Source organism: Ochotona curzoniae, unplaced genomic scaffold (genome assembly GCF_017591425.1).
Source record: "Ochotona curzoniae isolate NIBS_2020 unplaced genomic scaffold, NIBS_Ocur_1.0 scaffold_4505, whole genome shotgun sequence".
Classification (NCBI taxonomy): domain Eukaryota; kingdom Metazoa; phylum Chordata; class Mammalia; order Lagomorpha; family Ochotonidae; genus Ochotona; species Ochotona curzoniae.
The window spans coordinates 22,109,544-22,686,259 of NW_024467118.1; the positions used below are offsets into that span (position 1 = coordinate 22,109,544).

General features: G+C 46.1%; 4 protein-coding genes, 1 long non-coding RNA gene and 7 pseudogenes across 8 annotated transcripts; 6 read left to right on the plus strand and 6 right to left on the minus strand.

Moving 5' to 3' along the window:
- Window positions 1–28,203: 28,203 nt before the first annotated feature.
- Window positions 28,204–29,966, plus strand: CUNH4orf19 (chromosome unknown C4orf19 homolog). The gene is made up of 2 exons (XM_040965724.1): window positions 28,204–28,235; window positions 29,069–29,966. The coding sequence occupies exons 1-2, from the start codon at window positions 28,204–28,206 to the stop codon at window positions 29,964–29,966; spliced, it is 930 nt and encodes a 309-aa protein (XP_040821658.1).
- An 8,142-nt stretch (window positions 29,967–38,108) lies between these two features.
- RELL1 (RELT like 1) lies at window positions 38,109–94,938 on the minus strand. 2 transcript variants are annotated; one of them, XM_040965725.1, is made up of 7 exons: window positions 94,766–94,938; window positions 69,585–69,803; window positions 67,905–67,976; window positions 55,542–55,599; window positions 52,953–53,189; window positions 49,391–49,529; window positions 38,109–40,028 (listed from the first exon to the last, which is right to left on the minus strand). In XM_040965725.1, the coding sequence occupies exons 1-6, from the start codon at window positions 94,851–94,853 to the stop codon at window positions 49,394–49,396; spliced, it is 810 nt and encodes a 269-aa protein (XP_040821659.1). In that variant the 5' UTR covers window positions 94,854–94,938; the 3' UTR covers window positions 38,109–40,028; window positions 49,391–49,393. The 2 variants fall into 2 exon arrangements, with proteins under 2 accessions (XP_040821659.1, XP_040821660.1); XM_040965726.1 differs by lacking the exon at window positions 38,109–40,028 and adding an exon at window positions 47,339–48,077 and having other exon boundaries at window positions 94,766–94,912.
- A 106,674-nt stretch (window positions 94,939–201,612) lies between these two features.
- On the plus strand, window positions 201,613–279,223 carry PGM2 (phosphoglucomutase 2). The gene is made up of 14 exons (XM_040966397.1): window positions 201,613–201,714; window positions 205,352–205,519; window positions 207,338–207,444; window positions 209,465–209,549; window positions 211,040–211,123; window positions 211,251–211,444; window positions 213,798–213,987; window positions 215,571–215,668; window positions 216,710–216,890; window positions 216,982–217,075; window positions 218,532–218,661; window positions 219,608–219,797; window positions 224,122–224,255; window positions 277,928–279,223. Exons 1-14 carry the CDS (start codon window positions 201,622–201,624, stop codon window positions 278,028–278,030), a joined length of 1,851 nt encoding a protein of 616 aa, XP_040822331.1. The 5' UTR covers window positions 201,613–201,621; the 3' UTR covers window positions 278,031–279,223.
- LOC121146723 lies at window positions 233,108–236,724 on the minus strand (annotated as a pseudogene).
- On the minus strand, window positions 244,813–248,467 carry LOC121146724 (annotated as a pseudogene).
- On the minus strand, window positions 256,544–260,236 carry LOC121146725 (annotated as a pseudogene).
- LOC121146726 lies at window positions 268,263–269,680 on the minus strand (annotated as a pseudogene).
- A 10,387-nt stretch (window positions 279,224–289,610) lies between the features above and the next one.
- TBC1D1 (TBC1 domain family member 1) lies at window positions 289,611–476,608 on the plus strand. 3 transcript variants are annotated; one of them, XM_040966043.1, is made up of 23 exons: window positions 289,611–289,812; window positions 301,856–302,363; window positions 391,025–391,255; window positions 391,319–391,525; window positions 394,662–394,751; window positions 396,705–396,812; window positions 397,319–397,451; window positions 403,812–403,903; window positions 409,524–409,634; window positions 413,220–413,348; window positions 414,609–414,695; window positions 417,333–417,613; window positions 419,258–419,413; window positions 419,970–420,089; window positions 420,978–421,117; window positions 448,180–448,365; window positions 452,334–452,495; window positions 456,539–456,697; window positions 460,353–460,597; window positions 462,572–462,731; window positions 469,434–469,603; window positions 473,283–473,456; window positions 476,333–476,608. In XM_040966043.1, the coding sequence occupies exons 2-23, from the start codon at window positions 301,947–301,949 to the stop codon at window positions 476,516–476,518; spliced, it is 3,744 nt and encodes a 1,247-aa protein (XP_040821977.1). In that variant the 5' UTR covers window positions 289,611–289,812; window positions 301,856–301,946; the 3' UTR covers window positions 476,519–476,608. The 3 variants fall into 3 exon arrangements, with proteins under 3 accessions (XP_040821977.1, XP_040821978.1, XP_040821979.1); XM_040966044.1 differs by lacking the exons at window positions 419,258–419,413; window positions 419,970–420,089 and having other exon boundaries at window positions 289,615–289,812; window positions 391,025–391,525; XM_040966045.1 differs by lacking the exons at window positions 289,611–289,812; window positions 301,856–302,363; window positions 391,025–391,255; ... (8 more) ...; window positions 417,333–417,613; window positions 419,970–420,089 and having other exon boundaries at window positions 419,253–419,413.
- On the plus strand, window positions 294,074–295,187 carry LOC121146558 (annotated as a pseudogene).
- A 19,921-nt stretch (window positions 476,609–496,529) lies between the features above and the next one.
- On the plus strand, window positions 496,530–518,980 carry LOC121146686. Its single transcript, XR_005882240.1, has 3 exons — window positions 496,530–496,808; window positions 499,628–499,907; window positions 518,133–518,980. It is a non-coding gene; the product is annotated as an uncharacterized LOC121146686 (long non-coding RNA).
- Window positions 518,981–550,628: 31,648 nt separating this feature from the next.
- On the minus strand, window positions 550,629–550,720 carry LOC121146921 (annotated as a pseudogene).
- Window positions 550,721–553,671: 2,951 nt separating this feature from the next.
- On the plus strand, window positions 553,672–553,755 carry LOC121146918 (annotated as a pseudogene).
- The last annotated feature ends 22,961 nt before the right edge of the window (window positions 553,756–576,716 follow it).

The following is a 576,716-nucleotide window of genomic DNA, read 5'->3' on the forward strand; positions in this document are numbered from 1 at the left end:
TATCTGACTTTGCAATAAAAGTAAATAAATCTTTTTTAAAAAAAGACTATACTAATACTGCCCTCCCTCCCTTTCTTTCGTTTTTTTTTTTTTTTCTCTTTTTTCACTTTGGGAACAATATATTTTTCATTTACTTTATCATCACAGACCTCATGCTCCATTAAGGGAAGACATCAACCGGTAAAAAGTGAGAATAGGGACAAGGTATTTTCCCTAATAGGGACAAGCTGTGTGGGAGAGCCACGAGGCGGCCCGTCCAGTCCTCCAGAAGTCGGCCAGGCGCTGGGCTTTCCTCGGCCTCCCCGCCGCTCAGCCTCAGCTGCTGCTGCCTGCTTCTCTGGTGGAGGACAGGAAATGGCTCACAGGACTGACCCCCGCGTGGCCAGACATGGAGTGTCGCAGTGAGTCTGTCATTGTCTCCATGCTCGACACTGAGTGACTGCGCAGCTGCCGTGTGTTAGCTGTGTTCTAGAAGCTCTGTACGGTTGACTGTCTTCCTCCTAACAGCCCTGGGAATTGTCTTTTCCCATTCTGCCTCAAAGTCCCACCACCAAACCACCAAACCACCAAACCGCCATGCCACTCACTCTGCCCTACCTGCTATTCACTGAATGTTAATACTCCACTGGGAACTTGGTGCCAGACCTTCCACCCCCTTGAAACTGATTAACTCACAGCAGGAAAAGTTGAGCCTTAGGGTCACTGTTAATTGGAGGTTAGTGATGTGTAGCTAAGGGAAAATGACCTGGGAAATGCCTTTGCCCTTCAAACTCAGAACCCCCCAAGTTGGTGCAGGAGCCAGCCACCACTGGCTCAGGAACTGGGGATAGCAAAGTGCTTCTGAAGTTTTAATAACATTAAAACGTAAGCCGTATTAAACTGTAATCCTATGAATTGTATTTCTTGTAAGATTCATCACTTCTACAAATTTTATGGTTAATCTGTGATCTCAAGATTTTTTTCCATTTATTCTGTGTATTGGAAATACTTCGTGATGATGTGCTATAGTATAGCTCTTTCTTAGTGTTTGGTGACGTAACATTTCTGGCTGGAAATCAGCCACAACAAAAGCATTACACCGTGGAAATATGCAGGTGTTGAAAGTCAGGGCTAGATTTATTGTTTTGTTGCCTGTCTACAATTACAAACATGATGCAGCAAATTAAAACAAATTAAAAGTGCCCTGAGTCTGTAACTGCTCCATGGGATAACACAAAAATTCTTTGAGGAACTTTTTCTTCTGAAACTTGAAACAATGATCTGATACAGCAAAGAATTTGCTACTGTCATTAACAGACAAATGAAACTCTGCCTTATCTCTTCATTGTTTCACTCTTTTTTCTAAATTGTTAACCTCAATGAAGATAGTAGCCCATACTCATGGTGACCTAACTGTCCATCAGTTGCAACCGTGCATATAAGAATGTCTGGCAAAACCCATAGAAATCAATGGTCCATGTGGCATATTATTAATTTTTTGCCAAGTGTTGGTTGAGGTACATGTTTGATATATATGTGTCCATGTCTAAGTGCCTGAGTCCAATATTCGGCTCTGACCCCTGACTGCAGTAACCATGGCTGAAGTAGTTGGGTTCCTGCCACTCCTGTGGGACCAGGATTGAGCTGGTAAGTGCGGCTTCAGTTCAGCCCAGCTCTGGCCTTTGCATTCATCCAGAAAATGGCAGTGCATACTTGTTCTTACTTTGCCCTCTCTCATTCGCAGGTGCTCCTCTTCCTCTTCCTGCTCTCCCTCTGCCTCTCAAAAACAAAACCCAAAAAAAAAAAAAAGTTTATTATTTGTTAACTGTGTGCTATACATTCTTCATTTACAATAAACGTTTTCTCTGTAGAATCAGTTAAGTATTTGTCAGAACACGGCTTTTTGGCAGGTGTGAAGGTCTGCAAACACAGCACTTGCCTTTCCTTGGCAAACAATGGCAGCATTTTGAACATCTGTAAAGTAACAATGTGACTTTCTAACCCGTTGTTACAAGAGAAACAGGGAGTACTTCTGGCAGTGAGTTTTCCACATTTGTTTCCTAGCAGTAGTGTATAGGCAAGAACTCTTCAAGCTATCGCCAAAACGCCAAAACGGCTTATAAATAAGGAAGGGTCTTCTGAAATACCTTTGCATCTTGCCATGGGGTGCACCTGCGTCCTTCTTGCTAACAAGGATTAGAGGATCCATTTCCAGATCTTCCTGCCTCAGGCAGTAGGATTTGTTTTTCCTCTGAGACTAGTAAGGTGATGCACTTTCTTGCATTACTATCAAACTAAGAAAACATCAAGTATTGAGAAATTAGGAATTTAAGCCAGTTTCATATTTACTTAGTTGAGTGAGCCTACTTTTAAATAGGGTAAGAGCTTTCCATTTCTGGTCTTGTTTTATTTTTGCCCTGACTCACCCTCCAGAAATATTCTTTGTGATCTGCAAATTGTCATGCATATTTTTCTATGCTCTGTTACTTAAAGCTGCATTAATTGATTTTGGGTTGTTTCCACGAACCGTGTTTCCGCATTGCTTTGCACACAGCAGAAGGTGGGGCTGTAGTGCTGGCTTTAGCGTTCAGACAAGCACAGTTTTGAAAACTGCCTTGCTTCCTAGCTTACTCTTATGGAAAGCTATTATTTGTTCTTGAAAAAAGTGAATGAAAACTCAACTCGGTGTCCTTCCAATATTTTCTAGAAAATAGCTTCTGTTCTTTGGGCGTTGGAGTGCCTTTAGTAGGAAGGATAAAAGTACTACCTGAGCAGGATGTATTTGGCTCAGATTAGATTCGTCGTCTGATGGAAATCAGTCATACCTGTTCAATTCCTGGTCCCCTAAGAAAAGCAGGTGAGTTGCCAAATAATGATAGGAATCTCACACAACACAACTTTTCCTACTAGAATTTTCTTTCTGGTTTGGATATTCAAAATATGCCAGTTTCTTTATTTTTGTAAGGTGTCTCTTTTACCCAAAGTCATTATAAATGATACCAAAATTAAGCCCTACTGAAGTTTTTGATCTTTGGATTTTGCCATTGCTTCAGGAGAAGAAACTATTTTTCTCATTTGTTTCTTTTTCTGGTAGCATTTAAGAAAGCAAAGTAAAACAGCGAATCATCACAGAAAGAGCAATCTTTCCAACTTTTAAGTCACGGCTCCACAAAGGTCAGACATTGGCTGCCACTTGACCAGAAGAGAACAATAATACTTTTCCTAGTGGATGAACTCCTAACATTGATATATGGTGCGATGAAATCAGAGAATGTATGTTCCCAACAGACAAGTTCAGGAAAGTCATAGCCATCTCCAGGTGGGGCCTAGTGGACTGTCCCCTAAACCTGGAAGTCATTACTGGGGCTCTACTTCCCTCTGCCTACCTGACTGGGCTATCCTTGCCTTGGGCCTTGCCTTGTAACCTATAAGATACCAGTTTCTGGGCCCGGCGCGGTGGTGCAGTGGTTAAGGGCCTCACCTTGCACGCCCAGGATCCCATATGGGTGTCAGTTCTAATCGCGGCGGCCCCGCTTCCCAAGCCAGCTCCCTGCCTGTGGCCCGGGAAAGCAGTCAAGGATGGCCCAAAGCTTTGGGACTCTGCACCCATGTGTGGGAGACCCGGAAGTGGCTCCTGGCTTCAGATCAGCATAGCTCACTTGGGGAGTCAATAATCATGGGACGGAAGATCTTCCTCTCTGTCTCTCCTCTCTGTATATCCGCCTTTCCAAAAAAAATAAAATCTTTAAAAAAAAAATACCAGTTTCTAATATAGGTACTTATCAACTCATAAAGGATAGAGCTCTCTCTGACCCCCAGAACTTCCCCTAAATACTTGCCTAGGAGTTTTTACTTCTGGTTTTCTTTAATATCAAAACAACTGCAGTATTGAAACAAGCTCTCTTGGAGATTGAAAAGGCCTTGATTGTTGTTGAGATTTTCGTTACATTGCAGTAGTAAGAGTGATAAGATGGGATTGTAAAAGTTGGATATTTTAAATGCTCACATGTACAGCTTAGTAATGTTGCAGACATGTATTAAAGTGAGAATTTGCCTATCGTTGAAGTAAAAGGGTTCACTCATAGAAAATGGCAAGTGACTTAATACACAAAAATGCAGCTGAAGTCTAAAGGTGGGCAATGACGTCTATCTTGCAATTCTGTCAGTGCAGCTCTGAGCATGCATTAGGAGTCAGCCAACCTCCTGAAGTGCAAGTTTCCTGCGTACCTCTGCAATAACCACCTGGATCCCACGTGTCTGTCACAGGGAAGTCTCCATGGCAAAAATGGAAAAGCTTAAATTCCCAGCCCTTGCCCCACCATTTGCTAAGTGTGTTAGTTAAGCCTGCCAAACCAGTGTCCTTCTGTATAGAATGGAACTGGTAAGGTTTATGTCAAAGTCCCTGGAAAGAAACTGAGATAATGAGTACAAATGATGACCTTACTGGAAGGTGATAATCCAGCTCTGCTTCTCTGGGGTCTGCTGTGTGGGGTCGTTCATCATTAGGAAAAGCGGGGTGTGAGGCAGCTAACGGTGATTTCTGCGTCAGTTTTCATTATGTTGAAGTGGCAGATATGAAGATGAGCCATTTCTGATGGGGCCAGCCTCCTGGCATGTGATGTAAGATCTGAGGCTCCTGGCTGGTCTCGAACTGCCAGGGTGCTGTAGGTCATCTTTATTTCTCATAATTAAGGGATGGTAAGGCAAGGGAACCTACATCCCCGTACACAGTATGAAATACGCAGCAGTTGGTGCCCATGAGTGCTGTCTACTCTGAGCTTGGGAGCTGCAAAGAGAGTGCTTTTCCCAGCAGCCAGACACCTGCCGAGAGGGTGTTGGAATACATTGTGACCCTTTTAAAACATCTGTTATGAACATTATGCATTTTCATGGAAATGGCCAGAGACTTGCTATTAAGTGAAAAAAGCAACATGAAATTGCACATATGTGATATATAATCAGTACACAGTTAAGCCCTGGAACAAAAGTTGAGCACATCTGCAGGGTCAGATTGCTTTGATCATGACTGATATTTTTTCCCCTGCTCCCTTCCCAAACTTTGCTTCTATGATAGGTACGTGTGTGTATAATTGCATCTATTTTTAGAAACCTGCTGTATGTAAATTATTTATGAGGTACATGCAAACAGACATAGTGCAGAACTTTTCAATTGAAATTAGGTCATCAATTATTTGGAACATGCAGGAGATACTTGTAAGCAAACTAGTAAGCAGAGTAGCTGCAAAAGAGAAACAAAGGTTTTACAACTTTAAAAAAAAAAAGTCAGAATTTGGCATATCCAATGCGTTAAACTTTGCAATCCATCAACAAACCAGCGAATTGTGTACACCATGAATATCCTGCAGATGGTTGCACTTTACTGTAGTAACTGGGAGCTTTCTCTTCTCCATGGATTCTAGAGATAAATTCTTTGGTTTAAATGGCACTTGTCTTTGATCGTGACTTCACACAAGGATACTTCCTTCTGCAGAGCAGCGGTTAGCTTCTCATAACCTTGGATAACAAAGGCTCCTGTGTGGGGACACAGGGGTTCCTCTTAGAAGCCACGGAAGGCTCCCAGCTGAATCGGATCCAAGGAAGATGCCTCAAAGCTTGAAAGCTTGCTGGGAAAAAGGAGAGCCCAGTAGCAGAGCAATGCTTTTGCTTCAGATATTGACCCTGTTGGGAGGGGCAGGAGGGGAATGCCGGTGGAAACCCACCAGGGACAAACAGAAAACAAAGCGAATGGACTTTCAGATTACAAATTGCAATCAGTGTTACTGCCAACTCAGGCTGGTCATCTTGAGAATTTAACTCCACTTGGAAGGAAATGGCTTTCCCTCCCAGGAGAGCTAAAGAAAGTTGCAGAGAGAGAGGTGGTCACAGTGTGGTTTGAGATCTGAGTGAAAACCGTGTGTGTGGATCCCAGGCGGACTCCTGATAACCCCTGCTCTTACAGTGCTTAGTGCACATTCAGGGCCCTTCCACACCCATCCCACCCCTCTCCAGCTCTGCAGATTTCATCACATATCCCTTCCCTGCCATCCTAAACTTGCCCCTCCAGGCACCGTCATCACACCCTTCAACTCCACCCACGCCTTATTAGGAGGACTTACAGATAATAAATGGAGTCCACAGGTGGGCCTACCATGTGCCAGGCCTTGGGCAAATGCCAGCGCCCTGTCCCCTCACCCTTCTCTGGACAGCTATCCCCTGGCTGCTATAGAAGTCCTGGACTCCTGGGCCCTGACGCACCTTTCCCAAAAGCCAGGAATGAGGGGAGAGATGAGGCGTCAGGAGAGTATGTCCTCTCCTCTGCTGAGACGTCCTGCTGGGGAGGGGCAAGAAAGAATGACCACTGGCATTGTTGCTTCTCCCATCTGCTGGTCATGATTTCTGTGTCACCTGCACATCCCACAGGAGGGGACAAAGGCACAGAGAATGTGCTCAAGGCCACAGCAAATAGGTAGGGGAGCAAAGAGCCAACTCAGGAGCTTTGGACTCCAGAGTCTGTCCCTCTTTCCACTTCTACCAAAGTGCCCTCCCCAAGGGTCACTGACTTCTGTTGACAGCAGCATTTGCGTTGGACATTCCCTGCATGGCTGGACAATGTCAGAAGTGAGAAAGAGCCCTGGTTAGCACCAGGAATGCCTCTGCCCGGAAACCAAGCCACCCATGAAGTAAAACTTCCCTTCCAGGTACAATAATTGACTTTGTTCTGCAAGACTCTGTTTACTAATAGACCATGGAATGTGACCCCTTCAGGGTGTAATGTTGTATTCAGGTATGCTGTGGAAAATGACCATTGAAGAAGTTCTAGATGTGACCATCTAAAAGGACTGTCTACAGTGAGGAGGAATGCTCTGTGTCCTCACCAGCCAGTACAGCTGTCACTTGGCACATGTAGGTAGCCAGTATAACCAAGGAATGCAACTTTAATTATATTTACCTTTCAGCAATTTCTATTTGAATAGCCACATGTGCCTACTGAGTTACCATATTGGACTAACTACTCCACCTCTAGAATTTTCTGAATACTGGACACCCTTCCTCCATTGTCTAAGAACTTTGCCTGTGATCTCTTTAGTCTGTCACTATATCATCATTACTTGTTTGCCAACGTCACTAGAGTGTAAACTGTATGCCTTTAAAGTTTCTTCTTGCTTTGTTTTATTTATTCAAGAGACAAGCAACAGAGAATGAGAAGTGACAATCATCTTCATTCTGCTGATTCACTCCACAAATGGCCATGACAGTTGGAGCTGGGCCAGGCAGAAGTTGGGAGCCAGGTCTGCCACACAGGGACCCAAATAGTATTTGAACCAGCTTCTTCTGCCACTGAAACTGAAGGTGCCAGTGTTGCAGGCTGTTGTTTAACCCTCTGTGCTGACTCTGAGCTCTATGTCAGTCATTCTGCTGTGAGCTTCTGTGTGTTTGTGGCGTTGCCCACAGCACTGTTTAATCATTAATGTAGGTTAAATAAGTGGATTAGGTTGGCCTTTTCAGAAGTATCATCATTACTGCTATGATGGGGCTCCCTTTCTTCAGAGTTTGCTCTTGTGCTCACATGGCTTCCCAAGCCACCAGGCTCATTTGTGAGCCCTCTTAGGATTGGGTGGGCTGTCTAAATGGAGGCATGTACTGCCATTTCTTGCCTTTATTTTTCTGATTTCAAACACCACCTTCTACTGTGGAAGGAGATGATCTGGCCCCGCCACACATAAGGAATCTTTTCCCTGTTGGACCTCCTCCTTGTGTGATTTTGGCAGAGGCGTGATTATTATTTAGATACTTTTTGCTGCTACACTGGGTGGAGAATCACAATTCCTTTCATGGACGAGGTTTTTCTGGAAGTACCAGAAGTCTTGATTGCCCTCCCAGTAGTCTGTAGGCTCTAAACCATCACACCGCTCTCTTAGCATCACCACAAGCAATGCTTCCAACACAGGAGCCCTTGCGAGACGAAGCGCAGTGTCGCCATTCTTTGTATCGCGTCCACGTCTGGCATTCCGTGATCTCCTGTCACTTTCGGCTTAGGATCACTCTTCCCTTTCTGTTGGATATCTAGGCTCCTGTGTTCCTGCTCATTCTTTCCCGGTTTACTCCCTCGTTTGTCCTTGACATCTTCCAGTGGCCTCCTGGTAAAAGGTGTTGAATGATAAAACTTTTTGAGAATGTTCCTATCTGAAAATATCTTAACTCTATATCCTCTCACTTCTCAGTAGGTATTTTGGTCAGGTTTAGAATTGTGTGTATATATGTGTGTGTGCACGTACAGAGTCCAGAATCATTCTGATTCCCAAAATTCTGTAGATGAGCTGTTTTTTCATCGTGGAGGACTATAAGAGCTTCTCTTTTGTCCTGTGCTTGACATGTCACATGTTGATTTGGGGTTTTATCCATTGTGTAGGACCTTGTGAGTTCTTTCATTTCAAATATTCATGGCCTCCAATTATGTAAGATTTTCTCACATTATTTTTGTCGAGTTCTTCACTTCCTCTGTTTGTTCTTTCCTTCCGAAACTGATTATTTAGTTGTTGGACCTCCTAGGCTGACCCTCTGTCTCCTTTGTTATTCACTTGTCTTTGTCTCTTTTACTACTTTATGTAAGATTTTCTCACCTTTTTCTTGTAGCTTCTCTCTTGAGAAGTATTCAATTTCAGGTCCCTGTTTTCATTTCCAACAGCATGTAAGTCCTGTGATTCTGTCTTCCCTCCTTGGAGAGTGAATCCTGTCTCCCCTCAAGTCTCCTCACAGGTCTGCTCTCGGAGCTCCCAGGGATCCACAACATCCACTTCTGTACGTACAGGCTGTCAGTGTGTAGGACACGCCACATGGCAGTCCATTCTCTGACTGCAGCTTCCTGGCCCCCAGGATAAGGCTTTTCAAATAGTCAGAATTCAGGATTGTTTGCCAGCTCTCTAACAATACCCCATCCTTGCCTGCCTCCCCTTTACCATATTCCTGCTGCATGAAGGGCCCTCCCACTGCACCTGCCATCGCTCATTGTCCATCCGCCACAATTCATTGTCACCTGATGCTTCAGTCAGATGCCATCAGCTTCTCAAACCGCCCAGTTACATATCTCCCAGTGCTGACTGTCCTGGGGACTTTCTGATATTCTTGGCATGATATTCTTTGTGTGTGCTCTGAAGAGTATTTTATGCATCAGTAACTGCTTCTGGGTTTCTTGCCTTCCCCACTGTGGGCATAGACTTCACCCATGCCTTTCTCCCCAGGTTGTATTTGAATGGATTATAAGTGCAACAGCAAAACTGAAAAATAATAGTATTTATGTGACATTTGAGCAATGTATAGATTCCCGGGAGTTACAGAACAGATGAACGAAAGATGTTGCTGAAAGAATATGAGATTAAATCAATCTAAGATTTGATAAATTTAAGACAGAGCTTGTTATCTCTATGTATAATTTACTTGGGCATGGAGTAAGTGCTGACTACACAGTTAATTACTCTGATAGTCACAGAGAAATTGGTAAAAATCTGAGCAATAGCTCTAAGTTCTAGATACTATTTTTTCATCTGAGCAATTTTTTCTGACTACTTAGTAAATGAGAACAAATGCATTAGTCATTGAAATTTGATTTGAACTGTCCCACAAATCTCTTGAAAAAAATTTTTTTGGCAGGGGGAGAGGATAGTTATAATTTTACCCGTCAGTGAAGAAGCAGGTCCCCAAGTGATATTTATCAACTGGAATAGCAGCTAGCACATATTAGTCCATTCAGGCTGCTGTAACAAAATAATACCATGAACAGCATGGATTGCACACAGCTCTGTAGTCTGAGAAGTCCAGGGGATTGTGGCAGTGGCAGCTTCATCCTCTGTGTAGGGCCGCCCACGTGGTTCAGAGCAAGTTCCTTCTCTCTGAGTCCCAATGAAGTGGCAGGAGGGAGACCAGAAGCCTCCTGGGTCTCTTTTATGTGGGCATTAATCCCACCCATGAGGCTCTGCCCACCTCCCGAAGGCCACATCTCCTAATACCATCTCATTCAGATTAGGCTTCCATAAACCAATTTGGGGAGGACACAAACATTCAGACCATAGATTGCTTCATGTTTTGAACAAAGCCAACACACCCAATGTCTAATAAACATCTTACATGTTTACATGGAACACTATTGAGTGTCAGGCCCTGCACTGTAAACCCAGGGCCGACCAGTTCCATGCCACTTGCCTGCCTGGGCTGACTGCTGGCTGCAGGAACTTCCTCCTAGCACAGCTGCCCAGCCTCTCTTAGCCAACATGAGCCACCGTCATGTTCACGATGCAATATGTGAAAAGTAGGCAATGTGCTGATTCCAACTTTTAATGTCTTTGTTGTTGCAGGAAGAGTAATTAACTTCCAAAGAAACCCAATGGACAGTATCCACAGCAGGTAAGCTACTTTCTTTTTCTTTGTATTAGAGGTGGGGGCAGGAGAACCACTCTTTCTTCTTTCCACCTTCAATTAAGTTTAAAATCACTTGGTCTTTCTTACTGCAAGGTGCATACCCTAAAATATTGCCAGAGCAATCACTAAGATTTCATTTATTTCATTCTCGTGCATTTGGTTTGGGTGGAATTCTGTGGTTTCCTTTACACACTGAGGTGGGTAGACAGTTTTAAAATGTGTACAATGAGGCATAACCCAATCAAGTCTTCATGCTGAAAAGATTTTTAGGCAATCTGATACCCTCAGGCCATGCAGGTCTCCTATAGTAATGACCTTGCCCCACAGTGAGTGGCTCTCTGACTAGGGACATAGCTCGGCAACATCAACCTGCCTTGGGAGCTTCTTAGAAGTGCAGTTTCTCATCTTCTACTCTAGACCTGCTCAGACAGAACCTGCAGCAGCCACGGTACACTCTCCGGCCCCAGCAGTTCCAGGGGCTGCAAACCCTCCTTCTCTTTGCCTCTCTAGTGCTCCTTTCCAGCTCCCTGGCCGTTTTCATTGGCTGCAGAATCTTCAACACACTTTTCTTTGTATTTCATTCCAGTGGGACCAGACCATTCCCTCCTCCTCTGTGCTTCTGGAGAGAGGTGTGTGCCTTAGCCTCACTCTTCTCTGGCAATCCTGGCTCATGAAACCATGTCTTTTGTGCAAAATCTTATTTTCCTCTGATATTCACATTATCTCCTCTCTCTGTCCTTTCCTGCACTCTGTTATGGCCATTTTGGAGACCTGGGTACTCCATTTCATCCAAGACTACAGGCTGGAAGCTCTCTTAAGTCCAGGACTCTGCTTCATCTCACTTCTTCTGCATCCAAATCAACTTGCATGGTCACATTCTGGGCCATGTCCATATTGAAGGCAAGCTATCACCTCTTATCTCCCCAGATATCTCATGCTCAAAGAGTTCCCTGGCTCTGTTCTTCTAGTGTTATCAGAATGTCCAGCAACTCCCCCCCCCCATCATGCCCCCTTTTCCCTTACCCTAACTCTTGGCTACACTGTCCTGTCTACCCATACCAGCATCCTTAGGATCCAAGCCCTGCTGTCTTTTGCCTCTCTCTGGGACCATGTAATAATTCACATTCATTGAGCCTTTTCCAGGACTACTGGGAGGGAGGAAACCTGCAGGAACAGAACATAATGACATCACTCACACTTTTGGCAGCCAACTGCAGCCAGCCTCCTCATCCTCCTACAGCCAGCATTCCTCATCCAACTTTCAACAGTTGATTTTTCCTACCACTCTCCACTCCAAACCCTCTATTCCTTGAGTCTTTGCCCGCAGCCCCTCTGGCAGGAAGCTTGACCACATCAACCTATACCCCTTAGATTAGATTTTAGATGATAATTAGAACCGACACCCCTTGCTGCCTCCCCATCTAGAAATGTGTCAGCTATTCCTAGTCACCCTTACCTTTTTCCCTCTAGGTTCTAAGTAGTCCTTTACCAGTGATCTTAATGGAATTGCATTTTCCCTTATTCTCTCTGCCAGCTAATCCTTTCAACTCTCTTCTTCCTCCACTGACACGGTGTAGTTGCTTTCACCCCTACAAAAGCAGTCTGCCACTGTGCAGCCTTCTCCGGTGGGACGCCTCCCCCACTGCTCCCCACCCTGGCCAAGCCCAATGAGAGTTGGCTGCCCTGCCATTGCTGGGAGCTGCTCCTCCCTCCCTTCGTGCCAGTAACCTCCATGGTACTGATCCCAGAGTGCAGTATTCCAAGGTGCCCTATCTCCAAGTCACCTGACATATTTAGCAGGTGATCCTGTCATTGGTAAGCCCCTTTCTCCCTTACTGCTTCTCGATAAACTACGCCTGATTTCCCTCCACCTCCCCAAGCACACTAACTACTTTTCTGCCTGGGCTCGTCTGCCTCCATCTGCTAAGAGCGCATGTTCAAGGAAGAGCAGTAGACAGGAAATTCACAGGCTCTGCCCCTCTGGGCTGCTCAGTGAAGAAGACAAGAAAGCCATCCCTCAATTAATTATGACCTCAGTCAAGCCTTCTTGTAAATGCCTCATTTGCTGCATTGCAAACTCTTTCTGGATCCCTGGACTCAAGTTCAGTTCTAGGCATGTGTAATAGTGCTCAAGCAATCATTGTTGCAGGAATGACTGGTGAGCCCTTGAGCAAGCAAGGGGAGATTCCCCCAACACACACACACCTCTCTTTGTGTTCCAGTAATGAATAGAATGCCCCCTGGAAGATGCTGAGGGATATCTGATGCCTTGGCACCATCTTACTTTTTCCAAGTGCAAAACTGTGTGTATACAGGTTAATCTACAACTGCAGGATGATTTGTGACTTTTTTTCTTGTCATCTGGCTGGCGTGTGGCTCCAGCACACACAACTAAGGCCGTTGGGCAGAGTGTTCTATGATATTCGTTTTGTTTTGTATTGCCAGCTCAGGCTCTCCTAAAAAGATAACATAGACTGATGATTTGATGAAGTGTATTCTGCCATAGTTCTGGTGACCAGGGAATCCGAGACTGTGATGCCCGCTGACCCTTGATGAGTCACGGCTGTCTTTTTGACTTCCTGCTTTGGTCTCATGGGGCCTTTTCTTGGGAGCTGCACCTGAAGCCAGCTGTCTTTCATGCTCGCCCCCTGCCCCCTTTTGTCCTCAAACTCCCTCTCCTTCTAGGACTGCAGGCCTATCACGTCATGACCCGAGCCTTGTGACCTCAGTTAACTATCTAAAAGCCCTATCTCCACATGCATTAGAACTTCCACATGGGAACCTGGAGGGACACACCTCAGTCCATAGCAGGTACTACAAGGTTCTGGGGTTTGCCTTGACCTGTAAGATTCCAAACACATGGATCTGCTTGTCTTGAAAACTCTCATTATGTTCCCTGTATGATCGCATCATGTGAAGGTCCTCTCCACATGGTCTCCCCTAAAACTTTCTCATCATCCTCACAACTTCACTTCTTCCACATGTGCCAGGTTCTTTCTGATTTTGACCATCTTCCAAATACAGCTACATAGAAAACTTAGATACATGCCCCGTTGGAGATATACCTCAATTTGCACACCTTCACGGGAGGGTTTGATCAGAAGATCATGCACTTCGGAAAGCAACTAACACTAGTGGCTAAGGCGTGTTCCTACAGACCGCAGCCAGGAGCCTGGGAGCAGCTGGTACTGGGAACCCAGTCCTCGCCTGCTGATCTTTATCATCCCCATCACAGGTGGCAGTGGGTCAGTTCTCCTAAGAACCCTGCAAGCTTAGGTGCTGTACCTCACCTATGGGTAGCAAAACAGTGATTCAGAGAGCTGAAGTGGCCACTCGTGACCACTCCAGAGCTCACTCAGCTTTTCTGAGTACTGGATCTCCCAGGTTCCTCCTCTTGGGAATCCCTCAGAGAACAACCACACTGTTTTCCCTAGTCCAGATGGCAAGTGCAATTCCAGACCTCTGGAACTTCTGACATGTAAGCTTTGAACCGGGGACTCCCACCACTGCCTCCTTAGACTTAGTAGTTTACTAGAATGATTTTCAGAACTCAGGGGAGCATCTTTTTCGAAGATTTATTTATTGTTATTGGAAAGTCAGATATATAGAGAGAGGAGGAGAGACAGAGAGGAAGATCCTCCCTCTGATGATTCACTCCCCAAGTGACCACAATAGCCAGAACTGAGCCAGTCTGAAGCCAGGAGCCAAGAGCTTCCTCTGGGTCTCCCACATGGATGCAGGGTTCCAAGGCCCTAGGCCATCCTTGGCTGCTTTCCCAGGGCACAAGCAGGGAGCCTGATCAGAAACGGGGGCACTGGAATTAGAACAGGCGCCCAAATGGGATCCCAGTGCATTCAAGGCGATGTCTTTAGTCACTAGGCTACAGCACTGGACCCCTCAGGAGAGCATTTTATACTTACATTTACTTCATTCTAAAGGATGTTATAAATAATACAGATGAAAAGCCAGGTAATTAGACATCTTGAGCAGGGTCTAGAAGGATCCTGAGTCTCTGTCCCTTAAAGCTGGGTTGCCCTACCCTCCTAGCACTTAGATGAGCTGACCATCCTGAACTCTCATCAGATATTTGTGTTCAGGAATTCTTGTAGAGTTTGGTCCCCAGCTCTCAGCTGCCCCACACGTAGTGACTGGTCCCATCGTGGCCTGCTCAGAGGCCCCGTCCTAAATCACCTCATAGGTGTCAACTCAGGTGTGATGGAAGGGCCTCACTAGGAATAACAGAAGATAGTTCTGCAAGGGCTGTCGGAGCTCTGCACCGGACAGCAGGGCAAAGTGGACTGCATTTCTCATCATCGCACAGTTCACCCTACGACTTTGTGTTGTGTCCCTTGGCCAGTCCGTGAAGATGCGTATGATTACACGCTGCAAGGTGTCTGTTGTGTCTAAAGCTTCCTTTGTGACTTGACCAGTGTCAGATGAATAAGCCTGCCACACGGCAGTGAGCTGAGCTTTCTCTAACGATGCCATGGTAATAGAGAGGGTCCCCTGCATCCCACCTGGGAGAGACACAGGAACTACAGAATGCTGAGCAAAGACCCACTTCAGCTCAGATGCAGCTTCTTCTCAAGTAAACTACATAAAATATTACCTAAAAGTACCTCAAAATACATGTGTCTGCGTTCCCAGAAACTGAAGCCGTCTCAAAGGTCAATCCCTGCCCCCCATCGTCACTTAGGTCTGTGTCTCAGTGCCGCTGGGATTCTCACCCAAGGAGTGACCATGGTTTGGCTCTGAAGGCCCTGGGATTTTGATTCATCTGCAAACAAATTATACCCAAGTACTTGGAAGGCGAGGGCCTATCTAATTCTGTGTCTGTTGGTCAGTCTGTGATTGCATATGAGGTTGGTGTCTGTGATTATTTGGGATTTCTAGATGGTCCCAGCCATGTTCCTTTCAGAGTTTTCTGTAACAGCTTCCTCTGCGTAAACATTTGGCCTTGTATGTCTATGGGTTTCTCGTTGGTGGAATTGCTCATCAATACACTGTTGATGCACAGTTATCCCTGGCTTGGAATGTGAAAGGACTAAGAACTGGCTGAGTGAGGGGGTTCAGCAAGGCTCTTCTGCAGTCATGCACTTAGCGTGTCCCAGCCTCTGCTTGCTGTGACTTGCAGCAGTATATGTGTTACATGACACCAGTTCTTGTAAAATCCAGGATTGTTATGATGCATTATGTAGCAACTTAGTAGAAAACCTTTGGCCGTGATTTTATCTGCCTCAGACAAGTTCCCGCTAGGAACCAGAGCTCCATTTTTCAAAGGCAGGGAATTGTATGTAATCATTTGGTCATATGGACCAAGCTGAGAAACCAAGTGAGATTGTGAAGCAGAACAGAGACAGCCAAAGCAGGAAGACAGTTCCAGTTTGCACAGAGTGATAATCCTTGATGCTTCGCGGAGCTGGCCCCATAGGGAAGAACTACTGAGCTGGCTCCACGAGGCGAGGAACTGTGAGTGTACAGGGCCAGGATGGACGGGAGGCTTCAGTTGGATTGCCCTGCTTCTGTCAGCTTCACTCTAGGCTTCAACTGGCACTTCCAACCAGTGGAACCTATCCAGGTTGGGAGCCCCAACAAAGTGGCACTCTAAAACACTAAGGCGGGCACTGGCAGTGGCCAGCACAGCGTGTTAGGTGTGTTCTGATGATTATGAAGCAGAAGATTGCTGAAGTTAATTTCATAAGGCTTGTATTAGTCAGCATTGCCTGTGATACAGAATGGATAGAGCACTGATTAGGAAGGTTCATTCACGTGCTCCTGACAGGTGAGAAATCCCACAACAGGTCTTCTGCAAGCCAGAGAGACCAGCCACCAGAGGCCACCAGGAGTTTGGCTCAGGCCAAGTTCAAGGGCTTTGGCAGCAGAGAAGCCAGGGATGGGTGTGGATCTCCGTCCAAGGCAGAAAAGCCTGCGCGCCAGGAAGGGGGCTTCAGACGTGGTCCTGGAGTGCAGAGGCCAGCAACTGACAGCCAGACAGGAGTTGAGTGTGTCCCAGCTCTCTCTGCAGGAGAGCCCCCAAGCCACCTTCCCACACAGCCACTCCACGGGCCACTGATGCCCCCACAGCTTCCTACCTTGTGGACTCAGACTCACTGACTAAACCACATGCAAACACCCTCACAGATGCACCCAGCAAAATGCTCTTCCAGGTTTCCAGGAATTCCTTCATCTGGTCCAGGTGACACACTTAAAAAGAGCATCACGATTAAATCTTGGTTCAAAGACCTCAACTGCAGAGGGCAAGATTGGTGACAGAGACCACGGGCACTGGTCTCTGATCAGTTGATGTTCCACCCAAGTGTTGCTGCTGATCAGCTTGTCTCCCAAGAGCCTGCAGTGATGGGAGCATCCTCACTGCTTGCTGGGGCTCAGCATAGCCCAAGGATGTGGAGGAGGCTCTCCTCTCCCTTTATAGAAAGCTCACTTGAGTCACAGGAGAAGATAAGAGAGAGGCACCAAGTCCCCAAAGCATACCGGAGGAATGGGTTAATGGAGTTACAAGAGTGAGAATGGCTGAACCTACTCACACGCCATCGCCCTCACCAGCCCTGATGGTGGTTGTTTCCAGAAGATGATTGCATATCTTTTGGAAGGTCCCTCTGCCCTTGTCCTGTCTCCAGGGTCAGTGTCAGGATGTCTACACAGAAGGCATTGGGAGCTTGGGAAGGAAGCCAGGGGACCTGTTCTAAAGTGTCACCCCATAGCAGTCTCACTTGGGCTTGGAAAAGACAAGAGCTTGATGGCAGCTAGAGAGACTCCAGTCCGACCTGACACCCTAAGAATCCCCTAGCCCCGCCTGGCTCCGGCTTGCAGCAAGCTGTGAGTTCTGTCTCTGGGAAGTGCTGCCTCTCACCCGCTCCACACGGCAGCCTGCTCCCAAGCGTTTATGGCCCAGACAAGAGGGCCTGGCTTCTCTAACCTCTTTCCAGAACATTCCTTGTGAGGGCACAGGAGGTCATGGAGACAGGTGGTGTCCAGAGGGCTGACCACATGCTGCCCGCAGAACTGGGCCTTTCCGGGTGCCTTCTGTTTTGTTCCAGTAATCAGTGCACGTTTTGCCTTCTCAAATTCAGTGCTCTGGATTGACTGCAAATGACTTTTTCCCCAAAGCCTTCAGTTTGGGCCATGATCTTCTATAGCATCTTTTTGCCTCCTGGCTCATGGCCACATGCCCTCATGCCGATGGGATGCCTCTAGTATACCTCTGGGATCAGCCCTTGTAGGGGCAGTGCCCTGGGAGAGGCACAAAGTTAAACCATAGGAGAGGAACAGGCTCACGAGGTGGCTGCCAGCTTCGGCCTTCACCCTGCTTTCTCCCCCAGTCCCTGCCATGGAATTGTTGTCCAAACATGCAGCACCACACAGCAACCCAGACTCTCGCACTGAGGGCTTGGATGAGCAGTCATTGTGCAGAGGAAGGCCTCTGTAGAGTTACAGAGCCTTTTGACCCTCCCAGGGTCAGAACAGTTCCCCAACCTGTGCTGGAGGAGGCCTGACAGGCGGTGGTGCCAAGGCCACCGTGACTTAAAGCTGAAAGTAATGTCTGAAGCGCTTCCGGTAGCACTTTCTTCCTAACTTTTCCACAAGGCAAAGCACCTGCAGTATTTCTGCCATTGCTTTCCTGTATCTAAGACCTTTCCTCCACCAAGATTCTTGAAATTAGATGAAAACACCTGCTATGCACTGCCCTCTGGTGGATGGTAAGCAAAACCGCGCCTCTATCATTCAACTGGTCCGCTTCAAGATATTTGGTGAAGTGCAGCTGCTTCTGATGAAATCCAGTGAACTCAGAGAAACACAGAAGCAGCCAAGACCAGCACCAAGACACCTTAGTAACCATGGGAACAGCGACAACAGCTGTCAGCTAGGACATCCCACTCTTCTAACTTACTCGTGGGACCTTGGACAGTTATAAAATGCTTATGTATCCATTCAGTTCTCTGTAAAATACTGGCCCTTGCCTTAAAATTCAAGTGAATTAATACATCAGCTAACTCCCTAACACAGTGGTTGAGGGTACGGTAAGTGCTCAAATGTTTGTTACCATCCCTGGCAGGGACTGGCTGGCCGCCCGACACGGGAGTCAGTGTTTTCCCTACTTTCATCTCAGTTTAAGCAGAACTGTGATCAGCTCAGCCCACTGAGGATCAGAAAGTGAAGGAACTTACCTCGAAGTCACAGAGCTGATAAATTGGGGGCAGGGAGATGAACCCACAGTGAGAATCCTAAACTGCTCACCGAAGCTCGATGCTGAGCTGCTGCTGTGGGGTGGCGATGATATAGACTCCATCCTGCTCCCCGCCCCCTCACCACCACCACCCTGCCACACACACGTGCATGCGGGAGAGGGGGAGGATGTGGGCACTATCAGGGAGAGCTTGAGATGCGGCTGTATCTCCAAAAGTTAGCACAGTGCCTGGTACCCAGCAGTTCCATGAAAAGCTATGAAGTCAGTGCGGGCATAGCATGATGAGTGTCGGCCGTTCGAATCAGGAGGCTAATACTACAGCAGAAAGGGGGATGACAACGCTACCAGCTCTGGAATAGAGGAGGCGGCCACAGGAAATGGTTTGTCGGTCCATCAACACAAGTGTGACACACTAGTCTAAGAACGGTGACATCATTATGGAATGACACACATTTCTGCCTGTAACACAGAAACCAAAGATCCTGTGACCCCAGCAGGAATTAAGTCCAGGAACCAGGACCTGACCTGCCCCTTGGAGGCCCTGTTGGAGAAACGCAGCAGGAACAGGTGGAATGGCTTCCCAAGGGAGCTACGCCAGCAGCCTGAGCCACGAAGGGCCAGAGGACAGCCATCGCCTTGCCCTGCTCCAGCAGCCATAGGCCACAGCGACTCCGTAGAGTGCCAATTGCAGCAGAAGCATTTCACCCTCAGAGGCTGACCATGGGCACCTGAGGCCAAGTTTTCATAAGATTTCCTGTTAAAATGCAGATGCACTGGGGGTGCTGTCTCTGGCACCCACTGGGAGCCCTCATGCCCTGACTGGTTCTCCCACCGAGAAGGGGGTCAACCAGCTCTCGCCTCCTCCCTGCTTGGGGAAGGAGATGTCTCCTCAGCCTGAGATTTTTATTCCTCCAGGGACACATACTGTCTCCTCCCCAGGGTGCCAGGGTGCTTGTCAGCCATGCTCCCTGCCCAGCAGCCCACACCTGAGAGAAAGAGACCAAGAATTGGGCCTGGCTGGAGAGGAGGAGACTCTGTTCCCATTCAGTTGGGATCATGACTAGGGTGGACTTAGGACCCAGCAGACCCTGGTGGTACCCCCACAGGCTGGTACAAGCCACCAAGGTCACAGGCTTCCCACCTGCCATTGGAAATCCCCCTGCTTTCCCACTTCACCGTTTAGATTGTTCGGTCCAGAAGGTAACTTTGACGTCAGCGTCATCTGGCACAGAATCCAAGGACTCAGTAGACTAAATGAACTTCCCACATCCATGCCTGTGGTGCTGAAGTTGTGACTTGGTCATGAACTGCTTACACAGGGCACAGACCTTGGCTGAACAAGGTCATGAACAGCATACTATAGGACTTGTTTGGGGCTTAAAATTCCCCTCATGGTTAGCACTGTCATCTCAAAAGTTGTTTTTCCCAGGTCCAGCACAGTGGCCTAGTAGCTAAAGTCTTTTTGCACACACCAGGATCCCATATGGGCATCAGTTCTAATCCCGGCAGCCCCACTTCCCATCCAGCTCCCTGCTTGTGGCCTGGGAAAGCAGTTGGGGATGGCCCAAAGCCTTGGGACCCTGCACCAGCATGGGAGACCCAGAGAAAGCTCCTAGCCCCTGGCTTCAGATTGGCTTAGCTCTGGCTATTGCAGCCACCTGGGGAGTGAATCAACGGACAGAAGATCCTCCTCTCTCTGTCTTTCCTCCTCTCTCTATATCTGTTTTTCCAATGAAAATAAAATAAATCTCTTTTTTTTTAAGTTTTTCCCAAAGAACTCTACAAAGTAAATGTTCTGTTGGTTGTTAATTAGCTGATTATGAAAAAAAAAAAAAATGTTCTTGTAGTCTAGTGGTCTTAGATTAAACAAGGTGGCAGTTCAGTTTCCTAACCATGAATGTGTTTACTATACTGCCTGGTGTTTTCAAACTTACCTGGCCGTGCAATCTTTTGGGGATTCTTTGCACATAAATGTCCCATCCAACCCAGTTCTGGCCGATGCTGAAACTGACATGAAAACACCAAGACTAGTGAGAATGCACTAAATGGGTTACCTGATGGTGCTAATAACAGAGGCTTTCACCTAAACTGTCAAGTTCTCCGACATAACAGAAGCACAGCCTCTGTAGAAGAGGTAAACACGCCTGGAACATGGTTCCCAGGGAGCTGGCCAGGCCTGCCCAGGAAGGAGGAAGTGACTGTGCCATGGAGGAGCGAGCTGCTTTCCTGGTCCTTCTGCAGCCGCAGATGCAGTACCGGCTGCGACGTGAGGCGAGGATTCCCCACTTGCTTCTTCGAAGAGAGCTGTAAGACCTCACAAGTATTTTATCTGCTTCTTTGGTGTCAGGAGCTCCCAGTTCCGGCTTCTGACGTAATCGATGCACCTGCTGGCCAGCTTACAGGAAACCCAGGCCTATGCTTTTCTACTCATCACCAAAGTCAGTTTTTCAACAACAAGGTTAAAATTTAAAAGCGTTTTATTTTATTGGCGCACTCTCTCACAAATACTCCAGCTCCTATAAACGCGAACCACTTTCTACCAGCTACTTTAAAACTTGTTAAGTGGAGCCCTTGAAGCAGAATGTCCTTGACTGGGAACTGCACACTGGAGGTTTGGCTGTTTCCCAAGCTGGGAGGGGCAGCCACAGACTCTCCACCTCCCCTCGCTCCTGCTCTTGGCTCCTGGTTTTGCATTTCTGGGAATGTAAGATCTGAACCATTTAATGGGGAAGGACCTTTATCAGAATAATTTAGGGCCCAGCACAGTGACTCAATAGCTAAATCCTCGCATTGCGCGTACCAGCATCCTATATGGGCATCAGTCTGTGTCCTGGCTGCTCCACTTCCCATCCAGCTCTCTCCTTGTAATCTGGAAAAGCAGCAGAGGCTTTGGGGACCCTGCACCTGTGTGGGAGACCTGGAGGAGGTTCTTGGATCCTGGCTTCAGATCAGCTCAGCTGCAGCCATGTCTCTGCTTTTCTCTGTGGATCTGTCATTCCAATAAAAAAAAATATATAACTCTTAAGCAAGAAAAAAAAAAGGAATCTATAAAATATACGTACCGCTCATTGGTTGTCCCATGTCCGTCGTGCTTTCTGGAAGCACTGGAAGGGCAAGTTTGTGGGTTTGCGTGTGAGCTGCTTGCTCCCTGGGTGAGGGCTTGCTTATGAGGAGCCTGTGTGTGGCCCAGGAGGCAGACAGCTCACCAACACCAGAATTCTGGAGAGTCAGTCCTTCTGGGAGCGGGGGCAGGGAACCAAAGCTCTTCCCGTACCAACTCTAGAGTTCTGGCACCTTGGACTGCGTGAGTGCATTGGGCAAAGGTCCCGAGTGCAGACATCTCACACACACACACACTCTAACACTGTGAGCTTGGAAGGACCACAGGGCTTTGGAGGAGCTCTTAGCCACAGCCTGTCTGCATGAGCGGTTGTCTGGGGGATGTCTTTTGATCTCAGTGACTCCCTGCAGGTGTTGGGTCCCAGCCCAGAGTTAAGAAGAAACAGAACTGACAGTAGATGGGTGCTTTTGATTTTGAACTTCACACTTTTCCTTTTTTACATTTTGTTTTGCTATCACTGTAGACAACAGTTTGCAAGAAAATATAATCATATATCCTCTACCCAGAGACCCTAGCATTGACCATATGCACTGTTCTCTCCCTGTGTGTACATGCACACACACACACACACACACACACACACACACACACACACACACACACACATTTTGTTCTTAATCATGTCACTAAATTAGAATACCACTTGTCCTTCTCTCCCAGAACCTTGCTGTTTATCTCCTGAGACCAAGGGCATTCTCTTGCATAACCTCAGTATGTGATCAAAATCAGGAAATTAACACTGGTTTATTACCATCCCTTATCTACAGGTTGTAATCCAATCTTACCCATCGTGCCAGGGCCAGCCTTCTATCAGCTGCATGCAGCATGTTGGGGTGTCTGGTCTCCCCTTGGTTTCCTTCACGTGGGAATAGTTTCTTGGTCTTTTTTTCACAACATGGCATTTTTAAGAGTCCAGCCCAGATGATTTTCAGAGCGAGCCTCCTGAGTCCGTCGCAGGTGTGTTGTTTGGACAGGAGTATGGCAGAGATCACCCTGAGGTAGTGCATCCTGTCGGAGGCGCATGCTGTTGCTCGCCCTCGTTGCAGTAACAGCAGCTTCGGCTGCTTGGTCTAAGTGCTGCGTGTCAGGTCTCTCTGCCGTAGGGACACCGTTCAGTGGCTGGTGGGCACCTGCTCTAAGAACAAGCATCATCTTGTTCTTGCACTTCCTGCTAGTCTCAGCATTCATTGGCGACTCTCGCTTGAATCAGCGGTTGCCACGATGCTTGTCAAATGGAGATTCTGTGAGTCCCGTGACTCCCTCGGTGTGGGTTAGCTGGCTCCCTGTTTATAATGTTTACCATTCTGTGTCCCTTTTACCACTGGTGTCAGTGTGGACTCCCAAATCCTCATCTTGTGCAATGGGGCTATTCCCCTTCATGTTGGTAATATTTGCCGATGCTGCCGTGGTTCTAGATTTGGCTGGAAGAGCTCCTAGACCTGGCCCCTGTGTCCTTTGGACCTTTTCCTGTCAACATGGTCACTGTGTAAAGGCAGCTCTTTTTGTAGCTGCCCTTGACTTCCTGGTGAGCACCCGATCAGATGGCCCTGACTGGGCCCACAGCTCCTGGCTCTGCCTGTCCTCCCCGCCCCCACCTCCACCTCTGCCCCCACTCTCCTGAAAACAGGCTTTTCCCGCAAGGAGACTTCCCTGGCGACAGGACGTTAGCATGGCCATCCTCAAACACAGGTCTATTTAACTTTAACACAGAATCGGGGACGCAGGCAGCCTTCCATCCAGGCTGGTTGTAGCAGGCGGGCGCCAGCCTTGGCCGGACGCGGCCATCCTAATGGTGTTTGCTTTTCCCCTGTGTAAACCAAGCAATGGTGGCAAAGGATTTGCCCTTTGCTTCCCTGGTGCTTTTAATACTGCAAGAGAAAGGACATTTTCTTTCTGCTGAGTCGTAAAGGGTGTCCGAACACCAAGCCCTCTCCTTGGAGCTCGCTGTGATCTAAAGCAAGGCAGGGGCGAAAGCACTAAGACCACTCGCTTTGCGCTCGGCTTTGGTTGGAAAGAGCGTAGCTTTGCTTTCTCCACCTCCCTCTGCCACGTCACTTGAGGGGCATTTCCTCTTTGTACCTGGACACAGGAGAGCTCCTGGCTCGAGACCAGATGCGGGATGTGGGAGTGGCATGGGAAAAGAGACAGAACTGGGGTTCGATGTGACCCCTCCTCTAGGGAAGCTCGTCGCACACAGAAAGGGGCGTGTTGGAAGGAAATACAGCAGTCCCCACCCTCTTCTTGAGCGGGTCACACAACCTTGGCCGCTAGAGTCCAGTGTGTCCGAGAGAAGGAATGTTGCCGGGGGAAGGAAAACAGGAGCAGGAAGGGAGAGAGGGCAGGACCTGGGACCAGGAAGAGGCAGCCAGCACCATCGCGAAGCCCCGGCGCAGAAGCATGGCCCTCAGGTCTGGGACCAGGTCTCTAGCCATGCCGCGTGCTGCACCCTGAAGGCAGGCAGCGGGAGGAGACTCTGAACAGGGAACAGCGGTAAGAGGGGAGCGATCTTGTACAATTGCCCAGTGGGGAGGACAACATAAAGTCTGTTTTCCAGGGACGAGGGTGGCCTCTGCCATGCTGGCTGGCTGCTTTGTCAAAGGGGCAGGCAAGTTGCAGGTGACTCCTGTAGCCTCCGCCACACAGCACAAGGGGTGGGGGATGCGGTTTGGGACAGTCTCTGAGAAACTGGGGTGCCAGACTGTGCTGCTGGGTATCACTCAAGGCCAGCCCACTGCCGCCTTCTCCGCATACAGTCCCCAACAGAGTTGACCCCAGGGAGAGGGTCAATGACTAATATTTGTGATGCCTTCAGCTACACGATTGCCATTCGGTTGGAACTATGCCACGGAAAACCTCTTAGGCCCCTTTTCTCATGTATTTGACAAGTTGGGTGTTTTTGTTTTGTTTTGTTTTGTTTTGTTTTGTGCCACCTAAACTCCTTCCCCTCCCTTTTCTCTCTTTTTTTTTTTAATGAAATAGTTTTGGTTTGTTTTGGTCTTTAAATAAATAGTGCTATTAGAGTCCTGGAAAGGGTAGGCTTTCAGAACAGGCTGTGGTGGTGACAGGAGAATGGCAGGGGCATCAAGAGAGACAAAAGGTGCACCTGCTACTTTTTAACTATATATATTAAATATATGGGCTTTTTTTTACTTTTTAAAAAATATTTATTTTATTTTTATTGGAAAGTCAGATACACAGAGAGAAGGAGAGACACAGAGGAAGATTCTTCATCCATTGCTTCATATCCCAAGTGACTGCAACAGCCAAAGCTGTGCTGATCCAAAATCAGGAACCCAGAGCCTCTTTGGGTCTCCCATGCAGACACAGGATCCCAAGGCCCTGGGCCATCCTTGACTGCCTCCTTGGGCCACAAGCAGGGAGCTTGACAGGAAGCAGGGCCGTTGGGACCAGAACTGGTGCTCCTATGGGATCCCAGTGTGTGCAAGGCGAGGACTGTAACTGCTAGGCTACCATGCTGGGCCCTATTATTTATTTTTATTTGAAAGGCAGAGTTACAGAGAGAAGGAGAGACAGAAAGAGAGGGATCTTCTATCTGCTGATTCACTCCCCAAATGGCCGCAACAGCCAGATCCAAGCCGATCTGGAACCTGGAGCCAGGAGCCTCCTCCAGGTCTCCCATGTGGATGCCGGGGCTCAAGGTTTTGAGCCATCCTCTTCTGTTACTCCAGGCCATAAGTAGGGAGCTGGATCAGAAGTGGAGCAACCGGGACTCCAACCAGTACCCTACGGGATGTGCTGGCCCCACAGGCGGACTGAGTGCACCGCCCCGCGGCACCTGCCCCACCTGCTGGTTTTATTATCTTGTTCATCCAGCTTAATGTGTGAATTATTAGCAGGGAATGGAGAGAGGTGGAGAGCAGAGGCTAGGAACAAAATCTTGATGTTTGGAAATAGGACTACTTTGATGTTTGTTTAATTAGGACTACTTGGGGAAACTAGAAGGTTTCACATACATGATGCTGACAGAGCTGGGGGAAGTCCCTCCAGGGCGCTGCTGTTGTATCTGGGGTCTGTGTCGGTGTTGTGTTTGATAGGACTATGACCCTCCAGGCCTTCTTTCCAAAGCAAGTGCTGCTTGGTATCGCTAATGCTGCTGTTTCTCTCATTGCATCTTCCTCAGGTGCAATGTCTCTACTTTTTTTTTTTATATGCAGTCTTCAAACAGGGCCAAGTCACCTAGTGTTGTGCTCATTCTGAATATTAACCCATATAATCCCCAGCAGCGCCATATGGTCGACGTGTTATTATCCCTGTTCACTGTCCGCTGTGTGCCAAGCACTACACTCAGCGCTAAGGAAACAAACGTGAGGAGAGGCTCGCCTTCCCAGAGCCCCTTGCCTCACTGGATCGTAAAAGGATCAGTGACCTCCTGTCCGGCTGTAACGCGTATCAGGAGGAACCATGGAACACAGCCGAGGGGCATTGTGGTGGCTCATCCGGTCAAGCCACTGTTACGACGCCAGCATCCCACGTCAGAACCCCAGTCCATGTCCCAACTGCTCCACTTTCCGTCTAACTCCCTGCTTATGTGCTTAGGAGAGTAACAGAGGATGGCCCAATTGCTTGGGCTCATGCTGCTCACATGGGAGACCCAGATGGAGTTTCTGGCCCCAAGCATCACTCCAGACAAGCCCCAGCTATTGTGATCATTTGGAGAGTGAACTAGCAGATGGAAGATCTCTGTGTGTGTGTGTGTGTGTCTCTCCTTCTCTGTCTGTAACTCCACCTATGAAACATGAGAGATTAGGAGGCATAGCCGGGAGAGATGCACCATGCAAACCCTTGTTGATGTTTGAAATTCAGAGAGCCAGAAGGAGAGAGGGAAGGATAGCCAGACAGCCATTGTCCATCCCTGGTTCACTCCCCCAAATGCCCACAACAGCCAGGATGGGGGTCAGCGCAAAACCAGGAGCCAGGAGCTCCATCCAGATCCCCCCACCCCGTGGGTGCTGGAAACCCACGCACGTCACAGCCTTCCCTGTGCATGTCCAGGAAGCTGGCCAGAAGTGGAACCATGACTCAGAGCAGATACTGGCAAGCCAGGCACACCAATGTGGGATCTGAATTGCTCAGCCCTGTCCCCAAATGGCACATTAACTATCGTGCCAAGCACTTGTCCATGTACTATCTTATAATAAACACTGTTTTAATAAGTAAAGGCAAATTCTAAAATTAAATAAGCAGAATAGTAAATGCCTAAAGGAGTAACATAATCATTTGTTACCTTCTCTCTCCCTTTCTCTCGCTCTCTCTCTTGCTCTCTCTCTCCCTAGTGCATATATTTTTGGAGACAAAGAGACTGGGGCCTTCGCTCTAGCGCTGGCTTGTCTTGGTAAAGGCTGTGGTCATTCAGGATGGAAAGGATCTGGTGATTCTTCCACACGCCTTTTTAGAGTTTCCTGAGAACACGGCCGACCAGCATGATCGATTGCTTGCTGAGAAGACTTTGCTGCAAGGGAAATACTTGGAGAAATGGACTTGGGAAGGATGGGCAGCAGTGGACAGGGAGAGAGGAGTCCACTTCTACCAGGCAGAGCACTGGCTCTATGAGCCCCAACAGAATGGCATGCTAGTCACAGGTGGGATGGGTCAGTGACAAGAACAAAGAAAACAGGAGCCCTTTGGCACAGCCAAAACTTCACTGTTGTCCTTACTGATGCTGTGATATCCTTTGGGCCTGCACTGTGGAACCCAACAGATTAAAAGGTCTTATCCTCAACCCTGGCAAGGATCTTCTCACAGGCTCTTACATCTCCTGTTAACTGTGCTCTGTAACATCTTTGGTCCTTCATCAAACCCAATGGATTGCAGGCAGCATCGTGGTGTTGTGGGTTAAGCCACTGTCTGCAATACCAGTATCTGTCATGGGCAGCAGTTCAAGTCCCAGCTGCTCCACTTCTGATCCAACTCCCTGCTAATGTACCTGAGAAAGCAGCAGCGGATGACCCAAGTGCTTGGGCTCCTGCCACCTGGGGAGGGGCCCCTGGCTTCAGCTTGGCCTGCCCCCAGTGATTGCATGCATCTGCAGATTGGATCAGCAAATGCTGTTTCTTCCTCTTTCTCTCTGTTTCTTCCTCTTTCTCTGTTATGCTGCCCTTGAAATAAATGAAATAAATCTTGAGGACATAAGACAGTTGTTTTTAAAGAGGCAGTGGATTTGGAAACGCCAGTTTCTGGATTGTTCTTCCTTTGACTTATGTTTTCTTCATCCGTAAAATGGGCATGAAGCACACAACTCCTGGGGTGGCGAAGGGATCAGGCGAGAGGCGTGCCAGTCAGTGATGGGGACCTCTGAGCCAGGGCAGTGCCCTCCCTGACCCGCAGGAGACCCTCGTGCCAAGATCGGAACCTCCGTTCACTTTGAGTATCTAGAGAAGAAAAAGCAAACCTTGTTACGGTATCATTGACCATGCACTCTCGTGTGTACACTTTCTTTTCCAGATGATAACAATCAATAATCCAGATGGGGTGCAAATGCTGCAAAATGATACAAAGGTAAAGTTCAAAAAAAAAACACTTTGTGCAAATGGAGGAACTGGGGATTATCACGCACTCACTTTTGGAGTCCACACAGCCATCCAGCCTGGGGCCCCAGCGTTCATAAGATGTAGTCTGCTGTGTTGACAAGGTGATAGTCTGAATCAGAAAATGTCTGTTGTCAAACAGCTGGCCCCTGTACCCATAACTTCCAACTGTGCTGATTCACCAACCACCAGAATGAAAACGTTTTTCAAGTATGGAGCAGTACAGACATTCTCCTTGCCATGATTCTCTCCCTGTCATTCCATGTAAATAAAAACTATTGACATGGCTTTTACTTTGCATTAGGTACTGAAAGTAATCTGGACATGATCTCAGATGTGTGAGAGAATGTGTGTAGATGTGATGAGACTCCTGTCCCTGTGCCATGGTGCCTCGCACATCTGCAGACTGGGGCATATGCCGAGGTCCTCGAGCCAAACATCCAGGGACACAGAGCTGCAACTGAGCTTTATTCTCCTCCAGACTTCATATCTGTCATTTTAATGGCCACATATTATTCCTCTGAAAGGATGTCTTGTCTGTCTTGCACTCCTTATTTTAAGGAATATTTGTCTTTAATTTTACAATCCCTCAGTACAGGCTGAATTCTACCTTCTCTCTCCACCCCTTTTTGGGTGTACACCCACCATCTGTGTTTGGTTCAGATACATGCAGAAAATCTTACACGAGGAGGTCATCCCCAGCTGGAGGGGCAGACGGAAGTGGAGCCCAAGGAGAGGGTGGGAATGGCTGGGAAGGGTGCAGCCCTGGCTGATTGTTCTAATTCTCACCTCCCCAACCCTCAGCTATCTCCTGGATCCTGTTCAAATGCCCTCCCATGGCTATGTCAACGAAGTTAGCAGCTGCAAGATAGACGAAGACAGCCCTGTGAAAATAAAAGACAAGCAGGGCAGCAAGATCCTGGTGCATACAAGTGACCTGCAGAGCGATGGCTCGCTGCGGGCTGAGAGCCACAGCAGGACAGAGGGTCTCCTGGAACCCGGCTGGCCTGCCCAAGGACCGCACCCCCAGGCGGACCCAGGAGGGGGACTGAGTGCCGAGAAGCCCTGTGGCACGGTCAATGGCATTAGCCCAGCTGGGAACCCTGCACCCCAGCAGGGTGACCAGGGCTCCTGGGCCCGCACTGCACACAACAGTCACCCCAATCAACCCTTCCTGGAAAGCGGGGACACCAGGAAAGAGGACTGTGTGCCGGCAACCTCAGAGCAGACCCAGATCAGCCAAACCGGAGACCCCGGAGTTGCATCTCAGGCAGAAAGCCTGTCCCTGGGAGAACAAGGCCATGTCCTCCAGATGCCACCCCCGGACTACCCACAGCTTTGCAGTCCCAGTGCAGACGACATGGACCTTAATGATGGGGGTTGTCTTTTCCTGAACCCCACTGAGGATGAGCCACTGCAGGGAAGTGGAGTGCGCAGGTGGAAGGGGCTCTTCACCATGGAGGGAAGCTGGGACTCATTCAGTGAAGCCGTGGCCGTGGAAAATCTAAGCATATGCCTGCAAGAGGAGGGCCCCACGTTTCCTGTGCCAACGCCTGACTCCGGCAGCGAGCAGGAAGACGCCCATGGCTCCATTGCAAACAGGGACTGGGAGATGCTGGATGAAGACGCAGCGGTGGCAGAAGCCCTGGCCGCTTTAGAAGCTGCCACTGCCGGGGAAGATGATGTGGAGGAGGCCAATTAGGGAAGGGGTGTAGGCAAGTCAGCCAGTGTCGTGCCGGGCCCTTGGACATGCCTCTGCTCCTTTGACACTTGGTGGATTATCCTGCCAGCGCGCACTGTTTACATCCTGTTCTGTTCTGCTTGTCAGGACCTGTACCATCGCACGTGGTCACTAGGTGGAGCATCACTCTGTCTGCTGGGAGCTGTCCTTCCAGACCCTGGGATGACCACCGTGCCCATGTCTGAGGCGAAGACGGTCATTCAGCAGCCTGTTCGCCAAGCCTCAAAGCTCTCCAGAAAGGATGCTCTGAAACCCCTGGTCCTTACTGCCAAGGGTACACAATCACAGGGCGTTCTGTCTCACTGTAAATTCTTGTACTTTACTTTCCAGAGCCAGACATTGTCCCCAGCCCAGAACGATGCCCATCCCTGCCCCCCACTTAGCTAAGTGCCTCAGGTGTCTCCAGAGCATGGCTGAACTTCAGGGAGTTAGTCACTAACCACTTGCTAGACAGTGAGTTAAGCTTAGCAGCCTGCAGAGTAGGACAGGAGTCACCAGTAGACAAATGGTGACCGATCATTAAACACCTTGACCTTAACAGGTTTTTGTTTTACATTATGACTTTTTAACCTCCTTTGAGATTGAAGAGGCCAACCAAAAATAATGCTTGTGTCATATTTGGGTTTTAGGGTCATGCGTTTGGGGACAGCAAAGCCATATATGAAGTGTTTTATGCCATTAAAGATTGGATTCTGGTGGAAATCTGACAACACTTGTGTCTCTCTGTCTTAAAGGGGATTCTCATTTTCCCGGTCTGGATGTAAGTGATGCCTGGTGTTTCTCTCGATGTAAAGAACGACTTGACAAGTCAGGGGAGGGATGAGCTGGGTTTATGGACCATGGCTTCGGCTCTCTGCCCCTGGAGTCCAAACTCCAGCAGCCATGGCTGCATGCGCCACTCTGATCTTAAAGGGGAACGGAGGGCGCGTGTTGTGCCACCTCCTGGGACACTTGCATCCCACACCGGTCTGCCTGGGCTCAAACCCTGCCTCTGCTTCCCATGCAGCGCCCTGGGAGGGCAGATGATGGGAGTTCACTCAGTTGGGTCCCTGTCACTCACCTAGGGGGCCTGGATGGAGTTCCCGGCTCCTGGATTCAGCCTGGCCCAGCCCCAGCTGTTGCAGACATTTGGGGAATGAATCAGCAGGTGGAAGTTCTCTGTCTCTCCCTCCCTCCTTCCTGCTCCCTGCTACTCCCTTCTTCCTGCCTCTTGCTTCCTTTCCCTCCCCCACTCCTGCTCCATGTTTCAGATAGATGAAATATACACATGTATTTAAAATTGTGAGCAAACGCTCTCTGGATTTCAGCCGACTACATCATAAACACTTAGTTCATTTGAGAACTGAGAGGAAGCAGGACGGTGAACCTCTCTGAGAAAACAGAAGTGGGGATGATGCTTTTGTGTGGTATTCCGTAGCACGGGCTCTGATGGCTGACCTCAGCTTGATTCCCAGCTCTGTGTGTGACCCATCCCTTCTTGCCCATCTGTCAAGGTGAGCTGTGAAGATTAAGAATATGCAGACGTGTAGCACAGTCCCTGACATTCAAAAAATGCCTTGTTAGTTGAAAACAAATCTTTTTGTTTTTAAACATCCTCACCATTGAAAACTCGAACACTGTGAAATCTTTCAAATGTCATCTTGGCTCTGAAGCAATAGCAAGAGCGATGGCCGTCCTCCCAGTGTGTGCCAGGATTGCACCTTTTGGCATGGTAAGAATCAGCTGCAGCCACCTGCGGATCGCTCGGCCCTCTGGCCTTGATCATTGTATTGTCTGTGTTTGCACTGCATGTAGGGCACTGGGACACCAAAGGCTGACTGTTCTGTGGTGTGCATCCATTCAAAACTTTCCCAAGTGTATGAAGTAGCAGAGTGTGCAGCTGCACATGGCAAATGGCCTATCTAAACAGTGGTGTGTTTGCCTCCCAGGTTAGACAGGCTCAGGGTGTCAGGGTATCCCTTGTAGCAGTGAGCCATCCTTCTACCATTTTTATCTTCTTCTAGTCCAAACTGACCCATGCTCTTTGTTTCCTCGAGGCCCAAAATAGTTGCTGTAACTCCAATGATCATACTTGCATCCTAAGCAGGGAAAAGGATAAAGAATCAACACCTCCACTTATATCTCATTCATCAACATTCGGACACTTGGTCACATCTCATTGAAAGTGTCTAGGAGAAGTTGCCTTTTTAGCTAGAGGCGCGACTTCCCCACATATCTTTAGCACACAGTTACTGAGAAGGGCAATGGTGTCAAGTTTCAAGGTGGTGAGTTTATAATCACCACTTCCAGCATCCCATATCAAACAAGTGCTTCCACTCCCAGCTGCTCTGCTCCTCATGCAGCTGTCTGCTGATGATCTGGAGAGGCAGAAAATGCTGGCCCGTGTGCTTGCAGCCCTGACACCCACATGGGAGACGGGATGAAATTCGAGGCTCCTAGCTTCTGCCTGGACTAGCTGTGACCATTGTAGCCATTTGGGAAAGTGAACTAGCACATGAAAGATTCTCTCCAAAATAAATTAACTGATTAAAAAAAAAAAAAAAAGCAAGAGCTTGCAACCCTAGGCTAAAGCTAGCGTGTGAGACATTACAGCTTGCATTTACACTGAGTACAAAGCAAGGAGCTCAGTTTGGCCTAGAGGAGGTGGACATGACAGTAGCCATCACCTCACTCAGCTGCCTGCTGGAGTCTCCAAAGCAGGAGAAGGTGAGGGTGGGCTAAAGGAAGGTGTGTGTGCATGCGAGTTGCTCCTCATGGCCTAGCACATGCCTCTATGTTTATACATGCAAGCACTCCACATTTTAGAACTGCCACAGAGAACCCACCCTTCAAAATCCCTGTTGGTGAAAAACTGCTTCCAAAATTCCACCAGATGGCCACGCATACCAAGAGTTCTTTAAAGCAATCCTAGCCCCCCTTCAACTGGTCCCCATTGCTCAGACTCCACCAGAGGCTGTCAGGGGCCAGTCTGAATCCCAGGTCAAAGAGGAAGCAGCTCCGGGAGTGTGTCGTTTTGTCCACCAGCTCTCTGAGCGTGTCGCTGTCGCAGCTCTTGTCAGAATGGTGACATACATACAGAGACACCCAGGCAGCACTGCAAACGCAGAAACCCTCTGCTGGAAAGCCACACGGTTACAGACATGGCCCAGTCCCGGGCTTGCCCTTATGCCGGAAGAAGGCTTAGTGAGATGGACACTCCTCTGCTTCATCCTGAGCCATGTGCCAAACCCAGCTCAGGGACAAGTCTAAGTTCATGCTGCCCCCTGGGACAGAGGACTCGGTGGGGCACGCAAGCGGTGACTTCAGCCTTAGAGCACCATCTAGTGCTGACGTGATGGAAGTGGCACAGGCTCAGAGAAAAGGTCTGACTGCTTGGGATTCCTACCGGAGCCACACTCCTGGCTAGGTTGTGAATGGGCAAACACTCCAGGACAGGGACATTGTGTTACACCCACACACATCACGCACACTCAGGGATCCGTGACCTCATCAACCAGAAACAAGTCGGCTACAAAATCACAGTTCTAAATGTTTTAATGAACAACATCCATTTTTAAGAATTTATTTGGGGGCAGACATAGAGAAAGCAGAGGCGTCCTCTCTGCTGGCTTCAGATCCCACAACAGCTGGGATGTTGCACATCAGGGGGTTTTGAGGCCTCAGTCCAGGTATCCCATGTATGTGGCAAGGACCCAACTGCTTGAGCCATCACCACTGTCTCCCAGAGGCCACAGCAGGAAGGTGGAGTGGGAGCAAGAGCCATGAATCACAAAAAGGCACCCCCGGCTGGGACAGAGCGTCCTAACTGGCATCTTAGCCACCAGGCCAAATGCCACCCGTGGGTATTACTTTCTGGATGTTTTTTTCCCCATCCATTTGTCAAGTCTCTGAGTATTACATGCATCTCATACCAAGGCACCAGGGCTCAAGTTCAAGGGTCATTGCCACCCATGTGGAAGATTCAGATGTGGTTCTTGGCTCCTGGATTTGGCCTAGAGGAATGGAAAATTCTCTCTTGTTCTCCTGTGTGTGTGCACATGCGTATGTGCAGGTGGATGTATCTTCTCTCTCACTGTACCGTTGAATAAATAGGAAAACCTTAAAAAATAAAACATAGTAGGATGGTGGTTACTAGAGGTGGGAGAGAGCCAGAAGGAGGGCTGAGTAACTTTGATGCTGGGTACCAAGTCAAAGGTAAATCAGGACGAAGCTGTGGCAATCTGTTGCATATTCAGATGGATACAGGCCATGACACCTGTACAGGCGGACCCACAGGCTAGGATACAGGCAGACCTCCACAGCTATGGCAGTGCAGCCTCTGTGAACGAGACACCTGCAGCCCACACTGCTCCCTCACTCTCACGCTTGGAGATGACACCAAAAAATGGACAGATGGACAGACAGCAGCATATGGGCAGTTAGGGGAAGGTCTGGTCTCTAGGATGAGTTTACTTGGAGCACCGAAACCCCGAACACAAGACAACATGTTAAGAAAGCGCATGTTTTGGGGCCAAGTAGTGGGGAGTCTGAATGACTTGTTCTCAATCCTCCTGAACTCAGCTGGGGAGAAAGGAGCCAGGAGGAACCCATGTGTGATGAGACTAAGTAAGCTCTTACCTCCTCTCGGTTCCTGTAGAGGCAATAGGTGCAGCAGGGGCTGACTCTTCAGGGACACTTGCAGCTCTGTCGCATGACCTCCAAGTCTCCAGAGATTCTGACCACATGGCACATGTCTGGCCTTTCACACCCATGTGCTTTTTGAGTCCCAGTGAAAGTTGGTCGAATCAGGCCTCTTGCTTGTTTGCTGTATGAGCTGGTTTAAGCTGAAAATTTCTCTGACCTTGGTTTCCTTGTGTGTAGAATGGCAAACATTCTGGTTTCCTGAAGTGGAGAGCAGACCTCCTCTAAGGCCAGTGTACCCCTGAGGCCTGTGGCTTGGCCTACACAGGTATCAGCCCTTGCAGACACGCAGACTTGGGGGTCTTGGGTGGGGCTCTGACACGTGCACCAGCAGGGTGGGTGATTCCTCAGTCACACTAAGATGGGGGATTGCTATGGATTGCTCAGGTTGCACCAAGTGCAATGGAATCATTGCACACTCATCCCTCCTGCCAGTCCATTACAAACAGGTGCACTGTTCTGTGGCTTATCTTAAGCACTAATCTTAATGCTTGCCAAAGCAATGCTAAGAGGAAGGAACAAACATTAATCTAAATTTGAATGTCTCCTTGGATACGTCCCACATCCCTTGGGAAGAATACCTTCTCTGGAAATTACTGACTTCGCAGGTCAGGTGAACGTGTATGTGTGGAATCTCTCTGCAAAGAGACAAACCAGGCTAGTATTTCTCGTGGCCCGCCCACCAGGCACGTACCTGTGCTGTGCAGGAAGATACAAGTCCCAGTCCGTCCCCTGTGTCCCCACTCTGCTGTGCTCCTCTTTGAGCCTGCTTTGCAGGATAGATCTGCATTCAGTGTTTCTAGGCATTTGGGAATAACTAACCGTAGACCCAGGGCAAAAGAGTCAGAGGGCAGCGAGTAGGCTAGGAATGTACTGCCCTCCCTTAGCAGACCAGCACATTCCAGATGGAGATAAGCAAGCGAGGGCCAGGCAGGTGAGAATACTTGCTAGGTTGCAGTCACGCTACTTTGAAAGAAGGGCAGTATGCATGTGCTCAGGCCTCCCAGGGGAGGGCCCCAAGGCAGTCCCGGGCAGTCAGAGGCCAGGGGTCTCCCTTCCCACGTGGTCTCCGACTCCTCCTGAAGACACGTGCCTGTGAAGAACTGCATTAGCCATGACTGTCCAGAGAGCTTTGGCTCCAGTCCCAGAGCCAGTGCCACCTGCAGCTTTCTGCTAACACAGATCCCGGGAGGCAGCAGGCACTGCTCCAGCAGCGGTGTGCCTGCCACACATGCGGGACCCCTGAGGTTTCTGGCTCCCGGCTCCAGCCTGGCCCAGTCCTCATGATTGTGGCCATGTGGGGAATGACCCAGCAGATCAGAGTGTGCTCCCTGCCCCTCCCTGTCTTTCCAAGAAATTAGATTTAAAATCCCACTGAGAAGTAAGTCATTCCTCAGGTAGGATGCTGCAGCTTGAGAGACTGGCTGACTGCAACATGTCACAGCGCAGCAGGTGGCAGAGCTGAGCTTCAAAACGAAAAGCAGAGTGGGGGGGAACCTTCTCTGAGATCACACTGCTTCCAACAGTCACCCCGCTTCCGGGACTGAACTTGGGGCAGGCCATTTCCTTCAAACCTGAACTCAGTCATTCCTGCCAGCACCCAAGGGAGCACCTGCAAGGTCATGAGCCCCCCAACTCAGAAACCGGAGCTTCTGGTGAGAAAAGCAATGAGGACCTCTGGAAGGGTCAGAAAATGGGTTAGGAAAAGTCCAAGCTTGAAACTTCACTCTTATGGAATACCCGATATTTTAATACATTACAGTAGACTTTTGTTCATTCACTGGCTATGCACACCAGAACCTGGAAGACAACACCAATTACCTAAGTCACAAAAAAAAAAAAAAAAAAAAAAAAAAAATCGGCCCGGCCCTCCGTGCAGTTCTCAAGCTGGCCAGCAGAGGGGGTAGGGAGCCAGCTCTGGGCAAGAGAAACGAAATCCTCGCGCAATCTGCAGGCCAGCACTGGCCTTCTGAGCAGCCATGGAACAAAGAGCTACAACGAAGGTCCCCTGGGAGGATAGGAGGGGAGCTCTAAGCAATGGTGCTGGGGATGAGGGCTGAACGAAGGGGTAGCCAAGGCATGCAAGACCTGGCAAGTAGCTGGCCCTGTGGTACAAAAGTCACAGACAAGGATGGCACCAGCAAGTCCCTCCACTCTGCCATTCTCCCTGCACCAGAAACCCTGCCAGACCACAGCCTTTTGTTCTCCTGGGTGCTAGGAGAAAGGCGGTGTCTTCATTGCAGGAGAAGGACAGGTTACAATTAGGGCCGGCTAGGGGGTACTGGGGGGTGGGATTGGCAGGAAAGCACAAAAGGTGTGTAGGGGGCTAGGCCCAGGACACATCCCACTGTCCAGGAGCACACCTCCTAGTGACCCTGTCTTCATTCCTGAACATCACTTTCCAACAAAAGGAACCCAGGCTCCGGGGTTGCTGGTTCCAGAGCTGCAAGCAAAATGGAATTCCAGGGGGCTGGCATTGTGGTGCAGGATGTTAAACCACTGCCTACAAAGCCTGCAGCTGGATCATGTGTTTAACTCTTTTACACTATATATATATTTTTAAGATTTGTTTTTTTATGGAAAGGCAGATTTACAGAGAAGGAAAGACAGAAAGATCTTCCATTTGCTTGCACTGGTCCATTCCCCAAATGGCTACAAGAGCCAGAGCCGAGCCGATCTGAAGCCAGGAGCCTTCAAGTCTCCCATGCAGGTGCAGGGTTCCAAGGATTTCAATCCTCTGCTGCTTTCCCAAGCCACAAGCAAAAAAACTGAAGCAGCTGGGACATGAGCTGATGCCTTTATAGGATGCTGGCACTTAGAGGTGGAGGACTGGCCAGTGGAGTCTTCGCACCGGCCCCTATGTGGTATTTTTCTGCACTTTTACTGTGCTTAGGAACACAGCTATCCAGATATTAATTGCATGTAGCATTCAGTTGAGTGGCCTGCTTTGCAGGGCTGTAGCCTAGGGGCAACAGGCTGTAGCTGCAAGCTGAGGTGACGGGCTGTTGGCCCGAACCTAACTGTGCTCTGACATCCTCACAGCCATGGAAGTTCTCATGAGGAGTCTCTCCCAACGTGCCCCAGCAGCTAAGCGAAACATGACACAGTGTTACCATACGGCGAGCTTGGTTTCCCATCACGGCTCTGTGGCCATGTTCCAGGGGAGCAGTGGGGTAAAAGGTATGCATGAACCAATCATTGTACTGCTTTTGCAATTCTGCTAAGACTCTTTCAAAATCATGTCTGCATTTCACCAGCAGTGGAGGTGGGTGGCTGAATTGAGGGCGGAGTCAGCCCACGATCACCTGACACTGCATGGCATGGGAAATCGGGCGCGTGGAAAGGACGCTCCGTGATGCAACTGCCACGACACTTTTCCTGCACAGAGCTGTGAAATGATCGGACTACTGCAAACAAGGCACTGTATTTAACATTTTTATTTCAGAACTCTGCTTTGGTAGTACAAAAAGTCATAGAAGTACAAACCAGACAGTTAAAAATACATCTGACACTCACAACAGTGGAAACGTTTTCCTTGACAAGTGTTGACAGCAAGGGGTGGCCAGCTCACGCACGCCCCGGGGTAGTTCTCTCCACATTAGTGTGAGTAGAGGAAGTTTGTTCTGAGTCCTTGCGCCGTCGGAAGAAGGTGGGGCCTCATAGGACGTGTAAACACAGGCTGCTCTGGGGACCCTTCGGAACTCTCATCGGAGACTCTGCCCCAGTGGAAAGCGTCCACGGCGAACGTGGGAAGGCTCCCTTTGTGGCATAGCTGGAGCCGAGCCAGACACATAATGCCCCCCAAGGATGAGTCCTCCTGATGTAAATACAATTTTAAGTCTTGAATATTCTTTTGCCTGTTGTATTGTTATTTTTTTTTTAAAAAAAAGTGCTCAGGATTGAATAAAATTTAAAAATAATTAAAGCTGAAACATACTCTGTATCCCTCACCATTGGGAGGGCACAATATTTTTAAAGCAAAAACTAGCACTTATGTTTCTGAAGCAAAACTGCTGGCCTGGCCTGCACATGTGCTACTTACACTAATGCACAGCTCAGAACCTCCTGTATTTATTTTTTGGGACCTCCACGGAACTGGCTTCCAACCCGATTTCTCCTCCTGTGCTGTGTACACGAATGGATCACATACACCATCTATGAGTTGTTAGTAAGAATTCACAGGAAGTTGACTCCACCATTTAAAAGGTTAGCGATTTTTAGTTTGATGCTTGAAACAGAATTGAATAGCTATACCTGGAGTGAATACTTTAAAATATATTTGTAGGGATATTCTCTTTCAGGAGCCCCATTTTCCCTGGAGGTAACGGAAGTGTGCGAGGTGTCCCACTGATACCGACACGCAGCAGCTCCGACGGACTTCCTGCAACGGGACCCCCAGACTCCTCACCCCAGTCCTCCTACGCGGAAGGCATGGCCTCCACCTCCACGCCTCTGGGTGTCTCACAAAATACACAACTCGGAAATCTCTACATGTCTTTGTAAGGATTTTCAGGACTTTAGGGACACTGAGAGTTGATAAGGAGCGTCAGTTAAAAGATGGAAAACAAGCAGCTCCCCAAGAAAAACACGCCAGGACCGTGTGGGGCTCGCCTCATAGGAGAATGGCGATTTCTGTTTTGTTTCAGCCTTGGGTTGTCTAAACAAGAATTTTTTTTCAGTGTCTTTAAACCCTTTTTTTTTTTTTTAACTTTATTCAATGCCCTAAAGCTGGAAGAAACAAAAACAAAACAAGAACTCAGCTTCCAACTTTGACAAGTAACCTAGGAGTTGGCTTGGTGGGACCCTTCGTCTAGAACCCCAGCAGCTAGGACACTGCTTCCCGGAGTCCTTGGCCACTTGGGAGTCACCTTTGACTTCTCACAGTTAGACCACGCGCATGAAGATCGTCTTCAAACCAGGATTATATGGCAGGTGAGAGCTGGGAGACAGAACTTACACGTACACACACGTACACACACACACACAAAATCCCCCACCCCAAGCATAGGCTCAGATGGTCCACAACCTGTGCAGGGCGCACGGTGATCAAACAACGGCAGTGTGTGCCCCCGAGGCGGGGCCGTGGCTGGGAATGGTCGTGAAGATAAAAGAGAAGCTCATTCCTTCCCCAGCAACGCAAAAGGTCAACAGGCTTCTGAGGAGAAAACCTGTTGCAAAGCCCACGCCATCCAGCACAGTTAACAATACCCCCTTTTTAGGCTTCCATTCCCAAGCCTGCTGACTTCTTGATAGAAACAATATAAAATGTATAAAAATATTTCCGAGGCAACTTGCTCTCTTCTAAGCTTTGGGTCTCTTAGAAGTCTTCCAATCAAGTCACCACTGCAAGAGAAAAACAAAACAGGTGGATCTTTACCAAAAGGCTGGCATCCATGGGCTCCTGCCACCCGTGCAGCGCAGAAACACACAGCAGCAGTCCATCCCTGCACACACCCCTGGCATGAGTCAGCACAAGGAAATATTAGGGCACTTCATCACCAAGGTGTGAAGAACCCAGGGCCGGCAGGTGTAGCTCAGGTGCTGTGCACAGAGAACCCCTTCTGCGGGAGCCGCACCCATGGGCTTCCCTGGGTCCCTACTGCCTGGGACTGTGCCGCAGGAGCAGGGCCACCCAGCGCTTATTCTGAGGTCTTCCAGGGTCCCCAGGGCGCTGGGTCCTGTTTTTGAGTCACTCTGCAAACTGGCCTGGCGTATCATCAGCTTGGATGTCACAAACAAAGGATTTGCATAAGTGATTTAAAAAATGTTTTTCTACTTTCCAAAGGACGTTTTGCAAATAAATAAAGGAAGGATCCGTAATCTTGCATGAAGGTAGTTCCAAAAGGTCATGGAAAATTGAAATTAAAAGGTGAGTTGGTTGTAATGCAAAAAAAAAAAAAAGGAAATTCATGCAAATCAGAAAGCCGTCAAAAAGTTTGTGAAAGTTTTATATTATGAAAGCATTATATTTCACACCAAAATCAGCATAATCTTTTAATATTATTGTTTTCAAGAGCTTTCTAAATGCCTAGGTTTTTGTTTGTTATTAAGGTGAAAGACAAGCAAAGAGGGAGGAGAGAACATATGCATTTCCAAGTCTCCTTCCACTTTTCTGAGGACGGGCTATCCAGGGCAGGATGCAGGTCCAGAGCCACCAGGCAGGGACCCCAGACGAGAGGCCCTGGTCGCACGCGTGGCTGCATGTAAAACAGACCAGAGACGAAACCAGCTTGCTGCAACATGGCATGCTGCAGGTGTCTGCACTGGACAGCATCCTTCCCAGCCTGGGCCTACTGCACTCTAAAAGTGTCCGTACTGTCCTCTACTTAAAATCATTTCAAATATTCATAGGGATGCACGGTGACCAAGAGGAGAGGGAAAGAAAGGAGGAGGCAGTGGTTCTCCAAAGGAGAGAGATGGGTGAAGGACCTTCTTTTAACAACAAAAGAAGAAACGACACGTTAGTCCTTAGACGGGCAGGAGTCACGTTGCTGATGGAGATGACTGGAGGCACGCACAGGAAATGGCTCCACTCTGAGGCCGGGCTCAATTCACAGGAAACTTTCTAGCAGAGAAAAAGGCAGAAAGGCCAGAGGTGGAGAACTACCAAAACGGTCCAGAGGGGAAGAAAAAAAAAAAAAGGAGAGATTTTTTTTCCCAGCACAACTTTAAACCAGACCATTTTCTAGAAAATCAGTATTCTATTTTTGTCACCCCTTCTTGTCCTCCCTCAGAACAAGACACTGTACACCACGGGAAGTAACAAAGCCCACAGCTGTCTGACCTGAAAGGCAAGGCTGCCCCACGCTCCTGCTTCCTTTGCAGTCCAGGAGAGCCCCCCACTTAGAGGGGCTTGCCCCTGGTCTGACTGAAGGAGTGAAGGATGGTCATGGCAGGGCCGGCAGCCAACGGCTGAGCCTGAGCCATCTCCACAGCGCCCTCTCCTGGGCTGTGGCGGGTATTCCATGTGGCGACACAGTCCTGCCCTGCAGTCTCCTCCCCGAGGTTGGTTATGACCATAACCACATCCAGTTCACTGCTGGCGGCAATCACTGGGGCCTTCATCCACAACCACCCTGCGCAGCTGACGGAAACTGCACTGTGCACCCTGTCTCTCAAAGACGAATGTGAGGTGCTGGGCAAAGCCCTCACTACAGATGCCAGAAACCAAGCAGAAAAAGAGGGAAGCTGATCTTTCCAAAACTCATGTGGTTCTCCTGGAAAGGCAGTACTTGGCTGACAGCACATCCAGGTAAATGCAGGCCTGACCAGAATGGCAATCTAGAAGGGCAGAAGACGCCGCACTGGCCAAGGCCTGATTCCTGACGCTGACAGCAGGCCTCTGAAAGGGAGAGACTGCCCTGTGGTGCGCTTCCCTCTTGGCCAACCTTTTCTCCTCCTCCTGTAAAGATACCCACGCTGATAAGCAGGCTCCTTGAAAGGGAACTCCACTTCTCTCAAACTGCTGCCTGCCAGCAGAAAGCACGTGTGGGGCTTGCGACAGGTGGGGCTGGGAGACAAGGTGGAGACGGAATGCAGGCCGATTTTCGTTCTTATTGTTCACCCTGCAGCCTTTGTTGTTGAGTAGTTTACCTTGTGCCTGTTCCGTACCAAGGATTTTCAGAACGGGATTCCATTTCCAACACTTGTAACAGGTAGGGCACTGGACATCGGACATCGTGACTGCCAGCTCCTGAGGAAGTCACACCCAGGCTCTGCAAATCACCATCACCAGGAAGTGAACGGCAGGTGGAACCTCCCACGGCCTCAGCCTCCTAACTCAGAACCAAGGAAGCTGGGAAGCTCAGAGGAAAGCTGCCTCAGCAGACTGCAACAGGAGCTCCCTGAGAACATGGCCTGCCTGTCTGCCTTCCGCAGGGCCTGGCACACAGGAGGGGATCAGTAAACACGGTCGAAAGAAGTGCTACTCCCTTAGCTGCACTGAGATACAACGGCCCCATGTCCTTAGTCCACCCTGGGAGAAAAGCTGAATGCCTTCCAAACTGGACGCCGTCCAGGCGGAGCTCTGAAAGCCAGATAACATCAGACATTCAGGACCACAGGAGCTCGCCCCGCAGGGGACCCTACAGGGCTGATGGGATCCCTACTGTGAGCTCCTTGGCCGTGACCAGGGAGGGCGGTGAGGAGGTAGGAGGGCATATTTGTTTGCTGCCCGGTCAGAAGCACACCAGAGTTAGCGTCACAGCAGGCATCCTTCCCAGCCCAGCCCACGGGCTCCCGCAGCTCTGCTTACAGGAAAGCCACCACTCCCTCCAATGAGATCTTCACCTGTGCAGTGGGGACACTATGACCCAAAGCCTCCAAAACTGCCTTTGAAGTTCCTGTCCCCTCATTCAGCTTTTCTCCTCACACACCTGTTCCTCTCCCAGTGGGTCCCGAATTAAGGCTAACTTCCCTGGACACCCACAATTAAGACAGAGGCAGCCCTGCACCTAGGAGCAGAGGGGCCCTGGGAACAGGGCTGCTGACAGCCGAGAGAGGAGGCCTGCCACACAACGGCCATGCCGGAAAGCTCACCCACACCTACTGAACGTGTAGTTTCTTTCTTTCTTCCTTCATCTCTTTCTCTTTCTTCTTTTTTTTCTTGTTTTTGTTTTTAATTTGAGAATTAGGGAGACAGGCACAGAATTTCTATCCTCTGGTTTACTCCCAAGCGCCCACATGGGGCGTGGCACAGGGCACATAATCCAGGCTTCTCATTAGAACGGCAGGGACCCAAATATCTGAGTCATCACTGCTTCTTTCCAAGGTCACAGTAGCCAGGAATCGAACCCAAGTACTCTTGATGTGAGATGTGGTTGTCTTAACCACTAGGCTAAATGCCCTCTCCCTGCAGGGTTGGTTGTTTTTTTCTTACCTAAATTCACATTTTATTGCCCCTATGGGACCAACGAATCCAAATAAGTAGTTTCCATCAAATCAAGTCTACGTACTTTTTTAGAAAAATACGTATTGTCCCTGAAAAAACAAAGTGCAAGTTAACTGACAGTGGTACTGGAGTTTGCCACCAACCCCTCCTTCCCCACAAGGTTCAGAAAGAAAAGGAAGGCAGAGGAGTACCAATACAGCAGGGCACTGGGGGGAGGAGGAAGTGATGGCCGCAGGTGAAGGGCTGATGTGCCCTTGCTCACAGGGAGGACTTGGATCTCAGAGCTCGGGCGCCAGCCCAGCAGAGGAAACGTCCCTGTCCTCACCGCATCCTTCAGCCAGCAACACTGTTCTGTCGTCTTGGTGCTAACTTTTAATTGTACCTCCTGTAAGAGGGAGATGATTATTTCCAACACCCAATTTCTCGAAAGACTGGCTCCGCACTGAGATATCCTGAGGGTCCAAAGCTGCAGGGTTCTTCGGAAACGGAAAGGGAGCCATGGCCGAGGAGTTGATGCTTGGGGCGGGTGTTCTGGCGCAGTGGCTAAGTCACTGCTTGGGGGGGTCCCTTCCCATATAAAATACCCAGACTTGGCTTCCCACCCAGCTTCTAGTGGGTGCGGATCTGAGCCACGGCAGATGATGGGTCAAATAACCCACACGGAAACAAGGATGGCGCTGCTGGCTCCTGTGTGCAGCCTGGTGCAGCCCTGGCTGTTGCAAGGACTGGCAGAGTAAAAAGCAGATGGAAGATTTCTTCCTCTCTCTGTCTCGCTGCCTTCCACATAAATGCCATAAGTATTTTAAAAAGTAAAAGCTTATGGTCTACTAAATAACCAGGACAAGAATGACATGAAAGTTACTAACAGCAATGCGTCTTTCATGGATATGTACATCTGATTCATGAACTTATTTAAGAACTAATTTTTAAAAAGTACAAAATATTTATTAGATACTCACTGTCAACCAGACACTAACATAAAAAATATATGGGGCTGGTATTGTGACACAGTACGTAAAATCACCACCAGCAAATCCCATACAGGTACCCATTTGGGTCCTGGCTGCACCACTTCTGATCCGGATGCCTAGTGACGGCCTGAGAAGCAGCAGAAGATGGCCCACGTATCTGAGCTGCTGCCAGCTATACACACGAGACCCAGATGAAGCTCCAGGCTTTGGCTGGCCCAGTGCTGGGCACTGGAGCCATCTAGGGAGTGAACCAGTGATAGAAGACCTCTTTCAAATAAACAAATACATCTTTTTAAATGACATATGCGCATACACATACATTCATAGATCATATAAGTCCAGGAGTCACCCCAGCCTAAAGTCAAACGAATGAGGGTTGGAAACGGTTAAGTGGCTTGCTAAAACTGCTGGCAGTTAAGAAGTGTACTTCAAATTCAATTCAAGCAGTTTAATAGAATGACTAAAACAGAGCAGTTTAAATAATAGTAAAATTAAAGTAAAATACATATTATGCATTATTATTTTGTCAAGAATATTAACCGACAAAACCACTGGAAGAGGACACTAGAGGAAGGCTCCATGACATTGGTCTGAGCCATGAGCTGCTGATGACCCTGGAAGCCCAAGCAGAAGAAACAAAGGCAAAGTGGATTGGGGATGCAGCCCGGCAACAAGCTGTCCTGCAAAGGAGAGGGGCTCCAGAACCCAGAGACAGCCTGCAGGAAACTGGGGAAAATACAAACAATGCAACTTCCACAAGGATTTTATGTCCAAAATTTGCAAGGAACTCAACAGCAAGAAAACAAACCTGATTTAAAGAACCTGGGGGAGGAACCCAAAAGGGGAGCACCTGAGGGGAAATGAAACAAAGACCCCCAATTTCACTTGGAAGACTAAACCTGAGAGACTGTGCGTGAAGTGGGGGCTGCAGTTCAAGGTGACACACTACATCCCCCAAAGCCGTGCTCCTGGCCACACCAAGAACATGCAAAAACATAGATGATTATTCACTGAACTCAGCGGCTCCACTGCAAGTAGACAAGGAGTTTTATTTCTCTACTTAGAAATTAATAAAAATACATTTTAAAAAGTACTGTCACACACACAAAGAAAAAAACCACCAGGCCATGTTTTCCACGAGACTCAGCACGAAATGGAACATGGCCACAGAATGCTAAGGATGCCATTGCTTTCTTTAAAAGCCAAAGACCAGTGACAACAAGGACAAGGCAGTGGCATTTGGAGACCGAAAGCAATTTGATTTATTTAACAAAAGCTTATTCTTCTGAGAAGAAACCAAAACACATTTTCTGAGGGGAAAAAAAAAGAAACCATTTTAACTGCATTTCCAAAATAAGTCAGGCAGAGCAGAGTGAGCTCTGGCTACAAACAAAATACCCAGGCCGAAGAAACGGGGTGAGAAGAATGAGACATGGAGCGGGGAGGTGGGAAGTGTTTACAGAGAGAAGGCCAAGGGAGATAAACCCTGCCCCTACCTTCACAACCTGCTACTTAGGATGAGGGTCCCTGCAGAGGCGTGGGTCCAGGGCCCCAGCAGAGACCTGGCCACTGGATGCCCAAATCCCTTGGAGAATGACACTGTATTTGCATATAATCTATACACATCCTCAGGACGCTCCAAGTCTGCCCTACATTACTCACACTGCCTAACGCAATGCAATGTCAAGCAAACCATTGTTAAGCTGCATTTTTCAGGGATTGATGACACTGGAATTACAGTCTCTACATGCTCGGTACAGATGCAATTTAAGAAAACAAAAAACATTTTCAATCCAAAATCGGTTGAATCCCTGGCTATGGAACCACATCCAGTTTTCATTTTAAAAACCCTCTATGAAAACAAAGCAAGCAAAGAGAAATCTAATCTGGACATGCATTGTAATTGAATATTTGAATTTAATGTTCAGTAAGACAAAGCATTCCATTCAAATAGCTAAATTAGTCAAATTCAAATTTGAGCAGAAATCTCTTCCAAGAAAAAAATGCAAACCTGAAGATTGTTTTTGCTGGGCTGGCGTTGTGGGTGTAGTGGGTAAAGCTGTCCCATAATACTGGCATCCCATACAGGTGCTGCTTCCAGACCAGGCTGCTCCACTTTCCATACAGCTTCCTGTTAATAAGACTGGGAAATCACTGGAAAATAGTCCAGGTGCTGGGGCTGCACCCACATGGGAAGCTCTTGGCTCCTGGCTTAAGTCTGGCCTAGCCCTGGCTGCTGCAGCCATTTGGAGAGCAAAGCAGCAGATGGAACGTGTGTGTGTGTGTGTGTGTGTGTGTGTGTGTGTGTGTTGTCTGTATCTCCCTTACCTTTTCAAACGACTATAAATAGAAGTCTTAAAAAAAATCATACTTGCATATTCATATGACACATCTCTTTATTAGCCACATTCTGATTCAGTCCAGAAGCAAAGATTTTGGCCCAGGCAGAAAATGTCAAGATTTCAGGGCTGACGTGGTAATCTAGTGGTTAAATCCTTGCCTTATATGTGCCAGTATCTCATATGGATGCTGGTTCGTGTCTTGGCTGCCCCACTTTCCCATCCAGCTTCCTGCTTGTGGTCTGGGAAAGCAGTTGAGGACAGGCCAAAGCCTTGGGACCCTGCACCTGCATGGGAGACCCGGAATAAAGAATCTCCTGGCTTCAGATGACCTCATCTCCCATCTTTGCAGCCACTTGGGGAGTGAAACCGTGAATGGAAGAATTTTATCTCACCTTCTCTCTGTAAATCTGCCTTTCCAATAAAAACACATAAAGATTTTTAAAAAAATTATCACAACAAAATGGAAGTATACAGAACACATTTCTTTCTTTGTGCCTACTCTTTTCCAAGAGCCAACTATATCCCAGACATTCTGGTTGCATTTGCATTAGATCCACTTCTTCTACACTCAACGAAGCCAGGAGTAAGGACAGTTTAGTAGAATTACCAAATGGTGAAGGTCAATTTTGAACCTGTCTTCTGATCATATCCAGCCCTCTTTACCTATAATCCTGTCTCAGGTGATGGTGTGCTGTGCAGAGAATATCAAATCGGAAACCAATAAAATGGGCACAGGACTTCAGATAAGTGAATCAAGTGCAACAGTCAAAGACAGACAGAATTTGGCCCAAGAAAACAGCTGAAGCATCCTAACGTTTTTAACACTCCCAGAACTCAGGAAGGCCCTGTCTGAGAAACGATGCGTCTTCTAATGCGGTCAGCTCTCTCTAGGCTGCACCCACCAGCGACTCACACACAGCTGCAGGCCTTCCTTTCCTGCCCTGGCCTGTGCCAGAATGTTTCCCTAAGGAGCAATGGTTACTCAGTGCCCCAGTCATGGCATCTAAGCTATTATGTTCTCTTCAATAAGACTCTGGAAATTTTCTGCACCAGCACTACCCAGCACAATCAACCCTCTGGACTACATCCTCAAGCAGCTTCTACCTTATCAGAAGTTCTAGGAAGTTCTATTGCACAAGAGTTTCTAGGTCCTTAGAGGACATGTTCCCCATTCATTCCAGGGCTGCCCCTGCAACAAACAGGTGAGGTACATACGGGCACATGACCAGTAAGTCTAAAAGATGGGATGAATATCCATCTTCTATGTTCTCCTAAACTCCTCTAGGTGCCCTTCCACAGGGTCACATGTAACAGAGAGGCCAATGGCAGGCCATGCTGTAGTTTCTCCTTTTTACAAAAGGCCCCTATTAGGTTCCTAAGCCTAGGAGGGAAGGCCAGATTTCCCCAAAGATAAGACTGCAATAACCGGCCTGAGCACAGCCCTTCCAGTCACCTGCAGTCTCCTTCAACATCTGTATCTGGCCCCCAAATCCACTCAGCCCCAGCCCAGCAAGGGGAATTAACTCACAATGACCAGCGCCCTTCACTGAGGCATGCCCTGGGCTGCCCATATTCCTTCACAGAAATCGACCCCTTGAGACAGGTTAACATCCCCATTTTCCAATAATGTATAAAAACCTGAAGTTCCTTGCCTCGCTCACAATCTTAGTGAGTGGAAAATTGGGATCTGCACCTGGTAGCCTCACCCCAGGGCTTCGGCTCAACTTTGCCATCTCTCAGGACCCCAGAAGGACCCGCCCTGACCACTGCCCTGTCCCATCTTCAGTTTGGCAGAGTATAAACTCTTCTGCCTTAGTATGCAGGCTCTGGTGATTCCTGTAAGTCCTCACACCTGCCTTTTTACATGTATTACTGGGAAACATAAAAAGGATTTTTGCTAATCAAGTCACAGCATAAAGGAAAAAGCAGATGAAAGCTAAGCCAACAATGTCAAGTTTTCTTTTTCCCTTCCTAAAAGTAGGAGAATCCAAAGTTAAAACTGTCCAACCAAGTTGCATTCACGTTCGCATTTCAGCTGCTCCCAGAGATGGGTGGAGAGTCACAGGTCTGCTGAGGGTGTTTCTTTGATGTGCACATCAAAGAAAACTGATGTCCAATTCTGCTCAAGGGAAGAGCATCGCTGTGCTTGCTTTAGCCTCTTTCAGCTTGGTTTGCTTAGAAACGGTTACAAGAATACATGCCATTTGGCCTACAAGGTTTTGCTTAAAAAAAAAAAAAAGAAAATTTAACACTGAGAGAATGTGAGAGCTTCACATTCTCAATGCCTGGAGCTTGCCTTCTAGTAAGATGCAGCAGCACTAGGCACTGTCTGCCATCTTGCCTACCGTGTGACCCTCCCTTCTCGCTGTCACGCAGGCCAAGCCCCTGCAGGCACTGAGTCTGTGGGTTCTTCCCAAGATCATGCTTGGCCCCCCCTTAGCCTCACCAGTTCCAGAAGCCCTTCCTTGCTGCCCTGCCAGGTGGCCCACGGCTAAAGCTCACCTGCTACTCCGTGCCGCTCCGTTCTCTCTTCACAGGGGTTACGGGCACCTCCCCGTTGACGCCTTCAGCCCCACTCACAGACATCAAACTTCTCCGCTCCTTCTGGTTGGACTTGTGTTCCACTTTCGTGACTCTAAACCTGAGGCCGGGAAGAGGAGATGCAATGGGCTTCACATTTCCAGTCAATAAGAATTATAAATTAAAAAAAAAAATACACAACAACAAAAGAAAACAACCAGCTATCTCGAGGATCCTAAACAAAATTCAGCCTAAATTTGGCACAGCCAAAAGCAACAATCTTTAATAGGATGGGCTTCCCTATCCAGCAATCCCCCAGCTCCTGTCCAGCTCCTGCCCAGCTCCTGCTCGGCTCCTGCCCAGCTCCTGCCCGGCTCCTGCCCAGCTCCTGCCCAGCTCCTGCTCGGCTCTGGCCCACCTCCTGCCCGGCTCCTGCCCAGCTCCTGCCCAGCTCCTTGCCCGATTCTTCCTCAGCCAAATCACAGGCCATGCTGAGTTTCACGGAGCCGACAAAAAGCAATGAAAAACACAGGGACCTGAAGAACCTAGATGTTTTCTGCTTTTGTGATTTCTGTTTTACTTGCTTAGCTGGGGGCTGTGTGAACTCCAGGTCTGACAGTCTACGTGCCACCCGGCAGGGCATCCAGCAGGTCATGTAGGCAGAGCACTCCTCAGGAAGGAGGTACCTGGTGTTAGATAAGACCCACTCCCCTATAGCCCATCACTTTGTACTTTTTGAAATTTGCTTGCTTCAAACCCACTAACAGAAGTCTGCCAACTTGTTCTTTTTAAAGTCAACAGTTAAACTGACCAATCATGACTGTATAATTACATGGAATTGGCCTGAAATGTATAAGAACCTTGTGCTGTTCAACCTCACTTTTTTCTGCCCTGCTGTTTCTGCTGCAGTCTTGGCTGCAGCTGCCCCTCCCCACCAGCTGGGCTGACCTAGGTTAACCTGAATAAACTGCCCTTTATGCGTTAGCACCGACTTCAGACTGGATGGTTTTCTGGGGATCTCAAAATCTGGTACAATAGACCAAGTCCTAAGCATCCCAGAGTTCTGGTTTCTAGCAAGGGGCCAGCTGTTCTGACCATCCGGGGCTGGATAAAAGGACTGCTGTACAAAGTAAGCTGGTATAAACCAAATGTTCCCTCGAGAACTACCTTTTAAAAACATAACCCTGTGCCAACACACAAAGACACATAAGATCCCTAACAATTCATTTTGTCAGCACTGGTAGCAGGGTTTAGGGGTTTTCCTAATTTCTTTTTTTAATTGCTTTTGCTGCTGGTTCACTCCCAAAATGCCCACAGCAACTGGGACTGGCCAGGCCCAAGGCAGGATATCGGGAAACCCTTCTGGGTCCCCTAGAGGGATGGCCAGAAGCCAAGTACTTCAGCCATCACCCGCAGCCTCCCAGGTGCAGGAGCAGGAACCCAGAGTAGCGAGCAGGGCAGGGTCTCAAAACTGGCCCTGTGGAACAGGACACAGGCATCATGGGGGTGTCTCAATCACCAGGCCAAGCACTCACTCTGGTTCTGTTTTTGAAAAACAAAGTTTGCTTACTTCTCTTAAAGATATTGAAGGAGAAAAATTAGGGGGAAAAAGAGACTGTCATGAGAATGAATAGAGAAAGTAAACATATTCCATTTCCCTGGGTAGTTTATTTTTTTCATTTGTTTTTCAGTGTATTACCATCAAATCCTTAGACTCTTTCATAATATCTCCTTTCCACTCCTGGACTTAATTCCCTTGAAATCATTTCAAGTAAATGCTCTCTCTTTGTCTAAAATGAGATCACCAGGCATGAAGAGGAGGAAAACAACAACAAAGTCAAAAGAAGTCCGTGGAAAACCCATGAATGCAATTCTATTCTGCTCAGCCTTAAGGAACACCTGCTGAAAACCAGCTCGGAAAATCGAATGCCTGCAGCAGCCAATACCCCAGACAGAGAGCTGGACTTGGGGAAAATGAAAAAGCAATGAGGAATCTTATTTTAAAATGTCAGCAGCTTTTTAAAAAAATTTTTTGAGATTTATTTTATTTTTATTGGAAAGAGAGGAGACAGAGGAAGATTTTCCGTCCACTGATCCACTTCCCCCAAGCGGCTGCAACAGCCAGTGCTATGCCAATCCCAAGCCAGGAGCCAGGAGCTCCTGCCAGGTCTCCCACACAGGTGCAGAGTCCCAAGGCTTTGAGCCATTCTGGACTGCCTTCCTAAGCCACAAGCAGGGAGCTAGATGGGAAGCAGGACCACAGGGATTAGAACCAGGGCCCAAGGGATCCCAGCATGTGCAAGGCAAGGACATTAGCTGCTAGCCTACCATGCCAAGCCCACTTTTCTTTTTTAAAGCAAACAAAACATACTCTGTCCCAGCAAGCCACATGTTCTCGACACATTTGCATTGACAAATTCCCACGACTGCCTCATCATAAAGCAGTGTGCTCATGAGCTGTTTTATGTCACTGTCAGTAGCAAACAGCCCCGAGGCCTTCTTGCTTTTGCAACACATGACAAAACTATGAGGAGTAAAAGTCACAACAGCCCAAGGCTTCCTGAGTGCGCAAGACCATTACGAAGAGTCATTTTTCTCCCCTGGCAACACCATGAGGGGCTTGGAGCGGGCACCCCCACTTTGCAGCATGGGCAACTGCAGCAGGTTGTGTGCAGTGATGCCAGGTCTCAGATGATTGGATGCCATGAGTTCAGGCTTCCACCCACCACGGTCTGGCAGGGGACAGGGAAGGATCGTGCCCACTTCTGCTCAGGGCTAACACAGTGTGATGCCCCTGTCTAATGGACCTTCCCAACACAATTTTGGCAGCCCAGTGTGTGCATGGGACTCACACACTGTATTCCACTGCAAAATGCTTCCTGTCACATGGCTTAAAGCAGGATTCTTCATCAAACACAAGTGCATGCCCCTTTAAGGACAGAGTGGCAGTGAGCAGAAAGAAAAGTCACAGTGATTCACACGGGCCTCACATGTGGACTGGAGAGTGAGGACAAAATCTTGTGTCTTCTTTTCTCCTTGGTGTGTGCTGCTGACACTCCCCTGGTCCCTGGCAGGCAGGAGCCACCAAGTGACCAACTTTCAGGCAACGAATTGGAGGCATGATGGGTGTTGCTTGCATGGCCATCTCAAGCCACCTGAACAGTCCCCTCCATGGACTTCTTCACACAAATCCAGAGGAAAGGGGCTGAGGGCTCCCAAGAGCCAGCCACTGATCTTTCAGTCACCACCTTCAGATTTCCACAGTGAAGGGGAGTTGTTTAATATAGTTGGGAATCAGGCTTGGTCGGCTGTGATATTTATCTTTGTTAACACACCCCCCACGTGATCTAACGACAGCTGCCTTCCAGAGTTCTTCTGTTGTCGGACATACGCAGGACACAGACGAAAAAGCACCTCAACACCTGTGCCCATTGACTTGAGCCAGCTTAGGAGAACGTGCTGCCCAAGTGGGCAGGGGGTACCCACCTGCACCCCACTGGCCACTGTGTCCCACACAGGCCACCAGGCTCCTTAGGGATCTTACCTGCCCACAGAGAGGACGGTGACTTCTCCTTGGCGCCTGGGTCGGCTCTCTTTGGACTTGTTGGTAGGTTTTATGAAATGCCATCGCTTGTGCCGACACCTCTGACACACATCCCTCTCGACGGCGCCGCCCACTGTGTGCAGATGGTGGCCACAGACATGCTTCCCCGGGGTGGCCCCTGGGGACAAGGGCCCAGGACTCACAGGGGGGCTTCCGGGCGTGCTGGGGCTCACAGGGCTAAAACCGACACAGGAAAAGGAAAAGGTGGAACCAGTTACTCAGGGAAACATCAACCTGCACAGTCTCCCCCTGTGAACAGAGAAGAGGTTTACATCAGGAAAAAAAAAAAAAAATACATCTTCCAATTGGCCAGATGGGTTTTATGGGTGGCTGTTAGTCAGCAGGTACTCAGCAATCCCGATCACACGTGACAGCCCATCCTGAACAGCAGTCGTGTGATTTATCACTTACAGGGTGGAGTTAACCGACTGGAAACCAACCACTGCTTCTAGTGACGATGCACTGTTTGACTTCGATTCATTTCTTCCTAAAATGTGTCCCTCCCTCCTCAGGCAGTCACTCTCCTTTCTCACACATAAATTAGAAGGAAAAATATGGCCTGAACACATGAGGGTGTTTCCAAAAGTCTGTGGAAAACTGAATTTTAAGATAAGTTGATTTCACTAAGAAAAAAAAAAAAACCTGTTAAGTCCCTGTACATGTAGAATCATCAGGTTAACAGAAATGAGTAGTATGAAAAAATATGCTTGGATTTCAAAGAATGTTTGCACCAAAATAAACCTATGGACTTTCTGAAGTTCTTTCCATTATATCCTGAAGGAGAGAAAAACTTAAGTTTTCAGCAAAGACCAGATGACTTGAAATAATCAGAATACTTCATCCAATCTGGCTACATGATAGAGGGATGGTGATAACAGCAACTATAAAAAGTGACGCCATGTCAGTTCCATTTTTATAAAGCCAACAGCATCAGTATTATTAATTTTTCTCAATTTAAAAATGAGGACTCAGAGGTTCAGAGAAGGTAAGGAACTTGCCCAGGGTTACACAGCAAGCACAAATCTAAGATTTAAACATGGAGAGGTCATTCTAGAAACCACCATGTACAGCACTTCTGCAGCAGGGAGCCCATTTTGATCACCTAGACGATACATGGCCAGACCGCCCCAAACCCAAACAGAAGCAGAAGTGCAGCAGGATGGTGGCTCTTCTCCAAAGGCACCTGTCCAGCATGAATCAGCAGGTCAGGGGCAGGCTGACCAGGAAGCAGCTGCTGCCTCACATCGGCGCAGAGCCTGACATCTGAGACGGGGACCAGCCTCTGTGCTACTACGAACTGGCCCTCGGCAGCCTGTATACAACGGATGGCCCACGACAGAGCAGATGCTCTCAGACACGGCAGACAGCACCTGCTAGGGATGCCCTCTGACTTGCTGAAATAAAACCAGGCAGCACGGCAGTACCTTCCTGGGGTACAATGTTCCACTAACATCACATGTGAGAAGGCTGCACTGAACAACGTAACAGCAATCATTCCATAAATATGTATCAAGTACCAGGTGAGGTCAAATACAGGCTTGACACAGATGGCTGTGGTCAGGGTCCAAACGTGGGAGAAACCACAGTCCTAAGTCTCTCTGAGCTACATCATTAGAGCTTTCTTGAACCCACCTGCGTGCATGACGAGTTGTTTCTTTGGAATGCACATCTAACACAGCCACTGTGACAAATACACATGAAATCAGTCCCAATTTACCTTGCTAGCACTCCTTGATAAGGGCCAGTTCATGTCTCATCTGATCCACTTCTCATCCAGCTACCTGCTTATTGCCTGGGAAAGCAGTGGAGGATGGCTCTCAAGTCCTTGGGTCCCTGTATCCACATGGGAGACCCAGAGGAAGTTCCTGGCTCCTGGGTTTGGCTTGGCTCAGCACCAGCCATTGTAGCTATTCAGGGAATGAACCATTGGATGGAAAGTCTCTTTCTTTCCTCTCTCTGTAACTCTGCCTTTCAAATAAAAAAAAATCTTAAAAATAAAAAGAAAATTCATTAAAATCTATAGCAGGCTGATCTTTAAGCTGACAACTGTGAATGGCCTGCGAATGATGCTATAAAGATCCAAGTGGCCCTTGGCAGATAGAGGTTCCCCACCACTGCTCTACATGACACACCTTGAGCTCAGGGTGGTCAGTTAACTTGCCCCTCAAGGACAGGCAGTCTCTAACTAGTAAAGGAGGCACTCAGCCAGAGTCCCCCAGTGCTAAAGCTGTGCTCTTGCCTTACTTTCCATGACTCATTTTTCCCCCTTTATTCTCTAACACGATCATTCTCAACTAGGGTAGGCTCTTTCCCTACAGAACAAGGGACACCCTGTGCAGACTCGGAGCTGCCCTATGTCAGAATCAAGTAAGAGGGAGTGGCGGCCAGAGATGCTGGTGACCTCCCTAACAAGAGGCAGGACAGGGCCCAACAGCAAAGAACTACGTGGCGTGTCATCCTTACAAATGTCATTGTATCTGAGCAAAGGGCTGAAAAATGACCCCAGTAAGTGGGAGGAGGAGTGCTCACCTTTCTGGATCGCACAGGCTGTTGTCTGCTACCATGGCCTTTAAGACATCGGCGTTCGCTAGAGAACAAAAGCAAAAATGAGTTAACATGAGCCATCAGAAAAGCTGTGAGAAAAACACTCCAGTCTTTAGTTCGGAGCTGAGGTCTGGAGGTCCAGGATCAGGAAGAGCCTTCATCAAGGTGACCCCAGGTACAGCACCACCTGCTGGTAACCCTGACCACACAGCAGGGTGCTGTGCAGAGGACAGACCTGGTGCTTCCCTTCCTACACAGCAATAGCAACAATGCCAGGAAGAACCAATTCTGCCTCCAGACCAAACAGACATCCATATGCTTCTATGCCATCACAGTTAGCTCATTCTGACTGAGTCACTTTGATGAGCATGTATGTCCGCAGGGACCTGTCTTCTAATATTTTGTGTACCCTACAAATCATGAGCTCTAAGTGAACTCTGGATAGCCACTCAGTATCAAGTATCAAGCCCATTCTACATAAAACTATGAAAGGGAAAAAGTCAATTTCCAGACAGGCCAATTTGGCTTAATACTAGTTCAGAACCCTGGGAACATTTAAGTCTGGACAGAGGTCTTAAAATTTCAGTCACCAATCAATATATGTTATTAGCATTGATCACAATATCTCAGTTATGTAATATAGGTTGATTTATATTAGACTCTATGTTAACTTTTTTTCAAAAAATTCAAATGTGTAGATGGAGGGTTAAATGACTATCATATAAAGCAAATGGAATCTAGGCTACTTGGGTTCCCCTCCTCCACCACTCATGTTCTTTTCTGCCTTTGTACCGTGATCAAGCTCTCAAACATAAAAGGCTGAGGTAAATGTGTTAGTTCCTTTTGGATTTATTAGTTGGCAAGGCCAAATGTCATTACTGACTCCTAACCTTTTCCATTGGCTTTGGAAGCACAATGACTAACCAAAAATAAATTCTCTAGAGAGGGAACAATTTAAAAGAAACTACCACTGACCCCGTGAGCCAACGCCGACACTTAAGCCGTAATGCTCAAATGACACCTCACCGGAGGCCAATTGTCTCCACCGCAGCAAAGATCCTCCCAGGTGAGGCTCGCTGGTCCTCAACTGGCTCCCATTATTGCCCCACCCAAGAATCTTTTTCCACTGACCTTTCCCTGATCAGCCTCCCATGATAATTTCCTGTCTGTGTATGCACTAACTGCAAATCCACACTTCAGATATCACAATCCCCTAGCCTCTCACCAATGGCCACTAACCTAAGCAGTCTTTCAGAGCGCGTAGGTCTTTGTTTTTTTCTAAACTCTAGGGTATTTTTTTTTTTTAACATTTACTTATTTCTATTGGAAAGGCAGATACACAGAGAGAAGGAGAGACAGAGAGACAAACCTTCTGTGCTCTGGTTCACTCCCCAAGTGGCCGCAACAGCTGGAGCTGAGCCGAACCAAACCCAGAAGCCAGGAGCTTCTTCTGGGTCTCCCACTTGGGTACAGGGTCCCAAGGCTTTGGGCCATCCTCGACTGTTTTTCTGGCCCACAAGCAGGGAGCTGGTTGGGAAGTGGAGCAGCCAGGATACAGACCAGCGTCCATATGGAATCCCAGGAGTACAAAGCAAGGATTTAGCCACTAGGCTATATCAAGCCGGGCCCTGCAGGTTTTTCTAAAACAAATGTGGATTCAACATAGTTTCCTTTACTAAAAGAAATACTTTCTGATATCCATAAGACTATACAAATGTTCTTGCCAACACCATCTCTGATCTAAGTAAGATTCTTGTCATTACAAAACAAAGAAACAAACAAAAAAGCGCTGAAAACAGGCCTGTAGCACCTTATCCCACCCAACAAAGTTTGCACAGAGACCATTCTCAAATATATTGTCATCACCCCGCCTCTGAACTACTAATGAGCATGTAGAAAACTCATTTCCTTCCAGAATAACTGGTTCAGATATACAACCCCTTAGGGGGTTTTGTATGTATTATACATATAATATGCAATAATTTATAAGTTTACACTTTACCTGTAATTATTCCTCAGAATTTAACACCACAATGACAACGACCAAAAGTATGAAAACAAGGATAGCATTAACAGCACTTACAGAAACGAGCTTTAAAAAGAGATTTATGTAGTTGTCTGAGAAAAGTAATCGATAAAATAATGATCACCTATAAAATGAAACATCAAATTATAAAGTGGGATTAGGAAGATAAAATATAGTAAAAGCAGTTGTAAAGTGGTTTTCTTTCTTCTTCTCCTTTTTTTTTTTTTTTTAGTAATTTCTCTCTCTCCCTCACACCTCTCTTTTCTCATGGACTCCTAAATTCTGGAAACCTCTCCTTATCTCTTAATATTAACTAGCATAAGCTCCTTCACCTGTTTCCTCTGAGATCTCTCAGAGTAGACTCAACCTCCTGCCATCATTCACATACACCTGAGAAGGGTGAGAGCTTGGAGCACACTCATGCACCCACACACTCACACAGCTATACATGTAAACATGGACACCTGCATCCACACATGGACACATGGACACCTGACCCCATGCATAAACACAATGACACCTGACCCCACACACATACACATGGACACCTGACCCCACACATGGACACATGGACACCTGACCCCACACACATACACAATGGACACCTGACCCCACACATGGACACATGGACACCTGACCCCATGCATAAACACATGGACACCTGACCCGACACATGGACACCTGACCCCACACATGTACACATGGACACCTGACCCCACACACGTACACATGGACATCTGACTCCACACACATACACATGGATACCTGACCCCACACACGTACACATGGACATCTAACTCCACACATGTACACATGGACATCTAACTCCACACATGTACACATGGACACCTGACCCCACACATGGACACCTGACCCCACACATGGACACATGGACACCTGACCCCACACACGTACACATGGGCACCTGACCCCACACACGTACACATGGGCACCTGACCCCACACATGGACACATGGACACCTGGCCCCACACATGGACACATGGGCACCTGACCCCACACACGTACACATGGACACGTGACTCCACACATGTACACATGGGAACCTGACCCCACACACGTACACATGGACACCTGACCCCACACTGGACACCTGACCCCACACACGTACACATGGACACCTGACTCCACACACGTACACATGGACACCTGACCCCACACACGTACACATGGACACCTGACTCCACACACGTACACATGGAAATCCCTGCCTCCAGGCTAACTTGCAGTTTATACCAGGAAGGAACTTCAGGTTCTGTTCCTTGGGAACACTTTTGCTATCTTATAGTGAGAGGATTTTTTTTAACAGAACACCATCAAGGACTTAAACATATGCTTTAATTTGGTTGTGAAATTACCATTAAAAATTAACCTGATTAAGAAAAAAACCTGATTAAGTTCTACTGCGTCTTCTGTCTCCTCCTTGCCTATTACTCATAACTCCAGTAAGCCTTAAGGTTGGGTTTTCAACACACTTGCCAACATTCTGTCGACTACATTTCCTTTCTTATGCTGCTCCAGAGTGGGAGGAGTCAGGATCTAGGCAAGGAAAACCAGTTAAGCATGAGGAATTTTCTAGCAGGTAGCATTTTCCAGAAAATGCTTCCTTTTTCCCTCCTGGATTTCTGTTTGAGAATATTTGTAAAACAAAGTAAATTGGGTAAGAAAAGCATCCTATCATCCCTCCTAGCACAATGCAGTCTGTTTTAAACTCAGGAAAAACTTCCCAAGCAAGAACTCAACACTGTCATCACCGTAATTTAAGTGCTGGTACATTACAGTCACTGCCTAAAACTATCACAGACCTTACCATGTTGGACTCTCCTAATAAACCTAACAGTAGGCACAATTTTTATATTCATTTTACAGTTACAAACCCAAGGATTATAGTTGGTCCATCGCACAGCTAGAGAGCAACAGACTTGGCCACAATCCCTGTTCTAACTTTGGAGTGGTTGTTTTATTCCCAACTCTCCCTCCTACTCCTTCAATATCCAAGTCTCTGCCCAAACAAGAGTGGGTTGTACAGTTCCGAGCATGCTTGCACAACCACCACAGACGGTCTCAGAACCCACTCAATAACCCTGCTGGCGTATAAAAGAATCCTTTCTGCTACAATAATAAACTGAGCATCAAGGTAAGAGTTCACCAAAAGATTGTCTTGGCTGGTGTGGAATGTCAAGGGTGTTTGGGGAGTCATGGTGGGACTCTCCATTTTTACTACACCAGGTGGCTGAAGGACAGCCAGAGCAGCTCAGAGTCTCAAATACTTCCCTGGCTTGCACACAATGTACTAAAATGCCAACAGCTGCTCACTAGTCAATTCTCATCTCTTTAGAAAGACAAAAGATATCACTATGGCTAACCCAACTTTGGGATTAGGAGAAAAAAAAGAGAGATTATCTTGGCAGGTGTGGTAAAACATAAAATGTATTTGGCCTTGGCCCCTGGTTCCGGATACAAAGCTCCTGAAGCCCTTGGGAATTCATGAGTCACAGGAGTGTTTTTGTTATCCCTATTACACTTCTTCTGGTCATACGTGAGCCTTTCCTAAGCAGGCGTCTTATGGTGGGACACCTAGGCAGCCTCAAGGTGGGGCCAATCACCAGGAAGACCAAAGGATTAGAGGACTGGTGCTTTCAGCCCCTCCCAGTGATCTCTGGGAAATGGGAAGTTGGTCTGGGGGTGAGGAGCAAGCTCTGCAGAAACCTAAACAAGAACTGGTGAGCTTCCAGGTGGTGCTTACAGGATGGTGCAGCCGAGAGGGCAGGAAAATTCCAGCCAGCCCCTGCCAATACTCATCCTACACATCTTTTCCACCCCAGTGTCCCTGAGTTATAGCCTTTATAACACATTAGTAAGTCTGAAAGAAAAAAAGTGCTTTGCTCACTTCTGCCAGTCTTCCCGGCAAGTTATCAAACCTGATAAGGGCTGAGAGGAACCCTACAGTTATAACCAGCAGTCTCAAATCCTGGAAGCCCCGACCTGACATTCAAAGGGGAAGGCAAAGCAGGTTTGTCACACTGAGCCCTTCACTTGTGGGATAAGATGCCAATGCCAGGCAGAAGGGATTACCCTAACTGGCATATGGAGAGGTGGAGATCTGGCCCACCTAGTACCAGAGGCATTGCGCAGGTGTACAGAAACAAATGTGCTCGCCCAACAGGGCTGCTGACAAACCCATACTCCAAGAGATACTTACCTCAACTACAATGGATTGCCAGCATGAAAGACATGATGATATGATTAAACCATAAACAGGACTGACACCAACAGCACAAATCTAACATTCATGTGTCAAAATAAAAATACGAAGTAGAAAACTGTGCATATATCATGACTGCCAGTATTTAAAAGGAGAAGATCTAAACAATGTAGTAAAGTGGTAATGGATCAAGTTATGTATAAACTGATACATTTGTTTATATAATTTTTTTAAAATAAAAATGAGGTTATAGCATGCTTACAGTTTTAAAAAAATAAGTAGCTAAATCAAAACTAAATTTAATTAATCAGAGTCAGGAAAATACCAACAGAGACTTTTAAAGTGATATGCTTATTATGCTCAATGAAATAAACCAATCCCAAAAGGACAAATATCATGTATTCTCTCTGATATAAGACAAACTTCGTGCAAAATACAAGATCAAAAGATACACAGGTAAGCATGCATGTACATACACTTATCCAGAGAAACTGCATTACAGAGACTATCACATTGAGATGTGAAGATACAATGCAGTGTGCATCTCTACTTCCAAATCAAAGATGAACTCTCAATAAGAATATATCTTGACAATAAGATGCTTCACTCTGCCATTGTCCACACCTGCAGTATCAGGATACACTTAAATAGCAGAATGATGGACTTAGGACTCTCTCTGAAGGTCTATACTATTGTAATAATATAGGAGAAATCAGTGGAAGGAAGGGACTTAGGAGGCCAGTGCCTATGGAACTGTATCATAAAATAAAAAAATTAAAATAGTTAGCTAAATTAAAACTAATTCCAATTAATCAGAGGCAGGAAAATACCAACAGGGAGGTTTAAAGTGATATGAAGTTCAAAGCTATATTAATGATGCAAAGATAAGGCAGAATGGTTTTTCCTGTGAAGTAGAGGATTTTGTTTTCAAAGCCAAACTCTCAAATGTCAAGTTGTAAACTGTTAAGAGCCCCAGTGATATGGTCCCAGCTGTGGTTTTGGTACAGGCTAAAAGCTAGTGGGTCCCCGTGGAGAGCTGCAGTGGGGAGGGACCTGGCAAGCATCTCTTGTTGGTCAAGGAGAACTACAGAGTCAATGCCAGTCCTCACAGGTCCCCAGAAAATCAGAGAGACACAGATAAAGGCATGGGCAGAAACTTCTGAGAACAAAACACTCTAAGGTGTTCTGCCTGCCAAGCCAGCAGTCGACCCAAAGCAAAGCTCTCAGAGGCAGGTGTTGTTCTTAAGATGTGTTGGAGGTCATCGGGGAGAGCCAGCAGCAGCCAGAGGAGGACACACAGGCCAGCACCCGGTGTCTGACAGTGGAAGCCATTAGACAGGAATTCTGCATTGATAAAGGCCACTGTTTCTCTAAGAACACTCTGGCCCACTGCTTCCAAATTCTTCTTTCTTTTCTCATTGCTTGTCACCTCCTCTTTATTTTTTAAAATTGTTTTTTTCCATGATATGGTTTTATAGGTATAGGGATTCCCCTAACCAGCTCCCCTTTCTCCCTCCCTGCTTTCCACCCCCAATCACTTTCCCCCATATAATTATAACAGTACAATCTTTCAGCAACAGTCACAAACCCAACATTCTTCAATTTAAGTATGTCCTGGCGTTGTAAGTAATGGCAAGGGTAGAAAATCTAGTATCATATTGTCCAGGTGTATTTAACAGCTTCATTGGGAGTCCTCCTTTTATTCAGGAGTAGAAGTCACAATGCAATGTGTCTTCACTTCCTGATGTGCTAGTCTCCATTATACAGTTCATCTATAAGCATACTGTACATGCATGTTCACCTATGTATCTATTTGTTTTGTATTTTGCGTGAAGGTTGCCTTATATCAGAGAGAACATATGCCATTTGTCCCTTGGGGACTGGATTATCTCACTGAGCATAATGGTCTCCAGTTGGGACCATTTTTTGCAAATGGTAGATATTCATTCTTTTTAGTGACTGAGTAGTAGTCCATGCACTAGATGTACATTTTTCCCCCCACAAAGTTTTTTTCTTTTGAGATTTATTTATTTTTATTGGAAAAGCAGATACACAGAGAGAAGATACACTACCCAAGTGACCTCAACAGCTGGAGCTAAGTTGATCCAAAGCTAAGAGTCAGGAACTTCCTTCAGGTCTTCCACATGGGTGCAGGGTCCCAAGGCTCTGGCCGTTCTCTACTGCCTTCCCAGGACATAAGTAGGGAGCTGGATGGGAAATGGAGCAGCTAGGACACGAACCAGCACCCATATGGGATCCCAGGAGTTGCAAGCCAAGGATTTAGCCCTTAGGCTGTCACATCAGGCCCACTACTTTCTTATTCATTCCTTCGTTGAAGGGCATCTGCTCTGTTTCCATGTCTTCAGTATTGTGGGCTATGCTGCTATCAATATAGAGTTGCAGGTTACTTTCTCATATGCAGATTTTACTTCCTGTGGATATATTCCCAGGAACAGGATAGCTGGGTCATATGATAGATCAATTTTCAGTTGTCTTAGCATTCTCTATACTGACCTCCACAGTGGCTGTGCAAGACTTCACTCCCATCAACAGTAGAGTGGGGTACCTTCTCCCCACATCCATACCAGCAGGGTCACCCCCTCTTCAAATCCTGGTTCATGCTTCCAGGGTATCATCAGGCAGAGAAGATAGCAAAGGGGGAGAAGACGAGACAGATGGGGGAAGAGTCAGGAGGAAAGCAGCACCTCTGGTCTGATGACGATACATGCAACCAATGCCCAGGGATCAGACTGGGAGGCAGGTTAGGATGCTTGGAATCCCAGCATCCTTTCAGCAGATGGGATATATTTTATCTCTCCCTCATTGCATTTCAAAGAAACAAACAAATGTCTTCTATTTTTTTCTTAAAAAAAAAAAAAGGCTGTTTCCCCATAGGCAGATGACAGAATAAGCAAAGAAGAAGCACTCCTTTGTGTCATGAGGTTGGGAGGTGAAGAAACTATAAATACATTTACTCAGGCACACTAAGTTGGCCCCCTCTGTGTGCTGCCCAAGTGACTATGGACAAGATTCCTACCCTGTGGGCCACTGTTCCTTCATCTTTTTTTTTTTTTAATTTAATTTTATTGGAAAGGCGGATATACAGAGAGGAGAGACAGAGAGGAAGATCTTCCGTCCGATGATTCACTCCCCAAGTGAGCACAACAGCCGATGCTATGCCGATCCGAAGCCAGGAGCCACTTCCAGGTCTCCCGTGCAGGTGCAGGGTCCCAAAGCTTTGGGCCGTCCTCGACTGCCTGACTGCTTTCCCGGGCCACAAGCAGGGAGCTGGATGGGAAGCGGGGCTGCCAGGGTTAGAACTGGCGCCCATATGGGATCCCCGGGCGTGAAAGGCAAGGACCTTAACCACTGCGCCATCGCGCTGGGCCCTCCATCTTTAAAATGGGGTGAGGACAGGCTCACCTCATATGGACAGTCCAAGAACTTAGTGAGCGGATGTCTCAGAGGTGGTGCAAACAACCGCAGCTGTACACTAAACTTCCCCATAGGGAATACGCTCGCCATCCCTCTTTCAAAGTGAGCAACAGTCCATCCTTAACCAAGGTGTCATTTTTCACATTTCTTGTTACCTTAGTTGACCACAGCCTGAGAATATTAAACAGGAAAGTTGGGAAATAAATAATTCATACTTTTAAATAACTTTCATCCCGTTGTATTTTTTCTATGTTTGTGTCCCTGACTGTTTTTCACCTCTCAGCTATAATTAATTCATAAATTAAACTTACGGCAGACATTGATTTGTAAGACAAAAAGATAGAACATTTGAAGAGCTGGGCAGTACCTGAGGCCTTAGGAATCCTCTGGGAGACTGACAGTGGCTCTTCAAAGTAGACTTAAAAAACTCAAGTTCAAACGCCTGTCCCACCTCTTGCCAAAGTAGATAAGTATAAAGAGGGTAAGTTGGTTGAGCAATGTGGACCTCATTTCTTCAATGGTAATATGGGGGCTATTACAACTGAACCACAGAATGCAGTCACTAGAAAGCCTCTAGAATAATCCTGAGAAATAACAAAGTCATGGGTGCAAAGAACTTTTGTCTAGGGGTTGGCACCGTGGCTCAGCGCATTAATCCTCAGCCTGTAGTGCCTGCACTCTGTAAATAGACCTTTCAAACTAAAAAAAAAAAAAAAATCTTAAAAAAAAAGGAAGATCTTTGGTCCCTGGCAAAATCTTCACAGTGTGATTGTTTATTTGGATTGAACCATCAGCCTCTGCCTCACCCACTCTCTCTGCTTTGCTTAGCAGCTGCTCCAGTCCTCAGACGCCGGGGGCACAAGGCCTAAAGGCAAACAGCAACACAGGGCATTCCACCATGGCTTCCACCCTGCACTATAGTTACAGCTGAATCTTCCATGCCCAAAACATGCTTGTGTATCTCCCGAGCAAATCAAAGAACACTTTTTAATGTAAAAGAAGTCTGCAAAACGGAATGCTAAGTAACACCACCAAATATTATTTCCTGACAAAGGATCTCTGGATATCAAAATTTCAGTGTCATGTGCTTCTTTGTTATTTAGCATCATTTGAATGTTCTGTTATCTCTTGAAACCTTACACAAATTTAAAGTTGCAAATGAGACGACATGGTAGGGCTGAACAGGACAGTCTACTTGGCTAATGTGCTCACTAACTAACTACACGAGCTAAAGCACTAGACCCTTCCTTTCCTCATCTGTAAAATGGTGCAACAGTACCAATATGACAGGGATGGTCAGAGGATTACATGAGATTATACACATAAAGCATCTAGATCTGTGGCAAACACATAAAGCATGCTCTAGAAACAGCAATGAAATTATGCTGGATTGTAGGAAACCATGGTTTCCCTAAGTGAAAAACAGTTGATTCAAGTCAAAAACACTGAGCCAATGATGATACCAGAGAAGCGCTGAAGGTTGGAGAACAGGGATGAGTACAGAGGAGTTCCAACTTTCAGACAAGTGGCTCAGCTACATCAGTGCATGCTGGATGAGTAATCATCGACCAGGACAAAGCCAGAGTCCCCCAAGGAACAGATTTCCCTCTAAGTCATTAAATTTAAGATTTTTCTAGAGACCATGCTTGAGTGGATTCTTGAGTTGCACATATATTGTTAAATATTCTTTCTAAAAGTTATCTATAGAATACAGTAATGATTAGTTGTATGTACTGAAATGATGATACTCAGCAAAAGCAAGAGCATGGCATGTCCAGGACTCTTCCATTCATACATGAAGAGACCCCAACCCCTGTTTCTCTTCTGTTTCCTGTCTCTCCTCCTTTCTGTGTCCTTCTCTCAGTCCTGGCTGCTCCAAGCTGGTTCAGGACACTTAAAACTGAAAGCGCTCAAACATGAGCACACACAGCTTCTGAATATGTGGACAAGGAACTCCACACACATTGGAAATCAGACAACTGTGGTTTGGGTGTGTCCCTCAGAATTCGGGTGTTGGAAGCTTAATCCTCCAACTCCCATGTTCATGTATTTGGAGTCACAGCCTTTAGGAGGCGATTGGGACATGAGGGCTCCTTGGGTTGTGACTGACTCATTGACCCATTCATGGACTAATGGGATTGAGAGAGTAGCTTTGTTATAAAACCAGCTTTCTCTGGCACACCTGCTTTCTCACCGTGGGATGATATAGCAAGAGGGTCCTCCCCAGAAGCCAAGTGGATGCCAACACTGTGGTCATGGACTTCACCGTCACCAGATCTGTGAGCCAAGTCACAGCTCAGAAAAGGGACAGGCACTGAATGCCACTGACACAGTAACCTGTGTTCAAAGCAAAGACCTAACTTATCTAATCAAGATCAACCTTCCATTTAAGAAGATAAAAGTTCAGGATATATTTCAGAAGAAAAAAAAATATTTACAACAACAGAAGTTAAGCTTCTTTTTATTAGTTCAAATTGATTTGAGAAAATTCTAAAATACCTAAAATGGCTGAGGTCCAGAAAGTTACTGCAGTTCTCCCATGTCGGTGGCAGGAAATGAATCACTTGAGCCCAGGGTCTGCAGTAGCAAGAAGCCGGAGTCGAGAACTAGAGCCAAAGACCAAACCCAAGTATTCTGATGTGGAATGTGGGTGTGTTAGCGACTAAAATAAATGCTTGCCCCAACAAAAATTAAATTATTTTAAAATCTTAACACCAAAGTACAGGTAAGAAAGAACAGACAAATCCATATAGGAAAATAAGAGGCAGAGTCAAGGGTAACCAGTAGAATGGCTGCTTGCACAATACCAAGTTCCAGTTTAAGATTATGAAAAATGCCCTATAGAAGTGAATGTACTGGGCCTGGCTTGGTAGCTTAATAGCTAAAGTTGTCGCCTTGAATATGCCAGGATCCCACATGGGCATCAGTTCTAATCCCAGCAGGACCACTTCCCATCCAGCTCCCTGCTTGTGGCGTGGGAAAGCAGCAGAGGATGGCCCAAAGCCTTAGGACCCTGCCCCCCAGTGGAAGACCCGGAAGAAATTCCTGGCCCCTGGCTTCAGATTGCCCTGACTCCAGTCATTTTGGTCACTTGGGGAGTGAAATCAATGATGGAAGATCTTCCTCTCTGTCTCTCCTCTTCTCTGTATATCTGACTTTCCAATAAAAGTAAATAAATCTTAAAAAAAAAAAAGGGGGGGGGAATGTACTTAAGGCCACCGACAGTATACCTTAAAATAATGAGTGTTAAATTGTATGCTAAGTGCGTTTTAACACAACTTTCCTTAAGCAAAAAAAAAAAAAAAAAAAGGAATAGGCATTTGAGCATTTCATGTGTGCTAAGTCACTCTGTGTTTGAGGTGAATATTATTAGTACTCTCGTGTTACAGGAGGAATCTGTGACTATGTAAGGTGATGAGATTTGCTCAAACTGCACACAGCGAAGAAGCGGAAAGACCAGGAGTTGAACAGAAGACCCCCGCACTGGCTCCCAGCCACTCTTGAACCAACTGATACCCAGAGAGAGTTCACTAATGTGTGCTGGGATCCCAGGCACAGAAGGTTTAGGAAAACACACAAGTGAGTCCATGCAAGTCCCAACTCTTCCAAGCAGATTTACAATCACAGACTCCGAGTTGTTCGATAACACTAACCAACTCATACCTTCATTTTTCATGATGTAATGGACAATTTGCCCCACAGTGTCACTGTTTTCATTGATACTGTCATTCAATTCTGAAAGAAAAGAGGAGAGAATGGGTTATAACCGATCACCAACATGAGGGGCATCAGACTTTCAATCTTCAAGCCCAGGAGCCCACTGTGAACAGCTTCCAGAAAGCCAAGGTGATCTTTCTACCTTCTCCCCAAATTTTCTAATGCATACCATGTTTGAATTCCTCAGCACAACAAGCATAAAAGCAAAGGCCCAGAGTGGCCAGTACATCTCTTCTCGAGGTCTAATACCCACACTATTTTCAGGATGACAATTTGGAAACGCATTTGTCCCTGTCCTGACTTCTATCATTCTTCTCTCCTTAGGGAGAAAAGGATGAAGATAACTAATTAAAAGAAAAACAATTCTCCTTAGATTTTCTTTTAATTGCAGACTTACTCCCTAGTGACCTTGATGCTGGCCACGATTTTTGGCCCACAAACTCAATTTACTGTCAGGGTCTCTTTACCAGCAGTGTATGTGATGGTCTTTGAGGGAGAAAAAAAATCAAAGCACCTCTTCCACTTTTGAAGCTGACGTGTATAATGTTTCATGAACACAGTAGAAGGAAGTAGGGCTGAGCACCCCACCTTAAGGTGCCCAGTGTTCTGCCCTTTCCTGGGGCACTGCTAAGCCACCCTACTGGGCAGTGTTGGAAGGCAGAGAGGGGGAGGCCCATGATCTGTTGACAAACACTCAGTTTTGGCTTGCTCATAAACTTAACCATGACTCATCATGCAACCATGTTTTTGCTCAGCCTCAAAGGTCAGCGGGGGTGGGAAAAACCAACACTCCAACAATCTGGCAAGGAATAAGGAACCTGCCCCCTGCAGGCCCCGCCCCTTCAAATGACATTTTCCAAACCTGACTGTGGAGGTGCATGGCTGCCCTCAAAGTCCTAGTCCAGGAGGACTGGCCTGGGATAACAGCAAACAAATGGGATCACATCCCTCAGGGTGTTCCAGACCTGACCTGACAAATCCATCTGAAAAAGGAAACGGTTAGGCTCCTTACAGCAGACTGTAATATATCTGTTTCTCAACCTACTAGTACTGTATTGTTCACAAAATTACTTCCTTAATGAACAGAAATTCAAACCACAAAAGGTTAAGAAAGACCACCCCCAACAAAAGCAATAGCAAAAATGGTGACAATGATTCAATTTTCCCACCATTCCTAGGAGAATGTTAGTAAGAAAGAGCCAGGATTCATATTTACTGAGACACCAAATGAATCTTCACTCTAAATTTTACAATAATCCTACAAATAGAAGATCATGGTCTGCATTTAAACACAATTGCAACATCATTTCAATAAAAATAAACTAATGAGAGACTAATTACACTTAAATTATATGCAGATACACAGAAGAGATTCAGAGCCTACTACTCTTCCAGGTCACAGGGCAAGCAGGCAAAAGTTCCCTGATGGGGATTTAGTATATGACAGAAAGATGTCAAATGGCAGGTAGGACTGGTGTGAAACACACATTCCCGTGGCACCACACCACCTGCTATAAAAGTAGCTGATTTTGCTTCATGGAAATGGAAACTCCAAGTGGTTGGTTTCTTCTTCAAACAGTGCTTCCTCCCCTCCACTCCATCAACAGAAGGTATTCAGGTGCTTACCTATCTTTTCCACCTTTTCCTCTTCAATGTCTTGCTCAGCTTCTGTTGTACAACGATAGCCTTTCTTCTTAAGCAGGTGGCAGATGAGGACGCCAAAGAGACCCATGATAAAGAACACAGGGACAAGGGCATAGGCAATGTATTCTGGGTGTCCATTGTTGTTGGAGGGTGATGGGGTTGTCTCAGCTCTGGAGTGCAATGTGTGGCCACTGCCATTGTCTACAAAAAAGAAACACACAAGGCTGCCTTTGGTTTTCTGTCAGGGACAAGAAACACTTGGTAACCCTCAGGAAATGCTCATGCTAAAATCAGCGCCTGCTCCTAATACAAAGGGCCAGGTCTGGCAGCACAGGCGCCGAAGGGGAGGGTATAGAGCTTGGGCTAAAACGGTCTGTGTTGTTCTCCCGTCCCTGCTGCTCTTGAACTGGGTCCCACCCTCAATGTCTTTTGCAGCCTCTAGTTGCCTGCCTCCAGTTCTGCCCTGGAAGTAGCACCTGAGTACAGTGAGCTGTTAGCATGGGTTTCAGTGAAGCATCCAGCACAGAATAAACACATCCATGTCAGGTAGCAGGAGAGCATGGTGGGAGATGGCTAAGAGCACAGACTCAGGAGACTTGGGCTGAATTTTCACACCACCATTTAGCAGCTGTGTGATAATGGACAACCACACAATATTTCAAAGTCTCAGGTCCTGAGGCAACTGGTATGCTAACAGTACCTGCCCACTCTTCTAGGGTTGTTATGAAGATGAAATAAAGGGATTTGAGTGTTGTCCCCAAAGGTTCATGTGCTTAAAACCAGGCTGGGCCCGGCGCGGTGGCGCAAGTGGTTAAAGGTCCTCGCCTTGTACTCCCGGGATCCCATATGGGCGCCGGTTCTAATCCCGGCAGCCCCGCTTCCCTTCCAGCTCCCTGCCTGTGGCCTGGGAAAGCAGTCGAGGATGGCCCAAAGCTTTGGGAACCTGCACCCGCGTAGGAGACCCAGAAGAGGCTCCTGGCTTCGGATCGGCATAGCATCGGCCCGTTGCGCTCACTTGGGGAGTGAATCATCGGATGGAAGATCTTCCTCTCTGTCTCTCCTCTCTGTACATCTGCCTTTCCAATAACAAAATAATAAAAATAAATCTTTAAAAAAAAAAAAAAAAAAACCAGGTTCCCAGCGTGGCGGTGCTGGGTGGCGGAACCTTAAGCAGTGGGGTCAGTCCCAAGGTAATTAAGTCAAAGAGGCCTTGCCCTTCCTAGGAAGAAACTAATGCTGGCTCAGGAGCAGATTCATTCTGGTGAGAAGGAGATGTTGCATAGCAGGTTCAGCTGCCCCGGTGTCCGTCTCTCTCACTCTCTGTCTCTCTCACTCATTCATACATTTTTTGCTTCATATGATCACTCCCCCCGTCACACACTACCACCATGTTGTAGCCAGAAAGTCCTCACCATAGTCAAGGAGATGGCCATGTCACTTTCTTAGACCACAAGGATCAGACACTAAGCAAGTTTCTCTTCTTTGCCCAGTCTCAAGTATTGTTATACCAATAGAAAACAGACTAATACAGATATAAGACACACAAAACCTTTTCTGCTACACACCAAATGCTCCTCTACAAGCTGAGCACCAGTGTAAGCATTTGAGATGCAAAAGCACAGCACCACACAAAACAAAGATCACCACACTCAGGAAGTGGGCTGGAGAAGACCTGAGCACACCATGGCTCTGTGTACGAAAAGGGGAGAAAGCAGAGATGGCCTCAAATTTTTGGCTGAGTGTGCAAAGATAAAAAGAATAATAATAAACATGGATATTTGTTCAAGTGTTCACTGAGCCAAATCAGTGTTTGCTGCATGTCCATTAGTAGACTAGCACCATTCCAGCAGCTGGGTATTCAGGCTGCTGGACGATGTAACAGTCTCTGCCATCTTGAAACCTCAGAAATAGGTATCAAGTCAACGCACGGCCAGGTCATGAGAGATGGTGAGCAACCACAATGCTGTGAAGGAATCCATGCATACCTGAAGAGAAACTCACAGGGGAACCCTTTTACGACTTCCAGCATGGGGAAGCCGTGAAGGGGCACCTCCTAGAGAAGTGTACTTTCAGACACGTCCAAATACGGACACACAGCAGGGGCATTCCAGCAGGGGTGGGAGGGCGGGTTCCAGAGAAAGGAAAACCCTGTGACCCCGGAACACATTCCTTATAGGATGTGGCCCACAAGGGTAACAGAGCAGGTCATGCAGAAAAAGTCACCAGGGTCCCATGTTGTGAAAATGAGAAAAGAAACAAAGTAAAGATGGTGTCACTTAGGCAAGGAATACAGAAAAATGTAGGATCTTATTGCAATGCAATCTCCATATGTGGAATTTTCCACTTCCGAAGTGATAAAATGAGGCCTTCTGATGAGGGAAGATTCACATTTAGTGCTAAAGCAGCCCGAAAATTGGAAAGTAGAAGACATTTAATTATAAGTTTGGTTGGCAGCACTTTGGTAAGAAAAGAATTTGTGTTCTAATGATGACACTGGGGACCAATAGCTGGTATAAAATGACCAAACCGCACCAACAGCAAACAGTATCAAAGCCAGAGGTCACAGGATCAAGGGTCACCTCTTGTTCACAAGGAAACAGCCATTATCTTTGAATATGAAAGGAAACTGCTGGTTTGTCAGGTTTATAAAAAGCTTCATTTACTACTTTACCTGGCAAGCAAAGAATTTTGGATAACCTATCATTGGTTTTTGGTTTCTACCCCGACAATCAATGTAATCAACACATAAGTATCCCTCAATATACATAATTGGTTTAGTCTTTAGTCTCAAATCTTACTTTCATAGAAACCAAAAACATTTCATTTCTTACATAATTTCAAATTAAGTACTATTTATTAATTCTTTCAACAGGAAGGTAACAGGAAGATTTAGAGATTTAGATTGAAAGGTTTTACTCAGGGTCACTGTTGGTTCCAATCTGGAGGTGTTAAGTTTTCTTTGAGGGGACACTGGAAAATGAACTTGAAAGCAGAGGGGTTCAGAACTGCAGCCAGTAACTCCTGAATCAGGTGGTTGAAGGTATCTTCACGGCAACTCTGCATCCAGGATATCCTTGCAAGGATCACATATTCCGGCCTTTTGTGATTTACAAACATGTACCATGCATTTCATCTCTTAATTCATGCACCATGGAAAAACTGAAAATACAAATGCAGATGAGTGAATCACACCAATTACAGAGAGACACAACACACTGGGGTTTATTTTTACAAAACAAGGAATGCGCAGATGCCTGAAAACTAGGTATGGAAAACTATCAAGAGGTATGGAACAGACATATATTGGTCTTGAATTTTCAGCCTCTAGAACTGACAGACATGAATTTCTGTTGGCTCAGCCACCAGTCTGAGGTTTGACAGGCAGCTAGCTCCAGGAAGCCTGCACGGTAGGCCTGGACAAGATTGCATCATGAGCTCAGTTTTGAACAGGCAGAAACAGAGGTGTACAGGGTGACTCCCTGTCTCCATGAGTTTCTGTGAGGAAGCTGAAAAGAAGTCTTTCTTCTACTGCTGGATTCAGAAGGAAAGGTTTCCAGAGAAAATGAATGGTCAGCTGGGTCTGGAACTATAAGAAAGCAAGGAAAACAGGAAGGAGATTTAAAAAAAAAAAAAAAAAAAAAAAAAAGGTGCTCTTGGCAAATAGCTTGGAGTTCCGTAAAGATCAAAAATAGAACTGCCACATGACCCAGAATTTCCACTTCTGGGTATATATCCAAAGGAAATGCAGCATTATTTGCAATAACCAAGATATGAGAACAACTTAAACATCCGTCAACAGATGAAAGGATAAAGGAATTATGGTGCAAACATACAATGGAATATTATTCAACTTGATAAAAGAAGGAAATCCTGCCATGCGTGGTACCATGACTAAACCTGGGATATTATGCCAAATGCAACAAGCCAGGCACAGAAGCATAAACGCTGAATGATTCTAACTGTACATGGCATCTACAAGGGCCACACTCACAGAAATAGAGAATGGGGTTTTCAGGGACTGGAGGGAAGAAGAAATGGATAGATGCTGTCCAACAGGTACAGTTTCAGTTGATAAATTGTGTGATAAATTCTAGAGACCTGCCTGTACTGTATTGTACCCTTAAAAACCTCATGGGAGTTTGGACCTTGTGTTCAGTGTCTTTATGCTAATGCAAAGAAACAACCTAAAAGGAATCTTTGGAAAGAATCTTAAGAACTTAGAAAAATCGAGCCACAAAGATGTTCTCAAGAACACATGGGAAATTTCCGTTTCTAATTTAGGACAAAGCTTGGTATTTTTAAACTTTCTCCTTGTCAGAGTTCACTCCATGCTTCTCTTGTAGCTTCTCGAAGTAAATGTTCTTTAAAAACTGAAAAATATAATTAAAAAAATACAGCAGGGGACAGAAACAGTCCACAGAAGATTTCTGGTGGTCTTGCATGCAGGAGGTTTCCAGAGCACTGCAAGGCAAGCCAGAGCCAGATTTGCTGGGCTTGGCTGGGCTGGCATCTGGGGACGCTCTAAAGTCCCCTATGAGCAACCAAAGAGGGTAGGACAGTTCACTCTCGGGTCAAGGGAAGAAACATTTGTTTGCAGTCTAGTTGTTTTGTTTTGTTTTGTTTTGTCTTCAAGTGAATAAATGTTGTCTTACTCCATTTGTTGCTATAATAGAAGACATGAGCTTGGGTAATCTAGCAAGAATACAGGATTTCTCAAGCTCGTGATTCTAGAGGCTAGGAAAGTGGAGACCAGGTGGCTGCATCTGGTGAGGCCTTGGGCTACACCAGCTTTTGCAGGAAGTGGAAAGGCAGGTGGCCCATGAAAAAGCAAGCACGCCTGAGGGCCAGCCTCCACTGACAGCACCAAGCTGTGGTGACCCAGGCCTGTGAGCTCACTCAAGCAAGAAAGGAATTCATTCATGAGGGCTCCCCTCACAAGATCCTGACACCTCCCAGCAGGACTTGCCTCTCCACGCTGCTGCCCTGAGGACGAAGTCTCCAACACAAGGGGAACACCCTCAAACCACTGCAGCATATATTCATACATAGAGGGGATGGAGCCAAGGGAAAAGGCTGAGAGGGAATGTGAAGAGATGATTTCCATATGAAAGGAGATATAAGAAAGACATTTCTTCCTGACACCATCCTAGAAGCTGGGTGGAAGCTGAGCGACCATGTACAGATTGTCTCTATTGCCTATTTGCTTATTTAGCTTTCTTTTATTATTCATTTTCATTTTCTTTTACTATTTTATTCTTTTCTTACTTCTGATTTATTTGGCAGAGATCTTCCCTCTGCTATTTCACACCTCAAGTGCTTGTTACAATGATGGAGTTTGGTTCAGGCTGAAGCCAGCTCAGAATTCAATCCAGGTAGACCAGGTATGTGGTGGCAATCCAAGTAGTTCACCACTTGCTGCCTCCGAAGGTACTCACCAGGAGAAAGTGAGAATCAGGAATAGAACTGGATTCTAACCCAGGCATTCAGATACAGGCTGCTGGAGTCCCAGGCAACATCCTAAGCAGTGGACCAAGAGTCCACCTCCCTCTATCTTCCCTTACCAAAAGAAACAAAGTCATCAGTTGAGGACCCAGACTAGGGCAGAAGAGGGAGCTTGGATCTAGACAAACCTGGCTCAAGCAGAGAAAGTGAAGGAATGGGGGAGGCAGTCAGCGAATGCATAAGAGCACACAGTACACAGTGGCGATATGCACCTCAAATCTCCAACTGTACTGACTAATCCGGGGATGTGGGGTGTGGGGCACGCAGGCTGAACAGCCCAGCAGAGCAAGAGACTGGCAATCAATCAGGGTCAGATATGGCAAGCAGACAGAGCTAAAGAAAACAGGTTAGCATGGTTCTAGAAGTAACAGATGTATGAGTCATATGCATTTATTACATCACTTTCTACTGGCAACCACAATCGTAGAGCATATATGAGCCACCATGGAACAAAGCACTGAATCTTCACTATAAACCTAGAAATCGATTACTAGGATTACCTCCAAGTTACAGACAGGGAAAGGGAAGAACAGCAGGATCAGAAAGATTAGGTAATGTGCTCCAGGTCACATGGTTACTAAAGCCTAGTGCTGGCATTCACCCCAGGCAGTTTGGGCCCTATCTACCTGTGTACCAGCTTCCTGTTAAGCCCCAGATTCTGCATGATGTGAAACGGGGCTTCTAAGAGAACACCATGTAACTATCAACCCCTGCTTTAGGGGGGAACTGTAACTATTTTTCTCTCAACGCTTATTTTATCACGGAGCTACTTTCCTCGAAGATGCTATGCTGGCATGCTGGCATGCTCTCTCATATCTCCCAAACTAGTTTAAAGTCTCCCCACAATCTAAAACCATGGATTCTACTACAAGAAACAGGATGTGCTTTATACATGCACTCTTACTAGACTTCAGTGGTTTATGGGATGAATGAATACGAAATTCTATTGTTTGTCCTTCATTCTTCCTCCTCCCAAGCCTCAAACCACAGTCGCCTCAAACGGGTCACAACCTGGGCTGCCCACATCTTGCTGTCTTCCCAAACCCAGGTCTTGCTGACCTGGAGAATCTTCTGCACCCAGCAAGAGCCACTCCAGCAGGCAGTTCTCAGCTCTGACTAGTAACCCGTGATTGTGGGCAGCATAACAAATGTAAAATCCAACAAAGGCCAGTATTTTTCAAACCTCTTTGGGATTTCCCTGCCAGGTTTGGTTAATTTGCTGCATGCTATGCATGTAGTCTCCACTGAGAAAACTACAAAAGAAGACATGAGATCAAAAGATCAAAGATAGCAGGGAATTGAGGACGAGGTATGCGCAATGTCTGAACTCCATCTAAAAAGCCAAAGCAATTTGCTAGGTGGTTTCCAAGAGACATTTCTTGTATTCCCAAATGACCCCCATGGTGGGAGGATTGGAGACAGGATGGCGCAGAAATGGCATTCCTCAAGCCCAGTGGGTGAGACTTGAGGGCTGCCCAAATAATGAAGAAGACAATGATATGGACCAGAAACTCCAGATAAGAAGGTCCTGCCAACCTCTCACAAGCATCTTCGTGCCAACTCAGGTCCAGGGCTCTGATAGCAATCCCGCCTTCTCGTTAGGAAGTGGTGTGCATTCTGGGAAGCTAGAGGTTTTCCCAGCATTGATTCCATAGATCCTTGATAGGAAACAAACTTGACTGATGACTGGATAACTCTCCCATGCTTACCCAGAAATGGATTTTAAACACACACACACACACACACACATACAGACACACATATTTTTTAAACTGACATTTAAATCACAGAATCCACAATTGGGCTTATTTGTGTCTAGATTACTGATTAAGAAGGCCCAACATTCACTTTTCTAAATCACCCTCCATCTACCTCTGCTGCCAGGGAAAACACACAACCTGTGACATTGAGCAAGTTGCTTCACCTCTCTGGGCCTCAGCTAGAACTCACAACAGAATCCCATATCCTCAGTGGGTATCAAAATTCCACCTCTTTCTGACCTCCTCTGGCCCCACCTACAATCCACTGCAGGTAGATCTTTCTGGAGAAACGCAAGCCCATCCAGTGGGCATGCAGGCAAAATTCAAAAAGCTCCAGAAACCAAATGTGTCTGTAACTCAAATCACAGCCTTACCAATCTTACCAAATCCATTTGGTGGCAAAAGCCATGCTGACCTGATGGAGGCTATACACATTTCTATTCCACTTAGTCTGTCCCCTAAACACGGAGGCAGTTTATCAGATCCTTGGCAGGGAATCACATGATTTAGAGTGTAAACTGTGGGCCCCACATGTTTCTGATGCTTTCAACACTGTGAGCTGAGAAGTACTCGGAGAGTCCTTCTCCAGGGAAGATATAACATTGTCCCAGGGTACAAAGTTGGTGCAAAGGTTGAACAAAAATCCAGGCAGGCCCTGTTACAGACAATGGTCACAATTAGTCCTGGTACTGCCCATCAGTGCAATTTTAGTAGAGTTAGGGCTTGCTAGCTGGTGCTAAACCAACTCCTCTGTTAAGTTATTTAAAGACAGTCTAAATCCAATTGTCTACACCAATCAAATTAGGGAGAGGACAAAGCCCATCTGTGTGATGAAATCACTCCAAAGGCTTTCTTTTGCGATAACTAAAGTTATAGAGCCTGTGACTATCCCCACAGTGTCAGCCATAGAGAGACAGTGGTGGAACGTCAGGAGGTGAACCAATGAACTTGTCTGGGAAGTGGAGGACAATGTAAATCATTAGTACATAAATAAACACTAAACCTCACAGTGAAACCTGCTGCAGAGGCCAGCCACCAATCAGCTCCTCAATGAACAGCTCTGGGGACTGACCATCCCTTCCTTCGCAGGACGGCTGTGCTGGGGATGGGGGAGCATGCAGATGGCAGTGCTAATAGCCACAACACAGAATCCTGCCCATCACCAGCCTTCATTTTGTTGCAGCACCTGAAAAGTCATCCTGATGTAGCGGGGCCAGGAGTCTGACGCTAGCCTTAAGGCAGCGCTAGGAACAGAGAGATACTAGGGCAGGCCCTAAGGTCAGACACGCAAAAGTCAGTGGAGCCGGACCTGCCAGCAGCCCCTGACCTGCAGAGGTATCCGGCTAGGGGGCTCCTGGAGACACAAACAGCAGCCAGGATCACGATCATTTCTGCTGGGAAAACACACCACCATAGCCAATCCAATTACTCATGAGGAATTTGGGATACAACCTGCCCTTCAGGGAGGGTCCATTATAGAAGTACTGGGCACTGTGAAGGACTTTGTGTCAGGCCCCAAAATGAAAAACTAATTTTGACCAGACAAGCACAAAACAGAAAAAAACCAAAATGCTTATCACCAACAGGCAGGAGATGAGCAGATAAAACCCAGTCACTCCTGCACCCCAGGCTGAAGAAAACTGAAACAGTAACCCAAATATTTGCCATCCCACCTTCAATTTAAACTAAAGAAGGGAAACACTCACTTTGCAGAGAGTCCCTGGCGCCCTCTGTTCTGTGAGGTCATCTACTTTGTAAAGTTATTTCTTAAGGCCATGAAGCTCCCAGACCAAACTCAATTTCCAGGGAGCACCAAAGCCTCAGCAGAGCTAGAGCTCCCCTAGCGACTCCTTGGGAGGAGACCAGCTTGAGCAGCCCAGGGCCTATAGAGACTGAAAACTTCAATTTCTGGACTCTTCCAATGCAAATAGCGGTTTACGCAGAGAAGACAGCAGAAGGCTGGTGCAGCAGTTTCTCTCCCCAGGGACACAGGCCAGGGACACAGGCAGTTCCTCTTCCTTGGGACACAGGCTAGGAAGCCACTGACCACACCTGGAGGGCAGAGAGGGCCAAGGCATAGAGGCATGGAGGCATCGGGAGCTCACTCGGAGAGGCAGCCCATCACTGGGGGCAGTACACAGATGCAGGGCAGAGCTCAGGATGCTGCAGGGACCTTGGAGTCCCCACTGAATCTCTCCTTCCCTCCTGTTCTCCCATCGTTGCAGCGGTCCCCTTCTCCCTACAAGCCTCTTCCTGTTACCATCATCAAGACTGTCACTTTGGAAAGTTTCCCTATTGCATAGCTTCTGACTCCTGGGCAGGGGTTGAAAGGCTGGAAGGCAAATGTGGAAACAGACTTTTACTAAATCCCTGCTACACCTTTCAAACTCTAAGTTATGTCCATTTAAGAAAGACTCAAAGCTCCCGAAAGTCATTTTCCAAAGTGACCTCAAAGCAGCAGAACTGTGGAATCTAATGTTTGCTTCAGATTCTTTCTGAAACATAATGTGTTATTTAGAGTGGTTTGTTACTTTAAAATTAATTAATGGCAGCATGTACTGAGTGTTGGCAGTGGCGGAATCTTCTCCGGATGCTCTGTGTACAGTTTCATCTCATTCCCATGACACCAGTAACAAACATTGTCACATCTCTGCCCCCCACCCCATCTGCAGATGAGGAAATGAAAGTAAAATAAATGAAGACTTTCTATGTACCAAAAAGCATCCTATTCAGTTATATTTGGGTACTTCAAAAAGTTAGAAAACATGGAATTAAAAGGTTTGATGCAAAATATGTTTTCAAATCCACATAGATTTCCCATTGTCAGCTTTTCTAGGAATCTTTTAAGGATTTCTTACACATGTTCACACTGCTATCTGCCAACTATTAGAAGTTAGTGAAATGTTTGTTGCAAATACAATGTACATAGTAATGCTAGCTATGAGGCATCTAAAACTCTGCTGGAAGGGTGGGGAACAGACTAAAGCAATTTTGCATTATACAGATGACCTAGAGACACAACAATATAAAAGTTCTCGCCCAAATGACAATGATGTTTCTCAAGGCACTTTCACATAGGTTATACTGTTTGTAACCCATGATGCCAGACTTACTCACTTAGGGTGGTTAAGGATTTGCTCATTTGGTACACTCTTCTCAATAACCCAAAACAGTATCTCCAAGTAGAGGCAGAGAAAGGAGCAGGGGAGCCTCAGATCTTCTGACATCTTCTTCCCCACCGTCTCAGTGCAACAACACACCATTCAGACACGCCACAGTCAAAGTCAAAAACACACACTGGCAGGAAAGCCCTGGCAAGTCACACAGCTCTGTTTCCCCAGGTAGGGAGCAAGGTCTCCTCGTGTGTACCTGCAATCCTTGTCACAACTCCTGGAATGCAGAGAGAGCACCTTAACCCCTGTGGCTGTGACCCATGGGACACAGACTCTCCTTCTGGAAGGGCTCCCGGGTCACGGCTGGAGGACCCATGTTCCCTGCTCCTGGATAGGCAGTGTTACTAAGGTCCTACTAGGTGTGATAGATTGTTCTGTGTATTCACACCCCCTATGCCAAATCCCAACAGTTCTCAAAAACATAAATAAGAGATTCTTTCTAGAGCTGAGACACTCACACACTTTTGGAAATATGTAACTACACCAGTATGCTCCTAGGCTCATCAAACTGAGCAGAAGGTTCCAGCATGCAGATGCAAAAGGAAGCTACAAATAGCAGTACATTTCTAAACCCAGCTTGGGGAATTGGCCCTCAGCTAGATTTTCAAGGGTTTCAGCTCACTACAAACTGCCAGATCCCTAAGGGGATGCTAAATCTGAGCTTACGAAACTTCACCAAGAGCCACTCCCACTATCCACAGGCTGTGATGTCTTACGAATCTGTTCTTGGGCATTCCTCCCAAGAGGCTGAGCAAGGATCATTAAACTCGAGCAAGGCTGGGTAGCAAGTGCCCGAACAAAGCCATTAGACAGGATGGCACCAGATGGCCTGTTTCCGGAGGAAACAGCAAGCGTAGGGGAGGTGATGTTCCCGAAGGAATCCATGTCCTCAGAGCTCAGACAGGGAGTTGGTGCACAGGACCATGCCTTGGGGAGCTCCATGGCTGGTTTCTGAGTACAACTCACCCTGCCATGGTTGGGAGGTTACATGCAGGACATGAACTAAACACATGGGATCACAAGGAGTGGAGCAGAGCACGGACTTCAGAAAGCAACACCAGCCCAGCAGCTGATGGCAGAGCCAGACAGGGCATGGCAGCTGACTCTCCGAGGAGAGCTGGGAGCTCCAGATGACCACATCCACAACCCCTCGCATGTTCAACTGCTTTACCGCCACAGCAAACAGGAACTTCTACTGAGTGCTTAGGTATGTGCCCTGCATTTTTTTAAACATTTATTTATTCACTTTATTTTTATTGGAAAGTCAGATATACAGAGAGGAAGAGAGAGAGAGATCTTCCATCCAATGATCCACTCCACAAGTGGCTGCAACAGCCAGAGCTGAGCTGATCTAAAGCCAGGAGCCAGGAGCCTCTTCTGGGTCTCCCATACAGGTGCAGTGTCCCGAGGCTTTGGGCCAACCTCGACTACTTTCCCAGGCCAAAAGCAGGGAGCTGGATAGGAAGCGGGGCCTCCAGGTCACAAACTGGTGCCATATGGGATCCCGGCATGTGCAAGGTAAGGACATTAGTCACTAGGTTACCACTCCGGGCCCATGCCCAGAAATTAACTGGCATTACTTCTCTTCTAATCATCACTACTGTGTCATGGGTATTATTGTTAACCCCACAAAAAAACAAAGTACCAAATTCAAAGTCACCCCAATCAAAGAATGGCTGGGCCAAAATTGAACTGTTGCAGGTGCAGCCCAAACTCAATGAAGCCATTGCTCAGGTGCTGGAAGCTAAGCACATGCCAGCTTTTCTCTGGCTGGCACTAGCTTCAACTCACACCTAGGGTGTGAGATGCCAACCAAGTAGTTAACTTCTCTCTACAGCAGTTTTCTCACCTAGAAATGAAAATAACCATGGAATTCTTCCCGAACAATCCATGTGATTCACTCAGAACACTCCCAGCGCCTGGTAGAGTAAGCACTCAATGTATGCTAACAAGGTGGCAGTCACTGCTACCATCACGACATTGATGACCATTACCAGTGCAAAACAGGTGTAATCCTCACAAAGCCTACAAGTGGAAGGCTGCAACATCAAATCTAGATGAAAGGACAGTGCCCCAGGGGACCAAACTGGACAGGGAATTGATGTTACCTGCGGAGTGTACAGTGCACAGGCCCTGTAGCCGAGGGAGCAGCAGCCGCCCCAAGGGGACTGCTTGGCAGAGTGCAACCAGCCATGGCTGTCAGGGCTCCAAGCCTCTGCACGCCAGCCCGGAACTTCTCTTCCTTCCAGGAACAGGAAACGGACAGTGATTAAACAGAGAACTACAAAGGCCCTGAATAGAGGGTTTTCCAATTAGTCACAGGCTTAGCCAGAGACTTCCAGCAAGCTAGGCATGTGGCCTGCTTCTGAGAATTTGCAGACCGAGAAATGAAGGTGAGTATCGGTGGCAGCCCAGTGTTGTGTCCGGCTGAAGTCCCTAGCTGTGAAGTTCCCACCGATGCCGTTGGACAAAGAGCAGAGTGAAAGAGGGACTGGAAGAGAAAAAAAAAAGAAAGAAAGAAAAAGAGAGATCCTATCAGTAAAGACAAAGTTACAATTAAATGGAAGTAACTAGAGAAATGCAGACACAGAGAAGCTGATTTTAAGAGGAAGAAATCAATATGAAGGTCACTGACGGGAAACTCAAAGAACTCTGAAAACTAGTAGCATGTGTTTAGACACATAAAAAAAATTACCATTACCATTGTAGGTCAAAAATAGTTGAATGCTCCCAATTCCACATAGCACAATCTACTGGCATTACTCAAGATGCAAAGCTAAGCCAGAGGAGCGAACTGGAAACTCCTTGGGGAAGGACTGCCTGTGGCCACCATCCAAAATACTGAAATGGACAGACTTGGTGCAGTGGTCTAGCAGCTAACGTCTTTGCCTTCAACATGCTGAGATATTAGCTCTGATCCCAGCAGCCCTGCTTCCCATCCAGCTCCCTGCTTGTGGCCTGGGAAAGCAGCAGAGGATGGCCCAAAGCCTTGGGACCCTGTGCCCGAGTGGAAGACCCAGAAGAAGTTCCTGGCTCCCGGCTTCGGATTGCCTCGATTCTGGCCATTGCAATCACTTGGGGAGTGAATCATCAGACGGAAGATCTTCCTCTCTGTCTCTCTTCCTCTCTCTATATATCTGACTTTACAATAATATATATAACATATATTATACATATATGTTATATATAATATATATATTGAAATGCACATCTCCATTGGCCAGAGATAGAGACAGTGCTAAGGAACCTTGGTCTATGCCACAGGAAACAAAGGTCAAAGGAAAATCAGAGTGCTGTAACTTTCACCTTATTACACCATAAAATACAATGCAAATACAGAGACAGTAAGCCACTGGCCTCATCATTTTTTCTTTCCTACTAAATGTTTTTTTAATTCCCTAGAGTCTTTAATTACAAACAGTAAACCACTCTAATTCAAAAAGGTTAATCCGGGTACAATGTTTTCAAGTTATGAACTGGTTTTTCCCCAGTAAGAGAAACTTTTTTTTTGGATTCTTCCCACACCCAAGTATCCAGCCCCAATAAGATGTCTTACAATTTGATTTCAACATAACCCTCAGTGAGGTCATTGTAGACTTCCACAGGACTATCCCACGGCAGACATCAGCCACAAATGGGGGTCTCAGGGTGACCTTTCTGGTGACTACAAACTGAAAGCTTCCCATGAGCCCACCTTCACTAGCTGCAGGAGTGACTCGGAGAACTGGAGGAAGCAGTGTACCTGCCTTTTGATGATGAGGGCTACAATTCAGGAACAGCCAAATGGAAGCAGAACGAAGTCCGGCAGAGGAGGAAGTGACTGCCCTTTCTAGATGCCTCTCCCAGCACATCCATGTGCCACAGTCCGAAGCTCCCTCAGCCTCCAGGCTTCAGAGTCCTTATGAAGTTCATGCAACAGGACAGGGTGGTGAAATCACTGGCTGCTGGTGACTGGCCTAATCCCTAGCTCCAACCTCTGACCCTGAGGTTGGCTCCTCTGGCAACCAGCCATCAGAAGGCTTCTAGCGCCCACCAAGAGCCACCTTATCACAAACTCAAAAACAGTCATTCATCATAAATAACAAAAAATGTTCAATACATACACTTGTACCACACTGACTCAGTCAAGAGTACCCTCATTAACATACTGAAACACACCACTTGACAGCATGGATCAACTGCGCTGTCACATGGTTCAAGTATAATAACTCTCCTCCTAAGCCTTCCCCTATTCCTGTCCTACCTCTGCCCAGGTGCTAAGATGCATGGAGCCTACTATCCGAGTAACCACTATCTCCATGTATGTGGGAATCTAGGGTAGGCCACCTCTCTTTCAAATTCATTCTTTCTCCTCCAAATCTATCGCATTACTATGTAAGGAATGGAGGGATTGAATAAAGAGAATTGCCATAAATGACAAAGCTGGAGGCCACAGCAAACAGATTCATAAACCATCCCGGTGAGGATTCACATGTTATCCTAAAAGGTACAGTCTGGACACTGACATCTGTCCAGACCCGGAAGAAGAGGAAAACCTGTGGACATGACCAACAATAGGGCTCAAAAGTGAAAATGTTCAACAGTCTTCTAAAAATAAATGATGAGTGATTAAGAAGGCAGCAGACAAGCTGACTTGTCTTTCAGAGGAGTTACTCTATGTAACGTACTGAATTACACACAGGCTGTGCTTGGGTTACTTACAGAGGCCTGCATTATTAACGTGATCCTCCAAACCAGTAAAGAAGAAAACAAGTGTTTGTGTGTGTGTGTGTGTGTGTGTGTGTGTGTGTGCATGCTCTTCATCCAGAGGAGAAAACAGGCACAGCCAACTCAACAGCCATGCTGACACCATGGGGGCCCGGAGCTTGCTCAGCTCAGCTTCCTGGGCTCCCGTAGCAATGCCAAGAGCCCTTTCTGGCCCCCTATCTTGCACTCCCCAAGCCACAGTCTCAGGAGTTTCCTGGCTGAGATTCAGTTTCTCCTCTGCAGCCTCATCTCAGGAAGCTGTGTCCTCAAGGGGCCTGCACTCCCCTGTCCTGCCCACCTCCCGCCTTAGCACAGGCTGCTGTATTCCCTGCACACTCTGCAAGGCCTACTGAACGTACCCAGGCTTAAGCTATGAAGCCTTTTCCACCCCTCACACCACACAGTACCCCCTTCCTTTGAGAGCCCCGCTGAATTTTGCCTGGAGTTCTGTGATTACCCCAAAGCCATTCATCCTACCCACATAAGGCTCTATGTTTGTAGCTTATCTTGCTCTCCTCAGTCCCAACTATGCAGAAATGAAACCACGCCTCTTGCTCATTTCACATACCTACACAGCACTGCCTGACCGCAGATGAAGAAAACCTCATTTTTAACTCAGCTACACACTGTGATTAAGAAAGATCTGCCAGTTGTACCTAAGGGGGCCATAAAAGACACTTGACTTGGCAATCATGCACGTGATGTAAGTTGTACTCTTGACACCTGGCCTGCTGGCTCAGTCACATAGTCTGAAGCAATGACCGAGGCCTCCCTTTCTCTACTGGGGGCTGATTTATGTTTTGTCTTTCACAGAGCAGGAGGGTGGAGAGTACACAGGAAGCAGTGAAGGAACTCAGGCCACATCAGCACGCGGCAGCACAGACCTGCAAAGGAAAACACAGGGGTGCCTGCTCCACAGCCATCTGCCACTTCCCCAGTGCCGGGAAGTTCCAGCTGCAGCTCTTTACTACGCAGCTAAATCACATGATTGTCTTGGAGACTTCCAGCTACTGGGAGCTGCTGGAGCACAGGAAAATCCATACTCCAGAGTTTACTGTGAGACAAGCCTGGTGAATTCTCCAAGCATCCACCGCACAAAGGAATCTCAGAAAACCACACTAAGTAAGTAACTAACCACGTAAGTACATGCATAGGGATGAAGCCTTGACATGCTACCAGTATGCAAAGGAGCTTTTTGTTTTTAACCCTCCCCATCACATAACACATTAGACACGGGTTCTTTATGGATTTTCAGCTATTCAGTAAACTTTATCTGGTTCGCTAAGAGTAATAGTCTAATTTGTGTCTATTCAGGAAACTGGAACCAATTTTTCCTTAATATCTCCTTGATGCCAAAATCTTATTAAAATCATTCCTGGTGGAAGAGGTGGCTGAGTGTTTAAGGTGATAGACTGCTAAAATAATTCCTGAATCTAATGACATGTATACTGAATTACCTCCTTGTCAAGAAGCTCTAGGCCTAATTATCTATGTTTGGCTAAAAACAAAACATACATTACATTCATAATATTTTCTGTTTTCTTCTTAAGTAGAAGAAACTACAATAAAAAAAAAAAACACATTCGAAATTTCATTTCCTTCTTCTAGCAGCAACTTCATAATGATGCCAAAAGCACTTAAGAACAGGTGACACTCGGGGAATTTGAATTCCCCTCCTTGCCTTGGTTGTTACACTAACTCAGTCACCTCATCCCCAGGAAAGAGATTACCTCCACCTACCCCTCACAGCAGCTGTAAGAACAAAATGTGAGCAAGCCCTCAGCTCTGCGAGCACTTCTCACAGTTAAAGAAAACAAACACACTGGACACAGCGCATGCTCCTGAGGGGTCAACAGCATGAGACAGGATGGACCCAACACGTGTTCATGGGTACGTAGACCTGAGACTTTGAGAAGGAGATAAAGTTGGCCGACACAATTAAGAAAAGATTCTTGGAAGTACATCCCTCAGTCTCACGCTAGTGGATGGGAAGGATGACAAAATAGACAACCCAAGAACCAGGGAGAGAATGCCATGCTAACAGGGTTGTAATGCACCTACTTCTTCCAGCTCTTATCTATCACCTCTCCTGCTCTTATATGATCCCAGGCCAGCATCGCCTGGAAAAGTAATAGTACAGTAAATTCTCCAGACCTGTTGTAGAGCTGGTGACCCAGTCGCTCCGGGCTTGGCCCAGTGATCTGAGTGTTAGCTTCCTATGTGTCCAAGGCACCACTGCTGCTCACTTTAACCTCCCTACCCCTCCCATGGGTGACCGCCAGCACTGCATATGGCTACCTCCCTCAATTTTGCAGGTCTAAGATTAAACTTCCTTTCCCCGGAAGGTGCGCCCAGCCAGTACTGGTTTTTCACTTTTCCATCTACATCTTGCTCTACCGACTCTGTGCCACGATTTCCTTCTGGAAGAACTGACACTTTAGCATTTTTCTTACTGGTCTTGCCTGATAATCTGCCAGCTTCACAAAGGCACAAACTGAGTCCTTTTTGTTCTCCTCGCTTTATCCTCAATACCTCGCCCAGAGTAAGTGCTCAAAGAATAAATACATCATCAGAGTTAACCCATCACTATGGCTTCAGTGTGTTCCCTAAAAGTTCACACATTGTTAACTGAATCCCCAAATTCGTGGGTTAATGGTATTTGGGATAAGGAGTTTTGGGAAGTTGATTAAGACCAGGCAAGCTCTTGAGTATGGAACACCTCTCCCCTCCCCATGACGGCATTCATAGTCTTGTAACAAAGATCAAGCTAGAGGCTTGCTCCATCTCACCATGTGATGTCCTCCCTGTGTTATGCTGCAACAAGAAGGCTCTCACCAGGCAATGGTGCCACGGCTTAGACTGCCCAGCCACCCAAAAGAACCCTTACTCTATAAGTTACCAGCTCTGAAGAATTTTGTCATGGCTACAGAAAATGGATACTCATGAAACAAATGATTTTGAATGGTACTACAGAATTTTGAAACACAGCATGTACAGCACACAGTAGATGCAGCTCAAGTACTGGCTATAGAAACATAATTTAGTTTGTCTTTGAGGAGCTCCATGGATGGGTTTGTGTTTAAAAAAACAAAAGCAGGCAACTTTGCGTTAAAAACATCCACTGCCACTTCCCACCAATTCCACCAGATGAGGCAGTAGGTCCACTTTCCCACGATTACTCCTTTTTTCTCCATGACCACAGGTTTTCGTCTTTGGAGCAATGAGGCCCAGCGAGGCTAGCTGATAAAAACAGCCTCTCCTCAATTCAGAGAGGTAGTGGACGAGACTCATAGGTGAGACTTCTGGGTAGATATCAGGAAGAGCAACTCTTCACTTTGCTGTAAAGGAAAAGTCCCTGGCCACAAGGCAGAACATCTGGACCCTCCTCTGGCTTGCCTTACTCCTGCATCTGCATGCCTGATCTGGGCACTGTGCCTGGACCTGAACTCCAATAGTACACAGGAGGGGCGTGACTCTCACTAAACCTAACGTCTGCTCATGTACAGGCCGTAGCTGCCTTTGACTCCATGGGACATTCTGGCTTCTCCTTTATCTGCATTGTGGAGAAAAATGAGGCTGAGCTGTCTTGTGGGCTGTCATGACAACGACATACATAAAACCAGCAGGTGCTTGGCACAGCCTATGGCATAACCTAGATGCTCATGAAATGTATTGTTATTGTTTGTCCCTAACGAATCACAAGCGCATCAAAGCTAAAGGGTGAAACAACATTCCTAAGTACTCCAGAATTTTCCTTTGTGGTTCTCTGTCATGACTTAGTGTGTACCCCATGCCATGTTGCTGCTGAGTCCCAGCTGCTGATGCTGGTAATGGAGAGGGCGGAGCTTGGAGGAAGCATGTGCCAAGCTCCAGGCAGAGGCTTGTGGGACAAAGTTATTGGCTACCAAAATTTAGCAAGAAAGGAGACTGCTGCTTTTAAGGGTAGAATGCAATACTTTCTCATGGAAGATCCTTAGAAGATTCATCAATATATTTACATCTAATTAGCTACAAAGCTGTAACAATTTTCCCTTGAGTTTCATGTAACAATCTCATTGATGTGCCTTTTGGTCCCTCCTAGCCTTCCTAGTTACTGTTTATCTTTTCTTTCCTTGTTTGTGACTGTTTGAAGGAGGATCTCATGATAACGATGCAGAATCTTGTAATGTCAGAGCTGGAAGGGCCTGGAAGGGCTCGCAGCTTCTTATTTAAATGAGGAAACTGAGCCAGCACTCTACTCCCTCTGGGATGACTCTTGCACTATTACAGGTATCTCTCCACTGAAGCGGGTCCAGCCCTGCTGCCTGTGGCAGGATTCCTTGGCCTGTGTTTGCCCTCATTGGGGAGGGTCTGCTTTCATTCCTTTGGATCTGCAATGAGCAGGATCTCTGGCTAACTAACTCCTGGGAGTAATCTTCTTGCTCTAAGTCAAGTAACAGTAGAGCTAGGCATTTTGAACACTAGGCATTTTTATTAGTGGGTGTGGAATGCAGTGACACACAGAAGGAATATGCAAACGAAATGGGGGAGAAGTGCAAGTGCCAGGCAGGTGGCAGCTAGCACAGGGGACCCCAGGCAAGACAATTCACCCTGTCTGCAAAACTAACACAGCAAAGGAGAGCCAAGGAGCCAAGATAAGCAGCAAGAGGCCTCTGGGGTACCGCTAGTGAGAATGGAACACCAGGTTTCCTGAATCCAGCAAGTCTGGAAGCACGATGCTCAAGAAAAGATGACTGGGCACAAGCTGAGTCAGCTGCTGGGCTCTGCCATCCTGCACCCATCCCTCCCTCCCTGCAAAAAAATCCCTTGGGTGGATTCAGTTTCTTCTCTCGCTGACAAAGGGAGCTGTGTCAATAACTGGCAGAGCAAAACAGAAAAGAGATACAGTCCAACCTCCCCCTCCAACCACCCTGCTTCCACTGTGACAGGCAGTCATCCATAAAGCCACCACATAAACAAAACCTCCCTTTTCCAGGGATCTTGGTTTTTCTAAGACCACACAAGAACGCCAAGGAAGAGCCTCTTTTCTTGAAGTGCCACTCACCTATGGAGGATATTTTCTCCATGGCATATTCCGCTATTCTGAAAAATGGCCCTAGAGTTTTAATTAATTTCTTTATAGGTCATTTTGGACATTCACATGGGCTGTTTACATTTGTCTAAAAACAAACATAAACAAATGCATCACAGAAGAAGAAATGTAATTCCTTATCTGAAACCTGAAGCGCAGCTATGCTGGATAATTCAGACTTTGTAATTCCAAAACCATAAAATGCAATACCTTTAGTACGCAAAATGTAACACTTAGAAATCAAATTCATTAATCACTGCAACACCAAATACGAATATTCAAATTAGACAGTATAAATACAAAATATAGAATCTCACATGGGTTAAGTTTATGTTTTATCACCAATACAACAATAAAAAAACCCATTAAAAAAAACCCCTTGTTTTCAGAGCATATTCTAGAATTATCCAAGAAGGATTGCAGACATATTCAAATGCCTCAAATGCTAGAAAATAATCAATCTGCTAGTAATGACAGATGTACAAATTAAAATAATCAGAATCTCAATTTTTTTTAACCTATCAAATGAACAAATACATTTTCAAGAGAAAATGCCAAGGCAGGAAAAGTGAGTCTCTTCCACCATGGCTGCGTAAACTGGGACAAGCCATTGGCAACATCAATATTACCAATGGCCTCAAACATGTGAACGTTTCTCCCCAAAACTGCCTCTTCAAGGATTCATTTTTCTGTGGAAATCACACAATGTTTAAACAAGACTGAATAAAAAATATAAAGGAGAATAAATACACACACACAAACAAGACTTGCTGAACAAAGATGTTAATTGAAACAATAAGCTTTACAGCTTATTTTGGAATAACTGGCAACAAAAGAAGTCCCCTAACAGGAGGTGGCAAAATACAGAGGATCCATAGAAGGGCACCGTAAGCAGTCATTGTTTTAGTGTGTATGAAACTGGAGAAAGCAAAGCATGAAAGAGGCAGCATACAGAGTTGTACTGATGCTATCTAAGCAAAAAATGCAGAGAGAGACCGTAATGAGACACATTCATAGTCTGAATGACTTAGAGTAAAAGAACCAAGGGTGATTCTATTCCCTTAACTTAATAATCTTTTTACCATTTAGGAGGCTTTTCAAAAAGTACCTCAGTGCCATAATTCAGCCGGGAAAGGAACTGTTGCCCACATAATCCCCAATAACAACAGACTGAGGAATATGAGATGTCACTCTCGGTTTTTAGAAAAGTATAATGACTCTATCATTGCAAGGACATCAGCACAAGAACAAATTCTTATGGTATGAGGATACTTCAAAAAGTTCTTGGAAAACGGAAATGAAGCTCTTAGTTGGACACCGGTTAGGATGCCCAACATTCAATACTGGAATGCCTTGGGTTTGTCTCCCATTCCCAGCTTCCTGCTAATATAGGTCCTTGGAGGCAGTTCAGGATCCAAGCAGATGGGTTCCTGCTTCCCACATGGGAGACCTACACTGAGTTCCTGGCCTTAGCAGGTATATGGAGAGTAAACCAAAAGATCAGAGCAGTGTGTGTGTGTGTGGGTGTGTATGTGTGTGTACACACATGAACATGCCTCTCTACTTCTAAAGTAAGTAAATGGCACTGTAACACTAACTAAGCCTAACAGGTATTTTGGCGGAAAAGACAGCTTAAAAAGTAAGAAGTTAAAAGATACATGCCCTCCTTGCCTCCTACTGACATTTCAGAGACGACAGATTAGTTGATGCTCCTTAGCAGCCAATGAGACAAAGACAGGAACTGGCACACTGTCCACATCCCAGGTGAGGACATGTGGCTGAGGTTAGCACCCTCTGAAACGGCAAGGTGTCTTCTCGACTGTGGACTTGAAGCCCACAACACTGACCCAAAGTTTGGTGCTCTGCTTCCACAGTACCATGCCATTATCCATTTGCTTTGACTATCCTACAATATAAGGAAATTTCTTACTCACAGAAAGCCTTGAGTCAGTCAAAATCCAATGTAGGCACCTGAATGAGTGACTTTCAACTTCTCAAAAACTTAATTTCCTCTTCCATAAACACAAGAAATAAAATTATATAGCACAAGATGTTGTAAGAATTATGTGAGCTGAGTACTTAGGCTGTTATTTGCCACAAAACACATAATAATAAAAATAGTTCCTTCTCCCCAAAAGAGTAAAGTGCCTACAAGGTACTAACTTAAAATTCCAACTTCAGTTCTTGTAAGCCACATCAGATTCAGTATTCTACCTGCCTTCACCAACCCAGAAAAGTCCTTACCAATCACAGAAGTAGGTATTCTAAAATTATTTGGAAATACTCAACAGGATGGTTTTTGAGCAGTGACAATTTAATTCGTTTTGTCTGTTTTAAATCCTTTAATTACAATGTTCCAATAAATAATTAGACCTCAACATCAGAGCCAAACAATCATTTAAATGATAACAACGAAACTTTTTGTTTGTTTTAACTTGGAACTGTGGTCTCTCTCAAACTCATCTACTTAAACTCCCAAATAGTTAGACTGATTCATTTTGGAGTGGAGAAGGGGACAGCACCAGGAAGTCACGGAAGGGGGGGCACTTCTCAAATTTTTTCATTTCTTTTTTCAGTTAAATGTGGGCATGGAATCACTAGCTCCAGGGGCTGCCTCTTCCAAACATCCCACCCACTGGCTACAATGCAGAGGTGGAGCTGGGCCGCCACCTGGCCAAAGGAGAACCCAGAACTCAAGAAACCTTATCCTCAGCATCTGAATGAGGAGTGAAGACGCTGGCCTGACTCGCCAGAGAGCAACATTTCTCATCTCACCAGTGACCCAGCTCTGTTCTGCCCACTCCTTACCCCAAGGCTGTGCCCACTGTCTGCCAGAGAAACAAGCCCAAAGGTTGAGCAATTTATATTAAGCACATAAAGAAGCCAAGATGTGGAAAATCATCCCTTCTGGTACACATGGTATACGGCTTCCAACACTGCTGCCAAGAGACAGAAGTTTAATGAGATTCCTCCCTAGCCAGGGTGTCAAAGAGATATTGCCACAACCCACTGGGCAGCCATCTGCCTTTCTTTTCTCAACTTTGGGACTTCTCATAAGAACATGCTTATTATTTTATGATACCCTCAACTCCTTATCTCAGAATCTCAGCAGGATTGCAGAGGCTGATTAATGTTCTGTTCTCTCCAGAGAGCAGCAGGATACAGCGCAAAGGGAATGAACTTTGAAAGCAAGCAGGCTGGGTCATCCCAGAGAGGTACACACACACACACACTGACACAGGCTGCAGGTGCTTTTTCTCTGAATACTGACTGATATAATGCCAATGGAATGTTTGGGGCATTATTTCAACCCTTCAGGCCTCAGCTGCCTCACTGGAAGTAAGAAAGAAGTTTTAAAATGCATAGGCAGGGCTCCACCCAAAGCGTGGCATGTAGTAGGCACTCAAATGACTTCCCATCTTTCTTCTTGCTTTCCTCCGCTCAGCCTTCAAACACTAACAGGATCTTTGAGGCCGGGGTAGATACTGGCAGTTCAGGGCATCTTCTCTCCACAGAGGTCTCGAGACATGCCAACAGGTCTGTGCTCCTTAGCCTGTCCTTTGTACACACCCAATTCTAAGCACGGAATAAACCCAAACGGCAGCTGTGAGGAGAGCTTCCCTCCTCCCCCTGCTAGTCCTCAGTGATCCATCAAAACACATTCCTACCTCAGGGAGGGATTTTACCCAGGGCATCTGGTGCTAAAGTTCTCTTTATTTTACCACCCAGCTCAGCAGGTCTCCAAATTCCTCAGGAAACTGACTCGGATAGCCTTGAACCTGACTATGCACCTATCTGTGTCATCAATGAAACATGGAAGGAAAATGGAAATGTCCCATCCAATGAAACATGCCACGTGCTGGCCCTTCCCCGGGGCGCAGAGTTGAAGGAAACACGGGCTTGCTAATAAAGACTCGGGAGACACGCCACCATCCTGTTCGCATCCTAACCTGGTTTCCATGAAAACGCCAGGCCGAAGTTTAAAGGCTGTCGGCCACGGCCAGTGTTTCAAAACCAACAGCAGCCTGTGCAGCCTTGTGGAAGAGACAGTTGGTGTGGGAAGGTTTGCAGTGGCTTACTCAGACCATCAATGCCACCCCCAAAAGCAGGCTGGGAAGAGCTTGCTGATGTCAGATCCCGGGCTGGGGTAACCCCAAATGGCCAAGAAGGTGCAAGCTTATTATTTTTAAACCCCCGGAACCCCCGGAATCTGCAGCAATGCAAACAGGCGTGTGAGCCAGGACTTCGGCAAAAGTTAGACCTCCTTTAAGAAACTCCTGATCGGAAGTTCCACTGGCGAAGACAACACTTCGGCATCGCTGCTGGTGGCTTCCTACCCTGACCGCAGAAGGTTCCTTCTGTGATGACAGAAAGCCACACAAAAAAGAAAAAAAGGGAAAAAAAAAAGAAAAACAGTTCACAAAGAACCTTCCCCTTTTCAAACCCTGGTGTATCCAGCGCCTACAGGGGTCAATCGTGACCTGTGGCAAGAATCCGGCGATCGCTGAAAAACGCCCGGGAAGAAACAGATACTCCAAGTATTATTTTTTTTTCTCAAATACTTCAGGGTGAGGGGAGGGACAGAGGCACCAACAGCCCACCCCGTTGTCAGTGTCGTCCGCTCCCGGGCCTGGGGACAGGACAGCGAGTGACGGAGTCCGCCCCGAGGTAGGCGATTCCACCAGGCCCAGACCCTCCGAGGAGTCCGGGGGGAGGGAAGGCGGCGTCGGCGTCCGGGAAGCATGGGTCGGGGCCGCTGCCGTGCACGGGGGCCTTGAGCAGGCGCCCCCGACAGCAAGATCCGGGACGCGAGCGGCTGCAGCGCAGAGCGCAGCTCCTGCACCGAACCCTCGCCCTCCTTCCACGTCCCGGGGACCCGACCCGGCCCCGGGCACTGGGCGAGCCACTCACCCGGGGACACCAGAGGCGAACACACGGCGCCTCCCACGAAGACGGCAGCGGCGAGGACGGCGGACGCCGGCAGTCTCGGCTGAGCCATCGCGGCGTCCCTGCGCCCTCCTCCCCGGCGCGCCCGGTCCCGCGCCCCAGCCGGCGGTGCTGCTCTGGCGCGCGGGCGGACTGAGCCTCAGACCTCCGCCGCCGACCCCGCCCCGCCGTGGCCCCGCCCATCGCGCCCCGCCACGCCCCCCGCGCCGCGCCCCGCCCCGCCCCGCCCAGGGCAGCCCCCTGCACTGGCCCGCTGCCCGCCTTGGCCCCGCCCCCAGGGCCCCGCCCCTCCCCGCCGCTCCCGCCTCCTTTTCAAACTCAACTACGGCCGCAACGCGCCGGGTAGACCAAAACCCCGCCCATGCCCCTCCCACCGGAAGCCGGGCCCCGCCTCCCCGCGCCGAGCTCGCCGGAGCAGAGCGCGCGGCATTTACGTGAGGGCTGGGAGCGGGAACCTCGGGCGACAACCGGTTCCGGGCTGCTCCTCCGCCCTGCATGCCGCTAGACGAGCGTGGGAAGACTGAGAGGGCGCGCGGCCCGACAGCGCCCTGGAGAGCGAGTACGGTCTGTTTTCTCTGTCAAACCCCTCCGCTAAGCATGGCCCTCAGTTTCTGGTCTGGAAGGCGTTCTGCTTACTAAGTTTGGTTAAAAATCCCGGAAAAGAGAGAAGTTCTATCTCCCTGAAAGTTGCTTCTTGCACCCTATGAATACTTTCACGAAGTAGCTCTTTAGGAGCCCCGGTCACTTATTACCTCCTTCTGCCCTCACATCAGCCCTGTGAGGTGCGTATTAACCCTGTTTCACAGGCCAGGAAGTGAAGCCACCATGACAGTGGTCACTAGCTGTTTGCTCGCTGACCGGCCCTCTGTGTCTCCGCCGCTGCACACAGTGATGGGTCGGAAGCAGGGCCCTTAGGCACACCCCGATACCCAGGAACACCAAGCAAGCAGAGGGGGCCAGCCAGGCACTGTGGGTCTTCCCAGAATGACTTTTCCTGGAGCTGGCTGGCAAACTCATTTTCTGGAGAGCTCGTTATCCTCCCACGGAGCCCTCCTCGTGGTCAGCGAGGCTGTCAGGAACATTTGCCCCGACATGGGAATGGCCAGGGACACAGCTCAGATCGCTGTACAAGCCTGGGGATGAAGGAGACGGTGCCTGGCCTTTGAAGGCACCGGCAGGTTCTGGGGCCCCTGGGCTGAGCTGTGGCATGTTCACACTCCACTGTCTGGCAGGATTGGCAAGCAGCCTGTCCTGGTTTTATACCAACATAAAGACCGTGAGCACAGGATATGATCTCCCGACATTCTTAAGGGTGAGGAAAACCCAGGGCCAAGAAATTAAACTGTGCCTTGCCAGCCACAACCAGCTAGGTGCGTCACAGGGCCCTCTGCAAAATAAATAAATAAAAAAGAAAAAGCCAAACTTTCTGTTGAAAAATAAAGCTTGCAGGATGACCACAGTAGAGTATCAATTGTATTGTGGGGCCCTCCTAACCGCAGGAGGTGGGCCAGCCTTATGGTGCGGGCTAGCCAAGCCCTGGCTGTTGTTCCTGTTTAGGGAATTAACCAAGAGATGGAAGACTGCTTTCTCACCCGCTCCCTCTCAAATAAGTAACATAAAACTTTAGAAGGAAAGCAAATGCAGGATGTGTGATCATACACCAATGCTTGGGCCAAGGCATCCATGACAAATGCAGACTATCCTTTGACAATTGGATATTGTTTCACTCTATTCCCACAGACTGAATTTACTATTTAACCAGATAAGATCGTTCTAACAACATTTGAAATCGAATGTTTGCTTAGGATTCTCTGGAAATAAAAATACCATTCTGTGTTTAACAGTGGTAGAAACCTTATCAGTCATCTTCCCAGCCCTTTGTCTTACAAATGAAAGATGTGGAAGTGACTTGTCTGACATCTCACATCTGCTGTGAGAAAGGCTGGGAAGCCAGGGCTATGGAATCCCTTCCCAGACTGTACAACACTTAGCCTCGCGATGCACTATCCCTAATTTTCACAGAGCCCCATCTGCATTGCATTTGCACGTCTTGTTCAAGGAAAAGAGGGAAGACAAGAAAATCAAACAAATTATTTTCCAGGTCCATGGTTCTACAAATCTTGTTAACATGACTGAAAAAGTCTGTGTGTAGGTATCACTAAATGCTCACTTTCATTTTAATGTTAGGAATCTGGTATAATGGAAATTCTCTTCTGTATTATGAAGATATCATAATTCATTCTGAGGAGATGAAATTAACACTGCAAAACTAAATGATTGTTCCACTGTTTTAGAAAATAAAAAGTAGAGGTAGTTTCAACCATAGCTCACAGTTATTTATCCTTTGAACCTGGCCCAGTTCTGTGATAAGCACTTTTCCTGTGCACTTTCATCAAAATCTCATGCTGAGTTTACATTTGGGAGAGTGCTGCTAATGATCCTGCTGTCAGAGCTGAGGATTGAGGGAAGGAGCCGTTTACCCAAGTCGCACAGCTGCTTTTTGGCTCTGCCAGGACCAAATCCAGGATCAGCTTACTCCAGGGCTATGCTAGCACACTGCTTGCTGCATCTGCTTCTGATATGCAGAATGCTAGGACATACAACGTTTCTCTTTTGCCCTGTGAAGTTTTACTCCCTTCCATGCTTAACCTATCTTTTTAAAAATATGTATTTTTAAAAATTATTTCATTTTTATAAGGTGAACCAGTTTAATGTATTTCATGCTACAGATTCAGGCACAGCAATACTTCCCACCCTACCCACTCTACTGCCTGCACTCCCCGCCCACCCTCCTTCCTTCTTTTTTTTTTTCTAAGTTTTATAATGGCATATTTTCAGTTCACTTCACAATCACAGGCTTTACACTCCACTAGATAAATATATCAACAAATAGGAAATGGAGAAAAAACACTATTCCTTAAGAGTATGCACAGGGACCTGGCACGATAGCATAGTGGTTAAGGTCCTCGCCTTGCATGCACCAGGATCCCATATGGGTGCCAGTTCTAATCCCAGCAGCCCTGCTTTCCAACCAGCTCCCTGTTTGTGGTCTGGGAAAGCAGTCAAGGACGGCCCAAAGCTTTGGGGCCCTGCACCCATGTGGGAGACCCTGGCTTCAGATCGGCACAGTACTGGCCATTGTGGCCACTTGAGGAGTGAATCATAGGATGGAAGATCTTCCTCTCTGTATCTCCTCCTCTCTGTACATCTGCCTTTCCAATATACAAACACTGTAAACAATAATCAAATCTCAACATGTCCATTTTCCTCATGTAGACCATTTTCTCTGTACTAATTACCACAGATTGAGGAAAACATGATATTTGTCTTTTGGGGACTGGCTTATTTCAGTAAGCATAATGGTTTGTGGTTTCATCCATTTTGTTGCAAAGGACAGGATCTCACTCTATTTTATGGGTGAATAGTATCCCATAATCGTGTGTGCGTGTGTCCCACTTTTTTAAATCCAGTCATCAGTTGGTGGACATCTAGGTTGATTCATTATCTTACCCATTGTGAATTGACCTGCCATGAACATGGAAGCATAGTTAATTTTTTCATGTGCTGACTTCATTCCTAGCCTTTTAAAAAATGTTTGTTTTCATCTACTTAAAAGGCAGAGTAAGTGAATGAAAAAGAGAAAGAGAGAACTTCATTTGCTAGTTCACTCTGCAAATACCCACAATAGCCAATGCTGAACAGGCCAAAGCCAAGAGCCCAACACTTCATGTAGGTCGTCTACATGCCTGGCAGTGGCCCAAGTACTTGAGCTGACATCTGTTGTCTCCAAAGAAATTAGTTAGAAAGGGAAGGAAGCAGGACTCAGGCCAGCACTCCAATGCAAGATATGGCCAATCCAAAGTGGCTTAACCCAATGAATTTATATACCTGCTCCAACCTAGCATTTTGAATGCTTTTCAACAAATTTACTTGCGTATTTTTTTTCTTCATGAAGAGTAGTTTATTTGTAGATGGGAATAGGTATACATCACAGTTCATGAGATCAAATTGCCAAACTTACCTAAGTATCTTTTTCCTGTTATTTTCTTGAAGTTTTCACCTCCAGTTTTGCTTTAAGAATTCACTTATGTGTTTCCCCTAGTAAGAGTCTTCCCTGTCTTCTGCTTTCTGCTTAGGTGGTAATTTTAACCACCATCATTTAAATGTGTAAGACTCCATTGGCTGCTGTTTTGTCTAATTAGTGTTGAAGATACTTCCGCAGAAGGGCTGTGTAGAATTTATTCTTTCTGTGATTTGGATGTCGTCAGCTATCCTTTTCAAAGGTTATATCCAGGAAATAATCTGGACAGTTCTTGAACAGTTACATAGCTGTTTTGACTGACAAGTATACATTGTGTTCCTAGTGCTGGCCTGAGGATAGGCAATTGGAAGGAAGCAAGTGTTAGCTGCATGTTTAATAAAAGATCTTAACATTGTTTACAGAAAGTTTTACACTTTCCTGGGAGAATGGAAACAACTACATATGGAAATAGGAATGGTCAATGGCCCAGGGCCTTAGCAGTGACTCACTGCCTCTGTGACTCAGAAGCTTCTTTGGGGCTGGACTTGCCCCCTAAAGCACAGGGGGTGACAAGATGATTCTGCATATATCCATCTAGACCTAAGATTCTATACCCCACTGAGCAATCCAGTTATAGCATGTCAATGTCAGGCTAGCCTGCAGCATTTCTCAACAGTATGGAGCCTGTAGGCTCAGTACTTTGTTGTGGAGGAGTGTTATATGAATACAAGTTTAGGTGTTTAGTTGCATCTTGGCCTCTTCTGATTAAATGTCACTAGCAACCTGCCAAAGGTATGATCATCAAAAAATGTCTGCATGTATTACCAGATGTGCCCAAAAAAAGTCACTCCTGGTCTAGAACAACTAGATTAGCAAGACTTCAAGACCCAAAAGAATGTATCCTGAGACTCTGAGCAAAGCTTTGTGGAGGAGTCATACCTTGAGATGAATCTTTTTCCTTTTGTTTCTTAAAGGACACGGAGCCCTCCCAATTGTTGGTTGAGTCCACAACTTTCTACCATAGTCAGGGCTAGGCCAGGATGAAGTCAGGAGCCAGGAACCCAACCCTGGCTTCGGTATGAGTGGCAGAGGCTCAGGTACTTGAGCCATTACCTATTCTTCCCTGAGTGCTTGAGCTGCCTTGCAAGAAGTACAATATGGGGATGTATGGAGAGGTAAAGGAGCTGTGGAAATGGATCTACAGAAGAAAGATTCACATGGTGCGTGCTGCACAGTGATCATCCGTGAGAGAAAGAGGAAGGAGAGATGCGGTGACAATTACTGTGGGTCATAGTTGGACATAATAGTCAATAAAAGGAAACTGGAAAGTTACAGATGCCCAGGAAATTGCCATAAATCATAATAAGTGATTCTGTAACCAGATAGATGTTTTTAAAGGAGGATGAGAAGAATTCACATTGTTCAATTAGATATTTCCTCTGATAAATCAGGGAGCCAGAAATAGAGAAGTCGTAGTTTTGTCTACATGCTCAGAGGATTCTCATCATTAGAAGCAGAGACTTGGGCCCAGCACATTAGCCTAGCAGCAAAAGTCCTTGCCTTGCATGTGACCGAATCCCATATGGACACTGGTTCTAATCCTGGCAGCCCTGCTTCCTATCCAGCTCCCTGCTTGTGGCCTGGGAAGGCAGTAGAGGATGACCCTGCATCTGTGTGGGAGACTCGGAGGAGGCTCCTTGCTCCTGACTTCAGATTTACTCAGGTTCTGCCTTTGTGGTCACTTGGGAAGTGAAACAGCAAATGGAAGATCTTCCTCTCTGTCTCTCCTCTTTCCTGTATATCTGCTTTTCCAATAAAAATAAAATAAATCTTAAAAAAAAAGACAAGAAACAGAGACTTAACCTCTGTCCAGTTCTTGGACCACCACATCAAGTCATGTTTGTGGACACAGGTTATCCTAAAAATCATGAGGAAGTCACTCTGAATATTGTTTTAACTAGACCCTCAAAGTTGAAAGAGCAAGAGAGAATTACAGTAAAGAGCCATGTGGTTTACCGTAAAACCCGCAAGTGCTCATTCAGAGGGCAATGTGCAAGGTATATCCTTAGGCAGCCTTTGTTCAGACTATAATCAACATAAACTTAAACAATGGTTCATAAACAGTAAATTTGTCATATAGATAAAGTGATTGCACGGGAAGAAAGAGGTCCAGGACTCAAGCCCGCATGTTGAGTCTCTGTGGCTGCTTCCCACAAGGCTTTGCTCACCCTGCGCAGATAGGCTGTGGATCAGATTCCTCAGCTAGGAGAACAAGGGACTTCTCAGCTGTTAACTTCAAGATTGGATGTTCACCCTCACAGCGACCCTGAGCATGTCCTCCCAACAACCAATAAGTTCTACATAGCAAAACATCATGGAAGCCGATAAAGACAGGAGTTACCTGAACAAAAAATGATCATCAGTGTCAGATGTACTGAGGAGTCCAGTGAAATGGGACTGGAAAATTGTCCAGCAAACCAGGCAACATGGTAGTTACTAAGGAACTTTGTAGAAAGACATTATGAGAGTATAGGAGTAGAGGACAGAATGTAATGGGTAGCAGTGAAAATAGTAGTCAGGAGTTCTTATTCTAGAAACTTGGCCGACACAGAAGAATGGTAAAGGGATCTTGAGGATCAAGAGAATGTTTTATGAAATTGATGAGATTTTGAAGGATTATTGGAAACTACACACAGAACAAGCAAGGAAACCAGAGCAAGGGGGGTAACTCTTGGCAAAATCCAGAGGAGCCTGATGACAGAATTAAGAGTGTAGGAGATGTTGTCAACAGCTTCATGTTTATTGGAGGGAAAGACAAATAAAAGGTTAAAATGTAATAAATTTTCAGAAAAGCAGAAAGTTGGGGTGGCATAAATGAGCACAAATTCATTTTCTGACCAGTAAATGTATGAAAACGGTACAAAAGTTTTGAGGAGACTGTGGCAGGACTCACAGTATGGGTGTTTGTGTTGTATACTATACAAATGTAGCATCTATTAGCTTATCCCAGAATATAAAGGCCAGAGATTCTGGCTTCCTGTTTGAGTTTTGAGAAAGCAGATGAGAGCCTCCTTCTGAATATTATATGAAAGGGATGCATATACTTGGGAGAAGAGCTCACATATTTGCTCTCACTGGCACACACATGTACATGCACAATTCACATACATGCATGGCTGTGCTCTATGTCAGGCTATCAAGCATCCCTTGTTACTTCTTTTTTTAAAGATTTATTTATTTGTATGGGAAAGGCAGATTTACAGAAAGAAGGAGAGACAGAATGATCTTTCGTGCACCAAATCACTTCCCAAGTGGCTGCAACAGCCAGAGCTGAGCAGATTTGAAGGCAGGATCCAGGAGCTTCTTCCAGGTTTCCCTGCAGGTGCAGGGTCCCAAGGCCTTGGGCCGTCCTTAATTGCTTTCCCAGGCCACAAGCAGGGAGCTGGATAGGAAGCAGAGCAGCTGGGACACAATATGGGATCCTAGTCCATGCAAGACGAAGACTTCAGCCACGAGGCTACTGTGCCAGGCCCCCCTTATTACTTCTCTTGCCCTCATAGGCATTGTTTGGACCTAGTGGACTCCAACCTTGCCCTTCTTTACCTGTTGATTTTAGATAGCAGTAGGCCATAATATGCCTCAAGTGGACTCCATGGAGACCCCACAAGTGGGGGGAATGCAGGAAGTTGTAGCAACATGGACAATGATGTGTATGTGTGCAACTAGAGATGTTTTCCATCCTGACTTGCAAAATCCTGCTTGTCCCCTAGGTCAGAGCTGTCCAGATTGAGCCAATCAGAGGAAGGAACATGTTTTGCTAGTTGGCAAGTGCCTTGAGTGTGGCAAGGTTGAAACAGTGACTGGCAGGGACAGGAGAGCTTCCCAGTGTGTGTGCTGAACACAGCTGCAGCTGAAGTCCATAAAGGCTTCATGGGCCGATCTCCGCCACTGAATGGGACTCTTCTCACACACTGGATGTGAAAGGCGGGAATGGAGAAGCCAGATAGGATAGATCTAGGTTTAGGATTTTTCTAGTGAGATGCCTGGTGTTCTTCACTATTTTTTTTAAAGATTTATTTAATTTTATTGGAAAGGCAGATATACAGAGAGGAAGATTTTCTGTCTGATAGTTCACTCCCAAAGTGGCCGCCACGGCTGGAGCTGCACTGATCCGAAGCCAGGAGCCAGGATCTCTTCCAGGTCTCCTATATGGGTGCAGGGTCCCAAGGCTTTGTGCCATCCTCGACTGCCTTCCCAGGTCACAAGCAGGGAACTGGATGGGAAGCAGGGCTGCCGGGATTAGAACCAGCACCCACATGGGATCCCAGCGTGCAAGGCGAGGACTTTAACCACTATACTATCGTGCCGGGGCCTTCATTATTTTTTTATTTATGTGGGAGAGACAGGGAGAGAGGGAGAAACAAAGACAGAGACAAAGAGAGTTTCATTGAAATACTTGAAACGTCAGGAGCCAGGAACTCAGTCCAAGCCTCTAACGTTGGGCCTAATCACTTAAGTCATTATCTTTGCCTCCCAGGGTGCATGCTGGCAGGAGGCTGAAATCTGGAGTGGAACCACAACTCAAACTTAGGCACACTGATACTGAAGGTGAGTGTCCCAACCAATGCCTTACCATTAGACCAGACCCCCACCCTGGCATCTGATATTTCTAGGGGGTTTTAGACAGCTCTAGCGGTGTTGAAAGAGAAGTGTTCAAGGCAGTGAATAGATTGGTAAACCTGAGAAGGATTGATCTGCTAACAGCATTTGGAAGACCTGAAAAGTTTGTGGTACCAAAGGATAAAGAACTAGATCCTTTGGCAACCTAATCCCTGTTGCCAATTTCTTTGGGACTCTGAGAATCCCACAGGGACCATTTTGTTGCCAAGGCCTAGGTTCATAGTGCAAATTCTCCTTCTCTTCCATTCAGCATTGCCAACAAGTTCATCTCCTTGCCTCGATTCTTAGTATCTGCTACATAAACTCTTCCCTTTTGGAGAAATAATTCTCCCATGTCCCCCTCCTGGATTCAGGATGCTTTACACCTCCATGACATCCAGGAAGGTAGGATGGGATGGGTTTTTCTAATTCAGAACCAAAGAGAGGACAAGAACGAAGAATATGAAGAAGTTACAAAATTACAGAAATTTGCTGTTTGTATAGTCTTAGCAGACTTCATCATATATGGTAACAATATGAATTATTTCTGACTATGTGAAAAAAAGTTATAATTTTTACAAACATAAATACAATAACATCCACAGAAGTTGTTTAAAATTTTCAGGTAGCCACATTAAAATAGTAAAATTCATTTTAATAATGTTTCATATAGCCTCATACATTCAAAATATTATCATTTCAACCAAGATGTAAGCAAAAGTATAAAATGACTGTTAGATATTTAATATTGCTTTTACCCTACTATACATCCAAAATTTATTTTTTTATCTTACATTTATAGCAGATGTCAGTTGACCTAGCCTCATTTCAGGTACTCCAGAGCCCCACGAGGCTGCCAACTACCATGTTAGGGCTGTGCTCTAGTTCCTAAGTCCTTTTCAGGGTGATGACTTTTGGGATTTTTACCTTTTGCTTCTGCCCTGAAGGATGAGACTAATCAAAACTCCTCTATCCTTTTTTTTTTAAGATTTATTTTTATGGGAAAGTCATATATACTGAGAGGAGGAGAGACAGAGAGGAAGATCTTCCGTCCACTGATTCATTCCCCAAGTGGCTGCAACAGCCAGAGCTGAGCTGATCCAAAGCCAGGATCCAAGAGCCTCTTCTGGGTCTACCATGCAGGTGCAGGGTCCCAAGGGTCTGGGCTGTCGTTGACTGCTTTCCCAGGCCACAAGCAGGGAGCTGGATGGAAAACGGGGCTGCTGGGATTAGAACCAGTGCCCATATGGGATCCTGGCACAGGCAAAGCAAAGACTTTAGCCACTATGCTATGGTGCCAGGTCCCTTCTTTATCCTTGTAACCTTCCAGTAACATCTCTAAGTTTCTCTCTTCAGCCTCTGTGAAGATACCATAATACAAACGAAAAGGTATTTCAGATGTATTATGGGTGAAATACAACTCTGAGATTCTTCCCTGGGCCAGGCCCAGTGACCAATCACTGGTAGTATGTTTGGCCAAAAGGAAGGCTGGACACAAATGGCACACTCCTTCCCCTGCCATAAACTATCCTTACCTGATTGCCTGCTGTGAGATTCACTGCGCAGCTAGAGGCTAACTGATCTTTTCTTCTGGAACCACACAGTAGACAGAGGAAGATGGGTATCCATTTCATGCTTTTTTTCATTCTGAAAGAATAGTAAGATTTTTTTTTTTACTTGACTTTGCAAAGGCAACAGTATGTCAACAACTTTTTCTCCCTTAGGGTTTGTGTTCTTGGTAGTTCTAAGTTTTGCATTTAACCTCTCCATTCTGGATTCCATTCTACTCTAAAACCAGAGCCCATTGACATTGTTATCCCCAGGGTCAGGTCTTGGTTTCTTGCAAGGTCATGTTCAAAGCCTGCATCCCTAGCCTGATGTAATCCCAGCCTTTGTCTCTGAGTAGCTGCTATCCACACAGAGGATCCCAACTTCTCCCTCTCAGCCAAGGATCTCTTGTCTTGAACACCTGCGTTTGATTTGAAGACGTTTGATCTCTTAGCCATCCCAATTCAGTCCAAACTGGCATCTACTTCTGCAGTCAGATGGCTCTTAGCTTTACTCTGGATACAATGCCAGGGTATTCTGACTACACATGCTTGACCACACCTGTTGCTCCTTCCCAAACATGTACACTGCCATTTCTCACCCATGTCAGATACACATTCTAATGGGCTGTGTATAACGTACAAACTTATACTGAAGGTTTGGCCGATGTTATTTATGGATCCAGCAGCAACAAAACAGGAAATGAGACCACTTCTGTTTTTTAATTTCTTACCACCCCACCCTGGGGAAGTCCTCAGTAGAGTTCACCGTACTACTGGGTGAACCCAACTCTCCTCTTTGCCCTACTTCTACTTTTGTTTCTCCTCTGCTAGAAATCCAAAACCATTGTCATCTCCCCCTCTAAAGACATTGGAAATTCTCATTACCTGATTGCTATGCAGATAACTAGTCAACCTATTTTGGACCATAAGGATTGTATCTAAGCTGGAGTTAATCTGCAAGTAGAAGAATCCCGGGGCAAATGGGGTTAGAGCTTGGATGGGGAAAGCATTGCATGTTTGTTGTCAGGAACCTTGAAGTGAAAGGTGAGCATGTGGCACAGTGGCCTCCCACACTTGGGAGGCCTATGTCCCATATCTGAGTACTGCTTCTTGCTAATGTGCACCCAGAGAGGCAGACAGTTGACAATGGCTCAGACACTTAAGTCCCTGCACCCACTCGTGAGACTCCGATTGAGTTCCTGTCTCCTAGCTCTTGAGTGGCCCAACCTCAGCTAGCGTAGGCATTTGGGGAGTAAGCCAGCAGAAGGAGGATAACCTTTGCTTTCTCTGTCTCTGTCATTTTGCCTTTCACATAAATTAATTAATTTTTGAAAAATTGTCAGAATAGGCAACAAACTACAGGAATAATGGCAGTATCTATGACACTGGTACTAAGAAAAGCAGATATTTTCATATCTGGTAGATATCACAGCATGTTGCTTATGCCCATTGTTATTTTTAAAATTTACTTTGTTATTTAGAGTTGCAGATTGAATTTAAAAAAAAAAACTTTAAATTGAATTTTTAAAGTGTAAAAGACCAAATATCTGTCACATTTCCTAAAGTACTTGAATGACAATATGTAAGTATAATTGAGTTCCTTTGTAATGTTACATGTTGTATTTTATGCATGCAAAATGTGATTCTGAGAAGTTCTGCAGACCACAGCAGCTACCAGAGAGATGCAACATGCACAGGTATGCACACACACGCACAACCTCAGGCCCAGGACTTGCCTTTGCATAATTACACCCATGGGGATTTTTCCTGTGCAAAGGTTATCTTCCCAGATGCTGCTGCTCTGGAAACTGCTGCAGTTATAACCAGGCTTTGGGGAGTTCAAGTCACATTAAATAGCCAATCACATAGACCTATACATATATTCAGTGGGCAGCCTGTCAATGGAATTTAGAAAAATCTCCTTAATCTTAATTTTTCTAGTACCTTTAAAGTAAAAAGTTGCTCATTATAGTCCAGTCCTCTATAATTCAGAAATTCCCCCCAATCCCTAACTGTGCCCCTGCAGACAGAGTACCTACATAAGGAAGGTGGACCCAAGGATGCCCCAGGCATTCCCTAGCTGTTGGTGGTGGTAAGGGGTAGCCCTGTAGGCTGTCTGCTGGCTTTCAGCTGGGAGCACTGTCACCCAACATCGTATCTCCATCCCAAGGCACTAACTACCCAGTGACTGGTTACTTACGTGAGAAGAGAGGAGAACCACTCTCCCAAGGACAGGCAGTTCCAGAACACCCTATAGGAAAGACTGAGGCACCTGTTGTAACTGTACTCCAGTTACTGACTCCCTCTGTGCAGTCCCATCACCCCCACACAGGTGTGACCCAGCAGGCACTTCCTAACACATTTTCTGCATGCAAATTCCCATCCCAGAGTCTGCACCCTAGGGGAGTCTGCACCCAGGCTCTTCATTCCCCATCCTGCTGAACTTTTGCTGTTGTTACTTCTTACTTTCACAGGCTTAGACTGTAGGGGAAAGAGAAGGAGAAACAAATTCTACCTCAGTAATTCTCTTCAAAGCTGAGGGATCATGGGAGATGTTGACAACAGATTTTCTCTTATGGGAATTTGCAGAGTTCTTTGGAGACACCTCCAGACATCCTCCTGCCTCCCACCCAGGGAAAACCTATGTTCCACCATTCTCTTTGATATGGGAGAGCATCTACTCTGGAAGACTTGTTCCCCCTTCCACAGCCTGTGGAAACCTGGCCACCTGTAGCTTCTTCCCCCTCGGGGTTGCTTGCAGGTTAGGCCCAGTCTTGTAGACAAGACCCAGACCCCTTACATGCTGGTGCCATAGGAACATATTCTTTGTTACAGAGTATTATGGGATGGGCTTCAAAGAGAAGGTGACTCTGAGGAAAGAGAATCGGGGCTGATATGCTAGGCAGTATTATAGCCCCCAAACACAACATGTTTTACTCCTTGGAACTTGAAACTATGTTAGAGAATAAGGCAAAGGGAACCAATTTGAAGATGGAATTTAAGGGCTACCCTTTGATTTAAACATGGGGATAGTTCTCTGGGCTACTTAGATGGACCCAATGAGATCAGAAAGGTGTTTAGGAATAAAGGAGGGTGGCACAGAGTGAGGGCAGTCAAAGGAATATGTGACTGTGAATGAAAAGTGCTGGTTGTGCAGGTAGAAGACAGGACCATGTGCCAAGCAAGGTGGGAGGCCTCTCTAAGTTAGAGAGGCCAAAGAATCCTGTTTTCTCCTAGAGTCTCCAGAAAGGAATGCAGTCCTGCCTGATTTCTGCTCAGGGTGACCCATTTCATGCTAATGTGCTCCAGAAACTACAAAGTATGCACTGGGGCTGGCTAGGCTGCTGATCTGTGCTCCTTTGTTAGAAAGGATATAGAAAGCTTCAAAGGTGATAACCCAAGCCTCTACATCATGGCTCGTGGAGAATTAGTGGAAAAAAGTCCTCTGGGAGGATTATAAAGAAAGACTAAGACTGTTAACCATGTATCCTACTCTAGAAAAATAACATCTGGGAGTATGAACTCAGTGCTATAAACTGGAGCAATACCAGTAGGGTGACAATGGTCTGTACCAGCCAGGGGTCTCAGGAAACCTAGAAATACATGCACAGCTTTCAAAAAAAAAGAGAGAAAAGTCTCATTGGGCCCAGCGCAAAAGCTTAGTGGTTGAAGTCTTTGCTTTGCATGCACCAGGATCCCATATGGGTGCTGTTCATATTCTAGCTGCTCTACTTCCTGTCCAGCTTCCTGCTTGTGGTCTGGGAAAGCAGTGGAGGATGACGCAAAGCTTTGGGACCCTGTACTGATGTGGGAGACCTGGAAGAAGCTCCTGGCTCCTGACATTGGATTGGCTCAGTTCCAGCCATTGCAGCCACTTGGGGAGTGAATCATCAGATGGAAGATCTTTCTCTCTGTCTTTCCTTTGTATGTCTATCTTTCCAATAAAAATATATAGATCAGGCTGGCATGGTAGCCTAGTGGCTAAAGTCCTCACCTTGAACACACCAGGATCCCATATGGACACTGGTTCTAATCCCGGCAGCTCCACTTCTCATCCAGCTTCCCTGCTTGTGGCCTGGGAAAGCAGCAGAGGATGGCCCAAAGCCTTGACTCTTCATCTGCATGGGAGACCTGGAGGAAGCTCCTGGCTCCTGGCTTCGGATTGGCACAGCTCTGGCCGTTGTGGCTGCTTGGGGAGTGAGTCATCGGATGGAAGATCTTCTTCTTGGTCTTTTCTCCTCTCTGTATATCTGATTTTGCACTAAAAATCAAACAAATCTTTAAAAAAAGAGAGAAGCTCATCATCCTCAGTACTAAAGTAAGAGTCAAAATACAAAACAGGTGCACTGACCAAAACTTCTCACCCTCATTCATTCATTCTGTTTCACTTGCTCTTTTTCCCTCCTTCCCCTCCTGCTTCCCTGTCTGCCTCCCTCCCTTCATCATGTTCAAAATAGAATCGTTTCTGTATTGTGCCAGCCTGTTTACTGGAAAAATAGCATGTGGTTACAAGTGCTGAAGCTAGTTAGACTTGGCCTCAGGTCCCCGGTAGTGAATGCAATGCCATGTACTCATTATGCACTCAATGAATGGTTTGATGTGGAGCCGTAGACTTTGTGGTTGATGTGAATGGATTCATCAGTCCTCTTAAGCCACATGAACCTAAACAATGATGTAAGCCAAGAACTTTATGCCAAATCTCAATGAAACAAAGAACAAATGAATTATGTTTTTTCCCCTAATGAACCTTAGTGTAATTTCTGAGTTGGAAGCACAATGAAAAGATTAGCTGTAGTTTTCCTAACAAAGTTTTATATTCAAAATTGACATTTATGAGTTCCCTGCAGGTTGGTTTTTATTCCCTCTCTTGTACTTGTAGACTGTCAAAAAATAAAAAGCTCTTTGGTCACAGTTATGAAGGAAAAAATACTAGACTGAAATACCACTTGGGGAGACTTGTCCCTTGACTTCTTTTTTCTTTTTAAGGATTTGTTTACTTATTGAAAAGGCAAGATGGAAGAGGTAGAGGAACAGACAAAAGCAAAGAGATTTCCACCTGCTGGTTCACTGTCCAAATGACCACAAGAGCCAGGTCTGAGCCAAATAGAAGCCAGGAGCCAGGAATACCATCTAGGCCTCCCACGTGGGCGACAGAGCCACAATGACATGGATCATCATTTTTAAAAAGATTTATTTATTTTTATTGGTAAGTCAGATATACAAAGAGAAAGAAAGAAAGGGGATAATCTTCCATCTGTTGATTTACTCCCCAAGTGGCCACAACCGTTGGAGCTGAGCCAACCTGAAGCCAGGACCCTGGAGCCTCTTCCAGGTCTCCCATGTGGGTGCAGGGTCCCAAGACCTTGGGCTGTTCTAGACAGAGACATCAAAGGGGTCTTTCGAAAGGTCTTAGGATTTTAAGTCTTCTCAAACCCCTCCTTGTTGGGTGGGAAATGTACAGTTAAGATGTTTCCCATTGGTGGTCTCTTAACTAACCAATTAGGAAATGGCTGGACAATTCTTGTGCCACCCATTTGAAGGTGTGGCCATGATTTCAGTAGGCTTGGATGGTTTCACTAAGATCACACAAAATCTGTGTGCCTTTTCCATTCATTTTGATCAGGTCAAGAGATGGAAATTTAAGCAGTGGCAGTCATCCTCAGTTCTGGGGACTATTTTAAGATTTTCAGGGAAAAAGAGGTTAGCAAGGGTTCTGGGTCCTCCCGGTGGGATGAGACAATGGTGAGGGCAGGTGGAACAAGGCAGGGGTAATCATGGTATTACCCATGCTTGTGGATCCTTGCCCAGTGGACAGCAGGGCCACTCCTGCAATGACTACGCCACTAGGGTCTGACTGGACTTATCCCCCATTCTGACATAAATTTTGGCCTAGGCTAGACAAGGGAGAAGAGAGCAAGTCTTTCTCTTTAGCCTGTTCATTGTCTTTACTTGGTTGCTTAGATGGGATCTCACAATTCACAAGTGGACTCCCAGGCCCCTCTTGGTTGCAATTTGACCCCTGTTCTTGGGGGTAAAAAGACTTACTCTTCTTCTGCAGGAAGGCCTGGCCCAAATAGTTCCTTGCTGATGGTGAAACCCGGTGTTCCACTGAGAGCCTTAAAGCATAACATCTTATGATTGGACCTCTAATGTAGATGTTGGAGAAAATGAGTAAAAGTTCTTTACATCCAGATGTTTTTCCATCTCCCAGGGACACTTCAGGGATGACAGAATTAAAAAAAAAAACCCAGCTTAGTTCTGGCAACTATGGAGCTAGCTGATCCAGAGGATAAGTGTAATTTCCAGATAGATAAAACCCTCCTTCCTCTTTGAAGCAGTCACCTGAAAGACTCCCTTCTGCTGTCTCACCTGCACAGAGACCTCATCCCTGCTTACTGCCCCCCGCCCCCCCCCCCGCAGAAGAGCCCTGCCATCCTTATTCTAATGCCATAGGGAGGAAAGCTTCCAAGCCTTATTATGGCACAAGGGGAGAAGCAATGCTTCCTCTTCAAGAGATGGAGAAGGAAAATTTGGTGTACAGATTGTTTGTAAACCTTTCTCTCTTGGAATATTAAAAGAAATCAGAAATCATTTGGGAAGTTATACTGACAACTCTGATCAATATGTACAAACTTTTGAATGACTTCAATCTGTATATGACCTGGCTCGAAAAGATGTGATATACAAAGATGTGATATACTGTTATTGACCTCTTTAGAAAGACAGAGAGTACTGGCAAAGGATTGTTAGTCTGGAGTCAGTTATTATGTAGCCCAGGAGAAAACCTTGAGAGACAAGATGAATATCCCCATTGGAGCAGAGGCAATCCCTACAAAAAAATACCAGCTGGGATCCAGAGGGTGAAAGGCACGAGTGGGAACAAAATCATTTCATTTATTGTATTTTGGAAGGATTAAGAAGGGCAAAAGTTAAGCCTCTAAACTATAACTAACTCACCACTGTTAATCAGGGAGAAACTGAGCCACCAATGACCTTTCTAGAGATTGTAAAATTCACTAACTTGGACCCAGACTCAGAGGAGTGTGAAGTGATCCCCAAGGACAAGTTCCTTGTACAGTTTGCCCTGGATATCAACAGAAAGTTTCAAAAACTTATGGCAGGCCCTAATAAGTCCTCCTTGGACAAGTTGATCCAGGCAGCCAATACTGCTTACTATAATTGAGACTTAGAAAAGGAAAGACATAAAGGAGCCTTAGAGAAATTGTAGCATTTGAGTGCATCTACCTCAGGAAATAAGACCCCACAGTGCTGCTACAATTGTGGGAAGCCAGGCCAATTTCAGAGGGAATGTGTTCAAAACCAAAGGCCAGGAATCTCCTTTGGGACCATGCCCCATTTGTAAGGGGGATCATTGGAAATCACAATGCCCCTGGCTCTGAAAGGAATCAGGGCATGGCTGACCAGGACCCATGGTGATGGTTCCCAGGTTCTCCTGTCCAGACTCCCCCAACCCGGATTCATACTGAGGAGCCTCAAATCTCCCTGATGCTGGGATCTCAGATTAGATGCCCTTAGTGCCTCATATAAGTGCTTAGTGGGAAAGGTATTCAAAAGTCTGCTATGTATGGACCATGTATTTTTTTAAAGATTTATTTTATTTTTATTGGAAAGTCAGACATACAGAGAGGAGGAGAGACAGAGAGGAAGATCTTCCATCTGTTGATTCACTCCCCAAGTAGGCCAGAGCTCAGCTGATCCTAAGCCAGGAGCCAGGAATTGCTTCTGGGTCTTCCATTTGGGTGCAGAGTCCCAAGGCTTTGGACTGTCCTTGACTGCTTTCTTAGGCCACAAGCAGGGAGCTGGATGGGAAGTGGAGCTGCCAGGATACAAACTAGTGCCCATATGGGATCCCTGTGCATGTATAAGGCAAGGACTTTAGCTGCTAGGTTACTGTACCAGGCCCCACATGCATTTTTAAGGATATAATTCTAGAACTATCTATATCTATATCTATATCTATATCTATATCTATATCTATATCTATATCTATATCTATATCTATATCTATATCTATATCTATGTCTATATCTATATCTATATTTTCTAGCAACAGCAATAAAAAAACTCATTTTAATCTGGACTTGTGCAGCCTAAGAGCTTTGAGTGATGACAGAAATGGCCATTATCTGCACTACTCTGTTGCCACAAGTCACATTTAGCAATGGAACATTTGAAGTGGGGCTACTGAATGTGAGAAATGTAATTATAAGCTGTATTTTAATCCTCATTAATTTAAATTTAAATGTGGATAGCCATAATGGCTATCATATTGAATAACACAATGGGAAAAGGCAAACTACATGAAGATACTTCAAAAAGTTTAGGGAACTGGATTTAAAGGATAGGTTTACTCTGGTGAAAAACTCTTTGAAATTCATGCATAGTTTTTTCATCATGAGTATTTGCCATGATTTTTTTTACTACCCCTCAAGTAATATTTAAAGCATTTTGCCTTTTTTTAAAATCAAATATTTATTTGTTTTCATTGGAAAGGCAGATTTACTGATTTACTTCTTAAATGGTCACAATAGCCAGAATTGAGCAAATCTGAAGCTGGGAGCCAGAGCTTCCTTCCTCTTAGTCTCCCAAATGGGTGCAGAGTCCCAAGGACTTGTACTGTGTTCTGCTGCATTCCCTGACTGTAAGCAAAGAGCTGGCTCAGAATTGGAGCAGCCGGGACACGAACTGGTGCCCATATAGGATGCTGCCACTTGCAGAGAGCGGCTTAAACTGTTGAGTCACCAACTCCAAGCATTTTGGCTTTAAGAGAAAAATTTTGCTCCAGAATTATTGCCACTTTAAATATTTTTTTTTAATTTTTATTTTTAGACACAACACCACTCCCTTGCCTAGGATTTAGTTAGTCACAGGTTCTGATGAAATGGCAGCATACAAATGATATCTAACAACTTGGAAAACCCATACCTTTATAAGAGGCATGGTGATTTTAGTTTCCATTAAGGATTTAAAGACTATTAAGAAGTGTATTGTTACTCAGATTTTGTGCAGTAGTTTGAGATGTGATAAAATATGGCAAATTCACATCATTGGGGAGTTGAGTGTATCTAATCATCACTCCTTCTGGGAAAGGAAACACAGAACAGTCCACTTGAAGCTTTGTGACTCACCTGTGGAAAGAAGGTAAATGAGATTCGGGCTCCTGGCTGGGAAGCAACTAATAAATTGCACCTGTTCAGATAAAACTATCTGGGCTTTGGTCTCATTTCATTCACACTTCCATGGCAGCCTCAAATGTTCAGGGAAATGCACACAGTGAAAAATTGTACATGGACTTCAAAATATTTTTGCTCCAAATAAGTTTATCACTTAATCCCACCTTCTCATAGACTTTTTTTAAAAAGATTTTTTAATTATCATTTGAAAGTCAAATTTTACAGAGAAGGAAAAACAGACAGAAGTCTTCCATTTGCTGGTTCATTCATTTCTCAAATGGCCACTGTTGCTGGAGCTCAACTCATCTCAAGTCAGGAGCCAGGAGCTTTTCCCAGGTCTTGCACAGGGGCCCAAAGAATTGAGCCATCCTTTCCTACTTTCCCAGGCTGTAGCGTGGAGCTGGATCAGAAGTGAAACAGCAGGGACATGAACCAACACCCAGATGGGATGCCTGTGCCAGAGGCAGAGGATCAGCTTGCTGTACTACTTTGCTGGCCTCTCCCATAGACTTTTTGACATACCTTTGTATTTCAGATCCCATTATCAACGCCTTCATTGCTGATCCAGCCCATGCCAACAAAGATGTCAGAATGGTGCCCCGTTTTCCTATAGGAACTGTTAACAGGATGATTTCTTGTCCTTCAGTTTTTTTCAAGAAAATCACTGCCCCACTCAGAATATTCCCTGTGTCATGCAGGCCTGCTATAGCCTATACTTCCTTGTTTGTTTTGCTAACATTTATTTTCATTTCAAAGGCAAATTTTACAGAGAAAAAGAGAGATAGATAAGATCTTCTATTGCCTGGTTCACTCCCCAAATGGACGCAACTGCCAAAGCTGAGCTGATCCGAAGCTGGGAGCCAGGAGCTACTTCCAGGTCTCCCACCTAGGTGCAGGGTTCCAAGGACCTGAGCCATCTTCTGCTGCTTTCCCAGGCCAAAGGTAGAGAGCTGGACTGGAAGTGGAGCAGCTAGAACACAAATTGGTGCCCATATGGGATGCAGTTGCTGCAGGGAGTAGATTAGCCTGTTGCACCATCATGCCCACTGCATACTTCCTGTTTATTAATAGTCCTCACATTCCACTTGGTCAGTATCTGTCTTCTATGCCATAAGCTCTGTGAGGTTGGGCAACATGAGTATTGTCTTTTGCATCATTATACTCTTATCTTCAGTGCCTAGAGCTCTGCAAATATTTGATGGATATATGAATGGATTTAATTTTCACAGCCACATGAGGAATGAGTTTCTATCCCCTTTGTGAATGAGCTCAGGGTCTCTCAGTCAAGTGGGAAATGTGATTTAAACCCAGTACTGTCTTTAAGTCCAGTACTTTTTTTGTTATATGGAATCCCACCAGGTTGGCCCCCTGTGGCCCCTCCTGTTCCAGGCTGAAGTCTGGGAGACATGCTGGGTCCAGAGCAGACCAGCCCCTCGTCTCCAGTGCCCTGGGCAACCATCAGTTATGTGATATCATCATTCACCAAACTAGAAGGGAGAGGGGATTTGGGATACACCCTATTCCCTGCTTTCTTTTTGCAAATGCAATGGTGAAGTCCAGTCAGACTTGATGTATTCAAGCCCCACAGCCCTGGAGGCAGAATGAAGCAATTTTGCCTGCCCCTGGCCCACCAACCTTCCTATTAGTCTCCAGACAGCAGCTGCAGTGGAGTACCCATTTCAGACATGGCTTTTCTCAGTCCAGTCAGTGCTGTCAACACAATCAGCCCCATAGTGCAATTAACATAATTTGTAGATCATTTTCTGACCTTTTTTTTTTTTTCTGCTCATCTCTCTCATTAAAATAATACCTTTGCTTGTCAACAGGCCTGTCATGATCACAGCAGTTTTCTTTCCTATCTGGCAGATCCAACCAACCCTCCAAAACTTGGGTGTATGAAATCTGAAGCCTGTAAGGAAGGACTTCTTGCATCTTTCTAGAAGCTGCAAGCATTCCTTGACTTATAGCAAGATGATTCCCCTCACTCACTACCTCTTTCCTCGGATGCTCCTCCTTCTGGGTCTCTGTTTTTTCTCTTCTTATATTCATATTAATCATACTGGATTAAGGGTCCATTCAATTGCATATGACCTCATTTTCATAGTTACTTTGGCAATAACTTACTTGCTTATTCTTTAGAGCAATGTAATTCAGTCCATATCAGTATGAGAGTACTTGGAAAAGTTTGTGGAAAATGAAGTTAAAAGATGTTTATTTTGGAACAAATAATCTTTGAGATCCATGCATAGTGTTTCATAATAGTTATTTCCGTGGACTTTTGGAAGACCCTTTGTGTGTATCCAGAAGTGAATGCTTCAGATTCAAATGTCACTGAGTGAAACCAACATCCAGATCAAGAACAGAACGTTGCCAGAACCAGTGCCTTCGTGTAATCTTTAACCTGAGCTGACTTTTAATGAAGCAGATTCCTTATTTCTTTTAGCTGTTGTCCACACCAGAAAGCTTACCCCCTTGAAAGTTTAAAATCTGTTATATTTACAAAGATATGCAATCATCATCACTGTGTAATTCTAAAGCATTTTCATCATCCCAGAAAGAAATATTTCGCCCAATGGCATTCATTCATATCACTCACACTCCTTAGTCTCTAGTCTAGTTTCTGTTGCCCTCACTTTGCCTATTCTGGATGCTCATTTCATAGAAATGGTATCATACAATATGTGGCTTTTGGGTTCTGGCTGCTTTTACTTTGCATAATGTTCTCAGGGTACATTCATGTGGTGGTCTTTTCATGACTGTATACTACTGCATTGAGTGGATATACTACATTTCATGTATCCACTCACCAGTGGATGGGCGTTTATCCTTTTTTAGCTGTTATGAATCACGTCTATGAGTATCTGTGTATTTTTTTGTGTGGATACATATTTCAGTTGTCTTATTTGTGCACGTGTACACTCTTTTTCCCTAATACTCAGGCACAGTTCAAGTCTCATAGTAAACATCAGGTTGATTACAAATTCAAAAAAACTTAATCTCTAAAAAATGTTGATTCTTCTACATCAGAGAGCCACTTAGGAACTTGAGAGAATTGGAACTTTCCTCTATTTGATATACATGTCTCTATATTCATTCATTTTCCGATTAGTGAACAGTTATGCACTTTTCCACATTAGTGTTGGTACAGGAAACAGCAAGCTGCTCATGTGTTCAGATTGTGTCATATGAAGCCACAACAAAAAGCCATGTGCCAAAAGTGGAAAAAAAATAATAATTTGGAAACCTGATTTTGGGGAAAAACACCAGTAGGAAATAAAACACATGCCTGTCTTTCCTCTCTGAAGGAACATTAAAGAACTAGATCACATACCCAGAGGTAGTTCTGTATACATAACAGCAATACAGAAAAATAATAATAGGGACATGCTTCCAACTGACATATACACTCTTTTTTTTTAAAGATTTATTTTTATTATGTTTTTATTGGAAAGGCAGATATACAGAGAGGAGAGACAGAGAGGAAGATCTTCCGTCCGATGATTCACTCCCCAAGTGAGCACAACGGCCGGTGCTATGCCGATCCGAAGCCAGGAGCCTCTTCCGGGTCTCCCACGCGGGTGCAGGGTCCCAAAGCTTTGGGCCGTCCTCGACTGCTTTCCCAGGCCACAGGCAGGGAGCTGGAAGGGAAGTGGGGCTGCCAGGATTAGAACTGGCGCCCATATGGGATCCCAGGCGTGCTAGACGAGGACCTTAACCACTTGCGCCACTGCGCCGGGCCCCATATACACTCTTTAAAATGTCTTAAAAATAACATACTCAGGCAAGGAGATACTTTTTAGTGATCTACAGCATCCAAAGTAAGACCCATTGATTAACTGAAAATATTCAAAAAAGAGGGGAAAATCAATACAAATACTTATTAAGCACCTTCTATATGTGCTTTTTGTGCATCATTTCCATTTTCATCAATATAAGAAGAACTCTTTAACTATTGTTCCCACTTTTTTGACTGTAAGATACACATTTGTCCATATTTTAGCATATCTGCAGTAGTTACATCTACATAGTACACATGATAAGAAGGTTGATCAAGTGATGAGCCTATCATCAAGTGATGAGCCACCTTCTCTTTCTTATTGGTACATGAAATAGTGGTATGTTCTATAACTAATGGAATCTTTCATTCAATGAAATGCAGTGTTGACCAATTTACAGAAGAGAAGTCTGGAGCTCAGAAATATTATGCTGTTGGTACAAGGCCAACCAGCAAATGCCATGGCAGCAATCAAAACCCGGATCTGTCTCCCACTAAAATGCATGTCTTTTCAAAACAGTACACAAGATGTATAGTTAGCAGATGCTCATTAAAAATTAGTCATTACAACTTACTTACACATAACAGTCACACATATAGCTTAGGCTGATGTACTTTGATAAACATGCAGTCTTATCAAATTTCTTTTTAAGAAGCTGAGCTTAATTTTCATTAACCTGTTAGTGTAGCATTTTAAAAATTATGTGGGAAAAATATGTGGGCTTTGTTGAAATTGATTTATTATTATCTGTGAAGTATTTCCTAGGTCTTAGGCATTGTTCTGAAAACTGTGAGCTATCATGGATATGAAGAGATAGACAAAGTTTTGGCCACTTTGAATAACTGAATTATTTTGGAAACATTTCTTTGCAATTGGGAAAAATTAACTCAGGGCTATCAAATGTTTGGTTAGTTGTATAAGTTGGAACACCCCAGGCAGAACTGCTGTATTCAGGAGGCCCTGGTATACCACCTGAACTGTCTCAAGTCCAAGCACAGGAATACGCAGGACATTTATCAGGTTCATCCAGATTATGTTTTTTTTTTTTTGAAGATTTATTTGTTTTTATTTGCAAGGCAGATTTTACAGAGAGACAAGGAGAGATAGATAAAAGGTCTTTCATCTGCCTTTTCATTCCCCAAAAGGACTGCAAAGGCTGGAGCTGAGCTAATACAGAGCCAAGAGACAGGGGACAGGAACCAGGACCTGCCTCCAGGTCTCCCATGTGGGGCCACAGGGGCCCAAGGACTTTCCCAGGCCAAAGCAGGGAGTTAGATCAGAAGCAGAGCAGCTGGGGTACAAACAGGAGCTCATGTGGGATGCCAGCACCACAGGGTAGAGGATTACGCCAGCCCCAAGTATGTACTTTTAGTAAATTGTTACTTATTCATTTTTTTTTTATTTGTGAGAAAGATATAGCTACAGAGAGATTGAGACAGAGATGGAAGGTCTCCCATCCACTGATTCATTCCCTAAACGCCTACAACAGCCAAGACTGGACCAGGCCAAACCTAAAAGTCAGAACTGGAAGCAGAGTACTTGAGAATTGAGCCAGACACTCTCTTAGAAGATGTAGGCATCCCAGATGGCTTAACCACTGCACCAACTGGCTGCCCACCATTCAGGAACTGCCTAGAAACAACACTGAGTCCACTTAATTAGGGCTATAGAATAAGATTTTGCATAGTCCCCTATGCTCTAATTTAACTACTGTTAACAGAATAGGTTAGGTTTTTCCAGATGTTTTCTATGAGACTTGAGAGGCCAGTTCAGAAAATGCTGGCAGGGAATAGGGAAGTGGGACAGGAATCCAACAAGTGCCATGTACCCAAGCAAGTTCCAGCTGTATGTGACTGAGCCTGGAAACCTGGGGGCAGTGAAGAGCACATGCAGGCTCCCTGCTAGGAGGCACAAAGAAGCTGGGCTGCAAATCCACCACTGCCCATTAGTCTGCTGATGGGGATGGCTGAACAAGGCACATGCTGAGTAGAAGGGTGGTGGTGGTGAATTTGCTAGCAATGTCCAAGAAAGTCCTCAGGTCTTTTTTTTTTTAATACTTATTTATTTATTGAAAATTCAGAGATACAGAGAGGAGGAGAGATCAAGAGGAAGATCTTCCGTCCGATGATTCACTCCCCAAGTGACCACAATGGCCAATGCTATGCCAATCTGAAGCCAGGATCCAGAAACTTCTTCCGGGTCTCTCATGCGGGTGCAGGGTCCCAAAGCTATGGGCCATCCTTGACGGCTATCCCAGGGCACAAGCAGGGAGCTGGATGGAAAGTGGAGCTGCCGGGATTAGAACCAGTGCCCATATGGGATCCCGGGGCGTTCAAGGCGAGGACTTTAGCCGCTAGACACACCGGGGCCAGTCTTCAGGTCAAAGGGCTGCAACTTCTACAAGAAGCAGTAGAAAGTAAGTGTACAAGGGCTTCATAATTTTCACAGAAATCTCACTTTATCTTTTGTTTGTTTTGTTTTTGTTTATTTTGTTTTTGCATTATCTTTTAACTCTCCCATTTTTTTAAAGTTTGGAAGCCATTCATATATCTAGCATCACTAATATGCAACAACACCAGGAGGAAGCAGCCTTACCCCACACTGATATGGAACCACACAGAGCAACTCCTGGATTGGATGAAATTGGGAAGTGGCTCCTTCATCTCTGTGGAAGAGATTGGTTCTCCAACCTTTCCCCCTGGCACTACTGATCAGCCATCCTCCCTAGCTCCTGAAGCTGGAGGTTTTGTCCTGTTGAATTGTTTCATGCTGTTAGCGATGAGCAAGCTGCTTTCTGGGCTGACTTTTTTCTATCGGTTTTAAGTCTAAACCATATATTTTCTAGAGAAATAAGATTCCAAAGGCAGATTCTATACTCAGCTCTGATGGTCAGAATTCTGGAATCCCCACACCTTCTTGTGTTCATTTTGTCTATCTTGATTGGACCCAAAACTTTAATGAAAATTTAGTGGCTATTAGGGTGTAGCACTAAGAACAGCACCTGGCACATAAACAGTCCACAATATTACCCACTTTTCACCTTGACCTTTGGTAGAGCTTATACTTTTGTTTTAATTGTATTTATTTGAAAGTCAGAGTTAAAGAGAAAGAGGGAGAGACAGAGAGCAAAAGATAGATCTTCCAGTCACTGGTTCACTCCCAAAGTGGCCACATCAGCCAGGGCTGGGCCAGGATTTCTCTGGGTCTCCCACATGAGTGCAGAGGCCCAAGCACTTGGGTCATCCTTCTCTGCCCTTCCCAGACAAATTAGCAGGGAGCTGGATCAGAAGTTGAATGGCCCAAACTTGAACCATCATGCACAAGGGATGCTGGCACTACAGGGGGCATCTTTTATTGGTTACCCTGCAATGCCAGCCCCTATACTTCCTTTTGATGTCAGGATCCTTTTGAGTTTCCCATTTAACTGGTGGGGAGTGGATGTAGAAATTTAATTAGGTTGTCACTTTAAGTCAAACAAGAAGCCAAAATAGCTTAGTTGCTTTGTCATACACTGTAACTCATTTGGGACTAAGATTGTTTTGAGTTGCAAAATGTCAAATTGTACAACTCCATCCTACCTCCCACCTCTTCCTTATGTTAACAGGCAACCTGCCAAATGAACTACAATAACCAGGGTCACCTTTTCCCTTCACTGAGTCATGTGGCTTAAATTACCTCACAGATCTAATAAGAAAAGGAACAACCTTAAAAACCTGGCAGGCTTGCAAGAGCCAGGTAATGACACTTAGAGAAAGATACAGGTGCTTTTATTTGATGACAGTATTTGGACCATGACGGTTTCCGTAAACAATGCTCTGGGTAGTGAATGGTTCCATTCTCCATACCATCTACTGTCTTTTCTTTGCAGGACATTGCTGTATTTAGGAAGAAGGTGTTATAGTTCTTGCCTTTGAAGCTGACTTCTGTGGGTTAGCACCTGTATTCCTCATAGCACTCTGTTAAGTGCTTGATAGATTGTTTTATACTTTCATCTTCTGGTCCTGTTAGTTTTCAAAATTACATAGCAATTTACTATTGAATGCTGAAAATATAACCCTCCTGTTAAGGCAGTCTGGGCTAGAACCAGGCATTTTTCTTTTACTAATCCTATGTTTCTGCAGAAAGATTCAAAACAAAACCAGAAAGCAACAGTAACAGCAAAAGCACAAAATGAAACCCCTTTGAGTTCCCACCTGACTTAAGTCCTCTGTAGCTAAAAAGCTTCCTCCTTCATGACTACCTACAAAACTATCTAGGAGTTTGGAAGAGTTTGTTTTCCACTGAACATTTGTTTTGGAGAAGAAGAAAGTTTAAATGGGTAAGCAGGCCTGCAGAGAACTGGGTCTGAAAGTCCCAGAGATGTCAAACCAGATCAGACGGAGCCCAAAAGGAAGCAGGGGGTTGCTAAAAGTGTTAGGATCCCAAGAAAGAGTGAACAGAGTGATAAAAACATGGACCTTGGAGTCAGGCTTTGAGCACATTTAGCTCATCTGTGCTTCAATTCCTCTTCTACAAAAACTGCAAGCTGTAATTGCAGGAGAACCTACCTTCCAGGTCAGCAATGAGGATCAAAGAGAAAAATGTAGCCACAGGCAAAGCAGATCACTGTCAGATATCACACATAAAGAACCAACCATAAATGAGGAGAATGACAAATCTGACTTTGAAAAATTAACATACTAAAATCAAGAGCTCTTATTAGTTATAGGATAGCATTAGCTTTATAAAGGAAAAGACTAAGATTTGACTGTGGGTTTTCCCCCAAGCATATCATGTGCTGGTAGCTTTGTCTAGAATGTGGTGACATGAAGTGGTGGAACCTTTGAGAGGTATGGACTAGTGGGAGAGTGGGAGGCCATTGGGTCCTTATGCATGGCTTCTCTCTGAAGGATTAATGTAGTTCTCATAGGATGCTAGTTAGTGCCACAACAAGGGTTGCTATCAAAGAGCAAGACTGAACCCTCCTGGCTCTCTGACTTCTTTTCTCACCATGTGGTCTTTCCCTTTTGCATGGGTTGCCACCATAATACCATATGCCAAGAGGTGAAGTAGCCAACAGGGCTCTCACCGCACCTTGGTGGATATTGATACTATACTCCTGAACTGCCAAAATTGTAAGCTAACTAAAATTCATCTCTTTATGAAGTGCTGAAGCTCCAATACTTTTCTATAGCAACAGAAAGCAGGCTGATACAAAAAGGCTGGTAGAGTGACACTACTTGCCATTCCATTTGCTCATTCAGTACACTTTCTCACTATTTTAACCAACACAGTGTAACAGAAATGATGATATGTGGCTTCTGAGGCTAGATAGCAGGAGATTATAAGTTCTACGTCTCTTGAGACATTCATCCTGGAACCCAATCACCACACTGAGCATCATCTTGCCAGCCATGTGAGTGGGCCTCCTTAAAAACAGATGTCCCTGTGCCCTGTTGAGTTTTTCCAGATGAAGCCATTTGGAGCAGAGATGTTCCTTTCAACATTACCCAAGTAAAGTGCAGATGTGCAAATAAGGCAAATTAACATACTGCTCTTTGGGGAAGAGTAGTTTACTATACAGCAATAAATAACCAGAAAGTATGACACATCAAAGTGGGGTGCCACCATAATGAAACCTAAAATATGTGACAGCAGCTTTGGAATAAGGAGTTGAGTAGAAGCTGGGTGGGCTTAGATGCTGTCACGGACATCTAAAGGGCTTTGAGTGTGCTACTGGTGAGAATATTTAGGAAATGAGGAAAATGGGGAAGTATTTTAATGTGTAGTGATGGAAAGTTTGGTAACACTGTCATGTGTGCCACCAACATGGAAAATAGAATACAATGAACTTGTTTGTACAGCTAAGGAAATTTCCAGAGTGTTGTATGTACCATGTGCCTTCTTCTTCCTGATTGTATTAAAATGGGTGAGATTCAAAGAAACAAACCCAAATGGCAAACAAGCATATGAAAAAATGCTCAAGCTCCCTGGAAATAAGGGAAATCCAAATTAAGACATCAGTGAGGTACCACCTAATCCCAGTAATGATAGCTCACGTACAAAAAGCCACCAACAACACTTGTTGGTGAGGATGTGGGGAAAAGGGAACCCTACTCCACTGCTGGTGGGACTGCAAACTTGTACAGCCTCTATGGAAATCAGTATAGAGAACACTCAAACAACTGAAAATCTACATACCATATGATCCAGCAATAGCACTTCTAGGAATATATCCAAAACACCTGTTACATGAGAAGCCAACATGCACCTCTATGTTCATAGCAGCACAATCAATAATTGCAAAAACTTGGAAGCAGCCAAAACGCCCAGCAACAGAAGACTGGATAAGAAAGCTATGGTTCATCTACTCCATGGAATACTACTCAGCAATCAAAACAAAACAGCAGCAACAACAACTGAAATGCAGTTCTTTGTGGCCAAATGGGCCAAATGGGCCCAATTGGAAACCATTACACTAAGGGAAATGAGCCAATCCCAAAAGGTTAGATACCACATGTTTGCCCTAATTTAAGATGAAATGATGCTAATCCGAAAAATCTGTAATTTGTAACATTATTTCAACCTCAAACAGCCTGTATCACATGCAATAAAATAGTGTGATGTAATCAATGAACCAACAATCAATGGGAGTCAGACTGCTTATGTTCTACATCAAAGAATTGTAAAACCTAATATACTTTTAATACTCTATGTTATTCTGTCTTGGGGTGGGAGAGCAGAGAAATCTTTTACCTCCTTAGAAAGTGTGAAGAAGATGTTAAGTATAACCTATCAAGAATATAACAGGTAACTTATAGATAACAGACTCAAATCAGCACTAGACATTAGCAAAACTATAAAGACATATGGGGGAATCAAGAGTGATCCTGACAACCTCTTAACAGGAGGTCATACACACAGAGCAGGAGGGACCCCCAGAGTAGAGCAGGAAGACAGGAAGAGGCTTGTACCCCAACCCTGGAGACTCCCAGATCCTTACCAAAAACTATCAGTACGGACACCAACGACTATATCCCAATAGCCAAGGAGACCACAGGGAATTGGAGTGCCCTCACAGGCCGAGAAATCTGAGGTCATCCATTCCCTATCCGATCTCCCACACAGGATGGAAGAAGCCCAGATCCTTCCTCACAGGATCTCATGACATTGGAATAACAGCTGGGAATCCTGAGCAGTCCTCAGAAACAGAAGAAACCTTCAGATTCTAGGAGGGAAGCTTTCTCTGGTCCTTATGTAGTTCCAACTTTGGATCCCTACCCTCTCTTGCAATGACCATCATGTTGATCTGGAGGCCACCTCTCCCTTTCCCCCTATCCCCCCAAAAAATCAGATTAGATAGACAGAGACTAATAAAAAAAGCTTAGAGCAGACAGGAAAAAGTCAGCTTGGACTTACATATACCTAACTAGGCAGGTCATAAGATTAGTTACCCCTCACTAGGGAGGTGAAGATTTCTCTGCACACCCCACCTAAAATTGTTCTGCAACTCTTTTGTTAACAAATGCCTTGTTAGAGTTATAAGCCTGTTTGGACTATCCTAAAACTAGCCAAATTCAGTTAAATCATGCTTCAATACTACAAGCTGTTAAATATAAAAATGAAAACAGACCCAAGACAGCTGCAGTTGAAACAGTACCCTATAACCATTTTAAGGTGTATTGCAGCTGGATGTGTATAAACTAAAATTGAAAAGTTAATGAAGTAGTCACAGGTTATGGTTAAGAACTTACATTTTCTAATATATTGGTCACTCAAAACCATGTCAATTAACCCCACAATGTTGTAAATCATTGTTAATGCTATGTTGTGGCTTTTCATTGAATGGGATAATACTCTGCCAGCTCTGCTTTCAGACCAGAGATGGTCACCCCAAGAATCTGTTGAATCTATCTGGACAATAATAAGCTGGACTCTATGCATGGTATATGCTTGCAATGAAAGAATCATGACTTGATTTGAATGGTAATGCTGCAACAAGGTGGAGGAATCCACCATGGGGGAATGGCAGGGGGAGGGGATGGGGGAACCCCCAAGCCTATGAAACTGTGTCATAAAATGAAATTAAAACAAAAAAATCAATACACACGCACACACACACACACACAGATAATAAAATGAGTGAGATTAAGACAGAAAGGAGCATATAAAATAAAGCACAAAGGAGCTGAGATTTATTGAATTCAACAATGGGATTGTTCCTCAGCCCCAGTCTCTCCATAGAGTAAACCATACTAAATCTACAGATTAGCTTCACAACAGAGATCAAATGCAGGGTATGAGTATGAAAATATAGTCTTAAGATGAAACTGAAGATTACCAGTAAGCATCTTTGTTAATGCTTCAAACCAATGTTTTTGTAGACCCTTTCAAACTGACAGAGATCTCTGAGGATCTTAAGATTGTGCTCTCTAGGTCCAGTGCAATAGCCTAGTGACTAAATCCTTGACTTGCATCTGCCAGGATCCCGTGTGAGTGCCAGTTCTGCTTCTGGCCTGGGAAAGCAGTAAAGGATAGCCCAAAGCCTTGGGACCCTGTACCCATGTGGGAGATCTAGAAGATGCTTCTGGTAGCTCCGGCCATTGCGATCACTTGCAGAGTGAACTAGTGGATGAAAGATTTTTTTTTCTTCTCCTCTCTGTAAATCTGCCTTTCCAATTAAAAAAAAAATCTTAAAAAAAAAAGAAAAAGATTGTACCTCTCAGCTTCTCCCTTATGAAATAATAGGGCTTCTCACAATCCAAGGACACTTTAGTTCTTATATTTTTCTTTTTAAGATTTTTTTTTTTTAATTTGAAAGTTAGATTTACAGAGAAGGCTAGTCAGAGAAGGAAATCTCTTCCATCCTCTGGCTTACTCCGCAAATGGCCATAAAGGCCAGAGTTGAGCCATCCAAATCCAGGAGCCAAGAGTTTCTTCTGGGTCTCTCACATGAGTGCATGGTCCCTAGGACTTGGACCATCATCTGCTGCTTTCCCAGGTCTAACACAGGAAGCTGATTAGAATTGGAGCAGCTGGGACATGAACCAGCATCCATTTGGGATTCCAGCTCTTGAAGGTAGAGGATTAGATTATTGACCCATGGTGCTGGCCCTAGTTCTTAAATTTTTCTAGGCAGGATTATTAGTCTATCAAAAAATAAAAGGGAAAGGGAAACAGAAAGGATGAACACAAAATATTTATGAGACTGTCTTTTATTCCTTTTGTGTTTATCCTCCTCTTAATTGGTAGTGCTGACAATCTGTCCACACATTTGTAAAAGTTACTATAGGTTAAATAGGCTCAATATGTCATAACACCCGCCAGGTGCCCGTGCTTTTTTCACTAGTTCTCCATTCAAAGAACTCTCACTCTTTAGAAAAGTAGTATTATCAGTATTCAAATATTATTAAGGAGACCTGTGACATAGTAATCTCTGCTTCTAGTGTCTGCATCTCTACTATAAAATTGATAGGACAGGGTCATCCACATACCTCAGATCAATCCCACTCTTTTTAGTGTCATGAGATTATCAACCTTGTCCTTGGGAGCAAGGTCACAGAGCCAGAGAGAACACAGTTAATAATAAAGTGAAGTGCTGAGTTTCTGAATGTACCCATGATTCCAAACGGCACTCAGCAGTTTTCCACAGTGTGCTGATGTGAGCTCTTCTCAGTGTTATTAGTAAAAATAAACTGTTTCACAATAATGAACTGTGTATTTATTCCAAAAAGCTAGAAGAAAAGATTAGAATATTTTAATATTTTCTTCTAATATATATATTAGAAGAAAAGAAAGAATATTTCCCCACTTCATTCACCTTGTTTCCTCTTAACTATATCCCTTCTCCTGTGTTTGGCACCAGAAGAGACCAAAATAGTTACTGGAGAAAAGGTGAAACGCTAAACAGAAAAAGAATGAAGATCAAGAAACCCAGACTGAGTTGAGAGCAACAGAGATTTAATGTTACTTTCGTAGGTCGTATTATTATCTAGAACTGAACGATTTTATTGCCAAATAGAAGTTGTACTTTTTGGCTGCAAGTGAACTAGGACTTTCCAATACGTATAAGTGAAAATGTATGAAGCAGCCCTCCTGTGTTTATAACAGCTCAATTCACTATAGCAAAGGTGTGGAATCAACATAGATGTCCACCAACTGATGATTAGGGAAAAAAGATACAGTGTAAATACATCATACATGATATAATAGTATACATTCATGTAAAGATTAGAATCCTGATGTTTGCAACAAAACAGGTAGAACTGGAGATCATTATGGTAGTGAAATGAGCCATATCTAGAAAAACAAACATCACGTGTTTTCTCTGACCTGTGGAAGTTACTATGTAGAGAGAGTATAAAAACGTGTGTGGCTATTATATCATTTGTATTTGGTTATTAATATTTCACTGACTTCTACCATTTCCTCCAAGTATGAGAGGACCTCAGAAAGTTCATAGAAGATGGAAGTTAAGAGATAAATTTATTTCATGTAAAAACCTTTTGAAATCCATGTGCACAAGGGGTTTTCAAGACGACTGTGGAACAATCACATTATGAGAAAGCTGTCTGTGAGTTTCACATATTTTGTGCCAAAAGAAACTTATCTTTCCATTACAAAAAAAAAAGGCAAAAGAAAATAAAAGAAACTGAATTTCAGAGACTGGCTGAATTTCATATAAAGATAAGCTAAGAATTTCATCTGGTGGATAAATTTAAAAGGAACTATGGAAAACTAAAAATAAAGTTATATCTAATTACCAAAAAAAAAAAAGATGGGTTCCAAAAATGTGTCCAATACATTGTTTTGTATTCTGTGTATTAGTTATCACAAATCAGGGAAAACATGATGCTTGCCTTCTGAGGACAAGCTAGTTTCACTAAGAGCAATGGTTTTCAGTTGCATCCACTTAGTAAGAAAAATAATATTTCATTCTTCTTCAAGGTTGAGTAGTATTCCCTAATGTATATGTACATTCTCTTTATCCAGTCATCCATTTGTGAGTATTTGGGTTGATTCCATTTCCTAGCGATTGTATACTGAGCTGCTGTAAACATGGGGTACAGATAACTCATCTGCTGATTTTATTTCATTTGCATAAATTCCCAATAGTGAGATGGCTAGGTCATATGATTGATCTATTTTCAGATATCTGAAAAATCTCCATACTTTCTTTCATAATGATTGTACTAGTTTACATTCCCACCAATAGTGGCGTCTTCTTTACCACATTCTTGCCAGCATTTGTTGTTTTTGATATTCAGGTGACAGCTATTCCAGTTGGGGTAAGACAAAACCTCTTTGCGCTTTTCATTTAAAATTTTTTAACTTTCCTGATGACTTACAAACCTGAGCATTTTTTCATATGCCTTTTGATGTTAATTTCATCCTTTGAGAAATGCCTGTTCGTGTCCTCTGCCCATTTCCTAACTGGACTGTTTCGTCATTATTGCACTTCTTAGTTCCTTGTGAATCCTGTATCAGTTAAGTGGTTTGCAGACATTTTCTCCATTCTGTTGGCTGCCTCTTCACTTTGTTGACAGTTTCCGTTTTGGTGCAGAAACTTCTTAGCCGTAAGCTCCATTTCCTACAAGTGCAGTGACTCACTTCCAAGTTCCACAAAATAAGAAAAATTACTTCAGATAATTTTGATATTTATAAGATTTAGTAAAATCAGATATTTAAGTATTCTGTACTTAAAGAATAGGTAGAAATTTAATTTTTCCACTTACCCTCTAACTTTCCATGCTAAATTTTAGAAAAACTACTTAACTCGGGCCCAGTGCAGTGGCGCAAGTGGTTAAGGTCCTCGCCTTGCACGCCCGGGATCGGCATAGTATTGGCCCGTTGCGGCTCACTTGGGGAGTGAATCATCGGACGGAAGACCTTCCTCTCTGTCTCTCCTCTCTGTATATCTGCCTTTCCAATGAAAAAATAATAAAAATAAATCTTTAAAAAAAAAAAAAGAAAAACTACTTAACTCACTAAACTAAAGGTTTTCCATGAACTTGTACACTAAAAACAAATATAATTACCAGTATGGGAGTGCAGTATAGTGGTTTAAGTTACTGATTTGGATACTCCATCATATATCTGAGTTCCTGGAATCAAGCTTCACTTCCACATTTTTTTTTTAAGATTTCATTTTTTGGCCTGGTACCCCCACCCCCAAAATCATGATCATCATATTTATAGGGTACAGCATGATGTTTCTACACATATATAAGATGTGCCATGATCAGATCAGGGCATATTAATTGGTTTATCAGCACAAGGTGTTTATCTTCAAAATTCTGCTGGTGATTTTGAAGTATGCAATGAATTGCTGCCGTCCATAATTGCCCCACTGTGCCATAGAAGACATTAAAAGTTGTCCCCTCTCAATTCAGCTGCATCATAAAGGGGGTCTTTGATTGCAGTGTCATAAGCACAAGTACATTTAGTTCATTTTCCAACATATAAATGTAATACTTGCACTAGAAGTTAGAAGAACATTTCTGTACAACTCTGTGTTTTCATTTCCACCGTGTCCTTCTGAAGAGTCACACATTATACTGCCAGAGTGGACAGTGTTGGCAGACTGGCCATCTCTGAGTAATCACTTCACACTAGTGTGGGCATTCTGTCCATCGCATTCAGACATCTGTTCGCTCAATGAGAACTTGGAGGTTCCTGGGACTGAGCCCAGTTCTTGTCCTCTCTGTTCAGCCCTGAGTGAATCACAACTGATCCCCAGAGACAGTTTTCAGTTTCTCAACTAGAAGGACAATCTGCCAGCATTCCCATCTCCTGTGCTCTGTCACTCTCAGTGCTAAGCAAAACATCCCCAAGGAGTCTGAGGAGGTCTAAATAGATGATGTCAGAGCAGCTCCTAGGAAAGTTGCTGTGTCAATAGATGTGAGGCACTTTTTATGGTAGAATTAACTATTCTTATCAGATATAGAATGTGATCAAGGTAGAATGTCTGCCTAGAGAAATGCTGCATTTAAGGATGCCTTTATGATTGTAAAAGTTGCATTTGGAAAAGATAAAATGAAGAATAAAAAAGGATGCTCATAATATCTCCTTACAAAGATGGTTGTGAATATAATAAGCATTTTAAATTAACTATCCTTTTTCCTCCTATGAGAATAAAATCCAGAATAAAATGTCGGTTATCTAATGGGCATCTTTGTAGAATTAAGTGCATCAGTCTAAAAAATACTGCTGTTTTTAGCTGCATCTCTCTCTTTTTTGTAAAGATGTTTAATTTTTTATTGGACATGCAGATCAATCAGATTTGCAGAGAAGGGGATAGAGTGAGAAAGATCTGCTGGATCACTCTCCAAGTGCCTCAATGGCTGGAGCTGAGCCAGGAGCCAAAAGCTTCTTCTGGGTCTGTCACATCGGTGCAGGGTCCCAAAGTTTTGAACCATTCTCTATTGCTTTCCCAGGCTGCAAGCAGGGATGTGGATGGGAAGTAGAGCAGCTGGCACAAAAACCAGCACCAATATGGGATCCTGGCATGTACAAGCCAAGGATTAGCCACTAAGCCATCACGCTGGGCCCTCTTAGCCAATATCTCTTTAAAAAATGCCCTAAGCTCCCTGTGAGAATATTTTCATAGTTGGAGGATGATATGCATATGTATTTATGTATGCCTCAAAACACACATATACTTCATATATAAAAGAATATTACAAAGTTTGTAGAAAGATGAAATCATACAATAAAAATTTAAAAGTTTGTTTCTTGGGAAGAGGCTCCTGGATCCTGGCTGCAGATTGGCTCATCTCCAGCCATTGCGGCCACTTGGGGGAAGTGAACCATCAGACAGAAGATCTTCCTCTCTCTCTCGTCGTCTCTGTGTATCTGCCTTTCCAATAAAAATTTAAAAAAAAATAATTAAAAAAAAAAAGTTTGTTTCTCAACATAGCTTACATCAAGTTTAACATACCATTGTAAGTGATGACATCAGCCATTTATTCCATATTAGGAAATAAAAGTTTCTAGATATTTAATGATGTTAATATACTCTTTGCATTATTAATTGAAGAACTTTTTACATTATTAACTGTGTTTTAAGCTTAGGACTATAGGATGGGTGCCTTATGACTTTCCATTGAAGCTTTTGAAAGAAACACAGTAGCTATGTAATGGAGAAGGACTCTGTTTAAGCTTTCTGAGGTATTTTTTCTCAAAACATTATTCTTTTTTTTTTAAAACATTATTCTTTCTTTTTTCAAAACACTATTCTTATAAGTGTTTTCTTAAAACATTGTTCTTATAAGAAGATACTATTATTCATTGGTCCTTCAGAAAGTCCATAAGCAAAATGCTTTGAGCATTCAAGAAAAAAAGTTGTCGTGACCTTCGTTTTTGCTTTCATTAGACCACGTCCACTTCTTGGTAGCCATTATTTTCACCAATGGCTTGTCCTTGTGAATTTTGCATGTCAAGCCAATTGAGAGTATCTATATGACATTCCCTGTAGTTTCTGTAGTTAACAGTCCTCTTCACTTGGAACAGGAACAAAATATATTTTCTTGCAAATTGATGTTGATGATCTGCCACTGCAGGTCTCATTTCTAACATCATCTCATTTCTTTCTCTCTCTATTTCTTTCTAGAGTGACAGAGAGAGATCTTCCAAATTCTGGTTCACTTCTCACATAGCCACAGCCATGCTGGGTCAGGATGAAGCAGGTGGCTGGAACTCCATCCTCATCTCTCTTGTGAGTTGCATGAGCCCATGTAGTTGGGCCATTTTTCACTGCTTTCACAAGTTCATTGGCAGGCACTTGTATCAGAAGAGCAGAACAGCTGGTACTGATCTCATGCCTCTTAAAGGGAGTTTTCCATGTGCAAACTGCTGATCTCTGGGAGGCATTGGCCTATAAACATTTTTGCAAAGTATCAGTGACTTCCCCATTCTTCACCCAAATGACATTATTAATTTGACTTTTCCACTTCAATGTTAGCAGAGGCCTTTTTCAAGCTAATGCTTTTTTTGTTAGTGCTTTAAACTAGATCCTATTGAGACAGAGTATAAGTTAGTATGAGTTTATTTTTGAGCAAAACCATATAAGCTATACATAGTTTTTTTCATAATGTGCACTTTCTTTGAATGGGTTAAAGATTCCTCGTATATTTATACTAAAATCTACTGATGTCAGCTTAGAGTCTTTGAATTAACTTTTGGATTCCTGTAATTTTCTCCTATTATACATTTAGTCAAACAAAAACACATTCTGTTGTTGTTTTTCATACTGTATTGCCTGGGTGTTCATGTCATGGCTTCCTTCCTGCAAGACCCTCCATCCATCTTGAACCCTCTGACCTCAAATCATCAGGGTATGGTATTAAGAACCTGGCCTTTGTAATTACACAGCTTTGATCAGCTTCTGAATCTGCTTTATGGGATCTAGGCAAAGTATTTGATTTTTATTTACCTCTTTACCTAATCCATAAAATAAAAATAAAATTCTTATAGATTTGTTGTGATGATGATAAACATTACAATATGTAAAAAATTGTCACACCAAACTCGTAGAATGTATTCAGAAGTTCTATAATGCTATCATGTTTTACAATTTTGTCAGTTATAAACTAGTAAACACATACTTACTTTTTAACAATTGAACTTCTCCAGGATCATAAAACCAGTGATATCTCAGATTGTTCTTATTTAGATGGCAGTTAAACTAGGGTGTGTGACAACTTTCCACTAACATTTACTGACAGAAATGTCAGCAGCAAAGAGTTGGGCTTCCATGAAACCCTGATCTGTACTTGCATAGAATAGTGAAGGGCAAAGATTCTGGAATCAACTGACCTGGCTCTGCCACATCCTGTGCCCTTGGACAAGTAATTTAACTCTCTAATCTTCTCTTCACCTTCCTCTGAATTGAAAGTAATGTTGGTCTCTACCTCATTTAAGTTGTGTCATCATTGAATTATATAATGGATGTAAAGCACTTACCCTGGTGCATAATAAATATGGAAGAACTTCTTCAAAAATTTCCTGTAAGAGCAGTTTGAAAAAGCAGTTAAACTTTTTGAAGACCCCTCATTCTATGTGATAATAACAATTGTAAACATGTTTTTGATGTGTGTTCTAAGGCAACTATAGTTGAAGTGATAATGTATAGTATAGCGATCATGTTCTCAACACTTTACATGGATAAATTTATTTGACAGTCTCAAAAATCCCATGATATGGAGCCATAATTATTTCTACTTACAGGCAAGGAAACAGAGGCACAGAAGGGTGACTGGACCTGCCAGGGTCACATTGCTGTTAATAACAGAACCACAGTTCAGAATCCTTGCCCTCTGCCTTGATGCCATGCCACTGTGTTGTTTAAGAGAATAACCCACTGCCATGCATGTTCTGTAAATGAAACTGCACTTCTTGCCTTGAACGTGCCGGGATCCCATTTGGGCACTGGTTCTAATCCCAGGGGCCCCGCTTCCCATCCAGCTCCCAGCTTTGTCGCCTGGGAAAGCAGTCAAGGATGGCCTAAAGCCTTGGGACCCTACACTCACTTGGGAGACCTGAACGAGGCTCCTGGCTTCAGATTGGGTTAGCTCTGACCATTGCAGCCACTTGGGGAGTGAATCATCGGACGGAAGATCTTTCTCTCTATCTCTCCTTCTCTATATATATTTGCCTTTCCAGTAAACATAATAAATAAATCTTTTTTTAAAAAGAGAGAGAAACTGCACTCTTGGGAGGGGGGTTGGGGTGGGGTGGATAAGGGGAGTCTGTGTCTGATGATTCTAGTATCACCTACTAATCTTGCCTCTCAGGCTAAACAAATGTTCCACTAAATGTTTGAGTGGACAAAGAACCCATGATCCAGTCCTACCTGAGCTGATTTTTGTTGAGTCCACACAAACCCCTGGAAGAAGCACAATTTTAGACTTTATTGTAATTGAAACACAGGAACTGAATGATGCACTGGGGTCTTTATCAGCAAGGAAAGCTAAACTATATACTAACAAGGGATGGGCATTTGGCACCATGGCTATGGCTGCATTTGGGATTCCCACCCTGTACCAGAACACCTGGATTTGAGTCCAAGCTTTGTTTCGCATTCCAGCTTCCTGAAAATGTGCACACTGGGAAGCAGTAGCATTAGTTCAAGTAGTTCAATGCCATCAAGGTAGCAGTGCTGAGTTGAATTCCTGGCTCCTCCCTTCATCCTGGCCGTACTCATTGAAGGCATTTGAGAAGTGAACCAGTGGATGGGGGATTTCTCTCTCTCTCTCTCTCTCTCCCTCTCTCTCTCTCTCTCTCTCTCTCTCTCTCTTTCTCTCCATAAATAAAGAAAAACAAACAAATAAATTCTCTTAGCATGGTAAAGTGGGTTATCTTGCTCTAGACAACAGAATACCAATCAAACAGCATCCCTTTTGTGATGAAATTGCAGCAGCTGCCCAGCCACAGTAACCACCCCAGTTTGCCCATCAAGAGTTCATGGGATAGAACAAGAAATGTGCAGAAAGAACTTGGGAAAACAGCCTGAGATAATGACTCCAAACTGGTCCCTGGCAAAGGTCTCTATTTCCTCCTAGGTAGGCAGGGTTTCTTTCTGTTCTATCACTTCTTGCGTTTTGCCCTCAAGCTACACTGGAAAAACAACACAAGGGTACCCCAAAGGATAAGAAATCTTAAAACAGATGAGGCACTATTCTTGAACCATTTTCTGTTACTATAGCTGAATACCACATACTGAGTAATATAGAAAAATCAAAAGTTAATTTGGCTCAGGGATCTGAAGGATGACAGGTTTGAAATGGGATAGCCACATCTAGCAGGTCCTTCTTCCTGGAGGAGACTCTGCACCATGTCCCATGGTGGTGAAGGACATCAAATGGTGAAGCAGAGAAAGTGTGTTAGTTCAGGCCTCTGTCAGTAATGCAATCAGGAAGGTCTAACAATCATAATCTCATCTAATATGATTACCTTTTAGCAGCCTACGCCCAAGTGACATTAGCATATTTGAATCTGAAGATTAAGTTTCTAATACATGGACGTGTAGGGGACATGTTCAAACCAAGGAAGATGGCCAGCAAAGACAAATGCTGAACTTGCTGTATTAAACAGCTCCAACTCCACTAATGAATATAGAGGCTTCATGGCTTAATCACCTCTCAAAGGCCTGCCTCTTAATACTGTCGCAGTGGCCATTAAGTTTCATCATGAGTTTGGAAGGAGATGAGCATCAGCAAGGAGGATAGCTGTCTATATGTAGAAATATTTGCACCTATATTTGATGCACAAGTGAGCATCCTAATGGAAATCTTACTCTGTTGGCTGAGGACCCAGAAGCAGTGTCACCAAGCAGCAGTGCTTCTATATTCATTAGTGGAGTTGGAGCTGTTTAATACATGACAAACGCATGTAATGGGGTATCTGAATGGGATTCTCCAGCAATTAAAGATAGCAATTAGGGAAATCGAAATGAAGCATAGACTTAGTAATGTATCTGTATCATTGGATTCTAATAATAGGGGAAGTTGGGTAAGGACTAAAGTACATGGGAACTCTATATTTGCACAACTCTTCTGTAAAGCTAGAACTATTCTAAGGCAGAAATTTGATTTTGTTTAAAAATTTAACCATAGATTTTATAAGGAGAGCAAAGAGAAAGTTGCATCACACTTCATCCAGCTCAGCTTAATCTTCTCTGACATTAACTATCTCTAGTTTGTTTCTTCTTTGTTCTCCCATACAAACTTCTACTCCCTTTGCTGACTGACTGCCTCTCAGTCCTCATTCCTATCCCAACAAACGCAACTATTCAAACTCTCCAAGCCATTCAGCTTTGTCCTCAGCCAATTCCTGTGCTTAGCTGAGTAGTAATCAACTTTGGTCTTGAGTGTATTAGCTCTCCTTGCATACCTAACTTAGGGAGAAGTTTTAAAAATGGTTTCAGTATGATTCAGTGTTTCGTTTCCAGGGGAATTCCCAAACAGCTCTTAGACTAAAATGTTTATGTGGAAGAAGAGCCTAAAAAGGACTGAAAGAGCAGAATTCATGGAGCTCAAGCATAATTGTCATAAAAATAACAAAACAATGAGTTGAGCTTTGTAATGCAGGGGTTGAACCGCCACTGGAGAAGACTACATCCTGTTTTGGAGCACCTGATTCAAGTCCTGGCTGCCCTTGCCCTGTTTCAGCTTCAAAGCCCTGTTGATGTACCATTGAAGCAGCAGATGATTGTCCAAATATGTGGATTTTTGTGGGACACCTGGGTGGAATTCCTGTCTCCTTGCTTTAGGCCTGGCACAGGCCTGCTGTTGTGGATATTTGAGAAGTGATGTTTCAAATAAATCTTAAAATTAAAATTACTAAGTAAAGACACTGACTCAAAGTGCAGGCATGTGACCTGCAAAGAAGTAAAATCAAGGCCTGCCAAGAGAACACAGCAAAGCAAAGCAAAAAGAGAAGCGCCCAGGCTCCCTGCTGCCAGATTAGTCAGAGGACAAGTTCTAGGTTACACAAGGCTGAGTTTGTCCTCAGGTGTGCTGATAGTTTGCAAGACTCACCTATTCTGTCTGCTGATAAACAGCAGTCACCTGAAAAAGAACCAGGGCGGGCCAGGAGTATCTAAACTGATCAGGAGGCAACCGTGTCAAATGTCCATGAACTTGGCCACATTCCTGTTTCCCTCTGTTTTCACTGAGCTCTGCAGACAAAAAGGGAAATACCTTAAACCTCTGAAGCTACAGATCTTTAATAAACCATAGCGAGAATACCCTCACATGGTTAAGCAGCTAGTAGTATAAGCTTATGATGCCTGTCAGGAGGAAGAAAAGTAAGAGTGAAGGGTATTTTCCTTAAAAGAGTTGTGAGAGCATGCACATGTAAAATTATAGCACTCTACTTTTTTAAAAATTTATTTTATATTTTATTGGAAAGGCAGATTTACAGACATAAGGAGACATGGACAGAAAGACCTTCTGCCCACTGTTTCACTCCCCAAATGTCCACAACTGCCAGAGCTGAGCCAGTCTGAAGCCAGGAACCAGGAGCTGCTTCCAGGTCTCCCACACAGGCTGCAGGGTCCCAAGGCTTTGAGACATCCTCGACTGCTTTCCCAGGCCACAGGCAGGGAGCTGGGTGGGAAGTGGAGCAGCTGGGACACAAACCTGTGCCCATATGGGATCCCGGCGGATACAAGGTGATGATTTAGCCACTAAGCTGTCACACTGGGCCCAGCACTCTATTTTTAATATGAAGTCTTCAGTGTCTTAAAAGTTGTTTTTACTTTAAGAAATAAATGTGTGACTTTCTTTGGTGGAGACTCAGAGTAAATGCTGAGCAACTTTTAATTCCATCAATATGCGCTTGTATTTGTACATAAATCCCTATAGCTCAGCTGTGCTTCCTGGCCTCCCATTATTGTGGCCTCAGACAAAAACAGACGGCCTGATCTGCAGATAGAGAAGGAGCCAAAGCAGCAGCTAAGAAGGCTGTTAGGAAGTCAAAGTCGGCTGGGGCAGGAGTGGAGTTTTGCCAGAGTTCTTCCTGGCCAGAGCAAGAGGAAAATCTGCCCCAGGAGGCAGAGGCTAAAGAGAGAAAGCAGGGAGAAAGCTGGAACAGACCTACCCAAGAATCACTAAGAACTGAGAGTTATTAAGGACCCAAGACTTAGAATCTTCAAATCTCCAATTCATACACTGTCCATCTCAAGGAATTCTGTTACATCATCACTCCTTCTACTACTGTATTTCTCAGTCACTGTAGACTCATGGGAGGGGGGAGGGTTATAACTTTCTTGCATTCCTTCAAAGACTTCTTAATAGCAGGAATACCAAGAACATGGAAGCTATGTTTAAACTTCCATGATAGGGCCCAGCGTGATAGTTCAGTGGCTAAATCCTTGCCTTGCAAGCACCAAAATCCGATAAGGGCGGTCAGTTTGTGTCCCAGCTAATCCACTTCCCTGCTCGTGCCTGGGAAAGCAGTCCCAAAGCCTTGGGACCCTGCACCCATGTGGGAGACCTGGAAGAAGTTCCTGGCTTCAGATCAGTTCAGCTCTGGCCATTGTGGCCACTTGAGGAGTGAACCAGCAAATGAAAAATCTTTCCTTTTCTCCTTCTCTCTGTAAATCTGCCTTTCTAATAAAAATAATTAAATTTTTAAAAAATGAAAACAAAAAAATAAAACTTCCATGGTAGCTTTTGATAACTAAGCTGCCAGTTTGAGTTGCTATACCCTAGGGAAGCCCAAATTACATAAGAAACCTGCATGCGATCCTTGCTGAGCCCACTCTCTGGAAAGTTCAGGCCAGCCTAGCCCGGCAGCAGGTGCATACAGGCAGAGACAGTATTGGAAGTAGATCCTTCAGGCCCAGCTCTTTCAGGTCACTATCATTCCAGTCCCTCCAGCTAACACAGTCATCATTGCAAAGAGAATTCCTGCCATGCTGCTTTTGAAATCCTAATCCACATAATCCATGAACCTAATTAAAAGGCAGTTCTTTGATATCACAAAGTCTGAAGTGAGAAGTCTGATATCACAAAGACTGAAGTGTAGCTCAGCACTAAGCACTTAGAGCAGCATTTAATTTGTACCCATGTTCTACACACATCTCCTAACCCTTAGAATTATGTTGTCAGAAAGGTGGTGTTATAAAAATAAGAAAAGTTAAACTTACAAGACTGAAGAATTGATTGTGGATGGCAACTCCAAAAAGTTATTGTAGCAGGGTTAAAAGCCATGTTCAGGGCCCAGCATGATAGCCTAGTGGCTTAAGTCCTCGCCTTGCATGCATCGGGATCCCATATGGGCACTGATTCTAATTCTGGCGGTCCTGCTTCCCATCCAGCTCCCTGCTTGCGGCCAGGACAGCCCAAAGCCTTGGGACCGTATACCTGCATGAGAGACCTGGAAGAGGCTCTAGGCTCCTGCTTCGAATCGGCTCAGTTCCAGCCATGGTGGCCGCTTAGGGATTGAAATAATAGATTTTCCTCTCTCTCTCTCTCTCTCTCTCTCTCTCTCTCTCTCTCTCTCTCTCTCTCTTCCTCTCTGTATATATGACTTTCCAATAAAAAAGTTAAAATAAATCTTAAAAAAAAAAAGCCATGTTCACCCAGCTCTGATGCTGAAGCTCTTAAGCTTTCTGGGAAGCAATGGGAAATTTCTTTAACAAGAGAAGGGAGTGAGAGTTGTCGACTCTTTGCAAAGCCAGCATTCCATGTATGAGTGCCAATTTGAGTCTCAGCTGCTCCACTTGCAATCCAGCTTCCTTCTCATGCTAGTGGGAAGGCAGAGGAAGCTTGTCCCAGTATTGGGACCTCTCCAACCCAAGTGGGAGACTAAGAGGCAGCTCCTGACGCCCGGTTTAGCCTGATCAGATTTGTCGCTGCCATTTGTGCAGTGAACCAACAGATGGAAGACTGACTCTCTCTCTCTCCTTCTGGCACTCTACCTTAAAATAAAATGAGCAAGAAGGATGTTATGACTTGAAAATTATTTGATCCCTCCAAAACTCCTATAAAGGTTGATCCCCACAGTGAGGCATGATGAGATCTAAACCTTGTGTTGTTTAGAGGCAGAGCCTTTCAGAGGCATTGAGGATGAAGTAGGTCATCGGGGTGGCACCTGGATGCTGGTGGCTGTGTAAGGTGAGAAGGAGAGATCAGGACACACAGTCTCCCTGCCTCTGGCCATGTGATGCCCTGTGCCGCCTCAGACTCTGCCAACAAGAAGGCATTCCCCAGATGTGAGCCCTAGAGCCTGCATCGAAAATGAATCTGTGAGTGAAAATGAACTTCATTTAAAAAACAATCTAACCTAGTTGTAGAATTGCATTATTAACAACAGAAAAAGATGGAGTTCTATGTTCTCTTGGACATCTCTCTTGTGAATTCTAAATGTTCGCAAGGATAACAGATGTCACCCACTAAGAAATGTCTCTGTTGTTCTTCATAATCTGAACCAGTGGATAGGTTACCTATTCATGCAGTTTTCTGAAATTGCTTTCTTTGTACAAGGTTTTACAGTGATCCAGTCAGACTGCTAACTGAGCTTTTGTTGGTGTCTCAGATAAAATATTCTCTCTCTCTCTCTCTCTCTGTTTTGTTATCTCTCTTTCTCTCTCAACATTCTGAATCTATTTGAAGTCACTTGGCAAAGACTCCACAACTTCAAGTAGAAGAAGTAGTACATGGTACAGTTGGCTGGATTTAGTTTGTACATGACCTCATTCTTTTATGTACTCCCAGAAGTTTGCAGTCCACACCTACATTTATGATTTTTTAAATGTTTGGCTCTTGGATTTTAAATCTTGTAAGGTCTCCTTGCTGACACTTAAAGCCCTTGAAATTCGTTGGGTATCATTTACTTATTCATATATGCTGTAGGTTTATATGACTCATAGGTATTAAGGCAATCTCTCGTGGCTTTGTCAGATTATTTGGTAGCATCTTTCAGAATCATTCTAATGAACGGAGCTGTACAGATTAGTTTTTCTTAAGGGCTGATAAGGCCAATACTCAGATAATGTTAAGCTACTTGCTTAAGGTAATATAATTTATGAGTACCTGAAAAAGAACTGAACTGATCATATGTCCTTTTAACACTGAGTTTTCCTTTCTGCTTACTATGGCATGGTAAATCTATGAAATATGAATCCTCAATGATCAATTTTAAAGTACTACATTTTTAAAAAGAGGACTTGTGACAAGCATTTGGTTTACCAGTTACGATGTCCACATCCTGTATCTGACAGAGTAAGAAGTTCAGATCCCCTCTCCACTCCTGTCTGAGCTTCCTGCCAGTGCAGCCCCTCAGAGGCAGCAGTGATGGCTCCAGTGGTTGCATCCCTGCCATCCATGTGGAAGACTGTATTGGGATTTCAGCTCTTAGCTTCAGCCCAGTTCACTCCTGGCCACAGGCATTTTGAAAATTAACTAGAGGCTGGGAACTCTGTCTGTCTTTCCTCTCTCTCTTTCTGTAGCTTTTTAAAAAATAATAATAGCATGAAGATTTAAAGGAAAATCTATCTTAGGGAGTCAGTAGTTTGTGCCCTGTACAAAAATAATTATTTGAAGCTTCCATTGAAATCTTACTTTAATTTTATAATGCTTTCCTAGAATATTCTAGATATCAACTTGAAGGGATGCTAATGGTTTTTCCTCTAATTTCTTGTTTAAAATCTAATTACTACAAGTTATTTTTTTCTATTAGTAATGCTAACTATTTCTATCATTGACGTAAATGTTTAAAACAAAATTTAGGATCTGGATTCCAAATCTGTCAGCAAGTACTTGTGTACGTTGCATTGCTCTCTCTGGGTCTTCTTTTCTCTGAGTCTCTTCTGTGGAGAGCGGAGCTGCACCTCAAAGATGGCGCTTGTTGACCATTGCTTTGTGGCACAAAGGTGGTAAACAGGTTTTGGGAAGTTACTGAGGATTGGGCCGAGCACATAGGGAAGCTACGTGACCTAAGTCATGATTGGTGTGCTTATCACATGATGTGAGGAACTGTGTATGGATTGGTTTGTGTAATGTAAAAAGGTCTGGGTGAAAAATAGTTAATGAGGAGATTCCACCAGGCGCGCCTCAAGGCTAGAGCTAGAGCTAGAGCTATCACTTCAAGGCTATTGCTAGCTAGCACTAGGCTGCTTTTGCTTTACTGTAATAAATCTTACAAGTGCTGTAACTGCTTTCACTTTGACACAACGCATGAAGTCTTGACCAATAAACCCTTTTAAAGAATCTTTACCGTATCAGGGTCTTGCTCGTGGGACGAGGGACCCCAATACTCTTCAACTTGGCAGAAGTTCTAATTTGAGACACTATCTCAATAAATGCTCCTTTTGAACAGACTGATTATTTCTCTCCAACATTCATAAGTTAAAATCCTAATATGATGGTATTTGGATGTGGGAAATTGGGAGTGATTAGATCAGAAGTGGAGGCCCTCCTGAATGCAATTACAAAAAGGGGCTGGAAGCAAGATGAGCAGGTGTCTGTGGACCCCAGAGGGCCCTCACCAGCAACCCGCCATGCTGCCTGGCAGCCTCCAGAACTTTGAGACATTTTTATGTTGTTGATAAGTCACACAGTCTATAGGGCTTTGCTATTGCAACCCAGTCTCGAAGTTTTCTCTCTGATAATTTACTCTCCAACTGACCTCAATGGCTAGAACTGAGCTGATCCAAAGCCAGGAGCCAGGAGCCTCCTCCAGGTCTCCCACATGGGTGCAGGGTCCCAAGGCTTTGTGCCATCCTCGACTGCTTTTTCAGGCCACAAGCAGGAAGTTGGATGGGAAGCAGGACCTCTGGGATTAGAACCGGCACCCATATGGGATCCCAGTGCATTCAAAGCGAGGACTTTAACTGCTAGGCTACCGTGCCAGGCCCAATCAATAGCTCTTGACAGGATTTGAGTGAAGTTGCCAAAGCTAATGCCAGCAACATAAAAAGTGTTGAGAAAAAAAAAACCCTTGGGGTACAAAGAAACAAAAAACTTTCTTCATAATAAAGACAAAATTAGGATTTAGGAGCCTTGATAATGTAAACAAATTATTTATTTCCCACCTTAACTTTTGTAGTTATAAATACAACATTAAAAGTTTATGAAAAATTTATATTATTCAGAAAAGTTTCATGGACTTCAAAAAACTTTTTGTACCAAGCAAACTGATCATTCATTTTCCACCCAAAAATGAAAGTGTACTGGCTTTTCTTAGGCTGGAAGTTCATAGCGTGGGATCCATGAATCCATCATCTCTAGACGGGATTCAGAGAATCTTTGATAAGACCACCAGCTGGACCTGGCTTGCCTATAACATCCCTGTCTTGTTATTATTACTTTTTTTTTAATAATTGAAAGTCCTGAGTCTCAAACCTTTTCAGTCCCAGATAAACAAGGCTGTTGGTTGCCTTTTCTGTGCATTTAGATGTGAAAAATGTATATTGTCACTCATCAGTAATCTCTAGCTGAATTTAGGCATTTCCTTAAATTATTTATGGAGGCAATAAATCCCAGTGGTGTTAATAGCAATAGCTGAGACCTTATCATTAACACAAATCCCAGATGACTGTATATCATGTTACAGTTATATCAAAGTATGTTTATGCTTATTGCAACTTCAAATTATAGTCTGCTTCTTTTTATGTATTTATGTATGTATTTTAAGATATATCTTTATTATTGTGTTTCAACATAGTTGGCTTTTTTTTAATAATCAGATACATAATTCCCCGGTCCAAGTGTGTAGGACTCCTCCCCTGCCAACCCTCCCCCAGTACTACTCAACCCACTGATGGAAGGAGGAAAACCATGGAAGCAGAACAGCTCCTATAATTCCCAGTTTCTTGCAGAATGATGTTCCCCATCTTTGCTCCTGTGCATGCATGTGTATGTGTGTGTCTGTGTGTGTATGTGGCAACCCACTCTAATTGGCTTCTTGTTGCTTGTGTCCAAATATATAGCTCTTCATTTCAAAAGATCAACTGGACTAGGAGTAGACCTTTGTTATTACAATTTCAACGCATGGGGAAGAAACTCAGTGCCTAATTTGTCATGAATAGAGGAGGGAAGGGGGAGGTGGAATTAGAGGGGAGCTGGACAGAAGGGTCACATTGAATGAGCATGGCTGCAGGAATCACTGTCAGTCAAGACTATGCAAGAAAGCAATAATCATTTTGGAAGAAAACCTTTCTATCCCCAAGTGCTGTACCATGGGTGGGTGACTTGCATTAACACTCTGAGCTCTTGGGGCTAACTGAGCTGTTGGCTTGCTCTCTATATGGGGAGAGGGGGAAGCAGCCAGTGGCACTGGTTAGACCCTGGATGTACCATAGCCACTAACTGGCTCCTCAGTGAAGCTACCACATGCCCCCTTGACCTGCCTTAGCCAGCCTCAACAGGCTTCTCTCCTGCACTGCCTCATACTGAGCTTTCTCTCCCCACATGTAACAGAGACCAAGCCAGACCTCTCAGGCAGGGTTGGTGGGCAGAGAAAGCCTGCTGATCTCTCCTCATTCTGTCGACCCTGGGATACGAGGGCAGATGAGCCTGGCTGGGCCTGTCTCAGAGGGATGCTCTTGGGTTCTCTACCGTAGAAAAAGGACAAGTTCCTGCAGGTGTGTTCATACGTCTCAGCACTGAAAAGCCTCCATATGGGCCCCAAGACAACTTTCTCCAGCACAGCTTTGCCTGCCATGTGCGTGAGGTTACTGAGACTCACCCAGACATTAAGTAAAGTCCACACTCTGGCTGCCTTTAGACCATAGCAGATCTCTAAATTCAAGGGGACAAGGAGCAGTATTTAGGTAATAATTCCATAGCAATTAGGAGCAGGGCAGCATCCACCTCTGGTGAATAACGCAGGTACCAAGATCTCACACAATGTCCTTCCCTGAAGGTCCTTTATGTACAGTCTTCCTCTTGCACCAAATCAAAATAATTACATTTACATAAACAAGCTTAATGAAGAAAAATGGTCTTTGTTTTATATTAACATAGTCAATGACTCATTGAAACTGGAGAAATTGTAAGTACACAGTGTTCCCACCATCTAGGGCACAGCCAAGGTATTACCTAGAGAAAGCAAGAGTTATTGATTCAGTAACACCAGATGAACAGATGTGTAAGTGTTTCCTCAGCCCAAGGTGTGTGTGAAACGGAGCTACCACTGTACTAGTTTCAGTGAGAGTTGGTGTCATAGGCATCAGAACATTTGAGAGACACTGTAGTGTATCTGTTTGTCCTCTCTGGCCTTTCAAATTCGTAGGTCGAAAGCTAATCTCCTATAAGGAAGTGGGGCGTTTTGGGAGGTGCCACAGTCCTGAGGGTGGAGGCCCTCAGGAGTGTGATTAGTGCCCTTATTTAGGGCCCTTGGGAACTTGCTCTCCTTCCCTACCAGGTAAGGACACAGCAACAACTCGCTGTCCACAAGGCAGAGAGCAGGTGCCCTCTACTTCCTGCCTCTGCTATCTGCTGGCCCTCTGATTTTGGACCTCTGCCTTGAGAACTGTAAGATCACATTTCTATCGTTCTGTCTGTGGCATTTTGTTACAGCAGCTGAAATCATAGAGCTCCATTGAAGGCTAATTAATCACCACATAGAAGCGTTAATCAGAATGTTGACTGCCACTTTGAGAGCATGGTGCCAAACTGTGTGGCAAGGGCCTGGATATGTCAGGGCCTGCTGTCAAACGGCTCCCTGACCCCAGGCCAGCACTGACAAGCCAGGGCAGCACTGCCAAGTACGGCCTGCTCCCCTTCCCTGGGGCTCCTGAAGCCATCTACCCCACCCTAGGGGAGAGTCAATTCCTCTGTAATATGTTTATATTTGCTCTCCAAGTTCCTGGCCCAAACCCCATTCTCTCTCCTTAGATGACTTCACTGCGTATCTGCGCGGCAGCTTCAGAGTTGATCTTTATATTCATAACGAATGTGGTGCAGAGACCTTTTCATTTTTAAATTTCTTCTCAATTTCTGACTGATACTGTCATAAGATACAAAGATAGGATTCATTGGTAAAATAAAATGAGTATTTATATGGGAATTAAAATATAAAACTAAATGCATACAAAGCAAGACTCAAAAAGCGTTAAAAGCTCAAAACTTCATTAGAATCAACAGACATAAAATACATTAATCAAATCACTGTAAAAACTTGATGCTGCTATGAGGTAACTTTTCCCTACAGGGCCAGCATTGTAGCACAGGAGGTTAAGCCGCTGTTTGCAAGACCAACATCTAGATCAGATATTGGTTGTGTCCCAGCTGCTCCTTTCAATCCTGCTCGTTACTAGTGCATGTGGGAAATCAGTAGATAATGACTCAAGCTGCTCCTGGCTTCACCTAGCCTAACCCCAGCTGTTACTCTCCCAGCTGGTGGAGAGTAAGCCAGCAGATGGAAAATCTGTCTCTCTTCCTCTCATTCTGCCTTTCAAATAAATAAATAGTTTTGTATAAAGAATATAACTGCCACTATGATGTTATTGCAAGGTGGGTACCTTAGGAGGTGATCAGGCCACGAGGGTGGCACCCTCCTGAATAGGATGGGATAAGCCCTGCTAAGGGAGGCCCTCTCGGCCTTTTCCAACTTTCTAGGTCTGTTCTCTCAGCAGGTAAATTTCCCCCACCAGATTATTCCACAGCAGAAGGGTCCTCCCCAGTGCTAGAACCTTGACCTCCAGACAACAAAACTATGAGAAATCCAAGGTCTCTTCTCAAAGTTTATGAGAAGCAGAATTAAAATACAATGTGCATTTCTCACAACTTTAAAAGCTTGATCTATTTATTTGAAATACAGAGTAGCAGAAAGGGGTGTGGGGGGCATTAGTAAAGAGAGAGAGAGAGATCTTCCATCTACTGGTTCTCTCTCCACAACAGCCAGGCCTGGAACAGGCTGAAGCCAGGAGCCAAGAACCCCAGCTGGGTCTCCCAAAGGAGTGACAGGCATCCAAAATTTAGGGCCCTTCATCTGCTGCCTTCCCAGGCAGATTGACAGGCAGCTAGTTTGGAAGTGAAGGAATCAAGACTTGAAACAGCTCTCTGATTCAGGCAGTGGGTATCTCAAGTGGTAACTTAACCTGCTTAAATGCCTGCTGATTTTACAAACTTTTTTGAAGTATCCTCCTAAATTTCTGTTCCTTATAATAACTACTCAGTCTGTTATAGCAATAACAGGTTAAATCAAATGCCCGCTTTGATTTTCACTGCTTTGCCTACTGTAGACAAGTTATGAATAGCTTGTTGAATACCCCAGTTATAGATTATCATCAAGTATCTGTTGGGAAAAGCACAGGGAGATACCATTACACTCCTACCAGGATGGCTACTAGGAAGATTGTTCATATTATATATTCAACAGATGACAGAGTACCAAGGACTCTTATGAATACTGCTAACAGGGCTATACTGGTAAAACTCCTTTGGAAAACTCATTAGGATATTTGGTAAAGTTAAACACAAGCACTCAGTAATTCAGGGATTTCATTCCTTGAGAATATCCATAAAATACATGGGCTATATACAAGAATGCTTTGTATATGCTATTTGTAGCAATCCTCAAAGGAAAATAACCCAGCTAGCCATCCAAGATGGAGCAGATAAATGAAAGGTGGCATATTCACATAGTGGGATAAATCACAATGAAGAAGTACTAATGCACATGACAATGGAGTGACCCCCAACAGCCACAAGGCTTGGTGATGGAAACCAGGTGCTTTCATCCACCTGAAGACTCAGAAGTAACCTAGGGTCAGAAAGGAATCATGTGTGGGGAATGACAGCCCATAATTCCTAAATACTGACTCATTAATGAAAGGTACTGTCTGAGCAACTGTTTTTCATAGTTTCACATATGTTGCTTTTCAAATAGCAACCTGGACTTGGCTCAAAAATGAAGAAAAGGGTGAAGGTTTGAAACAACAAGTTAGGTACCACTGGGAACACCAACATCCCGTACGGTAATGTGCGGTTCAAGTTCCTGCCTTAATTCCTATTCCATCTTCCTGCTGATGTGCATTCTGGAATCAGCAGGTGACAGCTGATAATTGAGTCCCTGCCAGCCTTGTGGGAGATCTGCATTGAGCTCCTGGCTCCTGTCTTCAGCCTGGCTCAAATCTAGCTCTTATGGATATAACAGGAGTGAGCCAACAGATGAAAGATCTCTCTCTGTCTGTCTTTCAAACAAAATAAAAATAATTTTGAAATGAAAAATAAGAATTTTTAGTCTGTTATAGTCAATATAGTTGGACTTATAAGACTACATAGAGTACCCTATAAGCCAGTGCTTCTCAAATAGTCTACAGTATAGAACAAGTATTTTGCTTGTTTGTTTTAGTTCCAGCTTGTCACAAATGGAACCTATTGGGAATGCAATAAAAATGAAGCATAATAAAAAAGACAATAAAAATTGTCCTATTTTCTATTATTAAAACCAACAGGCATAAATTATATTTCAATAAATGTAGGTAGAGATAATGTGGGGGGAACAAAAGAATTCTAAAGCTTAGATGCATTATTCATTGGAAATATACATATATCTATTTAATATAGCAAATTGCTATCGAGCATAATTTTTTCATAATCACAATTGAAATTTTATTAAGGAAGTTATGATATCTCATGCCAGACATCAATACATAAATGCATGAACATTTTGAATAGATATCTGTATGCTCTCATTTAAAGTATTTAATATGAAAACCAAGCTTGCTTGTAAATGCAGCTATGGTAGGCTGGTTTGTGATGGCACTAGTTGCAGAGGATAGGGCTAAACTGCTTCCAGGTTTTGTTTTGATAACTCCCATCCTGAGGAAACTAGTGTCACAGAGGTATGATGATGGAATAGAAAAGTTAGAGCAACTTTGTGAAACTCAGGATGTTGTTATCCAAAATGATTTATCTTTAGTCCTTCATCATGAGTCATTTTAGCTGTTTTTTGTAATTCTTAGCTAAGTCTAAACTGTTCTTGGATAAGATAAATGGGTACCAAATCCAAGAGTTTCCCATGTGTACAAAATAAAATTCAGGATGATCTTTCAAATCCATGAACTGTTTGGTGATAAGTTCTCACAATTGTGAAATATGCATTCATCATCTACTTCACTGGTAACGTTACTGTCCTAACAGTTTATACGAACAACATTATTTCAAGTTTTTAACTTCTATTTTTACTCTTATTTTTGCTGACATTCCTCTTTTAATACCATAGTATTAAGATATTCAAAACACAAACCTTTCAAACAATAAGATACTGTGGGTGTCCTTTTTCTGTATCTTTTAAAATTTGGTTTCTTATCTTACAGAAACACTAAAGTTAGCAGTTTAAAAATTCTCAACTGTATTTTCACCCAGGAGCCATCCTATCTCAGGACTCATTGATAGTTGATTATGACCTTCTTCAACTTTCTAGCACATTCACTATTACATAATACACAAAATGGTTCTGACATGGTTTAGTTCAGCTGATGTAGTTTTTTTCTTACAGCAGGTCTTTCTCAATGGAGGAAATAGTGCAAGCTCTTAACTTGGGTAACCACACTAAACATAAGTCTATACAAAACTTAATACCGCATTGGTTATCGTGAATCACATGCTAGGATGTCATGAAGTATGAAGCTGTTTGAAAAATTTCTAGCAGCTGACTCAATTTCTGTACTGATTCTATAGAATCCAGGTAACAACTAATTTATACACCTTGTCATAGGCACAGTTTAAAGTAGCAGATAACTACACTCAGCTAACCTGCAATAGTGAGGTTTAAGAGGAACAAGGATCTTTCAATTTTCTACTTGTGAAAGTTTTTATTTAGCGGAAGATTAAGCTTGTGATTATGAGGTAAATTGAAAGAATGTTATCAACAAATTAAAAATAAGGTAGAGGAGAAGTACATACACACAGAGAGAAAGAAAATTTGAAGACAGGCATTTGCTACCATGGTTAAAACACCTGTTAGGATGTCCACATCCCACATCGGGTACCTGGCTTGGAGTCCCAGCTTGACTCCCAATTCAATTTTCCTGCTCCTGTAGCCCTGGAAAGCAACAGGTTATGGCCCAACTACTTGGGTTTCTCTCACACATGTGGGAGTAACAGCTTGAGCTCCTAGCTGCCAGCTTCAACCCAATCCAACTCCACTGCTATGTGGGTATTTGAGGAACAAACCAATCACTTCTCTGGCCTTTGGGGTAGGACCAATTATAGGAGCAAACCAACAGATGGGAGTGCTCTCCTTTGTGGGCTCTCTTTAGGTCTTCCTCCACTTATCCCACCTCTCCCTGTCTCTCTACCTCTTAATAATGACACTGATGATAAAAGGAAATTTGTACTAAAAAATGTACTGTGACCATTGTCTCACTCCCTGTAGCTAATGAAATGTGAAGTGACAATGTGAAACCAGCTTTACCATAGCATTCCACATACCTCTGATCTATGTTAAGGAAAAGAATGAGGCAATTGCCCAGCTATTTTTCAAGGGTTCAGTCTCACCCAGCAATGACTAATGTAAACAAATGTGTGGAATGTAGAATTATCAGTCAGTCAGGCTGTCTGACCCGCAATCCCAGCCTATCCCCTGCCAGCTGGTAAGCTTGGGTCATTTACATACTTTTGCCAAAGCCTCTGTTTCCTCTTCTACCGAAATTGAACAACACCTTCTTTAAAGTATTTTGGAAGGTTAAGTGAGATAGTCCACATGAGTTATCTGGCATATGCTAAACTTGAACGAAACAAATGCATGGACATACTCACAATTTGGGCATTCATAGCATCTCCAAACAACAACTATTGAGGTACAGTGGGTTAAGCTACTTGCTTTAGACTCCCCAATCCCACACTGCAGTACCAGTTTCAGTCCTGGATGCTCCACTTCCAATGCAGCTCCCTATTAACGTATCCTGTGAATCAGAAGTGATGGTTTATGTGCTTGGGTCATTGCCATGTAGCAGATGTGCATGGCGCTCTGGGATTTTGGTCTACTCCTGGCTCTTACAGGCATTTGGAGGAGGAATAGGTAGATGGAAAATCTCCCTGTGTGTGTGTCCCTCAGCTCTCACTCTGCCTTCCAAAGGCGGTAAAGAGTAAAATTAACATTTTCTTAAAAAGCTCCAGTTGTTTTATAAAGTCTAACAATGCCTGAATATACTTGCATATATTTAATATATTTAATTCCAGATTGAAAGGTCAGCTACACAAGAGTATTTCAGAAATGTTTTAACTAATAACAGGTTTATTATTTAACATATTTGTTTAGCATCTACTATATTCCATGAATGGTTCTAAGCATTAGAAACTGAGGTGTCAAAGAAAAAGACAAAAAAAGCCTGGCACTGTAGATTTTATGGTGGGTGACACAGAAAATAAAAACATAAATTATAAATTACAGAGAAGGTAGACTGGTTGATGGTGAGTGTTAAGGATGAAATCAAAGCAGTAAAGTTAGGCAGGTGAGAAGGGGAATTGAAAGCTGTATAAATACCAGGGAAAAGAACCCCTGGAAGAGATACTGTTTGAAAAACCCTGAGACAAGAGCAATATTGGCTTGCTCCAAGAACAGCAAGAAGGCCAGGAGCTGATGTGCAGTGAGAAGGGTGAGGGGATGAGGGATGGGTCAGGAGCACAGTGTGCAGGGCCTGGGAAGCCACCTGGAGAAAGGATTGTCGGATCTACCAGAGCTGTGAGGCAGAGACAGTCATCCAGCAGCTCAACGGCTAGAGTGGCATCAGAAGTTTCCCTTGGAGCCAGACCCATCAGTGTGACTGGCATGGGCTCACCCTAGCCCTGTTTGGTGCCCCCAAAGAAATAGAAGGTACTTGAATTTGATGAAGAGAAGAAAGGATGATACTTCTCTAGAGAAAAATCATGGGTTTTGAGGTGATTGCTGGTGTTAATGAGATTTGTGAGTCAGAAAGAGCTGGAAGCAAAAGCTAAGATATTCATAGTTTGTGTGTTCTATTAAAAATCCAATGGGAGGAATTTTAATGATTCATATTACCAATAGGAAATTTTAAATTAAAGGCTTGAATAATTCAAATACTCTTATTAATCCTCAAGTTACAGTTGATGGATTTTTTTTAACCTGAGATTTTCACTTAAAAATACAACAGCACTCACATACATCAGCTGATGAGCAAATTAGCCCCCTGGGATGTGTGTGTGTGTATGTGTGTGTGTATGTTTGCACATGCATGTGCACATGTGCACATGCACAGTAGCAACTACGTCAGGAATTATCTCAATTTTAGGAAAATGAAAACAAAAAGCCTTTAACAGCCCCGTTACCAACCACATCTCTAAGGACCATTTCGTCTCTGATCTGGGATTTAGATCCTGTTCAGAGAGTTGTTTCTCTGTCTCATATGGTTGCAGGAATTGGGAGGGAAATAAACTTCAGAGGGTAAAGGACACTTAGACACGCACACATCTAGAAAACTCTGTCTTTGACAACCCCAGATGATCATCATCTGCCCATTATCCGCAGGTCTCACCAGCTTTTCTCTGCTGTGCCAATTTTTGCATGTGTTTCCACATCAGGCAGCTGGAGTCACTGCGGCCAGAAGCCCAGGCATGTGAAAATGAGCTTCAAATGCAGAATCCCACCTGGGGCTGACTTTGCTGGCTGCCTATCTCTCTATTCATTCATCTCTTACTTCTTACTAATCAAAATGCTGATTTTTATCTCTGCGTGTCACTGCAGGAAAGAAACACGCGCACACACACACACACACACACACATTTCCGCTCCTCCTTGCAGCTAAATGAGCCACTATTACTAAATTTGGGGTGATGAGATATAAGCAGAAAGGCATGGCAACTTTCAGCCAACCTTAAGTGAAAGCAAATTCTCCCTTGGTTCTTTTGTGTCTCTATTTGCTGCTTGGAAAAATGCAGCGGCTGGTGGTGCTGCAGCTGCCATCTCGAACTGAGAGGTTGAGGTCCTATGCAGACATTACACAATGGTGAATACAAAGGCTCTTACTAGCAACTTGGTGGAAACTTGTATTGGGGGACCCTGGTTTTTGTTTTGTTTTAAAGATTTGTTTATTTTTATTGGACAGGCAGGTTTACAGATGAGAGATAGAAAAATCTTTGATCCACTGGTTTACTCCCCAAATGGCACAATGGCCGAAGTTGAGCTGATCTGAAATCAGGAGCCAGGAGCTTCCTTCTTGAGGTCTCCCATGCAGATTCAGGGTCTCAAGGCTTTGCACCATTCTCTGCTGCTTTCCTAGACCACAATCAGGGAGATGGATGGGAAGTAGAGTAGTAGGAACAGGAACCAGAACCCATATGGGATGCTGCAGTTACAGGTGGAAGATTAGCCAGTTGAGCCATTGCGCCAGCCTCAAGGACCCTATTGTCAAGTAAGAGAAATAAACTTCTACATTTCATAGGCCACTGCTTGTATGTAATTTTTAACATTATCAAACATGCCAACCCTTGAAAGAAATCTAGGATTAGAATCATTAGTGTCAAGCACGGAAAATCTTGGAAGTAAGGGGAGATCATGGCATTGCAGCTCTGTTGCATCCTCTCTGCTCTCACTGCTTTCCTGCTTTCTGGCAGCCTACGAATACACCTTAGCAAACCACCACAGACCTTGGCACTAATAAGAAAATAATTATTTACTTTCTTTTCTATTCTTTCTGCCAAATCATAAGTTACGATTCACAAAATCTGGTCAAGGGGTACTTGATGCAGAATTTACTGGATGGTAGTGAACCCAGACTCCACGAAAGAATTGCAAGTGGAGAGTTAAATCCAGGAATCTGCATGTTGAACATGGCTTCCACCTGGTTCTTTTGTTCATACAAGTTGAAAACCACTCCTACACATGAGTGCTGTTCATTTGCTTGCTTTTCTCATATCTGTCTTCCAGTGTTTTACCCTTGGTGGGCCACAAATGTGTATATGAATGATCAGATCTGATATTTGCATTTGTGAGCTTTCATTTATGCACTTCTATCATTTATATAATCATGTTAAATTTTTCTATCAATTCTTTGAGGCAACCAGACAGAGATTGTTTTTGCTTCCCAGAAACCAAATTAGATCTGAGATGATAAGCAGTCTTTTTTAAAAGCAATTTTAGTTTGTAAAGAGTTAGGATTTAAACTGAAATCTGTTCACTCAGAGGTCATAGCCCTTGTGTTCACATCTGGTGATCGTGGGCAATCCTGTCTAGAATGTATTTTCAAACCAAAATCTAAAAATGCTTTATTCTGATGATCTTGTTCATGTGCACTTTACATTCATTATCAATCACCAAGACAATCTACCAAAGTTCATCATCTTGGCTACCAATAAGCAGTTTCATGTAGAGTGAAAATCTCATCATTGTTATTGCATGGAGCTAGGACTGAGAAACTAGCAGTTTCAATTACATTTCAGTTCAAGTACACATACATTCACTTAACTCCTAATACAAGCGATGGATTGTGTTAGGCAGTTGGACGCAAAAGCAAAATGAAGAAATATAGTTCTCACCACTGGATGGACTGGTTAGGCAGAATGCCAAGGTTCTATCACCTCAGAGTTCTTCAATTGAGATATCCCAGAGAGGTACTTGTGGAGGGATTTTCAGTATTGGCAGTGCTGGGATCTGAGTGTTGGCCCAGGGATGGGCTTCAACTCAAGAGAAACACCTGCTGAGACTACTGGGAGAGAGGCCGGGCAGAGCTACTCATCTTGACCTCAGGTCAGCTTGACTTGGGTGATGTGTACATAGGGTCTGTTTCTTATTAGTTGCCTGGAGCAACTTTGCACAATATTTTGTTTTTGACATAGTCCTTCTTTTTTCTCAATAATTTCCTTCTTAAAAATAATCAGTGTCTTACTTTCTGCCTATTCTCTTTCACAAAGTTAGTAACTGTGTTCTAAGAAAAAGAACTTATTGACCTAGGAGACATGTGCTGCCCACTGATCTAAACCCCAGGTTTTGGGGCCAGGCCATTGTATATGCACTGCACTGTGTGATTTTAAGTGAAAACTTACTGTTGTGGAACAGATAAATTCTGACTAGAATTTAATCACTTTGGAACACTTCCCAAGATAGCTTAAAAATCACTTCACTGGGCTTGTGTCTTCTGGGTCTACATCACTCATACTCTAACCAGAATAAACTCTGTGTTGCACTTCCTGTAGAACTTCTTTCTTTCCATCAGCCTTCTTGTCATTTTCAGTGGTGGCCTACTCGTAATGATCAGTATTACTGTTTGTTTCTCTCACCTAAGCCTTGAAAATATACATCTAACAAATGTTTAGGATTAGGTTTTACAAAGCTTGCTTTATAGAAGCATTTTTGAGACATGAATCCCCTACTGCCAAGGAAACCACACAGGAAGTCACAGACAGATGGCAATGACAGAAGCTCCAGAGGGTGTGTAATGACATTCCATATGGCATATTGTTTGGCACTCATAAAAGTGGCCCTCACACCCAGAAATGAGCTGACCAGCCATCATATAGGAAATAAACTTCTTTTGTGACCTTCATTGCAGTTCAGGAGTCCATTTCAAGCCAGCCCACAGTACAGCAAGAATAAATATGACACACAGGAAGAACAATTAAGCAATCAGCTTCAGAACTATAAAGCCTTCATATTCTAGTTGAGCTAGATCACTGTGCCCACCACTAGTTGGAGAGGGGCTAAAAATTTATATATGAACAGAGTCGAATTTTTGTTAAACACTGAAACAGTGGTGTAACTAAGGCGAACCCACTAGAACCTACACGTCAAATGGGGCCGACTGCTTATAAATCACCCATAGTCTGCAAGCTAAGAATGGGTTCTAAATTTGTAAAGGGCTGAAAACAATTGAAGAGTAGTATTTCATGGCATGTAAGTGTTATAAAATTCCTAGTCTATTGGTATTTTTACCAAACTTCTGAAACTTCCTTCAAGTTTTATTGGATCGCAACCCTGCTCACTGCTGTATTATGTGGGATCGACAGTTGCTCGGAAGCTGCAACAATTCAACTGAGTAGCTGTGACGGAGACAGTCTGGGTTATAAAGGTTCAAACATTTACTCTCTGCTTCTTGCAGAAATATTTCTACACTTTGTCCCAGCTCCACACCAACAACTGAGGTCTGCCAGGCAGAGGTTTGGCCAGACAGAGAACTTCTGCAGCACTATGGACTGCAGTCTCATAGGGAGGACTTGTAGCTTTGACTTGGCTAGAGCTCCACAGCCCCTGTGATTACTTTAACACCTAGGAGGTTATCTGCCTTCTAAGCGAGGGGCTGGGTCCGCCATGTGCACTTCTGTATCTATTGCAGCATCCCGATGTTTGTCTTTATTTGTAGAATGTTTGTAGATATTCAAAGTCCTCCTCTCTCTGCTACTCCAGGATGCCCCTTAATGTTACGAATTTGTTTCTCAGGAAGCTATAATCTGAGCGTGCCTAAAATCCATGTACTGAGCCTTAGTTGCTGATGTGAGTGTATTAAGAGGTGAGTCTGGGGCCTCTAGTCAAGGACTTGGGAAAGTGGACTTGCTCCCTTTCTTCTCTTCTGCAGAGAGCAAAGCACGCGCTTGGAGGCAGAAAGAAGCCCTTAGCAGAACCAAGCCTGCCAGGACCTTAGAGCTTGGCCTTGCTATCCTCCAAAACTGTGAGACATTTATATTTATAAATCACCCAGTCCTTGGTACTTTGTTACAGCCAGGCGAACATACTAAGACACAGTGTAAATTTGTATATAAATTGCAAAGTTTGACATTGGTACCAAAGTCATACACAAAAATGTGAATCTCCTCTCCCTCCATGCTGAACCACCCAACTCATCTTCTTAAAACAAGCTCTGCTGTTGGCTTCCTGTCCTTTGCAGACATGAGCACACATATGAGTGTAGTCTTTGTTTTACCCATCTTCACAATCTCGTGCATTCTGTTCTGTACCTTGTCCATTCACCAAGAGTCCATGTTGGAGCTTATTTTGCATCTAAAAAGAGGGCAGTCATCCAATCTAAAAACACTGTGGTTATGATCTGTAAAAGATAGATGATTGATACATAATATATGTATGACAAAATAACTTGTGTGTTTCCAGACTTTGTAGCCAGGAAGTACAAGCTTGGGATAAAAACCTCAGGTCCTTTTTTGAATCCTTCCACAGCCTAATTCTTTCTTGTGCAATGCTACTCTAGCGTGTGGTCAGCCATCCACTTTTGGACCCAGATGAAACACAGCTTAGGGCCTGCTTTCCTGTGTGCTGCCAAGGGGCCAAAAGACAACATTGGGAATTGTGACTTGACCAAGAGGCCACAGGAAACAGGCAAGCAGTTAAGTGTGGCCCCCCTTTCTCTCTCCTAAGGACTCCTATGAGTAGCTTCAGAGGTAGCTGTGTTCCTCCTGCTACATGCAACGCTGTTCCTTAACAATCCCTCTAGTTGGCATAGTACTACCACACTGCACCACAGTCCCCTTGACTCACCTACCTCATCCTGCTTATACCTCCCATATCAACTGTTAACTTTAATCCCAAGAGACCCTGATGTAGGACATTTTAGATTTTTCTCTTTCCTTTTAAATAGCTGCACAGTATCTCATGGATGTGTAAGGGTACTTGAGCAAGTTGGTAGAAAATGGAATTCAAAACCAGTTTAGACACAGACATTTGGTGCAGATTGAAACTCCTGCCTCCCATATTGGGGCTTCTGATTTGAGCTCCATCTGCTCTACTTCCAAAACAGCTTACCACTAATCTGCATCCTGAGAGGCAACAGGTGATAGTTCAAGTAATTGGGTCCCTACCACTCAAACAGGAAATTCGGTTTGAGTTCCAAACTATTACCCTGGCTGTTACAGGCTAATAGTGAGTACACCAGAAGTTGAAAGATTCTCTATTTATTTGAAAGGCAAAGTTACAGGGGAAGGGAGAAGTCAGAGAAAAAGATCTTCCATCCACTGGTTCACTTCTCAATAGCCGCAATGCCCAGAGCTAGACTCCTATGTGGGTAAAAGGGCTCAAGTATCAAGTATTTGGACCATCTTCTACTGATTTCCCAGTCACATTAGCGGTGAGCTGGATGGAAAGTGGAGTATCCAGGACACAAACCAACACCATGCCAGTGTTTCAATGGTAGCTTTACCCACTACACCACAGAGCTGCGCCCGTCTCTCTATTTCTCTGCCTTTCAAATAAATAAAAATATGTTAACTAATTTTGAAAGAGATAATTTTAAATCCATGCAATTTTTTATCCTGTATGTTTTCAGAAACTTGAAACAAAAACCTTATATGCGTGTGTTTCATTTTTGTTGCACCAATATAGATTTATCTTCTCATTCTATTTTCCATAAAGATTTTCAAGTATCCTTTTATTTTTAAAGCACATTTAACCAACCTTCTATTGATAGATAATAAGGTCCTCTGCAATTTTTTGCAGACAGGAATATTTAAAATGTTAATTGATTTTGGACCTCTTCCATAACATCTCTTATTTGGTAGAATCAATTTATGGCAGAATGATTATTTTTATCCTAAAAAAAAAATAATGAAAGCTAAACAGTCTTACAAGAATCCAGGACTTGCTTTTCCATGGGGATGCATTTTCCGCTGCTCATTTTTAGCTTTCATGAATTGGCAGTTCTGAGCTCCCTACAGTTCCTAGCCCTCTCTCACCCCGCCCTTCCCCTGTGTGCTACTCCCTTTCAAATCCTGGCTTGCATTTGGTATTGAATTGCCATTTTGCTGATTCCTCTTCTAAGTCTTTATTCTTCTGGGCAAGGTTCAAGAAGTGCAGCAGCTGCTAAAGAAAAATTATAATGGACTGCCACAACCTTATTAACAGGCACCCTGGGGGTTGGGTAGCTGTCCCTGGTCCCTTCAGCTGTGACTATTCAGAAGGATCAGGGACACAGAGGTACCTAATATTATCTTTCTGCAAGCAACAGTAAAGCAATCTGTTGATAGGATGAAGAGTGAAACATGTTCTGAAATAGCTATCACATAGTCCTAAAATATTAGCAAGATTCTCAGGTATTTTTAGGACTTCCATTAACATAAATATATAGTTACACTTTGTAGCATGATTAGAGATAAGTGATGGACAAAACAATGGCCTCCTCCTGCTTAATGCATGCCAAGAATTCGTAAATGTGTCACTCACATTGGCACACAGGTTGGAAGATAGTAGGATGGCATGAAGATTGTCAGTCAGGTAGGCCCAGTGGGAGATGAGGGTCACACATGGTAAAGCAGTGAAGCAAGTGCAAGAATGCTCTCTGGCTCTCTAAAAAAGAAAAAAAAACTAGCCCTTATAATAATCCATTTAAAAACAATTCAAAAGTGTTTTATATCATGTGAGCATCATTTGAAAAACAGTAAAAGGTTAGTTTTTCAAATAGCCCATTGTTTCTTTGGATGTGTAAGTCTTAATCCTGATTCTGTACTCACTGGCAAAGAAAACTATTTAACACACCTTTCCCATTTATGAAACAGGATTAACATGCCTTGCTTCAAAAAGTTGTAAGGCACAAATTAATTAATTTGGGCTTGACATCTAATAAGCCTCGGTAAGTGCAGTCTACTTTCTTAAGTATTGCTACTACTCTATTTGGCAGTCACACTAATTTCCAGCTGCATGCATGTGCCAAACCCTGAGTTAGATGGTCTTTTCCATTGCAGATGAGAAAAGACCAACTTAAGGTAGTTTCAGTCAAAAGAAAAAAAGAAAGAAAGAAAACAATCCATCTGGAAATGCCAAGTGCAGTTGTAGCTTCAGGTAGGACTAACTCCAAGACCAGATGGCTTCACTGCTGGATTTTACCAAAACTTGAAGGAGAGAGAGGCAACTTTCCAGAGACATGAAGGCCAAAAGTCAACAGTCAGATTTAGCCCACCAAGTGTGCTCCACAATATGTTTTACTCAAGTTCTCCAGGGCCAAACATAAAGAGAAGGTTTTTAAAACTGCCAGAGAAAAATGTTAATGCCAGTCCTTTGAAGATAATAATAGTAGGGCCCAACACGGTGGCCTAGCAGTTAAAGTCCTTGCCTTGTAACGATCGGGATCCCGCTTGGGTGCCGGTTCATGTCCCAGATGGTCCATTGCCCATCCAGCTCCCTGCTTGTGGCCTGGGAAAGCAGTTGATGACGGCCCAAAGCCTTGGGACCCTGCAGCCATATGGGAGACCCAGAAGAAGCTCTTGGCTTGTGGTTTTAGATCAGCTCAACTCTGGCCAATGTGGCCATTTGGGGATTGAACCAGTTGATGAAAGATCTTTCTCTCTGTCTCTCCCTCTCTCTGTAAATGTGTCTTTCCAATGAAAAACAAATAAATCTTTAAGAAAAAAAAAGGGGGGGGGGTTGGTGCAGGGTGGTGGCCTAGTGGCTAAAGTCCTCACCTTGAACACACATGGATCCAATATGGGCACCAGTTCTAATCCCAGAGGCCCTGCTTCCCATCCAGCTCCCTGCTTTTGTGGCCTGGGAAAGCAGTTGAGGACGGCTCACATCCTTGGGACCCTGTACCCACATGGGAGACCTGGAGGAGGTTGCTGGCTCCTGGCTTCAGATCGGCTCAGCACCGACTGTTGCAGTCACTTGGGGATTGATCTTCCTCTCTGTTTCTCCTCCTTCTCTGTATACCTGACTTTGCAATAAAAATAAATAAATCTTTAAAAAAAAAAAGGAAGGAAAAATGGAAAATTAAACCCCTATTTCTCACAATTTGCAAAACTCCCCTCAAAAACTAAAAGTCTAAAGGTGAAACCTGAAACACTGAAGCTGTTAGAAGAAATGCTAGGAAAATGCCACAGGACATTGGGACGAGAAAGATTGTTTTTGGCTGGGTCTGATCTTGAAGGCACAGGAAATAAAAGCAAAAACAGATGCATGGGATTTCATCAAACTAATGAGCTTTTGATCAAAAACGAGTAAAGGAAACAATCTACAGAGCAAAGAGGCAACATACAGAATGGGGAAAAATATTTGTAACTGTACCTCTAACAAGGGTTTTACAATAAGATTGTATTAAAGAACCAAACAACCAAATCGCAAAAAAGAATGCAATTTACAAATGCGAAACAGATCTACATAGACATTTCTCCAAAGAAGAAATAGAAATGGCCAATAGGTGTATGAAATATGTTCAACATCACTAATCACCACGGAAATACAAATCAAAATTATGATGAAATTTTGCCTTACTCCAGTAAGATTGGCTATTATCAGAAACACAAAATATAGCAAATATTGGAAAGAATGTAATTGAAAGGAATCAATCTCTTGTACCCTGCTGTGGGAATGTAAACTATTTTCACCATTGTGGAAAACAATATGGTACTTCCTCAAAGAACTAGGCATAGAGCTACTGTAAAATACAGCAATCTCTCTTCTGAATATAAACGCATTTGAATTTAAATCAAGATATTGAAGACATATCTGTACCTCCATGTTCATTGCAGTACTACTCATAATAGTTCATAAATGGAAACAGCTTAAGTATCTATCAAGCAATAAATGAATAAAGAAAATGTGGCACATATATACAATGGAATATTACTCAGCCATTAAAAAGAGGGAAATTTTGTGTTTGCAACAATATGGATGGAACTGGAGGACATTATGTTAAGTGAAATAAGCCAGACACAGAAAGACAAAAGTACATTGTTTTATGTTTATGTGGTATCTAAAAATAAAAAGAGTAATTATCTCATAGAAGTTAAAATAGAATTGTAGTTACCATCTCCCTCAGAGGGAAGCCTGGAGGGAAAGATTGGGAAAGGATGACTTACAGGTGCTAGACTATGGCTAGATAGGAAGTTCCAGAGTCCTATTGTACAGTGGGGTAAAGATAGAAAATGTTAATGTGCAGTAAATTTTCTATTTAAACAAAAGTAGAACATAAGATTGTGGGTGTTTTTTCTATAAAATAAATGGGCAAATGGTCAAATAAAGCATTACTCAAAAGAAATATAAATGGCCATCAAGTATTTGTAAAAATATTTAACATAAATGGATATCCATGAAATATAAGTTAAAACAGCAATGAGAAATCATTTCCCCCTAAACTGGCTGCTATCAGAAAAGGAAAAAATGCAAGTGTTAGTGAGGATGTAGATATTTCCACACTGCTAGAAGAAGTGTAGGCTAGCATAGCCATTAAGGGGAACAGTATGGCAGTTCCTAAAAAAAAAAAAAATAGACTTACCGTATGATTGAGCTGTCCTACTTTGGAATATATCCAAAGAACATGCAACCAGCATATCAGAGGAATAGGCCTACAGTCCCATGTTGATCACATTATTCAAAATACCCAAGATACAGAATCTGTCTAAATGTATAACAACAGATAAATGGACAGTGAAGTAGGGTATATTCACACAGTGAAATACTGTTCAGTTTTAGAGAAGAATGCAAACTTCTGTGGCAAAATGAGTGGACCCAAAGAACACTATGTTAAGTGAAATTAGCCAGACACAGAAAGACAAATAATCACATGCAGTCTTGTATAATATGGAAGTTTTGAAAATTGATTTCAAAGTAGAGTCTACGGCCATACCACCCTGAACGCACCCGATCTCGTCTGATTTCAAAGTAGAAGGAAGTAAAATAATGATTGGGAGCAGCAAGGCTGGAGGAAGAGCTAGACAGGCTGCATAGTGAGTACCAGAGGATAACTCTGCAGGAGGAATATGTACTTGGCGTACTGCAGCACAGCAAGGTGATTATAGTACACTCCAACCTGTTTTATATATGCATATAGTTCACTACAACATAGATAATAGCTTTTTAATAGATTTATATTTATATATTATATAGTTCACGATAACCTGTTATATATTACATAATCTAGCATACACAAATATTAGATATTTTGTGAAGAACTAGAAGAAACAGAGCTCAGAGACTCCAATCACAAAGAAATATTAAGGAGATTGAAATGCTAGTTACCTTAATTTGATCAGTATAAACTGTACATACATATACTGGAATACCACATTTACCCCAGAAATGTGCACAATTATGGAATGTTAATTTAAAGTAAAAATGACATCATAAAAGAAAGTAAGAAAAGAAAATATTTGAAAACAAAATGCATTTATACTGAACACACTTTTTTCTTCTAAGTCCCTAAACAACACAATGTAACAACTATTTATATAGTATTTTTACACTGTGTTAGGAATTAAAAATAATCTAGAGATGATTTAAAGTATTCATAGTGGTGTGTATTCACCATATGCAACTGTTATGTCCTTTTACATTAAGAGATTTGAGCACTTATCTGAAGAGGCTCCTGGAAACGATCCTTTGTGAATATCAAGCAATGATTGTAGGACTGAACTTGAGTGGTTGATATGTGTCAGATTCTAGGACAATAACTCACATGTACTTACTTATTATGATTTATTTAATCTACCTAAGTTATGAGGAAGTCACTATTCCCCCTTCCACTCCTTGTGGAAGACCACAAGGAGGCATTAATATCTTGCCCAGTTGAAACAACTGAGGCTTAGAAGACCCAGTAGCCTGCCCAAAGCCACACCCCTTAGGGCTGTGGCCACACTTGAGACCCAAGGCCATCTGACCACAAAGCCCTGGCTCTGCTGCTGTAGTTCTCAGAAAAAATCCCTTGTGGCAATGCCATATGAAAACCACTATATTACTAATGAGGCAAAAGACTCAAAGAGGGCAACTAAACTTCTCCAAGTCCTGCTCAGGTGCCGAGCTAGGCAGCTGGGAGCCAGACCACAGTGCTGCTGGTGAGGCTGTGTGGTTTGCACACTGCACAAAGGTGCTGGCACATTAAAGGAGGCGGGTCATGGAAGACGAGGCTTGAAATACGGTCTGACTTCGACCTTCAGACCATGGCCCTGACCCTAACTGCATTACACAGAGCTTTCCTCTACTGTATCTATGGGGCTTAGATAACAAGAAGCAGGAACAAGCCTTTATAAATCAGTGATTCCAGCTGAGGTGACAGGGGCTTTGACCTGGAACCCCAGATGCAGCCTGAAACTCAGGTGGTTACCATGCCACATTGTAAGACTTCCCCAGAGAGCTAAAAACTTAGGACAGGGGCACTTACCTGCTCCCCAGGCCAAGTCCAGGCTTCAGCAGGTCCAAGGGGTCTTCCAAGGCTGGTGCCAGGATCTTCAGGGCTAGCAAGCAGCTGATTGGGTCCTTCAGAGCTGGCACTCCGTTCTAAGAAAAGAAAACCCAGTGGTTGTTCCAGCATCCTCAGCCAGACAAAAGCACCAAATCTATTCTGAGATGACTGTAAAATGGAGAAAAGATGCATTCAAGTGGTTCATCCGATAGCTACTCACTAATCTGGAAACAAAGGCAGAGATGGCAAAAGGGGCAACCCCCTAAGAATTCCCTTACGTTTTACTACCAACACCGAAGGTCCTGTAATATTGGGCAGCTGTCCCAGATACTGATTTTTTTTTAAAGATTTATTTATTTCTATTGGAAAGGCAGATATACAGAGAAGGAGGAGAGACAGAGAGGAAGATCTTCTGTCCAATAGTTCAATCCCCAACTGAGCTTAACAGCTAGAGCTGAGCCGACCTGAAGCCAGGAGCCAGGAGCTCTTCCAGGTCTCCCACGCAGGTGCAGGGTCCCAAGGATTTGAGCCGTCCTGAACTGCTTTCCCAGGCCACAAGCAGGGAGCTGGATGGGAAGCAGGGCCTCTGGGATTAAAACTGGCAACCATATGGGATCCCTGCATGTAAGGCAAGGACTTTAACCACTATGCTATTACGCCAGGCCCCAGACACTAATTTGTTTAAGGGAACAAAGACAATATTGGTTCCTTCTTGACTAAAGTCAAACAAAAGGGATTGGAATAAGTATTTTCCTTGGGAGGTAATTCTAAGAAATTCCATTAAAGCATGGGTTCAGACATGAAACAATATGAAGATAAAGCCTTCATCATGAAGCCCTGAGCAGTATGGGGACTGATACATAATAACTGTAATTGGTACTTTGAGACACTTCTGTCCTGGTGGAACATATGAGCCATGCAGGATCTGAGTCAGATGTGTGCCAGCGCTGCTGGTATTTGTGTGCCTAGTCATGCAATAACAAGCTTGTTTTCAGCAAGAGCTAACCTATGCAACCCCCTCGGGGGCAACCAGCATATTTGAAACCCAGGGTAACAGTGTTTAATTGATGACTTGACTCATAGCAAGAATGAAACAGTGCCCAAAGAAAAAAGACACTTGAATGCAAGATTGGACTTTGTAAATGAAGGTGCAATTACCTTTCCTAGGCACCTGGACAAGACATAGGAATTTGGTTATGTGACTTGTCTCACTGTACTTAAAGTAACTTGAACATGTCAGCAAGAGCAAAAGCAAACTCCCATCCACTGCATTTCAAATGCATCTTAAATCCCATCTCAAATGCAACAGCCAGGGATGCACTGGGGCTGAAGGCAGGAGCTGAGAACTCAGTTCAGTTTTCCCCACGTGGTGGCCTTCCAGGATCTGCATTAAGAAGATTTAGTAAAGAGCCAGGAGCCAAACCCAGATGCTCTGATGCAGGTCTCAGAAACCTTCCCTGCTAATGGAATTTTCAGACATAACTACACATCTGGGAAAGAGTATGGGTGGAGGTGGGGAATGAGAATGAATATCAGTGGCACACACACACACACACACTTTACACCCAACTGAGAAACCATTCCCCTCCAGTCTTACTTTCTGTCTGTAAGAAAGTTTCACCTACTTATAAGGCTGTCAGCCAAGAACTACCCCAGCATACTCTACTTCTTGGTATGCCTGTAGGACCAGGTTTTCTTCAATGCAGAGCTAAGGGTGCCACATCCACTTCAGGTTTGGAGGAAATTGCCTTCCTTCCCAGAGAAGTTCTTAACTCAGCTTTGACCACACAGAAGAGGGCTGATTTATTCTTAATACTAACTTAGGGAAAAGATACCCCTTCCTGAGTTAAAAGGCTGGGGTTCAGGAATTAAAAGGCTGGGGTCAAGGGGTAGGGGGCACAGATCAAACAAGCTATCACGGGTTCCACATCCACTGATTCAAATAGCTGCAGACTGAACATAGCATCTGTACTGGGCATTGTACATCATGCCCTAAACAGCTGCTTGTGTGGTGTTTACATTATATTGGGTAAGACAAGTGATCTAGAGATGTCAAAGCATCAGGGAGGATTGCACAGGTCACACACAGGTATCCAAGGGGTTCTGGAAAAGATTCCCTATGGGTACTGACACCTGGGCAAGCAGGGAGAGAGTAGGGAGGGAGGGGCATGAACAGTAGGGACCCACAGTCCTGTGTGTCATCTTTATCTGCCTCCTCTGCTGATTCCCTGCTAAAGTCAGTGACCTTAGCTGATGAATGCTCTTCCTCTGGTCTACAAAAGGAGGTTGCAATCTTCCTCCAACCACACACCAGCATCTGAAATACCTAGCTCAGCATTCTCCAGAGAGATGCAGCCAATGGGTGCATCGTGTTTGCTGACACTACAGCAGGCTAGGCAATGTTGTACAACTTGTCAAAGGACTGAGGTTCCAGGCACTGGAAGTGCTAGCTGAGATACTTCTTCGTGTCTGCTAGGTGTTCTCTCTAATGCAAACAACTTTCTTCACTGAATGCTTTTCAGACATAAACATGCTTTCCTTTAAAAAAAAAATTCTGAAAACTAAGATACTATCAAATAACTTAGTTATGCCATACATGGTGCATCTTAAGTTCACCATGTTTGTCATTGTTGAAGAAGGGTAAGCATGCTTTGCCAGTGTTGTCACAATCTTGTTTTGTTCAGCAGCAGAATGAAGCAGCCTGTACATCTACAAATCTCACACACTGAAAGGATGTAGCAACGAGGACCTCTGTCCTGCCAGCATGGCCTGCTTCGGCCGGGACTGCAAAGAACAAAGGCTTCTTGCCTGCATGCATGCTTGGCTGCTTGCTTAAGCCACTGTGTTTTTTGCTTTCTTTGTTTTAGTTATTTAACCTTTATCTTAACAAAGGCACTGAGTAATATGGAGTAAATAGACAATCAACATTGCTGAACCAGAGAGATGTGCAAGTAAATAAACATTTGCTCACACGTTTATTAATAATTCAGGAGCATCCTGAATTGTGCTTTATTTGTCTCCAAAGATAGCATTCACCCTGACAGGGTCACACTAAGTCACACTGAGCCTGGACAGCCACGCCAGTAGCAAAGAGGGGCGGGGGTCCACCTCCACATCCTGCAGCTGCTGGTGGGATGCTGAGAAACGAAAGCTGGAATGCCAGCCTGCAGGTGCTCTGGGGAGTGAAAACCACAGCATGGCCAACAATACCCAACAGATCTTTAAGTGAAAAATATAAAATGGCAAAATCGGCCTACACATATAAGGTCTACACGTGTCTCTGTACACATCACATTTCTGGAATACAATCAATATTTATGCCAATTCTTATGGATAAAGAGCTCATTTTCCAGTTCCATTTACAGCTAGTGACAATCAACAATCATAGTCATTGACGTTCTCACTATAGTCACCTTCTATCACATGAACATTTATAAACCCAGAAGAATAAATTCTGTTGCAGACTGCTACCAAATAAGGCCTCGGGACAAAAATAGCCTTTTATTGAATTAGGGCATTTTGATCCAACCACTGCAAGCAAAACACTGTAGGTTGCTTATTAGGATAAAGGGATACAATGAGCCAGCAGCCAGTAAGATAGCTTGAAAACATGATGTAACAAGGAGAACTGTTTACAGATTCTTAGAGCCCAAAGTATATCTAAATATTATCTTAGATTCAGAGATTTTGCAAATGAACCACATTTCCTGTGCATAACCCAAATGCTATGTGATTGCTTTAACTGGGAAAAGCACAGGCTGTCTTATTGGAAAGACAATCTAAGACCTAACGGCCTACTCATCGATACCAGAAGACTGGCTAGGAGTAATTCTAAGTTGTAAGTTTCTTTCTTCTACCACCACAACTCTAGGTTTCTTTATTTCAATGGCTTAGCTTTTACCAGAACAAATATACATTAAGCCAAAAAGAGTAAGTTCTTGATCAAAATGTGTTGAAGCAGGCATGTATACATGCAAGTTTGGTTCCTAGATGAATTGGTTGCTATCATAGGGAATCAGTGAGGGTGAGCTATTAGAGAGGAGGACACTTCAAGAATGGCAGGGAGAAAGTAGGACAAAGGGAGAACTGTGGCCTGGATTTGGAAGGAGAAGGAGACCAAGGGCTCTCATAATTTATAATAATTTACAGCTTTCCAAGAATAAAACGAACTCCTACTCACATGATGCCAACCAGGGCTGGGTGCCATACTGTCCTGGGCATGGGCTAACTCATCACATTCTTACTCACAGGGATTTTAAAGATGGGTGCTGTTATATTTGACAATGTATAGGTGATGAATTCAAGTCATACAGAAAGGAAGTCAATTGCCTGAGGTCAGCAGCAATAAGTGGTGGAGCTGTGATTCACACCGTAGTCACAGCTCATACCCACTGTGCTGTCCTGCCTCAGCCCAGCATGCAAGTCAGGGTTGAAGTACAACCAATGCTATGTGAGGCCAGCTTTGTGCCCTGATATGGACTGTGCCTACCCAGAGGAAGAGGTCCCAGTTTCTAAGTGGTTTGAGTCCTGTATTCTCAAGGATACATCTGCCCAGAAATAGGTGTGGAGGGAGCGGGGAGAGGGAGAGAGCCACTTCATCTTTTTTCCTATAGGTGAGTTATAGCCTGGCAGCCACCCTTGTTCCATTTATCATTAGGTTAATGCTTGGGAGGGCACTCTGGTGTGCATGCTAGCATGGCTACAACCATGGTTAACTATGACTCTCACCTCTCTTGATTACAACTTCTGTGTCCTTTAGTCACCTGCTTCCCTTCACGTGACCAGCCCAGCAGAAGCAAGCTGCATGAACATGAGCTCAGAGCTGTGGATTGGCTGCCTGCCAAGCACCTGTAGGTCCGAAGAGCAGAACTCTGTTGCCTGCAAGGCCTCAGGCAGTAAGAACTGGGCAGTCTTTTAGAAAGTGGCTGTGGACATTCAGGATAAAACCAAGGACCACACTTAAAGTCAAAAGTTCTGCCATAGAAGGTTTTTGTTAAGATTGCTTTATTTAAAATGTAAACAAATATACTGATTGTTCTATTTTTGAAGGAAACAAAAAGTAGAAACAAGCCAGAACTTTCAGTCTCCCAGGAATGAACTGTATGCAGTGGTACCACATCACAGTGAGGGATGGAGCCAGAAGTCAAAAGGCAGGATCGCTGCTTCTCTGCTTCTTTCAGATGGATTTGCTCATTTACCTCAATGTTCTGCATCTCACTGTGCCCAAGAAGAAGGAGAAAAAGAAGAAGGAAAAGAAAGAAAGAAAATCTGTCTCATAGGTTGTCCTGAGAAATAAATGAGACCACAAATGTGAAATGTCTGAGGGGTGATTCCCCACCCAGTGGAGGTCCTCCAGAAAGCTGTGCTGAGCCCATATGGACTGCAGAAGGGAAGAACAAGAAACAGTGGAGAAAAGTAGCCATGACTTCAGTCAAGTATTTTCCCAAAGGATTTTCTCATATTTTGCAAAGACCTTGAAATGACTGATATTACACTTACTGTAATATATGAGGTAGCTCAGGTGTAGAAAGGTTAAGAAATTAGATCAGGATCATGGTGATGGTGCCAAAATTCAGAATCAGGTCCATATGACAGCAAGGCCATATGACCAAGTGCATGAATCAAGTCTTATAACAGCTTCTGGACACAGACAAAAAAAGAGGAAAAGTAGGAAGAAGTCAAAGGGTAGGCATGTACAGTAATGAGGATGTGGACTGACTGACTCACCCAAGTAGGTGGAGGGGGCAGGAGACAGTTGGTGGCCTTAAGCACTGGGTCACCTTTCAGGAGTTACTAGGACAAGGATCATGCATTCACACAGCCATCGCATCACCTGCCTTCACTCTGTTTCTAACCAATTCTTTAGTAGTCACTGTCTGCTGAAGAAGACAATAAAGTTAGGGTCAGAAAGAGAAGTTGTAAGGTCAGAAAAGAGATGAGATGCTTGGTTGCTGATTTGAAGCTCTCCACAAGGGCTATGCACCAAGGAATGAAGTCAGACTCTGAAAGCAGCAGATGGAAGGCTGGGAGACAGACTCAATCCCTTGAGCTTCCGGAAGAAACACCTTTGTTCAGCCCAGTGAAATGAGTTGGATGCTTGTGACCTGCAGAAATAAGAGAGCACAAATTTGTGTTGTGTGTGTTGATGCTATAGCTACAGCAAGAAACCAGTACACACACACACTGCACTGCATGTGTGTTTCTGTTGAGGTTTGGTATTGGTAGGCTTCAGTAAAAATTGCAGAAATAGTAATAGCTGCTTGTACAGTTCCTAAGGATCCACAAAGTACGTTCAAAATAAAAAACATTTCTGCTGTACAAGGCATTGTACAAGCACTCTACATGCATTAACCATTGGTTCTCACGAATATCCTATTGCCCTGGACAACACAGGTCCAAACCCACATAGTTTAATTTCATAACCCGTATTTCAGTCAGAACTTGCACCAGCCTTTTCATTACATATTATGCAACCCATCACCTTTGAGTTTTGTCTTTAAGGAGGACTTTTAAAAATCATCTCTGATGTACAGATGAGGAATTTGAGGTTCACAGAGCCAGGATCAATCACCCATTAACAATTCAAGCCAGTCTTCCAACAGATCCATTGCTTTCTTCTCTCCAGTTCGGGCATGAAAAGTAATTGATCATCCCTTGAACCCCAGGGTTTTTGTAAATGTTTCTGTGAACCATTGTAATGGAAATACATGCCCATCATGCATGTGTGGAAAATAAGCCTTCAGAATGCCAAACTCTTAAGACTCAGCCTTTGTGTGGTATCATGATAAAAGATTCCCAAGGAATCAAACAATTCAGGAAGGAAATCTTTCACTTGTCTTTCAAAAACAAAGGGTGGGGGTAGAAGAGAATTCAAACTCCAGTTTCACATTTCAACACTTTCTTCCTTTGCCCCCAGCCCTTCTACCTTGCACCCAAAACTTCCCATCACCACACCCAAACATTCCTCTCGCGTGGCCCCAAAAGACATTCTACCACTTTGCATCTCCTCTTCTAAAATTACTCTTATTTTTTTTTTATTGGAAAGGCGGATATACAGAGAGAAGAGACAGAGAGGAAGATCTTCCGTCCGATGATTCACTCCCCAAGTGAGCGCAACGGCCGATACTATGCCCATCCAGAGCCAGGAGACTCTTCCGGGTCTCCCACGCGGGTACAGGGTCCCAAAGCTTTGGGCCGTCTTCGACTGCTTTCCCAGGCCACAAGCAGGGAGCTGGATGGGAAGTGGAGCAGCCGGGATTAGGACCGGCGCCCATATGGGATCCCGGGCATGCAAGGCGAGGACCTTAACCACTGCGCCACCGTGCTGGGCCCTAAAATTACTGTTATCAGGTCTACTTAACTTCTCCCCCTAAGTCTTTCCCCACATCTCATCAGCTTTTAAAAGTACTGTGTCACAATTTTCTGCCTCACTGCAAAGTGTTTTCCCACCAGATTACAGCAACTGGGCCAAAAAGAAAGCAGTGGTTTTGTTTTGTTTTGTTTTCAAGATTTATTTATTTTTATTACAAAGTCAGATATACAGAGAAGAGGAGAGACAGAGAGGAAGATCTTTCATCCAATGATGCGCTCCCCAAGTGACCGCAACGGCTGGAGCTGAGCCAATCTGAACCTCTTCTGGGTCTCCCATGCGGGTGCAGGGTGCAGGGTCCCAAAGCTTTGGGCCATCCTTGACTGCTTTCCTAGGCCACAGGCAAGGAGCTGGATGGGAAGTGGAGCTGCCGGGATTAGAACTGGTGCCCATATGGGATCCTGGCACATTCAAGCTGAGGACTTTAGCTGCTAGGCCACACTGCTGGGCCCGAAAACAGTGTTTTTACCTTGGATGGAGTGTGGTGGGAACAGGGAAAGCCTGCATGCTTCTACACTCAGTTGCCCTATGCCCACCACACTAGTGAACCCAGCAAACCATGGTGTGAGCAGCATCACTGCTGTCCCAGACACCATTCTGGTCAGCGCATGCTCCCAGCCTGCCTGAGCGCAAGGCATCTCATTTGACAAAACCAGCTCAGAGATTAGGTGATGTCCCCAGTCTTTCTTGGAGCCCTCCAGCCACGCTACCTTCCTCTTTTCCCCATCCCTCTCTACCTCTCCACAAATCTCTTCTCAAATTGATGAGGTCTGGGGTTATGTCTTACCATCGTTTTTATCCCAAAGCCTACCCTGAAGCTGGTCACCTGACAGATATTTGGACCAAATGCCATCCTCTCCTTGTCCCTTCAGCACAGCCCTAGAAGAAATATGACTGACACCATCTCACCCCACTCACAACATGTGTGCTTTGTCCTGGTCCCACATTGCTGTGAAGCCACAAATTGCCCCACACATCTGGGTGCAGGGACTCCTCAGGTATAGAGCACAAACACCCAAGTCTAAATTGCTCCCTGTCCTGACAAGAAAACTGAGCTCAGGGAGGCCTACCATCTGGCCAATGACCTTGTCCTGGGCTTTTTCTTGCTGAAAGACAGTTACAAATACCAAACAGGAATTTGGCCTTGGCATTCTTCAGGTGGTTTTGCAGGTGCCAACCTGGACCTATTCCCAGTAAGCTATATGGTTTACAGATTATCTTTTTACATAGTTTCCAGTACATTTTGTGTCCTTTCTCTAAACTCAGAACAAATTACACAGAAATTGTCCTTCAGTTCTGGGTGAGCTGTTTGACCTCCACGTGCTTGTACTGAGTCATTGTTAAGAGAGAAGTACAATGACCCCAAGAGTAAAGGAGATTTAGGTTCTAGTTCTGACAGATAATTTGTATTGGGCAGTTTCCCAAATACATCATAACTAACTCAGGTTGAAGGGCTCTCTAGTTGTCTCAGGTCACATGTAAGCCTAGATTCTTCTACCCAAACACACTCATAGACCAGTGACTCTTAGCCTTGCCTGAATTCACCCCATGCCTGATTTAGTCTCAGGGGCTTCCATGATAAATTTTACTCCCATCTCACTGTCTACTTCTCTGAGGACACTATGAACATAAACTCCAATGTACTTTTCCAAACCCATTACCTCATATTTCAGGAGGGTCTCAGTCATGCATTCCCTTCCTGATTCAGAATCATTTTCATTCAGCTAGTGCTTATGTTGGTCCACTAGTACTAGGCACTTGGCTAGGTTCGTATAATAACAGTGATGAAGGGGCCAGACACCAGGGCCCCCAGGCTATATTCTGTGCAATGTTCCTCTCACCTCTATCTTTCCTTGTCAAAGTGCTACTCTTTCAAAAATCCCATTGCAGTTCTTCCTAATTTTACACACAGTGTAGCCCAACCAAGATGGTTTGGCATTTGTAGAAACTCCCTACCTCTGATTATTTGTGTCTCAGTACTTCAGGTTATATATTGTGTTTTTACATATGGGTAGCTTCAGTTTCAGTATTGAGGATAGGAGTAAGGTAGATAGCTTCTTGGCCGAGAAGTTCCTTAGATTTTGTATCTTGGTAGAGTCTTCTTGTTTACAGTTTTCCAACATGGTCAGAAAACAATAGGAGAGGATGAGTAGTCATTAGATCACGCACTCTAGGATGAGATGGAAAAATGCTCTGGAAGAGAAGGAAACAGGATTAGGTGAACTTTGACGACAGTAATCACTCCCCCTCTTTCCCAGACAAAACAACAGCAACTAATTTCCAAAGAGTTCTCAATTACAGCATTTTTGTAAGGGAGTATGATGGTTAATTTTAATGTGTCAACTTGACTTGGCTAGGAGAAGATCATGGAGCTGGTAAAATGTTATATCTTGGTGTATAGAAGAGAATAACATTTGATTTGGTAAACTAAATAAGGATCACCCTCACCACAGTAAGTGGGCATCATCCAAAGTGTCAAGGGACTGAAAATAACAAAAAGATGGAAGAAAGACAAATTTACTGTGTGTTCAAGATGGGACATTCTCTTAGCTTCAGACACCCAAAGCTTTTGGTTCTCCAATTCTCAGATATAGACTGAATTACTCCACCTGTTACCCTGGCTCTCCAGCTTGCAGAGGGCAGTTTAGGAGACATTCCTGCTTTTATGACAGCATGGACCAACAACTGTGTGAATGAGTATCCTGTCTGTGAGGCCCCTAGAAAGAAACAGGCAGACCTGTGTGCACAAATCTGGAAAGACTACCATGATCAATGTTTCAGCTAGAGAACTGTGAATTTAGGATAGTCTCCGGTAACAGTCTCCTTTCCATTTTTTTAAAATATGAAATTATGTAAAATTATTTTTTAAAATACCAAAAACACTGACCCATATTTACCATAGCAGTCAAGGGCAGTAGATCAGAAGCAGTAGGAAAGATTCTTTTAAATCTTCCACCCTAATAGACAACTTGAAATATTTTCTTCTATGCTATGTTATCCAATGTTCATATAACTTTTCTGTTTCGTTTGCTTTTCAGTGTCAGGGCACAAAAGTTGGGTAAATACTTCTTTTCTATAAAGGTCATTGTTGACTGGAGCTCTGGCATGCATAAGTGTGCCATCCCTCCCAGGACACATACCAATGTGTCCAGGGAGCTCTGTGGGGTCAACCTCAATCAATTCCTCAATGTAGAAGCTCTCAAATCGTTCTAATGTGTCAGGAAGTGTTCAGGGCCAGGTGACCCTTCCAGGACTCCTCAACCCTACCTCCTCAGAGCTGAAACAAACCAAGTGTTCCCCACTCAAAACTTTTTAGAATCACCCCTAACTTCTGCATCATGGTAAGTTCATCATGGAAGGTTCTTTTAGAAATCTTTTTGTAAGTTTTCCCTTTGTCACAAGAAAAGAAAAAGTCAACTTTTATAGGTAGAAATGAGAAGTTTTGAATGTGGAGTCATGAGTGCCAGGGCCTAGAAAGAGAAAGGCATGTGGCAGAGGTGAACAGAGATATCCAGGGGCACTTGGCCTCGCATTGTGGCAGGGGGACTCTTAAGACTGTCTACCAAGTGTGCCTCTGTGTAAGTCAAACTGCCTGTGATTAGGGCTTAGTACGGCACAGATGAGGGGATCTGTGGCTGTCATTAAGGTGCTTCATCAATAATCTTTCAAGGTACCCCAAAAGGAGTTTATTTTGGGTGGACCCAAACTGAATAGATGAGCCCACTAAAAAGAAAGACTAGAGTTTGAAATTTCAACCAGCAAGGCATAGTCTTCTGTTGGCCTTGAAGAGAGATTAACTTCCAGGTTGTTTTCAAATAACTCAAAAACCACTTATAAATAAATAAATACGTAAATATTTATATATAGATAAAATGTCTATACAATTCATGAACTGAAAGTAGCTTCCCAACACATTTTGTATAGATGGAAGGATTTCCAGGAAACTGATGCTGCACAGGCAGCGACTGACCTCTATAATGAGCATGCATCCAAGTGGCAGCTCTGCTATTCCAAGCACCTTCACCAAGGGTTTTGATGCCACCCAGGTTACCCAGCAGTCAAAGGGTCAAATTAGTTAATACATGTAAAGAATCCAAAGCTGGACTTAGCACATAGAGCACCTTCCATAGTTAAATATTGGCCTATTCTATAACACCTTGGTTTGTTCCTAACAGGATGTGAGAATGTAGCTAACTTGCATGTTCCTCAGTAGTAGTTGCCATGTTCCATAGTCACTGTACCTCTGCTCAGTGAGAAATATTTGGTGGTTTGTTGGAACTGTAATTGCTTCCTACCTGCCCTAGAAGTGTCTCAGCCTGACGTATACCCACTGATCCGTTCAGTGGGGTCTCAATAGTCGGTCACCATCCTACCTGCAGACTGGGTAAGCAGTAATCACTGACCATGCCAAGACAGGAAAGCACAGACTCATAATAACAGTTCAGAATAATTGCCATTCTCAGTGAGGAAGGGCTAACAATATAGAGAAATACGCTGTTTAAGAAAACAGAGATGACTGACTTCCAGTTGGAAATGCTTTTCTACATCTAGAACTATGCAAAGGCTCATCAGTTTAAAAGAGTACAAACGAGGAACAGAAGTATGGCTGCCAGAGAAGAGAAAGTTCCCCTTAGAAGAGCTTCAGTTCCACCCTTCCTCAAAGTTACTCTGTGAAAGCTAAAGGATCAACTGAAGTCCCAAAGAAACCTGATTAAGAGATACTGGTAGGGGCAGTTGGGTTTTTTCCATCACCTTCTAGAAAAACCCCCTGAACCATGCTGGCTATTCCATCTCAGTAGATCCGCAAGATCTGTTTAGTCTTGCACAGTCTTTGTAGTAGCCTATCTCCTAGAAAAGGAAGCTCAGAGAAAGACTGTGCAAATGAAGTGATGAAACTTAGGAAGGGAACCAAACCAGTGCCAAAGCAGAACCCGTGCCAATCCTCCAGTATTTAGATGTTAATATGACACTACAGCCGTGTGGTCTCTGATGTGTTACAAAGTCTTTCACGTGCTTTAATTATCCTGATGACTGATATTTTCTTCTCAAAGAGTCTAAGTTCAGTCTCTACACCATTGCACATTTCTATGAGCCTTTGGGTGACAAGATTTGCTCCTTGAAATTTTGTGGTGATTGGCAGGAACAGTAAGTTAAGAGGGCAGCTCAAAGGAAGAAGAATGTAAGACACACACCTGATATTTCTCCATCCTCTTCCTTGGTGAAGTCTGGAAGCTTCCTGTGTGGGTTCTTTTCAAGCTTTCTCTAGATATGCAGGCTGAGGTTCAGTTCAGGTATCCAGGCTGAGAATTGGTCAAGAAACAACAGGGACAGGCTGGGCTGGAAGCCACAGCCATTTCCGGGCGGGGGCGGGGGTCAGGAAGAGAACCCCTGTGGTGTCCTTTGTCCTCCGTGTTCCTGCTGGACGGTAGACTTCTGACTTAAAAAGAAAACTTAGCTCAAGAGGGGTTTCTTTGGAAGGATGCTTGGTTTTTATTGTGTTATTCCTTTAAATTGTTTGCTGCCCATGGTCTCTGAGCCTAGGTTTCAAGGTGAAAGGATTTTACAAGCACAGAGAAAGGGCATCTTGTTCTATACCCTAAAGGTCTGGAGAAAACGCCCTGAAAAATCTGCAAACACACATCACACTTGCGTACTAGTTAAACCACTCAGAGTGGCTGAACTGGTTGAGTTCCTAAATCCTAATGTGACTTATCAGATGCTCAGTGTGATACACCTAAACCACATTCTCCTGCTGCATAAAGAATCCTCTTAAGAAACAAGCATTAGAAAATTCAGAATTCCTTCTGCTGACAGAAATGATACTGTGTGGTTAGCGAAAGTGAGTATTGAGTGGAGAGAAAGAAACCACAAACGCTGATCATTCACAAGTGTCAGGGGACAGGCTGCAAGTTTACAATCAGTTGCTTGGTAATTTGGCTTGGTTTGTCTGTAAAGACAAATGCACAGATTTCTCTCTGACACTGCTACCCTGCTGGAGTGAGCACTGTGGGGTCTGGAGTCAAATCCGGGTGGGAAGGGGTCTGGTCCTATAATAGCCCTGGTTCCTTTTGACAACAAAAATTTTTTTTTTAATTTTTATTTTATGATGCAATTCTATAGGCAACAACAAATTTTTGATCTTCAAGCTGCAGAAAAGGTTGTGCAGAGAGGACATAAACTGAGCATGCTCAATGAACTTTTATCAGCTTATTATAAAGAAATGGCCTCATTGTAAAAAAAAAAAAGTAAAAAGATAAGAACAAAATACATATTTTCCCCCCTCACAATCTCATTACCAAAAAATAAACATTTCCACTTCTTTATATACACTCATCCATTTAGGCACACACAAAAAAGGTAAATGTCATCAAGCAGACTGAGACTCAAGATTCTGTTCTAAAATCATCTAGCACATGTATAAAAAACCTACAAATTACCCCCCAAATTGTTCTCCAATCAGTCACAAGATACAATGTACACAGTTTTGTGTCTATAATTCTTGAAAGTACTTCAAACTGGACTAAAACAAGAACAAAATGTGGTATCTTAAAATAGATTGAGGAAGTGGTGGGAGGGTTCCCAAGAAACCCTGTTTGCCTATACTGTTGCCTCTGTTGTGTCTAAATATGAAGCAATCACAACCTTGATACATATTAACAGATGTGTTTACTGCATAGATTAAACAAGATAATGGAGACACACACTTTACTGGAGATTAAATTCTAAGGTCAATGCCTTAAATGCTCCTGTAACGTGATCAACTTGCTCTTTCTCATTCTCTTTCCTCATACTCAGAATCTATAGACTGTTTTCCAGCCCACTTTCTCCACTTAACAAGGTAGTAGCCATTTTTCCATGGCAATCAAATATTCTGAAGCACATTTTTCCTTTCAGGCTTATCATTCCAAGTTGACTATGCTTGTATTTTTGCACTGCGATGACTGACTATACTGTGAATTTCTTACCATTATCAAAGATGCCCTATGCTTTTTAGGCATTTATGAATTCTGCTGTTTTGTCCCTGAAGAAGATTTGCATTCCCTTTAAGTGTGGGACAAATGCTGGATACCAACAAGGTTTGAGAGGCCAGATCAGCAGGAGAAAAAACAAAGGCAGAGAAACAAGGTGGTGATATTTCAGGCATGACACAGAGCTCCTTATAGTGAAGATAAAGAGGGATGTGCGACAACTGGGGAGAGGAAAAGGACTAGGAATCAGTGGTTAACTAGGTATCAACATAACCAGACTTCAGATCTGTGATCTTGCCCATCCTGCCACCCACAGCCTACAGGTGACTAAACCACTTGACCCAATTTCTCCTCTTTCCGTAGAGCTGAAATCTCTCTTGGTTGCCTTTGTGCTGCGGTGTAGTCTCATGAGATCTGCTTTTGCTCACTCCAGATGAACTCGCACATGAGCCCCATCCTCTCTTTGTTTTCCCAAATGAACCTACACACAGCCAGCATTGATGACTTCAGGAGACAGGGCAGATCTGAAGAGGCTGGCTGATCCAGCACCCAGCCTTCTCCCTTGTCTACCCCTATGAAACAGTATATGAAAGTGACATCACTTTTCTTTTCTTCTGTGTGATGCAAGCAGGAACTGGTTAAGGGAAACATTTTATTTTCTTAAAAGAAGAACACAGGCATTCAGTGTCTTTTCCTGTCTTCTTCTACATGCCTTGATTAGAGACATATGTGAGCCCACAGCAGGAACACTGAGACCACATTGTGGCAAGCATGAGTACTAAAACAAAATGAAGACAGTAACATGGAGATGTTCAAAGTGTTCAGTTCCTGATGGCATCATTGAACAGCTGAGTCTAGTGGCCAGCTCTGTGGTATAGTGAGTTAAGCTGCCAGCTTTAGTACCAAAATCATATATGGACCCCAGTTTGAGTCCTGGTTGCTCTACATCTGATCCAGCTCCCTGCTAATGTTCTGGGGAAGCAGCAAAGAATGTTCCAAGTGCTTGGGTACCTGCACCCATATGGTAGTCCAGAAGAAGCTCTGGGCCCTTGGCTTCCACTGGTCCAGTCCAGACATTGCAGCCCTTTGGGGGGGTTACCAACATAGAAGACACCTCTCTCTCTCATCCTTTCAAATAAATGAATATCCCCAAAGCAAAACAGAATTATTACTTTGTTCCCCATACAGCATTTGTAATCATTATAACCTTTCTAACTTAAATATAACTTAGGCATGGCTTCACCCATTTTAAGCATTTATCATTTTTTTTTTCCTCCATAAAAGTCAGCTCTTTCCCTAAAAGGAATACTGGTGCCAGGTGTTCAGATAAAAATATTCTCTGATTTCCTACATAAGAAACAGAGCATTTCTCAGAGAGAGCAGCTTGGAAAGCCCTGGAAATGCGGAACAGGATAACCTGCCAGGGGTGATGAGATCATACTTCTGCAGAGCGAGGGCAATCCGTCACAGGGTTGACTCTGGGTGACTGGAAAATGCTGCCTGTCGAAGGTAGAGGGGGTGACTTGCTACCTCCAGACAAGGAAGGTCATTTCCTTGGGGCTGATTCAACTGAACATGCTCACCAGGTCTTGTACATGCATGCCAGTAGGGCACCATAAGCCCTACCAAATACTTTCCCCCCTCAACCTGCAGCACCTCAGATCCCACCCTGAGCTTCACACCCAAAGAATGTTCTCCAGACAGATAGAAACATGATCATCATGGACTCAGAAACTTGCTGTGCTATGGCCACAGAATGCTGCAGATGACAGCACCCAAGTGAGGCTTGGAGAGATCACGATGCTTAATGGCTTTTTCAGCGACATCATTTGCCTATTGTATACACGAGGGATAGTTGAGACTTCTAGAAATAACTGAGAAAGCACCACTTTGCACAAGCATTTAACAATGTCTTATTTATTTTTCCCCTTTCTATGCCAACCATGTACAGTCTACACTATGTAGGTGATCCTTTGTTAAAGTTGTTTTCAGGACTTATTTAAAATAATTTGTCTGTTGAAAATCAGTTTTGTCCTGTCCTCTCTGGGAGAGGAGGGGGGTCGTTTGGCAGTGTTTGGCACTTTTGCTTGTCACAGCTGGGGTGTGCAAGAGGATCAAGTGCTCCATCTGACCTCAGGTGGGCAGAGGCCAAGTTCACCGCTGAACCTCTGCATAGGACAGCTCTAGACCTCAAGGAATTCTCTTGCTCAAAGTGTCATTAGTGCTCAGATGACAAAACCGTGCAGAAACTCAAGCGCCAGTAAACATCAGGAAAGAGAGTAAGAGTACATGAGCCCCTTCGTACCCGTGCTTAATTCTTGGCTACACTGATCGTTGCTCATTTGTCTTCAGAAATTGACACTTACTTTCCAGCTGCCTGATTTCCATTTTGCTAAAAGCCTATGGAAAAACAACTTCTGCCCACTAGGTTGTTCTTGCCTCTCCAGGGTCTGAGCAGCAGGGTAGCTGACAAATCTCAGTGGTGGGCTGAGCCAGGGGATGTCTCCCTGGATGGGTACCTGTGCCCTCAGGCTGAACCCAAAGGCTAGAAATTTCTCCTCTGCCATGGGTTTGTCAACAGTGGCCTGCCCTTCCTTTCCTCTTTATTTTTTTTATTTACTGATTTGAGAGGTGGAGAGACAAAGACAGACAGATGTCCCTCCTCTGATTAACTTTCCAAATACCCCCATGAGACAGGAGTTGGTCAAGGCAGAGTCAGGAGCCTGGGTCTCCATTTGGGTCTCCCACCTGGCTAATAAGGATCCACCCAATACCTTAAATCATCCCGTGTACCTTCCAGGTATGCCTTGGCAGAAAACTGGAATCAGCAGCAGCGTGGGGCTTGGGCCCAGGCAAGCAGCATCTCAGCTACTTCCTTTTCTATTCAGGATCTCTGTGCAAATATACACCCAGTCGCTCATCAAAGGCTCCTGGCATTGTCAGTCACCTGGGACTCCAGGATGATGCCATACACACCTCTCTCTGGGCATCAAAGAAGGCTGGTGTACTGATCGTTAGTTTGCTTTGTTATCTGCTGTATCGTAATATAATATATATTTATATATCTCAGTGGCAGCAACTGGACATTTAAAGTCATTTCTCGGTATTGATTTTCTTGTCTACCTTCTTGTATACTCACATTTGGGGTTTTTAGTCTCATAAAAAATAATTCCTTAATATTTCAAGCACAGAATGAATTATCCAGCTTTTGTCTTTTTCTGTAATCACAGACTGAGCATGCTAAGGAAGGATTATGAATGTAACCTGCAAACGCTTTGTCCCACCTACCTTGGCCATTCTTAACCTGACCTGTAAACAGGCCCTTCATTGAGTTTTCTTTCATTCATTTATTTCCTGCATGTCGATTCAGGGAGGCCAGCTGGGAAGCAAGGAAAAGTCCTAAAATGTCAACTGTGCCGTAAGGACGAGAAGCAAGGCGTCAGCAGCCCTCACTGGGGAGGTCAGGTGAGGTCGTGGTTTACTGTGGCCTGCTCTGATTTCCCTTTCAGTTGCACTTGAAGTTTCTCCCAGGAAGGTAGAGTCAGCCACGTCATGTTCCAGCAACTGCAGTGGGAAAATCTGATGACAACCCCAGGAGAAAGTTCAGTAGCCATGTGATTGACTACACAAACAAGTTCCATTCAGCTAAAAATAGTAGTTCACTCGACTTACACGGGTAAACCTCAAGGTTGTGTAGGACACTACCTATTTAAAACAATACACAGAGCAAGAAAAGTTATTTTTGAGCACTGATCTAATTTCCAGTGGGCTAGGATTGAAAGTTGCTAACAATCCCTAAATACAGAATGTAGTAGAGTGGATATGGATTGCATTATCTTATATTCACCTTATATAAAGAATTGAGTACAGTAATTCCTTATGTCACCATTGCGTAACATCATTTTTCCTGAGGAAACTGAGATTTGGAGTGATTTAATGATTCACTCCAATTCAAATACTTACAAGTGGCCAAGTCTACAGGGACTCCAAACCCAACTACCTCCTTTCATGACCACTGGGCTTCCCAACTAAAAATCCTGCAGATGACGCATGGACTAAGGTGACACTGGATGCTATCATAGACAAACCTCCAAGTCCCAGTGACTCACCAGGACCTACTTTCTCTCACTCCTCAAGTCCAGCTAGGATTCGACGTGAGGAGAGCCACCTCCACTTAGGCATTCAGGAACCGAGGTGGAGGGAGGCTCTGACAAACACATACCTCCAGAGTACATCTGAGTGCCCAAGTCCAGTGAGCACAATGAAAGACAGAGAAGGGAGTGTTTTATGGTTCAGCCCTAGAAATGCCAACATAAATTCTATCTGTATTCCACTCACTCGCAATCCTTTGCATGGTTGGGAAACAGGGTCTACATGGGTGTCTAGAAAAAAAGAGAAGGGGTAGGAAGAACCAAGGGGTCCTCACTGGTTCAGATCTTAACTGCTCCCTGGAATACAAGTGCTCTCAGACAATGGGATGCTCCATCTGAGTCAGATAACCTTGGATTTCTGATGAAGGTCAAACTAGCTCCACATTATAACTATCACTGCCAAACAAAATTCAGTCATTCAGTCGGGATAAGAAAAAAACACTCTAGGTCTCTCAACCAATGAGAATTTAATAAAAGGAATTTGTAGAAGGACTTTGAAGCCAAACAAAGGTCAGTGAGACTACCGAGAGGATAGAAGCATTAGGTCATTACCACCTGCCACATACCCAGAACTGGAATAAAGGTCAATAGTGTTAATGGTGTTGAAAGTTCCCAAGCTGAGACTTTTCAGCATAAGGTGCACAGAAAGTAGACACCAGACTCAGTCAACTGGATGCTCCTATCTGAGGCCTCAGCTCTTGAACGCCAGGAATAAATGAGTAATTCAGGGTGTATTCATCATCTGTAGCACCCACCCAAGGCAAACCCAGAGCAGGGAGGCTCTTCTCAGCAAAGGCAGCCACTCACGGGGTGTCCTGACTAGTAGGTCATTCCTGTGGTGCTGCTCATGTCCCATGAACCCCATCGGTTTTGTAACCCTTATTCTTCAACCTTCCTTTTGTCTGCTAAGGGTTCACTTCTGTTACTTCATCCAATTGACTCACAGTTTCCAATATTTCAGCCCACCAATCCTCGGTCATTCTTCTCACTTGTCTGCAAACGTCAGCCTTTGTTCTCTGTACCCTTCCTTGTCCCACTGGCTGGCTTTGGGCAAGTGCCAGAAGGAAACGGTCTTACTCTTCAAGCTGGAACAAATTCAGAAGTTCGGCTGCGTAACCTCAGCCATAGTCCTTCCAGGAACACTTGGCTAAGTAACCCATTCTTTCCAGCAGCTACTTCAATTCTTAGGCTTTCTTCTCAAGTTTCCTCTGTACAACCTCTTGCTAAGCTCCTTCCCAAGAACTCTGCACAAACAACTCAACCCTCTGCTTCAGCTCTGAAATAGAGACCAGAAAATATAAACCCAACTGAATAAATGATCATGGCACAATGGATTGCAGCTACACTTAGCACTTAAGTGCAACCTTCTACTTCTTTTTTCTTTTTGCCTTAGAAAAATTTTTGTTAAAACAACTACAAGTATTTACACAGTCCTAAGGGGTATACTAATATGTATTTTCAGCCTAGTGAATATATCAATATATATATAGTGTGTGTGATTTTTTTTTATTTTTGTTGGAATAAATTCCCTTTTACTTATTTATTGCATGCTTTAGACATGCTACTCCAGCTGATGTTGTTTGTTTTGAGTCTGTTTCTTGAGGGTATGTTTCCAAATTAGGTCTATTGGATCAAAGAGTATAAAGAATTTCTATAGATACTTTTACACCTGGAGGTGTAAGCCTTCCAGGATGGAAATGCATGTTTTTTTCTTTGTCCCATTGGACTCATGTAGCCCTGGACATTTCATTGTTTCCACTGACTAGGCCATCTTATTTTATGTGTCATTTTTCTGTTGGTTCATAGACACAATGTGGATCACTCTTAGTTGCCAACTAAATGAACTTGACCTGATGGCTCTCATGTTCCTATGCTTGTTAGACTTGATTGCTAAACCTTTATCAGATGTTGCTGTTGCATTTGTTTCGTCTATTTTCCTTGTTTCCCTCAATGTTTCCTTTGCATGAGTACAAATTCTAGTTGACTTCTCGTGTTTGACCATATGCACTGTATCTGATTGTGGCCTATACTACTTAAAACTTAAAAGATTTAGCTTTGTGACTGGAAAAAGTTAAAGTGATGTTTTCAAAAAATTTTTCTTTAATAGATTGTTTTTAGATACTTAAATCTTTAATCCATCTGCTATTTAGCATAGCATGTAAAGGACTGACCCATGTTAATTTTCCTCTGCCACATTAGCTTCTCACTTAAGAATATTTTAACAGTCATGTATCCTCTTCTGGTACCCCCAGTACTTTTGAAAAATTCCTGACAATGATATTTGAATTCAGTAAGCCTCATTGTGCAGGTGAAAAGTGTATCATTGCAACAAGCCAGTGGAGATAGTTCAGACAGGCAAACTTTCCCAAGAGAAGTTGAAGTGTCTAACTACAGAAAACCAACTAGGAGCAGGCATTAGGCACAGTGATTAAGATGCTACTTGGGTTGAGGTCTCACACCAGTCCTGAATCCTAATGATCCCTATCCCGGCTTTGTGTTAATGTGTGCCCCGGGAGGGAACAGGTGAGGTCTCTGGCAGTTAGGGTTCTGCTACCATGCATGCAGTTTCAGACTCCAGCCTGACCAAGCCACTGCTACTGTAGGAATTTGGAGATTAACCACAGGTTGAGAGTTGCTCTCTCTCTCTCTCCCTCTGCATCCTCCACCCCCACTCTCCCCTCTGGTCCCTTCCCTCTTCTCTCTCTGTATATCTAACTGGTGCCAGCCCTAAGTCTTCTAGTTTGGGAAGCATGTTTTTGCTGTGCACCTTTGCCTCCCAGTGGCTGAGTGAGGAAAGACAAGCAGTGCCTGGCTTCTGCTATCCCAGTTATCACTGGCATTTGGGGTGATTTGGGGTGAATCAAGGGACCACTGTGGAACTCAGTGTACTCAGCTGTGAAAAGAGAATGACCCAGAAGTGACCTCAGAACTCTGCTGCACATTCTGGAATTTTTTTTCCTTTGACCATTCCTTCCCTGATAGGTGATAAAAATAGGATAATTTAAAACAAATAGACCCCGTTTTGACTCAGAAATATTTTCCAAAACAATTTTTAGAACTGAGAAAACCCTTTCATATGAGTTAGAACTGGTTATAAAAGAAAGGAAAATGATAAATCAACTAAAATATTTTATAATTATTTTAAAGAAACATAATGGGGGAAGCGATTTCTCATTATACAGCTCCTAAGATTTTTTTTAAGATTTATTTTATGTTTATCACAAGGTCAGATATACAGAGAGGAGGAGAGACAGAGAAGAAGATCTTCCACCCGATGATTCACTCCACAAGTGACCACAATGGCCAGTGCTGCACCAATCTGAAGCAGGAGCCAGGCACTTCTTCAAGGTATACCACGCGGGTGCAGGGTCCCAAGGCTTTGGGCTGTCCTCAGCTTTCCCAGGCCACAAGCAGGGAGCTGGATGGGAAGCAGGGTTGCCAGCATTAGAACCAGTGCCCATATGGGATCCTGCTGTGTTCAAGGCGAGGACTTTAGCTGCTAGGCCACCATGTCAGGCCCCTAACATATTTGAATACAATGGTTCTATAAGATGATATGAGTGGGGGCCAGCGTTGTGCTGTAGCAAGTAATGCCACTGCCTGTGATGCCAGCATCCATCTGGGTGCCGGTTCCAGATCTAGCTGTACCACTTCCAATGCAACTGGGAAAGCAGCAGATGATAATGGAAGTATGTGGGCCCTGCCACCCAAGGAGGAGTTGCAAGTGAAGCTCCTGGCTCCTGGCTCCAGTCTGGCCCAGCATTGACCACTATGGCCTTCTGGGAAGTGAACCATGGGTGTTAAGTCCTCTGTCTCTCTGTAACTCTTTCATAATAAATCTTTCTTAAAAAGATATGAGTGAATAAATGTTATGTTTAAGATTACAGAAAATTAATAAATAGTACCTGTTCAGTGAATAAGCAAAGGAAGAACTGTTATTTAGTTGAATAGTAATGCCTGTTCAAAAGAATTATTAATTTCAAGCTACCATCAAGACAAATCACCATCTATTTTTTTAGAAATAGTTAATTAAATAGTAATTTTTGTTAAAAATTACTCTTTATAGAGTGTAGTGCAAAATGCAGCTAAAATGGAGCTAAATGCTGTTAATACTCAGGCTGAATAGCCTGCACAAGATCTTAGACCTGATTAAATTTTCTGCTTAGATCAGAAATGGAATCCTGAAATACTTGAGAGAGTATTTGAGCTGTGGCCATTGAGCAGGAGCCGCCAGCTTTCCTGCCACTGGCATCACCGCAGCCCAGGGAAGCAGCTCCCTGCAGGCATCTCCGGAGTGACACCTTGAATCTTCAAGAGAGGATCCCCAAGGTTCTCATGTTTACAAGGAATGACTATGAGAAGACAAGGGACATTAAGCTAACTGAACTAAGTCATGTTGCTACACGGCAATGGGAAAAACCCTTCTCTGAAGATTTCTAAAATGGAAATATTTTGGACTACCTGCGAATAGACACGGAACACCTGGCCAAGTGCCTCTTTGTCCTGTGACTTCAGTCAGCTCCCATGTGCTCCAACTTAACATTTTCTATTCAAAATCTCCGACATCCTTGAACGTATTGCCTGAAGAGGGCGCTCTTCTCTGTGAAACCAAGATCTGCTAGCCAAATGGCTCGAAAGACAAAAAAAGAATATGTAAAATAAAAACACTGGATCAACTTTAAATCACAGACAGCAATGCTTTTGTTTACCTTAAATTTTAATGAAGTGTATATTCATAAACTTATGTTGCTTATGTAAATAGCAGAGCCTGAAGGAGAAGAGAGAAGGGATTCTGGTATACTCCATATTAAATTTGGGAACTAGAACAATTCCAGTAACTTGGAAGCTCCCATGCATTTTCCCCAATGTCTTGCCTTCTCTGCTCATCCATAAGGGAATCACTTTCTTGAACTCTATCTTCACAATTTCCTTCCTTTTCCTTGCAGGGTTACTATACATGTAAGATTTAATTTTGTGGGTTTTTAGCCTATAACTGTATCATACTTTGTGGATTATTCCATGACTTGCTGTTTTTATTGATGTTGAGATTCAGCCATCCTGATGCATGTAGCTGTAACTCAAGCACATTTGCTTGTTTGTTTTTAACTTGTTTGGGAGCCAGGAGGAAACAGGAGGGGTTCCATCTCCTAGTTCACTCCCCAAATGCCCACAGGTTGTGCCAAAGGAGCTACGGCCATGGACCCGGTGTGCAAGAACTCTAGGGTTTCCATTGCTTCTGAAACAGACTTACAGGGGCCAGATTGTGGAATAGTGGGTAGGTAACACTGCTTCCTTTTGGCATTAGTATTCCATACGGGTACCAAGTCAAGTCCAGGCTGCTCCACTTCCAATCAAGATCCCTGCCAATTGTTTGGGAAAAGCAACAGAGGCCGGTCCAAGTGCTTGGGCCCCTGCATCCAACGGCAAGATCTGCATGAAGCTTCTGGCTCCTGGCTTCCATCTGTCCCAGTGCTAATCAATGGATGGGGGATAGTGCGCTGTCTCTCTCTCTCTCTCTCTCTCTCTCTCTCTCTCTCTCTCTCTCTCTCTCTGCCTTTCAAAATAAACAAATTCTAAACACAAAGAGACAACAGACTTTCAACCCAAAGTTCTAGGTTTAGCCACACCTTTAACTTGAGCTCCAGGGTGCCTGGGTTGTGAACACCTGTTTTCAGAGGCCTCCTCCTTTGAGCTGGAGTGATCCTGTGTTCTGTCTTCAGTTTCAGGACCTGCTCTCTGTTTTCCCTGATCACCTCTCCCCCACTGCCTTCTGGTCTCCAGTGTTTGCTGCTGCTTCTCACCTCTCCTCACTCCCTTTGCTTGCGCTCTCTTCCTGAGGCATCCCTTTAGTTCCAGCTGAGTGTGGTTTTAGATGGGATCAAAGCAAAGCTGTATGACCAGCCTGCTAGTTTCTCTGCAAAGCTTCAGGCTACATATTTCCTTTACTGAAACTATGGTATTTAACCTCAGCAGTCAGATTGTTTCTGTGACTTAGGTTTGTTTACTTACCTTTCTGAGCCTTTCAGTTATTTTTTGCCTATTACGCATCTTCTTGTCTATTCTATATTTCTTGTATCTAGTCTTCCGTTTCTTAGATCACCCACCAGTGTGATATAAAATTAAGCCATTCAATGTTTTAGAGTTCCTGTAGAACACTACCTTTTGGAAGATAATTTTGTGGTTAAGAATGAAATGTTTCCTCCATTACTAAAACTAACAAAGAAGATTTCATACATGTATACCTCCTGCTATGGACAGTTGTGTCCACCCCAATTCCATATGTTGAAATCCCAACTCCCCTGGCAAAAGGTACGAGCAGCTGAGCACCATAATGGGACACCCTAGCTGGGTTGAGGTTCCCACCAGGGAGCACGGGGGCTGGAAAGGGGGCTGCGTTCTGATCAGGATACGATTGTAGTTTCCCTTGGCACAAGTGTGGACTGGGGCTGGGCTCCATCTGGTGCTCTGGAGGACCAGGGTAGATGTAGGACGGACTAGGCTAGGTCTCTGCTCCTACTGAGCTATGTATAAGCTATGTTTGGGTATAGACAAGCTTTGACTGGGCTGAAACATCCAACAGTAAGAACCAGAACGGGTTAAAGGCCAGTCAGGAAAGGCCACTGTTCCTGCTAGGACAGGAGGTGGACTAAGTAGGGCTGTTCCATGGACCTATTGGAATGCACAAGATCTGGCATTGGGAGAGGTTCTGATGGAGGAGCCTGGCAGGACACAGTACCTGCAGGTGAGTGAAGAACCATAATGGGGAGCAGCAGCCCAGACCAGTCCATGGAAAGGTACCCACCATCATACATTTGGCACAAGTTGGGGGCAGACCAGGCTGAACTAGTTCACATCACCCACTGGTGAATCTGAGCACCAGAACAGAGTGTGGGTTGTGCCAGGTTTGGACGCAACACATACCAGTACACACTATGGCTAGGATGGGGTGTTGGCTGGGCTGGGCTAAACTGTAACCCCCACTAGCAGGAGCTGGACTTGGGGGTGAGCCGGGCCAAGCTACAGCACCCACTGGCAAATGCCAAGGTGAAGGGGGCCAAGCCAGACTGGGCTGTAGCATCCAACCAGCACACATGAGAACCAGCGGAGGAGGGGGGAAAACCAGTAGATGGGCTGGGGAGGGCTACCCTGCTGGAGTGCCACTCCCACTGGAGAGCGTGAGTTGGGATGGGGGCAGACCAGACCAGGCAGAGCCATAACACCTGTAGGTCTCATATAAGCTGGATCAGGGGAAAGCCAGGCTGGGCTGACTGTTCCGACTGGTATAAGCATAAATCAGAGTGGATGAGGGTTTGTTGGGCTTTGCTGCAGCATCAACTGGCAGAGGCTGGCACTGGGCGCTAAATCTGTCAAGTTAAACTCCAGAACCACCTGGAGAGTGCATGATCTGGGAGTGGGAGTGGCTTAGAAGGGAAATAGTGGGCATCTCCCTCTTGGGTTACCACTCCCTCTGGAGAGCATGAAAACCAGGACTGGGGCAGGGGTGGCTAGACAGAGAGTGGCACCCGCCAGCATGTGTGTGGGCTGGAAAGTAGGACTGGTTGGGTTGAATTAGGCTTCAATACCAATTGACATGTATAAGAGCTGAGTGGGATGTGGGACAGACTGAACAAGTCTGCGGTACATAGTGGCAAGCATGGGAACCAGGGTAGGGGGCAGGCCTGGTGGGGGGTTATTGTGGGTCGCTCCGACTAAGCTGCAGATCCCACTGGTTAGCGTGAAGGCCGAGTTTGTGCTAGGCAGAATCAGGCTTGACTACAGCACCACTGGTTCGCATGGAAGATAGGGCTGGAAACAGAACTGACCCAGCAGTTGCAACCACCAGCATATGCATAAGCTGATAGGGGCGACGGACTGTGCCAGACCCTCTACTGGCATTCACACACAAGAATCAGGTCTGGGATCACATCAGACAAAGTTTCTCTAGGGATCACTCCAACTGAACTGCTGATCTCAGAATCCCAATCATGAAGAGACTATGTGAGCCAGTGGATTCTGAATAGATTTCATCATGCTTGGAATGGCAATTCAGAACTGTTGAACTATCAAAGCTGCATGAGCAAGACCTCGGAGCATGCCCCACGTCAGTGACCTGGGATGGGTGGGAGGTTGGTGGGGGGCTTTTCCCTCGCCCCTTACCCTGGATACTGAAAGAAATAATAATATTAATGTGGAAATAATGGTCTTACCCACTTTCCTGTAGCCCTAGACCCTTTGTACACTAATCAACTATGTAAAGATTATCAAAATAAAAGAATTTTTAAAAATCCCAACTCCAAGACAATGGTGCTCAGAGGTAGAACATGAAGTCATAAGGGTTTTGGCTCAGTGGAGTTAGCATCTTTGAGAGAGACCAAAGAGGGATCCCTCACTCATTCCACCAGTGAGGGTATGACAAGACACTGTCTTTAAGGAAGGCGGCCTTTATCAGACACCAAGTTTCTCCGGTCTCCAGATATGTAAGAAACACATTTCTGCTATTTATAAACTCCCTAGTCTACAGTTGCCCAAATGGACCAAGACTCATACATACATAAGAATATAAGTGGGGCCCAGTACGGTGGCCTAGCAGCTAAAGTCTTCACCTTGAACACAGCAGGATCCCATATGGGAACTGGTTCTAACCCCGGCAGCTCCACTTCCCATCCAGCTCCCTGCTTGTGGCCTGGGAAAGCAATCGAGGACGGCCCAAAGCCTTGGGACCCTGCACCCATGTGGGAGACCTGGGAAAGTTCCTGGCTCCTGGCTTCGGATTGGTGCAGCACCGGCCATTATGGTCACTTGTGGAGTGAATCATTGGATGGAAGATCTTCTCTGTCTCCCCTCCTCTTTGTATATCTGACTTTGCAATTTAAAAAAATAATATAAGTGAACATTAAGATATAAATCTATGGAAAGGCATATTTGACATGTGTACACATTTACAACAAATAAATATGCTGAAAACCTATCATTATTGACATGTACAACTATTTAATTACCCAAGTCTTTAATTAGTAAAGGAACCTATTTAGAGCAAATTACAGTTGTCAAATCACAATTTAATGAGATTTCTATCAAGTCAAGCTATGGCAGTATTTTTTCATAATGGATAATTATCTATTCAAGAATAGTAGAAATAGTTCTCCTTTGTTCTTTTTGCAGATGTCTTTATTTCTGTGTCAGGCATTTTGTAAAACAAGATATGAAAACTTTTTTGTTAGGTAGGAGATGAGGAACCTTAGTATCAAAATCCCAACCATATGCTCATGGCTCATTGCCACTAAGAAACTGTGTCAGCTTGCAGGCCAAATGTTCTCTGTGACCTTTAGTGGCCTCTGTGACCTTTAGCAGCCTATGTGATCCTAAGCACTGATGGGCCCCAAGTCTCATGAATCAAGACCCACCCAAGTCTGGTTATCTCACAGGTGGCTCCAGGTAATTAAGTGGATGCTTACCTTAGTTGCTGGAAGCATGGACTGTCAAGCCGCGATATGTTGGGAATGTGGGTGTTTCCCCTCACCTTGCAGGCTCTTGTCAATTGCCCCTTTCCAAGTTATTGTGGATTGTCCCTATTAAAACACTATGAATGTGCTGTTTGGGGCCACACTCCAGTAAGGTGTGTTGGTTCCGGCCGGCCGGCTGGCTGGTTGGTCAGCCAGCTGCCTGGTCTCAATTAAGAACCCAAGCACAGACATGCCAAACTTGAATAAACCATGCTTGTATACTTGGATCGACTTCAGACTCCTGGTGATTTCTGGGGATATCAAAATCTGGACACAACAGAGAAACTTTTTTCTAGAGAAAAAAAAAAAAAAAAACAACTCCATTTATTTGAAAGGTAGAGTGACCAAGAGGGAGATCTCCCATTCTATGGTTAGGGGCAGGATGTCCACATGCCCGCAACAGCCATGATTGGGCTAGACAGAAGCCAGGAGCCAGAAACTCAATCCAGATCTTCCACACGCCAGAACTCAAGTATTTAAGCCATCATCTGTTGCCTGCCAGGCCCATTAATAGGAAGCTAGATGAGAAACATGGAGAGACTGGACTCAAACCCAGCCATTCCAAAATGGAATGTGGGCATCCCAAGCACTGGGTTAATCTACTACACCACAGAGAACGCCTCAGGAAAGCCTCTTTATAAAAAGGGGGGTGGGAAATGATTTATTTATTTGAGAAGCAGAGTTTCAGAGGGGGTAGTTGAGACAGAGAAAAAAAGATGTTGAATTGCTAGTTTACTCCCTATCTGGCCACAACAACCAGTGCTGGGCCAAACTGAAGTCAAGAGCTGGGAGCTTCTTCTGGGTCTCCCACATGACTGCTGAGGCACAAGGATTTTGGCCATCTTCCGCTGCTTTTCCCAGGCCTGTTATTAGGGAGCTGGATCAAAAGCAGAACAACTGAGACTTGAATTGACTCCGGGATGCCAGCAGCACAGGGGTGGCTTCTACATGTTATGCCACAACGCTGGTCATGGGAAAACAGTTCAAAATTATTTCAGGTGTGCGCTGTCTGCAATTTGTTGAGGAACAACTGATTTTCTTGCTTTTGAGAGGGGTTCAAAGCTCCCTTGTCCCTCACAAAGGACAAAAGCAGCTGGATGGTTCTGCTGCCAGTGAGGGGAGAATGAGTCAACCAAGATGATCCTCTAATCTCGCAGGTAGAAAAGGTCCCAGCAGGAAACTAAGTCATTGGAAGAAACTAGTCCTAAAGAAAAATTATATAACAAATCATAGAGGAAACTTACAAGTGTAAAATATTTTTCTATAGTTAAATGAAATGATACTTCAAGAAATCTAAGGTTGTATGATCTACCATAAATAAGAATCATTTGGTACATTCTTATTTTAATAATTTTAAAAGGTTTATCTATTTTTATTGGAAAGTCAGATATACAGAGAGAGGAAGAGACAGAGGGGAAGATCTTCCATCTGCTGGCCCACTCACTCCCCAAGTGGCTGAGCTGATGCGAAGTCAGGAGCCAGGAGCTTCTGGGTCTCCCACACAGGTGCAGAGTCCCAAAGCTGTGGGCCATCCTCAATTGCCCTCCCAGGCCACAAGCAGGGAGCTGGATGGGAAGTGGAGCAGCTGGGATACAAACCCGAGCGTGCAAGATGTTAGGTTTGTAGACGCACTTAAGGTTTCTATGTTGTTACATGCAGCTAATTCCCACAGCCAAGTCCTCTTTTCGCGATTAGTTTACCGCAAGCCAAAATCCCAGACACGAGGAGGTATTAGGAGGTCCTTTATTTCCTACAGGGTAGGAACAAGAGTGGGGGTGGAAGGGAGAACAGGAAGGGAAACATCTCCTGCCATGGTGGCAGGATGGGCCTGCCAGGGAAGGGGAAGAGGACAAGATGGAGGAGGATGGGGGAGAGCCAGGTAAGAAGGGAAGGGAAGAGAGAGGGGGAAGGAGAAGGGAGGGGCTGTGGGCAGGCCCCAGGGACTGGTGATAGATATTATCTGATTTACAGGTAGATGGGTCGGGACTAGGGGGAGGGACTGCGAGAAATCGGGGAGTGAGATTCTCAGATAAAACATGAAATTACATTTCATTGGTAGATAATCAGAACGCGGGAACTTCACAAGCAGTGGAGAGGGGAAGCAGGAAGCTGTGCAGGGACCAAGATGGGATGGATGTTTGAATCACTCCTCACACAAAGTGAGGACTTTAGGTATGAGGCTACTGCTCCAGGCCCAACAACTTTTTTTTAAGAGTAGATCTCAGTGTCCTTTCTAGTACTGTTCCCCCCCCCCCATACAAATGAAATCCTGTATTAACACAGGTAGACGTAGAGATGCCAGTTGTAGGCGGGTAGTGTAGACAGAAGCACTACTGATGAAAAACCAGTGGCGCATCTGAAGAACAGCAGTCTACTACGCAGACACCTGCGCTTCTGTGGTCTTGATGCCAAAACGCAAGGCTTAAGAGTTAGTTACTAAAGCAGAGATGTTTCAGAAACATCAGGGATCATGTGGTGATATGGGAGCAGAGGGAAGGGGCTACTTTCCCTTCCTGCTGCACAGTCTGGGGCATAGTCACCGGCTGGCATGATGAGGATACCAACATGTGAAAGGGGCATTAAAGTGGAAACTGAAGTTTTCAAACTTCAATCTCTTGGAGGGTTTACCCCCACACACTCTGGTTCCGTGCTCACAGAAATCTCTTTACAAGGTAGAAACTAAACACTCAGCATTTTATAATGATAGTGCTTCCCCATATCACTAGCTCATCTGGGCCTGGGGCAAAAGACACTGTGATGTTTGGTCAGCAAATCCCTAAATGAGAACGCGTGACTCTTGCCCTGCTATGTGGCTGGGACAGGCTGGGGCAACTGTGGGGGCTGAGCTACTGGGCATCCTCAGGCAGGAAGAGAGGATACGATAATAGAAACTGGGGAGGGAAACTTGAACTAGTCCTGCTGCTACGGTTTTCATGATGTCATGGTCTAAGCGACAGTTTAAGTGCAAAGAATTATTAAAAGGAGTAATGAGAGAAAACTATTCAATCTCATCAATGTAATGAAAATAGCTATGAATAATTGATGTTTTACATTCTCACTGCAAAAGACCATTAATCACTAGCTGAAGAAAAGTTGGCTGTTGGTGTACTTTGGATTTATGGCCAATAACACGCAGGCTGATAGAGCCAACTGGCACACGAACTACTCATCCGCCTTGGAATTGGGGCAGTAAGGAATAATGACAAGCAGTCCATTGGTCTTAGAGTCAGACAGCTTGTTTTAGAGGAAAAAAGGTCTATGTTTATTTTATACCTGGGGATTAAATGACTGGATTCTATTTGTAGTCATGAGTGTAAGGTGCCCAGGGAATCATCCTTCAACAAACACTGAGCATCCAAAATGAGCTCAAGTCTGTTCTCAGTGCTAGAGACTCAGAAGAAAGAAAAGAAAGGAAGGAAGGAAGGAAGGAAGGAAGGAAGGAAGGAAGGAAGGAAGGAAGGAAGAAAAAAGAAAGAAAGAAAGAAAGAAAGAAAGAAAGAAAGAAAGAAAGAAAGAAAGAAAGAAAGAAAGAAAGAAAGAAAGAAAGAAATATAGATAGATGAAAACCAAACAGGAAGGGAAGACAGTATTGGAAAATTTTCAGTTTGTGACATCATGGCATCATGATGAAAAATCAGCAGAATAAGAGATTGGTGAGGGTCCAATGGTAGCCACAGTGAGTGGGGGTGTCAGCACTCAGCTGGTGACTGCCACCAGCATCTGCCAGGTGATTTCAGAAACTTTATGATCCATATTAAACAATCAAATTATATAAGTATATAAAACCATAACATAGTTAAGTTATATAAACATAACATTAAATGCATTATATTAAAAACATAATAAATACTCAGTATTCTCTGTTGGCTATTTAGTTGGTATGGTTTATTCCCTGTAAATTACAGTCCTGCAACAAGTTAGCTATGCAACTCTTAAGGATGGGAACATGTTCTGAGAAATGCATTGTTAAGTCTGTTTTCATCACTGTGTGAACATCACAGTGCGCAGACAGAGATCTGGATGGCACAGCCTACTACACACCAAGGCTATCGGTGTGTAGCCGTAGTACACCTATTGCTCCTAAGGACCATGATGAAAATAACAAGCCGAGATTAAATCAAGCACTTGACAAAATGAGGCAATCAAGAGAGGCAGTAAGCAGGGGCCATGCAAGGCTGTCAGGAGTTTTGCAATCTAAGTGATTATTGAGTAGGAGCACACTCTAATGATAAAAATTATCATGTGGCAAATGCATAAGCCAATAATATAGTCATTCATTATTAACTGTTTATATTGTACATAATTGTGTTATGAGAGAGAGAATTCCACCTTCCGGTTCACTCCTCAAATGCCAGCGTTTGCATCTATCTGGGATTGAATGTGGAAGCCAGAACCTCAACAGGGTTCTCCTGTGTGGATGGTGAGAATCCAATCACTTGAGCCATCACCACTACTCTCTGTTGTGCATTAGCAGGAAGTTGGAGCCAGGGGCAGAGCCAGCTGGGTATGGAGCTCAGGCACTCTGACATGGGACCTGAGCGTCTTAACTCCTGGGCTGCATGCAACCATCCCTGTTCCCTACATGCACACTGCCTGTGACTGGTAGCAGAGTAGGTCTGTGTGCCAACATCACCATAGATGTGTAATGCATTGCCCACAGCTTCAGAACTGCTATGATGTCACTCAGTGATCGGGATTTTTCAGTTCCATCATGGAGGGACCTCCACCCAACAAGGCAGTGTGTCATTGATACATCAGCACATGACTGTTTCATGTGGCATGTGATGCACTGCCTCATGCTGACCTTGCATCATAGCTTGAAATTAGCCACAGTGGGTGAGTTTACATCATGGAAATCAGCAAATGCAGAAAGCCAGGGATTGGTGGCCCACAGAGGTTGGTGTTAAGCATTCAATAGCACTTCACAAAGAATTCCTTCCACTAAGCAGTTGCTTGAGCAAAAGCTTCAATTAAATGTACATATTTGACATTGTAATGGCCATGGGAGAGCAATGCAGGTGCAGGACTTTGGTCAATATTTGCTGGGTATGGGCCCGGCAGCGTGGCCTAGTGGCTAAAGTCCTTGCCTTGAACACTCCGGGATCCCATATGGACGCCAGTTCTAATCCTGGCAGCTCCACTTCCCATCCAGCTCCTTGCTTGTATCCCGGGAAAGCAGTCGATGACAGCCCAAGGCTTTGGGACCCTGCACCACGTGGGAGACCCGGAAGAGGATCCTGGATCCTGGCTTCGAATCGACATAGCATCGGCCGTTGCGCTCACTTGGGGAGTGAATCATCGGACGGAAGATCTTCCTCTCTATATATATCTGACTTTGTAATAAAAATAAAATAAATCTTTAAAAAAAGATCTTGTGATAAAAAAAAAAAAGAAAAAAAATACCAGAACCATCGATAGCTACAACCCTCCCGATATTACACGGAGACAACACAGACATCATGCAGTGCCCAGCAGGGCTCAGCCCTGTCCAATCTCCCCTCCTCCCCTGCACACTTGTAGTTAAGTGAGTTTATCTGATGAGCCCCAGCCAAGGTAATACGAGCAGAGTAATACAGTACACATCTAGGCACGAAGACTTGGGGGTTATCACGTGACCTCCATACTTGTCTCCCTCTGCGGTGACTGCAGAGGACACATACTGGGAGGAGGGGGCCTGATCACTGAATGGCAGGTATAGCACCCACTGACTCACTTGGACTTGTATATGAGCAGGAAAATCAAGTGTGATGAATTTACGGCTTCATGTATTAATCACCGCTAACATTTAATGAGCTATGTTACGCATTTTACCTGTATCTTCTCAGTGAAGCCTCTCATTAGCCCTTGGGGATAGATAATGTCATTTTCACTTTAGAAAGAAGAGAACTGGGGGTGAGGGGAAGGAGTTGGCATGGTGGCTCAGTGAATCAAGCCACCGCTTGAAAAAACAGGCATTCCATGTCAGAATGTTTGCTTGCTTGGGCCCTGAATGCACTACTTCTAATCCGACTCTCTGCTAACATACCTGGGAAGGCAGCAGAAGATGGCACAGCTGCTTGGGCTCCTGCACCGATGTGGAGACCGATGTGGAGACTCTGGCTTGAACCAAAACTGGCTGTTGAGGCCATTTGGGGAGTGAATCTTTCAAATAACAAATCTAATGGGAGTGAAGGAGGAAGGGGGGAAGGAAGGGAGGTGAGGAAGGAGAAAGAAGCTAAAACAAAACAAAAGCAAATGATTTTCCCAGGATCCCTCAAAAGAGTAAAGGGTGACATTAGTGTCCAATCCAAGTCCCAGATGCCCTGACTCTAGAACCTTCTCTGTTCCCACCTGGAAAGGACTGACAGGACACTCAACTTTATTTAATTGCCTGTTTATTGGGCACTTACGGTACTAATCCCTGAGTAGGCTAAGATAATAAGACACCATTCCTGTGCTCCAAGGGCTCCAGGTCTATAAGGAAGGATCATACAGAGAAAATGATAATGAGGCAGATTCACAGGGAATATAGAAGAGAGAGGAGCACGATAAAAGGCATCAGAGACGTTACCAGGGGAATTCAGGCTGACCCCACAGCACAAGTGACCAAGTCAACAACAAAGAAACTGCAGGGAAATTGAGGTAGAGCCTATGGATTAAAAGGAACCTCAGATACTCATCAGCCCATGGGAACAATATTTCTAATTCAAGAAAATTATAAAATCATGAGTCTCACTCAGATCTAAAAAATAACTTGTCAGTATTTTCAAATGTCCATGTCATGTTTAAACATCCAAATATCTATTAAATGGCTTGCTTGATTTTTGTTTTGTGGGTTTGGTCCTCAATTTCCTTGCAGTTTCTTTGATGTTAACTGGTTGATCTTCAATGTCCTTATATTTGTGCGAATCTACCAGGTGATGTGTACATGAAACCCAAAGTAGCACAGGAGGTTAGCAGTGGGTGGCTGAAACAACACTGGCCATGGATTGATCACTGCTGAGCTGTGTGACAGCTAAAGGAGGGTCAATTTCAGTAAATCTTTAAAAGTTTACATAATAGGGCCCCCGGTGTGGTGGCCTGGCAGCTAAAGTCCTCGCCTTGAACATGCCAGGATCCCATATGGGCGCCAGTTCTAATCCCGGCAGCTCCACTTCCCATCCAGCTCCCTGCTTGTGGCCTGGGAAAGCAGTTGAGGACAGCCCAAAACCTTGGGACCCTGCACCCACATGGCAGACCTGGAAGAAGCTCCTGGCTCCTGCTTTGTATTGGCGCAGCACCAGCCGTTGTGGTCACTTGGGGAGTGAATCATCGGGCGGAAGATCTTTCTCTCTGTTTCTCCTCCTCTCTGTATATTTGACTTTGCAATAAAAATCTTTTTTAAAAAAAGTTTACATAATAAAATCTGGGCGATCTCCCCAGGCTCCCATCCTTTTTTCTGGAGGGTGTGGCTTAAGCCTAACCTTACCCACAGCCTAAAGCACAGCCTTCTGCTTACACGTGAAGTGTGACCTCCAACATGGCTACAAGATCAAGGGGAATACACCTGGAACATGACCTCTGATATTACTGGAAGATCTAGGCAAATAGAGTGTCATACAGCCGATTGCTGCATCTTTGGTGGGCATGGGGTCGGCTGGAAGGCTCCTTCCTACCCTCCCCTTCCTTACCCTTTAAAATCTGTAACCTGTGCATAATAAAGTGAACATTCCTCACCAGCTTGTCATCTCTGGTGATTTTTGGGCCAAAGGCCACCGTCTGCCTCACCCTCGGTGACTTCGGGGCCTGCTGGCAGGCCAAAAACACGAGAATAAAACATCTTAGAACTCTTTCCAGGCTGAGTTGTAGGGATCTACTTAAGGATGTTGGGAAGCCTTCCAGGGAAGTTAGGACAAGTAGCAGAGGTTCTTAGATGGCAAGGGGGCAGACACAAAGAAATCATCACGAGCATCACCTCCCATCATCATTGCCAGCACGGCTGACATTTGCTATCAAGAGCCAGCTACTGTCACATGAACCAGGCTGCTAGAGCAACTTCACAGCACTTCCTGCCATGGACATGCAGAAATGGGCCAAGTGGCCCAGCGCACTGGTGTGTTTTGTGTTCGTTTTTACTTCAGAGGCAGAGAAAGAGGTGTAGAGGAGGGCGGTGGAGAAAAGCTGTCTCCATCTACTAATTCACTCTCCCACTGCCCAAAAACCACAGCTGGATTAGGGCCAAACCCAGGAGCCGGGAATGTAATCCAGGTCTTCCACGTGTCAGGAATCTGATGATCTGAGTGATCTTTGCTGCTTCCCAGGACAAAAGCTGCAGGCTGGAGCTGCAGCCAGGGCTGGAACTCCTGCACGCCAATGTAGGACACACATCTTATCTAGAAGTATGCTTGCAGGTACAGGGCCCCGACATTGAGTCAGAAATTAGGGCACCCAGTACAAGAATCCTGGCTGCATCATGAACTGGCCATATGGACATCTTGGAGAAAAGCTCTTAAATTTTCAGTACAACTGCTTTCTCACCCATAACACAGTTGGAGTTCTACTCTAAGAAGCCTCTTTGGTCCAGTTATTTCATGGGGGTTTCCAAAATACTCAAGAGGGAACCTTAGGCGCTTAGCATTGTGTAGATATCCAGCTGTCCCAGCACCATGGCAGCCCTTTGCCACCATCCCCAGCAGCACCACCTCTTAGACAACCCGCCTGCACCTGCAGTTTGCTGGGCGAATGCCCCATTATGACCCACTGGCCTGTGTATATGAATCTTCTCGCTTCCTTCTATCTAAACTTTTCATCAGTAACTTTTGCCCTGTGGACTTCCTCACAACTGTTAGGCTCCCAGTCTTGGGTGTCTGTACCTGCCACGGGCCCGGGGCCTGAAGCCCGGTGGATCGAGACAGCCTCGGAGTCTCCCGGAGGCCGATGCTGTGGACGTCCACACGAGCCGGAGCCCAGGCTCGGGTGCCCTCGTGGGCTGCCCTGGCCCCGCGGCCGCACTTGCGGCGAGGTGAGCCCAGGAGCCGTAGGTCTCTATCCCAGCGGGGGCGGGACGCGGCGGCCGGGGCGGGGTCGGCGGCGGCAGGGTCCGCCTCCCGCCGCTCCGGAAGGGCGAACTCGCCTCTCGGGTTCCTCGGCGCGGAGCAAACGGCGTGGGGATGGCGACGGCGAAGGTGTCGGTGACAGAGGCTCCGGGAAGCAGCGATCCCGGTCTGGACCAGGAGACGGCCCGGTGGCTGCTCTGGGACAAGGTGCGGGGCGCACGGGGCTGGAAGTGCGCGCGCGGCCGGCCGCGGCGGCGAGTGTGAGTTCTACGCGACCTCCCCGCCCACCCGCCGGGTTGGCGGCGCGGGCCCCACGGGAGGAGGACCCCGCAGACCGGTGACTGGCTCGGAGCGGGCCGGGCAAAGCGGTCCCGGGAGCTCGCCAGCCGCGCTGCAAGCCGGGCTGAGCTGGGGCGGGGTGGCAGGGGCACGCATGCGCTGCGGTGGCTGCGCCCGGATGCCTGTGCGTCCCGGTCGGCGCGGAGTCGCCGCATCCTTGACCCAGCGGCGTCCCGGACGACCGCTCCCAACTCTTGGTTGCAGCCTTGTGGCCGCTGGAGTCTCTCCCAGGACGCCGATGTTCTGTCCGAGGACGGGAGAGGGAACGCAGCCTAGCGTTCTCCGGCGGGGCTGTGGCTCAGTGGAGCAGCGTGTAGTTCCTCGCCGCGGTCCTCTGTTCTACTTGTAGCTTATCTTGCTAGTCTTTCTGGCTCCCACGTGTCAGTTGCTTCTGCCCAAGACAATCTAAGTAAATAGCCTATCTTTTGCTTCCCAGCTCTTACTACTGTTGCAAGGAAGGAAGGTAGGCGGGAACGAAACAAAAAGCAAACACTTGTTTATTAGCTGCATTTGTCTAATGTCTACGGGGGGGGGGGGTCCTTCGAAGGACCTGTTACCTATGCAGTTTCTAGAAGGGCCGACTCTTACTTGAATGTCCTGCTGTCTTGAGTTTCCTGTCTTGATTTGCTTTTCTTTCTTTCTTTCTTTCTTTCTTTCTTTCTTTCTTTCTTTCTTTCTTTCTTTCTTTTTTTTAAATTGCATTTAATTTGAAAGGCAGGGTTACACAGAGAGAGGGATAGACAGATTTTTGCACCCATTCATTCATTTCTGCAAATGGCCACAACGGCCAGGGCTGGGCCAGGCTAAAGCCAGGAGCTTCTTCCAAGTCTCCCATGTGGGTGCAGGGGTCCACTGCTTTCCTGGGAGCCTTAGCAGGGAGATAGACGGGGCAGCCAGGACTGGAATACTTGAATAAGGAGTTACTCATTTTCACTTTGCTTGGAATGTTTGCAAATCACCCAGCCAGTACAGGGGGGGCTCTCACTAAGGTCCATGGCAAGTGTCAAGTGCAGAGCCCACACCTGGCCCACCTTCTTTGTTGAGTGGAACTGTGGCTCTGTCAACAGGAGCCACATCACGGTCTTTGATTTCTGTTCCTGTCAATGAAATGTCAGCAGGTTCTGCTTCTGGGATGCCTGGGGCAACTCCTTGGGTGCTTTTTCTTTGCTGGAAAGATAGCCTTATGATCCCAAGGGAAGGAGAAAGTTGCCAGGAGCTACTTCGGGTGTGTAGAATTGTTTTATTATAGCAATGCATGGACACAGTGTTGCATTATAGTGTCTGTTTGAAGAAAACAACTCTGACAAGCAATGCTACATCTCTTTAGAGACAGTGTTTCTCTTGGTAGAAGGAAGGGTGTGTTGTCCTTTTTTTACCTTTTTGAAAAATCTTCCTACTGCTTCTCCACTTTTCTTGGCATGAGACAGGCACCTTTCTGGACAGGAGCCCTTAACCAGACAAGCTCTTCTTGGCTAAGAGCAGCACAGCCCTCTCATCTGATGCCCCCCGAGGCTAGTGCAGTGTCTTGGCAGGTGCCCCCTGACCTCCTGTGCCTGCATTGCTAACTTTCTGCCCTGCTCTTGGGTTCTGGTTACTGCTGGAGCCAGTGCTGACCTCAGCTGTCAGTGAATCCTCAAGAGACTCCAAGGAGAGTGAGATGATTTTAATTTCTAGTCCGTGGGGCAACCTCTTGCCATAAACAAGAAGCTACCTGAACGAAACAATCGTGGGATTTTTATAGTAAGAGAATCAAAAGCTACGTGACAGTGAGCAAGTACATGATTAGAGGCTAACAGCGACACAAAACAGAAAGCATGCAACAGCAATTTACAACGTATAGGCTTGGGGGTCCTGATTATATCACTTCAATGCAGACAGTAATAACACAGCATGCCTCGAAGGTAGCTGTGTCTTTCCCTAAATCCAAAAACTCCAGGGTTATTCCTAGCTCCTTCCTGCCTCCTGGTCTTTCAGGGAAAAGGAGCTTTGCTCCTAACAGGATGCAGGTGTCTCTTTGGAGATTCCAGACTTTCAGGAGTCACACTCACCTTTACAATAAACTTTTTCAGCTTCTGTATTGATTCGCAAGGTCTTTCATCTCTTTCTGTTTTGTTTCTTTCAGACTTCTTGGTGTTTTATTGCTATCAAAGGGCAAATAGGATTTTCCAAACCTGTCCTGTGAGTGAGGGAGTCACTGCTTATTGGGTGTGCCCATGACGTTGGCTTTCTCATTCATTCAACACATGCATGGGGAGCCCCTTTTGGGTACCAGGGGTGAGCTCTAACCACAAAAGATGGGGTTTTACTTAGTGTGTGTTAGATCTGGAGCAACCTGGAGTTGTGCGATTAAGTCCCAAAAGCTCAGGTTTTGCAGCAGTAGAAGTTGAATTATGTGGACATGTCGTGCCTGGGTGCATGCCTCTCCGGGTGGTGACTGGAAGAGTGGAGTGAAGCCCTGACTCGGTTGTTCCCCTGAGTTAGTAATCTGATCATGCAATCAACTTGATTGTCATTATTTTGTCTAGTTTAATCATTCCCTGCACTCAGAGAAAGAAAATGGAATGAAAAGACAAGTTTGTATTAGTTAAGACTTTTTTTTTGACATTTTATGCATTTGAAAACAACAAAAATAAACTTACCTTTTAATTTCATTTCCCATGAACTTTTTGGAGCACCCACATAAGGCAGTGTATAATGAACTTGAGCGATTTATATAAGTTGTTTGACGTAGTTAATGACTTAGAAAAGGTACAAGTTCATGCATATGCACCTTTTTTAAGATTATTGAAAGAGAATCAGAAGCAGAGACAGAAAAAGCTCTTTTATCCGTTGGCTCTCTCCATACGGCTGCAGTAGTTGGGGCTACGATTATGCAGTTTAAGCAGATCACTCAGTCTCCCGAGGATTTCCATCTGGAAAGTGAGGTTATTGACAGTTAATCTAACTCTTGTAGATGTTGCGAGATTCAGTCTTGAGCAATATGAACACATTTACGAATTATAAAACATTATAAAACTGAGGCTTAGATTTGTATCACGTAGTCTTCGTGGAAAATTTCAAGCATGTGAGGGAAGAAAATGGATACTTAATCACTATTGCCAGCAATGTTTGACATTAAATTAATCTTAAAGGTTGTGTGCATGTAAGAGGTGCTAGGTTGTCCACACTTTACAGACGGGGACAACTGAGAATTCAAGACACCAGCTGTTCCATTCAAGTGCATGGGGTTGGTGAGCAGGAAGTCTGAATCCATGCTGGGTGTTAGACTCCTGTGCTACACCTCTGCTCATTCCAGCTCTTCCACAGTGCTGGCTGTGGTAGGAAAGATCCCTTATTCATGTCAGAAACACTGACTTTGTAGTTCAAATTTCAAAAGCATCAGAAAGCTGAAAACCCTGTGGGTATACTATCCTACGGGCTAGAATTCCTCTTCTTGCCACGTTGTGGATTGCTTTGCTCCCTTCCTTACCTGGCTGCACCTGGCATCCACATCTCTGTTTTGCAGAATCCTTTAACCTCACAATCGGTGAAACAGCTGATTGCAGATGGAGATAAAGAAGAACTGCAGAAATGTTTTGGGGCCCGCATGGAGTTCGGGACAGCTGGCCTGCGGGCGCCCATGGGAGCAGGGGTTTCTCGTATGAATGACTTGACCATTATCCAGACTACACAGGTAACAGGTTCTTAATACTTTTAATCTCTTAATCATGTCCCCTGATGGCTCCTGTACAATTGTTTTATTTATGAACGTATCTTCTTGGCTTGGATAGGCACAGAGAATGGCCAGTTTCCTCCACTAGTAAGCCTTGGGCATTTAGTTGAAGTGGCACTCGTTGAAAATCCTGTGTTCATTCATTCATCCGCCATTTATTCATTTATTCAACAAAAGTTGAAGACGCCTTTCAAAGTTTACATAAAATAGGAGCAAGAGATGTTATTTTGATGTGCAAATTTTTTTAAATACATGCATAATATTTTCCTAATATGCATTTCCCATGAACTGTTAAAGATCCTTCATATGCATGGATTTTGAAATTTGTTTCCTGAGGCAAACTTTTGGCACAATAGTTAAGGTGTTTAGATGTCTGCATCTGGCATGTTAATCACCAGAAAGAATTGTCAAATCTATTGTAGTTGGTTTTAATTTGTATTATGGGTTGAAGTTAGTGCTGGGTTCTCTTGCCTTATTTTGTGAATGCTATTGTCAGATGTGGATTCGACTTTCAGGAATAGAGATGAAGACTTGGAGAAAGCAGAGGAGGTTTCTGCTGCTGAGTGTCGGGAGAGAAGTGGAAAACAGATTTTTTTATTTTTAAGATTTATTACAAAATCAGATATACAGAGAGGAGGAGAGACAGAGAGAAAGATCTTCCATCCGATGATTCACTCCCCAAGTGACCGTAACAGCCGGTGCTATGCCAATCTGAAGCCAGGAGCCAGGAACTTCCTCCAGGTCTCCCATACGGGTGCAGGGTCCCAAGGCTTTGGGCTGTCCTCGACTGCCTTCTCGGGCCACAAACAGGGAGCTAGACAGGAAGCGAGACCGCCAGGATTAGAACCGGCGCCCATATGGGATCCCGGCGTTTTCAAGGAGAGGACTTTAGCTGCTAGGCCACTGTGCCAGGCCCTGTTTTTGCTATTTCTTATGCTATGTAAATTTCTTAAAAATGAACAGCACCTTGGTTTTGGGAAAAACTAGAAAGAGTTGACAAATGTTGATGATATTTGCCTTTTTTGTATATCTCTCTGTAAAAGGCAGACTTTGAAAAGAGGGAGGGAAGAAGAAAGGGAGAGAGAGCTTCTATTGATTTTTCTAACCTAGCTTTAAGGGTCACAGAAAGTTCCTTATTTCTGACATACTCTGTTGGGTGTGACTCCAGAGGACTGGAGAAGACTCCCACACGGGTGCAGGGTCCCAAGGCTTTGGGCCGTCCTCAATTGCTTTCCCAGGCCACAAGCAGGGAGATGGATTGGAAGCAGGGCTCCTGGGATTAGAACCATTGCCCATATGGGATCCCAGCGTGTTCAGGGCGAGGAATTTTAGATGCTAGGCCATGCCACAGGGACCCTAATTTAACGCTTTTCAATAGCCCTTTGATGAAGGTACTATTATTATCTGTGCTTTATGGAAGAGGAAACTGAGGCACCTGTGGCTTGTTTGTAGGTGGCGGTGGTGGGGCTGGGGTACAAATCCACAGATTTTGGTTCCACACTATGTGCTTCACCCCCATATTGAACCTCCTCTCCCCAGACCCAGTTACAAACGTAGACTCCTGCAGCTGGCAGCCACGGCTCTTCTCTGTCGGCTTTTCCCTCTGCTCAGTGGGATTAGACAACAAAACTGCTCATGTCTTTTTACCATTGTTTCATTATCAGGATATCATGTTCTCTGGTGAAAGTTGGTGAGCTAAATGCTTGCCTTTTTTTGTATCCTAGATGTAAAAGATGTGTTAACATGTCCCCTGTGTTTTAATTGATGGGGTGTCCCCAGGGGTTTTGCAGATACCTGGAAAAGCAGTTCAGTGACCTGAAGCAGAGAGGGGTCGTGATCAGCTTTGATGCACGCGCTCACCCCCCCAGTGGGGGAAGCAGCAGAAGGTATGTGAACACTGTCAGCAGTGACTTTTTTTGTAGTTTATAGTTTGAGTTTCAGTCACCCTTTCAATGTCTTGACTTCTTAATGATGCAGCATAACTACAAACACAACTGATTCTGTTTGCAATGTTTAATCTTGTTTGTATTTGAATTAAGAGAATGAAATTATTGAAGCCGGTGCTGTGGTGTGGCAGGTAAAGCTGTCACATGCCAACATCCCATATGGATGCCAGTTCGAGTCCCAGCAGCTCCACTTCCAAAACAGCTACCTGCTAATGCACCTGAGAAAGCAGCAGCAGAAAATGGCATGAGTGCCTGGGCCCCTGTACCCACCTGGAAGACCTGGAAGAAGCTCAGGCTCCCAGCTTCATCCTAGCCCAGCCCTAGCCGTTGGACTATTTGAAGGGTGGACAGCAGATAAATCTCTCTATATAACTCTGCTTCTCAAATAACAAATAAATCTTTAAGAAAGAAAGTAACTTCATGCCTTCTAGTAAATACAGTTTGGATTTTACTACAATTTTTAGTAAAATGTTTTTCAATTAGCTTCCTTTCAAGACCAAGAGCCAGGAGCTTCTTCTGGTTCTCCCATGTGGGTGCAGGATCCTGAGCGTTTGTGCTATCCTCAACTGCTTTCCCAGACCACAAGCAGGGAGCTGGAAGGGAAGAGAGCAGCCAGAATATAAACTGGCATCTATATGGGATCCTGGCACAGGGAGGCAAGCACTTTAGCTACTAGGCTGCTGAGCCTGGCCCTAACTTCCATTTTTAAATTGTTTTTCTTTAACTGTCAGAGTCAACTCTGTTAAAGTGCATAGATTTCCTGTGTGCCCTAGCCAGTGTAGTAGCCAAGGAAGCTGGAGCTTGAATGCCTGTGGGGAGACTGTGTGCTCTGCTGGATGATCCCTGTGGCGCTCTCGCATGATTCCCTGGGAATCATATGCTCTTTTATTTGGGGCAGAGCATTATCCAAGCCTGAAGATGAAATATCAAAGCCTGATAGCTTGTACTAAGCCCATTGCTCTGGAAATGGAGAAAAAGGTCTAATATTAAAGTCTTAAAGATTGTTTGGAACCCATTTAGTATATGTGTGTGTAAGCACATATGTATGTACATATGTCTGTGAGAATATCAGTTCTGTGTTGTATATGGATTGTGATAGGAGTGGGTGAGGGGTCATTGGCCTCTTATGGTGATGGGGTGTGGGAGGGGGTTCACACGGAGTATGATTCCTTTTTTTTTTTTCTTATTAAGATATGTCTTTTTATTTGAAAGGCTGAGTTAAATGGAAGGTAAGAGAGATCTTCAACCACTGATTTACTCTCCAATGGCTATGATAGCCAGGGCTGGGCCACTCCAAAGCCAAGAGCCTGAAACTTCCTACAGGGTCTCGCATGTGGGTGCAGGGACTCAGGTACTTGGGCTGTCTGTTGTTTTGTCAAGATCCATCAGCAGGAGCTTGGTCAGAAATGGAGCAGCTAGGACGTGAGCCAGCATGGCATGCGAGCTTCGCAGATGTCATATAATGTCATAATGATGCTGGCACCTCTGTGGTTCTTTGGTAACACCCTTTCAGTGCACTGACTGGTGTCAGCAGCATCTCTGGATTCTATCTGTTAGCTGCTGGTAGTACTTGCCGCTTCCCATACAGCCCCAGACATGTCAGGTATTGCCTGGGGGACAGAATTCCTTGGCTGCTGACCACTGAGATGGACAAGAGGGGACATGCGTGTGTGCAGGCCCAGCTCAGCTGCTAAGTGGCTGTTGTGCATGGAGCAAGGAGCCTGGCGCTTCTTGGCCTTGATCTCAGGTCTGTAAAATCTAGGAGTGCAGCTGGATGACTCCCAGGGGTCGTCCTACCTTCCTCATCTGTGGCAAAGTGAGTGCTTGTCTGATAAATGTTTCCTGGGTCTGACTGTGCTCCACACAGGCAGGTTCTCAGCATGACACCCACCTTTCCTGTCCCCTTGCCCATGTGTTCACAGCGGGCTCTGCTTTTTCTCCCTGCTTTTTGTGTCTCCAGGTTTGCCCGACTTGCTGCAACCACGTTTATCAGCCAGGGGGTTCCTGTGTACCTTTTTTCCGATATTACGCCAACCCCCTTTGTGGTGAGTCACCATTTTCTGTTAGGATTTCCTGTCACGGGGTCCTGGGTGGGATGTGGCAGCCTTTGACATCCTGGAGTGCTGGGCCTTTCCAGCGTTTGAGTGACAGAGAGCTCATGGACATATTTCACACATGCTGTTTCTCCGGGGAGATCCCTCGCATCTCCTCCCCAAGGATCTCTCTTAAAAAAAAAAAAAGATCTTTTTAATTTGAAAGGTGGAATTACAGAAAGAAACAAGAGACCTTCCATGCACTGGTTCACTTCCCAAATGGCCACAATGGCTGGGACTGGGCCAGGTGGAGCCAGAAGCTTCTTCTAGATCTCCCATGTGGGTGCAGGGAACCTGAGGGAAAGGTAAATGAAGAACTTGTAAGAGCCCCCACTCCTTTTTTGTTTTTTTCTAAGAGAGAGAGATATTTGTTTATTGGAAAGGCAGAGTTATAGAGGGAGGAATCTTATCTTCCATTCTCTACTTCACTTCCCAAAGAGCCACAACAGTCATTGCTGGGCCAGGCTGAAATCTGGAGTCTGGAGCTTCATCCAGGTCTCCCCTCTAGGTACAGGGACCCGAGTGCCTGGACCATTTTCCCCTCTCCCAGGTGCTTTCCTGGGAGATCAGCAAGGAGCTGGATCTGAAATGCTGCTGCCAGGATGACGCTTCAGGTGACAGGCTAATGGACTTTGGCACAGCACTGGCTCCACAGCACCCTTATCCCTCAGTCTTTTCTTTGAAAGCAAATGAGAGAAAGGAAATAGTTGGTAAAAATAAATGAACTCTAAAAGATTCTGACCCAAATGGGGCTTGGTGGCTTGGACCATTTTTTGTGTGAATAATCTTCTAGCTCTGCCAAGAAAGTGGTAGAATGAGAAAACACTGAAGACATGATCCATCATTCTTGTTAGAATGCATGTCCTGGGATTTGGAGTAGCCAGTTGTTTCCAAGGACAGTAGGGTTACAGTAGGGCCTCCTTATCTGTAGGGCGTTCATTCTAAGACGCTCAGTGGGTATCAAACTGTGGGTCATCCCAAACCCCTTATGGGTAGGTACCAGCTCGCACTCTACATGCACGCCAATGATGAAGTTTAATTTATAAATTAAGCACAGGCAGACACAGAAAGACAAATCCCACATGTTCTCCCTTTTGTGGGGGAGCTGAAAGTTTTAAAGAATTAAGCACAGTAAGAGATTTACAGTAGTATCTAGTAATTGTATAATTATACAATTATGAAGCATGAGAGTTAGGTTTTCTCAAGTGTGTCAAGATAACTAGCACTGTTTCAGACCACAGCAGGCCATGATGTAGCTGAAAGCGTGGGTAAGGGAGGGCTAGCCACTGTGTACTTCTCAAGAGTGACACACAAGCATTTAATAATGCCTTACAGTACTCCTGTGTTTACTAAAAGGGAATACTTGGCATAAACAGCATGTAATAGACATTTTAAGTATGCCTGTGTTTTTGTTAAAGACTGTTTGTTTCCTGCCTTTACAGCCCTACACAGTGTCACATCTAAAACTTTGTGCTGGGATCATGATTACTGCCTCTCACAACCCAAAGCAGGACAATGGTTACAAGGTATTTCTGTTTTTCTCTCTCTGTACCTGCATCCTTCAGTAGGAATCCTGTACCTTTGGGAACCTGGAGGACAGATGCTGTATTTGCATTAACCCTAAACTCTCTTGGTGTCTGCCACGCCCTGCAGGTCTATTGGGAAAATGGAGCCCAGATCATCTCACCACACGATAAAGGAATTTCTCAAGCTATTGAGGAGAATCTGGAGCCATGGCCTCAAGCCTGGGATGATTCCTTGATTGACAGTAGTCCACTTCTTCACAACCCAACAACTTCCATCCATGACACGTACTTTGAAAACCTCAAACAATACTGTTTCCACAGGTAATTGGACTGCTTCTACAATGACCTTAGTTACATCATGCTAATATGATTCAGCCAAACTCTATCCACTTTCACTGACTTTCTTTCTTAATGAGTGCATATGCAAGAGCTGTGTCTGATTGTAGAGTCTGTGGGTCAAGGATCGCAAACTATAGGAGCTGATAGTAAGTTTGTGGCTCTGCAGACCCAGGGTCTCTCAGCAGCTTACCCCTGCCATCACATTAGGAAAACAGCCAGCACTGACATGTGAGTGAAGGAGTGCTCAGCTAGCTGTGTGCTGCCCATAACTTAAAGTAAGGACAGGTGACCAGCCTGGGCCACAGTGTGTGCACCTGTTGTAGATTCCTCTGTACCCACCGTTTTTGCATCTAGGAGTTCAACCAGTTGCAGACTGAAGCTAGACTGCATCTGGGCTGAAGGGGCCACCACACCCGCTGAGCATCACCTGCACAGATGCAGCTGAGCATTGGGGCTTTCTCCCCAGGAAGAACTGGAAGCCTGGATTTTGTATCTGCAATTTCCTAATTTCTGAATATTGAGACCCATTTTTTTCCTATTATATATCATCCAAACAAACCACATCTTCAGAACTTCCCCTGTCGCTCTGATTTTGTTCCATAAAGATCAAAGTGTTTCTGGTTTTTTGCAACTCCAGGCAGCACTGGAGACAGTCCCTTTGTGCACAATTCATGGAAAGAGAGAAAGAGTGACGTGCGTGTGTGTGTGTGTGTGTGTGTGTGTGTGTGTGTGTGTTTGCATCCGTAAGAGACCTTCCTGGTATCAGAATGGTATATGCATTCACCAAGTTGACAGGGGCTTCGTGAGGCTGCCCAGGAACATTGTTAGGGCAGTGGGTGCTGCCACCAGCAGTACATACAGTGTGTGATGCCCTGGTCCCCACCTGTGCTGAGTGGTGCCTACCTGAATCTCATTTCTCCAGTTTGCTAGATGAAAATAATATTTCACTTTAATATGTGTTCCTTAGTTCGCTTACAAGTAAACTTTTTCTGTGTGCTTATCTTTCATATTTGGAAAAGTTGTTTTTTTATAAAGTACTTTTCATTCCATTGCCTTTTTTACTGAAGTTTGTTTTTTTTTAATTGGCGATATGTAGTAGTCCTTTAATTTATGGCTTCTGAGCTTTCTGCCATACATAAAATTCTTTTTCAACATCCGATTATATATTTTTTGAATTCTTGTTGCTTGTTTCCTAGAACCCTCATGCTTGCATTTTTTTTTTTTTTCAATCTTCACATAGTTAATTAGGGCACAAAGGTTCAAGGGCTACAGGAAAGTGGGTAAGACTATTATTTCCACATTTTTTTCCTGTATCTGGGGTAAAGGGGGAGGTAAAGGGAGAAGCCCCACCCAGTCTCCCACCCATCCCAGGTTCCCATTGTGTCCTACTCTGAAAGTAGAAGAGCTGTACCAGCAAAATCTGAAAGTGATCAGGTTTGCTGAAAATCAATACAGAATAAAATTTAAAACTTGGCTGTGTTGGGATGTATGCATACCTTAGGGAGAAAGTAGCTAGTTTTTTTAGATTTATTGTGTTTTTTATTGCAAAGTCAGATATACAGAGAGGAGGAGAGACAGAGAGGAAGATGACTCACTCCCCAAGTGACTGCAGCTCCTGGAACTGAGCCGATCTGAAGCCAGGAGCCTGGAGCTTCTTCGGGTCTCTCACACAATGCAGTAATGCAAGCGTTTGGGCCGTCCTTGACTACTTTCCCAGGCCATAAGCAGGTAGCTGGATGGGAAGCGGGGCAACTGGAATTAGAACCATTGCCCATATGGGATTCCTGCGTGTTCTAGGTGAGGACTTTAGCCGTTAGGCCACTATGCTGGACCCATGGCTAGGTTTTATTTTTTTTTAAAGCAGCTGATTTTAGAATTATTTATTTGTTTATATTTTTCATTTGAAAGATAAAGACAATTTACTCCCTAAATGTCTTCAGCTGCCAGGGGACAGGCTCAATCCACATCTCCCTCTGGGTACAAGTGCTCGGGCCAACACCTGCTGCCTGCAGAGGTATGCACCAGCAGGAAGTGGAAAGCTGAAGCAGCAAACAGAGGCAGGACTTGAACTCAGAGACTGACGTGGGATCCAGGTGCCCCAAGCTGTAGTTCAACCCCTGGGCCAAACTTTGTCCCTGCCCCAACCTACTTCTAGTTTTTGAATGAAGTGAAAAGACAGCCAATTGGCATAACTGTTCTTATTCCCTTGTTTTTTTTTTTGTTTTTTTTTTTAACGTTCTTAAGAATCTGGCTCTTTTATGGCTTTGCAAACCGCTCCAGTTTTGAAAGGTGTAGATATGTCTTTGATCGTTTTCCATGATGTGTCTGATTCTAGGAATGTCAACAGGGAGACCAAGGTGAAGTTTGTGCATACCTCTGTCCACGGTGTGGGTCATGCCTTCGTGCAGTCGGCTTTCAAGGCTTTTGACCTTGTTCCCCCTGAGGCTGTGCCCGAGCAGAAAGATCCTGATCCTGAGTTTCCTACCGTGAAATACCCAAATCCTGAAGAGGGTCAAGGGGTCTTGGTAACATGATTTTTTTGAACTATAAAATTCACCTTTCATTGTCCAAATTATTACAATCAAGTAAAATACCTTTTTATATAGTTGCATCATGCTACAAGGAAACTAAACTTAATCATTGGAAACATTCATGTTTATTAATCATTAATTTTTTATCAAGAGTTTATTTATTTGTAAGAGTTACAGAGAGAGATCATCCATTCACTGATTCACTCACTCCTCAGATGGCCACAATGGCTGGGGCTGAGCCAGATCAAAATTGGGAACCAGAAGCTTCTTCCAGGTTCCCATGTAGGTGCTGGGGCCAGAGATCAGGGCCATCTTTCACTGCTTTCCCCAGGCACATTCACAGGGAGCTGGATTAGCAGTGGAGCAGCCAGGATTCAAACTGGCACCCATAGGGGATACCAGCACTGCAGGTAGTTGCTTAATGTGGTAGCCACAGCACGGGCCCAGTGCCAGCCCAGTCATTAATTTCATAAAAGTAGTCCAAGTGAGCCTAGCATATGAGTATAGCAGCAGAAATCTAAATAATTTTAAAATGTAATTTCATTTCATTAAAATTTAATTAACTATTCTTATTTATTGCCAAAAAGAAATAGTAATTGAAGAGAATTTTATCCTATTCTAATTTGTATTCCTTGTCATTTCCCTAATAAGAAATGTTTAAATTATGGTTGAGAGTTAAAATAGCAGGGGCTAGAATATTGGTATAACAGGCTAATCCTCCACCTGCCAGTGTGCCTGCATCCCATATGGGTGCCAGTTCGTGTGCTGGCTGCTCTGTGTCTCTGTCCAGCTCCCTGCTTGTGGCCTGGGAAAGCAGTGGAGGATGGCCCAGGTCCTTGGAACCCTACACCCATATCAGAGACCCAGAAGAAGCTTCTGATATCTAGGCTTTGAATCGTCTCAGATGTGACGTTTGGGGAGTAAACCAGCAAGTGGAATATCTCTCTGTCTCTATGTAACTCTGACTTTCCTAGTAAAATAAATAAATCTTTTTTGTTTTAAAGATCAAGTTGCAATGATATTCAAAGGTTAAGTAATATTGATATTTAAAGAGTTAGAGGCGGGTCATATAGCAATGTCTAGAAATACTTGTTATATGGTAGGCTGACTACGTGGAAAGCTCACTGATGTCTAGAAAGATAGCATCTGAGCAGTGAAGACCACCTTCAGAAATAAAATGTAGCATTCATTTGGGAAGTTTTTAATTCTTTAAGAACTGAATTTAAAAAAAAGATTTATTTATATAAGAAACAAGGTGACAGAGGAGACACGGGGTGGGAAAGAAGAGAGAAAGATCCTGTGTCTTCTGATTTACTTCTCAAGTAATTACAAGAATCAGGTCTCCTACAAGGGTGGCAGGCCCAAAGCACTTGGGTGGTCTTCCACTGACTTCCCAGACAAATTAGCAGGAAACTGGACTGGACACAAACCTGTCCTCTGATATGGGGTACCAGCGTGGCAAGCAGTGGCCTAACGTGCTGTACCATAATGAGGACTCTAAGACCAAATGTTTTTAGGGACTACAATGTACTCAGTTCATGATTTACATAATCTTTTATTTCATGCTCTTTTTACAGACTTTATCTTTTGCTTTGGCTGAGAAAACCAAGGCTAAAATCGTTTTAGCAAATGACCCAGACGCTGATAGACTTGCTGTGGCAGAAAAGCAAGACAGGTAAAATGACTTCTGATGGTCCTGAACAATGGAAAACATCAAGGGTGGCATCTTGAACTGTAAACCTCTCCTGGGAGACAGCACCTATGCGAAAACAGCTCTCATTTGTTTTGCAAACGACTGTCCCACACAACCCCCTGTGGAGAGTTATAAGGTGTAGCAAGATGCTAAAGATTGGGTGTCACATTGTTGGCAAACTTAATGCACAGTAAATCCACCGAGTATGCTTTTGGAATTGAAATTACTGTGTGTGACCATTCCTTGTTCCTAATCAAATTTATTATAAAGTAATGTCTCAATGTCTGATGAGAGCTAAGTGCTTGGCATGATGCTGGCTTTGCAATTTAGTGTTGGCTGATGGGCTTGATAAGCTGGAATTTTCAAGAAAATGTTGAACTTAGGTAAAACTGACCAAAAGGAGTAACTTTGGGTGTTTAAGACAAGTTTGACCATAGAACAGTAAGCAAGTGGGTAAGAAAGTTGAAAACAAGGTCGAACCTGAGCCATTTGAGGGAAAAATACCTGTGATATTTTGGGAACAGTGGGGTTCTGCTGAAAGGTTAGGGTTTTAGAGTAAGATAAACCACTCTGGCTTCTGTGTCCGATTTTACAGTTAATGTGATCAACACTAGGTGCGTAATACACACAGTTATCTTCTGCTGTCCTGACAGTTTGAAGGTTAAGCTTAATCTCAAGGAGTGCTAAGCTCTCACTGTCTCAGAGTTAGCGTGCCAGACCCAAAACCAAGGGTCCTAGGTGGAGCTGATTCTGCTGATGTTTAAAGCCAAAGAATAAAATAAAAGCATCCCGTGTCATCACTGGCATACATGGTTTATATGATCTTCTGAAACAGATGTTTGTCTTGACATGATGGCTGACATGTTCAGGGCTACAGTCACATTTCTGGCCAGTTATTCCAAGATGGTGCACAACATGAATGTTCTTGCAGAAGATGCCTTGAACCTTGCTCGTGTCATTGTCCTCTCCCAGGGCTTCTGAAAACACTGAAATGGATATGTGGGTTGTTTTTTTTTCCTCCAGTGGTGAATGGAGAGTGTTTTCAGGCAATGAGCTGGGAGCCCTCCTGGGCTGGTGGCTGTTTACTTGTTGGAAAGAGAAGAAGCAAGATCAAGGTTCCCTCAAAGATGTATACATGCTGTCCAGCACCGTGTCCTCCAAAATCCTGAGGGCCATTGCATTGAAGGAAGGCTTTCATTTTGAAGTAAGGAATCAGAGATTTCTCACTTGTTTTCTTTGCTTTTATGTGGTGGAAAATCTAAGGCCTTTCTTTTTCTTTTGCAATATCCCCATAGGAAACATTAACTGGCTTTAAGTGGATGGGAAACAGAGCCAAGCAGCTAGCAGACCAGGGGAAAACTGTATTGTTTGCATTTGAGGAAGCTATCGGTAAGAAGTGATAATTGTGCTTATAGACTCAATTAATATAAAAAAGACTATAAACAGACTTGGAAAAGGCCTGGATTTGAGCATAAACCAACAGGAGTCAATCATAAGAATGTGGGTAATTTTGATTCTCCGGTGGTTCAGTGCCATATCTTCCCTTTCCAAAATGGATGTCTTGAAATTTTTCTAGTAGGAAGGAATATGTTACAAATGATGGAGTCATCCACAGATGACTAAAAAAAAAAAAAAAAATCATTCTACACATGGGTCCTGGTGGCTTGAGAATGCCCATATTTCAGGAGCTGTGATGTGTCTTCAACTGTGGTGTTTAATATTCAGATCTAATCTAGTCTGTCCCCTTCCAGTAGAGCCAGTAAGGATCCATGCTGAGGTCTGTCCAGGAGAAAGCAGGAGGCAAGGTTGTGGTGTTCTCATCTAGTCGCGGTCACTCAGGAAAGTGACCCGGGTCTAGCTGCAATGGTGCTTATCCTAAGCTGTTTGTCACAAATGAGCAGAAGAAAAACTAGCTGTAGAAATTCGAAAATCACGTATTTGAACCTGGAATTTTTTTTTTTAGTTTTTAATGTTGCAAAATAAGCTATTTATATGCATTTTTTATATTTCCTGAATTAAGTAAATGTCAAGATTAGTTTGGTTTAGAAATAAAACTTGCAAATGAAGTCTTAATTGGAGGTCATCCTGTGCAAAATATGAAACAACTTAGGTTAAAAAAAAAATCAGTGCAACATATTTTAACAAATCTTTCTGTGGTGTATTCGTTAAGCTACACACATATCTTAAAGAGATTTACAATACGTGTAACTGGTAAACGTCTATATAGCATAATTCTATATTTTTTGTGAAAAATAGGTTTTTAGGAAAGGACAAATCCATGCGTATCAGTCTTTTAAACTGATTAGGTGAGGTGAAATAGCTTGGTTTTTATCCTCTTTTTTTTTATCAAATTTTATTTGTTTTACTATTTGTTTATCAGATATTAACTATAAATCTGTTACTCAGTAACAAGAAATTGATAATCCTGACCTTAGCCTACAGAAGTTTATATAGCTTTAGTTAAGTAACTGCACAGATGTGTCTAGACCAGATGTTAGGATGGGTCATGTAACTTATCAAGACTGATGGGAACTCAAAGTAGAAGGCACTGTTTATTAACTAGAAAAGGAGAAACAGTTTCTTAACTAGGGAAGCTAGCAATCAGGAGGGGAGGGGGGAAATCTTACAGGTGACTCAACAAATACTTCTGGAAGGCCTACTTAGTGTAAGGCACTGTGTTAAATCTTGAAACATATGAAACTAAACAAAAAACATGCACAGGTTCAAAACTGTACATCCTGTGCTGTGACAAGGCCAGGGTGCACATGCGCGCACGCACACACACACACACACAGGTTGGCTTGGCAGTGTAGCAAAGGACCCCTAAGCATGTGTGTCTCTACAGGGTACATGTGCTGCCCATTTGTTCTGGACAAAGATGGAGTCAGTGCCGCCGTCATCAGCGCAGAGCTGGCCAGCTTTCTGGCAACCAAGAATTTGTCTTTGTCTCAGCAGCTGAAAGCCATCTATGTGGAGTAAGTTTGTGTTGAATCTAATTGGATTCAGGGTTTTAAATGTTGTCTTCATGGTTTATTTTAAAGAGTTATTTAGTTTTCTTGGATAGTCAGATTTACAGAGAGAAGGAGCTACAGAGAGCAAGATCTTCCATCTGCTGGTTCACTCCTCAAGTGGCCAGGATGGCTGGAACTGAGCTGATCTGAAGCCAGGAGCTTCTTCCGGGTCTGCCATGTGGGTGCAGGGTCCTAAGGCTTTGGGCCATCCTCAACTGCTTTCCCAGTCCACAAGCAGGGAGCTGGAAGGGAAGTGGAGCAGTCAGGACACAAACCCACGTCCTTATGGGATTCAGGCATGTGCAAGGCAAGGGGTCCAGCCACTGGGCCCTGAAGTCAGGGTTTTAAATGTTGTCTCATGTTCCTATGCATGGGACACTAGTCTTTCTAATGCTTTTGCTTTGGTGGTGAATTCTATTTCTAGTGAAAATGAAGGGACAAATCTTTTCCTTTTGATGCTTAACCACTTACTAATAGTTACCACTGCCAATAACCTTAATTCGTAACAATTGAGAACCTTAGTTGCAGAAATGGCTGGTTGAAGAATGTGATTTCAAGCTGGCAATGTCAAAGAGTAATTGCGTTGGTAACGTGTCTGTTCAGCATCTGCATCAAGCACTCCGCTTTGCCTGAGTTGTCCTAAAGCATACAGCGCACACAGAGCATTCAAAGGTGTTGGTCTCACGAGGCTGTATGGTAATAGAACTTACAGACCGGGACAAGTATTTGACAACCATCTTTCAGTCCCTGTTGGATTTCTTTTTTTAATACTCAGTTATTCCTTTGAAACCAGAAATAGTTATTTGTTTCATCGATTTTTATTTTTACTCCAGTGGTTGATATATGTCCTGTATACTTGCTGTAGAATTATTTGCTCTTCGTTTTACGTAACTTTATATTTTTTTCATAGGTATGGCTATCATATTACAAAAGCTTCCTATTTTATTTGCCATGATCCAGAAACCATTAAAAAATTGTTTGAAAACCTGAGAAACTATGATGGGAAGAACAATTATCCAAAAGCTTGTGGCAAGTTTGAGATTTCTGCCATTAGAGACCTCACGACTGGCTATGATGATAGTCAACCTGATAAAAAAGCTGTAAGTAATGCTTACCCTTTTCACCTAAAATGCTCAGTTTGCCACTGTGAGTAATTTGAATTACTTCACTCACTTTATTTTATAATTACTTGACACTGCTTTTAGGCATCATTCTAAGGAAGATAGAAAATACATGAAAAAATTTTTTAAAAAATGGCTTATCACTGAAAAGAATCTTCGTCCTCTGAGCTGGTGTTGTCACTTGGCACCCTCGGGAGGGAGGAACCTGTCTGGTCCCACAGGTGACTGGTCCTGGGAGAACCTGGCTGTTCTGACAGAGGGCCCAGGTTTTCCTCCCTGTCAGCAGATGTGAACAGTATCAGAGTCACACGAAGGGTTGGTAGAAATGCAGACTGCCTGAACCCACCTGGAGTGTCCAGTGGAGTGGGTCTGTGTCGGAGGGAGGGCAAGAGTTTGTACATCTAACACATTTCCTGGTGATGCTGGTGCTGAGGTGATGGTTCACCATTTGAGAACCACTCTTTGCTTTCTAGCCGGTTTAATCCAGCTCTCTGAAAGTCACGGAGCTGTTAGCTGCTCAAACACCATGGATCCCCCACCCCGGAAGTCAAAGACAGCCTCGGGGATTGTCATTCAATATATTCATTAAGCCATTGGTGGGGATGGCTGCATCCCATATTGAGTGCCTGATTTTGAGTCCCAGATGTGCTCCTGGCTTCCTCTTCCTGCTGATATGTATCCTGGGTGGCAACAGGTGACGGCTCAAGTCATGAAGTCCCTGACACCCTGATGGGAGACCCTCTCTGAGTTCTTCATTCCTGGCTCTCTCCTGGCCTCTTGTGGACATTTGAGGTTTTGAGAAGATTCTCCCTCTCTGTCTCTCTTCCTCCCTCCCTATCTTCTCACCACCCTTCAAATATATTCAAGCATTTAAAAAAAATGTCTTAAAGAAGGCCCAAAAGTGGCCGAGCGTTGCTGACCACAGCAGTGACTGAGAAAGGAGATTAAGAACATCCCCTGAGAGATTACACCTGTCCATGTTGTTCATCACTTTCAATTTTTTGTTTTCATCTGCACATAGCATATTTTTTACAGATAGTGTTACAAGGGTTAGGGTAGAACAGGTGAGCCTGCCCACTGTAGCTGGTTGCCATGCAGAGCCAGCCACAGCTGTTTGTCAGACGGGCATTTTTGTACCAGCTAGCGTCTAAAGAATGTGCATATATGGCAGGTTTCAGTTTCACCTGGCTCAGACTGACCTTTGTCATCCCCTGCCCTTTGTCATCCTCTGCCCTCCATACCTCCTTTCTGTCCTCAGAGTACAGTCATACCACAGCTTAAAACTCCATCAGATTCCAAGCTTTATTGTTGTGACTAGTCACTGTTGTGGTCTGCTTAACTAAGTGGTCTTATTTTGATTAGGTTTTCCTAATTTGTATAGTTATATTTGTTATAATTGATGGTTGCTTTGTTCTTTTGTCAGATTTTTTTTTAGAAGATTGTTTTCTTTATTCACAAGGCAGAGAAAGAGTGGACACAGAGTACCTCCATCCACTCGTTCACCCCCAAAATGATCTCAAGAGCCAGAGCTAGGCCAAGCCAGGGTTTCTGTGTTATCAGTTTCCAGTTCTCAGATCTTTTAAATACATCTCAAGACAGTTCTTCTTATGGTCCAAGCAGTCAGCTATTCTGTCCGCTCCTTTTTGCTCCCAGCAGCCCCTTTCCTGGTGCCCCTCCCGGGCCACAGCAGCTGCTCTCTGGGATGGGTGCCCCTCCCAGGCCACAGCGGCCACCCCCTCGGATGGGTGCCCCTCCTGGGTCAAAGCAACCTTTCTTTGTGTTGGGTGCACAGTCATTGCCCTAGGAATGCCGTTCACAGGGTTGAAGCCCTTCCTTTTGACCTCGTGGGTTCCTCTTTCTGTACTTTCCTAGGTCACATCCTCTGGTCAGTTCCTGAGAAAGTGAATGGGGGGCTGGTAAACTTTGGAGGCAAAGATGTTGGGATCTCCTGAGTACACTGTTGAGCTGTGGCTTTGGAAGCTCTGCCCTGCAATTGCATCACTTTGACATGTTGCACTGAACATCCTGACATTCTTTCAGTTGGTGGCCAAGGCCTGCTGTGTGTCACATACAGGGATGCTGTGGCCATGCTTCACCTTTTCCATGTAAATCAGTTGTTTTTCTTTTCACTTTGACATCTTAGGCAATTGTGAGTCTTTAGTGTCATGTATTCATACTAGCCTATTCCTGTTCACTTTTCTGGGTCTGTTGTGTTGTGTGGAGTCACTCTTTGTGTTCTGGAGTGTACAGTGATGATGTGGGCTGGCCAGTTAGTTTTAAATACCTGTGTTTCCTGCTCTTCATTCCTGAAGAGCTCTTAGAGGTGGCTCTGCACAGCCTGAGGCTCAGTCATTCAGGCTCCTTTCTTTCCTGTTGTCTGTCTCTGTCTTGTCTTGGGGAGATTTCCTCAATGTTGACTTCCAGTGCTTCGATTGTGTATTAGCTCGCTCTTAAAAATGGCATTCTCTTCTTGTCTCTTCTTGTTTCCAGTATAGCACAGCTTGTCTCTAAGGATAGTAGTGATAGCTTTTTAAAAATGCAGACTTTTCCTCCTGTATTTATTTCCTTCAAGTTCCTTCTTTTTTTTCCTATTTACTTTCGATTGTTTCTTCTTTTAAGTCTTTCACAGTAGTCTGGTTATCCTTTCCTGTCCTTTGGGTACTTGAAAGTTGACTGCATGGTTAAGCTTTAGCCTAACAGGTAAGCTAAAAAAACACCACGGTCTCATCCTGGAGTAGCAGATTTGAAACCTAGTTCAGCTCTGGTTTACCGCCAGCTTTTCAGACCTAGGAAACAGCAGAAATAACTACTGTTCCTGCCACGCACATGTGAGAACTGGACTGAGGTCCCAACTCCTAGCTTTGGCATGGGAAGTGAATTAGTGAATGAAATCTATCTGTTTTGATGTGGTGTGTGTGTGTGTGTGTGTAGGAAGTATGTGTAAACACATCCTAAATAAATTTACTGACTTTAAAAGGGATTGTTTTTAAAAAGCTGACTGGACTCTGGGGATTCTGGTTCGTGTGATGGTCAGTTCTGCCTTAGTGCAGTGAACTACCCGAGACCGGCACTTTACAAGGGAAAGCATTACCCAGCTCACAGTTGCAGAGGAGGAACGTATGCACAGTATGACACAGACCCTGGTGCCTGCTGGCTGGATGCACCTCCTCCTGGCAGGTGGCACTGAGAGGGAGGAGCTATGACAGATCCCATGAGGAGCAGGAGCTCTCCCTGCAGAATCCTTTTGGTAGCTAACAAAAGTAGGGAGATAAAAAGCTAGTATATAGAATTATTTCTAAATATGTTTTAAAGGATGTGTTTGAAAGGTAGAGTAACAGAGGAAGGAGAGACAGTTGCCATAGGTGGGTGGTGGGAGGGGAACATATCGCATTCACTGGTTCACTCTCCAGGTGGCCACAGCAACCAGATCTGGGCCAGGCCAAAGCCATGAGCCAAGAATTCCATCCTGATCTCCCACATGTACCTGGACCTCTTCACCTTTTCAGGCACGTTAGCAGAAAACTGTATTGAAGCAAAGCAACCAGGACTCAAATACACACTCAGTATAGGATGCCGGTATTACAAGCAGCAGCTTATCTCACAGCACCATAGCTCTGGCCTGAACATACTACAGCACCACAGCTCTGGCCTGAACATACTATCAACCTGAATATACTTTTTCTTTTGCCACAATGGGCAGGAGTGGGTCAGTCCAAAGCCAGGAACCCCGCGTTTCTTCAGTCTCCCATGTGCAAAGACCCCAGGCTCTTGGGCCAGTTTCCATTGCTTTCCCAGTCATATTAGCAGGGAGCTGGATTAGAAATGGAGCTGGAACTCAAACCAGCACCCATAATGGGATGCCAGCAACACAGAAGGCAGCTTTATCTACCATGCCACAGTGCTGGTTTCCTTAGACCCTTTTTAAAACAATATTTTTGGCATCAGTTTTTCTTATCAGGGAAAAATGCTGATAATGTCCAAACATTTTGTATTACAATTTAATATCAAAGTGTATGGGATGGGGTTTGGCATAGTGGTTAAGACATGAGTAGGACTCCTCATGTCCAGTATCAGAATGCTTGGATCTGCTGTGGAGCCCTGTGGGAGACAGCAGCTGATTGGTCAGGTAATGAGGTCCCTGGTACCCAGTGGGAGGCCTGGATTGAGTTCCTGGCTCCTAGCCTTGACCTGGTACAGTCCTAGCTGTTGGAGACTTTGGGGAGATGAACCAGTAGATGGGAGCTCTCTGTTTCTGGAATAGCAATTGTTAATAGTAACATTACGTTTCTTCATACAATCCTAGGTTCTTCCTACCAGTAAAAGCAGCCAAATGATCACCTTCACCTTTGCTAATGGAGGTGTGGCCACCATGCGGACCAGTGGGACAGAGCCCAAAATCAAGTACTACGCAGAGCTGTGTGCTCCTCCTGGGAACAGGTATGGATGGGTAGCAGCTACTGTCCCGTTTATTCTCTTGGCTTTCCAGCTGTTTGTGCTGAAGGGTTCAACAGAACCTTCCAGCTTTCCAATTGTGATTTAGTTGGAAATGCTGTCACAGAGTCTGAGGGAGTATGTGATGCTAATAGCTGCCTGAGGGGCTGGAGTAAGTATAAGGTACTTCTTACTTCCCTTTGAACTTCTTTGTATGGGAAAATTTTCTTCCTAATTTCAGTAATATTGATGACAATTCCGTTTTCTAGGTAGTTTTGTTGGTGTTCAGCATCATTGAATTTTCTCTGTTTCTCTTTCATGAAGGAACAGGCATTTAACCTATCAAATAAGTCACTAGTTAAGACACCCACCTCCTGTTTCGGGGTACCCAGGTACAATGCCTGGTTCTGACTCCTGTTTCCACCTGCCTGCTAATATGCATCCTGGGAAGCAGCAGGTCAAGTGCTTGGGTCTCTGCTGCCCGTGTGGACAGCCCACATTGAGGGAACTCACTGGTGGGAAGTGTTCTGTCCATGTGTGTCTACGTACACTTAGATTTAGATCTTTCCCTGTTTCCAAAATTAACAAAATTTATTTTTAAAAGAAAATATATTCTATAAAACTTGAGCAGATGTTTTTGCACACCAGTGGAGCTCTGAGCTGCATCTCAAGGCAGGGAAGAGTCATGTCTGAAATGGTCCTCACCACCAGGAGCTGGCAGGCAGCTGGTGGGCAGCTGGTGGGCAGCTGGTGGGCAGCTGGCTGCAGGGGCATGTTTCCTGTGGCCTCGGCCAAGGGTCTGAGCCAGTCAGCCGCCAAGAGCCACAGCCTTTAGAACTCTAGCAGCCTCAGTGCGTGTTCTCAGCACGTGTACATATAGTATCACCAACCTGTCACGTGGATAACCAGCTCTTCCCTCTTCAGAATACAGTGGAGGACCAGGAAAAAAGATCCCTTAAGGGAAATTAAGTTCACGACTCTGCAATAGAAACAAAGCGCAAGCCATATAAATAATTAAGATTTTTCTGCTAGCCACACTTTAAGGAAAGATATAGGTAAAACAAATTTTAGCTGTGAAATTTATTTAAAAAATAAATTTTATTTATGCACTAAGATTTTATTTAACTTAGTACATGCACAATGTTGCTACAACTTGTAATGAATGTGAAGATTCTTTAGATATTTTATATTGTTTTGTTTCCAAAGAAAAAGTCTTTAATATCTGCTTAGAATATACAATTAAAATCTGTCTCAATTTGAATGTTTCATTCATTTGTATTGGATATACCTGATCTGTATTTAGGTTTCATAAAATTTAGAGGAAAAAGTAGATTTTTTTAATATTCATATTGCTCCAAACATACTGTAGTTTAACAACAATTGAGGTAAGTATTTCCTGAATTTGAATGTCAGTGAACTTTAATGAAATTAAATTGACTTCCTTGGTCAAGCATAGTTCAGATCCTCAGTGGCCGCATGTAACTGGTGGCCGCTGTAGTAGCCAGCACTGGTCTCAGGCAATTGCCCCAACATATCCAGACAAAAGGCTTGCTCGTGGAAGGGCTTTTTTCCACTTTATGAGTTCAATTTACATTATGAACACGTGGAATTGAAAGCAGAGGGAAACTTGTGAGCTTTGTATCATGGATTTCATGTGTTCGTGGAAGTCTACAGTCATCTAAAATGGAAGAGCCCTCAAGTGTTAACCTGCGCCTTAGAAATATTTCCATTGGGACAGATGTCTTTAGTTTTGTCCAACTCTAAATTTGAGAAAAGCACAGACCTACAGAAACCCTGAAATATTAAAGCAAGGAATATCTACATCCCTTTCAGCTACAACAGGGATCAGCAAGTGGTTTCTGTAAAGAGCAGGTGTAGGTACCTTCTCAACTGTGGCAGGCCACATACTCTCTGTCTGTAGTGTAGAAGGGAGTGTGTAACCATGTTCTGATAAAAACTTTATTTACAAAAATAGGCCCTGAGCTAGAGTTTGCTGACCCTGACCTTGACTCAGTAATTGCAACATTTTCATAATTTTCCCTATGTCTCAAGGTTATTAGATAATGATTGTATCAACACAGGGTTCCACAGAAAAACAAAACCAGTAGAATGTGATTAGTAAAAGATTGGTTGCAAGGAACTGCCCCACTTGAAGGTGGCATGCTGGGAGGAGCTGGGCGAGCATCTAAATTTCTCAGGCCAGGATGACAGCTGTATCTACCAGTGGAATTCTTCAGAAAAGCATCAGTTCTGCTTATAATGCCTTTCAAATGCAGTGTGACCACTCTAGATGGCCTAGGATCCTCACTTGTACTTAAAGTCAACTGAGGATAAACAGCATTGGTATCTACAGATGGCTTCCTAGCAGCACCAGGAGGTACCTAAGGACTGTGACTTGGCCAGATAGACACCCACTCAGGCTTGCCAGCTCTCCCAAAGAGCATGTTTTGTCTTGATCCAGGGTCAGATTGCACAGTGAATGTATACAGTGGTACTGATTTTGTTCTGCACATAAAAAACTCAGTGCCAAAAACTTAAGTCAACATATAAATGAATCATTGTGCTATAGTTAAAAACAAGACTTGATGAATAGGTTAGTAATTAGTGTTATTTTATATGTATTCTCCTTTGTTTTTTTTTGAGTTTTTTTATGTTTATTATTTTTTTATTAATAAAATTTATTTTGACATTCTTTACATAGTTAGTTAGAGTAAGAAGGTTCAAGGGCTACAGGAAAGTGAATAATACTAGTATGTTTTCCATATTGTTACCTTCATGTTTAAAGGGGGGTATTAAGGGAAAAGGCCCACCCAATTTCCCATCCTCCCCAGATCCCAGATGTAGGGCAATCTTTGAGGTTCTTGCTCAAGTGGTTTTGAAGTTTCAACAGTTATATATCGCTGCCAGTCTTGCCACTCCAAGAACTATGAGGTCTTTGAAAAATCCACTGATTGACATAGTCCATCATAGCTGAGATGGTTGGTTGACCTGTTCTGTCTTCTCTCCTTTCTTGTTAGGGTTCTGAGTGCAGCATTTTGATTGGGGAGATCTCCAAAGAAACTTCTTGTATGTGCTAGCAAGTATAGGGCCTGGCACAGTCCATCACCCTGATTAGCTGGTGGTTGTAATTGCTGGGTTAGTTCTGTTTTTATTGCCAACTTCTAATGGAACCAATGGATGTTGCAGTCCAGCCTGGTTCTGTCCAGCACATACTCGGCTCTCACATAAACCAGTGGGAACTGCAGCCTGGTTGGAGCGAACCGCAAGAACCCCCACCAGGCCCGCCCCCTACCCTGGTTTGCCAGTATGTGTAGCAGTAATCCAGTCTGTCCCACACCCCATTCCACCCCAGCCACTATCTTAGTTTTATGTCCTCCCATGGAAGTGGTAACCCAAGAGGGATGAGCCCACTATTTCCCTCCCAGGCCTCTCCCACTCCCAGATTCCAGCTGATGCTGTGGCTAAGCCTGAACAACACTCACCCACTCTAATTTTGTTTGCACCAGTAGGAATAATCTGCCCAGCCCGGCTTTTCCCTGATCTAGTCCACATGAGGTGCACAGGTGTTGTAGCCCTGCCTAGTCTGGTCTGCCCCCATCCCAGCCTACTCGTGTGGTTGTAGCTGTCCAGTAAAGGAACCCTCCCTTATTCCTCTGCCGGCTCTGCCCCCTTCCTTTCTTGTTCTCATGCTGGTTAAGCGCTGCGGGTGCTACCTTCTGGTATAGGCAACCTCACCTTGGTATTTCATATTGTGCACTAGTCATTGTTGTGACCGAACCTGGCTCGACCCACACTAGTGCTTGGATTTGCCAATGGATGACGTGGACAGATTCAGCCTGGTCTTGCCCCCACGTCTGCCAATTGTATGCCAGTGGGTAGCTTTCCATGGCCTTTTCTGGGCTCTTTCCTATCATGTTTCTTGCGCTGACCTGCCGGGTCTGTGTCCTGCCAGAGGAGTTGCCCAGGCTCCTCCATGAGAACCTCTCCCAATGCCAGGTTTCACGCTTACCAGGGGGTCCATGAGTCAGCCCTACTCAGTCCACCTCCTGTCATAGCAGGAACTGTGGCTTTTCCTGACTGGCCTTCCACCCAATCTGGTTCTTGCTGTTGGATGTTTCAGCCCAGCCATGGCTCGTCCATACCCACATATGGCTCACACATGGCTCAGTAGGGGTTGAGACCTTGCCTAGTCCATTGCACATCTGCCCTGGTCCTCCAGGACACCAGAGGGTGTGGGGGTCTGGCCCGGTTTGGTGCATCCAATCCCAGTCCACACTTGTGCCAAGGGAGACTACAACCGTTTCCCGATCAGAACGCAGCCCCCATTCCAGGTCACACACCCCTTGGTAGGAACCTCAACCCAGCTAGGGTTGTCCCCTTAGCTCCCCAACCAGGCCTGTTCCCAGCCATGGATCACTCGCATGCCAGTGGTTGCTCTGACTCAGCTTGGCACAGCCCCTCACCTGTCCCGACCTCTGCCTTAGACACTGTGGTTTAGCGTCCCTGGCTCATGTGGACCAGTAGGTACAAGAGCCTAGCTCTGCATGACCTGTGCTCCCTCCTGGTTGCTAGTTTTACTTGTGAGCTAAGGTTTGCTCAGTCGTGCCTGATCTACTCTGTTCCATTACCAGTTGACACATTAGCCAGCTGTTGGAGCTACTTTTGCAGGACAAGCCCCAAGCCATAGCTTCTGCATGGACTGGTATTTGGTGGTCAGCATTGTTCAGTGATTACAAGTTTTACAAAGGAAGAGTTACTACCAGTGGGAATCTTTACAAATGTTTCAGGTCCTAAAAACACAATGAAGCTAACTAAGCAGCGAATCAAAGCAACAAAACCTTAGAATCAAAGAAACAAAACCTTAGAATTCCCCGGCCGGGTGGTCAGCAGGCTGAGCCTGGCACCAGCCCGGGAACAGCTCACCACGTGCACATGGCGGCTGTCGTCTGAGATCCAGGCATGAGACGCCCTGTTCTGAGACCCACCAGCAGCCAGGAGGCTGCTGGAACTTGAATCTACTAGGCCTAAGTTCGCACCCCTCCCAAATCCCATTCACCACCCAATGAAGGCGGCAGGTGGGTCCTGGACCTGCTCAGTCACAGACCTCCCCCCTCTCAATCCATTTCTCTAACAGCAGAAGACAGCACCTCAACCAAGCAGGGATGCCTAGGGCTGCTTAAGGACAAAATGCAAGCATGTTGATAAAGGCAACATAATAACTATGCTTACTTTTATTTCTGTTTGAAAGATAGAGCTACAGAGTGTGGAAATGGAGGCAAGGGAGGCATGGAGAGAAAGAGAGAGAGTGGGGGTTAGAAGGAAGAGAAAGAGAGAGAGGGCGTTAGAGAGGGAAAGAAAGAGAGGGTTAGAGAGAGGGTTAGAGAGTGGGAGAAAGAGACAAGAAAGAGAAAGAGATTTTCCATTTGCAATTCACCCCCAAATTGTCATAGGGCTGAGGCAGGGTACACCAGTGCCAGAATCCAGGAGCCTCCTCCAGGTCTCCCATTAGGATGTCGGGGCCCACGTATTTGTGCCATCCTCTGCTGCTTTCCTGTTGGTGCATTAGGAGATTGGAAGTGAAGCAGCCAGGAGTTGAGCCTGTGGTGGTAAGGGAGGATAGCATTACAGCTGGCAGCCTAACACACTAAGCTGCAAGGCCAGCTCCAGTCTAGTTTGTTTTAATAATGTGTGAGTTATTTAAGGAGACAAAAGTGGGAGAAAGATGAGGAAGGGAGGAAATGAATTTGTTAGGGAGCTTGGATCTTACAATGGCACAATGTTCCCATTGTTGTCCTTGAACAAATGGAATATACCGGTGTTCTTCCCTTCTCAGTGTTTTCTCTGAAGTGTTGTACCCTGTCAGGTGTCAGACTTGCTTCAGAGTTGAGGTGTTAACATTGACATCACAGAGAAATGGACCAAGAGCACTAGAGGGAAGAAATGTGTAGCACCCCCTTCAATGTTTGCGTGGTGGGCACTCAAATTCTATCAACACATTTCACTGAAAGTACTATCTTTGTAGAGCATAAACTTCAGGATAGTGTAGGTCTTTTTTCTTTAAACTATCTTCAAGAGATCCTATCACATTAATTTCTCCAAATCCTTGAAATTTGTAAACTCACCTACCGTGCTGTTGAGTGGACTGAGTGAGACACATGCTAGGAAAAAGCAGCTAGGTGAGATGGGAATCCTGGATAGGTGGACCCTGACCTCGGCTCAGGCAAGAATCACCCGTGTGAGGCTACAACACAAATCAAACATTTCCAGAAACACAGTGCTTCCAGACATTCACACACCCTCTGAGAACTGTTTGTGCTTTGCGATTGAAATGACGTTTGTGCATTTGAAACTGTTCAGATTTAAGACTGCTCTCTCCTTCCTGAAGTAACTCCAATTGTATGGACTCGGCATGCTGTGCACTTGCAGGCATCCCAGAAAGGAGTCACTTCGGGACGGATCTGAGCTGTGTAAATCCATGGGAAAAGGTCAATGATGCCTGAGCTGTAGTGCAATGACACATGACAAGGCACATGGTCATTTTAATTTCAAAAGTTTCATTTTTCCTGTTTCACAGATGCAGGGCTTGCTGTTGCCATAAAACATACAAACCAAAGCTCAGCAGCCCAAATATGAACTACTGGTTAGGCAAAAAGAAATGGCAGAATAGGTGCTGGCAAAGTTGCAGCCTCTGTTAAAAGCACCTGCTTCTCAGCAGCTGTCATCTCTGTGTGTCTCCATTTGCAATGACACAGCCACCTTGCCCACATTCATCCTACCTCCTCTCCATTGCCCTGGTGCCCACCAAGTTCTTAAAGTCAGTGTGCTAGTGTTTGTTTCAGACGATGCATAGCCTAATAACAGGGGCAGGTGCTGGCACTGTGGTAAGACGCTGATTGCGATGACTGCACTGCATCCAAGTGCTTGTGTCCAAGTCCCGAACTTTGCTTCTGATCCCAGCTTCCTGGTGATGAGCAGCCTAGGCGGCAGCAGGAGATGACACCTGTAGTTGTATGTGGGAATAATTTCCTGGCTTCTGACTTTGTCCTGACCCATCCTCAATGTCCTTTCTGAGATCTTTCTCTCCCTCTACCACGTGTATGTGTGTGTGTGTGTGTGTGTGTGTGTGTGTGTGTGTGTGTGTGTGTGTGTCTTTTAACCAATCTTTGAACATGAAAGCAAAGGCAAGAAAAGAAAATGAATGTACTTCCAAAGCTTCATGGAAAGTGACATTACAAGCTAAACGTAGGGACAAGTGTTTAGCCTAGCAATTAAGATATGAAGATACAGGTTTCACCGGTAAGAACCAGATTGAGTATGTAGCAGTTGTTCAGGGGCAGTGTTGGTACCAGGAGAGGATGTGGACAAAGGCAACCTGAACTAAGGACCACTGTTGCATGCAACATTTGGCACAGAGAGGTGACCTGATAGAAGAGTTTGTGGAATTGCTTTGTGAGGACAGAGGCCCTGCAGTTGAGTGCAGAAAGCAAGGCAAGGGGCACTCCAAATCAGGATAGGCTACAGTATTGGTCATCATACATGTGGGTCATGTCTGGGGCAGATGGACAGGGCTAGGCCAGTTCATAGGCACCACTGGCAGAACAGGACAGGTCACATGAGGGGCCGGGTCAGGCTGCAACCAACCCACTCACAACCCAACAGGGCTGGGACAGGGAGCTGGCTGAGCCAGGTCAGGCTGCATCTCCCTCAGCCGAGGCTGGGATTTGGGGCAGGCTTGAGTGAGCCAGGCTGAAGCACGTGCTGGTGGAAGCTGAAGTGTGGTGATCCATGCTAGGCTAAGGACAGTGGGTACTGGGTCCGTGAAATGCAGGATAGGTGGTCCCACGGGGTCCAAGGTGCCTGCCTGGTTACCTGACCCACCTGCTAGATCCAGCTTGCTAGATCTGTTAGCAGCTGTGGCAGTGGGTCTGGCAGGGTCCACGTTGCTAGGCTCTGGACCTTGTGTGCACATGGGAGAACTAGTCCTCATCAGTATAAACGACAGTGTGGTAGGCGGCTGGGCCAGATCCACTTAAAGATTAAGGCAGCCTATTGGGCTTTCAAAGGACATCTGCTACATAGCAGAGGAAGAACAGAACAGATTGAACAACTAGCCCAGCCCAAATAAGGCAGCAAATATCTGGGTGAATGGAGAGTCAGTGGTGGAGTGTGTCAGCCAGTGGACATTGAAAGTGTTCCCTCATTCTCAGATCAGTGAGACTGACAATATTGCAGAGCTCTCGACATCTTCTGAACAGAACCCTCAGCGCATACACCACATTGGGACTGTGGGTCGACACTGTGTGGCCATTCCTGATCGCTGGGTTCTGTGGCAATTTGGCAGCTGGGTGTGGCTTCTACCCTGGTGTCCTCCCCTCCCACCAGATACAGTGAAAAGAAATGGAAAGCAAAAATATGGCATTGCTTAAGAGGCCTGTTGCTGTATACATGGCTACAATTCTTGCTTGCTACCACCGGGATCCCACATGTGTATTGCCTTGTATCTGGCTGCTCCAATTCCCTTCCTGCTACAGTAGAGGATGGCCCAAAAGCCTTGGGAAAATGTGCCCACCTGGGAGACCTGGAAGAAGCTCCTGGTTCCTGGACTCGAGCTGGCTTACCTGCAGCCCTTGTGGCAACTTGGCTAGTGATACAAGCTCTTTGGGAGGTGAGCAGTACATATAAGAGACATCGATGAACTTATGACCAATTTGACTACTACAAAATGAAGCCAGACTTCAAAAAATACAATGGAAGACAAGATTCAAGTTGAAAGTATATTTCTTTGGTAAAATCAACACATTTGTAATTTTCATTTGTAATCTGAACTCAATCAGTATGCCCCACCATTCCAAAGTAATCTTCTAATTGTCATTATACTATTCCTGTATATGATATAGACAATATACATTATATCTTCTGAATGTCAGTCCGGTATTTATGGGGGTCAGAGGCTTGCAGCAACCAAGTTTTCTCAGTGAAGAGCACAGTTTTGTAGAATTGATGCCTGTGTGAATTCTCTTCCCATAAGATTTTTACTTCAGAAAACTACCACACGTGTAATTTTCTTCAGATACTGCATATCCACCTTTTGTGGAAGTCAACATTTTGTGGTAGACATTCAAGGCTAATCTTGGAACAGTTTCCTTTCTTGCTTAGCAATGTCAGGGTTGTTACTAGCAGTTTGAAGAGCTGCTTCGCTCAGCATTCATCACTGAAAACCTCATCATCTACTCTACCTCTCTCAGCACAGGAATGGATGAATGTAAGTTCTAGTCTCAGAGTTTCCGCAGCAACAATCTATCCAATAGTCACATGTTCTACAACTGTAACCTAATAGTCGCCAGATTTCTTCATATGCTCAAAAGATGTCATACACTGTTCAGGATTGATGATTCCAGTCTCCATTAGCTGGCCCAATACCTTAAAAACAAAACAAAACAAAACAAAATGAAACAAAGCAAAACCCCTGTATTGAAGTGAGCAGTAGAAAGAGGCCTCACAGGAAGCCTTGTTCAGGATGTGTGGGGGAGATGGGTGGAGAAACTGTAGCTGTATTCTGACTCCAGTTTCCCACTCTGAGCAGGTAAGGATCTGACATGGGCATCTTATCAGGTGCACTGTTGCAGTTCGATGGAGGAGGCCTGGTGGTAGGTGCTCCTCTCTAGGCACAGCAGACTCTGGCCTGCCCAAGCACACTCTAGAGGATCCGGATCTGGCTTCAGAGCCAGCCCCACCTCCTCCTCCTCCAGCTCTGCTCATGCCAAGGCCATGGCAGGAACCCTGGTCTAAAGGTGGGCAGTGCCAATGCTCCCACACAGCTCTGGCCTCGTGGCACAGCTCTGTGCCTCTTCAGCTGCAGACCCAGGTGCCATTTCGGCCTGCGGGGGCTCTGGGAATAATACATAAATTCTTGCGTGGACTTTTTAGACTCATCGTATACAAGAATCAAAAATGAGAAAGTGCACCAACAAGAATACTCACCATAAATTCACATCACACAGACTTTTTGCAGTCCCTTCCGGGAAGCCTGCTTTTGAGCTTGCCAGCACTGCCGAAACTCTCCCGGCTCCTCGGCAGTGGCTCCTCTGCTTTTCGTGATGGAGAGTCTCTGGGCAGGAATGCTGGAAGCCCCACGTGCCCAGGAGTGACACCTGGGCTGATGATGAGCAGGCTGTGCATGGTATTACAAGCTCCTCGGAATGGTTCCACTACTGCTCTGATTGGTAACATTGAAGCACTTTATAAGCTTTGTAGCTCCTCCATAATTTTACATCGCTTTAAAGTGCTCATGCTCCAATCCATAAAGTCTTCCTTAAGGGCTGCAGATGTGTAAAAGGCACATGATCAAAATGACAGTAATCAACTCCTTTAATTTGATGTGTGAAAATTTCTGTGGGCTTCTCCCATCCCCCAACACTTTGTATTGGTTGTTCACCCAGTACAAACAAAATGGTCATAAGGACACGGTGCACAAAATATCCATTTTGCAGCTTCTCCAAGTAATCCAATTATAAACATTTTTTTAAAAGAAGAAATCGTTTAGTTATCTACGTGTGTGTGTGTGTGTGTGTGTGTGTGTGTGTGTGTGTGTGTGTTACACATTTCGAGGAACCTGGTCATCTGGAGTCCTCCAGAAGAGCCATTCAGGAATCTTCTGATGGCAAATCTTTGGGAATGCCCTTGAAATAACAGGCAGGCACCCTCTGTGCCAGGAGAAGTGAGAGAAGGAATGGAGCAGGAAATAGATTGTGCACTTCAAAGATGATGAAGTTCTTTCTGAGTTGAAGTAGATCTGTAAAGGTTTAAACTAGTAACTGAGGAGCTCACTAACATTGTCCTGTTAGCACTAACTGGCATTTGTCTTCAGATGAATGACTCCATTCAAGTTAGGTCCTTCCAGCTCCCCAATGATTCCAGTTCTGGTTGGGATCCTTCACAACTAAGCCATATAAAACTCAGCACTATTTCTCAACCAAGGTGTCACAGTAGTGTAGTGTAAAAAATGTTGCTACTTAGGGGACAACTGACATGATCTTTATAGAAACGTTGAAGCATCTAGCTTTATTGCACCTCAAGTGAGGTTTAATTGACAGAACACAGAGGATGAAATGCCTGCGTGAGGAGAACGCTTGGCGTTCTTGTACATTTAGGTCCGGCCCAACTTGGTGTTCAGCTGAGCAGCAGGTGCAGCCAGCTCAGGCTGTCAAGCAAAGAGTGCTGCACATAGCCTGACTCTTCACCAGAAGCTGACTTTCTTTGCTATCATGCCTGGAAAATACACACTCAGGAAGCCAGTGAAAGCGTGGACACTTACTCTGTGGCATTAGGTGTTCAGGGAAAGATGTATGATGCAGTTGTTTCAAGCATACTTATGGCTGAGTGTTGTTAGGTCCAATGAGGAGACAATCCAGTGAGAGCAGAAGAATCCTTCTATCGAGGGATATTTGGGTTTGAGTCTCTGCAGTTAAATAATATCGGGAGAGGAAATATGCCAATCCATGCAAGATGTGATAGTTCCCGATGGAAGAAGAGAACACTGATTTCACAAGACTGACCAACTTGAGGAGGAAGAGCAGGCTTGTGGTAACACTGTTCCAAGTGAATCTCCCTCTGAGTGTGTGTGAGTCTAAAACTGTGTTAGGAAACCACGATGATATAAACTTCTGCTCTACAGTCCTCCACTCTGCAGGCTGAGCTATGGAAGGGTGCACACCATGATATAAACTTAAGACATCTCCATGGTTGTCAGCTAGGTGGAGGTTTCTGACCTGTAGGGCACTTGCACATGTACATGCATTGCAATGTTTCGTGAACATTTCTGGTTTTTGTTGTGTAGAGATTTTTAGTGCAGAGTGTCATGTGTCCATAATGAGTAGGAAGTAGGGTACAAAACTGTTTGTAAGGTATTGGGCCAAGAAAGAATTTCCCCTTGAAAGTCAGCAGTGTTTCAGTTAATAGATGCTGAGACAAATACAGATAAAAGCTCAGAATAACTGTGCAAAATCATGAGCTCTCCTTGAGGTGCCTCTACTGTGCAACCAGACTCTCCCTGTGCTAACCTAATTCCCAGAGAAGTGCAGCTTATTCTGGGGAAAAGGGTCAAAAATGCATGTAAAGGCTGAAGAAACATAAGATCCAAGTGAGTAACATATTCATGCTGGGTTGTATCCCTATTGCTGGCCCCTTCGTTTCTGTGCAAGAAGTAGTCCTGAAGGCATGAGGTGTCTGAGCCAGACAGGCATAGATGCTAGGAGAGCAATTGTCTGCTTCTTCTACCTTAAAGGGATGTCTCACCCCCAACTCAGGTGTGTGAGCCTAAGCCCTGTAGCCCCACTTGCCATAAGCTGGGAGCCTGGAATCCTTGTTGGTTCTTGGGGTGACTTACGTGGCTACTTGGTTGCTGCTTTCTATGTGGTGGGCCAGTGTTGCCTGTTGCACCTGTGCCGACTGGTCGTGCTGAGGATCTGGAGTCCATTGCTGATCTTATTCTCCACTGTGGTACACACTCACTGCTCAGTGGAGCAGTGCTCACGCCAACTCATCACGTAGGATGAGTATAAGGCCAACGTCCATAAACAATGCTTATTATGCTAATATTGCTCAAATAGAAAACATTTTAAAATATTCTAGCGATAAAGGTATCAAAAATATTAATAATGAGAAAACATACCATAGTACAAAATAGGTGTTAAAAATAACGTGATGGTGTAAAACAGTTTTGAAATATTCTAGCGATAAAGGTATCATAAGTATCAATAATGAGAAAAGATACCATAGAGTAAAGTAGGTGTTAAGAACAACATGATGGTGTAAAAGATTTTTTAAATATTCCAGCGATTTAGGTATCATAAACATCAATAATGAGAAAAGATACAATAGAGCAAAATAGATGTTAAAAATATCATGATGGTGTAAAAGATTTTTAAAATATTCCAACGATAAAGGTATCATAAATATCAATAATGATAAAAGATACCATAGAGCAAAATAGATGTTAAAAATATCATGATGGTGTAAAATAAAGGTATCAAAATGTTACTAAAGAGAATAGATACCTTGTGCAAAATAGGTGTTAAGAATAACATGATGCTAGACATTGTAGGTCTCTCCATCTTCTCCTTAGACACCTCCTCACTTCTCATTTAAAAAAAATGTAAATCTGAAAGAAAGAAAGAAACCTTAAAAATAAATTAACGGAAAAATGAAAATTGCAAGAAGAGAACAGAAAACACAAAATGGAACACAATAAGAAATGGAAATTAAAAGTTTTAAAAATGTCAACAAATAAAATGATGGAAATAAAAACTAAGTGACAAAACAAATTTCAAAACTTTTGAGAAGGAAGGAGGATGTGTCTAAGGAAAAGAAATACACACTGTGAAATAGAAACTGAAATTAAGAGGGAAGAACAAAATTAACAAATTAGAAAAGAGAACAAATAAACAAAATAAAAGAGGTTTAAAAAAAAATAAGCAGCTAGCTTAGTGCTGGTCCTAGAGCTCTCCAGTGGAGAGAGCTCCTGGACAAAAGGCCCAGGCCCGGCCAGGGCTTTATCTAGGGCTTTGGAATTGTGACCTGTAAATGGTTCTGTATGATGTCAGAGCAGGACATGGTCCAATCAGAGCTGGAGACAGTTTTGAGTGATTTTTTTCAAAAAACCTTCTGCTTGAATCAAAGGACCCCCACAAGGTGTCTCTGAAGTTAGGGATAGAGAGTAATACTTGTTTTGTTTGTTTGTTTGTTTGTTTGTTTGAGATATATGGTCTAAGTACTTTTGTCAGAAAGCAACCACTTGTGAGCACATAGCTGAATTTGTGGGTATCTGTTCTGTTGCATTGGACATGCCAGTGCCATGTGGTTTTAGTTACTACAGCTTTATTTATTTTTATGTAGATTTACTGATTTTTATTGGCATGTCAGACTTACAGAGAGAGGAGATACAGAGAGAAAGGTGTTCCATTTGCCGGTTCATTGCCCAAGTGGCCACAGTGGTTGGGGCTGAGTGGATCTGAAGGGCCACATGTCATAGTGTCGTTCTGTGTGAGTTCTGGTTGTTGTGTTTCTTATTCTGCTGCCTGCTGTTGCAGTGAGAAAGGCAGTAGCTGCTGGTCTGAGTCCCTGGGTCCCTGCTACCAAAGTCAGGGACACACATGGCATTCTGGGCTCCTGGCTGTGTCCTAGCCCAGCCCCAGCTGGCATAGGCATTTGGAGAGTGGGAACCAGTGGATGGAGGATCTGTCTTTCTCTCCCTCTGCTCCCCTTGCTTGCTGTCACTTTGCCTTTCAAATATACATAGATCTATGAAAAATGCCACCTTTACCAAAAAGGTGCATCTAGTCTTCATGAATCAGCAGTTTGTATCCTTTCCATGTCAATGTTTTTAAAAGGATTTGTTTCTTTCTTTGAAAGGCAGAATTAAAACACACACACACACACACACACACACACACACACACACACAGGGTTAGGAGGCAGGGATGAGGCAGAATCTTCCATCTGTTGTTTGACTCTCCACTTGGCCGAGATGACTCCATTTGTACCAGCCCAACCCAGGAGCTGGATCTCCGTCATCCAAGTCACATGAGGTCACAGGGCTCCAGGCACTTGAGCCATCCCTTATTGCCTTGCCAGATACAGTAGCAGGGAGTTGGATTGGAAGGGGCAAGGTAAAGGTATGAATGAGCACTCACATGGGATGTTGCCATTGCAGGCAGAAGCTTACCTTTAACATCAGCCCCTCTTGTTGCAAAATACAAATCCATTGCACAAATGATTTAAAATATCCAATTACGGAGAGATTCCAAAGCTGTCCATTCTGAGACTTACATGAAGGTGCTCTAGTTACCCTTGACTTTCTGAATCTATGTTTTTCTCTTACTTACACACATAAATGCAGACGTGCAGGGTTGTAGTGTAGGTATACAGGCTTATAAGACTCTACTAGGGGTACCAGTGCTGTGACATAGCAGGTAAAGCTGTTTGCTGTGGTACTGGCATCACATATGGGTGCTGGTGCAAGCTGCTAACTCCTGATTTCAGACCAATGCAGCTGCAGCCATTGTAGTGATTTTGGGAGTGAACCAGTGGATGAATGATCTCTGTCTCTCTTCATTCGCCGGTAACCCTGCCTTTCCAACAAAAATCCCAAGAGGGATGAGCCCACTCTTTCCCTCCCAGGCCTCTCCCACTCCCAGATTCCAGTTGATGCTGCCCAAACAACCCTCGCCCACTTTAATTTTGTTTGCACCAGTAGGAATAATCCACCGAGCCCGGCTTTTCCCTGATCTAGTCCACATGAGGCGCACAGGTGTGGTAGCTCTGCCTAGTCTGGTCTGCCCCCATCCCAGCCCAGGCTCTCCTGTGGAAGTAGCTGTCCTGCAAAGGAACCCTCCCTTATTCCCCTGCTGGCTCTGCCCACTTCCTTTCTTGTTCTCATGCTGGTTGGACGCTGCGGTCCCTTCCGGTACAGGCAACCTCACCTCGGCATTCCATATTGTGCACTAGTCTTTGTTGCGACCGAACCTGGTTTGACCCACACTGGTGCCTGGATTTGCCAGTGGATGACGTGGACAGATTCAGCCTGGTCTTGCCCCCACGTCTGCCAATTGTATGCCAGTGGGTAGCTTTCCATGGCCTTTTCTGGGCTGTTTCCTATCATGTTTCTTGCGCTGACCTGCCGGGTCTGTGTCCTGCCAGAGGAGTTGCCCAGGCTCCTCCATCAGAACCTGTCCCAATGCCAGGTTTCACGCTTACCAGGGGGTCCATGAGTCAGCCCTACTCAGTCCACCTCCTGTCATAGCAGGAACTGTGGCTTTTCCTGACTGGCCTTCCACCCAATCTGGTTCTTGCTGTTGGATGTTTCAGCCCAGCCATGGCTCGTCCATACCCACATATGGCTCACACATGGCTCAGTAGGGGTTTGAGACCTTGCCTAGTCCATTGCACATCTGCCCTGGTCCTCCAGGACACCAGAGGGTGTGGGGGTCTGGCCCGGTTTGGTGCATCCAATCCCAGTCCACACTTGTGCCAAGGGAGACTACAACCGTTTCCCGATCAGAACGCAGCCCCCATTCCAGGTCACACACCCCTTGGTAGGAACCTCAACCCAGCTAGAATTGTCCCCTTAGCTCCCCAACCAGGCCTGTTCCCAGCCATGGATCACTCGCATGCCAGTGGTTGCTCTGACTCAGCTTGGCACAGCCCCTCACCTGTCCCGACCTCTGCCTTAGACACTGTGGTTTAGCGTCCCTGGCTCATGTGGACCAGTAGGTACAAGAGCCTAGCTCTGCATGACCTGTGCTCCCTCCTGGTTGCTAGTTTTACTTGTGAGCTAAGGTTTGCTCAGTCGTGCCTGATCTACTCTGTTCCATTACCAGTTGACACATTAGCCAGCTGTTGGAGCTACTTTTGCAGGACAAGCCCCAAGCCATAGCTTCTGCATGGACTGGTATTTGGTGGTCAGCATTGTTCAGTGATTACAAGTTTTACAAAGGAAGAGTTACTACCAGTGGGAATCTTTACAAATGTTTCAGGTCCTAAAAACACAATGGTTCAACCTGAAGCTAACTAAGCAGCGAATCAAAGAAACAAAACCTCAGAATTCCCCGGCCGGGCGGCCAGCAGGCTGAGCCTGGCACTGGCACCAGCCCGGGAACAGCTCACCACGTGCACATGGCGGCTGTCGTCTGAGATCCAGGCATGAGACGCCCTGTTCTGAGACCCACCAGCAGCCAGGAGGCTGCTGGAACTTGAATCTACTAGGCCTAAGTTCGCACCCCTCCCAAATCCCATTCACCACCCAATGAAGGCGGCGGGTGGGTCCTGGACCTGCTCAGTCACAGACCTCCCCCCTCTCAATCCATTTTTCTAACAGCAGAAGACAGCACCTCAACCAAGCAGGGATGCCTAGGGCTGCTTAAGGACAAAATGCAAGCATGTTGATAAAGGCAACATAATAACTATGCTTACTTTTATTTCTGTTTGAAAAATAGAGCTACAGAGTGTGGAAATGGAGGCAAGGGAGGCATGGAGAGAAAGAGAGAGAGTGGGGGTTAGAAGGAAGAGAAAGAGAGAGAGGGCGTTAGAGAGGGAAAGAAAGAGAGAGTTAGAGAGGGAAGAGAGAGGGTTAGAGAGTGGGAGAAAGAGACAAGAAAGAGAAAGAGATTTTCCATTTGCAATTCACCCCCAAATTGTCATAGGGCTGAGGCAGGGTACACCAGTGCCAGAATCCAGGAGCCTCCTCCAGGTCTCCCATTAGGATGTCGGGGCCCACGTATTTGTGCCATCCTCTGCTGCTTTCCTGTTGGTGCATTAGGAGATTGGAAGTGAAGCAGCCAGGAGTTGAGCCTGTGGTGGTAAGGGAGGATAGCATTATAGCTGGCAGCCTAACACACTAAGCTGCAAGGCCAGCTCCAGTCTAGTTTGTTTTAATAATGTGTGAGTTATTTAAGGAGACAAAAGTGGGAGAAAGATGAGGAAGGGAGGAAATGAATTTGTTAGGGAGCTTTGATCTTACAATGGCACAATGTTCCCATTGTTGTCCTTGAACAAATGGAATATACCGGTGTTCTTCCCTTCTCAGTGTTTTCTCTGAAGTGTTGTACCCTGTCAGGTGTCAGACTTGCTTCAGAGTTGAGGTGTTAACATTGACATCACAGAGAAATGGACCAAGAGCACTAGAGGGAAGAAATGTGTAGCACCCCCTTCAATGTTTGCGTGGTGGGCACTCAAATTCTATCAACACATTTCACTGAAAGTACTATCTTTGTAGAGCATAAACTTCAGGATAGTGTAGGTCTTTTTTCTTTAAACTATCTTCAAGAGATCCTATAACATTAATTTCTCCAAATCCTTGAAATTTGTAAACTCACCTACCGTGCTGTTGAGTGGACTGAGTGAGACACATGCTAGGAAAAAGCAGCTAGGTGAGATGGGAATCCTGGAGAGGTGGACCCTGACCTCGGCTCAGGCAAGAATCACCCGTGTGAGGCTACAACACAAATCAAACATTTCCAGAAACACAGTGCTTCCAGACATTCACACACCCTCTGAGAACTGTTTGTGCTTTGCGATTGAAATGACTTTTGTGCATTTGAAACTGTTCAGATTTAAGACTGCTCTCTCCTTCCTGAAGTAACTCCAATTGTATGGACTCGGCATGCTGTGCACTTGCAGGCATCCCAGAAAGGAGTCACTTCGGGACGGATCTGAGCTGTGTAAATCCATGGGAAAAGGTCAATGATGCCTGAGCTGTAGTGCAATGACACATGACAAGGCACATGGTCATTTTAATTTCAAAAGTTTCATTTTTCCTGTTTCACAGATGCAGAGCTTGCTGTTGCCATAAAACATACAAACCAAAGCTCAGCAGCCCAAATATGAACTACTGGTTAGGCAAAAAGAAATGGCAGAATAGGTGCTGGCAAAGTTGCAGCCTCTGTTAAAAGCACCTGCTTCTCAGCAGCTGTCATCTCTGTGTGTCTCCATTTGCAATGACACAGCCACCTTGCCCACATTCATCCTACCTCCTCTCCATTGCCCTGGTGCCCACCAAGTTCTTAAAGTCAGTGTGCTAGTGTTTGTTTCAGACGATGCCTAGCCTAATAACAGGGGCAGGTACTGGCACTGTGGTAAGACGCTGATTGCGATGACTGCACTGCATCCAAGTGCTTGTGTCCAAGTCCCGAACTTTGCTTCTGATCCCAGCTTCCTGGTGATGAGCAGCCTAGGCGGCAGCAGGAGATAACACCTGTAGTTGTATGTGGGAATAATTTCCTGGCTTCTGACTTTGTCCTGACCCATCCTCAATGTCCTTTCTGAGATCTTTCTCTCCCTCTACCACGTGTATGTGTGTGTGTGTGTGTGTGTGTGTGTGTGTGTGTGTGTGTGTGTCTTTTAACCAATCTTTGAACATGAAAGCAAAGGCAAGAAAAGAAAATGAATGTACTTCCAAAGCTTCATGGAAAGTGACATTACAAGCTAAACGTAGGGACAAGTGTTTAGCCTAGCAATTAAGATATGAAGATACAGGTTTCACCGGTAAGAACCAGATTGAGTATGTAGCAGTTGTTCAGGGGCAGTGTTGGTACCAGGAGAGGATGTGGACAAAGGCAACCTGAACTAAGGACCACTGTTGCATGCAACATTTGGCACAGAGAGGTGACCTGATAGAAGAGCTTGTGGAATTGCTTTGTGAGGACAGAGGCCCTGCAGTTGAGTGCAGAAAGCAAGGCAAGGGGCACTCCAAATCAGGATAGGCTACAGTATTGGTCATCATACATGTGGGTCATGTCTGGGGCAGATGGACAGGGCTAGGCCAGTTCATAGGCACCACTGGCAGAACAGGACAGGTCACATGAGGGGCCGGGTCAGGCTGCAACCAACCCACTCACAACCCAACAGGGCTGGGACAGGGAGCTGGCTGAGCCAGGTCAGGCTGCATCTCCCTCAGCCGAGGCTGGGATTTGGGGCAGGCTTGAGTGAGCCAGGCTGAAGCACGTGCTGGTGGAAGCTGAAGTGTGGTGATCCATGCTAGGCTAAGGACAGTGGGTACTGGGTCCGTGAAATCCAGGATAGGTGGTCCCACGGGGTCCAAGGTGCCTGCCTGGTTACCTGACCCACCTGCTAGATCCAGCTTGCTAGATCTGTTAGCAGCTGTGGCAGTGGGTCTGGCAGGGTCCACGTTGCTAGGCTCTGGACCTTGTGTGCACATGGGAGAACTAGTCCTCATCAGTATAAACGACAGTGTGGTAGGCGGCTGGGCCAGATCCACTTAAAGATTAAGGCAGCCTATTGGGCTTTCAAAGGACATCTGCTACATAGCAGAGGAAGAACAGAACAGATTGAACAACTAGCCCAGCCCAAATAAGGCAGCAAATATCTGGGTGAATGGAGAGTCAGTGGTGGAGTGTGTCAGCCAGTGGACATTGAAAGTGTTCCCTCATTCTCAGATCAGTGAGACTGACAATATTGCAGAGCTCTCGACATCTTCTGAACAGAACCCTCAGCGCATACACCGCATTGGGACTGTGGGTCGACACTGTGTGGCCATTCCTGATCGCTGGGTTCTGTGGCAATTTGGCAGCTGGGTGTGGCTTCTACCCTGGTGTCCTCCCCTCCCACCAGATACAGTGAAAAGAAATGGAAAGCAAAAATATGGCATTGCTTAAGAGGCCTGTTGCTGTATACATGGCTACAATTCTTGCTTGCTACCACCGGGATCCCACATGTGTATTGCCTTGTATCTGGCTGCTCCAATTCCCTTCCTGCTACAGTAGAGGATGGCCCAAAAGCCTTGGGAAAATGTGCCCACCTGGGAGACCTGGAAGAAGCTCCTGGTTCCTGGACTCGAGCTGGCTTACCTGCAGCCCTTGTGGCAACTTGGCTAGTGATACAAGCTCTTTGGGAGGTGAGCAGTACATATAAGAGACATCGATGAACTTATGACCAATTTGACTACTACAAAATGAAGCCAGACTTCAAAAAATACAATGGAAGACAAGATTCAAGTTGAAAGTATATTTCTTTGGTAAAATCAACACATTTGTAATTTACATTTGTAATCTGAACTCAATCAGTATGCCCCACCATTCCAAAGTAATCTTCTAAATGTCATTATACTATTCCTGTATATGATATAGACAACATACATTATATCTTCTGAATGTCAGTCCGGTATTTATGGGGGTCAGAGGCTTGCAGCAACCAAGTTTTCTCAGTGAAGAGCACAGTTTTGTAGAATTGATGCCTGTGTGAATTCTCTTCCCATAAGATTTTTACTTCAGAAAACTACCACACGTGTAATTTTCTTCAGATACTGCATATCCACCTTTTGTGGAAGTCAACATTTTGTGGTAGACATTCAAGGCTAATCTTGGAACAGTTTCCTTTCTTGCTTAGCAATGTCAGGGTTGTTACTAGCAGTTTGAAGAGCTGCTTCGCTCAGCATTCATCACTGAAAACCTCATCATCTACTCTACCTCTCTCAGCACAGGAATGGATGAATGTAAGTTCTAGTCTCAGAGTTTCCGCAGCAACAATCTATCCAATAGTCACATGTGCTACAACTGTAACCTAATAGTCGCCAGATTTCTTCATATGCTCAAAAGATGTCATACACTGTTCAGGATTGATGATTCCAGTCTCCATTAGCTGGCCCAATACCTTAAAAACAAAACAAAACAAAATGAAACAAAGCAAACCCCCTGTATTGAAGTGAGCAGTAGAAAGAGGCCTCACAGGAAGCCTTGTTCAGGATGTGTGGGGGAGATGGGTGGAGAAACTGTAGCTGTATTCTGACTCCAGTTTCCCACTCTGAGCAGGTAAGGATCTGACATGGGCATCTTATCAGGTGCACTGTTGCAGTTCGATGGAGGAGGCCTGGTGGTAGGTGCTCCTCTCTAGGCACAGCAGACTCTGGCCTGCCCAAGCACACTCTAGAGGATCCGGATCTGGCTTCAGAGCCAGCCCCACCTCCTCCTCCTCCAGCTCTGCTCATGCCAAGGCCATGGCAGGAACCCTGGTCTAAAGGTGGGCAGTGCCAATGCTCCCACACAGCTCTGGCCTCGTGGCACAGCTCTGTGCCTCTTCAGCTGCAGACCCAGGTGCCATTTCGGCCTGCGGGGGCTCTGGGAATAATACATAAATTCTTGCGTGGACTTTTTAGACTCATCGTATACAAGAATCAAAAATGAGAAAGTGCACCAACAAGAATACTCACCATAAATTCACATCACACAGACTTTTTGCAGTCCCTTCCGGGAAGCCTGCTTTTGAGCTTGCCAGCACTGCCGAAACTCTCCCGGCTCCTCGGCAGTGGCTCCTCTGCTTTTCGTGATGGAGAGTCTCTGGGCAGGAATGCTGGAAGCCCCACGTGCCCAGGAGTGACACCTGGGCTGATGATGAGCAGGCTGTGCATGGTATTACAAGCTCCTCGGAATGGTTCCACTACTGCTCTGATTGGTAACATTGAAGCACTTTATAAGCTTTGTAGCTCCTCCATAATTTTACATCGCTTTAAAGTGCTCATGCTCCAATCCATAAAGTCTTCCTTAAGGGCTGCAGATGTGTAAAAGGCACATGATCAAAATGACAGTAATCAACTCCTTTAATTTGATGTGTGAAAATTTCTGTGGGCTTCTCCCATCCCCCAACACTTTGTATTGGTTGTTCACCCAGTACAAACAAAATGGTCATAAGGACACGGTGCACAAAATATCCATTTTGCAGCTTCTCCAAGTAATCCAATTATAAACATTCTTTTAAAAGAAGAAATCGTTTAGTTATCTACGTGTGTGTGTGTGTGTGTGTGTGTGTGTGTGTGTGTGTGTGTGTGTGTGTTACACATTTCGAGGAACCTGGTCATCTGGAGTCCTCCAGAAGAGCCATTCAGGAATCTTCTGATGGCAAATCTTTGGGAATGCCCTTGAAATAACAGGCAGGCACCCTCTGTGCCAGGAGAAGCGAGAGAAGGAATGGAGCAGGAAATAGATTGTGCACTTCAAAGATGATGAAGTTCTTTCTGAGTTGAAGTAGATCTGTAAAGGTTTAAACTAGTAACTGAGGAGCTCACTAACATTGTCCTGTTAGCACTAACTGGCATTTGTCTTCAGATTAATGACTCCATTCAAGTTAGGTCCTTCCAGCTCCCCAATGATTCCAGTTCTGGTTGGGATCCTTCACAACTAAGCCATATAAAACTCAGCACTATTTCTCAACCAAGGTGTCACAGTAGTGTAGTGTAAAAAATGTTGCTACTTAGGGGACAACTGACATGATCTTTATAGAAACGTTGAAGCATCTAGCTTTATTGCACCTCAAGTGAGGTTTAATTGATAGAACACAGAGGATGAAATGCCTGCGTGAGGAGAACGCTTGGCGTTCTTGTACATTTAGGTCCGGCCCAACTTGGTGTTCAGCTGAGCAGCAGGTGCAGCCAGCTCAGGCTGTCAAGCAAAGAGTGCTGCACATAGCCTGACTCTTCACCAGAAGCTGACTTTCTTTGCTATCATGCCTGGAAAATACACACTCAGGAAGCCAGTGAAAGCGTGGACACTTACTCTGTGGCATTAGGTGTTCAGGGAAAGATGTATGATGCAGTTGTTTCAAGCATACTTATGGCTGAGTGTTGTTAGGTCCAATGAGGAGACAATCCAGTGAGAGCAGAAGAATCCTTCTATAGAGGGATATTTGGGTTTGAGTCTCTGCAGTTAAACAACATCGGGAGAGGAAATATGCCAATCCATGCAAGATGTGATAGTTCCTGATGGAAGAAGAGAGCACTGATTTCACAAGACTGACCAACTTGAGGAGGAAGAGCAGGCTTGTGGTAACACTGTTCCAAGTGAATCTCCCTCTGAGTGTGTGTGAGTCTAAAACTGTGTTAGGAAACCACGATGATATAGACTTCTGCTCTACAGTCCTCCACTCTGCAGGCTGAGCTATGGAAGGGTGCCCACCATGATATAAACTTAAGACATCTCCATGGTTGTCAGCTAGGTGGAGGTTTCTGACCTGTAGGGCACTTGGACATGTACATGCGTTGCAATGTTTCGTGAACATTTCTGGTTTTTGTTGTGTAGAGATTTTTAGTGCAGAGTGTCATGTGTCCATAATGAGTAGGAAGTAGGGTACAAAACTGTTTGTAAGGTATTGGGCCAAGAAAGAATTTCCCCTTGAAAGTCAGCAGTGTTTCAGTTAATAGATGCTGAGACAAATACAGATAAAAGCTCAGAATAACTGTGCAAAATCATGAGCTCTCCTTGAGGTGCCTCTACTGTGCAACCAGACTCTCCCTGTGCTAACCTAATTCCCAGAGAAGTGCAGCTTATTCTGGGGAAAAGGGTCAAAAATGCATGTAAAGGCTGAAGAAACATAAGATCCAAGTCAGTAACATATTCATGCTGGCTTGTATCCCTATTGCTGGCCCCTTCGTTTCTGTGCAAGAAGTAGTCCTGAAGGCATGAGGTGTCTGAGCCAGACAGGCATAGATGCTGGGAGAGCAATTGTCTGCTTCTTCTACCTTAAAGGGATGTCTCACCCCCAACTCAGGTGTGTGAGCCTAAGCCCTGTAGCCCCACTTGCCGTAAGCTGGGAGCCTGGAATCCTTGTTGGTTCTTGGGGTGACTTACGTGGCTACTTGGTTGCTGCTTTCTATGTGGTGGGCCAGTGTTGCCCGTTGTACCTGTGCCGACTGGTCGTGCTGAGGATCTGGAGTCCATTGCTGATCTTATTCTCCACTGTGGTACACACTCACTGCTCAGTGGAGCAGTGCTCACGCCAACTCATCACGTAGGATGAGTATAAGGCCAACGTCCATAAACAATGCTTATTATGCTAATATTGCTCAAATAGAAAACATTTAAAAATATTCTAGCGATAAAGGTATCAAAAATATTAATAATGAGAAAACATACCATAGTACAAAATAGGTGTTAAAAATAACGTGATGGTGTAAAACAGTTTTGAAATATTCTAACGAAAAAGGTATCATAAATATCCATAATGAGAAAAGATACCATAGAGTAAAGTAGGTGTTAAGAACAACATGATGGTGTAAAAGATTTTTTAAATATTCCAGCGATTTAGGTATCATAAACATCAATAATGAGAAAAGATACAATAGAGCAAAATAGATGTTAAAAATATCATGATGGTGTAAAAGATTTTTAAAATATTCCAACGATAAAGGTATCATAAATATCAATAATGATAAAAGATACCATAGAGCAAAATAGATGTTAAAAATATCATGATGGTGTAAAATAAAGGTATCAAAAATGTTACTAAAGAGAGTAGATACCTTGTGCAAAATAGGTGTTAAGAATAACATGATGCTAGACATTGTAGGTCTCTCCATCTTCTCCTTAGACACCTCCTCACTTCTCATTTAAAAAAAATGTAAATCTGAAAGAAAGAAAGAAACCTTAAAAATAAATTAACGGAAAAATGAAAATTGCAAGAAGAGAACAGAAAACACAAAATGGAACACAATAAGAAATGGAAATTAAAAGTTTTAAAAATGTCAACAGATAAAATGATGGAAATAAAAACTAAGTGACAAAACAAATTTCAAAACTTTTGAGAAGGAAGGAGGATGTGTCTAAGGAAAAGAAATACACACTGTGAAATAGAAACTGAAATTAAGAGGGAAGAACAAAATTAACAAATTAGAAAAGAGAACAAATAAACAAAAAAAAAGAGGTTAAAAAAAAAAAAATAAACAGCTAGCTTAGTGCTGGTCCTAGAGCTCTCCAGTGGAGAGAGCTCCTGGACAAAAGGCCCAGGCCCGGCCAGGGCTTTATATAGGGCTTTGGAATTGTGACCTGTAAATGGTTCTGTATGATGTCAGAGCAGGACATGGTCCAATCAGAGCTGGAGACAGTTTTGAGTGATTTTTTTCAAAAAACCTTCTGCTTGAATCAAAGGACCCCCACAAGGTGTCTCTGAAGTTAGGGATAGAGAGTAATACTTGTTTTGTTTGTTTGTTTGTTTGTTTGTTTGAGATATATGGTCTAAGTACTTTTGTCAGAAAGCAACCACTTGTGAGCACATAGCTGAATTTGTGGGTATCTGTTCTGTTCCATTGGACATGCCAGTGCCATGTGGTTTTAGTTACTACAGCTTTATTTATTTTTATGTAGATTTACTGATTTTTATTGGCATGTCAGACTTACAGAGAGAAGGAGATACAGAGAGAAAGGTGTTCCATTTGCCGGTTCATTGCCCAAGTGGCCACAGTGGTTGGGGCTGAGTGGATCTGAAGGGCCACATGTCATAGTGTCGTTCTGTGTGAGTTCTGGTTGTTGTGTTTCTTATTCTGCTGCCTGCTGTTGCAGTGAGAAAGGCAGTAGCTGCTGGTCTGAGTCCCTGGGTCCCTGCTACCAAAGTCAGGGACACACATGGCGTTCTGGGCTCCTGGCTGTGTCCTAGCCCAGCCCCAGCTGGCATAGGCATTTGGAGAGTGGGAACCAGTGGATGGAGGATCTGTCTTTCTCTCCCTCTGCTCCCCTTGCTTGCTGTCACTTTGCCTTTCAAATATACAGAGATCTATGAAAAATGCCACCTTTACCAAAAAGGTGCATCTAGTCTTCATGAATCAGCAGTTTGTATCCTTTCCATGTCAATGTTTTTAAAAGGATTTGTTTCTTTCTTTGAAAGGCAGAATTAAAACACACACACACACACACACACACACACACACACACACACACACACACACACAGGGTTAGGAGGCAGGGATGAGGCAGAATCTTCCATCTGTTGTTTGACTCTCCACTTGGCCGAGATGACTCCATTTGTACCAGCCCAACCCAGGAGCTGGATCTCCGTCATCCAAGTCACATGAGGTCACAGGGCTCCAGGCACTTGAGCCATCCCTTATTGCCTTGCCAGATACAGTAGCAGGGAGTTGGATTGGAAGGGGCAAGGTAAAGGTATGAATGAGCACTCACATGGGATGTTGCCATTGCAGGCAGAAGCTTACCTTTAACACCAGCCCCTCTTGTTGCAAAATACAAATCCATTGCACGAATGATGTAAAATATCCAATTATGGAGAGATTCCAAAGCTGTCCATTCTGAGACTTATATGAAGGTGCTCTAGTTACCCTTGACTTTCTGAATATATGTTTTTCTCTTACTTACACACATAAGTGCAGACGTGCAGGGTTGTAGTGTAGGTATACAGGCTTATAAGACTCTACTAGGGGTACCAGTGCTGTGACATAGCAGGTAAAGCTGTTTGCTGTGGTACTGGCATCACATATGGGTGCTGGTTCAAGCTGCTAACTCCTGATTTCAGACCAATGCAGCTGCAGCCATTGTAGTGATTTTGGGAGTGAACCAGTGGATGAATGATCTCTGTCTCTCTTCATTCGCCGGTAACCCTGCCTTTCCAACAAAAATCCCAAGAGGGATGAGCCCACTCTTTCCCTCCCAGGCCTCTCCCACTCCCAGATTCCAGTTGATGCTGCCCAAACAACCCTCGCCCACTTTAATTTTGTTTGCACCAGTAGGAATAATCCACCGAGCCCGGCTTTTCCCTGATCTAGTCCACATGAGGCGCACAGGTGTGGTAGCTCTGCCTAGTCTGGTCTGCCCCCATCCCAGCCCATGCTCTCCTGCGGAAGTAGCTGTCCTGCAAAGGAACCCTCCCTTATTCCCCTGCTGGCTCTGCCCACTTCCTTTCTTGTTCTCATGCTGGTTGGACGCTGCGGTCCCTTCTGGTACAGGCAACCTCACCTCGGCATTCCATATTGTGCACTAGTCTTTGTTGCGACCGAACCTGGTTTGACCCACACTGGTGCCTGGATTTGCCAGTGGATGACGTGGACAGATTCAGCCTGGTCTTGCCCCCACGTCTGCCAATTGTATGCCAGTGGGTAGCTTTCCATGGCCTTTTCTGGGCTGTTTCCTATCATGTTTCTTGCGCTGACCTGCCGGGTCTGTGTCCTGCCAGAGGAGTTGCCCAGGCTCCTCCATCAGAACCTCTCCCAATGCCAGGTTTCACGCTTACCAGGGGGTCCATGAGTCAGCCCTACTCAGTCCACCTCCTGTCATAGCAGGAACTGTGGCTTTTCCTGACTGGCCTTCCACCCAATCTGGTTCTTGCTGTTGGATGTTTCAGCCCAGCCATGGCTCGTCCATACCCACATATGGCTCACACATGGCTCAGTAGGGGTTGAGACCTTGCCTAGTCCATTGCACATCTGCCCTGGTCCTCCAGGACACCAGAGGGTGTGGGGGTCTGGCCCGGTTTGGTGCATCCAATCCCAGTCCACACTTGTGCCAAGGGAGACTACAACCGTTTCCCGATCAGAACGCAGCCCCCATTCCAGGTCACACACCCCTTGGTAGGAACCTCAACCCAGCTAGAATTGTCCCCTTAGCTCCCCAACCAGGCCTGTTCCCAGCCATAGATCACTCGCATGCCAGTGGTTGCTCTGACTCAGCTTGGCACAGCCCCTCACCTGTCCCGACCTCTGCCTTAGACACTGTGGTTTAGCGTCCCTGGCTCATGTGGACCAGTAGGTACAAGAGCCTAGCTCTGCATGACCTGTGCTCCCTCCTGGTTGCTAGTTTTACTTGTGAGCTAAGGTTTGCTCAGTCGTGCCTGATCTACTCTGTTCCATTACCAGTTGACACATTAGCCAGCTGTTGGAGCTACTTTTGCAGGACAAGCCTCAAGCCATAGCTTCTGCATGGACTGGTATTTGGTGGTCAGCATTGTTCAGTTATGACAAGTTTTACAAAGGAAGAGTTACTACCAGTGGGAATCTTTACAAATGTTTCAGGTCCTAAAAACACAATGGTTTCAACCTGAAGGAACTAAGCAGCGAATCAAAGAAACAAAACCTCAGAATTCCCCGGCCGGGTGGTCAGCAGGCTGAGCCTGGCACTGGCACCAGCCCGGGAACAGCTCACCACGTGCACATGGCGGCTGTCGTCTGAGATCCAGGCATGAGACGCCCTGTTCTGAGACCCACCAGCAGCCAGGAGGCTGCTGGAACTTGAATCTACTAGGCCTAAGTTCGCACCCCTCCCAAATCCCATTCACCACCCAATGAAGGCGGCGGGTGGGTCCTGGACCTGCTCAGTCACAGACCTCCCCCCTCTCAATCCATTTTTCTAACAGCAGAAGACAGCACCTCAACCAAGCAGGGATGCCTAGGGCTGCTTAAGGACAAAATGCAAGCATGTTGATAAAGGCAACATAATAACTATGCTTACTTTTATTTCTGTTTGAAAAATAGAGCTACAGAGTGTGGAAATGGAGGCAAGGGAGGCATGGAGAGAAAGAGAGAGAGTGGGGGTTAGAAGGAAGAGAAAGAGAGAGAGGGCGTTAGAGAGGGAAAGAAAGAGAGAGAGTTAGAGAGGGAAAGAAAGAGAGAGGGTTAGAGAGTGGGAGAAAGAGACAAGAAAGAGAAAGAGATTTTCCATTTGCAATTCACCCCCAAATTGTCATAGGGCTGAGGCAGGGTACACCAGTGCCAGAATCCAGGAGCCTCCTCCAGGTCTCCCATTAGGATGTCGGGGCCCACGTATTTGTGCCATCCTCTGCTGCTTTCCTGTTGGTGCATTAGGAGATTGGAAGTGAAGCAGCCAGGAGTTGAGCCTGTGGTGGTAAGGGAGGATAGCATTATAGCTGGCAGCCTAACACACTAAGCTGCAAGGCCAGCTCCAGTCTAGTTTGTTTTAATAATGTGTGAGTTATTTAAGGAGACAAAAGTGGGAGAAAGATGAGGAAGGGAGGAAATGAATTTGTTAGGGAGCTTTGATCTTACAATGGCACAATGTTCCCATTGTTGTCCTTGAACAAATGGAATATACCGGTGTTCTTCCCTTCTCAGTGTTTTCTCTGAAGTGTTGTACCCTGTCAGGTGTCAGACTTGCTTCAGAGTTGAGGTGTTAACATTGACATCACAGAGAAATGGACCAAGAGCACTAGAGGGAAGAAATGTGTAGCACCCCCTTCAATGTTTGAGTGGTGGGCACTCAAATTCTATCAACACATTTCACTGAAAGTACTATCTTTGTAGAGCATAAACTTCAGGATAGTGTAGGTCTTTTTTCTTTAAACTATCTTCAAGAGATCCTATAACATTAATTTCTCCAAATCCTTGAAATTTGTAAACTCACCTACCGTGCTGTTGAGTGGACTGAGTGAGACACATGCTAGGAAAAAGCAGCTAGGTGAGATGGGAATCCTGGATAGGTGGACCCTGACCTCGGCTCAGGCAAGAATCACCCGTGTGAGGCTACAACACAAATCAAACATTTCCAGAAGCACAGTGCTTCCAGACATTCACACACCCTCTGAGAACTGTTTGTGCTTTGCGATTGAAATGACTTTTGTGCATTTGAAACTGTTCAGATTTAAGACTGCTCTCTCCTTCCTGAAGTAACTCCAATTGTATGGACTCGGCATGCTGTGCACTTGCAGGCATCCCAGAAAGGAGTCACTTCGGGACGGATCTGAGCTGTGTAAATCCATGGGAAAAGGTCAATGATGCCTGAGCTGTAGTGCAATGACACATGACAAGGCACATGGTCATTTTAATTTCAAAAGTTTCATTTTTCCTGTTTCACAGATGCAGAGCTTGCTGTTGCCATAAAACATACAAACCAAAGCTCAGCAGCCCAAATATGAACTACTGGTTAGGCAAAAAGAAATGGCAGAATAGGTGCTGGCAAAGTTGCAGCCTCTGTTAAAAGCACCTGCTTCTCAGCAGCTGTCATCTCTGTGTGTCTCCATTTGCAATGACACAGCCACCTTGCCCACATTCATCCTACCTCCTCTCCATTGCCCTGGTGCCCACCAAGTTCTTAAAGTCAGTGTGCTAGTGTTTGTTTCAGACGATGCCTAGCCTAATCACAGGGGCAGGTACTGGCACTGTGGTAAGACGCTGATTGCGATGACTGCACTGCATCCAAGTGCTTGTGTCCAAGTCCCGAACTTTGCTTCTGATCCCAGCTTCCTGGTGATGAGCAGCCTAGGCGGCAGCAGGAGATGACACCTGTAGTTGTATGTGGGAATAATTTCCTGGCTTCTGACTTTGTCCTGACCCATCCTCAATGTCCTTTCTGAGATCTTTCTCTCCCTCTACCACGTGTATGTGTGTGTGTGTGTGTGTGTGTGTGTGTGTGTGTGTGTGTGTGTCTTTTAACCAATCTTTGAACATGAAAGCAAAGGCAAGAAAAGAAAATGAATGTACTTCCAAAGCTTCATGGAAAGTGACATTACAAGCTAAACGTAGGGACAAGTGTTTAGCCTAGCAATTAAGATATGAAGATACAGGTTTCACCGGTAAGAACCAGATTGAGTATGTAGCAGTTGTTCAGGGGCAGTGTTGGTACCAGGAGAGGATGTGGACAAAGGCAACCTGAACTAAGGACCACTGTTGCATGCAACATTTGGCACAGAGAGGTGACCTGATAGAAGAGCTTGTGGAATTGCTTTGTGAGGACAGAGGCCCTGCAGTTGAGTGCAGAAAGCAAGGCAAGGGGCACTCCAAATCAGGATAGGCTACAGTATTGGTCATCATACATGTGGGTCATGTCTGGGGCAGATGGACAGGGCTAGGCCAGTTCATAGGCACCACTGGCAGAACAGGACAGGTCACATGAGGGGCCGGGTCAGGCTGCAACCAACCCACTCACAACCCAACAGGGCTGGGACAGGGAGCTGGCTGAGCCAGGTCAGGCTGCATCTCCCTCAGCCGAGGCTGGGATTTGGGGCAGTCTTGAGTGAGCCAGGCTGAAGCACGTGCTGGTGGAAGCTGAAGTGTGGTGATCCATGCTAGGCTAAGGACAGTGGGTACTGGGTCCGTGAAATCCAGGATAGGTGGTCCCACGGGGTCCAAGGTGCCTGCCTGGTTACCTGACCCACCTGCTAGATCCAGCTTGCTAGATCTGTTAGCAGCTGTGGCAGTGGGTCTGGCAGGGTCCACGTTGCTAGGCTCTGGACCTTGTGTGCACATGGGAGAACTAGTCCTCATCAGTAGAAATGACAGTGTGGTAGGCGGCTGGGCCAGATCCACTTAAAGATTAAGGCAGCCTATTGGGCTTTCAAAGGACATCTGCTACATAGCAGAGGAAGAACAGAACAGATTGAACAACTAGCTCAGCCCAAATATGGCAGCAAATATCTGGGTGAATGGAGAGTCAGTGGTGGAGTGTGTCAGCCAGTGGACATTGAAAGTGTTCCCTCATTCTCAGATCAGTGAGACTGATAATATTGCAGAGCTCTCGACATGTTCTGAACAGAACCCTCAGCGCATACATCGCATTGGGACTGTGGGTCAACACTGTGTGGCCATTCCTGATCGCTGGGTTCTGTGGCAATTTGGCAGCTGGGTGTGGCTTCTACCCTGGTGTCCTCCCCTCCCACCAGATACAGTGAAAAGAAATGGAAAGCAAAAATATGGCATTGCTTAAGAGGCCTGTTGCTGTATACATGGCTACAATTCTTGCTTGCTACCACCGGGATCCCACATGTGTATTGCCTTGTATCTGGCTGCTCCAATTCCCTTCCTGCTACAGTAGAGGATGGCCCAAAAGCCTTGGGAAAATGTGCCCACCTGGGAGACCTGGAAGAAGCTCCTGGTTCCTGGACTCGAGCTGGCTTACCTGCAGCCCTTGTGGCAACTTGGCTAGTGATACAAGCTCTTTGGGAGGTGAGCAGTACATATAAGAGACATCGATGAACTTATGACCAATTTGACTACTACAAAATGAAGCCAGACTTCAAAAAATACAATGGAAGACAAGATTCAAGTTGAAAGTATATTTCTTTGGTAAAATCAACACATTTGTAATTTTCATTTGTAATCTGAACTCAATCAGTATGCCCCACCATTCCAAAGTAATCTTCTAAATGTCATTATACTATTCCTGTATATGATATAGACAACATACATTATATCTTCTGAATGTCAGTCCGGTATTTATGGGGGTCAGAGGCTTGCAGCAACCAAGTTTTCTCAGTGAAGAGCACAGTTTTGTAGAATTGATGCCTGTGTGAATTCTCTTCCCATAAGATTTTTACTTCAGAAAACTACCACACGTGTAATTTTCTTCAGATACTGCATATCCACCTTTTGTGGAAGTCAACATTTTGTGGTAGACATTCAAGGCTAATCTTGGAACAGTTTCCTTTCTTGCTTAGCAATGTCAGGGTTGTTACTAGCAGTTTGAAGAGCTGCTTTGCTCAGCGTTCATCACTAAAAACCTCATCATCTACTCTACCTCTCTCAGCACAGGAATGGATGAATGTAAGTTCTAGTCTCAGAGTTTCCGCAGCAACAATCTATCCAATAGTCACATGTTCTACAACTGTAACATAATAGTCGCCAGATTTCTTCATATGCTCAAAAGATGTCATACACTGTTCAGGATTGATGATTCCAGTCTCCATTAGCTGGCCCAATACCTTAAAAACAAAACAAAACAAAACAAAATGAAACAAAGCAAAACCCCTGTATTGAAGTGAGCAGTAGAAAGAGGCCTCACAGGAAGCCTTGTTCAGGATGTGTGGGGGAGATGGGTGGAGAAACTGTAGCTGTATTCTGACTCCAGTTTCCCACTCTGAGCAGGTAAGGATCTGACATGGGCATCTTATCAGGTGCACTGTTGCAGTTCGATGGAGGAGGCCTGGTGGTAGGTGCTCCTCTCTAGGCACAGCAGACTCTGGCCTGCCCAAGCACACTCTAGAGGATCCGGATCTGGCTTCAGAGCCAGCCCCACCTCCTCCTCCTCCAGCTCTGCTCATGCCAAGGCCATGGCAGGAACCCTGGTCTAAAGGTGGGCAGTGCCAATGCTCCCACACAGCTCTGGCCTCGTGGCACAGCTCTGTGCCTCTTCAGCTGCAGACCCAGGTGCCATTTCGGCCTGCGGGGGCTCTGGGAATAATACATAAATTCTTGCGTGGACTTTTTAGACTCATCGTATACAAGAATCAAAAATGAGAAAGTGCACCAACAAGAATACTCACCATAAATTCACATCACACAGACTTTTTGCAGTCCCTTCCGGGAAGCCTGCTTTTGAGCTTGCCAGCACTGCCGAAACTCTCCCGGCTCCTCGGCAGTGGCTCCTCTGCTTTTCGTGATGGAGAGTCTCTGGGCAGGAATGCTGGAAGCCCCACGTGCCCAGGAGTGACACCTGGGCTGATGATGAGCAGGCTGTGCATGGTATTACAAGCTCCTCGGAATGGTTCCACTACTGCTCTGATTGGTAACATTGAAGCACTTTATAAGCTTTGTAGCTCCTCCATAATTTTACATCGCTTTAAAGTGCTCATGCTCCAATCCATAAAGTCTTCCTTAAGGGCTGCAGATGTGTAAAAGGCACATGATCAAAATGACAGTAATCAACTCCTTTAATTTGATGTGTGAAAATTTCTGTGGGCTTCTCCCATCCCCCAACACTTTGTATTGGTTGTTCACCCAGTACAAACAAAATGGTCATAAGGACACGGTGCACAAAATATCCATTTTGCAGCTTCTCCAAGTAATCCAATGATAAACATTTTTTTAAAAGAAGAAATCGTTTAGTTATCTACGTGTGTGTGTGTGTGTGTGTGTGTGTGTGTGTGTGTGTGTGTGTGTGTTACACATTTCGAGGAACCTGGTCATCTGGAGTCCTCCAGAAGAGCCATTCAGGAATCTTCTGATGGCAAATCTTTGGGAATGCCCTTGAAATAACAGGCAGGCACCCTCTGTGCCAGGAGAAGCGAGAGAAGGAATGGAGCAGGAAATAGATTGTGCACTTCAAAGATGATGAAGTTCTTTCTGAGTTGAAGTAGATCTGTAAAGGTTTAAACTAGTAACTGAGGATCTCACTAACATTGTCCTGTTAGCACTAACTGGCATTTGTCTTCAGATTAATGACTCCATTCAAGTTAGGTCCTTCCAGCTACCCAATGATTCCAGTTCTGGTTGGGATCCTTCACAACTAAGCCATATAAAACTCAGCACTATTTCTCAACCAAGGTGTCACAGTAGTGTAGTGTAAAAAATGTTGCTACTTAGGGGACAACTGACATGATCTTTATAGAAACGTTGAAGCATCTAGCTTTATTGCACCTCAAGTGAGGTTTAATTGATAGAACACAGAGGATGAAATGCCTGCGTGAGGAGAACGCTTGGCGTTCTTGTACATTTAGGTCCGGCCCAACTTGGTGTTCAGCTGAGCAGCAGGTGCAGCCAGCTCAGGCTGTCAAGCAAAGAGTGCTGCACATAGCCTGACTCTTCACCAGAAGCTGACTTTCTTTGCTATCATGCCTGGAAAATACACACTCAGGAAGCCAGTGAAAGCGTGGACACTTACTCTGTGGCATTAGGTGTTCAGGGAAAGATGTATGATGCAGTTGTTTCAAGCATACTTATGGCTGAGTGTTGTTAGGTCCAATGAGGAGACAATCCAGTGAGAGCAGAAGAATCCTTCTATAGAGGGATATTTGGGTTTGAGTCTCTGCAGTTAAACAACATCGGGAGAGGAAATATGCCAATCCATGCAAGATGTGATAGTTCCTGATGGAAGAAGAGAGCACTGATTTCACAAGACTGACCAACTTGAGGAGGAAGAGCAGGCTTGTGGTAACACTGTTCCAAGTGAATCTCCCTCTGAGTGTGTGTGAGTCTAAAACTGTGTTAGGAAACCACGATGATATAAACTTCTACTCTACAGTCCTCCACTCTGCAGGCTGAGCTATGGAAGGGTGCACACCATGATATAAACTTAAGACATCTCCATGGTTGTCAGCTAGGTGGAGGTTTCTGACCTGTAGGGCACTTGCACATGTACATGCGTTGCAATGTTTCGTGAACATTTCTGGTTTTTGTTGTGTAGAGATTTTTAGTGCAGAGTGTCATGTGTCCATAATGAGTAGAAAGTAGGGTACAAAACTGTTTGTAAGGTATTGGGCCAAGAAAGAATTTCCCCTTGAAAGTCAGCAGTGTTTGAGTTAATAGATGCTGAGACAAATACAGATAAAAGCTCAGAATAACTGTGCAAAATCATGAACTCTCCTTGATGTGCCTGTACTGTGCAACCAGACTCTCCCTGTGCTAACCTAATTCCCAGAGAAGTGCAGCTTATTGTGGGGAAAAGGGTCAAAAATGCATGTAGAGGCTGAAGAAACATAAGATCCAAGTCAGTAACATATTCATGCTGGCTTGTATCCCTATTGCTGGCCCCTTCGTTTCTGTGCAAGAAGTAGTCCTGAAGGCATGAGGTGTCTGAGCCAGACAGGCATAGATGCTGGGAGAGCAATTGTCTGCTTCTTCTACCTTAAAGGGATGTCTCACCCCCAACTCAGGTGTGTGAGCCTAAGCCCTGTAGCCCCACTTGCCGTAAGCTGGGAGCCTGGAATCCTTGTTGGTTCTTGGGGTGACTTACGTGGCTACTTGGTTGCTGCTTTCTATGTGGTGGGCCAGTGTTGCCCGTTGCACCTGTGCCGACTGGTCGTGCTGAGGATCTGGAGTCCATTGCTGATCTTATTCTCCACTGTGGTACACACTCACTGCTCAGTGGAGCAGTGCTCACGCCAACTCATCACGTAGGATGAGTATAAGGCCAACGTCCATAAACAATGCTTATTATGCTAATATTGCTCAAATAGAAAACATTTAAAAATATTCTAGCGATAAAGGTATCAAAAATATTAATAATGAGAAAACATACCATAGTACAAAATAGGTGTTAAAAATAACGTGATGGTGTAAAACAGTTTTGAAATATTCTAACGATAAAGGTATCATAAATATCCATAATGAGAAAAGATACCACAGAGTAAAGTAGGTGTTAAGAACAACATGATGGTGTAAAAGATTTTTTAAATATTCCAGCGATTTAGGTATCATAAACATCAATAATGAGAAAAGATACAATAGAGCAAAATAGATGTTAAAAATATCATGATGGTGTAAAAGATTTTTAAAATATTCCAACGATAAAGGTATCATAAATATCAATAATGATAAAAGATACCATAGAGCAAAATAGATGTTAAAAATATCATGATGGTGTAAAATAAAGGTATCGAAAATGTTACTAAAGAGAATAGATACCTTGTGCAAAATAGGTGTTAAGAACAACATGATGCTAGACATTATAGGTCTCTCCATCTTCTCCTTAGACACCTCCTCACTTCTCATTTAAAAAAAATGTAAATCTGAAAGAAAGAAAGAAACCTTAAAAATAAATTAACGGAAAAATGAAAATTGCAAGAAGAGAACAGAAAACACAAAATGGAACACAATAAGAAATGGAAATTAAAAGTTTTAAAAATGTCAACAGATAAAATGATGGAAATAAAAACTAAGTGACAAAACAAATTTCAAAACTTTTGAGAAGGAAGGAGGATGTGTCTAAGGAAAAGAAATACACACTGTGAAATAGAAACTGAAATTAAGAGGGAAGAACAAAATTAACAAATTAGAAAAGAGAACAAATAAACAAAATAAAAGAGGTTTAAAAAAAAAAATAAACAGCTAGCTTAGTGCTGGTCCTAGAGCTCTCCAGTGGAGAGAGCTCCTGGACAAAAGGCCCAGGCCCGGCCAGGGCTTTATATAGGGCTTTGGAATTGTGACCTGTAAATGGTTCTGTATGATGTCAGAGCAGGACATGGTCCAATCAGAGCTGGAGACAGTTTTGAGTGATTTTTTTCAAAAAACCTTCTGCTTGAATCAAAGGACCCCCACAAGGTTTCTCTGAAGTTAGGGATAGAGAGTAATACTTGTTTTGTTTGTTTGTTTGTTTGTTTGTTTGAGATATATGGTCTAAGTACTTTTGTCAGAAAGCAACCACTTGTGAGCACATAGCTGAATTTGTGGGTATCTGTTCTGTTGCATTGGACATGCCAGTGCCATGTGGTTTTAGTTACTACAGCTTTATTTATTTTTATGTAGATTTACTGATTTTTATTGGCATGTCAGACTTACAGAGAGAGGAGATACAGAGAGAAAGGTGTTCCATTTGCCGGTTCATTGCCCAAGTGGCCACAGTGGTTGGGGCTGAGTGGATCTGAAGGGCCACATGTCATAGTGTCGTTCTGTGTGAGTTCTGGTTGTTGTGTTTCTTATTCTGCTGCCTGCTGTTGCAGTGAGAAAGGCAGTAGCTGCTGGTCTGAGTCCCTGGGTCCCTGCTACCAAAGTCAGGGACACACATGGCATTCTGGGCTCCTGGCTGTGTCCTAGCCCAGCCCCAGCTGGCATAGGCATTTGGAGAGTGGGAACCAGTGGATGGAGGATCTGTCTTTCTCTCCCTCTGCTCCCCTTGCTTGCTGTCACTTTGCCTTTCAAATATACATAGATCTATGAAAAATGCCACCTTTACCAAAAAGGTGCATCTAGTCTTCATGAATCAGCAGTTTGTATCCTTTCCATGTCAATGTTTTTAAAAGGATTTGTTTCTTTCTTTGAAAGGCAGAATTAAAACACACACACACACACACACACACACACACACACACACACACACAGGGTTAGGAGGCAGGGATGAGGCAGAATCTTCCATCTGTTGTTTGACTCTCCACTTGGCCGAGATGACTCCATTTGTACCAGCCCAACCCAGGAGCTGGATCTCCGTCATCCAAGTCACATGAGGTCACAGGGCTCCAGGCACTTGAGCCATCCCTTATTGCCTTGCCAGATACAGTAGCAGGGAGTTGGATTGGAAGGGGCAAGGTAAAGGTATGAATGAGCACTCACATGGGATGTTGCCATTGCAGGCAGAAGCTTACCTTTAACACCAGCCCCTCTTGTTGCAAAATACAAATCCATTGCACAAATGATTTAAAATATCCAATTACGGAGAGATTCCAGAGCTGTCCATTCTGAGACTTATATGAAGGTGCTCTAGTTACCCTTGACTTTCTGAATCTATGTTTTTCTCTTACTTACACACATAAATGCAGACGTGCAGGGTTGTAGTGTAGGTATACAGGCTTATAAGACTCTACTAGGGGTACCAGTGCTGTGACATAGCAGGTAAAGCTGTTTCCTGTGGTACTGGCATCACATATGGGTGCTGGTTCAAGCTGCTAACTCCTGATTTCAGACCAATGCAGCTGCAGCCATTGTAGTGATTTTGGGAGTGAACCAGTGGATGAATGATCTCTGTCTCTCTTCATTCGCCGGTAACCCTGCCTTTCCAACAAAAATCCCAAGAGGGATGAGCCCACTCTTTCCCTCCCAGGCCTCTCCCACTCCCAGATTCCAGTTGATGCTGCCCAAACAACCCTCGCCCACTTTAATTTTGTTTGCACCAGTAGGAATAATCCACCGAGCCCGGCTTTTCCCTGATCTAGTCCACATGAGGCGCACAGGTGTGGTAGCTCTGCCTAGTCTGGTCTGCCCCCATCCCAGCCCATGCTCTCCTGTGGAAGTAGCTGTCCTGCAAAGGAACCCTCCCTTATTCCCCTGCTGGCTCTGCCCACTTCCTTTCTTGTTCTCATGCTGGTTGGACGCTGCGGTCCCTTCTGGTACAGGCAACCTCACCTCGGCATTCCATATTGTGCACTAGTCTTTGTTGCGACCGAACCTTTTTTGACCCACACTGGTGCCTGGATTTGCCAGTGGATGACGTGGACAGATTCAGCCTGGTCTTGCCCCCACGTCTGCCAATTGTATGCCAGTGGGTAGCTTTCCATGGCCTTTTCTGGGCTGTTTCCTATCATGTTTCTTGCGCTGACCTGCCGGGTCTGTGTCCTGCCAGAGGAGTTGCCCAGGCTCCTCCATCAGAACCTCTCCCAATGCCAGGTTTCACGCTTACCAGGGGTCCATGAGTCAGCCCTACTCAGTCCACCTCCTGTCATAGCAGGAACTGTGGCTTTTCCTGACTGGCCTTCCACCCAATCTGGTTCTTGCTGTTGGATGTTTCAGCCCAGCCATGGCTCGTCCATACCCACATATGGCTCACACATGGCTCAGTAGGGGTTTGAGACCTTGCCTAGTCCATTGCACATCTGCCCTGGTCCTCCAGGACACCAGAGGGTGTGGGGGTCTGGCCCGGTTTGGTGCATCCAATCCCAGTCCACACTTGTGCCAAGGGAGACTACAACCGTTTCCCGATCAGAACGCAGCCCCCATTCCAGGTCACACACCCCTTGGTAGGAACCTCAACCCAGCTAGAATTGTCCCCTTAGCTCCCCAACCAGGCCTGTTCCCAGCCATAGATCACTCGCATGCCAGTGGTTGCTCTGACTCAGCTTGGCACAGCCCCTCACCTGTCCCGACCTCTGCCTTAGACACTGTGGTTTAGCGTCCCTGGCTCATGTGGACCAGTAGGTACAAGAGCCTAGCTCTGCATGACCTGTGCTCCCTCCTGGTTGCTAGTTTTACTTGTGAGCTAAGGTTTGCTCAGTCGTGCCTGATCTACTCTGTTCCATTACCAGTTGACACATTAGCCAGCTGTTGGAGCTACTTTTGCAGGACAAGCCCCAAGCCATAGCTTCTGCATGGACTGGTATTTGGTGGTCAGCATTGTTCAGTGATTACAAGTTTTACAAAGGAAGAGTTACTACCAGTGGGAATCTTTACAAATGTTTCAGGTCCTAAACACACAATGGGTTCAACCTGAAGCTAACTAAGCAGCGAATCAAAGAAACAAAACCTCAGAATTCCCCGGCCGGGCGGCCAGCAGGCTGAGCCTGGCACTGGCACCAGCCCGGGAACAGCTCACCACGTGCACATGGCGGCTGTCGTCTGAGATCCAGGCATGAGACGCCCTGTTCTGAGACCCACCAGCAGCCAGGAGGCTGCTGGAACTTGAATCTACTAGGCCTAAGTTCGCACCCCTCCCAAATCCCATTCACCACCCAATGAAGGCGGCGGGTGGGTCCTGGACCTGCTCAGTCACAGACCTCCCCCCTCTCAATCCATTTTTCTAACAGCAGAAGACAGCACCTCAACCAAGCAGGGATGCCTAGGGCTGCTTAAGGACAAAATGCAAGCATGTTGATAAAGGCAACATAATAACTATGCTTACTTTTATTTCTGTTTGAAAAATAGAGCTACAGAGTGTGGAAATGGAGGCAAGGGAGGCATGGAGAGAAAGAGAGAGAGTGGGGGTTAGAAGGAAGAGAAAGAGAGAGAGGGCGTTAGAGAGGGAAAGAAAGAGAGGGGGAGAGAGAGGGTTAGAGAGTGGGAGAAAGAGACAAGAAAGAGAAAGAGATTTTCCATTTGCAATTCACCCCCAAATTGTCATAGGGCTGAGGCAGGGTACACCAGTGCCAGAATCCAGGAGCCTCCTCCAGGTCTCCCATTAGGATGTCGGGGCCCACGTATTTGTGCCATCCTCTGCTGCTTTCCTGTTGGTGCATTAGGAGATTGGAAGTGAAGCAGCCAGGAGTTGAGCCTGTGGTGGTAAGGGAGGATAGCATTATAGCTGGCAGCCTAACACACTAAGCTGCAAGGCCAGCTCCAGTCTAGTTTGTTTTAATAATGTGTGAGTTATTTAAGGAGACAAAAGTGGGAGAAAGATGAGGAAGGGAGGAAATGAATTTGTTAGGGAGCTTTGATCTTACAATGGCACAATGTTCCCATTGTTGTCCTTGAACAAATGGAATATACCGGTGTTCTTCCCTTCTCAGTGTTTTCTCTGAAGTGTTGTACCCTGTCAGGTGTCAGACTTGCTTCAGAGTTGAGGTGTTAACATTGACATCACAGAGAAATGGACCAAGAGCACTAGAGGGAAGAAATGTGTAGCACCCCCTTCAATGTTTGAGTGGTGGGCACTCAAATTCTATCAACACATTTCACTGAAAGTACTATCTTTGTAGAGCATAAACTTCAGGATAGTGTAGGTCTTTTTTCTTTAAACTATCTTCAAGAGATCCTATAACATTAATTTCTCCAAATCCTTGAAATTTGTAAACTCACCTACCGTGCTGTTGAGTGGACTGAGTGAGACACATGCTAGGGAAAAGCAGCTAGGTGAGGTGGGAATCCTGGATAGGTGGACCCTGGCCTCGGCTCAGGCAAGAATCACCCGTGTGAGGCTACAACACAAATCAAACATTTTCAGAAACACAGTGCTTCCAGACATTCACACACCCTCTGAGAACTGTTTGTGCTTTGCGATTGAAATGACTTTTGTGCATTTGAAACTGTTCAGATTTAAGACTGCTCTCTCCTTCCTGAAGTAACTCCAATTGTATGGACTCGGCATGCTGTGCACTTGCAGGCATCCCAGAAAGGAGTCACTTCGGGACGGATCTGAGCTGTGTAAATCCATGGGAAAAGGTCAATGATGCCTGAGCTGTAGTGCAGTGACACATGACAAGGCACATGGTCATTTTAATTTCAAAAGTTTCATTTTTCCTGTTTCACAGATGCAGAGCTTGCTGTTGCCATAAAACATACAAACCAAAGCTCAGCAGCCCAAATATGAACTACTGGTTAGGCAAAAAGAAATGGCAGAATAGGTGCTGGCAAAGTTGCAGCCTCTGTTAAAAGCACCTGCTTCTCAGCAGCTGTCATCTCTGTGTGTCTCCATTTGCAATGACACAGCCACCTTGCCCACATTCATCCTACCTCCTCTCCATTGCCCTGGTGCCCACCAAGTTCTTAAAGTCAGTGTGCTAGTGTTTGTTTCAGACGATGCCTAGCCTAATCACAGGGGCAGGTACTGGCACTGTGGTAAGACGCTGATTGCGATGACTGCACTGCATCCAAGTGCTTGTGTCCAAGTCCCGAACTTTGCTTCTGATCCCAGCTTCCTGGTGATGAGCAGCCTAGGCGGCAGCAGGAGATAACACCTGTAGTTGTATGTGGGAATAATTTCCTGGCTTCTGACTTTGTCCTGACCCATCCTCAATGTCCTTTCTGAGATCTTTCTCTCCCTCTACCACGTGTATGTGTGTGTGTGTGTGTGTGTGTGTGTGTGTGTGTCTTTTAACCAATCTTTGAACATGAAAGCAAAGGCAAGAAAAGAAAATGAATGTACTTCCAAAGCTTCATGGAAAGTGACATTACAAGCTAAACGTAGGGACAAGTGTTTAGCCTAGCAATTAAGATATGAAGATACAGGTTTCACCGGTAAGAACCAGATTGAGTATGTAGCAGTTGTTCAGGGGCAGTGTTGGTACCAGGAGAGGATGTGGACAAAGGCAACCTGAACTAAGGACCACTGTTGCATGCAACATTTGGCACAGAGAGGTGACCTGATAGAAGAGCTTGTGGAATTGCTTTGTGAGGACAGAGGCCCTGCAGTTGAGTGCAGAAAGCAAGGCAAGGGGCACTCCAAATCAGGATAGGCTACAGTATTGGGCATTGTACATGTGGGTCATGTCTGGGGCAGATGGACAGGGCTAGGCCAGTTCATAGGCACCACTGGCAGAACAGGACAGGTCACATGAGGGGCCGGGTCAGGCTGCAACCAACCCACTCACAACCCAACAGGGCTGGGACAGGGAGCTGGCTGAGCCAGGTCAGGCTGCATCTCCCTCAGCCGAGGCTGGGATTTGGGGCAGGCTTGAGTGAGCCAGGCTGAAGCACGTGCTGGTGGAAGCTGAAGTGTGGTGATCCATGCTAGGCTAAGGACAGTGGGTACTGGGTCCGTGAAATCCAGGATAGGTGGTCCCCCGGGGTCCAAGGTGCCTGCCTGGTTACCTGACCCACCTGCTAGATCCAGCTTGCTAGATCTGTTAGCAGCTGTGGCAGTGGGTCTGGCAGGGTCCACGTTGCTAGGCTCTGGACCTTGTGTGCACATGGGAGAACTAGTCCTCATCAGTATAAACGACAGTGTGGTAGGCGGCTGGGCCAGATCCACTTAAAGATTAAGGCAGCCTATTGGGCTTTCAAAGGACATCTGCTACATAGCAGAGGAAGAACAGAACAGATTGAACAACTAGCCCAGCCCAAATAAGGCAGCAAATATCTGGGTGAATGGAGAGTCAGTGGTGGAGTGTGTCAGCCAGTGGACATTGAAAGTGTTCTCTCATTCTCAGATCAGTGAGACTGACAATATTGCAGAGCTCTCGACATCTTCTGAACAGAACCCTCAGCGCATACACCGCATTGGGACTGTGGGTCGACACTGTGTGGCCATTCCTGATCGCTGGGTTCTGTGGCAATTTGGCAGCTGGGTGTGGCTTCTACCCTGGTGTCCTCCCCTCCCACCAGATACAGTGAAAAGAAATGGAAAGCAAAAATATGGCATTGCTTAAGAGGCCTGTTGCTGTATACATGGCTACAATTCTTGCTTGCTACCACCGGGATCCCACATGTGTATTGCCTTGTATCTGGCTGCTCCAATTCCCTTCCTGCTACAGTAGAGGATGGCCCAAAAGCCTTGGGAAAATGTGCCCACCTGGGAGACCTGGAAGAAGCTCCTGGTTCCTGGACTCGAGCTGGCTTACCTGCAGCCCTTGTGGCAACTTGGCTAGTGATACAAGCTCTTTGGGAGGTGAGCAGTACATATAAGAGACATCGATGAACTTATGACCAATTTGACTACTACAAAATGAAGCCAGACTTCAAAAAATACAATGGAAGACAAGATTCAAGTTGAAAGTATATTTCTTTGGTAAAATCAACACATTTGTAATTTTCATTTGTAATCTGAACTCAATCAGTATGCCCCACCATTCCAAAGTAATCTTCTAAATGTCATTATACTATTCCTGTATATGATATAGACACCATACATTATATCTTCTGAATGTCAGTCCGGTATTTATGGGGGTCAGAGGCTTGCAGCAACCAAGTTTTCTCAGTGAAGAGCACAGTTTTGTAGAATTGATGCCTGTGTGAATTCTCTTCCCATAAGATTTTTACTTCAGAAAACTACCACACGTGTAATTTTCTTCAGATACTGCATATCCACCTTTTGTGGAAGTCAACATTTTGTGGTAGATATTCAAGGCTAATCTTGGAACAGTTTCCTTTCTTGCTTAGCAATGTCAGGGTTGTTACTAGCAGTTTGAAGAGCTGCTTCGCTCAGCATTCATCACTGAAAACCTCATCATCTACTCTACCTCTCTCAGCACAGGAATGGATGAATGTAAGTTCTAGTCTCAGAGTTTCCGCAGCAACAATCTATCCAATAGTCACATGTTCTACAACTGTAACATAATAGTCGCCAGATTTCTTCATATGCTCAAAAGATGTCATACACTGTTCAGGATTGATGATTCCAGTCTCCATTAGCTGGCCCAATACCTTAAAAACAAAACAAAACAAAACAAAATGAAACAAAATGAAACAAAGCAAAACCCCTGTATTGAAGTGAGCAGTAGAAAGAGGCCTCACAGGAAGCCTTGTTCAGGATGTGTGGGGGAGATGGGTGGAGAAACTGTAGCTGTATTCTGACTCCAGTTTCCCACTCTGAGCAGGTAAGGATCTGACATGGGCATCTTATCAGGTGCACTGTTGCAGTTCGATGGAGGAGGCCTGGTGGTAGGTGCTCCTCTCTAGGCACAGCAGACTCTGGCCTGCCCAAGCACACTCTAGAGGATCCGGATCTGGCTTCAGAGCCAGCCCCACCTCCTCCTCCTCCAGCTCTGCTCATGCCAAGGCCATGGCAGGAACCCTGGTCTAAAGGTGGGCAGTGCCAATGCTCCCACACAGCTCTGGCCTCGTGGCACAGCTCTGTGCCTCTTCAGCTGCAGACCCAGGTGCCATTTCGGCCTGCGGGGGCTCTGGGAATAATACATAAATTCTTGCGTGGACTTTTTAGACTCATCGTATACAAGAATCAAAAATGAGAAAGTGCACCAACAAGAATACTCACCATAAATTCACATCACACAGACTTTTTGCAGTCCCTTCCGGGAAGCCTGCTTTTGAGCTTGCCAGCACTGCCGAAACTCTCCCGGCTCCTCGGCAGTGGCTCCTCTGCTTTTCGTGATGGAGAGTCTCTGGGCAGGAATGCTGGAAGCCCCACGTGCCCAGGAGTGACACCTGGGCTGATGATGAGCAGGCTGTGCATGGTATTACAAGCTCCTCGGAATGGTTCCACTACTGCTCTGATTGGTAACATTGAAGCACTTTATAAGCTTTGTAGCTCCTCCATAATTTTACATCGCTTTAAAGTGCTCATGCTCCAATCCATAAAGTCTTCCTTAAGGGCTGCAGATGTGTAAAAGGCACATGATCAAAATGACAGTAATCAACTCCTTTAATTTGATGTGTGAAAATTTCTGTGGGCTTCTCCCATCCCCCAACACTTTGTATTGGTTGTTCACCCAGTACAAACAAAATGGTCATAAGGACACGGTGCACAAAATATCCATTTTGCAGCTTCTCCAAGTAATCCAATTATAAACATTTTTTTAAAAGAAGAAATCGTTTAGTTATCTACGTGTGTGCGTGTGTGTTTGTGTGGTGTGTGTGTGTGTGTGTGTGTGTGTTACACATTTCGAGGAACCTGGTCATCTGGAGTCCTCCAGAAGAGCCATTCAGGAATCTTCTGATGGCAAATCTTTGGGAATGCCCTTGAAATAACAGGCAGGCACCCTCTGTGCCAGGAGAAGCGAGAGAAGGAATGGAGCAGGAAATAGATTGTGCACTTCAAAGATAATGAAGTTCTTTCTGAGTTGAAGTAGATCTGTAAAGGTTTAAACTAGTAACTGAGGAGCTCACTAACATTGTCCTGTTAGCACTAACTGGCATTTGTCTTCAGATGAATGACTCCATTCAAGTTAGGTCCTTCCAGCTCCCCAATGATTCCAGTTCTGGTTGGGATCCTTCACAACTAAGCCATATAAAACTCAGCACTATTTCTCAACCAAGGTGTCACAGTAGTGTAGTGTAAAAAATGTTGCTACTTAGGGGACAACTGACATGATCTTTATAGAAACATTGAAGCATCTAGCTTTATTGCACCTCAAGTGAGGTTTAATTGATAGAACACAGAGGATGAAATGCCTGCGTGAGGAGAACGCTTGGCGTTCTTGTACATTTAGGTCCTGCCCAACTTGGTGTTCAGCTGAGCAGCAGGTGCAGCCAGCTCAGGCTGTCAAGCAAAGAGTGCTGCACATAGCCTGACTCTTCACCAGAAGCTGACTTTCTTTGCTATCATGCCTGGAAAATACACACTCAGGAAGCCAGTGAAAGCGTGGACACTTACTCTGTGGCATTAGGTGTTCAGGGAAAGATGTATGATGCAGTTGTTTCAAGCATACTTATGGCTGAGTGTTGTTAGGTCCAATGAGGAGACAATCCAGTGAGAGCAGAAGAATCCTTCTATAGAGGGATATTTGGGTTTGAGTCTCTGCAGTTAAACAACATCAGGAGAGGAAATATGCCAATCCATGCAAGATGTGATAGTTCCTGATGGAAGAAGAGAGCACTGATTTCACAAGACTGACCAACTTGAGGAGGAAGAGCAGGCTTGTGGTAACACTGTTCCAAGTGAATCTCCCTCTGAGTGTGTGTGAGTCTAAAACTGTGTTAGGAAACCACGATGATATAGACTTCTGCTCTACAGTCCTCCACTCTGCAGGCTGAGCTATGGAAGGGTGCCCACCATGATATAAACTTAAGACATCTCCATGGTTGTCAGCTAGGTGGAGGTTTCTGACCTGTAGGGCACTTGGACATGTACATGCGTTGCAATGTTTCGTGAACATTTCTGGTTTTTGTTGTGTAGAGATTTTTAGTGCAGAGTGTCATGTGTCCATAATGAGTAGCAAGTAGGGTACAAAACTGTTTGTAAGGTATTGGGCCAAGAAAGAATTTCCCCTTGAAAGTCAGCAGTGTTTCAGTTAATAGATGCTGAGACAAATACAGATAAAAGCTCAGAATAACTGTGCAAAATCATGAACTCTCCTTGATGTGCCTCTACTGTGCAACCAGACTCTCCCTGTGCTAACCTAATTCCCAGAGAAGTGCAGCTTATTCTGGGGAAAAGGGTCAAAAATGCATGTAAAGGCTGAAGAAACATAAGATCCAAGTGAGTAACATATTCATGCTGGCTTGTATCCCTATTGCTGGCCCCTTCGTTTCTGTGCAAGAAGTAGTCCTGAAGGCATGAGGTGTCTGAGCCAGACAGGCATAGATGCTAGGAGAGCAATTGTCTGCTTCTTCTACCTTAAAGGGATGTCTCACCCCCAACTCAGGTGTGTGAGCCTAAGCCCTGTACCCCACTTGCCGTAAGCTGGGAGCCTGGAATCCTTGTTGGTTCTTGGGGTGACTTACGTGGCTACTTGGTTGCTGCTTTCTATGTGGTGGGCCAGTGTTGCCCGTTGCACCTGTGCCGACTGGTCGTGCTGAGGATCTGGAGTCCATTGCTGATCTTATTCTCCACTGTGGTACACACTCACTGCTCAGTGGAGCAGTGCTCACGCCAACTCATCACGTAGGATGAGTATAAGGCCAACGTCCATAAACAATGCTTATTATGCTAATATTGCTCAAATAGAAAACATTTAAAAATATTCTAGCGATAAAGGTATCAAAAATATTAATAATGAGAAAACATACCATAGTACAAAATAGGTGTTAAAAATAACGTGATGGTGTAAAACAGTTTTGAAATATTCTAACGATAAAGGTATCATAAATATCCATAATGAGAAAAGATACCACAGAGTAAAGTAGGTGTTAAGAACAACATGATGGTGTAAAAGATTTTTTAAATATTCCAGCGATTTAGGTATCTAACATCAATATGAGAAAGATACATAAGCAAATGTTAAAAACATGATGGTGTAAAGATTTTAAAATTCCACGTAAGGTATCATAATATCAATAATGAAAAAGATACCATAGAGCAAAATAGATGTTAAAAATATCATGATGGTGTAAAATAAAGGTATCGAAAATGTTACTAAAGAGAATAGATACCTTGTGCAAAATAGGTGTTAAGAACAACATGATGCTAGACATTATAGGTCTCTCCATCTTCTCCTTAGACACCTCCTCACTTCTCATTTAAAAAAAATGTAAATCTGAAAGAAAGAAAGAAACCTTAAAAATAAATTAACGGAAAAATGAAAATTGCAAGAAGAGAACAGAAAACACAAAATGGAACACAATAAGAAATGGAAATTAAAAGTTTTAAAAATGTCAACAGATAAAATGATGGAAATAAAAACTAAGTGACAAAACAAATTTCAAAACTTTTGAGAAGGAAGGAGGATGTGTCTAAGGAAAAGAAATACACACTGTGAAATAGAAACTGAAATTAAGAGGGAAGAACAAAATTAACAAATTAGAAAAGAGAACAAATAAACAAAATAAAAGAGGTTTAAAAAAAAAAATAAACAGCTAGCTTAGTGCTGGTCCTAGAGCTCTCCAGTGGAGAGAGCTCCTGGACAAAAGGCCCAGGCCCGGCCAGGGCTTTATATAGGGCTTTGGAATTGTGACCTGTAAATGGTTCTGTATGATGTCAGAGCAGGACATGGTCCAATCAGAGCTGGAGACAGTTTTGAGTGATTTTTTTCAAAAAACCTTCTGCTTGAATCAAAGGATCCCCACAAGGTGTCTCTGAAGTTAGGGATAGAGAGTAATACTTGTTTTGTTTGTTTGTTTGTTTGTTTGTTTGAGATATATGGTCTAAGTACTTTTGTCAGAAAGCAACCACTTGTGAGCACATAGCTGAATTTGTGGGTATCTGTTCTGTTGCATTGGACATGCCAGTGCCATGTGGTTTTAGTTACTACAGCTTTATTTATTTTTATGTAGATTTACTGATTTTTATTGGCATGTCAGACTTACAGAGAGGAGATACAGAGAGAAAGGTGTTCCATTTGCCGGTTCATTGCCCAAGTGGCCACAGTGGTTGGGGCTGAGTGGATCTGAAGGGCCACATGTCATAGTGTCGTTCTGTGTGAGTTCTGGTTGTTGTGTTTCTTATTCTGCTGCCTGCTGTTGCAGTGAGAAAAGCAGTAGCTGCTGGTCTGAGTCCCTGGGTCCCTGCTACCAAAGTCAGGGACACACATGGCATTCTGGGCTCCTGGCTGTGTCCTAGCCCAGCCCCAGCTGGCATAGGCATTTGGAGAGTGGGAACCAGTGGATGGAGGATCTGTCTTTCTCTCCCTCTGCTCCCCTTGCTTGCTGTCACTTTGCCTTTCAAATATACATAGATCTATGAAAAATGCCACCTTTACCAAAAAGGTGCATCTAGTCTTCATGAATCAGCAGTTTGTATCCTTTCCATGTCAATGTTTTTAAAAGGATTTGTTTCTTTCTTTGAAAGGCAGAATTAAGACACACACACACACACACACACACACACAGGGTTAGGAGGCAGGGATGAGGCAGAATCTTCCATCTGTTGTTTGACTCTCCACTTGGCCGAGATGACTCCATTTGTACCAGCCCAACCCAGGAGCTGGATCTCCGTCATCCAAGTCACATGAGGTCACAGGGCTCCAGGCACTTGAGCCATCCCTTATTGCCTTGCCAGATACAGTAGCAGGGAGTTGGATTGGAAGGGGCAAGGTAAAGGTATGAATGAGCACTCACATGGGATGTTGCCATTGCAGGCAGAAGCTTACCTTTAACACCAGCCCCTCTTGTTGCAAAATACAAATCCATTGCACAAATGATTTAAAATATCCAATTACGGAGAGATTCCAGAGCTGTCCATTCTGAGACTTATATGAAGGTGCTCTAGTTACCCTTGACTTTCTGAATCTATGTTTTTCTCTTACTTACACACATAAATGCAGACGTGCAGGGTTGTAGTGTAGGTATACAGGCTTATAAGACTCTACTAGGGGTACCAGTGCTGTGACATAGCAGGTAAAGCTGTTTGCTATGGTTCTGGCATCACATATGGGTGCTGGTTCAAGCTGCTAACTCCTGATTTCAGACCAATGCAGCTGCAGCCATTGTAGTGATTTTGGGAGTGAACCAGTGGATGAATGATCTCTGTCTCTCTTCATTCGCCGGTAACCCTGCCTTTCCAACAAAAATCCCAAGAGGGATGAGCCCACTCTTTCCCTCCCAGGCCTCTCCCACTCCCAGATTCCAGTTGATGCTGCCCAAACAACCCTCGCCCACTTTAATTTTGTTTGCACCAGTAGGAATAATCCACCGAGCCCAGCCCGGCTTTTCCCTGATCTAGTCCACATGAGGCGCACAGGTGTGGTAGCTCTGCCTAGTCTGGTCTGCCCCCATCCCAGCCCATGCTCTCCTGTGGAAGTAGCTGTCCTGCAAAGGAACCCTCCCTTATTCCCCTGCTGGCTCTGCCCACTTCCTTTCTTGTTCTCATGCTGGTTGGACGCTGCGGTCCCTTCTGGTACAGGCAACCTCACCTCGGCATTCCATATTGTGCACTAGTCCTTGTTGCGACCGAACCTTTTTTGACCCACACTGGTGCCTGGATTTGCCAGTGGATGACGTGGACAGATTCAGCCTGGTCTTGCCCCCACGTCTGCCAATTGTATGCCAGTGGGTAGCTTTCCATGGCCTTTTCTGGGCTGTTTCCTATCATGTTTCTTGCGCTGACCTGCCGGGTCTGTGTCCTGCCAGAGGAGTTGCCCAGGCTCCTCCATCAGAACCTGTCCCAATGCCAGGTTTCACGCTTACCAGGGGGTCCATGAGTCAGCCCTACTCAGTCCACCTCCTGTCATAGCAGAAACTGTGGCTTTTCCTGACTGGCCTTCCACCCAATCTGCTTCTTGCTGTTGGATGTTTCAGCCCAGCCATGGCTCGTCCATACCCACGTATGGCTCACACATGGCTCAGTAGGTGTTTGAGACCTTGCCTAGTCCATTGCACATCTGCCCTGGTCTTCCAGAACACCAGAGGGTGTGGGGGGGTCTGGCCCGGTTTGGTGCATCCAATCCCAGTCCACACTTGTGCCAAGGGAGACTACAACCGTTTCCCGATCAGAACGCAGCCCCCATTCCAGGTCACACACCCCTTGGTAGGAACCTCAGCCCAGCTAGGGTTGTCCCCTTAGCTCCCCAACCGGGTCTGTTCCCAGCCATAGATCACTCGCATGCCAGTGGTTGCTCTGACTCAGCTTGGCACAGCCCCTCACCTGTCCCGACCTCTGCCTTAGACACTGTGGTTTAGCGTCCCTGGCTCATGTGGACCAGTAGGTACAAGAGCCTAGCTCTGCATGACCTGTGCTCCCTCCTGGTTGCTAGTTTTACTTGTGAGCTAAGGTTTGCTCAGTCCTGCCTGATCTACTCTGTTCCCTACCAGTTGACACATTAGCCAGCTGTTGGAGCTACTTTTGCAGGACAAGCCCCAAGCCATAGCTTCTGCATGGACTGGTATTTGGTGGTCAGCATTGTTCAGTGATTACAAGTTTTACAAAGGAAGAGTTACTGCCTGTTTCAGGTCCTAAAAATCACAATGGGTTCAACCTGGAGCTAATTAAGCAGCGACTCAACCAAATCCCCAGAGCTCCCCAGCTGGGCGGCCAGCAGTCAGAGCCTGGCAGCATTGGCGCACTGGCCTGGGAACGGCTCACCATGTGCCCATGGCGGCCGTCCGGGATCCAGGCATGAGACACCCCGTCCTGAGACCCACCAGCTGCCAGGAGGCTGCTGGAGTTTTAAATTCCCAGGCTCAAGGTCGCGCCCCTCCCAAATCCCATTCACCGCCCAATGAGGGTGGCGGGTGGGTCCCAGACCTGCCCAGTCCCAGAGGCCTCCCCGCTCGGTCTACTCACCCCGAAAGAAGCAGCCCCCGGAACCCAGCAGGCCTGGGAACGGCTTACCATGTGCCCATGGCAGCCGTCCGGGATCCAGGCATGAGACACCCCATCCTGAGACCCACCAGCTTGTATTCTCCTTTGAAATATGTGCTTTTATGAGAATTATTATTTTCTTCCAGGCATATTTATGGAGAAATTACAAAAATAGTATAATTGCTATGTCTTCATGAAGCATGATTATTTCACATGTCCCCAATAAGAATAAAAATAATTATGATAGCTACAGTTATTGAGGTCTTTGGGTCTGATTCTGGCCTAATTACGTCATATAAAGTATCTCAATCTGTACAGTAGCTCTCTTGAGAAGGCCATCTTTCTCTCAAGGTCAGAGTAACCAACTTGGCCCTAGGGAAGCTTTGCCGTTTACAGCAGGGCTCATACTGTTACATACATAAGTACACAAGGCAGAATAAAATTGATTGCTTTCTTTATACTATTTTTTTTAAAAATGTACTTATAAAAATGATCTTAACTACTGACAGGGACTGCTATTTCCATAAAAATAAGCTTGGCACATATTAACGTTGCAGTGTAAAGAAATAAATGGAATAAAGGGTCTGTTTTAAATACAGCTTTTCAAGTTTAAGATTAAAGTAACATACAAGGCTGCATAGGTGCTGGGAATTCAGTTTTATCCTTTAGCTTGTAGTTATTTGCATACAGGTGAGTGTATCACTCTTGAAAACTTAATCTTAGAGGACTCCATCTCCCTAGATTCGTCTTTGTTTTTTAAAGAAGTTTTTTTTGGTTGATAGATAATTGTACACTTCTGTGGAATAAATATTGTGCAGTGATCTACCCAGGCTACTTAGGTTATCCATTATCTCAAACACTTGTTATTTCTTTGTGATGAGATCATTGCAACACCTTTCATCTGGCCACTTTGAATTATAGTGTAATTCTGCTGACTTATACTCCTTCATGTGATGACACCTCTCTGTGTTTCTCCTCTCAGCTATGTCTTTGTATAATAGGTTCTTGTTTATGCTTTAGTAATGCGAGGCACTTAGTAAAGCAAACCCCAGGGACTGATGGCCTGGAATTTCAGCCTCCTGGTACGTCCTTACCTCTGTCCATGCTCAGTGGGCCTTGTCCCCGGGCTGTGGCTTAGCCTGCAGCAGTCTGAGGGCAAGCCTAGTCAGGAACCAAGTCCTTGGAGATGGAGGACTTGACAGGAGACCTTCCTGGAATAAATTCAGCAGAATTTCATGGAATCATAGCAGTTTTCTCTGCACTATTATATATCGCTCAAGAATGCTAGGCCAAAAACTTGTGTTCTATTCTCATGACTAGAACAATAGATGATCTTGTTTACAGTTAAGACCTTTGGAAGTCGTCTGGGGAAAAAAATGCTCATTATCTCATGGTTTTTTTGATCTGTTAACAAATATGTTCCCAAGCTTAAATCACTAGTTCTCTGTTTTTTGTTGTTGTTTGTTTCTCATTTGATCATTCTCTCAAGGTTAAATTTCAGCATCACCTGGTCACTGGGCGAGCATTGAAAATGTGCTTTGCAATTATTCACTGATCTGGATTTTTTTTTCTCTTGCTTTCTAGTGACCCAGAGCAGTTGAAGAAGCAACTGAATGAACTAGTCAATGCCATCGAAGAACATTTTTTCCAGCCACAAAAGTATAATTTGCAGCCAAAGGCAGAATAAAACATTCCAAAACTTATCTCCACTTAAGCTTAACCTGATTAGCAGTAATACTGAGGGCTGAATGTATTGAGGTAGTAGTATTGAGGACCTTCTAGATAGATCTTCGTTTCTTGTTTTCTTATGCTTGATCTTTAAGGTAAATAAAGAAAAGAGAGCCAAACGTAACAAACCAACATTCCTTTAAAGATGTTGAGCCTGGGTATTACCTGATATTCAAAACTAGCTAACTCAAAAACATCAGAATGAATAATGCCTTAACTTTTGTGAATGTATATCTTCTCTGTAATTCTTTTTACATGTATTTGAAATAATGTGGAAATCTATGTGATGACTAATCTCCGAGCTGATAATCTATAGGACTGCCACTTAGTTATATTTACATTGATGTGTGTATCAATTCTTTGGAAACTAAAAGAAACAGATCAGCTATTGTGCTTATGTTTGTGCATTTCCTGGAAACCTGGAAAGTGGGCCAGGGATACTTCCAAACGGTAACTTCCTTAAACCTCCAACTTTTTTTGTTCTAATCAGATGCCCTTGTGGATCATACAAATACTGGGAGAAGCAGCTTAAACATCTGATTTGTTGATACTAATTTTATATCTTTTTAAATCTAAAGAACCAAGCAGTTAATGATTTGTAATTTGTAAAATCCTGTGTTGTTCAGTTTTTGGCTTAAGCAAGGGCTAGTGTAATTCCTGGTCCTGAAACAGCACAGACTATGAGCAGTAACTTGACTTGACTTTGGTTTTGTTGCATGATTTTTCTGAAATCAGAAATTGGCATAGTCTTTTTTTCTATACCTGTTTTTAAATCTGTGCCTTTTATTTCCTCATGAGTTGTGAATATACAACCTTTCAGGGGACTTTAGTTGAGAAGCCATGGGCTAGGAGCAAGCTATTCTTTTAGATTTATGATTTTCCATCCATCCATTTCTACCTGTTAAAGGAAGTAATGGCCATTTTGTTATTTACGGTCAAACTGAATGTTTATTAAGTTTCAGGACAATGAAATATCACAGTGCTAGGACAGTCATTTTTCTAAATGGAAGGTAAACATGCTTTTCTGTCTTAATAATACATAGTTTGTGTCATACTGGACTTGTCAAGTCTAGAATAGCCAGTATTTTCTGTCAACTGCCTCCTTGTATAAGCTGTATTTATTTTTTGATTAAAATGCTTTCTAGCCTTAAACTACTCTGACAAAAAGAAATGCTATACCTGTGTCTTCTACAGATAACTCTTGAGCACATACCCTGGATCCCATCCTGGAGTTCATTCCTAGAATTACAAACAGACCCATCCTACCATGTTGGAATTCAGAGTCTGATTGGTAGGCCAGTCAGTGACAATGCTGCTTACATATTTTGTTATAGAGTTATTAGCAAGGACTCAGTGTCCCCAAGTTTGGAGAGGAATTCATCTGCCCAGAGACAAGAGTACAGTGGCCCTCCCACACTGTCAGGATGAAGGGGACAAGGGGGACGAGGGGGAATGTCTCCCACACATGGGACCCAGCATTAAGAGCCATGTGCAGGTGTGGACAGGCAAATGAGGGTGGGGTGAGGGCAGGTGATGAGCATCGAGTCCAAATGAAAGCTGCAAGGTGGAGCCCATTTCTCTGCTATTCATTGGAGCAGATGACTTCATCCAACCTCAAGGGGATTCTTCCCAACTCTGTTTCTCACCCATATCCCTAAGAAGGAGCAGACCATGAATGCTCATGTGTTTCTTGATGTCTTCCCATTGTCACAGGATGTGGAGGTAGCATGGCATGGTGTATGCAGCTCACAGTAGTGAGGCATCTGGAGAGATCAGCTCTGTGACTTTGATCAAGTCTCTTAACCTCACAGAATCTCAATTTTGTCATTAAAAAAAAAAGGAAAAGACCTTTTTAGGGCTGCTAAATGGAGAGGAAGGTAGTCATTCGACAAAGTCCTACAGGGTCCCCCACTTTATCATTCTATAAAGTCCTATAGGGTCCCCCACAATGTGCTCCACCAGAGGATATGTGTATTATCATTGATGAATTAGTACGGATCATGATCACTTGGACTGTAGAGACAACAAGATCGGTGGCTTGAGGTGTGAGGAGGGATGCGTGGGCAGAGAACCCAGGATTCTTAGTGCAGTCAAATGCTCTGGATGATATTGTCATGATGAACCCATTTGTTCCAAACCATAAAATGTACAACATTGAGCATGAACCTGATAGCAACCATGGACTTTGGGTGATGTTTTGTCATTTTTAAATGGATCCCTGAGGTCATTTCACACTGCAAATCTTTAAATGATGAGTCCATAAAGGGCAGCCAGCACCAGTATGTCATTGACATTGGCTTTGGCAGAATGCTCAGCAGTCTACTTGGAAGCCCTAAGAGCTCAGAGCAATGTCTTGTTCCAAAGCACACAGCCTTGTGTTCTCAGCCTGCATTGCAACCTGCTGAGGGTGGGGCTGGGGAAGACAGGACCACACGTGTGCAGGTGCAGGGAAAAGGCACTGTGCCAGGAGGAAGGCAGAGCCACTGGCCAGTGGGCAGGACACAGCGCTGTCACAGTGGCCACTCTGCCTAATTACTGCTAAGCCTGCCTGGGGAAAACTCCTGGATTTGAGTGTAGAGGTGGCATCTGTTTCTCTGGGTGCTTAGAAAGGACAGGCCCGAGTCTTAAGAGACAAAAAACATTACAGTGGTCCCTTTTTCCTCTAAAAATCACAGGAATTGTGTCTCTTTGATTTACCTCCATCAGGGTGCTGAGAAAGGAAAGCACTGTTATTTTGTTAACATTGTGGGCTCAGGCAATTTTAAACAATAAATGCTTTAAGTGAGAACATGTGTGTCCTATTTTGAGGTGGTTTTGAAAGGCTGGCATCCCTAACATGCCCAATCCCTACATCCTAGGATTGCAGCCTCACGGTGATTGGCGTGTTGATTCAGCGTTCACTGACTGAGCTGCATTTGACTCCTGCCAGGAGCAGGGCACTTTCTTGGTGCTGGTAATAAATAAACAGTGAAGGAAATGCACGGGTACTTAGATTTTGCCAGTCTAGTATGCTGCATTGAATTGTAAAGCACCTGAATTGGGTCCAGTACAATACCCTAGTGGCTAAATCCTTGCTTGCAAACACTGGGGTCCCATATGGGTGCTGGTTCATATCCTGGCTGCTCCACTTCCCTTCCAGCTCTCTGCTTGTGGCCTGGAAAAGCAGCAGAGGACAGCCCAAAGCCTTGGGTCCCTGCACCTGCATGAGAGACCTGGAAGAGGCTCCTTGCTTCACATCAGCTCAGCTCTAGCTGCTGGGGCCACTTGAGGAATGAACCAGCAGATGGAAGATCTTTCTGTCTGTGTCTCCTCTTTGTATATCTGCTTTTCCAATACAAAAGAAAATAAATTCGTAAAAAAGGAGACAGAAAAGCACCTGACTGAGAAAGTTCAGCATAGATGCTGCAGCAGGAGCCTAGGTGGCTTGGGGACCCCTTCTGCCTTTACTATATCAGAGCCACTATGTCTAGTTTCAACAACAAATGATGCTTCAGTAGCTGGATCCTTGACCACTGAGAGACACGGATTCAGTGCTGAGCTGGCTTCAGTGTGACCCAGTCCTACATTCGGGAAGTGGACCAGCACATAGGAGATCTCCCTATGTCTTACAGATCAGGAAAATAAATAAATAAATAAAACTACCAGGTTCAAAGTCCTAACACCTTTGTTTAAAACAGAATGGCTGTGGGAGATTATTTGCATGTGATTTCCTGCGTCCTACGTTTGTTCAACTCTTAGAAGAATATTTGTGTAGAGTAGCTCAACCGTTACCAGATGAAACTCAAATTTTAAAATAATTTAACTTCTGCAGATTTCTCCGTGTAAGCAAAGACCGATGATACTGGGATTAACTGGAGGAGAAAGAAAGCTACGCGGACAGGTGAGGCTTAGTCCTGCTTTGCTGCAGGAGAGAGCAGTATTAAGGAGTCCCGTTTGGTTTTGGTTTTGGTTTTTTGTCCTGATTTCTTTTGTGGGTCTCTGAAAATGAAATTTGCAAAACAGAGATGTCAGCCACCTCCCACTTGGGTATAATGAAGATCACTTTCATGTTTGGCCTGGGTCTGATACCAAATGGAATTGGGCACAAAGTCAGCCAGCTACTGGTCTAAACAGTTTGTGAAGCATTTCAAAAGAGCATTGTGCAACTTCCATAGAGAAGCTGGGGTTGCAAATTACAGAGATGACATAGCCTGGTTATGTTCTTAAAATATGTTGAACTCGGTCACTTTAACGGGACAAATGTATTTTTAAAAATTATCTCTTTATTGGAAAGGTAGAGAGACAGAGAGATCTTCCATCCACTGGTTCACTCCCCACGTGGCCACAACAGCTGGAGCTGAGTCAGTCCAAAGCCAGGAACCTCTTCTGGGTCTCTCAGGCAGGTGCAAGGCTTTGGGCCAACCTCTACTGCTTTCCCAGACCACGAGCAGGGAGCTGGAAGGGAAGAGGAACAGCCAAGACAGGAACCAGAGTCCATATATGACATCCTGGCATGTGCTAGGTAAGAATATTCAGCTACTGGGCCACCGTGCCAGATCCACAAATGCAATTTTTTTTAAAGCTGCTACATGTCAAAAGTAAAATGTTGCTGTGTCTCTGATGGAAGTTTCCATGGCTTAGTAAGGTAAAAATGAGCAGTAGGTGGCGGGGTGGGTGGGCAGCTAGTGTTATCTGCAGGTTCCATGGGCTTCCCATTTCCTCATCCTCCCCGTAAGCTGGTTCATTCTCTGTGTTGTGACAATCTGCCTCCTCTCTCCAATAGCTTCTGGTACTCATGGCTGTATGGCTGTTACTATCCTAGGGATAACCATACTTCAAAATTTTCATGAGAAATGGAATTGAAAGATGAGTTCATTGTAGTGCTAACCCGTTGTGAAATCTGTGCCTCAAGGCCTTCTCATAATATGCATTTTTCATGAATGATTTGAAGAGCTCTTGAGTAAAATGGCAAATTGTTTTATCAAGCTCTGACCCTATGCCATCACTTTTTTCCTTGGACTCTCCCACTCGGATGTCCTCAAACTACGTTCAATAAAACCTAGCCCCGAGTTAAGTTTTCCCACTCAGTTCTTCTGTTTTCCTGCATGGTCTTAACTGTGCATTGCCTCTTCAGAATACCTGTTCAAGCACTGATTTAGTGTTTAGCTTCCACCTGTGTGTATGTATGCATGTGTTAACATTTATTTGCTTTAAAGAACTACATAGAGAGGGAGAGACAGCTTGCATTCACTGGTTCCCTCTCCAGTGACCATAATAGCCAGGACTGTACAGTCCAAAATCAGGACCTTCTTCAGGATCTCCCACATGGGTGAAGGCTCCCAAGGGTTTGGGTCATCCTCTGCTGCTTTTCCAAGCCACAAGCAGCCAGATTGGAGGTGGACCATCTAGAACCATGAACTGGCAGCCATATAAGATGCTGGTGCTGCAGGCCAAGTATTAGCTTGTTATCCCAGCATACCAACTCTTCCACTGTTACCCTTCATTATACTCCCCTCGCAGTTACACCTAGAAAACCTGATAACAGGTTATTCTGAAAGCCAAGACCAATCCAACTGATACTTTAACAAATTCACTTGGCTGATGGGTTGAGAACAGACTTAAGGAAGCAAAAGCAGTAGAGCAGTTAGCCAGCAACAGCATGCAGGAGAGACACACACAGCAGCGATGACAAACAGCATCTGGGGCTCCATGAAGTGAGAGTCCTGCAAGACTGAAGCTTCATCTTGACATGGGCAATGAACTCCGACAGTTCACAGAGAACCGCTCATTGCTCTCAGACTACAGAATGAAGGATGAAGGGCTGTGCTCAGCACTCTCTCAGGTCTGTGCCCAGGGCCCAGAGCCACACAGGGCCAGTCAGATGGGAGCTGAGAACTCCAGGCAACGCTGGGTACTGCCTAACCGCAGCGAGCGTACAGGCATGGCAAAAGGCAACGGTTGCTGCAAAGCGGAGGGAATGCAGAGCCCGGAGTTTTATCTGCTTTGTCCATAAAAGGAGATTAGACACCTCACAGAGCCTCCCCGTGGGCCTCGAGCCTGTGCCCTTCCCTGGCTGTGTGGATTTATGTCATCTTGCCCCTTGCCAAGATGAGATCTTCATGTAGTAAAACTCATTTACTGAAAAGACCAAAATTCCAAAATCAACACTGGTTATCTGCTCACTGAGATTTTTTTTTTTAATCATCATTGCATTTCATCATTATTATAGCTTTCAGAAAGCAATTTCAGGGCCCCACTATTCCAGGCAAGTTGAGGGAATGTGGCCTCTGATCTTTATTCCATTTTTTTTTGTCATAAAGATTATTCTAGCTCCTGAGGACACTTGAGTCTGATAGCCCCCTAACACTCTGGCTGGGTAGAGTGTGGCAAATTGCATGGCCTGAGCATGGACTTGTCACAGACTGTCTTAACAAGGAGGAGACCAACTATTTCTCAGGAACCTCCTTACTCTTCTAGCATTTGTGTATTGCAAGCTTAACTCTTGCCTTTATGAATACCAATTTTGGAAATAAACCCTCTGGTTACAAACTCTTCCTTGATCAGTAAAAATGTATCATACCAATACTTAAAAATTATCTAACTCATTTGAACAGTTAGGAACCTGATAATAATTATCAATAGTTTTATTAAAGGTCTCTTTTCCACATTAACCAGAGACTTTCTCCATTGGATTCATATAGGATTCTCATAACATTTTAAAAGCAAGGTCCCTGTATTTACTTTTCATGATTTTTTTTAAAGATTTATTTTTATTATTTTTTCATTGGAAAGGCAGATATACAGAGAGGAGAGACAGAGAGGAAGATCTTCCGTCCGATGATTCACTCCCCAAGTGAGCGCAACGGGCCGATACTATGCCGACCCGAAGCCAGGAGCCTCTTCCGGGTCTCCTACGCGGGTGCAGGGTCCCAAAGCTTTGGGCCGTCCTCGACTGCTTTCCCAGGCCACAGGCAGGGAGCTGGAAGGGAAGCGGGGCTGCCGGGATTAGAACCGGCGCCCATATGGGATCCCGGGTGTGCAAGGCGAGGACTTTAACCACTTGCGCCACCGCGCCGGGCCCACTTTTCATGATTTTTAAAAATTTTTATTATTTTATGATTCAGTTCCATAGGCTCTGGGATTTTCCTTCCCCCCTTTCCAAACTCCTCCCCCCCCAATTTCCCCTATATATATTTTTAATTTTTAATTTAATTTTTAAAAATTTTATGGTACAATTTCATAGGGTCTGGGATTTCCCTAACCTCTCCCTAAATTCCCAACCCCTGATTGATTTTCACCATATGATTACAATAGTATAGTCCTTCATAAGCAGTCATTTGCCGATCAGTCTGACATTTAGGTGAGTCCTGATTGCTGGCACAGAGAATGCCAGATAGTCCAGCATCCTATTGTCAAGATAGATCCAACAGTTTCATTTGGAGTCCACCTTTAATTTGGAAGTAGAGATGCATACTCATTGTATCTTCACATCTGGATAGGATAGTCTCTTTTACACAGTTACTACACCCCCCCTTAAGTGAAAAGCCATAAAACAAAATCAACAGGAAGACAAATAGAAAATTTACAACACGATGAAGTTAAATATCATGCTATTGAATGACTAATGTGTCGCTTGAAGAAATGAATAAGAAAATCAAAAACTTTCTTGAAGAAAGCTATGCCTCTGTCTCCTTTTCTAACCCCCAGGCCCTCCTATTTGTCCCTCTCCAAATGACTCAGTCTTCTAGAGCTCTTCAGTTGTACCATGTCAGGCTTCTCTTAATGAATTATTAATGATGCCGCAAGTGGCTAAGTTAAGATAGCCTGTGTAGGGAAAGTCCTACAAGAATGCTCCAAGGCAGAGTTCTAGCATAAGCTGGAGGCGAAGACAAGGAAATGCAGCAGCCTTGGTGGCTGGTGTGCCCCACCCCCATGCCCACAGGGTTTTCTGGTGTCAGCTCGAAGTCTCTTGTACAGACCACCACATTCAAACACCACACTTGTCTGGAGAAGCCAAGGGAACCACACGGAGGTTCTGTTCCCTGCTGCTGTTGGTGGTTGTGACTTCAAGAGCTCAGACAGAATTCTGGCCTGGCCCCAGAGGGAGCTCTCCAAGGCTCTCCCCACAGCTCCGCCCTGTGGTTTACTGGCTCCACTGGGAGTCCCAGGGTCATACATGGAAGGGCAGGAGTTACCTTCATCCTAGGCTATGGCGCTTGCCCGAGAGAGGGATGGCAAGCTCTTCCCTCTCCACTTTGCAGGGGTCAAGGCAGCTCTCCCTGCCCTGCTGGTCTGTCTGCTTCCTGTCACAGCAGCAAGGGTTGGCTCAGGAGAGCCTGCAAAGCAGAAAAGAGCTCAGACCTTTTTATTGTGCAATATAGACTGGGTCTCAATCCAGGAAGCTCCAATCCTCCGTAGTCATTTCATAGGTCACCAACCCCAGCAAAGGTGATCCAGCTGCGGCTGCTTCTCCGAGTCCATGGCCCTGATTGGGGTGGAGGCAGTAACTTTCCACTGAGTTAAGAATCTCTGCCCTGGAGCTTGCAGGGTTTCAGCAGTGGGCTAAGCAGTGTTTGCGTCCACCACTGCAGCGCTAGGAGAAACGCAAACCAAAGAAAGCCTGGCTTTCTGCTCTTCCACCTCCTATCTTGTGCCCCACCCCCCAGCCCTGGGCTGCCTACCTATACCCGAGCTCTCCTGCACTCTGGGACCAGAGGCCAGGGCAAGAGTGGGAAGAGGTGAGCAAGGAAGAGCAAAAGAAGTGGTGTGGCAGGATGGAGACAGGTCTGGTCAGGAGGTTCTGTAAGTGGAGTGTGGGTGTGCCCACTGGCCCCTCTGGCAGGCCAGGCATGAGCAGGGTTGTCAGGTAATTGCTGCATCTATCACCTGCCAGGCTGAGGATTAAAAGTGGTTGTGAGTGCCTATAACATGGGCAGCAGTGTACCATGTGACCGCCCAGGTCTCTGGGCAGGCTGCTGAGCAGAGGAGAGGAGGATGTACAAGCATCGCCAGCAAGAACATGAGCTAATCAAGGTAGGATGTGGAGGTGCAGTACAGCTCAACTGGTTTACCTGGTCATCATCTAAAAAAAATCATTTCCATAACCAACCCACATCCTGTTCATTACAGAATTCGTGACTGTGTGCATCCCTCACTTCTTTATGAAAAAGATTTAGGCTGAAATACACAAAGAACCATGCCATAACAAAGTACAGGCCTGTGAGGCAGCAATGCACTGGCCCAGGGAGCAAGTGTGTTGGGAAGGGCTTGGAATATTAGTCTCCCAGCACCTGGTTGCCCTGCAGTTTCCCACATGGCACGAACCGCTTTGTCTCCTTGTTGTAGGATGTTGTTTTAGAGAGACTGCTGGGTGATTGGTGTGAAAACATGGCAGCAACCTCATTTCTTGTCTCATTTTCATGCGGACAAACTCTAGTTTGTAAAGTATGATTTCTTTAGGAAAAAAAGACAGCTCCTGGCTGAGTGACAGGAGGGGCTCCGAGGTAGGGAAGGACCCACGGAAATGATGAAGATGTGGTCTTTTATGCCCCATCTAGGGAAGGGGTTCACATGAATCACCCCAAGGGTAGAAAGACAAAAAAGTTATTTATAATGGGCAGTAATTTCTACACCTGGCCCCAAAACAAAAGGTGAGACCAGTAGCTTCCTTCCCCCATCCTGAAGATAAACTGAGGTACCATTTTTTTTTTTGACAGTGACCAAAATGGGCCAGTCTCCTTGCTCTAATGGAGTGATACGTTGATTCTGTCCCTTTGTTCCTTCTTCGCTTCAGGAAGAATATGGAAACGGGAAAACTCCATTTTTTTGGAAACACAATTAGCATCTTAAATGTGTCTTCACCAGAGACCCTAACTACCCACCTCCATCCTCATTAGCCCCAGGGATTCCAGTCATCTTTGGCATGTAGTACTCTGAGGAGGAGTAGAAGTGATACATGTAAGGTACTTAGCACATATATGTAGGGTACTTAGGGACAGCACCAATAAAGCTATTGCTATCATGTGAGAATCCAAAGGGGTCAGGGATGCCCCAAACAAAAGGGTTGTAAGGCTTTGGTGGCTTCGCAGAGCACAGAGGGGGGTAGCACTTTCCCAAGGAGGGTTGGGAGTCCTCCCTCCCCCAAGTGCCCTCCTGAGCTGTAGTGGTCCTGGCTGGGACTCTTCTTCTGGCCCATCAAGGCCATGTCATGGGGCTATCCACCTCCCCCCCCCACCACCACCTCGGACCCTCTACAGCATGTATCTGTTCCATTTTACAGCTAAAACAGCCTAGACAGCCCAAGTCCAGCCAGGCCAGCTGAGGGCCTGAGGCATGGCTTCCATTCCACTCCTGCAGCTCCATCCTTGTCTCCTTCAAGTTATGGAAAGCAAACACCTGAGCCAAGCAGGTGTCCCAGCGGCCTTCCCTGGGTGTCATCTCCCCCTTCTTCTCACTCTCGCTCCCCTTCCTGCTGACCTGTCTCTAGAGTTGGCTTCCTGTTCCCTGGATGAGAAATTGCCCCGGTTAGCTGGTGGGATCTGCACCTGTAGAGGTTTGCCTGTTTATTGCTCTAATCCTAGGAAACTGGCAAACTCAAGCTTCTTACATTCACCTGCGTCTCTCCTTACACCGATAGCATCACTTACCCTGAACAGAGGCGGCTGTCCATAATCGTGTGAGGGGTAGACAGGAGAAAAGTGGAAGGGGGCGGGCGTGTGCCTGGGGGTAGGGGAGGCGAGCGTGTTTTTGTGCGGTACTCCGCGAGCCGGGAAAGGAAAACACCCAACCCAGATCCCCGTGTCACCCCGCAATTGGCAGCAAATGGGATTCACTGGTGTTTCATCCGGGGAGGCAGGGCATCCAGTGCTAGACAGAAGGAAGGGTGACGCGGAGACAGTCAGGTGGGCAGTTTCCTCTGTGTCCCTTTCAGAAGCAAAAGGCGATCGTGCAACTGAGCACGGAGAGCACGCTGGCAGTGCCACCTGCTGAGGGCCTCTCAGGCCGAGCAAGCCACCTGCTATAAATAGGACACCGGGGACAGCGTGTGCCATCGCGCATCCCGCCGCGAGGGCCTGGATCACGCGCAGGCCCGCGGCCCCTGTTCCTTTGGAGGTCACTGAGCCAGGACCCTGAGCAAGGGCTGGATGGGGCTGCGACCCGAGCATCGGGTCCAATCCCTCCCTCCCAGAGGCGGACCGAGCATGGAGCAAAGGGGCGAAGGGTTGGGGACGCCAGAGGCCGTGGCGGACCTGCACTGCAGCAGCTGCTACTCGCCTGGAACTCAAGCACCCGGGCCGTGGCGCCGGAGTAGTCACTCGGAGCGGTGGGGCAGAGGGGCGCCGCGGCGCCCTCGCGGCTCCCGTGGGACTGGGCAGGGAGATCCCGGCGCCTGCCCACCCCTCGCCTCCCCCGCGCTCGCCCAGCCGGGGAGGAGGAAACGCGAGCCGCGCGCGCAGACACCTCCTCCTCCTCTTCAACCACCACATCGCCTCCTCCTCCGCCTCGGCTGCCGCCGCCGCCGCCGTCACCGCGGTTGGCGCCTCGGTGCCTGTTGCTGCTGTCGCCGTGGGACCCGCGCTGTGTTTTTAGCCGGGTGGAGAAGACGTTAGCAGTCCAACCTAGCCCCGGCCTCCGGCGGCGGGAAGAGCTTAGCCAGCCGCGTGCGATGGATGCCCAGCGCGCCCAGGCCGGCCCCAGGATGCCCGGGAGCAACACCTGCGCGCCCTGGCCGCCCATCGGGTTCTGAGCGCGGTACTGCACAGGTAAGGCGCCTGGGGCGACTTCGCCCTCGCGTCCCGCTAGCCCGGGGAAGGCGGTGGGGGGGTGGAGGACATTTCTTCTGTGCCGCCCGGGTTTCCCTCGGGGTCCCCCTACGCTCCCGACTTGGATGAAAGCGAAACGTTGAGTCGCAAGGAGCCCCAGCAGGCTTCTCCCCTTCTGCCCCCTCCTGCCGGCTGGTCCCTGCACCTCCCGCCAGGTACCTCCCCGGGCTGCGGTGTGTGGAAGGCCAGATCGGGAGCAGGATGGGCAGTCACCCCACGCCACCGTCTCAAAGTTCAGGGCACTTTGCAGCAGTAACTTGGGCAGCTCCACCCGGACGCGCAACATTTCTTTCTATGGGCACATCCTGTTCCCCGTCGTTTTGAAACCCCGCTGAATCGCTGGCGGCTGCTTCCGGATCGCTGCGAGATGGGAGGGGGGTGGGGACCTAAACCTCACCACGCCTGGAGGCTCCTCTCTTGGTCTGAAACTCGCCTTAGACTTGGGTTTCCCTTGTGTGTGATTTTACTTGAAATAACCACCTATTTTTTTTTTTTTGGAAGTTTTGGTTGAAATGGAAAAGAAATCGAAAGTGATGGTGGTTCCCTCCAGGAAGCCGTGTAGTTTTCAGGTTGCCTGGGTTGGTGACTCCTTGTTCCCTTTACTGCTCTCTGTTCTCCCTTCCTGGGGTGATTGGACGGCCTCACCAGACTTTGAAAGCATGTTTTTATAATCGCCTGGTTTAAATGCACCAGGCCCTGGAGACTCGGCCGTGTCTACCTGTCTGAACTCTGTACACGGTTGCAGAGTGCAGGGGCCTGGGCCCACTGGGGCTTGTCCCTGTAAGAGTGCAAAATGCCCCCTCTCTGGGCTTCCTTGCATGTGGGCGCCGGCTCTGTGCGAGAAGGGTTAGGGTGTAAGCATGAAAGCGAAGCCCATCTGAGAAGTGGCATCCTACTTTGTGCCAGGACTTCGCCGGTCTCTGCCCTTTCATCTTTCTTTGATCACTCTCTCAGGTTAGGAATCCCTCAAGGCAGGTGAGTTCTGCAGCTGTTTCTAAACTTGAGCTGTGTGCTTTTGATAAGCACAGCCTCTTAGGGATAAGGACATGGCACACTCCATTAAGGAAGGCTTGACTGCTTTTCTAAACCAGTGTTTGACCAGCTATTGGAAGCAGTGCTCTCAGTCTCAGGTCTGCCTTTCGTGTGTGTGTGTGTGTGTGTGTGTGTGTGTGTGTGTGTGTGTGTGTGTGTGTGTGTGTGTGTGTGTGTGTGTGTGTGTGTGTGTGTGTTCTACCCAGCAGTATGGGAATAAGACCAAGTACGTCCTTTCCAGATTTATCTGTAAGCAACAACCGATGTAACAAGTGCCACCGGACAGGGACATCGTGTAGATGCTTAGGGGACATTGCCTGCAGTGAATGCAAGTAGGGAGTGTCCCGATGTTCATCAAGCGCAAGGAGACACTAAAAAGAGTTAAGTGTGGTTCACACCACGAATCAGCAAGGAATAGTTAAAGGCTTCTAAGTGGACTTCTGCAGCTGGAGTGGGGGCAAGTCCTTGGGTGTAGCTCTTAATGACCAGCGTCTGATGTGCATTTTGCCAGTGAGGTTCTTGCACGGGCTGGTGGCCAGCTCACCATGACCTGCCACACAGGGAGCACAGGGGGTTTTGCAGGCGTCTTGGCAGCCTTTGCTTTGTCCTTTTCCCATCTCCTGGGCTGTCCTTCTCAGGTTTAACAGCCACGGGAGTTGCACATGCTCTTTCACAGCCTTCTAAACTCGGTCATTAAGCTGAGAGGTGGCGTCTGTTGGTTAGAATGTTAGAATCCGCTGGGCAGCCACAGGGCGTTGGGGTTGTGTCCCAAGGGTGATGTCAAAGGATCTGGGTTTTCCATCAGAACTGATACTGCCTGAATTCCCTTGAGGGCTTTTTCATTTCTTCCTTTCCAATTTCACATTCCAACAGAAAATATTTTTTTCAAGATTCCTCCCAAAAGACATGAAGATTTCTGTTTTTCACAATGTTTTAAGCCTCTCTGCTAGAATTTCCTTGTGCTGGGTTCTTGGATTTAAAAAGAGGTTGTAGGGCCCAGCGTGGTAGTCTAGTGGCTAAAGTCCTCGCCTTGAACGTGCAGGGATTTCATGTGGGCATGGGTTCTAATCCCAGCAGCCCTGCTTCCCATCCAGCTTCCTGCTTGTGGTCTGGGAAAGCAGTCGAGGACCACCCAAAGCCTTGGGACCCTGCACCTGTGTGGGAGACCTGGAAGAGCTCCTGGCCCCTGGCTTTGGATTGGTGCAACACTGGCAGTTGCAATCACTTGGGGAGTCAATCATCTTCCACTCTGTCTCTGTATATCCTCTCTGTATATCTGACTTTGTGATAAAAATAAATAAATCTTTAAAAAAAAGAAAAGGAGATTGAGGCCCTTTTGAGGATTTTAGTGTTTGGTGGAAAGATTTATCGTATTTGGGCTACATGAAATAGTTCTGATGCTAAGATCACAATGAAACTGTCAAGAATGTAGGAAACATGTTGTAGCCTCAACAAATAACCTTTAATTTTGGTGGTCCTGGTTGCTTTGGGAAAAAAGCTATTTTTCTCCTGATTAGATAATGTCCTTATTTAACAAAATACTCTGTGCAGTCAGTGAGCCTAAACTTCCAAAGTAGGTGAACACTGGGAGAATTGTAAGGAAGAGTTTATATATGTAAAACATGTATGCCTGGTGCTTAGTGAGAATTCACTATTACTAATGCTAGTCATTCATTTATTCCACTTGTATCTCTACAATATAATTTTGAGGTCAGGTAAATTCAGGTCAAACAACCTAGTCAATTCATTAGAAAATTATTTGAGGCTTACTCTCTTCCTAAAGATAGTGTTGTGTAGGAAAAAACAGCAGTTTGTGCATGGGACAGACCTGGATTCAAATGCTACCTTTCCCAGGGGGACCCTTCTGTAAAATGGAGATAATAAAAATATCATGACAGGCAGAGAAGAGCCTGTATGTGCAGAATCCAAAGAGAGGCGGCTGGTCAGCAGGTGTCCCTGTGGCCAAGTGGAAAAGAGCAAGCACAAACTCTGGAGCCGAAGGCCCTGGGTTCAAATCCCGATTCCACCAGTCCCTACTAAAGGCGCCCTAGACATATGCTCCTATATCTATAGGTGCCACAACTACTCTCTTTGAACTGGAGATGATGATGACAAATAATGGTCTATAGCAATCTACATTCAAAAATGGCATAACAATTCTTACATTCCAGGGCTGTTGTGAGAGCCAGTGTTACTTTTGTTGTTGCTGTTGTTGTTAGCTTTAGGAGAAGCTGTGGGAAGAAGGGATATGCAGTCTCTGAAGGTCAACTCTCTATCATGAGTAATAAAGTATAAGAGAAAGCAGGCAGTGACAATGGCTTCTAAAGGCCTAGACTTGGCTCTAGTTTATGTAAGAAGGAAATCATTTGAAAACCTTTTAAAATATTTTTTTTGGGCCCGGCGCGGTGGCGCAGTGGTTAAGGTCCTCGCCTTGCACGCCCGGGATCCCATATGAGCGCCGGTTCTAATCCCGGCAGCCCTGCTTCCCATCCAGCTCCCTGCTTGTGGCCTGGGAAAGCAGTCGAGGACGGCCCAAAACTTTGGGACCCTGCACCGCGTGGGAGACCCGGAAGAGGCTCCTGGCTTCGGATCGTCATAGCATTGGCCGTTGCGCTCACTTGGGGAGTGAATCATCGGACGGAAGATCTTCCTCTCTGTCTCTCCTCTCTGTATATCTGCCCTTCCAATAAAAATAAATCTTAAAAAAAATTATTTTTACTTTGATAGAAGCATTTACAATGAGAGAGGCAGATACAGATGTATAGAGAGAAAGAACTCCCATCTGCTGATTCCTCCCCAAGTGGTTGCAGCAGCCAAAGCCAAGAGCTCCTTGCGGGTCTCACCTGCAGGTGCAGGGTCCCAAGGATTTTGGGCCATCCTCTACTGCTTTCTCATGCCACAAGCAGGGAATTGGATTGGGAAGTGGAGCAGTCAAAACACCAACCATATGAGGTGGTGGCACTTGTAAGGCAAGGATTTAGCCAGTGAACCATCATGCTGGTCCCCAAAAGCCTTACTTTAAAGACAGGTGTTTTGGCTTAGCCACTGGTTTCTATTCCTGGCTCTAGCTCCTGATTCTAGCCAGCTGCCAGTGCCCACACTGGGGGAAGCACATGGGAGCTCAGACAGTCAGGTCCAGTCTTCTTTCTTCTCGGTGAACACCACTAACATGATGCACAGGTGCTTTGTGGAAGTTGGTTGGGTGGCCTGTGTCTCCCTTGGTCCCTGTGCCAGGAGGCTGGTCTTGGTTGTGGTTGTCATTGATCAGAACAGTGTTTTGGTTGATGCACCTGCACTTGGATGAGAAGATAGGTCATGCCTTTCAAATGCATACAGGTGGCTGGCATTATCCTCAAGTTTTCACACAGTGGCCACCAGAAATACATGTGAAAAGCCTGAGAGAAGGCAGATAACAATACAAAATGGGCAGCCACAAGATGAGCAGATAAGCCAGAGGGGGAAAAAATCCAAGATGACAGATTTTGACTGCTTTGAAGTCTTGTATGCCGAGAAAGTCAGAAACAGAGTAATCGGGAATGACATGAAGTAGCTTCAAAGGGCGGCTCTGCTGAAAGCTTGTCCCAAAAAACCTACCTATTATTGGGGGAAGTGAGGTGCTGTGGCTGCTGCCACTGCTGCTGAGGGTCCAGGGGAAAAGGAGACCCCTGCAGCCCAGAAGGCTGTAGCCCAGGAGAGCCACAGGCCAAAAGGTAGTGCCTCTTCCTCAAACTCCAAAGGGCCACAAAATGCCAGCACAGAAAACACCTGCTCCAACAGCATCTGGCACACACACACACAAAAAAAAAAAAAAAGAGAGAGAGAGAGAGAGAGGCTGTTAGGAAAGTGATCAAAGTTCTGTTTGAAAAAGAAAAATAGATTCCTGCCACCTGCTTGGGAGGACTTCATTATGTTCCTAGCTACTGAGTCAGTCGGTGACTGTCTTTCCCTCTTACATTAATAAAAGACAAATGTCCCTTTTACAGAATGTGTATATTAACTTAGAGCTGCAGCCCAGTACCGGAGCACCCTTGATGCAGAGAAGGTTGGAAACCCTGGCTCAGGCACTCCACATGCTGGAGAATCTGTCTCCCTTCCAAGGATTGCTGTCTGCCATGGGCAGTTGCTGCATGAATCGCAAACTTGTCTGACTGGGGTGGGGTTCTGGGAAGGAAGTGGAAGTGTCGCGAATCCAAGCCGGTGATCCTTATGTATGGATTTGGAAGACCTGAGTCTGTGACAGCTCTGTTCAGCTAGGGATGCTCACTCTATCTGGGATAACACCGGAAACTGAAATCACTGACATCCAAAAGGGAGTAAGTGACAACTCCAGGACTTCCTGCCCAGTCCAGCTTCCCCAACAGCTACTAAACATTGTCTAGTTTCCAATCTGGCCTGGAGCTAGAGGCCACCTGCACCCTTTCCCTCCAACCTCATTTCTTTCCCTCCTCCCCTCTGGCATGGTTTACTATAATACCTGAGACTGGATATTTTATCATGAAAAGAAACTTACTTGGCTCACAATTCAGTTGGCTGACAAGTCCAGACAGCATGGTGCTGGTGCCTGGTGATGGCTCCCTGACTGTGCGGTCTCAGTGTGCAGAGAGCGGCATGAAGAGGGAATGTAGCAGAGGGTGAGAAGTCATACAGTGGGAAAGTTCAAGGAGGAGATAAGCTTACTATTGACAATCACCCCCTCTCATAGAAACGAATTCTCTTGTGTGAGGCAGAGCCCACTTGGTGAGACCCTTGCAGAAGAGGGCATGGCCAAGCCACCTACCATTAGACATGCCTCATAAATGTCCCACCAGCTTTCCAAACCTTGTGGCGATGGGCCAAGCTCCCGGCTTCTGAGAGATACACTCAAACCAAATCCAAACCATAGCACCCTCCCACCTGCGTTCTAAAAAGCTAGGGGCTGAAGCTGCAGAGGCTGGCCTGAGCTGGCAGTCAGCGTCCCTGTGGCTTGTGAGGAGGGAGTGGGGGAGGCCAGGAAGAGTGGGGCTCCCCAGGAGGCAGCCTACTGACACCCACCCTCGTGCATCTTGCTTCCTGATTGATAAATCTCGTTCTTTCATCATAGACTCTCCCACATTCGTGTTCTTGAAGGGAAGGTGGGAGCAGCTTCCCGGCCCCACACGATGCTGGGGACATTTGGCATCATACATTATGAAAATGAGATTCACCAGATTTTAGAGACAGAAGAAAATTTGGGAGATGATCTGGTTTTCTTAGAATAAACTTTAAAAACTGGAGAAGTGAAGTCAATTGCTCTCCAACTTCACACTTAAAACTGTTCTCATGAGGAAATTGAGGCTCTTTGTAACACCCAGGAGCGAGTCAGGGACTTGCATTGTCACAATTCTGTCACCACACTTGAAAAAGCCACTTGACTTGTCCACACCCGGTTGTCTCATTTCAAATAAAAGAAACGTTTTTGAATGACTTAAAATGATCCTGCAACCATGAACATTTTACGAATCTAAGTGCTTCCTTTTAGGAGTGTGTGGCACAGCAGGATTCACTAATAAAATTCTTGAAATAGTTCTAAGGAAAGGGTGCGTGTCTGTTGGGGGTAGCTACTCTTTTTTTTTTTTAGAGATTGATTTATTTTTATTGGAAACACAGATATACAGAGAGGAGTAGAGCCAGAGAAGAAGATCTTCCATCTGTTGAAAAACTCTCCAACCGGCTGAAATGGCTGGAGCTGAGCCAATCTGAAACCAGGAGCTTTGTCTGGGTCTACCATAAGGGTGCAAGGTCCCAGCAGGGAGCTGGATGGGAAGTGGGGCTGCCAGGATTAGGACCCGTGCCAATATGGGATCCTGGTGCGTTCAAGGGAGGACTTTAGTCCCTAGGCTATCGCACTTGGCTCTAGCTACTCTTCTTAAGGACTAACTAGGCAGCAGTAGGGCAGAATGAGATGTTTTGAGGGGAACAGGGCATGTGCAGGAAAACCCTCCTAATGAAAACAGTAGAAACCCCTGGGATAAAAGACATTTGATTCCTTAGTGAGGGTGTGAGCAGGCCTCTTTGGAAGCAGTGATCAACCTGAGGCTTAAGGGCAGCTAGAGACTGAGTGCAAATGATGAGGATTAAGATGGCTTGTTGCTATTATTTAAATAATTCACCTGTTTGATGGAACTTTTTATTGAGAAGTAATGCAAATACTTACCCTAAATTTCCTTGGATTTTATACAAGCAGGGCCTAAATTGTTTATGAAAATTTGAGACACCTATAAGGATTAGTACTATTTGGTAGTTTATAGCATTAAGATTTAATATACTTTTTTTTAAAAAAAAATTTTATTTTATTTTTATTGGAAAGGCGGATATACAGAGACAGAGAGGAAGATCTTCCATCCGATGATTCACTCCCCAAGTGAGCGCAACGGCCAATGCTATGCCGATCCAAAGCCAGGATCCAGGAACAGCTTCTGGGTCTCCCACGTGGGTGCAAGGTCCCAAAGCCTTGGGCCGTCCTCGACTGCTTTCCCAGGCTACAGGCAGGGAGCTGGATGGGAAGCGGGGCTGCCCGGATTAGAACTGGCGCCCATATGGGATCCCGGGCGTGCAAGGCGAGGACCTTAACCACTGCGTCACCGTGCTGGGCCCAAATAATATACTTTAAAAAAAAAAAAACCATTTGAGGAGCTGTCAGAGAGCACTCTAATTCTCTGGCTCACTCTCCAGTTGCCAATAACAACCAGGAACAGCCCAAAGCCCACAACTCAATCCAGGTTTCCCACAGGGGTGGCAGGGTCACAATGACTTGAGTGCTCACTACTGCCTTCCAGGGTGTGCGTTAGAAGGCAGCTAGAGGCAGGAGCCAGCAGGCAGAGCCAGATATTAAACCGAGGTTATAGGAGGGAGGCGTCTGAACCCCAATCCTAACGGTTAAGAAAAGCACCTGCCTTTCATCTAGATTTTACGGAGAAATTAAGAATGTGTCACAGCTGGTTAAAATGTGAAACTCTTAAACAAGGTGTTTTGTGAATGAATTGGCATGACTAATTGATGACTGATGCTTACCAAGTAAATGAACAAATTGTATATTTCTTGTACTATGCACATACATATCCTTAAAATAAAAGTGAAATTCTGCTATGTTTACCACCACCACGTGTATAGCAAGTGGCCTTGTTTGCAATGATTGCTTGATCTCTGCTCTACCCTTTGTAGTCATTCTAATACTTTTCCAAATATGTCTTGGGATTAGCAGCTGTCAACGGGCAGAATATGAAACAGATTTAGTTACAGGAGTGGAAGTAAAGGCAGATATTAAATTCCACTTTCACCTGTAGATGAAAAGGAGAAAGAGAAGGAGCCCATTATTTATGGGATTCTATGAACTTCAAGGCTGTTTTCATTGTCAAGAGCAGCTGTTGCTTAAAGGAAAGCAGGTAGGAACTATAACTATACTTTAATGATGTATATTTGATGGAGGATCAGGAAAATGGCATACACGCCTATTCTCTGGCTACTAGTATTTTTTGCTGAGTATTGCTTTATCTCCAGACTCTTAAGCATTTAAAATAAAAAGTAGTTATGAACTGTATTCCAATTGTATTATAAAACTCACTAGTAGCATATATACCAATGTATAACATATGAAGACACAAAGTAAGGACCAGCTTTGTGTTATAATGGGTTAAACTGCTGCTTGCAATGCCAGCATCCCACTGGGCAATGACTTGGGTCTCAGCTGCTCCACTTTCCATTCAGCTCCCTCCTAATGTGCCTAGAAAAGCAGAAGACAGACTAAGTCCTTGAGCCCCTGAACCCGTGTGGGAGATCCAAATGGAGGCTCTGGCTGCTGACTCTGGCCTTGCCCAGTCCGAACCATTGCCACCATCTGGGGAATGAGCCAGTGGATGGAGTGATCTCTTGGTCTCTGTCTTTCCCTCTCTCTGTGAACTCTGCCTTTTAAATAGATAAGCTTAAAAAATAAACATCAATTCATTCCATTTCAGTAAAAAGGTTTTAAAATTTAAGTATGGATTTAATAGACTCCAAACATCATGTGATAATTTACAATCTTATTGAGAGGCACATATTCAAACATAAAATAAATATGGCTGGCTGACACTGTGGCAACTCCCAGCTCTGCTCCAGCTCCCTGCTGATGCACCTGGGAAAGTAATGAAGGATGGACCAAGTGCTTGGGCCTCTGCATCAGTGTGGGAGATGTGGATGAACCTTCTGGCTCCTGGCTGAACCTGGCCCAGCCCTGACATTGCAACTATTTGGGAAGTAAACCAACAATGGAAGAAAGCCCTCTGTCTCTCTGTCTCTCTGTCTCTCTGTCTCTGTCTCGCTCTCTCTGTAATTCTGACTTTCAAATCAATGAATAAATCTTTAATAAATAAATATGATGATTAGGAATGAAGTCAGAAGGATGTTGATCAATGTTCTAGCTCACCATGCAGGAAGGAGGTGTAGTTGCTTGAGCTAAAATCTCAGGTGAGATGGGGGGATAAGAGTGGGCTTGTCGGGAGAATATTGCCTGTGGGTCTCTCCTACTTCTCCAAATTATTATAAAATTATATTATTATATAATTATTTTAGATAAATGTGTAGATAAATGTGTTTACCTCTGTTCTGGGCTAACTTTTCAATCATGTTTTTACAGCGGATAGCTATGAAAGACAGAGACAGCACCTTCCTCTCTGCAAGATGGAGGTGCATGCATACTCCCCATTATAAAACAATAAGACTCCCTAAATGCAGGGTCTTTTCCTGCGGCCCACTGTCATACAGCTGTTACCCAGTGCCTGGAGATGGAGGATCAGGGAAATGGCATGCACGCCTATTCTCTGGCTGCTAGTATTTTTTGCTGAGTATTTGGTTGTCCTCCATGACCCCTGAGTCTCATGTCTCCCAAAAGCATTTTAACTTGTAGCAGGCTAAATTTGTTAGCCTGGAGTGGAGCAAAACGTCAGACCCTGTTTAGTTAGTTTGTGACAGGTATCATGTTCCCAGAAGAGAGGAGCAGCATGCACTGTGGCACAGAATCCCAAGAAATCACATTGAGGGTGAGGAATTGTTACTACTTAAGAATCAAAAGTGCACAGGGGAGAGCTTTGTTGGGGAGAATGTAAAGTTGGAAGCAGGGACAACCTACGGTTCCAAGGAGACCTGCATAGCAGGGAGGAGAGTTTGGCTTTAGTAGGTATGTGAGAGCAGGCTTCCATGGAGAAAGCTGCTCAGGAATCATCAGGTGTTCATGGGAGACACATTGCTGAAAGGCAGTCAAGGGGATGGGCTGGGAGTCCGGGACAAACTTGTTGCAAGTGGCTCAAGCTTTCTAGGATACAGTTCTCTGGTCCCTACTGTTCAGGTCTGATGTCAGTAAGGAGAAAACTCGTGCAAAGTGCCTGGCACCCAGGGACAGTCAGCGGCTGTGGCCATCAGCAGGAGGACTTTATGATGACTGACAGCACAAGATGAGGCGAGCTGATCCCAAAGAGGCAGCTGGGCTGAGGCAGGGGCCAGAGCCATGCAAGGGAAGAAAAGCCTTCAAAGAACCCCAAAAGAAGCAACCACAAAGGTGAGATGGGAAACAGGAGTCACAAAGTCCACTAGGGAGAACATCTGAGGGGACCGGAGGTCAGCAGGATGCATCAAAACAGAGAATTGCAGCTTGGAGGGTCTGAGTCTAGTAGAAGTAGCATTGGCTTCCATTGGCAAAGAAAGACAAGATGTTGGAGTGATGGTCTCATAGCACACAAATTAAACAATGCTTAGGATGGAATTTAGAACATAATATGAACCTTCTGAATATTTTAGTAGAAGCCCTTTGAAAGTTGAATGGTTTCAAGGGTTCTTGCTGTGACACAGCAGGTTAAGTTGCTTCCCATGACACTGGAATGCTATTAGGATGTCATTTTAAGTTCCTATGATGCAGTTCTCTGCTAATGCGCCTGGGAAAGCAACAGAAGAAGACCCGAGTTTTTGGGTTCTGCCAAGCACATGGGAGACCTGGATGGAGTCCTGGGCTCCTGGCTTCGGCCTGGCCCAGCCCCAGCTGTTGTGACCTTTTGGGGACTGAGTCAACTGCTGGCAAATTGATCTCACTTTCCCTCTTCCTGAAACTGCCTTTCCAGTAAGTAAAAAAAAAAAAAAAAAAAAAAAAAAAAAGGATGGCTTTGTGGCATGGTAGATGAAGCAGTGGCTTGAGATGTTAGCATTCCAGATGGGTGCCAGTTTGGATCCCAGCTGCTCCATTTCAGGTCCAGCTCCCTGGACTGATAGCTTGAGAAAAGCAGCAGAATATAGCCCAAGTCCTTGGGCCCATGCTACCCACATGGGAGACCTGGAAGAAGGTCCTGGCTCTGGCTTCAGCCTGATTCAGTCTTGGCTCTTGTGGCCACACTGGGAGTAAGCCAGCAGATGGAAGACCTCTTTCTCTCTTTGTAACTCTGGCTCAAATAAAATCAATGAATCTTTTTTTTTTTTTTTAAAGATGAGTGGTTTCATAAGTGATAATGTCAGTTGTTTCAAAACTATTCCAGCTCAGTAGCTTGTGGTGATGGATGACTGGTGTTTCTTACACAATTTCATTCTTTGGAGTTCACCCATACTGAACTTTATTATCAAAAATAAATTCCTGGAAATAACTTTTAAGGAATGCAGCAGGCTTTCAGGCTGTCGAGCCATGCAGTGTTGGCTTCTATTGTGCCTGCTTTTGCTGGCACTTTGAGGTGCACGTGGAACAGTAGCCTCCCAGTGAGGTCCTTGTACCCTGGAAGGAGTGTGCCAGTTAGGCCATTTGTAGCCTTTCTGTGTAATATGATGTCAAAAACACTCTTTCTAGGCAGAGCTAATTATTGGAACTAATATCCATGTTACATTTGGGCTTCAGACTTTCATGCTCTTCTGAAATAACAGCTCTTTGAAACTAGCTCTGGCTAGCACTTCATTAAATTCTAATGACTCTGTTTTCCTCCCTCAGGATTCTATATCAGACGTGTGTAAAATAGACTGCTTGGCTGAAAGCAGAAAAGCAGCACAAGGATTTGCTCAATCCCCTGACCTTTCTCAAGATGGAACCAATAACCTTCACAGCGAGGAGACATGTCTTCCCGAACGAGGCCTCAGTGGACTTTGGCCTTCAGCTGGTGGGCTCTTTGCCCGTGCATGCTCTCACCACCATGCCCATGCTGCCCTGGGTGGTAGCCGAGGTACGAAGGCTCAGTGGGCAGAGCTCCAAAAAGGAGCCTGTTAACAAGCAGGTGCGGCTTTGTGTCTCTCCCTCTGGACTGAGATGTGAACCTGACCCGGGGAAAAGTCAACAGTGGGACCCGTTGATCTGTTCCAGCATCTTTGAGTGCAAGCCTCAGCATGTTCACAAGCTCATTCACAACAGTCATGACCCCAGTTACTTTGCCTGTCTGATTAAGGAAGACGCCACCCATCGGCAGAGTATCTGCTATGTGTTCAAAGCTGACGATCAAACAAAAGTAAGTTATGGATGGGGACCAGGTAAAGACATAGCTAGACATTTTTAGAGAATGAAGGGAGGGGATCAGGATATCTATTTTAAGTGTAAAGAATAAATAAGGAAGTACGGTCACGTTATATATAGATGGTCTAAGTAGCTGGTTTATCTACATAGTTTGTTTTGATGGCAAGTGATAACAGATACTAGAAATTAGAAGTCAAAGTAGAAACATTTGAGAGTGAGATCTGCCTAAAACTACGAATCACAGTTGAAGCGTTGGTATTTGTATTACTGAAGCGTTGGTATTTGTATTGTTGTGTGCTTTCTCAAACAATGCATCTCATATGGAAACATGCATGTGTGGCTCACCCAGAGAGACTGTTCAACTGTGAGTCCTGATTCCTTTGGTCTGGAGTGAACCTCAAGGTAGCATTTCTCATCAGCGGCCAGGTGCTGTTGCTACTCCTTTGTACCTTGTCCTGTGGGCAGCCAAGTTCTACATCCGTCATCCGAACATGTCATCAATCCAATGAAGGAAACTGCAGCTCTTCCTAAAGTGCATGGGAACACGTTTAGCCAGTTTTCCAAGGCCTAATGTTCACTGAGGCAGAGGTCATTGATAAGGACGGTGAACAGAATTTTAAGTTTTGATCCTGTCAAGGGTTCTCTTGCATTCTTTTTCTGATGTCAAGTTCATGGTAGATCTGATTAGCTTTTTGTTTTATGAGGTGGTTGAGAAATACATCTGTGTTCCTGCAATGGAAGTATTCCTGATGATTCGTGCTTGCATTGCAATGAGTATTATTTGTTGCCTATAAAGAACTCACTTAAGTTTATTTTGTCTATTTTGTGAGAATTTGTTTGGATCCATTTGAAAATACAATCCATTTAGCCACTTACTCAGCTGTGCCTAGGGAAAAAAATGCAGTTCGATTTAACAGATAGCAAACAACCAAACTGGTGTCCATGGCCTGAGGAATCCCTGCTCTACACTGGGTGCCAGACAAGCCTCTTGACTCAAGCCATGTGCCATAGACATGGAGAGGTGTTGGTCAATCTGTGTGACAAACAGCAGTAAAGCTCCAGATTTTCATATTTGCAAGTGCTCATTATGAATCATGATGCCGATCTTCCCACACTTCTCTAGGGTATCACGAATACTGGCTCAGGTGTAAGAGCTTCCTGTAGAAGCCGATTTTTATCAGATATTTATTATAAGTAATTGAAATCTGGAGATAAAGTATACAGGAGATGTGTGTTGGCTGTATTCAGATACAATGCCATTTGCCCTAAGGGACGTGCGCTTCTGTGGGTGTTGCTATCTGCAGAGCGAGGTGAATGGACAGAAGGTGGAGACCGACCTTTGTGCGCACGTGTGTTAGTTCTGGTTCTCACTGTTGCTGCAGACACTATGGGAGTGGACGTCAGCAGAGGCTGAGCGGAAAACAGAGGCATCCGTAGGGAGCAGGACCGTGCACTCAAGCACAGGATGCCACAGAGAGACAAGGAGTAGAGTCTCGCTTACCCCTGGCATGTAAGGAAGGCTTTGGGAAGTGAAGCGTAAGGTGGATGTCAACAAAACCCTTTCACCCACAGGCTCCCCCATCGATCTTACTAAAAGTCGCCTGAAGTTCTTCCCCATGCTTCTCCTGTGGGTGCTGTACTATTGTCCTTAGGAACTCAGCAGGACCAGCTTCTTGGACGCCAAGCCTGTCTCTACTACCTCTAAAAAAGGTGGCCTCAGGCAGCTGGGGTGTTTCCCCATCCATAGCAGGTGTATGTTTATCCCACAGAGCTGCTTAGAAGAAATGAGGCAAAACAGGAAGGCCGGTGAACATCTATGGCTAGCTATTTTTTTTTTTTTAAGATTTGCTTATTTTTATTGCAAAGTCATCTGAGAGGAGGAGAGACAGAGAGGAAGATCTCCCATCTGATGATTCACTCCCCAAGTGACTGCAGTGACCTGTGCTGCCGATCTGAATCCAGGAGCCAAGAACTTCTTCCAGGTCTCCCACCAAGGCTTTGGGCGGTCCTCAACTGCTTTCCCGGGCCAGGGAAAGGCAGGGAGTTGGGTGGGATGCGGGGCTGCCGGATTTAGATCCGGTGCCCACATGGGATCCCGATGCGTTCAAGGTGAGGACTTTAGCCACTAGGCCACTGCGCTGGGCCCCATTTTTTTTTAATTCGAGAAAGCCAGTAAGCATTTATGACTATAAACTTTTTTTATTCAGAAACTTTTCCTAGAAGCAAATTATATGCTAATTTCATTTTCAGTCTTTTTCTATTTTAAAGATTTATTTATTTTTACTAGAAAGGCAGATTTGTAGAGAGGAGATAGAAAGATCTTCCATATGCTGGTTCACTCTCCAGGTGGCTCCATCAGCCAGAGCTGAGCTGATATAAAGCCAGGAGCTTCTTCCAGGTCTCTTCCATTGATCCAGGGTCCCAAGGCTTTGGGCCATCCCCAACTGCTTTTCCAGGCCACAAGCAGGGAGCTGGAAGGGAAGCGGAATAGTCAGGATATGAACCAATGCCCATATAAGATCCTGGTGCATGCAAGATGAGGATTTAGCCACTGAACTGTCACTCTGGACCCATTTCCAATCTTTAGTAGAAAGAAATAGTACACTAGAATGTGTGGCTTTATCTCTGAAGGATGAACTTCTGGTCTTCATTGAACAAAAAAATCTTATGAGCCAGACATTTGATAACACTGCTGTAATCGATTTAATGGCTTCTATGATTTGGGCAAATTTCAGAATGAATAAATAAGAGAGGATTGACCAACCTGTGTGCCAGGTATGCCCGGTGGAAAGACTGTCTTTTTTGGGGAAAGGTTTGGCATGTAAGAGCTGCTCAGTAATTTATTTTTCCCCCAAGCTGCTGACAGCCTTCTGAGAACAGGATCTGGCTAATCACCCAGTGAGCTGATGTGAGGAAGCAATGTTAACTCAGTCCTATAATCGGGGCTGCCAGTTGTATCCAAAGTAGAGAATTGGCTTTTATTTTCAACTGCCATGGCTGAAATATGAATTTGTTCTTGTTACTTTTGGCTTACATACAATTTTCACAAAACAAATGATCCTCACTCAGAGTGTAAATTGCTGACATCCAGCTCATTTTATTAAAAGGAGCGCTTGCAGAAGAGGCACCTCAGTGGCTGTGCTTTGTTGTTGGAAACAGAACTGGAAACATACTGGCCGTTATTCCAGTGGCATGGGGTCTGGTAACGCTCTTGGCACCTGCTAGCACTGTCCTCTCATGGCTCAGGATTATCTGCTGTAGAAGCATGCGAGTCTCGATAGTCATTTCTCTGGACTATTTGCAATGTTTGTCCAGTGGACTAATGGTCAAGGTTAAGGCCTCTTCTGAATGGATGAGGTCAGCATCATTGAGGCTTGCCAGAGAGCCCTATGCATTGACTGCCAGCATCCAAAGCACACAACTCCTTGTTGAGGAAACCCTTTGGTTAGCATCTGAATTCATTTGCTTAAGAATGTCTAAGGAGAAGAGAAACACAGAGCATCATTTTGCAAGCACATCATGCAATTGCATTTCCTGTTAATGCCCTATTGCATAGCTTCAAGCTGTTCTGCATGGAAGGGCTGCCAAGGTCCAGGGCACGGGAGCAGCGATCCACCCTTTTTAGCTGGAGAACCCCTTTTCTTTCTTGAGCATTCTTGTGGTTCACAAAGAGCATTCACTTGTGTGGGTATACCTATCAGTGTTCACTACAGTTGGAATTAGAAATATCAAAAAGATGTTAACTTATTTACAGGCAAAAGTGAGCAGGTATCTGGTGCAGTACCTAAGGGGTGAAAGAGAAGGATCTCTCTCTTAGATCTCTCTCTTTGGGTCTTTCCTCCCTTGGAGCCCTCTTCCTGACACTAGGGCAGGAGCCTTTTTTCTCTCCTTAAACAAACCCTGCTTTACAAACTAGAAAAATGAAAAGATTGGGTTCTTTTTGTTTGTTTTCTATGTACTTGAAAGGCAGGATGTCAGAGAGAAGGAGAAATGAGAGAAAGAAAGAAGTGAGATCTTCCATCTGCTGGTTCACTCCCCAAATGGCTGCAAACTCTGGGGTGGGCCAAGCTGAAGCCAGGAGCCTGGAACTCCATCCTGGTCTCCCATATAAGTAGCAGAGGCCCTGGCACTTGGGTCATCTTCTGCTGCCCTCCAAGGTGCGATAGCAGGGAGCTGGGTCCAAAGTGGAGTAGCCAGGACTTGGACACAGGCCTTACAAGTGGTGGCTTAATGTGCTGTGCCATACCATAGGCTCTGTCTGTTGCATTTTGTTCATTTGTTTTGATAATCCACCATCTGTTTGGGACTTTCAGTTTGCAAATTTAAATATGTATCATTTATTTTAGGACTTTCAATAAAGCCTGGCATCCAGTGCATGCCTGGTTTAGCTGTTTGATTTGCCAGCTCATTACTTTTCCTTGCTAGAGTGGAGAAGGAAAATGACAGCAGTGAGTGGGAGCTTCCTGAGGGTGATCATTCCGTGGACACAGGTACCCTGTCTGTCCCCCTGTGGTATTTGGTGATCGTTGTTGCTGAATCTCAGTCTCTCTTGCTACTGAGGGAATCGTTCTGAGAAGGTTTAGTGAGGTATGTTTGGGAGGACATCTTATCGATTCCACTAGACAGCTTTAATCCCATTCTGGTTTATTATATAAGGTTTCTGCAACAATGACTCAGGGCCCAGTTGCACAGAACAGTGTATTGGTGTCAGTTCATCGGCACTTGACCGTCTGTCATGCTAGACTCAAGTCAGTTGCTGGGTACAAGGGTTGGCACAGATTCTTTCCATCTATAAAAAGAAAGACGGGGACTGCATGAACTCCAAAGTATGTGTTGGAAGGTTTGGATTCATGACACTGGATTGATTGCATAATTTATTTTTGACTTTGAAAAATGAACCTGAGGGCTTTAAAAGAATCTACTTTGCGATAGGGGCATGATATTTTTTTAAGTCTTTAAGTAATTATAGAGCTTTGCGTTTGTCACCAAGTGTTTTAAACTTGATGATTAAAAAATAAATCCACTCCTAAGAATAGACTTTACAAGAATTTTGAATGTTAGGTTGGTTTATATCATAAATGGATTTATTTATAACCTGGACCATCAGTGTAGTCAGTAGCTCATGAGGCTATTGAGCACTTGAAATATGGTTGTTTGACTTGAGATGTGCTAAAAGTGTTGAAACACAGCAGATATTAAAGACTTGGCTTAAAACACAGAATGTGAAATATTCTAATCATTACGATTATATGTAAAAATTGCAATATTATGGATATATTGGGTTAAAATTAAGTAATGTGTTAGTTTCACTTATTTCCTATTATCTTCTTTTAAAAAATATTTGTTTATTTATTTATTTATATTGCAAAGTCAAATTTACAGAGAGGAGGAGAGACAGAGAGGAAGATCTTCTGTCCTCTGATTCACTCCCCAAGTGTTCACAATGGCCATTGCTGAGCTGCTCCGAAGCCAGGAGCTTATTCTGGAACTCCCACATGGGTGCAGGGTCCTTGATTGCTTTCCCAGGCCACAAGCAGGGAGCTGGGTAGGAAACGAAGCTGCTTGGCACAAACCAGCACCCATGTGGGATCCTGGTGCATGTAAGGTGAAGGCTTGAGTTACTAGGTTACCACACTGTTCCCTTCTTAAGTGCCTACTGGAAAACTTAAGTTTGTATTGTGGCTTACATTGTCTCTCTGCTGGCCAACCCTTGACTCACCCATCTACCTGGAAAGTGTTTCCGGAAAAGTCCTGAGCATTCATCACAAAGTGACCACAGGTTAGCAGCCTCTGAGTTGCTACCAGTAGAATTTTGCTCTTTTGTAAAGATCATGTTTGACAGAGCAAGCTGTTTGTAAGTCTAGACCTGTGTTGTGTGGACGAGAGTCTAGCAGGCTACTGTTCTGGGGTGTACACAAACATAGAAGCCTCTCTTTGTCCTTTTTCTGTCTTCTTAATTTCTTTCCTCCATCTGGATGCTTTTTGTCGCCTGTGATCCACAGCCAGCAACCAGACATGGCCAAGTAGGGTCTAGCCCGTTGCTGGGTGGTCTCAGAAGAGGCAGGATTGAAGGTGAGACTCAGGGGTGATGGGGAGGGAGGAGCTGATGCAGGACGCACAAGAGAAGAGGTCCAGTGGATATGGTCACTGACTTGCCGTTCACTGTGAGTCATCAAGCACCCCTCAAATGGCCTCACAGCAGCAGAGCCTGCAGGAACCCCTTCTCAGTGGCTCTGGCTCTGGCTCAGGTCATGCATTGGAAGGCATCATTTCTTATGGTCAGATAATGTAGGTTCTTGAAAATTTTCAGATTTTACTTGAATCTATTGAGACACTACAAATGTGACACATTCCTTGCTGAGTGTTAGGGGACAAAAATTAGGTACAGTTGTACCCTTTAGAAAAAAATGGCAGTGTTTTTGTGTGCCAAATGTCAGTTCTGAAGGCGGTCTTGCCAGGAGTCAGCAAACCTCTGTCAGCAGTGATGGCGGAGATGTGCGTTTGTGTGTGGGATGCAGGGAGGCTTGTGCGATAAGCACTTACAATGTTTGAGAGGCTGCCATGTTCTAAAAGAAGATGGCAAATGAAGCAGTGCTCCAGAGGGCGGGACTAGGAACAGGAGGTCTGAGAGCTGATGGCAGAGTTGCAGTCTGGGTCCGAAGGCCTGAGAGCTGGAAGCACCAAAGCTGCATGAAGATTAATGTCCTGGTTCAAGGAGACAGGTGGAAAGGAAATTCCTCACCATGATCTTGCATGCAATCCTCAAGGTATCAGACCATGGCCATTAACACTAGGGATAACTGTTTTACCCAGTCAAATGCTTATCTCTGGATACAGTTTCACAGATGCACCCAGAAATCAAGAGTGAGAGAGACATCTGTTAGTTCACTCCCCAAATGGCTACAGTGGCCATGGCTGGGCCAGGAGGAAGTTGGGAGCCCTAAACTTCTTCTGGGTCTCCCACCTGGAAGCAGGGGCCCAAGGACTTGAACATTCTTCCACTGCTTCCGAGGCAGAGTAAAGGAGAACCACTTCGGAAGTGGAGCAACCTGGACTCAAAGTGTTATCATATGGGATGCTGGCAGTGTAGGCAGCAACTTAATTTGCCGTGCCACGGCACCAGCCCAGTGTTCTACTTATTACAGTTTTCTACTTCATGAACAACAGAGAGAAAGCTGTACAAGAGGGGCTGGCACTCCCCCTTCAAGTGCTGGATCCCAAATGGGCACTAGTTTGTGTTGCTGCCACTCCACTTCCATCCAGCTCCCTGCCTGTGACCTGGAAAGCAGTCAAGGATGGCCCAAGACCTTAGGACCCTGCACCCATGTGAGAGATGTGGAAGTAGCTACTGGCTCCTGGCTTCAGATTGGCTCAGCTCCAGCCATTGTGGTCACTTGGGGAGTGAACGAGTGGATGGAAGATCTTTTCTGTCTCTCCAAGTAAATGAATAAATAAATAAAATTTTTTTAAAAAGCCATATAAGAGCATGCCTTCTCTATAGAGTTTTGAAATTTTGTACCTTCCTTCTTTTACGCATACACCTGTGGAAATGAAAGGTTTAAAAGAAGAACTAACCCAAAGAATTTTAAGGTTCCAGTTTCTAATTTGATGAGGCAGATTCTCTGCAGCTAACTCCTGGGAAAAGCACAACCGCTCCTATTTGAGACATGTAATGCGATCACTGGTTAAAAATGCCTGTGCATGTTACTGAAAATAAATGCTGTCAATGCAGATTCTGCAGTATCATCTGTTTCCTAGTTTAGATACATAAGCTTCTCCCTCTTTTGACTCCATCAGCGCTAAATGATTACATGAAATAATCTCTATCAGTTGAAAGTTAGCACATGATTTTTCTCGTAAGTAGAATGCTCACATTTAGCTTCTTTGTCAGCTGGTGAGTCTTGGTTCTGTACTGTCAATATTAAGTAAACATGTACAGATATGCCAGGCTGCGTGGTAGCCCCAGTGGCTCTTCAGCTCAGCAAAGCCTACATCCTGGAGGAAATGGTGGAGTCCAGGAGGCAGAGGATGGGGGTAGTGAGAATGGACACAGTCCGTATGGTCTAGTAAGTGATTGGGAGGCGAAGTCATGCCCAGGGCCCTTCCTTGGTGGACTCCCTGTGCACCCCAGCAGCTGCGAGTTCTTGGAGCCCATGTTGAGAGGATGGGGTGTGGGCTGTCTTTGGAGGAATGGCAATCGAAGGAAGGGACAGAGCACAGAGCCAGTGCGAAGGGGGAGTGGCAGAAGAGGAGGAGCGAATGAGTTGGTTTCTAGTCCTAATGATCACCTGAGAAGAGGACTGGAAGAAGGTGCAGATTTAGAGTGGAGCAGTCGATGACTTCCCCTTCAGACTTTTGGGGGCATTGGAGTCATTTGAGGACCGTCTGATGGGCTGAAGGACAGAAAAGAACTCAGGGTGCGTGCTAGAGGAATGGCGTATATACTTGGTAGTCATGACTATGAAAACGATTGACAGTACCCCAGGAGAAAGGGCTGCTGGTATCCTGGCTGCTCTGCTTCCCATCCAGCTCCCTGCTTGTGGTCTGGGAAGGCAATAGGGGACAGCCCAAGGCCTTGGGACCCTGCACCGTGGGGGAGACCTGGAGGAAGCTCCTGGCTCCTGGCTTTGCATCATCTCAGTTCTGGGTCATTGTGGCCACTTGGGGAGTGAACCCGCAGACAGATCTTTCTCTTATATCTCCTTCTCTCTGTATATCTGCCTTTGCAATAAAAAAGTAAATCTTAAAAAAAAAAAAGAAACTCAGTATAAAATCACCATTCTGTCTATTCAAGTTTTTCTTCCTTCTTCTATTTTTATCCCAACTGTTGAGTTTGGCATCCTCCCATTTTTTGTCTTATTCTTTCTACCCCTCCCCATACATTGACATTAAAAATAACAACCAATTTGCATGGCTTTTTATAACTTAAAAAGTTTCACATCCACGGCCACATTTAGTCTGTGAGCCCATCCTTTGACTTGCTACTGTAACAAAGGTGCGGATACACAGAGGATCCTGCAGGCTTTTGTATGCGTGCCAAAGTGAGCACAGGATCCTACATGCGTTTTAATTGAGCTCCTCCTCTCGCTTGAAGGAAGCAGGTTCATGAGCTGCCTATGCTTTACCCATGTGAAAGATCATTCCTTTTAAGAACACAGGCTGAACATCCCTAACTGGGAAGTCGGCAACCTGAAATGCTCCAAACTCCATCACCTGCTGAGTGCCGAAAGGATGCCCCATGTGGGGGATCCCATACTTGACCTCATGTGATAAGTTACAGGCACACTAAAAATGTTATGTGAAACTCTCTCCATGTATGAAACATGAATGAGTTTCATATTTGCACCAGGGCACCCTCCCCAAGATATTTCACTTTGTTTTTGCAATCATTCCAAGATTAAAAAAAAAAAAAGTCCAGGGCCCGGTGCGGTGTTGCAGTGGTTAAGGTCCTCGCTTTGCATGCCTGGGATCCCATATGGGCGCCGGTTCTATCTCGGCAGCCCCGCTTCTCTTCCAGCTCCCTGCCTGTGGCCCAGGAAAACAGTCGAGGACAGCCCAAAGCTTTGGGAACCTGCACCTGTGTGGGAGACCCGGAAGAGGCTCCTGGCTTCGAATTGGCATAGCATTGGCCATTGTGCTCACTTGGGGAGTGAATCATTGGACTGAAGATCTTCCTCTCTGTCTCTCTTCTCTGTATATCCGCCTTTCTAATTAAAAAATAAAATAAATCTTTAAAAAAAAAAGTCCAAAGTTCACAACACTTCTTGTACCAAGAATTTTGGACAAGAAATGTGCAACTGTAATTACATAAGAAAATGAACCATTAACCCAGGCCACAAGCAGGGAGCTGGATGGGAGGGAGAGCTGCTGGACTACAAACCGGTACCCATATGGGATCCCAGCGCATGCAAGGCGAGGACTTTAGCCACTAGGCTATGGTGCCAGGCCCCAAGTAAACACATCTTTTTTTTTTTTTTAAGATTTATTTATTTTTATTACAGAGTAATACAGAGAGGAGGAGAGACAGAGAGGAAGATCTGTCTGATGGTTCACTTCGCAAGTGGCCGCAATGGCTGGAGCTGAGCCAATCCGAAGCCAGGAGCCTCTTCCAGGTCTCCCACGCAGGTGCAGAGCCCCAAGGCCTTGGGCCGTCCTTAACTGCTTTCCCAGGCCACAGGCAGGGAGCTGGATGGAAGTGGAGCCACCGGCATTAGAACCATTGCCCATATGGGATCCTGGTACGTTTAAGGCAAGGTCTTTAACTGCTACTCTATCGCACCGGGCCCCAAATAAACAAATCTTAACAAAAAAAATTTTTTTCTGCAAAACTTTGAAATCCATGCATAGTTTTTCCGACTATACACATTTTCTCTGAATGCTTTAAAAACTTTATACACATGGATTTTATTATGTTTTCAATAAAATCAATTGATTCGGTCGTTTTATTTTCCATGTGCCTTTTGAAGTTCCTTAATGCGGTCAGAAGTGAAATTACTGGGCCAACGCAGTGAGTTTTAAATGCCATGTGCTGTGCTGGATATCTTAGGCTCATTATTTGATTTAGTATTTGTAATAGCTGTATGAAGTTGTTTTATTATTCCCGCATTCCTGATGGGAAAGCTGAGGCTCAGAAGAACGAATAGGACCAAGCACACTCTGACCATGGTCACTCATAACGTCACGCAGCCCTTTGTCCAGCACAGGCAACATTTGCTGGATGCCAGCCCCTGGCTCCATGCCAAGACTCACAGGTGCACATTCACAACAACAGAGCTAAGAGGAAATGCAGCACCCTGCAGCGTGTGCATGGACTGTGCAGAGCCTGGGCTGTGTTTCACACATAACATCCTGTCTTCAGCACTCACGCTGTCGGGCTTACATTCTTGCCGAGCAGGTGACCAATTCTGCCAGTCTCATTTAGACTACTCTGTACCCAATCCTGTCTGCAGATGAAGGGGACAGGCAGAGAAGCGAAGGGAAAACAAGATCTAATCATTGGAGACAGTCTGGGGGAAAAAAAAACAGAAGCGCGTAGCAAAGAAAGGCAAGGCTGCCCGGTAATCACTCCATTCAGGGAGAATTAATCTTCACCTCCATTCTAAATAAATTAATCAAGTGACATATCATCCTGTATTGGAAAAGATGAAATAGTTGTTATCAATTTGCTCCATAAAAATTGATCCTAAGCGTTGCCATCTCCCTTTGACATGCTTAAATTTCTCAATTCAGTTACTGCAGATTGATGCCTCTGCCTTTGGGGAGCATTCATCTTACAGAATTTGCCAGATGGTGTCCAGCGGCAGCATGATGATGATCTATCATTGTTAGAAGGAAAGAGTCCACGACCTGCATTAGCCTTGTGGAAGGAACGTGTGTGGCCTTGGAACAAAGGCACCAGCTGAGGCAGCACTCAGCAAACGCATGAGCTCCAGCAGTGAGCACTAATGTCTAACCTCCAACACGAGCGGCAGACGTCATGCACATGGCCACACGTGGACTCCAGGACTCGCGTCCCTCCCTCCAGGCCTTCTAAACTTTAGGTCATAGGACTTAACTATTACGTTCTAGGGCTGCCTAAGCCACAGGACAGCTTTTACAAATCAGAGAAAGGCGCCTACTGGAAGGAGACAATAGGAACTTGGCGGAGGAGCAGTGGTGAGCTCATTCTTGACTTGCTTGCTTGGCTCAGATCCTTGTTCTCTGAGCAACATGGAGAACTTAGTGTGATGGTCCTGTCCTGCCTTTTGGGGTTTTTGTCATGTGGGGATGCTGCTGCTAAAAAGTGTCCAGGTTGAAGATGATGAAACCCCAGTTCTGGGCGAGACTTGGTAAAGGTGGTTCTCAACTCTACACCTGTTTGCTGAGTATTCAGTCCCCTTGGAAAGCTGACCGAACCTAGACCTCAGTCCTACCTTCATCATGACCACTGCCACCGCCGACACAGAGCTAGAAGCTAGAACGTTAGAGTCCTCCGGTCACTGTGCCTCCAGGTGCTTGAAATTTCTCTAATTACTAGCAGTTATTGAAACTAACACAGGCTGATAGAGGCAAAAAAAAAGACTTAAAATTATGATTCTGTTCATTTTTTCCCCTTTGATTCTGTTCATTTTTAAAATCTATATTTTTATTTGACAGTCATACTCAAGTGTGTGCGCAGACACACACACACACACACACACACACACACACACACACACACCCCTTTTATCCACTGCTTTATTTCCCTAAATACTTGCAATCAAGAGCTTGGAATTCACTCTCAGTTTTCCACATGGGGAACTCGGTTATCACCTGCTGTTTCCCAGGGTGCCCATTGGCAGGAAGTTGGAATCAGAAGCGAAGCCATGACTTGAACTCAAACCCTTCAGGATGGGCTGCCGGCATCCCCAGTTGCGTCCTAATCACAGAGCCGAACACCGCTGATTCTGTTGAAAACTGCTGATTTCCTCTCATCTGAAATTAAACTCCTTTTTCAGAAACAAATCCTATTTATTCATTAGGTCTTCATTGTCAAACCTGCTAGGGGAGGGAGGCCTCGAGCCTAGCTATTAAGATGCTGCATCCTATATTAGAGTGTGTAAATCCAGTTCCCACCTCACTCCTGTCTCCAGCTTTCTCCTAATAGACCTCCGTGACGGCAGCAGTGATGGCTCAGGTGGCTGGGTCCCAGACTCTCAGGGGGAAGACCCGGATGGATTCCCTGGATGAAGGCTTTGGTGTGGCCCAGCCTTGGTTTTGGAAGGGACTTACTAGGGATGAGTGGTTGAGAACTCTTTATCTTTGTCTCTCTAATACGTAATATTGAAACTTACAGGGGCTCTTTGTTTCAAGTCTTCCATCCTCAGGGCTCCTTCTCAGAAGCTCTCTCATGCCCTGTTTCATATCTATTGCTGTTCAGCCTCTGCTTTCTTTGATCTTGGAGCCCGGCTCCACAGTTCCAGCTATAAGCATCCCAGTTTTTGCTTTGTTCCAGTGATATTTTTATTAAAGCAAATACAGCAATTACATTGTCTTAGATGTAGGCGAATTTTTCATGTTAGAAACAATCGTTATGCCATTATGCAAATAAAATGTAATTTTGTGGAAATTACGGAGTGAAGCCAAGCTGCTTAGATATAAATCCTTGCGCTTTTTTCTGGTTGATGCACTTTGAAAAATGTCGTGAGGTTGGGAGTGCGATCATCATTGTCTTCTCACAAGGACAGTAATGACTGGCGTGTGCAAATGGGATGAAAAGCACTTGCTCTAGAGTCACTAGCTTGAGGACTCTGGGAAAGATGCATCTCTCTGTGCCTGTGTCCATCCACATCTATAAAATGGGGCTTATAACAGTACCACTGGCCTAGACTGTGGCAAGGATAAAAAGCTTAAAATACCCACAGGATCTGGCATGAAACAGGAACAACTAGAATATAAAATGCTAACTATTGCATGAGCTTTAATATTTTTTAAATTTTATTTTATTTTTTATTTATTTACTTTAAGATGTATTTATTTTTATTGGAAAGGCAGGCATACAGAGAGAAGGAGCGACAGAGAGGAAGATCTTCCATGTGATGATTCACTCCCAAAGTGGCTGCAATGACAGAGTTGAGCTGATCCGATGCCAGAAGCCTGAGGCTTCTTCCAGGTCTCCCACATGGGTACAGGTTCCCAAAGCTTGGAACTATACTCGAACGCTTTCCCAGGCCACAAGCAGAGAGCTGGATGGGAAACTGGGCCGCTGGGATTAGAACCGTTGCCCATGTGGGATCCAGGCTCATGCAAGGTGAGGACTTTAGCTACTAGACTATCGTGCCAGGCCTGAGCTTTCATATGATTATCCTCTGAAAGTCCGCTAAAATTTAGAAATGCCCTTTCTCAACATGGTATCACTTTTTAAACCACCTCACGCATGCTATGTGATTGCATCCAACAGGGAGAAATAAATGCCAGATGTTTGAATGTTTAAAAAACAGTATAGTTTTGAAGCATACTTTTTCCTGAACTTGGCAGATTTTAGGGTAGTCCAAATTGGTTTATAACTCTAACAAGGCATATGTCAATAGTTGAGGTGTAGAAACAGTTTTAGGAGGGGCGTGCAGAGAAATCTCCAATGCCTTAGTGGGGAATAACTTATCTTTGTGTCCTACCTAGTAAGGTATGTGTGAGTCCACGCTGACTGTTTCCTGTCTGGTTCCAAGCTATAAACTGCTAAATACTAAAATGAAAATAGACACGAGACAGCTGAATCGTACCCTATAGCCATTTTAAGGTGTATAGAAGCTGGTTGTTTATAAACTAAAATTGAAATGTCAATGAAGTACTCACAGGATGTGACTAAGAACCTGTATTTTTTAGCATATTGGTTACTCAATACCATATCAACGAACTCCATAATGTTGTAAATTGTTGTTGATGTTATGTTGGGGCTTTTAATTGGCCGGGATGATATTCTGCCAGCTCTATTTCAGACCAGAGATGGTCTCCCCAAGAAGCCGTTGAATGTGTCTGGACAATGAGATGCTGGATTCTATGCTTGGTATATGCCTGCAAAAACAAAAAGAAAACAAAACAAAAAAACCAGTGTAGTGTTTTGTAAACTTTAAAGGGAATATTTTAGTATTTTCATCTCTTGAACAGGCAGACAGCACTTCTGTCTGCAGGTTCGCTCTCCAAATGTCCACAGAGGCTGGGGCTGGGCCAGGTCAAAGCCAGGAGGCAGGAACTTGGTTCAGGTGTCCCCCCTGGGGGTGAAACCTAGTGACTTGAGCCATCCCCTGCTGCCTGGCAGGCTCCACCTTAGGTCAAGGCAGGAGTTGGGAGTGGATCTAGCATCCAAACGCAGCTATTCCAGTAAGGGAGGCAGATGTCTTAGCCAGCATGTTAACTGCTTTGCCTTCTTCTTTGATGGTTGATATCACACTCGAGGAAAATGAAACAAGGAGAACCTTGATTTTTCATGCTTTTACATGTGATTGTTGAATCTGTCTCTGTCTAGTTTCTTAGTCCCTGCGCCGAGGGCCTCTGTTTTGCTTCTTGGACAGTTTGTGCATGCTTTGCTTTTACTCACTGTGCTCAGGCTGCCAAGCCTTGCTGTGGGTGTTTTTTTGAAATTTGGATTTTGCTTTTGGACCTTGTCTACATCCTGTCAGCAGCTGCCTTGTGCCAGTTTTCTTCTAGACTTGTTGGCAGGGGAGCAGTGCCTGGGTTCTCTGGCCAGGAGTACTGTGCAATCCTTGCTGGGTGGCCAGAGCTTTAGTTACAATATAAGAAGTCTGACTTTAAACCTACTGTGACTTCTTTCCTATTGCTGAAATGAATACCGTTATAGTGATGAGAACTTTTTGTTGCCACATGCTTTTTCTTTTTTATACTACCACACTTTTTTATGACAGGTAACACCTGAAATCCAAGGTTGAGCAAACTGCTACAAGAAACCAGGCAGGGAGTTGGGCAGTGAGAAGTGAAGTTGGAAGAATTTGTTTTCACAATTTTTGTGCAGCATTGTAGTATAACTGCATGCTATTACCTGACAACCGGTGCCCGATTTCCCGTGGGACATCTACATCGAATCTGGGACCAGGAAGGAGGAGACCCTGAAGGCTGCCTCCAGGTTAAACTCCGCATGGAGTTGCATTGAAACTCCCAGATAACTTTACTCCACACAGATGTTAAATCCCTCCAGGTTTGTGTATTTGATTAAGGCACCACTGCCATCTCATAAAGGAGTCTGGTAACATAAGTATCCCATCTTCTGTTCTCAGCTTCTGGACCAAGCTTTGTGGCTGCTTCGTTAGTCACTTCCCACTCTCCTCAGAGGCAACCCCCTGGCCCACTCATGACAGGCCATCTCCCTGTGGGGGGCAGCCCACTCATGTGTGCTTGCCCCTTGACTCTCTCTCTGTTAAATAAACTTTGCTCTCACTTGTGCACTGCATTTATGCCTCTGTAGGGGCAAGAACCTGCAATAAAGATGAAGACACACAGGCAGCACTCTCTGAAGCCTTGAAGGCTCCAGGCTTGGGTTGGAGGCTGCAGGCAAGGAAGGAAGGAAACTCATTTCTCTACTACTCCACCAAGCCCATCAAAGTCCCTATTTAATAAGGATTAAATTTGTGATGATGGAACTGTAAGATAGATGAATGCAATACCACATTCAGCAATGTGTACCTTCTTCATCTTGGATGAAGTATGGTGGTTAGTGGTATCGATAGCTAAGGGACACCCAAGCTGCTTTTGCTGAATGTGTATCTACTCAACACTCATCAACCAATGCTGTGGTGTCTGTCTCCCATTCCAGCTTCAGAGCTGCAAGTAATTGAAGACAATTTGTAAGTGCACATTTTAAAAAGTAACGTTTATGCATTCAAATTTTGGATGACAGAGAAAGGAAACTCAAGGATTAGGTCTTAAAATGGTCATCCATAAAAGTTAAAAGGTAATCCCATGCAGCATCTTGCCAGTGGTTTCAAGACTTAGCATGCCTTAGACCCTCGGTAGGGTTTTCATTGAAAACTGCAAGCCCCTTAGCCTCCCCACCCTGTGAACCCTGGCAACCTGCGTCCCTGGCGTGTGGTCCCAGGCCATGCTGATGCAGGTTGGCTGTGGGATCACACACTAGACACTCTGACCCTCTTGCTTGTGGCAGATGGGTGAGTTACCCAAGATTTCAGGTAATCAACATGAGAAGGGAAAACTATATTTTCTTAACATATACAAGATGAACTCTTCGGTGTGCAGTATAAAATTCAATTCTGTTTCTCTCTAGTAGCTGAATTGGATCTTGACTTGTATTGGACCGCAGACAAGAAATGTCTTCTCTAATTCACCCTAACGTGAATAAACAAGCCTGTTGTAGTCCACTGAACAACCTTCACTGCGCTTTCTCTTGGGAAAGAAAAAAGGTGAAGTCTCTGAGGAACAATGAAAAGGAATCAAAAATGGGGGCGAGAGATGGGAAAAATAAAAGAAAAAAAGCAAGCATAAAACGCTATCCTTTTGAACAATGGCTTGCTGTGATCCACAAAAGGTAAATGCTTACAGATCCTATGACCCAGCGGTTCCACTTCTAAAAATATTCCCTGTGGGTTTTGTGCACACTAATGCACAAAGTACTGAATGGAAAGTTTGTTGCAACATAGCTTGTAATAGCTAAAAACTGAAAACAGCTCAGTTGGCCATCAAAGGTAGGATGGATGGTGAAATGCAATAGGACGCTATGTAGCCATGAGAGAGAATGGACTACAGGTTTGGGTAATCCATGGATGAATTCTAGCAACCACATTCAGCAAAGCAAATCGATGCTTCAGATTATGTGTTCCGTGGCTCTATGTGTCTGTTGCGTGATAAGGAACTGACATGTTAGGGCTACTAGAAGTTAGGGGTCACTGCCTTTTCAAGAAGACTGAGCCTTGATTATGAAAGGGAAGGGTCTTTGGGTAGAAGGCAGTCATCCTATTCTTTACAGGTTTACATGTAAACCTGTTTTTACGTGATCTGTTCAGTAGTTTTATGCACTTTCTGCATGCTTGTTATTTTTCACAAGAAAATGTTTTGAGCATGTGAAATTCAGGGAGAGGCTATTGGCAGGGTCATGGACCATGGGTAAATAAGCAGTGGTGCATCCATGCACTGGAATATGACTTAGCCTTAGAAGGAGTGCACTACTTACTGTGTAAAATTCTAGAGAGTGGAAACTCTTGTGACAGAAGGCAGCTCAGTGACTGCCTGGTAACTGGGCAAGGTAGAAGTGGAAGGAAGGTTTACAAAAGCTCAAGGAAACTGTCGGAAGCAATGGATATCTTCATTGTCATAATTGTGTAATGGTTTCACAGGCACATACAAATGTCAAAATTCTATCAAATTGAGTATTTTTAAATATATGAAGATCATTGTATGTTGATTAATTCTCATTTAGGCCATTTAAAAATATTGAATGTACAAATATAGGATGTCAAAAATTCAAATATAAGAAACTCTCCTACCAGGCTTCCCAGAGTTAAGTATGAACTTGGAGATGCCCCCACAGCCAGTTCCTGAGTATGTGCTGGGAGTTAACTGACCTTTGCGATGGCTTTGTCACTTTGTTGTAACCTCAACAAAAATGCTGTCCTCTCCTGATTGTTGAGAAAGAAAGGAGAAAAAGAATAAATCTCAAACTAGCCAGTTTTTAAAAAAGATTTATTTACTTGTTTAGAAAGTCTGTATCAGAGAGAGAAAGATTCCCTTTCCTTTCACTTCCTAGGTGGCCACAGTGCCTAGCACTGGGCCAGGCTGAAGCCAGCAGTTCCATCCAGGTCTCCCACGTGGGTGGCAGAGGCCCAAACACTTAAGCCATCTTTGGCTGCTTTCCCAGGCCTTTAGCATAGAGCTGTTTGGGAAATAGAACAGCCAGGACTTGAACTGGCATCCATATGGGACGGTAGCATTGCAGGTGGCAGCTTTATTCACTATGCCACAATGCCAGGCCGTCACAATGGCCAGTTTTGGTGCTCACTGAAGTTCTTGCAGAGTTCAGACAAGAAGACATTAAAGAAAGAACAGAGTGAAGTCTCTACACTTACCTGCATTTCATGTGGTTCTTTTAATGTTGATCATTTGTAGGTGATCAGCTCTGTTGGTTTCAGCTTTGATTTTCAACTAGTAGAGATGTCCTCATAATGTTCTAATGTTTTAAAACACAAAACCTTCAGGGAACTGTATGTACCTGTGTGTTCAATTTTTATATTCATCAAATTAATCTATCTGGAAAGCAGACTTGTGTGTTATGTTGTGTGTGTATTTGTTTGACAAAAAGCATAGGGTTCATAAACTCCACATATTCAGTGGTGCCAAGGGTTCCAGTTTTTTGCTTAGTTTTAATTGTTATTTGGAGAAGCATAAGCAAAATTATCTCATTGAATCATAACTGACTTAAATTAGAGTTAAGTATTAAATACCAAAAGTTTGAACAAATTGGGTGCATATTTGGAGTAATTACACTTTCTAAAGCTCAGTGAAACTCATGAAGTTACTAAAATTTTTCTTTTTAAAAAAGATATATTTATTTTTATTGCAAAGTCAAATATACAGAGAGGAGGAGAGACAGTGAGGAAGATCTTCTGTCCGATGATCGATTGCCCAAACTGCTACAATAGAGAGAGCTGAGCCAATCCGAAGCCAGGAGCTTTTTCCAGGTCCTCCCACATGGGTGCAGGGTCCCAAGGCTTTGGGCTGTCCTCGACTGCTTTCCCAGGGCACAAGCAGGAGCTGGATGGGAAGTGAGGCTGCCAGGATTAGAACTAGTGTCCCTATGGGATCCAGGCGTGTGCAAGGCGAGGACTTTGGCTGCAAGGCCACTGTGCTGGGCCCTAAATATTTTCTTAAAATGTTATTTTCTATGGTTTTTTTTAAGAAGGATGGGTAACATCTGTAATCGAGAATTTTGTATTGCATGAAATAAATATTAAGCTTACCTTAGTATTTGCAAATGAGTAGTCTACAGATATTAAAATAATAAATAATTATCTAGAATTGCAAGCAATTAAAAAGTGCAAAATTAGTTCATCTAGAAATGCAGGCATTGGTGCAGCAGCAATTAACACACCACTGGAGACACGTCCATCTTATGTCACAGGACAGATCCACTTCCAATCCTAGCTCTCTGCTGATGTGCACCCTGGGAGGCAATAGGTGATGCCTGAGTGCTTGGGTCCTGTCACCCACAGGTGAGACCTGGACTGAGTTCTAGGCTCCTGTTCCCGGCCTGGCCCAGCCCCCATTGTCACCGGCATTTGGAGCTTGAAGCAGCAATGGACAATCTCTCTCTCTCCCTCTCTCTCTACCTCCCCTCCATCCATCGTCACTCTCTATGTTACTCTGCCTTTGAAACAAATCAACAAATAATCTTTGTAATAAAAAATTTTAGGGATAAAAACTTACTATGGCAAAGATCAAGAAAAGTGAATGATGTTTTTAGTACTACCCTACTCATACAGAGAAAAGGTGAATGAAGGCACTTTTGGATATTGAGTTTCAATACGAATATTGAGGATTCTAGCCATTTTTCCCCATACCTATTTTATGCGATTTACCACTTACATGTTTATTTTATTTTTACCCTTAAACTTACATGTTTATTTTTATTTTTTGCCCTTCAACAAAGAATCCTTATGCTAACTGACTTTTTCCTCACTGCCCTCCTTTTTACCTTAAATTCTTTCACACGAGACAATTTGCAAATTTTTCCTGCAGTGTAGAATAGTGTTCACTTTTTGATGTGCCGCAAATTGGATTTACTTTGTCCTAATGATAATGATTAAGCAGGGTCAAGATATATATGTTAAGATAAGGAATTAGATATTAAAGCCTTCTACTTTGTATCCCTCTCTTATCATCCCCATCAGCTTCAGTCAGTGGGATTTTAACTGACAAATTTGGAATCATCTGAGCAAATCTTGAATGCATTGTCATTGTTTTTTTCTGGATATCAAAGATTACACTAGTAGACTTTTGCCAGAATTAACAGCCTGCCTCTATAGTGAATGCGCTGATTCTTTTCTTTTAAAATTTTTTTTTGGGGATTTATTTATTTTTATTGGAAAGTCAGATTTTAAAGAGAGACAGAGAGAGATCTTCCATTTGCTCGTTCATTCCCCACAATGGCCAGAGCTAAGTTGACCCGAAGCCAGGATCCAGGAGCCTCTTCCAGGTCTCCCACATGGGCGCAGGATCCCAAGGTTTTGGGCCGTCCAAAGCAGCTCCCTGCTTTCCCAGGCCACAAGCAGGGAGCTGGATAGAAAGTAGAGCAGCTGGGACATGAGCCTGTGCCCATAGAGGATGCTGGTGCTTGGAGAATTAGCCAGTCGAGCTATTGTGTTGGGCCCCTGGCCCTGTATTTCTTTTCATTTTAGAGCAAGGGTGAATCTGGTAAGGCATTGAGTCAGGCTGCTTCGTTCTGTGGATAAGGGACCCTGACACAGAGGGGGTGGGAGCTGGGCAGGCAAAGCCGAGGCCAGAGCCCAGGACTCCTGCTGTTCACCCCTCTCAGGGCCACTGTAAAACGACTTGCACAGGAAATGTGATTTTTAAACGCATTTGACAATGGAAGAAGCACAACCACTCTTAAACAGAGTATGAGAAGCAAAATGGAGAGAGAGCATAGGAGCATATTGCCAAAGCTTGTGGGGCATGTGCTTGGCCTCACAGTTGGCTTGCTGTGTACATCCTGTGTGTCACGTGCACCCTGACTTGGAATGCCTGGGTTCAATCCCTGACTCTGGCTCCTAATTCCAGTTCATGCCAGTTAAGTCCATGGGAGGCTCGACTCATGGGGTCCCTGCCACGCATGTGAGAGACCTGGACGGAGTTCCTAGTCCTGGCTTTCACCTGCTCTAGCCCCAGCTAGGTGTTTGGAGAGCGAACAGGAGCTCTCTCTCTTCCTTACTGTGTGTGTATGTACCTGTCTCTGAAAAATAGATCAAAAATTTTTAACAGATTTATTACAGAGAGAAGGAAAGACAGAAAAAGGAGAGATCTTCCATTCACTCCACAAATGACTGCAATGGCTGCAGCTGAGTAGATCTGAAGCCAGGGACCAGGAACGTCCTCTGGATCTCTCACATGGGTGCAGGGGCCCAAGGGCCTAAGCCATCTTTCACTACCTTCCCAGGCTACAAGCAGGGAACTGGAACAGAAATGGAGCAGCCAGGACATGAACCAGTGCCGGTATAGGATACCACTGCCTCAGGTAGAGGCCTAGCCTACTATGCCATGGCACCATCTCCTGAAATTGTTTTTGAAGTTGTGAAAAATGGAGCTTTTGGTTTAAAGAAAGTGTTTGATATTTATGCATAGTTTTTTTATGCCATGTGTTTTCCAAGACTTTTTGAAGACATCCTCCCTCCCCCGTCCCCTGTAAATGTTGAGCACATTGTCCTCCATGTAACAGGCCTTGGGCAAGACTGAGTTAGTAGTTTCTGCTGTGAACGATATGTACAAAATGTTGGGCCATGCGTCAGCGTTAGAAAAGAGAGCAGTGATTCATGAGTCTGGCACTTCTTCAGTGCTAATCCTCCTGGGTGGACTGGATTCCCCATGCCTGACCCAGTGTCTGCCCAGGGGACCTGACAGTGCTGCCGTGTGCTCCCGTTTAGGCTGGACCTAAACCCAGGGAAGTCACGTAGTCATATTACTCTGGAGAAAAAGATACTTTTAGATGGACAGAGTGACACCATGGAAGGAGCAGAATATCTCAGAAGCCTAGAATCTGGGGGACCCAGGGGGCTAACCCAGAGCTGCTCATATCACATGCGTTTGGCATAAAAGGAAAACACAGACATCACTTTGTTCTGGGTGAACAGTATGTTCTCCCTGTGGGTAGACTGGTAACAGCCAGTGGATAAGTTTCAGCCATCACCATCCAGTTTGTAAGAGTCTGCACGCAGTGGCCAAGGGCAGAGTGGGGTCAAAAGGGGAACCAGATTTGCTGGAATCCAGGAAGGTCAGATGGCAGATGGCTGACTATCTAGGGACATATCCAGGAGCCAGACCCAAAGCTCAGGGTGTGTAACAACGGGCATGGGACCTGTGCAGGTGCAGGGTGTCCCCCAGGCCATGCCAGGGGCAAGTTGAATTTCAGGCTGCCAAGACAATCGCATGCTAGACTGGGGTCAAGAGCAAAAACAAGGTAGCTGTAAATGAATTCAAGGAAAGGATGGGAAAGCAGAAGGAGTGAGAGGAATAGTGAGTCCCAAGCCAGGTCAGGGACAGTTGGGCAGAGGCGTGCCCCCAGGCTGCAGGTGGATGCTTCGGTTGGAAGGAGGAGAATGAGCAGGAAATGAGAAGTAGAGTTGGCTTTTGGTGGACTGGAAATCTGACCTAGACAGCAGAGGGAATCTACCCAAGCCTACTTGTTTCCTGTGTGTTGGGGAGAGTGGAAAAGGGGCATTACTTACAGGCTTCCTGTTACTGGCTGACCCTGCAATGTTGCTTTTCCTCCGGAGTCTCTCCTAGGTCTCCTCTTCTTACAGGCACCCCAGTCCATTAGAGGAAGCTTGTTTTTTATGATAGTCACAAAGGACCCCCAAGTCTCAGGGCTTCCAACATCCCAGACCAACTGAGCGGCCTCTCTGTTTCTCTGGAACATTGGTGTTGTTCCAAGCAGGAGAGGAAGACACCATGAAGAACCTTGAACCCTGAAGCTGCAGCTCCCAAAGGAGCTGACCCGTGTCATTTCCACTCCCATTTCATTGGTTAAACCAGCCTCGCAGGCAAGCCTGACCTCGCTCCTTCTCCAGAGAGGAGCAAAGCATATTTGTAACAACAGCACATTCCGACTTCTGGCTGTCTGGGCCCCAGGGCATCTCACAGCTGTCCCCAGGATCTCAGAGACATTTTCTTCTGCACAGAAAGCCAAAGCCATGTCACCAGCTGCCAGCCAGGCCGTCTCTCTGATCCAGCCGAAGTCACTTCATCCCCAACGTGTTTCCTTTGCGTGGCCACTGGCCTCACCCCTGTCATCTGAAAAACAAGAATCCTTCAGACTTCTCTGTCTCCTTCATCCCATGGACAAGCATGAATCCCAAAGCCCTCTTGCTTTCAAGCCTCTGGTGTGTGCCTTTTGGATGCTCCTGCATCTTCAGCAGTTTCTCCTAGTGTTCCTTCCCTGGACCCCCTGAGCAACCTCTTAAATATTCTCTGGGACCCCGCTGTTTTGTTCCACATTTCATTTCACCCAACAGCTGGAGAACTTTTCATTCAGCCCCCCCGCTGACTGAAAATTCACCCTTCTGCTGCCACTTCTGCTTCAACATTGCGCAGCATCTGATGGTCTGTGGAGGAACTGATGGAAAAGCAATGAGAGTCTCCCTCTGCCGCTCCAGACTCAGCCTCGTGCTTATCTAACCCCTCCCACCTGCTGACACCAGGGGGCCCCAAGCATCCCGGACCCCGGCCAGCTTGTTCCTAACGTCACTGCTCAGTAGTACTTGCAGAAAACAGTACGCACGTTGCCTGCTGACCACGCTGCTCGGGATGCCTCCTCAGTTGGCCCCCTCTGACTTGCCCTCAGATCTCAGCCCCTCCCCAGTTCAGGAAGTCTTCCTAATGGATGCTTTCCGGGCACTGTCATTTCTTTTCTTTTGAAAGATGTATTGATTCTTTGAATGACGGAGTCACGTAGAAGAAGAGATACAGACAGGGTTGTTGCATCTACTGACTCACACTCCAAAAGGCCAAAATGGCCAGTGCTGGGCCAGGTCAAGGTCAGGCGCCTCATCTGGTTCTCCCATGTGGATGGCAGGAGCCAACAGCAGGGAGCTGGGTCAGAAGTGGAGCAGCTGCTCTATGAACCAGCACTCGTGTGGGATGCTTTCCTGGTCATGCCACAGTGCCAGCCCCCACTGTCTTTTCTTTACTGTGGCACAGATCGCCGTTTGCAGCTACCTGAAAAGTCTGTCAGTTGTCTTTGCTGTGGCACTGTCATCTGTTTGGGGACAGTGATGCCTTCACGTTGTTGCTCCAGCAGTACACCTGTTCACAGAATGAGGGTGAGTGACTGTTCTCACGCAGGGTTTGGCCTGCCCTTGCTCAGGGCCAGAGACCCCAGACAAGTCCTTGATTTCCTCAAAGTCAAAGACAGCAGAGAGATAATAGCTTGGCTTAATATACTCAGCTCTGGCTGTTGTGGCCATTTGGGTAGTTGAATCAACAGATGGAAGATGTCTCTCTCTCTCTCTCACTCTCTCTGTCTCTCCTCCCTGTAACTTTGCTTTTCAGTTAGAAAATAAAATAAATCGGGCTGACACAGCAGCCTAGTGGTTATAGTCCTTGTATGCGCCAGCTAAAGTTCTTGCCTTGCACGTTCCAGGAACCCTTATATGGGTGCTGCTTCTTATCCCAGCTGCTCCTGCTTCCCATCCAGCTCCCTGCTTGTGGCCTTTGGAAGCAATAGAGAAAGACCCAAAGCCTTGGAATCATGCACCCAAGTGGGAGACCCAGAAGAAGCTCGTGGCTCCTGGCTTCAGCTCAGCTCAACTCCGGTCGGGGGAGTGAACCACTGGATCAAGATCTTTCTGTCTCTCCTTATCTCTTTAAAATCTGCCTCTCCAATAAAAATAAATAAATCTTTAAAAGATAAAATGAAACAAATCTGGGTCTGGTGCAGTGGCCTAGTGGCTAAAGTCCTCACCTTGAACGCTCCGGGTTCCCATCTGGGTGCCAGTTCTAATCCCAGTGGCCCCACTTCCCATCCAGCTACATGCTTGTGGCCTGGGAAAACAGTCAAGGATGGCCCAAAGCCTTGGGACACTGCACCCGCTTGGGAGACCTGGAAGAAGTTCCTAGATCCTGGCTTTGGACTGGCACAGCACCGGCTGTTGCAGTCACTTGGGGAGTGAATCATCGGACAGAAGATCTTCCTCTCTGTCTCTTCGCTCTATATCTGACTTTGCAATAAGAAAAAAAAATTAATCTTTAAAAAATTATTTAAAAAATGAAATAAATCTAAAACAAAAATGCAGTTTTAATTGTGAGTCCCCTCTGGACTTCCTAAACCCTGTTCTACCTCAAGAGCTCATCATGGTTACCGTTTAGGAGTGTGTTCTGTCACATTGCTTCAAGAAAACTTGCTGGGCCAGAGGCTTCAAAAGGCCTGGGACTGGACTTCCTGGAAGTCCGTGGTGTGTGTAACTGACAGAGGAGGCCTGTAGTCTGGTGGTTCTTACTGGAACCGAGTGGATAAGCCCTGACCCTACACAGTGTTGCTGGCTGCTCAGGGCTTGGGGGTGGAGGAGAGCAGCCGCCCGCCCAGTAGAGTAGGTAGTTTGCTTTTTCCACTCTTGTAGTTGCATGTACTATGTTCAGAATAACTGAGGATTCCCTACTTAGCTTGGGATGAGATGGTATCTGTCATCTTTTTAATGCTTTTTAAGATTATTTTTATTTGAAAAGCAAGGTTATAGAGAAAGAGAGAGATATCTTCCATCTGCTGGTTCACTCCCCAAATGACTACAAGGGCCGGAGCTGAGCTGATCCAAAGCCAGGAACCAAGAGCTTCTTCTGGATCTCCTACATGGTTCAGGGATCCAAGCACCTGGACCGCTGTCTGCTACTTTTCCAGGCCATCGGCAGGGCACTGGACCAGAAGTGGAACATCCAGGTCTTGAACCGGAGGCGGTGTGGTATGCCGGCACCATGGGCAGATGCTTATTGTGCTATGCCACAGTGCCCTTCCCAGCATCTATCTTTGATGGGTGAGCAAGATTTGGGTTCTATTGGTGAGATGACACTTACTCACCTCCCCTAATTGATGTAAGCCATCAAAGAGGCAGGTTCCTGTTCTGGTTGCCTCCTGCGTGGCTCTGGTTCTTTGAAAGAAAAAAAAATCCTAAATCAGGGTTGATGGGATTCTAAAGAACCAGCCGTCCTCAGCTGACTGCTGTGGAAGCCAGTTCTGGGTGTCTGTTGCTCTTCGGCGTTGTGGGGGTGAGGCACTGACTGCTCGGAGCCCAGGGGCTCCTCAGTATGGATGCGAGATACTTGTAGGTGACAGGGTTGACACGAAACAGAGTGGTTGCTGCAAGAGGTGATTTGAACTTCAGCAAAGGAGAACTGGTTGTTTGCAGTTTTACCTGGAAAAAAGCATATGAACGTTAGAGTCGTAAGCCAGATAAGGTACTCGCAGGAGGTTAGATGGCTGGCCCAAATCAAACACCAAGGTTAGCCTAAAAATAAGCCTTCAGATATGTTCCCATGGGACCTGGGAACCTGGAAGTCAGCCCTTGCCTGCAGTGGCTGTTGTTCGGGGCCGCCACAGGGCCGGGTCTGTGCCAGTAGGATGGTTCCATGGGCTTCTTTACTGCCCGCAGTGTTTCTGCACCGCAGTGCGTGGGCATGTTAGGAGGAGGCTGTGACACCCAGGACATGCAGAGCCTGTGATGTGGGCATCTGTGCCGCCACGGCCTGGCCACAGGCAGTGGTTCCACCTGACACTCACAATGTCGGAAATCCAGAAATGGATTAGGCGGTCCATGTTCTTACTAGAACCCAATGAGCAGAACGAATGGATCGTTTTAACAGGAGTGAATTGAGACACCTCCAGTTTGGAGCCACAGTCGAAATAAAAGCGAAAGCCAGTTGTGATTCATTGGCATGTTGGTGACAGAGAAGGCCTTCGTCATTATGAAGTATCACAAGTGCTTTCCAACACACACTGGTAGCCAAGCAATAACAGACGGCATAAGCCATAATATTTTGTTTGTACAAAGAAACATTGGCTCTTTGAAAGAAGGTAGCAGTTAGAGTGGCCACATTCTGGAGAGACATGCAAGCAATTAATTCATTTTAATTAAAATGTAATCTCCTCTTTCCTTGGCATCTTGGCTACTATACAAACTATACCCCAGAGTCTGGAAATGTTGGGAAAACATTTACCTTTGAATCTGATCAAAAGAATGCCCTGGTTTTGTCTGAGCAGGAAACGGACAGTTCAGTTGTGCCAGACTGTGACTGGGTGGGTGCTGAAGGGCCAGTGGTCGCCCAAGGGAGAGACTGGAGGCGTTGGCTGCTGGAGGGGCAAGCTGGCTTGTGGGACCACAGGGCGGCAAGTGGGAGCTGCGGCTGGGGCAGTGGGCCCGTGGGCTCCGGAGAAGGCATGCGGGGGCGGGAGTGGTAGCTGATGGCTCATGCTCTGTCCAACCCACGCACCGTGAGCCATATCCTCCCGTGGGCTGTGCAGAATTCCCCCACAGCCACAGGGCTCCACTCCCTGCTGTTTGCTCAATCGAAATGAAAAAGATATGTCACAAGAAGTCATGCCAGTAGCTTTTAATATTTTTTTTATGTATATAGGAAAGTCAGATATACAGAGAGCAGGAGAGACAGAGAGGAAGATCTTCCATCTGCTGATTTCACTCCCCAAGTGGCTGCAACGGCCAGAGCTGAGCCAATCTGAAGCCAAGAGCCAAGAGCTTCTGGGTCTCCCTGCTTTCCCAGGCCACAAGCAGGGAGCTAGATGGAAAGTGGGGCTGCGGGGCACCCATATGGAATCCTGGCGCACACAAGGTGAAGACTTGAGCCATGAGGTTACTGCACCAGGCCCATGCCAGTAGCTTTATGTAGAATAGCTAAAATAGAAACAGCCTGGAAACTGTAAACAACCCAGATGGCCAACAGTGGGTGGTAAAGAGAATACCGTTCAGCCAGGAAAAGGTGACAGACTCGGCACACAGAGCAGAGGGGTGAAATCTCAAAATCGCCGTGCTGAGCGGGGCCGTCAGAGCTCCCCTCTCCCTGATGGGAGCGCCTGCAGGGACCGGCGGTTATCCTAACTGTGGGAGCACCTGGCCCATGCTTGCCACTTCAGCGTCTTACGAATGGGCACCGTAGGGGACAGTGGGCACCCTAGGGGTCTGCAGTGATGGCTCTTGGAACTGAGTTCCCGCAACCCATATGGAAAAGCTGATGTTGAAACCCACAGAGCGTCCCGGAGCACTTGTAGCCATTTGCGAGTGACCCTGCAGATCTCTCCCACACTCATCCTCACCTCTCCTCTAAGTGTGTGCGTGTGTGTGTGACACTCTGGAATTACAAAAATACAGCAGAAAATACCTGCTGTAAAATCCCACTCTATGAAACTAGAAAACACCAATTAATCTTCAGTGGATCAATGCTTGCTTGGAAGAATGAGGAGGGAAGAGTGGATCGCAAAGAACTTTGGGGAGTGATGGGAATATTTGGTAAATTGTGTTGGTTTTGCAGAATGTTCATGTGTCAGAACACATACATTTGTATGCTTCTAAATGTATGCAGTTTATGGTAAAAAAAAAAAAAAAGAATGTTTTAAAAAAATTTCCCCCCAAAAGGAAACAGGGTGTGCTAGACCCTAAATGCCCAGTAACTGCCAGGTTATCTTACTGATGAGGGAACTGAGGCCCCGAGAGTGAAGTGGCTTTCCAAGGCTGGTGGTGTGATCAGGATGTTGCCTGGCTTCAGCGCTAGAACCCCACACACAGTAAGGAGGCACTGTGACAGGGCAGCCACCAGGGGGCAGTGGAGAGCAGCGGGCAGAGGAAGTACAGGAGCTTTTCTCACTGGGTGGTTCATTTACATGCCATGTAATTGGCCCATTTGAAGGATATTCAATTTTTTTTTTTTTTGTCTGTTTGCAAGCTTGTGCAACCATCACGACAATTCAGTTTCATCGCGTTTGGGACATTCTATACAGAAATCCCCAAGTCTGCAGCTCACACTGCCCCATCTTCCTCTTCCTCCTTTCCCCACCTCTGCACAGCTACCGCTCTGTTCTCTGGCTGAAATGTCCCCTCTGCGCCTTGCCTATGAAAGCAGTCACTTAGCGGTGGCCTCTGTGCCTGGCAGGCCCCAGTTGGCATGACCGTCAAGCTTCTTGCATGTTGTAGCGTGTCCTATTCCGTTGTGCGCATGTGCGACACGTGGCGTATCTGCTTATCAGATCAGGGATGCTTGGTTCTTTTCCGTCGTCTGGTGATTGTGAATATCGCTGCCATTTTGAAGCAGATTTGTTTAAACTGGCGATTATTTCAATGGGCAACAGAGAGGCAATGTTCATGCACAGGTACAAGTGCTAACCAAAAGAAAGGTCACTCTAGTTATTTTCAGGGCGTCTGGATAGTTTTGCATTTTAACAGCATGGAGGAGGACTCATTTGAAATGAGTAAAGCACTTAGACTTGGGTCGTGGGTATCAAGGATCCTGCTTTCTAATGACTACTGCTTAAGGCAGCTGCTTGCAATGTAGAGGCTAACATTGATTGGGCCCTTCCTGTGTTACTGTCATCCCAGTAACACATTCTTACGCCGGTCATTCTTGCATGGTCTGTGTGCTGGACATTATGGATGTGGCACAAGGAGATTCTAGCACGTGCAACTGGATTCCCGGCTCCTATCCTCTGCGCACCTCTGAGCTCACCCACAGGTGCGCACCGCCAGCCTGTGGCTGCCCACCTGTTGTTCTGCTCAGCCTTAGGCTTCACACGAGAGCCCCGAGGGCTTGCTCAGACAGCCTGAAGGACCCCTGGGTCTGCGACCCACGCCCCCGGGGCAGTCCTCCTCCTGCACGTGCCTCTTGCCCTGCCAGTGTTCTCCAGCCCAGGTCAGCAAACTTTTGCCCTGAAGTGCTGGATAGCAACTATTTCCAGTGTTGCAGGCCACATTGTTTTAGGATTTCTGTTGTTTTAGGGTATAATCAGTTGTAGACTTTACGGAAAGAATGGCCTCCTCTCTGTTCTATTCCAACTTTGAGTTTACGAACGGAGGCAGTACAGAGGGTTGGGTCTGGCGGCCCACAGAGCCCAGGTCTCCGTGACACACACACCCCCGTCCTCTCCCCCCGGGTGCGGGCCCCAGCAGCTGCAGGGGAAGCCCGCTCATCACCGCACCTTGTGGCTGGCCTCTTCCTTCCCTGCCTCATTGTTCAGATGTTCTCCCTGAGCTGCCTGCGATTTCCAATTAAACCAGTGCCCTGTCTGCAGTTCCTCGTCCTGGGATGTATTGGTGGGGGAACCAAGTGGACCAAAGCAAATGATGGTAATCATGTGTGTTTTATTGTAGCCTGAGGGCCTGTGCTGTTCAGCTCCCAGTAACCTAGGCAACTGACTTCACCTCTTTGGGCCTCATCTATATTCATCTATAATGTGACTGTTATCCGGCCCGGCGCAGTAGCCTAGTGACTAAAGTTCTCGTCTTGCATGTACTTCCTCTCTGTCTCTCCAGCTCTCTGTATATCTGACTTTCCAATAAAAATAGAATAAATCTTTTTAAAAAATGACTGTTGTCACAGAACCTGCCCCTGGGGTTTTTCAGAAATTTGATAATCTGTGTGAACCAGCAGCACGCCCGTTTACAGTAGACTTAACTACTCCAACGTAAAGGCTTATCAAGCTATCGCCAAATTTTGATTCATGGAAAACTTCAGATTGAATTCATAGAAGTGGCAAAACATTTCTTTAAGATCTTTAGCAAATCTTCCAGAAAATCAGAGTTACAGAGAGGGGGGGAGGAATAGAGAACACCTCTCTCCACTGGTTCTCTCCTCGATGGCCTCAATGGCCAGAGCTGAGGCGATCTGAGGTCAGGAGCCAGGAGCTTCTTCCAGGTCTCCCACATGGGTGCAGGGTTGCAAATACTTGGGCCATCCTGCACTGCTTCCCCAGACCACGAGCAGGGCCTGGATCGGTAGTGGAGCAACCAGGATATGAACCAGCACCCATATAGGATGCTAAAGGCAGAGGATTAGCATGCTATGCCACCACACAGCCCCTAAAATATATTAAAACTATTATTTTTATGGAAGAGTTTTCGATTCATAGCAAAGTGGAGAGGAAGGTACGGGGGTTCTCAGATCTTCTGTGCTCCTCTCCAAGGTCGCTGTCACCTGGAGGAGTGTGTTTGCTGCAGTTGATGACTGTAGACCTGCATTGTAACCCCTGGTCCACGGTTCCGGGGCCACAGGGGCTCACTGTTGGTGTGGTGCAGTCTGAGGGGTTGGAAGACACAGTGGTACATACCCACCATTGTTGTTATTGACATGGGAAATAGCAAAAGCTGCCCAGTACTATTCGTTTTTTCCCAGTGTCAGTCTTGATGATTTGAAACTCTGTTGACCTTAATGTTTAAACAGCACAGTGGATTTTTGTCTTTTAGAGTTATGTGCTGAAAGGTTTATGGGTAGTGTGCTAAGCCCGAGATCTTCTTTTAGATGATCCGTTAAAAAAAAAAAGTGGATCTGGAGGTAGATATGTAGATGAAGTGAGATTCGCTTTGGATCAGCATTGGTTGGTCTGGGTGATGCGCCCTGCGAGCTGATGACAATATTGTGTTTACCCATTTGTTCAGAAGTCTCCATAAGCACTGAGTGCTTTTCCAGCTTCACAGTTTATGGATTTGTAAATATTGGCAGGGCAGAAGGAAAGGAGGGGAAGTATTGATCCTGGCACAATGGCTCAGTTGGCTAATTCCTCCACTTCTAAATGTCTGGATCTCATATGGGCACTAGTTCATGTCCCGGCTGCTCCACTTCCCTTTCAGCTCCCTGCCTGTGGCCTGGGAAGGCAGCAGAGAATGGCCCAGAGTCTTGGGACCCTGCGCCCACGTGGGAGACCCAAAGGAGCTCCTGGCTGCTGATTTTGGATTGCCTCGTTTATTGCTATTGCAGCCATTTGCAGAGTGAACCAGCAGATGGAAGATCTTTCTGTTTCTCCTCTCCTTAAAATATGATTGGCCTTTCTAATAAAAATAGATAAATATAAAAAAAGAAGGGAACACATCTCCAGCCTTTAGCTGAAGATTCCCCACATTCCATCTCCTTAATATATCATAACTACACCTGCTTTTAAATTCTTTCTTTTAAAAATACTTATTTATGGGCCCAACACTGTAACCTAGGTGCTAAACCCTCACCTTGCATGCACCGGGATCCCATCTGAGCAATGGTCCATATCCCAGTTGCTCCACTTCCCATCCAGCTCCCTGTTTGTGACCTAGGAAAGCAGTCAAGGACGGCCCAAAGCCTTGGGACCCTGCACCCACATGGGAGATCCGGAAGAAGTTTCTGGCTCCTGGCTTCCAATCAACTTAGCTCCAACTGTTGCGGCCGCTTGGAGAGTGACCCAGTAAATGAAAGATCTTTCTCTTAGTCTGTCCTCCTTTCTGTAAGTCTGACTTTCCGGTAAAAATAAATTTTAAAAAATGTATTTATTTGAGAGGCAGAGTAACACAGAGAGAAAGAAAGGAAAAGATCTTTCTTCTGCTCTCCCAGTGGCCCCAACACCCAAGGGTACACCAAGCCGAAGTCAGAGGCCCAGAACTCCATCCAGGTCTCCCATCTAAGTGGCAGGGCCCCAAATACTTGGACCAACTTCTTCTGCCTTCCCAGGTACAATGGAAGAGCACTTGGTGGAAGCTGAGGTAGCAGGTGTAACCAGCGGTTTAACGCACTATGCCACAACTCCAGCCTGTCTTTCCCTCCTCCTCCTTGCCCCTCTCTTGCCTTTTTTTTTTTTTTTGGTTGTTGTTCAAAGATTTATTTTTATTTATTTGAAAGGTAGGTTTACAGACACAGAGAAGAGAGAAAGATCTTCCATCCGCTACTTCACTCCCTGTATGGCCACAGTTGCTAGGGCTGGGCCAGGCAGAAGCCAGGAGCCAGGAGTTTCTTCAGAGTCTCCCACGTGAATGCAGAGGCCCATGGACTTGGGCTGTCTTCTGCTGCTTTCCCAGGTGCATCAATAACAGCTGGATCAGAAATGCAGCACACTAATGGCGGCTTAACACACTCTACCCCGTGCCAGCCCCTCTTCTTTTCTTCTTCCTCTTTGGACTGCCCAAGGTACCGGAAATATGTATCTTCTAGGGAAGTTGAGACATGGAGACAAGCATTGGGAAGTGGACCATATGGTCACAACTCAGCAGATCGCAGAGACAATATTTGCAGTGGAGTTGCAAGGTAACATTTGGAAAAAGTCGGCAAGTCTGTTCGGACGAGCCCTGGAATCTGTAGAGTGGCTGCGGGGTTCGTCCAGCCGAATGGAATGCTGATGTTCTACAAGGGATCGCAGTCTCTGCCTGGATGATAGCTCATTCAGGCAACATTTTTTAGCTTGTAAAATATTGACAGAAAGTGTGTGGCTCACGGATGTGTACTTTATCAGGCTCCTCGGAGTGTGCGAATCTGTGTGCCGTGCCTGAGAGTCCTTGACCGTGAACGAGGGTGCCTCTGCAGTGTAACTGCAAGCCATCACTGCCGGGGGACGTAAAAAAGAAGAAAATTCTTCTTGGAAAGTAGCAGCAAGCTGCCACCAGAGTTAGAAAGACTGAGATTGCCAGCGAACCTGTGGCTTCCAGTTCTTTCCAATGGCTCTGCAGGGATGTAATCTGCCTCTTCATGTTCTGTGAGAATTTTGTTGTGTTCTTTATTGAGTCGGTTAGGGATGTCATAGCATACTTTTTACATTTTCAAAATAAACATTTATTTTTATTATTTTTTTAATTGGAAAGTCAGATATACAGAGAGGAGAGATAGAGAGGGAGATCTTCCATCCGTTGATTCACTCCCCACTTGGCCGCAAGGGTCAGAGCTGAGCTGACCCGAAGCCAGGAGTTAGGAGCCTCTTCTTGGTCTCCCTCATGGGTGCAGAGTCCCAAGGCTTTGGGCTGTTCTTCACTACTTTCCCAGACCACAAGTAGGGAGCTGGATGGGAAGCAGGGCCACTGGGATTAGAACCGGCGCCCACATGGGATCCTGGCATGTGCAAGGCAAGGACTTCGGCTGGTAGGCTATTATGCTGGGCCCCACTTTTTACATTTTTACCTCAGATTTTTTTTTTCAACTTTGTTTTTTTTTTTTAAAGATTTTATTTTTATTATTTTTTTTTTATTGGAAAGGCAGGTATACAGAGAGGAGAGACAGAGAGGAAGATCTTCCGTCCGATGATTCACTCCCCAAGTGAACACAACGGGCCGATACTATGCTGATCCGAGGCCAGGAGCTCTTCCAGGTCTCCCACGTGGGTGCAGGTTCCCAAAGCTTTGGGCCGTCCTCGACTGCTTTCCCAGGCCACAGGCAGGGAGCTGGAAGGGAAGCGGGGCTGCCGGGATAGAACCGGCGCCCATATGGGATCCCGGGTGTGCAAGGCGAGGACCTTAACCACTGCACCATCGCGCCAGGCCCTTTTTTAACTTTGAAAGAGAGAGAGAGAGAGGGAGGGAGAGAGAGAGCAAGAGAGTCCATTGACTGGTTCAGTCTCCAGTTGCCTCCAGTTGCTGGGCTAGGCCAGGCAGTAGCAAGGACCCTGGGATCAATCCACGTCTCCCATGTGGGCAGCAGGGGCTCAAGTACTTGGTCTCTCACCTGCCACCTTGCAGACGCACATTAGAAGGAACCTGGAAATTGAAGTAGAGCCCAAACTCAAAATCAGGCACCCCAGTGTGAGCAACAGGCACTCCAAGCCCCATCTTCACTCTTAAGCCAAATGCCTCTCTAGATATTTAACTTCTACGGTATAGTACTCAGGCTCTGTTGACTTTCATGTAGAGGGTGCTGAGATTCTTGTGCTAAGTCCATTTTGGAAATTGAGTCGAAGCCTCCACCTCTTGAGTCGTTGGTTTGCAGTGATGCCTTCCTGCTTTGTGCTGGTATTAAGACAGCGTGCTAATCCACAGTGAAATCGAATCATATTGGTGCATCATGATGTCAGCGTCCTGCCGTCATCCATGTGCTGTGTGCTGTGATTCATGCTGGGCTGATGGGGGTGTGCTCTGTCTGGCGACAGCTCTGGGTCCTGGTGACTCACACTCCTCCGCTGTGTTTCTCCCACTCCAGCACAAAGTAGTTTGCAGGCAGGCCCCGTCAGCTGGTACCTTTTCTGACAAGTTTGGACTAAAACATGAGTGATGACTTTTAGAATACCCCACTGTGGCATGAAAAGCATGTTGGCAATGATTGAAATAGAACCAGGTAGGAATTTCTTGGGCAAATAAGAAAGTGGTGGTACAATTAATCTGAGAGTTACAAATAATTTTTCTTGGTTCTATCTTAAACTGAAACAACTTAATTTCAGATTGTCTTAAAATTTTTTCAAGATGCCACATGCAATTACAATGTCATCAGGGAGGGACACCTGTAGGTCATTGCTGTAATAAAATTTTGTCCCTGTAGCTTTTAATTTTCCCACATTATTGAACTGGGTCACAGTCAGTTATGTGTTGTAATATATAAGGTCTGTTGGACAATTTAATCATTTTGTAATTAAGTTTGATATCTTTCAAAATATTTTTGCATCTTAAAGCATGTCACTGTAATTGGTTTTTAAATTTTTATTTATCTTTTTGGGGAGAGGCAGGCAGCTATAAAGAGAGGGAAAAAAGCTCCCAACCTTCACTATTGATGGCCACAAGGCCTGCGACTCAGGCAGGCCCAAGCCCGGAGCTGGGAGCTCAGTCTTGGTCTCCCACGCGTGGTGGGAAGGACCCAGTTGCCTGAGCCATCACCTTGTGCTTTCCAGAGTCCACACTAGTAGCAAGGGAGAGTAAGGAGCTGGAGGCAAGTATCAAACCCAGGACCCTGCTCTGGGACGTGGTTGTCTTTGTTAGATTCGCCCACCACCAGGGAAAGAATTATTCAGGCGAATATATTAAAAGAATTCAGATGGCCTTTATTCCACGGAACCACAGTCACGGGCTTCCTTGGCAGAAAGGATCAAACCACCGGCATCCACACTCAGCCTCTCTCACAGGCGCGGGTACTATGAGTGACTACTGTATGGGCACTGTACCCAGTCAGAATACCCAGTGGGGCAGGCCAGTCCCTTGCTTTCCAAAAGAGAATGAGGCGAAGAGAATTGAAACCTGTTACTATCCTTCACGAACATTAATAAAGAATGCAGAGAGAGGATTCATTCTCTGAAATGCTTGGGACCAAAAGTGCTCCAACATCAGTGTGTTTTTCCCACCTGGGACTTTGATGCCTAGAGGAGGGTGCTGCAGAAGGCTCAGACTTTTTGAAGAGTGCATCAAACACAATGAGATATTTTGGGCATGGGAACCCAAACCCAAATACAAAAGTCAGTCATTTTTTTTTTTCAAGATCTATTTTAAATTTTTATGGGAAAGGCAGATTTACAAAGAGGAGAGACAGACAGAAGATCTTTTGTCCACTGGTTCACTCCCCAAGTGGCCACAAAGGCCAGAGCTAAGCCAATCTGAAGCCAGGAGTATCTTCCGGGTCTCCCACATGGGTGCAGAGTCCCAAGGCTTTAGGCCGTCCTCGACTGCCTTCTCAGGCCACAAGCAGGGAGCTAAAAGGGAAGTGGAGCAGCCGGGACATGGACTGGTGCCCATGTGGGATCCCAGCACATATAAGGTGAGGATTTAGCTGCTAGGCCTTTTTGTCAGGCCCTAGTTTGTTTTTAAATGCCAGACAAAATATCAACAGTCAGTTGTAGAAACTTTACTGGAAAATACAACTTCAGCTATAGTTAGTTATATGGGTTTTTTAAAAAAGATTTATTTATTTTTGTTACAAAGTCAGATATACAGAGAGGAGGAGAGACAGGGAGGAAGATCTTCCGTCCGATGGTTCGGTTCACTCCCCAAGTGGCTGCGACAACTGGAGCTGAACTAATCTGAAGCCAGGAGCCTGGAGCTTCTTCAGGGTCTACCACGGGGGGTGCAGAGTCCCAAGGCTTTGGGCCATCCTCTGCTGTTTTCCCAGGCCACAAGCAGGAAGCTGGATGGGAAGCAGGGCTGCTGGGGTTAGAACTGGTGCCCATGTGGGATCCCGGTGAGTTCAAGGCAAGGAGGGTTTAACCACTACGCTATCATACTGGGAGTTATGTGTTTTTTAAAATGCTGTCCTTTGCTCATCTCAATTCAGCCACATAAACACACTTGGCAGCAGTTGGTAGATTTGCTGTAGATTTTTTTATGCCCCCACCCTTTCTTATGGTGATCAAGTTTCCTTTTAAAAGCATATACTCAGAATAGGAACAACTCATATTTAAATCTGTCTGTGGGAAGGCATGCTTCATGTTAAGCAAGCTCAATGAAGCAGGTTTGTCTTGAAAACTCACTCTCTCAGTGGGTCATCTTCATCTCAGGCCAACAGCCAGCCACCAGCTTGGCAGGTGACAACCTTGACCATGTCTGGTTTCAGACAATTCCTTGTGCTTTTCTTTGAATTCCAAAACTTTATACCCTGTTCTCAAATAAAACTTTATTTTTCCTAATAGCAGAGCTGTCTTCTTTTTGTGCATTCTTTTTCTGTTTTTAGATTTGTATATTTTTTTTTTATTGGGAAGGCAGATCAGATTTACAAAGAGAAGGAGAGATGGAGAAAGATCTTTCATCTGCAGATTCACTCCTCAAATGGCTGTGAGCGCTGGAACTGAGCTAACCCAAAGCCTGCAGCCCGGAGCTTCTTCGGATCCTCTACTGCTTTTCCAGGCCACGAACAGGGAATTGGATGGGAGGTGGAGCTGCCGGAACATGAACCGGTGCCCGGAGGGGACCCAGAGCATGCAAGGTGAAGATTTAGCTGTTGAGCTATCGCTCTGGGCCCTCATTGTGTTTCTTTTACCAGAAGAGTTATTAAAACAAACAAACAAACAAACTTCCTCACTCCCAGTGCAAATACCATTTCCTCCAGAAAGCTTTCCAGAATTGGACTTGGTTTTGGACCCCTCTCAACCTCAGCAGTCTTTGTTCCTGTTTCAATTCAGAGCCACATCCTAAGGCAAATCAGACAAACGAACTGTCAAAGACACTGTGAAAGAAACAAGGGGGCAGTTCCTGCCTCTGCCGGAAGGAGCCGGGATCAGGCAGCTGGCTTGTGCACCCTGTGTTTGAGGTGTAAATGCCTGCTGACTGGCATGCATCACACCCCTGCCTCCCCACTCCTTGTTGCTTTTAGTGGAGCTTGCCACATCCTGACCTTCCCTGCTGACCTCGATGGCCCTGGATTTCTCAAACCCCACACAGTGCTTTAACCCATCTCCTGATAGCCCAGACCCAAGTCATGGCTCTGTCACACATAGCTGACAGCGTCGAATGAGAGCCAGAGTCCTAATGATATGGCCCTTGGTATCTGAAGTGCCCTTACTCAAATGAACAAATGTGTTTGTGAGTGCACAGCGTAAAGATTCCTGCAGTGAGTTACAGAAAAAGCACATTTGTCATGGAATTGTATGGATAGAGCTGTCTGGAAAAGTTCCACACTTATCCTCAGGCCTTTAAGGCCCTTCTGTTTTTAAAACAGAAGTGAGCTGGTACTGCCGGGAATGGAAACGCAGAAGTAGGTTAGAGGAAGGCTGGCCGGTGTGTGAGCCACTCCCACGCTCCAGAGACCTGTGCTGGGGCAGGCATTGTTAGTCATCTAGCTACACAGCAGGGCCCTGTGGCTCTCCCTACCAGGTACTGTGGTTTGAGTGTGACTTGTTTCCACTGCAGCCCGTGTCAAGGCATGGGCTCCAGGACAGCAGTGCTTGGAGACGGGATCTGGTTAGAGGTGCCTGAGTTCAGGAACACAGTCTTGCTGGAGTGAGTGCTTGTGGTAGCTGTGCTGAAGTAATGATCGTGAGAGCCAGTTGGCATAGGCTAGCCCTTCTGTTTCATCGGTTCCGTGTGGCCTTTCTCCTTTCCACCACAACGTGAAGCAGCACAAAGTTCTTGCCAATTGCACCCGACCTTGAACCTTGAATGGCCCTATTTTATAAAGTAACTTAGCCTGTCTCAGGTATTGTGGGATGGCAACAGGAATACCTGCAGGCTGATTTCCCCTCCCGGTGGCTCAGAGCCAGCAGGCTGCAGTGTTCAGATGTGTGGCCTACGGGAACTTTGTGGGCATTGCTTCAGCCAACCTGAGAGACTTGGAATTTATTAAAAGTTGGTCAGAAGCAAATGATGTATGAAGACACAGAAGTACAATTAGAAAAGACTGTGAAGGCGCTTCACCTAAGTGCTTTGGGTCATTTCCCGGGCTCTAAAAGCTGGGTGTTGCCTCCATCATACAGACCTGGAAACAGGCCTTGAGTGCCAGCTTTGCTTAGTCTCCCAGCTACGAGAAAGTGTGGTTCCATGCCCCGTCCTCCTGCCCTCGGACCTGTCTCTTTGGTCCTATGAGGTTGTGCTGCTCCTGCAGCATGTACTGGGCCCCGATGGTGTTTAGAATTCTAATGGAGATTTCAAATGTAATTAACCTTCTTATTAAATATGCAATGGATAAGGCTTCTTTACCCACTCCCTCTCAGCTGGCCCCAGTTTGCACACTCCTCTTCTGAGACCCCCAACTTCTAGGGCGTGTGTGAATGTGATGGACTCTCCCAGAGCAAATGGGAGACAGGAAATAGCAAAGGATATAGGAGACAATGCCAGGTCAGGTCAAGAGCTTCCCACGTCCTCCCTTCCCAGCCTAGTGGGAGCCAGCCAGAAGCAATCCAGAAGCCCTAACAGCCAAGTGAGGGAACCACGGGAAGACTTAGGAGCGCAGGAAGCACTGAGCTAAAAAGGGATCAAATCTGCAGCTAGGACACACCTCGGTCACCTTAGAATGTCTGCACCAGAGGCAAACGATGTCCATCAAATCTTGCTTCGCTTCTACTTCTTACGACTGGAAGCCCATCCCCCCCACCCCATTCCTTTTTAAAGACTTATTTATTTTTATTGGAAAGTCAGACTTACAGAGTGCAGGAGAGACAGAGCAAAAGATCTTCCATCTGCTGGTTTACTTCTATAAAGTAGCTGCAACAGCTGGAGCTGAGCCAATCCAAAGCCAGGAGTCAGGAACTTCTTCTGGGTCTTCCACCTGGATACAGAGTCTCAAGGCTTTTACTCTACTGCTTTCCCAGGCGACAGGCAGGGAGCTGGATGGGAAGTGGAGCAGCCAGGATACAAATTGGCACCCATGTGGGATCTTGGCACATGCAAGGTGAGGACTTGAGTTGCTATCACAACTTGCTATCACAAGGTGAGGACTTGAGTTGCTATTCCTGGCCTGGGAGAGCCTGCTCTTAAGAGCCAGCACCCATGACGTGCGTCAGTGGCTTTGCTACTGCTATAGAAAGCCGGGGTGGGCATCACTCAGGGTTGGCTTGCTGCAGCTGACTGGGGACTATCAGAGGCCACGACAGGCCCATTGTGCAGGGTTCATTCTCACAGTCAGTGCTCTGAGCTGACTCACTCTCACTCCTGGACTGCTTTATAGAAGCCCCACCATTTTGTGGTCTTCCCTGTCCCTACTTTGACTTTTAGTATTTAAAAATTAGAGAACTGTTATGTTTTCAGACTCAAGATAGAATATAAAACATTTGAGATTTTCTTCACTTCTTTTCTTTCTCTTCCATTGCATTGTAAGCCACTGAGGGCGTGGCAGTGTCTGTTGGGTTGACCATGGTGTACTGGCACTTGCTTGATCCCAGAGCTTGTTCGGGAGATGGACTTCTTGGTATGATTCACCTTTGGCTTGGTTCAGTGGCCCACACGAGTCAGTGTGTATCAGACGAGGCTGAGCCTTCTACCCCCCAACTACCTCCTCCAGCACAAGGTCTGGGTCTCATCTGGAGGTGAGGACATCACCCTTCATAAGTGCTGGGGCTTGCTTCCTGTCTCTATATCAGACATATAGGTCAGACACTGCGGAAGCTGCCTAGGACATGGTAGGGAGCATGTGGAATCTGCCTACAGGAGTGTTAACCCTGCTACTTCCACTCAGTGGTGATGATCCCTTAGGCAAGCTGTTTTTAACTTCTCTACGTTTGTCTCTCCCTGATTTTTTTTTTCAGATTTGTCTACTTATTTCAAAGGCAGAATGATAAATGGAGAGGGAGACACAGGGATTTTCCACCTACTAGTTCACTCCCCAAATGACTGCAACAAGCAGGGCTGGGTCAGATGAAGCCAGGAGCCAGGAACTCCATCTCAGCCTCCCGTGTGTATGGCCGGGACTTCTGCTTCTCTCTACATGAGTGGAGAGCTGAATCAGAACCTAAATTACTGGGACTCGAGCTTTCAGTCCAATATAGGATGCCAGTGTCACAAGTGGTGGCCTAACCCACTACACCTCAACACCAGCACTCAACTTCTAACTCTGAAAAGCTGTTAGAGACATTGATGTGTTTGGGTTTTTTAATGTTTAATGCTGACATTTCTACGAAGGTCTTAGTTTAAAGCCTGTTATCTGGTAGATACCCAACCATACTTATTACTGAAGATGTGTTGACTGAATAAACAAATTAATCTTTCAGACCTCAAGCTTATAATCCATAAATAAAAAATTCCAACTACGTAACAACTTTATTGGTGAATCAAGTTATGAAGGTGTGTGCAGTTATGATAAACTTTGCTTCTGTAATTACTACTGCTTTTCTAAAGTTATTAGGAGGGCGATAAAATGTCAGATTTGAAACTGATTCATAAATTAAACAACAAAGTATACAAAAAAAAAAAAAGGAAAATGCTTCAAAATCATCCTAAGCTTCTCCACTGACAAACTGGTCTTACGTTGAAAGCATGCCTGCATGGGGCAGGCTTTGAGGCATGGCCTGGTAAGCCATTGCTTGGGAGGCCAATATACTATGTCAGAGAGCCAGCCCTGCTTACACCCTTAGCCCTGTACCTTCCCGTGAGGCAGCAGGGGTGGCCCTAGGACTTGGGTTCCTGCCACCTGTGAGTTGAACTCTGGTGGAGTTTCTGGCCCTTGCTTTAGCCTGGGCTAGTTCCAGCCGCTGAGAGCATTTGAGGAGTGAACCAGCAGAAGGAAGATCTCTCTCTCTTTTCTGTCACCCTGCCTTTCAAATAGAAACATAAAAAGCATGTCTGTGATTAGAGAGAGTGATAGTTTGCAGCTTCTTTGAGGGTCTTGCACATCTCCAGGGATGACCATGAATCATCTAAGTATCTTGCTGCCAATGAATGTGAACTCTTTCATTGTGGCATTGCTTTGCATCTGATGTCCAGAGGCATAAGATATGAAACCATTAAGAAAAAGAAAAGTCAGGCCAACTGCTACAGTCAATGAAAATCATTTACAGTTGAAGCTATGCTTAGTTATTAGATTAGGCTCCTCTCAACTGATTCACTTAATCGCATGGTCTCTAAATAATTGAGACCTCCAAGAACAATTGATAGAGAATTAATGTATGTAATAGATGACTTCTACAAATCAAATATAAAAATAAAAATCAGCCCTGTAGAAAAATGAGTATTAAGGGAACGAGCAACTTCAGAAGAAATACAAGAGATCATTTAGTATGCGAGAAAGTAGACATATTTATAAGCAACCAAGGAAAAGCAGATGAAGATAAGAAAGTCACATTTTGTTCCATTAGATCTGCACAATTTTAGAGTTTGATAAGGTCAGGGCTGCCCAGGCTGTGGAGGAAACAAGAATGCACCTACTGTGGGGAGGTGGGGGTCATTCTGTAGAGGATTAGGGCCAAGGGCAGTGCGGCTGAGTGTGCGAGTACCCTGAATTCAGAGTTAACCCTTCATCCCTTCCAATTTCATATGGTTGGTGTTAGGAGGGGGGGCCTTTGGCAGGTAATTTGTGAACAATTATGATGAGATTAGTATCCTTTTTTTAAAAAAGAAAAGATTTATTTTATTTTTATTGCAAAGCAAGATATGCAGAGAGAGAGAACAGAGAGGAAGATCTTCCATCCGCTGATTCACTCCCCAAGTGAGCACAATGGCCGGTGCTATGTTGATCCGAAGCCAGGAGCCAGGAGCTTTTCCAGGTCTCCCACATGGGTGCAGGGTCCCCAAGGCTTTGGGCCGTCCTTGACTGCTTTCCCAGGCCACAAGCAGGGATCTGGATGGGAAGCGGAACTGCCGGAATTAGAACCAGCGCCCATATGGGATCCCGGTGCGTTCAAGGTGAGGACTTTAGCTGCTACACCACTGTGCAAGGCCCGAGATTAGTATCCTTACAGGCAAAAATGAATGATAGCTATCCAGCTCCCAACGCATTTCCCTGTGAGGAAGCGCCAAAAGCCCAGCCAAACCCAGAAGTAGATGGTCACCGCACACTGCATCGGCCACATTGATCTTGGGTGTCTCACCCTCCAGAGCTGTAGGAATTACGTGACTGCTAATCCAGCTCCCCGCTAATGGCCTGAGACAAACAAAAAGCCCTAGTGCTTGATCTCCTGCCATTCACAGGGGGAGACCCAGCTTCTGACTCCTGGCTTTGACTTGGCCGAGCCCTGGCTGTTGTAGCCATCTTGGAAGTGAAGCAGCAGGTGGAGGGTGTCTCTGTCTCTTCTTTTTTTAACTCTGCTTTTCAAGTAAGTAATACATAAATCTCTTGAAATTTTAGAAGATTAGAATGCTAAGAACATAAATACTACGATACTATAAAGAAAAAAGTTTGAAAGCACAAGATGCCACTTTATTTTGTTTCCAAATAGACACCCATAGGATTAGTATCTGAAAATAGAGGGAGGAGGACACAGGCAGTGCAGGATGGAGCTCTCGGGATAGGAGGAAACTCTATACGCAATATTTTCCTCTTTAAAAATACATATATGCATCCATGTACACATATCTAGAAGTATTACCATGGGGTAGGTGTGGGTGGTTGTGCCTGTTTCTTGTTGCTATTACAGAAAGCCTGAAACTGACTGATTTCCGAAGAACAGAGGTTTATTGGCCTTGTGGTTCTGGAGGCTGGGAAATCAGTCAGGTGGCTGGTCCCTGTGAGAGTCTTTCCTCGCTTCAATTCTTGGTGGAAATCCAAGGGCAGGTGACACCTGTGGAAGATCCTGCCTCTTCTATACCCTGCAGTGTAAACAGTAAAAACCTATCAGTAAAAACCTTTCATTCATTCACATGTGGGGCTCCTCCCCTGGGCTCAATGACTTCCTACCAGGTCCCACTTTCCAATACAACCTGACCTTGAGCATGTGTCTGGGAGGGGACAAAGTGTATTCCCACCAAAGTCATGGGCATCTTTCATGTTATTTAACTTGGGCAGGGCTTCAAATAGGTGCTTAGCCATATAAGGTGCTGCAATTGGAAGTCTGGTATCACAAGGCAGGGCTTCTATCTCTCTCTCCTTTTTCAAGCTCTAGATGTTTCTCCTTGGCAGTTGGGTCCATATTTAACCCTCCAGGGGGCCTTGGGTGAGGGGACTTCTCTGCAGGCTTTCCTAGAACTCTGTATCCTTCTTGCTGCACTTAATGCTTGATAGTGTACCTCCCATTTACTTGCGGTACATAGGCACTGGCCCACAAGATGTTCCTTTGGAGTCAGGTAACTTGTTTGCTGCAGCATCCCCAGGGACCTGTGTGCCATGGTGTGCATTAGATCAATAGTGAGTGGCTGCCTGAAGGAATGGATGCTTCCACGACTTGAACTCAGTGCTATGCACCCAGTGATCTAGGGCCAGATCTTGGATGTTACCTCCTGGTGAACTAGAACCGTGAGCTGCATTTGTTTATTCAGCAGAGCTGTGTGCCACTTTCTCGGATTTTGCCAGCCTTCAATCCAAGTGCCATATCTGACTGTGGCAGAAGACAAACAAGTGACAGGCTTCATGTAGATGATGCCAGTGCTTCTCCAGGATCCATGGACTCATCCCATGCCAGAACCAGGGACCCATCAGGCTTTGGAGGACTCAAACTCCATGCTGACACCAGGAGGTCCAAGTTCTCTGGTTCACCTGCCGGTCCAGCTTTTCAACAGAGCACTGTTCCTGCCTTCCCCACAACTGGCAGCCTGGGCTGCTGGGACCCTGTTTCAGGTCCCTCTGACTTGAGGCCCACCTGGATGGTCCCCTTTCCTTCTTCCAGCCCCTGGCCCAGCTGAATACTTGAGAAGGACCATGCAGCTTCACAGCCACTGAGGATTTAATTATACGCCCTCTTTTTGCTTCCTCTGCCATTCACTCATTCACTAGAAACTGCTGCCATGTCAATCCCACCTGCACCAGGTCCAGAGCACATCAGCTGAGCCCCCAACACCATAAGAGAGACTGAAGTGTGCCCATCTTCTGACAAGGCCTACTATGGCCTGGAGGCTGTCGGAGTCCACTGGGTCTCCCAAGAGCCTCCCATGGCCACACCAAATTGCTGCCATCAGACAGCATAAGGACTTGAGGAATGTATTTGCAGCCCGTGCACCTATGGCACCTCAGCCCTCCCTGGGCATGAGTGAGTGAGTGAGTGAGTGACACTGGGTGAGTGACACTGGGTGAGTGACATTACCTATCCAAACTCATTTCTTCGTCCGCAAGTCAGAATAAATAATACCAGGCAGTGGATTTTGAGGCCATCACCGGGGGCTGGGAGGTAAAGTGAGTCAGGAGGTAGCATTCCTGGTTTTACTCTTTCTGTGAGCTACTGTCTCTCCATCCAAATCAGGGAATCCTACTTCCTGCCTCAGACATTGTGTATGGTTAGCACAGTGCCTGGTGCCTAATAGATGCTGTCCAGGATCTGTCTTCTCCAGCAGTGTCTGGTCTGGTAGATACTAAGCACTCAGTCCACGGAATGTTCTGTTCCCATGGTCAGTAGTGATGAGGACCAATGAGGCCACACCTGAAGACAGCTGCAAGCAGCGACTGTCTTGATGGACAGTTTGTTCCTTTCCTAGCTTTGGGTCTTGGAGGAGAGCAGCCTCAGAGAGGAGCTAGGGTCTGAGCCACTGAGCTAACTTTCATTCTTGGTCTCTCCTTTCGTGCAATAAGAAACTAGCTCTGGCTGTCTGGAAAAGTTCCTGGTGCTTTATTTGTTCTTGGGGCATTGTGACCTCAACACTGGTAAGCATGTACAAAGCTACTACCAAAATGTGTATGGAAAATGGAACTAAAATTTGAGTTTATTCTGGTGCAAAAAAAAAATGAAATTCATGCATATTGAGACACTCTTCAAAAAGCTTATGGAAAACAATCATTATGAAAAAAGAAACTAGACATGCATTCCAAGGTATTTTTGCACCCAAATAAACATCTTTTAATTAATTTTTTCCAACAGGCTTTTAAAAAGTACTTGGGTATATTTCACTCCTGAGCTGTGGCTGACTGGTACAAACTCATCATGGGCATTTAATATGTTTTCTTCTTCTTTTTTTAATTTGGGAGGGGAGAAAGTGAATGAGGGAGAGAGGGGAGCACCAGGCAAGAGAGAAGAGAGGAGAGAGGTGGGGAGGAGAGGAGGAGCAGCATGCCATCTGCCAATTCACTCTGCAGTTGCCCATAATTCTTCTTGTTGAGGCTGAAGCTGGAAGCCTGGCATTCAAAACAGGACTTCCAGGTGCTTTGAGGGAACCCAAGTATTTAAGTCCTCACGGCTACCCACCACGTCAGTCTTGGAAGCTAGCTTCAGAAGCTAGGGGCAGGGGTCCAACGTTGGGGGTATGTCCTAATACACCTGGGCACTAGGAACAAGGAGGGAAAAGCCCCTGAAGACATGTGCATACAATCAGCTCACTGAAGAGGCCTCCTGACCTTCTCTGAAAACTGAATTCAGCTTCATTTTGCCCAGGGAATAACCTCTGTCATGTTGGAAGATGCCAGGTGAGAAAAGAAATTGCACAGACTTCCCCACTCGGAAGCATGGGTGAAAGGTGCTGAAATTCCAAGACAAACAGAAAAAAGAAGCCACTTCCTTTCCTGATGTTCTCAGCCCTGTCAAAGCCCATGGATGTGGTCTTCAGTGAAATACTGAGTGTGGCTCTGTATATACAGGAGGCAGAGGCTGGTTTCTTTTCTTTCTTAAAAGACTTATTTCTTTAAATATTTGTTTTTATTTGAAAGGTACATTTACATAGAGAAACATACACACACATCTTCCACCTGCTGGTTCACTTCCTAAGTGGCTGCCATGGCTAGAGCTGAGCTGATCCAAAGCCAGGATCCTCTTACAGGTCTCATGTGGGTACACAGGCCCAAGGACTTGGGCCATTCCCCACTGCTTTTCCAGGCCATAATCAGGGAACTGGATTGGAAATAGAGCAGCCAGCACACCAACTGGCACCCATGTGGGATGCTGGTGCCATAGGCTTAGCATTAGCTTGTTACACCGCAGTGGCCAGCTCCATTTTTTTTTATTGTTTTGTTGTGTGTGTGTGTGTGTTTTTCTTTAAGACATTTATTTTTGTTGGAAAGGCAGATATACAGAGAGAAAGATCTTCTGTCTGCTGGTTCATTCCTCAAGTAGCCACAATGGCTAGAGCTGAGCCGATACTAAGCCGGGAACCAGGAGCTTTTCCAGGTCTCCCACGTGGGTGCAGTGTCCCAAGGCTTTGGGCCATTCTCCACTGCTTTCCCAGGCCACAAGCAGGGAACTGGGTGGGAAGCAGGGCAGCCGGGACATGAACAGTTACCCATATGTGATCCTGACACTTGCAAAGTGAGGATTTGGCCAGTGAGCCATTGCATTTGGCCCAACTCCATTATTTTCTAATCAATGCATTCTTTCATTAAGCACCAAACCCAGAGAGACTTTAAAAAAATCTTTTTGTGGGGCCCGACGCGGTGGCCTAGTGGCTAAAGTCCTCGCCTTGCACGCCTGGGATCCAATATGGGCGCTGGTTCTAATCCCGGCAGCCCCACTTCCCTTCCAGCTCCCTGCTTGTGGCCCAGGAAAGCAGTTGAGGACGGCCCAAGGCTTTTGGACCCTGCACCCACGTGGGAGACCCGGAAGAGACTCCTGGCTTCGGATCGGCACAGCATTGGTCGTTGCGCTCACTTGGGGAGTGAATCATTGGACGGAAGATCTTCTTCTCTGTCTCTCCTCTCTGTATATCCGCCTTTCCAATAAAAAATAAAATAAATCTTAAAAAAAAAATCTTTTTGTGTTTTTTTTAGACAGGCATGTAGGAAGAGACTTCAAAATGTCCATGGAAAAAATGGAATGAGAAGCTAAGTTTATTTTGGTACAAAAACTTTTGGAAATCCTTGCATAGTTTTTTAATAATACATATTCTCCATGAACTTTTAAAGAAGACTTATTTATTTTGGGGGCCAGTGCTGTGACTCAACAGGCTAATCCTCCACCTTCAATCCAGTATGGGGTATGGTGGGTATCCCAGCTGCTCCATTTCTGATCCAGCTTGCTGCTGTGTCCTAGGAAAGCAGAGGATAGCCCAAGTCCTTGGGACCCTGCTTCCACATTGGAGACCCAGAAGAAGAAGCTCCTGGCTCCTGGCTTTGCATTATCTAGCTGTGAACAGTGGTCATTTGGGGAGTGAACCACAGGAGGGAAGATCTCTGTGTCTTTTTTCTTTGAGAGATTTATTTATTTATTAATTGGGAAGCCATATTTACAGGGAGAAGGAGAGACAGAAGGACAAAATCTTCCATCTGTTGATTCACTCCCCAAATAGCTGCAACAGCTAACCCAAGCTAAGCTGTTCCAAAGTTGGGAGTGAAGGGCTTCTTCTGGATCTCCCCATGGGTGCAGGAAGAGGATCAGAAGTGAAGCAGTGGGGATACAAGCCAGTGCCCCCATGGGATACTGGTGCCTCAGAGTGAAGGATTGTCCTGTTGAACCACAGCACTGGCCGCTCCATGAACTTTTGGAAGACCGCTCATATTTAGGAATGCGACACTTGGATCTTAATTGCTGGAAAGTATTCTTGCTTGGCGCACCTGAAATTTGCACTGAGTATACCCAGACTCGTGGTGAGATGCTTGGTGGACATTCCTTGGAATCTCCTGTCATAAGAAAGCTCATATGAATTGTTTCATGCAGCTACATAGAGGCTGTAGTCTCTGAATCAGGAATGGGTAGCAAGCATGGAAGAATCATCATTCTTTCTAGTTCCCTGCTGTGTAATTCTGATCCAAAATACGGAAGAGTACATACGTAGGTTCCAAAGGAGTATGGATGTTGTTACAGAACATCAGATCTGTTCAAAACTTGGCAATAGTAAAGGAATTTGAGTGAAGTCAGCATCCGCCCCCACCCCACTACCACCCCCACCAGTGCTGGCAGTGGATGGCTCAGGCTTGTGAAGGGGCCAAAGCTCAGTGCAGAGAGCTCGATGCAAGTTTCCCACGTGGGTGGCAGGAACCCAGTTATTGAATCTTGACTGTTGCTTCCTCCCCGGCCCTGCAGAAGCAGGAAGCTCGAGGCAGGAGTCGGAGAGCTTGGGATCAAACCCAGGTGCCCTGATACCAGATGCATGCATTTGAACTTGTGTCCTGAGCTGCAGGTCCAGGCTTGCCTTCCTGCTTGAGATTGTTCGTTTTTCACAGATTTAATCAAGAACAAGAATTGATACATTGCAGCCTTGTTTTTTTTTTAAGGAGAAACATATGTTTCAGTTTAGAGGTTTTTTTGGGGGGGGATAAAATTAATACTATGTAACGTGGTGTTTTTTTAATGTTTCCATTATAAATTATAATAAAATGCCTACATTTAGTTTTAACAGAGGGTGTGGATGTCAAAATCTTCTGACTCTAAATTTTTACTGTGTTTTCTTTTATGAGCTCATTACTGCTGGGTTTTTTTCCACAAATTCGAAACATGTGTATGGTACTTTGGAAAGAAAATTATTTGCTTAAACTTTATGGACTAAGCTAAAAATAGAGAAGTTCTGTTTCTATTTTGGGACTGTCTTATAACCTGAAAAGTGGACATGGTTACTGTATCTATTGAAGAAGAATATTGAGAAGGAAACAGATATTTAAATAGCCAAGAATAATTGCAACAACACAAACATTTTAAGAAATTATTATTTTAAAAATTTAGATATGCATGTATTTGAAAGGCAGAGCCTTAGTAGAGGGGGAAATGAGAGAGAAATCTTGCATCCCCTGATTCACTCCTCAGATGGTTGCAGGAACCTGGATTGGGTCATGCCAAAACCAGGAAGCAGGAACAGCCTCTTAGTCTCTTTCACGGGTGGCAGGGGCCCACACACCAGAGCCATTACCCACTGCCTTCCCAGGCACCTTGGGCAGGAGCTAGAGCTCAAATTTACAACTCCAGTGTGGGAATGCTGGTTCTGCAAACAGTGACTAAGAAGTCCTGAACTGCAATGCCCAATGCCACTTATTTGTTATTTGTAATGAAGAAATGAATTCATGGCATAAACAAAATTTGTCCTATATGTAGAGAGAGGGAAAAAAAAGTCCTGATGCTGGTCTGAATTTAACTGCCTAAGGAGGTCATTTCAGTTCTGTCCCCTCTAAAGTTCTAAGTTCAGTAGCTTCAATTGGCAGTGTGTAATGTTCTTTCACTTCTATCAGATATTTTGGATAAACTTAGGGAAGGTGGTTGGAACCATGAGAATGGATCTTATTAAATCTTATTTTGGTTCTTCTGGCTAACAGATAAAGTAGAGTTTGACATACACACCATCAAAACCTAAAATCAGAGGCCTTAACTTAAACACTGACGTGGACATCTATGAGCACACCCATTGGGTAACTCTAATCTGAAAATCTGGACTTGAAATGCTTGCTCTAAAATCTGCAGTTCTTCAGATGCCAATGTGATGTCAAAAAGGAGGCGTTCCATACCTGAATAATATGACAGGTCATTGTCCAAATTCCAGTGTACCAGAAATATGGTATAGGGCCAGTATTATAAGGAAGCAGGTGAAACTACTGCTTATGACCCTGGATCCCATTATCAGAGCACAGTTCCTGTTTCAGCTGCTTCACTTCTGATCCAGCTCCCTGCTAATGCTCCTAGGAAAGCAGCATCAGATGGTCTGAGTACTTGAGCCCCTGCCACTCACATGGGCTACCCAGATGGAGTTCCAGGATCTGACTTTGCCTTGACCCAGTCCTAACTTTTAAAGTCACATGGGCAGTGAAGCAACCTTCTTCTCTCTCTCTGCACCTCCCTCTGTTACTTTGCCTTTTACACAAATAAACAATAAAAAAATAATATAAAATTACTTTTAGGCTTTGTGTAGAATATGAATGTGAAATATAAGCATATTTTATATTTAGCCTTGGGTTACATCTCTAAGATATTATGTATGTTAGAATATTCCAAAAACTTTTTTTTTAATCTGTAACCCAAAACATTTCTTGCCCTAAGTATTTCAAAAAAGCGTTACTCAACCTGTAAAATGTTCTAAGTCCACCACCTGAACTTATCCCCGATCCCAAATCAGTCCTCCCCAAATTTGTCCTATTTTTGTCCTATGTTTTTTCCCTTCATCCACTAATTTACTGGGAACCATTTCTTTGGAAGAAGAAAGTTTTCAAATGGTTTGGCCACAGAAGATTCCTTTTTCAATCCGACACAAGTTAACACCTGTGCAGGAGTGTGTTCTTGAAGAGAAAGCAAGTGATGTGGACAGATGGGCAGGGGTGGGGCAGTAGTGTGGGTGAGCTTTGGGAGGAATTTCTGAAGTGTGGTACGTGAGGGAGGTGAGGGTTTAGTGGTGGGAATGCTCCAGTTGAGTCACCTGTGCCCCATATTGGAGTGTGGGGGTTCAGGCCTGAACCCCACTCCTGATTCCACCTCCTTGCGAATGCAGACCCCAAGAAGACAGCAGTGAGGATTCAAGGAGTTGGATCCCTGCCATCTACATGGAATGTATTAGACTGGAGTCTCAGCTCCTGGCTTTCACTCTTTAATTCAGAGCCATACTGGGATTTGGGGGAGAGAACAAACAGATGGGAACTCTCTCTCCCTTTCACACACACACACAGACACACACACACACACACACACAGAGAGAGAGAGAGAGAGAGAGAGAGAGAGAGAGAGAGAGAATGCCTGGTACAATAACCTAGTGGTTAAATCCTTGCCTTGCATGCCTGGGATCCCATATGGGCACCAGTTCATGTCCCAGCTATCCTACATCCCAATCAGCTCCCTGCTTGTGTCCTGGGAAAACAAATAGAGGATGGCCCAAAACCTTGGAAGCCTGCACCCGCATGGGAGACCCAGAAGAGGTTCCTGGTTCCTGGTTTTGGATTGGCTTAGCTCTGGCTGGGAGATCTTCCTCTCTGTCTCTCCTCCTCCGTAAATCTGACTTTCCAGTAAAAATAATTAAATCTTTTTTAAAAATGAGAGAAAGAGAGGGGCAGGGAGGCTAGTATTGCTTGTGCATCCATCTGCTCAACTAGAGTGACAGGAATTTACTAGAGAACCACGGATGCTTCTCAGCTTGCCTTATAGGGCAAAGGCAACAAAAGGAGCACAGTTCTTCTGCCAGACACAGTTCCTCATAAAAGGGGGAGGGAAATATCGAAATGCTTCCTGGAGGCATCCCAGCCTGCGTGAGTTTTGGTTTGCACACAATCTTCTTTTTGATCCTGACTGTTCTTCGTGTCGTACTTTGTGTATCCACTCTGAGGCCTCTGTCTTGAAACTACCGTACTCTTTGGTACTCCAATAGCCAGCTAACACTGCTGCTGCTCATCCCAACAACACCAACAATGGCTCAGCGTTGCTATATGCCAGGATTCAGGCCGAGTGCTTTATGGTTGTCATCTCCTTTAACCCTAAGACCAGCTCTTCTACTGATCTGAACTATTTATTTCAAAGAGTAAGAGTAGGAGAGAGAAAAAGAGAGCAGTGTCTTCCATCCACAGATTCATTCCCCAGTGTCCACACCTGGGAACCCAGTCCACATTTTTTATATGAGTGGCAGGGGCCCAAATTCTTGAATCATCACCTGCCGCCTCCCGGATTGACATTAGCAGGAAGCTCAGAAGCTGGGCTGGGACTCAGTGCCAGCATCCTGATAGGGAATCCTCATAGCCCAAAGACAGCTGAACTGGTTGAGCCATAACGCCAGCCTCCAACTCTCCCTTTTAAGTGCCAGTTTCATCATGATAAAGGAGACTAATTTAACTAAAGTCACTAAAATATTATCACCTAGAGAAATTTTTAAGAACCAAGATATGAGTCACATGCCAGAAATTTAGGGGCTGGTGTTGTGTTGTGATGGGTAGAGCTGCCTCTTACAATGCCCATATCCCAAACGGGTGCTGGTTCCTGTCTGGGCTGCTCTGCTTCTGATCCAGCTTCCTGCTAATGTGGCTGAGAAAGCAGCTGAAGACAGCCCAAGTGCTTGGCCCACTAAGCTATGTGGGAGACCTAGAAGAAGCTCCTGGCTTTATCCTGGCGCAGAGGCAAGATGTCTCTTTCCCTGTCTCTCCCTCTGACTCTGTAACTCTTTTAAATAAATCCTTTTTAATTGTAGTTTTTAGTATATTCACAAATGTGTACATCTATGTGTCATCACTATGGAATTCCAAAACATTCTCACCACTACACAAAGAAATTTTGTATCCATTAGCATTCTCTATCTTTCCCTCCTTCCAGGTCCTTCTTTGTCTGCAAGAATTTGCCTGTTCCGTACCTTTCATGTTGACAGAGGTGCACGGATTTGGTCTTTTCTGATGGGCTGCTTTGAATCTGATGATTCTACAGTCTGTTGATGCCATGGCATGTGTCAGTGCTGCATGGCTCTTGACTGACAGATGCAAATTCATTGTATGAATGCACCACATTCTGTGTGTCCCCTCCTCAGCAGAGGGCCATGTGTGTTACTGTGTCCTCATCGTAGGGACCGTGATTCACACTGCTGTGAATTCATAGCCAGGTCTTTGCAGGGGAATGTATTTTCAACTCACAATGAGGGATCTGTAGGCTTGGCTTGGCTTTTCTGGATTCGGTATTATGCTTGATTTTTTTTGGAAACAAATTCTTCTGTTTATAAGGGGTGACTGCACAGTGCTGAGCTGCCACTTATTTAAATGGCATCTCCCCCATCTCTGGATCTGACTTCTGTCCTGTGATCTCTGTCCTCAGGCTTGATTTCCCAAGACAAAGGTCCTTCAGACCTCTTTTGTTCTTGCTTGTTAGGCTTGCTGGGAAACCTTACTGCTCTCCACCCAAATCTCCCAGCCAGGAAGCGGATTCTCCCTTTGCAGCCTCAGGTTCTCTGTCCTGTCTGGAAGGAGCTCCTGGGCACATCACCTGGGCCTTCCTGTGGTCTTGCCCCCTCCAGGTGGAAGCCCCTGCTTCTTGGCGTGCCCCTTGAGGGCAGGATTCAGGACTGTTTCAGCAACTCCCCACGAGGACTTTCTTCTTGGGATCTCATACATATTCATGTCTGTGAGCGGGAATAAATTCCTGATCTGTTGCCAAGTGGTTCTGACTCACTTGAAACCCACTTGAACTTCCGGGTAGAGTGAGGATTACAATGGCTCTATTTTTAACCAGGTCTTGTGGTGGTGGGGAGGGAAGAGCAGAGTGAGGTCATGCATGTCTGCCTGCCTCCTGGTTTCACTGCACTCCACGTTGGTGTCAGTGCAGCGTGGCCTGACTGCCATCACCCCTGGACTCTCAGGAGGCTGTGCTGGGCTGGCTTCTTGTCCCTCCTCCAAGGGCGCAGGTGGCAGAAAAGCCTGGGTTTTCTAGCTCAAGTTCTCTCTCTCAATCTCTCCCTCTCTCTCTCTATCTTTGTGTGTTGGGGCGGGGGGGGTGGGTCCTGCCTTTCTACTCAGAAAAACCAAGATGGTGAGACACTAGAGTACCCTCTCAGGTTCCTTCAAACGGCAGTCATGTTTAGATGATGATAGTTGTACCAGGCAGCCTATTTCTTGCACATAAGTTTTTTAAAAAGAGATTAATTATTTGAAATGCAAAGTGACAGAGAGGGAGAGACAGAGATCTTCCACCCACAGGTTTATTCTCCAAATGCTTACAAGTACAAGGGCTGACCTATACTGAAGCCAGGAGGCCAGAACTCCATCTGGGTCTTCCATATGGGTGGCAAGCACTTGAGCTGTCAGGGACTGCTCCCCAGGGGAATTAGCAGGGAGCTGGATTGGAAGCAGAGCAGCTGGGATTCAAACTGGTGCTCCAATATGAGATGGTGGTGTCACAAGTGATAACCACAACATAGACCCCCTCCTAACTTAGCATTGAACAAATTGTGTATTGCGCTAGACACTGTAGCCTAGTGGCTAGAGTCCTTGCTTTGCACATTCTGGGATCACATATAGGTGCTGGTTCTAATCCCAGCTGCTCCACTTCCCTTCCAGATTTCTGCTTGTGGCCTGGGAAATCAGTCAAGGACTGCCCAAAGCCTTGGGACCCTGCGCCTATGTGGGAGACCCAGGAGATGTTCCTGGCTTCTGGCTTTGGGTTGGCTCAGCTCTGGCCATTGCAACCACTTGGGGAGTAAACCACTAGATGGAAGATCTTTCTTTCTGTCTCTCCTTCTCTTTGTATGTCTGCCTTTCCTATAAAAATAAATATTAGAAGAAAAAACATTGTGTATTTATTTGAAAGGCAAAGTGACAAGGAAAAACCCACAGAGGGAAAAGTTTTTACATTTTTTCTTTTTAATATTTTTTTCCTCCTGTTTCTGCAGTGGGGCAAGGGGAGGGGGTTGCTCCTTGCTGTCAAACTACCCCGGGGGAACGGTCATTTGCTGACAAAAGGAAAAGTTTTATTTTTTAAATAGAGGATTTTAGAGCTACGAAGTGCTTCTTAATTCTGGCCACCAGAAGCACTTGTTAGAATATATACTCAAGTTCTTAGTTAAGCTCAACTCCAATAATGATGTCTCTGGACTTAGCTGGGCAATATTTTGCCATCTGCAATCCCCTGTCCCCCTCCCCCAGGGGACAGTGAGGCTGGGAACTGTTAGTGTCTTGAGCCAGGTTTATTCTCTCAGCGGACATCTTCAGATTTGGCTGCAAGAGATGATCACCTGGGAGAAAATTACTAGTGCCTGGTGACTTTGAAAATTTCATGTGAAATGAATTTAAAAATATACCTATTTTGGTGCAAAAAGTTTCTGAAACCCATGTATAGCTCATTCAAAATATGCAGCTTTGTGAAACTTTTGGAAGACTCCTCGGACAGCTCATTCATAGGGGAATAGATACTTTCCTGGGTGATAGGTGTATTTTTTTTAGATGGGAGGCAAATGACATTTTTAGGAAAATGATTGGAGTGTAGAATCAGTTTAGTTGATTAAACAGCTTTCCTTTGTTGAGACTCCAAATTGTAATGCAGCTTCTTTGTGCAGTGTGATTGGTAAGTTACATGTTGGCAGTAAACTACAATAAGAACTTTGATGTCTATCTTGTACATCCTGTAAGTTATTTTGAGTTGGCTCCATACATTGCTCTCAAGTTCACCCAATGGAAAACCCCTACTTTCCCATGAAATCAGCAGTTTTACCCACTCTGGGATCAGGTCCTGAGACTTCTATAAGTTGAAAAGATCTTTAAAGTCTGGGCAAGTTCAAACCAGGGCCTGCTGGGGTACCCCTACCCTGGATGTAGCTAGAATCGGAAAATTAAACAATGAAGCCTTCATGTTGCTACTTCTCAGGGCTGCTGGCTTCCTTCCATTGTGACTGTTGCATTCAGGGTTTGGTCTGATTTGTTTGTGTGCCTATCGGTGTGGCAAGAAATGCAGTTCTGGGGCCAGCATGCTGGCGGAGCATTTAAGCTGCTGCTTGCAGCACCGGCATCCATAGGAGCACTGGTTCCAATCCCAGGTCTTCTGATGCAGGTCCTGATAATCGCCTGTGAAAGGAGCCAAGAATGTCCCAAGGCCTTCAGCTCCTGTTTGCTCACAGGTGCCCCAGAAAAGGTTCCTGGATCGCAGCTTTGCTTTGGCCCTTTTGGCCAGTTGAGGAGTGAATCAGTGGATGGAAGATTCTGTCTCTGAAACTCTGAATTTTTTTAAAATCAAGATTCATTTATTTCTATTGGAAAGGTAGATTTACAGAGAGAAACAGCTTCTGTCTGCTGATTCACTTTGTTCAGAGCTGAGCTGATCAGAAACTAGGAGCCTGGAGCTTCTTCTAGGTCTCCCATGCGGGTGCAGAGTCCCAAAGCTTTGGGCCATCCACTACTGCTTTCCCAGGTCACAAGAAGCCAGCTGGATGGGAAGTGGAGCTGCTAGGATACGGACTGGCACCCATATGTGATCCTGGTGTATGCAAGGTGAGGACAAGAGGACTTTAGCCACCAAGCCTTCGTACTGGGACTTGGAGCTCTGATTTGTAAGGAAAATAAATTTTTAAAAAAGAAGGAAAAAAAAGAAATGCAGTTTATATTCCTAGTTTAATTGCTTCTGTTTTAGCCTTGCTACCTTCTGTGACTGTACATTTTTTTAAATGACTTTCAGATTTTTTTTTTTAGTCAAATTCAGGATTCTTCTCAACTCCTTTTCCCTGAAGTTGCTTCTAAATGGGTATATTTGTAGAGCTCCATCTGGAAGCTGGGATGATGGTCACTGGTCCTGCTCATCCAGTGTGGTCCTGGACTGCCCCTCCACGCACAGCAGAGCTCCCTACGTCTGTCTGGCTGAGCTGGTTCTTACCATGCCCAGGGAAATGTAAGCTGCATTATTCCAGGGACGATTGGACAGTGACGTCATATCCTTGCTTTTTTAAGGCAATGTCAGTACTTCTCAGGCTTTCCTGTGCACACTTCGCCTCTGGCATCGCAAGAAAGTGAGGCTGCTGCTAATTCAGCAGGGCGAATCAGCTGTTCAGTTCATATGGAGGCTGTGGGGCCAGGCACCATGCTTTGAGAAAGAAGGTCTCTTAGGAACCCAGTGGAGGAGGTGGGAGAGAGGCTTCCTGGAGCCCCCAGCCTCTCCCACTGTAGTTGAGGAGAGTGCTAATGGCAGAAGGCTGGGTTCAGTGGCCTTGTGCCCCTCCTCTACCTCCTAGTGAAACATCAGTGCTCTAAAGATGGAAAGAACAGCACCTCCTCCCATGGCCTTTTTCCTATTACCCGATAGCTTTGTCCAACGAATCTCATTATTGGCTTTGGCGAGCCTTCCTCATTGATCCCCTCCTGTTGCATCCTGGCTGGAGGGAAGAAGAAAAAGGACTGTCCACACTTCCCCCATCCTTCTTTCCTTTTGATGCTCCTGCCCTGGAGTCATCTCTTGCTCATCTGTACTTGCTTCTTGCTTCTATCAAAGAGAATACATTGGGTGTGTTGGGATGTCCCGCCTCAAGTTCATTTACAGACTCATTTCCTCTTGGACTTGTCCTCCAGCTTGGATCTCTTTTTTCCCTCTCTATTTTATTTTTACTTTTATGGTACAGTTCCATAGGCTCTAGGGTTTCCCCTACCCCTCCCCTTATTTTGTGTCCCCAACCTATTTCCCCATATTATTATAATAGTATAGTCTTTCATAAGCAGTCATAAGTCTGTCAGTCTGTTGTTTGTGTCCTGACATTGCTGGTACAGACGATGGCAGACAGTCCAGCATCCTACTGTCAAGATATATCCATGAAGAGTCCATCTCTGATTTGGAAGTAGAGATGCCTACTGCATTGTCCCGTCACATCTGGATATGATAATCTCTATTGTGCAGTTACCATGCATTCCCTTAAATGAGAAGCCAGAAAACAAAATCAACGACAGGAATAAAGATAAAAGACAAGATTTACAGGACCGGGGAGTCAAATTACATGCTACTGAATACCCAATGTGTTGATGAAGAAATGAAAAAGAAAAACACAAAAGGTTTGGCCCTCTGGTGCTGGCAGCTCAAGCTGTGCTTTTGTGGCCATCCCCTTTAAGGCACACAGGCCAGGAACTGAGCCCTGGCAGCCACTGTGTGAGTGCCCTTAGACGTAGGTCTCTCCGTGCCAGGCCAAACGCTACAGCCCCAGCCCCGCTGAAACCAGAGGGAAGCCTTGGGGTTCGCAAGTTGCCCAGCCAAAATGCACCTGGGTCTACTTTGTTTTCAGCATTTTCTCTTGCTGTAGGATTAACTTACCTGGCAATAGCTAACAGGTGCGCCCATGGAGACTCCAAAGCCAACATCATTTTCTACTGGGCTCATCACCCCGAGGATGGGTGCGTCACTGATGTGATAAAAAGGAAGGAGAAGCTGCTAGACTGCCCTTTTCCGGCTAGACTGTCCTTGTGGCCCGCCACTTCCATCACACAGCACCTACAAGAACTTTGGACTTTTTTTTTTTTTTTACTTCCCGACGTGGAACTCAGGACTATGTGTGCATGCATGCAACTCAGTATTGACCTTTGCAGCCATAAAACTGGTCCCGGCATTGTCTCAGCATTGGGTCACGGCAGGGGAGCAGCAGCCACTGCGTCGCTGAAGCCGGAGGCGGCATTTCCCCCGTCCTACCGCCGCATTGCTCCAGTCTGCGTAGCTGAATTTTTTTTTTTTTTTTCTTTTGGGAATACCACCTCTGGTTATAGAAAGGTGTTAGCCTCGGGAGAAACACTGGCCCTTTTGTTCCCAGCAACCTGGAGCGCTGAAGGAAGAGCCGCCGCGGTGGAAGTGGAGGTGACCCCCAGGAAGGAAGGGTGGGCACTTGTGTAACTTCACAGACAGTTTCGGGTGCCAGAAGTTGGCGGGAGACCCCCCCACGCGTCCCGCCTGCCTGCTGCCGACCTGCGCCGGGTGGTCGGGCCGGGGGCGGGGCCGGCCGCACTTGCCCCGCCCCGCTGCGCCCACCCCTCCCCTCCCTGCTCTCTCCCCTCCCCTTCCTACAATCTCCCCTCCCCTCTCGGTGCTTTCCCCACCCCTCCCTGCAATCTCCCCTCCCCTGCCTGCGCTCTCCCCTCCCGTGCCTGCGCTCTCCCCTCCCCTCCCTAAAATTTCCCCTCCCCTCCCTGCAATCTTCCCTCCCCTGCCTGCGCTCTCCCCTCCCCTCCCGGCGCTCTCCCCTCCCCTCCCTGCAATCTCCCCTCCCGTGCCTGCGCTCTCCCCTCCCACTTCCCTTTCTCGGGCCGCCGGCGGGCGCGACCTCTCGGGGCCAGGCCGAGCCGGGAGGAGCCCGCCGCCGCCAAGGGGGGAGCCATGCCCTGGCCTCGCCGCGCCCCGAGCCCGCCCCCGGTCGCCCGCGGGTCCACGGGCCGGCGGCCGGAGTGAGCGGGAGCCGACGGGCGAAGAGGCCGCCGCCCGGCGCGCGATGTCACCATTGTTCAGCTGGGTGGCCAAGGTAGGCGGCGTCGGGCCGGCGCCCGTTACCGGAGCGGAGCCCGCGTCTCGGCGGGGCCGCCGTGTTGGGAGCCCTGTAACCGTCCGGCCAGGCGTCCTCCCATTCATTAGTTCGGCGAGCGGGGGCGTCGCGCCCATTTCTCGGCCGGGGAACCGGGGACTCGCTGATTTCCCTCACCCTCCTGAGCCTGACCCCTGGCCCGAGGCGCGCGCTGGGGTCGCGGGTGGTGGAAGCCAGGACACCCTCGGTGCTCGCCCAGGGGGACTTGCTTTATACCTTCCCTGGTGTCCCAGAGCAGGGGCTGGGGGCTGAGTTGTGCCTGTGAACTTCTAACTTTGTCTAGAAAGTTTTATTTCCCGCACGTGAGCGCGCCGAGAATGACCGAGGCAGCTTTGTGCCCGGGACGCGGTTGTCGCAGGTTGCTCGAGCTCGCGGCCGCCGTGGAGCGTGGCGGGAGGGAGGATGGTGTCTGGCCCGCCCCCGCCGGGAGCAGGTGTGTGGGGTTGTGGTTGGCGGGGCAGCCTCCCGGCTCCGGTAGCTCCAGGGGTGCAGCCGGCTGAGCACCCAGCCCGGGGCGGGGGGAAGCTAGGCATCTGGAGACGGCGGTTACGCCCCTGGCTGTGCCTTGGTGCGTTCAGAGCTCTGCTGCGTAATTCGGTGCTTGGGAGTACCTGGCTGGAAACACCTGCGGAGTCACCTGCACTTAGAGTGACCGGAACGCAGTGGTGGATGTGGATAACGGCCTGGTAGAGCGTGGGAGCTCTGCCGGATCACTTGCCCAAATACAGCTTGTGGTGGGGGTGAGGGGCAGACTGAGAAGGACTCCTAAAGAGCTGCGGGTTTTTTTTGTAGTTCTGTGCCGAATAAAAACGGACAGGACCCACATGTTTTGAAAGTTATAGCTAACTAACTCCGGTAAATAATGATCCATTTCCAGAATGATCAACACTTTAAAACATACTTCCGTGAGCTGGTAGTGTTATACTTGCTGGATTGAGCATTTGAGCCTACTTGGATTATACTTTTTTAGACTATAAGACTAGGGAAGAACTGACCCTTCAGGTTGTTTTATTGCATAATCAATAAGAAGTAACTGAAAAAAGCAACAACGTCGTGCCAGTGGCGTTTTTAAGCTTTATTTGCTTCGCCAGAGCCTGTTTAATGGGATTCTGCAGGAGTGGGTGGGCTTTTCCCTGGCTACAGGGGAGGTGGCTAAAGCACCAAACCAAAGCCTCATTTCTGAAAACACCAGGGACCTCGGCGAGCGCTGAGCTTTCTCCAAGTGCAGGCCCTTTGCAAGTTGATGTAAATGAACTGTGTGCTGATATAGCTTGATTTGCATTCTGAAGCATGTTATTTTAAAATTGTTATTTAAACTCCAGAACAACAGTGAAACGCTATGAAGTGTTTTTGGAGCGCATCTATACAGCTGGTAAAACACTTTGAAAATGTAGTTGTTTTGTATTTCACTTCTGGATGATGAAACAATTGTTTCCTGAAACAATCGTTTTTATGGAACATGATATGCCAGGAGAGAGTTTAGGATATGAAATTATTATTTGAAAACTTATTTCTTGGGGTTATTAGTTGAGAGAGAGAGAGAAAGATATTTTCTCGAACTTAAACTTGATGGTGAAGAGACTTGTTATTGGCATACTTTTAAAAAGTATCTATCTATCTATCTATCTGTATCTATCTAGCTATCTATCTTAAAAGGAGATGGATCAGAGGCAGAGTGTCCAGCACCAAGCTGGCACCCTTATGGGATGTGGCACCACAGGTGTAAACTTAACCAACCGTGCCGTGGAACTGATCTCTACGACCGTACTTCAGCATGTAAACTGGGGAGACAGAAGGCGCAGATAAAGCACACGTGTTGTCATTGCAGAGTGCATTTATGTTCAGCTTTAAAACGCTGCTCCAGGAGCACACCAACATGTACCTCAACGCAGCCTCATGCAGCCGCTCACACATGCAGTTCATCAGCTGGCTTCTTTTTCCATTTTGACCTTTAGCATCTGCAGGGACAGGTGCTGCGAGTGGCCGGTGGTTGATGCAGATGGAGCCCTAACCATTGAATGTGTTGATCAGGTTCCTACTGTGCAGAAGAATGCTGGAACCAGAGCAGGTTTTATTGTAAAGAGCTTGTTTGTTGAGTGAGATGTGCTGGTTTCTAAACTAGATGTGATCTGGAATAGTAGGGCAAGTATACATGGCTTGACCTTTGGATCATTGTAGAAGTGTGAATCCGTTGGGAATGTGATTTTTTTACTGACACCTGTGAGCACAAGTGAACTTCTTAGGCTTTGGGCATGCCATGCTGGCCCCCAAGGTGCCCCCAGACCCTGGCAGCTTTGAGCAGCCCTGTTGGTTATTTCTATGACTCTGCATATCTGGAAGTGAAACCTGTGGCAGAACTACCGACGAACTTGCAGAATGTATCTGCTTTTGTGCTTGCCAGGTATTGCTGGTGTCTCAGTGGATTTAAGTGTGTATGCTAGTTTATCAAATGCATTGGTAAGTGAAAGCTAAATATAACCCAGTTTGCTGTGTTTAGCCCAGTGTTTATCCAGTTATGTGCCAGCACGAGTGTGTTTATTCAGTAGATGTTTGTTAGCTACCTTCTGTGTAGTGGCCAGTATTCACGCGTTGGAGGAGTTAGTTCACTTGGTATAGTAGATTTATCTTTTAAAAAAATGTGTACACTTAAGATTTGTAAACCAAACGTTTAAAAATGCAGTCAGGAAGAAGTTTTTACAATTTTTTTTTTTTACTGTTTTTAACAAATATTTATTTATTTAAAAAAAGTGGAGATATATATTGAGGGAGGGACACACACACACACACACACACACAAACACACAGAGTGAGCGCCTTCTGCAGGTTTACTCCTAAATGATTGCAACTGCTGGGGCTGGACTGGGCCAAAGCCAGGAACTTAGTTTCTTCCAGGTCTCCACTGTCAATGCAGAGGCCCAAGCACTTGGACCATCTTCTGCTTTCCCAGTACATCAGCGGGGAGTTGGATTGGAAGTGACACAGCCTGTGCCCGCCACAAACTGGTGCCCATCTAGGATAGTGACAGCCCTGGTGGCAGCTTAACGCACTCTGCCACAGCACCAGCCCCTGGAATCTCAATCTTCTTTAAGACAAACAAGCAAACAAACAAAAAACAAGTTATCACTTGAATTTTAAATAAAATAGATTTTTTCCCCTTTTGGCATTGCTGAAGCTGTAGGTTTGGAATGGGCCTTGTGATGCTAAGCTGCCACCTGGATTTCTGTCATTTCATGTCAGATGCCCAGGACCGAGTCCTGCCTTCACTTCTTTTATATATATGATTTAAAAATAAGTTTAATATTTTAAAATTATACATATGCAATTTTAACTTTTTAAAATTATCATTTTATGATGCAGTTCCATAGGCCCTAGGATTTCCCTTGCCTCTCCGCAAAAATTCCCCTATGTTTTTACTATAGCATAGCACGTCAGAAACAGTCACATGTTCATCGTTGTGGGCATGGACAGTATGCCTTCACTTCTGATTCAGTTTCCTGCTGATGAACACACTGGGAGTCAACATGTGGTAGCTTAAATACTTGGGCTCTTGTCAACCATGCCAGAGTTCTGAGTGTCGGCCTGGTCCAGCCCCAGCTGTTGCAGGCCACTTGGGAGAGCAAGTCAACAGATGAGAGCTAGCTATAGCATAAGCTTCTAAATGGATGAGAACTTGATCCTTCCTAGCCATCCTTTGTTCTTACAAAGTCGTTTAACTCTTGAGTTTAACACATGAGCTTATGGAGCACCCCTGTGCACCAGGTACTCTCTGAGGAGCTAGACATTGAGCAGTGAACAGGAACACCACAGCTCTGTTTTTTTTTTTCTGTGGAACTCAAATTCTGAACAGGAGAACCAGTGAAGCAGCAAGCAGATGGACAGAGCTGGTCACTGCAGATGGTGGTCAGCACTTGCAGAGAAGTGGGCTGAGTGCCTGGGGGGAGGGCGGTGTGGAGATGGTATCTTGTCTGAGTGTGGGAGCAGGTGGAGCAGGTGTGGGCTGGGCAGGCCCCATTAAGGCTTTGCAGATGTGGTGTGGGTTGAGGGTGTGTTTTCTGAAGTGCAGTGGAAAGCCATCCGAGGGTATGCGAGAGAGGAGTGGCTTCAGCTGGTGTGTGTTTGGGATGGAAGCACTGTGGTTCGGGCAGGACGTGATGGTGGTAGCTTGAGTGAAAAGGGAAGACCTCCAGTGTCTACTTTTGATGTCCTAATCTGATGAAATGAAGCCATCCAGTGGCTTTGCCATCTTCTGGGAGATTTCCGCAAATGACCAAGCAACTAATGGCTGCTTGGGTGTTGAGGGTAAATGCAGTCTTAGCCTTAGCTTGGCTGCTACTGACCATGGCTTTCAGGCTGCTCCAGTCCCGCCTGTGCTTGTTTGTTGACCTTGGAGGTTTCCCAGCAGTCCAGAGCAGCCCACCTCAGGTGCCTCTGACCAGTCGGAGCTGCGGTCCCTCTGCCAGTGCCCAGCACAGCAGCCTTTCTGTAAGGTGTGTCTCTCCTGACAGCAAGTTATTTATTTAGGCAACAGTTGTGCCAGCTTGCCTGGAGTCAATCCCATGTTGGTTTGTCTTTCAGATGAGGATTTAGGTTAATGCGCTGGGGTGTTAAATACACTTTTTTAAACTTTTTTTTTTCTGTAGACCTGTGTTATATGTTTTTAAATTCATTTAAGTGGAATTTATTTTTTATATATCGGCAAAAGTGAGACACAGCTTACATCCACCGGTTCCCTCCCCAGATTCCTGCAGGGGCTGGGGCTGGAACAAGCTGAAGCTGGGAGCCTAGATGCCATGGCCGAGCAGGATGTCTTAGGAGAAAACTTTGCAACAAAGTCCCTGAACTGATCTCAGTCAGCTACACGTCTTGTCTTTTCTTTCTTTCCTAGCCTTTCTCCTGCTCCTCTCCTGAAGTTTCTCTGATGAGTCACGGATTGATTCATTGGAGGAATGCACTAGACAAGGGTGAGAAACAGCGGCAGGGGCAGGTTGTGCCGTGCAGCTAGGGGTGTGCAGAGGCCTGGAGGTACATGGCAGAAACCCAAGTCACAGGCGGTTGGTAAGGCTGGAGGACTGGCTAGAGGGTAGCACAGGTGGGGCTTGGGTGATCAAGATTGCACCAACCTGCTGACTCCTCTGGAAGAGCCGGGGGCAGTGAGGGCCCGTTAGGCCCATGATGAGCCACAACACTCAATCTTGGGCTGGTACATTCTGTGAGTTTGAGAGGATGTGTAATAACATGCGTGCTCCATGCTTTCCATGCTCCCTGTACTCACCCCTGCCTCCTCTTGACCTTTTTGCTACCACAGATCTTTTTATTGCCCCTCTCCCTTGCCAGTTGAGAATATGGCAGAGTTGAATCAGCGTGGAGCCTTCTCAGACTGGTTTCTTTGGCTTGGCCATATTCATCTGTTTCTCACACATCGTTACAGGACTTGATAGCTCGTTTCCTGTTAGTATTGATTCCGCTGCTTGGATGGACTGCCATTTACCCACTCAGCATCAGGGAGAGCATCTTGATTGCTGACAAGTTTTGGCTGTTAATAAAGCTGCTATAAACAGCCATGCAGATTTGTGTAGCTGTGTTTTTGCTGCCTCTAGATAGATAGCAAGCATCACAATCATGTTACAGTGTGGCCTTTGCTTGTTTAGTTTTGCGAGAAGTCAGCAAATTGCTTTCCAAAGGGCCTGTACCGTTTGCATGCCGCCAGGAAAGAGTGGAGAGTTCCCGTGGCTCTGCAGGGCTGGGGCCGGGAGCTTCCCACCCACCAAGGCTCCTGGAAATCCAGTTAGTCTGTAGCATGCTGATTTTTAAGTGGGTAATTTTGTATGACCTCTGAATGACATCATGAATATTTAAATGACCCTGAGCAGATAAAGCTTCCCCACCATACAGTTCACCAGCATTTTGGCGTTACCAGAATTAGGGGTTTTGGTCATTCTGACAGGAGAACAGTGGTGTCTCACGGTGGCATTCATTGTGAGTTTCTCTGACGGCATGTGCTGCGAAGTCCCCTGCCTTTTGATGAGCTTTAAAAGAGTAAAAATAATAGATTAGTCCTTTTGATTTCTATTGTGTAATACAGTGGTATGCGTGAACATTTGGCAAAACCTAAACAAAAAAAACCCTTATTTATTTTTTAAAAAAATTTTTTTTAAGATTTATTTTTATTATTTTTTTTATTGGAAAGGCGGGTATACTGAGAGGAGAGATTGAGAGGAAGATCTTCTGTCCAATGATTCACTCCCCAAGTGAGCGCAACGGCCAATGCTATGCCGATCCGAAGCCAGGAGCCTCTTCCGGGTCTCCCACGCGGGTGCAGGTTCCCAAAGCTTTGGGCTGTCCTTGACTGCTTTCCCGGGTCACAGGCAGGGAGCTGGAAGGGAAGCGGGGCTGCCGGGATAGAACCGGCACCCATATGGGATCCTGGGCATGCAAGGCGAGGACCTTAACCACTGTGCCACCGCGCCGGGCCCAAAAACCTTTATTTTTTACTTGTGAGTCTAAACTTAAGTATCTGACTTTACCATTGTCGAGTTTGTGTTAGCTCTGAGTTACTATTGGGAGAGAGCTAACTCAGCACTCTGCGTTGTCAGCATTGTATGAAAAATGTGATGAAAGAAGGATTTCCCTCATTTCCATGCACCTGGTTCTTTTCCTGCAAGCTATTTTTGTATCTGTTGTTTATTATAGTGGGATTAGGCTCGCAAACTGTTTACTTACTTTGGTTAAGCTTGGCCAAATAAACTTTGTTGAACCTGTTATCTCTAAAACAGTTTTACTCTTGCTGTTTTGTGTTTTAAAAATGGACCCTATTTGAAAGCGGCATAGTGTTGGAATCTGCTTAGGGAACTGTGAAGACGACCTGCACACATGAACTGTGCAGCGTGGCCAAATGGGCAGCTGGCTGTTGGGCGGGGGGGTCTCGAGCTGTGGAGACAGAGGGGAGGGGAGGGTCCCCTGTGGTCTGCTCACAGTCCAGTGGGGACAGGGAGTCCTGTGGAGACAGCTCAGTGTCAGGGGACTGTGTGCAAGTATGCACAGGGAATCTGCACTGGGGGAGGGTCACCCAGGAGGTCATTTATTGAGAGCGACACAGAGAAACAGGAAGTGCTAGTCTAGCTGTCAAGCTTGTCTCAGAATTGTTCAGGGTTGCTTTCCAGCTCAGTTTCTGAGATTAGCAATATTTAGTCTTAGGAAAGCACATCAATTTAAAGATTTATTTGAAAGACAGGGTGACAGAGAAAAAGAAAGAGATGTTTGGCTTCTGCTTCACTCCCCAGACACTTGGAGCAGCTGGTGCTGGGCCAGGCCACAGCTAGGATCCAGGAACTCCATCCGGGTCTCCTACTTGAAATTGGCAGGAACCCAAACGCTTGGGAGCACGTCAGTTTAAACCAATGTTCTTGTCTCAGAGAGATTCTGAATTAAGCATGATGGTTTTCTTTGCTCTTAACCTAGTAATGCCAAGCTCCTGTATGTACCTACTGCTAATTGGGGTTGGAATGGTCAACATTATTATTCATTTTTTAAAGATTTATCTATTTTTATCTGAAAGGTAAAATTAGTGATAAAAAAGGAGAGCCATACAGAGATTTTCCATTTACCTGGTTCAGCAGCCCCCAAACGGCTTCAACAGTTGGAGTTGGTCTGGTCCAAAGCTGGGGGCCAGAAGCTTCTTCCCAGTCTCACATGTGGGTCAGGGTCCCAAGGACCTTGGGCATCTTTGCTGCTTCCGCAGACCATCAAGCAGGGAGCTGGATGGGGAGTGGAGCAGCTGGGCATGAAAGGGTGCCCACTTAGGATGCAGCACTGCAGGCAGAGGCCTAGCCTATGTCGTCGCCGTACCAGCTCTGATGGGCATTAGTTTCAGCCAGAATGTACTTCTGGTTATGGTCCAGTCTGTCTGCTTCCCAAAGAGAGCAGTAATAGAAATTTTTAAAACTCCACCTCATATTGTGTTGGGTTCTTTATCAGGAAGCTGACACTCAACAAAGAAGTAACTTAGTTTGGATAAGGGCGCACAGCTAGTGTATAGCAGAATTTAAACCCAAGTTGTCAGGTCCTTGTTAATGCTGTCTGGCTGATTTATTTGTGCTTTCTCTTCAGCAGGTTCTACTAAAGTCAAAACCGTGCATGTCTATCAAATAGTCAGTTGTGGGGTGAAGGAGTGGTTGTAGTGGGTACACTGCTGCTGTGAATGCCTGCATCCACAACACAGTGCCCAGGTTTGAGTCCTGATTCTAGCTGTGTGCCAAGGGCTCCGTGGGAGGCAGCGGCTGATGGCTGAAGCAGTTGGGTCCTGCCACACATGGGAGAGTGCCGGGTTGGCTTCGTGGCTTCAGCCTGGTTCAACCCCACGATTGTGGTCATTTAAGTAGTGAGCCAGCAGATGGAAACTCTGTCTCAGATATGTAAAATAAAAGCAATGTAAAAATGTGCGGTAGTTAGTTGCGCATTTTGTGTGTACACCTGTGAGTTCAAGGTCAAGATGCCTGTAGAGACATGTTCCCAGGAGAGGAAGCCAGGAGCTGTCAGTTAGGGTCAGCCGAGACCCTTCCATTTGGGAGGGGCTGAGTGTTTGAAGAGAGTGGAGCCTATGAGATTCCAGGGTGGCAAGAGCTCTCCAACCTGGGGTGACCCGGGGGTCTGCTCAGTGCCCCTCCTTCCCGGAAGGCCCTGTGTGTATGAGATGGGATTGGTGTGTAACGTAGTCCTTCTCTAATGTGGGAGATTGATTTTGCTTGGCAAAACCACCTGCCGGGGGCATTTAACAGAAGTGAAGATTAAGTTAGCATCAAGCCAGTCATCAAGGGAAAGACAGGATTACATTTTGAACATTTAATCATATGTGCCAGCCATTGTGTTGGCAGTAGTCAAGTTCCATAATTTATTTCATTCTTGAAGTAATCATGGCGGTAGTGGTATTAGTTCTTCCTCTCACATTGTTTCAAAAGGAATTTGAAGAAACTGAAATTCAGAGAGGTTAGGTAAGTTGTCAAAGTTGTATTAAAAAAATGCTTTAAAACTGACAAGGCTATTGACCATGTAAAATACGATGTTTTGAGGTGTATGAATCCTGGACAGATAATAAGCTAATTAGCATGCTTCAGTAGTTAGCATTTTTTGTGGTGAGAACACTTAGAACCGCTTCCTTGGCATTTTTCAAGACTGATAATGTTGGCTTTAGTCACTGTGTCGTACAGCAGAAGTCATAGCTATTAAGATTAGAACTTCAGTCACAGGCTCTAAGTTCATGTTTTATCTGTGGTGACTGTACTGTGTGTCGTAAGGGGATTTTAACACGCATTGTGAATGTGAACCACAGGCAGCAGAACTTAGAAAAACATCATACTGCTCCTGAGAAACTCAGCTTTCCGCCTCTCTTAGGTAAGAGCCAACGACAGCCTGCATTTAAGAATATGTGTATGTGCAGTAACTGTAATAGAGACTCATTTCCAGATGTGAGGATACAATGCAGTGTGCTACTTCCAGATCAAAGACGGACTCCCAGTGAAACTGTTAAATGTGTCTTGACAGTAGGTTGCTGGACTCTGCCATTGTCCATACCTACAATGTCAGGATACACTTAATAGCAGAATGATGGACTTATGAGTAATCATGAAGGAGTATACTATTGTAATGATACAGGGGAAATCAGTGGGGGAGGGGTGGAAGTTTGGGGGTTGGGTAGGGGAGATCCCAGAGCCTATGGAACTGTATCATAAAATAATAAGATAAATTTAATATAAAAATAAGTAAAACGGAAAAACGCAAAAAAAAAAAAAAAAGAAAATGAGAGAAACCCCTGGCAGAAGGGTGAACATAGACCAACCTTGGAAGGACATCACAGGCAAGGAAATGGTAGGTCCGAAGGGGTGGGTTGTAAATTGACCACAAGCCCAAGATTTTGTTTTCTGTTGAACTGAGCTGTGGGTTGTGGGTGTTGCCGCCTTTTCCCCTGATACTCCTTTCAAAACCCAGTGGAGCCATGTTTCACAGCTGTTTAGCTTGTCTGGAAAGTTCTCTGTGTATAAAGAATCTATTCGTAATAGGCCCTCCAGGGAATCCTGGTGGACTTTGTGTAGCGCATGACAGTGGCAGACAGGAAGTGAATGGTGCAGTTTGGAAGACAACTGGTGCCATGTTTGCCAGTAGCCTTGCCTAGGTGATGTGGTGATGGTGCTGTGCTCATTGGCCCATCAGGTGCCTTGTTCCTGCATCAAACCAAGATACTGTGAATGGATCAAAGACTGCCACACTCCCTTCGGCACGAGATTGTGTAGAATCAGCTGGGCACAGCCACGTTACCATGAAATTTCTTGACCTTGGAAAATTTATATTTCCCTGGTCCTCTGTCTTTGATGTATAAAATGGGAATGTTGTGTTTAGTGACTTGCTACAATCATTCACAACTGAAAATCTGTGCTCTGTAGTGGCAGGTCAGACTGGCCATCTCTGATTGTCCACCTCTGATCAGAGGCCAGTTCCCTGAGCTCAGTGGCCTAGGACAGACCCCCCTGCAGCTGTTACCAGTATAGGTGTGACCTTGGGCATGTGCCTTCTTTATAGACATTAGTGTGAAATGGGTACATGGATGGTTCCCGGGCTGTTGGGGATCCAGCTGCTCCGAATTGTACTTGGCTCAGAGTGAGCACTGAGTGAGTTTAGCCTCGGTCCCACCTTGGTAGTACAAACCTAGAGCAAAATGCTTTTGCTTGGACCACACACAGTAGGTGACTTTTGTTCACATGTGAGGACACCCAGGGTAGAAACAATCACCTGGCTTTCTGCCACCAGCCGCTGGTGTGTTCCTGCGCAGGCCTGCAGCTCTGTACCGTGGCTCCCCCTTCCCTGAAACGGGGCAAGGAGAGGCTGTCATCTCGCAAAATACCATCACCAAGTTCTGCATGGCTGAGGCTGTTAACTCTAGAAATCGGTTTGCCATGCCTGGAAGTCGATTCTCTGGCTCAGAAAGACTTTGAAACTAGGCTGGAAGTTGATTTGTATAGCAGTTGGTGATTGTCGCTGCTGAGGGTTGAGAATGAGTATTTTGAGGAAGTTCCTTTCACTGGGTGGACCCAAAGGAAGGAGGTGGTTAGGTTACAATGAGCTCCTTGGAACACATTTGCCTGCAGACAATGCAGGCCTATTGTGATGGTCTCTATTGTTGGCTGGCTTTTCCAAGAAATCCTTGTAAATTGCCAAATTTTTCATAATGGAGATGCAAAATCTGGCTTGAGAAACAAACCTGAAGGCTGTGTGTGAGTTTTGCATCTGTGTCCCTCTGTGCACTGCATGGTCAGTGTGAAATATTGCTAATATAGTGGCCATACCCCACACCCTCTGATCATTCCAGAAACAGCCATGCTCCTGAGTTTCAAAGTGAATAGAAGGGATTCTCCTCTTGGTCCCAAGAGTAGATGAAAGGGATCCGCTGCGTGGAGGTAGCCCTGCAGGTCTGAACTGCCCAGTTTTGGTGAGGTTGAAAGAGCAGCCAGCCAAGGCTGAGTTTTGTCAATTGCCTGGAGTGTGAATAAGCTAAGATTGTCATCTCTGAAGTTTTTTCCCCAGGGAAAGAGCTTGAGGTACTAGCTCAGCAGAGCGTGCAGTTTTGTTTTGTCAATTGCCACACTGTGAAGAGGAGTGGTGTGGTATTTCCAGATGTTCTAGGTCAAGAAACTTGGTTAGGATTGACCATTATGCATAATGATGGATGTACTTTATGCCAAGGCGGCTACACAGCAGTGCTGCCGTAAAGCATATCAGGGGGTCACCAAGCCCCAGAGCTGCCTTGGGGTACTTACTAAGTGCCATAAAGCTCACTTTATAGTCTCAGTGCTGCTTTTCATCAGAGATGGAGCCAGAGGTGGGATGTAGTGGTGGGTCCTGGGCCACTCTTCATTGGTTTAGAGGCTCCTCAGAGCTCTCTGACAAATTGGTGCTGAAAGCTTGACTAAATAGAGGTGGTGGTGCCTATCTTCTCCCTAGGGTGACTCAGCCCTTGGGGCACAGAAGACTGCTACACCCACATAGTCCCTGCTGCTAAACTTGAAAGTGCAAACCGTGTGGTGAGTCTCAAAGAAATTCCCCCAGGTCACTGGGCACCTGGCTGCACTTGAGCTTTTATTTTAATTAAATTTAGTGGTCCTAGAAGTTATAGCCTCATCAGAAAATTTCACCTCAAAGACTATATTTCATCCTGATCAAATTTCAAATCATAGGAACTTGGTATGGGCTGGAAAATGAGCCTTGACCAGGGAGGTCCACTTCGGTCCAGCCTGGCTGTCTAGGCAGATGTCAATCATTCCAGCCATCTGCAGCATCATTTCCTGATTGCTCAGATGAATAGATTGGATGATTTGAGAGGCCCATTGCAGTAGAAAAAGGAAGCGGGTGGAGGCAGGACTGTATGGGAAGCAGGGGCTTGAAGTGTGTGCAGCACATTGGGCAGGAATGAAGGCAGCCAGAGTTGATGGGAGCCCCATAGTGAGTGTGTGGTTGAGTTTGGAGAGGAGCCCCGGAATGTGTGTGAATGGGCTGATCCCATCAGTTGTGTGCTTCTGGAAGATCAGGCTGCTGGTGGGGGAATAGGTTGGATGGGTTAGGAAGGACAGGTCCACACAGGCCTGGTTCAGCGCCCGAGGTGATATTGGAGAGGCAGGATGCAAAGCCGCTGGGAGCTAAGTGGCTACCAGCTGCCTCACTGCACCACCACCTGCTTTCATGCTGATTGGCCACCATGTGGCCCAATGATGCACCTGAGCCACCCTGTAATGCAGGAGAAGCCATGATGGGCACATGGCAGCTGAGTACCATGTGGGGACACCATAAAACCTTCCCAGAGATCACCACCCATGCTGAGCCCTGCCCCATTTGTGTATTCCATTCAGGACATTCCCCATTCCCATAAAGGAAAGCACTTGAACTTGGGTGAGTACAATAAGCAGGGGCAGCAGCAGTGCCAGCACCCTTCCCTTCCACCTCTGGCCACCTCCCTATCCGCGGAGAGAGGCTGCTAGCATTCACTTCTGAATATGCACTGTCTGCCTGCTCCCACTCTTGCACTTTATGTCTCTGCTTTGAATTCATCTCTCAGGAAGAGAGAACTTGGAGTCCGTCCAGCTGGGCACACCCCCACTCCTTTGCACAACAGAGGCCGTGGGCTCTGGGTGAGAGAAAAAGCGCTGGGAGAAATGAGTAGAAGCCACTTCCTAGATTCTGAGCCTGATTAGCTGAAGGTGTTTGGGAAGCCAGGAAGTGAGAAGGGAGGGCTATTTTAAGACAAAAAGAATGAACTTGATTCATTCTTGATAAGGTCAAAACGCCTAAAGTCTGGGTGAGTCTTGGACAAAATGATTAGACATCTGGGTCAAGAGCTAGAGATGCAAATTCAGACTCATTTGTGCTGGCTCTGATCCCTAAAACATACTGAGAGAGTCCTACAGGGAGTCCTCGCCAAGTGTCCTCCCAAAGGGCAGATGGCATGGAGTGCTTTGATTCAGCACCTTCTGAAGGAGGTTGCACTCCCAAGATCCCATCCCACTGTGTGGCTCCCTTTAGGGTTGGTCTCTGTTTTCCCCACCTGTCTCTGGGAAGCCACCTGGAGTTGCTGGTGGGTAGGTGGGCTTCTTGTGCCCTGCCTGCGGCTCCCACCCTGCCACCTGTGCACACAGGGCTCTGGGCTTGGGAGCAGCATGGGGCTGGGGACTCAGGCTCAGCTGTAGCTTCCATTCTTTATCTTGTGCTGGTTCCAGTGGTGGTTCTCTAGGAATGTTTCTGATGGTGAGATGGAGTCAGCCACCCTGCTCCCAGGCTGCAGTGGAGGAGCCTGCAGGAGTGTGGCAAGAGAGAACCAGGCTTTCGGGCCTCAACTCCAGGAGCCACTATAGACTGCTGCAGGCTCTCCCAGCTCTCTGGGCCCTCTGTGGACAAAGCCCTAGACTTGGGCATCCAAGCATTCTTTTAAAAACGTGTGTTGGGGGGGGCCCAGTGCCATAGCCTATTGGCTAAAGTCCTTGCCTCGCATGTGCTGGGATCCCATATAGGCACACTGGTTCATGTCCTGGCTGCTCTGCTTCCCATGCAGCTCTCTGCTTGTGGCCTTGGGATCCTGCACTCATGTGGGAGACCCAAAAGAAGCTCATGGCTCCTGGTTTCAGTTCACTCAGCTCGGGCTGTTGAGGCTACTTGGGGAGTGAACCAGCAGACAGATGGTATAGTGATAGAAAGATACACACACACACAGAAGCACAAAATCCCATTGATCAATTGATCTTCCATGTCCTAGTTCACTCTCCAGATGTCTGTAACAGCTGGGGCTGGGCCAGGCTGAAAAGCCAGGAGCCTGGAGCTCTGTCTGGGTTCCCTCCATGAGTGCCAGGGCCCAAACATGAGCTGAGGTCTGCCTCCCAGAATGTGCACCAGCAGAAAGGTCAGTTGAAAGTGGAGTAGCTGGGACTCAAAGCAAGCACTGTGCTACAGGGTGTGGGTGTTCCGGGTGGCAGCTTGGCTTATACCCCAACACCTGTCCCTCAAATCTTCTTGACAGACACCCATACTCTTTACAAGCTACGTAGCATTCAAATGAGCTGTAATGGAAAGATTCCTACATTCTCACTCCTCTCCCCCACATCTGTTATCTGTATATTTTTAGAGGTTTTATTTATTTAAAAGGCAGAGTTAGAGAGAGAGGGAGAGAGATCTTTCAACCTCTTATTTACTCCCTAAATGGCCACAATGGCCAAAGCTGAGCTAGCTGTTCTGAAGTCAAAAGCCAGGAGCTTCCTGCAGGTCTCCCACATGAGTGCAGGGTTCCAAGGACCCTTCTCTGCCTCCCCAGGCACATTAGCAGGGAACTGGATGGGGAGTGGAGCAGCTGGGACTTGAGCCAGCACCCACATGGAGTGCTGGTGCTGTGTGCTATGCCACAGTGCCAGTCCCTACTTAGATTGTCTCTCAGAGGCACCAATAGAAGGAGATCCCATCCATTCATTTACTTCTCAGTTGCCTGTGACAGCTGGGGCTTAGCCAGGTCTTTCTGCAGAAGCGCCAGGGACCCAGTGACCTCAGCCATCCATCACCTGCTATCTTCCAGGATGTGTATTAGCAGCAAAGTGGAGTTTGGAGTGAAGGTGGGCACTCTTGGTATGGGATGTGGGTATCTAAAGCAGCAACTTACCCATTATACTAGGCTCCGCCCCGATTCTGATATTCCTGACGGAATTCTTCCTGGCTATCGACTTCCTCCCTCCGTCCTTCCCTCTTTCCCCCTTCCCTCTCTCCCCCTCCTTTCCTCTCTCTTCTCTCTTCCTCCTTTCCTCCCTCTCTTCCTGCCTTCCTCCCTTCTTCCTCCCTACACCCTTTAGGACTACAGATTCGATTGGCAAAGACGGTTGCCCTGTCTCCTGGCTGTCCCCTTCCCCACATGCAAACCTTAGTTCCTACTCCACTCACCATTCATGTTTTTGCTGACACCATTGGCCCATCTGGTCGTTCCTTTAAAGTCTCCTAAACCCACAGTGAAACTTCCTGTGTGACCTCATCAGGAAGAGGACTGAGAGGTCATGACCCCTCCCTTGCCATAAGGGTGGTGTTGCTCCCTGTACCCCGGCCAGTCTGTTCCTTTGTATTCTGGTATCCAGGCCATTCTGGGCTTACAGTCAGCTGCAATCCTTAAATCCTTCTCACATGAACTTTTGGCAAGCAGAGTCTACCCTGTGGGTACTTAGCAGATGGTGGTTTGTTTCTGTTTTACTTAGCTACAGCTTCTCTATAATATTTTATGTATATCACCGTGTTTCTGATATAGGAACTTTCATATTCTCCTGTTGGCCAATTTATTTTTAGAGACTATGCTAGAATGTTAGAACCATGTGTGGTTAGAATGCTGCCATCCATACCCTTCCCCATGGCCATGGGACTACAACCCAGGGATGTGTCCTGAGAGAGGAACCCGATGTTCTTACAGGCCAGGAGCCTGGGCAGATGGGCAGAAAGAGAAATGAGAGTGGACGGTGAGGCCCTGGCTTGGAGTCGAGCCTTGGATGTCTTCATTTTTGGGCAGCACTGTGCCATTTGGTTTCCAGGTTATGTTTCTTTGACGAATCCCTTCATCCGTAAAAGCAGAAAGTATTTGCCCCTGAGTTCTGCTTGTCACACATCATGCATTGGAATAATATCCAAGGCTTTTAGACATTGATTCATGATGTCTAACATCCATAACTCTCGAGAGCTGAACAACAGATAGTATTGCTGCTGTTTTACCTGGTTTTCCATACAGTGTGCTATAAAATGAATTAAATACATCATTTTTTTCCCCAGTTCTCATTTGAAAAGCAGAGAGAGAGAGAGAGAGAGAGAGAGAGAGAGAGATGAGAGATTGAAATCTCCCATCTCTAGGTTCCTTCCACAAAGGCTTCTAACAACCAGGCTGGGGCAGGCCAGGAGCTAGGAATTCAATAAAGGTCTGCCTGGTGAGTGACGGACTCAGATGCTAGGGCTGTCCCCTGCTGCTGGCCGGAATGCACAGTATCAAGAAGCTGGAATTGGAGTGGAGCTCCGGATGTCCCGGGGACATTTTAACTCTGTGCCAAGTGCTGGCCCCTTAGACCTGTTTAGCATGTTTTATTGGCCAGAGTTTTGGTTTTTCCATTGATCAGATTAACAAAATACAGTAACCACTCAGTGAGTACAGTTTATTTTAAGAAAAAGATTGAACTGATAATGAGAGAAAAACTCATTTCTACTATACTGCTTAGTAAAGTTGAGAATTTCAAACATGAGTAATCTATTTCATTCAAAAAATTTAGTTGATACTGTACAAGCTGGCATGGTATATTAAAGAGTATGTTTATAAGATGTGTCCATTCCTATAGCTGAGTCTCACCCTCATGCATTAGTAAGTTTCAGTAAATAGCATTGGTTTGGAAATTGCCAGTCTCCTCACAGATGCTGGTAGCAGGGCTGTGAGTGGGCCAGAGGGTGTGTTTCTACAAGTTACATGCTACGCAAAGGCACCCCACCAGTGGCATAAGTGGGGCCAGCACTGTAGCCCATGCTTGGCTTACTGATGTCTGCACCCCTTGTTTTATGTCAACCGGAGCCGTGAATACTTGAAGTAGCCCTATGCCGTAAATCAAATTTGTTTCTAAAGCAAAGAATGTTGGTATTGTCATGATTTCGTACTCCATCCACAAATGTGGTAATGTGAATTACGTTCATTTCACTGTAATTTGTAAGAAGGAGCAAAAATGTTCACCTGATTAACAGGCTGATGGTTTATCCAAGTTGTGTTTGAAGAGGCAGCTTTGTAGTTGTAGCACAGGTCAGTTCCGAGTGGTAGTACAATTTCCATTTAAGCTTCAAATTTTCTCCTGAAATAAATTCCTGTGCATGTAGAGATTATCTTTTGAAAATTGCTTTTAGCATATCCAAAGCTTTTGATTTCTCTTACGTGTAGTTTTTGTGTTGTATTTTTGCCACTTTAAAAAACCTGGTATATTATGTAGTGAAGCACTTGAAGCGTTCAAAAATGGGTGCCGTTTGCTTGTGCACAGAAATAATTTGTCATCATACATTGAAAAGTGAGAATTTGGGGGCCTGGCATGGTGGGCAAGGGGCTAAAGTCCTCACCTTTACCACACCAGGATCCCATGCAGGCGCCAGTTCTAATCCCGCAGCCCCGCTTCCCATCCAGCTCCCTGCCTGTGGCCTGGGAAAGCAGTTGAGGACAGGCCAAAGCCTTGGGACCCTGCACCTGATGTGGGAGACCTGGAGGAAGTTCCTGGCTCCTGGCTTCGGATCGGTGCAGCACCAGCCATTGCAGTCACTTGGGGAGTGAATCATTGGACAGATGATCTTCCTCTCTGTCTCTCCTTCTCTTTATATACATCTGACTTTGCAATAAAAATAAATAAATCTTTTTGAAAAAGTGAATTTTTTTGATCCCTCCAAATAATCGTGCTCCTGAAAGATTCCACCTAATGTCAATAGACAGTAACTGCAAAAAGACTAACATTTAAGACAAATGTACTGTAAGGATTTTTTAAAGTTATACATTATATTTAGTTAAATTATATTTGAAGGGCAGAATTACAGAAAGAGATTAAGATGGAGAGTGAGAGAGGTCTTCCATCTACTGCTTCATTCCCCAAGTGGCAGCCACAGCCAGGATCTGGCCTGGCTGAAGCCAGCAGCCGTCAGCTTCTCCCATGAGCTACCTTCCACTGCTTTCCCAGGTGTATTAACAGGGAGCTGGACTGGAACCAGCACCCACAGGGGATGCTGACACTGAAGGCAGTGGCTTAACTTGCTGTATCACAATGCTGCCCCCCAAATGTTTTTAAGTAGTGCCGGAGTCCAGCTCCAGCCGAGTTCGGAGCTCGGGAAGGGTGCGTGGAGTCGGCGATAAAGAAAGACACAGACACAGACACTTGGTGCATTCTCACAACAGCTCAGGAAAAAGCTGTCCTTTTTATTTACTCAAAACCCTTCTCAAGCTTCTGCACAAGCAACTATTCTATTTTTTTTTCTTTTCAAAATTAAGGGGGTATGTACAGACATTTAGTCACTCCGTCTGCACTTCAAGGCTAAGCAGGTGCTCCTAAAGATAATTTTGCAAAATACTGTATTCATATTCTTCAAAGCAAGCTATTGTTTATTCTACAACAGTAGCCATGGAGCAACAGCCAGGACTCCAAGGCCAAGGCACATGCGATTATCTGCTAATCAGTAGTACTTTCCCACCACATTTCTACTTCTACAATTTACCCATCATTTAATGGGAAAATAGGTTACAAGGGAAAAAACCTAAAATCTAAAACAGAAACTTCAAATGTTAAATCTCCCTACAACTATAGACTCCTACAACCCCAGAAAAAACAATAAGACAATAATCAAAAGCATTTTTCTTTAATAAAAGCATCCTTAATTCCTCTAGCTAAAAGTTGTAAAAGCAGCTAAAACAGTTACATTTTCTATGTTCCAAAAAAATTGCAAAGACAGGCTAGCCTTTGAGATAACAATAACTATATCTATTGCCATAGCAGTTTCAGCTCTCACTCCCATCACTTGCATTAATATTTAGGATATTTTCAAGCCCCTTCCCAGAAGGTGTGCTATATGTCTGGGCCCGATTTCAGGGCAATGGGTAGGTACACAATAAGGTGTCCAGAAATGGCATGGGTTTAATTGTGCTCCTGTGTGTAAATTGTCAAAGGCCCACTCACCAAGACATTATCAGTGACATTAACTCTCAAGCTCACGTCAGTTGCAAAAACCTGCAAAAACTGTCTCACAGGGGCAAACAACAATGCCTCAATAGAATATAGAATTCTTAGTGGGGTGCTTGAGTGTCCATGCAGCCAGGGGGTAAAACAGCATCAAGGTGGTCGGAGAGACTTCTGCCGGGCCTTGCCTAACAGCTGGAAACTCCCCTGGGCCGCACAGGGGAGCTGTTCTCATCACACCCTCGTGTCATCCACACCCACTGCGCGGACCCCAGCAAAGTACATATCTTTTTAAAGATTTATTATTATTTTTTAACTTAGAAAGTCAGAATTAGAGAATGAGTGCTCTTTCATCTTTAGTTCACTCCCCACATGGCTTCAACAGCTAGAGCTAGGTTGGTCCAAAGCTGGGAGCCAGGGAGGGGAAGCAGAGCCAGGGCAAGGTACTTCTTCTGTGTCCTTTATTTTCTTCTCTCCTTTTTCCTTCTTTATCCCCTCTTCCTGTTTTCTCTCCCTCTCCCCCTTTTCTCTCCCTCCTTCTCCTCCCCACCTCCTTCCCTCTCTTTCTCCCTCTCTTTCCCTTTTATTCTGTTCGTCATTCATTTTATTTAAAAGATTTATTTGAAAGGCAGAGTTAGAGAGGAGTGGGAATGGAGGGGAGGAGGAGGAGAGAGAGGTCCTCCATCTGGTGCTTTACCCTTTAACTGGCCACCGCAGCCAGGGCAGGGCAAGGCTGAAGCCAGGAGCCAGGAGCTTCCTCCAGGTCTCCCTCAGGGGTACAGGACCAAAAGCACTTGAACCACCATCTGCTGGCACAGTAGTAGGGAACTGGGTGGAAGTGGAGCAGCCAATACTCAATCTGGTGCCCACTGGGGATGCCAGCTTCTCAGACAGCTGCATACCACATTGTGCCACAGCGCCAGCCCCTTGCTGCCTATTCGGCTCAGGAGTAACTGTACCAGGAATGTAGACACCTGTGCTGGTGTTCCTTTGGGCTGGATGCCCCTGGACCTTGAGGGAAGGAGTGTATGCATTACAGATTGGAGATATGGCATATAGTTGATGTGCCTCTTAGTGAGAGGGATAAAGAGGAGAAGGGGTGCCTGGTGTGGTAGCCTAGTGGCGAAAGTCCTTGCCTTTCATGCGCTGGGATCGCGTATGGGTGCCATTTCTAATCCTGGCTGCTCCACCTCCTATCCATTTCCCTGCTTGTGGCCTGGGAAAGCAGTAGAGGATGGCCCAATGCCTTGAGACCCTCCCACCCATGTGGGATATCTGGAGGAGGCTCCAGGCTCCTGGCTTTGGATTGACTCAGTTCTGGCCTTTTTAGTCACTTGGGAAGTGAACCAGTGGATGGAAGATCTTTCTCTGTCTCTTCTCTTCTCTGTATATCTGACTTTCCAGCATAAATATACATGCATACATACATACGTAATACCTAAGTAAATTTTAAAAAATGTTAGATTTACCTTTCCCAGTAGGTCCCACAGTTCTAGTGAACTCATCCCAGTCATTGTGGTATAAATACTGGGAATGAGGCTGCAGGATGCTTGCCTGGGAGTGATGGGGAGCAGGGAAGGGGCTGGTCATGGGAGTGTTGGGTGCTGCACATTAAGCTGAGAATTGGTGTCATGGTTTGATTGTAAGGAGTAGACTGCCTTGGGTGTTGAGTGCATCTAACCATGCCTTCCCTCCCTGCTGTTTGTGTCTGGGGTGCGTGTGTGATTCCCCAGCTTATGCTTGAGTCACTGGGGTTGTAATTGCAGCCTCCTTAGGGGCATCCACTTTCCATGTTGGTGACTTGAGCCCCACAACCTGCACAGGGGTGCTTTTCTTCAGTCCCTTCATGGGAGGCAAACATTAATTAGGACTAAAAAGTAAAGGTCTTGGCTTTGGTGGTCTGGTTAAGCCCCGCAAAATTGCTGTGTGTCCATTCATATGGATAGCGTTTACCATTTGTAGGCAAGCGGAGGATGGGGGTTAACTCCAGGGAGAAGGCAAGGCCTCGTGATTTGTGACTGAGGAATGACACTGGACCACCTCCAGGCCTGGAGTGAGAGGAGCAGAATCAGCCCTGAGGGGTTGTGATGTCGGGCAGTGCAGGTGATTTGTGAATCACCTGTGTGTTCTGCTCCAGGTTCTCTGCCCATGGTAAATGCATGGGGTTACACCTTTTCTCATCTCTCATAACAGGTGCCAAGAGAGAAAGGGAATACTGTGCAAATGAGCCACTTGAGCACAATTTTTGTTGTAACCTAAAATTTGATTACGTCTTCTTTTCATAGGGAAAACATAAAATCTTTTTTTTTTTTTTTGCCTCTGGATGACTGATTTTATTTTACAAAAGGCAGAGTTTGATAAATGTTAAAAGTCAGCCTGTCCACTCTAAGTTAATTTGAAATGCATGCCACTAGGGAGAGGTTCTGATGGAGGAGCTTGGGCAACTCTCTGTTGGGACACAGTCCCCGCAGGTGACCGCAAGAACCATGATAGGGAGCAACCCAGACCAGGCCAGAGAAAGATACCCTCCGGCATACATATGGCATAGGTCGTGGGCAGACCAGGCTGAACCCGTTCACATCACCCACTGGTGAATCTGAGCACCAGAATAGAGAGTGTAGGTCGGGCCAGGTTCGGTTGCGACACAAATCAGTGCACATTATGAAATGCCAAGGTAAGGTGAGCCGTACCAGATGTGGCCCAGTGCCCAACCAGCACACGTGAGAATCAGGGAGGGAGGGGGCACGTGGGCTCCCCTGCTGGACAGCCACTCCCATTGGAGAGCATGAGCTGGGATGGGGGCAGACCAGACCAGGCAGGCTATAACACCTGTGGGTCTCATGTGAGCTAGATCAGGGAAAAGCCAGGTTGGGTTGACTGTTCCTACTGGTGCTAGCAAAAATTAAAGTGGGTGAGGGTTGGTTGGGCTTTGCCGTAGCATCAGCTGGCAGAAGCTGGCACTGGGGACTAAATCTGTCAAGTTAAACTGCAGAACTACCTGGAGAGTGCAGGATCTGGGAGTGGGAGTGGCTTAGAAGGGAAATAGTGGGCATCTCCCTCTTGGGTTACCACTCCCTCTGGAGAGCATGAAAACCAGGACTGGGGCAGGGGTGGCTAGACAAAAAAGGCACCTGCCAGTATGTGTGTGGGTTGGATAGTAGGGCTGGTTGGGTTGCACTAGGCATCAATGCCCATTGACGTGTGCAAGAGCTAAATGGGGTGTGGGACAGATGGACAAGCCTGCAGTACATAGTGGCAAGCATGGGAATCAGGGTAGGGGGCAGGCTTGGTGGGGGTTATAGGGAGTTGCCCCAACTAGGCTTCAGCTCCCACTGGTTTGCCTGAGGGCTGAGTATAAAGTGGGCAGGATTCGGCTGGACTGTAACACCCATCGGTTCATGTGGAAGACAGGGCTGGAAACAGAACTGACCCAGCAGTTGCAACCACCAGCATGTGCATAAGTTGATTTGGGGGGACAGACTGTGCCAGACCCTCTACTGGCATTCACACACAAGAATCAGGTCTGGGATCACCTCAGAAGAAATTTCTTTGGAGATTCCTCCGACTGAACTGCTGACCTCAGAAACCCAACCATGAAGAGATTATGTCAGCTAATGGATTCTGAATAGGTTTCATCGCGAATGGAACGGTGAAATTGGCAGCAATTCAGACCTGTTGAACTATCAAAACTGCAGGAGCAGGACCCTTGGAGCATGTCTCACATCGGGGACCTGGGATGGGTGGGAGGTTGGGTGGGGCTTCTCCCTTTGTTTCTCTCCTGACTCCCTAATCAACTAAGTATGATTATAAAAAAAATTTTTTTTAAAAATGCATGCCACATTGGGATGTTGCATTTCTGCTCTCTCTGAGCCTCCTTAATACTTTTCCTCTTGTTGCACTGGGCTTCCACCTTCCTGGGTCATTTGCATAATACATGCATATTTCTTTTGTTTAGACAGATCCAGTATTTTTGCCTTCCAAGCTTGTTTGTCTCAGCTGTGAGTGTGGTGGGGGCTGTGCCAAGTGGCCGCTTTTGCTCTGTCCAGCTTTGGCCAGGGGCCTCAGTGTCCCAAGTGATCCGGGAGGGATAGTGTTGTGCATGGCACATGGAGGACAGGTTCCCGTGATGCCTGCCTTACTTCCAGATGTTACACAGGCATATGATAAATCCAGGCTTCTGGACCAGCATGCCCTTGAGAGTTGTGCAGAGACAACTGAAAACTGGGCTAGGATGGGGGCCATCTTCCCTATGGGATGCCCCTGAGTTTAGATGGGTAAGGATGTTTTAATATATTACATAGCAGGAAACATAGCGAGAGTTTTAAAGACAGCAGGCTCCTCTAGCCTGGGGTGACACTTGTTTGACTTGTCAGCCGGGAAGCCAGAGCATAGCTGTGGAGTGAAGCAACTCGCCCTGCACACATTGCCAAGGGAGTTCTCCTAAATCCCTCTGGATAAATTGTACTTGCAGTGTGCTTAATCCTTTAAAGCCCCCAAATCCTCACAAAGAAAGCTAACCCACATGTTTCAGGACTTTGGGTAGAGAAGTGAATATTTCTGATTTCTAGGAGTATCGTTCTCTTGCTCCTTCTCGCCTTGACGTTGGCCCGGGGACATCCGCCTGGACCGCGTGGTGCTGGTAGGTGAGTCCAAAGGAGTTCCTTCTGTTTGTGAACAAACTGCGGATCTACTTTCAAAGCTGAGCTTCAGCGTGAACTCAAAGAGGCTGACAGACGAGGAAGTCAGTCAGCTTTTTAACTTACCTAAACAAGGCCCACTTCCTTATTAATTATTGGTGATTGATCTTAAGGACCTAGCACTCTTGTTTTGAGTTGCAACATAAAAGGAATTAAACCGAACTCTAAACCCTTGTTGACTTCATTCCAGTAAAATGGCTTTTAGATTCTTGTCTCGGCAGTGATTTGCTTTATCAGCTTATCTGCAAACAGAAATGACGCAGATGTTGGTGCTTGGACCAAACTAAAAAAAGGACTCTGGTTACAAGGACCCAGATAGTATCAGCGGGAATGAACTCCAGGGCTCTCTGTGCGAGGGTCTGCTGAAAAGGGGCCGTATATTTGCAATAAATATTACAGTTTGACATTTGACTTCTTGTAGATTGAAGTTTTTGCTAAAGACATTTTCAGACATTTGTATTTGGGGTGAGGTCTTAGTGTTAGCAGCCCACCTTTGTCTTTTAGTTTTTATGTATTTTCGTTGTATTTGAAAGGCAAGTAGAACGGGACAGGAGAGATGGAGAGAGACCTTCCCACGTGCTAGTTAGTTCACTTTATTCTCTGAAGCCAGAACTCAGTGTGCGGCTGTCCTGTGGGGGTACAGGAGCAGCTGTCACCTGCTGCCTTCCAGGTGTGCATTAGCAGGAAATTGGACTGGAAGTGGAGTAGCAGGCACTGGAACCAGACCCTCCAAAATGGACTCAGGCATCCCAGTGGTGTCTTACCGAGCTCTCCCTTCACTTGCTTACAGGTACCCTTGTGAGCTGCCAACTCCAGGCAACCTGTCTTAGCCCTAAAGTTGTCCTCAGTCACTCGCCCTCTATTTCTTGACGATGCACTGCCCCCTGCCTTGGCGTCTCTGCCCTCCTGCTTCTCTGCTCGTCTGCCTGGGCTGCCCCAGAGGCTGTCCATGGCTTCCTTGGATGACAGAGGCCCGCATGTGTTCACTGTTCCTGAGCCTGCAGTTGCCTGCCTAGTCTTAAGAGCCTTTGAAGTCCCCAGCTGGCCGTCCTGCCTTGGACCCCAGCACATGGGGCCAGCAGCCCACAGGTGTCTTGTCACTTGCAGGTGCTCCCGGCCTTTCTCTACTGCTGTAGAAGAACTCTTCCCCCGATGCCCGTGCCTCCTCCTCTGTGTCCTGAGTTCCTGTCTCCAGCCCTGTGGGATGTTGTCTCGAGAATCTTGAATTCAGCCCATCTCTCCATCCTGTGGGCTTGGTTCTGAGCTCAGGTTCCCAGCACACCCTCCCCGGGCTGGGCTGCGATTCTCTCCTGGATCCCTGGCTCTGGCGCCGAGAAATACCTAGAAATAAATGAAGGAAATGCAAGAACAGAGATCAAGGATTTCATCCCAAGTGGCCGTTATGTCATTGTTTCTTGAAAAACGGTGACTCAGGTCTGTTCTGGTAAAGGGAACAATCTATAGACACACCCACCTGTAGAGCTCATTTTGAAATTTAGTCTCTTGCTGTTCTGGAATAATGTGATATTTAAATGATGCTAGTTTTTTTTTAAAGATTATTATTATTTGAAAGTAGAGTTAGAGCAAGAGCTAGAGAGAAAGCGTACACTTCCATTTGCTAATTCCCTCCCCAAATGGTCACAATGGCTAGAGGCTGAGCCAGTCCAAAGCCGGAAACCTGGAGCTTCTGGGTCTCCCACATAGGTGCTTTGCTAGGCTGTAAGTAGGGAGCTGGATCAGAAGTGGAGCAACCAGGACTCGAACTGGTGCCCATATGGGATGCTGGCACCACAGGCTGAAGATTAATGTGTTATGCTAGGGTACTGCTCCCCTCCCCCCAGGGACATTTGATTTTTAATTATTCACAATTTGTCATTGAGACTATATTTGGTAAGGTGCCATTTGTCATGGCATGTTTTGAAATTACATTATTTGATCAGGACTTGAGTGTTTTCTAAGTCTCCATTTATCATCCCCTCTTTATACCTGCATTATACTTGCAGCCTCTTTGTGCTCCCATAGGGCAGGATGCTCCTAGCACTTAGCTGTTTCTGAATGGCCAGAGCAGGGGTGCAGCTTTGTCCTGCAACTGAAGCATGTCTTCTGAGAGTCTGGTTAAAGCGTAGGGGAGCTGATGGCTGGGAAGGCCATGTTGCTTCAGCCCCAAGCCAGGTGTGACGTGCTGCTTGCCTTCCGGCCTGTGAAGCGAGGGAACAACCCGGTGCTCTGTTGGGTGCCTTGCTTGTGTGCCTACTGTTTTCCGCTGAGCCTTAAAAAAGGACAGAACGGGCCCGGCGCTGTGGCCTAGCGGCTAAAGTCCTTGCCTTGAATGCTCCAGTTTAATCCCGGCAGCTCCACTTCCCATCCAGCTCCCTGCTTGTGGACTGGGAAAGCAGTTGAGGATGGCCCAAAGCTTTAGGAAACCTGCATCCATGTGGGAGACCCAGAAGAGGTTCCTGGTTCCCAGTTGCGGTCACTTGGGGAGTGAATGGTTGGCTGGAAGATTTTACTCTGTTTCTCCTCCTCTCTGTACATCTGACTTTGTAATACAAAGTAAATGAATCTAAAAAAGGAAAAAAAAAAAGGACAGAACACAAATTGCTAGGGTCCGTAATTGGGATTGTTGGCATGCTCCTGATAATCTCACACAGTCAATTTACTTACATAAATGAGTTCTATGAGCTTGAAAAATGGCATTATTCTTTGTCACGCAGAAATGACTTTCACCTAGAAAATGTGATAGGTCCCCCCTTCCGCACGTCCCCCAGCAGCGTGCTGGCTGCCTATGCCAGGGCCCTTCAGTGAGTCCCAGGAAGTGTGGATCCCAGCGGAGTGGCCGGGCCTTGCTCGTCCTGCCCTGTCTGCCTGCACCGTGAGGCCTGTGGGCCTCCCTGGGAGGCGTAACTGGCAGCATCGGAGGGATATTTCAGCACACACCCGAGAACTGTGTGCTTAGCTCTTTATCATCTGCTGAAATCTCCGCTTCTTAGGGCTTAAGTCTTTTTTTTTTTTTTTAATTGTCCTGAAACATATTTTGCGTGTCTGTGTGGTAATCTCCCTGAAGCGACACATTATGGTATGTATGCAGGGAGAGTGTTGCGGCGTGCCTGATGTGAAGCCATGAGGCTCTTCAGGAATTATGCATGAGCTTTCTAAATCAACGAAAACCATCTCCCTCTCCTGCGTGCATTGAGCTTTGCCCTGTATTGGAAGGAATACTTTTCCCTTCTCTGTAATGTTGTTGAAAGGACATTGGAACCTTATGGGTATTGGGCTCCAGATTGAATTTTCGTTACACAGAAATTGAAAGAGAATTGGTTTACGTGTTAGGTCGTAACAGAAGCCGGGCCATTCCTTTTGAATTGTTTTCTCTGGCCACAAATCTTGAGCTGAGTGCAGAGGTTTTCTCATCCAGGCAGCCGCCCTGAGTTTGGGTCCCTGCAGTGTGGGTGCCTCTGTGCGTTTGAGGATGCGGGTGGAAGTTAGTGAGGAGAGGGTATAGCAGCAGGGACCACACCAGGTGAAGTGAGACCCTTTTGTATGCCTCTCAATGTGCCTTTACACTGAAAGCTGTCCGCTGGAGGAGCCCTTTTTTTTTTTTTTTCCGGTGATATGAAAGCAGAGTGATAAGAGACAGATAGAGGAAAGAGATACCCCGTCTGCTGATTCATTCTCCATAAGGCCCAAGCAGCCCAGGCTGGGCCAGGTTGAAGCCAGGAGCCAGGAACTTCAGCAGGGTCTCCCTCGGGGTGTCAGGGTCTCAGTCCTTCTTCACTGCCTTTCCAGGCACATTCGCAGGGAGCTGGGTTGAAAGCTGGGCAGCTGGTAACATGATCTGGTGTTCCTTCAGAGAACATCCCTGTTGGCAAGGAGTGAATTAAACCACCATTATCTTGCTGCAACACCAACCCCTGTGTGATTATTAGTAAATACAAGTATAGGACTATGTAATAGCTTCTTAAGCTGTCAGCACAAAAAACAAAGAGAAAATAAATGTTTCTGACCTTCATCCCACTCTCTGTGGAGGGAGACTGCTGTAAAATCTAGAATATAGCCGATGCTCTAGTGACCTTGCAGTGTGTAGACTTCTGTAGAAGGGACCTTTGGGTCTGCAGTGGGTCCAACCTAGGTTTAATTCCCAGGCTGCTGTGTGGACTTGGGCCAACCCCTCAGCTTGTCAGCACCAGCGTCTCTGCGTAGACGGGGGTGCTGGACACACGTGCCTCCCCGTGCCCTCCTTGCTGTAATGTGCAGTCCCCGTGCCCCATGTGCCCTCCTGAGTAACCCTGCTCCCTCTGTCTGCAGGTGCCTGAGATCATCAGCTCCATCCGCCAGGCCGGCAAGATCGCACGTCAGGAGGAGCTGCACTGCCCATCCGAGTTTGACGACACGTTCGCCAAGAAGTTCGAGGTGCTCTTCTGTGGTCGCGTGACGGTGGCCCACAAGAAGGCACCGCCGGCCCTCATCGACGAGTGCATTGAGAAGTTCAACCATGTCAGCTGCAGCAGGCGAGCGGCGGACACGGACGCTGCTGGGGTCCGGAAGCCCGAGCCCCTGGGTGCCGGGGGCGGACTTAGCCTGCCCGGGGCTGCGGCCGAGGAGCCGGGCCGCAGGCCCATGCGCAAGTCCTTCTCGCAGCCGGGCCTGCGCTCGCTGGCCTTCCGGAGGGAGTTCCAGGACGGAGGCCTTCGGAGCAGCAGTTTCTTCAGCTCCTTGGAGGAGAGAGACATTGAGAACCACCTCCTCAGCGGACACCATATTGTGCAGCCGACAGATATTGAGGAAAACAGAACTATGCTCTTCACGGTAAACGGCGGCAGTGGCGGCTCAGAGAAAGCCCGCTGGCGGGTGTATGCGGGGATCCGTGTGGTTTTGATCCAGAGCCAATCATTCTTAGCTTATCGTCCTTATCTGAGCCCTAAGCCTTTATAGCGACCCGTGGGAAGCTGGGCGACCCCCACTTCTCTCCTGGGTGCTTCTAACTTCCCAACCTGGGCAGAAGTGAGAGAAGTGGATAAATGAAACAATTGAAATATATATATACCAACAGAATGTTTTAGTTGGAGAATATTGTTTTGATGTTTTATTAATTTATGAAACAGCCTTTATAATGAAGAATTAGGTTTGTGGATAACCTTGTATTTGTAATTGGTGTTCAAAGTCAATAATGTCTTGGATGAATGAACTGCTTGCTTTTTTCTAGACAAAAAAAAAAATCACAAAACGTGTAAAACTGGTAAGTGAAGCTTGCCCCTTGTCAGGAGTTCTCCAGGTCTATAAGCTGAAGGGACTGGGCACCGACCCAGGAGGCAGTGAGCCTCTGACGGAGTGGGGGCCTTGGCGGCTCTGGCTCCTGGCAGAACGCCTGTGAGCTGGGTGCCCAGGCTGCTGCGGGCTGCAGGCTTCCCTGGGTGCCGGGGGTGGTGGGAGGTGAGCAGCTCCTAGGTGGGGATTTCCTCTGGGTTTCATTGTTGACTCTCTGAAACACAAAGAATACCACACTGTCAGTCAGATTTGCCCTTTCATCTGTGATCTGTCTTTTTTTTTTTTTTTAAGTCAAAACACCTCTCCTGGTGTCAGCAAGGAAGTTGCTGAGTGTAGATATTTTCAAGAACTTACTGCCTCGTGACTGCCCTGTACAAGGTCCCTTGCCACACACTAGAAATTGAAGCAGCGAACGGGCAGGGTCTCTGACCGCGAGAAGGGGGAGAGGCCACAGATTGCCAAAGTGGTCATCTCATTAGAGTTGGGGGGAGTGCTGCCGAGGAGGAGGTGAGGGTGCTGGGAAGGGCTTCTCTCGCCGGAGGCCTGGGGGCAGCCCAGACAGTGAGGCTGTGCTGGTTGAGGGAACAGCAGGTGAGAAGGCTCTGGGCAGGGGTGGGAGTTGAGCGTGTTACCTGGGCATCCCCTGGGGCCTTTGAACTTAGACCTGTTTCTCTGCAGTCAGCCTTCCCCCAGGTTAGCACAAGTCTTGCCTCCTTGCTGGAACCAGGACACTGCTGAGACACAGGACCAAGAACAACTTCCCCTCGCACTTCTTTGCTTAATTTTTCTCCATTGCACTCACTGACACCTAACATAATAATGAACAAGTGAAATATCTCCTGTTCCATATGCCCCTGGGAGATAGGCCTCATGACGACATGGGCTCTGTCCACTGCCGTCAGCAGCAGTGCTGGGAACACAGCCCTGGCACAGCTGGCTGTGCACCGAAATCAGAAAGGGAGGGTGGGAAAAGATGGAGCCGGGGAGGGGAGGGCATCATCAGGCATGACCTTGATGAGTCATGCTCACGGTTCTGCTTTTAGACTGAAAGCAGGGCATAGTCACTGCAAGGTTCCGAGTGGGTGAATGTGTCTGCAGAACCAGGACGTCTCTCCGCAAGGTAACAGGGTGCTCAGCACAGAGTGGTAGTCCCAGAGGAGGGTGGGGAGCAGGCGTAGGTTCGGCGACAAGTGGGCAGGTGCAACAGCCTCCGGAGTTCAGTCTGATGCGGTCTAGTGGTGGATTCCATGTGCGCATGTTCTCACAGACCCCACCTGACCCCAGGTTTCATTGGCTCATTACAACACAGCATGGCCAAATAAGCAGGCTTTGAAAGCTTGTCAACTGCGGGTTTTTGTTTTGTTTTGACAGGTTCTTTTTGAAAAATAAGTAAGAGGTAATTTTCATTATAGAGGTTAAAGACATTGCTCTCTAAAAGGGGGAAAAAAGTATCAAAATGGGGATTCAGTAATTATTTACAAATATAGGCCATACTGCTAAAGAGAGGCCCGCAGTCGAGTCAACCTTAGAAAAATCTTACATGTTAAGGATTAGTTAGCTTTCCCTTATACTTGACCACAACAGAAGGACAAGCATAAAGGGCTTGCTGGGTCTCAGCAAACAGAAGGACAAGTCAGAAATACAACAGGCAAAAACTGTTTTGAGTGTGGGGCTCAGCATTGTAGCCTAGTGGCTAAGTCCTTACCTTGCACATGCTGGGATCCCATGTGGGCACTGGTTCGTATCCTGGCTGCTCCACTTCCCACTAGCTTGTGGCCTGGGAAAGCAGTAGAAGATGGCTCAAGTCCTTGGGACCCTGCACGTACCTGGGAGACCCAGAAGAAGCTCCTGGCTTTGGATTGGCTCAGCTCCAGCCATTGCAGCCGCTTAGGGAGTGAACCAGCAGACGACAGATCTTACTCTGTCTTTCCTTAAAAAAACAAAAAAAAATATTGTGAGTGTGAAGCCCATGCCCCACATGGAGGGTACACTGGGAATATCGTTATCCTAGTTTCTTACACGCTTGTACATGTGCTTTTTATTCCAAAGGATTAAGGGGCATAAAGGACTCAGGGGGTAGGCCACTGTGACCAATAGACACAGCCCCAGGACATGACCGCCGCTGCCGTGGTGCTGAGAAGAAGGTCAAACACAGGTTCCCAGGAAGCTGCACCACGTTCCCACCAGGCAGCAGGGGGAAGTGGTGGTGGATGGGGTGGGTACCACATTCCACTACTATGGGTGTCTGCAGTGATGCTCTGAGACAGCAAGGCCTTGCAAACTTAGTCTAATGTGCTCCCTTTAAAAAGGCTGAGTGGGAGTTTGTAGCACAGGCGGATGCATACCCAATACAACAAATAGAGTATTTTGACAATAATTGAAAAAAGACTCAGAAGCTTAAACTTCCTGAAATGCTTTGCTGCCAGGGAGATGTGGGTTCTGAGGCTTCTTGACTCTGGTCTGTCTCAGGAAGGCAGGTCAGTGTGGCTCTCGGTGCGGACAGGCAGGGGGATGCCAGAGGCTCTGCTGCTTTACCTCAGTGGTGCTATCAGGCTCTCGTAGCAATTACCCCTTTCATCCTGTATCTTGGTGGCTCACGGAATGGGAAGCTTTGCAGGATTCACTGGAATCCCAGTTTCACATGGGCTAACTGCTTTTTTTTTGCTTGTCTTTTAAGATTGGCCAATCAGAAGTTTACCTCATCAGTCCAGACACCAAAAAAGTAGCATTGGAGAAGAACTTTAAGGAGATATCCTTTTGCTCTCAGGTAAATGGGGATGGGTTTTTTAAGATGTCACACATGTGTCCTTTTAAGTTCTTGATATGTGATCTTGCATTTTTCCCTCTTTTTGGTGTATTAAGGTACATTATAAACAGAATTTGGGCATTAAGAATTTTGATCTTAGGAACAATAGCATACTGGAGAGGCGGGAGTTTGGCTTAGCAGTATAACAGCCTGGTTAGAGGGGGGCTGGCACAGTGGGCTAGTTCTCTGCCTTGCAGCACCAGCATCCTGTATAGGCACTGGTTTCTGTTCTAGCTGCTCCACCTCCAATCCAGCTCCCTGCTTGTGGCCTGAGGAAGTGGTGGACAATGAACCAAGTCCTTGGGACCCTGCACCCACGTGGGCGACTTGGAAGAAGCTCCTGTTTCCCAGCTTTGGACCGGCCTAGCCATTGAGGCCATTGTGGAGTGAACCAGCAGAGAGCAGATCTTTCTCTCTGTTTCCCCTCTCTCAAAAACAAACCAAAAAAAATCTGCCTTTCAAATAAAAATAAATAAGTAAATAAATGACTGGTTAGAGAGGGAGAGGGAGGGACGGTCTCCTATGCATGTAAATCTGTATTGAGGAGAAAAGTAAATCCTTGTTAAAAAAAGAAGGCCTCTGGTGAGGACCCCCCACCATGAGCATCAGAACCTGGGTTGAATCCTTGTCTCCTGATTGCAGCTTCTGCCAGTGCTGACTTCGAGACGCCATAGTTACTGCTCAAGTAAATGGGTCCCTGCGACCCCCGTGGGAGAGCTGGATTCCGCATCTCCATTCCCACCGCCCGCGTGTCGTAGGCATGTGGAGTAAACCAACAGTTCATAGACTGATCTCTCCCTCCTTCTCTCTCTTTGCTTCTCAACTAAATTAAAAGAAAAAAACACATTAGAGAAAACCAATCTACTTTCGATTTTTGGAATTGTTGTTAGTATTGTTGCTTTGTCCGTTCTAGGGATAGCTGTATTATATATGTTTGTGCATACGATGAATACTTATTTCAACCTTGTAAAAATTTACAAATTTCCTTTCTATCAGTCTTCATTTTCTTCTCCCTTAAGATATAGGAGTGCTTATCTTTGCAGATATTTTACTAAAATCACAGTTTCCTGGAGATTTTGGAGCAATCTCTCAGTCATGACTAGCTATGCCAGTTGTAGTCAGGGCTGTCCTAACAAATAAGAGGGCTCTTACAATTACATGGTGCTGTGTTTCTTAGTTCTGATTTCTCATTTTCCTAATAAGAGTCACTGAAAAATACCAGTATTTGTTGATTTATAATATGATTTTTAATATATGTCCAAGAGGAAATCTTTTTTTCTTTTCTAAGCATGAAAACAAGTTCTTGGTCATAATCCAGCAGAGAGCCATTTCCAAAGATATTTTTTTACTAAGTCCTAGGTTCCTGGGTGGCAGCCTGTGGCGCAGGCCTCATCAACTGCTGGAGCCCCTTGATTTAGCTGCTAGGGCGTGTCAGTGACTGTTTTGTTACTAGGAACTGTTGGGCCTAAACCAAGAGTAGCCACAAAGTTCTGATCTTGACTTCTATTTATGTAATATTAATGTCAAAATTTATTTGCTAATGTGATAGTAATTTCCAAAAGAGGACAGTTTATACATTTCCACGCTTAGCTGAATTTCAAGCCAGCATCGCTGGTATCTGCAATCTGGTGCTTTCAGAAGATGTTACTGCATTAACATATACAGTTGATGTTGTATCTGCAGTGATGTTCTCTTAGTGATGCCTCAAAGCTTACATGTTAATATTCATATGTAACATTTTAGCAGAACAATGTCTTGACATTGATGAACATGCTGAGAAGGGGTTCTTCGGTAGTTTTTGATTGTAAAATGTGTGAGCACATGGCAGTTTCTTAGTGTTCTGGAAGTTGCAGTGGGCAAGCATTTCTGGCAGCAGCCTCCAGCTTCCTTCTCCCTCTCCCCTCCCTCTCACAGGGCATCCGGCACGTGGACCACTTTGGGTTTATCTGCCGGGAGTCTTCGGGCGGTGGCGGCGGCCTCCATTTCGTCTGCTACGTGTTTCAGTGCGCCAATGAAGCTCTGGTGAGGGGACTTACATTTCTCACTAGGGATATTGGCCTCTAGGGTGCTTCAGCCTCCTGGGGCCGTAGACGTCCTTAACAGGGTGGGGTAGCCTTGTGTGCTTGTCATCTGCATTTCGTGGTCCCATTTGTGCAGATGCAACAGCGAACACTCAGTTGAGACATGCTCAGATGCTCGGTGAAGGGGTTCTCTGTGTTTGAAGAACTTGACCATTTCCACCCTCTCGTCCCCTTTGTAAATGTCAACGTTGGACTCTTGGCCAGAGGTGTTGGCTTGGTGTCTGTGTATTGGACCTGTAGCTTTTATTTTGCCTTGTCTGCTTTAAGAGCTTTGAGCCTCTGGGGAGGGTTCTTAGCAGCACTGGCAATTGTGATGGTTACCGTCTGCCATCAGAGGAAGAAGGAGGTCAGTAAAGTCCCAGCATACCCAGTGTCATCCGTAGCTCCCCTCCCCAACTCCAGGACCCTGCACTGATGACACCCTCTCTCTTCTCTCTGTTTGATCAGGTTGATGAAATCATGATGACCCTGAAGCAGGCCTTCACAGTGGCCGCGGTGCAGCAGACGGCCAAGGCGCCAGCCCAGCTGTGTGAGGGTTGCCCCCTGCAGGGCCTGCACAAGCTCTGTGAACGCATAGAGGGTGAGCGGTGCCTGGTGCCAGGTGGCTGCTGGGCAGAGCAACGGGACCTAGGGAAAGGTTGGGTGTAATACAGGACAGAGGGTCAGGTGAGCTGCCCTGCCCAATTGTGGGTGTGTTCTAATAGTCAGGTGCTGTGTTAGGGGTGTGGAGGTGTGGACTCCACACCTCTGTGTCTGGAGCTTAGTGGAGGAGTTAGGGAAACAGTGACCACACCAGCTCCCCTCACTCTTCAAAGCTGTGTGAGGGCTCGGGCACCTGGACCACTGCAGTGGGACCTAGTGAGATGAGCTAAGGGTTCCACCCTTAGGAGAACAGCCATGTTGGGGCAGGGGCACAGAGGACAGGCTGTGGTGGAGAAGCTAATAGGAAAGGATGAAAGAAGTGCTGATGGCAGATACTGCTATTTGTAGAAATGTGGCTTGGGGGCAGTGTTAACGTTGTTCGGATTTGCCCTGCACCTTCTAGAAAGGAGTAAAGGATGAAAGACATCCAGTGATAAAGTCATGTCTGGTGAGCCCAGAATTCAGCCTGTACCAGCCTTCCAGGAGCATGCCATGCTGGGGGGCATGGAGAGCTGGTGTCCAAAGCTTCCTACTAACTCTACTTTTACAGTTGTAGGAATGTGAACCAAGTCAAAGTGCGAAGGGTTGAAGGGTCAGTAAGGGATGGGAAGGGGCACATGGCTGGCCAAGGACTGGGAGGGACTGGGAGGGGCCCAGACGGGGGCTAGAGCCTAGCAGTAGGAGTGCTGATGCTCATCGAGGGAATTCAAGTGGCAAAGGGGTTCATGCCTCTCCCGTTGTGATTTTGTTCCATTTCCAGATCTTTTTAATTTGTGGTTTTGGGGCTATCACATGATTTCAACTACCTGCGTTACTGTAAAGAGAGAGTGACAATTTAATTCTTTCCCACGGGGTCAGGTGTTTTGCTGGTTGGTTAAGACCTGAGCTTGGGGCACTTGTATCCTGCCTTAAAGTGCCTGGGTGTGCATCTCAGCCCTCTCCTGGTTCCACATTCCTGCTCATGTTAAAGCTGAAGTACCTGAGTCTCTGCCAACCCTGGATTACATTCCTAGCTGCTAACCTTGGCATTGGCCCTGGAAAGCAAGGGGCCCCAGGGCCCCTTGTTCACAAGACCAGCCCATGTCTTTGTAAACATTTGGGGAGTGAACTAGTGGGTAGAAGATTCTTTCTCCTCCAAGTCAAGCAATTAAAAATGTGGTGTAATTAATTCCCATATATCTATAAGCTCTAAATGTATACAGGAAACTGCATCTCTGTTTAGATCTGATTTGTCTTTTTCTTCTTCTTCCTCTGCTTCTTTTTAAGATTTGTTTTTATTGGAAAGGCAGATTTACAGAGAGAAGGAGAGAGGGTTTACCATCTGCTGGTTTACTCCCCAAATGGCTGCAATGACTGGAGATGAGCCAGTTAGGAGCCAAGAGCTGCTTCTGGGTTTCCCATGCTGGGGCAGGGAAAGGCTTTGGACCATCCTCTACTGTATTCCCAGGTCACAAGCAAGGAGCTGGATGGGAAGTGGAACTGCCAAGATACGGACTGGCACCCATATGTGATCCTGGTGTATGCAAGATGAAGATTTAGGCAATTGAGCCATCGCACTGGGCCCTCTTTTTTAGGTAGTGAAAGTAGGATGTAAGGGCGATCTGACTACGACATCTGTCACCCCATTGATCGCAATGGTTGATTTGGCTGATCTGGCTGGCTAGGCGGGTGTCCCCTTCCTTCCTCACCACTCCATGTGCGTCCCTCCCAAAGCTGCAGGCTCGGTTGAAGAGGACGACCATCCCTGCTGGAGGAGGACTGGTCTTTGGTCAAGGGTATATGAGTAGCTGCACTCCCCTGCTAGACCCTCCAAATAAGCTCTCAAGGTAGTGAAAGTATATGTAGCATAAAAACATCATACTGTTTTTTGTTTTAAAGATTTAAAGAGAGGAGAACAAAACAGAGAAAGAGAGATCTTCCATCTGCAGGTTCGCTCCTCTAAATGGCTGCAATGGCCAGAGCTAGGCCATTCAAAAGCCAGGAGCATGTTCTGGGACTCCCGCCTGGGTGCAGGTTCCCAAGAACTTGAGCCATACTCTGCTGCTTTTCCATAGCAGGGAGCTGAATGGGAAGCAGAGCAGCTGAGACTCAAACTGGCACCTTTGTGGGATGCTGGTACCTCAGGCAGAGGTTTAGCTTGCGATGCCACGGCGCTGGTCCCAGTGTCCACTTTCTAAGTGGGCTGTTAGCTGCATTGTCCGCTCTGTCACACAGCCATTTCTGCTCTCTATTGGAGGAGCATTTTGGTCTTGCAGCGCTGACACTCATGGCCCTTGTCACATCCTCTTTCCCACTGCTTGTAACCTCTGACATTGTGGTACTTTCTGTCTCTATTGATCAGATTACTCTAGATATTTTACATAAATGGGATTATAGGACCTGTCTTCTTGTTTCTGGCTTATTTCACTTAGCATAAAATCTCCTAGGCTGATTCATAGGGGTGTGTGTATGTGGGTGTGGGTGTGTGTGTGTGAGAGAGAGAGACAGAGAGAGAGAATTTCATTTCTCTTTAAGGGTCAGTAATATTGCTTTGCATGTGGGTACCACCTTTTGCTTTTCTGTGTGTCTGCCAGAGGACCTTTGGGTGATGGATATGTGTTAGCTGCTGTGAATGTTGGTGTACAAGTATCTGCAGATTTCTGCCTTCAGTGGTTGGTTCCTAGTGCTAACTCTGTGCTCTGTTGTTTAAGGAACTGCCACACTGTTCTACAACATTTAGAGCATCTTACATACCCGCTCACAAAGGACAAAGGGCCTGCTTTCTCTGCATCCTTACTAAAGTTGGAAGGTTGTTGCTGTTGTGTGTGTGTGTGTGTGTGTGTGTGTGTGTGTGTGTGTGTGTGTGTGTGTTTTGATGATAGCATCCTAATGGATGCGAAAAAGTATCTGATTTCTAATTTCAAGTGAAATAAATAACAAGTGACATCTTTAAAAGTCTGAGAAAGTTTGTTTATGTCATGACCATGCTCTCTATAAAATGAAGAAATATGGTTACTATTTTTGAGTGCTTCCAAAGTTGTTACTGCTTGCTGACTTTCAGCACAGTATAGCTGGGAGCAAGAGAAGCTCGGCTCTAACCAGAGCTCCCTCCTGAGAGGATCACTAACCCTTTTCTTAGTGGTTGTCAAGATAAGGTAAATGATGACGGAAAGGTCCCTGAAGTGCTTGTTAAGAAGCCAGTAACGGCTTTGGCCTTGAAGATAAAGCAGATCCTGATCTGCAGGGACTGGAAGGCTTCCAGAGCTCCGCTTGGTTTAAAATCTTTCTTTGTCATGGCTTAGCTTTCAGAAAGCTACCGCTGAAAAGTTTAATCAGGGTAGGGATTTTTTTTGGCTGCTTTAGTATTAGGATTATTTGATTAACCTTTTATCTGAGAAAATTCAAATGCCAGGGGTCAGCGTTTGTGACACAGCAAGCTCTCCTGCTGCTTGGAACACCTGTTTCCTTTAGCAGAGTGCCTGGTTCAAGTCCAGGCTACTGCATACTTCCAATCCAGCTTCCTGCTACCACACCTGGCAAGCAGCTGATGCTATGCCATCTGCATGGGAGGCCTTGGGAGTTCCTGGTTTCTGGCTGTGGTTTTGACTTGGTCCAGCCTGGCTGTTGCTCACATTTGCTGTTATGCAACTGCTAGAATGCACCTGGCATTTGGAGACTGAACCAGTGGAAGGAAGATCTATCTCCCCTTTTCTCTTGGTTACTCTGCCTTTCAAATAAATTATAATAATAAAAAAAAAAGTCCAGCCACAGTAGAAAATTCTATTCATGCAAAAACATTCTTTAAATAGTATGGTTTAAAGTCTGGTGCACATGTGCTTTACCTTCATGATGGAAAGCATTTTTAAAAATATGTGAGGATATTGTGGAATGGAATTGAAAGATAATTTGGGCACAAAGTCTTTGAAGCCCGTGCATGTTTTTTTTTCTTGTAAAGATGCATTTTTGCATGAACTTTCTAAAGACTCTTCCAGAAGGGACATGAACTAGAGGCATCTGTAGTAGAGGAGCTGATAATGACTTGATGAATGGCTTTAGGGTCCCTTGCTTTTTGCTGTTACCTTCAAAATGAATAGCATGAGATGATTTGATTTAAAAAAGAAAAAGTTATATATTCCTGGAAAGGTGGTTTGGACAGAAAGTTACAATCTGACCAAAAACTCCATGAACTGTGGAGAGGACCAGTGAGTGACATGGCTCCTCAAAATCCCCGTATTTCCTCAGCTTTTGCAGGCATATGATCTGCAACACAACTCCTGTGTCTCTGTAGCAGCTTAAATGCATTGTGCATGGTAACTATGCTGAAGGTGCTTGCTGCAACCTGTTCTGACAGCTTGGGAGTGGTGCAGCTCCACTCATTCAGGACTTTGAACTTCGTACTGTACTGCTTTTACATTTTAGAGGAGCATTTAGATTTTGACTAAGAAAGGAAGAAGGTCAAGCCAAGCCTTGTTGTTGTTGTTCCCAGAGCACATTTCCCCCTAGGAAAGCCAGGTCATTCATGAACACTCCCTGGGATGAGAGCCTTTTCAGCTCTGACAGTGAGGGGCTGTCTCCTTGTCCAAGGGGAAGTCACCTTGCTCCTTTTTCATCTCTACACTTGTAGGCCATCCCCTGACGGCCAGAGGTGGCAAGGAGCCATGTGGAAGGCGCTAGGACCTAGGTGGGCCTGGAAGCACCGGGTCAGCCAAGGCATCCTGGATATCCCACTGCACAAGGGACTGGACAGTGTGTCCTGACTGCCCTCCGGCTGCCAACACTGCACAGTCAGTCTGTCTCCCGAGGCAGCCCTGGAGTGCCTGATAGCATGAGGCCTGGTGGTTTGTTTTCCTGGCGCTGTGAGACTTGGCTGCTGCTGAACATCTGGATTGCATCCTGGCCAGCACACCAGCCCACCTGCAGGCACACTCCCTCCTCTGTGTTCATTGTGCGTCCGTCCTACTCGGGGGAAGCAGCAGAGCCTGTAAGAGTGGTTTGGAAGGCAACTGTGCAGGGTTCCAGATCTAACTCAGTCCTTTACTGAGTTGATGACCTTGGGCAAAATACTTCATTTCTCAATTCCATCGTCTATACATTAGGGCTGCTTAAAAAAAATCACCCATTTTAAGGATTATTTGGGAGAAACTGAATCAAATAATGCATGGAAATTGTTGAGTGAAGTGGCCCAACAGTCACTGAAGGGATATTGAGGTGCAGACATGTGATGCAACGGTTAAGGCCCTGCTTGGAGCATCTTGGTTCTAGTCCCAGCAAGAGTGCAGTTCTAGGTTCCTCCCAGTATGACCCTGGGAAGCAGCAGATGACACCTTAAGTCCTCGGATCCCAGTCACCCCCCATGGGAGACCCAGCTTGAATTCCTGGCTCCTGCCTTCAGTTTGGCCCAGTCCAGCTGTTGTAGGCATTTAGCAAGTGAACTAGTGGATGGGAGTGTGTTTTCTCTGTCTCCTCTCCCAATCTGCCTGCCTTTCAATTAAGTAGCAGTAAATCAACAAAGTTTTTGGAAAGAAATATTGGTTATTTTTATGGTGATTGCTTAGGTTTTTCTTCGGCTTCCTCTTTAAAAAACAAACAAACAAAAAAACCCTGTCATGGCCACAGTTTGGGGAAGAGAGAGGAACCGGCTCTGGAGAAGAGGCCAGAAAAGGCCCTGAGCTGCAGCTGCGTGGAGGAGGACTTTCTGAAATAGCAGAGGCAGCTGGGCCCTCGTGTGCTGGGCACTGCCTTGGTTTTTGCAGCTTTTCCTCAGAACTCTCCCTTGTGTTCATTAAAGGCCTGGAATGATAAGTACGTGGTAAAAGGAAAATGGTCCAGTGCATGGGTCAGATTTCCATGAAGGCAGCCTAACATGCCAGAGAAACTTGTCGAGCCTAGTTTTAAAACCCCAGCAGGTGTCTTCCCTTGAGAAAGAGGTGTCATGTCTCCGGCCCTGGCTACAGGGACACAAGAAGTTACCAGAGCCTGGGGAGCATGCTCTTTTTGGGTGAAGCGTTGCAGCGCAGGGGAAGCTCTTGACAGCCACTCCCACTGAGGGTTGTCCAGGGTGGTGTGTTTTGGGAGTTTCCTAAACTCAGTGGGCCTCAGTTTCCTTAGCTGTAAAACGGATTTCCTCCTCATCAGGTGGCCTTGGGGGTAACTAACCTTAGCGCACCTCTGGCACTTTGGTTAGAATCTCCATAGGTCCTGAAGAGTCCGCATGGGGTGTGAGAGGCTATAAGACAGTGATTGTGGAAGTGTTAACTCCCCCTCCTAACGTTTAAATCCATCATCCTCTCTCTCTCTCTCTCTTTTTTTCTGTTAATAGGAATGAATTCTTCTAAAACCAAACTAGAACTCCAGAAGCACCTGACAACCTTAACCAACCAGGAGCAAGCGACTATTTTTGAGGAGGTTCAGGTATGGTGGAGGCTTTTTTTTTGTGACTTGGAGAGGCAGGGAAAAGCCAGCAAGTTCCATGTGAGATGCCGTGGTGCCGTGTGCCCCAGTCAGCCAGGCCATGTTGTCACCAGCCAGCAGATGAGGCTGTGGGCACCCCCAGGCTCAAGCTACAAGTCCCCGGGCCGACTGGATTAGAGTTATGGGTTTACGTTCGTCTTGGCTTTCATAACAGGGCAGCTTCTCCCTTCAGAAAGCAGGTTAGAGTAAGAGAGCGGAAGCTCTGAAGAGGGAGCCGGAGGCTTGGACCTGGTTCTCTGCACCCTCATGTGCTTTGTGGAAACCTCGGCTGCCCCTTGTTGCTCTCGGTTCCACCGCAGCTTTGGAAGTTAAATGAGACAGTGTCTTGTGCATTTCTGCTGCTTTTCCGCCCCCCACCGCTCCCGTAAGGTTTCAAAATTTAGGTCATATTGTCTACACAGAACCGTAGATCAAATCCAGAAATAAAAATAGCACCAGCTAAATGTCAACAAAACTCCGGCTCCCTGTCCTTTCTGCCCCCAACCTGGAGAAGATAGCCCTTGTCCTCGCCTCCGGCTGCTGTGTGGCTCAGGGAAGCCAGGCTGTGTGGTCTGCTCAGGGCGAATCTTTAATGAGCTTGCCAGAACTTCTACATCTGCTTCAGCCAAGGGGACATTTTCTGTGGTCTGCTGGAGCTGGTCTAGGGGAGGAAAACACATCAGAACGCGGCGTGTGTTTATTGGGGGGCGCTCGTGGGGTGACCCGCAGGTTCTACAAATAGAAGCATCGTTGAGCAGCGAGGAAAGCTGGGCCACAGGTTCTTTCTCTTCCTCCTCCTCGTGCAGAGAGACTGCCCCATGGTCAGTTTTTTGCTAGTGCTCCGAGTTAAAGGAGCGCAATGTTCCCTGTACGCACGTGCTAGGGCGCCTCTTTCTTTGTTCATGGTAGGATTGGCATATTAATTGTCGAAAAACAAGCACAGGAGGACGTTGGAATTGCACAAACAGCTTAGAGGGTGGGTTCCATGATTTTCTTTTTTTTTTTTTTTTATAATACTAGTATGTTTTCCATATTGTTAGCTTCATATTCAAAGGGGGGTATTTAAGGGAGAAGCCCACCCAATTTCCCACCCTCCCCAGGTCCCGGATATAGGGCATGCTCTGAGGTTCTTGCTCAAGTGGTCTTGATATTGCCACAGTTATGAATCACTGTCAATCTTGCCACTCCAAGCACTATGAGATCTTTGAAAAATCCACTGATTGACATAGTCCATCATAGCTGAGATGGTTGGTTGACCCGTTCTGTCTTCTCTCTTTTCTTCGTTAGGGTTCTGAGTCCAGCATTTAGATTAGGAAGATCTCCAAAGAAACTTCTTGTATGTGCTAACAAGTACAGGGCCTGGCACCGTCCATCGCTCCAATCAGCTGGTGGTTGCAATTCCTGGGTTGGTTCTGTTTTCACTCCCGACTTCCACTGGAACCAATGGGTGTTGCAGTCCAGCCTGGTTCTGCCCAGCACATACTTGGCCCTCACATAAACCAGCAGGAGCTGTAGCGGGTTCCATGATTTTCAATCTGGTTTATATTGTTTTCTTCTAAACCAGCTTGCGACATACTACTTTGTTCTTTTCTTCAAGGATCTGTAAAGTTTTCAAGTTCAGGATGCTTGTAGACCAATATAATTTGTACTTGGGATTCAGAAACAGACAGGTGGCCCTGGTGGTGGAAGTTTGGCCTGTTTCCTCCCCTTCTGGCCTGCTTACCATCGGTCCTTCGCCAGGTTCGAGGGAAGCATCTACCCAGCAACTCCCGAAGGCATGTCTCTGCCTGGTGTGGATGTTCCCTTTCATGTAGAAAACACCATGTAATGTTCCCTTAATAAAGGTGTGCTAAATCAGAATAGACAGTACATACAACATTCTCTTGCAAGAATGCCAAGTTGCTCATGGCCAGGATTGAGACTCACTTGGGCCCATGCAGGATTCCTGGTACCAAGTTAAAAGACTTGGTAAAGAAGCAGGTGACAAAGGCTTGCTTTTAGATTAATTACAAAGGGGGAAAAAAAACCTCACCTCTCAAGGCCACTTTACATCTTGGTTGCTCAGAACACCAGAAGTTGTGGTATTTCCTGGCCTTGAAGCACCAGCTTCTCCTCTGACCTCCGTTGTTGCCCATGGTGCTTTCTGGAAGGACCAGGGTTGATGAGCCAGGGTTGAGCTTTCTACAGGCTTGCTGATGGGCCTGTCGAGTTCATTCCCCAGTGGCTGCTCTTGGTTTCATTCTAGGCAGCAGTGCCTGCTAAGGGGGCTTGCAAAAGGACGAGGTGGCCTTGCAGCTGGGCGAGTCCTCTTGTGATAAATGGTAAATACCATCCCTGGTGGAGGGTGATTTGTGTTTAAGAAGTCCTCAAAGGCCCAGTTTTCATAAGCTAGGTGTAGCTACTGTTAGTTTTTAAACACACTTAAAGTTCCTCTACACAGCTAATTCCCACAGCCAGGTTCTCTTTTTGCGGTAAGTTTACCACAAGCCCAGATCCCAGGTGCAGTGAAGTGCTTAGGAGGTCCTTACTCCAGCGGGGTGAGGGCAGGAGCGGGGGTGGAGGGGTGGAGAACACGCAGGGACGCGTCTCCTGCCATGGTGGCAGGATGGGAGGCTACCAAAGCAGGGGAAGGGGGCAAGGTGGAGTAGGATGGGGAGAGCCAGGCAAAAAGGAGAAAAAGGGACGAGGGGCACACGTGGAAGCTCCCTTATCCAACCCTGAGCCTGAAGGTGTGGGCGGTGTGGGCAGTTGGTTGGGAGGAGGGCTGTGGGGGGGCACCAAGGGATTGGTGACTGAACTTGAGCCACAGGTAGGTGGGTGGGGAATAGGAGGAGAGGCTGTGACAGATTGGGGGGGTGGTCTCAGGTGAGATGCCATGAGGTTACATCTCATTGGTGGATAACTGGAACAGTGCCGATTGAGTGAGCTGTGCGAAAGGGGAAGCAGATACAAAATGGCTCACTCCTCACAGTTACTCCATTTTTTAGAAATATTAATTTATTTTTATTGGAAAGACAGATATATATATAGAGGAGGAGAGACAAAGAGGAAGCTCTTCCGTCCAATGGTTCACTCCTTAAGAGGCCACAATGGCTGGAGCTGAGCCAATCCGAAGCCAGGAGCCAGGAGCCAGGAGCTTCTTCCAGGTCTGCCATGTGGGTGCAGGGTCCCAAGGCTTTGGGTCATCCTTGACTGCTTTCCCAGGCCACAGTCAGGGAGTTGGCTGGGAAGCAAGGCCACTGGGATTAGAACTGGTGCCCATATGGGATCCTGGCGTGTTCAAGGCGAGGATTTTAACCACCACGCTATCGTGCAGGGCCCCACAGTTACTCTTGATATGACTGTGCGGCTACGTGCTTGTTAAAACCAATGAGCTGTGCTCAGCTCTCTGTCAATGAATGTTCCAGGTGGAGAAAGTAACTCCACACAAAACAACCACAGAGAATCAGCAGCCAGCAGTAGCTGTGCAGGTGGTGCTGGGGCCAGATCCTGTGGAAGCGAGCTGGCGATGCATGTGCTAGGGGACAGCTGGGTCCCCATGATGATTCCCAGTGCTGCCAGGCCTCCTCCTGGTGTGCGGCCTGTTTGAGGCGGATACTTTTCCTGGCACATGTCACAGGATGGGCGTGAGGCTCACAGCTGTGGTGTCTTGCCCTGTGCTCCTGGCGGCCCCACAGGTTGCCATCAGCCTGAGGAACAGCAGCGAGCCTGGCTAGCGCTGGGCACAGAGGGGCTCTCGGCCTCTCCTGTGGCGGTGAGCGCATTCCCGGGAGGAACTTAAGTACCAGGTGGATAGTGCAGTGGGTGTGGACCCCTCTCTGCTCATCTTTTCCCTATCTCCATGGTTTTCTTCTCACCAAATATCACAGAGTTGGAGTGATACAAGACATCCCTTCTTCCATTTGCCTTCTTTTTGTTTGGTGGAGGCTTGACAGTTCGTTTCTGTTTATCACTGCATGGTAGTCTGTCCCACCATTTGTCAGTGTTCTAGGGCCATTCCCGTTGCTCCCACTTTCATGGCAGTAAGAAGCAAGCTGCAGTGGGCATCCGGCCACAGGTGTTGAGATGGCTGGGAATTCTTGGTGCGTTTTGGGGAACAGCAAGCTGTGCAGCGACTGGCTTGCACGTTGAGTGTGTCCTGTGGTCAGAAGCTGGTGGCTGTCTTCCAGAGAGGCTTTCTTAGCGTGTGTTCCCAGCAGCTGTGAAGCAGAGGGGCTGTCGTTCTGTGGCCCTGCAGTCTCAGTATATCGTGACTTTCTCGGGTCCCAGCTGTGTGAAGTTGGCGACTGTGGCACTTGGCTGGCACTTTTCCTTTTTAGAGGATCTAATGGGATCTTCCTCTAGAGACTTCTACATGTTGCCCGTTTGATGCAGAACTTGGTCACATCAGGGCTTACGGCCTGGAGTCCATGCCAAGTGTTGTCTCCCCTAGCCTGTTAAATGTTTAACTCTCAGATCTGAAATTTGTGAACAGAAAGTCCCTGGTGGAAACACACACACTTGTGATCGTTTCCCCTCTCTTGCGTGGGTAACAGGAAGAACTTGTTTTCAAATAATCCTCCCCTTGAAGAGCCATCCGGTCAGACGGGTCAGACATGTGGGTCAGTGGGTCCCTGGGAGGTGGGGACAAGGTGCCGACAGCCTGACTTGAGGCCTGCTTGGTTGGCCCTTCCCCCGATCTTGTTTTAAAGGGAGCTCGGAGGTTTGGAGCAGGGGTGACAGGGGAACAGGACAGTGAATACTCAACAGTATAGAAGTGGTACTTTCCCTGAGTTTGTGGACAAGCAGCTTTGTGGATTGTCCATTTGTTTTGTTTTCTTCATACTCAGAAAAAATAATGTATTAAATCAGTTGGCCGTCTACAAGTGGGCTTTGCTGTTTAGGATGATCCAAGGAGGAGCTGTGCGATCTAGTTGTGGGCGGACTCCATTTTTAGCAGGTGAGGAACTAAAACTGAACAGTTTTGCTCAGCAGCCAGATCCACCTCTTGTGGCTGCTAGGCCAGCGTTCCTCACCACTGACCTGTCTGAAAGTCAGAAGGCACAGGGAGGGTCTGTAGGAAAAAGAAAGGAAAAGGAAATGGCCTGCTGTGAAGTTGTGCAAGGAAGTGCCTGTCTCAGGAGGCTTCCAGAAGGTGTGTCATGGTCATGGGGTGCTCAGGCAACATGACAAACCACGCCTCCGGATTTCTGCCCTTGTCCCCTTCTGTCCCTTAAGAATTGATGAATGTGGCGACATTGTGGCCCCTGACCTCTGCCTGTTTATATAGATTCTATTTTTCCTTCTGTTTTAGAACTATTTATTTATTGAATATTTTGACCATGCCTCTCTCTGATGTTTAAACTTTATTTTGGGTAAGAAGACCCAAGAGGTCAAAAGCTCGATTGACCCCACTGTTGTTCTTTGTAAACCATCTTCACTGTTAGGGTCGCTGGTGCCCCCTAGTGAAAGCATCAGATAAAAGCACGAGTCAGTGTGTGGAAGCTCTTGGTTATTTCCAAGGGGTAGGATTAGGCATTGGGGAAACAATTAAAAAGAAATGTAATGTAACGTGTGTGTGTATGTGTTTTTTTTTTTTAAGAAATTGAGACCAAGAAATGAACAGCGAGAGAATGAGTTAATTATTTCCTTTCTGAGATGTCTATATGAAGAGAAGCAAAAAGAACACGTCCACATCGGGGAGATGAAGCAGGTATGGCGTTTTTCTCTTACGGCTCTTGCTCAGAGGCCCCTTTCCCTCTTAGGCTTTACGTTCACTTGTTGCACAAAGATGGAAAGGTTTGGGAGCATTAGGCTCTGCTTAGTTAGGACAAGGAGAGTTTGTGTCTGCTCCTGGGCAGAGGACTGGCTCAGGACACGCGCAGTTGAGGTTGACAGCAGACACAGCTGTCCAGAAGTCGGTCCTTGTCACCTCATCTTTGTCCCTTGTCAGAGGGGAGCAGCACTGTCCCATTGTGCTTGGAGTTGCATGAAGTGCCCAAAAGCCGTTTGTAGCAGAAATGCCGTGGGAGTGTAAAGCGATGTTATGGAGTCAGGTGCCGTGTTAGCATGTACAGCAGGGTTTCTGCTCGGCTATAGAACTTGCACTGGTCCTGGTTTTGCATCATGGGCAGATGCGTCTGTCCCCATTTGTTCTGCCCACAAGAAGCTTTTCTTGGCTCTTCTGTTGGCGGGATGTTAGGTCCAGAGGCGGAGCTACCTCAGTTCTTGGCCTCTGAAGATCTACACTCGGGATTCGGTGTACATGGTGCTGTAGACCATTTTCCTTTGCCTTTTGGACTCCACGTCAGTCAATTCATAACGAACCATTAAGGGCCTCCAACCATATGCATTTTGTATTTGAGGAAATTACTTGTTGGCAAGGGAATTTAGAGGATTACTGGTAATGGATGTTCAGATTCCTTAGTTTTTCCAGAAACAACGTTGCCCTTTTCTCTCTCCAATATCAAATGCTTACTTCACAATGTTTAACTGCTGGGCGGCCTGCCCTGTCTCCTGCTGTCTGGCCACTGACAGCCTTCCCTGACTGGTTACCTGTAGCAGGTGTGTGCGGCTTTACCTGGATGTTCGCTTTACAGCCATCTCATTGGAGTCCTGCTCTCTGGCCAACTTTGTTAGCACGTGCCAAACTCCCGGAGCTCATGTGCGGGGCCTGACGTATGTTTTTCATCTTGCTGGCTAGCTGAAGGCCTCTTTGTTGGTGACTGTAGCACCAGTGTGTTGTCTGGCCTTCTGTTTTTTGGCCCTGTTTGGTTGCTGTAGCTTCCCTCCCAGCCTGTGCCCCAGCCGTGGGATACTGTTAATTTGCCATGGGCCACCCAGTAAGTGTTCAGTTAATTTTGCTGCTTACTTGTCAAACTGTTTCTTTTTCCCTCTTGGGCTCTTACCCTGTTCTCACCCTCTTGAGCTGGTAACAGTTTTTTCCTTTCTGAGATAGAAAACTATTACAGTTTTCTTGTGTTTGAGTTAGCCTGACTTGTTTCAGCAGGAAATTGATAACTTAATGGTGGATCAGTGGATCGAATAACTTCTCACGGTTGGGAAGGGGAATGAAGCATTTATCGTGGATGGAACGACATCACTTTGAGCATGAATGCTGGGCCAAAAGTTTTGGCCTAAGTACAAATTCATTTTTCTAGACCAGGATCAATCTTTGTGATTTTGGTATGGATTGTTCCAGTGCAGAAATATATTTAATGTGATTTCCGCGCCCCCACCCCCCCCATTTTCAAACAGTGGAGGATTGGCAGTAGCAGATTGAGGTTCACAGCAGAGCTGCTGTTTGGGTTTTTTAGAGGACCTGTGAGCAGGAAGGTCTCTGCCTGCTTTAAAGTGGTAGTTCCCATCCCATGTTTGTCGGTGGCCTCCCCGTTCACCTGCTGGCTGGACACTGTCAGCTACAAGTTGTTCAGAAGAGTCACTGCGTGTTCAGTGAGTCAAATAGAGCTTAGAAATTGTTCAGTGGATTTCTGCTCTCATTTCTGTGGTCGGACAGTTGAACCATGTGGCTTTCATTCCCTAAGCTTCCCTGCAGAAGGCTGACACGTTCTGACATGACCTGGACAGATGTAGGACCCTAGTTTTTTTTTTTTCTAAATTTATTTATAATTGGTACTCAGTAATTGCACATGTGTGTGTATAAACACATACAGTGTGTGCAGTGTTTACAGCGAGGAGTTTCAGTATACATGTATATGGCATAATGATGCAATAAGGGTCACTAGCTTATCCATGGAAAGTTTTCTGTGTTGAAATACGTAATGCATTATTACACGTTCAGTAACTGCTATCCATGGCAGAGGTTGGCCAAGCTAAAGATGGGGGCTAGGGACTGAATTCCAGGTCCTGCATGTGGACAGCATCACTTAACCCCTGGAGCCATCCCATATCCTCCTGGGCTCTGAATTAACAGGAGCCAGAATCTGCAGCTAGAGCCGGAGTGTGAACCCAGGCACACGGATGTGGAATGCAGCTGTCCTTATCACCCTAACTAACTGTAAAAATCATCAAAAATAAAAATTAAAAAAAATAGTCACCTTTCCTGAAGGTGTGTCTGACACGTACAGCATGATCCTGTTCATGTCAAGTGTCAGCTGTCTGAAAACCAGTGCTTGGGTTTTATGGATAGAGACACAGACCAGACCCAGGCGAGTGAGCGTGCCTATGTCGGCTGGGTGGGTGACAGCAGGAAGGGGCAGTGGCAGGCTGCACAGGGGTTTGTAATGATTCTGGTTAACCAGAGGGAGTGAACGGTTTATAATCGTCCAAAAGGCTGGCATCCTTTGAATGTCTAGTGTGTTCTGACGTGCCTCAATTCATTGGCAGCCCTGTGAGGAGGGTTTAGCATGTGGCCTTAGTTGGCAGGGGCAGCAGCTGATGGATCCCAGGCCAGGGAGCAGCAGGGAAGCGTTCTGACCCACTCCTCACTGCCCCCCAAGGCTTGGCCACTGCTGGACTGGCCCGAGCTGGGTGCTGGGCAGAGATGGTTGGATAGTTCACCTCCACACTCTTCTGCTTGCTTGGAATCACAACAGATAGAGCAGACCGTGCACTAAAGGACTTGCTTGTTTCTAAGAGTCATTGCCTGACAGGAAGTAGGTGAGAAACCACATAAGCCTGTTGGCAAGAAGCATTTCGCTTGGTTGGCACTTGGCACCCTCTGGGATGCTTCTGTGAGGAGGATGGAAGGGGCGATGGAAACCAAGCAGGGACGACTGAGACCAACAGAGACACAGGAGGAATGAGTAACAGGCAGGGGGGATACATTCCTCAGTGGCTGAAGTTATTTTGTCTCATTGCCTGAAGTGTACCCCAGAGGGAAGTTACTACTTTGCTTTGCAAAGCAAAGTCATAGCTGCCTTTGTGCTAGATGCTGCTCACTGCTCTCTGTACATTACCTCTTTGAATCTCACAACCCAGCATTAGGACTAGATCTGGCTCTTGGACTCGGTTTACCAAAGAACAAATACAAAGACAAAGAAGAAATGTACATGAGGTCACAGTTAGCTGGTGGCAGCCAGACCTCTGATCCAGTTGTTTAGCCCTGATCCAAACCGGTCTAACTGGTGAGTTTCAAAGCACACTTTCTCATTTTAGCAGGGACAAAGCAACTCTTGGAGGCAGAATTGTTTCTGGATTCATACCATGGCACTGGGGAGCAGGTGCTGTGACATCACAGACGTACTTGAGGTGATGATGTGTCCAGAAGATTGCCCTAGAGTCAGGCTTGTAGCAGGAAGGCAGCTTGAGGTGACTCGTCTTCTCTTTCCCTCCTCAGCCCGGGCACGTTGCTGCAGAGAATGTTGGAAGTGAGCTGCCAGCCAGTGCCACTCGCTTCAGGCTGGACATGCTGAGAACCAAAGCGAAGAGGTCTCTGACAGAGTCCTTGGAGAGTATCCTGTCCCGAGTGAGTCATGTGAATCCCCTTGATTAAGTCACTTTTTTCCCGCAGAGATTGTAAGATTGAACCTATGCTTTTCTCATCCATGTATGTCATTAAGTATGAAAGTTTCAAACCCTTTTGTGTGTCTTCTCATTGTTGGAATATTTTACCTACATTTTCAGTTGTTTCTAACTGTTGCCTAGGTTTAAAATGTGTTCTTTGTGCTGTGGTCTTGCACCCAGTGGGGCTTCCTGGGTCCTTCATAGAAGTGCAACCTGCTCTTGGCCCATCTCTAGAAAGAGCCAGTGTTGGGCACATCATGGTGTGTTCCCTGGGAACAGGAGCCGTTACCATTAGCTGCTGTTAGGTGTCTGGAACTCCCTGTAGCAGAGGTTCACTAACTACTGTGGCTCATGGGCCAAATCTGCCCATCTCCTGTTGTTTTGTAAAGGAAATTTTACTGAAACGCAACCTTGTCCATTTGTTTACCAGTTTCTGAGGCTGGTTCTGCATGGAGTTGAGTGGTTGCCACAGATGCCCATGGCCCCCAAAGCATAGAGTTATTTTCAGTCTAGCCTTTTGCTTTGTCAGTTGCGGCTCTGTAGCTGAAGAGTGTACACACATGCCCCGGCTGGGACCCCTCTCAGAAACGACTCCTCTCCCCTCCATGGGTAGGGTGACTCTGGTGATACTTCTTGTAGATCAGTGTCTGGGTCAAAATTTCACACCTTCCTGAGCTCATCATGTCTTTCTGATCTTACGACACACTCCTTTTGAAACTTGTGCTTTATTTATTTATTCTTGTTAGATTTCATGTTGTTTGAAGATGTTACTGAGGATTTTGCAACATCCTCTGAGATCATCTTAATGAAAACAATTCATTTACAAATGCGAGTGTGGGAGGCACTGTGTGTGAGAGCCCCAACCCAAGTGGTAGGATGTCAATTGAGTGATGCGTGGTTGCCTGGGTGTGACCACTGGTGGCTCAGGAAGAGAGCTGTTGAGCCTTGGCTTTTACTCCTGCCAGCCTTGCTGCCAAATGATTGAGCTGCAGCTCTGAAACAGTTTCTTTTATCCCACTCTCCCTCTGGAACATTTGGATTGCTGTTGTATTTAAAAACAGAGCAGAGCTGTGGATTGTCTTAATGTACGTTTATGCGTACATTAAGCCTGTCTTACCCTGTGTGTTTTTCCCAAGCTGATTTAAACAGACCAAGTTGCTTCTAGCAGATGTCTTTGCAAAAGCCCCAGGAGTCCTAACTCAGCTATCTGTTCTTCATGTAGGGTAACAAAGCCAGAGGTCTGCCAGAACATTCTACCAGCGTGGATCTCGACAGTTCCATGTCTAGCACATTAAGTAGCTCCAGCAAGGTAAGCACTCTCTTCCTTGTTTGATGCCCAGGGAAGCCAGCTGCCAGGTCTTTCCCACCTCCTGTCCATCAGGATCTCAGAGGGGAGCAAGAGAAACCTCATAGCTTCACCTCACAGTTGGCTGCTGGGGAGGGCTGGTTGGAACACATGGATTCTGGATTACACCTGATCAGGAAGGCTGTTCTGCAAAAGAACAAGCTCACCATTTTGGATGTCTGAGATGTAGTTTATCATAACCCCATCAATAGATTTCTTCCCCAGAAAGATTGCCCAGCAGTAAAAATAAAGGCGACTGGGAACACCTGATAGAAGGGGGCTCCTGAATCCAGGTGACACCACTCAGGTTCCCGGAGCTCCAACCTCGGCCTGATCGGGTGGGAAGCTTATGATGCAAGTGACTAAGGTGTCCCGTGTCATCTGCCTCCAGGCACAGCTTGGTGATAATGAGAAAGCTGGCCGTTCGGTCTGTTCATGTCTCCTGTTTTCATGTTTTCTTCCCTGACACTTAAAAACGTTGACATCTGATTGGTTCAACTTGATAACAACCAAAAAGTGGGTTAGGGCTCTCTCCTCTTCTCAGAGCAGACTCTGGTGCCAGAATGAGGATGTGTTTCTGGGTGCCAGCTCTTTGCCACAGGAATGGTTTCAGCTCTTCTGAGAGTCTGCCTGGAGATGTGGCTCTTTTTCTTTTTAATATTCCATATGTTGTATATTGATACTGAGGCCTTGTTGGGGCTTTTAACTGACCGGATCTTTACTCTGTTAGACCTATCTTCAGACCATAGAAGGTCTCCCCAAGAGGCCACTGAACTTATCTGGACAATAAGACGCTGAACTTTATGCTAGGCATGTGTTTGCAAGCAATGAATCTCAACTGAACTTGAACTATGGTTATGCAACAAGGTGGAGGAATCCACCATGGGGGGAGGGGTATGGGAGGGGTGGGGGGAATCCCCAGCGCCTATAAAACTGTACTACATAATACAATGTAAGCAACAATAAAAAAAAAATATATTTATTATTTGAAAAGCAATATTACAAAGAGAGAGACAGAAGATCTTCAGCCCTTTGGTTTACTCCCCAAATGGCCACGATGGCTGAGGCTGGGCCTGGCTGAAGCCAGAAACCAGGAGCTTCATCCTGCTGACCCGTATGGGTGGCAGAGGTCCAGGCTTTGCACGGTCACCTGCTGCCTTCCCAGGCCGTACTGGTTCCCAACCATTTTGGTTGCCAGCCTCACAGGCGGAGGCTTAACTCCTATGCTGTAATCCTCCCCCAACACATGGCCTTCAAACCTGGTCAAAAGTAAGAAACACATTTAATATTGTTTCAAGGTTCACAGACACCCGACTACACACATAGAAGTAATTACAAGTTCTCAAAACAGTGTTTGCTGTGAACAGCCTATAAAACCTTCTGCTCTGTTTTAAAAACGTTGTGTGACAAGCCACATGATTGATAGCGGTATTTTGATATTAGGTATACAGTTTAAGAAACCCTCTGGTTGACAGTTTCTCAGATTTTTAAGGTGCATCTGTAGTGAGGTTCTGGTGCAAGTGCAGATTTGGTTGTGACAAGCAGGTTCATGTCCTCTTGCTTTCGATGTATTTTAACACTTAAACAATTTGAGAGGCAGGGAGATAGAGAATCAGAGACAGACAAAGAAAGCTCCCATTTGCTAGTTGACTTCCTGATGCCCACGATGGCCCTGATTGGAGCCAGGAGCCAGTAATACTGCCCAGGTCTCGCACGTGGCTGGAAGGAAGCCAGACTTGAGTGTTCTTTCCCGGCTTGCTGCCTCCCAGGGAGTGAGTTAGCGGGACACTGGTGCCAGGAATCAAGCCCTGGTCCTATGATGTAGAAAGTGGACAGGTGAAACACCTGCTCTTAGTTTGACTTTTTTTTTTTTTTTGAAACAAAATGCAGTAACCTTGAGCCATGCCCAGTGCACTGGTTTGAAGCAGTGTTAATATGTCACTGCTTTGAAAAGTGTGCACCTGGAAGGTCTGTGGTGTTAGAATAGTGTCATGATTCTCAGCCAGCATGTGAGGCCCTACTTGGATTTGATCGAGAACTTAATAGAATGGTGGCTTACATTTGTCTAACACTTGACAATGTACAGAGCACTGTCAGTTGTATAATGCTGCTGCCTTCTTGAGTCCCAGTATGATAAAGCTTGCCACAGGCCTCCTGACCAGAGAGCAAATGATGTGCAGGAGGAAGTCAGAGGTATCTCCTGAGTCATGGCATTACATGTCTAGAGAGTAATATGGGGTACAGTCCAAGACAGCCTCCAAGTGTGGGTAACATGTGTGAGTGAGACCCTTGGTGGACATAGAGAACTCGATGTTGGGGCAGGCCACGAGCACTGAGTTCTGGAGATATGGCGCTGTTGGTGCAGCGGCCTGCGGCAGTCACGTGTTTAGAAATGTCCCATTCTCCCTACCTGCTCATCTCCTACACAGAGGTGTCCAGTAAATGTGAGTCCTCATGTTTCTGTGGCCTCCAGTTGGCTCTTCTCACCACCTGCAGTTCTGTATTCCAGCGTTCCTGTGCTGGGGTTGTTGGAGTGGTGTCAATCCCACACATCCATCCCCTGTGCTGTGTCTCACTTGTTGTGTGTGTGTTTGCTGCCAGGAGCCATCGCTGGGTGAAAAGGAGGCCCCACCTGTCCCCGAGAGCTCCTTCAAGCTGCTGGGCTCCTCTGATGACCTGAGCAGCGATTCAGAGAGCCACCCCACCGAAGAGCCGGTGCCGCTCTCTCCCCAGCAGGCCTTCAGGAGGCGGGCAAACACCCTTAGTCACTTTCCCGTAGAGGGCCAGGAGTCCCTGGGACCCACCCAGGGCTCGCCAGGGGTCTCGCAGAGGAAACTGATGAGGTACCACTCACTGGGCACCGAGACACCTCAGGAACGCAGGTAAGACTTACTCAGAACGTGACTTGGGTGTAAATTGTGGGGCTATACCTATGGCTAAGCAGGTATGTGTGTCCTGGCCACGTCCAATGTGGAAGGGAAGCCCAAGTCAGAGGTGTTGGCCGGAAAAGAGTTTTCTTAGGAAACACATAGGGGTAGGGGGCATCTGGCCCCTTGGAGGGGCACCTGGCTGCTTGGAGCAGTCTGTGTCATCAGGCTGCAGGAACAGGGAACAGAAGTGGTCCTTAGCATGGAAGACGAGTGCTCAAACAGCACAGGTATGTAGCCAGCTTTGGAAACCAGTTGCTGATGGCAGGGACGGGGGTGGGGAGGCAGGGCAAACGCGTCTTCACTGGAGATGTAGGCAGGGCTGCAGTGGGATGGAGGCGCAGGGACAGAGAGGGACAGGTATGTGGAACCTCGCAGGACAGTGTAAATGCCATTGATGGGCCCTGTGGGCCGGAAGTCAGGCCCTAGTTTTGTTGTGAGCTGTCTGTGACTTGGGTGCAGTCCCTGAACAACTCTGAAAACACTGGAGTAAAGGTATCCTAAAACGTTTTGCCCCCATCAGAATTCTAGACTCTTAGGGATATGCTAATTTGCATGATGAGGCTCCAGTGAACACTTGGACTTTTCTGGTTATAGAAAGAAGGGGAAGCAAGGTGGTGCTAGAACTCAGCCCCATTCCTTCTAGGGAGAAACTGAATCCCCAGTGCCCAAGCCTGTCAGTTAGCCCAGGGCTGTCTTTAAAATTAATTTTAAATGTGTCTCTGTACCCAGGCCTTAGCCATGAGCAATAGGCTCTGACCTCTCCCATGCTATCCTCTCTGAGGTCAGCAGCAAGTGCCCACAAGGACACAGGACAGGTGCAGTGCACATGGGCAAGGTGCAGGTGTGTGCTGCCTTGTTCGCAGTCCTGGAATGATGGGCAACCTGCTCTTTGCCATTGCAAGTGGTGTTGGGGCTTTGGAAGCCAACTAACTGTGGTCAGTAAGCAGGATGCAGCCACAGAACTATTTAATAGGTAGGGCACTCTGGGGCCACATACAGTGCAGCCACTGGAGCTGTGTGAATTTCTGCAAGTTTCCAAAGCCCCTGTCTGCACAGCACCGCTACCTTCCTGGTGGTGATGCTGCAGAAGCACGGAGACTCGTGGCCCTGTGGCTCACGCGAGCACCAGGTGGCCTTGGTTCCAGACCTCTCCCCTCTGCTCCCAGAGTGTGTGGGGAATTATGTGTTCCTGGGAGTGCACCGTTTCGGCCCTAGGCCCTCTTGTGACTCTTCCCATTTATCTACAGGAAGCACAGTGAAATGCAGGCCAGGATATTATTTGTTTCAATGGGAAAACGTCGAATTCTTTTTCTTTTGCGTGTTTAAAATTTTTTTCTGTCAGTTCCTCCCCCAACCCTTCCCCCTCCCTGCCCCCACCAATAAAAGAAAAAAAAAAAAACCCTCCCTAAATAGTATGGGGAGTGCAGGCTAGCCGGGAACAGGTGCGGGAACTGCCCCCACAAGGACGTGGGTACCGGGGTACTACAGTGAGGGGTGTGGGAAGGGTGGGGATTGGGCCTCTGGACTTCCGCCTCCTGCCTGCACCCCTCCGCCCTTCCTTCTGGGGCTCTCTAACTTTCTCTAATTGCTCTTCAGTGGGGACCATGTACCTGCTGGAGAGGCTGGGTCTGGCCCAGGCCAGCGCCTGGCTCCTCCACCTCGTCTTAACCCTTCCACCTCCTCACCCAACTTTTTTAAGTGTGTAAAACATACTTCCAGTGGAGAGCCAAGTGGGAATGCCGTGCCCAAGAGGTGAGCGCACTCGCATGGCCATGTTCCATGTTGCTGGTCTTTCCCCTGGCAACCCCTGGGATGGCACGGGGCACATCCCACTGAAGCCTGGCCACTGCTTGCACGTGTGTCTTTGTGCTTGTGTCTTTGCCTCTTTTTTTTTTTTCCTGTAGTTTTTTTCAGCCTGTTGTTTGACCTAATTTTGCCAGCAGTTTAATTTTTTCAGCATGAGCAGGAGCAGGCCTGGGTGATGGTCTGGTGGCTTATGCTTGTGTTCACATGCACCTGCCCCAGTGTGCCCACACACATGCACACACAGCCCCAGAGCAATGATTCCGCCCTCTTTCAAAGCAAGCCGTTTGGAAGAAGGACTGATTTTTAATTAAATTACAGATCCTGTACATTTAAGAGTAAATTTTATCGACTTAATATCTCATGGGTGAACTCTTCGTATCTGCTTTGCCATTTTTGATATCACAATGGACATGTTTCTCTTGTTTTAAAACTGACATGATTTGTGTGTGTGTTCATGTTGTTCCTTTTATCCTAAACACTCTTTTCAACCAAACTCTCTCAGCATCTCCTACCGTAATGCCCTGCGGAAAAAGCTTCATTCTTCCTCCTCTGTGCCAAATTTTCTAAAATTTCTGGCTCCCGTAGATGAAAATCACACCTCTGACTTTGTGAGCACCAAAAGGTAGGGCTCCATTTAGATCCTCCAACCTGGCAGTGTGCTGAGTGTTGACTCTTTGGGGGTATATGGTGCCGTTTGTTTTCTGTAACTGTTCTTCGGTCATGTCAGAAATCATTTCAGCTAAATCAGTGGTTATCTCCTTTCTTGTGTTCACTATCGTTTAGAAGCTTGTGCAATAACCTGTTCTCCAGTGGGGCTGAGTGTGGGTAGTCATCAGTGAGTTAAAACCTTAGCCAGCTCTCCAGGTGCGAGCAGGGGTTCAGGGTGGCGAGCGGACTTGTGATGTGCGGCTAGGGGATATGGAGGGCTTGTTTCCTTGTGGGTACCACTTCAGGTGGAGTTGCCAGGCCCTTTCCCAAGGACACAGCGAGCATGAAATAAACTAAGGAATAGATTGTATGTGTGGTTGTTTTGAAAATACAAATGTTTTTCAAAATACAAATGCTGCAACCAGTGACCGCGGGATTATTGACTCCACATATCTGCGTAATCCAACTGCAGCTTTGTCACTTTCTGCAGCGATCCTAGAGTCCCAGACCAGTGCTGGGGACATGCTGGCCAGGCTCCGACTGGGGCAGAGGGTGGCCTCATTTTTCCCAGAGGGACACCTAGCAGCCGCTGCCTGTCAAGGCTGGCCTGGGTGCTTTGCAGCATTTTTCCAAGGAGATGACTTGGCATACGACCTTGTTGCTTTCATTCTGCGCCCCTGACAGGTGGAGGCCCCATCCGGGCAGTGCTGGGCCAGCCTGCCTTTAACCTCCGAGAGGATGGGCTGTGTGTGTTTATACACGGATGATTCATGACTTAGCACTCTGTTTAGAAATAGCCAGGCTGAACCGCGTTAGTGCCTCCCCTCCCTGTGGTCATCAACCAGTTGCCTTGTCCTTGTAGGAACTTGGAACCCAAAGCTAACCATGTGGGGGACTCTGGTGGGACCCCCGTGAAGACCCGCAGACACTCGTGGCGGCAGCAGATCTTCCTTCGGGTGGCTACCCCACAGAAAGCGGGCGACTCACCCAGCAGATACGAAGGTAAGCCACAACCAGGGTTCCTGGCATACTGTTCGTGGGAGGACTGTGGGTTGGGGCTTTGACATTGGAGGCTCTGAAGCCAGACTTGGGGCAGCAACAGAGAGTTCCTTCAAGGGAGCGTCCTCTGCAAGCAGGAGGAGAGTTCTCATGTTCCAGTTGTGCGGGCGTCTGTGTACAGAGCCCAGCTGAATAGCCTGAGAAGCTGTCGCTGGCTCCCTTTGGTACCATCACTCACTTCCACCCCAGACGGAGGTAAAGCAGCAGGCTTCACCGATCCCACCTTTCACAGCTGTTCAAAGTCCGTGAAGCCAGTGTTACCAGAGTGAAAGCAGCTCCCAGGAAGGGAGGGCCCTGGGGTGCCCAGGCCTTGTCCACACCCTGCCTTGCTTTGCCTCAGCCCCTCCACTGGGGGCGCCATGGAGCACCATCCTTCCTGTGTTCCAGGGTTCACGGGTCAGGGGTGAGATCTCAGTCAAGTGCAATAGGCAGGCTGGGTGTGCACAGAGGACAGGCACCTGTTGTGGAGGGCAGCCTCTTCAGTTGTACCCCACAGCCTCAGCGTGTCTTAAGTCGATAGCTCATGTGCCCTTGACCCTGCCTGAGCCTTGTTCCTTGGGGCGTGATTCTTCCACTGAAACTGGGCCTCTGTCAGGTTTGCATTGGAGAATCTTGGCAGCTCTGCTTCCCCCAATGGGATGTAATGCTCAGGTATTAATCAATTTGGGCCATCTTGAATTCTTCAGACCCCGACAGCCTGAACTGTGGTCTGTCTCACTCCGTTCTGCAGGAAGGGGTCCTTAGACCCCAGTGGGGTACGGGGCCTTTGCATGAACTCTTCCCACTGCCTGAAATGTTCTTCCCAGACCCCAGCCCCCAAATCCCCATCGCTGACCCCTTACCTCCTCCACATCATCACTCACTAGCTCTTTTTCCATGACGCCTTGCCCAGCCTGTCAGTTTCACATTGTCCTCCCCTCAGGCATTCCTCCTTTCCTGGTCCTGCCAACACTTTGCTTCTGTAATGCTCGCCTCTCTGTTTCCGTACTTCTTTGCTGTATCTTCAGTCTCCTGCAACTCACAGGTTCCTAAAGAAAGTCAAGCCCATGGTCTGGTGTTTGCTCACCGGTGATAGCGCCCTCCGTGTGCCACCTGCTTCCCGTGGTGTGTGCCCTTTATTTACTCTGTACAGTCAGGAGACGTTGCTGGGGTTTCTGGATGCTGGTCCAGCTATCCTGTGTGTGTGTGTGTGAAAGAAGAGGCAATAGACACATTCGGACCTACGTGTGTAATCATTATCACACATAGCCTTTCGTGTTGTCTGCTAAAGGCTTTATATGAATTCTTAATTCCTCTCCACTTTAGGAAAGTTGGGCTTTTTTTTTTTTAAAGATGTATTTATTTATTTGAAAGTCAAATTTGCTTGGCTGGAATGTAGGGGAGAAAGTAAGCATCCATCTGCTGGTTCACCTCCAAATGGCCTCAGTGGGCAAGTCAGACCCAAGCCAAAAACAGGGTTCTTTTTTTTTTTTTTTCTGTTTTTTCCAGTCTGCCATGTGGATGGCAGGGACCCAAACACTGAGGCCTTTTTTGGCCGCTTTTCCCAGACTGTTCACCGGGAGCTGGAATGGATGTGGAGTATCTGGGACACAAACCAATGCCCATACAGGAAGCCAGCATCCCAGGTGGCCACTTTGTCTGTTACAGCATAATACCAGCTCCAAAAGTCTGAATTTTCCTTATGTTTGTTTTGCAGAGGGAGATGTGAAAGCTTGAGGAGCTTAAGCAGTGATAGCCACAGGCAGGAGCTGAACTTATGAGCCCATAGCCCAGAGCTCTCAGAGCTGCACCCAGGGCCGGCTGCAGCTACAGATGCCCATGTGAGCCACAGGGTGTGGACTCTGCTGTGCTTCCTGTGGTGGGGCCCCTTCTGGAGGAAGGCCCCTGTCACGCTGGGCATGAGTTCCGCTGCTGGTCAGGCACCAGCCCTGGCAGGAAAGCAAGCATTTGGATGCCTGGCTTAGCTTTGGCCAGGCTTCTTTCTCCCTGATGCCCGCCCCTGCAGCAGCCTAGGAGGGAGGGAGTGGGAGCAGCAGAGGGGAGCAGCAGAGTGGGAGCAGGAGGATCCGGGAGCAGTGTTTCCTGGCCTCCCCAGGCTTGGGGTCCCACAGAGATCTGGTGAAGGGGTGATCCAGACCCTGTAGGTCCTCATGGGTCCTGAGCTGCTGTGTTTCTCCCAGGTTCCCCAACCGCCCTGGTGGCTGGTCCCCTGTGAGCACTGAGGTCTCAGAGGAGGCAGCAGTGGTCTGTCACTGCCTATCTCCCAAGCCTTGGTCTAGGCCTCTTTTCTCTCTGGGAGGCGGTTTGGACTTCCACAGGCACACTGGGGTGAAAGTGGGGATAGGTGGGGGTCCGTGAGCATCTGCAGTCACAAATGAAGGCATCAACACTGGCATCTTAGAGACTGGCATCTTCAGAGCTGCTCCAGCTGGAGAGGCAGAGATGGGGTGGCACAAAGAGTGTTGTGGTGAAAACCCAGGGCAGCAGATGTAAAGAGTCATTTGGTGATGGGCTCTGACTCTGCCATGTATGGCCAGGGAAGTGGTGCCTCCTGTGGGCCCCAGCCTGAGGCCTGCCACAGTTACTGGAAACCTGCCTGGGAGGAAGTGGGGACCCCATGGCTTGTCCCCCCAAGTGTCACTCGGAAGAGCAGTCTTTGTTTTAAAGAAACCTTCTAACTTTGGAATGTGGGCTGGAGGGAAATCCTTTTATTTTTACCCCTGTGAGCCAGGGAACCACTTTCATCTCATGCTTTTCATAAGAGTGTTTCAGATTATACTGTGCATGGCACCAGCAACAGACACTGTCCGACTTTACATGTCTCATTTTTTTTTTAAACTAGAACAAGTAGATAAGAATAATTTGAAACCCTGTTGTACAAGCACATCATGCAGTGAGGCTCAAACGTCTCCGTGTGGTGGGAGAGCTGTCAAGATGCCTCATTTAGAGTGGTGTGAAATCTAGCAGACTGGATACCAGGTACAAATCTGGGGCAAGCAGTAACGGCGAAACTGAAGCACGTGTGCCAAGTCTGGATGGTGACTGTTGGGCTCTGTGGTGGAAACGCAGAAACGTGCTGGAGAGTGATTTCCCTGTGCTGTCCAGAAAAGGTTGGAGGGTGCTTTCCTCAGCTTACCATAAAAATAACAAACTGGGAATCGGTTTCAGACAGAGAAGTTTTATTTGCAAAGGGACCAGGTGAGTGGGGAAAGAAGAGGGAAAGGGGAAAGCACCTCGGAGGTGGGGCCTCTTGGAAGGAGAGAGGGAGAGACAGCAGAGGTTTGAGGAAGGGTCTTGGGGTTTTAAGTATTCCCTGCCCCCTCCCTGATGGTGGGAGCCTACGGGTAAAAGGTTTCCCATTGTTTGTCTCTTAACCAGATAGGAAATGGCTGGGAGGTCTTGTGCCACCCGCTTGAAGGTGTGGCCAAGATTTCTGTGGGCTTGTGCTGCTGGCCTCAACTGCTAAGGTTGCTGTGCCCCTGGAACACAGCGATGGGGGAGCTTACCCCCAATGAGGGTGGGTCCAGTGAGCGCAGCCTCCTAGCAGCCTCTGAGTCTGGCCTGTGAACCAAAATCGCCTGTGTACCGATCTTCCCTTTGAGAGCTTTTCCATCCATCCACTGATTTCCTTCCTCAAATTCCCACAGCAGCTGGAGCCAGAAGCTGAGAACTCCCTGTAGGTCCCACCCTATGGGTAGTGGAAATGCAACTACTTAAGTCAAGAACCACTGCCTCCCAGGATGCGTAATTACAGAAAGTTGAGGAGACTCAACACAGGCACTCCAGTGCCTTAAGGACTATGTTAAATACCTATCCCAATTTAAAACAACAACAACAACAAAAAACGAAAAAAACTAGGGCTGAAGTTGGCCTGGTTCAGGGCTCTGTACCACACTTAACATGTCTTGTGTCACTTGATCAGGTGTCCTTTACATGTCCTCTGGTGTGCATCTGGAGCCTGGACATGAATGCCTTTTGTCTTTGTGTACCTGTTAGGAATTCCAGTTGCTGCCACCTTAAAACTGGTGGATCTCCCAGAGTGACTTGAGTGAGCGTCACCAGTTGGTGGCAGTGTTGCTCTCTGTGTCTTTGAGGGGTCTGGTTTTTCTCCAGTTCCAGAGAAGGCTACTTTTCCTTCTTGCCTGTGCTGTTGTTCCTGATCTTGTTATGATATATCCCCCACTCGTTTGCAGCTTGTTTGAGTGGAGCGCTCCTTTCAGAAGTTGGGATGTTTCTTTTTCAACAGGGTTTTAAGGCATGGGCAAAACAAGAAGGACAAAAGTTAACCGCAACTGCCAGAGTCTCATAACTTTTTTACAATTGTCCTTGATTTACTTTCTGGATAACCTCGCTTTTATATTGCAAGTACAGATCAGGTTCGAGATAAAATGCTACAAGCCAGGGGACTGAGTGCCCACCATCTCACAGGCCTGAAAACCAGCCAGTTTTATTTCCTGCGTTGTGCTTCCCATGTTGTCTGCTTGGAAGCCAGGGGCTCACCTTGGCTTGCTGCCTCTCTGTGCCTGTTAGCAATCGCCAAGTGAGCATCTGCAGTCACTGGCTTCTACACGGTCCAATCCTCCGCTGTGTGTGTGGGCTGAGATGGAGGGGTGTGGAGAACCCAGAGCTGTCACCACCAGCACTGCAGCCGCTGCAGAGGCTCCAGGGGGCCCAGGCATCAGCCTGGGTTATCCTCTCTGTCCTCCCACCGTGGCACCCGGTGATGCTGACACAATCACAAAGACACTTCTGACTTCACAGTGCACGGCCTGGTGCCCAAGGATAAAGCCTCAAGCTGAAGAGCTTCATTTGTCACCTTTGACCTTTCCTGTGTAGGCCCTGGGAAGCCAGGGCATTTTTATAGCAAGGGAATGGCAATGAAATGGAAAGCATTTTCAGCAGGAGGGCATCTGTCAATCTATGCAAACAGGATGCACCCCTTTCGCCAAGTTGGGGATGGGCCAGCATGAGGCCAGCAGTTACCCCAGGAGCAGACTACAGGGAACCCCAGCCATGCCCTGCAGTGCTGACCCTGTGGGACCCTCAGTGTGGGTTCCTGAGGTGTGGCACCCCGGGCCTCCTGTGGGGGTGGCAGTGCTCAGAGGGCTCTAGAGAGGAGGGAGTTCTTGGCAAGAACGCTTGTCATGTTTGAAAAATAACTTTTCTGAGATATAACTCATGCATGATTCAGCATTAATATACAACTCAATGTTTTTAAAAACTATATTCACAGGGCCGTGCAGCCATCACCACAGTCATTTTATGATATTGTGTGTGCCCCTGGAAAGGCACCCATGGCCCTGTCCATCTTGCCCCGAGTCTGGTCGACCGCTGAGCCACTTTCTGCCCGGGTGGTTTGCCACTCAGAGGACTTCGCCTTGAGATGCAGTCGGACAGCGTGTGGCCGCTTGTGTTGGCCTCTGGCATTGAGTGCATTCTCAAGTGCCATTGTGTCGCAGTGTCACACGTCTCAGTGCCTTCCTCTTTGTGGTGGGTGAATGCCCTACCATCTAGCTGTGGCATCAGTTGGTTACAAGCCAGGGGACACTGAGGTTGCTTGCACTGTTGGCAAGTAGTGCTGTTGAGGTACGTGTCTGAGAACCAGTGGTGGGTGCGTTCCAGCGTGTGACCTCTGCGGTTCTTCCTGGGATTCTGACCTGTAGCAGTGGTTAGGCCAGCACGAAGGGAGGAGTTTGCTCTCACCAGCTCCCGTCAGCAACCTTGTCTGACTTTCCTTCTGCTCCAGGATGACAGGAGGGCGCCAGGGACCCTGGTGCTGCTGCCCGCACAGTTGCTTGGGAAGCTGGTTCTCCAGGGAGGGTCCCTGAGACCACTTAGCTCTGCCTCTTTCCTGCAAGGCAGCCAGGCAGCCACAGGCAAGTGGCATACACAGGGGGCTACATCCCTGTGAGCCCTTCTCAAACTGAGTGGGCTGCAGGAGCCCCTCGAGGACATGTGGAACCCTGATGAGTGGTGCTCACCCCTTGGGGTCTGATTCTGCAGATGGGCACTCTTGGATGGAGTCACCAAGTCACAGCGGCTGAAAGCCCCTCAGTGCATGTGCATCTGCTGCAGGCTCTGGTCAGCCAGTCCTGCGTGAGTGATAGAAAAATGCACCATGGATCAGAGACTGGAATGCATCCAGTGATGCCCGCTTGCACCTCTGTGTGTATGCTCTTTGTGAAGAAACTAATCTAGCATTGATCACAGCCATCATAGTGCACCTACCATTGAGTGCTTGCCCTTGTACACAGGTAGAAGAGGGTTCTCACATTGTGAGTGTTCCACTCATGCCTTAGTAGATGAAACTGGAAAGACTGAACAATGTTGGACCCAGCACAGTAGCCTAGTGGCTAAAGTCTTCACCTTGCACACACCAGAATCCCATGTGAATGCTGGTTTGTATCTCAGCTGCTCCACTTCCCACCCAGCTCCCTGCTTGTGGCCTGGGTAAAGCAGTTGAGGACGGCCCAAAGCCTTGGAACCCTGCACCCATGTGAGAGACCTGGAAGAAACTCCTGGCTCCTGGCTTCAGATCAGCTCAGCGCTGGTCATTGTGGCCATTTGGGGACTGAGCCAGCTTAGAAAAGATCTTTCTGTATCTCCTTCTCTCTGTAAAATCTACCTTTCTAATATAAATAAATAAATCCTTAAAAAGTGATTGAACCGTGTGCCTGCAGCTCCCATCACTCTTAGTTTTCACGACTAGGATTCAAATCAAGTGCATTTAATTCTTTTTCTTAAAAATTTAAAAAGACTTATTTATTTTTATTTGAAATGCAGAATTTGCAGAGAAGGACAGACAGAGATTTTCTGTTCACTGGTTTACTCCCCAAGTGGCTACAGTGGCTGGAGCTGAGCCAATTCAAAGCTGGGAGCCAGGAGCTTCTGGGTTTCCCATGTGGGTGGCAGGGGCCCAAGGACCTGAGCCATTCTCTGCTGCCTTTCTAGGTCCTAAGCAGGGAGCCGGATTAGAAGTGGAGCAGCCTGGATGGGACTCCGGCACTGTAGGAGGAGGATTAGCTTGTTATGCCACTCTGTCAACCCCTAAGTCCATTTAGTTCTAGACTGAGTCTCTTAATCAAAATAGCAAATTGAACCGTGGGTGCGTTTAAGAACAAGCTCTCAGGAGACGTGACTAGGTTTCTTTCTTAACTCCAGGAATGGAGCATTGTGAGAGTGAAAGAAAAACATGCCCTATGTCACAAGTATTCTTGAATCAAAACTTACCTCTTGCTAATGAAGCACATTATTTCTACATGATTGATTGTTAATCTGAAAAAAAAATTTGTTAGCATAATTAGAATGCTTCTAATTTGTTTCTTAGTGTTTCTTTAAATGAAGACACCTGTCTTTTTGGCAAAGCCACATGGTGTGCGTGGGCTTGTGGCTCCAGGGTCACAGCTGGCAGCCCATCCAGAAAGTTCCTGATTTTATAAAACCTTGAAATACAAATCAAAGGATGCATTCAGCTGCTTTCTAAATGGGTCTTCCCCTCCCCCGACACCCTGCCCTCAAGTCAATGTGTTTCCTCTCTTTCAAATGAATGATAATATTTGCAACCTGAACACTAACAAGATTTGTAACATCATTCACTGTAATTGCAGTCATACATAATTCTGGAAATGATTTGTAATAATAAACTATGAATCTGACACTTAAGAGGAGAATTGATTTTCTCCTGAAGCTTGGAGTTTGGAGGTTCATTTCCCACGCAGGCACTTGAGCTTGGCAGCTGCACCCAAGACAGTTGTGGTGTGGAGAGCTTGACTGGCATCTCGGCCCAGCTCCTGCGTGTTGTGTTGTGTTGTGGTAGGATTGTCCTCAGGCTGCTCCAAGGGAAGGCTGCTCATTTGCCTACCTGGTTCCAGCCTACTTTGTGGAAGCTCGTGTTTGAGAGTCACAGAAGTACAGAGAAATGGACGTTCTTCACTCAGCAAGGGATCAGGCTGCAGGTCATCAGTGAGGGTTTCCCTCTGACAATGTGGTGTTCCTTCCTGCGAGTCCTTTGTCATCCACCTTGGGAAAATCCTATTGGCAGCACTTTCTGGCAGTTTTTCTTCAAGCGTCGTGAGCACTTCAGCCTCCGTCATGCTTGGTGTCCGTCTCAGCATGCAATAAGCCGTGGAAGTCTTCCCAGTTCACAGCCAAGTTGCTGAGTTTCCTTTCATACAAGGTGCTGTGTTCTGGGGTGGCGGTTTTCCAGCAGGTCATGTCAGGTCTTATGATGGACACCATTTAGAGATTGTGTCTGGCCAACCGTGTGCTGATGTCACCAGGGCAAGGATTAATGCTCAGAGAGCAGGAAGTTGGAGTGAGGATCAGTGGTCCAGCTGAGCTGGTCCAGGTAAGGGTCTGGCCCCCTGCTGTGTTTGTCTTCCATCATCTTGGACGTGCTTACCCAATTCTGCCTGCCTACCCACCCACCCAACTCTCCCAAATACAAGTGAGAAGGGAACATCAAGGTAGCAAAGGTAGCCCCTGTGTCTCCCAGAGCACAAATTGGTCCAGAAGTCCTGGGAAGGCTTCTGTCAGTGCCCTGTTACCTGGGCCCATGGCACCTGCAACATACACTGGAAAACAGAAGTTGGAGATGAGGGACTGGGAGATGATGGTTTAGGACTGAGTACATTGGCACTTGAACAGGATCTGGAGAGATCATGGCACTGCTGGCACGGAGAAAAGATGGGCAACTGTGGCTTTTGCAGAGACTCCCAGAGAGCTCTCCCTGCCCAGCCTACTCTCTCCTCGCCAACCTGCATGATCACTGCTAGGCTTGTACTCCACTCCCCGCCAGGCCACACGGAGGCCCCTTTTCTCCTGGGCAGTCAGCTTCTCCAGTCCAATGTTTGTAAGGGTCAGGTTCTTCCTCCATTTTGTCCTTGTTTACCTAGGCTGCCTCATCTGAACTGTCCAGGACAGTAAGCCGCCAACTGCTGCGGGGCTGTTGATGGCTGGAATGGAGATATAATTTTAGTTCCTTGGCCTAGCTTCATTTCAAGGGCTCAGTGGCTACCGGCTTGGAGAAGGCAGCTCTAGCACCTTCTCTCATCCCAGATGGTTGTTCTGGGAATACTGTTGCAGGTACTGAACTCTGTGAGGTCTCGCCTTCCCTGACTGTGTCACTCAGGGCCATAGAGTGGCTACAGGGTGGTGCCTGTGTGCTGTGTCCTACCTGAAGGGTTCAGTCAATCTGAAGCTCCAGTAAACCTCACAACTCCTAAAAATAGTGTCCCTGGATACGTAGAAGGGATTGAGTCTTTCAAAATTGTCACTTCTAGATTCCTAATTTTATAGCTAAGGGCCCCACTGCCGTTCATGTGGTCAGTGACAGAAGGTGCCGGAATCCATTAAAGCAGACTTGATAATCACTATTCTGTTTCTCTGATTGGGTGCTTATGTAGCCAGTTTCCAACTCCCTGAGGGAGAAAGCTGCTCCCAGCTTCTGGGCTCTTCCCAGTGCCTTTGGCAAGAAGGGCAGTGCTCAGGAAAGAGGCGAATTCTGAAGCATGTCTAAGTGCATGCACAGCTGCAGGAGGCAGAAGGTGACTCTGGCTGGCTTCCATAGAGGAGCTTTGTAATCATCCAGTTGAAGGGGGGAAGTACAGTGGGTTAAGCTACCACTCAAGACACCTGCTTCCCGAATCACAGTGTTTGGGGTGGAATCTCACCTCTCCCTTCACATCTGATCAGCTTCCTGTTAACGCCTTTGAGAGACAGTGAAGCACTGAGGCCCTGCCACACAAGTGGGAGACCTCGAATAGAATTCATGGCTTCTGGCTTTGGCCTGGCCCAGCCATGAGGCTATCGTGGATATGTAGTGAAGTGAGCCATAAGGTGGAAATATCGCCCCACCCCATCCGCCCATCTTTTGAATTAGTAGTAATGAATGAATAAATGAATCAAAATCAAAATGAATCAAAATGCAAGTAGCAGCTGGAAACCAAGGTCATCTCTCCAGCTGTCTCTATGGGTCCCTGTTGTTTTTTCTTCTTCTGGTGGCTCCTCTGTCATGCATACCAGCTCTCCCAGCTTGCTTGTCACCATGCCAGCCATGCCAGCTCCTTCCTGTGTCTCACCTCTTTGCTCAACAAGCAACCAAATTCCTGACGGCTGGTTTGCATTTTTTCTCCATATTTGAGAGGGAGAACTGCCCAGTTCTTGCTGTGCAGTGTCAGAGCGAGGTAACGGAGGCTTGGCACCATTTGCAGCAGTGGGGCTGTATCAAGGCCTTTTCCTTGCCTGGCTGTTGGCAGAGGGTGTAGCTTCAGACCATCTTGGTCTTGGGTAGTTAGATCTCTTGTGGACCAAATACAGAACCAAACCAATAAAATGAAAGTAACTGGAAGCCACTAACTTTGTAGCAGTTCACGGCATCTAAAAGTAAATGAAGCTGTGTTTTGGAGAAGTGGTCTAAATTCATTTTTTTAAAGTTTTTAATTTTAATTTTGAAAGGCAGATTTACTAGTAGAAGAGAGAGATCTTCCACCCACTGGTTCACTTCCTAAATGGTCAAAGCTGAGTTGACCAGGAGCCAGGAGCTGCTTCCAGGTCTCACACAGGGCTGTGAGGACGCAAGGACTTCAGCTATCCTCTGCTGCTGAGGCCATAAGCAAGGAGCTGGATTGGAAGTGGAGCAGCCAGGACTAGAACCCATGGCCATTTGCTGCCAGCACTGCAAGCAGAGAATTAAGCTATTGATCTACCACACTGGCTCTGTAAATTCATTTTTAGCAGAATGACTTCAATAGAAGCTAGCCAATATTCTGAGAGTACTCTGCTAGGAAAAAAATTTGATAAAAATATTTTCCTGGGATCAGGCTCCACTGTAGCTTCCAGCATCAAGTGTCAGAGCGCCAGTTTAGGTCTTGGACGCTCTGCTTCCTCTCTGCTAATGCCCCTGAGAGGGTGGTGGAGTATGGCCCCATGTGCATAGAGTTCCTGGCTCCTGACATCAGCCTGGCCCATACCTGGCCATTGCTGCCATTTGGGAACTGAACCAGTGGTTGAAAGATCTTTGTCTCTGCCTGTGTCACTCTGCCTGTTAGATATATATGAAAATAAATGTTTAAAATATATAGACACACATAAATAGATAGCTCCAGTGTTAGCAACATGAGGTGCCATTTTGTTCCCCTGTATCTTCCAAGTTGCTGATGTTCTCAGAGAGCCTCTGGGTGAATTCCCAAAGCACAGGTGTTACCCAGCAAGGACAGCAGCACTAGCTTGTCAGGACCTGCTCCAGGGTTCCAATGTGGCGCTCAATTTCTATTGTGGAAAGGGATGTGTTATTCTAGACTGTGCTCCAAATGTGGGGATTTGAATGATTAAAGCTTATTCTGTACCTGTGCAGACCGTGTCATGTAAACAAAGCAGCAGCATGTGCTCAGAGAAAGTTGTGAAGGAGGCATACTGATTCTGTGGCAGTTGTGAGCAGGAATGGTGATGGGTGATGTCTTCCCCTTTTCTTCGGTCCCAGCTTGGTTAATGTAGTGACGTTCTGATGGTAGGAGAGGCCTGGCTGGCTGTGCCCACCATGTGCCCTTCCCTGCCCTGCCGTCCCCCAGAGAGGGGGTCCGAGTGTGCCGGAGCGCCCTGCTGCATTTGCTTACTGAGATACCCCTTCCCTTGTGGCAGCGGGAATGCAGATTCAGTGTTCTGTGTTTTCACATAATAGCTTGAGAATTGATTTTTAAAGCAGAGGGAAAGCCCAGGTGCCTTATGTCCTTGATCTGATAGTTCAGAAAGACGCCTCAGCCCGTTTTCTCTGCTTACTCTGCCCATGTCCCTAAAACCGGATAGCTTACTCCAAATCAGTATATTCTATTTCTAAATTAATATGGCTTGTTAAAGTTTCTAACTGTGTGGAAGTCATTTGGAAGCTCCTGATAGCTCAGTGTGTTCTTTTTAAAGAATGACAGCAAAACAGCATTTGCACGAAAACCAGCAAACACTTCATGGTGTTGATTTTTAGTAGTGTGGTCACCACCCCCACGATGCCTCTCAGTGCAGGTCTTTATCCTCTGGTCACTCCAGGTTGGTGTGTCTCCAGCCCCAGGCACGGTCACCTGCACATCCATCCTTCAAGCTTGCCCACTCTTGTGGCTGTGACCTGTGACATGCTCACCCAGTGTGGGTCAGAGACAGTTTCATTATTGCTACTTGATTCTTGTTGAAATATTTAACTCTGTCTCTGCCATCTATAGCATAGGTATCTATGTGGCTTGATCCCAAACTGTGGACTCTTGGAAGGATGGTGCAACAGGAAGTTCTTTTACTCGCTACATAACTTGTGTCTTTGTGCCCTGATTTGGTGGCCCAATCTCAGCCAGTTTCACTCGATGTTGATGGTGTGAAAGAGGAAGGATTCTTAGTCCATTTAGCAGATAGAAGACTGAGGCTCAAGCACTGTAACATTCTCAGGAGCCCCAGTTTTTATTGTGTTTATGGTTGTACCCCCACAGATTGGCCTGGTTGGGGGTCCTGGGTTTGGGTGGACCTGCTTGCTGGGCACCATGGCTGCTTCTGCCGGCCAGGGCCTTGGCCTGCTGCTCTGCTCCTCCATGGTAAGATGGGATCAGCAGTCGCTGTCTCACTGCACGAGCGGCGGTGGTGCACAGTGTGTGAGAGCTGGGGCCTGCCTGCCTGGGGGCAGCGTGCAAGCTTTCAGGAAGCCACAGGGGCCTAAGGAGATGCCCGTCCATGTGGCAGGGACACAGGCTTGGGACTTGTGGGCTTCACAAGTGTTGTTCCAGTGCCTCATTCCGGCGTGTCACAAGTGAAGCAAGGGAACCGGCTGGTAGTAACGCCCACCCTAATGGGTATTTCTGGCCACACGAAGAGGAAAGGACCCTGATGTGCCAAAGAGTCACTGTATAGTGGCCTGCCCAAGAGCGTGGAACTTTTAAAAACTATTAAAAATTTTTTTTTGTTTTTTGAAAGATAGAGATACACATACAAATTTCCACTCTAAACTCTCCACAACAGTCAAGGCTGGACCAGGCCAAAGCTGAGAACATGGTACTCAGTCTGGGTCTCCCAAAAAGGGGGCAGGAACCCAACTACTGAAACATACATCACAGCCTCCCCAGATGCACATGAACAGGAAGCCAGAATCAGAATCAGAAGCAGAGCTGGGACTCAAACCCAGACAATCCAGTATGGAATATAGGCAAACCCAAACCAGTATTATACATGCTGCACCAAATTCTGGTACTAGAAATTGAGTGACACATATGGAAAGTCACCAGCTTAGCCGTTTTTGGTAAGTGCATGTACAGTTCAAGACCGTAGCATATATTCAGGTTAGTGTGCGATGGATCCATAAAGCTTTTTTATCTTTTGAAACTAGAGCTCTGCTGCCATTAAACAACTCCCCATTCCCCCTAACTCAGCCCCTGACAACCACTCTTTTGCTATGCATGTGAGCATTTTATATTCCTTATTGTAAGCTAAATCATGTAGATGCCATTTGTTTCTGGCTTGTCTCATTTGACATGCCCTACAGGTTAATCTGCACTGTAACATAACATGGAACTTTCTTCTCTTTCAAAAGATTGATGCTGTTCTCTGTGTGTGTGTGTGTATGCCACCTCTTGTTTATACACCTCTTGTCTGTGCATCCAGGCACACTAGGGTGCTTCTACCTTTTGGCTGCTGGGAACAGTGCTTCTGTGAATGTGGGTGTAGTCCATGGAGCTCTTCAGCACCCTGTTATCATTTGTTTGGCTCTATGGAGGGAGGTACCTTAAAAGGTTCATAGAAAATAGAACTTAAACATTGCTTTCATTTTGGTTCAAAACAGTTTTTGAGATTCATGCACAGTATTTTCATAGTACACACTTTCTACAAGCTTGCCAGAGACTCCTCAGGGATCCAGAAATAGGAAAACTGGGTCACATGGTCCTACTATACTGTGTGCTTTACCTGGTGAGCAGCTGTGTGTTCCTGGTAGCTGTGCCCCAAGAGTCTTAGTTTCTCCACCATCACCACTTGTTACTTGCTATGTTCCTTAATATGAGAAAAGGATCTGTAATCCTATATTTACAGAAGCACAATGTACAATAGCAAAGATATGGAAACAGACCAGATGTCCATCCAAAGAGGAGTGGGTAAAGAAACTAAGATACAGCTACCCCATGGAAAATTACTCAGCCATAAAAAAGAATGAAATTCTACCATTTGCAACCAGATGGTCCCAACTAGAGACCATTATGTTCAGTGAAATAAGTCAATCGCAAAAGAACAAATACCATATATTCTCTCTGATATTGGCAACCCTAATGTAAAATATAAGATCAATAGCCCTTTCAATACTGTTTTTGTGTTTCCTTAAATCTTTAATCATTTCTGTCATTTAGTTGAACAAGGGATCTTCTACTTGCTACTTCACTTCCCACGCGCCCACAATAGCTGGGGTTGGGCTAGGTGGAAGCCAGAAGACAGGACTCAATCTGAATCTCCTGTGTGAGTGAGAAGGACCCAAGTACTCAGGCTACACCTGCCGCCTTCTTGGGCACCTTAGAGGGAAGCTGGAATTCAGAGCAGAGGCCAGTGTAAGCCTAGGCACTCTGAGAACAGGAGTGGGCATTTGACGTTGAATTTTAACCATTATGCCAGTGTCTGCTCTTGATTTTCATTTTTTAAAAATCAAGATTAACTTTCCTAATCACCTCTTGCTGTGGTGTTGATGTACATTTCCCTGTTGATTAGTGTCTTTTCATATCCTTGATAGTAATTTCGTGCCATATTTGGAGAAATGGCCTCCAGAGCTTCTGTCCAGTTTCTAATATTTTTTTGTTTGTTTGTTTTCATTGCCACCTATGAATTTTTGAAGCAGCCTGGCCTTGCGCATTCCTCCTGGCCCCTGGTTGACCAAAGCACCAGCAGTGCTCCTCTGATCATAAAAGGGTGGGGCCACTAAAATGAGGATGCAGTCAGTGAATGAGAGCTATTGTTCCATAAAAAGAGAGCAGAAAGTCTTCTGCTATCAGGGTTTACAAGGAAGTAACAGTGGCTGCCCAGTCTCCTCCAAAAGAGTGGCCATTCCACCCTGGCCTTCATCATGCAGATCGGCGGGCACTCAGGATGACTACAGGAAGCTCTAGGATAAGCAGAGACCATTTTTGCCTGGACAGTCCTGTTGCCAAGAGTGCCTGGGCCTGCTGGGTGGAAGTTTATGGAGTGTCTGCAGCCAGAGGAAATGTGGCTGCTGCCTGTCCCTAGGCAGGTGCCTTGCTGAGCAGCCAGGGCTCAAAACTAAGGGCTGGAGATCACCTGCAGCTGTGGGATTCTTTTCAAAGCAGTCTTGGTGGGGAGTGACAGAAGGCTGGGGATCATAGTAAAGAAAATAATCACGCACATTTAGCTCTTTAAACCATCCCAACGAACGGTCATGGTCTACAGAATGGCTGGCAGCACGGTGAAGCCTGGCCTTGCTGGCCAGGTTCTCAGCTGGCCCTCCAGGGAATGGTAGGTGCCACGTTTAGGCTGGGTCTGGGGCACTTCTGTGCTGTGCTCTGCTGACCCTGGATGTAAAAAAAAAAAGATGCTTCCTTCAGAGTGGGGAATATGAGGGCACTTGATAGTTTTTGGAAAACAGGCTATTTTAGTGCAAAAAGATTTTAGAAATCTGTTCTCCTTAATGTCTGCAAAAAGGTCCTCAAAAATGCACGTTAAAGAAAAACCTGTGCATGGATTTCCGCCATTTGTACGAAAGTGAACTTATCTCTTTTATTAAGATTTATTATTTTTTTTTATTTGAAAGGCAAATTACAGAGAGAAAAAGAGCAAAAGAGAAAGAAATCTCTTTCATCTGCTGGTTCACTCCCCAAATGGCCACAGTAGCCAACTGAACTGAGCCAACCTGAAGCCAGGAATCAAGAGTCGGGAGCCTTTCCAGGTCTCCTACATGGTGCAGGGCCCCAAACCTTTGGGCCATCCTCTGCTGCTTTCCAAGGCTATAAGCAGGGAGCTGGATGCAAAGGGGAGCAGTTGGGTCACTCATACAAGGTGCTGGTGCTTGCAGGTGAAAAATTAGCCTGTTGAGCTGCTATGTCTGCCCCCTGAATGTCCTAATTCCATCTTTCCACACACTCTGAGAAGTACTTTAGAAGTCTTCATCTAACTGTTTTACCAAAGTGGCCGATTTCTCCTCTCTCACTCTGTTTTATCCTGTGCGGGAGGATTTGATCCCCTGCAGCAATGCTCACTTGTCACATCCATGTGGAAGCTCTTTGTGCTGGAGTTTGCCATCCTGAGTTATAGTTACCAAGGAAATGCTGCTACTTTGAAAGAAAGAGATTTATTCTTACCTGCAAGTCAGAGAAAGGGAGGGAGGGAGGGAGAGAGAAAGAGAATGAGAGAACGAGAGAGAAAGCTCACATACTTCATCTACTGGTTTGCTCCCCAGATAGCCACAGTGTCCAGCACTGGGTCAGGTTAGAGAAATGCTACTTCTTGTGTTTCTTGGGGCAAAGAAACATTGGTGATAATATTTAACAACCTGCTTATCTTGACTTTTGCTCTTGAGTTTGTCAATGAAGTGCTTGAAGTCCATTGGGGTTTGCCATGGAGATCAGCGTGTGCAGACTTTAAGGCGTGGAAGCCACCTCGGTGGTCATGTGGTCAGTCTATTTCCATTCTCAGATGAGAACCCAAAAACATAACACTGGACGGAGCTGAACCCCATGTTAACAGCTGCCTAACAGACACCGCTGAAGTGGGTGCAGCATCTCCAGCAGCTGTTCTGCACGAGGTGGGACGTGAGCTGGGGGTTTCCAGGTGGAGGTCATGTTTCCATAGAACTCAGGCAACAGGGTGCTGAGTGGGAGGAAGAATGGGGTTCACTGTTTTCAGCTCTGGGTCTGATTGTGTGGACTTTCCCATCCCCCTCTCCCCAAAAGAGCACAGAAGTCATCCGTAAGGGTCACACCCTGGGCTTCCTGCCGCGGGTCCCGTTCTCCTGGTGTGCTTGAATGGGAGTTGTGTGTGATGGGGCTCAGTGGTGGGGTCAGACAGGTGAGGCAGGCGGGCGGGCAGCAGGGTGAAGACCTGCAGCACTTTGCTGTTGCTGCCTTGTCAGCCACCGAGGCACGGGGTTCTGCTCATGGCAGGCTTGTCACACCATGTTCCCTTGCTTGTCCTGACGGTCGCCTGAGCGGGCCTTGACCGCTGACCTCTCCTTCCTCTTTTTCCAGTTTTTTCTCCTGGTCACTCCTGTGTTTCTGGCCTGCTCCTCATGGCCTTCTCACCAGATCCCTTTAACAACACCTGCCTGCCATGCCTGCTGTGCTGGCTACTTCCCCCTTCCCAGCTGCTGCTGCTGCCACCTAGTACCTTACTGGTTTTTCTCTGGGACTTGAAGCTTGGGGCTTGACCCTGCTTGACTTTGATTCTTTCTGGTTGAGTAGCTTCCCCTGCCCTTCTACTAGGAGAGAAAAGTCCCAAATGTCCAGCCCACCATGACCTCTTCATATGAGACGGGGGTCCTGAGCCCGCTGTCCATGTACCCAGCCCCCACAGGGTCTTTGCACCAGTGCTGACATTTTAGAAGGGTGGTTGAGCACAGCTGCTGAAAGCTCTGAACATAGGCAGGGTGTCTCATTTACATGTCTGAAAGAGACCAGAGGGAAAAATCTATGGAAATTGTAGTACTACAACTCCCTAAGGATAGGTAACATTTTTTTTTCTGTGATCTGTTAAAATATTCCCTTTGCAGGGTACAGGAAAGCCAGTCGGGGAACTTCTGCCCTGACCTCCTCTCCATGGAAGTCACCACCATGCTGTCTGTGCACATGTGCACCAGCCACTCAGGAGTAGGCACCGTTTGACTCTTGTTCACTCCTGCCTCGGTGCCTTCCCTTCTCTCTCCGTAGCTGCCACTTACTCTGTCTTTAAGACCTCTCTTATCTATAGTGGTCTTTCCCATCCTATCAGAGTATGTAGAGTCCTTGATGATACAGGTCTAGCATTTGCATATGGAATGCAATCCCAGCCTGTGACATGGATTCCTTGTGTGTTGTCATATGCCCTGACTGCCCAGTGGTCCACAGCGTGGTGTAGGAGGTGTGCTGCAGGAGGTGAAGGCAGGGGAGCATGGATGGAGCTCAGTCCAAGGTTCTGAGTTCCTCTTCTGGCTGAAAGCTGGATCTGTGGGAAGAGTCCGTTAAGCTCCCAGGGCGTTTTGGGTGTTCTGTCTTGTGTCAATGCAATGCTGCTTTGTGTCACAGGCGTTAGTATTTTGGAGGTTAAGCCTTTCTCAGGATAGAAAGATCCTTTTCTGTCCCAAGTCTAGTAAACACGATTAGTATGGACCAATTTGCACTAAATAAGCCCATTTGATTCATGAATGTCACGCAGCAGAAGCTGTGTCAGGGCTCAGTTCTTTCCAAAATCCCTGTCGCTTTTTTTGCCCTTCCTGTGTTTTGTCCGGTTTTACGACAGAAGCCTGTGAGTATGTCACATCCTAAAGTCTGAGGAGGGGTTGTCCCTTCTCCCTCCACCCTCTCAGGGACAGGTGTGGCATCATCCTGGGGCAGTTTCAGTTGGACACTGGGCTTGTCGGCCTGGCTCCGGCATCACAGACTGTGGCCTGGGAGCCAGGCGTGCTGGAGTGGGTGGGATGGAGAGTGCCGTCCTAGGGCTGCTGCCAATGGTGGGCTCAGACCTGTTATCGTGCACTAGGAGGAAAGGTAGACACCACGGTACAGTCCACTCTGAAGCTCAAACCTGGGACCCGGCTTAAAGCTGAAGAACATCAAATACAGAAGATGTCACAACAGCAGGACAGGTCAATTTTCTTATTGATGACAGAGGGTGGGATGGCTCTGAGCCATAGACCCTAGGGTCTTTGCTCCAGCATGTCCTTCTTCTGAGGCCCCATTCTTCTGCCTGCAAAGAAAGAAAAAAAAACACTGAATTTTACCAGTCTGTTAAGACTCAACTCAAGATCGTGCTATTCCTTTCAGTAGTAATAAAAACTTCTTTCTTCTTAGCTGCTAACCAGACTCTCCATCAAGGCCAGTTTTCAGACCCTGTAAGACATTATTTCACACCTGCTGTGGTGGGATGGAGTGGAAGGGACAGTGTGACACCATGCTGACTTGTGCCAGTCATAGATCACAGACATCTGCTGTGCCCACCTGCCACAGGAAGATGGCACCCTTGGGAAGCAAGCAGGTTCAGATGAGGCCTTGTGCCTGGAGCCCTCCCGGGTGGCGTCAGTGCTCTTCCAAGAAGAATAGACCAGCTCTGTTGTGAGGATAAAGCAGGAAGGAGGTTGACAGTGACAGGGAAGCCAGCGCACATGTAGGATCTCACACAGCACTCCAGGCTGAGAGGGCTCCATCCTCCATCCCTGCCCTGGGTCTGGGGCTTCACCAACAGAGTGTCAGGGTACCAGTTGGAGGTCTTCTTCCTGTATCACCCCCCTTTGTCATCTTGGGTCTGGCCCTGGGCCCACAGAGCACATGGTGTCGTGGTCAAGGGAGATAAGACGGTAGGAAACTGGCTTCTTCCCTGAGATCTCCCTCCATCAGGCTTCATGAATGAAACAGAAGGCCCCGGGACATGAGCTCACCTCTCGGGGAAAGGTGTGTTGGGGTGAGAGGGAGGGGGCTCCTGGTTAGGTGGGGCTGGGCTGGAGTGGCGGCTGTGGTAGCAGTGGTGCCAAGCCTGCGCTGGAAGCCCAGGTGCTTCTCTGCCAATGCCTCAGGAACTCGGTTGAGAAATGGCAGCCTTGGCTCCTGGTGTTGTATCTTTCTCTTTGTGATGGATAACTCACCATTTGGTGTCTGTATTTATGTGTGGATTTGAATGTGGTCTGGAAGGAGATTGATGAGTGCCAGTCAACCAGGGCCAGTTGTCCGGCTCAGCAGGGAGCAGCCGTGGCCACGTTCTGAATGCACTTCCCAAGAAAATGATTTTAATTTAGTCCTAACAATTGCCTTTGACAAAGATGATGCGATTTGATCAGTACTTAGAAAGCCAGATATATTGCATTTTTAAACACTATTTAATGGTCAGTTCACCCATGATGGATAGAGTCACGCTTAGTTAACTTGAGATAATTGCTTTGAAAGGTGCCCTTGCTCCCCAGTGTCACATGCTATGAAGCCACCGATGAAGGTAAACGTCACCTGAGCTGAGTGGCTAAGACAGTGTTGAAAGCCAGAGGCCATCGGTGTTAGAATTTGTGGTTATTCACCTCGAAATGGCCAGGTGTTCACTAGAATTTATGGTTCCCCCAGGTCTGCAGTGAGGCAGCAAAGTGCATTTTTAACAAGCTCCAGGAAATGCTATTGCTGCTGCTGCCACAGAAACCACACTTTGAGAAATGCCCCGGAGACCAAACTGATATGGGACTTAATGGCCAGTACCATTTGCTGTCCTTGCCAGATGTGGCAAGGTGGCATCACCCTGGGGCACTCCTGTGCCTTTTCCTGCCTGGGCCCTGGAATTCCTTGTAATCCTTGCATCCATCGTATGCATCCGCTGCTTTGTTCTCATTCCTGCATGGCGTACCTGTATCCTGGGAGAGATCGTGCCTCTCCCTTCGGCAGTTGTTCTTCCCAGTTGTACCATAGCACTTAGCAGTCCCTCCACTACCCTACAGGAGTGCTGTGCCTAGGACCCTCACTCCCGCAGGCGGACCCTGGCACTCTCACCACCCACAGCTCCATGCTCTGTCACTACTCAGCTCTCTCCATAGGGACTGGGCTGCATTTCATTCCGTTATTTTTGGGGGGATGATTGGCCATAGAGAGGATTAATGCTTTGTTATCTGCTTCTTTCACACTCCTATATAAAGTTGTAAGTGGCAGATTCCTATGTAGCTGTAAAATCTTCAGTAGCACTCTGTGACCATTTTGCATGGCATAAGGATGAAACCCTTCCGAAAAGCTATGGCTGTACCCACTTTCTGTGTGCCCCTGTGGGTGTTTGTTACTCCTCCAGCTATTCTGGGCCCCTTTGTTTTCTCTCCCTTTGGCCCTGTCCTCCCCAAGGTGCCCAGGGGGCCCTGCTGTATTGCCTGTCTGAGCTCTTCTTGGCTGATTGTGTGTGCTCAGGGCAGGGCATAGGGAGTGGCCAGGAGAAGCAGCCCCAGGGGCCGGACTCTTTGGAGCTGAACTTTGGCATTGGGGGAGGAGTGGAGCCCGCCAGACAAAGAAAGGCCAAAAGGGCATCCCACCCTGTGGGAGTGACCGCCCCTCTGCACTGCAGCTGCTTGGAGCAGATGGGCGGGCAGGACTATGTCCTGGGCCTCCTCAGCACGCTGCACTAAACCCATTTTGCTTTTTTTAGCTCCAACTCCAGTGTGATTGTAGAGACATCTCAGGAACAGAAATGTTTTGCCAAGAGATTATTTTGGAGAGAGAAAACAATGCTAAGAGGAATTGAGCAATGGCTCTAAACCGAGTCATATTTAAAATTGCTTCCCAGGATTTTCCATGTAATCCCACAACAGAGCCCTGAGAAGAGGGTGCTGTGACCCCTGTGACTTAGGGGTGGGGGAACGAGGCACGCAGCGGCCTGGATGCTTGCCGACTCCTCAGAGTTCAGCATCAGCACCCTGGGGACCAGGCATCATGCTTCCCTCTGGCACCCACTGGCCATGTCCTGAGGCACTGGGGAAGGTTCTGGTCCTGGCTCCACTGGCTTGTCAGCAGCGTGTCCCAGGCCTGGTCATTTCTCTTCCTGTTGTGGCAAGGTGAAGTAAGTGGATGCTTGTAAACATGCTGCTTGGCACCTTGGGAAGGTGAGCCTCAGTTTGCACATCCGAGAAGGGAGGAAGATGTCTTCTTCCCGTGCTCCTGTGAGCTGAATGCCTGTGTGTTCCTATGGGGACTGACCACCCTCCAACACAGTCCTGAAAGAGAAAGGAAAGTAAGCAAGGGACCGTGGGTGCTGGTGGGAAGTCCCCTGGGGAGCCCAGAGCACTTTCTGCTGACCACAAACCTTTGCAGCCACACTTCAAGTTGCAAGAGCCACAGCTGAGAAGCAGTCCTCCCCTGAGTGGTCACAGGCAAGAGCAAATTGCTACATAGAGTGGCATTTTGTGTTCCAAGGCTGAATGTTTGTTTCTCTTGGGTTTTTTAAAGAAAGTTTGGCTGATTGATTGATTGATGTGGTAGTCAGTTACAGAGAGGAAAAGAGATCTTCCATCGGCTGCTTCATTCGCTAGATGGCAGCAGTGACCAGCGCTGGACCAGGCTGAAGCTAGATTCATCCCCATCTCCCACATGGTAGCAGGGGCCCAAGCACTTGGGGCATCTGTTGCTGGTTCCCAGGCCATAAGTAAGGAGCTGCTTTGGAAGTGGAGTAGCTAGGACATGAACCAGTGCCCACATAGAATGCCAGGCACTACAGGACATGGCTTTACTCACCATATCACAGTACTGTCCCCTGAGTTTTATTATCTTTAATTAAGACACGAGAGCCCTGATTCAAATGTGCAGTATCATTTCCTTAGCTGAGGCTGCCATAGATGCTATTTCAAAGGAAAACGTTATCCCATGCAATGCACTTAGTCCACAGCCTTTGTCAGTCCTGTCCAGCTTTCATGACCTCAACTTTCATAGCCACCACTGGGGAGACGCCAAATTCCTGGGTCTTCACTCCCAGCAGAGGGGACTCCCCCTCCTTGCAGAGCTCCCAGAGGGCCTTCTGCTCCCCCTCTTGTGCAGGCCTCCTCCCTGGCCCCCTGCACCTCTTGCTGCCACCCCACCCATCTTGCTACTGCTCCAACTATGGTCTTGACCTCTAACCAGACTTCTCAGGGCTTTTGGCTTCCTCATCTCTTGCTGTCTTCATGCAGCCCCAGACAGGAACCCAAAGTGGCTAATTTGGGAGAGGGTAAGGAAAGGCCCTGCAGGGTTGGTGTCTGCTCCTTGTTTCTGTGTGTCTTAGATGCTTTCTGTTAAATTTGTGTGTCCGCCCCGCATCCCTCAGGACTAGGCTCTCTATTCTGTGTCCTGATGCACATTTTTTTTAATAGCTTTTTGTTTGTGTGTTGTTTCCCCCCCGCCCCCCGGGTTATGCGCTCCCTAAGGGCCCAGCCATCTTTCCAGGACCGAGTAATATGCTTATTATACAACTAGTTTCCCAATTTTATTTCAGCCAATGCGTGGATTCAGTCTTCCTTTTCTTGGTTTTCATGAGTACACCACCCACTCATCAGCCAAAATGGGCCGATACCCATGGTAGATGGAGGTTTACCCTTAAATGACCAGCAATCACATGTAGTTAAACACCTGTCCATATACCTTGTTTGTGCACGTCCTTTCACCTGTCTGGATTTTACTTATCCTTCAAAACCCCACCCTGTTTCCAAGAAACCAAGGATAGTTTGCATTTTACTGAGTAATAGCATGTTCCATGCCTGATGTCTCAGGGCTTAAGCCCACCAGCAGGCCCCAAGGTCACCAATGGTGAGGCAACTGTGTTGTTCACAAGAACCACTGGAAAAAAGCTGGTAAGGAATGTCTGTTTATTCAACACAAATTCCAGGTTTTTAAAGGTTACAGAAAGGGAGGGCAGGAAGGCATCTTCCGGCAGTCCCCCCACCCACCAAAGACACTGTAATTGGCTAGAAGACACGTCCGTTTCCCTTGACCTTCCAGTCATGTCAGAGGTCCACAAGCTGTGCCTCAGGCCACTGGCAGGGAAGCTCTAAGCCACGCCCAAAATGGCTAATTTGGGAGAGAGTAAGGAAGGTACCAGACTAGGTAGCAGACTCGGGACTAGAGGGGGTAGGTTGCTCACACTGGTGTTTTGCCATATATGCTGGATTATTGCTCAGATGATTCTCTAATAAAGGTAGTGTAATATAGATGTTTTGTAAGGGGATCCAGTGCCCTGCTTGGGGGACAAGGTGAGCTTGCTTCCTGCTGGAGCCAGGGTTTGACGCCCCTCCCCCCCCCCCAACAACCAGCTTCAGAGCCCACCTTCTCATCTTTCTTTGCTGAACTTCTAGAAAACTTTGTTGATATTTTTTTAGTTCTAGTGGTCATATGCTTTTCAGAATTGCTCTATTAAAATGAGAGGGTCTGTGCCTTAGTCATAGCTGGTTTTCAGGATTTTTTTGTTTTTGTTTTTTAAGAAACTTATTCAGCTGTCGCAATCAGCAGAGGTTGCAGATGTTAATCTATGGTTACCTTTTCTGCAGAGATTTCCTTGCAGTTTTAACTCTGATTTCTAAATTTTACCTGTGTTGTTAAAACAGAGGTTTCAGAACCTCTGGGGACTGGAGAGCATTGCTGGGTACCCTGTTGCAGGGCAGCACCCAGCTAACACTTCAGAACTGGGGAGTGAGGCGCCAGCCCTCCATTCTCTTCCTGACTGTGAGTGTAGAGAGCCACGATTCAGGATGCAGTCAGTGTTCTGAGAACATACCAGAAGGGCCACTCATGCTGGGAACAAAATAGGGAACCATGTATGCATTGCTTTTCCTGCTTGTCACAGCAATCATCCTGCTCATACCAGCCATGTGGTATCATCCCCTTTCACCTGCCAGGGTACCAAGAGCAAAAACACAGCAGCAGTGTCCAGCCCAGAGTTGTTAGAGGGAAACTTGTTTTATTGAAATGTCGATGCAGCAGCACAGCCCCTGGTTATGACCCTGTGGGGATGTCCCAGTGATGATTTAAGGGAGTACTTCTTTAGTAGGGCCCCTGAATTATGACCAGACTTAAAATCTTAGAACCCATTGGAGGTTGCTGATGGTGAATGCCACATCCCATCTGGATAGAGCAGCCTGAACCGTGCAGGCCCAGCCCAGCCTCACATGTTCTCAGGGAAGGAGAATACACCTTGCTTCAGGTCATCACTCTGCTTCCTGCTAACCGTGTGGACTTGGCCAAGCTGCAAAACCTCATGATACGTTTGTTATTCTGGCTATAGAGTGAGAGAAGGTACTGTGACCTATTCCATGAGTTTGCTGTGGAGATTAGACAAGCTTCCCTGTGTCAAGGACTTAATGCATGGAAAAAGCTCAACAAACTCTAGCTAATGATTGATAAGAAAAAAGGCAATGACAGAGACCTTCAGGAAGATGGTTTGTGTCTCAGCTGTCATAGCTGTCATCACCAACAAAAGTGCACATTCCTTTTTTTTAAAGAAAAAATTTAACTGTTTAAAAGAATTGCAGAGAGCAAGATCTTTAATCTACTGATTCATTCCCACAAATGGCCACAATGACCAGGGTTGGACCAAGCCAAAGCCAGGAACTTCACGCAGTTCTTCCACTTGGTTGCAGGAGCCCAAGTGATGGAACCATCTTCTACTGCTTTCCCAAGTCATTAACAGGGAGTTGGATCGGAAATGGAGCAACTGGGACTCGAACCAGTGACTATATGAAATGCTGATGTCATAGGTGGTAGCTTGATTGGCTAAACCACAAAGCTGGCCCCAGGAATGCACACATTATTGCAGTGTAATTTCAATAAATACTAAAAAGGTAGCACTGTATGGCCTTCTGTAAACATTAGTTCTTTTTTTATTATTTTTATTATTTTTTATTGGAAAGGCAGATATACAGAGAGGAGAGACATAGAGGAAGATCTTCCGTCCAATGATTCACTCCCCAAGTGAGCGCAACGACCGATGCTATGCCGATCCGAAGCCAGGAGCCTCTTCCAGGTCTCCCACACAGGTGCAGGGTCCCAAGGCCTTGGGCCGTCCTCGACTGCTTTCCCGGGCCACAGGCAGGGAGCTGGAAGGGAAGCAAGGCCACTGGGATTAGAACTGGCGCCCATATGGGATCCCGGGCGTGCTAGGCGAGGACCTTAACCACTGCGCCACCGCGCCGGGCCCAAACATTAGTTCTTGTCAGATATGCAATTTGCAGCAAGCAAATGGACCCGGGGACAAAACAGTCCGAAGTACTAGGAATGTCCCAATGTCCCCACTTGAGTTACGCTGTTCATGGTGATTCCAAATTTGAAAGTGATGTACACTCAAGGAGTGAGCTGAGAGGAAAGCACTCGGGTGAAGTAAATCTGTTTTAATAATGGAGGAAACAATGTCAAGACCAGTTCTTCATCCTGGTTAGGGAGCTGTGCCTCTGTGTACACTTCACATCCCAGTCCTCTGGGCATACACGTAGAAGTGTGTTCAAGTGCTATCCTCACCACCATGCCAGCGTTGGCCACATCAGCCAGGACATCCCACAAGAATTATTCTTGGGAAATAGCATTCCTTACAAAGTGGCAGAATTACAGATGCCTGCCCTATGAGACAAAGAGCTTCCATAGGGTTTCAATACCAAGATGATGAAAAAAGAAATACCCGAAATGGAAGATTTGTAGCTGCAGAATACAATGAAATGAGAATCTGGACTGAAATTTCTCTTGAATGAAAGGATTAACTAAAGCTACTGCATTTAGTAATGCCTAAGTGTACAGCTTTTGGGGGAGGGGATCCTGAGAATTTTTCCTCCTTTGGTTTTAATCATAATTTGCATCATATTCCTTGAAATTTAATTGGACAAACAATTAAATTTAGGAATGATAGGAAACAGTTGAGTAATCCAGCTTAAGTTTAGTGGTTCCTCTATTCAGCTGCTCTTTGCGCAGTCCCTGCTGAGTGCCAGGAACCATGCTCACGGTGGGCACACTGTTGGTGAGGTGGCACAGAGAGCACCTGAGTTACCCATGTCTGGTTGTGAGCATTGTCACACAGGCAGCTTTTGAACAAGTTGGTGCCTAACAGACACTAGATGAATATTTGCCCTTATCAGTGGTTCCCTTTTAGAGTAACTTCATCAAAAGACAAAATACCACACCTTAAAAAGTAGGTATCTGAAAATTCCCCCAGCTACTGTGACTTGTGTAGACTCTTTGTTTCAAGAGTATGGCATATTCCAGTGCATTTTCAAATGTGAAATTTACATTGGGTGGCATTCGTTACATTAACCGTGTGGACAGAGTTGACCGATTTGATGCTGTTGGAATCTAGATGTCTTTGTTGGAAAACAGCCATTCAAGGAAGTCCTTTTCCCTCCCCAGACTATGCGGAGCTGGGAGACCTCCCACCACGGTCTCCCCTAGAGCCTGTTTGTGAAGATGGGCCCTTTGGTCCCGTGCCGGAGGAGAAGAAAAGGACATCACGGGAGCTTCGAGAGCTGTGGCGAAAGGCTATCCTGCAGCAGATCCTGCTCCTGAGGATGGAGAAGGAGAACCAGAAACTGCAAGGTTGGTCTCGGGCCTGGTGCTGTTGAATGGGCCTGGCGGGCTTGAATGCTTGTGCTTGGGAAGTGGTAATTCACATCAAGTGTAAATCGTCTGTGATTTTACACACACACACACACACACACACACCATGTGTGTGAGACTGTACTGTTTGTTTTACAAATACTGTTAACCTTTTTCACTTTCTGGAGAAGTAGTCATAGTTTCCCTGACTATTCCTTATTCCAGCACAGAGGTCATTGTATTAGCACAGTGGCCAGATCTTCTGAAATAAACAAACTTCGAATTTCAGCTCTGTGCCTCTGTAAAGGGCTTCTGTTTTGTTTTCTGTTTTTTTTTTCCTCTGTCTCTTCTTACTTCTCAGTCAGGTGTGACGTAGCGATTGACCTGTGCAAGTTGTTTGAGTTCCTAACTCTGGTGAGTTGCATCTCTGCTGGTGCTGATTCAGCACCACGAAAAAAAAATGGCACAGGCATCGAAGTCTAGGTTGTGTTCATTTCCTGTCTCTATATTGACCCTTAAACTAATAAATCCCACTTCCTGAGTAACCTGCGAGGGTAATTTGTGATACCTGTGGAAGGGGCTCAGGGCTCAGAGTGTAGAGAGCTGCCTGGCCTTGCAGAGGGGTTGGTGTGGAAGGGGCAATGGCATACTGCCGTCCCTGCGGGACAGCTGGGGAAGCAGAGAACTTTCATTCAACTGTCTGCAAGGTTTTCACTTGTGGTAGTGACCTTGATGTTTGCATGAAGCCAAGAATCATTAAGACACTGACTCCAGCTCATGGAAGGTGGATGTTCTCTGTGCTGTAAGCCCAGCTTTCCTGGGTTAGGATGGCACTGAGTGCCAGCACCAGCATGCCTGCAGGTGGGAAAGGCATCAGTTCATCAAGTGGGAAGAAGCAGTCAGCAGAGATGCATCGTTGTGGGCCAGAAGCAGGAAGCGAAGCACGAGTTCAGCATCCCTAATCCAGACATCTGAAATGTGAAATTTGTTGAGTGCTGACATAATGCTGGAAAAGTCTCAGGTTTGGGAATCTTTCAAATCTCACATTTTTAAATTAGAGATGCTCAATTGGTAAAGTCTATGCAGATATTCCAAAATCTGCAAAGGATTGAAACTGAAGCCCTGCTGGGCCCAGGCATCTTAGATGACGGTCATTTGGCCTGTGTAAAGTAATATGATGACCTTTTTACAATATATCACTTATTTTTTACTTGAGAGGCAGAGAGGGAGAAAAAGAGCAACTTCTCGCCTACTGCTTCAGTCTCTAAACGTGTGCGACAGCTGAGGCTGGGCTGGGCCAGAGCCAGGCACCAGGAACCCAGTCTCTCAAATGAGCGACAGGAGCCCAGTTCCTTGAACTACTGCCCACTGCCTTCCGGGGTGCACATTGGTAGGATGCTGGGATGGGAGCAGAGCCAGGACCTCAGCGCTGTGCCTGTGACATCTTTAACATGCAGGTAGTCCAGCAGTTGGAATAACTGCATTAAGGGTGTTACAAGCTTTCCTGTATATAGTATTAAAGCGACAGGGATGGGCCACACCATCAGGATGCTGTAGCAGGTTATGGCACTGTGAGGGAGGGAGTTTAGAGCAGGTGAGTGCTCACTTTTCTGTTATTTTCTTTTGTACTCTTGAAGATAGTTCCAAAGATCTATATCTAAAAGGTGTTTAATAGTGATGACATCACTGGGCATGTCATGAGCTACGTGACAGCTTTAGAGCCAGGATTTACAGTCATGTGTGTGTTGGAACCGTTGAATCATAGATTGCTGGTGTAGGTCATCATGCTTAATGTATCTGCTGGCCAGCATTCTGGCAAATGATAAGCTGGTAAAAATGAGGGCATCGGGCCCGGCGGCGTGGCCTAGCGGCTAAAGTCCTCGCCTTGAACACCCCGGGATCCCATATGGGCGCCAGTTCTAATCCCGGCAGCTCCACTTCCCATCCAGCTCCCTGCTTGTGGCCTGGGAAAGCAGTCAAGGACAGCCCAAAGCCTTGGGACCCTGCACCTGTGTGGGAGATCTGGAGGAAGTTCCTGGCTCCTGGGTTCGGATCAGCATAGCATCAGCTGTTGCGTTCACTTGGGGAGTGAATCATCAGACAGAAGATCTTTCTCTCTGTATATCTGACTTTCCAATAAATAAATAAATCTTAAAAAAAAAAAAAAAGAATGAGGGCATCACTGTAAAGCCAGAGGGACACTCACAGCTGGTGCTGATCAGGCAGGATCAGTAAGCTGCAAAAGCCACATACTGCTACTGTGCAGAAGATGAGCAGACAGACTAGGATGAAGAGGATGAGATGATGGGTTCTCCAGAACACCTTGCTGGATGCTGCGTTAATCTCACCGAGTGGGATGCTGATGTGACAGTGCTGGCCCTTCGTTTGCTTCCTAAGAGGGGATGGCACTTGGCAGGAGAGTTTTGTCTGTGAAAGCAGTTGTTGAAGAGCAGAACTGAGGTAGAGCAACAGCAGCCCTCCTCACACAGTGCGCCCATATCAGGCCCGAGTGTCACAAAGTCCAAGTTAGCTCAGACATCTAAATTACATGATAAGGTTGTAGACAGTGTGGTGGCACAGTTGTCTCAGTGTTGTCTAATTCAGCCTAGTCAGCTCACAAACAGCATGAGTGTGTGCGCTGCTGTTTCACATTTTTAAACAGTTGGCTTCTTTTTCTGAAATCCCTGCCTTGGCATGGCCTTGGCGTTCGTTACAGGTTTGCACCATCTGCCTTGGCTGATAAGCCATGTGGAAGGCCACTGATTCCAGGCAGCAGGGTTGTCAGGTTTCCGAACAGTGGGATGTTGGCGTGGGCCAACAGCAGACTACATGGATTAAGTCTTTGCAGACGTGTGAAGTGCTGTTGACTTCAAAGCAAATTCCTCCTGCTGCCTGCCCAGGCTGTGTTTCGATAGTCAGATATGCTCCCTGCAGACTTCCCTGCCGCAGAAACGTATATTGACGCTGAGAGCCCAGGGCTGTTCCAGGCACTTTTCCAGGCAAGGCTGGTTCCAAACTCAACTCGCTGTATGCATTAGCTTAACTCTAGTGACATGAATTTTGTGTTTTCCTTGCTTGCCACTGCCAAACAAAATTAGTAGAGTTTTTTTTTTTTTTCTTGAATTTAAGGCATAAAATCTTCCTTGTAGAGAATCATTTACCAAGACTTTGAAAAACATATTCTTCAAAGTCAAAGGAAAAAGACTTGTGAAGATGGTGGAGGAAAAGCTGTGACGTTGAGGGGGAGGCATCACTTGAGCCCGTGGAATTGGCTGCCTGCTAACTGCTGTGCAGTCCTGGGCAAAGGGCCTACGTCTCTGAGCCTCAGTTTCTATGTCTGTCTAAGAGGACGGACCAGGGAATCCCTTGAAGGTTTCCCCATCTGCAGCCCTTCCCGCAGTTCACTGCCGCAGGTCTCTGCATCCTTCTGGAGCATTGGATTGAGTACAGCTGTGCAACACCACAGCCACGCATACTTGAGGAACCGTCAGCTGCAGGGGTGGAGTCATCCTCTTTGCCTCCAGCAGGCAGAAGCAGGAGCAAGGGTGGAAACTTTCAAAAGGAAATTTGTCTCAAAATAGAGGACCCAGCCTCAGAACACCTCGCCTTTAAACAAAAAGACTGGATGAAGCCAGGGCATTTTCACACAAAGCTGAGATGCTCATCATTTAATAGGGCCACTGTGGAGATGGACACAATAGGGCCGAAGTGGGATACATCTTAGCGGTACAGCCAACGGGACACTTGGGATAAAGGGCGAGAGGAATCAGGGGTACCTCCAAGGCTTCGGGAATTTTCCAAGACAAGGGAAATGGGGTTCAATGGCAACAGCAACTTCACCGTGAGCCTATTAGGCTGGCAGGGGGCACTGCATGTCTTCATGCCATGGCAAACAGGCAGCCATGCTGTGTACTGAGAGATGGGCAGGTGTGGCGTTGGCTAACCTGCTCTTCCCTGATCCATTCCAGCCTCCGAAAACGATCTGCTCAACAAGCGCCTGAAGCTCGATTATGAAGAAATCACTCCTTGTCTTAAAGAGGTGACTGCAGTGTGGGAAAAGATGCTCAGCACTCCGGGCCGGGCAAAGATCAAGTTTGACATGGACAAAATGCACTCGGCTGTCGGGCAAGGTGAGTCTTGTTAGGAATCGCCTGATCAGCGTCCCCCTTCATTGGTCGTTAGATAGAACTGTGGAATTAAAAAAAATCCCGGTTCTAATTTTCGTGGCCAGCTCTCCTTTGTGCATGTTACGTATGCACCATTTTCTGAGAGAGTTAACGAAGAAGTTTTTTCTACTATAGTCCTATGGGCTTTTCTTTCTTTTTTTTTTTAACTTTTCCCCATATTTTGATAGCATCAATTTTAGTAACAATAGCCGGTCATTGCTGGTCATGACTTTGCCCCTTCTATGGATAAGGACACAGAGCAACTGGAAGTGGCTCAGGCAATAGAGCTGGGCTCACAGTTCCCCTTGCTGAGGTTCTACCCACCACACTGCACTGCCTCCACTTGGATCGTAGCCTGCCAGTACTGTTCTCAGAAACCAGACACACGTGTAGCGATGAAGACTTCAGGGTCAAAACCGACAACTGCTTCCCACATGCCCTCCGGCAGCCCTCCTTGCCTTTCTGAGCCCTTCCCTGCTGCCTGGTGAAGGAGAGGTGTGGCTGTCACAGAGGATTGTAGAGCCATCTGCCTGTTGCCTGCACTGGTAGCAGTTGCAACCTTGTGCTACTGCTACATGGTCCCAGATTACAGTTTGGAAAAAGGAAGAAGCGGAGAAAATGATGTGGCTTTTCTTCCTTTGTCCCGGTTGACAGTATGGCAGTATTCCTTGGGTTTGCTTCTTTTACAGAAGACAGCTGGTGCAGGTGTCTGAGCTTCTTAGAAGGCTGGCAGCTGGCAGCTGTGTGTTTGTGCTGCTGTTGTGCACTCCGTACGGGGGACTGATGAGAGCGTCCGAGGAATCTAGACCCTGGGTGGTGACACTGAGCGTGGATGACAGGACAGTTTATAGACTGGGGTGGACTGCGGCCAAGTAGGAATATCCCCGACTCCCCAACTTGGCCAGATCGCTTTACTCTCCTCTAAGCTGCTTTCAACACACAGATTTCTCGATGCCAAGCAAATGACTGTCATTGTCTGATTAGTGACTCACCATTTTAAAAGTGAGATTGAAGAAAACCTTTGCTTTTGACCTTTCAAGGCATTTGAAAAACTCACCCAGGATGCATTTCACAGATGTCCAGGTTCTGGGCAGGCTGCCGTAGTGCCTGGCTCACCTGGCCTGGCCTTAGGGAGGATTGTTGTCCTGTTAAAATCATCCATCACCTTCCTCCCCTGCACTTTGAACAGTTTCTGCCTTTGGATGGGAAACTGTGTGTGCAATCTGATTATGGCTTTTTTTCTTTTTCAATTTCTTTCTATACCATTGGCACTTTCAAAAACTTCTGTTTTCTTTTAAATGTGATTATATCTTATGTTCCAAATAAGTAATGATGGAAAGCAGTGTTTGCAAGCAGTACGGCTCCCTGCCCACCTGGGACCCTGTCTGCAGCCAGTCCACTTTCATTCCTGCTCTTGGGTTTGCCTACAGGCTGTGCATGGACTGCACCTCCAGTGCCTCTCCTGGGTTAGGAGCAAAGGCCAAAGCATGTGCTAGTCATTCCCAGCAAAAACACCAGATCCTGTCTACATGGCCCTTTACTTTGTATCACAGAGTCTGAGCTTGCGCTTGAATACCAGACTACATAGTGCTGTCCAGTGACACTGCCAAAGTTCTTTTTTTCCAAAAAGAAGTCTGATAAGATAATAGGAATGATTTATTAATCAAGAGGAAACTGGACATATCATATCTTGGGAAAATTTTCCAGTTTGAAAGAGAAACTACTTCATGAAAAAGCCCCACTATAAATCACTAACAGTGTTGTTTTCCAGATGACATTCATTTCTCAACAGGAATTAAAGTATTAGGGATTTGTGTTCACGTGCATGTGTGTGTGTATGAACCCAAGATATATCCCTGTGGTGGAAGAGTACGAAAGATATAACAGAAAGGCAAAAATTAAGGGCAGGCATTGTGGGGCAGTGGGTTAAGTTGCCTCCTGTGAAACCAGCCTCGCATATGCTCAGCTGCGACTCGGCTTCCAGTCTGCTCCCTGCTGATGCACCCAGAAAGACGAGCTTGGGCTCCTGCTGCCCACATGGGAAAGTAGGAGCTACAAATTCCTGTTTTCAGTCTGGCCCTGGCCTGTTGGGCCTGTGTGTGTGTGTGTGTGTGTGTGTGTGTGTGTGTGTGTGTGTGTGTGTGTGTGTGTGTGTCAGTCTATCTTTCAAAGGAACAGCTAAATGAACAAACAAAAATCAAATATCAAGGAGTACTAGTTCCCTATTGCTACCGTAGCAAATTACTCCTAAACTGGTGGCTAGAACGACAGAAATTTCACTCTTGCAGTTCTGACCCAAAGTCAAGGCGTCAGCATGGCTGTGCTGGCCTCTTCTGGTTTCTGCGGGCTGCCAGCGTTCTGTGACACCGTCAGAATCCCTCCATCTCTGCCCCCGTGGCTGCTCTTTTCTGGATCGATTGATCAATCTTTCTCTCTCTTTTTCCCCCTCCTTCCTTCCATTCCTTCCTTTCTAAGATTTATTTATTTTTATTGGAAAGGCAGATTTACAAAGAGAAAGTGAGACAGAAGATCTTGTGCCTGCTGGTTCACTCTCCGAGTGGCCACAACCGCCAAAGCTGAGCCGATCTGAAGCCAGGAGTCATGAGTTTCCTCTGGGTCTCACAAATGGGTACAGGGTCCCAAGGCTTTGGGCCATTCTTCTCTGCTTTTCCAGGCCATAAATAGGGCACTGGATGTGAAGTGGAATAGCCAGGACACGAACAAGTACTCATCTGGGATCCTGGTGCTTTCAGGTGGAGGATTAGGCAATTGTACCATTGTGCTGGTCTCTCTGGTTTTGTTTTGTTTTTTTGTTTGTTTGTTTTTTAATATAAGAGTATTGTTATATCTGTAGAGACCCTGTTCTCAAGTTATGTGACAGTCACAGGTCCCAAGAATTGGGAAATGGTCCTGTCTTAGGAGGGCACACTGTTTAGCTCACTGCACAGGATGGTAGGAGAATGCTGGGATAAGCACATAGAAACTTTACAGGCTGTGGTCATGACTAATACTGGCCCTGTTTTTCTCCCACAGTCTGTAGACAACAGACATACTTTCTATACCTTAAGAATCTCTGAGAGGCAACAGGGTATTTTGTCAAAAGTTTGTGGATCTGTCAATAAATGAACTCAGTTACTCCTCAATGCAAACCCACACATGGTCATTTCAGTCACCTCCGCTAGCACCCATCTGAGTAGCAGCCTTATGGGGTGATTCCAACACGATGAACGTTGAACCTCTATCCCTATGCTGGGAACCTGGAGCTCGGCTGCTCTTAGGCTGCTAACCTACACTCCTAACCCCACCTCCAGCAATGGAAAAATATCCAGTGGTTCCCTGGAGCTTTAGCTTTTTGTTTGTTGTCATATTTACGTTTGAAATTTTTAATTTTATTTTTAACTAAATTGCATTGGATTTAACCTTTCACTGACTCTCCTGGCCAGGCTGCCAGCTGCCCTTCCCTGTAGGCACTCTTGTACCTGGTAGGCAATGGCAGGCTCATTTCTGAGTTTGTTTGCCTGACTGGTCCCTTTGTTCAATTGCTTTCCCGCATCTTTAAGGCTTGGCTCAAGCAGAGGGTTCCACGCAAGCCTGATTGCTCGCTTAGAAGCAGACCCACTGGCCTCTGGCTGAGCTCTTCCTTTCTCTTCTCCTGTCCCTCTGGTGAGACCATGTTTGCATTGTAGTTTTTACCTGTTTGGGTCTGAATTCTCTGGGTTGCTATTAACTGGCACTGGCTAGGGGGTGCCTGCCGTTTTTATCAGTTTCTGCTTTGCAGAGAGTGGCTGAGTGGGAATAGAGTACATATTCTAGAGGTGAGAGGACAGGCAAGGGGCTGGAGGAGAATGGAAGGGGGACCCCTATGGGTCGGCGAGGAGGCTGACCTTTGGTTACTTCCCTAACGCTCCTGTGCTGTTCATAGATGATGAACAAGGATTCTGACCAATGGACTGAACTGATTAAGTTGTGTTTGGCACCTTCTGAATTTCCTGTTCCTCTGTTTAAAGGTGTCCCACGTCATCATCGGGGTGAAATCTGGAAATTTCTGGCAGAGCAGTTCCACCTGAAGCATCCGTTCCCCAGCAAACAGCAGCCCAGGGATGTGCCATACAAAGAACTCCTAAAGCAGCTGACGTCCCAGCAGCACGCCATCCTCATTGACCTCGGTAAGGCTGCACATCATACAAAGAAAATGGAGATTTCTCTCCCTGGGAAAGCATGGGGAGGTCGTCTGAGATGTGGAGTTCTCTGGCTGCTGGTTTTTCGTTTCAGCAACCTTGGAATAATCCCAGATGGCTCCTTCAGGTGCATAAAACTGTGTTGTGGACGTAGCCTATTATCCCCACTTGGCATGGAGAGGCCAGTCATCAAAGCTGTAGTTACAGCTGGGGCTCAGCTTAGCCATGTACAGGTCTTGGGGAGACTGTGACGTCAGCCAAAGGAATGTTCTGGAAAACAGCAGGTGTCTGGAACCAAGGTTTTGTGTAGTTCCAGGAACCACTCCCATCCCTGTTCATAGGCTGAGAAAAACTGAAGCACAGAAAGGTTGAGTGAGTCGTTCAGAGTGATGCAGTTAGCTTGCTGCTGAGCAAGGGACAAAGTGGAATGGGAAGAACAGCATGACACCCCCATCTCAGGCAGCCCTCCCAGCAGCCCTGGGAAATGGGCCCTGCACCTTCTCTCAGAAACAAAGACCCTGAGACACAGAGAGGTTCAGTCAGCCAAGACCCATGCCAGCTGCTCCCACCCTCCAAGCTTAGGAGTCCCGTGTCACTGTGGGAAGGAATGACTGGCAAGACCTGGCTGGGGCTCACAGATCAGGGTACCTTCCATGGTGCTGGTGCCCAGCTGCCCTGCTGCTCTCCAAGAAAGCTGTTTCATCAGTTGGCCATAGAGGTATTGCCTAGTGTGATAAGTACCAGAGAAGACAACAGTGCATTCTTGTCCTGGGCAATGATGTGAGAGCTGGAGGATGGCCTGCAGGCTGAGAGGGCATTAGGACAGGCAGTTCCCCCTGCTTCTCTCCCCTCAGCTGGGAGGATGGGCTGTATGAAATGGGTTTCCCTTCACTGGGACTCAGTGCCAGTAGCCCCTGCTGCAGGAAGAATTGGGCAGCGGAGCTGGTGCGTTCCTTTGTGCTTCTATTTGATGCAATTCACCAAGAGTGCACAGCAACCCACCTAGTGTATGCAGGAACAGAAACCCTAATCCAGTGGTATGCTGGTGGCTGACCCACAGCGGCCTCTTCCCAACCCTTCCAAGAGGCCGCAGCGAGCAGTGTTCACAGCTTTAAGTGGTGTAAGCACTCCTATGGCTGGGCTGACACTGCCAGCCAACCTATGTCCCTGATGGTGCAGCGGGAAAGGAGTGTGTGCAGCGGGTGCTGGACACAGGCAAGGGTTCCTGGGCCTAACAGGCCTGGCAGAGCTCCCTCTCCTGAACCTCCTGACCATGCCCATCAGCGCTGATTCCACAGAATGCTCTTGAGGAGCATTCCGACCTTCAGGAAGGCCCCCTTCTGGTGGGGAGAAACACAAGGCAGCGGATGACCACGCTGTGTGCAGTTCTCAGGAATGAAAAAGGCTGCCTGTTTTTACTCTTCAAGGAGCCTCTTCCTGTTTTTAGATCCTGCTCAGTTCTGAGCACAGCATCTTGAGAGGTGGAGGGTCCCAATCTTCATTCAGGAAGGAATCTTGGGGTCAGTCAGTAAAGGGGGACCTAGGGCCTGGGAGTTAGAAGGCCAGGGTGGGAGCTAGTTTGCCACTAGCACCGTGGGCAGGTGCAGGTGTCTCTCCATTCCTGGGGAAAACGAGAAGGCAGGGACCTGTCAGCTCCTCACAGCTAAAACAGCTTTGCAGGGCACAGCTGGCCCTCGTGCAGTAGCTGCAACTTGGTCAATGAAACAGACGAGGAGGCCTCACGTCAGCTCAAGTCAGGTGGGCGCTGTGGTCAGGTGGTGTGTGGGAGGGGACCCCATGGAATCCCTTTTGAGGAGCTTGCAGAAAGCGCCTAGGGAGGCCACCATACTTGGACTAATGCTGACACAGCATTCCCTGGGAGTGGAATAACCTGGGATGGGTGTGCCCAACGAGCCCAATGTGGCCTGCTTGGTGTGTACTTGGAACTGGGTGACTGATTAGCCTACAGCGGCGGTTCCCACTCTTTTGATGTCAGGATCCCTTCTACTCTTAAAATTCATGAATATCGCAAAGAGCTTCGGTGTAATAAATTAAAAGAAGAACATTTAAAAATTCTTACATATTTATTTACAATAGCTGTAATTTGCTAAAATTAATAAAAATCACAGCTTTGCAAAATTAAAATTAGAAGAGTAGTATTGTCTTACATTTCCTCAAATTTTAAAAATCTTTAATGTTTGATTTAATACAATCATTTGGTTTATCATCTTCTCTTCAGTCTTTGTGGTTATGTTTTCAGAAAGTTGGTGAGAAAGTACAATGGTAAGGTACCTACCTTTGTACAAAAAGTTTTGAAATCTTTACCTATGAGAGGTCTTTAGAAAGTTCACAGAAATGTGTATTATGAAAAAGAGTAAATGGTTTAAAAAATTTTTATACTCAAACTTCTCATATTTTAGTTTCATTTTCTCCTGAAGTTTTGGAAGTACCCTCTAACATAAAGAAAACGACAGGCCCCCATGCGCCCCTAAAAGGGACTCAGAGACGGCCCGACACTGTTGGACCTGATGAGAACCATGCACCTGGCAGAGCGTGAGCCGGGAGGAGTGCCTTCCCCAGTCCAGCCGCATGGAAGACATCGTCTGCCGTACACTCTCACTGCCTGTTAACCAGGGGCTGAAGCCCAGACAGACTTAGGGCTGTTTGCGTGCTGGCTCACGGCCTTGGGAGCCCACACCTGAGCACCAGCCCTCTGGGCACTGGGGAGGGCCCTGCAGCTCGCTGGAAGCCATACTGAGCTTAGGTCTGTGCAGAATACATGCTTCAACTGCCACATTGCACACACAGCCCATCTGAGTAGTAATCAAAGATCTGAAAGTTTAGGCTGTGCAGGTATTTTGGAAGCTCTGGTTTCTGTAATGGTTTTGTTTTTTTATTTATATTTTTGTAATGGTTTTATTTTGTTGCCGCTTGGAATTCATATCAGCTTTCTGTTTTCCTGTTTATGAATTCCACAAATGGTGAAAATCAGTTGCTGGGATGTGTGGGTTTTTTAGCCTGTGGAAGTCTATCAGAGATTTTCAGGCTCCTGTGGCACATTGTAGCTAACAGAATGGTAGTTCGGCAAGGCAGTTCCTCGAGCTGACATTTTTGCATATATAGTGTGCATGTGTTACATGCATGCCTTCTCTTTTTTTTCTTTTTCTGTCTTGGTTGGGGTGTGGTGGGTAAAATCATGTGGTGGACCTACAGAGTGGTGCCTGGGACAGCAGAACCGTCGTGGCAGCCATCCACATCAGGTGTTGTGCTGGTGCCGCCACCTGTGCAGCCGCCTGTGCAGTGTGCCTTCTGCCCTCTCCGGAAGAGGCGGCTGATCTGCAGAGAAGCCAGCAGCTGCTCACCCCCAGAGACTGGTGTTTGTGCATGGATGGATGTTCAGGTGCAGCGGCAGCTCTGGCTCCTTCCCCCAAAGCCCTGTGCCCACCCACACACTGAGCAGAAGTGAGTGCCCATCCTCACTGCAGCTGGTCAGCCTCGTGTGCTGAGCAGGGTGGTGTGGAAGTGGATTTATGCTGTGCTCCAGCTTCTGAAGGTTTTCTCACCTGCAGGATGGCAGATTTCTGGCTCGACTAAGTAGGCTTTCTTTGCTCTTAATCACAGCCAGCGTGTGTCCCTTTCACAGGACGAACCTTTCCAACACATCCCTACTTCTCTGCCCAGCTTGGAGCCGGCCAGCTGTCGCTCTACAACATTTTGAAGGCCTACTCACTTCTGGACCAGGAAGTGGGGTACTGCCAGGGTCTCAGCTTTGTAGCAGGCATCTTGCTGCTGCATATGAGCGAGGAAGAAGCATTTCGAATGCTCAAGTTTCTAATGTTTGACATGGGCCTGCGGAAACAGTATCGGCCGGACATGATTATCTTACAGGTAAGGAGCCTCGCTTATGTCCTCCCTAGAAACAGAGGTGCAGGTGCACCTGAGGAATATTCCACCATCAGTACTGCTACAGCACTGTTGTTGCCAAGTGCTGACTCTGGGCTAGGTCCTGCCCCCGTGTCGCATGTGTTTGCCTTTGTAATAACTCACAGGAAGGCACCATTTGCTGGCTCACTGTGTAGGTGGGAAACCTTAAGACCCAGAAAGGTAGGTCATCAGGCAGGTCACACAGCAAGCAAGTGTAAGCCCCAACCTGTTGACTCCCTGTGGGCACCTTCCTGTGTAACGGCCAGGTGATCTGTTCACCAGCCTCCCTGTTGCTTCCTCTGCACCTATTGCCTTCCAGGAGTCAGATCCAGTGTGCTAGCCTGGGAGAAGCTCATCCTGTTGGCCTGTCCTATCCTCTTCTCCCACCTCAGGTGCAGCATGTCACGTTATCCTGTCTCTTTCCTTTGACTCAGCAGACTTACTGTCAGGATTTACCTTTTTTGTTACTCCTTTACCCTTTAGCATGTAAGCTTTGTGAGAGGGAGCTTAATGGTCTTGGAGCCGTATTGCTAGATTTTCCAGCACAGTGACGGGATGAGGTGTGCACCCAGCCCAGATAGGCATACAGCTCATAATGACACACGTTCGTCAGGGTCCACTTAGTGGTCCCATAAGATTATGTCACCTAGTGACATTGTGAATGTAGGTAAGTACACCCTATGATTGCACGATGATTTCATGGCATGCTTTCCAGAATGTGGAACCATTGTTGGGTGATAAATGAGCATGTTTTGTGAATGAATGAGTCTCTTGTTAGACACCAGGCACAGCAATGTGTCCTGGAAGGCCAAATGTGGCTGCTCATGACCGTCAGGTGGGGAGGGCTCTGGGTGCCAGCAGTGCTCCTAAATGCTGCTTGCGATGCTGGGACCCATGTTTCTGTGTTGTTGAACTAGCAGAATTCTGTTTTTTTAGGAACCTTGCAGGTAGGCAGGGGGCCTTGGGAAGCTTGCACACTCAGTTGGGGAGCAGCAAACTCTGTGACTGAAGCCCCCCAATCTCCATCCTAGCACAGCGACCCTCTGAACATCAGTCTCTTACTGGGAGCCACCCCACCCCATTCAGGGCACTTCCTGTCCTCATCTAACCCTGTTAGGTTCCTCCCACACTCCCTCCCTGGGCTTCAGCCCCTGTAGCTGTCAGCAGGGAGCACAACTTCTGAGTTTTGTGTCCTTTGGTCAGCTGCAGGACTCAGTGTCATGGCCTTGGCTGATGAGACTCTTAGATACGGAAAAGCCGCGGGAGGATTGCCTTGTCTGAATCTCTAAGAACTGTTTGGACTTTTGTCACAGTTTGTGCAGGACATAGCCAGCTTGTGGCATCCCAGTGGGATTCTGACGTTCTGTGGGTGATTGGTTCAGGCTCAGTCTGGGCACCTTGGGCTTCTGCAAGCCATGGGACTCATTGTGGGGCCACCAGGGACAGGAGTGAGCTTCTTGCCAGCACCTTGTCATCCTCTCGAGAAGCAGCCCTTGCAGTAGGAGTTGAGCTGGAGTTGGAAAAGCTGTTTGCTCCATCGTAAGTTTCCTCAAGTTGCCCAGGATCCATATACAAGTTGGACAGCCCTCATCTGAAACAGAAGCAAGAAACATTCCAGATATCCGAATGTCTGAGTGTTTCATATTCACATCGGTTTTTCCAGTGGAGCATCCCCCATCTAGAACTCTGAAGTACTCCAAACTCGGAAGCTTTCTGAGCATCCCATTAATTGAGGGATACTCAGCCCTACCTCAAGTGTTCTAATCCTGAGGAAAGCACACTTCTCCCACTTGGGCTGTGCCCAAATCAGGTGAATCAGGAGTTCTGGCAGTGGGTTTCATGTGATGTTTAGAGCCGTGGTGGTTGCACATCCTGGGGAACAGCGTGGCCCTGTGACAGGTGTGGACTTCTCAGCCCCGTGGGTGTCTGTCTCCGCAGATCCAGATGTACCAGCTCTCACGGCTACTCCACGACTACCACCGAGACCTGTACAATCACCTGGAGGAGCATGAGATTGGTCCCAGCCTCTACGCCGCGCCCTGGTTCCTCACCGTGTTTGCCTCACAGTTCCCACTGGGATTTGTTGCCAGAGTCTTCGGTGAGCATTTCTTTGTACTGTGTTTGCCAGAGCCCACCATCAGGTGGGTTCCACATCAGATAAGCCCCCACCGTGACCCGCGCTGACTCTGATTGCTGGTGTCCCTGTGTCTGATGCCAGCATGGGGTGCTGCTGCTTGGCTAAGTGCTGCCGAGGGTGGACTCTGTGACTTGCAACTATTGCTGACCTCAAAACAGTCCCAGGGCTTCTGTGGAGGCTTTCATCCTGTCAACTGTGGGTCAGGTTCCATCCACGACAAGGTCACCCCAGGGCAGGTGGCAGAAGGAGCAGCCAAGGGACCCCAGGTGCTTTCTCCCCATGACTCAGGTCACTCAGCCTCTGGCCTTGACTGAGTGCCTGACAGTTCACCATGGCTCTGATCATACCTGCCCTTCTCCCCCACCCTTCCTGGCTCTGTCTTGCTGGTTGGCTTTCTAAGAACGTCGGCTCTGTCCATACTCTGACAGTACCCATGCGCAGACTCAGTGAACTGCCCTGCCATAGCAGGGTTGGGGCTGTGCTCCTGCTTAGGGAACCTCGGAATACCACGTGCAGGGTAGCTAGCTTCTCAGTTTCTTTTCCCTGCTTCAAAATGTAAGGATTACAGTAGAGGCCATGTTGTGACTTAAAAAGCTAAGCTGCCACTGGCGTAGCCAGCATCCCTTGTCAGAGCGACAGCTTGAGTGCCAGCTGCTCTGCTGCTACATTAAAATAGTTATTTATTTCAAAGGCAGAGGGACAGAGGTGAGACAGGCAGAGATTTTTTTTCCATCCACTTGTTCATCTGCCAGGTGACCACACAGCCTGGGGTGAGCCAGGCTGAAGCAGGAGCCAGGGACCTTGTCCATTTGGGTGGCAGGAGCCCAAGTACTTGGCCTGTCCTTTGCTGCGCCCAGGCCCATTAGCAGTGAACTTGATCAGAAGCAGAACACCTGGAAGTCAAAGTTGTGCTCCATATCGGTGTGAGTGCACCACAATGGCTGCTAGATTTTATTGTTGTTCACATTCATCCACAGAAACCTTTCAAGAATTTGGATTTACTAGAAGAATTCATGTTTGTAAAATGTAACTTACATATAACTGCTTCCTTTTGCATAAGCATCTCCTCAAATGTATTCTTACTTCATGGCCCTAAAGTGGGGGTACGGGCGGAAATCACTAAAATAAAAACTAGAAGCTGTTTCCAAGGAGGGAGTTGGACATGGCAGTTAAGAAACCACTTGGGACACCCCCACATCCAGTATTAGAATGCCTGAGTTGGACGCCTGGCTAGATTTTTATTCCAGTTTCTTGCTGATGTGCACCGGGGGAGGCAGCAGGAGATACCTCGGGCACTGGGATCTGTGCGGCGCACGTGGGAGACCTGAGCTGGGGCCCAGGTTCCTGGCTTGGGTCCAGCCCAGCCCCAGCTCCTGAGGGCACTTGGGGAAGTAAATCAGCAGATGGGAGCTCTCTTTGCTTGTGTGTGTCTGCATTTCAAGTAAAATACATAAAATTTTTAAAACAAAAATAAAAATGTCTCTTGGTTAAATAAATTATTGGTGAGATTTCATGAACGTTTATACCCTAATTCTAAGAAAGAGATCAGTAAAAGCATCAGAATAAGTAACAGAAAACTTAAGACCTTGAGTCACAGATGTTAATCTTGCCAGTAATTTGTTTTGTTTTTCTTATGGAAATTAAACAAAAATCATTTGCCCACCTTACTCACTTTGTCCCTAATTGTTTAACGATGTGTGTGATGCGTTAGGTAAAGGGTGCAGAGTGAGGATGGAAGGCTGGGGAGGCAGTGCCATCGGTTGGCAGATTTGCAAACAGCCCTAGCCTCCAGCTGAGGGTTTGGGGAGAAAATACTAACAAGCCACCTACATTGTCACTCCCCTGGGCCACCAAAGCTGCTGCCTGAGGTTCTGGGGCGGCTGCTTGCTTCTGCTGTGTGGGTGGGTGAAAGACATTTTTAAAAGCAAACTCTGCTTTGGAAACAACAGATTTATTTCTTTGAAACATAGGGTGACCAGAGAGAGAGAGAGAGAGAGAGATCTTCTGCCCGTGGGTTCTCTCCCCAGAAGCCCACATGAGGCAGGTCTAGCCCTCACCAAAGCCAGGAGCCGGAAACAGCATCTGGGTCTCCCAGTAAAGAGCGGAAGTCCGAGTTCTTGAGCCATCACCTGCTGCCTCCCAGACACATTAGTAGGAATGTGCACCAGAAGCAGAGTAGCAGGGACTCGAAAGGGCCCTGGGATATGGAACAGCAGTGAACATCCCAAACAACGTGTTAACCCCTGGGCCCCTCAGTCCCTGCCTGGCTGAGTGATGGGGATCACCATAGAGCCTGTTCCTGTTCCGATGAGTGCATTAGCAAGAGCTGACACCAGTAGAAGCAAAATCCTTGTTCCTTGTGATACAGACAGTGGTGTGTCCTGGAATTCTGTGTACATTATACATGAAGATCTGTTGTCTGTGGAATGCTTGGATCCTGCAGGTGTGCCGAGGGGGTTCCTGTCAGGCAGGCCTGGGCTCCGGGGGGTTACAGGCAGGAAGTGGGAACTCAGGGCAGCACTGTGGTGTGAGGTCACTGCACAGACCTCTGGTTGTTTTTGCACTATCTGCCCTACCCTTCAGCACTTCAAAACAAGTTTAGTAGGTTGCACAGAAAAGATAGGTCTTTAAAATCTATTTCTATATTTAGCACTTGTGTTGGACAGACCTGCCTGTGTTTTGCTACATGATGGTAGGCTTTTCAGTTTTAACTTCTGAAGTCCTCTTGTCATCTTACCCTATTTTATTGTAATCCTTGTAGCCTGGGTAAGCCCTAGAAACAAATGGGCTTTTGTTGACTCATCACTATCTTAAGTATAAGTAGATTTATCAGCTGGCCTCAGCACAGCTCATAGATTACCTAGACTCAAGATTAAGCTGGGAAGGAGGCCAGCGATGGATGCGCCTGGTGCTTTCTCGTGGTGATCACGCCTTGCACACACACCTCAGTCCTTCTGTATGCTGCCGCAGGATGAGAGATCACCCTCTCCCGTGGCTTTCTAGTTGGGTGTAGCAGGGTGTCAGGAGGGATGCTTTTTCCATCTGATCACCTCTGCCTGGTGACTCACTCCTGGTGGAGGAGGAGGCTCCTGGGGTGTAAGGCTCCTGATGTTTTTCTGTCCAAAGTGCTGCCAAGCAATGAGAGAAGAGCTTGGACATGAAAACCAAGGGTTTGGCAAACAGCACAGAGCCGCCTACTGCACCGGGAAGACCTCTGAGAAACTTCAAGACAGAAATAGTCCTGGGCAAACAGGATTGTGTACCCGATCAGGAAAATGTCCTGTGTGCCCTGAGAATGTGGCGAAGGGAGTTTTTACAGCATCTGTCTATACGACCATTTTGACCTCTCATGCGCCTTTCTTGCTCCCCACAGGAGTGTGTGGGGCCCACAGCTGGAGGGCTGTGCACCCCAGGAAGGTTAAGAGGGTTCACCCTCAGTAATGATAGTGGTATAATGTAGGGGCCCAGGAAGAGTGGCTTTCCCACCACGGAGGGCTTCAGATGTAGTCCCCCAGCCAAGACACAGTACCAGGGCTGCTGGAGCAACAGGTGGCTGCCTTGTCAGCAAGTCCCGTGCAAAGTAAAGGAGTCTGCCACTGAGTTTCAGCTTTCCTCCACTTCCTGCCTGCTAAAATTCTTGCTTGCTCTAAGTGACTTGAAAGAAAAAAAAAAAACAAAAAACAAAAAATAGAAGAAGGACCAAAGGCAGGAAGAAAATTCTATGCAAAGGCAGTAAGCTGCAGGGTTGTAGGCAAGGCCACCATGGCTGCAGCTCCTCTGGCCAATCTCAGCAGTCACTTTTGCACCTGCTTTCCAGAGGCCAAGACCTTGATCACCTTCCCCTGGAGGGTGGTCTCTCATTCCAAAATGCAAACCAACACATAAGGGTTGGAAGGAAGGGTAAAGATAATTGCATGGGGCAATGTTTTGAATTTGGGTCATACTTTTTAAAGATTTAGTTATTTACTTGAAAATCAGAGTTAGAGATCTTCCATCCACCAGTTCATTCCCCAAATGGCTGCAACAGCAACAGCCCGGGCTGAGCTGGGCTGAAGCCAAAAGCAAGGAGCTTCATCTACGTCTCCCATGTGGGTGCAGGGACCCAAGTACCTGGGTCCCTGCTTTTCACAGACACCTTAGCAGAGCGCTGGATTGGAAGTAGAGCTGCTGGGACACAAACTGATGCCCAACTGGGTGCTGGCCCCACCCCTACACCAGAGCAAGGCCACTGGGTGTTTCTTGCCTTTCCTAATACCCTGGGCGTAACTGTACCAAATCCCTCCTTCTAGCTTCTGGAGTCATTCCTTTGTGATTTGTGTGTGGCTTAGTTCCCAGGGCCTGATAACATTGCCTAGCATATTTCCGGTGCCCAATGAATTGTCATTGCATGAAATTGGAAGAAGCACCCGAGCACATGAGAAGACTGCTCTTCAGGTGTGGTGAAGAACATTAGCAAAGAACATTTCCTTTTTTATTTCATTGAATGCAAACAGAACTCCTCTCTTCAAAATCATAACCATGTCTAGGGTTATTTTTTTGGCCTCATTTCTAAAATTTTTGCTTATTTCTATTTTATTTGAAAGAGACACAGATACACCTGGTTCACCTCCCCAAAGTCTGTGGTTGCCAGGGCTGGAGCAGGCCAACGTCAGGAGCCTGGAACCCTGTCACATCTCCTACATGGGTGACGGGGACTCAAGTACTTGAACCATCACCTCTGCCTTCCTGCATGTGCGTTCAGAGGGAGCTGGATCAGAAGTTGAGCTCACGCTCTGAACTTTGTCCCAAGTAGTGTCTTAACCATGCATCAGACCAATAAAGAGCTTTATAAAACATACGAAGCTCCCACTTCCTCCCATTTTCCTCGTAGGACATTCTCTTTGGTTGTACAAACCAAAATCCTTAAAAGGATGAGCGTCAGAAGGGCAGCTGTGACCCCTGCGGCACTGCTGGTGTGGCTTAGTGTGCTGTACAGACTTGCCACCAGTTGTGTCTGTCAGCTGATGTTGTGCTGCATCTGCTTGTAAGGTGCTCGTTCCTCAGATACAAAAGGTACCACCACCACAGAACCGCACTGCTACGGTGCTGGCAAATCCTTCCCCCTTGGGTCCCTGCAATCCGTCAGTCGGTCATTCAGTCATTCAATCAAATCTTGAGTTTTATTCTGTGTTCTGAAAGGTGCTAAGATGCTACCTACTTTTGTTCAGGTGTGAAGTCTTCTAAACCACTGAAAGTTCTGGTTTCCCATTTTGTCTGGAGGGATGTCTTTTCCGTTTAAGAACGCATCTCAGTTGCAGTTCTGTTTTGGATCTTTTGAAAGTTGGCATTTCACAGGAAAGTGTGTCCTTGGTGCTGACCTTGACACATACACACACTTCCCTAAGAAGCCCCAGCCTGAAACTACAGTCAGTTCTCTTAATTGGCCTGATCCACCCGACCTCTCAGAAGGAAGCAAAGCAGTTGGTACCCCTGAGCCATGTGGAGCTGCAGGCTGTGTCTAAACTAGTAATGGCCTGGCCCAGCCCTGCCCAGCCCACATGGCACCAACTCAGCAAGCTGGCCAAGGGTCTTGTGTGGGTCCCAGAGCAGTTCCAGGGCTCCACTGGCCAGCCGGCACCTCAGCCTCTCCTTTCTCCCCCATGCACCTTGCAGATCCACAGTCACCCCATGGCCTCCCAGCCTTGAGGTCCTGCGGGGGAGTCCTCCCACCAGTTTTTCTTGATCTGATGACATTTGCAGCTTCTCTGTCCCTCTCATCACCATGTGGCCAGAGAAGGGAAGTGCCCACAGGTGCTTCTGTGCTCCCATCTTTAAATTTGTAAATTTTCATTCATATTACTGTTACTCGAAATCTCACTGTCACATTTTGCTGTAACTGTGTGTTACTCCCCATGACCTACTGCTGTCTCCAGTGGCTTCAACTTGGAGAGGAAGGGAGAAGCAGGGCTGGGCTTGCTATGCATCCTAGGGCCTGGCCTCTCACCTTCCTGCCCTTGCTGTGCAAGGCATACAATCAGTGCAGGAATCACCAGCATCCGCCAGCCATTCCAAGGACAGAACACAGCAAGAACTAGAAAGTAACCTTGACTATGTTTTTGTGTGTGTGTGTCTAGTTGGAACTTAAAGAGTTTTTCACTCCTTTATGACAGTAAACTCCAATTTACTTGCATTTAATAATACACTTTTGCAATTGGTACAATTTTCCAGTTTTTTATACCTCCTTATTTCAAAACAGGCAATTTTTGCTTAGTCTTTCTTTTAATTTCTACTGCTGTATTACAAAAATCTTTCATTTTCACTATAAAACACATTTCAACAACTCCCTTAAAATCCAGAACATTTCTGGAAAAATATTCTGCTAGAGCATTTTCACAATTTTAACTCAGTCATGCTTGAATTTAATTGATTTTTAAAACTAGAGTGGGGAAAAAAATTATCTGAACCGATGACACAAATCAAAACAGTGTGTTTATCATTTTTATTATTAGCCATATCATCTTGACAACCCTATCTGAATGATCAAGTTCTTAAAAAGGAAATAAAGTCTTCAGTTTGGGGCTGGTTTCCCATCCTCCCACTCTGTGGTGAGTGGAAAAGAAAACAAAACGGCATTTCACCAGCAGCTGGAGGGGCTTAACTTTGTGCCTTTCTCTGTCTTCCCAGATATGATCTTCCTTCAGGGGTCAGAGGTCATATTCAAAGTGGCCCTAAGTCTGTTGGGAAGCCACAAGCCCTTGATTCTGCAGCATGAAAACCTAGAGACCATAGTCGACTTCATAAAAAACACACTCCCCAACCTGGGCCTGGTACAAATGGAGAAGACCATCAGCCAGGTACGATCCCGTCGGTGGTTCCCCCGGCATGCGCTGGCACCTCTGTGGCCCTTGGGTGGCAAAAGCTGCCATCGGTTCTGAGTCAGAGCTGCATCTTGCCGCTGCTCAATCTGAACTGCACCTTGCACTGGTGCCTGGCTTGCAACAAGCAACTCACCAGCGTGTGTTGGACAGATGGATGTGTGCATGAGGGGCTATGGGAGAGGTGCCAGTATCCAGGTGTTGAACTTCAGCTCTAGCAGATTTTTCTCCCAAAACCCCCGCATTTATACCTGTGAAGCTTCCATAGAATGGGCACTATGATTTTGGCTGACACATGACATTCATCAGAACTTCCTGAAGAGTTAAGTTCTTGCCAGAAAGAGCTGTGACTGGGAGCACGCAGCAGTGGATCTGGTTCAGGGCGTGCATTTTTCCAGAATGAAGGTCCCTGGGCTGTAGCACCTCTGGTCTCTATATGGTAGAGTCTCCCTGCCCCACCCTCCAAAATGGAGGTTGAAGGTGTGTTCAACAGAACAGGGATTCCAGCAGATTGCATGCAGCTGCAGCATTGGGTGATTCTCATTGGCAGCTGCATCTTGGGGGTTCCACACTGGAGGATGTGCAAGTCCGGCCTAGAGAAAGGAGAACACATTTTGCCCATTGCTGCTCCGAAGCCCCTGGCACACTGCAGAAGCCGATATGAAAGGGGGTCTTTGCTGTGCTGCACTCACCTTTCGTGAACTGGTGGGCTCCGTGTCCACGTCACACTCCTCTCCATCTGGCCCATTAGTTACTTACTCTTCACCAGGCTGTGTGGGAACCTGCATGTGCACATGATCTCACTGAGCCATGACTGCCTTCCCAAGAGGTACAGGAGGATTTGTTAGCTGGCGCCCATTCCCCGTGTAGCTCACCTCAGACACCCATGGGGTCATGTAATTGTGCTGCGCTTGCATATCCTGGCTGTATCCTAATATGCAGTTCTCTGTTAATATGTTAATTTCTGCCCCTTTCATTCATCTGTTCCCTTTTTACGGCTTCTGGGGAGCATGCTGATGCTCCCTGGCTAAGCCAGAGAGCCTTGGGTTCCTCAACACAGCGGCCAGTGAGTGTCAGCTGCTTGCCCTCTCGCCTGGCTCTGGGACAGCTGGCTCAGCAAGGGGTCAGTTCACCCCTGGGATTGAGTCTCCTGACCCCCCAGAAAAAAGGCCCCTCCTGTTCCTTTTCTGGGAAAAAGAATTTACAGAGAACTTGGCCTGCTGCATGTGCTAGGGGCTATGTGGATGTTGGAAGAGTAAGGATGCACACAGCCTGGGAAGAAAGACAGTATATCATAGAATTGGGTTGTTTGGTTTATTTCTGTCGATTTATTTGCTAGGCAGGCAAGAAGGGAGAGAGAGCAAGCAAACTTCTATCCACTGACTCACTCCCCCAATGACTGTGACAAATGCTCAAATCTCGAGAGCTGTAACTGCCATGTAGGTGGCTGAAACCCAGGTCCTGAGGCATCACCTCTCAGGTGCACACTAGATTGGAAGCAGAACCTGGCACTTGAACCCAGAGACTCCAGTGTAAAATGGGGGCATCCCGAGTGGCATCGGAACCTACCCCAAGAAGCAAGTTTTAAATCCTAGGCTTTGCAGTTCTTTCTCTAGCTAAAAATTAACACAGGTAATGGGTCATGCAAGGACAGGGCTCCTGTTGCCACCCCTCCTGTCTTCGGTCACTTCCCCACTCAGTTGGCCCAGGGGCTGGAAGCACTGCTCAGGACCCAGGGTTCTCCTGTCTGGAAGATAGGAAGTGGTTGTGTGCATGACCCTGACTGAGTCCCCTCTTTAAGAACCACATGCCGGGACCTCAGCAGTGGTTCTTGCTCTGCAGGGTCCAGTTAGAAACCCTGTGGTGCTGCAGCCATGTGGGTTTGCTGAGGCATGAGACTCATGGCAGGTGTGTAGAAGCAGACACCTCAGGCTACAGAGCATCTACTAAGCATGCTGGCCGATCACAGTTGCACGTTATGACTTCCTGTGAGGTGCTCATTGGATTCCCACTGTGCTGGAAGCATGCTTAGACCCATGTCAGAGGCAGGAGCTGAGGCCAGGAAAGGTTCAACAGCTGGCTCAAAGTCATTTGCAGAGTAGGCCAGTGGAGCTTACTGAGTCATATGGACTCTGAAACAGAAGACAATGATCCTCGCCAATCTGAGTAACACTGTGGGACAACGGGGAAGCAGCCAGCAGCGCTCCTGCTGTCCTGCACAGCTTGCTCACTCACTCCCCCATATGTGCATGTGCCCCAGATTAGCTGTGTTTTACCTTTAAGGCTCTGAACAGTTTCTAAAAGCCAGGAAACTGAGACATTGCTTGCAAGGAAGAGAAAACGGATTGGAAGGAGAGACGGGGCGGGGAGTGGGAAATGGTGAGTAAGTACCCGAGGCTTGTGAGCAATTTGAGAGATGCTGGGTTAGTGTGAGCACACCCAGGTGGTAGCTGTGTGGGGGTTTCTCCCTTGAGAACATGAAGCAGAGAAAAGCCTCCTTTCCGTCTCTGGATGTGTGCAGTGACCCAGCAGGCTGGTCTCGGAAGGTTTTGGTGTGACTGCACCTGCAGCACCACCAGGTACCTGTCAGAGCATCAGACCTGTGCCAAGGTACCCCAGCCTGGGAGGGTTGCCCCATGGAGACCCCAAGAGGGGCAGGGGATGCACCTAGCTTCTGGCCTCACCAGCCCCGTGGCTTCCTTTCTGTGGTGGAGCACAGACACAATCTGCTTGAGTCACATGTGCTCTCCGGGGCTGTTTTTCGCCAGAGTGGTTTGTGATCACTGTCACTGTTATGGGAAGGAAGGGGACTAGAGCACTCCCAGATTCATGCATCTGTTATCAATGACACTGGGGTTTTGGCTTGTGTCTGCATACCTGTGTAAAGGGAGATTGTATAGTCAACAGCTCCATGACTTGACTGTTTTTGTGGCTCTGAAAACCCTAAGGGCTTAAACTTCAGCTGGATGGGCATGCAAATAGGGCTGATTCTTTTGATATTTTTCTTCTTTTTAACCTGTGGTTAACACATCTAACATAATATAATTTTCAGGGAATAGACAAAATTACTGAAATAAGAACTGAAAAATAAACTTTTGAAAGTCTTTTTAGCTTTTGAAAGATATATATCAGAAACCTACACTCAAAGCCAACACTGGAGGTGCAGAGTGTTAACACACCACCTAAAGCATGTCACATGGGCTGCAAAGTCCCAACTGCTCCACTTGCTATCCAGCTCCCTGCCAATGCACCTGGGAAAGCAGCAGAGGATGGCCCACGTGCTTGGGTTCCTGTAACCATGAAGGAAGGCCAAGGAAGCTCCGGGCTCTGGCTTTGGCCTGGCCCAGCCACGGCCTTAGAGGCCATTTGGAGAGTAAACCAGTAGATAGAAGTCCTCTCTCTCTTTTTCTAACTCTGCTTTTAAAATAGATAAAATGAACTCTTTTAAAAAATACAAAAAGCCTGTACTTAATTGCGGCCGTGGAATTATTTCTAGAAGTTTCATTGCCTTGTCAGTGCTGAGAGTTCCTTATTTATCACTTCTTGTACCACGCATGATGCTAAGCAGCAGGGAGATACTGAATGGACACTTGCTGACATGTCATGCACATGTGTGTGATAGATGCAATGGATTTTTCCCTTTCTTTGTGTATAACAGGTGTTTGAGATGGACATCGCCAAGCAGTTACAAGCTTATGAAGTCGAGTACCATGTGCTTCAAGAAGAGCTCATCGATTCCTCGCCTCTCAGTGACAACCAAAGAATGGATAAGTTAGAGAAAACTAACAGCAGCTTACGCAAACAGAACCTTGACCTCCTGGAACAGTTGCAGGTAGAGCCTGTTGTTAGAGCAGTTTGTTTAACTGAGTGGGTAGATGGTAGTTCATTAACTCACCAAAGGCGGTGACAGCCTGTGGTTTCCCAGGACCTGAGGGCCTTTCTCACCCTAGTCTGTTTATAATGGAGATCAAAGGCATCCTAGGGGAGCTGGCCCTTTTTATTACAGAGCAGTCTGCTCCAGTCAGACCCTCCCCAGGATGAGTGTGGGGTCAGGATGCTGTGGCTCTGTGAGCTGAATGCCAGCTGGCGGGTGGTCATGATGAGACAATCAGGATCTTCAACTGCCATGGACAAGACCAGCCCAGACCACAAAGGGCTGTTAAGAGAGGGCAGCCACATAGTAATCTGCCCAACCAAAGAAAGCAGAGCTTACAGTGATCATTCTTGAGTGTGAAGCAAGTACAGGTTCCTGAGTCATGAAGGGCGCAGTTCTTCACTCTGAACATGGAAAGGTGTGGGTGAGAACACACAGGAGCCAGGGGGTGAGGTGGAGCAAGCACCAGGCTAGTGCCAGGACCAGACCCTGCTAGACCGACCCTGTGTTTTCCCGACCCACGTCATTCCCCCAACGGATTGCAACCCTGATTCCCTCACCCGTGTTCCTGGGACTAGAATAATTGCAGTCGCGTTAACATGAAGTAGCTGTCCATCCTGCTTTTGTAGTGTCACAGGTGGGTGGCAGTGCTGCCAGTGTTGAGAAGTGGGGTGGGGACCTGCTGTTGCAAGGAAGGATTCACCGGCTGGAGTTTTGTACAGCAGCATGCGTTGCACCCCTGTACCCCACAGCCAGTCACATTCTGAACTCTCACTTTTTCCCCCCCAAGATTGGGATGTCCCAACTCAAAGCATACCTGCATATGGCTTTTCCTGGAATTCCTGGGGACATGGGCCTTATCTCAAGGGGACAGAGTATTAGGAAACCTTAGCCGGCTTCCACACTAACAGTGCATCCCCGAATGTGCATCCCTAGAACATGACTGGAACTTGAACCCACTTCAGACAAGCCTGTTGTTTGCATTTGAAGCAGTTGGCTTATTAAGATAGGCAGTATGCAAATTAAAGGGACAGGTTTTTTTGGTGTGTTAGTTTCTGGGGTTTCCTGTGGTTTTTTGGCAGTAAGGGTAGAAAGCTGGTACGCGACTTCTGTGAGACTGTGTCCCTTTTGGGAGACGGGGTTGCAGCAGACGGCTCAGGTGTCCATGCTGCTCGTGAAGGGCCTCAGCAGCGATTGCTGGTAAACTCTCTGCTGCCCCTGTGGCTGTGCACCACTAGGGCAGGCGTCCTGGGCTGACATTTATACCAGCGGTTCCTGGGTCCATGGGACCGAGATCCAGGTGCCACTGCAGCCTCAGGGGATTTGGGATGGGACCATGGCATGCCAAAATGTGGCAATTTGGATGTGGCTTCCCCACTGTCTTGCGTGAGAACATGCATCTCATGTGTGGGAATCAGGCAGCCTTTCTGTATCACTTCTTTTTAAAGATTTTTTTATTTGTTATTGGAAAGTCAGATATACAGAGAGGAGAAACAGAGCAGAAGATCTTCCGATTGACTCCCCAAGTGGCCGTAACAGCTGCAGCCAGGAGCCTGAAGCCTCCTCCGGGTCTCCCCCATGGGTGTAGGTTCCTAAAGCTTTGGGCCGTCCTCTGCTTTGGCTTGGCCTGGCTCCAGCAGTTCATTTGGGAAATGAACCTCTCTCTCTTTCTTTGTCTTTCAAATAATATAATTTTAAAAAAAAATGTTTATTTGAAAGATTGAGCTGATGTTGCACAGTAGGCAGTAAAGCCACCATCTGTGATGCTGGCCTCCCATACAGGTGCTGATTCTATCCTAGACTGCTCCATTTCCGATCCAATTCCTGCCAATGTGCCTGGGAAATCAGTGGAAGGTGACATAAGTGCTAGGACCCCTGTACCCACATGGGAGGCCCAGAAAAAGCATTTTCTAGTTTTGAAAACGAGGGGGGGAAATGAACAGATGATGTGCCACTTTCCTCACCTGAAGTGAAAGGGAGGCAGGAAAGGACTGGGGTGGACTCAGGAAGGCGGAGCAGCCACCTCCGTGACCCTGGGGGCTGGAGCACTCCGGAATGTAGCTGCGAGCAAGCCAGAGAGGCCCAGGGATGACATAGGCAGATGCTAGTGTTTGTGCCCCATACCTGCTGCCTGGGAAGCCTGCTGCACTGCAGAAGAGGGAGGGAGAGTTGCTAGGCAGTGAGCGGCGCCTGGAAACTCCATGAATGGCCTTACTGGTGTATAGGCTGCAGATGAGGGACAGGCCTAGGGAACCTTGAACTCATGCCCCTGGGTGGCAGTGGCCCAGGTACAAGGCAGCACACAGCGGAAAGGGGCAGCACGTTGGCGCATGCACACCACAGAACAGGCAGCTCACCTGCACACTTGTCATGTGTTCCCAGGGAGATGCCCATGTTCCGTTATGTCTTGTTACTCTAAGAAGACAAAAGAGAACCTCAGGCCAGTGAGCTGTTGCTCCTGGGACTTTCCTGGCACTGTGACTCTGTGTCTGCCATCAGTGCACATGTGTGGGTGTCTGTCAGACCCAGCTGGGCCTGGCACCCTTGAGCCGTGTCAGAGCTCTCCTCCTCGTGGCAGTGCCTGGAGTTGATGCCTCCCTTGTGCCACGTTGCCACCATCTTCACATCTGGTTTCTCTAGGGGCCACACTGGAGGGACTGGGCTGCTTCTGCCTGGACCCAGCCTGTCCACGAGGGAAGCCAGGAAACGCCTTGCTGCCTGGCCAGGACTGGCAGTGGGATGGGGACGTGTTGTTGCCAAACCACAGCTCGCTCTCTCTCCCTCTCATGCTGCCATAGGTAGGTAATGACCCCATTTCTGTTTTTTATTTCCAGGTGGCCAACAGCAGGATCCAAAGCCTGGAAGCCACAGTGGAGAAGCTGCTGGGCAGTGAGAGCAAGCTAAAGCAGGCCTTACTGGCACTAGAGCTGGAGCGGGCTGCCCTACTGCAGGCCATGGAGGGGCTGCGGGGCCAGCCTGGGGGTCCCGACCCCACTCAGCTCCAGCCCACAGGCGACTGACAATGGCTGCACAGAAGAGAATGCAGCTGCATCCCAACACTTTGCAGGCCCTGACGGAGAGAGATGGAGGATGCTGCAGGGAGAGAAGGCAGCGTGGATCGAGCTTCTCAGGGAGGACACTGACTTGCCAGTATGCGAGTCTTACAAGGGACACCCATCCTGGTGTTTGTGTGTTGTTTTTGGTTCTCATCCGTCCTTCTCCAGTCCTCATTACTGTACTTGGTAGCTTTAGATGGCATGGACACCAATAAATGCACCTTTATATTTCCTCGTCGCTTCCTTTTTCAGCCTCACTACGTTTGTCAGCAGCATCTGGTGACCTCATGTTTCCTCCAAAGAGGGTCCAGGTGACCAAGCCCTCAGGATCACCTGCAGGCACTGCTGGCCCTTATCCGGTCCTATGATGGAAACCCAAGATGATCCTTAGGAAGGACTGAGAGCAGGTTGGACATCTGAATCTGTCCTGGGTGTATAAGGAAGTTTGTCCTTTGCTAAGCTCTCTGTCATTGCATATTTCTTATGTAGACTCCATCAGCCCTGGTCAGTAACTGACTCATGGGAAAATCACCATTTCTTTAGATTCAGGCGGGCATTGGGGGCGTGGGACTGCGAAGGTGGGGTCTGTAGTGTTTATTTCCTGTGGTAGTTTCAGATCCCTGCCAGAGTTGTGTGTTTACTTTTCTGTTGTGTGTTATAATGCAGCTATGTCTCCCCCTAAATCCCTCCCCACCCCATGGAGATTCAGTCCCTTGCAGAAGGAGCAGGGCACTTGCAGAAACGATGAAGTTGCCATTGTAAGCAGTGCGGGGAAGCTGACCATCCTTCAGAGATGGCACACAGTTTTGAGCAAGATGCACGGCTCAGCAATCCCATGCCTTCAGCCACCCTCTGTGTCAGGTCAGACTGCCAGTCGTGCTTTTAAAATGAGCTGTTTGCTTACAGAAGGGTTGGGCTGAAGAAGCGCTGTGCGGGCACAGGTCACTTCCTTGACAACAGTACCAATTCTGGTCTCGGCCATCCACACTGGTTCTTCTACTCTCCTGACTGTTGCAGCCATTTCCTGGGGAAGTGGGAGTCCTGCTCCTCCCCCTGCCCCCACCCCGCCACACCATGCCTGAGCAGTTGGTTGGATTTGAGGCTCTTCATGAGCCAGTAGCCATTACGGCAAGTGGCACCACCGGTAACAAAGGCACTTGGCACAAGTATGTGGGAAGTGGAATGAAATCCACGCCTGTTTTGCTACAAAAATAACCTTTAGAATCCATTCATAGGAAGGAGGTCTTCAAAAAGTGTGTGGACATGTGCATTATGAAGGCACTATGCATAGACTTCAGGGTTTTTTTTTTTTGGCTCAAATTTCTCTTCATTCCATTTTTTTCATGACTTTCTTGAAGTACCCTCCTTAGAGGAATTAACATTGAAAGACTTGTTACTGCTTCACATTTGACTGTTGGAATGTTGCAACGTTTGATTTTGGACACCTCACTACCGTCACTCAAAAGCATTGACTGCATTTGATAAAACAATGAAGCAATAAAACAACAATTCAGACCCACAATTTTATGGTGTTTTTTTTTTTTAATACAACTCAGGGGATTTACTTTTCGGTTTGGAAATGATGGAATACTCAGGAACACCTGTGTGAGTCTCACCTAACCATCAATGACACAAGTGAGAGATTGGCCCCTGTGTCCCAGCACTGCTCCAGGGCTGATGTTGTAGAGCACTACGTGGCAGTGAGCACCAGCTCCGTCAATTGCCTGTGACCTGGAGAGCTGTAATGAGATTGTGTGGTGTGGACGGAGCAGCTGGCATCACACTGAATGTGAGTTGGGAGGAAGGAATCTCAGAGGCCAAGTTTGAAACCAATGCGCAGCTAGATGTAGATGCATGCACTTGAAGTTGTCTTTTGATACCATTTATGCCTCATACATCAAACTTAAAAAAGTTATTTTTGTTGTTGGAAAGGCAGATCAGATTTACAGGGAGAAGAAGAGACAGAGAGAAAGATGTTCCATATGCTGATTCACTCCTCGAATGGCCACAACGGACAGAGTGGAGCCAATCAGGAGCCACAGACTTCTTCTGGGTCTTCCACACAGGTGCAGATCCCAAGGCTTTGGGCCATCCACTGTTTTCCCAGGCTGCAAGCTGGATGGGAAGTAGAGCAGCCAGGTTGTGATCAGGCACCCAATTGGGATCCAGGTAAGGTTTTAGCCATTGAGCCATCATATTGGACCCTACATGTAAGACTGTTTGTTTAAAAGATTTATTTACTTGAAAGAGTTACAGAGAGAAAGGGAACAGCCAGAGCTAAGCCAGACAAAGCCCAGAAAGAACTTTATCTAGGTTTCTCACATGGGGCCCAAACACTTGAGCCATCCGCTTCTGCTTCCCCAGGTGCACTTGCAGGGAGCTGGATCAGAGGTGGAGCAGCCAGGACACAAACTAGAGCCTATATGGGATGCCAGGAACGCAGGCAGCAGCATGCAGTTCCCACGTGAGACATGCTGAGCCTTCAAGAGGAGCACAAAGGAGACCTTGAGTGTGTGCCCCTTCTGTGGTTCTTCATTGGGGATCAGGTGTAGACAGCACAGCAGGATCCATTTAGGGATTTGTGTGGTTTGGTTAGCTGGTCTAGGTGCTAGGAGTCTGCTTGGAGACTGCTTGGAGAAGTGAAGGTGCTTCCTCACGTGCACTGAGGTCTTCAATTTGTCAGTCTGAAAAGCCAGGCTTCACAGCTGTGGGAGTAGCCTGGCAGGTGGCCCTTGGAGTTCTAGAGTGACCTTTTCAGGGGATCTTCAGCCAGGGGATTTGAAGTGTGCCTCTGAGACACTCTGAGTCAGCAACGATATTGGAAAGAGCAGCTGGAGGTGAAGCTGAGCAGAAATGAAGCCATTTGGAACTCTTGGCCAGGCAACACACTGAACCAGGCTGAACTTGCATTTTTCAAATCTCACACTGGCAGCCCTTAGAACCAGTGCTGACTTGGAGCCTCCAGGGAAGGGGACTCTGAGAGGAGTAGTCCCAGATTCACCAAGCAGATGTAGAACAAACCATAGCAGTTGATTTTGGCACCTGCTTGATTGGAAAGGTGGCATGCAGAGTGGCTTCCAGGGGCCCTTCATCTAGGCACACGTGTGTGGCGATCTGTCGAGTTCATGTTCAGAGACTGACTTTGACAGCCTTGGAGATGGCAGACTGCAGAAGAACCCTGCTGACATGTGGGATTCCCCCTGCCTCCTGGAACCGTCATGTCTTCCTCTCAGTTGGATATGTCACCAAAACGTTGTAAATATTAAAATCTAGAAACAAGCTACGTGATAAAATAAGGCACATGCCATGTTTTCTTAAATCTAAACTTTGTAAACATTGTTCTAGGTGAACTTTTTTTTTTTTTTTTGTCTTACAGGACAAGATTAGAAATCAAAGAAAAATGACAAATACAATACCTGGGGTAGGAGCTGCCTATCTAGGATGGTTGCAGAAATCTCAGTTAAAAAGAATCCCAAACCCACTGCTAAAACATGAATGTTGGTGTTCCCTCAAGGTAGTATACTGGAACCTAACATTTGATAGGATGGTCTTAAGGAGTGGGAGCTTTTGGAAAGTAACTGGGTCATAAGACTTGAGTCATGAAGAGGACTGTAGAAGACACTGAAGACAGTGGCCTTGCCCTTCCACCATGTGGAGGTGACGCAGGAAAGTGACATCCACAAGGAACAGACCCTCACCAGACACCTCTCTCTGCTGGTGCCTCTGGAACTGTGAGTCATAAATTTCCACTGGTCCTAAATTAGTTTGGCTAAGCAATTAGAAAAGATGCCAAAAAATTATCTCTATTTTTTTTACAAGATATTTCCTATTAACTGTATTGCCTCAAAGACATAAGTGATAAACATTGGTTTGGTCCACTGACTGCAGGAACAAGGAAATCTATTCTCAACTTGGTGCTGAAAGGCAAAATGCAATATTTTGTGTTTGGGATAATGGTCATTCTAACTTGGGTATGATATAATTTTTCATTTGCCTAATGATTAATTGTGTTGAACTCTTTAAAAAAATATTCTTATTGAGCTTGATGAATCTTTTGAGAAATGTTTATTCAGGTCATTCATCTATCCATTAGATGGGTTGGTTGTTTTGTTGTTTGGGTTCCTTATATATTCTGGGAACTAATCCCTTGTGAGATGCACTGTTCATGAATGTTTCCCTCCACTCCAAAGTCTGTCTCTTTGCTCTTGTTTGTTTCTTTTGCTGTATATAAGCTTTTTAGTTTGCTATAAGCCCATTGCAGTCATTTTCCTTTTGCTGCCTGTAATTTTGGAGTCAAGTGCAGGAAAATAGTCCAGACCAATCTCCCAATGTATTTCCCCTATGTTTTCTGCTAACAAGTTCATAATTTTAGATCTCACATTTAGAAAAGATTGAGTCGAATTTTGTGTATAGTGAAAGGCCTTGAGGGATCTGTGTATGTGTGCGTCTCCATACAGATACCTGTTTTCCTGGCACCATATGTTGAAGCATCTTTCCTTTGTCTAATGTACACACTTGCCAACTTTGTTGAACGTAAGGTGGTTGTAAATATATGGATTTATCTCTGGGTTCTTAGTTTGGTTCTTCTGTGTGTTTGTTTTTATCTTGGTAACATGCTTTTCTAGTTCCTGTAGTTTTAAAATACATCTTGAACTCATATCTTGTGATGCTTATAGCTTTGTGATTTCTACAGATTATTGCTTTGGATACTCAGTCTTCTGTGATTTCTTACAAATTTTATGAATGTGGCTCTCAGTTCTGTAAAAAAAATGTCCTCAATATTTTCATAAAAATTGTACTGAATCTGTAGGTCACTTTGGATCGTGCAGCCATGTTAAGGGATATGAATTCTTCTAAACCATGGACGTGGAATATCTTTCCATTTTCTTAATGTCTTCAATTTTTTTTTCACCAGGGGTCTGATAACTTTTATTGTAGATATCATTCATTATCTTAAGTTTATTCATACGTATTTTTTGGTAGCTAATGTGAATGACATTGTTTTCTTGATTTCTTTCTCAACACTTTTATAATTAGTATATAATAATGCTAATGATATTAAGTACTTATTTTATATCTTACAATCCTGTGTTGTCTATCATTTCCAGTTGACTTCTTTTTATTAGAGATTTAATTATTTTTATTGCAAAGTCAGATATACAGAGAGGAAAATCTTCCATCTGATGATTCACTCCCCAAGTGACCACAACAGCCAGTGCTGTGCCGATCCAAAGCTGGGAGCCAGGAACTTCTTCTAGGTCTCCCATATGGGTGCAGGATCCCAAGACCTTGGGACATCCTTGAATGTTTTCCCAGGTCACAAGCAGGGAGCTGGATAGAAAGCTGGGCTGCCAGAATATGAACTGGTACCCATTTGGGATCCTGGTGGGTTCAAGGCGATGACTTTAGCCACTAGGCCACTGTGGCCTATTTTTGGTGGACTCTTTAGATTTTTGTATATATGACATATAATTACATGTTTTAAAAACAAGAATCATTTGACTTCCTCCTTTCCTATATGGATGCCTTTCTTTCTAGTGCTTTACTGGTTTGGCAATATTTTTAGTAAGAATATATATTTTTAGAAAGAGTAGGAAAAGTGGCCATCCAAAAGTCACTTGGAACTATTCAAGCTTTTCCACATTTAGTATGATGAACGCCTGGGTGAGTTACTTATAGTTTTTATTGTGCTGAAATACATTCCTTTTAGACATAATTTTTTTATAATAAAGAGATACTGATTTTATCAAATTCTTTCTGCATGTTTGGAGATGATCATATTGATTTCATCCCTCATTTTATTGGTGTGATGTAACACATTTATTTATTTGCACATGTTGAGCACAGGATATAACCACTTTTGTTTGTGAGTACATTCAGTTTGCTTGTATCTTAAAAAAAACAAAAGGAAGGATTTATGTTATCTATTTGAGAGGCAGAGTTAGAGGGAGAGACTGAATGAGATCTACTGAGACCAGCATTGTGGATTAGTGAGTTAAGCCTCTGTGTGTGACTGGCATCCTCTATGGTATCTGTCGGAGTCCTGGTCTAGCCTCAGCTGCTATAACCATTTGGGGAATCTGTAACTGTACCTTTCAAATAAAAAAAAATAAATATATATTTTTTACATGAGGTCTTCCACCCATATGGAAGGGAACTTCTCAAATGGCCACAGTGGTCAGGACTGGGCCAGCTAACAGTTTGTTGGTTTTGTTTCTTTTATAAAAACAAGTTCCTTAATTGGTGCTTATTTCATTTTAAATTTTATTTATTTATGTTTTATTTGTTATTTATTTTTACTCTAGTATGTGTTAGTTCTCTCATTCTATTTTGGTTTATTCTTTCCTGGTTCCTTCTTTATGATTAGGATGTTTATTAGAAAACTTCCTGTTTTTTAAAATAGGTTACTACTATAAATTTCCCTTTGCTTTTGCTGTATCCCACAGATTTTGATATATTGTATTTTCATTTTGTTCGTTTCAAGAAATTTTCAATTGCTACTTTGGTTCTTTTGTTGACCGTTTGGTCATCTAGGAGCCTGTTGTTTTGCTTCCTTTGTAGGGCTTCTGTTGTATAGCATTTGAGCCAGCTTTCAGCTGGCTCAGACGTGTCCTGTGGTCCATTGTCGGATCTGTCCTGGAGAATGCTCCTGTGCGGATGAGAATATGTGTTCTGTGACTGTTGAGTAAAGAGTATTGTAAGTGTCAGACCCCTGAAGCCTGTGGTGTCAATTAACTCTGGAGTTTCTTTGCTGAATATTTGGGTGATCCGTCTGTCGATAAAGTGGGATGTTGAAATCCCCAATGATTTTATTATTAGAGTCTATCCATTGTTTTAGATCTGATAATGTTTGTTTTATGAAATTTAGTGCTCCACATTGCACACACACAGATTTACAGTTGTTAATTGATCTTTTTATTTTTACATAGTGACTTTCTTTGTGTCTCTTTACAGCCTTTGACTTAAAGCCTGTGTTTTCTAAGTATGACTAATCCTGCTCACTTTTGGTTTCCATTTGTATGGAAAATCTTTCTCACCCTTTCCAGTCTGTCTTTATTGGTGACATGGGTTTCTTGTAGGCGGCATATTGCTGGATCATTTTCCTTTTTTATCCATTCAGTCTGTGTCTTTAAATTGCTTTTTAATTTAAAAACTTTCAACTAAAAATTTTTTTTTAAAGTGAGGGGAAAGAATTAAATGGCCAGACAGAATCTTCCACTCACTTGTTCACTCCCCAGCAGCCCACAACCAGGGTAAGGCCAGGTTGAAGTCAGAATGGCAGAGCTCAAGCCAGGGCTCCAACGAGGGTGGCGAGATGCCAAGTACGTGACCATCATCTGCTGCCTCCAAGGGTCTCATTAGCAAAACACTAGATTTGAAAGCACAGCCAGGACTCCCACCCAAGCACCCTAATACAGGAAGCAGGTTTCCCAAGTAGTGTTCACCCCAGTCTGTGTTTTTTAAGCAAAACATTTAATCTGTTTATAATCAAGGTTGTTATTCATACGTAAAGGCATTTTCTCATTTTTTTCCTGATTGTTTTGTGTATCATTTGTTCCTTTCTGTCTTGTTCATCTTTGTGGTTTGGTGGTTTTCTGTATTGATTGTGGTTGATTCTTTATCTTTTGTGTATCTGCTCTATTATTATTGGGTTTTGTGCTTATGATGGTAGTCCACGTTCTTCATATCCAGCAAAGGACCCCCGTAAGCAAGTCTTGAAGAGCAAGTCTGCTGGTGAGGACATCTGTCTGTGGCTGCTTTTCCTCCTTGATTTCTGAAGGATTGCTTTGTTTTTGTTTCTGAACTTTGAATATATCATCTTAGCTGTCCTCCTCTTCAGCTTTCTGCTAAGAGGTTTGCTGTTCATCTAAACATGTGCCTTTATATGTGACTCGATGTCCTTCTCTTTGGTTTTTAGAGTTCTCTCTTCGTCTTGGACTTTGGATAGTTTGACCGTAATACATCTCAGAGAGAATCATTTTGGTTGATTCTTTCCGAATTTCTTAAGCTTCCTGGAACTGGATATTCATATCTTCTCCAACATTTGGAAAGTTCTCAGTGATTATAATTTCTATGGCTTCTCCCATTAAAAAGAATTTGTTCCAACTGATTCTTTCAGAGGTACTGAGTGCTCCCATCTGCAGGTTCACCTCCGAATAGCTGGTGCTGGAACAGGTGGAAAGGCTGGGGACTCAGGCCAAGTCTCCCTTGTGGCTGGCAGACACTGGTGACATGAGTCAGCGCTATGGCTTTCCCAGATGTGCATTAGGAGTGAGGAACAGAGCCCGAATGGGACGTGGATTCTTCCGTGTGGGATATGGGAGTCTCAGCTGACATCTTTACTGCTAATATGGAAACCTGTCCCACAGTGCCCACTTTTTAAAAAATTTTATTTTTGATAATCTTGACATAGTTGATAAGGGCGGAAAGGGTCAAGGGCTAGAGCAAATTGAGTGGGACCATTGTTTGATATTCTCTTTATTCCTCCCTGTGTTTAGAGGAAGGGGGAAGATAAAGAGGCAAGCCCCACCCGTCCCAGGCCATGATGTGGAGCGTGCTCTGAGGGTCCTGCTCAAGTGGTTTTGATAGTCCAGCAGTTCTGAATTGCTGCTGATCTATCTCATCTTCAAGCACAATGAAATCTCTGCAGGCTCCTCTGGCTGACTTAGCCCACCCTAGAGTCTCCGTTTGCCCAGATATTCACTGCCAACTCTTGGCTGGGGCAGTTGATTGATTTGTTTTGTCCTCTGTTATGGAACCAGGTGTCCTCTGCAGGCTCCGATGTACTGCCGTATCATCCATGTGCACCTGGATATTCTGTCCCCTGCTCCATCTAAGCCACTGAGGAGGCCCAGGTCTGAACATGTACTCTACAGTCAGGCTCTGCAACCTGCAGTTGTCTCCATGGATGGGGTTCATTGCAGCATCCACTGTTTCTCCTCTCAAAGACCCAGAAGCCTGCTTTATGGTGTGCTACAAGTCTCAAAGGCTTTACTTCCTTCTTTTCAGCTTTTTGTCTTTGTTGTTGTTTTGTCTGACTGGATTCTGGCTTCAAGTTTGAAATTCTTTCTTCTGCCAGTTCATGTGTTAAGTTCTTGAGCTCCCAGATTTTTGATGATCTCTTTTTCTATGTTCTCTTTATCTCTTTCCTGAATGTCTCTTTCACATCGTGAATTGTTTCCTAAATTTCTTTAAATTTTCTGTTTGCATTCTCTTATAGCTCATTAAATTTCCTCAAAATCATTATTTAAAATTTTTTTAAGGATAATGCATCAATTGCCTTTTTCTTTGAGATCTGTTGCTAAAAGTGATTATGTCCCGTCAGAGTCTTCATAATAACTTGCTCACTTGTGCTTCTTGTGTCCTCCTTGTACTAGTGTTTTCATCTGGTGAGTCAGTTCCCTCTATGAGGCCTTCATAGTAAAACAAAAATAAAATAATAATAATAATAAAAGAAAAACTTTGAAAACCTTGTCCTGGTGATTTGCCCTGCAGTATGGGTTTGATGGGTGGTGCTGGCTTTGGTTCCAGGCAGGTGCTTCAGTGTTGTGTCTGAGTAGTTCCTTCTGCTATAACCGTAGGCAGGCCCCTCAGCCCTGGGAATAAACTAGGCAGATTGGACCTCAGAGGCCCTGCCCCGCAGTCACCTGTGCAGCCTCCAAGGGTGCCCCCTACTGGGTCTACTAGTGTGACCTGGCCTCCATGTGACCTTCACATACCAATATACATCCTGCTCCATGACCAGGCATGCTGCATTGCACACACACAGGCCACCCAAGGTGGCCCCACTCCCATATCACTCTTAGAACTTGATGGGTGCCCACCTATAGCCAGGCACACTTGTTTGAGCTGTATGCCAACGAGTCCTGTGCCTGGAGAGCTGTGTCTCTGCTGGTGGCACAGTGCTGCACCCCCACAGCTAAGCTGCACCCCCACAGCTAAGCTGCTGATACACCTGCAGACATTGCAGCTGCAGAGGCGGAGCTGGAGGTAGGTATTGAACCCAGGTCCTTCAATGTGCGATAGGGAAGTTCAAACTAGTCTTAAGAACTGGGCTAAGTTTCTGACCCTTAAGCTGGCTTTTATTGGCTTCAAGTGGGTGGATGGGGCCATTCTGCTGCTTTTGGGGTCTCCACTGGACCAAGCCCCTTATAGGGAGTCTGCACACTGCTTTCCAGGGTCATGGGTGAACTGACAAAACCACCTGTCTGGTTCCTGAGGCCTTGACGGACCAAGCCATTTGGAGTCAGCTGCCCAGCCACTTTCCATGGCCAAGAAAAGGTGGATGAGGCTGTCTGACTGTCTCCAGGGCATTGCTTGTGTGGGTAAGGCCTTAAGGCTGTTTCTCCAGGGCCTGAGGGCCTCAGAGCTGCCTGCCAGGCTGCGTTTTGAGAGCATTGGAGGACAGGGCTGTGTGGAAGCAGGCAATAGTCAGGGCTGCCTCGCTACTTCCAGAGACCGAGGTTAGGTCAGTGTGTGGGAACATGGGTGGGGTCACTCAAAGTTTTAGTTGGTGGGGGAGGGATGGGTTTCTTTCCAGCTGAGCTGCTCAAAATGGAATGCTCAGATGTGTTTGGTCATTGCCTGAAGCACATGATGTGAGTGGAGCAACAGAGAGAAAGAAAACAGCAGGTGTGTGTGCTTTGTTCCCTGCCCTGGAGTGCTCCTGGCACGCTCTGATGCCATAGCTGCTATTGTCTTTCTCTAGGCCTTTCTGTGGAAGGACAAGCCCAAACACCTCTTTTTTTGTTAATTGTATAAATTTTATTTTTGATAATGTTTACGTAGTTGATTAGGGTGTGAAGGGTCAAGGGCTGGAGGGAAGTGAGTGGAACCATTGTTTTGATATTCTCTGTATTCCTTCCTGTATCTGGGTGGAGAGGAGAGGTAAAGGAAGAAGCCACACCCAGCTTCCCAACCATCCCATGCCACGATGTGGAGCATGCTCTGAGGGTCCTGCTCAGCAGTTCTGTATTGCTGCCAATCTTACCGCTCCAAGCACGATGAAACCTCTGCAGACTCCACTGGCTGATATAGTCACCTTGGATTCTCCATTTGCCCAGGTATTCACTGCCAACTCTTGGCTGGGGTAGTTGATTGATTTATTTTGTCCTTCGTCCTCTGTTATGGAACCAGGTGTCTTTGTCAGTCATCTTGGTGATGTCACTCCACAGTGTCTGCTTTGCGTTCATTGTCATCTGCAGTGGACCTGGGTTCCTACTTGCACTTGACCCTTCCAGCCTACGCGTTAAATCAACAGCCCTCCCATGAGCAAAGGCACAGGTGTTTGCTTCTGACCGTGACTCCTTATAACCCTCTGGTTTTACTTTATTCAGTTAGTTCATGCTATCTCACTTTAACAGCCTTATAAGACACCATAAAACATTGAAGGAGCAAGACAGAACGTGATAGCTATAAACAGAACCAACATCCAGGCCCTGGAGTCAGCTTTAATGCAACCCTGATTCTTTGCAAAATGGAAATAACAGAGTTATTTCTGGGCTTATTGTGTGACTATTTATGAAAAGCCCTGAACACTGTGGCTGATACTAAGTTAACAAGCAATAAATGTTAGCTGTCATTACATTATGATGAGAGAAACTACATGGAGCCAGTTGGGTGAGCTTGGGATCAACCCCAGGCAAAAATTCCTCAACAGATTGTAAACCTTTAAAATAAGTAATTTTTAAAATTATTAGGATTCTATCAGTGCCTGCCATGCTAGGCCAGTATAATTTTATGTTTTGGAAAGTTCAGTGACCAAGTATAAAATGGGAAACTGTAGAAAAGCATCTCCTGGATGTTAGCAAAGCTTTGTATGACATCTCTCACAATAGCTTATTTAAATAAGAGTCCATCGAACTTGAAGTTACAGTTCATAGGTTCAATCACACTTGTTGATTGAATAGGTAGACTCCTAAGACTTGCAGGTGGTGCCGCCCAGCCCTGGCTGCCCAATAAAATCAACTGGGGAGAGTTTGTGTGTGTGTGTGTGTGTTTAAATACCAGGGCCGGAGGGCACTCCAGGTTAATAAACTCAGACTCTCTGGGATAGAGCCTGGACTCTTTTTTTTTTTTTTTCTTAACTCCCTAGTGATTTTTAAGTCCTGTGAGGTCTGAAACTACTGCCATAATCCATCATGGACTGAGGCAAGCCCACCAGCTAAGAGTTTTAATTTCCTGACCTGAGTTTTAATGTCCACATTTGCTGTATTGATCCTTAACAAAGTAAATCAGTCCTTATGCACCCAGGAGCACATTTGTTTCAGTGGCCTGTGTGAGGACCTTGGACAATATGCCTCTCAGAGTACATCGGTGTCACCAACCAAACATGGTGAATGAGTGACAGGACCCTGAAGGGTGCAAGCTGGGTGAATGACCACAATGGAGGAAGATACGCTTTTCCATGGAGGGGTCTAAAATTCAGTGAGTCTGAAAGCATAGGTTCCAGACCAGTGTCATCCACATCCACTGAAACTTCTTAGAAATACACCAATCACTGTACCTGCCCTTCTAAATTCAGGAACTTTGGAAGGTAAAACTGGTATCCTTTTTTTAGCAAACCCTCTGGGAATTCTGGTGCATGCCCACATTTCAGAACCACCGTGAAGAAGGGGAGAAATACAGCATGGGGGAACACCCTGATTGACAACAGCAATGACAGTGAGAAGAGTCTTTTCTTATTCTTATCTACAGTTTCATTTCACTCTCACTTTCTTGTGGCTGTGAAGACAGTTGTGTTTTGTAGATCATGCCATTTTCCGATCTTCTTATTCTATGTTCACAGTAGAGATCTGTTTATTGAAAGCCAGGGTAATCCAAGAGACTTTAAGTCATGAAAATGCATAATGATAAAACAGTTGTTGCAAAAGAAAAAGCTGCCTATGCCAGGCCTTATTGTGAGCCATTTGAGTGAATGGTAACTCGTGTAAGGAGGAAGATTGTGATCCTGGCTATTGATTGCATTGCAGGGGTTAAAGGAGGTCTCATTCAGCTTTTTAACTTGTAATTATTTATCTAAGAGTACTCCTGGCAGTGCCCAGGGCTGGACCAGAGCCAAATCAGGAACCAACAATTCAGTTTGTCTCCCAGATTGGGTGGCAGGGATGCGACTGTTTGAACCATCACCGCTACCTCACAAGGTGCACCTTAGCAGCAAGCTGGAGTTAGGAACCTGAGCATCTCTTGCTTAAATAGCAGAGATGACTAAAAATGAATGGCCACCAAAATTTAACGCTCACCCTCATTCCACCCTGACCCTGCCTGCCTGTTCCCTCAGCCTCCCAAAAAAGACAGGAGAAAGGGAAAAACACTGCTTCAACAGGTGCAAGGAACAAGAGAAGGTAGAGAAGTTGGCAGTGATCCTGCAAGACAGAAAGACAGCACTGGGAAAGACGCACATGGGAAATAGAGTGCCACGGGGAACATATGCAGAAATAGTCACCCCACACACACCTCCGTAGCTCCCAGGAACTGGCAGCTCCTTCATCCTCAGATGGACAAGGATAACTCATGGGCCTTTTCTTAAGAGTTTTGTTTCCTGCATTGTGCCATATCAGGTAAAGCTGCCACTGTAAACTTGGCATTCCATATGGGCACTGATTCATGTCCTGGCTATTCCATTTCCCATCCAGCTTCCTGTTAATGAACTGTGAAAGACAGCAGAATGTAGCGCAGTGCTTGTTGGGTTCTGCCAGTGGTGTGTGAAACCCACATGAAGCCCCAGGTTCCTGGCTTCAGCTTGACCCGCAGCTGACTGTTGTCATGTTAGAAGTGATCCAGGCAGATGGATGATCTCTTCCTCCCTCCTTCCTTTTCTTCTCTCTCTGCAACTAACATAAATTACATATATGTTAAAGCGAATTGCTCTGGAGCCAGTCAGAACTCACCCAAAAGAGCTGTCCTATTCTGAGGGGCATTTCTTTCTTTTTTGCTTTTCTTTTTGAATTTTGTTTTTGATGATGTTTACATAGTTGATTAGGGTGGGAAGGGTCAAAGATTAAGGGGAAAGTTGGTGAGATCATTGTTTCCAAATTTTCATTTTCCTGTGCCTGGGGAAGTAGGAAGATAGGGGAGAAGCTGCACCCAGCCTCCAAACCACCTCAGTACCGAGGGATGGAGAACAGCCACCCGATGTCATCCCAGGGTGCCCAACATGGAGCATGTTCCAATGGTTCTGCTCAAGTAGTTTCAATAGTTCTGGGATGCTGTCCATCTCACCAATCCAAGGATGAGCAAATCCTTCCAAAATCCATTGGTTGACTTAGTCCACCACAGAGTCTCCATTTACCCAGATATTTACTGTCAGCTTGACTGGGGTAGATGACCAATTTGTTCTGTCCTTTATGTAACCAGATGTCCTCTGCAAGCCCCAATGGACTGCTATATCCCCCATGTGCATCTGGGCATGCTGTCAACTGCTCTGTCTAAGCCGCTGAGGAAGTCCCAGTTCTGACATTCCATGGTTAGACAACAGATCCTATAATTCTCCCCATGGTTGGAGTCTGAATCCAGTGGTTCAGTTGGGTGGGGGTGGGGTGTGGAAGTCCCCAAACAAACCTCATTTGAAGTGATCTGAGACCTGAGTCTTGTGTGTGCTTGCCTGTGCAGGGTCTAGCTCTGTCAGTTACTCACATCTGCTGACATACACACTGGTAGTTGCAATTGCTGGGTCAATTCTTTCCCCAGCTCCATCTCTTATGCAAACCATTGGGTACTGTGGCCCAGCCCCATCCTGCCCACCACACACTGATTCAGCTCTTGTATACATCAATGGCCACTAGAACCTAGCTCAACCCAATTGACCCCACTAATCTAGCCCACACTATTGCTGGTGGGTGCCACTGCTTGTCTAGCCAGTCCCGTCCCCAGCCCTGGTTCTCATACTCACCAATGGGAGCAGTGGCCCAGCAGTGGAATCCTCTACAGCCCTCCTGCCAGGTTTGCACCCCCTGACTCCACCCAGATCTTATTTGTGCTGGTGAGTACTGTGGCCCAGTCTGGCATAGCTTGCTTGCCTCACCTCAGCATTTGCTGATGGGTGCTATAGCATGGCCTGGCTCAGTCTGCCCCCAGTTCCAGCTTACACTGCTGAGTGCTGCAGCTTTGCCCAGCTGAGCTGGCCCCTGAGGTGCATTTCTCCACTGACTGGAAGGACAATTTGTATTCCCGTGAAATGCCTGCATCAGCCTCAGCCACCAGCATCAACTTCCTAGACTGGGAAGGCATGATGGAGCAGTGTCGGCTAGATCAGGGCTGCCCACCTGTCCTCTGATCCCACATTCTGGGACTATTGGTAATCTTCTGGGAGGTAATAGCTACCCCCACAAAGGCCCCTCAAAACATACCCCATTACCCCAAATAACTTTGTTAGCATTTTTGTTTTGTTTTAAGATCTATTTGAAAAGCAAAATTACAGAGAGGGAGACACAAAGAAAGGGAGAGAGCTTTTGTCTGCTGGTTCACACCCCAAATGGCCACAGCTTCCAGGGTAGGGCCATGCTGAGGCCAGAAGCCAGGAGGTTCATCCAGGTCTCCCATGTGGGTGGTAGGGCCCAAGCACGTGAGTCATCTGCTGCTGCTTTCCCAGGAAGCTGGATCAGAAATAGAGCAGCCAGGACTCAAGCAGGTGGTACCCATAAGGAAGCCAGCACCACGGGTGGCAACTTAGCCTTCTGTATACCACAGTGGTGGCCCCAAACTCACTAGATTGCATTTTCTCTTCCAAAACTGCAGGACATACATGTGTGTCTAAACAGTTGTCCATCAGCACCCCTGGGAGACTGGTTGCAGGGCTCCTGCAGATCCGAGTGTAGGCAGATGTTCAAGTCCCTCAAGCAAAGTGATATCCTAATTGCTTATAACCTACACAACTTTTTCTGTAAAAATTAATTTTTATTTATTTGAAAAGCAGAGCTTTCCATCTGTAAACTTTAATAGATCTCTGGATTATTTATAATACCGAATAAAATATAAATGCTACATAAATAATTGTCATACTATATTACTTGGGGAATAATAACAAGAAAAACCTCTTTAGTACAGACACTTTTTAAAAATATATACTCTTGGTCCCCAGCTGGTGAGTCTATGGACGTGGGACCTGTAGATCCTGAGGGCTGGTCATCTCTCCTTTTTTGACATAAATGGTAACGTACTGCTGCTAAATGAGATTCAGGAGCAGCCAGTGGGCTTAGACTGAGCTCCAGCAGAAGGACCAGCCTTGGGCATCCCTCTAGTGGGGACAAGGACTTGAGATGTGATGTCCGGGCCGAGAAGAAATTGGGACACAGGGGATGCAAAGGCAAGGTGAACCAAAGCATACTTTATTGAGTTTTCTGGGGCAAGTTATACCTTTTTTTTTCCAAAGCAAGCAGGCTGGTAATAATTACAAGTTAACTAAACAATAGCATACAAGCTACTCCAATGATAGATCAAAAGGGATTAGGGGAACAATCACCAGGTCTCAGGCAACAGGATAAGTAAACATGAGTTACAGGATCCAATACTGGTTAACAAACAGATGTAACTAGAAAAGCAATCTAACAGAATTTTCTTTATACTCAGATATGTTCAAGCTACAATTGCTGAAGAAATAATAGTGAAGACACCTCACACCTCTCCAGGCATGCTTAGCCAGCAAGGCAGCCCCAATCTCAGCAGGAAGTTTGCATAAATCTCAGTCTGCTGAGAGCATGTGGGATTTGGGGTCCCTTGGACTTTTGGTGGTCTGGTTCAGGGGGCAAATGTTCACAATTAGCAAACCTCGACAGACCAGATCAACCCAGGGTGGTGTCACTGATGCCAAGTGCCACATCATCAAACAGAAAGTTTACTTCAGACCCAGAGATTTGCAGCAACCAGTCAGAAAAGGAAGATTTCCTGAGCTAGCATGGTGAGAAACTACTGTTGCAATACCTTGAGGAAATGAACTCTAGAATAATCAGTCCTCCCCTTTTTTTTGTTCCCTGCCCCTTTTCTCTTCAGCCCTTTCCTGCTACTCAGTGCATCATATCACCCACCCGTTGCCAAGTTCTAGAAGCACATAGACTTAAAAAAAAAAATGAAATATGTCATGAGGTTGTCATGATAATACCATGCCTTGAGTTTTTAAAAATAATGATCTTGGGAATGTTTTTCTATGAATACAATGAGCTAATAATAATGATAGTTAACATTTACATGGTACCTGTAAGTAGGTTTATGCTTAACTTTTCAGTTCCTGCACCCGTTCAGCTGCCTGGTAGGGAATATTTCCATCAGGCTTCTCATACTCCTGTGGCCCTGGCACTTTGGCCACTCATCCCTCTGCTGCAGGAGGACGGTTCCATCTTCCCCAGGGCTTTCTTGGGGTAACCCATCCAAGCTGGAGCGTGGGCCAGAAGAAACCTGACTGGCCACACACTTTCTCCCGAGGGGACTCTTGCACACGGAGAAGTCTTACAGTCACACCCATTTAGTGCTCTCACCCAGGCCATAGATCCAGCGGATGCAGGCCCACCAGAACAATCTGTTCCTTATCTAAGCTATCTTATATGGTGGTGGCTCCAGTGAGCCTTATTGGCTTCAGCCCACCTAGGAAAAGAGACATATCATAATTGTGATAACATAAGTGACTCCAGACCTGAAAACAGCTCCGACCCAATGGATGGTTCTTAGAAATAAGCCTGGTGCTCATGTGCCTCTGGCACTCTCAACTCCTGGCCTTCCCAGTGCCTGCTTACTCTCTGGCTTCCCACAGACAGACTGTGAGGACAGATATTCCCTGAGCATGGCCCCTGTAGGTTTGTATTCCTCACCCTCTGTTCACTGCTTGGACAGGACAGTAAAGATAGCAACGCTAAGATGCTTTGTATTTCTAATGTGTATACTATGAGGTAAGGCCTACTGGTAGTGGAATGTGGGCAGAGAAGCCAGGGAAAGGTGACTGTCTGCAGCTTTGTAAGTATGTCCAGGTTGTTAATTGTGTGTCTCTTAAGAATAGTTTTGGGGAGGCTGGGACACAGGTCTTCAGCTTAACAGATGGACTAAAAGGCAATGACCATTTGTTCCTCTTGGGATTTCAATGGACTGGATTGCCATATGGATTTGTGATTTGCTATGTCTAGTGGGCCCTTATCATCAAGCTTGGTTAATAAAGACTCCTTAATAAGCCTAAAAAAAGAAACAGAAAGAAAGAAATGAGCCTGGCAATTGCACACTACAGAAATAACCAAAATCCCTCTGACTTCACGGGGAGCCAAATGGACATGCCACTGCCAAATGAATGTTAAAGTCATCCCAGAGTCCGAGAGTGGTCAGGCCCTGGCTGGAAGTGAATGGCCCCAAGTGGGGCCCAGTTAACAGGAGCCCTCCAATAGCCTGTCTGTGCTTTAGTTTTAGGGAAAAGACAGACTACAACAAAATGATCTTCCATGAAGGATCTGGTTAAAACCAAACAGAAGCACGATGCCAGCACCCAGCAAGCAGGCCTGGCTGTGGACTGACTCCACGGCGTGTGTGCTGTCTGTCTGTAGCCTCTGCAGTCTGCATTCACAGTGCCCTGCAGGCCAGCAGTAGGCCCAGGCACTGGTCCGTGAGACAGGGATTTTCAGCATCATTGGCTAAGACAGAAACAGTTTCCTGTTAACCAGAAAGGATCACTTTTTCAGAAGAATCACATTTCCTCAGCCTTTGAATTTTTGAGATTTTAGGGTGATATGAAGAATGCTGATTATTTTCACTGGAGGGGATGGTAGCAATTTCTTTGGGAACTTATTGTTCCTGGGACAAGATGTCCATGTGGCCTCCTTTTGAATGGATCTAAGAAGAGCTTGGATGAAATTGGAGGACCCAGCTGTCCCTTTGCTTTGGGTTAAACATTGCCTCCCAGAGAACAGGATTGTGCATAGGTTAGGCGGGCTAGAAGAGGCCCTCTGCTGCAGGCTGCCCCCATCCATTCCCCTACAAGTCCTTCTTTCTCTTGCTTCCCTAGGTTCCAGATCCACACAGTGCTTGGGTAGCTAACACTGAGGAAGGAGTGAGTGTCAGAAAGGCAAGCCAACTTGACTCGGGAAAGCTCCAGGATGACGCCAGGAATGATGCCCAACAGGGCAAAGAATGTACAAAATCATAGGCCCAGCACTGGGGGACCCCAGCCACAAAATCCCACCATGTCCCTTTCCAGGACCTGCCAGAGGGTTCTCGCACCCCTAGCACAAGGCAAGGATCCTAATATTGGGATGTAACAGAGGCAAGTATGTCGATAATGACAAAGGGCTTGCCAGGGAACAAGTACCTTTGTGCTCTCTGAGGGAAATACCCTCTAAGTGAGCTCAGGGTGAAGGATAGGTACTTTTCCTGGGAGCTCTCTAGGAACTGACTTCTCCCAGGTCTCCTCTGGGAACGCTGGAGGCCACACGCTTTCAAATGTGCAGACCCTTGGGCACCCAGGCAACACTCGCAGGTTCCCAAGGCTTGCCTGACAGGGCTGCTGATATCATTCCAGCCTGTGCTAGCCTCTCCTGTTTCATTCTCTCTCTCTTCCCTGCCCTCCTGCCCCCACTTTAAGCTTCACTGCAGCTGTGACAGCTCCAAGTGGCACAAGAAGTCAGCCTCCTCTGATAGAGGGGACTCAGAGCTCAGCTGGCAGGGGCCCGCCTGCAGTGCCTTAGGGAAACAAGTGCTTTTTCTGTTTGGTTTTCAGAGCCCATCGTGCTGCCCTACCCCCAGACTAACACCAGCTAGGCAGTGCTAAGCCTGGTTCTCACCTGTCTTCAGACTGTTGTCCTTTGTGCCAGACTCCCAGCCTAGCCTGCAGATGGCATCCTGCTGTGCAGAGAGCAAGAAGCTTCCCAGGCTGTAGCTGGAAATACCCACTGGCAGGACATTGGCAGGTGCAACACAAACTCTGGGGCTAGACCGGGTGCACCAGCCACAGGCTGCACCTGAGCACTGAATATGTAGCTGGTCCAAACTGAGTTGCATCCACAAGTTTAAAATACAGAGCAGACCTGGCACAAAAAGCAAGAATGGGAAATATCTCATTAATAGTGTTTCTACTAACTACATGTTGAAACTGAACAAGTTTTTCATATACTAAGTGAACTACAACACAGCCATAATCTGAATTTCAGCTTTTTTGTTTTACATTTATCCTCATGGCTGCTGGAAAATTTTTAAAAAGTGATGTTTGTGTTTCCCGTTATATTTCTATAGGTCAGCATGACTGGACCAGCCATGGAAGAAACGTCAGTGTGGTCTTGATGAAGATGTGGTATGTATTAATTTTTTACTCCAAGCTGTTGCCATGTACAAGGACAAGCATTCTAAGCCCTGGCATGTGCAGGGGTCACACAGTGATGAGACAGGTTTCCGGTGGGAACAGCTGCCTCCCTAGCATAGCCAGCCTAGTCCTGCCCTGCACATGAGAGGAAGGGTACAAGAAGCTGAGACAAGCTCTGTCTCCAAAGCCCCTTCATGTTTTAGAGTGCTCCTATGTCATTGGTGCAGACAGGGGCCCACAAGGAGGTGCATTTGTGTCTGTGCAGAAGTCTGTGCAGAAAGTCCTGCAGTAACAGCTGCTGCAGTTGCTGCCCCAAGCACTTCCTATGTTTTCCATCAGGCTGGTTTAGGACAGGAGAGACTGAGGGCTTATGAATCAGTGCAATGGAGGACAATTGGCCACCGGTAGTGGCAGTCCCTTCTTAGGCTGACTGCTGCCTTGGGCTTACAAGGAAGCCATGTAGACCAAGAGGTGTCCTCATAACTGCTGTCTTTTCTTAGTTAGGGTAAGTTTTTCACAGTCCAACAGGCTTTCCCAGGTAGCTGATTTGTATCTCTGGGTGGAGTGGGGAACCTACCCAGCCTAGGGTTTAGGATTTCCACTGAGTGCCCTGGGGCCACCCCTACCCCCTAACACTTCACACCACTGGGCATATCACCTGGTTCTAACTACTCAGCCCTGGGGCCCACTCTGGGGCTGGGCACAGCACATCTGCCTGCTGGTCCTTCTGCTTTGGGGAGCACAGCCCTGCCCGGGCACAGCAGCTAGCCCATGCCACAGCTGTCTGTGGCCTGGGAAGACAGGACTTGGAGCAAAGCATTAGTGGAGGTGCTCCTTCCTCTTCTGTTCTCCCCCCAGCCTTGGAGTCACCATGGGGCCCCTCGAGGATAAGAAGGCTTGCTGGGCATTTGCCTTGAGCCCAGTCTTGTTTCCCCTCTGGCAGGTCCCATCTGGCTCTTAGGGCTTATAAATAGCTGCACCTAGGGTGTGGCTCGGGTGGAGAGACCTGCAGCCAGGCACTCCACCCTAAAGGCGGAACTTTTGCTTTTAATTCATTTCTGCCCTTGGAAGCCTGCAGCTATTTAGAATGCCAATTAGGCAGCAGCTGCTGGGTTGATTTTTTTCCCCCTTCTTCTTTTTTTCCTATCCCAAGTTGGCCCCCTGTGATTTTCTGAGCCTGTTGACTTAAGCTCTTAACTGGAGGTTGGGTGGGGCGGGTGTGGCAGCCTGGCCCTGAATATGGGCTGCTTTGCTGGCTCCTAGCAAAGCCTTCTGGCCAGGGAACCAGCCCTTCCCTGCAGCTGCCAGCATCCAGGAGCTTGGGTGAACAGCAAAAGCTGTTTCCTCATGAGAAAAGAGCCCAACGGGGCTAGCCTGCGAGGCTGCTTTCTCCAAAGTGTACTCAATGCCCTAAGCAAATTGTGGGGGTTGGTAAAGATTCTGGGGTTCCCAGTTCCTCCTTGGGTCTCTGTGTGATGTCACCAAGTGTGGACCCTGGGTTGCCTTGTAGCATCTGTGACAAAGTCACTGCCTACTTCCGTGCAGGGGATCACAGAACACGGAAGACTTCCGAGACTTCCACTCTGGGCACACAGGAGGGCTTGCAGATGCCAACTCAAAGCAGCTTCCTGTCAGGTTGAGACACAAAACCAGTTCATGCACAACTACCACAAGGTAGAGGAAGACCAGGCTAAATGCGAGGACTTTCAGTTAGCTAGGTGTTGGTCTGCAAGGCGAGGTGTTTCAATGAAAGCAATGCTGAATAATGTATAAAATGGATACCACTGCATAATTTCTACAGCATGATGAAATACAATGCTGTCAACATTAAGCAAAGCAAATGGATGTGTCACCAGTGCCCATTCACCCTCTAGGAGTCATGGCCATTAGCAAAGTACTTGGATGTGTGTGTTTGTGGATCCCTACTTTTTAAAAATGTTCATTTGTTTGAAAGAGTGACAGAGAGCAAGACAGACACACAGACAGATTTGCCATCTATGGATTCGCTCCCCAAATGCTCAAAACAGCTGGGGCTGCAACAGGTTGAAGCCATAAGCCTGAAATTCCATCTAGTTTCCTATGTGGGTGATAGAGACCCAAGAAATCGAGCCATCACCTGCTGCCTCTCAGGATGTATTAGCAGGAAGTCATTTGTCTGAAAGGCAAAGAGACAGACAGACACAGAGTCAGATGTGTCATGTGGTACACTTTCCTGATGCCTGGGTCTCATAACTGCTGGGTCTCGGTCAGTCTGAAGCAAGGCACTGCTGGGAACTCCAGATCTCCTTTGTGGGGAACAAGGACTAAGTCCTTGGGTCATCAGTTGCTGTCTCCTGGGGGTGAGCTTTAGTAGGAAGTTGGAACTGGAAGCAGAATCAGGACTTGAACCCAGGCACCCTATCAGGGTATCCCAAGTGGCATCAACTGCTGGACCAAATGCCCTCTTTGGCTCTTTTACTAAATGTGTGTTGACTAATCTACATTTGCATGAGTGTGTAGAGGGTTGTTTCTGGGTTGAGTCCTGAGGTTTTGATGCTGTTAGAGGAGGTGATAAAGGTGCACCTGATTCCCCATCTCATGATTCTTTGGGTACTGGGGCTATGTCTAGGAAGAGTTGTCCCTGGGAGTACAGAGGCCCTGTAGAGGGACAGGGGGTGATGTGCTCCCTAAAACCCTCCCTCTGCCTGGGAACCCAGTCTGAATCTCACTCAGTTCCATGAGTGGAAGGAGGAATTTTTGTGAAGGGCTTACTGAGACACAGAGTAGGACTGTTTTTTTGATTTTGTTTTTGTTTGTTTTTTTTTTTTTAGTAAAAGATTTTGTGGCAGTCTGTGCACAGGGACCCTATGGGCAAGAATGGCAAAGGTACACACAGGAGCACTGGCCAGACGACAGAGGAGTGTCATTGAGGATTCTCAAGGGATGAAGGTTCGCTGCGGTCAAGGAAAATGGTGGCCACCATGTGGCTCCCCTTTGAGACTATCTGCAAACAATGGGACAATTTCCCATGGAAGCTGGGATCCTGCCCTGTAGCCAGGAGATTTCAGAATCATTGGAATCAGGGTATAAACATGAATGATGATGTCCTTGGTAAGCAAATGCTGAGTCATTTATTTCATAAATAGTCCTTGTGGCTTAGATGAAAACATGGCATTGGTCTTATCCACGGGTTCATTCTGTTATCTGCCAAATAATAACAAGAAGGCAAGATTCCAACCACTTCCTTGATCTTCTGATTCTATCCACGTTAAGACATTCTGGGTATACAGAGGTGGCTGGCTGTCTTTCATTCCCCTAGGTGCCATCCATTCTTGGTGCCATGGAAAAGGAATGTGAACATGAGCCCACCCCAAGGACAGCACCTTGGGTCTAGATTGGTACCCAACTGAGTCAAAAGTTTAAACCCATCCAAGCCCAGATTGCAAGTGTGTGCCCTGCCTCCTGATCCTAGCAACTTTCTGCTCACTCGGGAGCTGGAGGTGTAACACGCAGGAGAGGGTCAGGGCGGTGCCACATTGAGGCAAAGAGGCCTTGGGAGTGCATCAGTGGGAGACACGGCCCTTACCACACTGCAGTGGAGGTGAGTGCATCGGCTGGCAGATGCTGCCAGAAATGCTGCCTTCAGGTAGGTGCTGGCCTTGGGTTCTGTGGCCTGTGAAAGTCTCCATAGATCCAGACCTTTTCTTTCTTCTATATTTATCTCTCTCTGTTCTCAACTGGAGAAAACTTCTCCAGGGGGGCCCCAGAACCCCATTTAATTTCCTCTGCCACATAGACACAGTCCTCATGATCAGCTGCCAAGCTGTGGTCCTCTGGTGTTGACATCACTTTTCAGACAGACAGTGTTGCAAAATATGTGTAGTGACAGCTGATTGTTCCTCTTTTGCCTTCATTTAGTGCTTGGAGAAATGCTCCTTTAAAAAAAAAAAGAAAGAAAAGAAAAAGAAATTATTCACTTGATATGCCGACTGACAGAAACAGAAAGAGCAAGATCTTCTGACTGCTGGTCACTCCTCCAAATGATTACAATGTTTAGGGCTCGGCCAGGTAGAAGACAGGAGCCTGGGATTCCATGTAGGTCTCCCACATGGGTGGCAGGGCCCAGGCACTTGGCCATCTACTGCTTTCCCAGGTGCATTAGCAGGGAGCTGCATGGGCAAGAGTGGAGCTGGGACTCTAGGAAACCCTTAGATGGAGTATCAGCTCTTCAGGCAGCAACTTACCTTGCTGTACCACAATTCCAGCCATTGAGAAACCGTTCTTGAATGCTCTGTCATCATTGCTATCACTCCCATTCAGCCACCATCCTCTTAGGGCTGCACCAGGGCAATTCACTCTATCTTTGTTTGACTTGCTTCCCCTTCAGCCTTTCTCAGCCCCACCCCCCTTCAGCTGCCTAGGAAAGACCTACTGGTCCATCTAGTCCCAGAGGTCTACCACTCTGTTGAGCTTATCTGACCTATACAGAACTAATCACTCCCTCCTGTGCTCCCACTGCACCTGCCTCTCATGCTGACATCACCCCATCACTTGTTATCATGGTCATATAACATCCTCTGAGTCACAGGGTAATGGATGGTGGGTCTCCTTGAGAGTAAGGGACTGTCTTGACCCTACAGAATGACCAACTTATAGAGGGTACCAAGTCTGTAAAGTGGTGAAGGAATGAATGAGTAACTATGTACAGACCATGTGGGCCATTAGTGAGGTCCCAAGGAAGATGAAAACGCTGCACAGCTGCACAGCTCAGAGCCACTGGGAGCCAAGGGGGATTCCTTGCCTGTGTTGAGTACGCAGTTCCCGGCCTATGTACAGAAGAGCACTAGTGAGCAAAAGAATTCTATAGAATAAAATAGCACGTGTGCTATCAGGAAGCTGGAGCTTTGGAGGGAGTCCAGAGACTGCTTCTGACTGAGTGTGCACACAGGAGTGTAATCCGAGGGAGTCAGGTTGGCTGGCAGGAAGCAGTACGCACCTGTAACATGAACAAATGACCGTCAAGTCAAAATCACACGTGACAGGGACTGGGAAATGCAGTTCTGGCATCTTTCTGAAAGCCTGGCCATGAGGGCTGAAGGGGCAGGTGCAAGTGATGTGGGACCCCCCACTATCCCGTTGATGCCTCTGGGAGGCCTGCCATCTCACTGTCACACTCAGGCCCTTCAGAGCTTAGCAGCCCAAGCCCCAGGTAATAGTTAAAACTCCAAACTGGCTTAACCTTAAATCATCTCTGCTCTCTTGGCTGGGGCAGCCTCATCTTGGCAGCCTGCCCTGGGAAAAGGGGATATGGTCCTTTTCCTCTCCCCCACCACCACTGCCTTTCTCTCTCTCTCTCTCTGCTTACCTCCTCCCCCTTGCTAGTTGCTGTTTTCCCTCTGCGCCTGGAAGAAAGCCCAGAAAAGGGAGAGGTAAGGGAATAAGAGCATGCTCACGTGGCTGGGTGGCCTCAGCCCTTTGGGCCCAGCAGCTGGCCTTGCTGGGGGAAGCCTGGCACACGATGAAAGCTGACCCCATCCTGCGCTCCTCGAGGGGGCCTCCAGCTGAGCCACTGTCTCCCGCAGTTCCCTTGACCTGACTGAAACATCTCTGTCCCTCCCGGTGGTCTCACATGACTCTGGAGATGAAGTGACCATCCCCTCTCGGCTGAGGTCTGTCTAGGCCTGCAGGCCCTGGGACCACCCACCCCACACTGCCCTTCATGTGTTTCTTGTCCTGTATCAGCCTGTGGGATGCCTCTCTTGCTCTACCATCAAAGTCTTATCCGTCGCTAGCATTGAAGTGTCACTTGAGTCCCAACACAATCCCATGCACTGTACATGTATTATCTAATCAGTACTCACCGCCACCGTAACAGGTGCATCTGACCAAAGGCAGATAGATCCTCACCTGCACAGATTTATTCTATAACTCCTGTCCTTGGTTCTGCCACCACAGAACCCTTCTGAGGCAGAACCAGGAGTTGGGAGACTGAGGCTTTATCTTGGCTTGACCATGAACACATCATGAGACTTAATCAAGTCAGCAGCTTCCCTGGGTTTAGTGTCTCCAACCATAAAATAGGAGAATGGAACAGAAAGGCTGTCATCAAAGTTCCTTCTCATGCTAACATTCCATGATGCAAGAACTAATTTTAGGACAAAAAAAAAAATTCATTCCAACTTGTTGTTTGGGGATAGGAGGTGAAGCATGGAGAGTTTGACATCTTGTTAGAAGTGATCCTTAGAAGTCTCAAACAGGGCCAGCACCATTGCTTATCAGGCTAAGCCTCTGCCTGTGGTGCCAGCATCCCATCTGGGCACTGATTTCAGTCCAGGCGGCTCCACTTCCTGTCCAACTCCTGGGAAAGTAGTGAAGGATGGCCCAAAGCTTTGGGACCCTAGACCCACATAGGAGATCCCAAAGAAGCTTCTGGTTCCCAGCTTTGGATCAGACCAATTCTGGCTGTTGTGGCCATCTGGGGAATGAACCAGCAAGTGAAAGCTAACGTGTGCTCTCTCTCTCGCTCTCTCTGTAATGCTGACTTTCATGTAACACAAATTTTTGTTTTAAGTGTCAAACATCAAAGTCTAGATCTTGGGGGCCAGCGTTATGGGCAGCATGTTCAACTACCACCTGCAATGCCAGCATTCCATAAAAACAATTCAAGTCCCAACTGCTCTGCTTCCAGTCCAGCACATGAGTGCTTGGAGCCCGGTACCCACGTGGGAGTCTTGGGTGGAATTCCTGACTCTTGGCTTTGTCCTGATCTGACTCTTAGGGGAATGAATCAGTGGACAACAAATCTCCCTCTCTCAGTATATATATAATTCTGCCCTTCTTTTTTTTTTTTTAAGATCTAGGTTTTATTCAGTTGCTTTGTTTACCACACTAATGAGAAACCTCAATAAAAAAGTGAGGTTTCAGGAACGTGGTTTTCAAAAACCTTAAAAACACTTGTACCCATGACTCATTAGCTCCACTGCCAGAAATAGACTCAAACAAAGACTCAGAAGCACACACCAAGGTTTACGTATCAGAAGCTGAATCACAGCAGGCTGGCTCCCTTGTTGTAAAAAGTGGAGACAGCTCCTTCGCTCCTCTCCCACCTGGCTCATATGACATATCCTTGGAAGGGATTTTGACTCCCCTCAAGTTAAGAAGGTCTCCCCTCCCCGTCTGCCTGGACTTCATTTTTTGATATGCTGATCCTGTTACCACCTGATGTGGCACATGCTTCTTGATGAACTTGTGTACTGTCTTTCACAACCACGAGCCCAGTGGTGACAGGTCCAGGTGTTGTGTAGTTTGAAGCACATGCTTGGAGAAATCCACTGCCCTTTGAAAGAAAGCCCGTCTTAAAAATGACAATCTAAAATGAGGCATGAAGATGAATATTGATTCCGAAGGAGAAGAACAGGTCTGTGGGAGGCTCCTCATCAGCTGCCCTGCACACCTGCCTCAGAGGGGTAGGGACCTGTTCTCTTGCCCTCACAGCTGCGTCCCCTGGACCAAGAACAGTGACGGGTGCTCCCGGCTCCTCAGGGAGCACTTGGGAAATGCAAGTGTGCCTAGCAAGGGAAGACTGCCTAAATACATGAGTAAGAAGAGGTGGGAAGGGACTGGATGTGAGTGTGGGTCTGCTCCTTTTTCCCTCCTATATTCATGGCTTCCCAGCCTGACTCCGATGCCAATCTCTCTTGCAGCCAGGTATGACCATGTTAAAGTTCTTTCAAGAGAAGAATGGCCAGACTTACTGGTGCCACACCTTAGCACTAGCCCAAACTTCACAGGTGGATTAGTTTGTTGGCTCATGAAGAGCGAAGGCAATAAACTTGAAAAGAACTAAGGCTCCAGAGTGAGTGTGAAGACCAGAGCTTCCTCACTGGCCCACACAGTTCTGCATTGGGATTGTGATGGAGAAATGATCATTGCTCTTTAAGTTGTAATAATTGGGGCTGTTTGTCATGGCAGCGTAGTCTTGTACGAATAGTCTTTTACTTGATATAAGCTAAAAATTGCATTTATTTCATGATAACTTGTTAATTTTAAAATCATCAAACACTGACTAGTGCAGTTTCCCAGTGCAGGTCCTTTCCATCGCTGGGTAATGCCTTCTGGCCACACCGCCAGAAGTGAGAAGAGGGCCTCATCCCCTCTGGCTTTGTCCTAAAAAAAAGCCCAGGTTTCACTTTCTTAGTAATGATAATAGTGGCTGAACATTCATCTTGGGCTACTCTCTTTTTTAAACAGCATTTATTTATTTATTTGAAAGAATGACAGAGACAGAGAGATATCTTCCATCAACCTGTTCATTCCCCAGACGGCTGCAATGGTCAGCGCTGGGCCAAGTTGAAGCCAGGAGCTTCATCTGAGTCTCCCACATGGGTGGCAGGAACCCAAACACTTGGTACACTCTCTTCTGCCTTCCTAGGCTGTTAATAGGAAGCTTTGAAGGAAGCGGAGCTGCTCAGACTAGAGCAAGCAGCTATTTGGGATTGCTGGCATTGCAGGGGGCAGCTTTACCTGTTACGTCACAAAGCCCTGTCACATGTTGCCTAAGTACTCTTGATGAAATAGTTTAGCCATCACCTTTCAATAGATAGTGTTCTTATTCCATGTTACAGCTGAGTGAATAGAGGTGCTGAAGGTTTAAACAGCAGACCTAGGGATGAGAACCCATGGGCTGCTCCCAGAGCTTACTTCCCAGCCATGCTGTTCTGTCCTCGTGGCTCTCTGTCTTCCTTTTCCTTCCCTTCCTTCACATTCATTAGACTCCCACTGCTGTGGTTGCGCTTGTCCCTAGTACTCTGTTCTCTAAGTTCCTGGGATGGTTGATCTTGAAGGCTCCTTGGAACTCTGACAGCTATGATCCTTGAGTGACCTGGAGTCCCAGGTGGCCAGGTGAATTGAGATCTGATGCACTGGGACTTCCTCAACCACGGTAAAAGAGGTTCCTGTCAAGAGAGCGCATTTGGGCAAGGTGAAGATTTTGAGTATTCATACCTGAATCCACGAGCAACAAGGCAGTTCTCTTGCTGAACGCTTTGAGCAACCAGATAGCACAGCTGGGCATCTCTCTGGGACGGTTCAGTTGGGTCTCCCCAGTATCCCTGTGTGTTGCGTTGATTTTTGACAAAACATGCCAGGGTCTGGGGGGTTGTGGTATGCTCTTAATGCTGGCTCCCCCTCTTTCCTGATTTTTTGGAAAGTACTCATTTATTTTTATTGTAAAAGTGTAGAGTTACAGAGAGAGAGAGAGAGAGATATTCCATTCACTGGTTCACTCCCCAGAGCTGGGCCAGTCTGAAGCCAGGAACCAAGAATCTCTTCTGGGTCTCCCACATGGGTACAGAGGACCAAGGCACGTTGGGTTTAGGGTTTCAGCCTAGGGATTTGTTCCTTTGTTGGAGCAGGGCACGGAAATTCCAGTCAAACCAGGAGGCATTTGCAGTATTGATGGATCCCACTTGGGAAGTTTCCAGAGACATGGGAGAAATGTTCAATGGCAATGGTCCCTTGGGGCCACTCTTCCTGGATCTTTCCTCTCACCTACCTTCCCATTTCCCCTTCCATATTGGCTACAGCTCTGGCTGACCTTCCAGAACCTTCCATACTAAAGCATTTCTCCACCTCAAAGTAAGAATGGTCTCTTTCTGACTGCTCTGGAGCCCTGGCGACAGGCTGGTTGAGGCAGATTTTGGAATGGTAGCATAAGATGGCAATTTCCTGGGAACTTCAATCTCTGCACCCCCCATCCCCCCGCCTGCTTCAGGACACAGGTTCATCAGAAGCGGGAATGAAATAACTCACTTTATCCTGAGGAATGAGGGATGGGCAGATGGAAGCCACAGAGCCAGATTGTCATGTCAATTTTATCTGGAATGAAAACCGAATGGCCATGAACTGCTGCGGGAGAGATGATTTATCCGTGGTCAGCTGTGACGTCCTCCTCCACAGGCTCTGTGCCTTGGCCTGTCTCTGCTGGCTGCTGGAGCCTCTATTCCCTCCCCCCACCCCGCCCCTTTATGGAAGTCCAGAGCTGTGCCCAGCAGCAAGTTGTGCTGTTGTGTGTGCAGGAGGTTCTGCCATATAGCACCGCAGGAATTGCCAAGGTGTTTCCTCCTGGCCTTTTGTATGATCTTTCTTTGCTCCCTTTCTATTTCTGATTTTCTGCTTGTGTTTTTTGTAGCATGCTAGACATATGATACTAACAAATAACAAACTATACTGGGTTCTGAGCAGTTAGGGTGTGCCAGGTAGGAGGTGTGCTTTGTACACGTTACTACTAGATTTTGCTAAGTCTGCCAGATATGGTGCTCCAGTAAGGATCTGTTCCTTCCTCTTCAATGACCAATGCCATGCTTTTTGAACTAGACCTAAGACCTCTGATTCCAGCCTTCTTTACAGCTACATATTTCCATGTAATCACTGGGTCATAAGAGGGTTGAGTAAAATTTTCAAAAAATGTCCTCCACAGGAGGGAACATGCCCTTGATGGCCTATTGGAATGTGGATATAACAGCTGGACACGAGCAGCCATTTTACACCAGGAGGTGGAAGCCACTTGTTGAAGATGCTGAAGTGCCAGGAGGGAGCTACAGTCTCTGCTGATTGTGAGGGAGAGTTCTGAGTGATTTGTAGCTGTGGTCAAACCCATCCTAGCAGCACCATGCTCAGGAGGAGAGTACAATAAGGTGTTAGAGTATGGGCTTTGGGTCTGATGTAGTTGGGTTAAAATCCAATCTTTTCTATACTTACAAGCTTTGTGAGAGAGGAAGAAAGCCAGAAAAATATCTTCCGTTCATTGATTTACTCTCCAGATGGCTGCAACAATCAGGGCTGGGCCAGGATGAAGTCAGGAGCCAGGAGCTTCCTCCAGATCTCCCATGTGCGTGCAGGAGCCCAAGCACCCGAGCCATCTTGCATTGTTCTCCCAGGTGCATTAGTAGGGAATTGGATAGAAAAATAGAGCAGCTGGGACTTGAACCAGCACCCACATGGTATGTTGGCACTGTAGGTAACAGTGTAACATGCTATGCCACAAATCTGGCCCCAGGAATGTCTGTCTATTTGACCTCATATGTGCAGATATTGCCTGGGACAAAGTTTCCAGTAAACCGTGCTGTTCTTCACTGACCTTCAGGATCCCACTCAGTCCTCCGAGACAACTGCATTCTCCATGAACTAAAGGAAGCCTTGACCTCAGCAGCCTTCTTAGTTCCTGCCTATGTTCCAGCCCCAGCTTTCAAATCTACTGATTCTATCTCCAGGCTTTGTCTGACCCCCCTCACCCCTTTGTGAGAGCATGGAGGCTGAATTGTGTGCAAGCATTCCCAGGTAGTCTTCGTTTTCACCAACAGGCCTAAACATTCTTCAGTCCATTTTCAAGCAGCAGTTGCAGAGCCACAGAGACAAGTGGCAGGGTCAAGGCCAATATCTTTCCATTTGAAATATGAAGGCCGAAGTAATTGGAGGAAGTGATGATGACAGTTTCAAAAACGATTATGGGAATCCACAATCTGGCATTGGAAGGGAGCTGGAGGACAGGCTCCATGGCCAACCGTGCTGCCAAACACCTGCCTCCGCCGTGGTGACACGTGTTGTCTCATCGGGCAGGAGCGCGCTCTGGCAGGCTGCTCTGCTGACTTCCCAGGGTGCTCTGCTGTGCCATTTCTTCACATACTGCGAGGATTCTGGGCCATTTTCTCAAGTTTCTGTCTGTGGGGGAGGACACAACTATTTCCAAATGGAAAACCATGGGCTCCTGGAAAACACTGAGGATATGATTTTGCACTTGGCTCCCACTGGGTATTGCAAGCAGATCCCTTGTGTTGGACATGTCGGTGACAGGAGGGGGCTCTTGGGTGTGTAGCAGGATTCTTCTCGGAGGAGACACCGCATTCGTTATTTGAGTACTTCAGAAAACATTCCTTTGGAGTTTTATTTTTCTTATTGGTCTTTGCATTTCAAACACATAGATTTTGAAAGTGAATTCCATAGGTCATTTTTTGGTAGTATAATTTCAGTTGGTGGCATGAACTTTCTTCCTTCTTCCTGAAGCTTCTGGAAAAAGAAAGAAAGCCAAGACTCAAGATAATGGCAGCCAGAAAAAAAAATGACTTTTCCTTAGCAGCAGGCTGATATGGGAGAAAGTCAGCTTTGTTGGGGAGCAAAGGAACTTCTAACGCCAAGCTCATGCATTGCCCAGACACTTAGCAAGCCACACGCAGTGTGGGGTCAGGGAGGCAAGGGACTTTGCAGCTAGGCCTACCATGTATGCTGGGCACAGCCATTTAGAACCATCCAGGGCATGTTTTCTTTGCTCCTTTCTGAAAGGAAAAGGCTACAGGGAGGGGCTGGGCTGTGCATGTGCAGTTTCTCTGCAGGTACCCAACCGTGAGGTAAGTCCCTTGCCTCCTGCTGCAATGGGGTGAGTGATGACTGTGGGGAGACAGGCTTGGGAGCTCGCAGCATGTGTGTACTGGAGCAGGTATCTGCTGCTGACCGGCTTTAGTTTCCAGCCCTGTAGTTTGCATAGTGCCCAATGAACAGAGTCAACTCAGAAAAGATGCCACAGTTAGAAGAACACTGACGTGGGCTTCAGGAACCCTGGGCTTTGTCAGGGCTAGCCTGGGGCAGTCAGATGCACTGTCTTATTTTGTTGTGTAAGGGTGTATGAGACAGTTGCTAAAGCCCATTCTGTGGTTTGGGGCCTTTCTCCCTCCTGTGGGAACCTTGTTCTCTCTTGCATATTAACATCTCTGCTCGGCCCGCCGGTTGGATTCCTCTATGGGCTTTTGAACTTAATGTAAGGCAGTTCCGCTTAAAAACAGTATCCTCTCATGTATCCTCACACTTCCCAGCCATGTTCTTGTCTCTGAACCATCTTCTTCAATATAGAAACTTCCTTAAAATACGATCTGTATGTTTAAAGTGGAATGCTGTCATTCGTTGCAACATTGGTGGAACTGAAGGACGCCGCGTTAAGTGCAGTCAGGCAGGCACAGAACAACAAATGGGGTGTTTTCTCTTGCACGTGGATGCTAAGGAGATTGACTTCCAAGAAATAGCACACAGAACAGTGGTTGCCAGAGGTTAAGAAGTTAAGAAGGGCAGGAAGGTGAGGGGTAGAAGCAGTTTGGATTATGGATACAACACACAGGAGGACCAAGTTCTAATAATCTATAGTGCAACAGGGTGAGTAGCAATTACAGGAATTTATTCTACAGTTTATAAAGAAGAGAGGAATCCAAAGGTTCCTAATACAACACAAAAGAGAAATGTTTAAGGAGAGAATGACTCTGATTAAATCAATATGGATGCATGCATGATTGAATTATTACACTTCATTAACATGTTCTGAAGGTGCTTGCTCCCTTGGGAGGCGGACTCCCTGGCTTCCAGCCCCAGGCTGCTGCTGGGTCACTCCCACCTGGGGGCCAGTGGTGTGGCTGAGGACAGAAACATCCATTCTCATTGCCCTTGATGCTGTAGTGTTGATTGTCACTGCTGACCATTCCCTTGCTTTCAGAAACCTCCATTCCTTTGTTTTCCTTACACAAGACTTTCTTGGTTATCTGCATCGGAAGGCTCTTCTTCCAGCCAGCCACTTACCACTTGGGCTTCTGTAATACCTTGCTCCTCTCTTGTTTTTAATTCTCTGTTTTTGCCGAGTGAAACAATGATCTGATGATAATTGATTCCTCCAATGGACTTTTATGGAGCATCTATTATGTGGCAAGAACCATTTTTGGCTCTGATAATTCAACAGTGAAAATAACAATGACAAATTCCCTACTATGATGCAGTTTTCATTCTCATGGGGGGAACAAGGCAACAGATAAAGAATAGGTGGTGCTAAAACCTGTTTTTTATCAGGTGTTGATAAAAACCACAATGAAAACTAAATCAGGGGACCTGGCACAGTAGTCTAGTGGCTAAAATCCTCACCTTACAGGTACTAGGGATCCAATATAGGTGTTGGTTCATATCCCAGTTGCTCCACTTCCCATCCAGCTCGCTGCTTGTAGCCTGGGAAAACAGTCGAGGACGGGCGAAAGGGGGACCCTGCCCCTGTAGCTTTGGGTTAGCTGAGCTCAGCTCAACTGTGGTTGTTGCAGGTAATTGGAAGGTAAAGCAGTGGATGCAGGATCATTTGCTCTGTGTCTCTGGAAAGAAAGAAAGAAAGAAAAAGAAAGAAAGAAAGAAAGAAAGAAAGAGAGAGAGAGAGAGAAAGAAAGAAAGAAAGAAAGAAAGAAAGAAAGAAAGAAAGAAAGAAAGAAAGAAAGAAAGGAAGAAAGAAAGGAAAAGAGAAAACAAAGGGAAAGGAAGGGGAAGGAAGGAAAGAAAAGAAAAAGAAAGAAAGAGAAAGAAAGAAAGAAAGAAAGGGAAAGAAAGAAAGAGAAAGAAAGGAAGGAAGGAAGGAAAAGAGAAAACAAAGGGAAAGGAAGGGGAAGGAAGGAAAGAAAAGAAAAAGAAAGGGAAAGGAAAAAAGGGAAAGGAAGGGAGGAAACTAAATCAGGTGATATACCACAGGACATTACACATAGGAAGGTCGGAATTATAACATGTATAAAGAGTTAGAAAGTATTCCTGGCTCCTCTGATTACTGAGAAGAGTTTGGCAAGTGCTGATGTTAATTCTTCTGTATATTTTTAGGATTAATTCATTTTTATTTGAAAGGAAGATTTACAGAGAAAAAGATACCTTTCATCTAACTAGTTCACTCCCCAGTTACCCACAGTGACCAGAGATGGGTTGATTCAAAGCCAGGAAACAGGAACTTCTTCTGGGTCTCCCATGTGGGTGCTGGGTCCCAAGCACATGGCTCATCCTCTATTGTTTTCCCAGGCACATTAGCAGGCAGCTGGATGGGAAGTGAAGCAGCTAGGACACAGACCAGTGCTCCTGTGGTATGCTGCAACTGCAGGTGGAGGATTAGACTACCATTGTCACCATGCTGGCCCCAGGATATTAATTCTTCTTTAAACATTTAATAGAATTTGGGGCCAGTGCAGTTATATAACAGGCCAATCATCTGCCTTCCACAGCTGGCATCCCATAGAGGCACTGGTTCATGTTGTAGCTGCTCCACTTCCCATTAAGCTCCTTGCTTATGACCTGGGAAAATAGTGGAAGATGACTCAAGTCCTTGGGCCCTGCACCCATGTGGGCGACCTGGAGAAAGCTCCTAGCTTTCAGCTTTAGGCCAACCCAGCTCCAGCCACTGGAATCATTTGGGGAGTGTGCTAGCAAATGGAAGATCTCTCTCTCTCTGTTTCTCCCCCTCTCTCTGTCTTTCCAAGTAAATAAATATTTAAAAAAAAAAATTAGTAGAACTCACCAGTAAAGTCACCTGGGCCTGGGCTTTTCTTCGCTAGGCAGTGTTTGATTTCTGATCCAATATTTCTACTTGGTAAGGGTCTGATTTTCTGCTACTTTCTGAATCAGTTTAGATTATTTCTGTTTTTAGGAATTTGCAATTATGTTGGTTGTATAGCTTATCAGTATACAATTGTTCATAGTGGTATCTTGCAATCATTTTTGTTTCTATAAGATTGGTAGTAATGACCCCATTTTTGTTTTATGTTATTTTAAAAAATTTTTTTATTTATGTTTATTTGAAAGGCAGAGTTACAGAGAGAGAGACAGAAAGAGAGAGATCATCTTTGGCTCACTTCACAAATGGCCATGATGGCTAGAGCTGAATCGGTCTGATGCCAGGAGCTAGGAGCTTCTATTGAGCCTCCCATGTGAACACAGAGGCCCGAGGACTTGGGCCATCTTAGCTGCTTTCCCAGACACATTAGCAATGAGTTGGATCAGTAGTGGAGTAGGTGGGACTCGAACCAGTACTCTTATGGGAAGCCAGCACTGCAGGTAGAGGCTTAAGCTGCTATGTCAGGGTGCTGGCCCCTTATTGTATGGTTTTAATTACTGCATCCCCCCTCTCCTTTTCTCCATCTAGCTAAGGGTTTGCCAGTTTTTAGAGCGATGGGCCCACAAGAGTTCTCCAGTGGCTGGCCATTCCTAGCAGGATAACAAATCTAGTGGCTAGGATCACAGAGCTTTCCTGGGTACCAGGCATCCCTCCGTGTACTGTGCTGGGGTGATGGGTGCACCAGCCACTGATGGTCTCCTCACTTTCCAAGTCTGACTCTAAAACCCTCTGCACTTTGAGAGTCAAATGATTACCACCACCAACATCAAAACAAAGAACTAAACACCACCTCAAGTCCCACACCTCAGCAGGGTGCTTCTCTCCTTTGGAAATGCCTGAGAAATGTGTCTTCTCTAGCCTGGAGTAACAAACAATGCAACTACTTTATAAACTAATTTTCTTTCCTCCCTTTCCCCCCCACCAGTTCCAAGAGATTAGCAAATGGGATTCAGTTATCCATATCATACTTTGGGTTTCTTAAAAAATCTCCTGCAATTTGCCAACATAAGCCATTTTATACAAAATGCTTTTCCTTTGTAATTTTTTTCTTTTCCTTTCTGGGCAAACAAATGCTTGTTTTAACAGCAAACAAGCCATCTGTTTTTGATTTGCTCATACTCAGATCATCCAAACATTGCTTTATAGGAGCTATTTGATTCCTCTTCAGGCTTTCTTGCTCAGAATTTTCTGACATTCCCTTCCTCTTGAACATTGAGTAATGTTTTGCTAAGGAAAGAATATGCAGATATCGCTTAGCCGCATTGGTTTAAAACCAAAAAGGGTGGGCTTTAGCAGGGGCCTTGAGAACACACACTTTCTACCCCTCAGCTACACCATTCGATGACTCGGAAACTCTGGGGGGCTCAGGGTTCCTGAGACACCAAAGAGTTTTTGACCATCAGTCATTCTTACATGCTCCACGGTGGGGCTGCACTTCTCTCTTGTTAGGAAAAAAAGTCAGAGCAGAAACTTCTCTGGTCAGCTGGAGCTTTAAACGGAAAGAGGGAAGTATGGGGGAATGGATGTTTTTAAGCTCGAGCACATGGCAAAGGGGGAGGAAATGAGACTGAGTGAGAAGTAAAGTGCTGACACCGAATATCGTCCAGACGGCCTCAGGATGACCCAGGAGCCTCACCCATTCCCGGAACAAACATCACAAAGCATGCTTCATGTGAACAGCAAGTTTTGTAAGGAGGCATTGGCATTGAGTGAAGTCAGCGAAATCAGACGTGGTCCTCACTAGGGAATTGCCATAAGAAGAAGGACTCCATTCCTTTGTCCACTCATCCATCCATCCACTCATTTATCCATCCATCAACCCATCCATTAACCCATCCACCCATCTACCCACTCAGTGATCCATCCATCATCCATCCATCCATCGATGCACCACCCACCCATGCATTCATCCATCCATTCATCCATCTACCCACTCACCCATCTATCCACCCACCCTCCACCCATCCACCTACTTAGCAGTTCATCCATTGCTCCCATCCATCATCCATCATCTACCCATCCATCCATTCATCCATTCACGGGCCATCCACCCATTCTACCCATCATCAGTCCATCCATCCATCCATCTGTTCATCCAAGAAACACCAGGGAAGTCAGGCAGGAAGGACAGAAGGCAACAGAAGTCACATCTTGCTAATGTCTAGTTACGCCAAGGGGATGATTAGGCTTCACCCCCAGACAATGTTGAATGACAGTGGCTGCCTGGAGTTCTGTGCTGATGGGGTTGGATTCTAGAGCCACGAGTGGATTCCATGAGGGATTCAGCTGTGGGTGTGATTATGGTGCGTATCACAGCAGCCACACATATTCTCAGGAACACCAGGCTGGTTAGCTATAGGAGGCAACCAGAAGTTGAGCTGGATGCCTACCCAAGGCAGGGAGGATATAGAAGTGGCATGTTAGAGTGAGGCCATGTCTTCTGTCCTGCTGGCAGGAGCATCCTGCCTGTTTTACCCAACTGAGCTTCAAATACATGTCATGACTGGTAGGAGCATTTTAAACGTGGTTCCCAATGTTATAAAACTATGCAACATTTGCATGTAAACCTACACAGTTCTTCACAGTGTCTTACCATCCCTAAATCTTAGTACATTTTATTAAAGTGAAATATACCATCTTGTCTCACACGTGTAGATGTCACATGAGTAGTTGTTATGCTGTGCAGTTTAGGAGGTGATGAATAGGAGAGAAAACACAACCATCTTGGGCCTGACCGTGTTGTTGTCCTCAGCTGAATGACTGCAAATTCTGGATACAGAGGGGCTAGAATGAAAGAGAACCTTGTGGAGTTGGGAGAGGGGCTTGTGGGCCTTGGTGCTGAGTGGCTGTGGGCGTGGAGAGAATCAGTCTTGACCTGCAAACTAGCTCTTTGTGTTCTGGTGTGGGAGTGGGAGCAGGCAGGTGCCCTCCCATTTGGATCCTTGCTGTGGCTGATGACATTGAGTCATGGTGAAGGCCCAGGCTTGCCAGAGTCAGCCAGGGCTGCTGCAGGGTCTCTGCACAGCCACTCTCTTTGCCTCTGAGTGTCCCTGGTTAGTTATTGCCCTACTGTGCACTCAGAGCCTGGTGAGGGGAGATGGATAAGGAAGGATGAGCCAGGCAGGGTGTTCTGCCTGATGCAGTGTTTGCCTAGTGAGCTGGAGGCCTTGGATGTGTGTGCTGATTCAGTACTGCCCTCCTGTCACTGCTGAGGTTCAGATGTGGTTGGAAGAGCCAGGGAACATTCTAGAAAAACAAATATGTGTAGCTATTTATTCCTTCACTCATGGCTTTGTTTATTTATGAACTGAAACTTGTACATTTAGTGCCGGGTTCTGAGGATACCGAAATGCCTAGGATTGGGTTTCCTGGTTTCCTGGGTACACCATCATGTGGGGAAGAGAAAGAAATCTATAGATAATTGTAGCAGAAAAAGAATTCATTTTCTTGATGACAAGAGCATGTGCGCTGTGCTCCGCCCTGCCTGGAGTGCCGAGAAGGCTGACCCGGGAGCCCGGCTGGCTGGGTGCATGAGGTCCAAGGGGTGGACAGGAGATCTGGAGGGAAAGGCTGGAGTTGGCCAACGAGCATCTACCCAGACTGTGGGTGGGCGGAGCAAGACTAAGCAGAGAGAAGAGTGGATGGTGCCACTTCCTGCTGGGCCTCCAGTTCCGGGGATGAGATTTCCATCCTGTGCATCCTGAGATGCACCCCCGGGCAGGTCTCTGGGTGTGGTTTTGCTCAGGCCAAGCAGGGGACTGACTTTCTGGTCGCTTCCTCTTGCAGAGACTCCTGAGAAAACCAAGGGTAAGAACCATGGCTCTCTGACTCTTTCAATCCTCCTCCCAGCATGGGGAAAAACTGATCAATTGTCTCCCTTGGAAATGCACATACTTTTAAATGTAAAATTCCAGCAGCTTCTGAAACCAGCTCTTCCAAATTTATTTATACATTCCAGATAAAGGACTCCCCATGTGGGGCAAACATTTAGTGCAGTGGCTTAGATTTCGCTAGGGGCCCCGGCACAGTAGCCTGGTGGCTAAAGTCCTCGCCGTACATGCATCAGGATCCCATATGGGTGCCTGTTCATGTCCCAGCTGCTCTGTTTCCTACTCAGCTCCCTGCTGTGGCCTGGGAAAGCAGTCGAGGATGGCCCAAAGCCTTGAGACCCTGCACCTGTGTGGGAGACTCGGAAGAGGATCTGGGCTCCTGGCTTCAGATCAGCTCAGCTCCAGCCTTTGCGGCCACTTGCGGAATGAACTAACAGATGAAAGATCTTTCTCTCTGTCTCTCCTTCTCTCTGTGAATCTAACTTTCCAGTAAAAATAAATACATCTTTTTAAAAAAGAAAGATTCCACTTGGGACTCCAGGATCCTATTGCTGGAGGGTTTGGTTGTGAGTGCTGGCTCGGCTTCCAATTCCAGCTTCCTGCAGTGTGCACCTGGGAGGCAGTGGATGATGACTCAGATATCTGTGTCCCTGCTATCCAAAGGGGCACCTAGGTTGGGTTCTTGGGCTTCTGCCTTCCTCCTGGCCCAGCCCTAGCTGCTGTGGTCATTGTGTGAAGCAGCCGAGGGGAGATCTTTCTGTCTCTGTGTTTTTCTGTAAATGAATACACCCCCCCTCCCCACCAGCCCTGCTGACCTAGGCTATAGTCAGGCATCTGGAATTTTCCCATTCCGGTGCAAGGCTCTATGGTGAGCTGAACTGATGTGGGCTGTCAGCCTGGAGACCCTTGAGGAAGAAATGTGATGGACAGACCTTCCATCAGCCGTGACTCAGGGTGGGGCGTGCACCGAGTTCACAAAAGCCTTTGTTCTGACTTGCTGTGGCTTCTGCAGCTGGCCAAAGCAGCACCTGCTTTGTGGCTGACAAGTTCATTGCTGGCCAGGACAGCCACCATCTGTGATGACATCAATGATTGGCATGTGGTCTGTGCCAGATGTTTCTCTGGTGACACCCCAATGTATGGGAGAGTGGGTACATCGGGGAGAGCAGGAGGTCTACCAAGAGTCTCCCAAGATGGGGAAGAGCAGAGCCAGGTGTGCACACGGCAGCAGGAGCTGTGCGTTGCTTGTGTCTAGCCAGAGCTCTGCGTGGAAGCAGGATGCCTTGTGAGAAGCCTACAGATGAGGGGCAAGTGCTTGCGCTGGTCACCAAAGCTATCAGGGTGCCCCAAATCTCAAGAACCAAGATGGATTCTATTGTAGTTAAAGTAAAAAAATCAGTTAGCTATTTTCTTGAGAGATAGATAACAGACAAGTGGCAAGCTCTCCCCAGATGCCGGCAAGAATGAGGGCTGGCCCAGCTGAGGCCAGAAGACAAAAGTCGGCTGCAGGTCCTCCACTCCCCAGCCATTATCTGCCTCCCGGGATGCACACTGGCAGGAAGCCAAGATTTGCACCCTGGGCACTCCCATATGGGCTGTGGCCAACCCAACCAGCATATTATCCACCAGGTCAAATGACTGCCCATTCTCGTAATTTAAAAAAGTTAATGCAAAAGATTCAAAATGAATAAAATACAAAATTCTAAGTGAAGACAGGCTATAAATCTGCATTTTGAGACTGCCCTCATCCCAATCCCAACCCCTACCTTTGTCCTCAAAAAACACCAGCTTTCAAAACGCCAAGCTGTCACTGGAGCAGCTGGTCTGTGAATTTCAGTGTAGTCAGTGCCTGGGGTTGCTGGGTTCTTGCAGCAGTGTCCTGCTCATTCATCCCCTTGCCCACTTTGACCCTAGCTAGGAATATGGATTGGCATTGACCCAGGTATTCCACCAGGTGGCACTCTTGCTCCAATCAGCTGTCCCTGAAAAGCAGCTCCTTGGGGTTGAACCAGAGAGGTGGTTGAAAAGTCACTAAACTGCTGTGATTTTTTTTTTTTTTTTTGAAAGCCTAGAAAGAATCCTGATCAGCAACTGAGGGTAAACAATGTGATGTGAAGAAGAATGGAAGATTATTCTGGAACGCTTGGAGCAAGGTAAGTGGGGCCCTGCTCAGTGACCACAAACTATGCTGCTCTTTAGCAGGTAAGAAAAATGAGAGTTTTAAACCCCTCTTTGTTCTCTGATACAAGGTAAACACAAGTGACAGGGCGAGAACTGTGGGATTAAAGGTTTGCTGCCAAGTATGGCCTGGTGGTAACAGCTCTGGCGGCCAGCGAGAAAGACCTGGAACGCTGGCCCCGCTGCTCACTAGCGGTGATCTCCGATGAAGGACGGAGCCTTGCCAAGTCCGAGATTCTTCAACTTTAAATGGGGATTATTGTAGCAGCTCCCCAGAGGGCGGTTAGAGGATTAAACAAACGGATGCACATAAGGCTGTTTGCAGGGGTGCCTGGCACGTTGTACTGTCTCAGCGGAGGAGGGGTGTGGAGGACTTCTCTGCAAAGGCCTTGGGGCTCCCCGCCTGGGCCTCCCCCAGTCTGCTGCAGGAATTGAAGGGATGCCCTAAAAGTGACCCAGAGGAATAACCTGATCATGAAGCTGGCTCCAGAAGAGGAGACCAGAAGAATTTCCCACCTGGATAAGGTTTCACAGGTGTGTTTCTGAACCAGGAAGTCAGGCAGGCATCCTAAGCTCCACAGCTCTTACCCTGGGTGACTTGGGAACATCTGACTGCCAGGTGGCTGAGCCCATTTAAGCCAAGCATTGTTGTAGAGGACATCCACTGACTTCCCATTAACCCAGCCTGGCTCCTTCCTGTTCTGAAGTTCTTAGCTCACCGAGACACCCCGAATCAGTCTTCCCTTTATTAGTGGTCACTCCTGCTTAGAAGATGTCTCTTGTCACTTTAATAAGCACTGCATATGCACTGGCTTCTTTATGCCCTTTAACACCTGCTGAGGTGAGGGTACTTACTCTATGAGCTAAGTAAACTTAAGTTTCAGAAAACTTGGTACCTTATCAAGCCTTCTTCAGCCAGAAATTGGTGCACATGTAGGTCTCTCTCACTTCTTTTTGTTCTTCTCAATTTTTTCTTTATTTTCTTTGAAACACACACACACAAATAAACACAGAAAGATCTATTTCATGGCTCACTCCACAAATGCAAGCAGAGTTTTGTGCTGGGAAGGATGCTCAGACAATGTTGTGCCACGTTCTCTCAGGGGCTTCCTTTGCAGGCCTGGGACAAGTTAACGGCCATAATGCTCTCACTTTTCAGTGGGACGCTGGTGGACCAGAGAAGTGCATCACAACAAGATCAGCCCGACCTTGACCTCAAGGACGAAAGCAAGTGCTGTCTGCCCAGAGGAATCCCTCACTACCTAGACAGAAAATCTGGCTTGGTGGTTCCCGACTGGAGAAAACTCCCACAGGTCCAAGGCTGGGGACATACGGGTCCTGCAGTCTCCTGGGTAGCTGGTGTGAGTAACCAAGTGTTTGTCTTACAGCATGGTTGATCGTCTTGCCCCATAACGCAGTTCCCTGCCTACAACTTCATAGGGGAGCTCAGTTCAGACTAACAGTTTCCTCTGCCACAGGAGCCTGCACAGGATCTACTGTGTTCAGAAAAAGTGAACCTCAGTCCGTACCAAAATGAGTCCTTTTTCAGGATTAAAAAAAAAAAAAAAACCACTTTGCCAAATTATTTTAACGAAAATATGGTTAATTTTATTTAGTAGCTTTATTTTTGAAAAAGTCACTTTATTTCTTACATTGTTACAAGTTAATTTGATCTTACATGACAATACAGTTTATAGATTAAGAGAGGAGAAAAATATGTTTTTCTTTAGCACATAAATCCTTTTGTTAAAATAAAAATAAGCCACAATATTGTAATAAGTTTCGGAATACTACGGTTTCTTTGAGAAACAGATGTAATGAAAGGCCTTCTCCTTTCTTCAGTGATTGCGCATCTCTGCGTGGAGGCCACATCTCGCTCGTCGTCATGCTGAGCATCTAGCCCAGGCTGGACATGGAGGCCGCAATCCGCATGTGCTTACGGACGGGAGAGCAGGTGTTTGCAGTTCATGCGTGCCATGTCTGAATCCATACGTTCAAGTCCTGGCTGCCTTGTTTCTCATATAGCACCCCGCGAATGCCCAGGAGGAAACAGGTGATGGTCAGGTGCCGGGGCCCCTGCTGCCCACCTGAGAAACCCACACTGTGTTCCAGGCTCTTGGCTTTGGCCCAACCCAAGACATTTGGGGATTATACCAGTGGATAAGACATCTCTCTCTTCACCTGGCTAATAAAATGAAAACAAAGAAACAAAACAACAGACACAAGTTTACTGATTAGGATTAAGACCCAGCACAGGGTTCTCTGACATGAAAAGGGCCAATCGCCTGTCCTTTTCATTACCGTCAAAACCAGCTCCCTGGGTCAGATAACACAGCCTAGCAGCCCAGGTTTAGCATCACCTGCAGAGAGGCAGGAGAACACAGACCCTATTCCTTCTCTTTTGTTCTGGACCACGGAGAAGGCTCTTGCCCTGTGCTGAGCCACGGATCTGAGCACCTGCTGTAGTGGGTCAGAAGCTGGGCATTCATGCTCCCATCGGATAAGCAAAAAGTCATGAAGCCAGCCTCATCATTGCCCTTTAAATATGAGGAGACCAAGTCTTGGCGTGCCAGGTAACTGGCGCCAGGGCTCCCATCTGGGACTTGTAGATGGAAGTTTTTTGCACGACGCCAAAGCCCCTGTCAACTTCATGAGCCTTGTGGCAGGAGGGGAGCCAGGGATTGACTCAGAGTAACACCCAATATGTGTGATTTGGTGAACAAGGACGTGGCTAGGGAAGCAGCCGACAGCTAGTCAATTTGCCAGGGGCTCATCAGAGAGCAGGAAAACGGAGCTGGTTTGGGACTAAACAACCAGTTTCATGTTTGGGGTGTTCCTTTTGTCAATCCAACTAAGAAGTCCTCAGAGTAGGAGGGACTCAGAGACCTGCCCAGATGGAAGAAATTAACTTATTTCTGTTGCATTTACTTTAAAAGGGCCTTGCTTAAAGCTGCCGAGATCTGCTGAATTCTTACCCAGGGAGGTGGGAACGTTGCAAGCTCTTTGATGAGAGAATCACTTCCATCCACCCAAGGAGCCAGAGGAAAAGTCATTTCCAGGTTCAACCTCCCATGCCCCTTTAAGCACTCTCACTTCTGATGAGCATTTAAACATTCGGATTTGCATGACTCTGAAAGGTGCTCATTTTCTGCCCCCACGAGATGCTAGCTCCTGCCTGCATGATCGTCAGCCATCTCTGGGCCAGAGAGAGGCTGCATGGGAGAAGCCAATGGTCGGTCCTGTGGTGGGATGTGAGGTTTTTCAGCCCGGAAGGGCCCCCAGGAGCATCCCTTCACACCTGTGGAATCAGGCGTGTTACAGAGAGCTCGGGTTGCCAAGGAGATCTCAGGAGTTGATGAAAGAGATGGGCAGGGAGCATTTCAATTGCAGTTTGAGGCCAGTGTCTCCCCGGCCTGGCAATTTGAAAGGAGTGAGGGAACAACTGGGAGAATCTAGGAAACGGCCCACAGCAGGCCAGCTGTGTTCTCGGTGGCCCTCCAGCAGGAGGACGTTTGCCAAGGAGCCATCCGAGGCTTCCTGGGCTAATGCGTGGAGTATTCAAGAAGGACAACTCGAGTACTGTGATCATCTCCCTGAGTTCTCTCAGCTCCTGAAATGCTTCAGCTGCTCGGCCTTGTCAAGGCTATTCATGCTGCATCTTTGTGGGTGGAGCTTCTTCCACGGGCTTCCTTTGAGAGAGCTTTCTGGAATTGTGGTGTGCACAGCTCCCTTTATTCCCCTGGTCCCAGGCAGTCTGGGTTCAAGGCGTTGGGAGGAGCAGGCCCTTCGGAGGGCTGAAGGTTCTCCCGCTCAGCCCCTCTCCTAGCTTCTCGGGATGTGCTCACACCTTTGGGCTTCATGAACATGCAACTGCAGCTCCTCACTTCCTCCTCACGTGCCATTGCCCTGTGTGGTCCCACTGTCCCATTTGAGAAGAACACCACACGTCACGCAGGAGCCCAAGCTTTCCCTACATCTTGAACTCATTCATCTGTCCTGACTTTGATAAGGTTGTCTTCCGAGGAGCCGGGGGTTAGGACTGTGACACGCCCGATTTGAGGGATACAATTCAACCCGCGACACTCCTGGGAGGAATTCTCCCCCAGCGTCCGCAGCCAGGGCCATGGACATCCATCTGCTTGCTTCCGTGGTAACAGAATGGTTATCACAGGAGCTCTGGGACTCAGTGACAATCATACTATGAAACTGCCCAGCATGGTCGCCCTTGGCATGTGCAGGACCCTGGGAACAGAACATACCTGAGGCTCTTGCCTCCAAAAAGGGGTTCAGATACATTCTCTTCCCGATCTTGGTGGTCAACTGCATTGTTCACGGGTACTCAGGGCACCTGGGGAGGTGTGTGTCTCCTCTGTAAGAGAAAGGTGGCCACATTGAGGGACACATAGGTTGGGATCCCGAGAAGAGCTGCTGACTTGTTGAGGGCCAGCCGCCCAATCCAGCACGCTCGGCCCGTGGGGAGTGTTTTCACCTGGGCTGTAATGCCCGCCTCCCCAGAGGGGGCGCTCTTTCCTGGTAAGGAGCGGCAGTGTGCAGGATGAAACACCTGTGCGGCTGCAGTCCCACAGATCTGTAGCCTGTTGGACCGGCGCGGACCACCCCGGCGTCTCCACATCAGCGGGCAACAACAGAGGACCTGTGTCAGCAGGCCTCACTGACGCTGAGGAGCAGCGGCCTGGGAGGATTTCGGAGCCTGAAGCTGAGGTGGGTGGCCATCCTGGGTGTGCTCTGTGGGACGGGGTGAGCAGGGTGAGCCACACTGTCCCGGGGTTTTTGAATCTGTGACTCAAGCAGGGTGTGTCTTGGATGGTCCATAGTCTAGGTACTCCCCACCTCGCCCCCCAGACGGTTCCGTGTTCAGCATGAGGAATTGGCTTCCAAAACAAGGGTCACCCTGGTAGGCACATCTGTCCTACTAGACACACACTGGACAACAGGAGTGACAGGCACCTGTGGGTTCCTGTCCCTTCCTTCAGCGTGCCCCAGGGGAAGATCCCATAACTCCTGCACGGCCAAGTACCCATGAGGGCCCAGGAAGGTGTTGATGAAGGCATCCCACCATGAAGGCCCATGGCTGTCACTCTTCCTGGGTGTCAAGACTACGCTGACTGCCGCCCAGACCCTAGCCCAGGGCTAAGAGGCAGGGTGTGCCTCCTGCCCCGAGCAGAGGACCCTTCCCAGGTGATGCGGATGCTTAGCCGGGATTGAGAAAGTCTGGGAGTTGCCTCGTGCGGTGTGGACCTCGCAGCACATGGAAATCACCTGGCAGGTTTAGTCGGTGTTCACACCTGTTGAGGTCTGACATTGGGCTTGAGGGAATCTTGTCTTCCACAAGAGGTGGCTTTGTAAGTTTCCCAGGGATCCCTGTCTCCGACTGGTCTGGCCTTGGAATTCCTCTTGATGGTGGTTTGGTGGGGGGACCTACAGTGCCTTCTCTGGGATTAATTCACTCCCTGCCCTTACTAGAGGCGGAGAGCGAGCACCAGGTCCAACTTCGCACACAAGGTTAAAGTACTGCAACCGTGGTTACACCTGGCAGGTGGGCCAAAACATGAGTGTGAAAACACAGTCGTGTATTCCAAGGCAGGGCTCCGGTCTCCAGAGTTCACACTCGTGAAGGTTTCCTCATTGCCCGTGATTACACACTGATTTTGCCCGACCTCAGGAGTGTATCAGGTTAAGTCTGAAGCCAAGGGGGTCCACTGGGATCCACTGTCGAGGATCAGCAATGTCTGTTTTTGAGAGTCCAGTGATCTGCGCAGGGATCTGAGCGTATCACAGCACACGAGCTCATGATAGAACATAATGCATGCATTGTGTAGCTCAAACAAGGCAAGTAAGTGTCCACGGTGTCTCAGGCTTGGCCTGCCTGCCTCTTTCAGACCTTCCCAGTCGCCTGCTGCCATCCTCTGTGCCGGCTTCCTTGTTGGGGACCTTTGAGGCCCACTGGAGCCACTTCTCTCTGGCCTGGATGCCCTGTAGTCTGATATCCCCGCCGGGTCGCCACCTGCAGGTGACTGGAAGAACTGTATTTGCTTCTTAAAACCCACCTGGGATGTCCCACCCCTTGGCACACCTTTGTTCCTCTATTGCCACCCACTCAGACTGGTGCATGATGTAGAAGTCTGCTTCTCCACCTGCTCCTCATCAGCATTGTTTTCAGGCTTATGTACCGGTGTCACCTCCCAATTCCCAGACTGGATTCTTTTGGAGGGCAGGCAGGATCTCATTCTTTAATCTTAGTCCTTAGCACTGGAGAAAAACAAAAAACTGCCAAGTTCCAAATGCTCCAAGTTGCCACTACTTCAAGTCCAAAAGGAGGTTTCTGGTGCCTTTCTCTAAGCCAGGTTTGTGACCCAGAGTGTGTCCTAGAGGACCCCTATGGAGTTGAGGGGCTTGTGACTCCCTGATCCTGGCTCCCTGGGGAGAGGGCGCCGGGAGGGCAGTGAAAGGAGGCGCCATACAGCAGTCGCCTCCCCTCCCTGCCCCGCCCATGCACTCAGAGCCTTGGACAAGCCTGGCATTGTCTGCCTGTAGTGTAGGGTCAGAGGCCTTGCAGGAATGGCTTGGTTCTACTTCCTTAAATAGTGACTTGGGAATGAAATGAGTAACGCGGCTTTAATTAGCCATGCCTCAGGGGCCTGTTGGGGGCTGGTAAAGGGTGGGCTCTCAGCCAAGATCAGCGCTGTGTGGCTGCTATGGCGTCTCTAGGAAGGCTCCGGGGGTGGGGCGGGTGGAGGGAGGGATGGGGGTGTTTCTCTGCCCCCCACCCCACCCTGCAGCCCGATCCAATCTGTGTCGGCTGCATTTTGCTTACGATTGACAGAAAGAAAGACAATAACCTTTTTTGAGCATCCACTGTGGGCCAGTTCTGAGTCAAAGATGGGAGTGGCACCAGGGCGTAACCCAGCAAGAGCTGGCAATGAGCGACCCACAGTCCTAGCACAGCTGCCCCACAGGCAGAGGCGGACGATGTGCAGGGGTCATGAAAAATATCCAGCAGTTTTGCTTCTTTGCCTTCCTGGAGAAAATCACTCCTGTCCCTACCCTGCAGCCCTTTCATGTCTTCTCACCCTGTCCTGTAGTGTCCATGACAGAAGAGAAAAGCATGATGTGGCAAAAGGCTGGGGTGGGGTAAGGATGTGGAGGGTAACCCCAAAGAGTGACAGACAGTGGAAACCAAATGGGAAGGGGCAGGGGGAGATGGGCTGGGAATGCTTCTTGGTTAAGAGATTTTTGCCCTTGACACTCAGGCTTGTGATGAATCATAGCTATGGCCATGGTCAATTCCAGATACAAAGAGGGATGAGGGACACATCCTAGGCAGCCGGGACACTGGCTCCAGAAAGAAATGCCTCAGCTGCAAGTGGAGGGAGGAGGAGAGCTGCCTGAAGAACACAGGGGTTCCCACCGAGAGGGAACAAGGATCCCCTGGAAGAGTAAGGCAGGAGGCGGGTTCCTGGGCTGTCTTTCAGCCTCTGGAGTAGGTTTTTCACTTCCCAGGGCTGCACCATGGCCACAATGGAGGAGGAGGAGATGCTAACGGGGCTGGCTGGGGGCCAGGGGAGAGGAGGCGAGAACGCTGTGGCAGGTCTGGGCAGGGCAGGGCAGGGCAGGGCAGGGCAGGGCAGGGTAGGGAAGGCAAGGTGCCTTTGCCCGGATCACTTTGGCCCCCTCAGGAATGAACTGGAAAGATGACCTCTGCCCTCACCTCCCCATCCTATCCTTGCTTTTTTCTCTCTCTCTGTTTGTCTTAATGGATTTTTTTGCATTAAAATAAATTTATTTATTTGAAAAGCAGAGTTAGAGGGAGACACACACAGAAACAGGGAGATCTTCCATGCGTTGGTTCACAACGCATATGGCTGCAGTGGCTGGAGCTGGGCCAGGTCAAAATTAGGAGACAGCAGCTTCTTCTGGGTCTCCCACATTGGTGGCAGAGGCCCAGGCACCTGGGCCGTCCTCTATTGCTTCCACAGGCAAATTAGCAGGGAGGTGAATTGCAAGTGGAGCTGTCGGCTCTGGTTTGTTCTTTACTCCTGGCTCAGCCTGGGCTCCCCCTGTCCTAATTTCTTTGTTCTCCCTCTTTCCCCGCAGACTTCTGTGTGCTCCTGGGCTTGAGTGTTGAGCTGTGACTTATAGCAATGGTGCTGCTGGTGCAAAGGATGAAGAAACTCAGGAAGCGACCTCAGGAGACACCAGGTATGGTCTCCAGGCCATGACATCAGCTCAAGCACCTGTTAGACTTTCAGCTTTGGGAGCTTGTCCTGGACTACAGGAGCAGAGGGTAGGCCACTGCAGCCGGGATTGGAGCAAGACCTGGGCCCGTGCACATTTTGGGTGGACTCAGTGCAGCTGTGTGTATGTGTAGTGGGGGGCGGGGGCTGAGAGGAGTATGCTTCGCGCTGCGGTGTGGAACTGAAGAGCACAGAGGGACACCCCATTCTGCTTAGAATGGATTCAGAGCACGGCCTGCCCTTGGCCACACACACCATCTGCTTGGCAAAGGCCAGATGTGATGCCAGAGGTGGAATGCTGATGTCTGAGCAGGAAAGCAAACCTTTGCCAGCCGCTTTGGGGTCAGGGAGGATGTCAGGGAGGAGGGTGGGGAGGCTCAGAAGAGTGTGTGTGTGTGTGTGTGTGTGTGTGTGTGTGTGTGTGTGTGTGTGTGTGTGTGTGTAGGGGGGCAGTTTCCAGGGCAACAAACATGTTGCTCCCTCTGTTTCTGGCTCTGGGACAAGCCCCTCCCCTCTCCCTCTCTTCTCAGCAGCTGCCACACCTAATTCTTCTTTGGCTTGGAGCTGAGCAAGGGGAAATGAACTGTGACAGAAGCAGGAGAAATTCAAAATTGCTCTCAGGGACTTTCTGAGGGCAATGCCTGGAGCGATTTTGAGGGCATGTTGCGTAATCATCTTTGGATCTCTCTGGGTGTCATGGTTAAGGCTGAGTCTGAACTGAGTTCAATCCTGGCTTTCCCAGGATTTAGCTCTGGGAGATTTAAGCTTTGGGTGTCTCTGTAATCCTGAGCATATATGTGTATGTATGTATGTATATTTATTATTATTGTTATTATTTTTACCTTTTCATCTATCTTTGCTTTCCTATCTTCTGATTCACTGCCTATCCAGCTAGGATAGCTGGCAATTTGATCCAGATCTAATGTGGTAGGGACCCATGTGCTTAAGCCACCACCTACTGCCTCCCTGGATGTACCTTTGCAGGAAGCTGCACTCAGGAGAGGAGACAGGAAATGAACCCAAGGAGTACGATATGAGATGCTGGCACTCTGAGCAAAGCCTTAACCACTGCACTGAACTCCCACCCTGCTGGTTTTTACCTTAGGAACCACAACAGCAAATCCATTGGGGGATGGCGCGGAGGAGTGAATGTGTCTGAGAGAATGAAGTGAGGTCATGCATTCTAAGCAAGCACTGCCTTGGTGCCTGGCCAGTAAGAGCTCTCGTGAGCATCAGGGATCAGGGGCTGTCCCTGCCCTGCATGGTGTAGGCATACCACCCAACACATGCTTGCAAAACGGAGGTGGTGGTGGGGGGACGCATTCCGCTGAATGATTAAGTTACAAGGGAGTGGCGCTGCTTCCTCCGGCTTTAATGCAACCCCAAGTGGGTCTTTTCTGTCAGTGGTGTCTGATTTCTGGAATGTCTTCTCTTTTCTGGTCTGCTGTCTTCCAAGAGACTGTTATTAGGGAACCAGAGGGACTTCAATGGCTCTGCTGGACAGAGGGAGGAAGCACTTGAAAGGCAAGGGGGAAATGAGGTTCCTTGGGTAGGATTACTAGGCTTAGCACCAGGTAGCACTTCCCCACCGAGACGCAGCAGGCTGCAAGAGGGGTCGGGCCCTGGCAGCCTGCCCCTGCCTCCATGCCTGGCTAGCTGCGAGAACCTGAGACAGAGTGGCATGGCTTCCCACGGAGGTGCAAGCTTCCGGTTGGTTTCTGACTTAATCGTTCACGAGTCTGGCAGGGGCTCATTGGCTGCTTGAGCTGCTTAGAGGAACAGTGATGGGGATCTGGGATTTTCTATTTGTGCTTGTCCTTATGGGAAAAATCAGCCTGGAGAGCCACACGTCAGACCTGGGACCACATACTTAGACAGCAATCCATGTTGCCCAGGCCCCTTGCTAGTCGTGAGCCACTTGGCTTCCATCCCACTGGGATCTGGTGGTAGGAGGCTGTCAAGGTGCTCCAGGGCCAGTGCAGACAGTAAGACCCTTTGAGGAGGATGTGTCAAGGGCCATCCTCTGGCAGTGCCCCCTGACCCAGAGGGAGCAGTAGTGATGACCAGCAGCAGCAGTAGTCTGGACTTTGTGCTTCTGATTTTCCCCATGCAGCCCAGCGTCCTCTATGGAAGAATCACTTCTTTCTCTTTAGCACTACCTGCAGGGACCTCCAGGTCATCATGGCTGGATGCCATTAGAATCTCTGCATATAGGGTGAACTTTAAAAAACAAACAAATAAACACACAAAAAAAGCCAGCATTTTACAATGGGAACACATCAGACAGATCCATTGGGGAAGTGGAAGAGTCTTTGTTTTGCTCTGTGTCAGTAGGGTGTCCATCACTGAATTCTTTCTCACGTGCCAGTTTTCCAGAGCCCAAAGCAGCCATGCAGTGCCCCCATACATTGATTTTTTTTTTTCAGTTTCTCCTCTCCAACCCCACATGGGGTCAGATATGAGCATTTCCAGATTCTGTTGTCCCCTGTGTCTGCCATTGAGCTCAGCATTCACCAAGTCCCAGCACTCCTCACTGCTTGCTGTACTTGGTCGAGCTCAGTTCAGGGAGGGTAGTGTGGTCTCTGGAAGCAGCATCCCATGCCTGCTCTTTCCAGGAACCTAGTGCTTAACCAAACAGTGCCTCTCCCACACAAGGTGGCAGCTAGCCAAAGAACAAGGCAGGGGGTGTCTCTGTCCCACCTGGCTTTCTCTCTTGCTAGAAATCATCTGTGCAAAGCTGGAGGTAGCCCCAGTGTGTCAGATGTACGTCTGCGTGGATGAGCCCCTTTCTGGTGTATCATGAAAACGGGCAACATGCAATCCAGGAAGAATACTCAGCTCGTGGGAAGAGCGTGTTCTGAGCAGTCCTGCTGTCTGGCTTACTGCCCCTGAGATTGAATCTGATTTATTTGGCTTTGATAGAGTTTCACATCTGTATTTGATCAGTGGTTTTTTTTTTAAGTGAAATATGGGGTCAGCCTTGTGGACAGGAGGTTAAGTTGTGCATTCTGATGCTGGGATCCCAGACTGGACTGCCAGATCCAGTCCTGGCAGCTTTGCTTCTGACGCATTTTCCTGCTAAGGCACCTGGGAAGACAGCAAGCAAGGGTAACAGAAAAGTAATAAAGGAATTGTGTGTAGTGTGCAAGAGTTGAGGCCTATTGACCATGAGTGTTCCTATGTGATGGGGATTCTTTAGGGAGCCAGTCCCTTCCAGTACTCTGCAGGGAACATCTGCTGTTATGGTAGGCCCATTGGTAACCTGCCTCCCAGCCTTCTGAAATGCCTGTGGGGCACGCTTTTGGTCTGGAAGAGTGCTGTATTTCTAAGCTGTATTGATTCTTCTGACTTGGCTATAGGAGCTTTGGCAAATGCTTTTGCTTCAGGATACTGCTGAGTGCTTTGGTGCTCCTCAAGCATTAGCATGGTTTCCTAAGTGGTGATTATTCTTGCCAGACCATGGGAAAGCAGTGAGGTTTGGACAAGCGAGTCACTGTGTAAGAGAGGTGCAGAAAGAGGGGGTAGGGTAAAGACACGAGGGGTCTAAGTGCCTGGACTTGGGGGGAAGCCATGCCCTTGCCTCTTGGAGGCACTGAGAATGGAGGGCACTGCCAGTCATTGTCGGGAGAAGCTGACACTCCCAGCATCCTCATGGCTGTGCCATAACCCACTTTGAAATTCCAAGGGAGAACAAAAAGAACGGTGTTGCTAATGAAGTGGCCTCCATTTGCCCAACTCTGCCTCATGCCATTGCCCAAGATTAGCTTGTGCTCAGCGCCTCCATTTGATTCTCATGGAAATCCTGGGAAGTGGTGGTGGCCACTGTCCCCTTCCTACCAAGAGTTGAACTCTTTGGGGTTGCTCAGCTGGCAAATGGGAAAGCAAGGCTTTGATACCAAGCATGTCTTACTCCAAAACTTGACTTTGTAGCCACCAAAGGGTAAGCAAACTGTTTGTGTTTCTTTAAATACACAGGGTCCTCTTTAAGGTTGGAGAAGCATGAGAGAGGAGGAGAAGCAGTGTGTGTTGCCATAGCAATGCATAAGGATGGGCTAGTGCCCAGGTGCTGGGGTACCAGTGGAAACCACTGCTGCATGGGAGCAGGTATGAATGAGCATAGGCATGGTAATAACACTAGGGCAAAGGTGGACTTAAAAAAGTTATTATTGGTACGTATTTCTTTTTTCTTTTTTTTTTTTTAATTATTTTCTTTTTACTTTAAAGTCAGAGAGACAAAGACATGGAGACAGAGATTTATCATTTGCTGATCTACTCCCTAAATGTCCACAACAGCCACCCACACAGGAGGGACCAGGACAAGGCTAGGATCCCAGGTCTCAGTCTAGGTCCTTTCTGTGTGGGTGGTTGTTTATGAGAAGGTGGCTGGGAGTGGAAGCAGGCGTGACATTCGAACCCAGGTATTCTAAGTGATGACTGATTTGCTGAGCCAAGTGACTGCCCCATTATATTGTTTTAAAACTCGTTGGATGCAGTGAGACTCATCCTATGGAGCAAGCACAGTCTCATGTTAGCTTGCTATTTATCCAAGTGTACTCCATGTGCTCTGGGTTGAGGCTTATGTGGACCAGGAAGTTCACATGTGGCCACATCTGCAGCTTCTTTAAGTCCTTCCAAGAGTCTCTGGGAAGCTCTGCAAAGGGAGGCTTGAGTTATATATTTTTTTCTCCTGAGAGAGCTCTCAAGAGGGGGAAGCTGGCCCCAGGGCTGCCTGCTGCCCCAGGCCCCTGTCTGCTGCTGTGTTTGGGCTCCTTGGGCTGAACTGTGTAAGCCTGAAGAATTCAGAGAGTTTCGTCCTGTGTTATGGGGCTTTGAGGAGACGTTAAATGCAGGGTGAATGTTTGGGTTGATGGTTAAGATGCCACCTAGAGCACTTGCACCCCATAGCAAATTGTTAGGATGCAAGGGCTGGCTCTGCTCTCAATTTCAACTTCCTGCTTAGTGCATGCCCTGGGAATGGGGTCAGTAACAGCTCCAGTACTTGGGTTCCTGACACCCATGGAGGAGACCAGGACTGAGTTCTGAGATCTTAGCCTTAGCCTGGCCCAACTCCAGCTGTTGGGGACATTTAAGGAGTGAACCAGTGATGAGATATCTCTATCTCTTTGTCCATATCTCTGTTTCTTAAATACATACATACATACATAATTTAAAAAATATAGAGTCTTGTCCAGGCCCAGTTGGATTTGGGTTTCTTAAACCCAATAGAAAATTTGGAAGCTGTTGCATTTGATGACCTTCCAACTTCCTCTCCTACCTCTCCTGCCTTTGCCGGGCCTGCCATGTACTCCAGTCAACAAGCCTCAAGCCCGTGACATTCTTCCCTATCTGTGGACCTTTGAAGATACTGTCCCTTCTCTTTCCATCCCAGCTCTTCAAAGGTCATGTTCCTCTTCATCTTTCTTTTCTCCTTGAGCATCATCTCAGAGGGACCTCTCTTACCCCCTCATTATCTCCAGCGCCACCTTTGTTCTTGATTACTGCACCCTGCTTCCTTCCTGGACGGTCCTGCTTGTAACCTGCTTCCCCGCTGCCTTGTTTAGTGTGTCTCTTCCCAGGATGTCAGCTTCATGAGCAAATGGATTCATTCTGTTGTTTTCACCACATCCATGCTCATCACTTGGCATAGAGTATTAGCTGAAAGGAATAGATGGATGAATGGTTGGGTGGATAGGTGGAATGAGTAGTTTTCGTGATGCTTATTCTTTCTTAATTCTCAAAAAGTACCCAGCACCTTTTCACTGCTAGTTCTCTGTGCATTTTTTATAAATTATTTCCCTTTGCAGTTTTAGGATTTTTCTCTGTGTTTATTTCTCTCTGTTAAGGTGGCAGGTGTCACATTATTCCCCCTAAATCACAATGGTAGGTCTTCTGATTTGGTCTTTTCCGTGCTAGTAGATTCTTATCTGCCATCATCCCACAACACAAAATGAAAATGTAGTGTTCCATATCCTGGGTTAACATACTGGGGTAGGATGCCTAGGTGAAAATGGAGAAGTTAACATGATTGTAGAGAACAAATGTAGAAGGCTATAAATTGGTAGTTGTTGAGGGGGAACCTGGCACTGAGGCAAAATATAGAAGAGAAATGCTAGGACAGCAGTGAACAATGCCCCAGACTTCCTTCCAGACTTAGGTACCAAGAGCTTATTAGATGATGTGGTCCTTACAGCAATGACAGATCCAACTTCACGGTATGCCGCAGTCATGATGGAAGGTTGGAACTATCTACTTGAACCATACTCTGCACAACGCAAAGTGCTGATCTGCAGATCAGCAGTGGCCCTGATTGCTGTTTTGGAATGCAGAATCTTGGGCCTGGCCCTGGAGCTACTAAATCAGAGATCTGATTAAATAAATCAGAGATTGTCCATGTGTTATTTTGCTCCCCAGATGGTTGCAATGGCCAGTGCTGAGCAAAGCTGAAGCCAGGATCCAGGAGCTTCTCAGTATCCTAATGGATGACTGGGACCCAAGCACTTGGGCCATTCTCTGCTGCTTTCCTATGCTGGTAACATGGAACTAGATTGAAAGTGGAACAGCCAGGACACAAACTGGCACCCATTTGGGGTGCTGCCATTGCATGTGGCAGCTTTACCTGCTGTGCCATGCACCAACCCAGAATCAGTATTTTTGACAAACCGTTCAGGTCATTTATATGAGCAACATATTTTGAGAACTGCTAGTCCACTGTAGATACAGCAGACACTTTGTGTTGGTAAAGGCAAGGAAGCATATGATATGTTAATGACCCCTGTTTCCAGCAACTTCCTCTACCAGGAGTGAGATGATCTGCTTGTATGAGCTCCATTGTAGGCTGCTGACAAGGCTGCAGTTAGGATGGGCTGGGACAATTGCACTGACCTTCTCAAGCAGCGAGTTCTTGAGAACTGACCTGGGAACTTGGGACACAGTTTAAAATGGGCTCTTGAGAAGTATGTTTCAAAATGGATGGGGATGAGACAGGTGTCAGGATTTATATGGAAAGCTGGTAGAAAACTTCAAAAGTGCTACCTCTACTGCATACAAAATGAAAAATTGTTCCACTAAAGAAGAAAAGAAACTGGTATCTAGAAAGGTGGAGGGGGCTGCCCAAGGCCACTCAAGGAATCTGAACAGGGAAGAGGTCAAATATGATGTTAGAAGAGTTGGGATCTATGTTGAGTGGCAGGTGGCTGGTACCTCATTGGCACCCCATCCCCTTCCCCAACTTGTTAAGACGTTAGGAACAGGAGCACCTTGCATGGTTAAGAGGGGAGCAAGAAGGACTGGAAAGGAACATGCCTGCTATTTGGGAAGTGGAGTGTCATTGCCACGGTGAGGATCCTGTTCCACCACTCAGCCCTGGGTCTCTCTTGGGTGTTTGTTTCAGAGCATTTGCCACTGGTTAGAATAACCTGGTTTATTTATGCCTCTTTTGTTGTTTGTCTCCTTGGGCACCTCAAAGGAGAGAGATGTGACCACATTGCTATATTGCCCACTAGATCCTAAGAGCTGAGGACAGGGTCTGCAACATGCCTGTTGCTGAAAAAGCATGATGAATAAAGGGAGGGCTGAGAGCAAGCAAGGTGCCTCAACCTCAGTGAGCTCTCCTCACTCTTTCTGCTCTGGGAGGCTCAGGCCATGAGGCCCCCCACACTGCAGGAAGGATTCCAAATGGGTGAAGCAAAACAGAGAAGGGTTACCTGTCTGGGCACGTTGGGGACACACATCACAGGCTCACAGGAACTGCTGTGCTCACTCCCATTGAACAGATAGGGAACTGAGACTGTCTTAGCCCATTTTCTGTGACTGCATGAGAATGCCCCATGCTGAGTAATTTGTAAACACTAGACGTGTGTGTGTGTGTGTGTGTGTGTGTGTGTGTGTGTGTGTGTGTGTGTGTGTGTGTCTGGCTGGCTCCTGGAGCTGGGAAAGTCTGTAAGCACGATGCCTCATGGCCTCTGCTGAGGGCGTCTGTGCTACATCCTGACATGCTAGCCCCCACTGGTATTGTGGGACAGAGAGAGGGGCAAGGGCCGAGAGGGGATCAAGAGCTCATTTCAGTGACCTACCCTCCTTCCTGACACAATGGCATCCATTCATCCATTCTGTTCACCTCTTAAAGAACCCTTCTCACCACAAGGTTACAATGGCAAGCTGATTTCAGCATGCCTTCTAGATGGGGCATTCAAACCAAAACAGACACTACAAAGTTAAGGAACCTGCCCCAAGCTATCCAGCCAGTAAGCTGCAGAAGCCATGTATAAATTACACCTTTCTGCTTCCCAAACCCTTATCCTTTTCATGACCCTGAGGTTTCTGGGGACCACAGGAAAGGAGAAATAAACCCATTTAGCTGCTTTCAATAATCTGAAATGGTCAATCCCTAGGCAAGATAAGTATATATTGTTACAATAATGCCACTTAAAATCACTGAAAATTGCTGTGGTGTGCACCAATAAGCCCTTGCTTCTCATTCACATGTTTGTGGGGTTTGACTGATCTTGGCTGAGTCCTGATGGGCATGGATGTGAGCTGTAGATTGATTAAGATCTGTCCCTTGAGTCTTTTATTATTGAGGTACTTGGGGCTCTCCTGGGGCACATCCCTCTCTTGGCAATGCCAGCAACATGATGGAATGAGCAGAAGCAGGTAACATGTAAGGCCTGTGCATAGAAGGGACACATTGTTCCCTCTGCCCCTGTTCTTCTCCTGGCTGGAATAAGGCTCAAGCCACCCAGACCCAAGACCAATGGGATGGGAAGTACACTCTATCTCCAGGAGGAAAAAATGCAAAATCACATGGCAAAGGATATGGATCCTGGAATCCGTGAACACATGGGAATAATGGTGCAGTAAACCTTGGGGATGTGTGTGAAGCATTCGGTGTGTGCAGGCACTGTGGCATGCACTTTGCAGGTTTGACAATAAGCCTATGGGACAGGATTATTGTTATCTCCCTTTCTCAGTGAGAAAAATCTAAGCTCAAAATTGTTAGGTAGTCAAGGTCTCACTAAAGTGAATAGGAACCCAGGCACATCCATTCCATTCTGTGTAGCACCAAAGCTGCTCCTCAACCCTGAAGGGACTGGCACCTGTGATGGAAGAAGAGCTGTTGCTAATGTTTCGGGAAGATCCAAGAGACAGACACACACACACACACACACACACACAGAGAGAGAGAAAGAGAGAGAGAGAAAAATGGGTGAATTTTCAAGAAGTGGGAGGTGGCAGGTTCCTGAAATGATACATGTTCAAGTTCCTTTTTGTGTCAAGGATGGGTGCCTTGTAAAAATACTCTAGGGGAAAAGCCACCATCCTGTCTGTGGTTGGGCTGATAAATCACGTGGGTGAGGGATGGTTGGCTGGAATCCAGCAGAACGTCTTCCTGCTAGTCCCTCAGCTCCCACGGGTACTGTTCAGCCAGCCCATTGGCCTCCAGTCTGAGTTTCATATCTCACAATTGTGATGCCCTTTAGCATCTGTCTGAATTCTCAGCCTGGGCCTTTGATTTGGATCCTCTCACAGCATGAGAGTTCCTTAAACCAATGCCCAAGATTCCTGCTACTCACCCACACCATCCTGAGTATAGCCTTTAGGGACAGCCCAGCCCCTGGTCCTTGGAGCCCTTTCACAATCTGGCATGCATCAGGGTGTGGCACTCTCCTGGGAGCATTTTAGAACAAATTTAGAACAAGTGGCTTGTGGGCATTGATAAAAGTGATTCCCAGGGGATAATGTGAGCTCAGTAAAGAGGCACTTAGTCAAGAAAACCTGATTTTCTTGGTTAAATAAAACTGGAGGGTCACGGTGGGAGAATTTTCAGTATTATCAATGGGTTTCATGGATCCTTTTATGATCTATTTTTTTATAAAAAGATTGAGGGATGTAATATAATTGAGGACAGGTTAGTATTTGACTTGTTCAAAAATTATTAATCTGATGTGCTGATTCATGGCAGCCAGAGGGAGGCTGCTGGGGTGAACAGTAGAACTTTGCTGCCAGGACCTGCCCTGGGCTGTTTCTCCCTCCCTGTCTCTCTGCCTCCCTCCCTCTTTTCCTTCCTCTTCTCTAGTGACCACCTTCTATCTTTGAAATACTGAGATGAAGCTGCAGACTTAGAAAAATGATAACTAGCATAAACCAAAAGGGTTAAGCTAATAAAAATGAGATCAAGATTGAAAAATAATAATGTGTATATATATATATATATTCATATCTACTCATAAATTCAATGAGCTTAGGAGGCTCCTCTCTGTGTAAGCCTCAGTGTGGTAAGTGTGACCAATTAGCTTCATCTTAGATGAAGCTCAGGGCTTAATTCCCCAAGATCCTTCAACATCATATGGTATTTCCTGTCTTAAATCCTAACTTTTCTGATTCCAAATTTTATCTTCTTTGCAACAGGTTAAACTGAACAAGATAGAATTAACAAAAGCAACTTTGTTTGTTTTTGTTTTTTCAATGTACCAACCACATGAGGGACGTGAGTATTGCTCACCTCATTCCCAGAGCTCTGATGGCAGTTCAGTGCCTCACTCTTTAATAAAGTGGATGTTGACAAGTTCATGCTGCTGGAGAAGAACAGGAATGAACTTGGTACCCCACTCCCATAAAGCTACCAACCTCTGGTTGGATTCTGGGGCACTTGTAATTTATTGCAAAAGGCATGAACTTAAGAGCTGGGCCTGGGGTCAACATTGCAACATAGTGGATTAAGCTGCCTATGACACCAGTGTCACAAATGGGTGCCAGTTTCTGTCCTGGTTGCTCTACTTCTGTTCCAGCTCCCTGCCGGAACAGCTGGAAGGTGGCATATGATGTCCCAAATGCTTGGGTCCCTGCCATCTCTGTGTGCAACCTGGAGGAAGCTTCTGGTTTTTACCTGGCTCAGCCCTGGACGCTTGCAGCCCTTAAGAGAATGAGTTAGCAGAAGGCAGATCTTTCTGTCATTCCCTTTCTCTCTGTAACTCTTTCAAATAAATAAATACATCTTTCCCTCCCTCTCCCTCTCCCTCTCTCGATCTGTTCATTTTTTCCCTTTAATTAGTTGGATGTCCATGGGCAGAGAAACTAAACCTCTCTATCAGTTTGTTTTTCTGAAAATGGGTAGGCATGAAGATGATATGCAATGATGCATGTAAGCATACTGGCACAATGCATGGCAAACAGAGCTTCACAAACCACAGCTCATTTTCCAAGTTGAGAAATCATGGCCTGGTCTGGGCTGGAACCATGGCTGGTGTATTCTTTGCGCCATCATCATATGCTCCTTATTTCTGGACCCAAGTTCTGGCTTCAGCAATCCACAGACTTGGGTAGGTTTTTATTATGGCAGGAAGTGATCTGTATTCAGCAGATCAGACAATGCCCAACATGTAGTCAGCTGTGTTTGTCCTGCTACTCCTAAACCTGCAGGAACTATTCGTCATAATTCTAATATTTCAGGAAGCTGGACTGTCATCTGGCCGTACTTCTTAGGGTCCCCAGGAAGGCAGACAGGCAGGTGGACTAAGTACCACACTTTGTTCCCCCTGTCCTTCTTGGGTTTGCCAGAAGGCACAGGAAGAAGGGCAGAGTAGAGGAAGGAGCAGGGTTGTAAAGAGGATGCATCTCTAGGAGCTGGTGGTGTTTTATTTTCCATTCGTCTTTTCTGAGTCCCTCTCTCTCCTGGGTGATACAAGAAAGCTGCCGTTTTCCTAGAATTCCATACCTCCTTCTGTTTGTTCTAATCTTTGCTTGAGTCAGGTGTTTTTGAAGTTTTCATCGATAGTTTTTTCACTTAACCTCCTAAAAACATTACTTTAAGCAAGATATGATTTTTATGCACCATAAAATTGAAAATGAAGTACATATCTTCAAAGTAATAGATTTTAAACTATACTCACATAATGAGCTTTTGCCCAAGGCAAGAAATGAACTCACATGGGACAGGAGATGGTGGGGCTAATTAATTTACTTTGCACATGACAACATAATAATTTACCCAATGCTTGCTGTGGTAAGGATTTTATCCATAATGCTGTGATGTGGTCAGCAGGGCATGGGGGTCTGATGTTATGTATCCTTGGCTTGTTTATAGATTACTTCCCAACAGTGCATTCTACAAATTCCCAACCTCTTGATATTGTGTTACTAGGCGTTAAGACTTGATGCTGGTCCTCTAGCCTAGCATTCAGTATTCCATGTTTCTTTTTCTTCAGCTTTAATAATTTTTCATTGAAAGGTAGATTTATAGAAATGGCACACACATCACCATCACCACCCCAACCCACCCTCCCCTGCCACTTCCATTTACTGGTTCAATCCCCCAAAGGCCACAATGGCTGGAGATGTTACAATCCAGAAACAGGAGTTTCTTCCAGGTCTTTCATGCAGGTGCAGGGTCCCAAAGCTTTGAGCCATGCTCTACTGCTTTCCCAGGCCACAAGCAGGAAGCTGGAAGGGAAGTGAAGAAGCTAGGACACAAAACAGTGCCCAAATGGAATGCTGATACCACAGGCTGACTCCACTTTCCTCCTCTTTTATTTGTCATCAGCAATGGCATAGCCACAGTGCTCTTGACCTTGTTTTCAGCGAACCAATTTCACTCCTATCTTACTTCAAATTAATTCTCTTCAGGTTTCTCCTGAATCATGCGCTTTTCATTCTGCGTCCTTTTTAATTGGTTTTATTGAAATATCATTTCTGTCACATAAAAATCACCTTGTGAAGTATATATTTCAGTGCTTTTTCGTATGTTAGGGGACAGTCATCTACAGCCATAATCCAGGTTAGCTGTATTTCCATCACTTGCAGTGATCTCTTTCTCTAACCTCTGGATATGAAAAAAATGTGTAAATATACCTTTTCTAGAAATTTCGTGTACTTTGTATCCTGTTGCATGAAATCTATTATATTTGATTTCTTTTGCTTATTCTAAGGTCTGGGGTGCATCTATAGTTTAGCATGTGTTAGTACTGTACCATTTCTTACTGCTGACCATTGTTCCACTATTCAGAGATAGGTCACACTTTGTTTACTCATTACTTGCATGGCATTTGTTGGGTCATTTCTACCTTCTTAATAAATCCCTTGGAATAATCATTCAGTGGATACTTGTTTACAAGGTTTGGTGTGGATATGTTTTTATTTGTCTTGAGGAAAAGGAGTGAAATTGGGAGTTAGCATTGTGATGTAGAGAGTAAAAGCACTGCTGCAGTGCTGGCATCTCAGATGGATGCTGATTCGATGCTCAGATGCTGCACTTCCAATCCAGCTCCTTGCTAATGGACCTGAGAAAGCAGTGAAGGATGGCCAAAGTCCTTGGGCTCAATCAAACACATGGAAGACCAGAAGGGGCTCCTGGCTTCAAACCGGCCCAACTCTACCTGTTGCGGCATGAATCAGTAGAAGATATCCCTACCCCACCACTGCCCTGTAACTTGGTCTTTCAAATAAGTAGATACGTCTTTTATTTAAAAAAATGTGTACTGGCTTTCGATTGGCTCAGCTCCAGCCATTGCTCTCACTTGGGAAGTGAACCATTGGATGGATGATATTCCTCTCTGTCTTTCCTCCTCTCTGTATATCTGTTTTTTCCAATAAAAATAAATAAATAAAAAAAAATAAGTGTAATTAGTGAGTATGCTCTTTTTGTTTTCCTTCTTGAAGTATCTTGATGAACAGTATACAATGTTTTTTGAACAACTAATGTTTTCTTCATCATCATCATCATCATCATCATCATCATCAATTTGTTGAAATAGATTTGTTGAAATCTTCCATCTGCTGGTTCACTCCCCAAATGGTTGCAACAACCAGGTCTGGTCCAGGCTGAGGGCAGGAGCTGGAAACTTGATTTGGGTCTCCCACGTAGGTTCAGGGTCCCAAAAACTTAAGCCACCCTCTGCTACTATTCCCAGGTGCATTAGCAGGGAAATGGATCAAAAGTGGAGCAACTGGGATTCCAACTGGTGCCCACGTGAGATTCTGGCATGCAGGTGGCCTTCACATTTTCATTATAATGAGATATTTTATTTTATCTTGGAGCTAATACTGATCTTTCTGCCACTTTGACAATATTAAGAATTATGTATTTACTCAGTAAAAACAATGGTGAATAAAATTTAAAAATTATTCTGAATATTTTATTTCAGGAGCATAGGGAAAGATCACTGAGTTAAGAATTGGGAAAATTTGGTTTTGAGTCTCACCTTTGAGCTTATTATTTTTGTAAAAAAATTCTGTTTGTTTATTCGAAAGGTAGAGTTACAGAAAGGATATTTTTCATCTACGGGTTCATTCCCCAAATGTTCACAACAGCCATGGCTGGACCATGCCAAACCCAGGAGTTTGGACCTCTATCTGCATCATCCATAGAGGGGGAAGGGTCCAAGTATTTGAACTGTCATCCTCAGCTTTCCCAAGTGCATTATCAAGGATCTGGATTAGAAATGGAGCAGCTGGAATTCAAGTTGCTGCTCATCTGGGATGCAGATGTCACAAGCAGCAGCATAACCCACGGTACCACAATGCTAGCCCCCTTTCTATTGTTTATCACCCACGTAAGCCCTTGGACAAAATCACTCCACGTCTCGAAGGTCCAGTTGCTTCCTCTGTCATGAGGGATAATGACATTTCTCCTGTTCACTTCACAGCTCCAGCATTGACAGACTCCTCAAATGCCTGAATTCAGGTGATTAGTCTCAAAATCACGTTATATGTAAGGGGTGTGGCTAAATAGGCAAATAGAGTTAGCAAGCAATTCTGCTCCTTCCACGTGTCTCATGCAGGACAGTGACGAGGCCGGAAGTCCAGCTCCTGAAGGGCAGTGACAAGGCCGGAAGTCCCCCTTGCTCACACACAGTTACTTTGCAGAGTCCCATAGTTCCTCAGTTTCCAAGCACTCTCACCACCCAGCCCCCACTGGCCATATTGCTTAGTTCTTGCCCATGCATAGTCTTGCTTGTTCTCAGCCTTGAACCGTGTAGATTCATTTGGCCTTGTTCAGGATTTCTTTCAGAGGGATAATGGAAGAGCTCTGAAGGTTAAGTTTTTCTGCTTTTGCTAGCGAGTGTGACACACCAGGAAAGTGAAGACAGCACAGATGTCATTGTAGCTGTCAGTATGACTCATGATAAAAGGGGATAGAAACCTTGAACCCACACAAACAATTTAGCTGCTAAAATATAAAGAGCTTCCTACTATTGTGTTTTCTTCATTTAAACTGGTTTCCTTTTACATGTTAACATTTCTGAAATGTATCTTTCAGTGAGGGATGTTTTATAGTCAGTGTTAGCTGTCTGATTCCATTTTTAACATCAGTGAGGTAATCAGCGAAGTCTTAGGTAAGATCTGGACTTGGACTTCACCTGGGGTGGCTGCAGACTGAGTGCCGCAGGGAAGCTGTGGAGCACAGTGTGGAAGCAGCAATGTAGGCAGCTTCCCCACAGGCAGGGAAAGAGTGCTCCAGGAAGCAGAACCCTGGTCATGGGCTCCGGGGATTTCAATAAGTCACATGACTTCCCCAGTGGAAGGGAAGTTCAAGCTGTGCTCCAGTATGGCACACAAATCAATTCCTGATTCCTTGCTGGGCATAAAAGGGTCTTCCTAAAGCAGTGTCTACATGGAGTAGGTTGTCCGCAAAACTACAGGCGGAGAGTCCCTTCTCCAAAATGCTTGAGACCAAGAATATTTCAGATTTTTTAAGAAGTGAATTTATTGATTTTGTATTTGAAATAATTACAAAGGGAAGGAAAAACAGAAATTGAGATCTTCCTTCTGCTGGCTCACTCCCCAAGTGGCCACAGTGGCAGGAGCTGGGCTGGTCCAGAGCTAGGAGGTAGGAGCTTCTTCTGGGTTTCTCGTTGGTTGCTGGGGTCCAAGCATTGGGACTAGTTTCTTCTGCTTTCCCAGGCCATTGTCAGGGAGCTGGATCAAAAATAGAGCAACTGGGACTTGAATCAGTGCCCATATAGGATGCTGGTATCACACACAAAGGCTTAATCTGATATACTCCTGTGCCAGCCACTCATGTCAGATTTTGAATCCATTTTTTAAATATATTTTCAAGTACTTAGTGAGTTTAGCTATGAATCCATGTCTAAAGCCAAAATCCATTTATTCCATATAATCTTGTGCACTTCACCTGAAGGTAATTTTATAGGCTGCTTTTAACAATTGGAGCATGGAGGACCATTTCATTGAATGTAATTTTCCATTTGTGATGTTGTGTTGGTGCTCCAAAAGTTTCCATTTTGGGGGCTAAGCATGCCTAACTTGTATAGGCCAAACCTCATATTCTAATCGTCTTCCTGTAATATCCATTCCTGACTAGCTAAATGGCTACTGCACTATTGCAACAAGCCTCAGCGCGATCATGGCAGAAGTGGGGGGGAAATGATCCCAGCTGATGCCCAATGATAATCTGTTACCCAGCCTGCTGGCTTGGGTGTTGCAAAGGTAAGATAATATTATGACAAGGAAGCAAGGAAGCATAGGAAATGAAAACAATACAGCAGCCTGGGGTGGAGATCCAGGATAGGAATGACTTCCTAGCGTCCGAGATCTGTTTGTAAAAGCATAGGTTGTCCAAGCAAACAGCCACTGGGGCAGGAGCCCAGCACGGCCACTCCCAGCCAGCAGCCTGCTGCACGTGCGTGCTTTTCACAAGCTTCCACCCAGACTGGGCCTCAGGCCAAAGGGGAGGAAAGCTATGTGAGGGCAGGGGTTGCTCTGGCTGAATCTCTGTGGGAGCAGGCTTCCTAAATCCACATGAAGGACAGTGGATGCCCAGAGGAGTACTCATAATGCACAGATGTTCACCTTGTAGAAAATACATTTTTCTTTCCTTTGCTTCCTCTTAGTCTGCTGATATCACGGGTGTTGGGGCAGTTTCCACCTTTGGCTTGGTATTTGCCTGGCTGGAGAATTGAAATATGTGAATGGGTTTAGAATTCGAGCCTCATGTCATGTTCTATGCCTCCAGACTCATCTAACCCCTGGATGCCTTTAGTTCTGGGTCATGAAGGTGGCTGTCATTGTTCCGAAATCTGTAGGTACCTTATGGTGATGCTGTAGAAAGGTGCACAGTGCCAAATGATGCTCTTCCAGCCCAGCTCCAAGTCCTGGATCCACCTGCAGGTTGTGAAAAGAGTGCTTGGGTGTACTCGGCCCAGCAGCAAGTAGATCTTAACTTTAGGTGAACGAAGATCACTGGAATGAAGAAATGGAATCAGCTAGTAATTTGACTCCCACATTTTTGTCTGCCCCTTGGTGAGAGATTTTTACCTACCAAGCATAAGGTGATTGGCCTTCTACAGTGCTGATTTCATGTAGTTCTTGCAAGAATTTGGTCAGGATTCACAGAGGAACAGAACCAATGGCAAAATCTAACAAGTCTTCACAAATGCATACTTATGTAAAAACCATGCATGGATTTCAACAACTTTTACCCTGTAATACATTTATTTTTTCATTCCTTTTCCCATAAATTTTAAGTACTTTCATATGGAGAGAGAGAGAGAATATGAAAATTTATCTATCTTAAGGAAGAAGCTAATGGGAGGCTAGTGGTTACCAAGTCCCCATATTTGCAAGTAGGCCTGTGGGTGTGACATTCAGGAGGAACCTGGTATTGAAGTTGAAGTTCAAAGGATTCCCTCTTTCAGGGAGTGGAAGTGGTCTTTTTGTTCCATGCAGGCCTTGAACTGATTGAGCCCAACCCATCCACCTTATGGAAAGAAGTCAACATTGCTCAAAGTCCACCCGCTTAGATATTGATCTTCTCCAAAACACCCTTGTAGAAACATCCAGAATAATGCCTGAGCACATATCTGGGAACTGAACTTAAGTCAAGGTGACAATCAGTATTGAACCTCACAGGCATGTGTAGCACATGTATCTTACAGAGAAGCCAGCTGAGGCTTAGGCATGGTCATCAACTTGACAGAGGTCACGGGAACCAGGAAGAGGCAGTGACAAATGATTTGTCCTTCCTGTTTCAAATCCTGTGTGTCTGTATCCACAAATGTGGCTCGTAGTCACTTGGTTCTACACTTGATCTTAGCCAAAAGGCCAGGAGGCGATAGTCACTTGGTTCTATTGGCACGTGAGGTAACTCTGAGGACCTGAGAAATAGGAAAATTCGTCTTGGCAAATGAGCCACCATGGGGACAAAGAGCAGAAATGGCCTAGAGTGTTGGCCAGAGGAGGGATTGTGAGGAAGTACCAGTCATAATCCCACAAGATGCAATCCTAAATACTAGTCTTTTTTCTTTAGCTGGTACACTTTTAATTTATTTATTATTTTTAAAATATTTATTTTGATGGTGATTACATGGTTGTTCAGGGTGGGAAGGATTGAGGGTTAGGGAAAAGTGGGTGAAATCATTGTTTCCAAATTTTCTATTTCTTCTTGTCTCTGGGGGAAGGAGAAAAATAAAGGGGCAAGTCACACGCAGCCTCCCAAATGTCCCAGTACCCAGGGATGGAAACCACCACCTGATATCAACCCAGGGTTCCAATGTGGTGCGTGTCCCAAGGGTTCTGACCAAGTAGCTTGGATAATTTTGAAATGCTGTTGATTTCGCTGATCCAAGGATGAGGCAACCCTCCCAATCCAATGGTGAATGTCAAAATTCCATAAATCCTGAAATCATCATTCAAAAAGTTGAAATGTTGAAAACCACAATGCCCAAGGGGTGGCAGGAGTAGGAGGAGGTGAGGGTGACAGAAGGCTATGTGAGATGACCAGAAAGGCGAATTCTGGATAAGGATTGGCCACGTGATGCAATCACAGTGGGAAGCTTTGTTTAAAAATGCGCCATCTGTCTGGAATGACATGCCATCCAGCTGATGAAAATTTCATCTGTACTTTCTCCACACATCCGTGGTCCATTAATGTGTGTGTGATGGCTTTCCTCACACCCACAATAACACAGCATGCCCCTGGTGTAGACAAGATTCACAAGGAGACATGGAGCCATAGAATTTCAGAAAGATCAGCACCCCATGGGAAATGAGGGTGTGTGTGTGTTTCTCAAGAAGAGCCACACCCTCCAGAGAAAACTACAACTCTTGATCATCACCATCCAAGAGGGCACAGCCTGGTTAAGGATCGTGAAAGCCACCAGCTCTCACAGACTACTCATGGGCAATTGCTTGTCTCTCCAGACCTAGAATGCATTTTTCCATAGATCAAATTTTCTTCTTCTTTTTTTCCTTTTTTGCTAGGTTCTTCCTCCCTCCCCACTGCCCCAACCTCATTATTTAAAACTGTCAGCATTGCTTTTTGCACTCTGCAGTATCTTTGCTCTCATCACTTCCGATTTGCAGTGGGGCACAGATTTTCTGGAGGGTGCCACCTCATTGGGCATGCTTTGTACATCTGTCTTCGTGGAAGCATACTCATACCATGCTGACTTTGTGTTTCCACCTTGTACGTGTGCATCAAAGGCTCAGTGAAGAGGACCTTCTTTGTGCATGTGCTTCTGTGAAAGAGAACATTTCTCAACATCCTGGCACCCCAGACCTCTCCAGAAGTGGTAGTGACCCATAGTGGGTTTTGATCAAACGCATTGAAATATTTTGGTGATCTGCTCAATGTTTCCTACAACCAGTTACAAAACAGGGTGCACATGTTACCTTCCTTCATGATAGTTATTAATCCATTTTACTTCTTGACCTATTTCTCTAGAGACATGTTTTGTCTGCTTCTAATTGCTAATGCCCATGGCCCTGTCACAAGGTAATGGTAATGTTTGTGGAAACACAGGTGTTGTGATTGTCTATTTTGTCGTGTAAAGTACACCAAGGAGTGTCCTGTTTTAAATGTTTCCCAAATAAATCCACTTTGTAAGATGTAAACGCATGGCTTTTAAAGATTTTGAAGATCATGATTGAAAATAATACTGTCTTTGGCGATTTACAACTCAAAGTAAGTCTGTGTGGCCCTCAGACCTAACAGCCAACAGTTCTGCCAAAATCAACATCACCAACAACCAAGCTATTTAGGAGAAAGGCTGGTGTCTCCCTAATTCTGGGAGCTGCTCAAACTGGAAGTAGGAGAAAGGCTGGTGTCTCCCTAATTCTGGGAGCTGCTCAAACTGGAAGTAGGAGAAAGGCTGGTGTCTCCCTAATTCTGGGAGCTGCTCAAACTGGAAGTAGGAGAAAGGCTACACAGACAATAGTGCAGCCTCAGCACAGTATCACAGGAGCTGGAGCATGGTGAGCCAGGAGCTGGGCTAGGCAGACCATGATGGAAGTCTAACATAACAGCCCAGATGTGAAACTTGCTGGAGGGAGTGGCACAAGTGACTGCAAACAAAGAACTGGATACCCACCACAATAAGTAAAATTGAACTGTGGACCTGTGGGTGACACAGCTTAAAAAACCTGCCCCAAGGAGAAGAATGTCCTAACCAGAAGTACAATGACCAAGAGTCAAAGAAGAAACACAGGCAGAAGGAGAACTACTGAAGACTTCCCTGCAAAAGAGCAAAGGAACAAAAGCCTTTGCCAACCTCAGAGTTAACTGAGGAATACACTGAGGAAATGGGGGATACAGAATTCAAAACTCTTGTTACAAAGCTTCTTATCAATAATGAGAAGCACTTGCAGGAATTTAAGCACTCTGTCACACAGGAAATAGCAACACTGAAACAAAATCCAAATTATTGGAAATGAAGGATGCAATAGAGCAAGCTAAAAATACAGTGGAGAGTCTCAATAGAATAGAATGAAGGAAGCAGAAGGAAGAATCTCAAAATTAGAAGATATTTCCTGTCACCAGGGGAAAACAAAAAGCTGAAGCAGAGCTTGGTCAAGCATAAAAAAAAATGTTCAAGAGTTAAGAGACACCATTAAAAGGCCAAATGCAAGAGTTATGGGAGTCCCAGAAGGTACAGAAAGAGAAGCTGGATTAATGGTGTATTCAATGAAATAATAAAGGAAAAGTTCCCTGTTCTAGAGAAAGAATTGGGAAACCACATGCAGGAGGGGCACAGAACTCCCAACAGGGTTGACCAAAAGTGATCTGCACCACGACACATGATAACCAAACTGTCTTCAATCCAACATAAGGAAAAGATCCTTAAATGTGCACGTGAGAAAAACCCAATTGACATATGAAGGAATGCCATTTAAATCACAGGAGACCTCTCACAGGAAACTCTCTAGGCCAGAAGAGAATGGAGCAACATATTCCAGATTCTAAAACCAAAAACATTGTCAGCCCAAGATAACAAACCGAGCAAAGTTTTCTTCTGTCTTTGAAAATGAAATAAAATTCTTCCACAGTAAAGAAAAGTCACAAGAATATGTCTCCTCCAAACCTGCCCTACAAATGATACTTAAAAGTGTTCTCTTGACAGAGGAATATCACCCATCAAAACCAAAGGCAAATGGGAAGAACATCCCAGAAAAAAGAATAGCAGAAGACTAAATCAATGAACAACCCATTGCTGGATGACTGGAACAAATTACCATCTGTTTATTTTAACCCTGAATGTAAATGGTTTAAACTCATCAATCAAACTTCATAGATTAGTGGACTGGATTTTAAAAATCCTTTTTTTTGCCTACAGGAGACACATCTCACCAACAAAGAGCAGCGGAAACTACATCTCATGAATTTTGATGTATCTTTGTTTTTAGTTTCATCTCTTCAAAACACTTTTTTTCTGATTAAATTCTTCACTGAGATCATACAGTAGTATCATCCTCTTCAAGAAGGTTCTTGATTTTCCTTTTCATTTCTTCAGCCACATATTGATCATTCAGTACCATGTTATTTAACTTCATGGCATTATAAACTTTGTTTTTTTTTCCTGATGTTGATTTTGTTTTGTTGGTTTTCTTTAAGGGGATGTATAGTAACTTTGTAATGGAGACTATCACATCTCGTGGCATGTTGTTTAACTTCATGGCATTGTAAATTTCTGTTTTTCTTCCTGTTGTTGATTTTGTTTTGTGTCTTTTCACTTGGGGAGATTTGTAGTGACTGTTATGTCCAGATGTGAGGATACAGTGCAGTGCTCATCTCTATTTCTGGATGAAGATGGACTCCCAGTGAAACTGTAGGATGTGTCATGACAATGGGATGCTGGATTCTTCTGCCATTGTCCATGCCCACAATGATGGACATATGACTGTTTTTGGGGAACTATATTGTTGTAATGATATGGGGGAACTCGGAGTAGATTTGGGGTGGTGGGAGGGGGAAACCCCAGGGCCTATGGAACTGTATCAAAAGATAACAATAATAACAAAAAATGAAAGAAAAAAAGAATTTGAAGATCATTACTTCAATAGGTATTGCATTTCTGGATTTTGGGGGGAAAAGTATTTGAGAAAATAAATAGGGCTGGAAAGCCAGGTTCTGTCTGTTGGTTCACTCCTTATAGGTCTGAAACTGCTCACCCTGGGCTAGAATGGAGAGCTAGAAGCTCAATCCAGTCCTCTCATGTGAGTGCCAGACCCCAGCTACAGTAGATAGCATCTGTTTCCTCCCACAGGATGCATTACCACGAAGCTGGGTCAGGAGCTAGAGCTAGTACTTGAAACCCAGGCATTAATTGATATGGCCCCGGGGGAATCTTAGCAAGGAGCAATGACTGGTGAGACATGGGGCAGGGGAAGACCAAGAGCCCCAGCACCCAGCAAGGCGTACAAGCGGAATGGGAGGGAGTATACAGTTCAGGAAGTGTTTCCCATCTGGGTTTGGAGCAGGGACACCCCCAGGCAGAAACAGCCTGCTCTGTATGAGCTAGAAGAGAGTTGCGTAGGGGCCTGGCTAAGGGACAGCAGAAGGTGAGGCTGATGCAGGAGCCTCACCCCTGGGAGCAAATCTCAGCTCCCTCAGGGATGTCCTAGAGTCACCTCCCAGATATGGAGCAAGGCCTCAGAAGCTGCCTCTATGTCTCTAGTCTCTTCAGGACAAAGGTTCAAAGACATTCTGAGGGCAGAAGGGAGAGTGTGATAGTGTCCCTGAAGGCTCTGACACAACAGCAGAACCGAGCATGCTCTTAGGATGACATATAAGCTGCAAAACCAGCCCCAGGAGCTCCTCAAGAAGGAATTGGCTACTTTGTGGTTTTCAAAATCCTGAGCTCACAAACAAGAGAGTGGAAACAAGAAAATCTATATTCTAGGACCTGGTACAAAGGCTCTGGTGAAATCCTCACCTTGCATGCATCAAGATCCCATATGGGTGCCAGGTTGTGTCCCAGCTGCTCCGTTACCCATCCAGCTCTTTGCTTGTGAACTGCAAGGGCAGTGGAAAATGGCCCAAAGCCTTGGGACCCTGCATCTGTTTGGGAGACCTAGAGGAGGCTCCTGGCTTCAGATTGGCTCAGCTCGGCTCAGCTCTGGCCACTGTGGTCATTTGGGGGGTGAATCTCTCTCTCTTGGTCTTTCCTTCTCTCTGCGAATCTGCCTTTCCAATAAAACTAAATTAATCTTTTTTTTAAAAAAAATCTGTATTCTAGAACTCTCAAGAAAATTCAAGAGCTCTGGCAACACAGCACTTAGGTTCCCATGTGGTTGAGTAACCTAGTGCAATAGCTGTTTTAGGAAGCTTAAGTTCAGTCATCCCTACCATCCCCATTCCTCCCCATAAACCTTCCACCACAGGAAGTCTGTTTACACCCAGTCAGCTCCCTTCATTTACTTTGGCTCACTGGGTCTGCACTCCCTGCTGGAGAAGGGCATTTCCTTTACCCAAGTGGAGACCCAGGCCCCAGGTGAGCCCAGATCCTCTCATTTGCTATTCAGATTCTTCTCCATGCCCAAAATCCTGGGAAGTGGCAGGCAGGGCTGTGGGAAACAAACCAGAAAGGGAAGAGGGAGGGGATAAGGCTGTGGGGGAGGGGAGGGCGAGACTTGTTATTAACAGAAACTCTGACTTTGGACTCCAGGAAGGTTAAGAAAAGGTCCCCAAAAGCATAGATCAGGGAAGTAAAATGTGGAAGAGAAAGAAGGAAATTCAAGCTGTCCCAGGATTTACGCCATCGTAAGCACCTAAATTCCTCTGCATTGGGAACCCAATTACTGTGGAAAGCTTTGCTGGGTCCAGTGGCTGGAGGCCATGACCCTTGGAAAACAGTGGACTCAGATTTCGAGTATTAGAAGTTATAAATTTTTTTTTCCACGTCAGATGGGCAGTGTGCTGATGTCGTAACAAGTTTTGGAGGAAGGCACATGTCACACAACCATGTATCAACTCAATCATCACAAAAAGATCGGAAAAGTTAAAAATTTTTTTAGATGAAAGTTGCAAGGAAAAAGGGAAATTCTGCTTTTGAAGCTGACACTAATGTGGACTAATTCGGCTGTGAAAGAGGTGATAACAAAGGGTTATTGCTTTGAAATTTGGAAAGCAACTGTATTTGCATTCTCTTACAAAACATGAGAGGCTCATAATTGAATTATGGGCAGTGGAGTCTCTTCTTGCCAGTTGTTTGTTTTTTTGTTTTTTGCTCCTCTGTTGGAATCTTATCATCTTAGCTAGAGAGCCTTTTTTTCTTGAAGTTTTAAAAACTTTATTCATTTGAAAGGCAGAGAGAGAAAGAGAGGGAGAATGGATTTCCCATCCATTGGCTTACTCCCCACTGCTTATAGTAGTCAGGGCTAGGAAGGCTGACTCCTGGAGTGAGAAACTCAGGCTAGGTCTCTCACACGGTTGTCAGGGACTTAGATACCTGAGCCATCACTGCTGCCACCCAGGGTGCCCATTAGCAAGAAGTTGGAATCAAGAGTGAAGGCAAGACTTGAACCCAGGCATTCTGATGGCCAGTGTGGGCACCCTGAGTGTGGGCACCCTGAGTGGCATCCTACCTGCTGTGCCAAACACCTGCCGTCAATAGAGAAACTTCATTTCCAGTAGCAGGCTGGAAATCTCTGTGGCTCACAAGACCAGATCTACTACTCAGAATGAGATTTTATTCTGTGTTTCTGTTTTCCACAAGCAGCTATAGAAATTATGCTATAGAGCTATAGAGGTAATGGACACTGGCCAGGAGAGAAGGTTTCTGCCTCTTCGGTTGAATGGGTCTTTACTGAACTCCAATTACATGCAAAGCAGCTGCTGGGTGCTGAGTGTGCAATCAAGAATGAGAGCTGCATGGCTCCTTACTTGATCTTAGAGTGTGTTATGATTCACTATGTTGACAGTATATGAAAAAATTTTAAGATTTTATGTGTTTTTATTTGAAAAGCAGAGTTACGGAGAAGAGGAGAAAGAAGCAGAGAGAGACAAAGATGTTTCTTCCATCTGCTAGTTCACCCCTCAAATGGCTGCAGTGGAGCTGCAAAGCCAGGTCAGGAGTCTCCTCCGAGTCTTCCACATGGGTACAGAGATCCAAGGCTTTGGGCTATTCTCTGCTGCTTTCCCAGGCCACAAGCAGAGAACTAGACAGGAAATAGAGCAGCTGGAACTCAAACCAGTGCCCATATGGGATAATGGCATTGCAGACAGGGAATTAGCGGGCTACATCACCACACGGGCCTTCAGAACATGAAACTTCTAATGCAGAGCACTTCAAAAAGATCAGTGGAACAATGGAATGGAAAAATAAGTTTATTTTTGTACAAAAGAAATTATGCATAACTTTTCATAATACTTACTTTTTCATGAACATTTCAAAGTCCAATTGTATGCATAGATTTAAAGATTATTTTGTTCCAAAACAGAAATTATCATTTACCTCCATTTTCTGGAAACTTTTTCGAGTATCCTGGTAGCTTTTTTACCTTTCTTCAATGTTCCTCCTTGGTTTGCTTATAAATTAGGTCAACAAGTCAGTCTGTCTGTATAACCTTTCAGAATGTCACGCCTTCCAGCAAGCAGGGCTTGAATTTGCGTAGCAAACAGAGGACATTTTAAAGCTCCTTCCTTCTGGTCACCTGTTTTAACAGGAAGCCAGTCTTGGATGGAGCCTTGCCTTGAGGGGAAGAGGAGCCGGAGTTCCTCAGTTCTGGAGTAGCAGCGGTGAGAGCCGGGATTGCTTCAGTTCTAAATCTTGAAGGAAACACTTGACCTTGGAGTATCGGTGCCATTTGCCATTTACTGTGATGTCTTGTAGGTTTTCAAAAAAGTACTTAACATGGATGTATTTATCTGAGAGCCAGAGAGACGCACTACCTGCTCCTTTACTGCTCTAGTACCTGCAGCTGTGGGGAGAAGGGAAGCGACGGGGGAGCCCAATTCAGGGCTGTCATGTGGGTGGCACAAACCAAAGCACTGAGTGATTTTCCAATGTTACTAGATTTTTAAAAATAATCAAGAGACACTGAATTTGATTGAATTCTTGGCTGTGCCTACCTATGATCACGCGATATTTCTCTTTTGACCTGTATTACCTTTGAAATGATCAATTGGTGCAAACAGCTTCCTAATGATTCATTGAAGATTTTGGTCACTATTTATGAATAAAATTGCTCTAATTCTCCGGTTTCAGCTGTCCTCAGTAGTTCATAGGAGTGAATCCCATCTTTAAAAATGGACAAAAGTTACGTGTGTTGTTGTTCTGAGCAAGAACTTATCTAAGACTGGAATTGCGTTCTTTGTCAGAAGATTTTTGTTATGATTATGTTATAAAAATTTTTGTACTTTTTTTCTTTTGGACATCTTAGTACTTCATATTTTTAAGAGATTTCCTTTTTTCCTGTGTTTGAGTAGGGAATTAATTGATCTATGGTATCCCATCCTTTTAGTGTTGGCAACAGCGATGGCCATGTTTTCTTTGTTTATTCGAATCATAGTTTTACTGAATGATTGCTTTTCTTCTCTTTTGAGTGGCTTTGCCAGAAGCTTGTCAACTCTAAGACTTTTTAAGAACCAATGTTAGATGTATCAAGCCTCTGGATTGTATATTTATATTTAAATTTGTTAATTTCTGCTCTAAATATTATTTTCTTTTACCTAAGCTGGTTTAAATTATGGTTTACTCTTGTAATAACAGTGTTGGTCTTTAATGTCCCAGATACATGAAGGTGACTACTTCTGTTACTTGTCTTGGATGAGACGTAGTTTCTTAAAACAGTTTTAGAAATTTATTTCTATTTGAAATGGAGAGAGAGAAAGAGAGAATGAATTGATTTTCTATCTGTCAGTTCACTCCCCCCTAATGATTGCTACAGTAGGACTGGGGGAAGTTGAAGCCTACAACCTGGAATTTATAGTAGGTCTTCCAGTGTTGTATGAAAGGAGAGAAGGTTAGCACTCCCCTTGACAAGGATGGAAGAGGCCCTCGGGCCTGACAATACATTAGATCTTCCACAGGGGTGACAGGAAACCTAGTACGCGAGCCATCATTGCTGCTTCCTGGGTGTGCACTAGTAGGAAGCCAGGACCAGAAGTACAGCCAGGACTTGGACACACAGACTCCGGCATGGGATATGGGCAGCCAAGTGTAGTCCCACCTGCTGAGCTGGTCACTTGTCCCCTGGTGAATTTACTGAGGTGGCTTCATGTCCTTCAGTACGCCCTTTGCAACAGCACGGGGCCCTTGGTGCTGCTCATATTTGTGTCTTTCCTTATCTTACTTTATGCTCAGCTCATCTCTGCTCCTGCTGTCTGGGAAAGCAAGTGAGTGAAACTTCCAAGTGAAAAGGATGGAAGGTAAAATGAGCAAGAAGTGAGTCACTGTCTGCAGACAAATAAACACACACACACACACCCCAAGTTCACCACTGACAATGAGGTTGAAAAGGCCGTACATTATACTTTTCACTGGTCTCCATTTGAAACGTTCATAACGCAAAAATCCACTTGTTCATGCACTTGTACACATATAAGCACGTCCATTTTTTTTATGCACATGAACAAGTCCTGCATTATTTTGAGCTTTTCTTTGTCATTTTGAGCTTCATTCTCCCATCCCGAGTTCCTCTTCATCTTTCCTCATTCAGTCTCAACCTCCATCAAGTAAAATAATGAATTTCTCAGTCCAGGAAGAACTGCTTTGAGAGCCCTACAAGCAAAGACTTGCCAGTGTTTATCCTACAACTGTAAAGTCATATCCTACATCCCCATGTCTTTATTCAGGAATAACTCATGGAAATCCTCTGAACCAATGTTTAGAGCTCGAATTAATTCTTTTAGCGGCCACATGGATCTGTCTTGTGTAGATGTACAACATTTATTTGTGCATTCCCACTACTGATGGGTGGTTGTCTAGGGTACAGTGAATAAGGTGGCAAACATGGCCTCCTTCCTGGGTTATCCTAGCGGTTTGTGTCTCTATGGGCTAGATTCCCATGAGTGGAACTGAAAGATAGGAGGATGTGTGATGCTAATTAAATGTTAGTAGTGTCACAGTGGTTTCTGGACTGTGGTGACCATTGCATTTTTACCTGCAGTGTTTAAAAGCAGCCCCTCTGCTACATCCTATTGTCAGTTGATACATTCAGTGTAAAAACATTTAGGTGAACAGTGGGAGTTAAGCATGGCTCATTATTGCATAGGTTTGCATCTCTCTAATGAAATACTTTTGTTATGAATCTGCTGTCTACATCGTCAATTTAGTATCTTATCTATTTTTTTGAATTGTCTTTTTATCTTTTGTCGATTTGTAAATGTTGTTTTTATGTTATGTGAATCTTTGATCTGTCTTGTGTGTGACAAGTTTTATTCTGAATCTACTGTTTTCCTGCTAATTTTATGACACCATTTTTGGCCCACAAACTGACATTTTGTTTTACAAAGTTAAATATGCTTCCATTTATTTATAAACTTCGGGTTTTCAATTTTACTTCTAAATTTTATTTATTTGGAACTACATCAAACTAAAAAGCTTCTGTATAGCAAAGGACAAAATTAACAAAGTGAAGAAGCAACCAACAGAATGGGAGAAATATTTTGCACACTACACAAGTGATAGGGGACTATTATCCAGGATTTACAAAGAGCTCCAGAAACCCAGGGACAGTAAAAACAAACAAACAAAACAACAAAAACCCTGTATCAAAATGAGCAAGGGAGATGAACAAACACTTTTCAAAAGAACAGATCCAAATGGCTAACAGACATATGAAAAGATGCTCAGGCGCCCTAGCTGTCAGGGAGATACAAATGAAAACCACATTGAGGTACCACCTAACTCCAGTGAGACTGGCCTACATTCAGAACTCTACTAATAGCACCTGCTGACGTGGGTGCGGGGAGAAAGGTTCCCCCCTTCACTGCTGGTGGGTATGCAGACTAGTACAACCAGTATGGAAATATGTATGGAGAGTGCTTGGAAAATTGCAAATAAACGTACCATACAATTCAGCTATCATGCTCCTAGGAATATACCCAAAAGTAATTAAAGCTAAATGTGAGAAGGGGATCTGTAATCCTATATTTGCAGCAGCACAAACTGCAATAGCAAAGACATGGAAACAATCCAGATGTGTGTCCCAAGAAGAGTGGTTAAAGAAAGAAACAGTGGTACATCTACTCCATGGGATATTATTCAGCTATTAAAAAGAAGGAAATTCATAACTGGTGAACTATCGAAACCACTTGAGCAAGTATCTCAGAGCATACCCCACATCTGGGAGCTGGGGTGGGTGGGAAACGGGGTGGGGCTTCTCCCTCAATATCCCCCTGTACCTCAGATACATGAAGAAAACAATATGGAAATAATAGTTTTACCCACTTTCCTATAGCCCTTGAACCTTTTTGCCCTAATTAACTATGTAAAGATTGTCAAAAATATAATAAAAAATGAAAAAAAAAAACAACTGTAGCAAGAAAAAAAATGAAATTATACTATTTACAACTAGGTGGTCCCAGCTAGAGACCGTTATGTTCAGTGAAATGATTCAATCACAAAAGAACAAATACCATATGTTCTCTCTTATATAAGGAAACCAGCATGGAAAGTGTAACTACAACAATCTGATGCATACTTGGGGTTTTTTTTTTTTGGCTGCATTCCATGTGTTTTGCTGGTTTTTTTTTATATTCAGTTTTATTTACTCCAAATGCTTTCTTTTCTCTTGTCAAATTCATTGCTGGCTCATGGATTACACGGTGGCATCATTTTTCCCAAGTGACTTCTGTATTTCCTATTTGTCATCCATATGTTGGTTACTTAGTGGCATGCTTTTTCATGATGCTGTAATTTGTTGTTGTTGTTGTTGTTTTTGAGGCTGTTGCTCTAACCCATACCAGCTGTTAACATTGTTTCATGGCTTCTCAGTTATGGAAATGTATGATGGAGTACTGGGGTCTACCACATCCAGATATGGAGATATAATGCCACATGCATCCCTGCTTCCAGACGAAAGATGGATTCTCAACAAAATTGTTGGACAAGTGTAGACAATGGGATGCTGGACTGTCTGACATTTTCTGTACCAGCAATGTTGGGGTAGACTTAAGTAAGAGACTGATGGAGTTGTGATTCTCATGATGGATTATATCACTATAGTAAAATGGAGAAAATCTGTCAGGAGGTGAGAGTTTGGGAGGAAATCCCAGTCTATTCGAAATTATACCACATAATCCAAAAAATCAAAATTAAAAAGTATATTAAAGAATCAAAATCCATGAGATAGTTTTCAATTATTTTTATTGGTGAGCTATGTATTCTATAGGCAAAAAAAAAAAAAAAAATAGATGGAGTTTGTTTTCTTTAATCCAGTCTACTAATCTATGAAGTTTGATTGATGAGTTTAAACCATTTACATTCAGGGTTAAAATAAACAGATGGTAATTTGTTCTTGTCATCCAGCAATGGGTTGTTCATTGATTTAGTCTTCTGCTATTCTTTTTTGGGGATGTTCTTCCCATTTGCCTTTGGTTTTGATGGGTGATATTCCTCTACTCTGTCAACAGAACACTTTTAAGTATCATCTGTAGGGCAGGTTTGGAAAAGACATATTCTTGTGACTTTTCTTTACTGTGGAAGAATTTTATTTCATTTTCAAAGACAAAGGAAAGTTTTGGCGGTACGCTATTCTGGTCAGACAATGTTTTTGTTTTTAGAATCTGGAATATGTTGCTCCATTCTCTTCTGGCCTAGAGAGTTTCCTGTGAGAGGTCTCCTGTGATTTAAATGGCATTCCTTCATATGTCAATTGGGTTTTTCTCACGTGCACATTTAAGGATCTTTTCCTTATGTTGGATTGAAGACAGTTTGATTATCACGTGTCGTGGTGCAGATCACTTTCGGTCAACCCTGTTGGGAGTTCTGTGCCCCTCCTGCATGTGGTTTCCCAATTCTTTCTCTAGAACAGGGAACTTTTCCTTTATTATTTCATTGAATATACCATCACTCCCAGCTTCTCTTTCTGTACCTTCTGGGACTCCCATAACTCTTGCATTTGGCCTTTTAGTGGTGTCTCTTAACTCTTGAATACATTTTTTTTTATGCTTGACCAAGCTCTGCTTCAGCTTTTTGTTTTCCCCTGGTGACAGGAAATATCTTCTAATTTTGAGATTCTTCCTTCTGCTTCCTTCATTCTATTCTATTGAGACTCCCCACTGTATTTTTAGCTTGCTCTATTGCATCCTTCATTTCCAATAATTTGGATTTTGTTTCAGTGTTGCTACTTCCTGTGTGACAGAGTGCTTAAATTCCTGCAAGTGCTTCTCATTATTGATAAGAAGCTTTGTAACAAGAGTTTTGAATTCTGTATCCCCCATTTCCTCAGTGTATTCCTCAGTTAACTCTGAGGTTGGCAAAGGCTTTTGTTCCTTTGCTCTTTTGTAGGGAAGTCTTCAGTAATTCTCCTTCTGCCTGTGTTTCTTCTTTGACTCTTGGTCATTGTACTTCTGGTTAGGACATTCTTCTCCTTGGGGCAGGTTTTTTAAGCTGTGTCACCCACAGGTCCACAGTTCAATTTTACTTATTGTGGTGGGTATCCAGTTCTTTGTTTGCAGTCACTTGTGCCACTCCCTCCAGCGAGTTTCACATCTGGGCTGTTATGTTAGACTTCCACCATGGTCTGCCTAGCCCAGCTCCTGGCTCACCATGCTCCAGCTCCTGTGATACTGTGCTGAGGCTGCACTATTGTCTGTATAGCCTTTCTCCTACTTCCAGTTTGAGCAGCTCCCAGAATTAGGGAGACACCAGCCTTTCTCCTACTTCCAGTTTGAGCAGCTCCCAGAATTAGGGAGACACCAGCCTTTCTCCTACTTTCAGTTTGAGCAGCTCCCAGAATTAGGGAGACACCAGGTGTCCTAAGTAGCTCAGTTGTTGGTGGTGCTGATTTTGGTAGAAAATGTTGGCTGTTAGGTCTGAGGTCCACACAGACCTATTTTAACCTGTTTGATGCCAAATTGGTATTTTTTCCCCCTGTGTGACCAGTGTAATGCAGTGAAGTCAGTGAATTCATTCCCAGCTCAGCGCATGTGCAGCTCACTGCTATCCCTGCATTCTTAAAGCCTTTGCCACACTGTACAAAATGGTGCCTGATGCGCCACTACTAGAGTTCTGCTGTCTTCAGGTCTGAGGGCCACCCAGACCTTTCTTGGGTGGAACCTGTAGGATGCCATGTTGTTGCAGTTCACTGAGCCAGAAATGAGTTCACTCCCAGCTCAGTGCATGCACAGTCCTGTCCCATAGCCTTTGTTCCCTATACAAAATGGGGCCTAATTCTGCTCTATGAGGTGGACTTGGCTGTGAAATCTGCCCTGTTCCCGCACCGTCCATCTGGGACTTTGTGTTCTGTCTCTGCTCCTGGTCAAATCAAATAGACCAGCAGGTTGGGCAGTTATTTGTCTGGTTTACCTCTGGAGCTCCTGGTGAATATCCCTGCCCACTTTGTTGCTGGTGGAATTCCGGCTACCGGTTCAGTTTTGATTATCACTTGCTGAATGCCACTGGAGTATTGGTCACTATAACAGCACACCTTTGTGTCAGCTGCTTTCGTGTGTCTATCAGTCTCCAGGTGCCTCTCTGCTGTGGTTCTGTCATCTTCTATTTACTGGAATGTCTTCTCTCTGCTTCACACTGGCTAATATTTCTCCATTTGTTTAAATGTGTCCCTACTCTATTCTGCCATGATGAATCTCCCCATTATCAGGTATTAAGTAATCTATCCTGCTCATATTGAATATGACAGCCAGCTTTGTTAAGTTCTCAATGCTGGCTCTTTTCTCTGTATTCTTATTTTTTTGCACTGACTTATTTGTCTTGGTCTATGTAAATATTTGATTGATTTGAATATAGTGGCTTTAAAGCCATGTGTAATTTTTGTTTTAATGGCAAATCTCTTCACTCTTTGTATTTCCTATCTCTTCCTTCATAAATGTTTCTTACAATTTTAAGAAAAATTATTTTGAGATTTCTAGCTGTGAAAGGTAGCCCAGTGCTTGGAGCCTGCTTTGCAGGAGAGACCTAGGTAGAGGGCCAGACTTTGGGCTTCAGCTGGGCACATCTGCGGCTTTGTGACCATGTGGAGAGTGAACCAATGGACAGAAGGTTTCTCTGTGTTCTCCAATCCTTTCCCCTTTCTCTAACTCTTTCAAACTTTCAAATAAAATACCTAATTTATTTTTAAAAAAGAGATTTAATTCAAAATGGCATTAAATATACATGTATAGTAATTTTTCAGAATTGATAATTTTATGACCCTCATGTTTTAATAATAATTTAGCTGCGCATAAAATTTTGCACTGATAATAATTATTTCTCAGGAATTAATTATTCTTCTTTCTTTACTCCTTTTTCTGTTCACATTCTTTCCTTCTTTTCCTCCCCCTTTTTCTCTTCTTTTCCTTTCCCTTTTTTCTCCCCTTCCTCCCTCCCTCTCTCCTCTTTATTCCTTCCTTCCTTCTCTCTCTCTCTCTCTCTCTCTCTCTCTCTCTCTCAGCAGTGGCATGCAACACCCTATGACATTCAAATGAGAGGAAAACACAGTCCTCTACTTTGTTGTAGGGAGAGTTTTCATGGCACTGAACCCGGGTCCTGCTGCTCTGGTGACAAGTTGCAGTGTGTCCAGACATAAAAGATATTTGCATGTACTAGTGTAATGGTGGGATTCTGAAAGCATATGGGAGGCTTCCTGAGAGAGGAGTCATGGGATACCATGGAGGGAAGTGTTTGGAGCTGCCAGTTTGAACTTGAAAGGAGTTCCTCAAGCCAAAAGTGGGAGCTTGATGGGCACCCCATGAGCTACTGTGAAAGCTTGACACTAAGGCTGGCTAAGAAAACTGCTTCTGTTTGTGAGGTACCACTGTTCATTAGCTAGGTCTTGGTCTGAGGTCATGGCTAAGAGTCCCTAGAGCTATGATGAGTGTACTTACCCTAAGAGACCAGTTTAGATATGAGATAGTGAATTGAAAACAAGGCTTTATGAATGGGTAGACTCGGTTCTGATGCAAGCTGGTGGCTCTATGCCAGGAGAGTGTAACCATCCTGCAAAGATGGATGAAGGAATAATGATCGGATTCCTGTGATCCCCACAAAGCCTTGGGCAGAACAATTATTAGTGCAGGAGAATGACCAGGAGCCCAGAGGAGCATTTTAAGGAAGAAGAAGGGGACTTACAAGTAAGTGCCTTTCACATCTTCAGATACAAGACAAGACCAGAGAGACTCATGGTGGCTGCTGGGACCAAATGATGATGAGGAAATGAGAGCCCAGAGAGGGGAGAGGACTGGCCCAAGGACACACAGCTGGCTGGAGAGCAGAATTGGAATTTAAATCATGTCTTTTCTCCTGAACACCTGTGCTTTTCCCATGAGTCCACAGATACTTCCATAGAATTATGGCCCTAATCATAATCATTGAAGGTTTATTATATGCCAAACTCTGCTCCAAGCACCTAGTATATAGCAGCATATTTCACTCTCACAAAAGTTCATGCTGAACCTATTAGTTTTCTCCATTTTTCATTTAAGAGGAACTGAATTATAGAGAAATTAATGACCTCATGCAATGTCATGGGGGCTGTAATATGACAGCAGAGCTTGAAATCAAGCTCATGGGTCATTTCAAATCTCTCCCCATGCTACACAGACCTCTGTTATCCTCTAGTTTGCATTCTGTATGTAAGATCACACACACACACACGTGCAATATAAATGAGAGAGGCAGTAGGGAGAGATCAACCTTCCACCCATTGCTTTGCTCCCAAATGGCTGCAACAGCTGCAATTGGGATAGTAGCAAACTAGGAGCCAAGAACCCAAGCTGGGTCTCCCACTATGTACCTAAGCCATCACAGTTGCCTTCTGCAGGTGAATTGGCAAGAAACTAGATGAGAAAGCCAGGACTTGAAACCAGGGAATTAAAAATGGGACGCAGGGATCCTAAGTGGCATTATAACTGCTGTGCCAAATACCTACCCCAGGTATATATGTTTCGGTTTACATATTCATGTACATTTGCTGTTTTTATGTGCCATTTTTACCATTGCTTCTCTGCCATTACAATGAGTTTGGCTGAAAAAGTCAGTTGTGTAATGAACTGCCCTTAGGCCAGCTTAGGTTACTGATGTGTAGATTAACTAATAATTGAAAGACTCATAAAAATTAACCACATGTGAGGAACTGGGGAGAGAAGATGAGATAAGGAAGTTGAGACTGCCTGGAGTTTACCAGGCAGCATCATGGGTAACTGCTGGGCTCCTGGAATTACTCTGTACCCTTCTCGTGTGATCCAACAAATAGAATTGGCAAGGTGAGCATTACCAGCTGTGCTGAGTCTCACTAAGAATAGTGGGAAAGAGCAAAAATAGAATCCAGTTTCAACTCTGTATGGTTCGGCAGTATTAGTATATGTTTGTCCAAATCAGTAGAATGTAGACCACCATGAGTGAACCTTGCTGTGAACTGTGGGATTTGGGTGATCCCAAGCATCAATATGGGGTCCTCAACTGTAACAAATGTACTTGTCTCTTGGGGTGCATTGACAATGGTGGAGACTGCAGGTGCAGCTTCAGGGAGTGGATGGGCCACCTCTTTACTTTTAGCTCAGCGCTCTGTGAATTTAAAACTGTTCAAAAGAAATAAATTCTTAAAAAAAAGGATAACAAACCAGTGTCTACTGAGGTACCGCCATTCTTTCTTGTTGTGCTCCTGTTATGGCAGTTCGGGAACTGTGTCCTTCTGGTGGAGTCAAACCCTATGCTTACACATTTATATGTGCAGTGTGTGGTGCTAGGCCTGGCTGGGGACCCATAAACATGTGAGCCTTGGTCTGTGCTTAGTGTCCTTAGGGAGGCAGACCACAGGTTGACCATTGACACAAAATTAATCTCAGGCATCCCACTAGTTGTTGCCCCCAAACACCAAGGGAATGCAGGAGAGGGAGAAGTAGATTTCAGTGGGAAGTGTCTACAGAATCATTTTGGCATAGTGGATTTATTTAAACAAAATACTACCCTTAAATAGGTGGGTTGTGGGAATTAAAAGGGAAACAGGATTGTGTCCCCTCCTCCGCAGTTCTTCTCAGTTGTAATGTTTTGTCTCCCAGAGACTGTTTCTTCACTTGTATGGTAGGGATGTTCGAAGCAGTGCACCTGCCTCACATGTTGGCAGGGATGATCTTGGTTTGGCCCTGGCACACTATGTGTGCATGTGAGGGGCGGAGGGAGGCCAAGGTTTGCTGGTGGGCGGGGATTCAGGGACAGTGTGGGGAGAGTCATAGGTGACGTCACACGGTGGGTTGGCAAGATGGAGTGTGGCTACTTCTGAGTTGGGGAATGGGAAGCCAACCATGTGTTTTCATTTGATGATCAGAAATTTCCTCCAGGGCTTAGAAGGAAAGATCATATTTATAGACTCAAATATTTACTCAGTCTCTATTCAAGGTGACACATTGTCTCACTCTCTGCTGTGATCCCCCAAACCTAATTTTTCAAGGTATTCCTTCCCATCTGTTTTGAAGCCTGGAGGGTAAAGGTTATTCGAGCTATTAAAAAAATATTAAACCCAAACTCCAAAACTATTTCTCACCCAGTTACATACTCCCAATTTTCCTTACATAAACCCCAAAACAATAATGGGGTTAGGAGAGAGGTTTACAGGGTCAGCAGAAAATGTCAAACCACATGAGACTTGATTCTCATCCATAGAACTGTTTCCCCCTGCCCCAGCTAGTACTGTACCCAGTAAAATTATAAATAAGGCATTGGAGCTAATAAATCAATCACAGAGGGCCCTTCCTGCTGCCAAGGATCCTGAAAGAATGGAATCCTCAGGGCACCTGTGGAGCTGCCAAAGCACTCTGCCTTGGCCTGCCAAGTTCACCATGAACTTTTGTATACTCTTTCTGCAGCTGTGAGAATCAGGGACCTTTGAGAGATGCCAGTTTCAATTTATAGCATTGTAGGGCTTTAGGGATATATGCTCGACCAGTGCATTTATTCAGCCTCTGTGGTGTCATTGCCAACATGAAAGCTATGGCTCTGGCCATCTTCTCTGATTAAAATTGGCTTGGAGCTACATCTGGGGTCCCCCTCCTTTCTTCCTCCTCAGAAGGAAGTGTAAGTCACTGGCCTGCCCAGGTGTTAAGATCTCAAGGCAATGATTCACCACACGGGAACCTTTGTTTTCTTTCTGAATTAACCCATGTGACCTGTGGCATTTGCACCTCCTGTTAACCATTAGACACATATAAGAGCCCAGTCTTTGTTTAGGCAGTACAGTTCAAATGCCCGGTGTTTTGCTTTAGCAAGAGGGACTGTGAGATCAGTGGGCCTTTTCCAGAGGCAAAGGGCTGAGATCTTGACTGCTGGCCTGTGGTTTCAGGAGGTGGCTTTGCAGCCTCCACTGCTTCCCTTGCTGCAGCTTGCAGGATCTGGTGGCTTGCGGGTACCAAACCAACTAAACCTAGATCCCGAACAGACTGTGGCTCACTGCTCTCTAATCCAGGCATCTTTCTTTCAACGTGTCTATTTTGCTCACAGCAAATACTGTATTTCAAAAATTCTTTTCAAAATTCACGGAGGCCAGTTTGTAGGAATACTCTTGCCAAGTTAATTTTCAATAATGTCAGCTCAGATTTGGATGAGAAAATGAGAAGACACTGGCCAGTTTCTTTGTTAAAATTCTTCCTAGCAGAAGCAAGTTTGATTTCAGTTCCATCCCTTGTATTTTTTAAAATAAAAGATCTATTTATTTTGTATTAGAAAGGCAGATTTACAGAGAGAAGGAGAGACACAGAAAGATCTTTCATCTGTTGGGTTCTCTCCTCAAATGGCTGCAATGCCTGGAGCTGAGCCAATCAGAAGGCAGTAGCCAGGAGCTTCTTCCAGGTCTCTGATGTGAGTACAGGGTGGAGTATTAGCTTGCTATTCCACTTGTACCAGCCCCTGTAATTGTATTTTTTATAAAACGGTTTTATACCATGAGTAGCCCGCAGACTGGTGTACTGAATTTGTGCTGTGCGGGTTGGAAAAGGATTTCCTTCATACTATTTGTTTTCTTATAGAAAACTTGAACAAGGAATCAGGATTGAGAGGGTGGTGAGGATGAGACTTTGTTTTATTTTGTTGTTTTATGAGTTGATGTCTTATTTCTTTGATGAGTCATATGGCATTAAAGCAGCATGTAGCTTTTAAACATTCTGACTGAAAGGAAGCTTGTCTTCGTCCCCCCAGGCCCCTATAACAGAGCACCCAGTAGTTTGTAAACAACAGAAATTGATTTTCCACAGTTCTGGAGCCTCAGAAGGCCAAGACCAACACTTTGCCAGTTTCCTTATGTGGGCAGGGCCTGTTTCCTGGCTCAGACGGCAGTCTTCCTCATTCACACCCTCTGCTGCCTCCCACTGCTCCCTTCCCCAGGATCCTGACCCTGCAGGAGCAGGGACTCAGGCCCTCTGGGGTCTTCTTTATCTTTTTTTTCCTAAAGATTTATCTATTTTTATTGGAAAGGTAGATTTACAAAGAGAAGGAGAGCTAGAGAGCAAGCTCTTTCATCTACTGGTTTACTTCCCAAGTGGCTGCAATGGCTGGAGTCGAGCCAATCCAAAACCAGAAGTCAGGAGCTTCTTCAAGTCTCCCATGTGTGTGCAGGGTTCCAAGGCTTTGGGATATCCTCCACTGCTTCCCCAAGTCACCAGCAGAGAGCTGGATGGAAAATGGAGCAGCCAGGACATGAACTGGCACCTATATGGGATCCTGACACTTGGAGGATTAGCTAGTTGAGCTGTTGCCCCAGGCCCCCTGGGATCTCTTTTATAAAAACACTAGTCTGAGCTGTGACACCACCACGGTGATGACCTAATCATGTGCCCCAAATTGCAATTCCAAATACTATACATTGGGAATATAGGTTTCAGTGTACAAATTTTGAGGGGGCACAACTATTCAATCTATAGCGTTCCTTCCTTTGTCCCTGCCCTGCCCATTACTCCCCACCCAAATTCATGCCAATCTCTCCTATAAAACACATTGATTTCTTCTAAAAGCCTTCTCGTGCCAGCATGACCTTAGAAATCTAAAGTTCAAAGTCCCATGGAACTATTACCTACATCAGATACGAATGAGATACAACATACAGCTCATCCTGGTTACATCCCTCCCCAGCTGTGACCCTATTAACCCTAACAAGTCTGTGCTTCTAAAACACAGTGGTAGGAAAAGCACAAGCTAGATACTCTGATTCCAAAAGGGGAGGCAGGAAAGGAGAAGGGAGTGAAGGGTTATAGGTGAGTTCCAAACCTAATAGCACTAGGCCTTAAGGCTCTAGAATAATCTTCTTTTGTGTTTGCTCTGCCTCCCAGCTTTCTTGGGGCTGGGTCCTGCCTCAATAGCTGTCATGAATTTAGAGCCTCCCACAGAGGAATATTTTTTCTTCATCTTGTATCTGTCTGTAGAATATCATATTTTTATATCTAAATCCCTAGTGGACATCTTCCCAAGGATGTCCTGCAGGTTTCTTACATTACAATATCCCCTATCAAAACCTTGACCTTGTCCAGTGCACGCTTGGTTTTTTCCTGTCTCCCTAAGTGGCAGATCCAGCCTGCACTTGTTGAGGCCAATTATTATGAAGTCATTTGAAGCTTCTCTTCCAAACTCCACACCCAATCTGACAGCTATACCTTTAGGATATATTCTAAATCCAACTGTGCACCTTGCACCCCCTGTGCCACTGCTCTCCCATTTCCATCTTTGGCTTGGACTGTTGCAGTAGAATCTGCTTGGCTTTCCTCTTTCTAACCTTGTATTGTTCCCCATGCTCTTGTGCCCACTGGCACATCCTGGTTTCAAAAGGTCCATCAAATCAGATGATTCCCTCACCAGAGCCTTCCAGTTGCTTCCTGAATAACTCAGTAAACTCCAATGTTTTCTCTGTCTTTGAAACCTTCCCTGATTTCCCTACCTTGCCCCTTGATCTCACATATTACTTCTACCCTCTACACTGACCTCTTTGCTGCTGGTTTAAATATGATGGTTGAGTTCCTGCTTTCAGTGAAACTTAAAATTCAGTTTGCCTCACCAGAACATGCTACCCAATGTATCCCTTTAGTCACTCCCCTCCTGCCGCAGTGTTGCTTAGTCCTTTACATCTACCGTGTCTCCTGTGATCTGCTGCGTTGTTTACTGCTCACTAGAGCAGTAAAACTCCATGAAAACAGTCTTTCATTTGCTTTACTTGAAACTGTTCCTAGCACAATGCTGGTGGAGGGATCTCCAGGAGGCCTACCAGGGAACACCCTGAGAGGTTCTCTAGGCTGTTGACTCCTATACGAGCTTATGAGGGTTCAAGGATAAATGGGGGCCCCAGCACGGTGGCGCAAGTGGTTAAGGTCCTCGCCTTGCACGCCCGGGATCCCATATGGGCACCGATTCTAATCCTGGCGGCCCCGCTTCCCATCCAGCTCCCTGCCTGTGGCCTGGGAAAGCAGTCGAGGATGGCCCAAAACTTTGGGACCCTGCACCCACGTGGGAGACCCAGAAAGAGGCTCCTGGCTTCGGATTGGCATAGCACTGGCCTGTTGCGCTCACTTGGGGAGTGAATCATCGGATGGAAGATCTTCCTCTCTGTCTCTCCTCTCTGTATATCCGCCTTTCCAATAAGAATAAAATAAATCTTAAAAAAAAAAAAAGAAAAAAAAAAGGATAAATGGAAAGACTAAGGAATGTGATACAGGGCAAACCTCACTGTATATCAAGTCCTCTATTTCCTACCACAAATGGCTCAGTTCAGTAGGTTTGTATTTTGTCAAGAAAATGGGGGAACATCGGTGAGTGATCAAGTTAGAGTTTTCTTGCATTAGGGTCAATAACTCAGCTTATTGATATAACTGAGTATGAGTAAAAATCTGAACAACCTTCTCCAATTTCCAGGTGTGTCAGAATGAATAACTGTTGCATATTTGATCTTGACCAACATATAATCATCTTTCCTCCTGGCCATAATCACAGCATGATCTGCACTTTCAAATCCAGAGGCCAGCCATCTATTCTGGATACCATAAAGATGAGACAATCTTCTTGTGAATTTCCAAACATAGCTCATGCTTCTGGTTTAGAAACTCAAATTTGTATTTCAAGTAGTTGATTTTTCAAGTTCCTTAAAGCAACATTAACTACAATCATTTTTTAAAAAACATTTTGGATTATTCTGGGGAACCAATTCTAAGCATCCTATTAGGAAATCTTGGCTGTTTCATTTAAACTGGATATGATCATAATCTGACTTCACATTAAGATGGTTGATTCAACATCCTTCCTGGCATTGGCTTCCTTCCCAAATACCAGCTGAAATGACAGTAGTTTCTTAATGTGCAAATTTACCAGGACAGGAAGGACAGAAGAGGAGTGAACAACAAAGAAAGCTGGGCAACTGGACAGTGGATGGGAACTGACTGAGCACTTTAGGAAAAGCCATAGTTCCAGCTGGTGGCGCGGAAAGCAGCTAGGTCACTGGCTCCAAATGCAGACACACTTCTGGAATAGTGTGTGATGGAGGAGCTGCCATCAGAAGTGGTAATGTGAAAACTGCTTGAGAAACCATGAGTTCTCTCCATCGCTTTCCCTCCCCGCCTCCCTTTGAGGTTCTGTTTCTCTTAGCGCTGAAAGGAGTTTAGAGGGCAGAGTTGTGTGGCTGGAGAACACCAGGTAAGTGGGTACCAAGGCAAAAATTGGATGAAATGATGGCATGCAAATTGAATATACCCATGGTTTGGGTTTCCCTCTCTTTCCCACTTCACTCCCCAGCTGACAGAATATTCTTTCCATCAGGAACACATGGTAAAGGGAAAATAAGCAAAATAAGAACCTCAACACCACTTAATGCTAAAAACCCTAAGCAAGATAGACATAGAAGGAACATTGTACAACACAGTCAAAGCAATTTGCTAAACAACCAATGCCAGCATCATACTAAAAAGGGGAAAGACTGGAAGCCTTTCCACTAAAATCTGAAACTAGACAGGGATGTCCTCTGTCACCGCTACTCTTCAATATAGTATTGGAAGTCCTTGCCAGAGCTATTAGGCAAGAAAAAGAAATTAAAGTAAACCAAATTGGAAACAAGGAACTGAAATTATCTCTATTTGCAGATGACATGATTCTTCACATAGGAGAACCAAAAAATTCAGTCAAGAGACTACTGGGACTCATAAGAGACTTTGGCAGGGTAGCTGAATATAAAATTAATGAACACAAATTGATGGTGCTAACATACACAAATAATTCCATGGCTGAGAAAGAAATTGTAACTACAGACTTCTGTAAAATAATGGAGAGGAATCTTAAATACCTAGAAATTAAACTAACTAAATATGTGGAGGACCTCTATGATGAAAACTGTAAAACATTTAAAAAGTAAATAGAAGAAGACATTGAAAAATGGAGAAACTCACCGTGTTTCTGAATTGGCAGGATCAACATCATCAAAATGTCCATATTACCATAAGTAATATACATATTCAATGCAATCCTAATCAAAATCCCAACAACATTCTTCTTAGAAAAGAAGATACAAAAATTCATCTGGAATCACAAGAGACCACGAATAGCCAAAGCTATCCTGAAGAATAAAAATCAAGCTGGAGAAATCATAATTCCAGACCTCAAGACATACTACAGAGCCGCAGTCATCAAAACAGTCTGGTACTGGTACAGAAACAGAGAAGAAGATCAGTGGAACAAAATAGAAACACCAGAAGAGAGCCCACACATGTATAGCCAACTAATGTTTGACAAGAAAACTAAAAACAATTCAGGAAAAAAGCCTTGTCTGTTCAACAAATGCTGTTGGGACAACTGGATTGCAACTTGCAGAATTAAGAAGCAAGACCCACACCTGTCACATTATACAAAAACCAGCTCTAAATGATTCAAGGACCTAAATCTACACCCAGAAACCATCAAACTACTAAAGGAATATATAAGAATCGCTGTCCAAAAAATAGGAATAGGGAAAGTTTTCTTTAAAAAGACGCCAAAGCATAGGCAAAGACAAAATAGACAAATGAAACTATATCAAGCTAAAAAGCTTCTGTATAGCAAAGGACAAAATTAACAAAGTGAAGAAGCAACCAACAGAATGGGAGAAATATTTTGTACACTACACAAGTGATAGGGGACTATTATCCAGGATTTACAAAGAGCTCCAGAAACCCAGGGACAGTAAAAACAAACAAACAAAACAACAACAAAAACCTGAAAAAAATGGGCAAGGGAAATGAACAAACACTTTTCAAAAGAACAGATCCAAATGGCTAACAGACATATGAAAAGATGCTCAGGGGCCCTAGCTGTCAGGGAGATACAAATGAAAACCACATTGAGGTACCACCTAACTCCAGTGAGACTGGCCTACATTCAGAACTCTACTAATAGCACCTGCTGACGTGGGTGTGGGGAGAAAGGTTCCCCCCTTCACTGCTGGTGGGTATGCAGACTAGTACAACCACTATGGAAATATGTATGGAGAGTGCTTGGAAAATTGCAAATAAACATACCATACAATTCAGCTATCATGCTCCTAGGAATATACCCAAAAGTAATTAAAGCTAAATGTGAGAAGGGGATCTGTAATCCTATATTTGCAGCAGCATAACAAAGACATGGAAACAATCCAGATGTGCGTCCCAAGAAGAGTGGTTAAAGAAAGAAACGGTGGTACATCTACTCCATGAAATATTACTCAGCCATTAAGAAGAATGAAATTATACCATTTGTAATGGATGGTCCCATCTAGAGATCATTATGCTCAGTGAAATAAGTCAATAAAAGACAAATACCGTATGTTCTCGCTAATATAAGGAAATTATGCAAATCTGAATGTATAGTGATGGAATAATAGAGACTACCATATCCAGATGTGAAGATACAATGCAACATGCATCCCTACTTCCAAATAAAAAATGGACTCCCAGTGAAACTGTTGGACATGTCTAGACAATGGGATGATGGAGTGTCTGACACTGTCAGTACCAGCAGTGTCGGGGCACACTTAAATAACAGACTGATGGAATTATAACTTGTTATGTAAGACTTTACTATTGTAATAATGAGGAAAATCAGGGGGGGCTGGGAATTTGGCAGGCGGTGGGACAGGGGCGGGGGTGGGGGGCGGGAATCCCAGACTCTATGGAATTGTATCATAAAATTCAAAATAAAAAAAAAAAGTCTCAGTAAGGAGGGAGCCTCTGCATGGAGTCGGGTCATGGATCTGGATAGAGCGATATTTACCATGTTTTCAATGTTGTTACATCAGCAAGATACCAGGTCTAAAGGAGAGTCCAGGTTGTACCCGGGTCTACGGCATATGGGCGTGGAGCCTGGACACCATGTACACACAGATAGCAGGACTGACCACATCAGAGCACCCAAGTTGAACATCAGGTCTAGGTTGAGATGCCCTGGGTGAATGCCATCCAGGAGGGGCCTAGGAGAGCCCCTCACCTACAGCCCTGTGATTGGTTTTGCTAAGATTGAGAACACATACCCAGGACAAAGTCACTTGCCTGGTCCCAATTGTTTTCCTGCTGACATATCTGACTAGTCCATCTATTTTGGCTTTGTGATTGCCTATGAAATAAGCCGGAGAAGCAGTTCCTGAAGGGAGGAGATAAGTATTGCAAACTCACCTCCAAATTGGTGTGGTAGACAAATGATGGTCATTGAAACCAATTTGGCTCAGCAAAACTTGCAAATTTCTTTCTGATGTGGCTGCTAAATTAATCATTATAGCCTTTATCCTGGATTCTTAGCAAACAGCATAATTTGCTTGCTGGGACAAGGAAGCCAGATGGGAAAGAGGTGGACCCAGAATCCCGCACTAATAGTCAACTCACTTTTCCTTCCCTAATTACCTGAGTGCTTACTTTGAATAAACATAGGCTTGGCTGAGAAAGCACCAGCCTTTAATTTAGCAGGAATAATTTCAGTAGTTCAAATCTGAATTTAGACAAAGTTTAAAAAAAAAATGAGTCCCAGTCATTAACCCTAATGTCTTGATGTGACTTTTCTGCCTTCAGGAATCATGCATTTCAGCGATATTTTCTTAATTTATTGTGTGTGATCCAGAAAACAGGCATGCTTGTATTAACAGTTTAGTTCTGATTCATTGACTGGTTCCTTGGCTTGTTCACAGGGGAAGAGCCAGAAATGCATTTCGGCCGCTGGTGCTCACTTCTGCCTGGTTGCTATAGGTGATTTGCTCTCTTATGGCTGGCCCTAGTACTCTGCGTGCATGTTTTTGGGCGGGTTTCAAGCCAACTTCGATGCTACTACCTGCTGTTTCTTTGGGTGGAGCCCTGGGTGCGGCCACAAACAAAAATAATTTCGCCCTGATGAACCAGATGGGCCGGCCTCATGTCAGCAGGGCGGATCCCTGCTTGCTCTTGCACAAGCTCAAGGTAAGAGCCTGGAGTCATACTCTTTATCTCTGGCTCCTGACCTGGGGTCAGCATGCCAATAAACCAGACTGTTCCAGACATGCCTTGTGATGTGTCTGAATGATGGACTGGGATTGCCCATCCTCTGGCAGGGAGAGGGGTCTGGTTTTCTTTCTAGGAGGATTCATCCCTCTGTGAATTTACAGGCCTTCCCCTAGAACAGTGATTTCTTCTTAAAACAATAATCATTTTATTCTTATTTAAGAGGCAGAGTTATAGAGAGAAAGTTTTCTGTCCACTGGTTCACTACCTAAATGGCCACAGTGGCTGTAGCTGAGGCAATCTGAAGCCTGGAACCAGAAACTTTCTCTGCGTCTCTCTCCCATGTGGGTTCAGGGGCTCAAGGACTTGAACCATTCTTCACTACTTTCCCAAGCCATAAGCAGGGCGTCGGACTGGAAGTTCATGATCAAGTCATGAACAGGAACCCGTATGAGGCACTGGCACCACACGCAGAGGCTCAGCTTGCTATGCCATAGCACCAAACCTGACAAATAACCTTTTCACTCTTCATGTAAGTTTTCAAAGGGCACACTTCTTGTTTTTAAATTCCTTCAAACTTCTGGCCAGCCTTCCAAGTCTCTGCCCAGAGCCAGCTCCCTGTGAGCTGTGCTTGTGCACATGTGTGAAGTCACTGCTGGGAATCCAGCAGGTGTGTGAATCCCTGCCACTTCTCTGTCCCCCTGCCCTGAAACTTTCAGGGAAGCACTTCCCTGGCCTGGATGTGTGACCTTGAGGAAAGAGAGAAAACCTCAACAAATTCAAGGTCAGTTTCACACTGAATGGTAAGAAAAGAAACCAATGTTCAGCACTGGGCCTCATTTCCCAAAGCCATCATCCTTGGAAATTACTTTCTTCTCTAAAGAGCAATCTGATGGAGATGCGCTAAGTGCGCCCTGCTCTGAACATCTGGCTGCCAGGTCCATCCAATGCTTATGGTCAGTCAGGCCTAGACTCCTTCCCAACCTGGTTATGTAACTGAGAGCGAATACTTGAACTTCTTGAATTCTAGGCTTGTCCTTTGTAAAAGGAAGTTAACAGTATTATCCATTTGAGGTTGGATTGCTGAAAGAATGAACTGAGGTATTATATCAAGTGTGGATGAAGACAAGCATTCTACTGTACAAGAAGCTGTGGCTACTGTGTCACATATGCCACCAGCAGACTGGGCACTGGGGCACAAATACAAAAAAAAAAAAGACGTGACGTAACCTTGCCCCGTGTGGCGTTTGAACTGTGAACATGTCATTTCATTAGGGTCAGGGGAGTAAAAACCTTGGCACATATGAGGTGGTGCTAAAGCTGGCACCTGGTACGACTTGAATTTCTTTGTTTTGTTTTGTTTTGTAATTGCCTAATGGTGATGTGTTTTCTGGCCACAGTTGGAAACATGGGTGTAACTAGGTGGGGCAGGTGAGGCCAGAGAGCAGGTGCAGCCTGGGGAAGAGGTGTGGGGGTGGCGCAGGGTGTGGCATGTGGGGTTCCACCCTACAGCCTACAGGGATGCTACTTCCTGGAGCAGCAAGGCTCTCTGGTTGATAGCAGTCGCAATCATCAGGCCTGACTCAATGCTCCTTACCCAGCTGGCACCGGGGAGGCTGTCCTGCCACTCTACTGCCAGCGGCAGAACAGTTCTTTTGCTTCTTTTCTCAGTCTTGCTGTTGGGGAGGGGTGGGAGGTGTCATATACACTTCTCAGCTGTATCTCGAGAGGGTTCCCATGAAGGCTGGGACAGAAGGCATGGTGGGGTTATAGCCAGCAGCCTGGCTCTGGAAGTTCCAGACAGGCCTTCCTATCTCTCCCTTCATGATTTCACTCTACATTTCATCTTCCACTGAGTCCCTGGGCCTTGTTCCTTCACTTTGAAATGCTGTCTTGCTCCAGCTCTTCTGATGGGATGGCAACCTTCTATTTTTGCAACCCCTTTCCCTTGGCCAGCTTTGGACATCTGTCTCAGAAATCTTCCCAAGGATTGCCTTTCGCTGGAGTTGTGTGAGGCACCACCTCCTTCCTGTGGGATAGTGAGCTCATGGCTCATGGCAGTCCCTGGGCCTTGCTACTCTTTCCATCACCAGGGCTTTCCCCAGAATGAAGGAAATTCAAAGAACATAACCACAGTTGGGCATTTGGACTTGCAGTCCTATGTCCTATAAAATACTGATGTCCTGCGTTAAGAATGCCTGGGCTTGAGTTCCGGCTCTGGTCAGGCCTCCAGCTTCCTCCTCATGCAGAGTCTGAGATGCAGTGGTAATAACACATCTGATGAGGTTCCTGCCACCCCTGTGAGGGACCTGGATTGAGTATCTGATTCCTGGCTCTGGCCTGGTCCCGGTCTGGCCCCAGTCTGGGCTATTGTAGGTGTTTGGGCCATGAATCAACTGAAAGGAGTGCTCTCTCTCTCTCTCTCTCTCTCTCTATCTATCTCTCTTTGCCTCTAAAATTAACTAATTAATTTAAAACCATCAACACCCACGGTGCTTTGCATAGTAACTGAAGAGCAATTCAAAGCCATAGTTCTCAGTTTCCTAAGTCTCCCTGACTTGCCATGATCTTGGGTTAGAAACAGGTGACTCATTGAGAGCCTTCAGTGCCTCCACACTCTCTTTTTGATGTGGCTAATGTGAACTTTAGAGATTGATAATACACAATGGCAAATAAAGTGACTGTGGGTAGCAGTGATTAATGATATTCTCTGTAGAAAGGCCTATGTTGTAGAGCTGGGGTTTCTGCAGGTGCTCACCGGGATGTGAAGGTTTGTTCATGTGGCTTCCCCTGCTCAGCCGGTAGCCCCGTGGGTACTTCGGTTGGATCAGTGAGACACATCACCACCAGGAATAAGAATTCAACACAAAAGGCAAGAAAAACATCACAGGAGAGGCTCAGAATACAGCTCTATGTGGAAAGGGATCTGTTTTTGTTGGGGTAATGCTAAGTAACAAACAATCTCAAGTCCCAATGACAAATACCTGTTTTCCGTTTCTGTGCTTGGCAGTGTTTGTGAGTTAGGTGCTACGCCCCAGTTTGTCATCTTCGTGTCAGACCTGAAGGAACACCCTTGCTGGCAAGAAATCTTTTCACATAGAGGGAAGTTCCAGAGAACTGGCAGACCTTGGCAATGCCTCTTTGAGGCTTCTTTGGAAGTTGGGATGCTCTTCTATTTCCACTCTGTGAGCTAAAGGACCCTAAATGCACGGGTTAGGGAACAACAGGATGGGGAGCAAAGGGGAATGTTCTCTCATTGATGATACAGTCTACCCCAGAATCCTCAGAATGCTGTATTCCTTATACTGTATGTGTTCCTTTGAGAAAGGGTCCAGGATCTTGTGTCTTGTCTGGGGCTCTGTGTGTTGGGTGGATGATTGAACTGTCTGGCTCGATTTAAATTGCTACAGAGTCTTTCTTTATCTGCATCTGTTTTTCATGGAACAAGTCCCTCCTTTTGAAAGCACAGTGCAGTGAGAAGTGGCTAGCACAAGGTGAACATTGTCTGTGATCCTCTTCCATACTGGGGACCATCAGGAATGTGTCTCTGGAGCTAGAGTCAGCCTCTGCGGAGCTTGTGGGTGAGCACATGTAATGACAACAACGTGGTTTGGGTGACTCCCCACCCACTGCCACACCCAGCCCAGGACCAGCAGGAGATGGAGGCAGCAAGGTTTCACCTGGTGAGACTGCCACCCACTAGAGGAGGATGGGTGTGCCCTACAGAGAGAGCTCATTATATAAAAGTTTAAACTTATGAAGTGGGTAACTGAGCAGGACCACCTCTGCTGCCTGTGCCCGCTCCCTTTGAGAGAACTTAAAATAAGATGCCTTTAACCAGTGGTGAAAGCCAAAACATTGCAGCTTGGAAACCTGCAGGTCTGTCTGGGGAAACCCTGCTGTGCCTTGGGGCAGTCATTGCACTTCTCAGCCTCAGTCTACTCTCCTGTAAACTAGGCCAACTGCTTGTAATTTCTTCAAAGATTCCTGTGAGAATTAATTTAGCTAATACATGCGAAGTTCTCTTACAGTCCCAGTGAGTAAAAACCCATCATTGAAAGCTATTATTGGGCCCGGCATAGTAGCCTAGTAGCTAAAGTCCACCTTGCACATGCTAAAATCCCATATGGACTCCGGTTCGTATCCTGGCTGCTTCACTTCCCTTCCAGCTCCCTGCTTGTGGCTTTCGAAAGCAGTAGAGGACAGCCCAATGCCTTGGTACCTTGCACCCACATGGGAGACCCTGAAGAAGCTTCTGGCCTCTGGCTTCGGGTTGGCTTAGCTCCAGCCATTGCAGCCACTTATGGAGTAAACCAGTGGATAGAAGCACTTACTCTCTAGCTTTCCTTCTCTCTGTAAATCTGAATTTCCAATAAGAATAAATAAATGTTAAAAAAAAGAAAGCTATTATTATTTGAAACAAATTGACTAAGTTTCAAGTGTTAGAAGCCC

Excerpts from the sequence above, each read along its gene's own strand:
- CUNH4orf19 (XM_040965724.1), top strand. The coding sequence starts at position 28,204 with ATGGGGTGCAAATGCTGCAAAATGATACAAAG. Across the intron at positions 28,236-29,068 it reads TGCTGCAAAATGATACAAAG|CTATCTCCTGGATCCTGTTC; the intron begins GTAAAGTTCAAA and ends CCCAACCCTCAG.
- RELL1 (XM_040965725.1), bottom strand. The coding sequence starts at position 94,853 with ATGGCTCAGCCGAGACTGCCGGCGTCCGCCGTCCTCGCCGCTGCCGTC. Across the intron at positions 67,977-69,584 it reads GGAAAAGGTGGAAAAGATAG|AATTGAATGACAGTATCAAT; the intron begins GTAAGCACCTGA and ends CTTTTCTTTCAG. Across the intron at positions 55,600-67,904 it reads TTACATCATGAAAAATGAAG|CGAACGCCGATGTCTTAAAG; the intron begins GTATGAGTTGGT and ends TTTGTTCTCTAG.
- PGM2 (XM_040966397.1), top strand. The coding sequence starts at position 201,622 with ATGGCGACGGCGAAGGTGTCGGTGACAGAGGCTCCGGGAAGCAGCGAT. Across the intron at positions 209,550-211,039 it reads TTACGCCAACCCCCTTTGTG|CCCTACACAGTGTCACATCT; the intron begins GTGAGTCACCAT and ends CTGCCTTTACAG. Across the intron at positions 211,445-213,797 it reads AAACAATACTGTTTCCACAG|GAATGTCAACAGGGAGACCA; the intron begins GTAATTGGACTG and ends GTCTGATTCTAG.
- TBC1D1 (XM_040966043.1), top strand. The coding sequence starts at position 301,947 with ATGGAACCAATAACCTTCACAGCGAGGAGACATGTCTTCCCGAACGAG. Across the intron at positions 421,118-448,179 it reads CTCACCCAGCAGATACGAAG|ACTATGCGGAGCTGGGAGAC; the intron begins GTAAGCCACAAC and ends TTCCCTCCCCAG. Across the intron at positions 469,604-473,282 it reads TGGAGAAGACCATCAGCCAG|GTGTTTGAGATGGACATCGC; the intron begins GTACGATCCCGT and ends TGTGTATAACAG.